At 39.3% G+C, this 576716-nt stretch overlaps 1 protein-coding gene and 1 non-coding gene across 3 annotated transcripts; both read left to right on the top strand.

The window, feature by feature from the left end:
* Nucleotides 1-184934: 184934 nt before the first annotated feature.
* On the top strand, nt 184935-185006 carry TRNAC-GCA (transfer RNA cysteine (anticodon GCA)). The gene has a single exon. It is a non-coding gene; the product is annotated as a tRNA-Cys (tRNA).
* Nucleotides 185007-199225: 14219 nt separating this feature from the next.
* ADAMTS3 (ADAM metallopeptidase with thrombospondin type 1 motif 3) lies at nt 199226-492580 on the top strand. 2 transcript variants are annotated; one of them, XM_069594325.1, is made up of 22 exons: nt 199226-199294; nt 201902-201929; nt 224974-225380; nt 348279-348435; nt 427558-427757; nt 451162-451245; nt 454283-454439; nt 455300-455405; nt 455791-455934; nt 456565-456697; nt 458666-458779; nt 460778-460923; nt 462134-462309; nt 463633-463766; nt 465391-465514; nt 468891-468971; nt 470836-470999; nt 476807-476972; nt 480304-480436; nt 482967-483174; nt 485132-485249; nt 489866-492580. In XM_069594325.1, exons 2-22 carry the CDS (start codon nt 201917-201919, stop codon nt 490423-490425), a joined length of 3525 nt encoding a protein of 1174 aa, XP_069450426.1. In that variant the 5' UTR covers nt 199226-199294; nt 201902-201916; the 3' UTR covers nt 490426-492580. The 2 variants fall into 2 exon arrangements, with proteins under 2 accessions (XP_069450426.1, XP_069450425.1); XM_069594324.1 differs by lacking the exon at nt 199226-199294 and adding an exon at nt 199916-200600.
* Nucleotides 492581-576716: the final 84136 nt, after the last annotated feature.

The raw sequence follows: 576716 nt of genomic DNA, 5'->3' as shown, positions 1-576716 counted from the left end.
AGAATCCACCTGCAATGTAGGAGACCTGGGTTTGATCCCTGGGTTGGGAAGATCCTCTAAGAAGGGAAAGGCTATCCACTCCAGCATTCTGGCCTGGAGAATTCCATGGACTGTATAGTCTATGGGGTCGCAAAGACTTGGACATGACTGAGAGACTTTCACTTCACATTTACCAAATACTCAGTTATGAATAACCATAATTTGCCTATAATTAGTCTCTCATGAAAAAGAGCCTCGTTTAGCTTATAACTCAGTCTCACAGGTGTTTTTCTTGAGTCAATGATTTATACCCAAAGGTATACCTAATTTATTTATTCCCAAACGATACTAAAAAAAGTGCATTCAGTGGTCAGGATTTAAGAAATTCAGAATGTTTTCCTGTATCATCAAAAACAAAAACATTTTTTAAATGTAACTGGACTCTTTTTTTCCTCGCAAGTGACAGTGTGACAGTGAAGAAATTAATGATGACTTCTACATTTTGGTTCCGGTGACTTGATTCAAACTGCTGCTGCTTAGTCACTTCAGTTGTGTCGGACTCTATGTGAGCCCATGGACTATAGTCCACCAGTCTCCTCTGTTCATGGAATTCTCCAAGCAGGAATACTGGACTGGGTGGCCATGCCCCTCCTACAGGGGATCTTTCAAACCCGGTTTAGAACCTGGGTCTCCTGCACTGCAGGCAGATTCTTTACCACTGAGCCTCCAGGGAAGCTGCCAAAGTTTTATCCTCCATTGCTTTTGTACCGTCGGTGCAAATGCCAACACAGAGAAAAAGGCAATAGATTTTGCTTTTATTTTGAAACTATTTTGACCCCATTAGAACCGTGAAAACGTTTCAGGTAATTTTAGGGGTACAACCAATACTGAGGATGACTCTTTTGGATTCATGCTTCTTAACTGTTAATGCACACATAAATGACCTGGGGACCTTATTAAGATACAAATTCAAATTCAGTAGTCTTGAGGTAGGACCTAAAATTTGCATTTGTAGAAAGTTCCCAGGTGAAGATGATGCTTTCTGTAGGTGGCTATGCTTTGAGTAACAAGTCTCTAGACCTGCATTATCCAAACAGTAGCCACTAACTCCATGTGACTACTTTAATCTAAAGTTAAAGTAATTAAAATTAAATAAATACTCATTTAGTCAGTCATATTAGCCACATCTTGATCACTCAAAGCCACCTGAGGCTAGTGTATATCATGCTGGACAGAGCAGAGATTTCCATCGTCACAGAAATCCATTAGACAATGATGTTCTGGATTGTTTACATGGAGTTAATAATGACAAGCCCATGTAGCTGAGCTTATTTAAATATTCATCAGAAGCTACACTTCAAAATATGTAAGCATAATTTATGAATAACTTCATTTTTCTGATTAGTCCTAAAAAGACAAATGATTTAGAATTTTAAATAATGTTTAGACTCTGTAGTTTCAAGTTGCCCGACTAATTTCTTGTAAATTTCTTAATGACATGTCTTTATGAGTTATATCAACTGATATTGCCAAGGCCATTGCATGATATTCTATTTTTTTGTGGAAGAAAGCATTCTACTTAAAAGTTTAAAAGATTAAGAGTGACTGATATGGAGATAGAAAAATTCATACTCACTGTAAATGATTTTTATAATCAAAACATAGTCTTCCACGCAACTCACAAGGAACAATTTTGGTGAAAAAAGCTCCACTGGGGAGAATAAAAGGTTATGCCTCAAAGGTTAGCAGGACGGATAGTGTTTCTCCTGGGCACACGCCAGTGCAGACAGCGTGCTGAGAGGCATTCCTTGGAGTTCTTGGGCAGTTCTTGCTCCGATGAGAGCTGGCCAAACTGCATACTCCACCTGACTCAAGGAAACATTCCAAGGTAGGCTTTCCAACAGCATTCCTCGTCTGCAAAGTTCACAAGCTGAGAGGAGCCTGGTTGGAGTGAAGAGCAAAGTAAAAGCTAACAAAAATAAGAGGAAAGTGGAGAGGGCATTCTAGACTGTCCTGTGGGTTCTTCCTTAGGCTTTTTTCAGTCACCTCTCTATCCATAAGTACAGTCTGCTGTATACTGGTAAAGAATAGGTCGTAAATGAGACACACCTGAAACAGGCTTTTCTTTGTGGCTATGAGAATATGCCAGTGGCCAAGCACAAAGTCTTTGTCGAGCATTCCAGTTTTAAAAGTGGATGTGGTGCTGGATGCTTTGGGAGAAACGAAAAATTCCTACCCTGTTAATGGTCTCTCTTTATGTACGTAACGTGCTTCCATAAAATTCTTCAGTCAGAAGACAAAGAGTGTTCCATCACTCTTGGCCACTGGTTTGCCACTGCCCAGAAGCACAAGATTAGCAGCTCTTACAATTTCATCTCCCAGGGTAGGTGTAGATGCTGTTCTTGTCAGTTGAATTCTCATCTGAGTCAATGTATCTTGGCTTTGAAACTTTCCAGATATTAGTGAAATAACACACAAAGGAGCAGAGTGAGGAACTCCATTGAATCCCCACGTGAGAAACATGTTTTCCTGTTGCCCCATTAGCTGTCCATCTGTGGTTTTCAGTCTGTAATTGACCATCTGCTCAGCCTGCCAGGTCCCATGTTCATGCCAGAGTCACATCTTAACTCTGTGCTCTGTCTCGGACCCTGGAGTCAAACCCCAGGGGTCACCATTATTGTGAGGGATCAGGCGAGGGGCATTGTTTTTATTGGTTTGTTGAGATAAAATAGGGACATTTTAGGTAAAAAGCAGAATTTCCTTTTGCTCTTTGATGTGGAGGTGGGGCAAGAGGGGAGGCCGATGTGCTGCACTAGGCTGGCATTTTTACAGACAATATTCTGTAGGAGCTCAGTGCACAGTGCCTGTCACTCTCAGTCAGATGTGGCCTCTTCCATTCATACTGGTCCCTACCCGGGCAACTTACCTCAGTCATTCCACCTGCCTAGGTCCTACATTTGCTTGTGCAACTCATTATTTAGGGCATAAATCTCTTGTCAGCCTCATAATCTAATATACCTCTGGATATCAGAGTGATAAGTGCTCAGAAGCACCATGGTAAGCAATGCCAGTTTGTAAAGGCTGGGACCTGGTAGCCAAGTTCCCCACCACAAATTCTCAATGAACAACCATATTTATCAAAAGAATACTATGTGCCAAGCTATGACAAACCTAGACAGCATATTAAAAAGCAGAGACATCACTTTGCTGGCAAAGGTCCATATAGTCAAAGCTATTGGTTTTTCCAATAGTCATGTACGAATGTGAGAGTTGGACCATAAAGAAGGCTGAGCACCAAAGAATTGATGCTTTCAAACTGTGCTCCTGGAGAAGACTCTTGAGAGTCCCTTGGACTGCAAGGAGATCAAACCAGTCAATCCCAAAGGAAATCAATCCTGAATATTCATTGGAAGGACTGATGCTGAAGCTGAAGTTCCAATACTTTGGCCACCTGATGCGAAGAGCCGACTTATTGAAAAAGCCCCTGATGCTAGGAAAGATTGAAGGCAAAAGGAGAAGAGGGACAGCAGAGAATGAGATGGTTGGATGGCATCACCACCTCAATGGACATGAGTCTGAGCAAACTCCAGGAGATAGTAAAAGGCAGAGAAGCCTGGTATGCTGCAGTTCATGGAGTTGCAAAGAGTTGGACACGACTTAGTGACTGAACGATGAACAAGAACAACTGTGTGTCAGGCCATAGGATATGTGCCAGCAGATAGTGGACTTCCTAAAGTTATTTGTCAAGACAAGATAATAAAAAGGATATCTTATGGAATTTTCACAGCAACCAAATCTGTTAATGTGTATTAGGACTTGAGAGGCTTAATATTAAATACAATGGAGTAAACCCTGAAGGTAAGCAGGAAAGATTTTTAGAATCTTCCATCTATCCTTCCTAAAAGGCAAAATGATTTGAGATGTGTGCATTGAGAATTTTCTTTTGTTTCTTATTGGTTTCAACACCATTATCTCAAACCTCAGTATGCTTAAAATATGTATAAAACTGTATATAAAACCATAGTTTCTCAGATTTTATAGTTTACTTAAAATTTTATCCAAGGGTAATTTTCTCCATAATTAAGTTTTGCCTTAGAAGCTAATTTGCATAACTACCTGTGGGAAAAATGAAAGATTTAAGGATTAACATTACTTCAAAGCTGTATTTTGGAGAAATTAGACAAGAATCTTGTACTAGGTGAAATTTTAATCCTGAGTAGTTTGAAATGAGACTGCGTTCCTACTTTGTTTTTTTCTAAAGTTGACATCTTTGGGGAAAATTATTACATAAATGAAGTGCTTGTTTTCTAGAAAAAGACCTACAAGGACACAGGTTGTTCTCTGTAGTTGCAACTTGGCTTTATTTTTTCCAGTTCAGAACAAATGTAAACTACTTGTTCTCAGAAAGAGAAGTTTATCATTAGCTGTAGAAAAGCAAAGATGAAAGATATCTACAAATGTTAAGTGGCTATTCTAATCTATTCCTGCCATAAAAGCAATGTATTCAACAATTTAAGAGTGTATTTTGTAGTTAGCTGTCTTCAAAGATGAACTTCTACCTAAATTTGGCAGTTCTCCAGGAGCTACTATTGAGGTCATTTTGGATAATGTAGTTGATTAATTGTAGAAACCCTTAAAATATTCCAGGTGAAAACCTGCCCCTTACAGTAGATTGCAACCAAATACTTGTCTACCACTTATTCCACTTCAGGAGCTCATTTCTTGGTGATGGCTTTGTGTCGTAGGTTGAGATTAATCTGATTTTACCTATAGGATCATCCCTGTAGCTGAGACAGTAAAGTATCTGCCTGCAATGCAGGAGACCCAGGTTTGATCCCCATCAGGAAGATCCCCTGGAGAAGAGAATGGCAGCCCACTCCCATATTCTTGCCTGGAGAATCCCATGGACAGAGGAGCCTGGCACAGTCCATGGGGTCACAAAGAGTTGCACATGAATGAGGGACTAACACTACCACTACACTGCTACGCTCTACAGGAGTACTTGGGGAGCACCTTTATGTAGTAGTCTGTTAACAGTGGCCTAGCCAAGGGTGTACCAGGACGGCCTCCCTTTTAGACTTTTGCTGTCATCTTTAAATACTGTTGCACATTATTTAAATGAAATGAATGAAGGTGCATCAGTTGTACTTATGTCCTTTGAGTGGGTAATATTGTCTAAGATGATATTGACCTTTTCTCTTAAAACTTGTAATTGGCTTATAAAAAAGCAATTATTTTGCATTGTGTCTTTCTATGCTAAAGATGTTATTTTGTCTAACATAAAGACTCAGATAACAACTTTCAAATCTTGTTTTCGTGCTTCTTCACTGAGAAGTAAAAGCATATGTAAATACAGTTGATCCTTGAACAACACAGATTTCACCTGCCTTGGCCCACCTATACAGGGATTTTTTTTTTTTTTCAGTAATAAATGCTACAGTGCTACATGACCTGAGATTAGTTGAATCCAGGGATTCAGAACTATGGATGTGGAACTGAAGATAGTGTGTGAGGGCCAATTATAAGTTTCAAGCAGATTTTGGACCACTGGGAGGGTTGATGCTATAAGACACCTGAAAAAGCAGAAGTGCCCTGAGCCCCTCTAGGCCTCTAAGAATTTCTGTTTGCAATGTAAATCACATGAAGTTATTTTTAACTGACAACTTAGAATATTACTTTATGTGGTACAGTTAGATAATTCAGCCACAATGAATTGCCATCTAATTCTTCCCAGAAACTCTTTTGGAGGCAGCCCAACTAACATGCTAACTTTCTTCTCTAGCTTTGGCCCTGTGTTAACCTGAGTAATGGTGCTAGTTCGCTAGGTTCTTAGTCAGGCTGTTATTCAGGCTCCTGTTGTCACTGATAAAATTTCCCCTTGGCTCTAAGCTTTTATAGAAAGCTAGAGACTCAGATTTATTTCAGGTATCATTTACTCTGGTTCCTTCATTTTAGGAGCTTCCCTTGTGGCTCAGCTGGTAAAGAATTCTCCTGCAATGTGGGAGACCTGGATTCAATCCCTGGGTTTGGAAAATCCCCTGGAGAAGGGAAAGGCTACCCACTCCAGTATTCTGGCCTGGAGAATTCCATGGACTGTATAGTCCATGGGGTTTAGAAATGAAGAAATTGAAGTCCAAAGAAGTTAAAACACTTGCTCAAAAACACAAGGATAGTAAGTTGTAGAATCAGTACTAGAAAACAATGTCTCTTTTCCTTTATGTGGCAGCCCATTGGCCCTGGCAGTCTCTCCAGCTCTCCTCCCCTGTGTGTCTTTTTTCCTACAGGCATCTTATCTTATCTATAGCTTCTGATTTTGACCATCTGGGTGAGCAGTGATGAGTAGAAAACATTCATTCTGCTGAATATTTAGGAAATTCTTTTAGATGATAAACACATCCATGTTTGTTCATTGCCAACAGTAGTGCTTCCAAAACGAATCCACATTCTGTACACTGAGGGCAGAGTTTTGACTGGAAGAGTCCATGCTGGCCAAGTTCTATGCAATATGTTTCTTTGCATACATTCTGAAATTAGGTAAAAGTAAACAAGGCATCAAATTTAATATCACCGTTGCTTGTGTAATGAAATTACTCTAATATAAGCACCAGGACCAGACTATGTGGCTTCAAATATAGTCTACCACAGCAGTTTGGGGACCTTGAGTAAGTAACTATGACTCAGTTTCCTCATTCATAAAACTGGGCTATTAATAGTTCTTACAGAGTTTCTGTAAAAAATAAATGAAATATTACATGTATAGCTTTTGGAATAGTGCCTAGAACCCAGCCATTATTGGTATTTTTATAGTTTAATCTGTTTTCTTACTAAAAGGTATGCATGATGGGAATTTGGGAGCATGCATCTCAAATAAATGCATATTTCTTTATGTTACATTTATATCACCGTACTATTACATATGGGCTTCCGTAGTGGAACCAGTGGTAAAGAGCTCGCCTGCCAATACAGGAGACATAAGAGACAAGGGTTCCATCCCTGGGTCAGGAAGATCCCTTGGAGGAGTGCATGGCAACTCGCTTCAGTACTCTTTCCTGGAGAATCCCATGGACAGAGGAGCCTGGTGTGCTACAGTCCATAGGGTTGCAAAGAGTCAGACAAGACTGAACCAACTTAGCACACTCTTGCACTATTACATATCACATGTAAACTATAGAAATAGAAATTAAAATTGATGAGATAAAGCATTAAGACTTTTTGGATGCCAAGATACTGTTGCATATATATCTCCACTGGAAATTCTGGATACCACTGGTCTACTCTCACACCCTATATTTTCTGCTATTGCGTCCTTCAGTTTTATTTCACAGTCTACCATCAACCACAAAATGAGTGAAGGACAAGTTTCTTTCCTCTCCCAAAGCAATCATTCCTATGATAACACTGCTAACTTTAATTAAATTTAGTGGTTTAAAGTTCTGGTAAACTTACGACACATATCTTCAGTAATTAAGGATTCCCCCCCTATCTGGCACCAGTGAAACTGTTCTGTGGTCTTTAGTCACAGGCTGTAACAAATTATATTGTATGCTCAGTAGTTAGAATTATCTTATTGCTTAAATCTGAAGGCCATAATAGCTTTGCAGTGTCTTTTTTTTTTTTAATGTTTTGTTTATAGATGGAAATGCATCAAGAAGCTCTTTTTCTTTTCATACTTTTTAGTTTGTCAGTGGAGACTTTTGCATGTGGTCCTAGTTACCATAGGGAACCAGAGACATTCCACTGAAGTCTTGGATTTACCATATGTCAGAGTCCCAGATGGGCTGCAGATGATGTTTAAAATGAAGGTTGTCTTTGGATGGCTTTACACTGAGACATATCAAACATGATTTATAAGATGATTAATGCTACAGGGATAATTTTTCTCAATTTTATGTGGTTACAGAAGTTGTTGAAGCACCTCCAAGATGATAAGCAATTATGAAAATTCAAATCAATTTCTTAATTTAAGGATTTAAGTTGGTTAACCCTTTTTCATTTTAGTGCTGGTTCAGTTAACAATGACACAATAGGCATGAGTGTATGCTGGGATTGTTAGCAAGTACATTTTGTAACTTGTCTCAGATATAATTTTATTACAAAAAGCAATTATTTTGGAAACTAGTCCTTGTCAGTCTTTGTTTGCAAATACTTTCTCCCTTTCTGTGGGTTGTCTTTTCATTTTGCCTATGGTTTCCTTTGCTGTGCAAAAGTTTTTGAGTTTAATTAGGTCCCATTTGTTTATTTTTGTTATTTCCATTACTCTAGGAGATGGCTTGAAATGATCTTGCTGCAGTTTATGTCACAGTGTACTGCCTATGTTTTTCTCCAAGAGTTTTATAATATCTGGTCTTACATTTAGGTCTTTAATCCATTTTGAGTTTTTTTTTTGTATTGTGTTAAAGAATGTTCTAATTTCATTTATTTATATGTAACTGTCCAGTTTCCCTAGCATAATTTATTGAAGAGACTGTCTTTCCTCTATTGTATAGTCTTGCCTCCTTGGTTATAGAATAGGTTTGCTGTACACCTGAAGCGAGCACAACATTTTTAATCAACTCTGCTCCAATATAAAATAAAAATGTTAAAAGTAATTATTACCTTTATTATGTGAAAAAGTGACAGTGAAAGTCACTCAGTTGTGTCCGACTCTTTGCGACCCCATGGACTATACAGTCCATGGAATTCTCTAGGCCAGAATACTGGAGTGGGTAGCCTTTCCCTTCTGCAGGGGATCTTCCCAATCCAGGGATCAAGCCCAGGTCTTCCACATTGTAGGCAGATTCTTTACCAACTGAGCCACAAGGGAAGCCCAAGAATACTAGAGTGGATAGCCTATTCCTTCTCCAGCAGATCTTCCCAACCCAGGAAACAAATCGGGATCTCCAGCATTGCTGCTGATGCTGGTGCTGCTAAGTCGCTTCAGTTGTGTCTGACTTTGGGCAACCCCACAGACTGCAGCCACCAGGCAGATTCTTTACAAACTGAGCTATCAGGGAAATCCTAACTATTATGTGCTGCTGCTGCTGCTGCTGCTGCTAAGTCGCTTCAGTCATGTCCGACTTGGTGTGACCCCATAGATGGCAGACCACCAGGCTCCCTTGTCCATGGGATTCTCCAGGCAAGAACCCTGGAGTGGGTTGCCATTTCCTTCTCCAATGCATGAAAGTGAAAAGTGTACTGCACTAGAATTATTCTATAGTTTATCTGTATTATTTAATAAATAGTATTCTGCTACATGTTACTTTAGATATAAAAATTTATATCTGTCATTTCCAAGTGTTAGTCCCTCAGTCATGTCTGACTCTTTTGTGACTTCATGGACTGTAACCTGCCAGGCTCCACTATCTATGGGATTTTCCAGGCAAGAATACTTGAGTGGGTTGCCATTTCCTTCTCCAGAGGATCTTCCTGACCCAGAGGTCAAACCCAGGTCTCCTGCATTGCAGGCAGATTCTTTACCATCTGAGCCACCAGGGAAGCCCTTAGTTAGCAAAGTCTCATTCAATTATTGTAATTTTAAATATCTGGGGGTTAAACCATGATAATTTATTAAAAAGGTAAAAGACATAGTACACAACTTATAAGTAAAAATCACACAGAAATAAAATTAAAGATAAACAACTAAATCTCGAAACATAAAAGTAAGTACACATAGCAACAATTAAGTGCAAAAATCAGAAGGGTGGTTGATTTAAAAAAGTGAGTCAAGACTAGTCACTGAAATATCTGAATTTAGCTATGATTAAAGTAAAATGACTTTATGATTAAGAAGGATTTTTTATAAGTATTATCAGGGTTTAGAGGAGAGGAAGAAACACATTTTCCCACCCTTAAGAGAGTTAACATGACCTACAAGAGACTAGAATTAGGAGATGTCAGAAGGTTTCTTGGTTCAAGTCTTAAATTTGAGGAGACATTCATGTGTTGGATATTATTGGGTATCAACTTGTACAAGCAAAAAGAAGTAAGCTATCTCACAAATGTTGATATTAGCCTGTTGATATTAGTTAATTGTCTAGGTACCATATTGCAAATAGTTTTTGGGGTTGCTGCTAAGCATAATAACTAACCATAAATGATGAGCCAATTTTGTTGGAGGAGATTAATGTAAGCCTAGGTCTGACTCAGATAACCACAGTGATGTGATCACTCTCCTAGAGCCAGACATCCTGGAATTTGAAGTCAAGTGGGCCTTAGGAAGCATAACTATGAACAAAGTTAGTGGAAGTGATGGAATTCCAGCTAAGCTATTTCAATAGTGAAAGTGCTGCACTCAATATGCCAGCAAATTTGGAAAACTCAGCAGTGCCCACAGGACTGGAAAAGGTCAGTTTTCATTCCAATCCCAAAGAAAGGCAATGCCAAAGAATGCTCACACTACCACACAATTACACTCATCTCACACGCTAGTAAAGTAATGCTCAAAATTCTCCAAGCCAGGATTCAGCAATACATGAACTGTGAAATTCCAGATGTTCAAGCTGGTTTTAGAAAAGGCAGAGGAACCAGAGATCAAATTGCCAACATCCGCTGGATTATCGAAAAAGGAAGAGAGTTCCAGAAAAACATCTACTTCTGCTTTATTGATTATGCCAAAGCCTTTGACTGTGTGGATCACAACAAACTGTGGAAAATTTTGAAAGAGATGGGAATAGCAGACCACCTGACTTGCCTCTTGAGAAATCTGTATGCAGATCAGGAAGAAACAGTTAGAACTGGACATAGAACAACAGACTGGTTCCAAATTGGGAAAGGAACACATCAAGGGTGTATATTGTCACCCTGCTTATTTAACTTATATGCAGAGTACATCATGTGAAATGCTGGGCTGGATGAAGCACAAGCTGGAATCAAGATTGATACAATAACCTCAGATACACAGATGACACCACCCTTATGGCAGAAAGCAAAGAAGAACTGGAGAGCCTCTTGATGAAAATGAAAGACAAGAGTGAAAAAGCTGACTTAAAACTCAACATTCAGAAAACTAAGATCATGGCATCTGGTCCCATCACTTCATGGCAAATAGATGAGGAAACAGTGGAATGAGTGGCAGACTTTATTTTGGGGCTCCAAAATCACTGCAGATGGTGACTGCAGCCATGAATTTAAAGATGCTTGTTCCTTGGAAGAAAAGCTATGACCACCCTAAACAGCATATTGAAAAGCAGAGACATTACTTTACCAACAAAGGTCTGTCCAGTCAAAGCTATGGTTTTTCCAGTAGTCATGTATGGATGTGAGAGTTGGACCATAAAGAAAGCTGAGCACTGAAGAATAGATGTTTTTGAACTGTGGTGTTGGAGAAGACTCTTGAGAGTCCCTTGGACTGCAGGGAGATCCAACCAGTCAGTCCTAAAAGAAATCAGTCCTGAATATTCATTGGAAGGACGGATGCTGAGATGTAGCTCCAATACTTTGGCCATCTGATGTGAAGAACTGACTCATTGGAAAAGACCCTGATGCTGCAAAAGATTGAAGGATGAGCAGAAGGGGATGACAGAGGATGAGATGGTTGGATGGCATCACTGACCCAAGGGACATGAGTTTGAGCAAGCTTCGGGATTGCTGATGGTGATGGACAGGGAAGCCTGGCTAGCTGTGGTCCATGAGGTTGCAGAGAGTTGGACACGACTGAGTGACTTAAGTGAACTGAACTGAGGTCCCACTTTAAGAATAGTCTGTGTGGTAATTGTTTTTTTAATTGTGTCAACTATGCACTTGGTTGTTTGTCAAGCACCAGTCTAGGTATTGCTAGATATTTTTTGATTAACATTTAAATCAGCAAACATTGAATAAAGCATATTATTCTCCATGAGGTGAATGGGTCTCAACCTATAAGTTGAAGATCTAATGAGGAAAGACTGAGGTCTCATGAGGAGGAAGGAATTCTACCTCTGTATGGCCTTTGGACTCAAGACTGCAAAATCAGCTCTTTCCTGGCTCTCCAGCATGCCAGCCTGCCTCACAGATTTTGGGCTTGCCAGCCTCCACAATTGCAGGAGTTAATTTCTTAAACTAAATCAATCTCTCTCCTCCCTTCCTGCCTCCTTTCCTTCTTCCTCTTCTTCTTTGACTCCTCTTTCTCCTCCTCCTTTCTTTTTCTCTACTCTCTCTTTTTCTCTCTGTAAATGCATCCTAATTGGTCTGAGTCTCTCAAGAACTTTGACTAATACTGTTGCAGGAAGGGGGACCCCTTCCATGTCCCGAAACTGGGTTCTTGTCTAACACTCGGAAACGAATTGTCTGAGGAAACACATGTGCTGACAAAGCAAGAGATTTTATGGGAAATGGCACCCAGGTGGAGAGAAGTAGGGTAAGGGAACCCAGGAGAACAGCTCTGCCACATGGATTGCAGTCTCAGGTTTTATGGTGATGGGATTAGTTTCTGGGTTGTCTTTAGTCAATCATTCTGACTCAAAGTCCTTCCTGGTGGTGCAGGCCTTGTTCAGCCAAGATGGATGCCAGAGAGAAGGATTCTGGGAGGTGGTTGGACATGCGGTGTCTTATTTTGACCTTTCCCAAACTCTTCGGGTTGGTGGTGGCTTATTAGTTTCATGTTCCTTATTCCTCCTGTCGTAAAGCAACTCATGCAAATAGTTACTATGGTGCCTGGCCAGGGTGGGCGGTTTCAGACAGTGTGCTTCCCATAACAATACAGGATGTCAACATTAGCTATTACTCATGATGATTAATATTTCCTCAGAGGCACAGTAGAACTTTATCTTTCAGTAACCATACATGCTGCTACATCTATCTATTTGAGAAACAATGTCAAAAATGCAATCACAAAGTCATCCCTGAAAAAAAAATATATGTGTGTATGTGTGTATTTTAACCAAATTTTTATATTTATTCATAGCATGTTCCATAAAAATTAATTCCTAGAAATTAAAAAAATATTTTTTATTGTCTATCTATGTTTTTGTTATGTTTAAACTTGTGTGACACAGAGTAGAAGCATGTTATATTAATATTCACATTTTATTTAACTATGTAAAACTATTTTTTTCTCCTTTCCTTTCCTTTCCCTACTTCCCTTTCCCTCCTTCCTTCCTTCTGTCTTTCCTTCCTTCCTTTCCTTTAACCAGCTCTCTAATAATATTTTGAGGCCTATTCATAATATTTTAATATAAGAATATTTTCACTTGCTATTAATAGAAAACAATTTATTTTAATCACACAATTTCCTGATTTTAGCTCGTATTTAAGAAATAGTTCAGGAAAAGTGTAGAAGTACAGGTGGTCAAGCTTCAAAATTTTTACTTTACTAATAATATACAAGGCTCTGATTTGCTGTGTGTATGTTAGTCATTCAGTCATGTCCAACTCTTTGCAATCCCATGGACTGTAACCTGCCAGACTCCTCTGTCCATGAAATTCTCCAGGCAAGAGTACTGGAATGGGTTGCCATTTCCTTCTCCAGGGGATCTTCCCAACCTAGGGATTGAACCCAGGTTTCCTGGCATTGAAGGCAGATGCTTTACCATTTGAGCTACTAGGGAAGCCCAGTCTCTGATTTGCTACTTTATCCTTTATCTTCAAATTTATTATGTCTAACAATAGGAAATTGCTTATTTTCAGTGATTTCTGATCTACAAAATCATTTTTTTATTACAAAAAGCCACTTGTGATCCACAGATATGTTGATTTTATCATGGAGCCCATCCAAACCTAAAGAAACTTCATTGACATCTAGGATTACCTACGTCCTAGCAAGAAAAGGGATAATAGCAAGTGGCCTTAAAACCCAAATGCTGCCTGGGTTTCACTGAGCCAGTTAGGGAAGGCTTCTGCCTTGGTGGCTCAAGTATAACAGAGATCAGTCCTGCAAGCTGATCAGGAGGATACTTTAAGCATGCTATAAAGAAGACAGCTCAAGGAAAAGATTTATTGATGAATGTTAATGCTATAATGATGGAATTTGTTCTTTAAGGACAATCTTTTCAGTAATAAGGATAACAAAATTACCATAATTCCATTCATAGTTGGGATAATTATTTCTATTTGGAAACTTAAAAAGAGAAGATGATGAAATAAAGGAAGAGAGATTCTTTTATAAAGTACAATAAAAGGGCCAAGACTGGGTCATGGCTCTGAAATGCATGGGAAAAATTAGAACTAGGATCATGAAAAATTCAGCAGTCTATACAATATAAGTAAGAAATAGGAACAGATCAGTGTAATATAATCATAATGTACTTCGGTACCATTAATGTGGGTTTCCCAGGTGGCACTAGCAGTAAAGAATCTGCCTGCCTATGCTGGAGACATAAAAGATGAAGGTTCAATCCCTGGGTCGAGAAGATCCTCTGGAGAATGATATGACAACCTATGCCAGTATTCTTGACAGGAGAGTTCCATGGACAGAGAATCCTGGCAGGCTACAGTGTCTGGGGTTGCAGAGTCAGACACGATTGAAGTGACCTAAGACGCACACCATGAATGTGTCATAAAAATTTTAAACAAAGATGACAAATAATGCTTTAGAAAAGTTATAAATTGTTGATTTTGAAAAGTATTTTCAAAACTTCTATAATTCCAAATATTCTGCTCTCAGTTAGTTTTTCTGTACTAGTTGTTGTCTTCTGCAACTTAAACCACGTCATTAGTTTGTACACAAAATGAATGCCTTAAAAACATAAATGAGGTAGGACTGAAATAAGAAAAAGAAAATAAGTGAAGTATAATGTTTCATTACTTACAATGGAGTATAGGGCTACTTCTCTGAATATAAGTAGGTGAGCTATAATCCTTGAGTTAAAACAGCACTCTGCATTTTGCTGCACTAGAACTTGTCATATAACATGTGGTTCACTGAAGGTCATTCCCTCAAAGTACATGATGTGCTGTGTGAAGTTTGAAACTAGTAATCTTGATGGTACATAAAATGGTAGGATTGAAATGTGGTCTGAACAAGATGCCACAAGATGAAATACAAAAAAACAAAAAAGAAAATAAAGACATTAGCACAGTGCTGTTTGCCTTGGAATCATTTCTCTATCTATTTGCTTTAGTTTTTTTGTTTGTTTTCATAACCCGAATACTTGAGTTAATTCAGTGGACTCTGCTTATTTGATTTTTGCAATATAAATAATTATAGCATAATTTTTAAATGTTTAAATTAGCCCAATAGGTGCAGATTAAGAAAATTTAAGGAAATTTCCTAAATATCTTTAAATTTTACACCTTCTAGTAGAAGATGGAGGCTTCTTCCATGACGCTTTAGACTAGAGATTGATCAACCAGCAGTCTTCAAGTATAACCATGTAAGACTTTTAAAATAGAAACATTCCACATAAAAGTCTGTTTTTCAAGCTTCTCTTGAAAACTGAGGACACCTTGGCAGCATCGGGCCTGCTCCCTCCCATGGCAACAGTCAGTCGTGGAACAATAAGTCGTGACTGCTTTTAGACGAGGAAAGAGTTCTTCCACTTGCCACAGTACCACCTTCCCCCACTCCTGGCCCACCTCATGTAACTCCTATTTACCTTATTTCTGTCGGTTTCTGAATTTGTGACTCAGTAAAGGGACATGTTTTAGTTCTGCATCACAAGTTTTTTGAGGTAGAGTTGATAAAATACCAGTTTCAGGTGTATAACGTATTGATTCAATATTCGTGAATATTGCAAAGTGCTCTCCACAGTGAGTCTGGTTAGTATCTGTCACCATACATAGTTTTCCTCTTTTCATGAGAACTTTTAAAGTCTACTCTTTTAACAGCTTTCAAACGTAGTCCCCAAAGCATGACGCCATTAGCCTTCTAACAGTGAGACAGGCTGCCTCATGAGGTGGTGGGTAGCCTTGCTCTGAAGTGTTAAAGACGGTCTGAGTGTAGGGGGAATCAAGGAAAGTAGGTGTGAGACTTGGCTAGATGGCCTCTTAAAACTCTTTTCTTCTCTGTACTCCTTTGATTCCCTTCGTTAGCATAGCATCATTTTCTGAGAAGTGTTAGTTTTTACAAATTTCACGTTTTTAAAATTTTTTTGCAAGAAAAATAGCAATTTTATATAATAAGAAATCAAGACATACAACTGGCATGTTTTAGATAATTAATGGAAGATGTCTATTCCTGGACCAAACGCCTCTCTGTATAATGTATCTGTTCTTTCAGCGTTTGTTTATTGAGCTCCTTCTATGTGTTCAAGATTTTGGCAATGTAGGCTACAGTGAACAGACGAAATATATCCTTTTATGGGAGTTTGTATTTGGACTTTAGAAAATAAGTATATAATTTCAGAGAGTGGCAAGTGCTGTGAAGAAAATTGAAACAGAGTGAGGTTGTGTGTGCTCTTTAGAAAAGGTGACTGAAAATACTTCCAAGAAAGAAATATTTGAGCAGCAAATGAAGGATTAGAGTGGGTTAGCTATGCAAGGACATAGGGTTAAGGAACAGGAATGAATCTGACTTCTTCAAGATACAACAAGAAAGCTATTGTAAATGTAGCCTAGAGAACAAGAGAGGGGGGGGGCAAGAAATGAAGTCAAATTGTAGGGAAGGCTCTAAGCACAATGGGAAAACATTAGGCGATTTTAATCTGGGGAATGATGTGATCTGATTCAGGGATTGAAGGGTTTCTATGGCAGATTTGGGAAGGAGGGACTGCAGGGGCAGAAGAGGACACAGGGACCCAGCAACCAGGCAGATGCTCCTGTAATCCAGTAACAGTGAAAGTCCCACAGTCCTGTCCATTAGTGACCCCATGTCCAAGGAATTCTCCAGGCCAGACTACTGAATGGGTAGCTGTTTCCTTCTCCAGGGGATCTTCCCAACCCAGGCCTCAAACTTGGATCTCCTGCCTTGTAGGTGGATTCTTTACCAGCTGAGTCACCAGGGAAGCCCCTTGTAGTCTAGGGTGGGTGGTAATGGTGAAATGGTGGGAAGTGATGATACAAGGTTTATAGTGGAAAGAGAACTGACAGGATTTGATGATGGGCTGAATCAGGAAGAGGGAGAGAGAGAAGAATCAGGACTGACTCCTACATTTTTGGATTGAGCAACCGGAGGAATGATTGCTGGTAACAGAAATAGTGTAGACTGGGAGAAGCAAGTTCTCCCAACAAAAACCAAGAAACACATTAAATCTTTCCTGAAAAAATCAGGGCATAAATACACAAGAGAAATATATTAAGTACTAAGCATCAGTATACATATTTTCACATGAAATAAATATACACACACCCTCATCGTGGAGGACTCATAGTCTGGTAGGGAAAGCACATGTCAAAAAAGTCATAAAAATTTATATCCAATGAGCTAGAGATGTGAACAAAGTGGGAGAGGAGGAGTTTTCAGATTCTCATTTCCTTATGATCAAGAGGTAAATAGCTCTAACATGGGCTCACTTGTATGTCTGGGCATGACTTATGAACATAAAAAGAAATTGTTAATCACTATCCATCTATTATTTTATGGGGAATAGCCTGGATTTTATTTAACCTTTTCTCAGAGGTCTTATTTTCTCACATTTTAATCATTCCTATAATTCTCTGGGAAATCACCCCTTTACATCACATGATGGAAAGAATATGGAGCACGAAAGAAATTTACCTCACTCTGTCTCTTTCTTGTACAAATTCTAATCTTGTTTTCACTCCCTTATCTCTCTTCTGTCTCAACAGCAACCAAAACCTACCAAGTGTTTCTTAAGAGTCTGTTCTGAGCCAAGTACTTGTTTCTTTCCACATTCTCTTTACTTTCTGGCACTTGAAACTTTGAGTATGCTGAAATTTCCAGCTGTTATTTTAAAAGCATTCTTAGACTTCCTCTCTTCCTGACTCAAAGTTTTATTTTCTTCACCATCTCCTATCTGTCTCTTTCATCTTGTTCTCCATTTCCACCTTTTTGCTCAACTCACTAGTAACCTGACAGCCTGCCATGTTTTTACTTCCTATGATTTAGCTCCCTCCCACCTCTCTCCCCAGGCCTCTTTCCCATTTCTTCTTTAATTGGAACTTCCATATCTTTCTTGGTGACCTTTTTTATTTGTTTGTTTTTTCCCTAGGCTGTTTCCTGTCCATATCACTTAATTCTGCTTTCTCTAACATGGTCTGCTGCCTACCATTTCTTCAGTAAGTCCATATTAAAACAAATTTAATGTTTGAACTTCTTATGTAGCTTAAAATAGTTTGACAATGTTGATTAGATTAAAGATGTTCCAAACATCATTATGAATGGTTAATCCTGCCAAACAGCAAAGCCTGCATTTTTTCCCTTCTTGCTCACTGGGGTTTCCATTGGTGTGTTTTCTTAAAGAAAAAAAAAAAGTTGTGAACAACTGATCTACTTGTCTACTTGCCTGGTTTTAGTTGGGCAGTGACTGAGTAAAGACTGTAATTAAGTATGTTCTAGAAGTCCCAAATAAAAATCCAACTAAGTTAGATTTAGAGAAGATAATGAGACAAAAATGAAGATTCACATGAAGAGAAAAGCAAAGAATATAACAGATTTCCAAGGTCCTTACATGTCAATAGATATTTAAGAGCCCCTTATTGGAAATTTCTGTCATTACAGATTCAGTAGGAATTATACTTCTTTGAAATTGAACAAGTTCCCTTTTCCCCTATCCACTGTTGGAAAGATTGAAGTCAAATTTGTGGCCTAAAGTAACTTCTCTTTCTTTCTTTATTCTTTGACCCACTATCAGAAAGAACTGTTCAGGCCCCAGAGCATTCCCTTTCCTTATCTACTGCCTATTTTTAATTTGTCATCTTGTTGCTTAATATTTATCTTTGTAAGCCACCCCAATTGTTTCTGATGGGAGACTGAGAGATGAGATAGAAACCCTTCCTTATAAACACACCCTTTCGAACCATTTGGTGTCGCTCTTCACCCTGTTTCTACCTCAGTCTTAACTGACTAGAATATGAGCCATTTGGTTAGAAAAGCTGTCACATTTGGAAAGGAGCAGCCAGTCAGAGAGAAATTAAATTGTTTTTCTTTGTCTGCCTGCTGTTCCAAGTTTCTGCTGGCGTTGCCAGTCATTTGGAGAGAGAAGTGTGGGGCTTGTTCAGCTGTCAGTGAGTGTGAAGGAGGTTGGGTGGATGCAAGCCAGCCTCTCCTTTTTGCGGTGGAGTCAATAACTAAAGGCTGGGTAGACCTAGGATAGGCTCCACCAGGTCACCCTAGAGGAAACAGCCAATACTTCTGAGGAAAGAAAGCTTTGTCACTGTTGGGAAGCTGATGGCATTGCTCTCAGAGGCAAAGCTCATATTTCGCACTTTGATATCTCTGACACTAGGAGTCTTTGTGGGCAAAACAACTTTATTCTATTCACCAAAGCTGAATTTGTCATAAGGTTAGTTCAGGCATTCAATAGGGGTGAGATGCTGAAATAGTAAGAATTTCTCTGTGTGAATCAGTCTCTTGAGACGGCCCGGTAGTGTTGGGTCAGATCGCTTTGTATTTGTCTGAGAGTGATGGCGGAGATATTGAGAGGTGAGGCTCTCAAGTGTGGTGCGAATGAAGAAGGCATAGATGGAGTGAATCTATACTTGCCTGAGAAAAGTTATTAAGGAAAAAAACTAATCCTAAGAATGGTGAAAGATATATAAACCATGGAGCTCTCTATAAAATACAGAAAGTTAATATGTGATGTTTAAATTCAGAAGCCAGCTTGCCAAACCATTCAGTGTTAATAAGGATATATTTCCAGACTTATAGCAGAAATAAGTGACTCAACTGATGAGACATTTATTTAATGGCCTTAGGACCATGACTCTTGGGAAAAGCACATGTTAGAGACAATAATCGGAAGAAATTTCTCTTCCCCCCATTTTGCTGTTTATTTAGTGATTGCCTATGTTACTATCTATACTAAGGGCTTTGACTGCATTGTACTACTTACTACTTACAACAAGTTTATGAAGGCAACTCTTTATCACCTCTGCTTTCTGAATGGATTTCTTCACTGAGACTGAGAAAATTAATGAAAAAACTTGTCCAAGTTTATGCAGCTAGAAAATGGTACAGCGAGATTCAAACCTAGGCACTGTTCAAGTTATTTACCTTTATACTGTACAGATTTCATTCAGGATGTGTATGTGTGTTCACTCAGTCATGTACAGGACTTTGCAACCCCATGAACTGTAGCTTGCCAAGCTCCTCTGTCTATGGAATTTTCCAGGCAAGAATACTTGAGTGGGTTACCATTTCTTCCTCCAGGGGATCCTGCCGACCCAGGGATTGAACTTGAGTCTCCTGAATCTCCTACATTGGCAGGTGGATTCTTTACCACTGTGCCTCTGGGAAGCCCTCATTTAGGATATAGGTGCAAAAAAAAAAAAAAAAAGTAGAAAGTTATCTTATCTTCAAATCTGTTATCCATATACAGACTAACATTTGAAAGGAATTATTGAGCCATTGACACATTTCTAAGGAACAAAGAAAACAGAAATAAATGCCTCCAACATAGAACTTTGCAAGAGGAGGTCAAACGTAACTGCAGCATAAAAACAGTTTTTGAGCAGATGCTGGAGATTAGTAAGGTACCATATGATGTTTAGTGAGAGCTAGTCATGTACTGGGCTAATTTCATCATATGTCACTGGTTTAAAAATAAATTTTATTAGTTATTAATTTAATTCATTTCTCTGGATTTAATTTTTCTCTTTTAAAAAATAAAGACAATAACTGTACCTACTTTGTAAATTGTTGTGATGATTGAATGAGTTCATATAGTAAAAAATGGTCTGGCATGCAGTGAGTTTTCAAGTGTTAGCCACCACCACTGTTAGCATCATCATCTCACTGAAATCCTTTTATTTCTCACACCCAGCTCTTACTACATGACAGGCAGTGTTGTAAGTACTTTATTAACTCAGTTCATGTTTGTAATGTACTTGTGGGCTTGTTATCATGTCCAGCTTAGAGTGAGATCACTGAGGCAGGGCTTAGACTCAGGATGGTGGGCTCTGAAGTTGGCTTTCTTCATCATCACCCAAAGGCTTCTACATACTGTAAGCAATCAGCCCAACTTCAGACAGCTACCAAGGGCCAGAACTGGAATTGGGACTAGTACTTTCCCACCATACGTCTAGTTCTGCAGTTTTGGGGAGGTGTAACTTGGAGACTGATTAGAGCTGAAACATTCTGAAGATTCAAATGGGAAATGTCAGCTCAATTATCATTCACTGAATGTTCAAAAGACTCAAAATTTCATACCTTAAATAAAGTACGTATACAAACCAATAATATGTGAATACGATTTTTTTACTCCAGGTTTCTGCCTCTCTTTCTTTCTTTGCCTCTCACTCTGAAAAACCAGGAAAGACTATTTATTAGGCCTTTTCCTTTGGATTGTTCTAGATGCTGAGGATACAGTGATACAAAAATAAAGGCAAACTAACTACCTGCTCTCCTAAAATGGAGAAAAATAAAACAATTACAAATGCCTAAATGCAAGATACTAACAACAAAAATGGTTGTAGTCATCTTTTTAATGCTGTAACTACTACTGAAAATGAGCTTTCCTAAGTGGCACTGGTAAGGAACCACACTGCCAATGCAAAAGAAATAAGATATGCATGTACTGTCCTTGAGTCTGGAAGACCCCCTTTAGGAGGGCATGGCAATCCAATCCAGTATTCTTGCCTGGAGAATCCCATGGATGGAGTTGCCTGGCAACGTACAGTCTATAGGGTCACAAAGAGTTGGACATGACTGAAGCAAGTTACACACACACACACACACACACACTACTGATAATAATAAAAGTAATAGTAGTGATAATGATAATACATGATAGGTAGTAGTAATTGAGGACTTATTCCTGTGAAATACTGCTAAGCATTTTATCTGTATTATATCTTTCAGTTCCATTCATTAGCTCCGTCATGGTGATACTGCAGATGGTGACTGCAGCCATGAAATTAAAAGATGCTTACTCCTTGGAAGAAAAGTTATTACCAGCCTAGATAGTATATTCAAAAGCAGAGACATTACTTTGCCAACTAAGGTCTGTCTAGTCAATGTTATGGTTTTTCCTGTGGTCATGTATGGATGTGAGAGTTGGACTGTAAAGAAGCCTGAGCGCCGAAGAATTGATGCTTTTGAACTGTGGTGTTGGAGAAGACTCTTGAGAGTCCCTTGGACTGCAAGGAGATCCAACCAGTCCATTCTAAAGGAGATCAGCCCTAGGATTTCTTTGGAAGGAATGATGCTAAAGCTGAAGCTCCAGTACTTTGGCCACCTCATGCGAAGAGTTGACTCATTGGAAAAGACCCTGATGCTGGGAGGGACTGGGGGCAGGAGGAGAAGGGGACAATGGAGGATGAGATGGCTGGATGGCATCATGGACTCAATGGACGTGAGTCTGAGTGAACTCTGGGAGACGGTGATGGACAGGGAGGCCTGGCATGCTGCGATTCATGGGTTCGCAAAGAGTTGGACATGACTGAGCGACTGTACTGAACTGAACTGAACTGATGGAGAAGGAGAGTTAATTTGGAAAAAAAAAAGATGAAAATGTTAGTTTAGAATAGGTTGAATTTGAGGTTATAACAGGTCATACAAATGGAAATGCCTAGTTCAGTTCAGTTGCTCAGTTGTGTCCGAATCTTTGTGACCCCATGAACTGCAGCATGTCAGGGCTCCCTGTCCATCACCAACTCCTGGAGTCCACTGAAACCCATGTCCATTGAGTCAGTGATGCCATCCAACCATCTTATCCTCTGTTGTCCCCTTCTCCTCCTGCCCTCAATCTTTCCCAGCATCAGGGTCTTTTCAAATGAGTTAGCTGTTTGCATGAGGTGGCCAAAGTATTGGAGTTTCAGCTTAAACACCAGTCCTTCCAATGAACACCCAGGACAGATCTCCTTTAGGATGGACTGTTTGGATCTCCTTGCAGTCCAAGGGACTCTCAAGAGTCTTCTCCAACACCACAGTTCAAAAGCATCAATTCTTTGGTGCTCAGCTTTCTTTATAGTCCAACTCTCACATCCATACATGACCCCTGGAAAAACCATAGCCTTGACTAGATGGATCTTTGTTGGCAAAGTAATGTCTCTGCTTTTGAATATGCTATCTAGGTTGGTCATAACTTTCCTTCCAAGGAGTAAGTATCTTCTAATTTCATGGCTTCAATCACCATCTGAACTGATTTTGGAGCCAAAAAAAATAAAGTCAGCCACTGTTTCCCCATCTATTTGCCATGACGTGATGGGACCAGATACCATGATCTAAGTTTTCTGCATGTTGAGCTTCAAGACAACTTTTTTGCTCTCCACTTTCACTTTCATCAAGAGGTTCTTTAGTTCCTCTTCACTTTCTGCTATAAGGGTGGTGTCATCTGCATATCTGAGGTTATTGATATTTCTCCCGGCAATCTTGATTCCAGCTTGTGCTTCTTCCAGTCCAGTGTTTCCCATGACGTACTCTGCATATAAGTTAAATAAGCAGGGTGACAATATACAGCCTTGACATACTCCTTTTCCTTTTTCGAACAAGTCTGTTGTTCTACATCCAGTTGTAAGTGTTGCTTCCTGACCTGCATACAGATTTCTCAAGAGTCAGGTCAGGTGGTCTGGTATTCCCATCTCTTTCAGAATTTTCCACAGTTTATTGTGATTCACACAGTCAAAAGCTTTGGCATAGTCAATAAAGCAGAAATAGATGTTTTTCTGGAACTCTCTTGCTTTTTCCATGATCGAGTGGATATTGGTAATTTGACCTCTGGTTCCTCTGCCTTTTCTAAAACCAGCTTGAACATCTGGAAGTTCATGGTTTACATATTGCTGAAGCCTGGCTTGGAGAATTTTGAGCATTACTTTACTAGTGTGTGAGATGAGTGCAATTGTGCAGTAGTTTGAGCATTCTTTGGCATTTCCTTTCTTTGGGATTGGAATGAAACTGACCTTTCCAATCCACCACTATAGCCACTGCTGAGTTTTCCAAATTTGCTGGCATATTGAGTGCAGCACTTTCACAGTATCATCTTTCAGGATTTGAAATAGCTCAACTGGAATTCCATCACCTTCACTAGCTTTGTTCATAGTGATGCTTCCTAAGGCCCACTCAACTTCACATTCCAGGATGTCTGGCTCTAGGTGAATGATCACACCATTGTGATTATCTGGTTTGTGAAGATCTTTTTTGTACAATTCTTCTGTGTATTCTTGCCACCTCTTTTTAATACCTTCTGCTTCTCTTAGGTCGCTACCATTTCTGTCCTTTATCGAGCCCATCTTTGCATGACATGTTCCCTTCGTATCTCTAATTTTCTTGAAGAGATCTCTAGTCTTTCCCATTCTATTGTTTTCCTCTATTTCTTTACATTGATTGCTGAGGAAGGCTTTCTTATTTCCATGCTATTCTTTGGAATTCTGCATTCAAATGGGTCTATCTTTTCTTTTCGCTTCCTTTCTTTTAACAGCTATTTGTAAGCCCTCCTCAGACAGCCATTTTGCTTTTTTGCATTTTTTTTTTCTTGGCGATGATCTTGATTCCTGTCTCCTGTACAATGTCACAAACCTCCATCCATAGTTTTTCAGGCACTCTGTCTGTCAGATCTAGTCCCTTAAATCTATTTCTCACTTCCACTGTATAATCATAAGGGATTTGATTTAGGTGATACCTGAATAGTCTAGTGGTCTTCTCTACTTTCTTCAATTTCAGTCTGAATTTGGCAATAAAGAGTTCATGATCTGAGCTACAGTCAGCTCCCAGTCTGCACAGTGGCTGCGATGGCCCAGAAGTGCTGTGGAGAGGAGCTACCCCATGCCCAAGGTAAGGAGCAGCAGCTGCACTTTGCTGGAGCAGCCATGAAGAGATATCCCACGTCTAAGGTAAGAGAAACCCAAGTTAGATGGTAGGCACTGAGAGAGGGCATCAGAGGGCAGACAGACAGAAACCACAATCATAGACAACTAGCCAATCTGATCACATGGACCACAGCCTTGTCTAACTCAGTGAAACTAAGCCATGCCGTGTGGGGCCACCCAAGACGGATGGGTCATGGTGGAAAGGTTTGACAGAATGTGGTCCGCTGGAAATGCGTAGGGCCATTTATAAATGGAGAAGAGGCTGATGGGAAATAAGAACTGGAGAAGGATTATCTGGTGATCCAGAGGTGATTATCCTCTCAGGAGACAATGGAAGCGGCAGCATTTATAAACTCACTAACTAAAAAGAGTATAAAAATATGATGAGCAGAGGACAGACCCTTGAGACACACAAAAGGGCAGGAATGATGAGCAACAGTTACCTACGAAGAGAGAAACAGGGCCGTCAGAGAACAAGAAGAGACCAAGAGTTCTAAATGCAGCAAGGAGCTCAAGGTAAAGGCAGAGGTATATTTCGGCAGGAAAATGGCTACTGGTATCGAAAGAGTGCTTTATGTAGAGTGGAAGCAAAGAGAGTGAAGAAACCAAATGCATGGGATGGAGCAGGGTGGGCAGGCAGAAAGTGGCCTCTGTCAGTACAAGAAAGCAGAGATAGGATAATAGCCAAAATGGCTAGGGGGCAGTTCCAAGAACAAAGTGGCATCACTCAGTTCACGTCTAGTCTCTGGGTTCCAAAGAGAAAGAAACTGGTATTAGCTCAATGAAAAATTTCTTATGAAACACCAAAAAGATAACCCATTTTTCTACACAGTAGTTGGCTTTCAGCATACAGCCTAACACCCACAGGAGACCTTGGTATTGTTTCTTGAATATGAAGTGAGAAACTCGTGCCCTCCAATGTGAACATTTCATTTTTCCATCTCCCTTCACTTAGGGATTTATTTTTGCTGTCAGTCAGAGGGGAACATTATCTGCTGGTAGGTAGTAGGGTTTGAGGGAGAAGGGAGAAGATGAGACATACTCTGTCAGCAGGTTACATTTGTATTAGGAAAATATCATTTTGGCAGGAGAGACACTGTAATTTGTCAAGCAGATTAATCTCTGGAGTGGAAAGTCCTAATCAAATGGTGAAGATTTTAATATATCTCTTGGATAGAGAGGTTGGCTGCAGCCCTGTAACTGCTATGGGTGTGAAAAGAGACTCAGACCATCTGCAAGAATCTAATGGATGGAAGTCATGATAAATTTGGAGAATCTGTATAATTAGGTTTGCTTAGTGTTGGCATGTTCCCACTTTTAGCAATGCAGCAGAAATAAGTAGAAAATGCTCATTTAGAGCATAGTAGTCTATGTATATTACATTAAGATTCCTTTAATCTATCTATAGGTTGTGAATGACTAGAAAACTAGAGAAATAATCAGAGTAATCTTCCTCTTTCACTCTAATTATATTTGTTATATTTTCAAAATAAACAAAAAGGAATTGACAGGCAGAAAATTCACAGCAGTACACGAGAGGTAGAATTTTTCTTCAAACTTGTAAACGGCATTTCAGTTGAAACCATATTTAATGGCAAGCTAATTCCAATTATACTCCAGAATTCTTGTCCCATTAGGGGGTCCTTCAGGAAATATATATTTTTTAATTAATTTTTTTCTTACTGAAGGATAATTGCTTTACAGAATTTTGTTGTTTTCTGTCAAACTTCAACATGAATCAGCCATAGGTATATATATGTCCCCTCCTTTTTGAACCTCCCTCTCTTCTCCTTCTCCATCTACCCTTCTAGGTTGATATAGAGCCCCCTGTTTGAGTTTCCTGAGCCATACAGCAAATTCCTGTTGGCTATCTATTTTGCATATGGTAATGTAAGTTTTCATGTTACTTTTTCCATACGTCTCACTCCTGCCCTCTCCCCATGTCCATAAGTCTATTCTCTGTGTCTGTTTCTCTGTTGTTGTCCTGTAAATGAATTCTTCAGCGTATTTTCGAACCGATAGATGTACAAAAGCTGTGCTTTACATGCTAATACTTCTCCATATATTTAATTACAAGAAAGGTGGTAGAAGAAAGTGGTTCTAGAACACTGAGATATTGGCTTTGGTAAAGCTTCATTTCATTACTGCAAGGTTAGTACCAACTTCTGTGTATCCTCATGGTAATTAGCAGAGTGCTCTAAGGGTAGTAAATAGTCATAAAACATATTTCAGCATATGAACACAAAGAATATTGTCATATTTTCAACTATAGTAAGAGCAGTTTAAAAATTCCATAAAGAGAATTGGACAGAATTTAAGATTTCAATGCCTGTGTGCTTAGTTGCTCGGGGGTATTCGACTCCGTGAGATCCCATGGAGGTCTCAATGTATGTTGCTAATTAAAGAATGATTATTATCCAATTTCTAGCTATTGATGACTTGGGTATATCTTGAATTACAATTTTTAATGATAAAAGATTATATCCAGTGTTTCCAGCTCAGTATAGTCAGAAAGGGGCCTCCCAGGTGGCGCCAATGCAGGAGAGTTGAAAGACATGGGTTCAGTCCCTAGGTCTGGAAGGTCCCCTGGAGAAGCTCATGACAACCTACTCCAGTATTCTTGCCTGGAGAATTCCATGGACAGAGGAGCCTGGTGGGCTATAGCCCATGGAGTTGCAAAGAGTCAGACATGACTGAAGCTACTTAGCGCACACACATGTGCAGTAAGAAAGATGACCCTATTTGAGAGAGTAACAGAGCTTCTGTTGGATATGAAACAGCCTATGGAAATACAATACATATGGCTGGATGCTGCCTGAAGTATATGTAAACTGCCATTAGTTTATCAAGTTGTAGTATCTCTCCTTTCAAAATCTTAGACAGCTTGTGTGTACCATCTGCTCTTTGTCTATATTCCTTCTGAGCTTTTCTTTATCTGGAAGAATGGTTCTTGAAATTCTTACAGTACTCTTCATACCGTTTGCCACATATTTTGAGAAGCATCTGGTTGGAAGAAGTCCTACGTTCTGTATCTGTTCCCAGCTGTCTAGTGTGTGCCATGTCTCTTGTGAATCTAGTTTTGTTAACTTTGGGGGTAAATGCTTTTGCATTTCCTTAAGTAAATATTTATGGTGAGACTAATAGCCCAAAGCAAGTTGCTAAGGGTTGTATAAATGAAAGACTCAGGATCAGGAAAACTTGATTAATTTACCTGACATCTAATTTGCACAAAGTTACCTGAAAATTGGTGTTTGTTCCTTTTGCTTGATGATTTCAAGATGGACCTTGTCTCTTTAAGGGAGCCTGGATACCTTGACTACTTTCTCAAACATCTGCTCCAGTTTCATCAGGAAGACTTTGGGCTAGCTATAATTCACATAGCTTTCCCTTCAGCAAACAAGGCACCTACCTGTCAGTAAGACAAATTTTCCAAGGAGCTAAAGAAATGAAGAGTGTTATAAAGGAGCTCTGAATGTTAATAGGGACAGAACTTTCAGTTAAGTGAGCTGTAGGATTGTCTGTTGCTATCTACTTTTTACTTATTTTTTTAGCTTTTTTAAAAAAAATAACACTCACATTAAAATTTGGAAATTTAAAACACACAAAGAAGAAAATTAAAATCATGCAAAATGCCTAGAAATAATCTCAATAGCTACCACTTTTGTGGTGTCACTATGAAATCAGTACCGTTTTAAATACTTCACTTCTATTAATTCTTTTAACTCTCATGATGATATAATGATGGAGACTATCATACTCCTTGTTGTAGAGATGAGGAAACTGAAGCATAGGTTAAGTTACATGTCCAAAGTCAATTTACTGAGAGGTGGCAGGGAGATACTGCCAGTCTAAGTCCAAGGTCTAACTCTTAACTGCGATGCTGCATCATCAACTCTTATTTATTCCTATTTACACTTAAATGAAATTCCTTCCAGATTACTTCCAATCAAGTTTTTAAAACAAAATTGAAATGAGACCATTTTTAATTGTTTGCCTTAATTTTACTTACCTAACCTTATAAAAAGTGTTACACCACACTATCTACAGATGTTTGGTAGGTATCTTTGTAGTGAAGATGCTTTAAATTAGTAAAGGGCTTCCCTCATAGCTCAGTTGGTAAAGAATCCACCTGCAATGCAGGGAGACCCTGGTTCTATCCCTAGGTTGGGAAGATCCACTGGAGAAGAGATTGGCTACCTACCCCAGTATTCTTGGGCTTCCCTTGTGGCTCAGCTGGTAAAGAATCCACCTGCATTGCAGGAGACCTGGGTTTGATCCCTGGGTTTGGGAGTTCCCCGGAGAAGGGAAAGGCTACCCACTCTAGTATTCTAGCCTGGAGAATTCCATGAGCATCTTTCACTTTCATTTCAAAGTTGCTGAGACCCCTGACTTCATTTATCACCTATTTCCAAAAATTTGCTTTGCTTATAGAGCAGAAACATAGTACAGAAGAAAAAGTGCAGGAAGCCAAGTTGGTGCAGGTCTGAGTGAACCACCTTTGGTCAGTCCCTTAGCCATTTTAAGTCTCAGTTTCTTCCTTTATAAAATAAGGATAAGTATATTGATATAGGGCTATAGGGTTGCTATGATGACTAAACATTAGGCATGTGAAGTGTGCTTACTAGGGTATATATAGCCATTTATAGATGTCAGTGGTTGCTTTTAATGGTAACAATAATAATGATCATGTCCAGCTATAAATGTCAATCCCTAGAGGAAATTCTTTCTTAGTGGAGGGAGGAGATAAGAGAGGTTTATCAAAGAAATGAACACAGAACTCTGTCACTGTCAGGAATTATTGAAAAATCCTTTAATAATGGTGATAGAAACACTGAAAAAATTACCAGCAAAATAAGATTTCCATGTTACTTCCTTCTAGACTTTTGTCTATTAAGTTTTCTGTTTTATTTTTTTAATTTTGCCATTTGACTCCTTTCTATCCTAAGGTCAATGAATTGCTAAGTCAACTGCTTTCATTTTCCTCCCCTTTCTTTTTTTTTTTTAAATTATATGTCTATACACAATTAAATATTTATATATACATTTATATATAAATATATATTTATATTTAACACCAAAAACGTTTTATCCTAGTATATAGCTGATTAACAATGTTGTTGATAGTTTCAGGTTCCTCCCCTTTCAATTCGCTACTTATTCTTTCATTTCTCTCCCTTCTACTTGGTTACTTGCTTGCTTCAGTTCAGTTGAGTTCAGTTGCTCAGTCCTGTCTGACTCTTTTCGACCCTGTGAATTGCAGTACGCCAGGCCTTCCTGTCCATCACCAACACCCAGAGTTCACTCAAACTCAGGTTCATCGAGTCAGTGATGCCATCCAACCATCTCATCCTCTGTCGTCCCCTTCTCCTCCTGTCCCCAATCCTTCCCAGCATCAGAGTCTTTTCCAATGAGTCAACTCTTTGCATGAGGTGGCCAAAGTACTGGAGTTTCAGCTTTAGCATCATTCCTTCCAAAGAATACCCAGAACTGATCTTTAGAATGGACTGGTTGGATCTCCTTGCAGTCCAAGGGACTCTCAAGAGTCTTCTCCAACACAATTCAAAAGTATCAATTCTTCGGCACTCAGCTTTCTTCACAGTCCAACTCTCACATCCATACATGACCACAGGAAAAACCATAGCCTTGACTAGATGGACCTTTGTTGGCAAAGTAATGTCTCTGGTTTTGAATATACTATCTAGGTTGGTCATAACTTTCCTTCCAAGGAGTAAGCGTCTTTTAATTTCATGGCTGCAGTCACCATCTGCAGTGATTTTGGAGCCCCCCCCCCAAAAAAAAAGTCTGACACTGTTTCCACTGTTTCCCCATCTATTTGCCATGAAGTAATGGGACCAGATGCCATGATCTTAGTTTTCTGAATGTTGAGCAATGTCTCCTTTTTCTCTTCTCTTTCCCATGTCATTGTACTAAGTGCTTCTGCTTGAAGACAAATCCGGTCCTGGGTGGGGGACTGGAGTCTGCCATGGACCTTTGAGAGGTGCCTGTTTTCCCCTATTATCTCCCTTTGCACAGAACCACATCCGCATAGTTTCAGGCACAGAAACTTGGACACTTGAGGTCGAGCCCTTCAGACAAGGAGATCCTGATTCCATATTCACAATACTGCAGCAATCTGCAACCTAAAACCATTAAGAACCAAGTTGCTAAATGAACTGCTTTGTAACTGACCCCAGTTAACCACTTAAGAAGGATATAATATCCAAAATGTGAATAAAATGATAAAGAGGGTAGATTGTTTTTAAACTCCCAAGCTCTTCTAAAATTGGTTGAAAATGTCTACAAAAATTGCACTGATGATATTTTATATGAAACTCTCTAATTCTGCAGCTTTTGCCATCTTTGGAAATTGTTGGTAGTAGCTCAACACATACTGACAAATTTTTGTATTTTCTTTTAATTTGGGGCTTGGCACTTACATTAGAAATCTTAGCAAGACTGAAAGGCAGATCCAGCTGAGGTGGAATACCTGCCTTATATACTCTTGCCTGAAAAATCCCGTGGGCGGAGGAGCCTGGTAGGCTGCAGTCCATGGGGTCACTAAGAGTCGAACACGACTGAGCGACTTCACTTTCACTTTTCACTTTCATGCATTGGAGAAGGAAATGGCAACCCACTCCAGTGTTCTTGCCTGGAGAATCCCAGGGATGGGGGAGCCTGGTGGGCTGCAGTCTATGGGGTCGCACAGAGTTGGACATGACTGAAGCAACTTAGCAGCATCAGCAGCATACTTGTTATGGAGATATTCTTGAGAATATGTGAAAAAAGTACCTATATTCTGAAAAGATATCATCAGCCTCTGCCCACTGCCTTAAATTCATGTTGCCCTGTCCAGGGAAAGTACCACAGAAAATTCTGCAGTGGATAAGTCTAGACAAAATATTTTTGGACAATTTAAGCATATCCCTCCAGATTAAAGAATGTTGCAAGGGGTTAATTGGACTCAAAAATCCCTCCCCATGAGGTTTGAGAGTCTGTGATATAAATTCCATCTGTTACTTGAAGGAGTTTATGGGTTTGGCAATATGATGTGTTGGCTTGACAATTGTTTAAAAAAATCCCTCTTAGTCTGATACAGGTATAATTTTTTTTATAGTATCCAGATTTATTTTCCTCAACATCTAATTTTAAATTAGAAACCACTCCAGCTCCATGTCTGGGATACCAAATTTGTTCTGAATGTGAATACTACATAGCCATCTCTTGACCAAAGAGGTGTAACTTTCATACTGTAGTGGGAGTACAACATTCTTCCCCAAGTTTAATGCTATGAGAATTGGAATGTTATAAATAGTGAAAGTCAGACCTGAAATATTTCCTGACTATACTTTCTCTGATTCAAGGGATTGTCTACAAACTGCCTTCAGTTCGCAGAATCTGAGATGGTCTCTAGGCTTATGTAGACCGTGTGCTCATTTTCTAGGATTAATTTTCATAGAGATAAAACCAGGTTTAAGAAAGAAGGAAATGGCCACTCCAGTGTTCTTGCCTGAAGAATCCCAGGGATGGGGGAGCCTGGTGGGCTGCCATCTGTGGGGTCGCACAGAGTCGGACACGACTGAAGCGACTTAGCAGCAGCAGCAGAAGTAATTACAATCTTAAATAATTAAAACTGGGAAAAGTCAGCTTTCACCTCAAGAGGGTGAATGTTGTCCTAGTCATGGAAAGGTGAGATCTGCTTCCCTCTGGCCCTTTCCTCATCCACGACCCCGGTTTTGAATTTTATACAAAGGGCTTGTTGTTGTTCAGGTCCTAAGTCATGCCTGACTCTGGGCAACCCCATGGACCATAGCCCTCCAGGTTCCTTTGCCCATGGGGTTCTTCAGGCAAGTGTACTAGTGGTGGTGGTGGTGGTTTAGTTGCTAAGTCGTGTCCAACTCTTGTGACCCTGTGGACTGTAGCCTGCCAGGCTCCTCTGTCCATGGGAATTCTCCAGGCAAGAATACTGGAGTGGGTTGCCATTTTCTTCTCCAGGGAATCTTCTGGGACCAGGGATCAAACCCACATCTCCTACACTGGCAGGTGGATTCTTTACCACTGAGTCCCCAGGGAAGCCCACAGAAAGGGCTACCTTGGCTATATTCATTCATGGACAGGAAATGCCTTTAGATCTGCCTGCTTCAGCTTCCTGATGCTCTATGCTCTCTTTTTTTTTTTTTTTAATTTTACTTTACAATACTGTATTGGTTGACTTTTTATCATGCCTCCTATCCTCTTCTATAGACCTGTTTGGTTACATGATTAGGTTACAAACTTTTATTCTGACTTGCTTCCCTTTAAATTCCACTTCTAATCTAATAATTTTCCCTGGCTCCACACTCCACCACTGCTGGCAAGGAAGGGTCTCTGTTCCTCCAGTCTGCACTAACTGCTTAGGAAACTTTCTATCTGGGTGGATATTAGTACTTCAGCTTCACTTGTATGAAGAAAGAGATTGGACAACTTTCTCTAATTGTTGGTCAGCTCGCAGAGAAGACAGAGTTCTTGGTCTATGAAGACATTGCACCTACTCTATATTTGCCCAGTCTACCAACAGGAAATAAGAAGCCTTAGGCCTTGCTCTGCATGGAAGGAGATGTCATTTCCCATTATTTAGAACTAAGAAAGCAGATTTCTGTCTCCAGAACAAGATGATGATGACCTCAGTAGCCTTAGCTAGTTTTGTGGACCAAGTATATAAACCTGAAATATCAATTTCTGGGAAAAAATATTTGATCCTAACCTTTACAGACACATAGGGAAACCCTACTTAGGACTAGTGCCCATGGCACTCTTGTCCCCTTCTAGTCATTTTGACTGACCTTTTCTTCTTTAGATTGTAATTTGACACTAGAAATATTTCCTCGCCCTTTGTTCCAGGATTCCAGATTAGTAGGTTTGGACTGCTTGGAAAAAGAAAACAGAGTGTCCTTAACTCTATGAAGACTATGAGTTAGCATCTGGAACTGCTCCTTGCTTTTGTGGATGCCTGATCTCTTGGGCTAATGTTTATTCCACCAGCTGCCCTTTTTTAACATGCCCAGCCTCCCAAGAGCCAGATAAAAAAGCTCTATGTCCACCTGCTTTTCCACTCAGAACCGTCTCCTGGCTCCATTTCTCATCATCTCCTCCAAACTGCTTTCTTATTCGCTATCAGTCTCCATGTTCTTTAAATGTCACTAGGCTCCCATCATTGCTAGTTCTCCTTTGAAATGGCATCTTGATTTCATGCTGGATCTCATTAAATATGCCTTTGAGGGAGTGTTTTGGTAAATACCTCCATCAACAGGCTTCAGATCCATGACATTATAGCTATGTCTTTGGCTTTCCTGTGATTTTAGACACTAACTGAATGCTGTATTCTCTACTGGTTAACTAACAAATCCTAGAGCTGAAAAATCATGTGGCATTTCCTGCCTGTAGATCTAAGTGCCTATCTAATCCAGGGCACTGATTCCATGTGATGAGTTGCATCTAGTGTGAGCAGACATTAAGCTTCCATGTGGCAGGGACTTCCTTCCTTCCTTTCACTTTTAACTAAGTTAATTCCTCTGTTTTTAAAAATTGAAATATAGTTGATTTACAATATTATATTAGTTTCAGGTGTATTACATAGTGATTTCACATTTGTATACATTACACAATTAGCATCAACGTAGTTATCATCTATCCCCATATAAAATGATTACATTATTAACTGTATTCCTTATGCTGTGTGGGCTTCCCTCGTGGCTCAGAGGTTAAAGTGTCTGCCTGGAATGTGGGAGACCTGGGTTCGATCCCTGGGTCGGGAAGATCCCCTGGAGAAGGAAATGGCAACCCACTCCTGTACTCTTGCCTGGAGAATCCCATGGAGGGAGGAGCCTGGTAGACTACAGTCCATGGGGTCGCAAAGAGTTGGACACGACTGAGCAACTTTACTTACTTACTTTACTTATGCTGTATATTACATCCCATGGCTTATTTATTTTCTAACTAGTAGTCTGCATCTCCTAGTCCTTTTCACCTATTTCACTCAACTCTCACCCCTCTTCTCTCTGGTAATCACCCACTTGTTCTCTATATCTATGGGTCTGGTTTTGTTTTTGTTTTGTTTTCTAGATTCTACATCGAAGTGGTTATATTGTATTTTTTTTGTTTGTTTTTTGGTCTGGTTTATTTCACTTAGCGTAATACTGTCTAGAGCTATTTATGTTGTTGCAAATAGCAAGATTTCAAGTTTTATGGTTGAGTAATATTCCACTGGGCTTCCCTTGTAGCTCATTCGGTAAAGAATCTGCCTGCAGTGCAGATAACCTGGGTTCGATCCTGGGTTGGGAAGATCCCCTGGAGAAGGAAATGGCAATCCACTCCAGTATCCTTGCCTGGAAAATCTCATGGACAGAGGAGCCTGGTGGGCTACAGTCCATGGGGTCGCAAAGAGTCGGGCATGACTGAGTGACTAATACTATTTAGGACTTCCCTGGTGGCTCAGACGGTAAAGCATCTGTCTACAATGCGGGAGACTCGGGTTTGATCCCTGGGTCGGGATGATCCCCTAGAAAAGGAAATGGCAATCCACTCCAGTACTATTGCCTGGAAAATCCCAAGGACAGAGAAGCCTGGTAGGCTACAGTCCTTGGGGTGGCAAAGAGTCAGACATGACTGAGCGACTTCACTTCACTTCAATATTCCAATTATATATATATAAATGTATCTTATTGGGTGTTGAAGAGCATTTCCCAGGTGAATAGTGATGCTGAACAACTTTTCATGTGTGTGTTGGCTGTGTATATGTCTTCTATAAAAATTTCTGTATTCAGATCCTGTGCTCATTTTTCAGTTGGATTATTTGGAGTTTTTGATGTTGATTTAGGTGGATTCTTTGTATATTCTGGATATTAATACCTTATCTGATATATTGTTAGCAAATTTCTTTCATTCAGTAGGCTATCTTTTCATTATTTTGATGGTTTCCTTCCCTATGAAAAGATGTTTAATTTGATGTAGTCCCATTTATTTTCACTTTTGTTGCCCTTGTCTGAGGAGATATATCCAAAAAAATATTGCTAAGACCAATCAGTGCCCATAATTTCCTCTAGACATTTCATGGTTTCAGGTTTTACATGTAAGTCTTTAATCTTTTGAGTTTATTTTTGTATGTGTTATGAGAAAGTACGCCAAGTTGATTCCTTTGCATGTAACTTTCCAGTGGCATCCCAACACCACTTATTAAAGAAGTTCTCTTTTCTCTATTGTATATTATTGCCACCTTTGTCATAGGTTTAATTGACCACATAACTATGGGCTTATTTCTATTCCTTTCCACTGATCTATGTGTCCTTTTTTTTTTTCTTTTTTGGGTGCTAGTACCATAATGTTTTGATTACAATCAGTTCAGTTCAGTTTCTCAGCTCTTTGCGACTCCATGAGTCACAGCACTCCAGGACTCCCTGCCCATCACCAACTCCAGGAGATCACCCAGACTCATGTGCATTGAGTCAGTGATGCCATCCAGCCATCTCATCTACTGTCGTCCCCTTCTCCTCCTGCCCCCAATCCCTTCCAGCATCAGGGTCTTTTCCAGTGAGTCAACTCTTTACATGAGGTGGCCAAAGTATTAGAGTTTCAGCTTTAGCATCAGTCCTTCCAATGAACATCCAGGACTGATCTCCATTAGAATGGACTGGTTGGATCTCCTTGCAGTCCAAGGGACTCTCAAGTGTCTTCTCCAACACCACAGTTCAAAGGCATCAATTCTTCGGCGCTCAGCTTTCTTCACAGTCCAACTCTCACATCCGTACATGACCACTGGAAAAACCATAGCCTTGACTAGATGGACCTTTGTTGGCAAAGTAATCTCTCTGCTTTTTAATATGCTATCTAGGTTGGTCATAACTTTCCTTCCAAGGAAAAAGTGTCTTTTAATTTCATGGCTACAGTCACCATCTACAGTGATTTTGGAGCCCCCCAAAATGAAGTCTGACACTGTTTCCACATCTATTTGCCATGAAGTGATGAGACCAGATGCCATGATCTTTATTTTTTTTAATGTTGAGTTTTAAGTCAGCTTTTTCACTCTCCTCTTTCGCTTTCACCAAGAGGCTCTTTAGTTCCTCTTTGATTTCTGCTATAAGGGTGGTGTCATCTGCATATCTGAGGTTATTGATATTTCTCCCAGCAACCTTGGTTTCAGCTTGTGCTTCATCTAGCCCAGCATTTCAGATGGAGGTTCGTGACATTGTGCAGGAGACAAGGATCAAGACCATCCCCAAGGAAAAGAAATGCAAAAAGGCAAAATGGTTGTCTGAGGAGGCCTTACAAATAGCTTTGAAGAGAAGAGAAGTGAAAGGCAAAGGAGAAATGGAAAGATACACCCATTTGAATGCAGAGTTCCAGAGAATAGCAAGGAGAGATAAGAAAGCCTTCCTCAGTGATCAGTGCAAAAAAATAGAGGAAAATATAATTGGAAAAACTAGGGATCTCTTCAAGAAAATTAGAGATACCAAGGGAAATTTTCATGCAAAGATGGGCACAATAAATGACAGAAATGGTATGGACCTGATAGAAGCAGAAGATATTAAGAAGAGGTAGAAAGAATACACAGAACTGTACAAAAAAGATCATGAATCAGATAACCATGATGGTGTGATCACCAACCTAGAGCCAGACATCCTGGAATGTGAAGTCAAGGCCTTAGGAAGCCTCACTATGGACAAAGCTAGTGGAGGTGATGGAATTCCAGTTGAGCTATTTCAAATCCTGAAAGATGATGCTGTGAAAGTGCTGCACTCAATATGCCAGCAAATTTGAAAAACTCAGCAGTGGCCACAGGACTGGAAAAGGTCCATTTTCATTCCAATCCCAAAGAAAGGCAATGCCAAAGAATGCTCAAACTACCACACAATTGCACTCATCTCACATGCTAGCAAATGCTCAAAATTCTCCAAGCCAGGCTTCAGCAATACATGAACTGTGAACTTCCAGATGTTCAAGTTGGATTTAGAAAAGACAGAGATATCAGAGATTAAGTTGCCAAGATCTGTTGGATCATCGAAAAAGCAAGAGATTTCCAGAAAAACATCTACTTCTGCTTTATTGACTATGCCAAAGCTTTTGACTGTGTGGACCACAATAAAGTGTGGGAAATTCTGAAAGAGATGGGAATGCCAGACCACCTGATCTGCCTCTTGAGAAATCTGTATGCAGGTCAGGTAGCAACAGTTAGAAATGGACATGGAATAATGGACTAGTTTCAAATAGGGAAAGGAGTACATCAAGGCTGTATATTGTCACCCTGCTTATTTAACTTCTATGCAGAGTACATCATGAGCAATGCTGGGCTGGAGGAAGCACAAGCTGGAATCAAGGTTGCTGGGAGAAATACCAATAACCTCAGATGTGCAGATGACACCATCCTTTGTCAGAAAGTGCAGAAGAACTAAAGAGCCTCCTGATGAAAGTGAAAGAAGAGAGTGAAAAAGTGTCGGACACAACTGAGCAACTGAATTGTTACTGATACTGACTGCTGTTAAGAATGTAGTGAAATAGGTATTATGGGAGTATCAAGTGATATATGAAAATATTGATCACACAAGTTTGGAAATGCAGACAAGTAATTAAAGGAGACGGACATTAATTTTATATTCAGAAAAAATAAAGGAATTAGAAAATGTTTTAAATGAAGTAGAACTTAAACAATATTTTAATGTGTAATATGATTATTAAAATGTAAAATACTTGCTTCTTGTAAGAGCTTAGTATCTGAGGCTTTTCATTAGTGGAAAAACCTTTGCTATCCGCACTAAAATCTGAGAGCAAACTATGGGTACATTTGATATAAAAAACTAACAAATAGTGTAGAACTGTTGAGTCTGTCTATAATCTTTGAATTCCTTGATGTAAACTTAGAGAAAGCAGGATAGGGCAGTGAATGGTGGCTGGTCTTTAAGGTAGGAGATATGAGTTCTATTCTAGTCTGCCACTTATGGTATTACCTTGTGCATATCAATTGCTCACTCTGAACTCTAATATACAGCCTAGAAGATCATCAGTAAATGTTTCTTTCTCAACTTACTTGTCCAAGGCCACACAGGCATTGAACGTTGGAACATGTGAGGTTTGGTGGATTTAGGCTGGCTGGAATATAATCAAATTTAGGAAGGGAGAAAATTCCAGTTAGAGAGAACAGTGTGAAGAAAAATGATGACTTTCAGTCCACATGTGAAGCTGGTTTATGCAGCCAGTACAGACAAATATACATAATATCTCAGCATATTAGTAATATTTTATAATATTATATTTATTATAATAATATCTCAGCTTTCTTTTTATGTATTATAATATATGATACTAAGCTTTCTTTCTATTACTGCTTTATAATCTAATTGCTTATACATTTTCTTATTTGGTCTTCTTGGAAGATCTTTGGAGTTTGAATGAACACTTACTATCATCCTCTCACACTCTTGAATTAAAATAAAAAAAATTTAAGATACCCTTTCCTAAGTAAGTATTAGGTCAGGAAATTCAGATAGGCACCTCATGGTAATTTGAAAATATTGAAACCGATGGAAAGCAACTTAAAACTCAGCACATGAAGGTAATGGAGAAGCAGTGGCATTCCCCAGAGAAGTGATTGACAGAGGAGGAGACTGTTAGTGCAAGTTTATATTTTTGTTTTTGTTTTGGCTACACTGTATGGCTTGCAGGATCTTAGTTCCCCAGCTAGATTCTGAAAGCCCTGGGGACTGACCACTGGACCACCAGGAAACTCACTCAGTGCAGATTTATATAAAAGATATTTGCATACAGGGGGCTCAAGGTCAGAATCTAGGACAGTGGATAGTAGTAAAGGAAAAAGATAATCTCCAAGCAGCATCTAGAAACTGGGTGGTAAATTTATCTACCACACTTCGGAAGGAAGCAATGAAACACGTAGAACACTGAAAGAGAGGATTGACTTGGCACTGTTGTAAACCTCAAACAGCTGATTTTGCAAGATTTCGTTTCTACCTTAAGGCAAGACCACACCTCAACCACCTCATACAGACAAAAATCTTCCCTTAAAAGACATCAATAAGAGGTTTCTCAATTGTATACACCTCAAACAAGTCTCTGTTGGGCCAAGATGGGGTTGGAATGATCTGAGTTCTGTCTGCCTTTCCTGCCTGTTCAGCCAAGTACGATTTTGGAAACTGACTCATGTATGGTTGCTGCTGGACATCAGAGCCTTGTCAAACCAAGAGAGCTCTGTTGGAGGCTCCAGGGTAGAGCAGGGTGGGCCATGTCTCTGGTTCCTGGAGGCACAGCTGATACTTCTGTATATATATAAAAGCAACCTCAGTTATCTGAGAACCTCCGATTCCCCAGTCAAAGGCTTATCCACCCCCTTGGAAGGTACTTTAGCAAAAAGTTGTTGTTTAGTTGCTAAGTTGTGCCCAACTTTTTTTCTGACCCCATAGATTGTAGCCCACCAAGCTTCTCTGCCTCTAGGACTTCCCAGGCAAGAATACTGGAGTGGGTTACCATGTCCTTCTCCAGAGGATCTTCCTGACTCAGGGACTGAACCAGTGTCTGCTTCATTAACAGGTAGATGTTTTACCACTGAGCCACCAGGAAAGCCCCAACAATATGGTCACTTAATTCTTCAACTGGGCAGAGAATGCCAGGTGGTATTATAGACACGTTTTGAAAATATGTTTTTTTAAAAAAATTAAACATATATATACATATTTGCATAGAGTGAAAACATCAATAGGGATGAAATAAACTTTTAAAGTGAGCTTTAATAATTTATTTATGACTATTTATATATACAAAGTACACACACACACACACACAGATTTATTAGAAAGAGGGCCCGCCTGTGTGCTAATTGGTCATGTGCTCAGTGATCTATGAGGTCATCTCCCATTTTTGTATTAACTTGGGGGCAGATAGGGTGAGATTACTGGTGTTATGCCACCCATGAAATCCTTGACGAATCGTATAGGAATTTTCTCAGTCTCGTTTCCTAAGCTAGTAGAAACTCACCAAGCAGGTGATTTGACAACCAAATTTCTCTTTTCCTTTAGGATCACTCTTATCCTTTACTCAAAAATCTCTGGAAACATTCCTATTTACTTGAAACAGCAGTCTTTTCATTAGTTGGCTCCTGGATGAAGAAATACTCTTCCTGGAGTAGAAATAGATTAGTTATGTTTTTATTCAACACCAGAACAAAAGTCATATTAGGATTAAATAGCCAAGCAATAGTTCTTACTGATGACCTAATTCTTTTGAGATTTCTCAAGTAATTACTTGTTGCTTCGTATTTCCTCAAAAAAAAACCATTCATCCCACACTTTATCATGGGCCAGAGATTGAGAATTCTTTGGAAATTCTGTAGCTACATGTAAGTTTTAATATTAATTCCTCATTATGATGTATAAGGGATCTGAAAAGTTTTCATGTGGAAGTTTTATCATTTCTAATGAATAAAAACATTTTACCATGCAAGAGACAACAATCATATAGAAGAAATGTAAGTGGTTTTGTCTGCTTATTTCTGGATAATTTTTTTAGAGCTGGAAGCAACAGAGTACATACAAACAGTAATTCTCTCAATGTTTTCAGAAAGTTTTTATAGTTTCTATGAGTTTTCTCAAACTCTCTATTTCCCCCAAACACAAATAAAGCCCAAATTACTAACGAATTAGAACTAGCTGTTGATTTTTTCCTTCATATGAGAGGTTCTTTCATTCTCCATTTAGATCCTTCCAAAGGACTTATAAATATCTGTGCTGTGGCTAGCTACCAGTATAATGTTCTGTATGGCAGCATAAGTAAGGAGGTAGAGAGAGAAAGTATATACAAGTTGCTCTGATGTGGTAAGAATGGCTCAGGCAACTGCATTAAGTGAAGTTCCTGTTCATCAGGTGATGAAATAGCATTTACCCTTTAACTTTCCCTATAAATAGGTTAGCTATGAGTCAGTTCAGGTCAAAGCCCTACTGGGTCTAGACTGACATCCTTTCTAACTAAGGTTTACTATAAAAGTGGTGGCTCTATAAAAGTCCTTAAATATTGATTTATTTGAGTAGTGGACATTGGTGCCTAATTTCCTAGAACATAGTTTTCCTTTTGCCATGATGTCTGCTCAGAGTTGTTTGGCCATTAAATTTATTTTGACCATTTTTCTCAAGTTTGCCCTCTTCCTATCTGAGGTCATGCGGTGCCATTGTCTTTGATTTCTTGGCAGTAACATAGGATAATAAAGAAAATATTGGATCAGAAACTGGGAGACTTGAATGTCCCTTCAAGTTTTGCCATTACCAACTAGGTGAACTTCAAGGTAATCACCCAATTCTCCTGTGTCTCTAATGAGGATGTTGAACTAGATGGCTTTCCCAGTAATCAAGTTCTATGAGCAGGCACTATTTTACACCACTCTTTGTTCCCATGCTTTGTGCTGTGGCAAATTTTCTCTTATTATTTTTAAAAAGTAAGATGATAAAAGTAATGCATATATTTAGCGTAACAGGTGGCACCCTGGTAAAGAATCTGCCTGCCAGTGCAGAAGACGCAAGTGATGCACGTTCCATCTCTGGGTTGGGAAGTCTTCTGGAGATGGAAATGGCAAGCCATTCCAGTATTCTTGCCTGGGAAATCCCATGGACAGATCCCATGGACCCCTGGAGGGCTATAGTCCAGGGGATCGCAAAGAGTTGGACATGACAGAGCACACACACACACACACACACACACACACAGAACAATTAAAGAAGGCAATTACCAAAATAATTCCTACCCCATCCAAAGATAACTACTGTTAACATTTGTTGTGTTGGGTGTCAGTGTTTCTCTTTTACATATGTATATTTGACTTCCATTTTATAATATATGTGTAATTATAAGTATATTTTGTAGGTGAATAAAAATATATTTACAAAGTGTGTGATAATACTAAAATATATAGTCTTATATGCTATTTATTTCACTTAACAGTACATTATGACTGTTATTTAATATTCTTCAAGAATATTATTTTTTCAAAATATTAATTTTAATGTCTACAAAGTATACAGTGTCTCAATAGAAAAAAATCTAGTAAGTTTTCACTTTAATTATGATAGTACTATATAAAAAATTCATTAAAAATTCTTTATATTTAGATTAGACACTTAGGTTATTTCAATTTTTGTCTATTATGAATAAGGTCAATTAAATACTGTACTGAACCTACTCACAATGAATGTCATAACCTTCCTGATGATTACTTTAGGAGAATGTATTAATTATCTTTTGCTGCATAACATATTATCCCCAAATTTGATGTATTAAAATAGTTAAAAATATTTACTGTCTCATAGCTTTTGTGGTTAGGAGTTTGGGAGCACCTTAGCTGGCTGGTTTTGTCTCAAGGTCTCTAAATGATTATAGTTAAGTTGTCAGCTGGAGCTGCAGTAATCTGAAGGCTTGACTAGGGCTGGTGGATTTGCTTCCAAGGTGACTCACTCTCATCACTGGCAAGTTGATCTTGGCTGTTGACAAAAGGCCTTGTCCTTCATTAGTAGGACTTTTCATGGGCTGCTTGAGTGCCTTCACAATGTGAAAGCTGGCTTAGGCAGGACAAGTGACCTAAGAGGAAGTAAGGCAGAAGCCACAGTGTTTCTTATGACCTAACCTCAGAAGTCATGCTCCATAATTTCTTCAATATCTCATTTATCACACCAATCACTCTGTTTAATGCGGGAAGACATCAACATCAGAAGATGAGATTCACTGGAAGCCATTTTAGAGGCAGGTTACCATAGATATTAATAGATGCCCTGAAGTGCAATTATGGGATCATAACTTAGTAGAAAAAAAACATTTTAATTGATCATATTATTTAATATAAATATTATTTAACATTTATTTAATATAAATATTTAATATTATATATTTATTTAATATAAATATTATTTAATATAAATATTATTTAATATTTATTTATGCCAGTGTAACAAAAGTATGTGCCGTCTTACATTCCCTTGCATTCCCAAGTTCTCTAACCTTCCCGCGTCAACTTGTCCTATAATACTTAAAAGGATTGATTGAATCTCCTGTAGTCACAAGGATGTTTTGAGAAACTCAGAATTCTTCCCTTCCCACCAACTCAAGGATTTTGCAAGTTTTATATAGCTCTGGTTACCTTTTTCTGTAATTTTGCAAGTCCACTGAGTTTTCAGTCTCTTCTCTGCATTTCTCTTCCTAATGTTGCTGTCTTCTCAGACCTCTATGTCAATCAAAGTGTTTTAAATGAAAGTGTTATAAATATGTAGCAGATTTTTATTAAATATTTGGGGATGGTGAGGAAAATCAGAGTGCAGCATAGTATAAAAATAAAATTTAGTTTTAGGCATTGCTGTCCAACAATTTCATCAGCTACTTCCCCTCTAGAAATTTCTTGATGGCTATCTCAATTTAAAACTTCTTGTGTTTTTCCTTCCTTACTGCCGATTTCTCTTTACTCCTGAGTCCCACCCCCAGTTTGTCTGAAGTTAGTAAGATTTCTTTTGCTTCATTATGCAGAATAATCCAGCTGTCTGTCTACTATACCATTTTCTTCCAAAGTCTCCCATGAGAAATACAAATTTGACACCAAGGGGCATATAAATAATTTTCCTGAGCAAAGAACTTTCTTTCTTGATGTGAATCATACCATTCCTGTAGCATGTTAATTTTCCTTTCTTAGAAATATTACTTAAATTTTCTCCTTGCTTTCTTCTTTTAACATTTTTATTTTGATATAATTTCAGACCCTACAGAAAAGCTGCAAGAATAGTAGAAAGAGTCCCTATATATACTTCCCCAAGTTTTCCCACAGAATAACATTTTATCACATTTGCTTTATATGTCTTTTTCTGTGTGTGTGTAAGTTTTCTTCTAAACCATTTGAGGGTAAGATGGAAACATGATTCCTCCTTATCCGTAAATTCTTCAGTGTGTCTATTCTAAAAACATTTGCCTATGTAACTCAAGTGCAATGATCAAAATTAGACAAATGACAAATAATATTGATATATCATGGCTTCCCTGTGGCTCAGAGGGTAAAGCAACTGCCTGTGATGTGGAAGACCCGGGTTCGATCCCTGGGTTGGGAAGATCCCCTGGAGAAGGAAATGGCAACCCATTCCAATATTGTTGCCTGGAGAATCCCATGGACAGAGGAGCCTGGTGGCCTATAGTCCATGGGGTTGCAGAGTCGGACACGACTGAGTGACTACACTTACTTACTTACTTACTATCATAATTGTTTAAAATACAGCCTTTATTCAGATTTTTCCAGTTGGTCTAAGAGTATCATTTTAGCAAAACAAAACCCAAGATCTTGTGTTTCATTTGGGTGTCATGTCTTTTTAGTTTCTTTCTATCTGGAACAGTACTTCAGTCTGTGACACCTGTGAAACGCGCAGGTCAGTTATGTTGCTGAATGTCTTTCAGTTTGGGTTTGTAACTATTTCCTCATGATTAGATTCAAGTTGTGGGTTAAGAGATGTGCTGTTCTTCATGAACCATATCAGGAATGCATGGTAACAATTTGCTCCATTGCTAGTGATCAGGGATTTGGGTTTAATATTTTTTCTTGATACTTATAGCATGATTCTAAATATTTATAATGTAATGGCATGGAGCTTTTGGAATTTCTTCACAAAGTAACTTTATTATAGTTCTGTTTTCTATGTCTATGACATAGACATATGTCTATGTCTAAAAATCAAAGAAAATTAAGCTTCCTTCCTTCATTCTTTCTTTTTTCCTATCTAGGTTAAGCCTTTCTAGATTTAATTCAAATTCTTCCTCCTCTGTGAAGTCTTCTCTGTCAGCCTATGCAGAAGTAATTTTTCCTGAACTTAAATCTATTAAACATAATGAACCTAGTATGAAGTCTGACATTTTGTAAGAACTCATTAAACATTGTCTCCTTTCTGCTTTTCTGCTTCTTATCTGATATCTCACACTTATTGTATTTTAAATATTTTATTTAATCATGAAATTTTAGATATGAAAGCAAAATCAATAATAAGTTAATATCATTTCAGTTTATGTATGAAGAAAGGTTATATTCCTCTGGAACTGATATTGGGAGTTCATAGAATCTCAGAATTTTAAACCCCTAACAAGTTTTGTTTCGTGGAGATGGTACAGGGACAAAGTGGGTGGTTTGACAGTTGCAGATCTAGGTTCCTGCCAGCCAATTCAACAAAGTTTCTCTGATTTTGTCTGTTTTATATGTTGCATGTCTATGTAATAATTTTTACAAAAAAAAAGGATTCAGCTACTAAAAAGAAAGTAAAAAATAAAAATATGAAAATAGTTGTTCTATCCCATATCAACCCAATGTACAACCTCTGCTAGGGGTCATATAAGCTATACTTTTGATGCTAGATACAAGGAACTTACTGACTCCTCAATCACTGAGCACTTTTCACATACCAGGCATCTTTTAGGCACTGATCATACAAAGATGAACAAGATATACACAGATACTGCTCTCATGTAGCTGATAGATTTAAAACTTAAAAAACACCTTTTTATATCAAGTTGAAGTCTACTTACTTGTGAGGTGAGGGTGATAACACTACATTACGGAAACAAGTCTACTGACTTGTCATTTCTCTCTTCAGGGTCTATAAAGAAAAAAAACTAGCTGCCTAATCGACATAAAGCTCTTAATTTTACAAAGATAGGTTAATTTTTCTTCTCCAGGGTAAAACTTCCAAAGCCCTTCAACTAATTTTCTCGTGTGTCTATTTTTTTTTTCTATTTTGTAGGACTTCATTTTTCAGAGCAGTTGTAGGTTTACAATAAAGGAGAGTGCTAAGATTTCCCATGTACCCCTAACCCCCTGCTGCAACACAACTTAGCTTTCCCCATTATTAACATCACTCACCAAATGGAACTTTTATATATATTTTTTCTTTTTTAAAACTTATTTATTTTCAGTTATACATATACATGTATCTATTGGTACCTTTTTTTTAAAAACCAAGGATGAACTTATGTCAACATATCACAATCACCCAAAGTCCATAAGGGCTCACTCTTGGTATTGTACATTCACTGTGCTTTGAAAAATTATGACATATTTTCATCATTATAATATCATTTACAGTATTTTCACTGCCCTAAAAATCCCCTGTGTTCTGCTTATTCATCTCTCCCTCCAACTATCTTCTTCTCACCCCTGGAAATCACTGATCTTTATCTTGCCCATAGTTTTGCTTTTCCAGAATGCTATGTAATTGGAATCCTACAGTATAGTAACCTTCTTAGATTGCCTTTTTTTCACTTAATAATATGCATTTAAGGTTTCTCCTTGTCTTTTCCTGGTTGACAACTGAGTTATTTTTAGCACTGAATAATATTCTGTTGCCTGGATGAGCCTCAGATATTTATCCATTCACCTAATGAAGGATATCTTGGTAGTTTCAAGTTTTGGAAATTATAGATAAAGCTACTGTTGACATTCATGTGCAAGTTTCTGTGTAGAGATAAGTTTTCAGCTCCTTTGGTTTTTTACCAAAGAGGGAAATTATAGGATCATATGATAAGTGTATGTTTAGCTTTGATGAGAAACCACCAAACTTGTCTTCCAAAGTGGATGTACCATTTTGCATCCCCACCAGCAATATGTTTGCACCCTTTAATTTCATGGAGTTTTACACATAGTAAGTGCTCAAACATAATTTAACAATAAATATTTAAAACAGTAAATTGATATTCAATCATAAGTTGTGAAATTTTGGTTGTTTCAGCTGGAATTATTGTAGAGGCATTTGTTAGTTGAGGAAAATGCTATGTGCAGATAAGAATATTTCCTTATTTGTCTCAACAATTACATCATAAATCTAAGGTATATATGAAAGTCAAAGTGTTGAGAGAAGTTAAAGGAGAAAAATATGTGGTTAAGCATTTATTAGAATGTCTAATTTCTCCTTATATAACTACAATTTCTTTGAATAATTGTAACAGTATTTTTCCTGCTTCTGTTGGAATGAGCAAAAGTACTTTTCTACCTGAGTTGCGCAGAAGAGCAGTTTATCATCTTTCCCAGAAATGGTTCTTTATATGACTCATAATTTACCATACAAATTGGAAATGACTATTTTGTTTAGTCTGAAATATAGCTTTTTGTATACTAAATGGAAATAAAGAGATGAAATATCTGCTTTGTTTTACAATGCTTATATGATATAGTAAAAGAAAAATAAATTTTTCCTAATGTTTCTAAAGCTGTTTGCTTCTTGTGGATTATGATAAAAAATGAACTTTTTTCTTTATAAATACTGAAGGGAAAAAGGATGACAGGAGTCTTCTCTCTTTGCTATTCTGATTTTTAAAGGCAAAACAGTTATAAATGAAAAAGATTAATAACAAAATTATTTAATTCCATTTTCACAGACTTGTTTCACCTACTCCTTCATACAATTACCTCACCTTCCTTCCAGAAAACATATATTACTTCTTTTAATTTGAGCTTTCTCATCTCAAAATATTAAGTTATTGCTTTATGCTTTGGTTAGGATATAAGGCAGTGGAAGCCAAAGGGGAAATATATGCTTGAGTAGGAATTTGTCCAACAAAAAGTGGTGTGTTGGAGTCCTAACCCCCAAGTGTCTCAGAATGTGAATTTATTTGGGGATAGTCTTTACATAGGTAATCAAGTTTAAATGAGGTCTTTAGTGTGGGCCCTAATCTGATATGATTGATGTTCCTGCAAAAGACGGGAGTGGAATATGGAGACAGTGATAGAAACCCTTAGAGGGAAGATCACATGAAGAGACAGGGAGAAGGCAGCCAGCTACAAGCCAAGGAGAGAGGCCTGGAAAGATCTTTCCCTCAAAAATGCCAGATGGAGCCAACACTGCTGACACCTTTGATTTCAGGCTTTTAACCTCCCAAACCATGAGACAATACATTTCTGTTATTTAATCCTTCCAGTTTGTGGTGCTTTGTTACAGAAGATATATGGAATTGCTCACAAGCATAAGAATATTATAAAGTCAGACAAAGACAAATACTGTCTGATATCACTTGTATGCGAGATCTATAGAGCAAACTAGTGAATATAATGAAAGAGAAACAGACTAGAGATATAGAGAACTTCTATGTGCCAAGTTATTATAGTTCTAAATACAAGGTAACTGCTGTGTAAATAGTTGCCAGCATGTGGCAAATTCAAGGTTTGCTTTTTAGGTACTTTTTGGAATTGTTTTTAAAATCAGCATTTGGTGGAATTCATGGATGCAAAACCTAAAGGTGAAGAGGGCTAACCTTACTCTTAACACTACATTGGAGACTACACATTGCCTAGAGAAAGTTTGTCATACATACTATGTAGAAATTGACAAATGAGTAATTTCTTTACCTTTTCAGAACTTAGGAAGATTCCTTTTTAATTGGTGAGATTTTTAAATAATAGTGCTTATGTTAGTTTTCTGTTGTGGCCTTAACGAACGACCACAAACTGGTTATTTAAGACTACAGAAGTTCATTTGCTCACTGTTTTGAAGGCCCAAAGTCTGAACTCAAGAGCTGCAGTCCCCTCAGGGACCCTAGTGGCAATTCCATTCTCTGCCATTTTCAGCTTCTGGTGGCTATAGTCCCGCTCTGGTGCTTCTTGGTCCCATTACTCCAATCTCTGTCTCCATGGTCGCACTGCCTGCTGCCCTTCCTGCTCTGTTTATTTCCTCTGTGTGTCTCTTATAGAGACTCTTCTTGTTGGATTAGGGCCCAGATAACCCAAGATGACCTCATTTCAAAATCCTTAACCTAATTACATCTGTAGTAACTCATTTTCTGAGTGAGGTGACGTTTGAAAGTTTCAGAGATTTGATTTAAAATACAAACATCTTTTAGAGGGGCCACCATTCAACCCACTACAATGCTGTCTCATGTTTTAAATTCAGTGTGCTTTTCTTGTGGTCATAGTGAACCAAAATATTTTTGGGAAATTAATAACAAAGACAAGAAGGAGAGGAAGATGGGAGAGAGAAAAAGCTTACTTCTACGGAGAATAACCATCACAAACCTTTATATGTTTCAACATTTGCTACTAAAGTTTAATCCTCATTATTTGAGAGTAGTTTAAAATAAGTGAAAAAATTGGAGATTTCTCAGGGAAAATAAATGCAGTTAAGTACTTGATTAAAAATATGGGGAGAAAGAATTTTTAAGGCACTTGAGATGAACTATTTTAAATTATAAGCCATTCAAAAAAGCATTGTCATAAACAGAAATTTAAGTCATGATCTTAATCATCATCATCTTTAATAGATCTATCTTTCTGTGTCTGTTTCTATAGTAAACAAATAACATTTCAGCATAGTTTTGTACGATTACCACAAGACTAAGAAACAATTTGTCATTGGCAAGTCTGGTGAATGCAAGACGTTAGTGAGTCCTTGACATGTGAGTGTTCATAATAACTTGCCAACGCCTCAATTAAACCCAGAATTTTAAGAAACTGAAACGTTATTCTTAATTAAAATGCTGTAACATTAAAAAAAACTTTTCACAGCCTAATAATAATAAAACAATAAACATGAGCAGACAATTCACAAAAGAGACCTTATAAATACTAAAAATAAAGTTCAAACTCAGTAACAATCAAAGAAATTCAAGTTGCATATTTTTACCCAATAGAGCGGCAGTGATTAAAAAGAATAACAATATTCAGTATTGTAAACTGCATGAATAAAAGGGCATTTTTGTAATTACTGGTGAGATGTAAGCTAGGACCAATTTTCTGAAGGGCAAGTCTTCAAAATGTGCAGATAGTTTGATGCAACATTTCAGTTCTAGGCAACATACTCTAAAGAAATAAAAATACATGCACTCAAAGATGTATGCACAAAGAGGTTTATTCTAATGTGTTTTCATTAATTATAAATTAGAGACAATGTATGTTTCCCATGTTAAGATATTGGCTAAATAATAATGTATCCACATGATAGAATCTATCCATTGCTGGGAATGATGATGAAGATCCATGTTTACTGGTATGAAAATGAATTGTGTTAATGATAGATACCTTTGCACATGAAAAAAAGGTTACAAAAGAAGATAATACCATTTTTGTGAAAAGCGCATTTTAATCTATTTTATTCAGATATGTATTTCACATATTTATTACATAGCAATAACTGGCAGCAAAAAAAAGTTAAGAATATTGTCTATTTGATAATAAGATTATGTGAAGCTTTTAAAATATGTATCAGTTTTATAAATTTTTAATAGTGAATTTAAACCACATGTAAAATAGACAAGAAAGTATTTTAGAGGTATTTATTTTATTTTTTAAATTTATTTATTTTTAATTGAAGGATAATTGCTTTATAATATTGTGTTGGTTTCTGCCATACATCCACATGAATCAGCCACAGGTATACATATGTCCCCTCCCTCTCACCTCCCTCCCTGTCCCACTCCTCTAGGTTGTCACAGAGCCCTAGTTTGAGTTCCCTGAGTAATACAGAAAATTCCCACTGGCCATTTTACTTATGATATTGTATATGTTAGAGGTATTTAAATATACTCTTTAAATATGTTTGGCAATGTTTCACAAGCACATTTTGGTGATTTGCCTCATTACAGTTTGCATTGTGGATATACATACTTAATAGAAAACACACAGGGTTTTGTTTTGTTTTGTTTTGTTTTAGGATAAAAATTAGAAATTTGTTGCCATAGAGAAAAATGAATTTACAAAGCTAAAAAAAATGATAGTATGTTTCTGTTTGCTTCAAAAGGACAGACAGTCAAAATTTATGATAGATAGTTAATTGGCGAGTTAAGAATGCTCAGGGCTCAAAGAAACAACCCTAAAAGAGGAGAAATTGGCAAGCATTAAAAATTAGGTAGAGGTTTTCTACTATTCTTGCTACTGCCTCCTTTATAGCCTAGAATCAAGTATTGCGAGGACATTTCTTCACATTCACTTCCATCCAGGAAATATTTATTGAGCTCATAGAACTCACTGTGTTCAAGAATGAACAGATTAAGAAGACACAGTTGCTTCAGGAGATCAAGTCTGGAACCTCTCATATTCAAGTAATTTCCTGATTCATGCAAAGGAGAAACTTTGCTAGTAGCACTCAGAAATACAACCTGGCAATATGACTGTGAAACTGAAAATTTTCAATTGTTAGTTTTCTTTCCTCCATGCTGTACTGAATGCCAATATAAGCAGAAGACTGAGGCTAAAAATGATTACTTCTTCAAAGTAAACATCATAAACTCTTTGTACCTTTTCCTTCTTCTATAGCAATTTGCTAATACTCTGTCTTTGTTTGGGTTGCTATAACCAAATAACACTGACTGGGTAGCTTATAAACAGCAAAAGTTATTTCTCTTACTTATCGGGGCTGAGAAATCCAAGATCGGGGTGCAAGATCATGGTCATGTTCTGGTGAGGGTGCTTTTCTTGCTTCAGAGCTGGTGTATTTTTGCTGTGTTCTCACTTGGTGGAAGGGGCTTGGGAGCTCTCTGGAGCCTCTTTCATAAAGAATTAACCCCATTATCATAACATGACTCTTATGATATAAGCATTTCTCAAAAGTTTCCACCTCCTCAAACCATTATCTTTGGTGATTAAGCTTTCTTTCTTTTTTAGTATTTCAACATAGGAACTCTGGAGGGACACATTTGGACCATAGCATGTTTCAACAAAAACTATAAATAAGACAGATTTATTTAAATATATTTAAAATATTTATTAAAGATACACACACATTAACAAGTGAAGTAGAACCCAAAAAGACTTAAAACGAGAGGGAAACATTCACTCTATTTCTTACTCTTTCCCACCCCCAGTGCAGTTTCTGTAGAGGCAACTATTTTAAATTATTTTCTTACAAATTCCTCCACATTGCTATATAATGCATCTATACTGATTGCATTTGGGGGGCTTCCCTGGAGGCTCAGATGGTAAAGAATCCACTTGCAATGCAGGAGAACCAGGCTTGATCCCTTGGTGGAGGAAATCCCTTGGAGAAGGAAATGGCTATTTTCCCTGGTTATTGTATTCTCTGCTTCCTCTTAGGATATAGAGATTTACTCTCTCACAACACCTTTCGGCTTTACACTTATCCTTACAAAATCATCATAAATCTTCAGTTTAGTTCAGTTCAGTCACTCAGCCATGTCCGACTCTTTGCGACCCCATGAATTGCAACACACCAGGCCTCCCTGTCCATTACCAACTCCCGGAGTTCACTCAGAGTCGCGTCCATCGAGTCAGTGATGCCATCCAGCCATCTCATCCTCTGTTGTCCCCTTCTCCTCCTGCCCCCAATCCCTCCCAGCATCAAAGTCTTCTCCAATGAGTCAACTCTTTGCATGAGGTGGCCAAAGTACTGGAGTTTCAGCTTTAGCATCATTCCTTCCAAAGAAATCCCTGGGTTGATCTCCTTTAGAATGGACTGGTTGGATCTCAGGTATGACCTCAATCAAATCCCTTATGATTATACAGTGGAAGTGAGAAATAGATTTAAGGGACTAGATCTGATAGATAGAGTGCCTGATGAACTATGGAATGAGGTTCGTGACATTGTACAGGAGACAGGGATCAAGACCATCCCCATGGAAAAGAAATGCAAAAAAGCAAAATGGCTGTCTGGGGAAGCCTTACAAAGAGCTGTGAAAAGAAGAGAAGCGAAAAGCCAAGGAGAAAAGGAAAGATAAAAGCATCTGAATGCAGAGTTTCAAAGAATAGCAAGAAGAGATAAGAAAGCCTTCTTCAGCGATCAATGCAAAGAAATAGAGGAAAAGAACAGAATGGGAAAGACTAGAGGTCTCTTCAAGAAAATTAGAGATACCAAGGGAACATTTCATGCAAAGATTGGCTCGATAAAGGACAGAAATCAACTAACAATATTTGCATTAATAAGAAATAAGTGATTTTTGTAGAGTCAAGAATTGACCTTGGATTGCCTTTTATTTCTGTTAAAATTTTGTTTGCTGTAGTTGAGAATTGTTTTACATCTTTTTAAAGGAATTTCTTATAGAAATGCTTATTTTTCCAAACTGTATCATCAGAGCTGTTTTTCTATACATTAAAAAAAAATGGAGCTCAATAATATTTTGTTGCACTCTAGGCCAGTGGTCATGATGATAGTCCTAGGAGTTCCTTTGTGTAGGACCCTGAATAGAATCCACTATGTCCGAGGTCATAAGACTTCCTTCTTGGCGAAGTCCTTGGTATGGTAAGAATTACCATAACCTTACGTGTTTCTAGAAAGAGTGCATAGAAGGCAAGTATATGTATCAATGCATGTCTGAAAATGTCTTTGTTTAACCCACATTTTGACTGATCATTTTTTAGGACACAGAGACAAGCAAAGAGCTCTAAAATATAAGAAAAACGTAAGAGACAAACTGAGGTATCTAACATTTGACTAATAAGTGTCCCAGGAAAGAGACAAAGAAAACTTAGAACAAGATACAGTTAAAAAAAAAAAAATTAAAGGAGCTTTCCTGGTGGTTCAGTGGTTAAGACTTTGTCATCCAATTCAGGTGGCGTGGGTACAATTCCTGGTTGTGAACCTGATTACCCCATGACTTGCAGTCAAAAAACCAAAACATGAAAAATAAAAGGAATATTATAATAAATTCAATAAAGATTTTTAAACGGTCCATGTCAAAAAAAAATGTTAGAAAAAGAAACACAGTAGAGAATGATAAAGCTCCAGATTGAAAGAGAAAGCTACAATTTTTCCACAGACTTTGAAGAAACTGTCTAATGCCATCTTGCTTCCAGTGTTGTAGAAGACAAGTCTGAAGCGATTCAGGTTTTCATTTTTGTAGGTCCTCCTACCCTGTGGAAGTTTTTAGGATTTTGAAAAAGACTTCTAGAATTCTAAAATCTCATAATGATATGCTTTTCTCTCAATATCTTTAAAAATCACTTTTCTTGATATTTAGTTTTCTCCTTCAATGTGGGACTTTATGGTTCTTTAGCTTCAGCAAGTTTTTATTTTGTTTTGGCTTAATTTGGCTTTTTTTCCCCTCCTTTTTATTTTCTGAAACTCAGTCAAATATTAGATTGTCTAGATTTGTCTTTTGTGTCTCTTGCATTAAATTTTTTTTTCAATTATTTGCTGTTTTTTTCTGTTTTTCTAAGAAATGTCCTTTACTTTCTAAACCTTACGCTGATTTTAAATTTATATAGTCAAATATTTAATTCCCAAGAGCTCTTTGTTTTCTTTAATTGCTTATTTTTGAAATGGCATCATTAATGAAAGTTAGTTTGATTTACAAACAGGAGAACATTATTGTTACAATTATTCTCCTATCTCCTAGGTTTTCTCTTTTTCTTCTGAGATAGTTCTCCTCATTTATTTTCTTTGTCTTTTACATTGTGGTTTTATTTTTTTTAAGTGATGATTTTCAATCACCAATTACACAGTTGACTTCAACCTTTGCATCCGATTTAAGTTTCAGTTGGAAATTCTGCCTGCTGGTGATCAGACAGAAAGCCAAGGTTTCACAAAATGTCAAAACATCAAACATCTGTTCTCTGGATTTCTTCATTTTCCCCAGAGAAAAAGCCTTTACTCTCCTAAGAATAAGATTTCTGACTACTGCCTTTCTGTCTATTCTGCCTAAAGTGGGATATGGCAGAGCAGACCCGGAACTGGAATGACCATATGCAGACCATATGTCAGCTCATCATTTCATTACCACTACCAACATTAGCTTTCTGTCGGGTTCTCCAGGAACTTGCTTCTTTTATTCTGTGCTTTCTATAAGCATTCTAAGGTAAGGTTTTCTCTAACATGCTACATCAGTTGCCATTATTCTACTTGCTTCCCATTTTCGAGAGATGTGAAATATGTCATCCCTTGGTAGCTCCTTTTGTATCTTGGTCATTCTTGGTTTAACTGCATGTGTCTTCATTCATCAAATACCTGCTTTGTGCTTGTTGCTGTGAGAGGTATAAGACACCTGTAAGAGGCAAAGACTCTGGCTTGAAATTTCTTCAGGAGGAGAAATTAAATATACAATTTAATAGGCAGATAAAAGGCTGATACAAGTGACAGTGAATAATTGAGTAATATTATATAGCACTCAATTACACACCCCAGTTTTATGACATGGTAGGGGTTCAAGGCACTTGGAGTAAGCTCTCAATACAGAAATATTTTGAACTTGTAGAAAAATGAAAATTTGCTGCAAGTATGTGTCATTGATCTTTCTGGGTCTTTACTTAGATATGTGGCAGTTCTATAGACTATTAAGGAGGCTGACTGGCTAGTGCAAAAGTAAAGTATTGAAAAGTAGCAGGAGTGGATATGTGACAGTAATGATGATAATAAAATAAATAAGAATGTATACATGGCATGGCAGTTAATGTCCTCTAACTCTATTCTATAGATATAAGAAGCAAAGGTCTGACGATTTAATTTGGTCTTGAGTAACAAAGGAAGAGATCTTGGAATCTAGGGCAAAGATATAGAACCCAAGCTCTCTAATGTATAGCCAGAGGCCTTTATTACTGCACATGGTGTAAACCTAATTTTTTGTGATAACTCATGAGTTTTGTTTCTTTCGTGTAAGAAAATCCCGCACATATCCTGAGATGTTACCAGCTGACCATATAATGCATAATTATAAAGCAAAATACATGCTTTATACAACAGTATTTGAATAATGTCTCTTGTTGTCTTCATTCATTTATTTATTAATTCATTCGATATTTTATTCATTCTTTCCATGAAGGTCCTGAGTGCCAGGAATTCAAGTCCAAGTGAGCCATTTATTTCAAATGGCTCATTTTATGGATATAAAGGGACAAATTCATGTTGCTTTGTTTTCTTGTGATTCAGACAACTAATTTAACTCCTTGGATTATTAGGATTATTTCTCACTGATGCTAGTGTTTATGTGTATGTGTGTGTGTATGTTTTCTTTCATTGTAAGCCACCCACAATCTGAAAAACAGAGTTTAGTTTTTCCTCTTCCAGATAACCCTCAGCAATAAGGACACTATGGTCAGGTATTGGATTTAGCAAACACATCTCCAAAGTACTTTTTCCAAAATAACTGAAAAAATATTTTGGAGTTTGTAGAACCTGAAATGCAACATATTAGAAAACTTAGCCTCTTGATTTCTAAATTCTGACTCATTTACATGTAACTCAGCTCAATATTATTTTGTGAGAGTGGTTTAAAGCTCAAGAACTTTCCTGGGCTTTACTTTTCTTTTCGTCCTAACCCCAACTTAGCCTCACATCCAACAAGGACATCCTGCTCTATCTACACAGCCCTAAATAGTCAAGTTCTGCTTAAAATTTAAAAAAAAAATCAGAAAGTCTTGAAATTTATATGCCCATGACCCTATGGCATATCTATCCCTCCTCTGGGTGAATATTTTTCAGAAGAAAAATATGGGAGGTAGGGGAGCAAGGAAAGGGCAATTTCTTTCCGCCAATGCTTTGGCATGTTCAGTTCTGCTGGATCTTACCCACATGCAAGTGTAATCATGAAGACAGATAGGACATTCTTTTTCCTTGAAGAATATACTCGCATGAGCATTTTTTGTTGGAATGTGGACTTTAGTGAGAACCATGCTGAATCAGAAGAAGAAAGGAGCAGTGATGGAAAGTTTCAGCATCATTCTGCCTTCCTTTCCTTTTCATCCACAAGAAAAAAAAAATCCCACAAAGAATATGCAGCACATTCCAAGACAGTTGATTATTATTTTGTTTCAGCAAATTTTGGACTTTATAAACAAACATCCAGATTAACCTGGTGGAGCCTGTAGTTTCACATCGTTTTGCCTTCCAGTTGCTCCCATTATTACTGTGGCCATTACCATTATGATTAATGCAGGCATCTTACTGTGTTTTCAAACAAAAGGCTGGCTACCCTTTCTGAAAATTTCATAAAGACTAAGCTCCCTATAAAATGTTAAGGAAACATTTTAAAGCTAAAACCGCACAGGTTCAATCTGAACTTCATTAGTGGCCTCCTTGAAGCCAAACACAGTCTTGCGAGGCCTATTAGTGTGAGCTGGAGACACTGAAGGCCCACATAGTTTCTTAGAGTCCAAAAATGCCTCACTCGAGCTGGCATCCTTCCCTGAACTGTGCTGTTTGAGGCATTCACTGGATCCAGGTAAATTCACATCTTGTTTCTTTCTCTTGATTCTGTCACCTAAGAAGAAATCTAAGATAGTGCTAGCCTGCCTGGAGAATTAGCAGCTAGGTGAAGGGGCTGTCTTTCTTGGCAGAGCTGAGAGAGCTTTTCTGCTTGCTGCATTCATTTCACAGAATAGCCTGATGTTGCTCTGTGGCATATGCATTTATGGGTCCTTAATTAAAAATGCACATTTTCTCATTCTATGGTCAAATATGTAACATGGCATCCATGGGAAATAGCATTCTTCATAGGGTCTGAAATGTATTTGCACCTTTCTGGAAAAATGAATCTATGAAGGAACTTCTGATCCCTAGTCTTGAAGATTAGATCTAGTGCTGAATAGGCTCACTTTTGAATGGTTTACTTTCAATTCTAATAAGAATGATTTTAATTTGCACATTCAACTAATACTTGTAGACAATTCCTTATGTACCTGACACAATCCTAGGTACTAGAAAAATAATGATGAACAAGATAGACAAAAGGGATCCCTTAAAGAACTGGCAATAAAATGATGGAGACAGACAAATACACAACTTTTTTTTAACATAATGCTTTGGATAACTCTTTTTAAAACAAGTAAAGAAAGATAACAGAATGGAAAATAATGGGGCATGTGCATGTGTTGTAGCTATTTTAAATATGGTAATCAAGGAAAGCCTTCCAAAGGAGATGGCATTTAAGAGGTACCTAGACACAATGAGAGAATGACTCCATTCTCTCATGGGGTGTCTGGGAGAAACCTATTCTGGGGAGAGAGAACTCTAAAGGCAGTGCCCTGAGGTTGGGATGAGCCTGTACACTTGGGGAGCATCAAAAATCCCAGTCTGGAAAGCAAGAGTTAAAGTAGGATAAGTATTAGAAGATGAAGTTAAAGTATGTGGTGTATCAAATGACTGGTCTCAATTCTTTAGCTGTCTCATCAGGGTCAAATGTATCTCTTGCTCTTTGACCTTGAGGTCATGACCATGATGTTCTGTGGCTAAAGGCAAGTGGGCAGAGTTGACAAGATGCTGGTTCTGACCAGAAGATTTGAGAGGCCTGCCACATTTCTGTTTCTACCACAGCTAGTTTGTTGGACCCAGGAGGTGGATGAGAAAGGCATACAGAACCTTCTACACTATTGCAGCCTGAAGATATTCTGCTTCAGGAATGACTGTGAGGTCAACTCAGCCAACTGAAAATCTATGAAAATAAATGATTCAAATCCTTGAGTTTTGTGGTTGTTTTTGAAGCATTATTGTGGCAGTGGCTAATCAATGTAGGGACATGATCATTTAGGATCTCAAGGGTCTTGATAAAAAGTTGGACACTCTTTTAAAAGTAATGGAAAACCACCAGTTGGTTTTAAGTTGAGAAATGACACAAATTGAATTAAAATTTTAAAAGATCACAAAGGGTTAAAAGATCATCTCTCTCTCTCTGAAGAATAGACTGTAGAAGAAAAATGATATAAGGAAGTTTGGGAGTAGTGAGTCAAGAGAAAGATGTTGGTGGTTGAGATACTCCCTTGTTTATTTAAAAACAGTAAAAATGATAAGTTCTGATTTCTGTTAGAAATTAGGTAATTATCTTATTTTAAAAATATTTCTTTATCTAAAGTCTACAAACAATAAATGCTGGAGAGGGTATGGAGAAACGGGAACACTCTTACATTGCTCGTGGGAATGTAAACTGATACAGCCACTATGGAAGACAGCATGGAGACTCCTTAAAAAGCTAAGAATAAAACCACCATACAACCCAGGAATTCCACTCCTAGGCATATACCCTGAGGAAGTAAAAACTGAAAAAGACACATGTACCCCAATGTTCACTGTACCACCACTTACAATAGCTAGAACATGGAAACAACCTAGATGTCCATCAACGGGTGAATATATAAAGAAGATGTGGTACGTATATACAATGGAATACCGCTCAGCCATAAAAAGGAACACATTTGAATCTGTTCTGATGAGGCGGATGAAACTAGAATACATTATACAGAGTGAAGTAAGTCAGAAAGGGAAATATAAATATCTTATACTGACACATATACATGGAATATGAAGATGGCACTGATGAATTTATTTTCAGGGCAGCAATGGAAAAACAGACATAGAGTACAGACCTATGGACAAGGTGGGAGAAGAGGAGGGATAAGGGGAGATGTATGGAGAGAGTAACATAAAAATTTACAATACCATGTGTAAATTAGATAGCCAATGGGAATTTGCTGTATGATTCAGGGAACTCAAACAGGGGCTCTGTGACAGGCTGAAGGGTGGGGTGAGGAAGGAGATGGGAGGGGGACATGGAGGTACCTATGGCTGTTTCTCATTGATGTATGACAGAAAACCACAAAATTCTGTAAAGCAATTATCCTTCAATTAAAAAATTTTTAAGTTATTTATTTATTGCTGTGCTGGGTCTTGAACTCTGTGCAGGGTTTCTCTAGTTGTGGCACATGGATTTCTCATTGCGATGGCTTCTCTTGTTGTGAAACATGGGCTCTAGGGCGCCAGGGCTCTAGTAGTTGTGAAGTGCAGGCTCAGTACTTGTGGTGCATGGGCTTAGCTGCTCTGTGGCAAGAGGGATCTTCAGGACCAGGGATAGAACCCATGTACCCTGCATTGCAAGGTGGACTCTAAATAATTGGACCGCCAGGGAAATCTGGTAATTATTTTATACTTGGTGCAATCAAAAGTGCTTATTTGTTTTGTGTTAACTAAGGATCTGTACTTTGAGCCTTGCTATAACATAGTCAAATCTAGTAGAATTATTTATTATTTATTTCTTTTTTCACTTGTGAGTCAAGGAATACAAATTTTGAAATTTGGAAGAATCTCTTCTGATGACAGTTTTTAAGGATAAAAGGGAGAATCCAGAGAATAGAGAGAAGAAATCAAATGTCTCTTTAGCCCCATATTTAAAGATCTCAAGAATTATTCAGATATAATGTGGTAAAAAGGAAAAAGATTCGAGAGAGAGAGAGTACGTGGATAGTCAGTAAGTCAGGATAGTGAACATTTTGCTATTGTCTCTAAATAATCTTGAGCAAGTGGAAGTCAAGGTTTCCATTTAGCCACAGAAAAATGGGGAAATAACCACCTAATCTATGTATAAGTTTTCCCAAGGATGATGTGTGTGCTAAGGCACTTTAAAAGAAAGCATAAAGTGCTAATGCTATGGAAAGTGCAATTACACAACTTGAAAACCAGTCAAGGTCTTTTCTAATGGAAGGTCATTTATATTATACATAGAAAAATTCCTACTAATTTACTGTAAATGTTGTAATTACTAACATATATGGGGGATTTCCATTTTTATTGAATATAGGTTAGAGTAAATCTGAGCAAATGTGGCCCACCATGTCTGCTCTTACATTTAAATACTGAGCTAATATATCTTGACACTGTAGTCAAAAAAACAACCAAAAAAAAAAATACTAAACTTAAAAGTGTTTTACTATTGCAGAGGTATAGGGAATGATGTAAACTTTTTTTTTTCTGTATTAAAAGAATAATTCAATGAAAAGGCAATTAATTTTTTTCTTTTCTCTCAGGGAGGGGGAAAAAAAAACACCAAAATTACTGATACTTCCCCAAGTCTAGCAGTAACTTCACCCACGGCACATGAGTTGTCTTTTGTAATGTTTGTCCTGAAAGAGAAAACCAGAAATCATGACCGCTCCTGTGTATGCTTTTTCAATCTCCCCTGCCCACCTCTCTGTAATCCCTGTGTCATTTGAGGAAAATTCTCCTTTATTTATAAAGACAACTGTAAAATCTTCATGTGAACTGACATTTTAAAACCAAACTGCCCACTTGTATTTTATAATTTGGTCAGAAATATTCTTCATCTTGTGTTCCAGATGAAACCAAAATGAGGCCTCAAGTGGGACAGTTGGGTGAGGTGGTGAGTACACCATCCAGAGGAGATGACCTGGCCAACTGGCTTTCCTTCTCAGGTAACAGGCAATTGAGGACTTGCCAGCTGAGGTGACCAAAAGGCAGGAGTTTTTCTTCCTTTCCTTCACCCCTTCATGTGCTATGGAACCTACACTCCAGTTTGGGATTGAGCCCTGCCCTTTGGCACTGTATTTATGACTGTCACTGAGATTCCCCACTAAGGACTCAGTGGCTGTGTGCTAGCTGACAGTAGACTCCATGTTAGTTTTAACTGTGAAATAGCAACAAATCCTTCCTTTCATTAATTTTCTGGCCTTCCTGTCATCAGATGTGGGAAACTGTGGTGTGTGTGTGTGTCTGTGGTGTGTGGTGTGTGGTGTGTGTGTGCATGTGTGCCCAATTGTGTCTGACTCTGCCTGTATCCCACTAGGATACATAGACTGTATCCCACTAGGCTCCTCTGTCCATGGGATTTCCAAGGCAAGAATACTGGAATGGGTTGCCATTTCCTACTCCAGGGGATCTTCCAGACTCAGAGATTGAACTAGCATCTCCTGTGCCTCCTGCGTTGGCAGGAGGATTCTTTACCACTGTGCCGCCTGGTGTATGTAAATCAGACCATCCTCCTGAGAGCTGAACGACACACTGCAAGTGTTGCCATGACTATCATTCCTCACCAGCAGCTGGGAGGGAAAAAAAACTAGGGTGCAGCTCCAATTGCTTTTTATTTCTGATTAATGGTTTAACTATTGCTAGTTTAACTCCTGTTTCAACTTAGTTGTTTCTTAGTTTCATGGATTTTTTTCTTTTTTGCATTAATATTGTTTGTAGCACTTCATTTAAGGAGAATGTACGCAAAATTTTGTGTGTAAAAGAATATGTATATTATGGTAGATTAAGTATCAGAAGCTTTCATGATATTTTCAAAGAAGTCTGTGATGCAAAAAATGGGTTAAGTGCTATTAAACTTGCTAGTAGGTCTTCCCTGGTGGGTCAGCAGTAAAGAATCCACCTGTCAATGCAGGAGACACAAGTTCGCTCTCTGAGTTGGGAAGATTCCCTGGTGAAGGAAATGGTAACCTGCTCCAGTATCCTTGCCTGAGAAATCCCATGGTCAGAAGAGCCTGGCATGCTTCTGTCCATGGGGTTGCAACTAAACAACAACAACAAACCTTGATAATAAAGATATCATTCATGTAATCAACTTGAGGATGTTAGCCTTAAACCATTAGGGTGCCATCTGACCCATCGTCTAATGGTATGTGATAAAGCTCGGCAGCTATCCAGTTTGCTCAGTAAATTGCTCCAGATTCTATCACCCAATTACTCTACTTCCTCTTTTCTTTCATAGTTTAGAATCCTTTGATTTAGAACCTGGATACTTTTTTTTTTAAAGCATATTACCTTGTTAATGTTAGGTTGTTTGAACAATCTGTCATTTTGATTTGTACCTTACACCAAAATCAAAAGAGGTAACCGGAATTGAGAAGGGATAGTAGAGGGTTGATGAGAAGAATGAGAAACTGTAAACCTTGTCTTTGTTCTTAGTTAAGCCTTCTTGATGTCATTTCTAAATTCTGAATCCAGAACTGTTGATTTTAGGGTGCCAGGCCTGGGAAATAAATTTTGACATGTAGTAAAAGTTTTGGTGGTTCTAAGAATAAAAAGGCTTTCCAGAACTGTTTTCCTTCATCTAATTCAAGGATTCCATTCCAACCACTCCTATCCTGTGGGGAATGTTTCTTTCAATGTCTAGCACACAAATGGGTTACCGCCTTCTCTTTACTTGGATTGACTGGATTGGCTCCAGAAGCCATCTGCAGCTGGTTTGGAGTTTCTTATTGTCTGGTTTCATGAAGATGATCCTTTCTTTCCAGGGCTACTTGGACTATAGGACGGTTGTATCTTGGCTCATTTTAATCTTAGTTCTAACTTCCTCTTGAAGCGATTCATCAGACAGGATCTAAAATAGGTCTCTTTCTGATCTCTTGAAATATGTCTATTTAGCAGGTTATAACTTTTCTTAAACCTATATGCAGGTCAGGAAGCAAGCAACAGTTAGAACTGGACATGGAACAACAGACTGGTTCCAAATAGGAAAAGGAGTAAGTCAAGGCTGTATATTGTCACCCTGTTTATGTAACTTATATGCCGAGTACATCATGAGAAATGCTGGGCTGGATGAAGCCCAAGTTGGAATCAAGATTGCTGGGCGAAATATCAGTAACCTCAGATATGGAGATGATACCACCCTTATGGCAGAAAGTGAAGAGGAACTCAAAAGCCTCTTGATGAAAGTGAAAGAGGAGAGTGACAAAGTTGGCTTAAAGCTCAGCATTTGGAAAACTACAATCATGGCATCTGGTCTCATCACTTCATGGCAAATAGATGGGGAAACAGTGTCAAACTTTATTTTTTTGGGCTCCAAGATCACGGCAGATGGTGATTGCAGCCGTGAAATTAAAAGACACTTACTCCTTGGAAGGAAAGTTATGTCCAACCTAGATAGCATATTAAAAAGTAGAGATATTATTTTGCCAGCAAAGGTCCATCTAGTCAAGGCTATGGTTTTTTCAGTGGTTATGTAAGGATGTGAGAGTTGGACTGTGAAGAAAGCTAAGTGCTGAATAATTGATGCTTTTGAATTGTGGTGTTGGAGATGACTCTTGAGAGTCCCTTGGACTGCAAGGAGATCCAACCAGTCCATCATAAAGGAGATCAGTCCTGGGTGTTCTTTGGAAGGACTGATGCTAAAGCTGAAACTCCAATACTTCGGCCACCTCATGTGAAGAGTTGACTTGTTGGAGAGGATCCTGATGCTGGGAGGGATTGGGGGCAGGAGGAGAAGGGGATGACAGAAAATGAGATGGCTCAATGGCATCACCGACTCGATGCACATGAGTTTGGGTAACCTCCTGGAGTTGGTGATGGACAGGGAGGCCTGGTGTGCTGTGGTTCATGGGGTCGCATAGAGTTGGACACGACTGAGCAACTGAACTGAACTGAACTCAACTTTTCTTGATCTTCTCTTTGAATGTAATCCTGGATGAAAGAACTTCAAAATATTTAGGTATTTCTTGACTTCAGACATTCTAAGAGTAAGCTGCTGATCATTAATTTAGAGCTTCTCAATCTTGTTCAAAAATTGCAAATACTGAAACATGCAAAGTTGGAATAATAATAAATAAAGATTGTTGTGAACCTAGGAGTAAAATGAAAGTAACACTAGAAAATCAATGGTGAAATTTGGCCATATAATTTATTCTCCAAAGGAAAGCAGGTTATACATCCTATGTAACGACTCCAATACTTTGGCCACCTGATGTGAAGAGCCAACTCATTGGAAAAGACCCTGATGCTAGGAAAGATTGACGGCTATTGGAGAAAGGGGTGGCAGAGGATGAGATGATTAGATATCATCACTGACTCAATGCATATGAATTTGAGCATACTCCAGGAGATAGTGAAGGATAGGGAAGTCTGGTGTGCTTGTAGACCACGGGGTTGCAAAGAATTGGACACAGCTTAACAATTCAACAACAACAACAAAATGACTCCCTGATCTCTGAGGCTGACCTAGAAGTAATTTATATTCTGATTCTAGTCCTTAACTCAGTAATATTGACTTTGTGGTTACATTAGGCCTTAATTTTTAATGATTTGGGGGTCTTATGATTGGTTACCTATAGTAACTAGCTACTATAACGTTTGCATCTTTTAAATATTCACTGATACAGAAACACACTCTTAAACACATAGAAAACTTCATATAGCCAGTAAAAATCATACAGAAGGTACATTTTAACATCATCTGTAGATCTAAACTACTTTATAGGAGTGAGTAGCTTTTTGAAGTTAGTGTTTCCAAGTTCCTAGGCTGACATTAGGACACTGAACCAAGAGTAAAAATTTGGTATTTATAAGAAGCCAAAACACCTGGAGGCAGAAGGAACTAGAAGAGTGCCTATGTCAGTGGTAACACAAATTATCCTGATGACATGTCTTAACAAAACATTAACTTCAGAGCACTCTGTTCAGCTGAACTGAGTTGAAGGTTGCCAACCAAAATGGTTAATTTGTGTTTAATCAAGACAGCAAAAATGAATAGTTGGTTCCTATGTGGCTCAGCTGGTAAAGAATCTACCTACAATGTGGGAGACCTGGATTCATCCCTGGGTTAGGAAGATCCCCTGGGGAAGGGAAAGGCTACCCACTCCAGTATTCTGGCCTGGGGAACGCCATGGACTCTATAGTCAATGGGGTCATAATGAGTCTGACATGACTGAGAGACTTTCAGTTCACCACTATCTTTGAGCATGTATCATGTCTGAAGCAGAGAAGGCAATGGCATCCCACTCCAGTACTCTTGCCTGGAAAATCCCATGGACGGAGGAGCCTGGTGGGCTGCAGTCCATGGGGTCACGAAGAGTCGGACACGACTGAGCCACTTCACTTTCACTTTTCACTTTCATGCATTGGAAAAGGCAATGGCAACCCACTCCAGTGTTCTTGCCTGGAGAATCCCAGGGACGGGGGGAGCCTGGTAGGCTGCCGTCTCTGGGGTCGCACAGAGTCAAACAAGACTGAAGTGACTTAGCAGCAGCAGCAGCATGTCTAAAGAGTGTTTGAATGAGTCTGACTCACCTGACAGATGTCAACTATGACTCGGTCACTTGTAAGACTACAATAAGTAAAGGGACAGCAGGCTGTCTAGAACCTCAGACTGAACTCATCAACAGAACCAGATGTTTCCAGAACTCAGAGGTGCTGCTCTGCACGAGGATCTGGTATTCTGGCACTAAGGTCAGAGGTTCCACTTACAAAATCTGAGCTTACTTCAGGATTTTGGAATAGTTAATACTTCTTGATATTCTTTTAAGGTACTCTTCTTCTAGCAGAATTTTCTTTTTCCTTCTTTCATCCATCCCTCTTTTTTCTTTCTTTCTTTCTTTTTTTTTTGACACCTATCCTAACATTTATATTTTTCTGTAGCTAGATTTGTTTTTTTCTTGTATGTTCAGGATAAAGCATAAGAACCTGTTTAGAGGTACTGTATCATATGTGTTCAATAGGAAGGTCTCCAAGATACAGAAAACAGACGGAGAAGGCAAACTGGGGGAAGGTTTTAGTATATTTTCAGGCTGCTCATAAATGTTTTTACTCACAACATTTATTTTTCCTTTAATAATCAAAACCAGTATTGCTCAAAATCCAGCATCTGTTGGGGCTCTGTGTTTAATTAGCTATCTGTTATAGTGGCCATGAATCTTTGCCTTTATGTTTCCCTTTTCAAATATCCTTGCTGATCTGTTATATTTTTCTTTAGACCACTCTCCTTCCTAATACCTCAAAAGTAGAAATTAATTTCACATTTGTAGTAATCTGTATTCACTATAAAATATTTTTTCTCAAATTTATTTACTTAAAATCTAGTTTATCCACGGATTCTTCACTAGCCAAGCCGCACATCCCTACCTTTGTCATGGTCTTTCATGTCGTTCTCATGTCTTCTTGGATCATGTTATTTCTTTACTTTATGTGCTTCTCCAATAGGTACAACTACACTTACTCCAATAGGTATGTCTTGCAGCTGGCTTTCTCCAGGAGATTCCCATCAACACTCTTTGTACACGAGGTCTATACCAATTTTCATTATGTGGCAGAGTTTCTTATGTATCTGTGACTCACATGATATAGTGACTTTGTTAATAGCTAACATTAGAGGTGATTCTCTTCTTCAACTCCAATGCTTATAACAGGGTGGATTTCCAAAATATATACTGATTGAATACACTAACATTAAGTTTCTTTTCTTTCTTCACATATTTCTTTGTGTGATAAACACAGTGGTATACTGCAGCTGACTCATATTGGATTGTGACAGCTGATGAATAACTTTTCAAGAATTTTACAAACTTGTTATTAAAACAAGTCATACAGATGTGCCATTAAATAAATTAAATTAAAAGTAATATATAAAACTCATCACTACCTAATTATTTCATTGTCATTTAATCACTAAGTCATGTCTGACTTTTGTAACCCCATGGATTGCAGTTAGCCTGGCTCCTCTGTTCATGGAATTTCCTGGGCAAAATTACTGGAGTGGATTGCCATTTCCTTCTCTAGGGGATTTTCCCAATTTAGGGATCAAACCCTCATTTCCTGCATTGGCAGGCAGGTTCTTTACCACTGAGCCACCAGGGAAGCCCAATTATTTCACTACCTTTTACTATTGTCTATTTACTATTTATACTATTTACTATTATCTCTATTCTTGAGGTTATTTACACATAGTGCATCTGTATGGTAGAAATCCTGTGTACAGTCAGGCTTTCTCATTTGTGGGATCCATAGCCACTGGGTCCACATCTGTGCATTCAAGTAAATATAGATGAAAGATTCTCCAAAAAAACTTCCAGCAAGTTCCACAAAAGCAAAACTTGAATTTGCTGCATGCCAGCAACTATCAATATTTATATAGCATTTACATCTACTAAGGTATTTTAAGCATTTAGTGAAGTCTCTCCGTCATGTCCAGCTCTTTGCAATCCCATGGACTGTAGCCTAACAGCCTCCTCCATCATGATCTAAAACATACAGGGCTTCCCTGGTGGCTCAGCTGGTAAAGAATCTACCTGCCATGTGGGAGAACTGGGTTCGAGCCCTGGGTTAGGAAGATCTCCTGGAGAAGGGAACAGCTGCCCACTCCAGTATTCTGGCCTGGAGAATTCCACGGATTGTACAGTTCACGGGGTCACAAAGAGTCAGATGCAACTGAAAGATTTTCACTTAACTAAAATAATTGAGAGGGTGTGTATAGGTTATATGCACATACTGTGTCATTCTATGTAAATTGAGCATCTGTGGATTTTAGTTTCTGAAGTGGTCGTGGAACCCATCCCCTGTGGATACAGGGGACGAATGTAATGATGTACATCTCTTCTCAACACTAAGGTTGAAATTGACCACAGTGGGCGTATTCTGACCACAGGAATTGGCAAGTGCAAATCAGGTCATAATTTATTGTTTTGTTGATTGTCTAGACATAAAGTGTTGGAGAAAATGTTAATAATGGTGACCAAACTTAAAAGTGTGCTATGTCTATAGTCATTACAACATGAATAGCACCATAAGTTGAGGAAATATTTTTCCTGTGTTCAAAAATTATCACCTCATGCAACCAAAACATTTCTTGCATAGTTGGTGAATGAGTGAAGTTCTAATATATGTTTTTATTTTTTCATTTTTGTTTTATTGATGAAAATGAAAATATCCACCTTAAATCATGTTGAATTATACTTACTTATCAATTGCAATCATGGGTTGGCTACAGAAACAAAATTTATCCAAAAATCAAAGAAAACATTCATTCTGTGAGAATTAATTGGCTATATATAATTTAAAATGAAAACTTATGTATATAATATTATTTCTAAATTGTTCAGTTCAGTTCAGTTGCTAAGTCATGTCCAACTCTTTGTGACCCCATGAAGTGCAGCACGCCAGGCCTCCCTGTCCATCACCACTCCCGGAGATCACCCAGACTCATGTGCATTGAGTCAGTGATGCCATCCAGCCATCTCATCCTCTGTCGTCCCCTTCTACTCCTGCCCCGAATCCCTCCCAGCATCAGGGTCTTTTCCAATGAGTCAACTTTTCGCATGAGGTGGCCAAAGTATTGGAGTTTCAGCCTCAGCATCAGTCCTTCCAAGGAACACCAAGACGGGTCTCCTTTACGATGGACTAGTTGGATCTCCTTGCAGTCCAAGGGACTCTCAAGAGTCTTCTCCAGCACCACAGTTCAAAAGCAACAATTCTTTGGCACTCAGCTTTCTTCAGTCCAACTCTATCCATACATGACCACAGGAAAAATCATAGCCTTGACTAGATGGACCTTTGTTGGCAAAGTAATGTCTCTGCTTTTGAATATGCTATCTAGGTTGGTCATAAATTTCCTTTCAAGGAGTAAGTGTCTTTTAATTTCATGGCTGCAGTCACCATCTGCAGTGATCTTGGAGCCCCTCAAAATAAAGTCTGACACTGTTTCCACTGTTTCCCCACTTATTTGCCATGAAGTGATGGGACCAGATGCCATGATCTTCGTTTTCTGAATGTTGAGCTTTAAGCCAACTTTTTCACTCTCCTCTTTCACTTTCATCAAGAGGCTTTTTAGTTCCTCTTCACTTTCTGCCATAAGGGTGGTGTCATCTGTATATCTGAGGTTACTGGTATTTCTCCTGGCAATCTTGATTCCAGCTTGTGCTTCTTCCAGCCCAGCGTTTCTCATGATGTACTCTGTATAGAAGTTAAATAGGCAGGGTGACAGTATACAGCCTTGACGTACTCCTTTTCCTATTTGGAACCAGTCTGTTGTTACATAACTTTTGCTTCCTGACCTGCATATAGGTTCTCAAGAGGCAGGTCAAGTGGTCTAGTATTCCCATCTCTTTCAGAATTTTTCACAGTTTATTGTGATCCACATAGTCAAAGGCTTTGGCATAGTCAATAAAGCAGAAATAGATGTTTTTCTGGAACTCTCTTGCTTTTTTGATGATCCAGCGGATGTTGGCAATTTGATCTCTGGTTCCTCTGCCTTTTCTAAAACCAGCTTGAACATCTGGAATTTCACAGTTCACATATTGCTGAAGCCTGGCTTGGAGAATTTTGAGCATTACTTTACTAGCATGTGAAATGAGTGCAATTGTGCGGTAGTTTGAGCATTCTTCGGCATTGCCTTTCTTTGGGATTGGAATGAAAACTGACCTTTTGTGGCCATTGCTGAGTTTTCCAAATTTGCTGGCATATTGAGTGTGGCACTTTCACAGCATCATCTTTCAGGATTTGAAATAGCTCAACTGGAATTCCATCACCTTCACTAGCTTTGTTTGTAGTGATGCTTTCTAAGGCTCACTTGACTTCACATTCTAGGATGTCTGCCTCTAGGTGAGTGATCACACCATCCTGATTATCTGGGTCATGAAGATCTGTTTTGTACAGTTCTTCTGTGTATTCTTGCCACCTCTTCCTAATATCTTCTGCTTCTGTTAGATCCATACCATTTCTGTCCGTTATAGATCCATCTTTGCATGAAATGTTCGCTTGGTATCTCTAATTTTCTTGAAGATATCTCTAGTCTTTCCCATTCTGTTGTTTTCCTCTATTTCCTTGCATTGATCACTGAGGAAGGCTTTCTTATCTCTCCTTGCTATTCTTTGAAATTCTGCATTCAAATGGGTATATCTTCCCTTTTCTCCTTTGCTTTTTGCTTCCCTTCTTTTCACAGCTGTTTGTAAGGCCTCCTCATACAGCCATTTTGCTTGTTTGCATTTCTTTTCCATGGGGATGGTCTTGATCCCTGGCTCCTGTACAATGTCATGAACCTCCATCCATAGTTCATCAGGTACTCTATCAGATCTAGTCCCTTAAATCTATTTCTCACTTTCACTGTATAATGATAAGGGATTTGATTTAGATCAATTTTTGCTATTTAACCATTTACATAAATTGTTTTAGATATATTGCTATCTTTTTATCAATAAATAAGTTTATATAAAGGGTAATAATTGATATAAAGGATATCAATACATCTATAATAATTGTATATAAGTACATATATTTTTATATATGCATACTTTTTCTGGGCTTCCCTGGTGGCTCTAAAGGAGCCAAACAGGAGATGCAGGTTAAATCCATGGGTTGGGAAGATCTGCTGGAGAAAGAAATGACAACCCATTCCAGTATTCTTGCTTGGAGAATTCTATGGACAGAGAAGTTTGGCAGACTACAGTCAATGGGGTCACAAAGAATCGGACACAACGACTAAACAGCAACAATAATACTTTTTCTAGAGATTTCCTCCGTACATATGACATTTAACTACTGATTTTTTCTTCCAGTTATTACCTGATCTTATTATCTTTTTGTTTTTTTTCAGTAAGATTTTTCCATTTTCCTTGTGATTTTAACTATTTATTTACAATTGTTCAAAGAATCAGTCAGTTATATAAGGAAGGTAGTAAGAATGGCAATATCTTTTTCAATGGCAATGTATTTTCCACCCTTTGGACAGTAGACAGTGAGGCTCCACTGTCCATGGGATTTTCCAGGCAAGAATATTGGAGTGGATTGCCATTTCTCCCTCCAGGGGTTTTCCCAACCCAACGATCAAACCTGTGTCTTCTGAGTCTCCTGCACTGCAGGTGGAATCTTTCCACTGAGCCATTGCGGAAGTTCATTTTATACATGTAGTGTATGTATTTTAATCCCAAGCTCCTAATTTATTCTCCACCTGCTTTCTCCTTCAGTAACCAAAAGTTTGTGTTCTATGTCTGTGGGTCTACCTCTGTTTTATAAATAAGTTCATTTATATCTTTTTTTTTTAGATTCTGCATATAAGCAATATATGATGTTTGTTTCTCTCTGTGTGATTTACTTCACTTAGCATGGCTATCTCCAGGACTACCTCCAGCATATATATATACTTTACCCATTCATCTAATGATGAGCACTTAGGTTGCTTCCATGTCTTGGCCATTGTAAATAGTGCTACTGTGAACATTGGGGTGTGTGTTTTCAAATTATGGTTTTCTCTAGATATGTGCAGAGAAATAGGATTGCAGGATTATATGGTAACTATATTTTTTAGTTTTTCTTTAAATGTATTTATTGCACTTTTAAAAATATTCACAGACATTTATTTGAAACTATAGGTTAGTGTGTAGGGGTGTGTGTGTGTGTGTTACACTGACTGTGCTCAGTCAGTCAGTTCGGTCATTCAGTGATGTCCAACTCTTTGCAACCCCGTTGACTGTAGCATATCAGGCTTCCCTGTCCATCACCAAGTTACCAACTCCATCAGCTTGCTCAAACTCATGTCCATCGAGTTGGTGATGCCATCCAACCATCTCATCCTCTGTTGTCCCCTTCTCTTCCTGTCTTTGATCTTTCCCAGCATCAGGGTCTTTTGTAATGAATCAGTTTTTTTCATCAGGTGGGCAAAGTATTGGAGCTTCAGCTTCAACATCAGTCCTTCCAATGAATATTCAGGACTGATTTCCTTTAGGATTGACTGGCTTGATCTCCTTGCAGTCCAAAGGACTCTCAAGAGTCTTCGCCAACACCACAGTTCAAAAGCATCAATTCTTTAGTGCTCAACTTTCTTTACGGTCCAACTCTCACATCCATATGTGACAACCGGAAAAACCATAGCTTTGACTAGATGGACCTTTATCAGCAAAGTCAAGTCTCTGTTTTTAATATGCTGTCTAGGTTGTTCATAGCTTTTATTCCAAGGAGCAAGTGTCTTTTAATTTCATGGCTGCAGTCATGATCTGCAGTGATTTTGGAGCCTCCCAAAATAGTCTCTCACTGTTTCCATTGTTTCCCTGTCTATTTGGCATGAAGTGATGGGACTGGATACCATAATCTAAGTTTTTTGAATGTTGAATGTTAAGCCAGCTTTTTCACTCCCCTCTTTCACTTTCATTAAGAGGCTCTTTAGTTCCTCTTCACTGTCTACCATAAGGGTGGTGTCATCTGTCTTCCTGAAGTTATTGATATTTCTCCCGGCAATCTTGATTCTAGCTTGTGCTCAGTTGCATCGAACTCTTTTTGACCCCATGAACTGTAGCCTGCCAGGCTCCTCTGTCCATGGAAGTTTGCAGGCAAAAATACTGAAGTGGGTTGCCATTTCCTACTCCATAGTTTTAGTTTTTTAAGGATCCTCCATACTGTTCTCCATAGTGGCTTCGCCAATTTATATTCCTACCAACAATGTAGTACAATTCCCTTTTCTCTACACCCTCTCCAGCATTTATTATTTGTAGATTTTTTGATAATAGTCATACTGACTGGCATAAGGTAATACCTAGTTTTGATTCTCCTAGAATGATTGTTTAAAGTTTCTTTTAACTACTAACAAAGTCTTCCTTCAGCTTTAAAACTTATTTGAAATGTCATTTCATTCTTTAGGATTGTTGCCAAATTTGTAAAAATCTTTTTCATATTTCTTTTACTTGTGAAATATAAGATTTTAAGGTTGTTTTTTCTTTTGGTGTGTATGATGATTCATGATAATTAAAATTTTAATTCATACTCATTAACTGATGTGTCATTGATCTTCTCATTGTTGCTGCTGCCGCTGCTAAGTTGCTTCAGTCGTATCCGACTCTGCGGCCCCATAGATGGCAGCCCACCAGGCTCCCCCGTCTCTGGGATTCTCCAGGCAAGAACACTGGACTGGGGTGCCATTTCCTTCTCCAATGCATGAAAGTGAAAAGTGAAAGTGAAGTCGCTCAGTCGTGTCTGACTCTTAGCTACCCCATGTACTGCAGCCTACCAGGCTCTTCCGTCTATGGGATTTTCCAAGCAAGAGTACTGGAGTGGGTTACCATTGCCTTCTCCACTGTAGTGACATGCAAATTTTCTTATTAACTTAGTCAAGTCACTGTTTTATGTTAAGTCAACCAGAACCAGTAAAATAAAATAATTAGCTAAGGGAAGAGAATGAACAAAGTTCTTTCCCAGCAAGCATAAGCAATCCAGTTTGGATAAAGTATGCTGTGCTGGTAAGATAGGAGGGGGCAAAAAGGTTAAAAAAAAAAATTATCAGAGTCAGGCAGCAGTAGGAACGTACTATCACTTCCTGACAGGAGCTTAAAGATAGATAATCTTAAGAAGCTCTGCTGCTGGATCACTAAGCACATGGAGGGCAGGCTAATAGAAGTGTTAAGTGCATTATTTAGTCAGACTAAGACAGGTCTGAGTCTTAGCTCTGCCATCTACGAGCATATGATACCTTGCTACCAATTACTTGACTATATTTTCTTGGGCTTCAAAATCATGGTGGATCTTTACTGAAGCTATGAAATTAAAAGATACTTGATATTTGGAAGGAAAGCTATGACAAACGTAGATAGCATATTAAAAAGTGGAGACATCACTTTGCTGACAAAGGTCTATATAGTCAAAGCTATGGTTTTCCCAGTAGTCATGTACAGATGTGAGAGTTAGACCATAAGGAAGGGTGAGCACTGAGGAATTGATGCTTTCAAGTTGTGGTGCTGGAGAACACTCTTGAGAGTCCCTTGGACTGAAAAGAGATAAAACCAGTCAATCCTAAAGGAAATCAACTCTCAATATTCATTGGAAGGACGGATGCTGAAGCTCCAAAACTTTTGTCACCTGCTGCAAAGAGCCAGCTCACTGGAAAAGACCCTGAGTTGGGAAAGATTGAAGGCAAATGAGAGGAGGATGGCAGAAGATGAGATGGTTAGATAGCATCACTGACTCAATGGACAGTTTGAGCTAACTCTGGGAGAACAGTGGAGCCTGGCATTCTGTGGTCCATGGAGTGGCAAAGAGTCAGACATGACTTAGCTACTGAGCAACAACAATCCATGGAAATGACTATACATCATATACCTGTATCCCACTTAACACCAAACTAACACTGCCCTCAGATCTCCCTTAACCAACTCCTCCAAATGCTGTGGTTCTTCCAACATCACTTAGTATAAGGGGAAGTATGGCAGAGAAGTAGCAGTGAAAAGAATTAGTGGTATTAGCCAATTGCAGTAAAAATACCTTATATTTTGCGATTTTTAAGAAATCACAATTCTGGGGTCCCTCATGGTACCTTAGAATGACCTATGCAAGTGAGAGGCCCAAAAAGTTATGCTTCATCAGCCTCACAGTAAATGAGCCTCTGCTGAAAATGTTATGATGGGAACCACATTTTGGATGTTTCCCACACAACCAGGATAACCCCACGTCAAGGAGAAATTGAAGTTAGTTTGAAGAGGCTGTCACCTTTGCATTGTTCTTTTCATGCATTTATGATAAGATCACCTTTCTCTGTTTGGTAGTGATCTGTCTTTTAGCTGCTGCAGAAAATGAGAAGTGGGCAAATGAGAAGTTACTGGGCAACTTGGAAGAACTTGCAGAAATCATCATATTTATTTGCTGCTTCTGGTAAATTTCAATTTCTTGGAAAAAACAAGAAACAGTGAAAGACAAAGGACTACACTAACATATTGTCTAATATACTGCTCCTCTTAAAAGTTCAACCCATTTTAGGCTTGAGATAGAGGCTGTTGTAAAAAATGAAAATTTTGATTTTCCAAAAATTAGGCAAAGAACCAAGTTTTTATAAATGAGAAACATTGTGTTTGCAGTTCATAGTTCGTGTTATTGTATTAAATGCTTAAATTCACAAACGTTTGTTATAAAATGCTTTTATTTTATGATATTACTGCTTCTCTATAGTTTTACCTCTGAATGTGTCTTCCTTACCAGGTCAGTGGTTATTAATCTTGGCTGTAAAATAGAATCCTTGGAGTACTTTAAAATATATATATATATATCCATTTCTTGGCACATCCCAAAGTATTTTCAATTTTAAAAAACATCATAAATAATTCTGATGCACAATGAAGGCTGAGAACCAATGTATCAAACAAATATCAGAGCAAGACAACTCTAGTCTAAGCTTCAACAGTTCCATTACTGTGCTCAGATTTAGAGAGAGGAAACAGAGTCAGGATGGATTGTCCCATTTTAAAAGCACTATACCTTTTCACACCAGTCAGAATGGCTGTGATCCAAAAGTCTACAAGCAATAAATGCTGGAAAGGGTGCGGAGAAAAGGGAACCCTCTTACACTGTTGGTGGGAATGCAAACTAGTACAGCCACTATGGAGAACAGTGTGGAGATTCCTTAAAAAATTGCAAATAGAACTGCCTTATGACCCAGCAATCCCACTGCTGGGCATATACACTGAGGAAACCAGAATTGGGAGAGACATGTGCACCCCAATGTTCATCGCAGCACTGTTTACAATAGCCAGGACATGGAAACAACCTGGATGTCCATCAGCAGATGAATGGATAAGAAGGCTGTGGTACATATACACAATGGAGTATTACTCAGCCATTAAAAAGAATACATTTGAATTATTTCTAATGAGGTGGATGAAACTGGAGCCTATTATACAGAGTGAAGTAAGCCAGAAAGAAAAACACCAATACAGTATACTAACACATATATATGGAATTTAGAAAGATGGTAATGATGACCCTGTATGCAAGACAGCAAAAGAGACACAGATGTATAGGACAGTCTTTTGGACTCTGTGGGCGAGGGGGAGGGTGGGATGATTTGCGAGAATGGCATTGAAACATGTATACTATCATGTAAGAAACGAATCGCAAAAAAAATAAATAAATAAAAAATAAAAGCACTATAGCACCACCTACTGGGAGATTTGGCCGTTAAAAATGAGTACAGTTGACCCTTGAGCAAGGTGGGTTTGAACTGCCCAGGTCTTCTATACCTGGGAGTTTTTCTATAGTAAATACTACAGTACCATGTGACACTTAGTTGGCTCAATCAAAGAATATGGGAGTATGTAGTATATTGAAGGTGACTGTAAGTTATAGGCAGATTTTTTGACTGAGTAGAGGGTTGGCACTCCTAAACCCAGCATTGTTTGAGAGTCAACTGTACTCTGGTTCCTATGAATATCATTGATTTCATTTTGGTCATTGGCAAAATAAATTTAATCTTGATTAACAACAACAAAAGTTAGTTTCCAAATACTATATTTTAGAAATCAAGTAAAATTCCTAATTTCTTGGTCATGGTGTAAGGTACGGCAGATGTGGATAAACATATCAACATATTTGTTCAAATATTGAGGATTATTAGAAAGAAAGGCATTGCAGTCTATCTTTACTTCACAGCTCAACTTAATATTTATTCTGGAGAATTTCAACCAAAACTTACTGATGCATGGAACAACAATCACCTCTTCTCTTTCATTCAGTGTTTGGGCACCATGCAACTTGAACTAATCATCATTGCCTTTTTTTTCTCTTTTTCCTTTTTTCTACTTCTACGGCTGGCCATGTTCCTTGAATCTGAAGTTGTGGATGAGTAGGGAGGTGTTTTCACCTTCCTTTATTCATCAAGTAGATATTAAGTGCCTTCCATGTGCCAGACACTATGCAGGTGTGGTAGGTTTTTTGGGGAGCAGAGATGTGGGAGGTTATTTCAGTTCCTTTCTTCACAGTTTAGGCCCAGAGGGATGATGATTAAAAAGTTTAATGAGATATTGGAAACAACTCAGAAAAATCCATTTCTATGATGACCTGATCATTTGGTGAGGGAATGAAGATGAAAGAGTAGTATTAATGTAATGTTTAGAATACAGCACATTAAAGCTCTCCCAAGGCAATATAAGGCAGGGGTGGATGATTTCCATCCCACTTTGAGCCCAAGTTGCATATACCACTGAGACTCATGCAAACACAGGAAAATGTAATGAGCTAATATCTTGGGTGGTCTGAAGATATATTTGCATAAATTGATTAGCACGGAACAGGGTGACAGCCAAATAAGAGGAAAGTGGAATAAAATGGAGATACAGAAGGCAGCAAGGTATCTGTTGAAACATTAGTCTCTTAACATGGGGTCATAGACTCATGTCTAAGTCTTATGGAAAGATAGACTTCAAGCAAAATCTTAACCTTGAGATGAGGTGCACTTTGCTGGCAGCACACAGGCATCTGGGTATGAAACAGGAGTAGGAAGAATATTCTGCTCCCCACACCTGCTCAAGTATAGCACTCCAAGGGCAAATAATATCAAGAGATCAAGTGCTAATAGTCTTGCCAGAATCACCAGAATTCTTTCTATGCTTCTCTCTATAGTTTCAAAGTTAAGGCAGCCTCAAACAACTTCACAGGCAGTGACATCAATGAGTAAGTAGGAGTAGGAAGAGTGGGTAGATTCCAGGCAGTTAACGTGACTGACAAAATGGTTGTGATACATGTGACATACCTGAGCATTAGTAGATGAATAGACGAAACTTCACGGGCGGATGGATCTTCTTTTAAAATATGAGTCATTATTGTTGACATGATCGTGTGCTCAGTCATGTCTGACACTTTGCAACCCCATGGACTGCAGTCCACCAGGCTCCTCTGTCCAGAGAATTCTCCAGGCAAGACTGCCAGAGTGGGGTTGCCATTTCCTACTTCAGGGGATCTTCCCGACCCAGGAACTGAACCCATGTCTCCTTCATCTCTTGTATTGGCAGGTGGATTCTTTACCACTGTGCCACGTGAGAAGCTCCATTAGCATGATTACACATACCTCTATACATCCTACTTGTATCAGTTCAGTCACTCAGTCGTGTCCTACTCTTTGCGACCCCATGAATCACAGCACGCCAGGACTCTCTGTCCATCACCAACTCCCGGAGTTCACTAAAACTCATGTCCATCAAGTCGCTGATACCATCCAGCCATCTCATCCTCTGTCATCCCCTTCTCCTCCTGCGCCCAACCTGTCCCAGCATCAGAGTCTTTTCCAATGAGTCAACTCTTCGCATGAGGTGGCCAAAGTACTGTAGTTTCAGCTTTAGCATCATTCCTTCCAAAGTACACCCAGGACTAATCTCCTTTACGATGAACTGGTTGGACCTCCTTGCAGTCCAAGGGATTCTCAAGAGTCTTCTTCAACACCAGAGTTCAAAACTATCAATTTTTCAGCGCTCAGCTTTCTTCACAGTCCAACTCTCACATCCTTACATGACCACTGGAAAAACCATAGCCTTGACTAGACAGACCTTTGTTGGCAAAGTAATGTTTCTGCTTTTCAATATGCTATCTAGGTTGGTCATAAGTTTCCTTCCAAGGAGTAAGCATCTTTTAATTTCATAGCTGCAATCCCCATCTGCAGTGATTTTGGAGCCAAAAAAAGAATAAAGTCTGACACTGTTTCCACTGTTTCCCCATCTATTTCCCATGAAGTGATGGGACCAGATGTCATGATCTTAGTTTTCTGCATGTTGAGCTTTAAGCCAACTTTTTCACTCTCCTCTTTCACTTTCATGAAGAGGCCTTTTAGTTCCTCTTCACTTTCTGCCATAAGGGTGGTGTCATCTGCATATCTGAGGTTATTGATATTTCTCCCAGCAATCTTGATTCCAACTTGGGCTTCTTCCAGCCCAGCGTTTCTCAGGATGTACTCTGTATAGAAGTTAAATAAGCAGGGTGACAATGTACAGCCTTGATGTACTCCTTTTCCTATTTGGAACCAGTCCGTTGTTGCATGTCCAGTTCTAACTGTTGCTTCCTGACCTGCATATAGGTTTCTCAAGAGGCAAGTCAGGTGATTTGGTATTCCCATCTCTTTCAGAATTTTCCACATTTTATTGTGATCTACACAGTCAAAGGCTTTGTCATACTCAATAAAGCAGAAATAGATGTTTTTCTGGAACTCTCTTGCTTTTTTGATGATCCAGCGGATGTTGGCAATTTGATCTCTGGTTCCTCTGCCTTTTCTAAAACCAGCTAGAATATCTGGAAGTTCACAGTTCACATATTGCTGAAGCCTGGCTTGGAGAATTTTGAGCATTACTTTACTAGCATGTGAAATGAGTGCAATTGTGCAGTAGTTTGAGCATTCTTTGGCATTGCCTTTCTTTGGGATTGGAATGAAAATGGACCTTTTCCAGTCCTGTGGCCACTGCTGAGTTTTCCAAATTTGCTGGCATACTGAGTGTAGCACTTTCACAGCATCATCTTCCAGGATTTGAAATAGCTCAACTGGAATTCCATCACCTCCACTAGCTTTGTTCGTAGTGATGCTTTCACATTCCAGAATGTCTGGCTGTAGGTGAGTGATCACACCATCATGATTATCTTGGTCGTGAAGATCTTTTTTGTACAGTTCTTCTATATATTCTTGCCACCTCTTCTTAATATCTTCTGCTTCTGTTAGGTCCATACCATTTCTCTCCTTATCGAGCCCATCTTTGCATGAAATGTTCCCTTGGTATCTCTAATTTTCCTGAAGAGATCTCTAGTCTTTCCCATTTTGTTCTTTTCCTCTATTTCTTTGCATTGATCACTGAGGGAGGCTTTCTTATCTCTCCTTGCTATTCTTTGGAACTCTGCATTCAGATGCTTATATCTTTCCTTTTCTACTTTGCTTTTCCCTTCTCTTCTTTTCACAGCTATTTGTAAGGCCTCCCCAGACAGCCATTTTGCTTTTTTGCATTTCTTTTCCATGGGAATGGTCTTGATTCCTGTCTCCTGTACAATGTCATGAACCTCCATCCGTAGTTCATCAGGCACTCTATCTATCAGATCTAGTCCCTCAAATCTATTTCTCACTTCCACTGTATAATTATAAGAGATTTAATTTAGGTCATACCTGAATGGTCTAGTGGTTTTCCCTACTTTCTTCAATTTAAATCTGAATTTGGCAATAAGGAGTTCATGATCTGAGCCACAGTCAGCTCCTGGTCTTGTTTTTGTTGACTGTATAGAGCTTCTCCAACTTTGGCTGCAAAGAATATAATCAATCTGATTTTGGTGTTGACTATCTGGTGATGTCCATGTGTGGCATCTTCTCTTGTGTTGTTGGAAGAGGGTGTTTGCTATGACCAGTGCATTCTCTTGGCAAAACTCTATTAGTCTTTGCCCTGCTTCATTCTGTATTCCAAGGCCAAATTTCCCTGTTACCCCAGGTGTTTCTTGACTTCCTACTTTTGCATTCCAGTCCCCTATAATGAAAAGGACATCTTTTTTGGGTGTTAGTTCCAAAAGGTCTTGTAGGTCTTCATAGAACCATTCAACTTCAGCTACTTCAGCTTTACTGGTTGGGGCATAGACTTGGATCACTGTGATGTTGAATGATTTGCCTTGGAAACGAACAGAGATCATTCTGTCATTTTTGAGATTTCATCCAAGTACTGCATTTTGGACTCTTCTGTTGACCCTGATGGCTACTCCATTGCTTCTAAAGGATTCCTGCCCAGAGTAGTAGATATAATGGTCATCTGAGTTAAATGCACCCATTCTAGTCCATTTTTGTTCACTGATTCCTAGAATGTTGACGTTCACTCTTGCCATCTCCTGTTTGACCACTTCCAATTTGCCCTGATTCATGGACCTGACATTCCAGGTTCCTATGCAATATTGCTCTTTACAGCATCGGACCTTGCTTCTATCACCAGTCCCATCCACAACTGGGTGGTGTTTTTGTTTTAGCTCCATCCATTTATTCTTTCTGGAGTTATTTCTCCACTGATCTCCACTAGCATATTGGGCACCTACTGACCTGGGGAGTTCATCTTTCAGTGTCCTACCTTTTTGCCTCTTCATACTGTTCATGGGGTTCTCAAGGCAAGAATACTGAAGTAGTTTGCCGTTCCCTTCTCCAGTGGACCACATTCTGCCAGATCTCTCCACCATAACCCATCCATCTTGGGTGGCCCCACATGACATGGCTTAGTTTCATTGAGTTAGACAAGGCTGTGGTCTTTGTGATCAAATTGACATTTCCAAGGCACTGTCAAAAACCGAGGAGTGGGTGGTCCCCCAATTGTTGGAATGGTCCTCCCATTCATTAGCATTTGAAATCACCCAGCTCTCGAAATCTAACTACACCGCATTCCGTGGCCACCTCGCTTGCCCTCTGTGATGGCCCACACACTGCGGAGTGTGCTTCTCTAAATCTGAACAAATCCACCTCTTACCTTCACTTTGTCTCTCACCTAATCATTTTGCAATGAGGCATCAAAAGCCCGAGTTTCATTAGGTCCTAAAACCAGGCACCATGGGTTCTGGCCAGGCTCAAGTTCCAAGAGAGCCAAGCTGAAGGATGGGAGGAAAAAAACAGTGGGAAAAACGTGCTGAGGAATCCCCATCCATAACCTGCTGGAAAATTTGCTAAATACCTGACCTCTGCTCACAGTTTTCATTGGCCTGATCCTTGGCACAAAGAAGATTAAGGACAGAAGAACCCTCACTCACTTGGGCAATAGCTACTAGGGCACAGCAGACAGTGGAGCCTTCAGGACACACTGGGGTGTAGCCCCTGCCATAGTCCCTCACCTGCACCCATTGCCACTTGCCTGTTCACAGGAGGTTTGAGGAAACAAGAAACGAGAGATTGTAAAGGAATTGAGATTTTATTAGCTATATATCCTTCCAGCCATGAGGGCGAGGACTTCCTACCCCAACCGAAGGTCTTCTGAAATCTGAGACTGAGCCGTGTGAGCTTTCTGCTGAGTTTGTTTTTGCTATCCTGGTTTTCCAGGGGGTGCTGGGCTTTTTGTCACTTCTCCTGTGCTGGGTTTTCTTCGCGTTCATCTTCCACCGTGGGAGCTTTTGCTGAGTTGTGCTTCTACTGTGCTTGCCCTCCACCTTACAGGGGCCAAGCAGAGGTTGTTTCAGCCACGTTAAGTCTGAAAAACGGTACCATAGATGTTGGGGGAGTTTGTAATTTCCTTGGTTCTGTCTCCCCGCAGCATAAAGTTGAAGCGATGGACTGATTGGTGTTACAGCTCAGTTTTATTTGGCAAGTAAAGGAAAATACATCCTTGAAGCATGAGGGCTGGCTGACCCAAAAGATTCAAAAAGAAGAGAAGCCAGGGGCTAATTTTGTCTCCTCTTTTTCTGTGTTATTTCTCCTCCCCCTGAGCCTGTCCTATGTAAATTGGGCTAGCCAGGAGGGCTGTTTGTTTTACCTGAGGCTCTGTCTGGTCTTTGGACCTTCCTTTGTTCTATTTTTGTGGGTTTTTTCTTTTCTTTGTCTTTTAGACACCACCATTATGGACTCTTTTTTCCTGTTCTAACTACCTAACATATCTATTTTATCCTGTCCTCTTTACTGAGCATTTTTATCCATTTCTTTACCATACAGCATAATAGTTCTGCCATTTATAATTTCCTGATAGAGAGCCATTGCTGTTTTTGTTTTCAAGAGCCATGCTGGTAAAGTAGAAACTGTAAGTCCCAGAGTCTTTGCCTGTGTTATTAAACTCTATATTATGACAATTTTATGACAATTGAGTCTCTCTTATCCAATTTAATGTTACACTCCCTTGATCTAGAACCACCAAGAGACAGTTCATTGCTTAATTTCCCAAGTTCCTTCCAAGATGTGTTAGCCAAATATTCCTTTATTTCAAATTGGGCTAGGCTGGGGTTTTATCCTTGTTATTGGCTTGGTTGACAGGAAATGATATGAGGATAGATCTTGAGGGGACAAGCATTATCTTGTAAGACTCCTGTCTTGTTTGAGACCTGTGTACAATATTAAGCAGTGGCCTTTAAAGCAATATCTTTGTATAAGATGGAGATGACTGTTTATGCAGGTCCAGCATGTTTATGGGTATTTGGGAAGTTAATGATCTCAGTGCATCCACCCAGATTTCCCCAACCTAAGTCTCAATTTCCTTCTCCTACATGATTTTGGCCTTGACATGAAGGACCTGTTAGTGCTGAGAATTCAGCCTTCCAATGAAGCTCTGCTACCCTTATAACTGTCCTGAGACTGTTCCCAATTCTTTCCCTCATCTACAAGAGATTATGGGTTTTATTAAATGGCATTAGGACACACTCTGGCTTTTGAATTTTGCCTTGTTTTAATTTATCACTCTATATCTCTCATTATCTCTCTTCAGGGATACAGTGATACTTAGTAACAGCTACTCAGTTCTTTCCCTCATACTTCAAGCATCAGAGAGTGAGACCTTGCAACCTAGGTGAGCTACGTAGTCCAATCATGGCTTGGCATGAAGTGGGGGGCAGGGAAGAATATGTTTGGTGCTAAGCTAGTCCATTGAGATGTCTACTGATGCTCCCACGCCCAGTTTTAACAGTGAACAGTCAAAAAAACAGTTGCCATGGCCTTCACATGGCATGGTAACCTGGAGTTCAGACACCTTAGGGGCTGAGGCTGTGGGTTGCTTCACCAGCAAAGGTGCTAGCTGGAAGTAAGGGAATCTAGATTAAGTGGGAAAGCAGGAGAATGATAAATACTGATTACTGGTTGGAAATCAAGCACCAACTTGAAATGTAGTTCCTATCCTTGCTAATTCTCTTTTTATGTTTCCCCTAAGAATGAGAGCAACTGGCATCTTGGAAAAGCTGTTCCCAGTTGGGCATACACTCCTACAGTATATACTGTAACATTTAGCCCAGAGCCCCTCCTTAGGGTGGCATGCCTATTACTACCTGCCAATAAGTACAGCTATTGATTACTCATATATATGCCCCTCACTGGGAACAGCTCTTGGCTGGAAGGAAGATTATGTCTAAGATTATGTTACTTCAAAGGGTGTGGCCATGTGTCAATGACTATCTGATGTGGGGACACAAAAACCCAAGTTCTTTCCCTCAATTTGGGACAACTCTGAGAAGTCATTTTAGCTCCAGAACTTGCTGTGGGACTAGCTGAGGCCTTAGTTGTACAATACTGTATATGTGTTTCTTCTCTGCCCAATTTTGCCTTCCTTGCTGTCTTATAGCTGTGTGTCCTGAGAGGACTTCCCAATTTATCTTCCAAGTGCAGCTCTCCATCTCCGAATATGTTTCTAGGGAACCCAACTCAAGACTCTGTTTCGTTAGACCAGTATAGTCAGATTTCTGTGGATGCAGCCAAGTGCTATCCCCAATGCAAATACAGTCTAGGAAAAATTCCTGAGAAATGAGGTTTTTATTGGTTCATTCCAAATCAGATATATCCCTTTCATTCTTATTTTAACAAGCAGCATTTAATTAAAAGAGCCAAATCTCTTGTTTAAGTGGCAGGTAATTGGTAAACTGAAGTATCACCCCACTGAGAAAATGCATAAAATATCAAGACAGAAATACAGCAAACATCAAACAGGAGAAAGAACCCATGACTTTCAGCAGATTTCTTATAGACTTTGAACAGACACACCTTGAGATAACTATGACCTAACTTGATTGTTTTTTCTTTTCAATTAACTTAAACTAACTTCTGCTTTTCTACTTATGAATTACTTCTTCCTGTTTTACAAAAAAAATTTTTTTTTTTTATTTTTCTAGTTCTCAAGTTGAATCCATAAAGCATTTATTTTCATTCATATGTTGGGAAAAATCAGAAACAATTTTTTGGAAATCAATTACATTTTATCTTCAGTCTTTTCCAATGAGTCAGTTGTTCTCGTCAGGTGGCCAGAGTACTGGAGTTTCAGTTTCAGCATCAGTCCTTCCAATGAATATTCAGGACTGATCTCCTTTAGGAGGTTGGATCTCCTTGCAATCCAAGGGACTCTCAAGAGTTTTCTCCAACACCACAGTTCAGAACCATCATTTCTTCAGTGCTCAGCTTTCTTTATAGTCTGCCTCTCATATCCATACATGACTACTAGAAAAACCATAGCTTTGACTAGACAGAACTTTGTTGGCAAATAAAGAAACTGAAGAGCCTCTTGATGAAAGTGAAAGAGGAGAGTGAAAAAGTTGGCTTAAAACTCAACATTCAGAAAACTAAGATCATGGCCTCCAGTCCCATCACTTCATGGCAAATAAATGGGGAAACAGTAGCTTTATTTTGGGGGGCTCCAAAATCACTGCAGATGGTGACTGTGGCCAGGAAATTAAAAGACACTTGCTCCTTGGCAGAAAAGCTATGACCAACCTAAACAGCACATTAAAGCAGAGACATTTTATCTTAAAAAACACTAAACTAACTCTTTCAAATGTAACTGAGACAGGTTATATTGGTGGAACCTAGGAAAAAAGTTTCTAAGCTCTTAATTAAAAAAAAAATTACTTCTGTAACCTGACCACAACATCCATATCTCAAAAAGATATTCTATTTTATGTTTGCTATTTTTTGCCCTGTTTTTATTCCCACTGCAATTTAAGCAGTACAATCACTTGAAAAGGTTTCTCCATTATAAATGGAATTAATGTTTCAAGTATTTGAAACTTAAATGTAGTACATAATAAATCTAAGATTTCTAGAGTTTTTAAAGTTTGGATCTTAGTACAATAAATTGTAGTAAGAAAGTCAGCTAAGACAGTATCTCTAAGTTTGCAATCTAAAAATAATCTTGATTTCAATCGGGTTATTTTAGTGCATTCACCTAATCATCGTTTTTCAATTTTAAATTGTAGTGAAAAAAATATTGAATATAAAATGCTTTAAAGGAAAACTTCTGCAGAAGTCTGAAAATACTACAATTAGTATTTGTTACATAACTTCCTACAAAGCAGTGATTGAATCTAAGATGCTTCTTCTTATTACAAAAATATCTATGAATCCATGTGTTCATAGTCTCTGCATCTTCCTTCTTATTTCCTGTTCAATATCTTTCCTCAGCTTTTGATTGTCTTTTCCACTACAGGCTATGTTAATTCTACTCTTTGAGTTCTAGGCTTGTCAATTCTATGGTACTTTGGTCATTTCTTTGGTAGTGAAAGTGGAGGGTAAATATCAAATGGAAGCAAACAAGGGAATGGTGAAAGTAAGACAAGAGACAAAGGTCTCTCCTGGTATATTTTTATCCATAAATGTATCATCTTCATTAACTTCAACATCCCTTTTTCTATTATGAGATCCTTTATTTTCTAGGTTCAAGAACCGAAGAATCTGACAAAATATGCAATTTGATGTTGGATAGGCATAGACTTGAATCCAAATGTTAAAACTTTGCTAGTGATGTGACCCTGGGCAAGTTTTAGTAACCTCTCTGAAGCTGTTTCCTCCTTCATAAATGGAGGGAATGCCTACCTTGCAGAGTGTTTGTAACAATTATACATACACACATAACATACCTCCGTGTTCATTTGCTCATTCTCACAGTGGACAAATATGCAATAAACATCTTTTATGTGCCAGGCATTATACTAGACTCTGGAGTGTACTTAAGTTTTTGAGAAATAAAAACAGCACATTTCAGGCATAAAATGAATGATAACTATTAAAAGACAAAAATGTACTCCAGAAAGAAGCTTAATGACTCCAGGAACAAGTAACGGTATATGAGACTTGACAGTGAACAGAGACATTATACAAACTTATTCATTCTCCTCAAATATTGAATGTAAAAAAAAAAAAAAAAGAAGAATAAATAAGGAAAGTAAAAGATTTTTCAAGTTGTTGACATGTTCTGGGGAAAGTCATAAACATCTATACACTCTAGATATTAGACTATATTAAATTTGATTATAAATATTCATCCTGGCTTAACAGTAGATATGAGGAGAATAAAAATGAAATATTACATATTCTCCATCTAGTAAATGATAGAATAGAGAAGATAATCTTTTGACCAAAGAAAGAGGGTAGTTAAAGCTAGTGGGAATAGAAAACAGATTAAAATGTCAGATATAAAAGGGCATAATATGAATCTGGCAATAAATGAAAAATTTTAAATTCAAATACCTGATGCTACAGCAGCGTTTGATAAACATGAGTGAAGACAAAGAGAATCCTGGCACTGCTTGCTTTCACGTTATGGATTTCCTGAGCTGAAACAATGAATATCTTTCTAGGTTTGCCTTGATAGTTGATTTTTTTTTAATTCATGGACAAAACTATTTTCCAAACTGTTTTATATAATAAGAAATAACTGAAATGTATACATATTTTCATAAGATATATTGTAATTTATTAGTACATTCTCACAACATATCATTGCCCTCAACTATTTTACCTACTCCAAATTAAGTTTCACTTAACTTGCTTTCATTTGATACATTTCATACAGTAACCAACATTCTTCATTCCCTATGAAAGGTACAGTCTCAACCCTGTAGCCTTCTGAGTGCTTATGGTCTGTAATTTATTTTGTTATATTTTTATAAATGCACTGTAGCTCCCACTTGTTGAAGGATAGTTTTGTTTATTCCAAAACATTTTATGCTAGTAGTATTTAATATTTTAATGACAGAATTTAATTAAATATCTTGGAAAAAGAAGTGAAATATTTGTATGAAAATTAAATTCTTGCTCTGGAATGTCCCAATAAAGAGAAACAGCTGAAAATGATGTCAAATTAGGTGTCAGCAAGATATTTAGAAAAGATTATAAAACCATGGAAATCTAAAAGGATTTAACATGTTTTTGCTTCACTGAAGAATTTAAATTCTTGAACCTTTTAAAAAACTAAAACTGGAAATCTTAGTTAATGTTATGGATGTGGTTTACACAGAGAAGGCCAGATGGAATTCCCATCAATGGATATATTCTCAAGGGAGTAGCTTTCTTCTCACATCAAAAGATTAGAACTTAAATACATATTTAACACAAAATATTTATAATACGTCTAATCTTTATTTTTGTTGTTCCCTAAATTAACTATGTATCCAATTAATTAGCTAACTACCATACTCAATTGCACTGACTGAAAGTATTTCTGTTGCTTGTCACGCGTTTATTTTGCTTATAGTATACAAAGCTAATGAATTTCTGGGCGAATAAGTCAGTTGCTTTTGCTTCTGATGCGACCGGATTTCAGGCTTCTGGTTGAACTTCAGATGATTTATCTGAAGATGGAACAGAACTCTGACTTAACATGAATGTTCTAAATTCATACCTGAAAGTTTAGTGTATCAAGATGTAGTATGACCAAGTAAATTTTCTGTGTTGGCAGTTTTTACAATGTGAATCCTTTCCAGATGACTACGTATGTTAGTTATTTCTACAATTAGTTGTGAGTTCTGAAGCATTGTTGTCCAACATGTAACAAAGTTACCCTTGTTTTACCAGCAGCGATTGACTTGTTATAAGTTAGTTGCAAGAAAAATTGCAGCAGGCCTCCATTTTGCTTTGGAACACAACAGTGAGCTTTGCCTATGTAAAACAAGGAGGTCCACTAGAGGACACCTTCCTAACTTACCACTGAATTTCAAAATGTTCATCTGCATAATTTACAGTGTATCTATGGGTGGTCTCTTTCCAACACAATTCTGTCTTGTCATTTCATTACAGAGTAGATAGCATTGCATACACAAATGCATTATTTGAAGACCCAGATTTATGGCAGCCTGAAAGTGAAAGTGTTAATCACTCAGTCCTGTCCAACTCTTTGCGACCCCATAGACTGTAGCCCACCAGGCTCTTCTGTCCATGAGATTCTCCAGGCAAGAATACTGGAGTGGTTAGTCATTCCCTTCTCCAGGGGATCTTCCCGACACATGGATCAAACCCAGGTCTCCTGCATTGCAGGCAGATTCTTTACCACTGAGCCACCAGGCTAGTGCATCTTATTCACAGTTCAGAAGGTTAATAGCAAGCATGTGGGTGCCATTTGTTGTGGAAACCAAGGGGCTAAGTTATTAAATTCACCATAATGCATACTTAGCCAATTATGGTATTATAAGAAATCCTGACTTCTGGAAGGAGGCTTCACAGATTTTATAGCCAAAACTAGATATGTGGTGGGAGGATTACCAAATGGAGTGTCAGTTTTACAGTTTAACTCCTCAATTACCAGGCTGCGAATAGCTCTACCAAGTTTCTGTGTTCATTTCCTTGTTGATATAACAGTAAAAATTATTCTCAGATGACCCAACTCCGGTCAGTTCTGAGAGTTGGAGAGCTAAAAAACTGGCATTTATAACTATCTCACATTATCATATTTTCTTAAAAATTAGCAGAATTTTGACTTAATTTTTGGAACAGAATTATACCTGCTATATTAATGATTCTTACACCCTCCTCTGTTTGTACAAAAGGGCAAACCATCGTAAGGACCTTCTATAAGAGATCCTCTGGTATCCTACAGATATTTATCATATTATTATAAATTTTTTCCTTTTGAAAAATTTTAAAAATTTGTAAAAATAATCTGACAGATGTCATGGAGCTGACTTCATGCTCTGCCAGTATTTAGACAGGCTGCTTTGGTAGAGTGAATATTGGATGGAGGTGAGGAAGATAGGAGTTCTAGAGTGCTGCTTGAGATATTTTTATAGCTCTGGCGCCTATGATTTTTCCATGCCTCATTTTTCTTAACTGTAAAATGGGGAGTAATCATGTAGCTACCTTGTAGATTGAGGTGAATCACATGTGTGTATGTGATGCATATTAGACATAGATAACTGCTCAGTGCCTCTCAGCTATTGTCTCGTGCGCCTGTTTCTTCTGCTTGGGACTAGGCTGTGAGGTTCTTTTGGAAAGTTGCCCTGCAAATACTTTATTTATGTTCTCAGTGAATTGTACAAGCATAAAAGAGTTTTGTCATTAATTGGGAAGACCATCTTGTATTGTGGGTTTCCTTTCCCTTTTTGGCACTTGGTAGATAAGCGGTGTCATACTGGGGCTAGTGGGGGAGACGTGGATCAGAGTGATATGGCAGGAACAGGCTGACAGCTTGAAAAGTTTTCTGTTTTCTGTCTTCCTCCTCCGCATGCCTGCTGTGCAACTCAGAAAGAATTAAAGAATAAAAGGAGAAGGACAGTGGCCTCTGGGTTGGAACTGAATGCATGGGAACCCGGGGGGTAATGTGAGAAAGAGAATGGGGAGATTTGGCTGTTTAAAAATCTACAAAATAAAATTGTGGAAGCATTATAGCTATTGATTTCTCATTTAGCCCTAGGGACCAATTAATCTTGATGAGATTTCCCAGTTGGTTTGGGGTAATGGGTCCTCACAGAACTCAGACAAATGGAATCAGAAAATTGCAATTAAATACCAGGCCTCCAGAGCATCTGTTGTATGATCCTGCATGTCTCAATAGTGTTTTCTTTATCTATCAGAAATGACATATTGTGACATAATCTGTATTGTGTCATTGATTCTATTGTAATTATTATAATGTGCCACAACAGATATTATGGGATCATTACTTACTCATCTTTTTATTCCCAGGATCCAGCATGATATCTTTCATATAATATGTATACAATATCTTTAAAGAGAGAAAAATAAGAGGAAAGATAAGAAAAGGAAAAGAAAGAAATGAAGGAAGCCAGGAAGAATGCTTATTCATATGGCTATTGTAAATGACTCCAGACAAATTTCCTTCTTGAAGAGCTCTAAGAAAGAGTATCATATAATCTTTACCAGTAATATATTCCAGAGAGTAGCAATTATTTGAGTAGAGATATTATGAAGACATAGATCTTTACATAATTGAATGTTTACTCTAGAAAAGCAAGTTTTAGAGATATAAGAAATATACTAAAGAGAAGCTAATCTGATTAAATTTAGACAGTACATATATCAAAAAAGTCATGTGCTATAGTTAGTGGATAAAGAAGGTGATGTGATCCAACAAACATTTTACATAATGCAATTGAAATGCTATTGTGTTATTCATCAAGAACCCTTCTGAAGCACAAATATGAACTTTTCACCTATTGTTAGTTCCCTGGTACATTTTATAAAGTAAACCATTTCACTTCTGTTAAACCATAATACCTTTCAAAATTTTCTTAGCCTCTTGAGGTTGATGAATTATTTATTGTTAAGCAACTTGGTTGCCAAAAGGAGACAGTCTAATGAGATTTTGGAAGCTAAATATGAATAGTCTCATGATTTTGAAAGAAAATAGTGCACTTGTTGAGATGTGGATTACTCAGATTCAACGATTAGTTTTGGCAATGTGCCATTTTTCACATATATTGCTAACACTTCTAATAACTTCAACTTATAAGGGGGAAGTGGCACTTTCCACTGTTGTTTCTATCAGCAAGCATGGAAAAATATCTTTTTAAAAAAGTTTGATATTGTAAATATCTTCCAGAGTTAAATTGATGTTGAGAGAGAAAGCACAATTCTTTCATAAATGCATTAATTCAAAATAAAATGTCAAGGGGATGAGTGGCCAAGAGAGTAGACTAGGAGGACCCTGAGCTCACCTCCTGCCATGGGGACACCAAGATTACAGCTATTTACAGAGTACCTATCAATGGAAAAATCAGAAGACTAGCAGAAAAGATGTTATACAACTAAAGATGTAAAAAAGAAACCACAAGAAGATAGGTAGGAAGGCAGAAATGTGGTAGAGTCAAGTTCTAGGGTGGGCAACCCACAAAAGGGAGGACAATTATAATTGCAGAGAAGCACAAGTGGCAGTTTTAAAAGTGGCACATTGCCGCTAATTCTCTGGAGAAATGCAGGGGCTCATATGGAAAGCTACGAAGAAAGACAGGCTCCAAGTTGGGTCACTCTAGTTATTTGGGATATTCAGAAGTGCTGGTTCTGCCTGAGCAGAAACCAGCTGTGAAAGAACTATCAAAACCAGAGAGGGACAGAGGTTAAAGTGGTGATGGCAAATTTTATGCAGGACTATTCCAATTACGGAGGAGAGACACTAGTATGAAACTGGGCTTCCTTCCAAATACAAGAGAGACAAGGATCTAATGATCTGAGTCTCATGTCGAGCTCCTCAGCTCTGGGGTTCTGCACACAGAAGATAAGCTCCTAGAATGTGTAACTTGGCTTCCTTTTGGAGAATCAGAGGGCTGTGGGAAATGGGGACTTCACTCTTAAAAGGCACACACAAAATCTCATATGCTGGGAGACCCAGGGCAGATTAAGTCATTTGAAAGAAGCTTGCATCAGAACTACCCACTGATCTTGGAGAGCCTCCCAGAGAGGGGCAAATGGAGCTCACCCTGGAGACATAGAGCCTTGTAGCAGCCATCTTTCGGAGCTTGTTCTATCACATGTGTTTGGTGTTGCCAAACGCTGTTTTGAAATCCTCCCTCAAGCTTATTAGTGCCAGGACCTAACCCCACCCACCAGCCTTTTGGCATCAGTACTGGGACACTCCAGGCCAAGTAACTAGCCAGGCAAGGAGAAAGCTCCACTGACCAGACAGCCTGATGCTTTAAGACCCCCTGGGCCTACAGCTGTCCCAAGACCTGGCCCTGTGCATCAGAGAGCCCAGATCCCAGCCCCCTATACTAGTATGCTCTCACCAGCCCTGGAACCCACAGGGTCCTGCAGTCAGAGACCCTGTGACCTAGTTTCGCCCATCAGTGGGACCAGCCTCACCCAGCAGCAAGTAGGCACTGGCCCTTTTGCCCACTATTTTGCCCACCAGAGAGCTGAAGCACTAAATCTAGGACCCATGCAGTCCAAACTGGGGGCACCTGCTAGAGCAAATACCTCCTAGAGATCAGAGGGGAATGAATTTTGGGGAAGCAAAGGACATCTTCACAAAAAGCCACTTCTCCAAGGTCAGAAAACATAATGAATCTACCATATACAGAGAAATAAAAGCAAAAAATTAGACAAAATTAGGTGACTAAGAAATATCTTTTAACCAAAGAAAGAGGATAAACCTAAGTGAAGTGAATGTAGGCAATCTACCCTATAGATTATTTAAGGTAATGATCCTAAAAATGTTCAAAGAACTTGGGAGAAGGATGGATGTGCACAGTAAGAAGTTAGAAGTTTTTAACAGAGAGTTATAAATATAAAGAAGATTAACATAAAGATAAAACAGAGTTGTAATATAAAATAAAGATATTAATATAAAGAAGAACCAGAAATGAAGAAAACAATAACTGAAGTAAAAAAATGCACTAGAAGAAATCAACAGTAGATTAAATAATGATCCAGAAGAATGGATCAGTGCACTGGAAGACAGAGTAGTGGAAATCATGGGAGACAGCTGACTAGAAAAAATAGTAAAAATAAATGAGGACAGTTCAAGAGACATTTGTGATAACAAGTATATTAACATTTGAATTACAGGGATTCCAGAAGGAGAAGAGAGGCAGAAAGTGTAGAGAACATATTTGAAGACATAATAGCTGAAAACTTCCCTAACCCAGGAAACATCCAGGTCCAGGAAGCAGAGAGTCCAAAACAAAAGAGGAACACACCAAGATATACTATAACTAAAATGGCAAAAAGTGAAAGATAAAGAGAATATTAAAAGCAACAAGGGAGCTCCCACAAGGCTATCAGCTGACTTTTCAGCAAAAATTCTGCAGGCCAGAAGGGGGTGGCATGTTATCTTTAAAGTGATGAAAGTGAAAAACCTACAACTGAGATTACTCTACCTAGCAAGGTTTCCAGAGAAGGCAATGGCATCCCACTCCAGTACTCCTGCCTGGAAAATCCCATGGGCAGAGGAGTGTGGGGCCCTACATGGGAAACCTTAAAAAAGATGGGTTAGCTTTGCTGTCGAAAACTAAGATGGCGCCTGGCGGAAGAGATAGGGGCGTGGTCTATGTTAACGTTGTTGATTGGCTCTCTTGATTTCCGTGCACAGCACGTGATCACCATAGACTCCTGTTATAATGAAGGCACATGACGATTTGACCTTTAACGTGATTGGTGCAACTATGGCATATTACGATTTGACCTTTAACGTGATTGGTGCAACTGTAGAAGTCCCTCGCAAAACCCCCTTGCTTGCCTATATAAACCAAGAGTTTGTGGCAATAAAGCGGATCTGCTTAGACAGAATCCCTGTCACATCTGATTGTCTCTCCCTCGCAGGGGGTGGGGGGGGGGAGTGGGTTGGCAAACAGCAGGCTCATCTCTCCTCGGGGCCCCTCTGCTTTGCTAAGGGAAGTTCCACTGCCTCTCTCTCTCTGAGGAGCGCCCCCCCCTCCCCCACAGAAGAGCCTGGTAGGCTGCAGTCCATGGGGTCGCTAAGAGTCGGATACGACTGAGACTGAGCAACTTCGCTTTCACTTTTTGCTTTCATGCATTGGAGAAGGAAATGGCAACCCACTCCAGTGTTCTTGCCTGGAGGATCCCAGGGACGGGGGAACCTGGTGGGCTGCCATCTATGGGGTCACACAGAGTAGGACACGATTTAACAGCAGCAGCAGCAAGGTTTCCATTCAGACTTGATGGCAAGATCTGCAATTTTACAAACAAAAGTTAAAGCAGTTAGGCACCACCAAACTAGGTCTCCAAGAAATGTTACAGTGACTTGTCTTAGGTGAAAAAGAAAAGGCTGCAACTTGAAATATGAAAATTATGAAAGGAAAAACCTCTTGGTAAAGGCAAATGTACAAAGCTAGTAGGAAGGTTAAAAAGACAAAAGTAATAAAATTATTTGTATCAGCAATAAGTAGTTAAGTGATACACAAAAGGAAATGGTACAGAATGTAACATTAAAACAGTAAACATGGTGGGTAAAAATGCAAGGTTGTTAAACTGAGTTTGAATTTAGGAGATTAACTACTTAAAATAATCATATATACATATATTGCTAATAACCATGTAACATCTTTGTATAGTGACATATCATAGCTAGACTTATTGTGATGATTTTGAAATATAATAGAAATACAAATCACAGTGTTGTGTAACCGAAACTAACAGTGTTATAGACCAATTATTGTACAAAAACAAAAAATAAAAACTCTGAAAAAAATAGAACCAGGTTTGCAGAGAGTAAAGGGAGGGGAAATTGGATGAAAGTAGTCAAAAGGTACAAACTTCCATTTTTAAGATAAATAAGTACAAGGGATGTAATGAGCAACGTGATAAATACAGTTAACACTGCTCTGTGCTATCTATGAAAGTTGTTAAGAAAGTACATAAATCCTAAGTCTTGTCACAAGAAAAAAATTTTTTATGTTTCTTCAATTTGTATGTATAAGAGATGATGGATGTTCACTGAGCTTCTTGTTATCGTTTCATGATATGTGGAAGCCAAATCATTATGCACCTTAAGCTTATGCAGTGCTGTATGTCAGCTATATCTCAGTCAAACTTAAAGAAAAAAATTAGGATGTCAAGATTGTAACTATATCCAAAGCAATCTGTAGATTCAATGCAATCCCTATCAACCTACCAATGATATTTTTCACAGAGCTAGAACAAATAATTTCACAATTTGTATGGAAATACAAAAAACCTCGAATAGCCAAAGCAATCTTGAGAAAGAAGAATGGAACTGGAGGAATCAACTTGCCTGACTTCAGGCTTTACTACAAAGCCACAATCATGAAGACAGTATGGTACTGGCACAAAGACAGAAATATAGATTAATGGAACAAAATAGAAAGCCCAGAGATAAATCCATGTACCTATGGACACCTTATCTTCGACAAAGGAGGCAAGAATATACAATGGAGAAAGATAATCTCTTTAACAAGTGGTGCTGGGAAAACTGGTCAACCACTTGTACAAGAATGAAACTAGAACACTTTCTAACACCATACACAAAAATAAACTCAAAATGGATTAACAATCTAAATGTAAGACCAGAAACTATAAAACTCCTAGAGGAAAACATAGGCAAAACACTCTCTGACATCAATCACAGCAGGATCCTCTATGATCCACCTCCCAGAATACTGGAAATAAAAGTAAAAATAAACAAATGGGACCTAATTATAAAAGCTTTTGCACAACAAAGGAAACTATAAGCAGGGTGAAAAGATAGCCTTCAGAATGGGAGAAAATAATAGCTAACAAAGCCACTGACAAAGAATTAATCTCAAAAATATACAAGCAACTCCTGAAGCTCAATTCCAGAAAAATAAATGACCCAATCAAAAAATGGGCCAAAGACCTAAACAGGCATTTTTCCAAAGAAGACATACAGATGGCTAACAAACACATGAAAAGATGATCAACATCACTCATTATCAGAGAAATGCAAATCAAAACCACAATGAGGTACCATTTCACACCAGTCAGAATGGCTGCGATCCAAAAGTCTACAAGCAATAAATTCTGGAAAGGGTATGGAGAAAAGGGAACCCTCTCTTACCTGTTGGTGGGAATGCAAACTAGTACAGCCACTATGGAGAAGAGTTTGGAAATTCCTAAAAAAAAAAACTGGAAAAAGAACTGCCTTATGACCCAGCAATCCCACTACTGGGCATACACACTGAGGAAACCAAAATTGAAAGAGACACGTGTACCCCAATGTTCATCACAGCAATGGTTACAACAGCCAGGACAGGGAAGCAACCTAGAGGTCCATCAACAGACGAATGGATAAGAACATACACAATGGAGTATTACTCAGCTGTTAAAAAGAATACGTTTGAATCAGTTCTAATGTGGTGGATGAAACTGGAGCCTATTATACAGAGTGAAGTAAGCCAGAAAGAAAAACACCAGTACAGTATACTAACGCATATATATGGAATTTAGAAAGATGGTAACGATAACCCTGTATGCAAGATAGCAAAAGAGACACAGATGTATAGAACAGTCTTTTGGCCTCTGTGGGAGAAAGCAAGGGTGGGATGATCCGAGAGAATACCATTGAAACATGTATATTATCATATGTGAAACATGTTTCCAGTCCAGGTTCAGTGCATGAGACAGGTGCTCAGGGCTGGTGCACTCGGATGACCCAGAGGGATGGGATGGGGAGGTAGGTGGGAGGGGATTCAGGATGGGAAACACATCTACACCTGTGGTGGATTCATGTCAATGTATGCCAGAAAACTACTACAATATTGTAAAGTAATTACCCTCCGACTAAAATAGATAAATATTTTTAAAAAGTTGTAATTATAAAGGAAAATATGCCATTTAATTCAAATTCCCTTGGATACCAGGACAGAAGTAATATGTTCTAGATTTTTATAGTGTTTACTTCTAGCTTGACTGAACAAAGGTGAATGGACTCAAAAACATGTTAACAAACTCTTAAATGTAATGTTTATATCTTTGGAGGCTTTGAATACAAATCCCCCCCACAACTCCTTTAGTTTTCCTATTTTAAAGGAGAAACTTGAGGCCTTTCTGTGACATGGATCTCCTAGGTATATACTATGGCGTGTGACCCTTATCCATATACATATTCTACATAATAGATGCGTCAACACCCCAGCAGTGCCAGGCACACAGGCAGCATTCAATAAATGTTTGCTGAGCTGAAACTAGTAGTTAGCACTTGGAAATCTCATTTGAATGAATGAACAGATGCTGACCCATGAGTAATGCACCTCTTGTTGACTGTCACCGTTATTTAATGTGTATTAGCAAGAAATACCGGAGAAGGCAATGGCACCCCACTCCAGTACTCTTGCCTGGAGAATCCCATGGATGGAGGAGCCTGGAAGGCTGCAGTCCATGGGGTCGCTAAGAATTGGACACGACTGAGGGACTTCACTTTCACTTTTCACTTTCATGCATTGGAGAAGGAAATGGCAAACCACTCCACTGTTCTTGCCTGGAGAATCCCAGGGATGGGGGAGCCTGGTGGGCTGCTGTCTATGGGGTCGCACAGAGTCGGACATGACTGAAGCGACTTAGCAGCAGCAGCAGCAGCAGCAAGAAATACTGAAAATTCAGTCTTGCTCTGGAGATTTGTTCAGAGAAATAAAGTTTCTTTCTTTAAATTCAGTAAACATCCATATTTAAAGGACTGTAAATATATACTGTATAGAACAAATAACATGTAATGAATAAAAGCAGAACACACAATCTTTACAGCAACCGAGTAACTGTTTTCCTGAGCAGAGAATCTTTTATATGACTTCTTACATTCATTGAAAGAAAGAAAATGGTAATTTGTTATTTTATAATGGTATAATAGAAGTCTATTTCATTTTCTTGAAACTTAACATTTTTTCAATGGATTTTCCTTACACTCTTCAGTAAAAAGTGGACAGGGATTAAACATGGAATGTCTCAGTTTACTGTGATTTTTTTTTTCAGGAGTAACAGCCAACTATGCAAAAACTATGAGAATGGAAATTATATCCTCACCTCACCCGTGTCTTTGCATGAGGCTCTCTTTGACTCCTTTCCTAGGAAGACTTCATTGGGGTAGACACATTTTTGTTTTGAGATACTTGGGTTAGTAATTGCCTTAGATGGGGTTCAAATTGAGCCTAATATTGATTTCTATTGTGTGGCAAAGGGTATTGTATCTCACGTTCAGACTACCAGTAGCAATATTTTTAGTTCCTCAGCAGATCCCTCAGAATCCTAAGCAGGCTAAGATAAGTTACTCGAACAAAACCTGGCCACTAAATGCTTCCTGAAAACAGGTTTAGTTTGTACTTTGAAAAGAATGTGTAGAAACATTCTCAATTTTACTGTTCAGTAAATTTGTTTTAAAGAAATCGACAAAAGAAGGTTTAAACAGAGAAAATTTAGTAATGAGAATAGTGAGTCTATTCCTCCATACAGAGGAAGACTCAAATAAAAGGAGAAATATTAGAGTTGGAAAATTCAGTGGAGGTAATGTATGTGCATTTTACCTTCTCCATTATGTAATTCACCAAAACGAGTTCTAGGAAGACAAATATAACTCATTCTGTGTTGAACAGAGTCAGGACTTCAATCTGAACTTCATGTTACTTGTCTATAATAGGATGCCTTAAATGAACATAACCCTAGATATCTGGGATTTTGAAAGAATTATGTGAAACCAAGTGTGAGCTATTTAGTACCGCAGAAAAAATGGAGCCACGCTTCAGTATTCTAATGCTAGTGGGGGAATGCCTCCACTGAAACTTGTCTCCACACAGATGGCATTTGGAGGCTAGTAGAGGGGAAATGAGGGCATTTACATTGTTTTCATTAACACCAAAGTAGAGTAGAAGTGTTGAAATATGGCATTCAGTGAAGAAAAAGTTAGACATAAAATAGCACTGCATGTTGTTTAATGCCCATATAATGGTAAGTAAAGAATTCCACAGAAATAATGGACACTCAAGCCAAGATATTGATTACTTTAAGGATGAGAGAGGGTGACAAGCCAAGAGGGGTAAATGAAATACTTTATTATAGTAATATTTTATTTTAAAGCTAACAATGTTATTCTTTAAACCTGTGTATATCTTAAATATCACATAACTCTTTACAAGATTGTATGAGAGTAACCGTTAATATAGGATATGGTTATAAACTTTATGCATGTCTATGCTGATATACATTTCATTTCCCATCACACGTCCCAAATATTGAATGAAGATAAAAAGTTATGATATTCACATTGTTTCAGTCTCAAAATTTAACATTTCACTTTATGAGCCTAATTTTCAGACTCTCTATTAGGTGGCGAGAAGAGAGATTTTCTTCTCTCTCACGCTTCACTTCTCACGACCTATTTCCACAAGATATGTTTCTACCTGTCCTGCCTGGACCCTGGCACTCTTATGCCAACATACTCACCATCTTTTATAAATTCAGATCAGCACACTATCATGCTTGCTTGCCTGCCTGTTTCCCTTCCTCAGTGGTGGGGAGAATCCATTTTACTAGGTTCAGTGTTCTGAAAGTCTCAACTCTGTACTATGGACATCACTAAACACTTTCTCCTAATTTTTTCATAACAAGAATAGAGGCTGCTCCCTATCCTCATCACCTGGCTCCTGTAACATTTCAATCTGAGAAAAAGCAAAAGAACTTCTACCTAGATGCAACCAAATGTCCATCCAGGCTTAAAGATGTGATAATGCAGCTTGGTGCCTCAAAAATCTACCGGGAGCGATCATGAAGTATAAAACTATGTGAAAACGTATGGCACTGCCTTGCACTCCGGGTGCAGCTCATGATGGTCTAGCTTCTCAGGAAACCTCAAGGGTGTGTGTAGGCAGGAGTGAAAGTGAAGGCCAAGTTTGTACCATGTCAGAAGGAAAAAACCTAAGTGCCAGCAGAGCAGTGAACAAAAGAGACACCGAACCTGAACTCTTATTTTCTTTCTCTCTTCTATCAAATCTATCACTGCAGCACGTGTCATGAGGCAAACAAATACCATTTGGAGAGAGAACTTGTTTGCAATTTTAACTATGAGAAAGCAAGATACGTCCAGTGTCAGGCCAGATGTAATCAACTCTGGAGAATCCCAGGGGTACTTGTTCTGATTTGAGATTGTCCACTTAGGAAGGACTTTAAAGGTTTCAGCTTTCCTGGTTGGCCTCCACTACTGACCTTGATGTTAACAAGAAAGCAGATGCCCTCATTTGCCTTTTGCTGGTCTCCAACGCCATGTGTATGGAGAAAATTTTTGCAGGAAGCATTCCTCTTTTATGACCCCATGACATTTTAATTCAGCAGCCTGTGGTACCATAAAAGTCATTACTCAGAATAATTGGTAGCTAAACCACAGAAGTATAGGTTTTTCCACATTGCCAACTGGGAGGGGCAGTTGAGAATTTGGCCAAAACTGGACTTCTGATGAGACTGTGCTGGACAGACTAGAATATTTCAGCTACACACCCGTTTAGCTCCCCAATAGCTCTTTTAGCTTGAAAACTGGGAGAATCATTCTGGGAGCAGTAGGATCTGAGAATGAATCCAGTGTCACTCTGGTTTCTTCGATGCCACCTCAGGCTTTAGGTGGGTGATAACTGAGGCAAGGAGATGTCCAGATGTCTCAGTGGTAAAGAACCTGCCTGCCATTTTGGGAGACACAGGAGATGCAGGTTTGGTCCCCGAGTCAATCCCTGGGTTGGGAAGATTCCCCTGGAGAAGGGAAAGGCAACCCACTCCAGTATTCTTGCCTGGAAAATCCCACGAACAGAGGAGTCTAATGGGCTGCAGTCCATGAGGTCACAAAGAGTTGGATACAACTGAACAACTGAACTTGCCCATACACCACCAAGGCAAGATTCCTAAGAAGCTTCTCAAACAGTAGTTTGGTTTTCAAATTGCACCAAGTAGGGACTGTGAAGGAGTTTCATGATGATGTTAGGAGGGATAGTTTAGACCATGTGAAATGTAATTTTGGTTTCTGAAAACAGGCCTCTTAAAAAATTGCCTCTTTGTGAGTTACCTATTTCTTCCCTTTAAGTTTCTGTTTCCTTTTGATTTAAAGAGTTATGGTGTATCTATGAAAATGTGTTTACTACTCTGTAGTTGTAACTCAACCCAAAAACAAGTGAACTAATTTAGTTCTCACAAAAATCTCAAGAAGATGGTGCCATTATCATCACTACTCTATAAATGAAATTGACTCAGGGAAGTTAAAGAAATTATTCAAAAACACATAGCAAATATACCAACTGCTGTATTGTAACTAAAGGGACTTAATTCTTGTTTGGTTAAAATTTTAGCCTTTAAAACACCTGGATATTTGAGTTCAAGCAAACATACTTGTATATGTTTAGGGCTTTTTTTCTTTTTCTCCCTATAACGTAAATAGAATTAAGTAGTGAGTAAAATGTCTGAAGAATTGATAATTTGAAAGCTCTACTTTCCAGTTTCTATCAACCCATGTGTAATTTTGTATCTAAATTCCTTTTTTTAAACATTATATTACAAGCATTTTCCATATTGTCATAAAATCTAAGTAGTGTTTGCACCATATTCCATCACATAGCTATATTACCAGTTACCTAGGTGTTCTGTTCTGCAAATGAAAGCAGGTTTGAATTTCTCTGTAGAACAAATAATGATGCAATAAATATTCTTGTGGCTAATGTTTCTTGTGTTTTTATAATTACTTCCTTCTAACAGATCCACAAGAATCAGTCAAGGAGTATAGCATTTTTTAAAACTATTATTGTACACACTAAACAATTTTATGTGTTATAAAAATAATATGTGGGTTTGAGGTATATTATCTGTACAATTATATATTTATGTGTGTATATATATCAGTGTATATATGAAAAATATATATACTATAAATACACGTGTGTATTATATTATCCGTACAATTCCAAATCAATGTAAAATTAGAAATAATGTTGTCAATATATTCCAGTTTAACTAACAGAGTCAAATGTTGACTGAAGAAATCCATGAAATATTTTCTAATCATTGAGAAGCTAGAAAAAGATACTTTTGAAAAATTTTTCTTAATAGATACATTGCTTTATAAAGGCATTCATAACATGGACCAAGGATCTATTTTTATCAAATTAAATGTTTATATACTGTATTGGTAAATAAATGTTAAGTAATAGCAGTAAATTAGAGAAGACTTTAGAAATATTGAAAGTCAGGCCACAAAATGTTGGGCCACAAAAGAGAAAATAATTTGAGATGAAGCAAGAATTTTAAAAATGTGACCTACATTGAACCACCATGGAAGTCATTCCCTAGCATTTTGTGGTCACCCTCATTCATCAACTTCTAAATATGCTCCAAACAGAGGAGTTCCCGGGTATGTGACCCTGAAACTGTCTGAGCAAACCCAACCACCGTAAATGATCCTTAAGCTACCAAAATAATTCTAATATATAATAAGAACTGTTTTCAAAGATGACATGTCACAGATTTAAGCAAATTTAGTGACTAAGAGGATGCCTCAGTAAAATGCCAAATAAGTGAGAAAGAATGTAAAAATAAGACAGTCTAGTTTTTTGTGTGTTACTTTACACAAATTTTATGAACCTTAATAAAATTAATACAATCTTGATTTCCAGAATTTTCTTTTTCATTTCAACATCTAGATTTTTCTCAATTTCAGACCACATAGAGATATTATAAATCAAATCTGAAAATCACACAACTTGTATAACTTAAGAGTGATTATAATAGCATTCAGAAGTTGTCAGTCATTGTCAGTTAAAACGACTTCATTATAAAGAGGTCCTTCGTCTTCTCTAGGGAATAGTTATGTTTTGAATGTTAATCTTGGTCCTTTCTGAGTTCCCACAGACTGAGTTACCTGTTAGCCTCCCAGTTATGCCACTCCACCATGTTTACAGGGATCCAAGGATCTTGCTCCCATTTCTAGGACCCTCCCTGAAAGGGAGAGCAGAGTTAGCTCAGGCCTTATATTGCTACACTTACATGTGTTCAGTCATCTCCCCCATAACACACACATATACACATTCTGCCTAACGTGGCAGACGGAGTCCCTGTCTTTCCAACACTCAGTTTAGTTCAGTTCAGTCACTCAGTTATGTCCGACTCTTTGTGACCCCATGGACTGCAGCACGCCAGGCCTCCCTGTCCGTCACCAACTCGCAGAGTTTACTCAAAATCATGTCCATTGAGTCGGTGATGCCATCAAACCATCTCATCCTCTGTCATCCCCTCCTCTTCCTGCCCTCAATCTTACCCAGCATCAGGGTCTTTTCCAATGAGTCAGCTCTTTTCAACAGGTGGCCAAAGTATTGGAGTTTTATCTTCAGCATCAGTCCTTCCAATGAACACTCAGGACTGATCTCCTTTAGGATGGACAGTTGGATCTTCTTGCTGTCCAAGGGACTCTCAAGAGCCTTCTCCAACACCACAGTTCAAAAGCATCAATTCTTTAGTGCTCAGCTTTCTTTATAGTCCAACTCTCACATCCATACATGACTACTGGAAAACCATAGCCTTGACTAGATTGATCTTTGTTGGCAAAGTAATGTCTCTGTTTTTAAATATGCTGTCTAGGTTGGTCATAACTTTTCTTCCAAGGAGTAAGTGTCTTTTAATTTCATGGCTGCAGTCACCATCTGCAGTGATTTTGGAGCCCAAAAAAATAAAGTCTGACACTGTTTCCCCATCTATTTCCCATGAGGTAATGGGACCAGATGCCATTATCTTCGTTTTCTGAATGTTGAGAGCTTTAAGCCAACTTTTTCATTCTTCTCTTTCACTTTCATCAAGAGGCTCTTTAGTTCTTCTTCACTTTCGGCCATAAAGGTGGTGTCATCTGCATATCTGAGGTTATTGATATTTCTCCCGGCAATCTTGATTCCAGCCTGTGCTTTATCCAGCCTAGCATTTCTCATGATGTACTCTGCATATAAGTTAAATAAGCAGGGTGACAATATACAGCCTTGACGTACTCCTTTCCCTATTTGGAACCAGTCTGTTGTTCCATGTCCAGTTCTAACTGTTGCTTCCTGACCTGCATACAGATTTCTCAACAGGCAGGTCAGGTGGTCTGGTATTCCCATCTCTTTCAGAATTTTCCACAGTTGATTGTGATCCACACAGTCAAAGGCTTCTGCATAGTCAATAAAGCAGAAATAGATGTTTTTTCTGGAACTCTCTTGCTTTTTTGATGATCCATTGGATGTTGGCAATTTGATCTCTGGTTCCTCTGCCTTTTCTAAAACCAGCTTGAACATCTAGAAGTTCACGGTTCACATATTGCTGAAGCCTGGCTTGGAGAATTTTGAGCATTACTTTGCTAGCATGTGAGATGAGTGCAATTGTGTGGTAGTTTGAGCGTTCTTTGGCATTGCCTTTCTTTGGGATTGGAATGAAAACTGACTTTTTCCAGTCTTGTGACCAGTGAGTTTTGCAAATTTGCTGGCATATTGAGTGCAGCACTTTCACAGCATCATCTTTCAGGATTTGAAGTAGCTCAACTGGAATTCTATCACCTCCACTAGCTTTGTTTGTAGTGATGCTTCCTAAAGGCCCACTTGACTTTGCATTCCAGGATGGGTGGCTCTAGGTGAGTGATCACACCATTGTGATTATCTGGGTCATGAAGATCTTTTTTGTACAGTTTTCCTGTGTATTCTTGCCACCTCTTCTTAATATCTTCTGCTTCTATTAAGTCCGTACCATTTCAGTTGAGCCAATCTTTGCATGAAATGTTCCCTTGATATCTCTAATTTTCTTGAAGAGATCTCTAGTCTTTCCCATGCTTTTTTTTTTCTCTCTCTCTGTTTCTTTGCATTGATCACTGTGGAAGGCTTTCTTATCTCTCCTTGCTATTCTTTGGACCTCTGCATTCAAATGAGTATATCTTTCCTGTTCTCTTTTGCTTTTTGCTTCTCTTCTTTTCACAGCTATTTTTGTAAGGCTTTCTGAGACAGTTGTTTTGCTCTTTTTCATTTCTTTTTCTTGGGGATGGTCTTGATTCCTGTCTCCTGTACAATTTCATGACCTCCATCCATAGTTCATCAGGCACTCTGTCTATTAGATCTAGTCCCTTAAATCTATTTCTCACTTCAACTGTATAATCGTAAGGGATTTGATTTTGGTCATACCTGAATGATCTAGTGGTTTTCCCTACTTTTTTCAATTTCAGTCTGAATTTGGCAAGAAAGAGTTCATGATATGAGCCACAGTCAGCTGCCAGTCTTGTTTTTGCTGACTGTATAGAGCTTCTCCATCTTTGGCTGAAAAGAATATAATCAGTTTGATTTCAATGTTGACCACTTAATGATGTCCATGTGTAGAGTCTTCTCTTATGTTGTTGGAAGAAGGTGTTTGCTATGACCAGTGCATTCTCTTGGTAAAACTCTATTAGCCTTTGTCCTGCTTCATTTCTTACTCCAAGGCCAAATTTGCCTGTTACTCCAGGTATTTCTTGACTTCCTACTTTTGCATTCCAGTCCCCAGTAATGGAAAGGATATCTTTTGGGGGTGTTGGTTCTAAAAGATCTTCATAGAACCGCTCAGCTTCAGCTACTTTAGCATTACCGGTCTGGGCATAGACTTGGATTACTGTGATACTGAAGGGTTTTTCTTGGAAACACTAACCACCTCTTACTCTGTTTCAGTTTTCTCTTTCATCCTTAGTGAATAGAATCCTAAGAAAGTTCTCTCTCCTTTTCAGTACTTCCCTGCCTTGGCCTTTTGTTAGTGATAATGAAAGGCAAACTTAGCATATTTCTTCAGTTTCAAGCAAACCTTTCTCTAGGGAATTTAAGATTCAAGTCCACTGTAGAGTGTGGGGAACAGATGTAAATCATATACTCTCTATCCACATTTTTCATAATGGACTGAAATGAACTTTGAAGGCACATTGAAGTGGGAGATACATTTTGTTTGATGATGAATGGATATGGTAAACCATAGAATTAGTTTAATCAGATAAGTTCTTGATTGACCACTGTCTACCTCACTCTAAAACCTAAATACTGTATTGTATTGCAATGAAATTTGTATGTGAAGCTGAACTTCTCCTCTGCTGGTTTACAAACCAGAGAAGGCAATGGCACCCCACTCCAGTACTGTTGCCTGGTAATTCCCATGGACGGCAGAGCCTGGTAGGCTGCAGTCCATGGGGTTGCTAAGAGTCAGACATGGCTGAGTGACTTCATTTTCAATTTTCACTTTTATGCATTGGAGAAGGAAATGGCAACCCACTCCAGTGTTCTTGCCTGGAGATTCCCAGGGACGGGGGAACCTGGTTGACTTCCGTCTATGGGGTCACACAGAGTCGGACACAACTGAAGTGACTTAGCAACACAGCAGCAGTTTGTAAACATCTCAAGAGGAAGATGAATTTTTTCTTACTCACCTGTCTAACTCAACTAGAAATGTGTCTGACCCATGAAAGTGAAAAGAAAGTGAAGTGTTAGTTGTTCAGTCATGTCTGATTCTTTGTGACCCCATGGACTGTAGCCTACCAGGCTCTTCTGTCCATGGAATTCTCCAGGCAGAATTCTGGAATGGGCTTCCATTCTCTTCTCCAGGGGATCTTTCTGACCCAGGGACTGAACCAGTTCTCCTGCCTGACAGGCAGAGTCTGTAGCATCTGAGCCATCAGGGAAGTCTTAGTAGTAGTAGTAGTGTTAGTCGCTCAGTCCTGTCCGACTCTTTGCAACTCCCCAGACTGTAGCTCACCAGGCTCCTCTGTCCATGGGATTCTCCAGGCAAGAATGGGGGAGTGGATTGCCATTCCCTTCTCCAGAGGATCTTCCTGACCCAGGGATCGAACCTAAGTCTTGTGCACGGCAGGCAGATTCTTTACCATTAAGAACACTTGGTAAATGCTGCTGCTGCTGCTAAGTCTCTTCAGTTGTGTCTGACTCTGCGCGACCCCAGAGATGGCAGCCCACCAGGCTCCTCCATTCCTGGGATTCCCCAGGAACACTGGAGTGGGTTGCCATTTTCTTTTCCAATCACTCAGTAAATACTTATGGAATAAATGAAGTTTTGGTCTCAGGGATTGAACTACCTCAGTTTTACCTGATTGACAGCATCTGTGAATCACTGTAACATAGCATGGCTATAGTATAAAAACATCAAAATGCTAGACCAATGATTAGGAAATAGGGAAAGAGGGCTCAGCAATTTTAATGACAAAATCATATTTTAATTTTTCCTCTTTTCATGAGCAAGTCCAATTTGGGGGTGTCCCAACTGTGAAACAAGCTGGTCAGGTATGTGAGGTCACACAGAAGAATAATCTTTCCAGCAGTGTCAAGAAATGTATTTACTTTTTCACCATCAATAATTTCATTCATGATATATTATTAATTTATTAAATTAAATAAATTGTATTATATTTTACATAACATAAAACATATTAAATTATCTTAACTTTTGTAGTTTAAGTGATGGCTTTCATGCCATTATCACATCTAATCTCTAAAAAATATATTGAAATTTAGGAACTGATAGGTTTTGACCACAGTGACACAGCATAAAGAGGTAAATTGAATCTAAATCTTCCCAATCCAGGTGTTCTTTCCATGTCATAGATGTATGACAGAGAAACCAAGTAGCTTGCAATGGGAGGATAAAAGAGAGAAAGCTGATTTCCCTCTGGGGGAAGGGAAAAGTCTTCCTTGCCTGGTGGATGAATGGGACTTTTAGGATGCCAAGAATTAGGATTGTAGGGGAAGATAATTTTAAGTTGGAGAAATTGCATAAGCAAGCACCGAACTTGGGTTGAAGATCAAGGAACAGAAAGTGGCTTAGTTTGGCAGGACTTGAATGGGTGTAGAGCATAATATGGTAGGAAAGGTCAGCTGGGGCCAGATTGTGAGGAACTTGAATTCCAGACTAAGGCATTCAAATTATTATCGAGACAGTGATCACTGAGGATGCAGGTTTTCTGAGTGGACCATTGAAATTGTTAATGAGGGAATGTTATGCTTGGACTCTGGCCACTGTATTTGTATCCCCCATTTTTTAAAAAAATCAAATCTAATATACGTGCACCTGTTTCTTTGGCTGATGTCAGGAAATCCTTTGCTATTTCCCCAGGGTAATATTTTCCTTGTATACCTCAAAAAGGGAAACTGAAGATCCTATGAGCATTTCCAAGAAATAGGCTGTCCCAGGGCAGTGAGCCCTGACTTCTGCCCGGCAAAACAGGCCTGCTTTGAGAAGGATGTGCACTGCACACATTCAGTTGATAGGAATGGGAAAAGCAGATATTCCGTCTGCCAACAATCAAACACATAAAATCACACAGGAATGTACAGTATGCTGGTCTGAACTACATAGGCGTTTGCCCCAACCAAAGAGAAAAGACCTGCCTATTTATGTCCCCTGGTAAGGACATTAGTGAAGAAAAGCTTTGATGTTTAAGCAATCATTTAATTGACTCTACTGTTGGATCCAGAAGTCCAGGGTTGGTTTCAGGAATGAACACTGAACATTTTTAATGGCACTATGAATAAACAGAGGCGTGTGGTTGAAATGGTAAGTAGATAGACCATTATCTGTAAAATATTCAGAGTATGCAGAATTTAAACTTTGCTTTTCAAAATTTATACTGCCAGTGTTGTTGAATTTAGGTTTTAGGTACTGCATCCCCTGGGAATCTAAAAACACAACACGGATTCTCAAATGTGGTTGTGTGAGTTTTGTGAGGACAAGGTCAATGGAAAGGATTTAGATGACTACAGGAGGACACATCGGTCCTTGGATTTTTATGATTAGAATTGGAGTCAATTTCTCATCCTTTTACTTCACCCTGTACATCCAACAAATTTACCCTGTCATATCAATTCATCTTTGACAAACATACATCATTTGCCCCTTTTATATCAGGAGCTGACTCCAGGACCTCATCACCTTCTTCCTGGGTGAGAGTAATGGCTTCTTAACTGCTTTTCCTGCCTCCAGCCTATTCTTTCTCCTATCCAATCTGTGAACTACGTCCCTTTTTCCCTCTTTCCAACCTGCAGTCATTCCAAACTATCATTCTTAAAATACTGCTGTTTTTCTCTCACTTATCTGTTCATACCACCTTATAGTTCCTCACTGCCTACTATACAGCTGGGCATTCAGCATTCTCCTGATTAATATACACAACACAGTGGATACTCCTTGATTCCAGTATCCGTTCACACATGCCCTTCACTATGCTACACTGTTGACATTTTTCAATTTCATGCTCTTCTGAGATTTCCTCGCCACCTCATCTTTTGATTAATATACTCTTTCCTCTAATCTTCCTCTTTATCAGCCTAAATCTCAACTTTTCCATGGCGACAACTTTTCTCATTGGTTTCCAAGTTTTTAGAACATCTTTCCAAATTTATGTCTCAACTCCTAACTCTAGCACTAAATTACAGACTGCCTTATTTGGTTATTTAACCACTTTTCATCTGAGTCTTGTTCCCCAAAGTGATTTTATGTGCCAAGAAGGTGAGGATCATTTGTGGTTTCACTTTTGTAACCTCCAGTGTTCAGCATCCTTGTAGACTGACTTCAAAAAAACTGCTTTAAAAATGAGTTTGATAGAATTGAACCGAATAATTTTCTCACAGACAAAGTAAATAAATGGCAAAAAGTTTAACTAACTTATTTTATCCATAAATCAGAGAAATAATTTAAAAAAATAAGATAAAAAGCAATAACTAACAATTAAGTTACTGTTTATTTTGTTCCAGATACACTTTTATGAACATTTGATGCCTGATTTTATTTAATTTCTTCACCAAACTTGCGAAGTAGATACTAACATTATTCTCATTGTATAGAGAATGAAAGTAAACCTTATTGGGATTAAGACACTTATCCAAGGTCACAAAGATGGTAAATGATGTTTAAGCATATGCTGTTCACGTTAGAAAGCGTATTATTAATTACTCCTTGCTATGGTCTGAGTATTTGTGTGAGTGTGTGTTATTGCTCAGTTGTGTCCTATTCTTTGCAACCCCATAGGGTGTACCTTGCCAGGCTCCTCTGTCCATGGGATTATCCAGGCAAGAATAGTGGAGTGGGTTGCTATTTCCTTCTCCAGGGGATCTTCCTGACCCAGGGATCTAACCTGGGTCTTCTGCATTGCAGGCAGACTCTTTACTGTTTGAACCACTAGGGGTTTAATATTTGTGTCCCCTCAAAAGTCACAGGTTGAAATCCTCTAAAGTGATGGTAATAGGAAGTGGGAACTTTGGGAAGTGATAAGGCCTCTAACTATAGGAAATAAATTTCTGTCATTTATAAGCTACCAGTCTGTGGGATATTGTTATAGCAGCCCAAACAGACTAAGACACTCCTATAGCCTAGATTTCTTAGAGGAGCATTAACTCACCATGTGTTGTTTATTAATACAATTATATTTTTATGATAAAACATGTTACCCATCTAACATGTGAGACTACTGGTACTAGAATGAAAAACAACTCTACTCATATAAGGGCTTCCCAGGTGGCTTAGTGGGTAAAGAATCCTCCAGAAATGCAGGAGACAAAGGAGATGCAGGTTCAAACCCTGGGTCAGAAAGATCTCCTGGAGGAGGGCGTGGCAATCCACTCCAGTATTCTTGCCAAGAGAATCCTATGCACAGAGGTGCCTGGTGGGCTACAATCCATGGGATCGCAAAGAGCAAACAACTGAAATGACTGAACAGGCACATGCCCTACTCATATAAAGAAAAAGTGGAAATGACTTTATGAAAAACAAATATATTCTGATTGAGATGGGAAAAAGTCATAGAATAAGATAAGAAGCATTCATACAAACATATAACTTATGTATTATGATTTATATTTTGTAGTCTGAATATATATCACACTGTTATTTATAATCAATAACCATTATTTTCAGTAAGAATTGACTATTATTCTGCTGACTTTAGCCATAATTTGTCTTTCATTGGAATTTTTTGTTTAGTTTGGAGTTTGATGGCTGAAATTAGTTGTAAAGATAATAAAGTTAGGAAAAAACTTCTAAAATTAGAATTATTTCTCTAAAGACATATTATAGAATTTTATGGTAAGCAAGGCATTCCAGCTGATATAAATTTTCAGTGAAAACACATAAATGGAAAAATCAGTATCTTCCAGCAGAAGTAAATATTATGAGTTTGGGAAAAACAGCCTTCTGACTAAGAATTATCATTGCATAACATCCGTGCTTAATATATACTGTTTTATGTGAATGCTATTAAAGTAGTGAGAGCTCCACCTTGCCCCTGGAAATGTCTACACACGTCTTCAATAGCAGAGACATTCAAAAACTGGTTACAAATGGTGACCAAAATGTCTCATGACATCAGTCATCTCCACGAATTAACTTAGGGCTGAAGAATCTCAGACAGGAAGCAGGGCATTGTGGGTGTCCATAATGTGAGCAGAAGCTTGGAAAAAGGAAAGATTGTGCTACTTTGGCTAAAAGACTTTATATAATTCTCAGTTGTTTCTGTTAGATTACCTCTAACAGCAAGGCCATCTAAATAGCCTAGTTTAGAACAACGTAGAAGTCAAACACTCTGGAACCAATAGTAATAAAGAGTACTGAATAATTAATTTATTGAATAAATCATTCAAAAAATAGCTTTTATCCAACACCTTTATACAATAAGCACTCTACTAAGCACAGAGGTTATATGTCTTCAAGGAGGTCAGCATGATTTTGAACCAATAATCTGTAAAAGAGAAGTAGGCTATGACTGACATTTAGGGCCCTGGAGGTATCATGGTGGCTGGGGACTGAAATAGATGCTGCAAAGTTGCTTGAAATTTTTCTTCATCTCCCCAGACTCACTCTAGGTATTTCAAGGGGAAAGCAAAGGTACTTATTCACTTAGTTCAGTAGAGACAGGAGTCATTTTGTCCCAGTTGGCCCAGAGATCTTTGACCTGAGCCAAGCTCAGCTTCAGACCTGAGGCTCATCAGAGATCTTGCAGTATGTTCTAATCCTGGAAAAACAGAATTGGGGCTGGGGATAAAATCTACAGTATATCTCATCTGGACCATTACCTCACAAAGAACCTTACTTTTAAATCAGCATCTTAATTGAGTCTTGTGTTCAGTAAAGTTTGAGAATCTCTATCTTAGCATAGAGCAGTAGTTCTTAACCGGAAGCGATTTTGCTCCTAAGAGGACACAGAGTAAGTGGATGCTGCTGGTGTCTAGAGGGTGAAAGCCAGGGTTGTTGCTCAACATCCTGCCATGCACAGGACAATCCCCAGAACAACAACAGAAAAATTATCTAGCCTAGAAGGATATCCATGGTGATGTAGTCCTGGCATAGAGCAAACAACATCATGCCCATGTAGGTGGTCATTAAAGGTGAAGTGGGTAGAGAAAAGTAAAGCTGAGTGCTCTTTTTGAGGACTCGGGTGCATTTCTTCTGGGACACACCTGGTGGGGGTGCCTCACAGCTTTGTAACCTGTCCAGGTATGTGGGGACACAGAGGCCCAGGACCTCTGAAATCTCATCCATTGCAGTGACTATACATCACATTTAACAACCTATAAGACAGACGGTCTTTTTCTTTTTTAATGTTCAGGGTGTCCCAGACAGTAAAGAAATCTGCCTGAATGTGGAAGACCCAGGTTTGATCCCTGGGTTGGGAAGATCCCTTGGAGAAGGGAATGGATACCACTCCAGTATTCTTGCCTAGAGAATCCAATAGACAGAGAAGCCTGGTGGATTACAGTCCATAGGGTCACAAAAAGTTGGACATGACTAAGAGACTAGTACTTTCACTTTTCATTTTATGCATATAATTATATAATACTTGGACTGCAAGGAGATCCAATCGGTCCGTTCTGAAGGAGATCAGCCCTGGGATTTCTTTGGAGAGAATGATGCTGAAGCTGAAACTCCAGTACCTTGGCCACCTCATGCAAAGTGTTGACTCATTGGAAAAGACTCTGATGCTGGGAGGGATTGGGGGGCAGGAGGAGAAGGGGACGACAGAGGATGAGATGGCTGGATGGCATCACTGACTTGATGGACGTGAGTCTGAGTGAACTCCGGGAGATGGTGATGTACAGGGAGGCATGCTGTGATTCATGGGGTCGCAAAGAGTCGGACACGACTGAGCAACTGAACTGAACTGAGATGAGATAAAAAAAAATTAAATATAATACTTAGATAGTTATTTCTAGCTCTTTTTTTTTCTCCAGTGCAATTTCTCTCTTTTGATTTTTGGCTTAAAAGGTCCTCCAGCTCTGTGTTGAGGCTCTCTGGCATAGATAACACTTTGACTATATAGCATCAAGAAAGAAAGAAAGAAAAAAAAAAGGATTCAATGATTCAGTTATAGTTGGGCTTCCTTGGTGGCTCAGATGGTAAAGCATCTTCCTGCAGTGCAGGAGACATGGGTTCAATCCCTGCGTTGGGAAGATCCCTTGGAGAAGAAAATGGCAACCCACTCCAGTACTCTTGCCTGAAAAATTCCATAGATGGATGAGCCTGGTAGGCTACCTATAGCCTACCATGGGATCATTAAGAGTCAGGCATGACTGAGCAACTTCACTGGTTCATTTGTTCCATCTTAAAATCAATTCTTTTTTTTTAATATTTATTTATGCAGGAAGTTTTAGGATATATAGAAAATGTTATAACACAGTATAGATTTTTCCACAAGTTCTGTGAAGAATTTGGACACAGACTATGTTATTTTCCTCTTTTTGAAAAATATTTTAGAAGTTCTAGTCTGTTCAGGTCAAAAGTAAAAATGAATTTGAAAGACCGGAAAGTCTTTAACAGAATATAAAAACATTTTTCTTGGGTGGTCTCCCTGTAACTCATCTTTTTTTTCTTTTTCTTCTTCTTATCACCTATATTTTCAAACATATTTCAGTATCAGACAAGCGAATTAAGAGGAAATAACTTCTTTTAAAACCTACCTAAAGAAAGGAGAAATGCAAAGACTAATTAATAAAGGTGTCTTACACTTTCTCTTCAGCATTTAGTATGAAGCTGACTTTCACTGCTGTCTAATAAAATGAACTGAGAGTGAAAAGTTCAAATATTGGGCTTTCCTGTGGAGTTTCTTTCGTGAGGTCTTGAGAGCCAGCATTAGCGGAGTGACAGATGGGCGTTCACGTTCCTGTCTCGTCTGTGGTGTACTGCTGAGATGGCTACCTGAGGCAAATAAAACTCTCCAAGCCAAAATGTAACTGCATCTCAGAAGTTCAGTGACCTAAGGTGAAAGAACTTTGCTTCGTCTCCACTAACTTCCTCTGCCCTTCACCAACCCCTCTCCCCAGATTGCCTCCTTAAAGCTAAACAAACAAAAACGGCAAACCTCTAGACTTCTCAACAAAAGGCATTTTGTGTTCTACCCAACTGTTGTGTACAATATATGAAAGTCTCAGTCATGGCAAAAGGAAACTTACATTAAATTAACATTCCCCCAAACAACTTAAAATCAATGGATGTGTTTTTCTCCAGAGAAATCCATAATTACCTTGGCTTCTGCACAGCAGAAAATAACAGAGTTTCATAGACAGTTTTTTGAGTTGACTATAGCTCAGATCAAGGCCCACATATGCTATAAATCTTTGTAATAGCAAGTAACTATCAGGGACTATCAGTAACTACTGAGCCATTTAGCAATTTAAGTGGTCCACACCAGAATGTCCAAACAGATTGCAACAAGTGTTCATTTCTCATGGAGTACCCTGAAATAACCAATAGACAAAGTTAAGGTAGCATCTTAGAGATTTAAGCCTGTCTGTGTGGAATAAGGGTGCCAGATAAAATACAGGGCACCCAGTTTACATTTGAATTTCAGAGAAACAATAGATAGATTTCTTTTAGTATAAATATGTCCAAACATTATATAGGACATACTTATACTAAAAAAGCATTTATTATTTATCTGAAATTCAGACACAATGAGGTATTCTCTATTTTTATTTTGTATTTGCTAAGGCTGGCAACTCCACCTACAAAGAATTTCAAACTTTAATTTTAGAAATCCTGTTATTAAACAGTAAACAGTTGGATAAATATATACTTCTATATATAATTTTAAACTATGTAGGTATATGAAATGTAAGAAATTGAATGCCAGTACTAGCAGGTACAATCAGTGTAAAGATAGTTAATGAATAATAATATAAAAAATGGTTGTGGAGTTTTTGTAAACCTCAGACATACTTCACCCATCTCACACACAGGTTAACCCTCTTGATGCTGAATAATCGTGATGTTTTGGGTCATGGGCAGCCACCTGTCCAGAGATCATCTGATAGAATTGGATATTTAATTTACCTTTGACACCATCAATTTACTCAATCTAAATTTGACCAAAGCAGCATTATTCTCTATCTGCAACTAAAACAGTTGTTCTCAGATGATGTGTAGGTCCCAGAGTAACATTTTCTTTCTATGGGTTATAGATACATGTATTTTTGTGGTCAATATAGAATTTTGCTTCAAATACTAGTTCTGCGATTTGTTTGTTGCATTAATTGGATTAACTCTCTAACCCTCAGTTTTTTCTAAAAAAATTTATTTATAGAATGAAAGAAAAACACTAACTCTCAATAAGCTGTTGAGATTACAAGCTATTCAATGAGACCATGCAATTAAAACAGTGACTGACACTTATTAATGGTTAAGCTATCAAATCCCTGTATGCCAGGAGTTTCTCTGTCTTATTCATGATATAGCATCAGTACCAAGTGCATTGCTTAAGACATAATGGGAGCTCACATATTTTATGAAATAATACTTCTATATATAACTGTAGTAATAGAGATAATCTTAGTCAGTCAGTCAGTTTAGTCTCTCAGCCGTGTCTGACTCTTTGCGACCACGTGAATCACAGCATGCCAGGCCTCCCTGTCCATCACCACCTCCCGGAGTTCACTCAGACTCATGTCCATTGAGTCAGTGATGCCATCCAGCCATCTCATCCTCTGTCGTCCCCTTCTCCCCCTGCCCCCAATCCCTCCCAGCATCAGTCTTTTCCAATGAGTCAACTCTTCGCATGAGGTGGCCAAAGTACTGGAGTTTCAGCTTTAGCATCATTCCTTCCAAAGAAATCCCAGGGTTGATCTCCTTCAGAATGGCTGGTTGGATCTCCTTGCAGTCTAAGGGACTCCCAAGAGTCTTCTCCAACACCACACTTCAAAAGCATTAATTCTTCGGCGCTCAGCCTTCTTCACAGTCCAACTCTCACATCCATACATGACTACTGGAAAAACCATAGCCTTGACTAGATGGATCTTAGTTGGCAAAGTAATGTCTCTGCTTTTGAATGCACCAGCTAGGTTGGTCATAACTTTTCTTCCAAGGAGTAAGTGTCTTTTAATTTCATGGCTGCAGTCACCATCTGCAGTGATTTTGGAGCCCAAAAAAATAAAATCTGACACTGTTTCCACTGTTTGCACTGTTTCCCCATCTATTTCCCATGAAGTGATGGGACCAGATGCCATGATCTTCGTTTTCTGAATGTTGAGCTTTAAGCCAACTTTTTCAGTCTCTTCTTTCACTTTCATCAAGAGGCTTTTTAGTTCCTCTTCACTTTCTGCCATAAGGGTGGTGTCATCTGCATATCTGAGGTTATTGATATTTCTCCCGGTAATCTTGATTCCAGCTTGTGTTTCTTCCAGTCCAGCGTTTCTCATGATGTACTCTGCATATAAGTTAAATAAGCAGGGTGACAATATACAGTCTTGACATACTCCTTTCCCTATTTGGAACCAGTCTGTTGTTCCATGTCCAGTTCTAACTGTTGCTTCCTGACCTGCATACAGATTTCTCAAGAGGCACGTTAGGTGGTCTGGTATTCCCATCTCTTTCAGAATTCTCCACAGTTTATTGTGATCCACACAGTCAAAGGCTTTGGCATACTCAATAAAGCAGAAATAGATGTTTTTCTGGAACTCTCTTGCTTTTTTGATGATCCAGTGGATGTTGTCAATTTGATCTCTGGTTCCTCTGCCTTTTCTAAAACCAGCTTGAACATCAGGAAGTTCACAGTTTACGTATTGCTGAAGCCTGGCTTGGAGAATTTTGAGCGTTACTTTACTAGCATGTGAGATGAGTGCAATTGTGCGGTAGTTTGAGCATTCTTTGGCATTGCCTTTCTTTGCAATTGGAATGAAAACTGACCTTTTCCAAATCAGACTAGTCATTACATAAAGCATAGATTTTTGATTGAATTGTAAATGTGCCTCATATGGTGCTGTTTAAGATTAAAGCAACATTCAGGAAATATTCTATTTACTATTATTATTGTCCTAGATAGACTCTAGGTCACATTCCATGAGTAGAGAAGGGTTGTGACTTTTTTGAAGAAAAGGATATTCCAACCTACGATTTTCCCTCGGTGGTGGAGGAGGAATTTTTAACATGGGAAGAGGACCTTCCATTCTGTAAGATTAAGAGTTTCAAGATCAGACTTGGAGACATGGAAATAATCCAAAACACAAGCACCATGAAGGACAAAGCTGGTGGAGGTTAATCTGGTAACTGCTGTGGAAAAACTGGTTAGGATCTTAAGGTATGTTTAATTCCTATAATTTCATGCAGCCATAAAATTAAAAGATGTTTGCTCCTCAGAAGGAAAGGTATGACAAACCTAGACAGAGTATTAAAAAGCAGAGATGTAACTTTGCTAACAAAGGTCCATATACTCAAAGCTATGGTTTTATCAGTAGTCAAGTACTGATGTGAGTTGGATCATAAAGAAAGCCATGTGCCAAAGAATCGATGGTTTAGAACTGTGGTGCTGGAGAAGATGGCAGAGGAATAGGATGGAGAGACCACTTTCTCCCCTACAAATTCATCAAAAGAACATTTGAACACTGAGTAAATTCCACAAAACAACTTCTGAATGCTGGCAGAGGACATCGGGCAACCAGAAAAGCAGCCCATTGTCTTCAGAAGGAGATGTTTTCTCAACGGTGCTGTATAGATGAAGTCTTGATGCTACTATAAAAATAAGACTGAAACCAGAAGCAGGAGGTTTAAGTCCAAATCCTGAGAACACCAGAGACATCCTGACTCCAGGGAATATTAATCGACAGGAGCTCATCAAACACCTCCATACCTACACTGAAACCAAGCACCACTCAAGGGCCAACAAGTTCCAGAGCAAGACATACCATGCAAATTCTCCAGCAACACAGGAACACAGCCCTGGGCTTCAGTGACAGGCTGCCCAAAGTCACTCCAAACCCACTGACATCTCATAACTCATTACTGGACACTTCACTGCACTCCAGAGGGAAGAAATCCAGCTCCACCCACCAGAACACCAACACAAGATTCCCTAACCAGGAAACTTTGACAAGCCACTCAACCAACCCCACCCACATTTAGGAAACTCCACAATAAAGAGAACTCCACAAACTGCCAGAATACAGAAAGGCCACCCCAAACACAGCAATATAAACAAGATGAAGAGACAGAGGAATACCCAGCAGGTAAAGGAACAGGATAAATGCCCACCAGAGCTGTGGTGTTGGAAAAGATGCTTGAGAGTCCCTTGGACTGCAAGGAGAACAAACCAGTCAATCCTAAAGGAAATCAACCCTGAATATTCATTGGAAGGACTGATGCTGAAGCTAAGGCTTCCCAGGTGCTAGTGGTAAAGAACCTGCCTGCCAATCCCAGAGACATTAGAAACGAGTTCAATAGTTGGCCTTGACTGAAGCGACTTAGTACACACGATTTTGAAGTTGAAGCACCAATACTTTGGCCACTGATGTTAAGAGCTGACTTTTTGGAAATGACCTGGGAAAGATTGAGGGCAGAAGTAAAAGGCCCTGGATGAGTTGGTGTTATGGCATCACCAACTCAACGGGCAAGAGTTTGAGCAAACTCTGGGAGATGGTGAAGGACAGGGAAGGCTGGCATGCTGCAATCCATGAGTTGGAAATGACTGAATAAGAACAATTATTCCTATAAAAGTCAGGAATAGCCATGTAAGACACTGAAACTTATACTTCTATCATTCTTTAATATTTAATGAAATTTTGCAGAACACCACAGGAAGGATATAGACACGTTTGGAAAATTAATCAATGGCTTTGTGTCCCTGCTTGGAGAAGGTTGGGCTAAGGAGTGAGCTCGCAGAATCCAATTATGAGATGATGTGATGTGACCTGCAAGGGCTCTGGAACAAAGGTTGTGAGTCCAAATGTCTGGCTGAGCTGAAAAGAGACCACCAGGATGGATTCATAGAACATGTAAGAATTCCTCAGCAATTCCCGATTCCCAGAAATCACTTGGGAAGAGGAACACAGCACAAAAATGGACTTCCGGAAATTGATTTGGAGATTACACGAACCGTAGTTTCATTTTGCATTACAAGTAGGTGAGGTCTGGGGACACACTGCCTGCATTATGTTCATCTTGGCAGCCAGAAAGCTTAGAGTGGAAAGTATTGCTTAATTATAATAATAATCTCACCCGGAATTCCTAAAATCATTAAAAGCTACCAGGAAGGGAAATCCAACTACAACACCTTGTCTCCTCTTAAGTGATTTGTGACCTTTCTTTTAATCTTTATTATTATAGCAACGTTTTGTGTGTTTACTAAGGGGATCTGACTTAAGCATAAGCTGGGATTTAGATCCGCCGAGGCATGAACCGGAAGGCAGCCTGCCAGGAGTCGGGTCAGATGAGTGACTAGGAAGACTGCTGAGGAAGATAGAGTCACTCACAAGCCTGGTTCCAAAACAGACCCACAGGGCTGGAGGGGAGAGGTGACTCTGTATAATAATTTTGTCACTTGTGTTAGTCATTGGCTCTGCCTCCATGGATGTATGTCTACGTTGTCTGGGAGGAAGTGGAAGTAAACTAGAGGAAAAAGTTATTTTATTGAAACTTGCACACAGTCAGAAGCAACATTGCTTTAGGTCTCCTTAAAAGAAAAAGTTAGATCCCCCTACCTTGGCCCTTTTGAGCATTCACCATAGCGTCAACTGGGAGACTTCGGTGCTTTGTGGAAGATGGCTTTGGAGTCTGGTGACAGAAACTAATGGGTGAAGGAGGAATAGCTGGGCAAAGCAGCAGGAGGAGTGCCCAGCAGGCCCAGAAACACACAGAGGAACCAACAGGTAAATGGAGCAATTCTCTGGCAAGACTCTCTTCTGGATTAAACTTCAGTCAGCCTCCTCTATACCCTCTAGGCCTGAACTTTGGCGTTTGTCCTTATAGGGCCCAAAACACCCAGTTGTAGAAACAATCATGCAGTTTTATAAGAATTTCCACCCTCAAATCTGTCTGATCAAATTCTTCATCTCCCATCTTTGGCCTCTGGTCACTTGGGCCTACCTTCATCAATAATCTTGTCAAATTGGTTTAACCAAAGAATTCCTCCTTGCTTACCCTTGATGTTTCCTCTTTGTAATTTTTCATCCACTGACCTCCATTCTGCCCCTTGGCTATGCCTCATTTGTCCATGTTGTATTCGAAATTGAGCCCAGCTCTATATATCAAGATCTCCTTTTCCTCATTGCAATAGTTCCTTCCAGAGAGAGCTGCTTTCACTGCTTTGACTTGTCTGGCTCCTGTTTTCGTTATGAGAAGTGATACTTAGTTGATCTGGCATCAAGTAGATCTTGGCAGTACCTAGCATAAGGGGTTATGGTACCCAGAAATGTTGACATTACCAGCAGTACCAGCAGAGGCAGAAGTGTGTTCTGAGTGTATAATGACACAGGTGACTGCATACTTGGTGAGCACATTTGAGACGTCCCCTGATGAGTCTCAGAATACAGGGAGGGAATCTTTCCAAAGAGAAAGCCAGAGAAATGGAGATCATATTTAATTCTCATAATATACAAAGCATTCATTATAAATAAAATATCATGTGCTTAGTCACTCAGTCGTGTCCAATTCTTTGTGACCCTATGGACTTTAGCCTGCCAGGCTCCTCTGTCCATGGGGATTCTCCAGGCAAGAATACTGGAGTGGGTTGTCATGCCCTCCTCCAGGGGATCTTCCCAACCCAGGGATCCAACCCAGGTCTCCCGCATTGCAGGTGGATTCTTTACTGTCTGAGCCACTATATTTGTCTATATTTGTATCTTTATACTAAGTCACTTTAGTCGTGTCTGACTCTTTGCAATCCCAGGGACTGCAGTCCACCAGGCTCCTCTGTCTGTGGGATTTCCCAGGCAAGAATACTGGAGTGGGTTGCCATGCCTTTTTTATAGTTAATAAAAACTGACTCTTAGAAAAGCGACTTTCCCTTATAAAAGGCAGAATTGGGACATAAATCCAAGTGCTCTGATGTATTTTCAATGTTTATTCTACCATAATACAGCTGCCCCTCATTTAAGGTATTTCCTATACAGATTTTGATGCCCTTGTCTTTTAAAAAAATTATATGATGTATGAATTAATAAATTTCTTTTTTTACATGCCAGATAGAATAAATTTCATACCTTCCTATAATTGACTTATTAAAATTTAAAATTGAATTTATTCATTACAATGTGTTGACTTTTATTCATTAAAAAGATGCTTCCCCCCATCTTTATTTAAAGAGAAATTTACTAAATTTAAAATTAGGATTTATCTTCCAAAATCTGGCAAAGAGTAAGAAGATACACTCCTTAGAAAAAAAAAAGTGACTGGAGATTCTGAAGAAGCATTGAAGAGTTCTGTCATTAGTTTATAAAAGCTGCTGTTGAAAAGGTAGTTCAAACAAGATGGCAACATGGGGCTACACTGGGTCAAAATTGTAGGACTTGCCCGTCAGTCCAGGAAAACTAGAGCAGGCATCAGATTCAATCCACCAGCAAAGAGGCAGTCAAAGCCGGGCACTGGAACCCTGCCAGAGGCTGAGCAGGGTGGATGTGGAGGAGTAGCCAAGAGAACAAGCCAAGGATTAGTTAGTAGAGAAAGCAGCAGGGGTAACAGGAGATGAGAACACAGGAAGCGGGTCTTAGGGCTATCTCCTTCGCTTCTGGACAGTGTCTTTTTAGCGAGATAATGCCTCACTTCATGCTCCAGGCATGAGCTCACTGCATAGTGGCTTCAAGGTAATTTTCTACACCCGATACCACACACTCCAATCTAATCTTCTACCCTTTATAATACAGGATTTTTGTGTGGAAACCAAGAAACATGAGTGTCCAAATTTATCTGGGTTGCCATTAAGGTGTGCAGCAGTCTTTCTGGTCAATTTCTTGGACCTGTGATCATCCATGTCCCCCAGCCACCACCTTGGCACTGAATAGTGCCCGATAGAGTCTGGAAGATATATTCACATTTCCAGTCTATTGTTTTGGAAGTAAGAGAAGTGAGGTTGCAGATGGACTGCGGAGATAAAGAACCTGACGGACAATGTGTTTGCCTCAAGCCGGGAGAAAGTCATGGAAAGGAATCCTTGGTATTAAAATCTTGGGATTCAGGGAGGGTTGTGGAGATTAACGTAGCTTTTAAATAGCCAAGTAAAGGGATTGGTCAGCAGGATTACTAGATATGGTTCACTACTCTGAGGGATCCTGTGGTGTCATAATATCTATGAATATCATCCTTGCAGTGAGAAGTGTGTGGTCCTGAACTTGTGGTTTGAAAATTTGTGAGCAGTGCTTTCTCCTTTTTCTTTGACTCAGAGCTCTTCTGTGGTTGTTTTTTAGTCACTAAGTCATGTCTGGCTCTTTGCAACACCATGGACTGTAGCCCACCAGGCTCCTCTGACCATGGGATTTCCTCCTCCAGGAATCTTCCTGACCCAGGATTGAATCTGTGTCTCCTGCATTGGTAGGCAGATTCTTTGCCTTGAACTATTGGGAAATAGTCCCCAGAGCTATTTTATTTGACTCTAAAATGGATGATGCTCAGGATAACAATTCTCACAATCAATATTTTAAGCAAATAAACCTTCAGTCTTTATTTACTTTTCCCAAAAACCAGACTAAACCCCAGAAAGCAGGGAAAGAGTGGAAGGCAAAGCGATAGGAATAGCAGAAATAATGTCCTACTACTCTGAGAATGTGGTGGGGGGCATGTCTGAACCACTTGTCTTCTTCAGACCAGTGACTGGGCATAGGGGTTGTGGAGGAAACTGGAGAAAATCAAAAGACATACCTCTGCCAGAGAAGCATGGGTTTATCAGACTTTTGCTGAACTTTTTGCTGTATTATATTTCTCAAGTTGCTGTGAAGGCATGCTATTGTTTTGAACTTGCTTTCTTAAAATCTTTTACAATACCAGCCAAATAAGCAATGGGGGTCTTAAATCATTCTTCCTACAGTTTTAGTGCTTAAAACTTTGTTAAAATGAAGAATGCATGCCCAAAAGAAACTTTAAAAAAATACTTGCATGAAAAGAAGATAATTTAATAGAAAATAAGAAGCAAAATAAAAGAGAGGCAAGGACAAGGTGAATTCAATCATTCTATACAGAAAGAATATTCAAATTTAAATTTTTATATAATTTGAACCTGTTGGAAGGAAAGAGTCAACTGCATTGCCTGGTGTTCATCAAGAAAAATTTTCACTATAGCAACTGGCCTGTTCACAGTTCTGCTTCTCAGTTATTTATGACACTTGTTGTGCCAACAAATCTGGGTGATATGGTCCAAAATGAAAATGCCCAGTGACCACAGCCTAGGTGTTCTTGGTGTAGGTACAATTTTCAACACTATGCTATAACTCCGCAGGGAGGAAGAAGAATGACAGGGATTATAGTTGATTCTTGCAGCCCTGTCGGTGCTGATCCAGCATGTACATTTCCTATTTGTCCTCTTTTTTGGACTATGGATAATAGCAGAAGACAAGTGCATCTTCATTTGAAGATATTGCAGCAGATACAGCCTAGGTGTGCCACTGAGTCACACCCTTTCCTTGAGTGTGAGTGGACACTGTCATCCCCTTCCTTGAGTATGAGTGGACACTGTGGTCCCCTTCTAACCAATGGAATATGGCAGGGATAAAGGGATTTTTCATGTATAGATCCTTAATCAGTGGATAGTAAGTTAATCAAAAGAGTGAGAATCCTAGATCAGACTGAACTAATCAGGAGGGCCTTAAAACACCAGAGCCTAGGCTTTGCTGAAGGTGAAAACTACAAGCAGCAGTTTTTCTCTTTTTCTCCCTGTTTCAGGTCTTCGTAAAGAGTCAGACTCAACTGAATGACTTTCACTTTCGCTTTCTTTCGGTCTTCAGGAAGCAAACAGAGACGCAAAACACTGGAGTGGGTTGCCATTTCCTTCTCCAATGCGTGAAAGTGAAGTCGCTCAGTGGTGTCTGACTCCTAGCAACCCCATGGACTGCAGCCCACCAGGCTCATCCATCAATGGGATTTTCCAGACAAGAGTACTGGAGTGGGGTGCCATTGTCTTCTCCTTCAAGGATATAAATCCTGTCAACAACCTGCCAGAGCTTAGATGCTCCTCCATTCCTGGTAGAGCCTGCAGATGAGAATGCAATCTCTAGCACCTCTATTTCAGCCCTATGAAGCCCTAAGCAGAGGACCCAGCTTAAGGTATGGTCAGACTTTCAACCCACAGAAGCAGTGTGCTCATAAATGAATATTAACTTAAGTGTCTAAATTTGTGGAGATTTGTTATGCAACAAGAGAAAACTAATACAGACACTGATCCTTCTCCAAGGGGAAAATGAGCAGAGGCCCATAGTTCAGGATTACCTGACCTTGGATTGCAGAACTCTAGATATTTCTCCTTAAAAGGGTAGCCATGTTGAACATGGTAAAGGGCAGGGGGCAATTTTATGCAGATGAAAGATCATTCCTTTCTGTGTATATTAGCACATCTACAATGCAAAGGATGGTGCCATGGCCCTGGTCAGCAGTAAAGCCCATCAAAACAATTTCCTAGAGTCCCTTTCTGTTTTGCCATATTTGTTCATTTATATTGTCTTTTTAGCTTCCACCTATACGTGAAAGTATACTGCAGTTGTCTTTCTTTGTCTAAATTATTTTGCTTAACATAACAGAGAAAAGAGAACAAATTAGTAGTTACCAATGAGCGACTTCCCTTTCACTTTTCACTTTCATGCATTGGAGAAGGAAATGCCAACCCGCTCCAGTGTTCTTGCCTGGAGAATCCCAGGGACAGAGGAGCCTGGTGGGCTGCCGTCTATGGGGTCGCACAGAGTCGGACACAACTGAAGTGACTTAACAGCAGCAGCAGCAGCAGCAGCAGCAGAAGTTACCAAAGAGAATAAGGTAGGGGGAGGGGTGAAATAGGTGAGAGGAATTAAAAAGTACAGACTACCAGTTATAAAATAAGTTACAGGGACATAATGTATAGCACAGGGCATGCATATGTGCTCAGTTCCTCAGTCATGTCTGCCTCTTTGCAACCTCACAGACCGTAACCCTCTAGGCTCCTCTGTCCATGGGATTTCCCAGGCAAGAATACTGGAGTGGGTTACCATTTCCTTCTCTAGAGAATCTTCCTAACCAGGGATTGAACTCATGTCTCCAGCATTGACAGGCAGAATCTTTACTACTGAGCCACCTGGGAAAACACAGGGAATACACTCAATATTTTATAATAACTTTGAATTGTATATAACATAAAATATGAAAATATTAAATCACTTGATTGTATGCCTGAAACCAATATAATGTTGCTCCTTGGAAGAAAATCTATGACCAACCTAGACAGCATATTAAAAAGCAGAGACATTACTTTGCCAACAAAGGTCCACGTAGTCAAAGCTATGGTTTTTCCAGTAGTCATGTATGGATGTGAGAGTTGGACTATAAAGAAAGCTGAGCTCTGAAGAATTGATGCTTTTGAACTGCAGTGTTGGAGAAGACTCTCGAGAGTCCCTTGGACAGCAAGGAGATACAACCAGTCAACCCTAAAGGAAATAAATCCTCAATGTTCATTGGAAGGACTGATGCTGAAGCTGAAGCTCCAACACTTTGGCCACCTGATGTAAAGAATTGACTCATTGGAGAAGATCCTGATGCTGGGAAAGATTAAGGGCAGGAAGAGAAGAGGACAACAGAGGATAAGATTGTTTGATGGCATCAGTGACTCGATGGACATGAGTTTGAGCAAGCTCAGGGAGTTGGTGCTGGACAGGGAGGCCTGGTGTGCTGCAGTCCATGGGGTCACAAAGAGTCGGACATGACTGAGCAACTGAACTGAACTAAACTAATACTTGAATAAATATTCATAGAAAAATAATTCCCTAGACAAATGTAAACTTACGACATGAGCATGAGACGCCTCATTCTACCTTAGAAATTTAGGAAGAGGTAAATACTGAGCCACCAGCACTCTTGCCACATTGAAGGGACAGTTTCCTGATGTCAGGCGCATTCTCGTGAGGACTGGCGCAAGGGTGCAACTGAATGAATGAACGCATGAATGCATGTGCCATGGTAGGTGGAAACAAACATATAGCAGGTCTTCACTAAGGGAGGCCTTCTCTAGGTACATGCCTAGGATGACAGATGCTTATGAGATGGCATGGGCAAGTAAACCAGCTGCTAATAAAATGAGCTTCAAACAGGCAACAGGCTGAGGAGGACTGCACAAGGTTCTTAAACAGGGTGAGTGTTCCTATGGGGGATAACAGTAACTAGAATTTGAATCAAGCAAAGAGCACCTCCTGTGTCACTATCTGAGTTTTTCCTGTTTTACTAGATTCTGGACCTATGCCTTATAATGGGAACAAGCATGACCTTTCAATAAGGTCAGTGATTTGCTTTCCCCACAAAGGCTGTCTGCTGAGATAGTCCAGCTCTCTGTCTTCTCTAAGAGATAGTGATAAATAAGGGTTTGTGACCTGGACAGCACCTGTATCCTTGACATCTTTCATGCAAGTGCTCAGCTGAATTACAGATCTTGTTACCAGTCCTTGAAACACATAGAGCTCTGGTTTGGGGAAGCAAATCCATCAGAGGTGATGAAGAGCCTTTCCCAGCCTCAGAGGTGGATGCCATTCCTACTGTGGTCTGAGGAATAGATCCTTCCGCCCCATCTAGTTCACAGTTTGCACGAGTGTACAAGGGAAACCGTGTGTGCGTGTAAGCCAAGACACTTCAGGCATACTTGACTCTTTGCGACCCTGTGGACTGTAGACTGCCAGGCTCCTCTGTCCATGGGCTTCCCCAGGCAAGAATACTGGAGTGGGTTTCCATGCCTTCTTTCAAGGGATCTTCCTGAACCAGGGATCAAACCCACATCTCCTGGTGGCTCCTGCACTGTAGGTGGATTTTTCACCTCTGAGCCAGTGGGGAAGCCCCACATGGGAACCCAGGTGGTGTTAAAACCAATGGCCAGCTTGGTCCGTCGTTCAGAAGCAAAGTTGAATATATGGTTCAATCTGTGTGATCTGAGCAATGCATCATATTGTCTGTCAAGGTCAAGGTCCTGGGAGTCACATGGAGATATTATTAGAGAATGGGACACACTAGAGTTTGTTTGAGTGAGACTCACTGAAGGACAGCAGCCAAAGTCACAAAAGATAGGGATATAGTAAGCAGTTGCTAAGGCAATTTGACTAATTATTAAAATATCAGATGCCATCTGATCAGTATGATTGTAACAAATCAGACACACGCCAATATCTGATTCAGTGAATGGATCATAATATAATTAAATCTAAATAATACAAATATTTGAATTTGTCTGCATTTTGTTTGTCATCAGTCACATATAAAACATGGACCACTGACATTTTTAATCCTGAGAAACAATGAAGCATTGGAAAAGTGGTGAATTTTTCTCTCCAATCACAGAATTCTAGAAGGTGCTGTTTGTGTAGGAGCAAAGAATGAGTTACCTTACTCTGGACATTTCTCAGGAAACAACCAAATTTCCCTTTCCCAAAATAAACATTTTAGGTGTTCTGAAATTCCTTCTTTTATTTAATAAGGTTAAATTTGCACCAATCCTAATGAAGCTATTTTATCCTAGATTTTAGCAGGTAGGTAATGATATCTTGGTCATAACCTGGGTGCGTGCATGCATGCTAAGTCACTTCGGTCATGTCTAACTCTTTACAACCCTACAGACTGTATCCTAACAGGTTCCTCTGTCCATGTGATTCTCTAGGAAAGAATACTGGAGTGCATTGCCATGCCCTCCTCCAGGGGATCTTCCTGACCCAGGGACTGACCCTGCATCTCTTACATCTGTTACACTGGCAGATTCTTTATGACTGAGCCACCTGGGAAGCCCTCCTTGGCCATGACATCATGTTTGAAACATCCTATAGAAAGATTTGGTTGTCTTTTCTGAAAAGAAGGCCTGTATAATCTTCTTTTTCATAGTGAAAAATGAAACCGAAGTGCCATTTCTTTTACAGTATCAATAATTATATTTACTTGTGAAGATGATACAATAAAATTAAAAGAAATATTAGCTTTGGAGGATAATTTATTATCTATGCTTTTTCCCTCTGTTTGTGAAGTATGAAAATATTCACATATATCACCCACCCCCAATAATAATAAAGCAAACTCCCAAGAGACCAGCATGCAGTTTAAGAAACAGAACCTGTAGGAGCTGAGATTTGTTTTCTTGGGATCCAAAATCACTGCAGATTGTGACTGTAACCATGAAAGGAAAGCTATGATAAAACTGGACAGCATATTAAAAAGCAGAGACATCACTTAGCCAACAAAGGTCCATATAGTCAAAGCTATGGTTTTTCCCATAGTCATGTATGGATGTGAGTTGGACCATAAAGAAGGTTGAGCACCAAACTGATGCTTTTGAATTATGGTGCTGGAGAAGACTCTTGAGAGTCCCTTGGATCGCAAGGAGATCAAACCAGTCAATCCTAAAGGAAATTAACCCTGAATATTTATTGGAAGGACTGATGCTGAAACTGAAGCTCCAATATTTTGGCCACCTGATATGAAGAACTGACTCACTGGAAAAGACCGTGATGCTGGGAAAGATTGAAGGCAGGGGAAGAAGGGGACAATAGAGGATGAGATGGTTGGAATGCATCATCAACTCAATGAACACGAGTTTTACCAAACTCTGGGAGATGGTGAAGGACAGGGAAGCCTGGCATGCCACAGTCCATGGAGTCGCAAAGAGTCAGACATGACTTAGTGATTGAACAACAATAAAAGCAGCAAGAAATGACACATCAGTGTTTATTTTATCAATTTTTTAAAAAAATTGAAATTGAGGTTTACTTATGTGAAATGTCTCCCTGGCATATATGGACATGATCACATAAATTTCTCTTCCATCTATTAGTAGGATTAATTTTTACTGATAGCTCTCCTATTGTTGAAATGTCCACTTGATTTTGAAGTACTGCTGGATTCTGTTTACTAGTATTATATTTAAGCTTTCATATTTACATTTAGAAATGAGATTGACTTTTAGTTTTGAGTGTGTGTTTTATAACAATGTAAACTCACATAATGAAAAGAATTAAGAAGAATTTCCTTATCAGGGGCTTCCCAGGTGGCACTAGTGGTAAAGAACCTGCCTGGCAATGAGGGAAACATGAGGTTCAGGCTCAATCCCTGGGTCAGGAAGATCCCCTGAAGGAAGGTATGGCAACCCACTCTAGTATTCTTGCCTGGAGAATCCCACGGACAGAGGAGCCTGGTTGGCTACAGTTGATAGGGTTGCAAAGAGCTGGACACAACTTAAGTGACTGAGCACGCGCACACTCACTGCTTTATCAATGCTCCAGCATAGTTTAAATCATCAAGGTTATTTGGTCTTCACAGTTTTGTAGAAGTCCTCTTTCATACCATTTGTTTTGTTGGCTTCTTGTGGCTCAGTGATAAAAAAATCTGCCTGTCAATGCAGGAGATGTGGGTTTGATCCCTGGTCTGGGAAGATCCCCTGGAGAAGGAAATGGCAACCCAATCCAGTATTCTTGCCTGGAAAACCCCATGTACAAAGGAGCCTGGTGGGCTACAGTCCATGAGGTTGCGAAAGACTCAGACTTGACTTACCAACTGCACAATAACAACAATAGGATGGAGAGGCTCTTTGACAACTTATTTTTTTTCATCTATGAAAATTGGACAGTTAAAAACATCTACATCTATTGAAGCTTGTTTTTATAAATTATATCTTCCTAACAAGCTATATATTTATCTAGTTTTTAAAAATTCATGTGTATATACTTATGCAAGATAATCTTAAAAAATTTTTAAATATTTGTGTTTTGGATATTACCCCCTTTTCATTTCTTATTTTGCACATTCACCATTCCCTCTGATGTCTCCCTTTCTCAGCTAGTAAACTTGTTTGTCTTATATTTTCGAGAATCAACTTTTTGTTCTGTTTTCTAACTCAATATTTACCTTTAGTAATTTCTTCCATTTACATTATTCTGCTTTACTTTCTTGGTCTTTTCCTATTATTTTTGAATTACATGTCTTATTGTTTTCATTTTATTGCTACATGTATTAAATGCTGTGAATTTCTTCAGATGGCTGCTTTAGCTATGCCCCATTACTCTGAATCTATATGCAGATTTGAACTCCATTCTCGGTACCAAAATATGTAACAGATTTCTGTTGCTACCTATTTTGCCAAAGGTTTACTTTCATTTCAGAGTCAAAGGGTTCATTAACAAATCACTCGTTACACACAAATAAACAATTTCAATATTTAGTTGAGGACTAACTAGCTTAATTTCAACATACAATTATTAAAAGAAAAGAGAAATTGAAATAATAGAGAAGAGTAACAGCACATATATCACCAAATTGTGCTGACCAACATCCGACTTAAACAGCACTGTGAAGTCCTGATTAACAGCAATCTGGAGTCCCAATTCGCAAAGGGTCCTGGGCAGTGCATACCCTCCACGGGTGAGACTTTAAATTGCAGTTTTGGGGGCTCCCCTTATAATCCCAGGTCACAAACTGACATCATCATCAATTTGTGTGCAAAATGCAACTCTGATTTTACTTTAACATTTTTACAATGTTGTTTGTTTTATCTTGTTAATCATAGGATTTCCTTAAACCCTGGGCACAGTTGGCCAGGCCTCCAGGGGCTCAAGAATTCCAAGACCTACCTCCTTTCTAAAGTGCTGCCTGACTAACTGTGCTTGTGGGCAGGCATGGAATCAGGGCAGTGTCCAAGAAAGTCAGAAGCAAGGTCAGAGGTCTGCTCTCCTGCTTCTAAAGCCTGAACAACACTTGCTCCATTTTAATTTCTCTAACAGTCAGCTTCAGGATTGTTTAGGCTGAAGGTCATAGGAATAAGGCAAAAAAACATGAGCAGTCTTGTTAATTCTATAGGTGAAATAACAATTTCAAAAGGTAAGAAGCAAGATAATCAAAGAAATAACCAAGAGGTTAAACAACACAGAAAACAATTTCTGAGCAGTAAGGGATGTAGTAAAGAAAAAGTCCCACCGTTAATGAGAGGTATGTTTTTGTACATTAACTCCTATACCTATTAACTTATCAGCTGCAATAGCAGTAATAATAAAATGTTCTATCAAGGTATGGTTACATTTTTCTATGAAATTTTGTAATACTTGGGTTTCTTGCAAAATTTTATATAGGGGTTCTAAGAAAAAGCTAATATTAGGAACAAAGTAGTAAATAGCATTTGAGTTGATAACACCTGAGTTTTTATGGGGGAAAATAATAGGTGGTCCCCTAACACTTCCACACTTCCACTTCCAATATAAATGATCAATATGTGTTAAGCTTCCAGAAAAAGGGGTTCCTAAGATAGCATATTCAAAAGCAGAGACTTTACTTTGCCGACTAAGGTCCGTGTAGTCAAGGCTATGTTTTTTTCAGTAGTCATGTATGGATGTGAGAGTTGGACTGTGACGAAGGCTGAGCACCAAAGAATTGATGCTTTTGAACTGTGGTTTTGGAGAAGACTGTTGAGAGTCCCTTGGACTGCAAGAAGATCCAACCAGTCCATTCTAAAGGAGATCAACCCTGGGATTTCTTTGGAAGGAATGATGCTAAAGCTGAAACTCCAGTACTTTGGCCACCTCATGTGAAGAGTTGACTCACTGGAAAAGACTTTGATTCTGGGAGGGATTGGGGCCAGGAGGAGAAGGGGATGACCGAGGATGAGATGGCTGGATGGCATCACTGACTCGATGGATGTGAGTCTGAGTGAACTCCGGGAGTTGGTAATGGACAGGGAGGCCTGGCATGCTGCGATTCATGGGGTCACAAAGAGTCAGACACAACTGAGCGACTGAACTGAACTGAACTGATATGTAGTAGTTCCTACATCATTGGTTACAATACATACAAATTAAGAGGCTATTTCAAAAAACAAGATTTGGGGAAGATAGTCCATTCACAATAGTTGGTAGAGTTCTCCAATAAGCAGGTTTCCGCAAATGCGAGAAGTTGGTCCATATAGCAATCCCTCAGTAGCCTTGTCATAATCTATCAGTAAGTAGATATGACTGTTAAAGTAACACATGAAATTGGCTCATAATACCTGTGTTCAAGTATTGAGTTATATCTTTACCAGTGCTTTATAACCTAGCAGATGGATATATTTTGTCCATAGAAAGTCAAAATTCAGAAAGGACAGGCTTTATTTGCTGGGCAGGTGACATTGTCCCGAGTTTAGGTCCAGCTCATGTTTCTCCAGCTGAAGATTCTCCAATAGCTTTCTTCATATTTTTCTTTTCACTGTAACATATCATTGAAGGCTGAGATGTGAATGACAACCCACATTACAGTCAGGCTTTCAAGAATAATCTACTTATGAGAATAGCAGTGAGTTCAGTTCAGTTCAGTCGCTCAGTCGTGTCCGACTCTTTGCAACCCCATGAATTGCAGCACACCAGGCCTCCCTGTCCATCACCATCTCCCGGAATTCACTCAGACTCACGTCCATCGAGTCAGTGATGCCATCCAGCCATCTCATCCTCGGTCGTCCCCTTCTCCTCCTGGCCCCAATCTCTCCCAGCATCAAAGTCTTTTCCAATGAGTCAACTCTTCACATGAGGTGTCCAACGTACTAGAGCTTCATCTTTAGCATCATTCCTTCCAAAGAAATCCCAGGGCTGATCTCCTTCAGAATGGACAGGTTGGATCTCCTTGCAGTCCAAGGGACTCTCAACAGTCTTCTCCAACATCACAGTTCAAATGCATTAATTCTTCGGCACTCAGCCTTCTTCACAGTCCAACTCTCACATCCATACATGACCACAGGAAAAACCATAACCTTGACTAGACGAACCTTAGTTGGCAAAGTAATGTCTCTGCTTTTGGATATACTGTCTAGGTTGGTCATTACTTTTCTTCCAAGGAGTAAGTGTCTTTTAATTTCATGGCTGCAGTCACCATCTGCAGTGATTTTGCAGCCCCCCAAAAAATAAAGTCTGACACTGTTTCCACTGTCTCCTCATCTATTTCCCATGAAGTGATGGGACCAGATGCCATGATCTTCATTTTCTGAATGTTGAGCTTTAAGTCAACTTTTTCATTCTCCTCTTTCACTTTTATCAAGAGGCTTTTTAGTTCCTCTTCACTTTCTGCCATAAGGGTGGTGTCATCTGCATGTCTGAGGTTATTGATATTTCTCCCGGCAATCTTGATTCCAGCTTGTGATTCTTCCAGTCCAGCGTTTCTCATGATGTACTCTGCATATAAGTTAAATAAGCAGGGTGACAATATACAGCCTTAACATACTCCTTTTCCTATTTGGAACCAGTCTGTTGTTCCATGTCCAGTTCTAACTGTTGCTTCCTGACCTGCATACAGATTTCTCAAGAGGCAGTTCAGGTGGTCTGGTATTCCCATCTCTTTCAGAATTCTCCACAGTTTATTGTGATCCACACAGTCAAAGGCTTTGGCATAGTCAATAAAGCAGAAATAGATGTTTTTCTGGAACTCTCTTGCTTTTTCAATGATCCATTGGATGTTGGCAATTTGATCTCTGGTTCCTCTGCCTTTTCTAAAACCAGCTTGAACATCAGGGAGTTCACGGTTCACGTATTGCTGAAGTCTGGCTTGGAGAATTTTGAGCATTACTTTACTAGCTTGTGAGATGAGTGCAATTGTGTGGTAGTTTGAGCATTCTTTGGCATTGCCTTTCTTTCGAATTGGAATGAAAACTGACATTTTCCAGTCCTGTGGCCACTGCTGAGTTTTCCAAATTTGCTGGCATATTGAGTGCAGCACTTTCACAGCATCATCTTTCAGGATTTGAAACAGCTCAACTGGTGTTCCATCACCTCCACTAACTTTGTTCATAGTGATGCTTTCTAAGGCCCACTTGACTTCACATTCCAAGATGGCTGTCTCTAGATTAGTGATTGCATCATCATGATTATCTGGGTCGTGAAGATCTTTTTTGTACAGTTAGTGGCACATATTTCTATGTTTTCTGTCCAGGGGTCATCACTAATAAGGTATTAGTCTTCCCCTGCAAAATCGCATCAGCAGGTATGGGAAGACCATTAGGCCCCTTTACTTAGACTTTACTCCAATTGCATTATTTCATTTGTGGATCCAAACCCTTCATCATCCCTAACCGTTAATAAGATGGGAGGTTCCCCTTTTTGCACTTTGCCAATTACACATGGAAGAATCAGCAGTTGAGCAATTCAGTCATGTTTATTAATAAAGAGATCATACTTTCCTTCAGTTTGTAAAATTACTCAAATTTCTCCTGGGTAGTATGAGCCTATAATTCCCCTACATACATAGTTCTCTTTATATGCTAAACTGGAACAATCTTTGATTAATCCAAAGTTTCCAGGAGGCATTTTGATTCCAACACCAGTTGCAATATCACATATCAATCTTTTAGTAAATCTATGTTCAAATATAGAGTGCAAATCCAGTCCAGTGGCCTCAGGAGTAGCTCAGAAAGGAGCTAATGCTCCTGGGCTAATTTCCCAATAATCAATCGTTTTAGTATAGAAGTCTATTTTTATGAATCTTTAAGTTTGGAATAGTCATTCTCTTTAAAGGAGGTTCTTTTTATTAAAAAAAAAAGAAACTGTGTTAATGTGAATTTGTTACATGCATAATGTCAGTGAAGATTTATAGGATAATATGATTTTAAACTTAAGTGCAGAACACTTAGTAATATGCTATATTTATCAGATATCTGCTACTACAACAAAGTTGCATGATAAAGGACTATAAAATCTCAGTGGTAAAAGACACTAAACATTTATTAACCGCTGAGTCTCATTAGTCTGGGCTTAATTAATCAGGCTGGGCGTCTGTATGTGTGCTTGTGCTCAGTCATGTCCAGCTCTTTGTGACCCCCATGGACTCTAGCCTACCAGACTCCTTGGTCATGAGATTTTTCAGAAAAGAATACTGGAGTGGGTTGTCATTTTCTTCTCCAGGTTAAGGAGGTTCTGATTCTCCTATTGTTCAGTCACCAAGAGTCTGACTATTTGTGACCCCATGGACTATAGCATGCCAGGCTCATGTGTTCTTCACTATCTCCCTGAGTTTGCTCAGACTCATGTCCATCGAGTCGGTGATACCATCCAACCATCTCATCCTCTGTTGTCCTCTTCTCCTCCTGTCCTCAATCTTTCCCAGAATCAGGGTCATTTCTAATGAGTCAGCTCTTCACATCAGCTGGCACAAATATTGGAGCTTCGGTTTCAGCATCAGAGCTTCTAAAGGATATTCAGGGTTGATTTCCTTTAGGATTGACTAGTTTGATGTCCTTGCTGTCCAAAGGACTCTCAAGAGTCTTTTCCAGCACCATGATTTGAAAGCATCAGTTCTTTGGTGCTCAGTTTTCTTTATGGTCCAACTCTCACATCCATACATGACTATTGGGAAAACCACAGCTTTGACTATATGGACCTTGGTTGACAAAGCAATGATGTCTCTGCTTTTTAATATGCTGTCTGGGTTTGTCATAGCTTCTCTTCCAAGGAGCAAGTGTCTTTTCATTTCATGGCTGCAGTCACCATCTGCAGTGATTTTGGAGCCCAACAAAATAAAATCTGTCACTGTTTTCTCTTTTTTTCCCATCTATTTGCCATGAAGTGCTGGGACCAGATGCCCTCTAAAGTATCCCAAAGTCATCTAGATGTCAAGAGAAATGATTAGACTTTTATTTTAAGACGTTCTGTCAAAAATACCAAAGGATTTAGACCATTAGTCAGATAAGATCATAGGTCACCATGAAACAACAGTTATTTACTCAGCAAAAGTAACAGTAAAAGATTTCAGAAGCAAATCACTTAGGAGGTAAGGAAACTTAATATCTGTTATCAAAGGTAGTTCAACATCCCAAGAAAGCTTGTACCATGCATAAAACTCTTTTCTCAGGGTCCACTTTCCACTGATCTTTCTTATCACTTTTTATATTTATCACTTTATTTTCCAATTCAGAAACAGACACCTCTAAGTCAGGCCTATTGTATTTCCTTTTCCCTTCAGTTCATTTCAGTTCAGTTCAGTCGCTCAGTTGTGACCGACTCTTTGCGACCCCATAAATCGCAGCACGCCAGGCCTCGCTGTCCATCACCAACACCCGGAGTTCACTCAGACTCATGTCCATCAAGTCAGTGATGCCATCCAGCCATCTCATCCTCTGTCGTCCCCTTCTCCTCCTGGCCCCAATCCCTCCCAGCATCAGAGTCTTTTCCAATGAGTCAACTCTTTACATTCCTCATAGCTTCTTTACTAAAAACACACATCCTACTTTCCTTAAGCAACCATGAACTCTCCTTTATATTAGCATTCTGTGAGCATAAATATCATTGATAATTTCTAAAAAATTTTAGTTTCTTTGGTGCCATCTCAAGATGGTACCAAATATATTCATTAGTAATTTTAAATCTTTTTGCGTCTCCGTATTAAAAAAAAATCAGTGTTTAGTAATTACTGTTTTAGCATCTTGTTTTATTTGGAAATGACCTAATTACTTAAAATTCCATCATTTAACTTAGTTTAGTACAACCTTATAAATTCAGTTTATCAAAACCTGGGGAAACTATTTTAGGTAGACATTCCTAAAGCATAATTATTCTTAATAAACTTTATCTAAAAGCTCTTATCTCATTTACTTTTTCTTTCCTTAAAAATTTCTTCCCATCAAGTTACTTTGTAAAGCAGATTCAAAGTCTGGCCCAAATGTGAAATATGCTATCACCAGAAACCAAATATCCCTATAAAGTTTTGAGCCTCCTTTTTGTCCTGGGATTTTTAAATTCCATTATCTTTGTGTGTGTGTGCGTGTGTGTGTGTGTGTGTGTGCTTAGATGCTCAGTTGTGTCCAACTCTTTGCAGCGTCATGGACTGTAGTCCACCAGGTGCCTCTGCCCATGGAATTTTCCAGGCAAGAATACTGGAGCTGGTTGCCATTTCCCCTTCCAGGGGATCTTCCCAATCCAGGGGCTGAACTTGTGTCCCTTGCATCTCTTTCGCTGGCAGACAATTTCTTTACCATTGTGCCACCAATGTCTTTGGTAATATCTCTCCATGTAGTAGAAAGATATAAGTCCCCAAAACTTTACAGTCTGGGTGGGTCCCTAAATTTTGGAGGAATTAATCTCCTATCCCAATCTATCCTTGCTTTAACTATTACCAGATGAACTTTCTTTTTGTTAACCTTGCCTCACAACTTTCAGTGTTTAACTTGTGTAAACTTTATAGCAGTTCTTTCAGCTACCAACTGGAAAGTGGAGACTTGGTCAGCTGAAGTGTAATGTTGACATTGTAACATGGACAATTGTCCTTGCATATCATATAATTATGTCTCCAATTGTGACTTCTCTTCAATCAATTTTAATTTGGTTTCATTGTAGGCAGAGAAGAGGATCCAGCCTCTTCAACCTAGAGTGGTACATTTTTGTCCTTTCTCAATTGGCACCAGCCATAGGTATTCAAAATTTTGGTCCACTTTAATTTAGGGTCCCATTTCTCATGCAGTGCAGTGTATATGCCGCATTCAGTAACAAGCAATAGAGAGGAACAGCTATGACATACCTAGACAGTGTGTTAATAGCAGAGATAATACTTTGCCAACAAAGGTCCGTATAGTCAAATCTATGGTTTTTCCAGTAGTCATGTATGGATGTGAGAGATGAATCATAAAGAAGGCTGAGTGCCAAAGAATTTGATGCTTTTCAACTGTGGTGTTGGACAAGACTCTTGAGAGTCCCTTGGACTTCAAGGAAATCAAATCAGTCAATCCTAAAGGAAATCAACCATGAATGCTCATTGGATGGACTGACCCTAAAGCTGAAACTCCAATGCTTTGGCCACCTGCTGCCAAGAGCTGACTCTTTAGAAAAGACCCTGATGCTTGGAAAGATTGAAGGCAGGAAGAGAAGGGGATGACAGAGGACGAGATGATTGGATGGCATCACTGACTCAATCAATGGACATGAGTTTGAGCAAGCTCCAGGAAATGGTGAAGGACAGGGAAGCCTGGCATGCTGCAGTCCATGGAATCTCAAAGAGTATCACATGACTGAGTGACTGAACAACAGCAACAGCAAGCAATAATGCCAATCTTCCCATCTGAGAAATGGGAAGCTTCATTAATCTTAACCTCTTTCTTCTTAGAGTGACATTTTGTTTCACAAATCCTGCTCACAGCACCAATTTATGTTTTCCTGAAAATTTTACTTCCATTTCCGTTTTGAAGGCTTCATTATCAAAAGGTACCACTCATTGCACACAAACAATTTCAACATTTAATAGAGACCTATTTAACTTAATTTCAATATACAATCCTTAAAAGAAAATGTTGCATGAAAGGCCCTTTTCATGGCCTGAAAGTGGGTTCTCGTCTAACAGAAATGAATTGTCCAAGGAGACACATGTGCTGACAAAGCAAGATACTTTATTGGGAAGGGAAACCCAGGTGGAGAATATTAGAGTTAGGGAGCCCAGGAGAACTGCTCCATCACATGGCTCACAGTCTTGTGTTTTATGTTAATTGGATTAATTCCTGGGTTGCCTCTGGTTAATCACTCTGACTCAGGGTCCTTCCTGGTGGCGCACACATTGCTCAGCCAAAATGGATGCCAATGAGGATTCTGGGAGATAATAGAATACATGGCATCTCCTTTTGACCCTCCTGAATTCTTTTGGTGATTTTTTAGTTCTGTGTTCCTTACCAGGACTCCCTGTTATAAAATAACTCATACAAATGTGTACTATGGTGCCTGGCCAGGGTGGGCAGTTTCAGTCAGTGTTTTCCCCCTAACAAAAAGAGAAATAGAAATAATAGAGTAACAGTACAGACATCACCAAATTAGGCCAGCCAACATCCAGTCTTAAACAGCTTGCTAGGAAGTCTCTTGTTAACAGCAATCTTGTATCCCATCTGGGAAAAATGTCCTAGGAAATGTGTCCACTCCACCGGTGAGATTTCAAATTGTAGTTTTGGGGTCTCCTACTTATAATCCCAGGCCACAAACTGATATCATCATCAGTTTGTATGCAAAGATGCAGCTCTGGTTTTACTTTAACATTTTTACAATGCTGTTTATCTTCTGAGTCATAGGATTTCCTTAAACCCTGGGTGCAGTTGGCCAGGCCTCCAGGAGCTCAAGAATTCCAAGACCAAATCCTTTCCTTATCTAAAGTGCTGCCTGACTAACTGTGGTGGCAGGCAGGCATGGAATCCGGGCAGTGTGTAGGCAGGTCAGAAGTAAGGTCAGAGGCCTGTGCTCCTGCTTCTGAAGCCTGAACAAAACTTCCTCCATTTTAATTTCCCTAACAGTACCTAACATGGAGGTTTCCCAGGCAGCTCAGTGGTAAAGAATCCGCCTGCCAATGCAAAAGACACAAGAGATGCAGGTTCTGTCCCTGGGATTAGAAAGATCCCCTGGAGGAGGAAATGGCAACCTGTTCCAGTATTCTCATCTGGAAAATCCCATGGATGGAGGAGCTGAGCTGGCTACGTCAGTTTGTCACAGAGTCAGACACAACTTAGTAACTGATCATGCAAGCACAAAACTACCTAACAAGTTAGCACCAACTAGTGGCTTAGAATAGCCTATATTTGTTATTTCAGTGGTTTCTGTGGGTCAGAAGTTCAGGCATGGCTAAGCTGAGTCCTCTGTTTAGGGTCTCTTAAGCCTGTTATCAGACTTCCCTGGTGGCTCAGACAGTAGAGCATCTGTCTACAATGCGGGAGACCAGGGTTCGATCCCTGGGTTGGGAAGATCCCAACCTGGAGAAGGAAATGGCAAGCCACTCCAGGACTATTGCCTGCAAAATCCCATGGACGGAGGAGCCTGGTAGGCTACAGTCCATGGGGTCACAAAGAGGCACCACTGAGCGACTTCACTTTCCTTTCACTTTCCTAAGCCTGTTATCAAGGTGTCAACTGGGCTGCATTCCTTTCTGGAGCCAATATTATGTAATGAAATTTATTCAAGAGAATAAATACCCCATCGCCTTTGTCATATTCTGTTGGCTAGAAGCAAGTCACAGATTCAGCCTGAACACAAGGGGAAGAAATTAAAGATGTAACACATTAAGGGGTCACATTTTAGGATGTGTCAATCATATCCTTATATGACTTTTCTCTCTAGCTGATCTTAAGAGTCTTTATTTGTCTTTGGTGTTCATCAGTTTCACTATAATTACTGAGGTATGGATCTGGTTTAATTTTTTGTATGCAGCTTATCATTATGCTTCTTATAAATGCATTTATATCTTTTGATAATTCTGAAAATTCCCAGGCATTTATTTTTCAAATGTTGCCAGGGGATTTCTATCGATCTGAGACCAGACAAATTTAATTCCTTAGTTTGGATTTTCTGTGAACACATGGAATAATGTAAATTTGAATCCTAGCTATGCATGTGAGGGAGAAGTTTTGAAATTTTTAAATTTCAGAGGAGAATATATTATTTTTATTTTTTGCACTCAGAGTTCCAGAGACAAATAAACTTCCTCTTAGTTCCTTGACCTGTTATGCCAATTTTTCTCAGTCAACATTTTCACAGAATAAATAGTTGGTTTGGTTGTACTAGCTTTTTGTGGGGGTTTCAGTTCAGTTACCCTATTTTGCTTAGAGCCTAGGTTCTGTTTACTGTCCCTCTACATACAGCCACTGGGTCCCGATGATATATGATGCTGATGTTGTCATTCAACCCAGGTTAGCCTTGTTTTCAGTTTTTTCTTGCTATCTTGGTCTCAGCTTATGATTCATTTGTTTGTTCTTTTGGTTGTTCGCTTGGTTTAGTTTTGTTTGATCTTTGGTGATTTTGTTATTCTTTTATTTTATGGTGATTGAGAAATTTATTTAATGCTATTTTTGTCATTGTTTACCTAGTATCTTCATGTTTACGTGGAGGTGATATTTTAGGGCATAGCCACATTGCTGATGTGGCAGTGAACATTTTTTAGCTGTCTTTAACCATCACTCTTCATCTAAACTTGGTTTTCCTCTGAGAATTAAGCAAAACACTTCTCTCTATCCACATGGACAGTCATCTGGATTTCTAAGCTGTTCTCTCAGCTGGCCTATGTCTTTCATGTTCCAAGCATTTAATCACATGAGAAAGACCTTTCTTTTGTTCATTTCTTCAAAGAGTGTGAACATCTTTTAGCAATAATTTTCATGATGAACCCTTTAGTATAAAAGTAGGGATGGATTGAAAATTGATTTGGTACAGTCAGCAGTTAAAATGTTTTATTAGAAACAATCTAAAATGTTTTCTTATAACTTTTAACAAAGATTTAAATTTATTCTATGTTTATAACATCCACTCTCTACTTTATAAATCTAAAAATCAGAATAACTATTTTTACCAACTGACAAGAAAACTTTGTTGTATCTTGAGTTATGATGGGAATTGGTCTGTAAAGAACTTTTTATCTGTGATCTTTTCCCATCTTCTATGCTAGGAGCTGCTTCTACCTTCACAATTAAAATCTTAGAAGATACCCAAACTTTAGTGTACATAAAATTGGTGTGCTTGATGAAACTGTTTATTCTCTACCCACATATCTGTTTTGCTTATAAGGTGAATAAGACTATATTTTTTGCATTTTAAACAAGAACCCTTGGTGAATCTAATACACAAGGACTAAGGATCATAATCTAAGCAACCCTGTAGTGTACTGATTCAACAAATCATTCTAAAATCACTTTCGTCTCTTTTATGTGTATCTGTCACAGTGCTTTCAACTTTAGGTGGTATCATAAAACCAGCAAAATACTGAATTTAACTGGATTTAAAACAGTAATTTACCTACATGGTGATTAGTTCTAGACCTAGATGAATTTGTTTCATGTTCTGGGTCTTTTCTAACTTGAACATTTTCATTGTATTATGTTCTTAGTATAAATGATAGTTTTGACATTTGATAACCTTCTTGGAGATATTTAAGTATCTCCTTTGGCTGTACAACTCTACATTTTTCCTCAGTTCACTATCAGTACTTATTTTCCTTTTCCTCTTCTCTTTTTACACTCATACTGTTGAGACTACAGGCATCAGCATTTCCCACTGAGTTTCCTTCTAGTCATGCTAATTAGATTTTTTACTGTGATTTCCTTTAATTACCCAATTATTTGCTTTATCCATTTATTCCAGTAAATATCTCATAATAACATTATGTGTTCTGTTCAAATTTTACATAAAATGCAACTGATGGGGATAATTTATAAAATTTATAGACTTATTTTGTAATCAGATTTATCTACTTTTTGTTTAATACAATTTATCACTTTAATAACATAGTCATATTTTCTTGAATTCATATCCATCATTTATCTAGTGTTAAACTAAGAGGATTACAATTTTATTCTCAGAAAAAAATTGACCTTTTTATACAAAGTGAGTAATTTACTGTAAGGGTGATATAAAATATTCATTGAATAATATCTCAAAGTAAGTTATATCTGGCCACTGTCAGGACCATAGCAAAATATCTTACACACTTAAGAAGGAGCTTGTTCTCTAGAAGGGAATAGATTAAGAGCACATGGAATCATTCATATCTTAGGCCTTTATTGTTCAAAATTAAGCCTAGGGTGATGATTTGCTAGGAAAGCTCAGCAGACAATGAGAAAATCAGAGTGGCTGGAGATATTAGATCTAGTGGCTTAAGATGTCATCCTACTGTAGAAGGGGTTAAGCCCACACAAAAAATCTAAACATGAACAAGATGAACCAAGAACTATTTTCTTTGTTAAAGTTTTCTAGCAAATTTACCTCATAGTGAAAAGAAGAAATACGGCTACCCAGGGGCTTTCTTGAGCCTGCCTTCTGCTCTCCAGTGGCCACAATCAGGTATCTTGGAGATTTCGCTACACTGCTTAGGCATTTAGGGCCAGAGCTCACCCTCTGAGAAATGTGGTAATATGTGCTGGGAACCAGGAGAGATTAGAGGACAATAGCCTCAGAGTAGCCTTGACACAGCTGCAACCATAGAGTTTAATTGGAAAGGAGAAAAAAAAAAAAAAAATATATATATATATATATATATGTATATATGATCTAGAAGACTTTAAGCCTTACCTTTTTTCTTTGTTCAAAATTTTGTTTCATCATATTTAATAAACCTACAGTTCAATAGGCTTTTGTACCATAATTGATCATTCTCATAGCTTGTATGGGTTTTTCATAAAATGGTACAATATTTATTCACTTGGATCAAGGAAATTAAATATAGCATGTCAGTTATAAGAATCATTTAAAATACATACATAAATACATACCTAATTCAAGAATGACAAATTCCAAACCACTGCTATATTTTTTTTTTCTGCCTTTCTGATCACTTTAAAATGTTTAGTATTAGAAAAATTTTGGACAATTAGATCTCTTCAGTCTTCAGCTGTCATATATTTGCTGTACTGCTCTCCACCAGGGATCATGAAAGTCACGATTTATTATAACAGTAGCAAATGTATTATGGAATCCTTTTGTGGAGGAGATACTCTTAATATCTCAAGTCTTCAGGATTTCTCTACAGTTCTGTTTTGGACGTGTTCAATGAAACTCATTGATTCTGTTTCCTGAATCTCTCACTGAAAAACATTTGCCAGTGTCTGTGGATATGTTGAAACCAATTTACTGTGACTGAAAAACTATGTTTTTTAAGTGAGAAAAAAAGTATATGCTCTTTAGATGTGTTACTATGAATGAGAGCTCAAATTTGAATATTAAATCTTTAAGTTGAATAGTTTGCTCATTTTATACTTTTTATGTGCTAAGATAATACTTGTTTATTTATATCTCAATGCCTATGTTGAAATTCAGAAAGTATTTCTTTAACAAGTTTATTTATTTAATATTTGGTCACACCCTAGGAGAAGGCAATGGCACCCACTCCAGTACTCTTGCCTGGAAAATCCCATGGGCAGAGGAGCCTGGTAGGATGCTGTCCATGGGGTCGCTACAAGTCGGACACGACTGAGTGACTTCACTTTTCCTTTTCATTTTCATGCATTGGAGAAGGAAATGGCAACCCACTCCAGTGTTCTTGCCTGGAGAATCCCAGGGATGGGGGAGCCGGGTGGGCTGCCGTCTATGGGGTCGCACAGAGTCGGACACGACTGAAGCGACTTAGCAGCAGCAGCAGCAGCACACCCTAAGGCATGAGGGATCTTAGTTCCCTGACCAGGGAAACCACATCCCCTTCATTGGAAGCTGGAGTCTTAACCACTATGTATTTTAATGATGATGTGCTTTTTCAAACTATATATTCTCTTCTTAGAAAATAAGACATCATAGAAAACAAGGGCCTGCATCATTGGCAATAGCATAGAATGAAGAATAAAATTTAGATTTGTTTCCCAAAAACGTAAAGAATCCACCTGCCATGCAGAGGACCCAGGTTTGATCCCTGGGTGGAGAAGATCCCCTGGAGAAGGAAATGGCTACCCATTCTAGTATTTTTGCCTGAAAAATCCCATGGACAGAGGAGCCTGGAGGGCTACAGTCCACAGGGTTGCAAACAGTCAAAGATGCCTGAGTGTCTGAGCATTATTATTATCCTCAAAATATAAAGCTTTTAAGTGGAATAAAATACTGGAAAGGAGATGGGTGGAACCTTGGTTTTGCTCCATGCCATGCCTCATCAACTCTGCCTAATGTTTTTAGAGTCTGAGGTGCTCTCTGCTTATCCTACTGAGAACTTTTCTGGGCAGAGCAGCGGTGAGGAAAATGGGTCACAATGTAGAGTTTGCCTTCCAAGTATTGTACTTTTTTTCCTCATGTACCAAGCTACATGTCATCAAATTCATTAAAAAAAAAAAATATCAGTCAAGCTGCAGTTCATGGGGTCGCAGAGAGTTGGACATGACTAAGCAACTGAACTGAACTGAATGTCTTTTTAATATCTTCATTCTCAGACAAAGTCTGCAAAAAATAGGTTTGTCACAATAGACTTAGAAGTAAATTCATATTTGTCATAGATTTCAAACAGCAAAAACATGTCAATTCAAATTATTTCTCTCTTGCTCTGTCTCCCTCTGTTCTTTGTCTCTCTCTGCATCTCTGTCTCTCTCTTTCAATCAATCTGTCTCTCTCCTGTCTCAATGTCCCTGAATACATTACTTCATGTGTCTAAGCCTCAATTTTCACATCTATAAAAGCAAGTGTGATAATATACTTCCTAGTGTGTTTTAGGAATTTAATTTGATGATACAAGTATTACTCAGATTGCCTCTTACATAATGCATTGTTTTCCATTTCCTCCACTCAATCTCCTCATGATAAAGTGTTGATATTTAGAAATCCCACACTTTATGAATGTTAATCTTTAAAAAAATCTCAAGGGGGCCTCAAATGGCAATTTTTGTATAATATACTCATTACCAGGAAACCAAAGTAATTTCAGAATATATACTGTAGGTCATGAAAGAACTATGAGATGTTAAATAATATTTCAATACTTTAAAATGTGATACATATATAAACAACTTGGCAGTGAGATGACATTATATAAAGTTATATTGACATAGCGAGGTGCTAAATTATATGTGGACAAGAGGAGAGCAAGATAGTGTAAAACTGCTAGTTGTTCTGCAGGGATTAAAAAGAAATTTAAGGGAATAAAGACCATAGAGGCCCGAGGCTTTTAGAGAAAGTTTTGAGTAGGCCCTAGAAGGATAGGTGTCCCATGAGCTTATGGGCAAGAGAAGGAGGGAATTCTAGACAAGGAAACACTTGAATTAGGTATAAAAATAGGGGTAATTGTGTGTATGTGTATGTGTGTGTGTGTGTGTGTGTGTGTGCGTGCGTGGTGTGAGTATGTGTGGGCTGGGGTTATCAGGCTGTCTGGATTACAAACTTCTTACTTGTCATCAGCAAGAAATAAGATTGGATGGGTTTTCAGTTCAGTTCAGTTCAGTTGTTCAGTCATATCCGACTCTTTGTGACCCTGTTGACTGCGGCACGCTTCTCTGTCCATCATCAACTTCCGGAGTTCACTCAAACTCATGTCCATTGAGTTGGTGATGCCATCCAACCATCTCATCCTCTGTTGTCCCCTTCTCTTCCTGCCTTCAGTCTTTCCCAGAATCAGGGTCTTTTCCAATGAGTCAGTTCTTCGCATCAAGTGGCCAAAGTGTTGAAGTTTCAGCTTCAGCATCAGTCCCTCCAATGAATATTCAGGACTGATTCCCTTTAGGATGGACTGGTTCGATCTCCTTGCAGTCCAAGGGACTCTCAAGAGTCTTTTCCAACACCACAATTCAAAAGCATCAATTCTTCGGTGCTCAGCTTTCTTAAAATAGTCCAACTCTCATATCCATACATAACTACCGGAAAAACCACAGCTTTGACTAGACTGACCTTTGTCGGTAAAGTAATATCTCTGCTTTACTGAGGCAGGATTATGCAATCCTGAACTCTAAACCCAACGAGCAGTGCTTCACCACGGGTTTGGCATGAAGGTTCTCAACAATTTCAGTTAGCAATGTTGATTGGCCACATATCCACAATTTGTGAGTGTGAATACTGAGCCATTTTCTCCACTTATTTGTGTATTTTCTCAACTTTTAATGTATTTTATTAGCATTGATTTTGTTTCTATTAAAGGTAAAGTATATTTATGCGTTCTGCCTCAATAGGCACCAAGTTGGTGATACTAGGAAGAAAATGAATTAAGGTCAAAATACTTATTGAGTACCTATTACGTATCACTCTGGGTGAAGTGCTGAGGAGACAGCAGGGAATGAGATACAGAGGATGTCTGTATCCACACAGTTTACAGTCTAACAGAAAAATCAGATGTTGATTTTTTTAAAAAAAGAATGCAAGGAGAGTTTTGAGAGAACAGACATCTAAAGTGCTATAACCTAGTCTAGAGAATAAGTGAAAACTCACAAAGGAGAGAAGGACCAACACCTTTTCTTAATGGAGTTACACAAAAGTTGAACACATCTTTCCATTGTCTCCTCACTCTCTTACGGCAAGTTAGGTACTTAGAGGGATAGTGGGTCTTTATTCATACAAGTTCCTTTGTGTCTTACTTACTATCTGTTAAGTGCTTTTGAGAAGAGGCAAACTTGTCAAGAAAGCCAAACAGCTCTTAAGGAGTTGTTGAGAACTAAGGTAAACACATTAGAGAAAGTCATTAGTAATGAGATGGAATTCCCCTTTATTTCAGAGATTCAAGGGATAAGATCTGATAGACAGAGTGCCTGAGAACTATGGACGGAGGTTAGTGACACTGTACAGGAAGCAGTGATCAAGACCACCCCCAAGAAAAAGAAATACAAAAAGTCAGAATGGTTGTCTGATGAGGTCTTACAATAACTGAGAAAAGAGGAGAAGCTAAAGGCAAAGGAGAAAAGAGATATCTATCTGAATGAAGAGTTCTAAAGAATAGCAAAGCACGGTAAGAAAGCCTTTCTCAGTGATCAATGCAAAGAAATAGAGGAAAACAATAGAATGGGAAAGATTACGGATCTCTTCAAGACAATTAGAGATACCAAGGGAACATTTCATGCAAAGATGGGCTTGATAAAGGACAGAAATGGTATGGACCTAACAGAAACAAAAGATATTAAGAAGATGTGGCAAGAATACACTGAAAAACTATACAAAAAATATCTTCATGGCCCAGATAACCACGACTATGTGATCACTAACGTAGAGTCAGACATCCTGGAATGTGAAGTCAAGTGGGCCTTAGGAAGCATCGCTACAAATAAAGCTAGTGGAGGCGATTGAATTCCAGTTAAGCTATTTCAAATCCTAAAAGATGATGCTGTGAAAGTGCTGCACTGAATATGCCAGCAAATTTGGAAAACTCTACAGTGGCCACAGGACTGGAAAGGTCAGTTTTCATTCCTATTCCAAAAAAGGGTAATGCCAAAGAATGTTCAAACTACCAAACAATTGTACTCATCTCACATGCTAGCAAAGTAATGCACAAAATTATCCAAGCAAGGCTTCAACAATACGTGCACCGAGAAATTCCAGATGTTCAAGCTGGTTTTAGAAAAGGCAGAGGAACCAGAGATCAAATTGCCAACATACGCTGGATCATAGAAAAAGCAAGAGAGTTCCAGAAATCATCTACTTCTGTTTTATTGACTATGCCAAAGCCTTTGACTATGTGGATCAGAACAAACTGTGGAAAATTCTTTAAGAGATGGGAACACCAGACCACCTTATCTGCCTCCTGAGAAATCTGTATACAGGTCAAGAAGCAACAGTTAGAACGGGACAAGGAACAATGGACTGGTTCCAAACTGGTAAAGAAGTACATCAAGGCTGTATATTATCACTGTGCTTATAACTTATATGCAGAGTACATCATGCAAAATGCCGAGCTGGATGAAGGACAAGTTGGAATTAAGATTGCTGGGAGAAATATCAATAACCTCAGATATGCAGATGACACCACCATTATGGTAGAAAGCAAAGAGGAACTAAAGAGCCTCTGGATGAAAGTGAAAAAGGAGAGTGAAAAAGCTGGCTTAAAATTCTACTTTCAGAAAACTAAGATCATGGCATCTAGTCCCAATCACTTCATGATAAATAGATGGGGAAACAATGGAAACAGTGAGAGACTTTATTTTGGGGTGCTCCAAAATCAGTTCAGACGGTGACTGGAGCCTAAAATTAAAAGACACTTGCTCCTTTGAAGAAAGGCTTTGACCAACCTAGACAGCAAAGAAACATTAATTTGCTGACAAAGGTCTGTCTAGTCAAAGCTATGGTTTTTCCAGTAGTCATGTTGAATCAATCATAAAGAAAGCTGAGTGCCAAAGAATTGATGCTTTTGAACTGTGGTGTTGGAAAAGACTCTTGAGAGTCCCTTGGACTGCAATGAGATCCAACCAGTCCATCCTAAAGGAAATCAGTCCTGAATATTCATTGGAAGGACTAATGCTGAAGCTGAAACTCCAATAATTTGGCCACCTGATGCGAAGAACTGACTCATTGGAAAAGACCCTGATGCTGGGAAAGATTGAAGTCAGGAAGAGAAGGGGACAACAGAGGATGAGATGGTTCGATAGCATCAGCGACTCAATGGACATGAGTTTGAGCAAGCTCTGGGAATTGGTGATAGACAGGGAAGCCTGGCATGCTACAGTCCATGGGGTCACAAAGAGTCAGACAGGACTGAGTGACTGAACTATAATGATCTCAACTGGGCTCAGCCATCATTTGAGGTGATGGTTGTTTCTAGGTATACCACAGCTCATCTGTGCTACTAGGTTAAACTCCAAGAGCAGGGGTCCCCAACTTCCAGGATCTAATGCCTGGTGATCTGAGGTGGAACTGATGTCATAATAGAAACATAATGCACAATAAATGTAACGCACTTGATTTGTTCTGAAACCATCTTCCACCTTTCCTCTATCCAGGTCAGTGGAAAAAATTGTCATCTACCAAACTGGTCCCCAGTGCCAAAAGGGTTGGGGATCACTGTCCGAGAGGACAGCCATGTTGACTTTGATGGTTAAGGCAGATCAGTGGCTGCCGATCCGGATGTTAACATTTAGGGTCTGGAGCAGCCATGGGCCAGAGCATGCTGGTAGGGCAGAGACTCGGTGTCACAAAAGCCTTCAGTAGCATTGACTTTTGGCAGGTGTTGCTGTCAGATTATTCTTCAGAAGGTGAAGCAGGGGCCTCATCTAAGCTTTCAGACAGAATTCAGACGATGCCCAGAAGCTGCAGAAAGTTCTCATGTAAAATACCCCTGCCTGAGACATGCTAATAGGTATTCCTTAGGAAAAAAAAAAAAGATCAGGGGAGGAGAGGCTTTTCCTTGTTTTTGTCAAATAGGGAGACTCAGGATAAAAACAATCAGGAGTTTTACACAGTATGTTTATGTGAGCTGTGACTCTGGAGTGGGTGATGGCATGGGACACTTCTCCAGGGTAGTTCATTATAAGCCATCATAACAACTTGATATACCAGTGTTCATGCCTGGTTTAGGAAAGTCTATAATAAACCATAGCAGCTTGATCTTGATCATGGTGACATTTTTATTCTTAGACATCTCTGAGATCCAAATCAGTCTTTCCTCATTTTACACCCCTGATACAGTGCCTTTGGCCTAGAGCTGAAACCAGTCCTGGCTTGTCAAAGGAACTGACTGAAGCCAGATTGAGTGTTTTTTATCAAAGGATGCCACACACAAGCTTTTAGAAACTTGACTCTCAGGAAGTCCTTAAATACTACATCCAAAACAAATTAAATGCCTCATGCTCTAGCTTCAGTCATGTATTTCTTGTTCTAACCTCAGTGGAAATTCAAAGCAGCTGATAACTATTATATAATCATTCTCATATATTTATTTACTGTTAGCAGATCATTCCTTAGTTATTTCCTTTTAAATGAGGAATTATCCTAGTTCCTTTTAAATGTGTCACATTGAAACAAACATTTGTTTCATTTCTGGCAAATAAACTAACCCATGTCCTATTGGTGGTAAAACCCTGTAAGGAAGGTCACTGTTCAGAATTTTCTACAAGACTTTTTGGAAGAAATTTGCATATTCCGGAAACACTTCCTTAGCTGTACTTAAACTTTAGTCCATTTGTGAAATGGCCACCAATTTCTGTGACTAACATTATTGTTTTTACTCCTGAGTTAGGATTGCCAGACAAAATACAAATGCCCACTTAAGTCTGAATATCAGACAAATAATGAATAATATAGTATGTCTCATATATTAAAAAAATTACTTAGTGCTTATCTAAAATTCAGATTTGACTAGTAATCCTGTATTTTCGTTTGCAGTATCTGACAACCCTAATGAGAGACTTTATTTTATTTTATTTTATTTTCTAATGAGAGACTTTAAACAGCACACATGAAAACTGCGTTTTCACTTTAAAATGTAGCACACCTCTTTTCTGCCTATATCGGAAGCAGAAAACATTCCAGAATTCTTGAATAATACCTCTTGTTGGCTCTAATGTTGATAATTGACAACTGATGTCAGTGTTTGAAAGAGTTTCTTACCTACCACAGTGGAAAGCTTAGGCATCATAAACGCAGCCATGACCGCGTAATCTTAAACAAGTTCCTTAATGGCTCTGAATGTCAGATTCCTCAACAGTTAATGGAGATGATACTAACTACCTTATAGACCTATGGCAAAGATGACAGTAATGTAATTCTTGTAATAGGGCCTGAAATGACACATGGGGCTTCCTTCTGCAACATCCCACAAGTACTGGGGCCCTGACAAGATGTGGTAGGTGTAGTCCTAGGCACCAGGGGATGAGAGTGAACTAGACAAGATCCCTGTCAGGTAATAAAGAAGCCAAGAAACAATGAAACAAGGGGAGTTTAAATAATGGTCAGAGCTAGGCAAAGCACCAGCTGGGTGACCCTGAAGCCATTAGATGGAGGCCCACGGCTTACAGTGGAGGTTGAGGGAGCGTTGCCAGGGCTGCACTGAGGTGGTAACACTGAGACTAAAGGAAAGAAGGAGCAGGAGAGACCTGTGGGCAGGGCGTTAGGGGCAGGAGGAGTTCTGAGAGTAAAGGCAGAGAGAGCTTGTCTTGCTGGGAAAGTTAGGGGAGCAGAGGGGTAGGAGGAAGAAACAAAGAGCAGGGCTGAGGCATGAACAAGGAGCAGGTTTCCAGAACAGTGTTTCTCAAACTATCTGTGGTGAAGGGCAGTTTTTAAAAAATTTGCCCTACTTTTATAAAATACAATAAAAATTATCATGAAAATGAAATGAAGAAGGCCACATACAAAATACAAGCTCACGTTTCTTAATTAGATTCAGCAGCATAAGAGCATATTTCATTAAGTGATATGAGAACAAGGATAACACTAAGAAATTTTAAAATGGTTACACATTCACTGACAGTGTGCAATTAATACATACTGTTCATTTAGCTTTGCCCAGCAATCATACGTATGAACGTGGAATCAAATGCTGTATAAGTTTCTTAGTCTCACTCCTGCAGGTGGGCTTTGGTGCAGACACCACACTTTGCTTAAGTGGTGAACTGTTCTTGACTAGAAAGGCAGAAAGGCAGAGGTCAAAATGACTGTGATAAGAAGTCAAGATTTAAGTGTTAAGATTTAAGTGTTAGCCAGACAGAGTGCTGATAACGAAGATTTGGTTTTCCAGTCAGCTGTGAAGAAAATGGGATCCCCTTTATCCTAAACTTCCCAGAAGCTTAGATCTGAGCAGGGTGAGTTCATTATAAAAAATGTCCACATTGGCAAAATGTCCACATTCTTCCGAGGTTCCTACCATTTCCATAGCATCGGGTGGTCCCTCCCTTCAGTGGCATGCTGGATCTAAATGGGGAGACTAGATAAGTCAGTTTTAGTCTAACTAATAGGAGGCTTGAGAAAGTTTCTTAATATTTCCAGGTCCTAGTTTTCTCATTGGTAAAAAACAGGACTAGCTAATATCTCAGGTACTTCTAAATTTGAAAATTTTATAAATCTCTGATTCCAGTTGAGTCTTTTCTCAACAGAATAAACTTTTCAGAATGAAAAGAACTTGCTAAATTAAAATCAGATCAATAATAATTTTGACTATTTTTAATTGAAATAAAATGATTTTAATCAAATTAATCAAAGCTAGAATCAAAACAATAATTTGACTTTAGTGAGATGAAACTACTAGAAAATATCTGAATAACTAAAATTTCTAATATTTACCATATTTTGTTTCTGAACTCGATTTGTTATCTTATTTGGAAAAGTCTCCAGCATATGCTGATCAGGCTGTCTATAGATTGAGAAGTTAGTATTCATTCACTTTCTAGCTTCTTAATTCTTATGCCATGGTACTCTCCACCATGATTCAAACTTTAGGTTTGTTCATTTCTATTTACTCTGTGGTACTGTAGGGAGGTACCAAAAATAATAATTCACTTCTAGAATATTTTAAATGTAAATTTAGAAGTGATAAATAAAGCTGTTCTGGAAGCTATCCCTTCATCAATTAAATGTTTACTGAACACTTCTTTGTTAAATATCTGAATAATATAAAAACAAATGGTACCCAACCATGCCCATGAGAAGATTATGACTCATTTGGGGAGAAATTAAATGGGTTGTTGTGTTTGGTTGCTCAGTTGTGTCCAATTCTTTTGCAACTCCATGGATTGTAGCCTCCCAGGCTCCTCTGTCCATGGGATTTTCCAGGCAAGAATACTGGAGTGGGTTGCCATTTCCTTCTCCAGGAAATCCTCCCAACCCAGTGATCGAACCCGTGTCTCCTGCTTCGCAGGCAGATTTGCTACCATTGAGCCACCAGTGAGGACTGAAGAAAGTACAAAGTGCTCTGAGAACCCAAGGGCTGTAATGACTGGCTTCCTGGGAGAAGTAAGACAGGCGGGTTTGAAAACATTAGGATGAGATCTTGAAGAATCACTAGAAATCTGTATTTCTATCTCTATCCAGAGGACACACTTATGCCCAGGTGCAGGAGGGAGAAAGGTGAGTGCAGAAGGCGGGGCATTCTGCGAAGCATCTGGAAGCAACAGATTAGTGCTGCTAGCATTGTATTTTGAAGGTCCTCCATCATGTTATAAGTTTGGAAATTATTTTGTAATAAACTATAATACATTTTACAGGATTTAAATCAAAAAATAAGGAATAGAGTCCTTGAGAGCCAATAGTATCTGGCATTTTTCCTTCCCTTAATCAGGACCATTCTTGGCTCGCAAAATGAAGGAAATGACACTCAGAGAGGGTAGTTAACTTCCCCAAAGTAACAGAGCTGGTAAGTGGCAGAGCTGGCATTTGAATCTAATTGTTTGACTTCAAAGTTCCAAAAGCCAGCATTTTATCCTCAGCACCAGGAACCCAAAAGAGGCAGACGCGTCCCTGGTGGGAAAAGCTCTCATCTGTCTAGTCTCTCAGGCCACCCAACTTCCAGAGCTCTCTACAAAATGTTCTCCCCCGGGGCATTTTCTGTGCGAGGGGATGGGAATTTACCTAACTGCAGAATGCAGAGGCCCTCCTTATCAACAGTGGCCTCACGGGGTCTGCCTTCAGGCTTTTCATCCCGTTCAGGCAGGTCCGGCAGAGCAGTTCACAGGCGACTCGGACAAACTTAATTAAATTCAAGTGAGTGTTGTTGCGAAGACCTGACAGGCGCAGTTGTGTGGAGCTGAATAATTGAGTTGTGCGGAGGTTTTTTTTTTTTCTTTGCCTTCTTGGTGGTAGGCTTTTTTGGGGGGTTTTGTTTTGTTTTCTTCGGGTTTCTAAAGATGACCCTGACACTTTTCATAAAGCTGTTTTCTAGTCGGAACGCCCTCCATCAAAGAGACGCAGTCCGGTTGCCAGGCTACCGTGAGAAAAGAGAAGTCCGATGTGACAATGCCGACCTTTTCTTGGAGTATCCAGGGTCCATACTTTTTAGTACAAAAGTACCTCCCATAGACCTCACAGCTAGAACTCCACAGTGTCACTACCTGAGCCCCAGACGGTTAGGACCGCACGGCGTTGCCTGACTAAGCTCACAGTGAGGATTGAAAAACAAACCATATCAAATCGGTAGAGGGGAAAAGAAGAGGTCATTTAGAGATTCGTTTCAAAAATATCACTCATTATAAGCACAGATGAAAGCAATTAAGGAGTATTTTCTCCATGCAGCCCTCTGGCACGGGGAAAGATGACGCCTGGTTGAGAAAGGCAGCAAAGGTTTTGCAGCTGATTTGCTTACATGTTTCAGGGTAGATGGCTTGCAGTCAGTGCCTGGATTGTAGGAGACTTCCCTACCTCAGATTTTGGCTTCCAGGTTTTTTTTTAACATAATCTTTTTCTTTTCCTGCTGGCTGTTTAAATATCTCAAAGCTTACAACTCAGGGATTCCTCAGTTCCTGCTTCTCACTGGTGAACAATAATCATTTAGTCTTTATATTAATTTCTAGTATGAAATACAGATATTAAATGAAAAGGAATATTTGTAAAATTTCTGTTGTTCTTGACATGTGTCTTTGTAAATCAATATTTGAAAGCATTATGGACTGGTAGAAATTTTTAGTTTTTAATCACCATATAGGTTTTTATCCTAGTGGCTCAGAGGATAAAGAATCTGCCAGCGATGCAGGAATCCTGGGTTCGATCCCTGGGTGGGGAAGATCCCATGGAGGAGGGTATGATAACCCACTCCCGTATTCTTGCCTGGAGAATTCCATGGACAGAGGAGCATGGCAGGCTACACAGTTCCTGGGGTCCTGAAAAGTGGGATATGACTGAGTGACTAACACTTTCATAGATCTTTTAGATAGGGTTTTTGGTTTGAAATACTTCAATATAGTTCACTGCAGTAGCCCATGCTACTCAAAGTCATTTGAGTGTTTATAAATGAGATGTGCACAATATATTGAGTTTTCTTCGTTTCAAAATATTTTGATGGTATGGAACTTGACAGATCATAAAATGCTATCTTTTACACAGAATTTTTAGATGATTTTATCTTCTCCAACTCCTATGATGTAGCTTAGGGTGAATATTGTTACCTACATATCACATGAGATAAAATGGAGCTTAAATCACTATCCAAAATCATATCCTTCTTTGCCCAAACTATATTGTTTCTCAAAAGTCTCCTAATTCTTGTGCTAGAGCCGGTAAAGGGGGAAATTCTGACTCTCAGAGACTCCATTCCAGTCTCTGCTTTTTAATTTTCATTTTTGTAGTGGTTTTAGAAAAGCTCCTTCTCTCCTTCTCTGATCTCTGAAGTTCTTTTGTTTTCAAGACACCTCTAAAGTAACACAAGATATGGTCACTGCTGGCCAAGGATCAGTTCAGTTCAGTTCAGTTCAGTTGCTCAGTCATGTCCTACTCTTTGTGACCCCATGAATTGCAGCACACCAGGCCTCCCCGTCCATCACCAACTCCTGGAGTTCACCGAAACCCATGAGAGTTGGTGATGCCATCCAGCCATCTCATCCTCTGTCGTCCCCTCCTCCTCCTGCCCCCAATCCCTCCCAGCATCAGAGTCTTTTCCAATGAGTCAACTCTTCGCATGAGGTGGCTAAAGTACTGGAGTTTCAGCTTTAGCATCACTGCTTCCAAAGAACGTACAGGACTGATCTCCTTTAGAATGGACTGGTTGGATCTCCTTGCAGTCCAAGGGACTCTCAAGAGTCTTCTCCAACACCACAGTTCAAAAGCATCAATTCTTTGGCACTCAGCTTTCTTCACAGTCCAACTCTCACATCCATACATGACCACTGGAAAAACCATAGCCTTGACTAGACAGACCTTTGTTGACAAAGTAATGTCTCTGCTTTTCAATATGCTATCTAGGTTGGTCATAACTTTCCTTCCAAAGATAAATTCAATTCTGTGGTTTTCTGTCTTCAGTCAGTGAATATTCTGTAGAGTTTTAACTATTCATTTAAAAAGTATCAAAAAGTGGTAAATTGATTCATTTTCAACTCTATCAAAGATATTGTGGTGGAAATCCTCTGAAATGTATAGATGAAATAACTAAAGCACCTACTAGGTGCTTAATTTAACAAGAGAGCTGATGAGCATCATTCTAAAAGGTGGAATTCTAGCAGTAAGCAAAGAAATCACCTGCCCTCATAGGTTGTTGGATATCGATTTCAAACAAACGTGGCATCAGGGCTCCAAGAGTGACGCAGTAATAGTTCTTGGCATACTTTTTAAAATGTCTGTAGGTGATTCTGATTGGAGAAGGAAATGGCAACTCACTCCAGGATTCTTGCCTGGGAAACTCCATGGACAGAGGAGCCTGGTGGGCTACAGTCGTATGGGGTCGCAAAAGAGTGAAACACGACTTATCAACTAAACAGCAACAACAAAGGTGATTCTGGTGTGTTACCATTTGTATTTGGAGTGTGATGCAAGGCTTTCCCCTCATACTAGGACTTTATTTTATTTAAAATGGTCTGCAGAGTTTGGGGATATAAACATAAACATTTATTTTATAAATGTCAATCAAAAAATATTGTTTTGAGAAATTCACATAATCTATGAAGTTTGGATATAAAGACCAGTAGGCAGTCTTCTGGGAAAATTGTAACTGAGAAGATGTTTTGTGTAAAATGTACATATTTGAAACAAGGAATTTAATCCCTAGAATTGGTTAAACAGATCAAGAAGGAGCCAAAAAGCCAAACAGAGGTCACTGAGGCAGAGATTAGCGACAAGAAGTTGTGGAAGCCCTGGCTGAAAAGGAAAAGCAGAAGGTCCAAGGGAGCCAGGGCCACATAGCAGAAGCTGGAACCAGGCTGGCTCAGCCTAGCAGGAGCTGGAGACCCGAGTCAAGAGGCTGCCGACAGCAAGAGCGCTCTCTTTCTCCCTTCTTCCCCTCCTCCCTGATTCCACTAGTGCCTTTCCCTGGTCGAAATCAAGCAAATGAGTTAAGAAGGGAATGTGAGAAAAACAGGCGTGAGGAGAGCAGACAGAGAAGAAATGAGTCTGACGGATACTGATCCAAGACCGACACTTTTAAAGACTTTTCTTTGTTCAGAGAAGGTTCTGGAACCAAACTGCTTGGCCTCAAATCCTGGCTTTACTACTAATTCTGTGTGTAATCTTGGGTAAATTATTTAATCTAAGTCTCATCTTCCCCAGCTGTAAAATGAGGACCACGTAGGAATGGCATTATATACGTTGTAAGGCTGTGGTGAAGATGAAATAATGTATTTAGCATGTTATTATTATCAGTATTATTGTTTAAGACATTGTACCAGGTGACATGAGAAATGTAACAAAGCCATCACCATCCCCAAAGTCATGTGTAATCTACTTGAAGAAGAAAATACATTGATAAATAATAAAAGGGAATGTACCATACAGAGGGGGGAGTGAATGTTGTACACAGTTGTACCGTGTTTTATTGTGCTTCCCAGACATTGCAGTTGTTGCAAATTGAAGTATTGTGGCAACCCTACATGGTCAGATGATGATTAGAATTGTTTAACAATAAAGTATTTTTTTAAATTAAGGTATGTACATTTGGGGGACTTTTTAAAGACATAATGCTATTGCTCATTTACTAGAGCACACTATACTATAAATATAGCTTGCATGCACTAAGAAATAAAAAAATTCATGTGTTCTGCTTTATTGCAATGCTTGCTTCATTGTGGTGATCTAGAACTAAAGCCACAATATCCGCAAGGCATGCCCTGTGTCAGCTAAGAATGGAACCACTCTATTCAGCTTCCAAGTTGCAAACTGAAAGGGATGGTACTGTGTGAAATTACCTTTAAGTCCTTGCAGTATGATTAATGTTTAAATGTATTACCTAGATTTGCAGGCAAGAGAGTACTTTGTTTTTTATATTTATTTATTTATGGATTTTAAAAGTAATAATATTCATTGTACAGAATTACAATGATATAGAACAATACAAAGAAGAAAACAACAATTAGTGGTACATTTAACTTTAGGAAATGGTCCTATATATTTGACATATTTTCTACCAGTCTTTAAATAAGTGTATTTAATGTATGTATATTTCACTTATAAAACTTAAAACATAATTATATATAGCTATAGAGTAATGGCCCCAGGTGGCTCAGTGGTAAAGAATCCACCTGCTAATACAGGAGACACAGGAGACATGGGTTCGATCCCTGGGTCAGATAGATACCCTGGAGTAGCAAATGGCAACCTGCTCCAGTATTTTTGCCTGGAAAATTCCATGGACAATGGAGCCTGGTGGGCTACAGTCCATGGTGTCACAAAGAGTCCAATATGACTGAGTGACTGAGTATGCACACGTACAGTGATACCTTTTCCATTATTACATTGGAAGGATTTCCATATATTATTAAATATAATTTTAAAAAATAACATTTATCTATATAATGTTGCATATTATATCTGAACCTTATTTTATCTATTTTCTCATATTTGGATCTTTGAGAAAATTTGTCACAATTAACTGTAGTGGTGAAGTGGTGTCACTCTAAACCAGGAAAGTCAAGCTCAAATGCCTGCAGGACCAGGTCAAGTCTCTACAAAACCGTTAAGCCTGGGACAATACCGAGTCATGAGGTCCGTGGTAGGTACTGGAGAATGCATGCCCTGTGAAAGGGTATTCAAACCACAACCACCAAAACAGCAACAGCAACTGACAGGAAGAATTGGACATTGTTGCTAGTTTGACTACTTCTGGACATTTATTAAGATTTTCCAGAAAAGTAAAATACCTACAGGAGATTGAATGCTTGGCTCCATTCTTCCTCCTTCACTAAATCCACGACCCTGTGGTGGTTTCATTTGGATGGAGCATATGTCTTTGCTCTTTGGTTCACAGTAGGTCTTGTGATTCACTTTGCTTTATGCTCTGTGCTGAGCCTGAGTCCTAAGGTTGCCCTTCTGTACCTCTCCCTTTACTATGAGAAAATCTTGCTCTGGCGAGCACATTTTAGGAGAAAAATGAGATGTATGTTTGAGGAGACCACACCAACAGGAATTTCAATATGGGCAGAGCCATCCTTGCTGCCCCAGCAACATGTAAGTGAGAAATAAATGTTTATTTTTGAAAGCCACTGAAATCTTAAAGGTGTTTGATATGCAGTGATAGTCAAGCAATACAATATCAATTTTTTCCATGAAAAGTATAAATTCACATTCCCATAGCATTATATGAGGTAAAAGTAGCTCATGGTTTGATTTTGCATTCATTAAAATTTCACAGCTTTTTAATCATTTATATTTCTCCTTTTGATCATATCCTTTGACAATTTCTCTACCATATCTTTATTTGTAAGAGCTCTTTACATTATATGTTAGAAATCCAAGGCTGTATTCATTTATTCAGCAAATCTACTATGTGTCAGGCACTGTTCTTAATCTGTAATCCTTGGTAAGATTTTTTCTGCAAAGTTCTATTTGCCTTTTAATTTTAGTCTGAGATTATTTTTACCACATATGATCAGATTTTTGCTTCCCTGTTTTTCTTTCCCCTTGTCTTTAATGCTTAGGAATCAGAAGATAGATTTCCGATCTTGATGTTTCACTCTGCTGATTTTGCAGTTCTTCTGTCTGTGACATTCAGCCTTTCTTCCTCCTGCTCTGCCTGGTTTTCCCTTCCTTATGCCTGTTTTCTTACCTTTTCTGATTTTCTCACTTTCTAATACCTTTTTCTCCTGTCACTCTAAATATTGTTGTTCAGTCGCCAAGTTGTGTCCGACTCTTCGTGACCCCATGGATGACAGCACACCAGTCCTCCCTGTTTACAGAGGCAAAGCATGTGCTCAGTTGCTCAGTTGTGTCTGACTCTGTGTGACCCCATGGACTGTATCCCTCAGGCTCCTCTGTCCATGGGATTTTCCAGGCAAGAATACTGGATTGGGTTGCCATTTCCTTCTCCAGGGGATCTTCTTGACCCAGGGATCAAACCCATGTCTCTTGAGTCTCCTACACTGGCAGGCGGATTCTTTACCACTGCACCACTTGGGAAACCCCTCCCTATTTATATATGACTCTAAGTATAGTCATATATAAAAGTAGAGGTTATTTTTTTAAAGTCAAAAAAAATTTATTGCATTTATTTATACAAGGCAATTTTAAAAAGTTAAATGACACTATAATATTATCATAAAACATGACACTTATAGGAATACATTTAACAAAAGATGACTAAGACCTAAAAAGCACAAAACATTACTGTAAGAAATTAAAGGCAATTTAAAAGATACCTATTCTATGTTCATAGATGGAAAGATTCAATATTATTAAGATGTCTACTCTCCCTAAACTGATTTACACATTCATTGTAATACCAAAAAAATACCATCAGGAGTTTTTGCACAAATTGACAGACTGATTTGAACATTTATACAAAAATCTAAAGAACCTGGAGGTTAAACGGAGGCTATTTTTAAATATTTTAATCTATTATTACAAATTTGGATTTTCTGTTCATACTGTATGAATACAGCAATTAACTAACTATTACTTTTTAAAACTATATTAAATTACTTTTAATTACTAACGGCTCTAAATTAATTATTTAGATGCATAAATCTCCTACTTGAAAAACATTCAGGGCTAAAGAACAATTCAATTCAATAAATACGTAATTTCTATTATGCATTCAGTGACCCATGAGCAATTCATTAGAATACTGTAATAAACAATAAAATGAGAGTTGGAGGAAAGGAGTCTAACATGATCACAGAAATAAATACAATACAATATAGAATATGGCAGTTGGCATAGAAGAGATACAAAAGGTACGGACTGGGAATTTAGAGAAGAGAGAAGTCACAATCAATTTGGGATGTGAAAGCTTTTGATGATGCAATCTATTTGAGATATACTTTAAAAAAGATGTCAATTATATCTGTTAATTTCATCAGCTCAAAAAAGCATTTTCTTGTCTTCTGATATTTTCGCCTTGATTTTCATCCAGAGATAAGCTATCATTCATCTTTTCAGGCTATGTGGTTGGATGAGGTTGACCCCATCCTTGTTTCAGGATTTGCATGTGGGCCAAACTTGACCAATCAGATAGCAACTAATACCTTGAAGCTATGTGATCTGATACAGTGGAAAGTGAAGTGAAGTCACTCAGTCGTGTCCGATTCTTTACAACCCCGTGGACTGTAGCTCTCCAGGCTCCTCTGTCCATGGGATTCTCCAGGCAAGAATACTAGAGTGGGTTGCCATTTCCTTCTCCAATACAGTGGAAAGGCAGTTTTTAATTTGGGGGCTGCTGAACTTGGAGTTCCAGAAGTTAAGTTGCTACTCTCCAAGTTACAACTCTCCTCAAAACTCAGTATGTGTTTTACACTTCCAGCTCATCTCATGTGTTTTGTTGAAGTATAATTCATTCACAATGTTGTGTTAATTACTGCTGTATAGCAAAGTAACTCAGTTATACATACATTTTTTTTCATGTTCTTGTCTGTTATGCTTTATCACAGAATATTGAACGTAGTTTCCTGTGCTGTATGGTAGGACCATGTTGCTCCAAGTTACTACATAGAGAGATTTTGAAAGTAAATTGAAACCAACACAAAGGAAAGAAGAGGTGAGGGATAAAGAGAAAGAAATGAACAGGGGCAGAAAGAGAAAAAAGAAAAAGGTAGGGAGGATGAGAATGAACTTCACATCTTGATAACATTTATCCAAGCCTCCGTGTGCAACTGTTTCTCATATTAATATCTAGACTTTTCAGCTACACGGCCAGTAAAATGTGTTTTTGCTTATACTTTCTTGAATTAGGTTTTAGTTATTCATTAATAAAAAGAGTCCTAATGGGCAGGAATAGGGGACAGGAAACTGTATTAGAAGCAAACAGAATGAGCAGAGGCAAGAAAGTGGTAACAAGTGGGGGCATGATAGAGAACAGACTTATGGATACAGAGGGGGAAAGAGAAGGTGGAACAAAGGGAGAGGGTAACATGGAAATATATACACTACCATATGTATAGATAGCCAGTGGGAACTTGCTGTATGATTCAGGGAGCTCTAACCAGTGCTCTGTGATAACTTAGAGGTGTGGGATGGGCTGGGAGGTGGGAGGGAGGTTCAAGAGGGAGAGGACATATGTGTACCTATGGCTGATTCATGTTGATGTATGGCAGAAACCAACACAAATCTCCTTCAATTAAAAATAAACAAATTTTTAAAAAATGACGGCATGGTTAGGGAATAGCAATCATCTACTGTTGGAAATTACAGTGGATTTAGCATGAAAATCTGAACAGTGTATGACTAAGTGTCTGAGCCATCACTGTCTAATAGAAACATAATGTGAACCACATACACAATTTTTAATTTCTATTACTCACTTAATAAAGGCAAAATTAATTTTAACAATGTGCTCTAACACAACACATCCATAGTATTACCATGTAAGCATATAATATATTCAGTTCAGTCACTTAGTCGTGTCTGACTCTTTGCAACCCCATGAACCATAGCACGCCAGGCCTCCCTGTCCATTACCAGCTCCTGGAGTCCACCCAAACTCATGTCCATTGAGTCGGTGATGCCATCCAACCATCTCATCCTCTGTCGTCCCCTTCTCCTCCTGCCCTCAATCTTTCCCAGCATTGGGGTCTTTTCAAATGAGTCAACTCTTCGCATGAGGTGGCCAAAGTATTGGAGTTTCAGCTTCAGCATCAGTCCTTCCAATGAACACCCAGGACTGATTTCCTTTAGGATGGACTGGTTGGATCTCCTTGCAGTCCAAGTGACTCTCAAGAGTCTTCTCCAACATTACAGTTTAAAAGCATCAATTCTTCTGTGCTCAGCTTTGTTTATAGACCAACTTTCACATCCATACATGACCACTGGAAAAACCATAGCCTTTGGCATAGTCAATAAATATAATATAATATTATATATATATATATAATCATGAAGATGTTTTATAATGTCTGGTTCTATCCTCAAAACTCAGTATGTATTTACTCTTCCAGCTCATCTCACGTTTTTTATTGAAGTATACTTGATTCACTATGTTGTGTTAATTACTGCTGTACAGCAAAGTAACTCAGGTATGCATGGATTCCTTTTCATGTTATTTTCCATTATGTTCTGTCACAGGGTATTGAATACAACTCCCTGCGCTGTACGGTAGGACCATGTTGCTTATCCATTCTATATATACCAGTTTGCATCTGCTAATCCCAAACTCCCAGTCTATCCCTCTTCCACCACCAGTCTATTCTCTTATGTCCATACCTCTGTTTGTGTTTCATAGATTAATTTGTGTCATATTTTAGATTTCACATATAAGTGATATCATATGGTATTTGTCATTCTCTTTCTGACTTACTTCACTTAATATGATAATCTCTAGTTGCATCATCTCCCTTTTTAATAACCATGCTTTGGGCTCAATAGCCACAGATGGTTAGTGGCTAGTGTACTGAACTGCACAGGTCTTGTATTGAACTGCAGGTGTTTTGGTTATGGGGAGCCACTGATAGTTTTTGAGCCGCCTATCACAGTACTCATACTGTGTTGCTTTTCAACAGCTTAATGTGTTATGGTTTTCAAGATTATTTGGGGAAGAAAAAAAACTGAAGTAGAAGGCTGTTTATTGTATTGTGTAAATATTCCAGGCATAATTTTACAAAGCTTAAACTAGAGTAACAGAAATTGGAGTGAAACAAAGAAATGCTAAAGACCTCAGGGGTAAAAATGTATAGAATCTGATAAATAGTTGATATAAGGGTGATAGAAATTTAAAAGAAGATTAAAATAGGTAACAATGATTTGTGTCCTAGCAAGAAAACTGAGAATGTTAAAAGGAATACTTTAGTGGTAAAAATGACGACTTCCACTTTATAGATGTTGTTCAAGGTAGTTGTAGGACATCAAAGTAAGAATTTTCATTAGGTAATTGAAGCTGTGAGCCTGTGGCTCAGAATATGGAGTGGGTAAGATGTACAGATCTGAGAGAAATATATATGACTGCTGGGGTCATGGGAGACAAAATAGTTAATGAAAAGAGATTAAGCATAGTTAAGGGAATCACCTTGCTGAATGTTTATATGTAAGAGAAGAAAAGAAACTAGCTATGATCAACCTAGATAGCATATTTAAAAGCAGAGACATTATTTTGCCAACAAAGGTCCGTCTAGTCAAGGCTATGGTTTTTCCAGTGGTCATGTATGGATGTGAGAGTTGGACTGTGAAGAAAGCTGAGTGATGAAGAATTGATGCTTTTGAACTGTGGTGTTGGAGAAGACTCTTGAGAGTCCCTTGGACTGCAAGGAGATCCAACCAGTCCATTCTGAAGGAGATCAGTCCTGGGTGTTCTTTGGAGGGAATGATGCTGAAGCTGAAACTCCAGTACTTTAGCCACCTCATGCAAAGAGTTGACTCATTGGAAAAGACTCTGATGCTGGGAGGGATTGTGGGCAGGAGGAGGAGGGGACAACAGAGGATGAGATGGCTGGATGGCATCACTGACTCGATGGACGTGAGTCTGAGTGAACTCCGGGAGTTGGTGATGGACAAGGAGGCCTGGTGTGCTGTGATTCATGGGGTCGCAAAGGGTCGGACACGACTGAGCAACTGAACTGAAGAATGTGGAAAAGGTTAAGGTTGGATACATAGTAGAAACATAGTTCTTTCCTGGTGGCTCAAACTATAAGGAGTCTGCTTGCAAAGCAGGAGACCTGAGTTTGATCCCTGGGTCAGCAAGATCCCCTGGAATAGAAAATGGCAACCCGCTCCAGTATTCTTGCCTGGAGAATTCCATGGACAGAGGAGCCTGGCAGGCTACAGCCCATGGGATCATAAAGAGTTGGACACGACTGAGTGGCTAACACACACAGAAAACATACTATAAAATAGATGTTACAAAAATTAAAAAAGGAAGTTTGAAAAAGGAATGTTTAGCAACTTCATATGAAACAGAGGCCCATAGGGATGAAAACACAAAGGGCTTTTTAAAAAATAACTGGTTATGTGTCCTTGGCATATTGTGAAGCATTGCGTCAACCTTCTCATCTGTACAAAGAGAGGGTGAATGTATATGTCTGTCAAACTCCCTTTGGTGCTATCACTCTGATTAGGTCAGCAGGAATTCACAGGCAGAAAGGGAGTCAGACTTTAAAGCATTATGAAATGAGTAAATGATTATGAAGAGGAAATAGATATGAATATTATGTTAAAATATAATACCTTGAAAGAGAAGACTAATGAAGGGAAAAATCTTTTTTCCTTAGGAAAAGATCTAAGTACATTTGTAGGCAGAAGTTAAGAAACTTGTAGAAGTAAGAACAAAAGGTAAATACCAGAAGAAATATAATAAGTAGAGAAAACTTGCTATGGAGGAAAGAGGTGATTCAGATACACAGATTTCCCCAACATTTATTGAATGTCCCTCTACACTAAGTACCATGTGAAATGTTCTTGTAGATGATATTCCATTTAATTCTCATTACAGCTCTGTAAGGCCAGAATTATTATTTATATCTTTTATAAAGGCCGTTGTGGTATTGCTGTTAAGACCATGAGTTTTGTAGTTAGACTTTCTAGGCTCAAACCTCAGCATATCTAGGTAGCTAGGAACACCTGAGAAAGTTTTTTACTTTTTTTTTCACTTTCCTTATCTGTAAAATAATTTCAATCTCATGGGGGTTTTGTAAGCACTAAAGAAATGATGTATCTGAAGTCTTTAATTCCTGAGAATATTCTGCTGCAGCAGTTTTAAACTGGGGTAGTTTTTTTCCCAAGTGGATATTTAGCGATGTCTGGAATCATTTTTGACAGGAGTATGCTACTGGCATCTAGTGGGTGGAGACCAGAGATGCTGTTAAATATTCTACAATGCACAGGATGGTGCCTCACAACAAAGAATCCTCTGACACATATGTCAATATTGCCAAGGCTGACAAACCGTGTTTTACAGATATTAGCTATTATTACTACTGCTTACATAGAAGGAAATGAAGAATCCTAGAATTTAAGTAACAGAGTAAAAATTACACCGTTAAAAAATGATAGAACCAAGTTTGAATCTGTTTTTCCCTCACTCCAAGTTTGAATCCAATTCAAGTGCACTTCCCACACTATATCACAAATGGCACCTAAAAGTAAATTTGTACCTATCATCCAGGTCTCAATTTCTTTCTCTTTTTTAGGGAAGAGGGTACATTGTGTATTTTTTCCAAGTTTACTGGGAAATAATTGATGTGCATCAATACATAAATCCAAGGTACAGTATGATGGTTTGATTTTGATTTATACACACTGTGAAATGATATTAAATCAGGTTGTAGTTTCTAATACCATTTTCTGGTAAAAGGAATCAAAGTTTTTTGGAGAAATAGCTGATTCCAGGGCTCAGGTAGGAGACATACAAAATGATCTTGGAATAACATATAGTGCCAAAAAAGTACGGAAGTGCTGAAAAAACACCCAACAAAAACACAGATACCAGGGATGGGAGTATGTAAAAGGGCACCAAATTCAACTGAAGAGCTCCTGATGGCCAGAATTGGAACAGGTTGAACAATGACAAAATATAGTATTGGATTATAATACAGAGTATAAAATAAATACCTGTGAGTCCATGATGATATAAATAAAGGATTATAAAGGAATAATTTGGGGAGAACAGACAAATCTCCTAAGCAGAAGAATTCCAAATGATTTATGTAACTACTCTCCCCCTCAAGGAGCAGGAGACTAATTCCCTACTTCTTAAGCCTGGGATATGTCTAATGACTTCGGTCCAAAGAGAACAACCTAGAAAAAAATAACTTCACAGGAGAGAAACTTGAAGACACTACTTCAGTAAAGGATCAAGACTAATATCAAGAATAAAGTCATAGTGACAGCATGTACCCTTGACATAATGTGATGAAAAGTACTTTACCTCTGTGGTCTTCCTCCCCAAAGTTTATAATCCCAGTGTGATCATTATCCATCTCAGAGATATTTCACCAAATTACAAGAGGAATCTAAGCAGATAAGACAACTAACTGTAATGTGGTATTCTGAATGTGATTCTAGAAGAGAAAAGGGGCATCAGGTAAAAACAAACATTTGAAGAAAGTATAGACTCTAGTTAATAAAGTATTGAAATTCCCTAGTGATCCAGTGGTTACTGCCAGAGCCCAGGTTTGATTCCCTGGTAGGGGAACTAAATCCTGCAAGTTGTGTGGCATGGATGAAAAAAAAGGAATAAGTTAATAAAATGTCAATATTGGCTCATCAACTGTGACAAATGTATTCTACTATGGGCTTCTCTGGTGACTCAGTGGCGAAGAATCTGCCTGCAATGCAGGAGATGTGGGTTTAATCCCTGGGTCATAAAGATCCCCTGGAGGAGGAAATGGCAACCCACTCCAGTATTCTTGCCTGGAGAATCCCACTGATAGAGGAGCCTGGCAGGCTACAGTCTGTGGGGTTGCAAAGAGTTGGACATGACTGAGTGACTGAGCATGCCTACATGCAAGATGTTAATTACAGGAGAAACTGAATGGGGTTTATGGGAATTCTCTGTACTATCTTTGCAAATTTTCTGTAAATCATAAACTACTGTAAAATAAGATGCTCATTTTAAAAAAACAGCAATTTTTAAAAATTACTGTTAAAATAGAGATCTGGTCCTTTTTTCCTTTCTTGTGGACAAAAGGCTAGGTCAGTTCAGTTTTTGAGGAGAAGAGCTGAATTTACAGGAGAAGAAATGGCTAGAGTATTCTCAGTAAAGTAGACATCAAGTGGGACATTCTGAGATATGACAGGTTTGGAGGAAATTGTGTTCTTGAAAATGATGTGAAAGATTTGAAGTAGTAAATTGAATAGAAATTTTAGGGTGAATATCAGTAAGTACATTGTATAAGTTTTTAAAATTGTTTATGTGAAGAAGAATGTATTTAAATTGTTCATGGAACAAAAGTTATTTCTGTGACAATTTAAAATAAGCATAATATTCACATTGTTCAGATATTTATAGAGCCATTACATACAACTCATGTAACTAGTAGGAATCAGCTGTTATAGAACCAGTCTCTAGAAATACACTATTTAGACCAAAGAAGATGCTTCTGTCAGAGAAGGCTGTTCAGCAGACAATGTTCTTTGTCTATTCAATGTCTGTGGCTTGTTTCTGTTATTGGAAGGTCCTCAATTTTGTTAAGGGAGGCAATGACCCACCTAAAATAATTCAATATGCCAACATACTTGAAACTAGAGCTGGCTATGGAATACAACTGTGGCCAGTGAGGATTACAGTGAAAGTTGCTCAGTCATGTCTGACTCTTTGTGACCCCATGGACTATACAGTCTATGGAATTCTCTAGGCCAGAACACTGGAGTGGGTAGCCTTTCCCTTCTCCAGGGATCTTCCCAACCCAGGGATCAAACCCAAGTCTCTTACAGAGAAAGTGCAAAATATCATCTTCACTGTTTCTCGGTTATCCTTCCTTTCTGTAACACCAATTCTAAACCCAGAGTGCAGGAATAATCCTGTGACTATGAGGGCATAATTGTAGGGCTGCAGCTTACACACTAGGGAGAGTAGGATAAAGAGATGCACAGCCACATCTTCACAATATTTTCCAGTGACTATGCTAGCCTGGGCATATTACTACCAGATTTCTAGTTATCTGAGGAAAATAGCTTCACTTAGTAGTCTATGAAGTCAAAAGTGACCCTTACTGAAATAGCTCCCTGAACTGATCCTATGACTTAAAGAGTGAAAGAGAAAGGGAATATTGATTTAGCTCTTAATCAATCAATGGGATGGCTAATGGAGAAATATCAATTGCATCAAAAAGAATAAAATATTTGAGAATAAATCTAATTAAGGGAGTAAAAGACTTGTACTTGGAAAAGTAGGAGACACTGGTGAAATACATTGAAGATGATACAAACAGATAAAAAGATACATCACACTCATAGACTGGAAGAATTAATATTGTTAAGATGACATTCTATCTGAGGCAATTTACAGATTCAGGGCAATCCCTATCAAAATACCAATGGCTGGGAGAATGGCACTGAAACATGTATACTATCGTGTAAGAAACGAATCGCCAGTCTAGGTTCGACACAGGATACAGGATGCTTCTGGCTGGTGCACTGGGATGACCCAGAGAGATGATATGGGGAGAGAGGTGGGAGGGGGGTTCAGGATTGGGAACTCATGTACCCCCATGGCGGATTCATGTCAATGTATGGCAAAACCAATACAGTATTGTAAAGTAAAAATAAATAAATAAATAAGTAAATAAATGAAAATGAAAAAAAAAAAAAAAAACCAATGGCATTTTTCACAAAACTAGAACTAATAATTCTAAAATTTGTTTGGAAACGAAAGACCAAGACAATCTTAAGAAAAAAGAACAAAAGAGGATATACCATGCTCCCTGATGTCAAACTATGCTACAAAGATACAGTAATCAAAACAGTATGGTACTTGCACAAAAGCAAACACACAGATGAATGGAATCAAACAGAGAGCCCAGAAATAAACCCATATTTATAAGCTCAATTAACCTGCAAAAAAGTAGGCAGCAATGGGGTAGAGACAGACTCTTCACTAAATGGTGTTGGGAAAAGTGGACAACTACATGTAAAAAAATCAAACTGGATTACTTTTTCACAGCATATACACAAACTCAAAATAGATTAAAGACTTAAATGTATTAATAAGACCTGAAACCAGAAGACTTCTGGAAGAAAACAGAGGCAATACATTCTTTGACATGAATCTTAGCAATATTTACTGTATATGTCTCCTTAGGCAAGGGGGAAGAAAGCAAAAATAAATGAATACATCAAACCGAAAAGGTTTTGCACAGCAAAGGAAACTATCAACAAAATAAAAACTCTGCCTGCTGAATGGCAAAGATATTTGCAAATGGCATATCCAACAGGGGTTAATATCTAAAATATACAAAGAACTCATACAACTCAAAATAAAACAAAAAGGCTGATTAAAAGATAGTAGAAGACCTGAATAAATATTTTTTTCCAAAGAAGACAACAGATGGCTAACAGACACATGAAAAGATGTTCAACATTGCTAATCATCAGGGAAATGCAAACCAAAACCACAATGAGATATCCCTTCATACCTGTCAGGATTGCTATTATAAAAAAGACAACAAATATTAAGCATTGGCCAGACATGGAGAACAGGAAACCCCCGTGCACCAGTGGTGAGAATGCAAATAGATGCAGCCACTGTGGAAAACAGTATTCAGTTCAGTTCAGTTCAGTCGCTCAGTCGTGTCCGACTCTTTGCGACCCCATGAATCGCAGCACACCAGGCCTCCCTGACCATCACCAACTCCTGGAGTTTACCCAAAACTCATGTCCATCGAGTCGGTGATGCCCTCCAGCCATCTCATCCTCTGTCATCCCCTTCTCCTCCTGTCCCCAAGTAAAACAAGTGCTAAGTAAAACAAGTCAGACAAGGAAATAATACTGTATGATTTCACTTGTATGTGGAGAGGAGAAGGGGACGACAGAGGATGAGATGGCTGGATGGCATCACGGACTCGATGGACATGAGTCTGAGTGAATTCCGGGAGTTGGTGATAGACAGGGAGGCCTGGCATGCTGTGATTCATGGAATCGCAAAGAGCTGGACACAGCTGAGCAACTGAACTGAACTGAACTGACCTGAATCAAATAAAAATAGAATATGGATATAGAGAACAAAAAGTAGTTGTTAGAGGGGAGATGGGTGAGGGAGGAGAAAAGTAAGTAAGAGAAATTAAGAGGTACAAAATAAATGTCACAGTATGAAATGGGAAGCACGGAGAATATAGTCAATAATTATGCAATATCTTTGTATAGTGGCAGATGGCAACTAGAATTATCATGGTAATCGTTTTGAAATGTATGGAAATATTGAATCACTATTGTATGCACCAGGAAATAATATAGTGTTGTAGGTCAATTAAACTTCAATAACAAATGAACAAAAACATCTTATAGGAAATCACATCATAATTTGTGGCTACCAGAGGTGAGGGGACGGGTTTCGAATCTTCCTGCCAATGCAGGAGCTGCAGAAGATGAAGGTTTGATCCCTGGGTGAGGAAGATCCCCTGGAGAAGGAAATAGCAACCCACTCCAGTATTCTTGCCAGGATAATCCCACAGACAAAGGAACCTGGTGAGTTACTGTCATTGAAGTCACAAAGAGTCAGACACAACTGAGAAACAGGGCAGGCATGCAGAAGGTGAGGGGACAGGGAAGGGGAGTTATATGAAGGTAGTCAAAGGTATAAAATTTTCGGCTATAAGATAAATAAGTATTAATGATGATAAGATAATTAACCCTGCTCTACTTTATAAAGGAAAGTTCTTAAGAGAATAAATTCTGAAGAAAAATATTTTTTCTGTTTCTTTCATGTTTATATGAAATGATGGATGGTCACTAAACCTATTGTTATAATCCTTTCATGATATATGTAAGTCAAATCATTATGTTGTGTATCTTAAATTTATACAGTGCTGTAGTTCAATAAAACTGGGGCAAAAAAGTGAACCTCCAACATAGCCTACTCTTTAGATTTAAAGTGAAAGAAATTTGTTATGCAAAATGAAATGGATTATTGTTAATCCATGGAGGAAATATATTTGCTCTGAACAAAATGGCTAAAGGAATCTCTGAAGTCCTGGAACAAAACTCTCTCTGCAGCTGTTTTAGACCATGCTGGAAGCCGGGGAAAATGTGAAGAGAGCAACATAGACTTTTCTTCCACTCATGGACAAAAGTAAGTCTAGTATTTTCCCAGATGTCAAAGGACAAACTGACTCAGTTGTTAAGCACTGTTTTCAGAGACTTCATAATCAGAGGAAGAGATAAAACAGAAAGCATAGAACCATATTGTGGAATGTCAACAGAAGGCATTTTAATGTCAAAAACTGACAGAAAAGTTCTACATTAACAAAGAGTGTTAGTTAAGCATATAAGACTAATGATCATACTACTTGAAATAAACTTACCAAAGAAATATAAAAGGAAGGAGTAACTTCATTAAATCTGATAACCCAGGAAGCAGTGATTTTTTTTCCTCTCAGAGAAACTTTGAGGAATTTTGAGTTGCTTGAATAAACAGGATTGAAATAAAGAAATGGTGGATGGAGCACATGATCCTCCACAGGTGAAGTACTAAGAGCAAATGCAGAAGACCTGGCAAAATCCATGTGAGCCACCAGCCCTTTCCCTTTTCCACCATCCAAAGTCAGTGGAACAATGTGGATCCTATTACCGCTTCTGGGAAACACAGTTGGTTCCAGGAGGTCATGGCAAGCAGAGGCGCCCAAAGTGGCATTTACTCCCTGCCTATTTGGCCCACTAGGTAAGGAATGGGGCTCTTCATTGGCTAGCTTCTAACAGATGCAATGTGCCAGGCAAAGAATGGTGGTCCTCTGCCAGCTAATTCCTGGCCACTACTTGCTGTCTTTGGCTTCAGATACTTCCTATTTCTCCCCAGGCCACTGTACCTCTGAACTAGCAAAGTATGATTACAGTAAATCTTAACTCTTGCTATTTGTGTGTTTTTATGCTAGAAAGATTTTGAGCAGAGAAACCCACATAATCCTTGATAGTTCCCTATCAGCTTCTATTTGTGGGTAATAAGAGAATTTTCTTTGTCTCAGATGTGTCTGAGGAGACAGAAAAATCATTAGGCACATCAGTTATTCTTAGGACAAAGGAAGGGGACTGCTCTGAAACATTAGAACTTACTCTAAGAAGTAAATTTTCAAACTTTGTTTACTCAGTCAGATTCTAGAATGTACTACATTATGTAACCAATACGGTCGGTGATGAAAAAGCCTAACCATGGGCAACTCAACTATCATTTAAAGGAGATTTAAAAAAAAAAAAAAAAGATGGCTACCAAATAAGAAACAGTGAAAGACCTCTTGAAGAAAAGTTTGCTCATTTTAGCAAAGTAAATTTTGAGAGTTTGACACGTTCAATAAATTGTCCAAGAGCCCAAATAAAGAGAAACATTAAAATGATGAAAGAAAAGATGAAGTACAGACACGTGAAAGAATTTCAATCTAAAATGGAACAGGAGACTCTGAAATGGAGAATCTCACACGTGCACCCTCAGAAGAATGGTACTTAAGAACTGCAAGACTGCCTTCCCATAAATGCCTCATTTACAAATGACTAAGGATTACCTCCTGACCAATGAACATCTGCTAAAAATCCCTGGCCATTCTCAAGCCAGGGAACTTCCTGCTTGGTCTCTGGCTGGACTTCTCTTTTTGCACTCCTTGCCCATAACAACAACCCATCCCAAACCCTCAACAGACTTGTCTGTACCTTGCCACAGCATGTATTTCCCAAATTGCTATTCCTTTTCTATTCTCGAATAAACTCAGTGCCTTGTAATTTGAGCTTGTCTCAGTTTATCTCTTCATTTGGGTTGACGGAAGGAATTCAATATGCCTATATTACTCAAAAAGAGAAAAAAAGCCAAAGAAGTACTAAGGTAAACATAAAAAGAAGTGTTAATCGGATGAAGAAAGTCTGAGTCTGAAACTAAAATGGGTTCCCTGAACACGAGGAAAAATAAATGAAAAGAGATTAATCGTGTAGGTTTAAAGAAAATAAGTTCAATTATTTCTAAGCAACTCATGAACGAAGAGAAAATTTACAGATAGTAAAGATAGTGGAAAGACTACCCAGAAAATAAGAACAATGAAATTTTAGTGTGTTAAAACTTACAGTAAAGCATCAAAGCCAATCTAGAAAACACTAGCCTCTGTGTTGTTTCTATTATTAAATACAAATGAATGAAAAGAAATGATTTCAAACCTCAAAACATTTGAAAATGAGCTGTAAAATTTAAGGAAAGCAGGAGAAAGAAACTAATAAAAAACATAAAATAAGTAACTGCAAATTAAAGATCTATAGACAGTGTTAAAAGCTAGGAACTGGACCTTTTAAATACATCAAATATATAAAACATGCTGGTAAATCTAAATAACAACAAAAAGAATTAGCGTGTTAAAATGAGATACCTATAAAAAATTTTAATTAGCTATTATATAACTATATTGTGTGTATGTGTGTGTGTGTGTGTGCTCAGCTGTGTCTGACTCTTTGTGACTCATGGACTATAGTGAGCCAGGTTCCTTTGTCCATGGAACTTTCCAGTCAAGAATACTGAAGTAGGTTGCCATTTCCTACTCCAAGGGATCTTCCTGACCCAGGGATCAAACCCATGTCTCTTGTGTCTCCTGCAATGTTAAAATACTTAATGATATATATTTTATAGAAAATATAAATTGATAAGATAGATTCTAAAATAATTAGAAAGCCTCAAAAAACCTCCAAGCTGAGAAATAATTAAAAATTGTGTTATTTTTTTAAGGTTTCCATTTTGATAGTTTTACAGGTGAATTCTTCTAAACATTCAGAAAAGAGAAAATATAAAGTGCCTAGGAAAAGAAGAGAAATTTCTAACTCAGCTAATATAAAGCTACTAGCAAAATCTTCGGAGAAGGCGATAGCACCCCACTCCAGTACTCTTGCCTGGAAAATCCCATGGATGGAGGAGCGTGGTAGGCTGCAGTCCACGGAGTCGTGAAGAGTCAGAGACGACTGAGCAACTTCACTTTTACTTTTCACTTTCATGCATTGGAGAAGGAAATGGCAACCCACTCCAGTGTTCTTGCCTGGAGAATCCCAGTGACGGGGGAGCCTGGTGGGCTGCTGTCTATGGGGTCGCATAGAGTCAGACACGACTGAAGCGACTTAGCAGCAGCAGCAGCAGCAGCAAAATCTTACAAAGTATAGAAATCTGCTGTTTTTTCTCAGTTAAGACAATGTAAACATTCTAAATATACAGCAAATGTAATACAACATGATTTTAATATAATAACATATCATGATTAAGTATGAACTATACTAGAAAATAAGAATGGCTTAAAGTCAAGAAATTAATAAAGCAGTGCATAGCAACCATTGGCCTAGGAAGAAAGGCTACATAAATATCTATTGGTCTTTGATGTGGGGTGGTGGGGAGAGGGCAACAAATGACTTTTATTATCTTACTTACTACTCCTCCTATGAACCAACTGAGATGTAGGCAAAGGACTCAAACAAATGGAGATTAAAATATAGTCATCACTTCATATCCACCAGGGCCTCTCCCCACCTCCCACCCATGGATACCAAAATCTACTGATGCTCAAGTCCCTTTTATAAATGTCCTGTATTTGCTTAACCTACTCACATTCTGTCCTAAATGCTAAGTCATCTCTACATTACTTATAATACCTAATACAATGTGAATGTTATGTAAATAACATTTTGGATCCTGGACCCAATTCCAATATGTGTATGTCAACAAGCAATTCTCAGATGAGAAATCAACTCAATTCTATCCAGAGACAGCATCAGATTCTACAAGTAAAGGGTAGGACTGCCTCCACTTCAGGCACCAAATGCAAACCTGAGTTGTAACTGCTCCTGACCAACCAGCTTCAGATTTGAGGTTCTAATAACGCCTCCAATTCAAGATGCCAACCGCAAGTCCAGGTTGTTACTTACACTTCTGAGCAACTGGTTATAGATCAGACATTCCTATGACACCCTTATCATTTTGAATAATTTGCTAGACTGTTTCACAGAACTGTGGAAACATGTTTACTCTCTAGATTACCAATTTATAAGAGGTTAAGAAGAGGTGGCAAGAATACACAGAGGAATTATACAAAAAAGATCTTAATGACTGAAATAACCACGATGATGTGGTTACCTAAAGCCAGACATCCTGGAGTGTGAAGTAAAGTGGTCCTTAGGAAGGATTACTATGAATAAAGCTAGCGGAAGTGATGGAATTCTAGCTAAGTTATTTCAAAACCTAAAAGATGATGCTGTTGAAGTGCTGCAGTCAATATGCCAGCAAATTTGGAAAACCAGCAATGGCCACAGGACTGGTAAAGGTCAGTTTTCATCTCAATCCCAAAGAACGGCAATGCCAAAGAATCTTCAAACAACCATATAATTGCACTCATTACACATGCTAGCAAGATAATGCTCCAAATCCTTCAAGCTAGGCTTCAATAGTACATGCACTGAGAACTTCCAGATATACAAGCTGCATTTAGAAAAAGCAGAGGAACCAGAGATCAAATTGCCACAATCTACTGGATCATAGAAAAAGCAAGGGAATTCCAGAAAAACATCTACTTCTGCTTCATTGACTATGTTATAGCCTTTGATTGTGGACTGTGTGGATCACAACAAACTGTGGAAAATTCATAAAGAGATGGGAATGCCAGACCACCTTACCCATCTCCTGAGAAACCTGTATGCAGGACAAGAAGCAGTAGTTAGAACAGGATATGGAATAACCGCTTCCAAATTGGAAAGGAGTACATCACGGCTGTATTTTTTCATCCTGCTTCTTTAATTTATATGCAGAGCACATCACGTGAAATGCCCAGCTGGATGAATCACAAGCTAGAATGAAGATTGCCTGGAGACATGTCAACAATCTCAGATATGCAGGTGATACCACTCTAATGGAAGAAAGTAAAGAGGAATTAAAGAGCATCTTGATGAAGGTGAAAGAAGAGAGTAAAAAAACTGTCTTAAAATTCAACATTCAAAAAACAAAGATCATGACATCTGATCTAATCACTTCATGGCAAATGGATGGGTAAAAAGTGGAAACAGTGACAGATTTTATTTTCTTGGGCTCCAAAATGACAATGGACTGTGACTGCAGCCACTAAATTAAAAGATGCTTGCTCCTTGGAAGAAAGCTATGACAAACCTAGACAGTGTATTAAAAAAGCAGAGATATCACTTTACAGACAAAGGTCTGTATAGTCAAATCTGTGTTTTTTCTAGTAGCCATATATGGATGTGAGAGTTGGACCATAAAGAAGGCTGAGCACCAAGGAATTGATGCTTTTGAACTTTGGTGCTAGAGAAGACTCTTGAGAGTCCCTTGGACTGCAAGGAGGAGATCAAACTAGTCAATCCTAAAGGAAATAAACCCTGAATATTCATTGGAAGGACTGATGCTAAAGCTGAAGCTCCAATACTTTGTCCAGCTGATGTCAAGAGCCTATTCACTGGAAAAGCCCTGATGCTGGGAAAGACTGAGGGGAAGAAAAAGGGATGACAGAGGATAAGATGGTTGGATAGCATCACTGACTCTATGGACATGAATCTGAGCAAACTCGGAGATAGTGAAGGACAGGGAAGCCTGACCTGCTGCAGACCATGGGGTAGCAAAGAGCTGGATACAACTTAGTGACTGAACAACAACAACAAAGGCTATTAAAGGATATACAGATCCACAGCCAGATGAAGGGTTTCATAGGGTGAGATCCCAAACAGAAGAACTTCTGTCCTCAAGGAGCTTATGGTCCAGCACCGTAGCATATGGAAATGTTCTAATTCCCCAGGTTGGAAACTCTCTCAACCTTCTCCTTTGGGTTTTTTTGGAGTCCTCATTACTTAAGCATGATTGATTAAATCATCAGTCAATGATGATTGATTGGCCAAGCAATCTAGCCCTCCTTTCCTCCCTGTAAATCAACCCCCTCTTCAAGATTGGTCTTCCTTGCCACCAGCTCACTTTCTGAGGTGTTTTCAAAAGCTACCTTAATTAAAGTAAATCAGTTATGTGGAAAGGGACTTCTGAATAACTCAATACTCATTTCACCTTTGTGGCTCTGAAGCATTTTCAAGAACTGAGGACAAGAGACAATGTACAATAATAAAAGATGCACCCATTGCTCAGGAAATTTGGGATTTGAGAGCTGTGAGCCTGGAACTGTGGATGAAGACCAGATATATATGAGAAATATTTTGATCATATGAGTGACCAAACATACATATTTCTTATAAATCACAATATTGCAGATAAAATATAATCTGGATGTTTAACTATGGTAGCACTATAATGTTATTATTCAGTCGCTAAGTCATGTCCGACTCTTTGAGACTCCATGGACTGTAGCCTGCCAGGTTTCTCTGCCCATGAGATTTTCTAGGCAAGACTACTGGCATGGGTTGCCATTTCTGACCCAGGGATCAAACCCGCGGCTTCTGCATTGGCAGACGGATTCCCTACTGTTGAGCCACCAGGAAACCCACATATAAATATATAAAAGTAACAGTATAACACAAATATTACACAGTAAAATAGATAAAAGAATTGACTTTAAAGTCAAGTCAGCTTCAAGATTCTGCCTCATTGGAAGGTTAGAGCTAGAATGGAAACAATTCCATGACTGAGAGGGAACAGCATAGAGTACCATCCAGACCTAAAAAGATTGGGAGAAAGTGAGTTTGATTCAGATAAAATCTTAACAGTTTTCTCTATTTTAATTTTTTACATAAATTTATTTATTTATTTATTTATTTATTTTAAATTTTAAAATCTTTAATTCTTACATGCGTTCCCAAACATGAACCCCCCTCCCACCTCCCTCCCCACAACATCTCTCTTGGTCATCCCCATGCACCAGCCCCAAGCATGCTGCACCCTACGTCAGACATGGACTGGCGATTCAATTCTTCCATGATAGTATACATGTTAGAATTCCCATTCTCCCAAATCACCCCACCCTCTCCCTCTCCCTCTGAGTCCAAAAGTCCGTTATACACATCTGTGTCTTTTTTCCTGTCTTGCATACAGGGTCGTCATTGCCATCTTCCTAAATTCCATATATATGTGTTAGTATACTGTATTGGTGTTTTTCTTTCTGGCTTACTTCACTCTGTATAATTGGCTCCAGTTTCATCCATCTCATCAGAACTGATTCAAATGAATTCTTTTTAACAGCTGAGTAATACTCCATTGTGTATATGTACCACAGCTTTCTTATCCATTCATCTGCTGATGGACATCTAGGTTGTTTCCATGTCCTGGCTATTATAAACAGTGCTGCAATGAACATTGGGGTACATGTGTCTCTTTCAGTTCTGGTTTCCTTGGTGTGTATGCCCAGCAGTGGGATTGCTGGGTCATAAGGTAGTTCTATTTGCAATTTTTTAAGGAATCTCCACACTGTTCTCCATAGTGGCTGTACTAGTTTGCATTCCCACCAACAGTGTAGGAGGGTTCCCTTTTCTCCACACCCTCTCCAGCATTTATTGCTTGCAGATTTTTGGATCGCAGCCATTCTGACTGGTGTGAAGTGGTACCTCATTGTGGTTTTGATTTGCATTTCTCTAATAATGAGTGATGTGGAGCATCTTTTCATGTGTTTGTTAGCCATCCGTATGTCTTCTTTGGAGAAATGTCTATTTAGTTCTTTGGCCCATTTTTTGATTGGGTCGTTTGTTTTTCTGGAATTGAGCTGCATAAGTTGCTTGTATATTTTTGAGATTAGTTGTTTGTCAGTTGCTTCATTTGCTATTATTTTCTCCCATTCAGAAGGCTGTCTTTTCACCTTGCTTATATTTTCCTTTGTTGTGCAGAAGCTTTTAATTTTAATTAGATCCCATTTGTTTATTTTTGCTTTTATTTCCAGAATTCTGGGAGGTGGATCATAGAGGATCCTGCTGTGATTTATGTCTGAGAGTGTTTTGCCTATGTTCTCCTTTAGGAGTTTTATAGTTTCTGATCTTACATTTAGATCTTTAATCCATTTTGAGTTTATTTTTGTGTACGGTGTTAGAAAGTGATCTAGTTTCATTCTTTTACAAGTGGTTGACCAGTTTTCCCAGCACCACTTGTTAAAGAGATTGTCTTTACTCCATTGTATATTCTTGCCTCCTTTGTCAAAGATAAGGTGTCCATATGTGTGTGGATTTATCTCTGGGCTTTCTATTTTGTTCCATTGATCTATGTGTCTGTCTTTGTGCCAGTACCATACTGTCTTGATGACTGTGGCTTTGTAGTAGAGCCTGAAGTCAGGCAAGTTGATTCCTCCAGTTCCATTCTTCTTTCTCAAGATTGCTTTGGCTATTCGAGGTTTTTTGTATTTCCATACAAATCTTGAAATTATTTGTTCTAGTTCTGTGAAAAATGTGGCTGGTAGCTTGACAGGGATTGCATTAAATTTGTAAATTGCTTTGGGTAGTATACTCATTTTCACTATATTGATTCTTCCGATCCATGAACATGGTATATTTCTCCATCTCTTAGTGTCCTCTTTGATTTCTTTCATCAGTGTTTTATAGTTTTCTATATACAGGTCTTTAGTTTCTTTAGGTAGATATATTCCTAAGTATTTTATTCTTTTCGTTGCAATGGTGAATGGAATTGTTTCCTTAATTTCTTTTTCTACTTTCTCATTATTCGTGTATAGGAATGCAAGGGATTTCTGTGTGTTTATATCCTGCAGCTTTACTATATTCATTGATGAGCTCTAGTAATTTTCTGGTGGAGTCTTTAGGGTTTTCCATGTAGAGGATCATGTCATCTGCAAACAGTGAGAGTTTTACTTCTTCTTTTCCAATTTGGATTCCTTTTATTTCTTTTTCTGTTCTGATTGCTGTGGCCAAAACTTCCAGAACTATGTTGAATAGTAGCGGTGAAAGTGGACACCCTTGTCTTGTTCCTGACTTTAGGGGAAATGCTTTCAATTTTGCACCATTGAGGATAATGTTTGCTGTGGGTTTGTCATATATAGCTTTTATTATGTTGAGGTATGTTCCTTCTATTCCCGCTTTCTGGAGAGTTTTTATCATAAATGGATGTTGAATTTTGTCAAAGGCCTTCTCTGCATCTATTGAGATAATCATATGGTTTTTATTTTTCAATTTGTTAATGTGGTGAATTACATTGATTGATTTGCGGATATTGAAGAATCCTTGCATCCCTGGGATAAAGCCCACTTGGTCATGGTGTATGATCTTTTTAATGTGTTGTTGGATTCTGATTGCTAGAATTTTGTTGAGGATTTTTGCATCTATGTTCATCAGTGATATTGGCCTGTAGTTTTCTTTTTTTGTGACGTCTTTGTCAGGTTTTGGTATTAGGGTGATGGTGGCCTCATAGAATGAGTTTGGAAGTTTACCTTCCTCTGCAATTTTCTGGAAGAGTTTGAGGAGGATAGGTGTTAGCTCTTCTCGAAATTTTTGGTAGAATTCAGCTGTGAAGCCGTCTGGACCTGGGCTTTTGTTTGCTGGAAGATTTCTGATTACCGTTTCAATTTCCGTGCTTGTGATGGGTCTGTTAAGATTTTCTATTTCTTCCTGGTTCAGTTTTGGAAAATTGTACTTTTCTAAGAATTTGTCCATTTCTTCCACGTTGTCCATTTTATTGGCATACAACTGCTGATAGTAGTCTCTTATGATCCTTTGTATTTCTGTGTTGTCTGTTGTGATCTCTCCAACAGTTTTCTTTAAACAATTGTTTGTTCGGTTGTGTTGTCTTAGTGGCAGCATGCAGGATCTTAGTTGAGGCATGCAGCTCTCTATTATGGTGCACGGACTCAGCTGTTCTGCAGCATGTGGGATCTTAGTTCCCTGACCAGGGATCAAGCCCCCAGCCACTTCATTGCAAGATGGATTCTTAATCATTGGACCACCAGGGAGGTCCCTGTCTGAGAGCTTTAATTTCTAAAGTAAATCGGTGCTGCACTCAGGTACCTTTGTTGTTTACCAAATTAAGCAGCCTCTGGTTTGCATAGTTGTAAGAATTTTGTTTTGTTTTGGTTTTTTCCCCCAGGCTTCCTGAGTCTAAAGGAGTTATATTCACAGAGCATTTGTTAGAATATCCATATAGAAAGTTCTACTTATGTTAATGTAATAAATAGCTTTTCAGAAAACTTCCTAAGATGGTTCATTATTCATGCATGGCTTTGAATAGTGGGCTTTTGTAATAGTGGGTTTTCTCTGATTAATATAAGATTTCACTTTTGAAGTCTCTGACACGTATGGGAAAATATTTAGCAATAGACACATATGTAGTATAATAAATTAAATATATAGTGTTTTTAAAGAACAATCTATAATACTTGAAGAAGAGGAGTTTAGACTATGTTATTGAATTGGGCCTAGATGAGGTATCCTATGAAAAGCATTTTTATGAAGTGATAAGTAGATTTTTCATGGTTAAAAGTTGATTATCTGCCAGTGATATTTTCAGCTTATCTTTGCTTATAGGAAATGGAAGTTTATTTACATATTTGTTTAGCTTCATGTACACATTACAATACAAAGTTTAAAGGAAAACACACGGTGGAAAATTGAAGAGTACCTTGGTAGTCCATGTGATAACAGCTCCAAGTGAAAACTTTCACATGTGAAAAGTCCCTGTTATGGAAGTTCAGTTCTTCCTGAAAAAGAATTGTTTTGTACCTGGGATTCTGAGCTGGAACTGATTCTTTCTACCAACTGGAATTTCAAGTGTCCCTCCCTCCGCCACAACAGGATGAAGGGGCCCCAGGCTAGAATGCACCAGGGCTAAGTTCCTAGACATCTCTCCCAGAAGGAAAACAATAGACTGCTGGCATTTTTTAAGTCGATAAGAAGGAGGAAACCACTGGAACTCAAGAGAAATTAGTTGGTAATGATCTTAAAGGTGGCCGTGAACCTTTGCAGTTGCAAAGCAGAACATCTTTCAGCAAAGAGGCTCTTGATAGAGGAAGTGACTGGTCACTTTGAACAAGAAACAAAATCGGCTTGATTCACACAAATAATCAGCCAAGCTTGAAAAATGCGAGGAAGTAAATCCAGACCCAATTTAATGTTAAGGTAACAGCTGCTTAACCACTCCAGAGAGTCTCACCAATTCCCTAATTCAAAGCAAGAGCATTTTGTTCTATAGTTGTTTGTTCTTACATAACCACGAGGTAAAATACATTTGAACTTTCCCTTTTTGTCCATTGTAGGGGTTTGATTTCTCTCAATAATTTTTTTTCTCTAAATTTTGCAAAGTCTCAACTTAGAAACTTTCCTAAATATTGTTATAACTATAGGTGGATACATCTTATTATAATCTCATGCCTGGAATGGACAAATGTAAGTTCACCAGGTATAATTTTGCAGCAATCGGGGTGTTCAAGAAATGTTACTTTTATTTGATTTAAATTTAGCTAAAATATATTTAGGGATTCCCTACTAGCTCAGACGGTAAAGCATCTGCCTGCAATGCAGGAGACCCAGGTTCAATCCCTGGGTCGGGAAGATACCCTGGAGAAGGAAATGGCAACCCACTCCAGTATTCTTGCCTGGAGAATTTCATGGAGAGGAGCCTGGCAGGCTACAGTCCGGGGGGTTGCAAAGAATCAGAAACTACTGACTGACTAACACACAAAAATATTTTTAAATCTCCAGATATCAAGGCTGGCAGGAAATTCAATCTCAGTTACTTGGTCCCTCACTTCCTGGAATTCCAAACTCACCAAAATACAGAAAGGGATCCCTCTTGGTTTGGGCAGCAGAGGTTACCTTTTTGATGCCCTGTGAACCAGGCTCTGTGGCATGGTGAGCCACCCACAAGTGCTGGGTTTTAGCTTCTCCAGGCCCAGTTAGGGCCTCGTTAACTCTGTGGGCCGCAACTCCCCAGGCCTTATGGAAATGAGATAGCTCAATATCTCTGATTCTGTCTTTTTCACCAATTATGAGAAGTCACCCACGTCTGTCCCTTTAAGCTGGGGAAACAAAAACACAAAAGAAAAGCTGTGTGTGGGATATATTTCTTTTTCTTTTTGGTCTTTCCTCAAAGCAAAGAAACACAGAACTTGGTGTATATGGCAGGATTGAGGGTGGAGAGGATATAGTAAAAAGAATAGTGATAGAACAAAATAAAACAATATGTGCTGCTTCATAGGTAGTTAACATCTTTTACAGAACATGCTCCTAACAGGACTTATCTGTATCTGCATGTTAAGTTAATAATGAGAACACTTCATCTATTCTCATAGAAGATTAAAAAAACAGCATTTTCTAGAGTGATCAAAGGGATTAATGGGACATTTTTATACCCAGAAACAGGTTTAATGAGGCCCTATTCTATGGATATAAGAGATTCGCAGGTATCAGGAATCTAAGAAATTCTATGTGGCTTCAAGTATACGCTGGAATATTAGAATTACTTAAAAGTGAAAGTGAAAGTTGCTCAGTTGTGTCCAGGACTTTTCGACCCCATGGACTATACAGTCTATAGAATTCTCTAGGCCAGAATACTGGAGTGGTTAGCCTATCCCTTCTACAGGGGATCTGCTGGACCCAGGAACCGAACCAGGGTCTCCTGCATTGCAGGCGGATTCTTTACCAACTGAGCTATCAGAGAAGCCCAGAAGTACTTTAGACTTACTCTTATAAGTAATTAATCTAAGAGTAAGAGTAATTGAAGTCCCTCAATTACTGCAGTGGCAGATGGTAACTGCAGCCACAAAATTAAAAGATGCTTGCTCCTTGGAAGAAAAGCTGTGACCAACCTAGACAGCATATTTAAAAGTAGAGACATTATTTTACCGACAAAGGTCTGTCTAATCAAAACTATGATTTTTCCAGTAGTCATGTATGGATGTGACAGTAAGACCATAAAGAAGGCTGAGCACCAAAGAATTGATGCTCTTGAACTGTGGGGTTGGAGAAGACTCTTGAGAGTCCCTTGGACTGCAAGGAGATCCAACCAGTCCATCCTAAAGGAAATCAGTCCTGAATATTCTTTGGAAGGACTGATGCTGAAGCTGAAGCTCAATACTTTGGCCACCTAATGTGAAAAGCCGAGTCATTGGAAAAGACCCTGATGCCGGAAAAATTGAAGGCACGAGAAGGGGACAACAGAGGAAGAGATGATTGGATGACATCACTGACTCAATAGACATGAGTTTGAGCAAGCTCTGGGGGATTGTGAAGGACAGGGAACTCTGGCGTGCTGCAGTCCATGGGGTGGCAGAGAGTTGGACACAACTGAGCGATTGAACAAAAACAGCTACAGTCCTAAAGAGTGCCTTGCAGTTAGTCTTTCAACATCAGCATCAACTAAGTCTTTCATCTTCATTTTCCTAAAGATGAATGATCTCAGACCGTTCCCTGAATTCTGATGCTCATTTTGGGCAAAGTGCTAATGGAGAGCTCATTGTGAGCATTTCCCCATGCTTGGTTGTAGGCTGTTCAGACACTGCAGAAGGAAATGTCGGTCCCGAGTTCCTGTGGGCACCAAACATTTCTAAGCATCATCATAGACTGTGGACTGTGATTTTTTTTTTAAATTAATAATTAAACTTCCTTAAACTGGTTTTATTTAATGTGCTTGCTGTGTAAGAAAGCACATGGTTCTTGAGTAAAAGAACATTTAATTTTCTAATCAATGCCACAGAGATGTTTTCTTGCATTTATTTCTACCCAGTTCTGAATTATATGTTGATTGTGTGTAATGGATGCTTAGTAAGGAATAAGGGACAAAATTAGATGCTATTCTAAATAGCTCATGCCTGGTTTTAATGTCAAATGGCTTCTATTTTCTGTAATTATCTATGAATAGTAAGTCCTAGGGTCTGTCAGTTCAGTGTTTTCTGAAGAGCAGCCATGCCACCATCACTGGGGAACTTGTTAGAGCTGACCCAGCCCAAACGTACTGAATCAGAATCTGCATTTATTGGGTACATAAAAGTTTAAATAGCATGTCTTCGGAAACAGTTTAGACTGAATTATTTGTGAAACTTTGGAAAACTATGGATGCCAAATTTCCATAGTAGATCAACTGAATCAGAATAACTGGAGTTGCATGCAATGCACATTTTTTTTAAAAAAAACTCACAGGTCAAATTTGTGTGTGCTTCTAACATTTCTTCTAATAGTGGGAAGAAAACGACAATAGTAAATGGAAACATGCTTTCAGCACGAATTGTTATCAACAGGTATTCAGTTCAAGTGGTGCAAATTTTTTTTTTTTAACTAAGGCAACAGATTTGAGGATTAGCTAGAGTTTATAGATTCATGTTACTCTTTATGAATTAACAATTTGAATAATTGGAAAATAAATTGGGGAATAAATATTTTTTATACTTTTTTCCTAATGTGTACAAAGCATTAAAATATCATTAGAATATTTGATTCTGTATTGTTACATTGATGGCAAAAGTTTTTTCTGGGACGGTATATAACTACTAAAATGATTGTGTAATTTCACATTTGAACTGTCTCTAATAAGCATTTATGGGCTTCCCAGGTGGCACTAGTGGTAAAGAACCCATCTGGCAATGCAGGAGATATAAGAGACGTGGGTATGATCCCTGGGTCAGGAAGATCCCCTGGGGAAGCAAATGCCAACTCACTCTAGTATTCTTGCTTGGAGAATTCCATGTACAGAGGAGCCTGGTGGGCTACAGTCTATGGGGTCTCAAAGAGCTGTACACAACTAAGGGACTAACGCTGGGGGCTCAGAGGTAAGGAACCACTTGCAATGCAGGAGATGTAATTTAGATCCCTGGGTCAGGAAAATACTCTGGAGAAGGAAATGGCAAACTTGCTTGGGAAATCCCACAGACAGAAGAGCCTGCAGGCTATAGTCCATGGGGTCACAAAGAGTCAGACATGACTGATGTGAGTTAGCATAACATGGTAGATAGTAAGAATTTATTATTGGAATTTTCCAGAATAGTGGTAACTTCTGGGTTCTTGCTTTGTTTAGTGTGAAAATAACAGAATAAGGACCCTAGACATAAGTTTTAGTGAATTTTTTTGGTCTTAAAAAAGTGAACTTTCGTAATAATAGCAGCCAAATAAGAGCAGTAACCATTTCTAGCTTGATTGCTCTGGTTTTTTATCTGGCTAAAATCTACTTGAATAAAAACGCAAAAATTTCAGACTAAAGTTCAAGTTCGGTTTTGTTTTGATTCCTAAAAAGCTAGATTCTAAGATTGTATGTCGTGTTTTTTTAAGGAGAGACAGTTTAGGATTATTGATCATAACCATTTTTTATCTGCTTTGGTGTATTGTTTTATTTTGCCCCTTTGTGAAAATTATTTCTAATTTAGTCTGAAACATTAATTGATACTTTGATGGATCCATATGATACTCTGAGAACTAAACAATTGATTTTACTGAAAAGTTTTGCCAGGTAAAATTGGGGATGACTTTTGGCGACTCAGTGGAATACAAAATTTGTTTATTCTTTCTCTTCAAAAAAAAAAAAAGAGACAAAACCCTCATAAACATTTTGTGAAGACTTCCAGTCAATGGATAAATAATATGAGGTTTCAGAAAATTGGTAATAAAATATAAACTCTCCCTGTTAGTTTAAACTGTAAAGATGTGCAAAATATATTGTGCCTCACAATATAGCAGAATTGTGGTATTCTGTGTAGTCATTGGATTAAATACCCAGAAGACTTCTGACTCTCTGCTTTCAGACAGCATGGAAAAAGTGGAGTATCCTAATCTCAAAATCTAATCAAGTTTACTACAGAAATTGCTTTGTTAACTAACGGTAATAAGTCTTAAGTAGAAGGGTTCTCTCATATGTAATTTTAATATAGTTTTGCTCCCATAGAAACCATTTTCATCTTGCTTTGACTCTAGTGTAAACGTAGAACACTTAAGTAAATTTCTGACTGGAAGGTAATCTACATTCTCCTCTTAGAAAAGAATCCAATTTATGAGCAGTTTAACTGCTAATTTGCTAAGTCTCTCCCTCAGTAAAGGCTACTGAGCCTCATTGAAAATGGTGAATCTTATTCTAACATTTAAAAATGGTAATTAATTCACAGTACAAAGGGTATTATGAGGTACCTCCTAAATGTTTTGTAGCATTGAATTGACAGTTATAAAAAAAAAAAGCACAATTCTGAAGTCAACAAATTTGATGGCACTTCAAAATACAAGTGTTGGTATAATTAGTAGGAGTCCGTTAACTAAGTTTATTGTGCATTTATGGAATGGTCTGCCATGTGAAAAGCACTTTGCCACATCTCTGATTTTGAACCTCTGTCTCTCCATGAGAATACGTCAACTCTGTTCAATAACTTTACATACTCATCTGTTTTATCTCAAATTCTACTAGTTTAGAATTCCTTGAGCTACCAAGAGGAAAACCATGGAATCAATGCAAAGTAATCTGATGATAATTCTGACGGCTTCTGTAATAAAAAACAGGTATAACTACTGGGTCATGTCATTGCCAAATTGTAATTTACAGGGGAAATGTATATTTGGTCCTCTCACATATATTTGGTTCTCATCCATAGTTCCTGGCTTATAGCTTTCAAAACCCTTGGGATTTTCTGAGCAAAAGGAGCAATGAAATAATATTTAGTCTCTCATACTTAGTTCCTCAGAACACTTCTGGAAAGGTGACTTTTTGATCTGGTTCAAACGTGGGGGCCAGTTGCCAGGAGAACCATGTTATTAGAGAGGAACTTTCAGTCTTGCTTGCTCCACCTGTGGGAGTGGGGGGAAAGGCCTGGAGGCTAAATCTATCACCAACGGCCAATGATCAACCATGCCCATGTAATGAAGTTTCTAGGGTTTGGAGAGCTTCTGAGTTGCTAAACATGGAGAATGGGGAAAGTGGTGGGTCTGAGGGGGGCTTGGAGGCTCTGCCTTTTTCCTGTGTTTTCTCCTAGGATCTCTTCATCTGGCTGTTGATTCCTGTATTTTAGTATCCTTTTTATAAAAAATTGGTAATCTAGTGAGTCAACAGGTTTTTCTGAGTTATCTGAGCCATTCTAGCAAAGTATTCAAACCTGAGAAGTGGTGGGAACCTCTTGATTTATAGCAAGTCAGTCAGAGGTACATGTAATAATCTACATTTGGGATTGGCATACTGAGTTGTAGGGGGTCATAGTTACCTCCAGTTTTAGCCCATCAGTTAGAAGCACAGGTAACAATCTGGGCTTCCCTTTGGTGTCTGAAGTGGAGAAGAGTTAGTAAGACTGAGCTCTTTACCTGAGGAATCTGATGCAACCTTTAGATGCATAGTGTCAGAATTGAACTGAATTCTTGGACAGCCTGCATGTGCCCCGGAATTGCTTGTTGATGTGGGGAGGCCTCCAAACACACGCTAGTTGGAACTGGGTCCAGGAACCCTTTTGGAATCATATCAAGGAACATTTGGATGAATTTTAAATTTTAATTCCTCCCTTATTTCTGCTTAAACCCCATTTTCTATTATCATTCAGAATTTCCAAGCACAAATATTCCACAGACTTGAGAAAAAAGAGGAAAATTATAAAAACAATGGAGGGTAGACAAAGTTATCTGTTTATGTTAGTTGAGTATAAACAGTTAAACATGTTAATTGATAAGCCAAACTTTAACAAGGAAAGAGGCTAATTATGGTGACAGTCAAAGATAAGGATGAAATGAATATTCTTAAATCAAGAAAAAAAGGGAAAACCAAGACAAATGATAAATATTTTTTCTTCACGTTTTGTCCCATAGTGAAATTATTTTTCTAAAAGCAAATGATTGAATAAAAATCCCGAAGTCCCAATTTACCCTTGTAAGATACTGATTTTCCTCTGTAGGAAAAGGCTGTGGGAACAACATTGCCTCAGCTGCTAGCCAAAGGACAAATTAGATTACCTAGTAAGGCTTTTCCATTTCTAATTTCTAGACTCTTATATTAATAAATTTTCCTATTTAATTTTTGTGCTCTCAGTGGGAGTATCAAAACTCTGGTAAGAAAAAAGGTCCAAGATGAAAACTGCTTATTCTGTGATAGTAAGAGGAAACTAAAACCTGTTCATTTCACTATGTTAAGTTAGTTATTGTTAGTCACTCAGTCATGCCTGACCCTGCAACTCCCTGGACTGTAGCTCACCAGGCTCCTCTGACCATGGGATTCTCTAGGCAAGAATACTGGAGTGGGTTGCCATTTCCCTACTTCTGGGGATCTTCCGCATGCAGGGATCAAACACAAGTCTTCTACATTGTAGGCAGATTCTTTACCATCTGAGCCACCAGAGAAACTCCTGTTAAGTAGATACAGTAAATATTCACTCCCTCATTCATACAATAAATATTCTTTGAGTGTCTGCTGTGTGCCAGGCTCTATTTCATATGTATGAAATGTTGGCATCTTAATTCCTAATCAATCTAATGCCATGATTAAAGAAATAATAATATTAAGAGTAATGTCTAAAGCTCAACATTCAGAAAACTAAGATCATGGGATCTGGTCTCATCACTTCATGGGAAATAGATGGGGAAACAGTAGAAACAGTGTCAGCCTTTATTTTTCTGGGCTCCAAAATCACTGCAGATGGTGATTGCAGCCATGAAATTAAAAGATGCTTACTCCTTGGAAGAAAAGTTATGACCAACCTAGATAGCATATTGAAAAGCAGAGACATTACTTTGCCACCAAAGGTCCGTCTAGTCAAGGTTATGGTTTTTCCAGTGGTCATGTATGGATATGAAAGTTGGACTGTGAAGAAAGCTGAGCACCGAAGAATTGATGCCTTTGAACTGTCGTGTTGGAGAAGACTCTTGAGAGTCCCTTGGACTGCAAGGAGATCCAACCAGTCCATTCTGAAGGAGATCAGTCCTGGGGGTTCTTTGGAAGGACTGATGCTAAAGCTGAAACTCCAATACTTTGGCCACCTCACGTGTAGAATTGACTCATTGGAAAAGACCCTGATGCTGGGAGGGATTGAGGGCAGGAGGAGAAGGGGACGACAGAGGATGAGATGGCTGGATGGCATCACCAACTTAACGGACAGGAGTTTGGGTGAACTCTGAGAGTTGGTGATGGACAGGGAGGCCTGGCTTGCTGCAATTCATGGGGTCGCAAAGAGTTGGACACGACTGAGCGACTGAACTGAAGTGAACTGATACATAGTGTGCTTCACAAACGAAAAGTCCATATTAATTACATAAAACAAGGAAGGAGTCTATATGAGAAAAAGATTCTTGTCCTCAATTATCAACAGTCATTCTATATGTCCTGCTACCCATCCCATTTCCTCATTTTGCAAGTCTTATAGCTGTGCTCTTTGAGGCTATAGAGGGTGGAGTGTTGGAGGAGATAGTTTAGTTTTCATGGTCAGTCCCCTGTATCTGCTTTAATATTTCCCTGTGTTAGTTCTAGGTAACAAGATCCCTAGGACCTGGGATACAACTTAACACTCAGTTCAGTCACTCAGTCCTGTCCAACTCTATGCAACCCCATGGACTGCAGCACGTCAGGCCTCCCTGTCCATCACCAACTCCTGGAGTTTACTCAAACTCATGTCCATTGAGTTGGTGATGCCATCCAACCATCTCATCCTCTGTTGTCCCCTTTTCCTCCTGCCTTCAATTTTTCCCAGCATCAGGGTCTTTTCAAATGAGTTGGTTCTTCGCATCAGGTAGCCACAGTATTGGAGCTTCAGCTTCAGCATCAGTTCTTCCAATGAATATTCAGGACTGATTTCCTTTAGGATGGACTGGTTGGATCTCCTTGCAGTACAAGGGACTCTCAAGAGTTTTCTCCAACTTAACATTAGATTGGGAAAAAAGGGCATGATTTTCCCCAGACTTGCTTGGGATATATTAGTTAAAGCACTCTGCAACTTCTGTGAGATGGAAATGTGCCAGAAGTAATTGAGAGTGAATAAAGCAGAGGTCAATGCCCTCAAGGATCTTGCAGTTTAGAGAGGGAGGTGGATATAAATCTAGTCAACTATGATGCAGTAAAGTTATGTACTTACATTTGGAACAAAGTTAAGTAGTGAGTTTCTCATATTTATTTGACTATATGAAAAAATGAAAAAAATATAATCTGTTTAATCAATATTGCCAGAAGGTTATTAAATATATTAAAAGTGTGGGAAAGTACTTCATTAAAAATAAAAACTTCTGCTCTGTGAAAGTCAAGGTCAAAAGGATGACAAGACAAGCCACAGACTTAAAGGAAATATTTACAAAAGTCTTTTTTGGTGCAAAAATAAAGATAAAGTACTGCTATCTAAAATATACAAAGAACTTCTAAAAATGCAACAAGAAAACAAAAAACCTCTATGTAAAAATGGCCCAAAAACTTTTAAGAGACACCTCACCGAAGAAAATATACAGATGGCAAATAAGCATGTGAAAAGATGTTCTTTTTCATATGTCATCAGGGAAATACACATTAAAAAAACGAGATTCCACTACACACCTATTACAATGGCCAAAATATGGAACAGGATGCACCAAATGCTAGTGAGATGCAGTACGAATAGGGACTCTCATTTATTACTGGTGAGAGTGTGAAATGGCATTGCCACTTTGGAAGACAGTTTGGCAGTACCTTACAAAACTAATAAAAATACTCTTAGTATATGATGCCATGATCATGCTCCTTGGTATTGATTCAAAGGAGTCGAAAATGTACATCCACATGAAAACCAGTTCATGGATGTTTTTAGCAATTTTATTAATAACTGACAAGACTTGGAAGCAACCAAGTTATCCTTCAGTAGTTGAATAGATAAATTATGGCAGTACATTCAGACAATGGAATATTACTCAGTGCTGAAAAGATATGAGCTATCAAGTCATGAAAAGACATGGAGGAAAATTAAATATATATTTCTAAGTGGAAGAAATCAATCTGGAAAAGCTCCACACTGTATGATCTCAACTACATGACATTCTGGAAAAGGCAAAACTATGGAGACTGTAAAAGAGATCAGTGGTTGCCAGGGGTAGGAGGGACGAATAGGTGGAGGATAGATTTTTAGGGCAGTGAAAATACTCTGCAAATATTATAATGATAGAGATGTGTCATTAGATATTTGTTCAGATACATACAGTGTACAAAGATAAAGGTGAGCCTTCATGTATACTGTAGACTTTGGGTGATTATGTTGTGTCAATGCAGGTTCATCAGTATTAACAAATGTACTACTCTTTTGTTACATTTTTGGGGATGTTGATAACATGGTAAGCTATGCATGTTCAGAGGCAGGGAGGGTATGGGAAATCTTTGTACTTCCCCCTCAATTCTGCTGTGAACTTTAAACTGCTCTAAAAAAACTCTCAAAAACAAAAAAGTGTGGGAAAGATAAACAGCAGAAACAACAAACCTATAAAAGAATTATTCACTGTAAGAAATAATAAATTTTATGTTTAATATGCAATAAACATTAAGTATTAAAATGTTAAGTTATGAAAAGATAGACAACATTGACTTGTCAGTATCAAAAACAGAAAATACACACACACACACACACACACAACTCTCTGCTTAGTTATTTGTTGCCAATATAAGAATGAACAGGTCAAAATATCCATGTATCAACTGATTTCATGAAACTTCAGTCCTAAAAAGGATGACTTCACAATTAGGGAGACTACATACACACGATTACTTTTTCAATTATTTCTTTACTTAAAACATATTTTGAGGGTTTCCCTGTGGGCTGAGTGGTAAAGCATCCACATGCCAATGCAGGAGACATGGGCTTGATATCTGAGCCAGGAAGATCTCACATACTGAGAAGCAACTAAACCCATTCACCACAGCTATTGAGCCTGCTCTCTAGAATCTGAGAGCCACAACTACTGAGCCCACGTGCTGGAGTTACTGAAGCCCTGGCTCCCAAGAATCTGTCCTCTGCAACAAGAGAAGCCTCTACACAAGAAAAGTTTCTAGTGCAGCAGTGAAGATCCAGCACAGCCAAAATTAAATAAATAAAATGATTTTAAAAAACATATTTTGGAAGGAAACATACTCACAAGTATTGCTTTAGTATTTTATGGAGCACATATTAGCATCTCCTGCCTAATGTGCCTTTCTTTGACTTGTGGACAGGAAGAGGAAGGGTTTTAAAACTGAAAAATCAATATAAGCAAGTGTGTGGGTGTGCAATGTGGCACGTGGTAAAAAGGCACTGCTGCTGAGGGCAAAGAAACATGCAAGGAACGGCAGAGATTCGATGTGAGGCAGGCGGGCAGGGGTCAGTTTGTGACAGGAACTTGATAACTTCTTTGCCTTTTATTCCTAATGCTATCTCTGGTAAACTTAAAAGTTCATAATATTTTAGCTGTTTATATTTTTCTACTTTTCTTAGAACTTGCCATATTTCATTATCAATGAGCTTTCTATATGTAGGCCATACAGTTTCACCTAACTAATCCTTCATTTAAGTCCTTACTAATCTGGAAGAAATACAAGCTGGAATCAAGAGAAATATTAATAACCTCAGATATGTAGATGACACCACCCTTACGGCAGAAAGTGAAGAGGAACTAAAAAGCCTCTTGATGAAAGTGAAAGTGGAGAGTGAAAAAGTTGGCTTAAGGCTCAACATTCAGAAAACTAAGATCATGGCATTTGGTCCCATCACTTCATGGGAAATAGATGGGGAAACAATGGAAACAGTGTCAGACTTTATTTTTCTGGGCTCCAAAATCACTGCAGATGGTGACTGCAGCCATGAAATTAAAAGACGCTTACTCCTTAGAAGAAAAGTTATGACCAACCTAGATAGCAGAGACATTTCTTTGCCAACTAAGGTCCATCTAGTCCAGGCTATGGTTTTTCCGGTAGTCATGTATGGATGTGAGAGTTGGACTGTGAAGAAAGCTGAGCACCGAAGAATTGATGATTTTGAACTGTGGTGTTGGAGAAGACTCTTGAGAGTCCCTTGGACTGCCAGGAGATCCAATCAGTCCATTGTGAAGAAGATCAGCCCTGGGATTTCTTTGGAAGGAATGATGCTAAAGCTGAAACTCCAGTACTTGGGCCACCTCATGCGAAGAGTTGACTCATTGGAAAAGACTTTGATGCTGGGAGGGATTGGGGGCAGGAGGAGAAGGGATCGACAGAGGATGAGATGGCTGGATGGCATCACGGACTCGATGGACGTGAGTCTGGGTGAACTCCGGGAGTTGGTGATGGACAGGGAGGCCTGGCGTGCTGCGATTCATGGGGTCGCGAAGAATCGGACACGACTGAGCGACTGAACTGAATTGAACTGAATGTTCTAGACCATGTTCTCCATAGTTTACATGCAAAATTATGCTCATTTTCACAAATTTTGCAAAAGCAGTATTAGTAAATTGGTTTTAGAGTTGAGAACACTAAAATGGAATCTGTATGTGAATCCTACCTATCTCAAAGTTCACTTTACTCTAGTAATTGGTCTTTGTGATGATATTTCTGCAAGTGAGTTCCTCAGAGGATAAAGCATGAGGAAAAAGCATTCTGTGATTACGTCAGTAAGAGGACCAGAGCACACTCCCTCTCTTGAAGACTCTCTATGAGCTTAGGATGTTAAAGTCCCTATGTATTTCTGAAACAAAGAAACCCGTTTCATTTTCTTCATATGAGCATTTTACAAACTGTCAGAGAATTCTTTTTTTTTTTTTTTTTGGTAAAACATCTAACATTCCAGGACATACTTTGGGAAACTTTGTATATTGGAAGAAACTTATTAATAAGAATTCAACTTATTTGGAATCCAAGAAATATAAACCTTATTTTATACTCTCAAATTAATGTTTGTCACAATCAGGGTCATGAACTCATTGGGTTGTGAAATCAATGAAGTGGATCCCAAACAGTATGTGGGAAACAAAGTAAAACAAATAGGATAGAAAATATCAGGGTTGCCTGCAGTAAGCACTGAATCATGAAAATTTTTACTGGGGCACAGCGTAGAATACATTTCTTTCCATGATCTTGGCCAAGAACATCTAAAGCCATTCCTTTTATGAAAGTCGCATGAATTGCTTGTTATGCAGGAATTATGATGATAACAAATGCTTGAACTGTAGTAAATTAACTGTAATCCCATGGCTAACTAAAATACTAGTTATTACTTAAAATTAGATAATTTTAGAGCTGAATTATCTCGTAGAGGGAACACCAAAATAGAGTTTTAGTGATTTGTCAAGGTCAGACAGCTGTCAACTGGGCCTAGAACACAGAGTTTCTGATTTGTACACTAATATACTTGTTAGCATGTATGTGTGGTATGTGTGTGTGTGTGTTTGTGTGTGTGTGTGTATGCCCACGCGCTCAGTTGTATCTGACTCTTTGCAACCCCATGGACTGTAGCCAACCAGGCTCCTCTGTCCATGGGATTTTCCTGGTAAGAATACTGGAGTGGGTTGCCACTTCCTCCTTCAGGGGATGTTCCCAACCCAGGGATCGAACCCATGTCTCCTGGGTCTCTGGCATTACAGGTGGATTCGTTACTGCTAAACTACTAGGGAAGCCCCAATTGTCAGCATAGTGAAGTCACTCAGTCGTGTCTGACTCTTTGCGGCCCCATGGATGGTAGCCTACCAGGCTCCACTGTTCATGGGATTTTCCAGGCCACAATACTGGGGTGGGCTGCCATTTCATTCTCCAGCGGACCTTCCCAACCCAGGGATTGAACCCAGGTCTCCTGCATTGCAGACAGACGCTTTACAGTCTAAGCCACCAGGGAAGTTCATTGTTAAGTATGCTGCTGACTCTGTGCGACCCCATAGACAGCAGCCCACCAGGCTCCTCCGTCCATGGGATTTTCCAGGTAAGAACACTGGAGTGGGTGCCATTTCCTTCTCCAATGCATGAAAGTGAAAAGTGAAAGTGAAGTGGCTCAGTCGCGACCCCATGGACTGCAGCCCACCAGGCTCCTCTGTCCATGGGATTTTCCAGGCAAGACTGACATAATTTTTATTTATAGATCATGAGATTATCTTTTTAATAAGTAAGAAAAATAGGCACAGAATTCAGCAAATCATTCCCAGACAGTAAGTCAATGATAGGTTGCAAAAATGCTTAAGGCTTTAATTGAAGGAAAAAGTAATTTAGAGATACTTCAGCGCTGCAGTCTAATTATAATTCACAGCTAATCACTAACTAATTAACCCATTACTGGTGGGGCCATTCAGTTGTTTGGTTTCTCACCTGAATGTGTGAGGGTCTGAGAAGACTTAGTAGATAACACAGCAGTAAACACAAACCCCTCCGTGTGTAAGCTAAAGATGCAACCTTTAAATAATGAATTTGAAGTATTCCCTCTAAACTCACACCATGTTTTCTGAGAAGAAAAGGAATATGACTTACCAAAGCATTTCTTAGCAAAACACCCAGTAACTTCTTACACATGTTATTTTAGACAAGTCTCTGAGACTCCTTCCAGTGGAAGTCTTGAAAATTATACCTAAATTTGTGCCTATTCATTCTTCTCTCATGGTCTGAGCTGGGGAGGGAGTGTCAGAAATCGGTCAGTAGAAGTTGGAAATATTTCCTTTTCCACCTCTCTTGCTTCCTGGAAAGCGCCCATGAGAGTCTGCCCTAGGATTCCTAGGGCCTGTCCCTGGATTCCAGCAAACCCTTCTCAAGTCTCCGGAGCTCAGGTTGGCGCTATCTCCTCCCAGAAAGGTCCAGGCCACAAAGGGCAAAAATCATTTGATAACTTAATCTTGTTGAGAGGAAGAGACGCCTAGGCCTGTGTACTCCAGTGATAAACGGAAGCACCCGGGTGACTCAAGGAAGAGACATGGCAACGTTTAAAACTAATACAAACGAATACGGCGTAAACAAGAACTGAACCGGGGTAGGAACCATCCCCACCAATCGTGGTAGGGGGCTGGTGTGCGGAGGGGAGACAACTGAGTCGTGACAACCTGGAGGTTCCGGGGCGCGGGCTGGGCGGGGGTTGGGGGGGGCGGTTCTCCCCGGGAGACCTGGCTGGGAGAGCAGGCAGGGTAGCAGGAGGTGAATTTCCTAAAGCCCAGGACCGACCCTCGGACCCTCCCAATTCCTAGAATGAACTCAAAGCCGGTCCCTCCAGGCGGGGCCAGCGGCTCCCCTGGGGTCGCCACCGAGATCTGCTCCGCCCCGTCGCGGGGAAGAAGATTCCGGGATGGGGAACGGTGCGGGCGATAAACCCCGGCCACTCCAAGCGCCCCCCGCGCCCCCGCCCTGCCTCCCCACCCGGCCCCCGTGCGGCTTCAAAGCCCGACCCTGCCTGGGGCCGGCCGCGGGCACCGACCGTTCTCCCCACGCCTCCCCGCGCCTGCAGCGCCCGCCCTGGGCCGTCCCGGCGGGCGCGCGGGGGGCGCGGGCCCGGGCCCCGCGTGACGTGGGCGCCGCGGCGGGAGGGGCCGCCCCGGCGCGGGTCGAGGGGGGTGCTCGGGCCGACTTATTAGCGCCCCGCGGGTCGCCGGCAGCGAGCAGACGACCGCTCGGCGAGCCCCGGGAGCCGGCGAGCGGCCCACTCCTCCCACTCCTCCGCCTGCCTCCTCCCCTCCGGCTCCTCCCGCCCCCACCTCGGAGCGAGTCGCGGAGGCGCCGTCTCCCTGCCTCTTTCTCCCGCTCCCGCTCGCTCGTCCGTCTCTCTCGCTAATACTTCCCCCTGCCGTGCTCCTGGGGACCCAAGCATTCTCAGCGCTAACCTTAGGGACCCGCGGTGCGCGAAAAGCCTAGAAAAAAGCCTCTGCGGACAGAGATAGTTGGAAGCCCCTCGTCCCTCCCCCCCGCCTCTGCCGGCGCAGCCCGTGCCCGGCTCGCAGCACCTTCTCTCCTGAACACTCTGTTTGGGAGGACGGGGTGAGAAGGTGAAGTGGAAAGAACTGCAGAGCAGAGGGGGCCAGGCTCAGAGCTCAGATTTCATTTTCATTGAAGCCAAGCACGGAAGATCAGGGTTTTTTTTTTGGTTTTTTTTTGTTTTTTTTTTTTTCCAATTCTGCATTTTTTTTTTTTCCTTTTTTCCAAGAAACTTACTTTGGGGGGGAAGGTTTTGCTCTGGGCATTTGCTTTGCCCAGCAGTTGAAAAGTGAACTCGGCTCGTGATGGTTCTCCTGTCACTTTGGTTGATAGCAGCCGCTCTGGTAGAGGTTAAGACTTCAGCTGATGGACAAGTAAGTGGAAAATAATAACAATAAAAAACTCAGACCCAACCTTTTCCCCGAAACAGTTCCTCCCCCTCTTTCCCCTCCTCTCTCTCCTCCTCCCCCCCTCCCACCCTTTCCCTGTTATCTGGTGCCTTCACGGTCGGTGTTTTCGAGGGCTGGGCGCAGCGTGCGGGGCTTTCGGGGGTGGAGGGGGTTACATTGCATGGGAGCCCAGGCTTGTCACCCCTCGGGCTTCACTTTGCGGCATTCCGAACAATTCCCGGTGACCCGACTGCAGCCAATTCGCATCCTCGCCGGGCCATCTGGGTTTCCCTTTTCCGGAGGGCGGTGTGGGCGCTTGAATGAAGTTCTGGACGCTGGGTCCAGGATCCCAGGGCTCCGACTGCAGCAGCCGGAGTCGAGTTCGCGGGGCTTTCTCTCCTGCTTACTGACTCACAGCTTTTTTCGGGCAGCCGGAGGCGGGGGTTTCAGGAAATCCTTGGGCCGGACAGGGAGCGATCCAGTAGACACGTGTCCTGGGAGTACCGCGGCCGGGCTGGGGTTTGACAGTTGGGGAGGGGGGCCCCCGGGGACGTTTCCTGCCCTGCGTTTTCCTGGGCAGAGAGGCTGGAGGCGCCGGCAGCTCTTCTCCCCTCCCCCTCTACACAACTCCTCCTCTTTTTAAAGCGAAGTTGAGTACTGCTCTGTTTCTTTTCGGCCCAGCCCCCACCCTTTGGAGCCTCAAGGTGAAGCCCGATGCTCTCAGAAGAGTCCTTGAGAAGGCTCGGCGGGACGAGCCGAGCCCTGTGTAGTCAGTCACAGCGGCGCAGGGCCGCTGAGGCTCTGGGTACAGAATTTCTCCGTGAGTTTTTTGTAGCGTCTCTTGGTCTGCTTGGTCTGACCATAAGGTGAAAAAGTAAGAGACTCGTTCTAGTTGCTGCCTGACCTCAAATCTGATCAATCAGGATTTAGACTTCTGTTTTGCACGTATAAATTCGGAGACTTTCTTTTCTACTCCTGACCCAATATCTGGAGTTTTCCAAAGAGAATACTGAGCGTCAGGATTTATTTTTGCTGGCTTCGTAAATGTTAAAAGTTAAAACGAGCAAACGACACCCTGTCCCAAATTGCTGTTGCATTGGCTCGTGCTCCCCGGCACAGGAACCTTCTACAAACCAGGGTGCAGCGGTTAGGCACCAATCCCAGTCTCCGGCGTCGCCTGATTAGTCAGCTCCTGAAAAGCATTAATGGTAGAAATAAAACGCATGAGGTGATAAGATGAAACCCAGTAACTGTTTCTTTTTCTTACTTTCCCCCCTCCTTTCCAGGCTGGTAATGAAGAAATGGTGCAAATAGGTAAGCCTTATTCTCAGATGTCACTCTTATCTTGGTAGGGAATGAAGTAAGCTAAGCAAAATATTGTTTCTGAAATTTCTCCCATTGATGGTTAAAGAAGTAGTTGGTGGTCCAGGAACATTTCTATTCTTCTCTTCCTCTTTACAGAGGAGGGAGTCACTTTCCTCAGGCTGAATTGTAGTGATGTAAAAATTGTCCTGCAGTTGGACTTTTCAGGTGTCAATTTATTATCTGTCTTTGGACAAGCCACTGGTAGGTACTTGAAAGGTGATGGAGGGACTGGGAGAAGATATAGAGATAATCAAATGAAATCAACTTCTGTAAGGTTAAGTGGAACACATTTGATTAGAAGAGAAAGTGTAAGAATGCTACAAAAAAGAGAAAAATAAAGTACAGATGATGGAAAGTTTTCTCTTAAAATTTTTTCCAGCTTTGAATAATCCCTCTGATGACTTTTCTTATACCATCTGCTTTAAAATCATTCTGCTGTTGTGTAAGATATGTTAGGCCTTTTGCAGATAACATCTAAAACCTCAGTTTTGCCTGATGATAAAGGACTTATTCCCATTTTATGGGTGAGGAGACTGAGGCTCACAGAGGGTGTCTTGTAAAATGTCCCTCCAAAGTCCATGGTCTTTTTTTTGAAGCTGTTTATAATAATATATTCGTTCTGAATTCAGAGACTGAAAGTCGTCTGTCAAGAAGCTGGGCTCCATTCAGTCTTTTCATCCACATTTAACTTGAGTTACTTTAAAAGATAATTTTCTTTTTGGCACAGTAGTCTGTGTATTCTGTATTTGTCAAGTGATACTGTAAAGTCATCTTTTAGATGAAAAGTTTTTATTACTGCAGACTTAGTTACAAATTGTTGCCTATGTGCTGTGTGCCAGGCACAGTGCTAATTGCTTCATGTGCCTTATGTCATCTATTTGTCACAACTGCACTAGGAGGTTGGGACACATTTATGCCTATTTTAGATTTGAAGGAAATGAAGCTTGAGAGGTTATACAGCAACCTGCTATAGTGCATAGTGGAGAGATGGGGGACTCCAGAGGTGTAAACTAAATGGAGGGGCCCCAGGATCCAGGCCCAGAGGCATCTGTATGTAGCTACCCGTCATCCTGTGTCACAGTGCTCCCTTCCTTCAATGCCTGGCATTGTTGGAACTCCTCCCCAAGCTTAGACCTCCACAGGAAGAGGAGAACAGATGGGAGGAGATGGACTGAGAACTGCATTGAAAATACAATGTCTATGAAGAGACATTTGTCGTTTGTAGTTGATAGCATTCAGCCATCAACATGTTATCTTTCTAAAGAAGGAGTTTTTCCTTTCTAACCAGTCTTCAAGCAAATAGGGAAAAGAAAGCTGTCTTAGTTTTTATGTCTTAAACATTTGATTACTTAAATGTCCTAACATTTCAATATGTAAATTAAAAAAAACTATTTTAAGATTACTCATTCTACAAGGAATAAGATATATTGCTTTGATTAAATTTTCAGATAGACTCAGCATGCTCATATGTAAGAGGCCCTGGTTGAGACAGTGGTCCAGTCCTTTAGCTAACAGAAACTACTTTGGTAGCTCTTGTCCTCAGGGAAGAAAGGAGTACCGGTCTGCTTTATTTTGATAAGAGGGAGATGAGTAACAGCACAGAAGAGAAGAGGTCAGGGCACTCTTAGGTTGTGTTGCTGGAGATTTATTTTCTCCTCTGCAAGTTTATTTGCTCTCAGCAAGTGCCTCTGCTTTACGAGATTTCTCTCTTTGATTATTATCAGTTTTACTGACCATTTTCAAATTGAGTTGAAGGGAAGAAATATAGATGAAAAGAGACTTGACTCATGAATCCTGTGATTGCAAAAGTGTATCATTTGGCTTTGGGTTATAATCATTTGTGTTTTCTTAAGAGGGATTTAAAATTTTATTTGTAAAATATATTTTAAAAGTTTGATGTGCAGTAATGAGATTTCATTCTCCTGTCCCTGTGCATCAAGGGATTGCTAACCTGGAGGTTTGGTAAAGCGTACTTTTCTACATACAATTAAGTAATTTTTTTCCAATAATTGATTGAAAAGTAGTTTTGAACAACTTATTAGGAAATTAGAAAAATTAATGAGTTTATATTTATTGATCTAAAAATTGGTTAGGTAAAATTCCGTGTTTCAAAATAATTTGTGAATGTCTCAGGAAGAGTAAATATAAATTAATAACAGATCACAAATTGTTAGGAAGCTGAATTTAAAGAATACTTTCTCTCTATGTATACACACACATGCAGGTGGTGAATATAAGTGTACACTTTGCTGATTCTTCATGAAGGGAACACTTCTAGGTGACCAGCACCTGGATCAATAAGAACATTACTAGTGCTTTGCGTCACTTTCCTAGCAGGATTCCTGTATGAAAGGTGACTTCTAATAGGATAGCTTAATTTTGCCAGTTTTTAAATGCTTTTTATAAACAAAAATAATGTACACTTTTTAGTATTTGCCTTAGGAAACCAATTTTAAAAATATATATCTGATGTGCTTCAATCCCCTGGACTAGGAAGGCTTTTATTTAGTTGAGGAGAGGGCAGTCTGTGATGTGGGCAGGTTGGAGTGTATACAGATGTCACCCATCAAGTGTGGAGAGGGCAGTCTGTGATGGGGGCAAATTGGAGTGTATACAGATGTCACCCATCAAGTGTGGAGAGGGCAGTCTTTGATGGGGGCAGGTTGGAGTGTATACAAATGTCACCCATCAAGTGTGGAGAGGGCAGTCTTTGATGGGGGCAGGTTGGAGTGTATACAGATGTCATCCATTAAGTGTGGAGTAGGAGATATGGCTTCTTTACTTTTTTCTCCACCCAGTGGAAGAATGCCCTTTTGGTATGTGGGAAAGTATGTTTGGATCTCAGGAAAACAGACAAATAAGTTTTGATCTGTGATCTAGTTCTCTTCTCTTTTGTTCACCAGAGAGGAGCTGTCCACCTGGTGGTATAGTTGCTGAGTCATGTCCGACTCTTTGCAACCTCAAGAACTATAGCCCGCCAGGCTGCTCTGTCCATGGGATTTCCCAGGCAAGAATACTAGAGTGGGTTGCTGTGTCTTTCTTCAGAGGATCCTCCAGATCTAGGAATAGAACCTTCATCTCTTGCATTACTGGTAGATTCTTTACTGCTGAGCCACCAGGGAAGCCTCATCTACCTGTCTACACCCATGTATACATTTATACACCTATGCATACATTCGTACACAGTACATGTGTGTGCTCATTTGCTCAGTCACGTCTGACTTTTTGTGACCCTTTGGACTGTAGCCCACCAGGCTCTTCTGCCCCGGGAAGTTTTCAGGCAAGAATACTGGAGTGGATTGCCATTTCCACTTCCAGAGGATCTTCCCGACCCAGGGATCGAACCCGTTTTCGCCTGCATTGCAGGCAGATTCTTTACCACTGAGCCATCAGGGAAGCCCATACACAGTATATACATACATCCATATATACCCATACATAAACATCCATCCATGTATATGCACACACACATACATTTGTGCACATACATACATATAGGTGCATATGTGAAAGTGTGTGCACTGTGTATACATGTGTAAATGTGTTTCATGAGATAGGTAGCATGCTTCTGTGACATAGCAGGGAACTCTCATTTCTGACTCAGACTATGACCTTGGTAGGTTGCCTAGGGTAATTGTGGGTAGCTCGCTGCCTGGCCTGATGGGATAAGGAGGTTTGCTCTGTGACACATGTGGCTTAGGAAATAAATCATAGTTCTGTATAAATTGGAGAATCTGAAAAAGAACTCTCTGAGTCTTTTTGTTTCGTAAACCACAGCTTTGAGATCACTTGAGTATCATCAGAGGAAAAATCACTGTGAGGCTTTGGTGTTCAGCCACCTTCCCTCTCCCCCATCCCATTCCAACCCCTCCCCTGCTCTTGGAATTGGGACATGTCAATCTTTTTCCGCCCTATTACTGTTTCCGGTTTCAAATTCCATTGCGTTTCATTCTTAACCAAACGAAGTTGCTGATTTATACTCTCAGCTATCTGATTTCCTGAGAAATAACTTTTCATTATTTACAGGTACTCATTTCAAAGTGAAGTGTGAGTTACTCTACATTCTCCTTGGCATAGAATAAGTAGAATAAGTGTTTCCACTAATGTAGACCTTGAGAGAGCAAAGACAGTCTTGACGACTGCTGACTGCTGTGTCTATCTCCTGCACGTAAACAGGGCTTTGTACCTTGTGACTCTCAAATATCTGTTGTCCAGTGCATAGATCTAGTAACCAGGTTATTAACATATTAGGATTTGCCTGTGTTCTGGTTTTCTTAAAATATTCTTGTTCTATGCCCCTCTCCAGGTTTAATTGATCCCTAGGAAAATGAGGATAGAGACAATGGATGTACAGTTAATCATACAGTGCTATCAAGGCTCCTTGTGACTTCCTTTTTCATTCCACAAAGCCAAGGACTTAGGCTTATTGTTTTTTTATGTTTTTGTGTTTGTGTTCCACAAGTATTTGTCAAGTTGAATTGAATTATGTGCAAGTTTGAAATGTCCGCTAATTTTGCCCTAAAGTCTATTTGAGATAACTTTCCATGTTTCTGGCATCAGTGCAAATAAGATAAGCAATGATCGAAATCTGTCAATCCAGTTTGCCAGCAGCAACACTAAAAATGTGGTCTAAAGGAAGTTTAAAGGGATCCCGTGTAAAATTTAGAACTTCAGCCACCTAAGCCATTGCTCTTCTCTATAACTAAAGATCATACACTTGACTTTACTGATTTAGCTCCTATTCCACCATTGAGCACCATAATGATCTAAGTTAAGCGCTTTAAGTGTCTTATGTAAAGATATTATTAGATGCAGTATGTTGCTTATCACTGGCAACTTATTGCTCTTTAGCTGAACTGTTTCTTCCCCATACTTCACTGTTTTCTTTTGTCATTGTACCATATAATCGTGATATTGCTCAGAAATGTTATGAAATCTCCAGGGTCACCTCTGTTTCCAGGATGATTATCTTTAAGCACTCTTTGCTTATGGGTAGCCAACCCAGATTACCTTGGAAATCCATCAGGGACAGTTCCAAATTGCCTGCTGAAATCATGAGTGGTTTCAATATGAAGATTGTGGTTATACTGCTTGGACTGGATCTATTGACAGTGAGGACTTAATGGAATCCCAGTGCTTCCTCAAAAAGGATTGTTATTACCAGAATTTGGGGAACTCTCATCTTACACTTCCTCTAATAAGAGATCAGCTTTTACTTTTAAGCTGTACTCCTTCTATTCTAAGTTGTTGAATTGCGCTTTTTAATTAATCAGTTATGGTTCTGATTGTAGATGCTTTACACATGCCTCTTGTGGTTATCTTCTTTTTCTATATTCCCCAGGTTTTAGACAATCATTCCAGATATCAGCTCTTGTTATAACTTAGAATATTCTTGTTCAGTCTTCTTTTAATAGACAGATTGTGGGGATTTTGTATACCTGTTTTTGTTGTTTAATATTTTAGTATAATTTTCCATATCATTACAAACCCCTCATAAGCATCATTCAGTTTAGTTCAGTTCAGTTTAGTCGCTCAGTCGTGTCCAACTCTGCGACCCCATGAATTGCTGCACGCCAGGCCTCCCTGTCCATCAGCAACTCCCAGAGTTCACGCAAACTCATGTCCATCGAGACGGTGATGCCATCCAGCCATCTCATCCTCTGTTGTCCCCTTCTCCTCCTGCCCCCAATCCCTCCCAGCATCAGGGTCTTTTCCAATGAGTCAGCTCTTCGCATGAGGTGGCCAAAGTATTGGAGTTTCAGCCTCAGCATCAGTCCTCCAGTGAACACCCAGGACTGGTCTCCTTTAGGATGGACTGGTTGGATCTCCTTGCAGTCCAGGGGACTCTCAAGAGTCTTCTCCAACACCACAGTTCAAAAGCATCAATTCTTCAATGCTCAGCTTTCTTCACAGTCCAACTCTCACATCCATACATGACTACTGGAAAAACCATAGTCTTGACTAGACGCACCTTTGTTGGCAAAGTAATATCTCTGCTTTTGAATATGTTATCTAGGTTGGTCATAACTTTCCTTCCAAGGAGTAAGCGTCTTTTAATTTCATGGCTGCAATCACCATCTGCAGTGATTTTGGAGCCCCCCAGTATAAAGTCTGACACTGTTTCCACTGTTTCCCCATCTATTAATTAACCTTAATTTATGTGATCATTTCCCTCATGGCCTCCACCTTCTTATGATAATGAATGTTGCCACACAGTCTTGCATGTAGATTATTGTTCACATTCCCAGCGACTACTTCTGGAGAGAGTCCTAGAAGTTGATTCCTGAGTAAAACCAAATTAACAGGGTGCATTTTGACAAGTGACTTTTGAAGAAGTTTCTAAGACCTGAATTCTGACTAGCAATATATAGGAAAGTGTTGATTTAAAATATTTTAATTTTAGATGTGGTTCTGCTCTTCTTGATGTTTGAACATAATTTTTAAGTATTTAGTTATTAGTCTCTGAAAGATGAAATGAATTAATCATTTTTTTAGTTATCAAGTACATCCAAATGTGAACCATTATGGAGAAGGGAAAGGCTACCCACTCCAGTATTCTGGCCTGGAGGATTCCATGAACAGTATAGTCCATGGGGTTGCAAAGAGTTAGACACAACTCAGCGATTTTCACTTTCGCTTTCATATTATAAAAAGGTTTTGTAATTTTATCAGTACTGGAGGATGACTTGTCCACCTCCTAGAACAGAATTTGAGAGATGTATATTCTTTAGAATGGCTAGTAAAGAGTGGGGAGTTTCCTAGCTTAGGAATCTCTGTTCCCACATGTAATTGATCCATCCTGATTTTCCGAATATGTTTACACATTTTGCTGACTCACTGTAAAGCCCTAGGAGAGATTTGTGGTAAAATGTCGGTATCTTGTGTATAAAAATGAGTGCCACAAATTCAGCATGATGAATCTTTTTGGAATTTAGAACAAATTGTGAGCAGCATGAAATAGTCTTGTTCTCAAAGTGACTGATAAAACAAAAAGAGTATTTAGGAAACTTTTAGAAAGAAAAGTAGGATTAAACATATGGATCTTCAAATAGTTGAATGATAAATCACATTGCATACAATTGTTTCATATTTAATACATATAGTTTTGTATGTACTAATGCACACAAATAAAGATAAAAGAATGATTGAAATGATTATTCATGTGAATTTGCATTCTCTTTCTTTTATACGTAATATCCTTTGTTTTTTTACAAGTAGAGTAACATTCCTTAATCTAAAATCTAACCAGTGTATGGGTTTGTTGGTCAGTCGCTCAGTCTTTCCAACTTTTTGTGACCCCATGGACTGCAACACGCCAGGCTTCCCTGTCCTTCACCATCTCCCAGAACTTGTTCAAACTCATGTCCATTGATTCAGTGATTCTCAGAGATGATCCAGCCATCTCATTCTCTGACGTCCTCTTCTCTTCCTGCCTTCAATCTTTCCTAGTATCAGGGTCTTTTCTAATGAGTGGGCTTTTCGTGTCAGGTAGCCAAAGTATTGGAGCTTCAGCTTTAGCATCAGTCCTTCCGATGAATAGTTAGGATTGATTTCCTTTAGGATTGACTGGTTTGATCTCTTTGCAGTCCAAGGGGCTCTCAAGAGTCTTCTCTTAGAGGACCAACTAATATTAATTTCCTCTCCTCTGTCAAATGGTCAGCAGCACAGATGCTTTTCACTGTGTGGTTGTGGTTTAAAATCCTGACTGTACCACTTTCTAGCTGATGACCTGAACCTGTAAAAGTGTCCTTGTCTTGTATGTGACTGAAGTATTCTATTTCATAGAGTTTTAAAGGATTCCTATAATGCTGCCACATGGTGAGCCAGCTAGAATAATACATATTATTATTACCTAGTACCTATGGGTATGTCTTAGTCTTGTGCTTTTTAAAAAACACTTTTACTCAAGGAGAGCTGCCTCGCGCTAGTCCCTACATTTCTGATAGGTCTGCCTGCCACCATGGCTTTCCAGGTACCTTAATTTAGCGTGTCATGGATTTGTATGCTATCCAGCCACTCAACTTACCATGTGACAGCTCTTTAAGAGTTCTGTTTTCACGTATTAGCTTCATGTTGGCATTTCAACATAGTGTTGCTTAACTCATTGGAATATAGTAGTTGAGGGAGGAGTTGAATAAGGAATAGTGCAGAAACAGTTATTCCATGTGGATTCCATACCAACTATATTGTGTTTATACTGGACATAATTCTTTCTTCATTTCACTTTATTTATTGAAACCCCTTTTTTCCATTTCACTGAGCAAAAGTTCTTATGTTAATCATAACTCCTTGGGATGCAAAAAACAGGAACCCAGTTGATAGTGGTTAAGGAAGACAAAATTGATCAGATAATCAAAGTCAGGTATAGCGGGATTTAGGTCTCAAATAATGTCAAAAATCAATCTCTCTCTCCCCCCATTCCTCCTTTGCCTCTCCTTCTCTCCTTCTCCCCTGCCCCTTTTCTCTCTTCCTCTCTTTCTTCCTTCTCTCCTTTCGCTCTCATTTTTCTTTTGCGTTGGCTTTATTTCTCTAGTAGCATAAGATTGTGACCATCCAAGATCCAAGCTGTGGCAAAGACCATCACCAGCAACTCTAGGCTATCATCCTCCCTTTCACCCCACTAGACAAGACACTTCTGTCCTGGCAGCTCCAGTAGTAGTTCCTGGTAGAGCTTTGACTGGCTACTCGGCTTGAGTCATATGTCATTTTTTTATCATTAGGTGTGGGAAACCGTTCAGTGAATGTGTGTCCACCAGAGCTGCCCCTGTCACGACAGTCCACTCGGTTTCCTGATTTACATCCTAGCTGCCTAAGCCTGGAGCCCTCTCCTGAACCCCATGCTTGCAGATCCTTCACCACAATATTACCTATTGACAGTCCTTCTCCTTGGGGATGGGCTGTAGCATCCCAGAGAAAAGAAATGGAACAGCCAAAAAGAGTCTAAAATGTTATATCTTGGGATGGAGGGAAGTGGGTTGCTGCTGACACATGGAAAAGTTCCTTTTTTGTTGTCTTTACCAGTATTAATTAGATGTGCACGTGCCAGGCTCTTGCAAAAAACAAACAAACAAACGAAAAAACAACTTATTTTCAAGCCAAGCCTGGTGCTCAGTGAGGCAGTGCTCAGGTTAGCCTGGATTGAGATGTTTCATTCTTGATGTACAGGGACTGAGGGTGGAGTGTGAGACAGTTAACCTGAGGGAAAACTGAGGTTCAGTTAAAGAATAAGAGGGGATGGATGCTAGGAGTCACAAATGTCCAATAACACCACGGCTGTGAGGACTTCCAGCACCTTGATGGGAACTGGTGGCTGTGGCCAGCAGAGGAATGGACCCCCAAGATGTCTGTGTCCGAATTCCTGGAAGATGTAAATACATCACATGGCAAAGAGGGATTAAGTCTTCAGATGGAGTTAAGGTTGGTTATTTCATATCAGATGGCTTTTTGTACTTTTTGTCAAACCATGAGCCAGACTATTTTAGATTTGGAAAAAATAATTACCACGAGTAACATTTCAGTGAAAACCTTTAAAGCTGCTATCCACATTTCTTATCTGTCATATTTTCCTCAGCCTTGGCCCTGGGGATAAATGCTACTTTTCCTGGCTTGAAATTCTAGACTCAATATTAGCCTCTGAAAGTATTATCCATCAAAAAATTGTAAGACGTACGAGAAATATTAATTTTTAGAATGTTTGATATTTCTCTTGCATCTGTAAAGTTTCCAGTGATGATAAACGTAACCAGTAAAAGTGCTTCTTAAAAACTGAGATTGAAATGTTAAGATTTTGGCACTTGGGCCTCACTTAATAAAGTAAAGGAGCATCCCAGGTGACACAGTGGTAAGGAATCCACCTGCAATGCAGGAGACCCAAGAGATGGGGGTTCGATCCCTGGGTGGGAAGATCCCCTGGAGGAGGAAATGGCAACCCGCCCCAGTATTCTTGCCTGAAAAATCCCATGGACAGAGGAGCCTGGTGGGCTACAGTCCTTGGAATCTCAAACAGTTGGCCATGACTGAGTAACTGAGCACACACACAGCACAGCACCAAAAAAAAACCCCAAAAAACTCGTTAGCCTGTTATTGATTATTTGATTATTTTAAGATGTAGCAAACAAAGAAAATACTTGGATATATTTCTGTAAAATAGTTGTTCTTTTCTTAAAAGAGCTCCTCTTACCTGATTTCATGTTCTGGAATGCTAAAGAATGTGCTGTTCTTTCCTAAATGACTCTCTTGAACATAAACATTGTGCAATTGCAACAAATATTTATGGAAAAGCCAGATTTTTTTAAAAATGAGAAGAATTTTGAGGTTCACAAGTATTTGTTCTTCCTTAATAATGAGTATAAAAAAAAAGCAACCCCCCCACAAGAGTTGTGAAAATAGGTTTGCAACTAAAGTAAAAGACATCAAAGTGTTTCTCTGCCTTGTGGTGGTAACAGCTTAGAGGAGATGAAGTGAGGAAAAAGGAATTTGGCTGCATTCAGAATTTCAGCCTGTTATCATGATTAATTTTTAATTGCCTTTGAAAGAAGATGTGTCCCCGTCTCCGTTGGTGTTTACAGCCTGGGTGAGGCCTCTGGCATGTGATGTCTTCTTAATGTCCGCTCTTCACCCCACTCACATCTCTCTTGGAACAGCTGGTCCCTGTCGTTTCTAATGAAATTCATTCTCTTACCCTTGGCTCAGGATTTGGAAATGTTGTTGTTGGAGCGGCTTCTTGAGCCAATCTTGAAAATGCTTATTTGATTTCATTCTTGTGGCCAGATTGTTGCATACTGAGAATTTATACCTGATAAAGGAAATTGCCTGTGTGACTGCCTCTATAGTAGGGCAATCAGCCAATTCATGGGAGAGAATCCCAGTCTCTGACTTGGGTAATGGAGCATGTGTTCGTAGAGCCAGTCTGGACTTCAGGCCATTTGGTGTCATGGTGTTCAAGATCCCTCCTAACCACCAGAAATAATAGCTTGGGTTGGGGATGGAGAGGGGAGAGGCCCGAGGGGAGCTGGGACACAAGTGACTTCCTTCTTGTACAGCTCTAGCTGGATGAGGATAGTAGGTAGCAGCAGCTAACTTTACATTTACTGAGATGTTCTTAGATGGACCAAGCCCTTTATGTGGTTTTATCTCTTTTTATTTTACAGATAACCTGTCTGAGCTTTGTATTTTTGTAATTTGTTCACAGGATGCCAAAGAGCACATCAGCTTGAAACCAGCATTCAAATGCAGTGCTTTTTGACTTCAGACTTTTCGTATACAACTGTCATACCCCACCTCCTTCTTTACTTGGGAACTAAAGCCACGTTGGGCTTCCCAGGTGGCACTAGTGGTAAAGAACCTACCTGAATGCAGGAAACATAAGAAACACGGATTCGATCCCTGAGTTGGGAAGATCCCCGGGAGAAGGACATGGCAGTCCACTCCAGTATTCTTGCCTTGAGAATCCCATGGACAGAGGAGCCTGGCAGGTTGCAGATCATAGGGTTGTAAAGAGTCAGACATGACTGAGACAACTTAGCACGCAAAGCCGCATTGCATCAATCACAAGTATTCCAATATTCTGTGTGCCTGGGGTAGCTTTGGTTTTAATCGGATCAGCTAAAAATTGCTGTGATACATGAAAACCTTATTCTGCAGCCATTCTTGGTCCTAGCATGGTTGATTGTACTACTCAAGACTTGTTTTTTCTTGCTGTTCTAGATGGCAGTCTTCGTAATATGCTGGGGACATCTAGTCTCCTCTGGGAGACGCTACACGCTACAGTTGTGTAGTGTCCTAAAACATATTTAGAAGGATACCAAGCTGCCTGTCCTCAGGTGTGAGTGCATGTGGCCAAATGTGTGAAGGCGTTAAGATGATCCCAAAGCCTGGGTCATGGGGTCATGCTGTGAGAGCCCTCTCCCCAGGAATTCCCACTTCCAAAAATAGATGTTAATTTCTTTTTTCCCCCCAAACTGGTGCACACAGGGGATATTTAAACACATTTAACATCACACTTCTGCCCCCAAATTGCTTAAAATCGCTGAAAGGATATGACATCAGCATGTAACTTCTCACCCGTAGGGATTTATTTTATAACTGTTATGCAGACAGTGTATGACAGAGCTAGGAAGCTTAGACCATGAAGTCTGTACTTTAAGGCAAGTAAGCAGGGAAGTTTTCTTAGAAAAACTGAGGCTTGAGAAAGGCCGTGAGGCTTGGGTTAGCTTTGAGTAGATGGAGAGAAAGCAACAGACCTTTCAATGCAGTAGAGTGCAGGAGTCTCTAAAGGCAAGAGTGATGAATCAGTTGTGTGATTAAGGTGTAGTGAGCACATTAGCATGTTGCTTTAGGTAATATGGGAGATGATATCAAAAAGAAGTTAGAGGCAGAATGCAGAGAGCCTTAAATGATGGCTTAACTTTTTGATTCAGGCTAAATTACCTAACTTTGAGTTTCAGTTTCTTATGTGTGAAGTGAGGGGATTTGATTAGTAGATATTATCCTAAGCAATTTTCAGGTCTGACTTAGAAATAAAGATATCAGTTTTCTAATTAATCTTATCCTGAAATGATCAATTAGTTGAAACTATTACCACGGCAGCAGCAGCAGTCAAAACTATTCAGGAAAAAATAACAGGGTAATATTAATTATTATTAACATTTATTGAGCACTTACTAAGTGCTGGATACTGTGTTCAGCACTTTGGATTAGGCCATTCAATTCTTACAGCAAGTCTGTGAATTAAAGTCTATTGCTCTAATTTTTTCAGGTGAGTGATGATATCAAAAGTCTTAGTGTCCAGAATCACAGTTAAACATTCTCTGACCTGCCTGGTCTGAACATGTTGAGAAATAGCAAATCTGAAAACATGGTTAGAAGATCTCTTACAAAAGAGGCCAGGGTGGAGCACAAGACTCTTGCACGGGCAGGCAGTGGGCCAGCTGACAGACACCTCAACCCATGTGAGTGTGTCAGGACTGCTGGGCTGAGACAGGGCCTGAACCAGGGTATAGGGGCGTGAAGTGAAAGAGAACAGGGTCCTTATCAGAAAGGATAGGGTCCTTAACAGGGTCCTTCCTTCCTGGGAAGAATGATGGTGAGGGCATGCTGAGCTTCACAGGCTGCTTATTTTTCCCAGACTGGCTATTCACATCCATCATGCCTCTTCACTGGGGAAGAGTGAGTTAAGGAGGGCAGAGAGGCCAGGATATTCAGAGAAAAATCTTCCCTTACAGAGAACGGGAGCAGGTGAAAGGCACTGCACCCCTACCTTAAGAAAACATGATGTTTTCTATTTGAGATACCTTAGTTGTAAGAAAGAGGCAAGGATGAGATGGTTTTTCAAGGTCTTGTTTATTTTTTGACTGTGTGGTTATAATTCTATGAATATCCAAAGGGATTGCAGAGGAGGGGCTAATTTCCTGCCTCTGGTTCCTCAGTATGAGGGGGCTCTGTGTTTGCATTCCAGGAGGTCTGTTTTAATGATTAGATACACTTTTGTTGTTGTTCTTAGTGGCTTAAAATGTAAGTTCAGGATATTGTGAAATGTTTGAATTTATAGGCCAGCAGACACTGTGAGAAATATCCCCCACATTTTCAAGCAGATTCGGGCTATAGAGGTTTATGACAACTTGTGTGGTTTGCTGTCATCAATCACTTGATGATAATTACTGTTTGGGGAAAAGAGGACACATTCTAATTTTTGGTGCTTCTTTAGGCTGAAGTTGCTCTCATTTATTCATTCACAGATATTTATTGGGTGACTTTAGAGTTAGTTTTAGGCACTGGAGAACTATAGTGAGGAGAAGCTTCAAGCTTCCCCTTGAAGCTTGGATGCTAGCAGGTATAATAAAGAAACAAGGATTTTCTTGGTGGCTCAGATGGTAAAGAATCTGCCTGCAATGCAGGAGTCCCAGGATTGATCCCTATATTCTTGCCTGGAGAATTCCACAGACAGAGAATCCTGGTGGGCTATAGTCCATGGGGTTGCAAAGAATCGGACATGACTGAGCGACTAAGCAGGCACATTAAGAAGTGATCAAACAGACATATATAAAATATATAGTATGTGAGATGGTGACAAGTTTTATGGAGAAAAGTAAAATGCAGAAGCAAGATAGTAATGAGACGGTTCCTGGGGTCAGGAAAGACAGTGGGAGGGCCAAGTTTAAGTGAAGACCTGAAGGCATGGAGGGCTGAGCCATGCAGTTGTCAGGGGAAGATATTTCGGCAGAGGAAATGGTGAGCACAGTGACCTTGAGATATGAGATTTCCCAGTGCTGGACCTTGCAAGCCATTTTACTCTGAGCGAAATGAGTTTTGAGGAAAAGGGTGACATGATCTTCCATTTGTATCCCTCTGGCTCTGGTTTGAGGATGACTTGTGAAGGGGAGCATGGTGGTGTGGACTAGGGTAGCAGTAGGGGAGGTGGTGAGCGGTCATCAGAGTCTGGATGTATTTTGAAGGTAGAGTCAATAAAATTTGTTAAAAGATTTTGTGTGTGGTGTGAGAAGAATCACGGATGATTTAGTCGAGTTTTTGGTCTGAGTTACTGGGAGGATGGAGTTGCCATCTACTGACATGGTGAGGAGGTGCAGTTTGGGAGTGGGGAGTTTACTTTTGGATGTGCTGGTGTGCCTAGTGGCTATGCACAGGAAGAGGATCCAGGGGCAGCTGAATTGATGAGAGGAGGACTTATGGAGGAATCTCGGGCTGGAGGTACACAATGGTGAAGGCATTCGAAGTCAGGGGACAGAATGAGTACACCACGCTAGGGAGGGTACACGCAGAAGGGGAGTCTGTGACCAGGTCCTGCGGCACTCCAGTGTGCATCAGTCATGAGAATAGAGGGATGTGAGAAGGGAGAATGGAGGAGGCCACCGAGAAAAAGATGAGCACCAGTAGAGAATGGTGTTTTAGAAGCTAAAGAAAGGGGATGTTTCTTAGGAAAGAGAAACAGAGCAAGTAAGAAGATGGAGTCTGGACCATCGGTTTTAGCACTGCTGAGTTACTAGTGACTTTGGCAAGAGCACGACTGGGCTGGGTTCAAGAAAGAACAAGATTGGGAAGAGAGGATTTGGAGAAATCTAATACAGTCAATTTTTTGGAAATTTTTTGCTGTAAAGGGCAGCGAAGTAATAGGAAATTAGCTAGAGATGGATGTAGCATCAAGAAAGTTTTTGTGTGTTTGTTAAAGATGGGAAATATGGCAACTTATTTATTCGCTGGTGGGGACAGTCTAGTGATGGGGAAAATTGATGAGGAAAGAAAGAGAGGACAGTTGCTGAAGCTGTCTTGCAAAGGCAAGAGGGGCTAGGTTGTGTACACGAGTGGAGGCTTTGCTCCTAAGTAAGACCACAGACAGTTCATTTATACTAGGGATAGGAGAGCAGGATGGACCAGGCATGCAGAGATGCCAGTGGGTTGAATCAAAATTCACTGCTTCTGAGTCATTCTTGAGTAATTAGTGACCACAATGTGGCTTTACCGTGGCCCTGGCTCTTTGTGCTTATGGGACTTATGGCTCACAAAAACCTTTACATGTCTGTAACTGTGGCCCTTCAGCCATCCAGGATGACAGTTGTAGAGTTTTGCACTTTATTTTATTTATACTTTTTTGGCTACATCTCAGTGATGTGGGATCTTAGTTCCCAGACCAGGGATCAAACCCATGCCCCTTGCACTGGAAGCTCAGACTCTTAACCACGGGACCACCAGGGAAGTCCCTAGTTTTGCATTCTAAAATTCCACTTGGGTAATATTTTAATGGTTTGCCTTGGAAACGAACAGAGATCATTCTGTCGTTTTTGAGATTGCATCCAAGTATTGCATTTCAGACTCTTTTGTTGACCATGATGGCTACTCCATTTCTTCTGAGGGATTCCTGCCCGCAGTAGTAGATATAATGGTCATCTGAATTAAATTCACCCATTCCAGTCCATTTTAGTTCACTGATTCCTAGAATGTCGACGTTCACTCTTGCCATCTCTTGTTTGACCACTTCCAATTTGCCTTGATTCATGGACCTGACATTCCAGGTTCCTATGCAATATTGCTCTTTCCAGCATCAGACCTTGTTTATATCACCAGTCACATCCACAACTGGGTATTGTTTTTGCTTTGGCTCCATCCCTTCATTCTTTCTGGAGTTATTTCTCCACTGATCTCCTGTAACATATTGGGCACCTACTGACCTGGGGAGTTCCTCTTTCAGTATCCTACCATTTTGACTTTTCATACTGTTCATGGGGTTCTCAAGGCAAGAACACAGAAGTGGTTTGCCATTCCCTTCTCCAGTGGACCACATTCAATATCACATTAATCCAAGTCTATGCCCCAACCAGTAACGCTGAAGAAGCTGAAGTTGAACGGTTCTATGAAGACCTACAAGACCTTTTAGAAATAACACCCCCAAAAGATGTCCTTTTCATTATAGGGGACTGGAATGCAAAAGTAGGAAGTCAAGAATCACCTGGAGTAACAGGCAAATTTGGCTTTGGAATATGGAATGAAGCAGGGCAAAGACTAATAGAGTTTTGCCAAGAAAATGCACTGGTCATAGCAAACAACCTCTTCAACAACACAAGAGAAGACTCTACACATGGACATCACCAGATGGTCAACACCGAAATCAGACTGATTATATTCTTTGCAGCCAAAGATGGAGAAGCTCTATACAATCAACAAAAACAAGACCAGGAGCTGACTGTGGCTCAGATCATGAACTCCTTATTGCTGAATTCAGACTTAAATTGAAGAGAGTAGGGAAAACCGCTAGACCATTCAGGTATGACCTAAATCGAATCCCTTATGATTATACAGTGGAAGTGAGAAATAGATTTAAAGGACTAGATCTGATAGATAGAGTGCCTGATGAACTATTGACTGAGACTTGTGACATTGTACAGGAGACAGGGATCAAGACCATCCCCATGGAAAAGAAATGCAAAAAAGCAAAATGGCTGTCTGGGGAAGCCTTACAAATAGCTGTGAAAAGAAGAGAGGCGAAAAGCAAAGGAGAAAAGGAAAGATATAAGCGTCTGAATGCAGAGTTCCAAAGAATAGCAAGAAGAGATAAGAAAGCCTACTTCAGCTATCAATTCAAAGAAATAGAGGAAAACAAGAGAACGGGAAAGACTAAAGATCTCTTCAAGAAAATTAGAGATACCAAGGGAACATTTCATGCAAAGGTGGGCACAATAAATGACAGATGGTATGGATCTTAAAAGAAGCAGAAATATTAAGAAGAGGTGGGAAGAATACACAGAAGAACTGTACAAAAAAGATCTTTAAGACCAAGATCATCACGATGGTGTGATCGCTCACCTAGAGCCAGACATCCTGGAATGTGAAGTCAAGTGGGCCTTAGAAAGCATCACTACGAACAAAGCTAGTGGAGGTGATGAAATTCCAGTTGAGCTATTTCAAATCCTGGAAGATGATGCTGTGAAAGTGCTACACTCAATATGCCGGCAAATTTGGAAAACTCAGCAGTGGCCACAGGACTGGAAAAGGTCAGTTTTCATTCCAATCCCAAAGAAAGGCAATGCCAAAGAATGCTCAAACTCCACACAATTGCACTCATCTCACATGCTAGTAAAGTAATGCTCAAAATTATCCAAGCCAGGCTTCAGCAATACATTAACCGTGAACTTCCTGATGTTCAAGCTGGTTTTAGAAAAGGCAGAGGAACCAGAGATCAAATGGCCAACATCCGCTAGATCATCGAAAAAGCAAAAGAGTTCCAGAAAACGTCTATTTCTGCCTTATTGACTATGCCAAAGACTTTGACTGTGTGGATCACAATGAACTGTGGAAAATTCTGAAAGAGATGGGAATACCAGACCACCTGACCTGCCTCTTGAGAAACCTATATGCAGGTCAGGAAGCAACAGTTAGAACTGGACATGGAACAACAGACTGGTTCCAAATAGGAAAAACAGTACGTCAAGTCTGTATATTGTCACCCTGCTTATTTAACTTATATGCAGAGTACGTCATGAGAAACGCTGGGCTGCAAGAAGCACAAGCTGGAATCAAGATTGCCAGGAGAAATATCAATAACCTCAGATATGCAGATGACACCACCCTTATGGCAGAAAGTGAAGAGTAACTAAAAAGACTCTTGATGAAAGTGAAAGAGGAGAGTGAAAAAGTTGGCTTAAAGCTCAACATTCAGAAAATGGAGATCACAGCATCTGGTCACATCATTTCATGGGAAATAGATGAGGAAACAGTGGAAACAGTTTCAGACTTTATTTTTTGGGGCTCCAAAATCACTGCAGATGGTGACTGCAGCCATGAAATTAAAAGACGCTTACTCCTTGGAAGAAAAGTTATGACCAACCTAGAAATCATAATGCAAGGCAGAGACATTACTTTGCCAACAAAGGTCCATCTAGTCAAGGCTATGGTTTTTCCAGTGGTCATGTATGGATGTGAGAGTTGGACTGTGAAGAAAGCTGAGCATCAAAGAACTGATGCTTTTGAACTGTGATGTTGGAGAAAACTCTTGAGAGTCCCTTGGACTGCAAGGAGATCCAATCAGTCTATTCTAGAGGAGATCAGCCCTGGTATTTTTTTGGAAGGAATGATGCTGAAGCTGAAAATCCAGTACTTTGGCCACCTCATGGGAAGAGTTGACTCATTGGAAAAGACTCTGATGCTGGGAGGGATTGGGGGCAGGAGGAGCAGGGGACAACAGAGGATGAGATGGCTGGATGGCATCACCAACTTGATGGATGTGAGTCTGAGTGAACTCCGGGTATTAGTGATGGACTGGGAGGCCTGGCGTACTGCGATTCATGGGGTCTCAAAGAGTTGGACGCGACTAAGCCACTGAAGTGAACTGAACTGAATACTTGAATGGACTTCCCTGGTGGCTCAGAGGTTAAAGTGTCTGCCTGGAATGTGGGAGACCTGGGTTCAATCTCTGGGTTGGGAAGATCCCCTGGAGATGGCAACTCACTCCAGTACTCTTGCCTGGAGAATCCTAATAAGTAACTAATTTACATTTAAGTTAAAATAGTTAAAACTTACAGAATCCTTTAGTTTTAAATTCTAATCTCATTTAAACCTCTCTTATGACGTTATAAGTATTACTAACCTCTAGTTAACAATTGTGGAGAAGGCAATGGCAAACCACTCCAGTACTCTTGCCTGGAAAATCCCATGGATGGAGAAGCCTGGTAGGCTGCAGTCCATGGGGTCACTAGGAGTCAGACAGGACTGAGCAACTTCCCTTTCACTTTCACTTTCATGCATTGGAGAAGGAAATGGCAACCCACTCCAGTATTCTTGCCTGGAGAATCTCAGGGACGGGAGAACCGGGTGGGCTGCCATCTATGGGGTCACACAGAGTCGGACACGACTGAAGTGATTTAGCAGCATCAGCAGCGGTTAACAATTGAGGAAGCTGAGCCTTTAGAATAAAGAACTTGCTCAAGTTCACGTGTAGACTTGATGCTTTCTGACACTGTAATCTGTTCCTTGACCCTACGCTTTGTTGCTTTGTGGAAGTATTTGGTGCTGTGAAATGTATCATTTCTGAATGCAGTAAATTAACACTGGTTGCATATGTGATTGTAGCATGAGATTACCATTGATAACTGAGCTTTACCCACCCGTCCCTTTATTTTTCTCCCCAAGACCTAGAATTTAAGAGCCTTTTACAAAGTTTTTGAAGCTGCAGTAGAGGAAAAATTGGTTGGTTGGCTGCAGATAGGCCATCATCATTCTTGTTTTCCTTTATAACTCAGGTCTTCAATTAGACATTGCCAGCAAGATGTTCCCTCTATTGTGAATGAGTGTGATCTTCAGTGTCAAGGTGATCAGAAATGAAAATTTTCTTTGGCTCCTTGTTTGCTATGTGTTAGGCTTTCTTGGTCTGCTTTCTCATTTATAAATTAAGGGTAATAATACTTACCAACTGTGATTGTTGTAAGAACTAGAGAAGGTTTATTCCCCAGGACAAAGCACAGTGCCTGGTGTTTATTCTGTAATACATGGCAGGTGACTGGGTGGCTCCTTTGTCAGTTCCATTAACTACTGTCCTACAGGGTGGTAGCTTGAGGGAATATTAAATGCACCTTTTTCTTTAATTCCCACCTGGAAAATGACTCATTCAGAGTTTAATTTCAAAAGTGTTTCTTATGTATACATTTTAGGAATGTTTCTTATTTAAAGTTGGAGAAGACAAAGCTCTATACAAACATACCATTCTGATTTTGAATAAAAGTTCAGAACATATTGTCTGACAGTGGAAAAATGGATTCGCCCTAGAAAATCTAGGATGTATGGCTTACTGTCAGTATGAAACTCTGGGTATCCTCTTAGGTGTGGAGAAGATGCCCTGCATTTTTCCTAAATTTTCTAGTTGTTCAGTTGCTTAATCCAGGCATCAGTATTTGTCTAGATTTTGGTTGCGTGAATTCCCTTCAATGGAGATGAGAAATCCATGCATTAAAATGAAATGTTGTTCTTTCTTTCCCCGAAACAGTAAACCGATGGTTAAAGAAAGAGTTACAACTGGAATCATTGGTGCGGCGAGATGCTCCTGGGCCGTGGATAGTTAAGTCAGTGTTGTGGATCAGCAGAGACGAAGCAAATGTTCTCTAGTTACCTGCATTACTAACTCATACATAGTAAACACATCCTACTGATAAGAGACCCTGGCGAGGACAAAGTCATGTATGAGATGATATTGGGAATACTGAGTTAAATGGGGAAATACTTTTCCTCCAGAATTAGTTTGGGGTTGGCTGTGTCAGTCCACCTCCAAGAGGCCAGTTCATCCCTTCCTGTGGAAGCTTCCCCCTCCATCACCCTGCTTCTGTGACACTTGAGTGCATTCTCTCAAATTTAAAGTTCTTTCTCTCAGCCAGAATTTATGAAAGTGTTCTCATGGATTTGGTTGTAAGGGAGACCGAATCTGTTGTCTGTGCATACACCGACACCTATGCAGGTCTTCATGATGTAGAGAGATTGTAGAGAGGCAGGAATTGGGTTGCTTCTGCTCCCTGGAAGCAGGCTTCACTTTACTCTGTGATATGACCCTCCTCACTCCTTCTCTGCCTAGTGAATATGTACAACTGTGTCACTTGCTGTATACACTTGATAAAAAACAGGTATTATGTTTAAATGCACTGGTCATTATAAGTGGTGTAATGGTAACAAACGTGCACTCAAGGAATTTCCAGGTTGCAAAATACCTTCATTTGTCTTCTGGTACTTTACGTGTTGTTTGAGTTATTTAAAAAGTAGGAAAATAATGAATACTTAGTGATTGTTGGGGCTTCTCTGGTAGCTCAGCTGGTAAATAATCTACCTGCAATGTGGGAGATCTGGGTTTGATCCCTGGGTTGGGAAGATCCCCTGGAGAAGGGAAGAGCTACCCACTCCAGTATTCTGGCCTGGAGAATTCCAAGGACTGTATAGTTTGTGGGATCACAAAGAGCTGGACATGACTGAGTGACTTTCACTTTATGGGATTCCCTGGTGGCTCAGATGGTAGAGTCTGCCTGCAATGTGGAAGACCCTAGTTTGATCCCTGGGTCAGAGGGATACCCTGGAGAAGGAAATGGCAACCCACTCCAGTGTGGAAAATTACATGGATGGAGGAACTTGGTGGGCTACAGTCCATGGGGTCTCAAAGAGTTGGACATGACTGAGTGACTTCACCTTTCACAGTGATTTTATAAAACACTTTAAGAACATAGGTTGTAGATTCATTTATGGGTCCCATATGCTAATGTATTAGATAACATCATGAAGCTTCCATAGGTGAGGAATTTTTGTGAATCATATAGTTTTTTTCATACCTACTTTGTCATACCTATAGGGCTGGTCTGAGGCTAGAATTATGAAAGTGGAGAACTTTTAAATTCATGCTCTTAGATTTTCCTTTCCATGTGTTCTTTCTTCATCCTTGTTGCCCTTCTTGTTTCCTTCTGCCTTCAAAATTGTTTCTGTTAAGGAAGAAACGGTTCATTTAATGTGTTGTCTTTCCCAAGGATGTTTGCATCTCAGTGGACACAATTCTCACATTTGGCTAAACTTGGCCAGACAGTTATGTTCTAATTGTGCAATTCAGTTAAACATGTGAGTGGCCACCCATGTTATAAAGTGGACCCTTAATATTGGATTCGTATTCAAATGAGGATCTTTGCCGTGTAAGGAGTATGGTGCAAAATAACAGTGCTGTTTGCTCTTGGCTAACCAGTACTTGTGTATTCAACTTATAGATGGTTCTTTTTACTCCATTCTCCTCATTTGCTGAAAATGTTCTGTGATTTATGGGACACAAACATGATAAAGCAGAGAAAGTGTATGGGCTTTGGAGTGCGATGTGAAGATATAGCTGAGCTTCACAGTTATGTGACCTTGGACACACACCTCCTGAATCTCAGTTTCCTCTCCTGTGAAGTATGCTTATTAGGGTTGGTATGGTAGAAAAATACGTATCAACTGCAGCGCCATAAACTGCAGTGTATAAATTACAGGCCAATGGTAGATATAGTACAAAGTACATTGTGTTTAATACACAAAACTATTGTGATAAGTATAAATTCTAGGATTCTTACAAAGAAAAAATAAAAGTAATTAGGAAAAATATCTTCTACATAGTAGCAAGCTTGTTAAAAGTCTGTAGCATTTATTAGTTATGTCAATGATATATTAATTGAGTGTATGTCTTGATTATAAGCAAGCTTGATACAATTTATGGAAAGTTATTTTATTCATATTCTCAAACACATAAATGACGTGGTATTCACATGTAGTGAAATTTTTTAAAAATTAAAAAAAAATGATTAACACAGAGTTACCTAAATGTGTTTGAGAAGTGATTTGAGTTCTCACAACCTACTGCTTATGAGACGATTCAAGAATATATTTATTATGCAACTTGAGGTGTGGTCTTGTGAGGTGGGCCCCTGATGCCCGTGTTACATCGTCTTGTGTTCTCTTGATACACAGGATTCTACAGTTATGTTTTTCCACCCCACAGATTTACCAATAAAGAGACAGAGAGAGTATGAGCTGGTGACTCCTGTCAGCACAAATTTTGAAGGACGTTATCTCTCCCATATTCTTTCTGCAAATCACAAAAAGAGGTCAACGAGGGACGTGTCTTCCAACTCTGAGCAATTGTTCTTTAACATCACGGCATTCGGAAGAGATTTTCATCTGCGACTGAAGCCCAACACTCAGCTGGTAGCTCCTGGTGCTGTTGTGGAATGGCATGAGGCATCTCCGGTGCCTGGGAATATAACCGACCCCATTAATGACCATCAACCAGGAAGTACTTCGGACAGAATCTGGAAAACAGAGCCTTTGCAGACCAACTGTGCTTATGTTGGTGACATCATGGACGTTCCAGGAACTTCTGTTGCCATTAGCAACTGTGATGGTCTGGTAAGACTCCTCGCCTTTTGTGTCTGTGTGTTTGCAGGTGTTTGGGAGCGCAGCATGACTTCGGCATGGTTTGGAAGGTAGAGGTGGAATGAAAGCCTCATTATTATATTTCAAGTTCAGGAAGAAGCATTAGAAAGCATTTCACTGTCAAAGATGTGTGCTTTGGCTTCATTTTGGCATGAAGACATTAGCCTAAGAAACCAAAGACAATTATTTTAGCATTCTTTGCTTATATGTCCACTTGCGTCCCATTGGGAATTTTATTTCGTTATTTCTTTAAAATCATCCTGACACCTTTTTAAAGAAGCATAGATTCCTTCAAAATGATAGTATTTCCCTTCTTGTGAGGAAACGTTAGGTGTTTTATTAAAGAAAATATTTAGCAAGCATTCTTTTGCACACCCCTCAGAAGAAGCGAGTTAGCCGCAGCAGCAGCAGCAGCATGCTGAAATGGGAAACGGTGCTTCTCTGGCAGAATTTGTTCAAATGGCATTAGTGTATGAACCTGAGGTGGAGTTCTCTCTCTGTGGTGGCTTTGATTCGTTTTCTCTTGCTTTTGAATGAAACAGCCATATATTGTTCTTCACTTTTGTGGTTGAGGCTGATAGTAACTGACCCTTCTTTACACGCTCTGAAGATGTGAAATATTTTTGTCTTCTATCTCCAGATGTTATTTGAGAAGTGTGTCAATGTTTATGCCTCTTCCATTCAGAGTTGACTCCAAGCCTTTGTTCAAAAAGAGCAACCATTTTTCTTTCTGTGGTTGCCAGGGTGCTGTTTCTTGGGAGTTCACAGCTATTCTCTTTGTTTTGTCTCTCTTCTGGGAGTTCTCAAAACAATCCTTGTATTCCTTCAGCCTTGGCTGGTCCCCTAACAGTACCTTGAATCTTCTGCTACTGTCCCTTTAATGCATAAGCACAACCCAAAGAAGTTATGATGCCATATTTTTTACTCAAGGCCTGGTGGGTTCATGGTTGCAGGCTTTATTTGGAGGTCTTGTACTGCCTCCAGATGTTCTATAAGGCTTTAGAAGCCTGAATGGAAAACTGAGCAGCATGTGTGGCAGGTCTCCTAGTTGGACCCTTTGATTAAGATTCACAGCATCACATTTGGTGCTAGACCATGCTATAGGGTTTGAAGGCACAAGGAATCTTTGAGATTCTTCTCATTCCACACAAATGTTTAACAGATCTGACAACTAAATTACTGACGAAAACAATAGAAAGAAAACATCTTCTAGAAGACAAAGTTTAAAATATTCACTAAGAGCTTGATTCAACACTACGAGAGTATAAGAGGAAATAAATTCTATAAAAGGTTCTGCTTTATAATACTTCTAAGTAACATATATTGAGTATAAAACTTAATTCAATGTTATTTTAAAGTACTTTTTATCTCCCTGGTTAAGACTGAAGCTGGGACTAGGAGATTTGAAACTTGAAAATCAGTTTAAGGAAGGCAAAAGGCAAGAAAATTATTTTAATAGTGAATTTTTAAACCTGACTTAGCAGTCAGTATTTTTCTTACTGTACATGTCAAATTATCAAATCATAGGTACAGAAATATAGGGCAATAGTTGTAAGGAAGAGGAAAATAGGTATAAAGTAAGAATCTACATTAATATTAGGATTGATTTCTCATTTTTCAGGTATGGTGCTAATTGTTGACATGTGTACATTGACACAGTATGTCTGTTTGTGTGTGTGTGCACAGCTCAACCAGTGTATTTATTTGTTCCATTCTTTGATCCTTTAGTTAATTAAAACATATTTCTGAGAAGTCAATTCTGGGCAAGCGCTGTTCCAGACATTGTGAAATGATGAAAGGAATGGTCGTGATTACCATTCTCATGGAGCTCAAAGAGGTTAAATTTGCCATAGATTTTAAGTGTCAAAGTATCTGGTATACATGTATGTGTATACACACACACACATGCATACTAGAATTATGTTCAACTTTAAAAAGTTGTGATGAAGGGAAGTATCTTCTGGAGAGATTTTATGAATGGGGACAGAGTTTCTAAGCAGGCATACATGGCTCAGGCCTTGAGCTTGACCTTGGAAAAGAGAGGAGTCCAGCCTATAGCAGGCAGTGCTGACTATGCGGGTGTACCTAAACAGAAGGCTTTTTAGGGTTTCCAGCTCATAGCAGCTATGGAGGAAGAATGAAGATGATGGCAGGACTAAAGCTCAGTAATAGAAAGCAGATCAATAGCGTGATGACTACTACTTCATTAAGCTGGGGACAAATTCTTAAAATTGCATTGGATAGAATAAGCACCTTAGCTGAAATAAAGTAGGAAGTAAAACTGATGTGAATGTAAATAAACCTGGCTAATTAGCAGATTCTTAAACCCTTTTTTATTCCTTTAACTTGCTGTGTAGGGGATTTAAGTTTGACCTTCTTGACCTTAGGAAGAGGAACAGGGATGCTGAGATCACATAGATGCCTGAGGATTAAGCTGATGGGCTAGAAAGCCATTTCCCTGGGAAACTCTGGGATTATAACCAAATCTAAGTTGTCTTAGCATAAAGCAGAGCCCCTGCTGGCCTAAAAATGCCAATGGGACCATCTCTGCTCAGCAAGATGAAGTGAAGTCTCCTGCCATGGAAGAGAATGCCAGTGAAGCCCTATCTGGATGGGTCTACTGTAGATTATTGTTGATGGGATTCCTGTGATCTGATTATCTGCGTGGGTCTTTTGAAGCTCTTAGTCATAAGGAGCAGCCACAGGTATTTATTTTTTCACTGAGATTGGGAAGCTCTTCCCGTGGCCTTTTCCCTGAGTGAAACCCCTTACCTCTTTTTCTCTAACGCTACCTTGTGGCAAACTATATATATTTGAAATAGATAGCAGTCTGAGACAGAATTAATTTATATTAAACAGAAGGCTGTGATCTTTAAAAAATAAAAAATAAAATAAAATAACAGTACTGCTCAAAGAGTGTCCATACACCCAGGTCAAGATAAATACTGAAGGTGAGACTATATAAAGAAACTTTATGATACTTTGACATAGTTATTATATTTGTGTTGGACCTAACAGTTAAAAAAAAAAAAAGCTGAAGCTGCTATTTTGTGCCTTTTTTGTTTTTTCCTAGTAATTAGTTTTCCTTGTATTTTACAAAATTATCAGCCCAAGGCCAATCGGGGAGAAAAGAAACAATTTACCCCAGATAGTTTGAAAAGCAAGTAGTAATACTTAGCTGTTCCTATTCCTCTGAACATCAGAAACTTGACTGAAAACTACTTATTCCAGGTAACTATGAAATGATCCGGAGAAGGCATTGGAGAAGGAAATGGCAACCCACTCCAGCGTTCTTGCCTGGACAATCCCAGGGACGGGGGAGCCTGGTGGGTTGTCGTCTATGGGGTCGCACAGAGTCAGACACGACTGAAGCAACTTAGCAGCAGCAGCAGCAGCAGCGTGAAATGATCACAGGAAAGCTCCCTTAACTTGGACATTATGGAGGAAGAGAGAAAATTGCCTTAAGTGACATATGCATAGCCAAGGTCTAGAATGTGATATAAAAAAGATGTCAGAATAGTGTCTGACTCTATGACCCCATGGACTGTAGCCCACCAGGCTTTTCTGTCCATGTGGTTCTCTAGGCAAGAATGCTGGAGTGAGTAGCCATTCCTTTCTCCAGGGGATCTTCCCATCCCAGGGATCAAATCTAGGTCTCCTGCATTGCAGGCAGATTCTTTACCACCTGAACCACCAGGGAAGCCCAGACATAGATATACATGATATCTAAAATATTATTCTGTGCGTTTCTGAAATCAGCATCAAAGTGTTCTGCATGAAGGAATTAACAGTGATTTTCACCCACTGTGGCCAAGAACCGTATCTGTTCTGTCTAGCATGACCTTTTTTTGAATTTTTGTCAAGATTATCTTTTATGAGTTATAGCTAATTCTTTACCAATTACAGCTTTATGTCTGCCCTAGTATACCCTACTGTAAGTGAGAATTGTTATGATATTCAGTCATAGAGTTGTTGTTTTCTGACAGCATCCAATTTTTAAAAAGCCCAATTCTCTAGATCCTCCTCCAAATTATCCTGCCAAAGCCTAAATCCTGTTAATAGGTTCTTTCTAAAGTTCTCTTACTGAGATGCTTATGCTTCCCTCTGGTGTGTGTTCTGGCTCCCAGCAACATAATAAACCCAGCTTGTCAACTGCAGATGAGTTCCTAGTGGTCTTTGGCTGGAGGCCATTGACGTGTGTTACCTTTCTGCTTCTGCATCTCTGCAGTGAGAGTCCAGTGGTCAGGAGTCATGGTGATGGCAAGCATTTCACACACTTCTGAGTGGGAAGATGCTTCTGGCTGAGAATTCCAGCTGAAAATAGATCTTTATTCCACAGAGCCCTGGCATTGGCCCTGTAACACTATTAAATCTCCCCTGTGAGTAGTGGCGGCTCACAATCATATTTTGTGGTCTTCAAATTTGCCAAAATAAAGGGTTATTTGGTTAGTAGTCTTTATGCCATGTGTTCATAGCATAAGGGAACTGGATTTTTCTAGACTTATGAGAACAATATCCCTTTGTTAATTGCTCTGGATTGTCATCAGAGGAAACTGGTTGAGAATGGAAGAACTGACTGGTGATGGCTATTTTGGACTATCCAACTCAGTGATTTCCTTGTGGGCTGACTTTATGATCAAGGCAGCTTATCAAGGACAGAAATTTTCAATATTTTGTAACATTTGAAATCCTTCCTCCAAATGAAATCACTGTGTGTGCGTGCATGCTAAGTTGTTTCAGTTGTGTCTGGTTCTTTGCAGTGCTATGGGCTATATCCTGCCAGGCTCCTCTGTCCATGGGATTCTCCAGGCTAGAATACTGGAGTGGGTTGCCAGGTCCTTCTCAAATGAAATCAATAGGGGTTATCTAATAAAATAATATGTAAAATGGATAAACTCAGGAAAGGCCAGTAAAACATAGTTGTTGTTTTTTTTTCTTTCCCACCTAACTCCTGTTTATCCTGCCTTGTTCTTATTCGAAACCACTTTTAGCCATCCTGAAGCTTCTAATAGGAAATCTCCACTGTTAGGTTAGGGAGTCTTGGAAGCTTAAAATTTGGGAGCTATAGGCAAAACCTCTTTTCTAAAATATGTGATAGTCACATCTGATTAGTATTGGAAGTAATTTACCCTTTTTAGATTTGGGGCATGGCCAAATGAAGTCTTTGTGGACAACCACAAACTTATAAAGAAAACAGCCTTCAGACTTTCGTGCCTTAAGACTTCTGCTTTGAGATTTGGTCCCTTCAGAAACATGTCCTCTCTATGCCTATCTCAGTAAGTCTAACTGCAGAGGCACTTTTTAAAAAAGTCTATTTTAAAAAGTATTATGAGCCAGTGTGCCTGGGATTAAGAATATTTTACCAGTGATTATAAATACAGTTCAATCTGGTAGAAGAAATGTTTGATACTAAAAATAGATACAAATCCGTAGCTATTTATAGTAGGTTTAGAGTTTTTAAGGACTGATCTTTAGATGTTGACATTTGAACGTCTGCTTTTATGAGGAGAACCTGATCTCTAAAAGCCAGTCCCCTCCCACCTTTTTTCCCCCCAAGGAACTTGTCTATGGAAGATGTATATTTTCCTGATGGGACAGAGGGAGTTTTGTGTCTTAACCATGTACATGTTGATTTAAGACACTTCAGTAGATCTGGGGAACAAAGGACTGAAACCTTGTTTCACTTCCAGCCCCCTACACTAGGCTGTTTTTAGCAATGCAGGGTTAGAAGATGCTCAGAGCACCTATACCCTTTTATTTTCATAAGTAGAAAGGAAAAAGTGGTTATAAGAACTCTAGTTTATTTAGTTTGGGAGAACCAGTACCATGATAAGCCTCATTGCTTCCTACCTGAGATTTGGCCCCATCTGAGCTGACAGTATTAATCCTGCCTGTGCTGGATCTGGGCTGCTGGTCACATTTCCTACCCTGCCTTCCTTCTCAGATAGGCAGCCTGGTTATGCTTATCTGTGGTGAAGTGGAAAGATTTAGCACAGTCTGATCATTTTCACATTTTGCACTTAATTAGTATAAATCCAGAATTATACATATGTCAAGCCTTTGGCAAAATTTTGGCTATATTTCTTTTCTGTGATTTTGAAAATACTTCTTTTTAATAGTTATTTTGTAGCTGATATAAACTATTCATGTTTGTGGGTACCACTTGTTCATCTTACGTTTATTTCTTTGTATTTTCGGCCGCACTGGGTCTTCGTTCTCGCGAGCGGGGCCTGCTCTCTAGTTGCGGTGCTCAGGCTTCCCGCGGCAGTGGCCTCTCTTGTTGCGGAGCCCAGGTTACAGAGTGCTTGGGCTTCAGTAGCTGTGGTGCGTGGGTTTAGTTGCCTCATGACATGTGGGATCTTCTCAGACCAGGGATCGAACCAGTGTCCCTTGCATTGGCAGGCAGATTCTTAACCACTGAACCAGCAGGGAAGCCCCTTCGGCTTATGATTTTATTTACATCAATTTGATTATGATTTATTTCCCATTACTGTCTCTAACTTTGATATAGTACATTTTTCAATTAAATTTAAGGGTGAGCTAAAAATTGGGGGAAAAATAAATGTGGTATTTCACATCTTTCTTTGTATAAGAATGGAAAACAGAAAATAAATAAAACGGGAGGGAAAGTTGACCTGAGAAGTAATGCTTCCTATTCTTCTCAGTGCCATGGCAACTAGGACTTCATTATAACTTTAATATAGATTTTTAAAGATACTCAAGATGCTCTAAGAACTGTGAAAATAGTGCTGATGATATCTTTCATTTCTTCTTCTTCTTCTCAGAAAATTATCATTAAAACAAGAACAAAAGCACAGCAAGATATTGATATGACACCTTTGTGCATAATCAGGCTTTGAAGTCACAGAGTTCTTACAAACTAAACCCAGCCTCAAGGTCCTCGACTGCAAAAACTGTTAATTGTGTGGCTGCATCTTTGCTTCTAGGAATATTGATAAAGTTAATAAAGCTTTTGGAAGAGCTAGGATATGTAAAGGGCTAGATTGATTGCTGTGGGCAATACTGAGGTAAACTGGGCATAACCTTTGTCTTCCAGGAGTACTAGATATAAGATATGCAAAAATAGAACTAAAGTACAAGGCATTCGGAATGTTTTATATGCTCTAAGACTAGAGTAGATGAAATGTGAGAATCCAGGTGGTGAAAAGATTATTTATACCTGGAAGGATCATAGAAGGCTTCCTGGAGAAAGCAGTATTTGTGATCCCAGACCTTTGGAAAGATAACCATGTATGTTAAAGTGACCACTGATGATGGCAGAGGGTGGGATGGGTAAGAGGAAGAGCCTGTGAGGAAAGTAGGAGATATTTGTGATGGCCATAAACATGAAGAGAGGATGGGGTAAGAAGATTTCATGAACTTTGTAATATACGTAATGAATACATGGGCAAGCCAAAGCAGTCTTGGTCAGTATTTGGCTGAATGAAGGAGTAAGTGCGGCTTCCCCTGTGGCTCAGTGGTAAAGAATTCACCTGCAGGGCAGGAGACACAGAGGATGTGGGTTCAATCCCTGGGTCAGGAAAAAACCCTGAAGGAGAGCATGGCAACCCACTCCTGTATTCTTGCCTGGAGAATCCCATGGACATAGGAGCTTGGAAGGCTACACTCCATGGGGCTGCAAAGAGTCAGACCAAAGCGGCTGAGTGTGCACGCACGCACAGGAGCAAGTTTAATGCAAGAGGGAGAGAGAGACAAAAAAGGAGGGCAGATCCTAGAGATGGATATGAAGACCAAATTCAATGCTTGCATGGATATTCAGGATGAGAGGAGGGCAAGGTTCGTATTCCTTAATTATGTTGCTTTTCTTTGTAGAAAGTTTTTGCTGAAGTCATGGAGCTTTCTCTCTGGAGTTTAGAGAGATTTTTCTCAGTAGCTTTTTTTTTTTTTATCCTAGAATTTGATCCCAAATTTTTTTCTAAGAGGGTTAAGAAAGTTGATTTTTAAAAAACTGACTTCTCCCGTCATCTGGGTCCTTCAGTCTTTCAAGTTTGGTGAATTAAGTGCCTCATTTAACCTCCTTCTATTGAAGAAGAAAATGGCATCCCACTCAAGTATTCCGGCCTAGAGAATCCTGTGGACAGAGGAGCCTGGTGGGCTGCTGTCCATAGTGTTGCACAGTCAGACACGACGGAAGCGACTTAGCAGCAGCAGCAGCATAGCTGTAACTTCTTCCATCTGAAGTGTTCTCCTCACTTTCTTACTGTGTTGACTGTATATTCCTATCCCTACAGTTCAGTTCAGTCACTCAGTCATCTCCGATTCTTTACGACCCAAATAATCACAGCACGCCAGGCCTCCCTGTCCATCACCAACTCCCGGAGTTCACTCAAACTCATGTCCATTGAGACGGTGATGCCATCCAGTCATCTCATCCTCTGTTGTCCCCTTATCCTCCTGCCCCCAATCTCTCCCAGCATCAGGGTCTTTTCCAATGAGTCAGCTCTTCCCATGAGGTGCCCAAAGTATTGGAGCTTCAGCTTTAGCATCAGTCCTTCCAAAGAACACCCAGGACTGATCTCCTTTAGAATGGACTGGTTGGATCTCCTTGCAGTCCAAGGGACTCTCAAGAGTCTTCTCCAACACCACAGTTCAAAAGCATCAATTCTTCGGTGCTCAGCTTTCTTCACAGTCCAACTCTCACATCCATACATGACTACTGGAAAAACCATAGCCTTGACTAGACGGACCTTTGTTGGCAAAGTAATATCTCTGCTTTTGAATATACTATCTAGGTTGGTCATAACTTTCCTTCCAAGGAGTAAGCGTCTTTTAATTTCATGGCTGCAGTCACCATCTGCAGTGATTTTGCAGCCCCCCCAAATAAAGTCTGACACTGTTTCCACTGTTTCCCCATCTATTTCCCATGAAGTGATGGGACCAGATGCCATGATCTTAGTTTTCTGAATGTTGAGCTTTAAGCCAACTTTTTCACTCTCTACTTTTACTTTCATCAAGAGGCTCTTTAGTTCTTCTTCACTTTCTGCCAAAGAGATGGTGTCATCTGCATATCTGTGGTTATTGATATGTCTCCCAGCAATCTTGATTCCAGCTTGTGCTTCCTCCAGCCCAGCGTTTCTCATGATGTACTCTGCATAGAAGTTAAATAAGCAGGGTGACAATATACAGCCTTGACGTACTGCTTTTCCTATTTGGAACCAGTCTGTTGTTCCATGTCCAGTTCTAACTGTTGCTTCCTGACCTGCATATAGGTTTCTCAAGAGGCAGGTCAGGTGGTCTGGTATTCCCACCTCTTTCAGAATTTTCCAGTTTGTTGTGATCCACATAGTCAAAGGCTTTGGCATAATCAGTAAAGCAGAAATAGATGTTTTTCTGGAACTCTCTTCTAGAGTTTTCTGGAACTCTCATCCAGCAGATGTTGGCAAGTTGATCTCTGGTTCCTCTACCTTTTCTAAAACCAGCTTGAACATCAGGAAGTTCACGGCTCACGTATTGTTAAAGCCTGGCTTGGAGTATTTTGAGCATTACTTCTTTCTATTCTTGAAGGAGTATTTCTAATGTTGTTTTAGTGATTTTTGCTTATAGCCTAAACAGTAATTTGATCAAGTTTACCAAACTTTCAAAAAACAAGACACATCAAGATAACCCTGTCAATGAATGGATTTCAGTGTTAAATCTCATTTTATTTTATGTCATTTATCATATCTACCAAATGTATATGTGTGTGTATAGAAATATATGTATGCATGCATATATGTTTATATGCATACAAACATACATATTTGCACCCATATATATGAAAAACCATAGAAAATGTTGAGAAAAATCAATGTTTAATTAAATATTTTGATTCAGTGACCAGTGGCAAAATTTGTTTTTAGGTGTTTAGAGTTGGTGCAGAGCTGGATGGCACTCAGGTCTGTTGACAACAAAACTTAACAGTTCTATCACCGCAAGTTACCTAAATATGCTCCTCACAGTGTGGGTGGTAAACAGAGGTCATGACATGAATTAGCTTGTAGATTTTTAATATTGTTAGAAACATAGAGAGATTAATCAGAAATATAATTTAAAAGGGCAGTTTTATTATTGTCAGTTTACAACAGTGAACTTGAAAAAACTGTTTAGAATAAAAAGCTCAACTATGCTTTTTGTATTATGATTAAGTTTGCAAAGTTAAAAAAAGTGCTGCAGTTACTCAACTCAGCCTGTGAAATAACATGTGGAAAATAGTCTTCTGTGAAGTGAATACTCTAGTAAAAATCCTGTAGCTTTCAGATGACCTTCTCCAACTGAGGCAGGGCTCCTTCAGCATCGTCTTCTCTGAGGGGTAATCTAATCTGTGCTTTCTTGAAGACTTGTAATGATAAGAAGCTCACTACTTTCCATCTTGTTAATATATAGCTCTGCCATATAGAAAGTTTTTCCTTAGATTCTACTTAGAAGTATAAAGTGAAAATATCTTATTCCATGTATTAGATTCTTTGCAGTGGACACAGGCATACTAACTGTGATGGACTTCTTGTTGTTATTATTATAAAACTTCAGTTTCTTGCACTTGAACACTCAGTCATTCAGTGCATCCCACAGTACACTCCTGCTTTAGGAAACAGTTCCCTTTAGTGGTGTGATAGAACCCATACCCTGGCTGGAATGGAGTTAATGAGGCATAGGTCATAATTTTAACACACCTCTCAGGCTTTTCATTTTGGTCAGTATTTTAAATTATGAATCTCAGAGTAAGACATTATGGGACTAGCAATAAAGAGTCCATGGCATTAGATGGTATATACTGCTGTTGTTTAGAGTCTAGTTTTCATATCTTATCTCGTATCTCTTTTATTTGTTGATGGTAGTTAATATGCTGTCTTATATCTGTTTTTGTTTCCAGTCTAAAGTTTTATTTGGAAAAAAAAAAAGCATACAGCATTTTCTACAAATCTATGGAGGCAACTGTGGGGGGTGGGGGTGGAGATAAAGGTGGCATGATGGGTCCCTGGCTCCAATTGCTAAAAAATGCATTTTTAAATTTAAATGGCATTATCAGAGTAGACTTTTGGGGTCTTGAGTTTTCTGATTAGCTGATAGGACTTTCCAACTCCAATATAAAACATTTCTGGAAGGCCTACTTCTGTCTGGTGATGTCTCTAAAAGTGGATGCTTGGTGTCATAAAAATAGAGCAGGACCCAGTCTGAGCCTAAGAGAAAATGAAGAACAGCACTTAGTAAGAGATTCTGTAAATGTTAGCAACCCAAACACAGTGCGAAATGTTTTATTTAGCATTATCTGTAAAACAAGATGCGTTTAACATAGTGATTAAAATCTTGGAGTAATACTTCCTTTGGGCTTGCAGGATATTTGATCTCACTTATAGGATGCCATTATATCATGCTATCCTGCTTGGCTTCATATAGTCCTTTATTTTTCATACCTAGCTTTGAGGATGATATTAACTGGCTGCCCAGACAGAAAAGCAGACCAATCATAGTGATGTGTATCCAGATAAAATTAAGTCACTGTAAGACCTCTGTTTCTGTTTGGTCAGCTGCATGTCGTGGTCACCTTTGGCTTAATCTATGGAACCACACCCAGACTTAGCATAATGATGTAGGAAGTCTCTAAACCTTTTATATTGGTCCTAGATCCTAACCACTAATCTAAAATTTTCAAGGATAGGCCCATTTTTATATACAATGCTTGGAAAAGGTTTAGAAACATGTTAACCTATGAGGATGTTTTGAAATTTGAGCTATACCCATGAAACTACCTTCTTAATCTTCCCCATGCTTAAAAACTAGGGGTTTGAATGACATCCATGATTCTTTTTGTTCTGCCTGTTCAGTCTAATGTTTTGAAATACTTTGTAAACCAGATAAACTATTTATTAATTAACAATTTTACATGTTAACTATCAAAAATATACAAAATTGCTCATCAAAGTTTCCAGTAAGTATGAATCATAGTCTCTTTATACTGGCTGATGATGTTTTCCAGTAAAAAGGTTTGATTATTCATAAACCTGTACTGTTTTGTTCAGCCTTATGACACAGTGACAGTCATTGCCAGATCTGAATTGTTGCCGCCACTGGTTCCTAGAAGCCCAGAGATCTAAAATTAGGAAACTGTTGACTCTAAGTTTCCAGAGATTCCTTCTAGAACTAATGTTCTGTAACTCGGTAACTAAGTTTGTGTTCTTTTATCCTTGTGGACAGTGCATTCCTGGCCAATGAAGAAATCATTGCTTCCTGCTCATCATTGTTCATTTATCACGGTTGGGAGTGTAAATTGCATGTATGAGTGCCGCTTTTGAGATATGATTACTCTCTGATATGCTCTTTCTGTTTTTTAAAATTTATATTAAATCCACGAACTATGAACAAATCCTGTGTTCTAGAAGGCTCCAAAGGACCCAACTTCTAATACCATTTGGGGAGATTAATAGCTTAACTCCTAATGAAATGTGGAAATAATCAGTGTAGAGAGAAATCTGTCTATCTGCCTACCTACCTATCTCTCGATCTACATATGTATGTGTATATGTATGTATATGTAGAGAGAGAAGCAATTATATTTTTATAAAATATTAAGAGCAGAAGAGACTGTACCTTGGCTGTGTTGTAGGAGGAGTACTGAATTACCCCAGGATAGGAATGTGTGACGGCTTTGTTGATGCAGTCATTTCCCTGGGACAGTTCCTCGTAGGTTACATTTGAGGTATATGCAATCAAAGTTGAGAGTCATTGTTTTCCCCAAGGGGCCTCTAATCTTACTGTGTATCAGGATCTCCTGAGGGTTTGTTAAAACATAGCTTGCTTATAGCCACCTCAGAGTTTTTGATTTAGTAGGTCTGTAGATGGACCTGAAAGTTTACATTTCTAATACGTTCCCAGTTAGCGCCAGACACCATAACTCAACTGTCTGTTTCTTGTTTGTGTGCAGTGATTCTGGATACTGGCTTTTCCCAGCTGACTTGCTTTCTCAAGTAAGGAATTGGAACTTTTTTTTTTCGGTCTGTAATACTGTCTTGGCCCTTGCCCACAGCCCAGTTATCATCCCAGCCAGTTTGACTCAGCACCCATCAGTCCCAGATTGAATTAACTATGCACAAGTGCAACTTCGTCTCTTGGTCTCCTTGCCCCAAGGCGACATATACATTGGACATCTTGGAAGGCCATTTTCCCAGGCCAAGTTCTGGCAGAATACAGAAACTTAAAGAAACTGTGAACTTGGACAAACACCTTAATGTGTCTGATCCTTATATTCCTTTTTTGATTCATGCCAAGATTTTCCGATGGTAGGGGGAGCTTTGAAGTGTATCCTCATTTTAATTTCTTCAGTAACCAATCGTCACTACCAAGTGCTTGCAATTTTCTAACATGACTTTGCTTTTGCGAACTGGTTGGGCTTCCCTGATAGCCCAGTTGGTAAAGAATCCGCTTGCAGTGCAGGAGACCCTGTTCGGTTCCTGGGTTGGGAAGATCCCCTGGAGAAGGGAAAGGCTACCCACTCCAGTACTCTGGCCTAGAGAATTCCATGGACTGTATAGTCCATGAAGTCGCAAAGAGTTGTACACGACTGAGTGACTTTCACTTTTCCCTTTGGTGGTAGGATTGTGCTGTGGGGCAACATGAAGACCTTGAGTTCTCCAGTTGTCCTGAGCTTAAGCCGTCTGGGGCCATCACAGTTTTTGAGCTCTTGTGAGTCAGTCCCATACTCTGTCTATCCATACACCATCTCAGTACTACACTGAGCTGTATCTACACTCTCAGCCTAGACGATCTCTTGTGATTTCATGGCTTCTAATACCATTAAGCAGTAACGGCCCTCTGCGTCTGGCCCTGACCTCTGCTCTGACCTCTGGACTTGGATATATGTTCTGCTGTCCTTTCAGCTTCTCCACATGGATGTCAGATAACCATCTCAAATTTAACATGACTGAAGATGGTCCCTTGACAGCTACCCCTGTGTGATTTTGTCCACAAAGGAAAGTTTGGACCCTAATTCTCTAGCCAGAAACCTAGGCTTATGCCAGATTCCTCTTATTCCTCATTTCTTTCACAAAATCCATAATGTAAGTCTTGACGTTGTTTTATAAAACATGATCTGAGAGTTGTTTTATAAAACATGTTATGAATCTACTTACGAAATCTCCAGTGCTACAACTTTGATATAAACCCCTGTCATCTCTTCTCTGGATAGTACAATGACCTCCTATTTTTTATTTTTGGTCTATTTTTGCCCCTCTTCATCCTTCACATAGAAATTGAGGTGACCTTTCTAAATCTGATGAATTTTTCTCTATTTAAAACCCTTTGCTGCTAAGTCACTTCAGTCGTGTCCGACTCTGTGCGACCCCATAGACGGCAGCCCACTAGGCTCCTCTGTCCCTGGGATTCTCCAGGCAAGAATACTGGAGTGGGTTGCCATTTCCTTCTCCAATGCATGAAAGTGAAAAGTGAACCCTTTAGTCACTTCTAATTAAAATTCAGAATTATTACCATGACTCTTAAGACCCTATGTCAGTTGTTCTAATAATCATTATGTCTCATAATCACCTAAAGAGCTATTTAAAAAATAAAGAGGCCTAAACAGCAATTCCGAAATACAAATTCATTTGTCTGGGGTGGTGGTGGTGGAGATTTAGTCACTAAGTCATGTCTGACTCTTTGTAACCCCATGGACTGTAGCCCACCAGGCTCCTCTGTCCATGGGATTTTTCAGGCAAGAATACTGGAGTGGGTTGCCATTTCCTTCTCCAGAGAATCTTCCCTACCCAGCGATCGAACTGACATCCCCCAAGCTAGGCAGGTGGATTCTTTACCACTGAGCCACCTGGACTTCCCAATATGTAACTAGACTTTAGAATCATTGTTCTCTCCAAAAGGCCTTAGTGCGGATGAGAATCCCATGAAGGGATTGTTGCACCATAGATTTCTAGGTGCCACTTTGGGGTTTCTGAAGAAGAGCCTGAAAATTTGCATTCCCAACAAGTTCCAAACGCTACCTTTGGAAACCACTGTATTACGGGATCTAGTCTCAGCACACTTCTCTGGTGCCATTCCCTTGTTTATTATATTCAGTCTCTCTGGTCTCCCTTTTGTTTTGAAAATCCAATTATTTTTCTGTCTCTGACCTTTTGGAAATGTCTCTTCAGCTCAGAACATTCTTTTCTAGATCTTCAAATAGAGATTCCTTCTCATCCTTTGGGTGTTAAATTCCATTTCTTCATAAAATATTTTTTGGTCATTCTAGCCAGAACAGAAACTTCAGCCAGTCTATAGTATAGTAGTGTTTTTAGTCTATTTGCAGCCATTATTGGCATCTCAAATTTATCTTGAATTTATTTTTTACATTTATTGTTGGGGGACTCTCTCTACTGAGGATGAGGACTGTTTTTCCCTGGATCTCTAGCAATGTTTGGTACATTGTGTGCTCAACAAACCAATGCTGACAGATTGAATGGTGTGAATATTAGAATAGGAGATTGATTTCTGCTTGCAATGTGAATTAGAGACCTCTCATTGGTGTCTTCAAATTTTCCAGTGTGTAACTTTTGCATGACTATGTCAGTGAGTTTATTTCTGCTTTGCAAACAAGTTCATTTGTATCTTTTTTTTTTTAAGATTCTGCATATAAGAGATATTGTACAATACCTCCCTCTCTATCTGACCCACTTCATTCAGCTCGACAATCTCTAGATCCATCCATGCTGCTGCAAATGGCACTATTTCACTCTTTTTAAAGGCTAATATTCTATTGCATGTATATGCACCACCCTGCCTGCCAATGCAAGAGACGTGAGAGACGCGGGGTCAATCCCTGGGTCGGGAAGATCCCTGGAGGAGGGCATGGCAACCCACTCCGGTGTTCTTGCCTGGGGAATCTAATAGACAGAGGAACCTGGCAGGCTACAGTCCATAGGGTCACACAGAGTTGGGCACAACTGAAGTGACTCAGCATGCACACACACACCACATCTTCTTTATGCATTCATCTGTGGATGGACATTTAGGTTGCTTCCATGTTTTGGCTATCATAAACAGTGCTGAAACAAACATTGGGGTGTAGTTATCCAAGCCCATATTTTTGTTCAATAGCGTAGTAGAAGTATAGTATGTCTCTAAAATTGATTTACTCCCGTTAAACAAAGGAAACAGATACAAATCAGCATGTCATCATGTTGCCAAAGAAATATAGAATTAAAATAAAAGACATTGTATAAATGTCTTACTTTGGACTAATTCCTTGGAAGAAAATAAACACATTGACTTTCTTGTCAAGGTTGTTACTGCAGCAACCTATGGTTCTTCTTTCTGAGCACTGATCACACATGAATTATTTAATGCTTTCTCACCCTGCTAAACTGGAAACTCCATGAGAGGTGGAATTGTGTCTGTAGTGTTTACTCCTATGTCTTCAAAACCAGGCAGCATCCCTTATAATAGTAGGTGCATAGTAAACATCTGATGAGATACACAATGAATGAAGACATAGGACATTAGTTCTATGTCACATGCTATAATCTGCTCACTGTCATCTTCTAGGTTGAATAAATGCTTTTGTACAGAATCTCCCTCCACCCTCCTCTTTGGTATCCAGAACTCTGCCTGGTAACCTTTCATTTTTTTCCATGGTTTCTCCATGATGGAAGGTAAAAATTACAGAAAACCATTCTTCTGTTTGACTTCGTTTAGACAAAAAATGTATTTCCCCGACTTTTGTGTCTCTTGGTAACTCTCAGTCTTTATATCCCTGTGAGTGAGTTTTCTCTCTTTTTGCCTCTTGCATGCGTGTGTTCTAAGTTGATTCAGTTGCATCAACTCTTTGTGACACCATGGACTGTATCCCGAAAGGTTCCTCTGTCCTTGGGATTGCCCAGGCAAGAATACTGGAGTGGCTTGCCATGCCCTCCTCCAAGGGAACGTCTGGACCCAGGGGACCTGTGTCTCATGTCTCCTGCATTGGCAGGCAGGGTTTTTTTTTTTTTTTTTTACCACTAGTACCACCTGGGAAGCCCCTTCTTGCTTCTTGCTGTATGTGCTTAGTTTCTCAGTTGTGTTAGACTCTGTGTGACCCCTTGGACTATAGCCCGCCAGGCTCCTTTGTCCATGGGGATTCACCAGGCAAGAATACTGGAGTGGACTGCCATGCCCTCCTCCAGGGGATCTTCCAAACCAGGGATCGGACCCAGGTCTCCTGCATTACAGGCAGATTCTTTACCACCTGAGCCCCTAGGTTGCTTCAATCATGTCTGACTCTTTGCAACCCTATGGACTATAGCCTGCCAGGCTCCTCTGTCCATGGGATTTCCCAGGCAAGAATACTGGAGTGGGTTGCCGTGTCTTCCTCCAGGGGAACTTTTCAACCCAGGAATCAAACCTGTGTCTCTTATGTCTCCTGCATTGACAGGCAGGTTTTTTCTTTTCTTTTTTTTTTTTTTTTAACCATTAGCACCACCCAGGAAGCCCCTTTCTGCTTCTTCAGTTCAGTTCAGTTCAGTCGCTCAGTCATGTCCAACTCTTTGCTACCCCATGAATAGCAGCACACCAGGCCTCTCTGTCCATCACCAACTCCCAGAGTTCACTCAAACTCACATTCATCAAGTCGGTGATGCCATCCAACCATCTCATCCTCGGTCGTCCCCTTCTCCTCCTGCCCCCAATCCCTCCCAGCATCAGGGTCTTTTCCAATGAGTCAGCTCTTCTCATGAGGTGGCCAAAGTACTGGAGTTTCAGCTTCAGCATCATTCCTTCCAAAGAAATCCCAGGGCTGATCTCCTTCAGAATGGACTGGTTGGATCTCCTTGCAGTCCAAGGGACTCTCAAGAGTCATCTCCAACACCACAGTTCAAAAGCGTCAATTCTTTGGCCCTCAGCCTTCTTCACAGTCCAACTCTCACATCCATACGTGACCACTGGAAAAACCATAGCCTTGACTAGACACACCTTTGTGGGGAAAGTAATATCTCTGCCTTTCAATATGCTATCTAGGTTGGTCATAACTTTTCTTCCAAGGAGTAAGTGTCTTTTAATTTCATGGCTGCAGTCACCATCTGCAGTGATTTTGGAGCCCCCCAATATAAAGTCTGACACTGTTTCCACTGTTTCCCCATCTATTTCCCATGAAGTGATGGGACCAGATGCCATGATCTTCGTTTTCTGAATGTTGAGCTTTAAGCCAACTTTTTCACTCTCCTCTTTCACTTTCATCAAGAGGCTTTTGAGTTCCTCTTCACTTTTTGCCATAAGGGTGGTGTCATCTGCATATCTGAAGTTATTGATATTTCTCCCAGCAATCTTGATTCCAGCTTGTGCTTCTTCCAGCCCAGCGTTTCTCATGATGTACTCTGCATAGAAGTTAAATAAGCAGGGTGACAATATACAGCCTTGACGTACTGCTTTTCCTATTTGGAACCAGTCTGTTGTGCCATGTCTAGTTCTAACTGTTGCTTCCTGACCTGCATATAGGTTTCTCAAGAGGCAGGTCAGGTGGTCTGGTATTCTCATCTCTTTCAGAATTTTCCAGTTTATTGTGATCCACACAATCAAAGGCTTCTGCATAGTCAATAAAGCAGAAATAGATGTTTTTCTGGAACTCTCTTGCTTTTTTGATGATCCAGCGGATGTTGGCAATTTGATCTCTGGTTCCTCTGCCTTTTCTAAAACCAGCTTGAACATCTTGAAGTTCACAATTCATGGGAGGATATAAATAGATTAACATCTGGCTAGAACTTGGCTGAGTCATTCATTCATTCAGTGAGTACTATGTACTTTCTGTGCTAGGAATGCAACAGCAAGTCATCATATTTACTCCCACGGAGTTTTTGATAAAGTGGAAAACACAAACTTTACTTTTTGTAAAGTTATCCAACTGAGTGAAGATAAACTGGCATAAGTACTATTGAGAAAAGGGACATTGTGTCATGAAATAAGTAACAGTCATGTGACCTAAACTAGGGAAAGTTTTCCTGAGGTAATGGTATTTGAGCTGAGTCTTTAAGGATGAATAGGAGTTCCCCAGGTATGTGCTCGTTGAACACACTTTTTGGAAGTAGGAGGGCAGAGAGACCGCAAGATCAGATTAACCAGGTTGACGGAGATAAAATTTAACTTTCAGAAGAAAAATAATCTGTCATGGTTCTCCTGAGCTACCCTAGGTGTTTTATCTTAATACTCATACTAATTAAAATTTTATGAGCACCAATTATTATGTGCCAGACAGAGATCTGTCCTTTACAGGAATTATCTTAATCCTGACGACAGTTCCCACTTACGGATTAAGAACCCAGGGAAGTGAGCATCTTGTCCCGTGTCTCACGGAAGACCCAGATACCTGCATTCATAACCTGTACTTTTGTCTGTTATATTATTCTAGTTCTCAGAAGATATTCCTAATATTTCAGAAAAATTGGGCAGCTTGAATTCCAACATAGACACATGTATGGCTATCTCTTTATATATGTATTTCCTATACACATACGTATACAATGGTGTATGTGTGTACGTTATATAAGATATAACCTTGCAGATTACTGAGTGGCATATATATAGCAAAAATGTATATATGTTTCATCAGTATATTTTGAAGCTGACAATTGAATCTAAGGATTTGAAATCAAGCAGTTTAACCCTGAAAACAGATGCCAGTTAGGAGAGATAGATGAGTACCAGTAATTAATAAATGCAGCTGAGCTGTTTTCTATCAGATTTGGCTGCCTACCCCCAGCAGGTGTGTGAATTTCATTAGGGCCAGTGAAAATCTTCTGTATCTGGCCTTATCCTCTGCCACTAAAGCAGCTCATCCCCTTCCACAGTAGCTGCTTATAGCTTTAAATAGCACAGCCCGGACTCTCTCTGCCAACTTTTGTCAAGCCAGCCAGGGTTATGGTGGGGCCAGTGTTGCATGGATGATGCTGTCTGTATGAGGCCAGAGAAGGGGATAGCGAATTGGCCAGCTGCCTGGGCACCGGTGCAGGGAAGCCGTGGAGCAGTGCAGCAATTTCCTGCTTGTGGTGAAGCCCTCGAAGGCTGGTCCTGGCTAATCCCAGACTCTGAAATTCTTTTGTGATACCTCACTGTCCTCCTTTCCACACCCCTGTGTTTCTCTGGGGGTGTGGGGGGGGGAGGAATTGGATTTGTGCTGTTCACAAGTACATGGGGGATGATTTAAGGGGATCATTACCCCAGCCCCTCCGTATAGTCATTTTGCTTGGAATTTTCACTATTAGAAAATACAAATGTCATATTCTCTAGTTAGGAGTTTCTAACTTAAATTGCATTAGCAGTTGAGCAGACTTGCTCCTACAGGACACCAAAGGGTTGGGAGAAATGACAGGTGAGGGAGACTGAACATGAAGCTTCGGTCAGGAAGGTGGGAAGAATTGGGCCATGCCTGGGAAAATAGACCCTCAGGGAAAGATGAACAAAAGAAAAAGACCACACGTTTTTCCCTTCTTTGCTGTTTTACTTAAATCTGATCTTGACTTAAGAGCCCATTTCTCTTTCTTTGGAACTTGCAGCCAAAATGATATCAGCAGATGTATTCCTGTAAGTTCTTCCCTGGGGGCTTCCCTGGTGGCTCAGAGGTTAAAGCGTCTGCCTGCAATGCGGGAGACCCGGGTTTGATTCCTGGGTCGGGAAGGTCCCCTAAAGAAGGAAATGGCAATCCACTCCAGCACTCTTGCCTGGAAAATCCCATGGATGGAGGAGCCTGATAGACTACAGTCCATGGGGTTGCAAAGAGTTGGACACGACTGAGCGACTTCACATAGCCAAAAATCACATAGTCTATCAAGGTGATGGACACTTCCACACTGAATATGGCTGATAACTGGCTTGTTTTCTGAGTTATTCCAATGGCCTTACTGATGGTTTCATTTTCTTTTGATTTTATTATATTTTTTAACCTCAAATAGCCCTCTAATAATTTAGGTTTCAGGCCGAAATTTGACAGTTCTTTTTCCTAAGTTATATTAGGGGTGATGGAGCACTTCTTAGTGGGAGGGGCAGCTGGTCATGGCTTGCTTCTTGTCCTTTATCCAGGGCTTATCTAGTATGGAGTATTCTGCCTTGTGAAGGGCCACCACTCAAAGGAGAGGCATTGACGCTGACTAAATAGCAGTGGGGGCCTGTCCTGAGACTGTTCTGACACTCAGTGAAAGTTGCTCAGTCATTTCGGAATTCTCTAGATCAGAATACTGGAGTGGGTAGCCTTTTCCTTCTCCAGCAGATCTTCCTGACCTGGGAATCAAACCGGGGTCTCCTGCACTGCAGGCGGATTCTTTACCAACTGAGCTATGATGCTGAGCAAATGCACTTCTCTGGATGGATTGCCCTGGAGCTGTGAGCCACTTGACCCTAAGGGGAGTGTGATAAAGGCCTGTATATCCTCGCAGGATTCTGTCAGCGGGCTGCAGTTACGAAAACATTTCCCTTGTGTTAGAGATGAGGAAACTAAAGCCCAGCGGAATGGAGTGGTGATATCAGTGCCCACATTTCTAATTAGCAGCAGGGAAAACTGGTTCCCAGTCTCACCACCATTTTCCCTGTCTAGCATTGGGTTACAAATCCAGAATACTTATTAGAGTTTTTAGGGTAGCTTCCTATTTTATCCAGTTCTAACTTTTCCTTCTGCTCAGCTTACGTGGATATTTGGTTTGATAACAATAAAATGATTATCCATTCCAATATTTATTCACGTTGGCTGCCCCATACTTACTTCTCTTGAACCATCATGCCAGTTCTGTACTTCTGAAAATATATACCAGACGAGCAACATGCATTTTATTTAATAACCATGAAGAGAGCATGCTGGCTAAGGGCGCAGACTCTGGAATTAGCAGTGTGAGTCCTGGCTTTAGCACATACTAGGCATAAAACCATTCTAAGTCTCATTTTCTCATTAGTAAATGAGACAATAAATAATAAATTAATAGTAATAATAAACAGTTTCATGGGTTATTGTGAGCAATAAAAATTCCACGTAAGCACTTAGTTCCGTGCCTGGGACACAAATATTCAATCAAGTTAACTATTATTGTTCTTTTAAATATGTTCAGTTTTTGTTGTTTATTACTCCTATAGGTCGTCATCACCTCAGCTTTAAAAACCATGGAACACTGTCAACATTTACTTGCTCAGGAAGAATCTGGTGTTATTTTGGCAGACAGAGCACAGATCTGTGTCAGTTCTGAGGATCAGGTGTGTGTAGGTGCCTGGAACCTTCCCTCCTCTCTCCTGGCTCTCCTCCTCCTGCCTCCCGATCCCACTGCCCGTTCTCCTTTTGTTGAAAGTTCAGTTTTTACTGGGTTTTGAAAGGACTCGAGGAGATCACGTACTAGGACAATGCCAGCCAAGCATTTAAGGAAAGAGAAAACAAAGACTATGTGAAGGGAGCTAAAAGGACTCTTTTCAAGTATCTGAACAAGATTAAACACTTGGGAAATAAAGGTTGTTCTCAACTTTCTGACAGTTAAAACTTAAAAGGAAATATATTAGTTCGCACAGTTCTCATTTCTTGACAATAGAAAAAGAGATATATTAAACCTTCAGAGGCAAATGATTCCTACCCCCCCCCCCCACCCAGGGCTAAACTCAAGTTATAACAATTGTAGACAATTGTGTAACAATTATAATCAGGTTATATGTTAAAGATATTGTTCAGATTAGGCATGGAAGTAATTCAGTGTCAAATGAGTCACTTTGAGTGGGTTGCATTTTGATAGTTTCTAAATTTTTTAAATTAGCAAAGGTAATAGAGATGAGTCACGCAATTATTTCAAAAATGGTTTAAAAGTTTGCAGTACAGATTCTCCATATTTAATTTTAATGAAAATTCAGTGTAATGTGTAGACTTGCGTCACATATTACCCTAAGTTTTCTAGTGTATTTCTGATTTTAATCTGAGAGTGATATTTGCATAAAATTTTACCATTTGGTTTAATTTGTTTCCACAAATTGAAAAACAAAATGCTTGTAAAATATATGGGACAACATTGTCCTCAGATTTTTTTAATGTCAATTGTCAACATTAATGTTAATTAACATTAAATTAATACTTAATGTTATTGCTAACATTCTTACCTGTTAATTTAAACAGGTAAGAACACTAGAAACTGCTTTACAGGATAAAAAGGACTTATAACTCTGGGTCTGTGTTATCTTTCTGAAATTGTAAAGAAATTTCCTCAAAATTTATTAGAAACTTTCTTTTTTCTTTCAATGCATGTATCAAATATGAATTGAATAGACACTCTGTGCTTGTTTTCTTCTCATACTCAAGTTTTAGAATAGTCAAGCCTTTACTCTTTGCAAAATGAGAGATTATTGGGTAATGCCCCAAACTCCTGTAAAAGGAAAAATTAGATTATTAAATTCAGGCATCATTATCCTACCCCCATTCATTTTGATGAAAAGAGCCCTGTCTGAAAATAAAGTGATAAAATATTATTTTCAATCTGGTGGGGTTATGGTTGGAATTTTTTATTTTAAAACTTAAAACAGTTCTGTTAAACAGTTGCTAGTGTTAGGAAATTATCTCACTTTGATATTTGCTTAGCCTTAGATGTGTCTTTATTCCTTTTATTAACTTCATCCGACATTAACGTTTTAAATTTTGTAATGGTTTTAACCTTTAAAAAATGTCTTAACATTTTAACATTGTCAGAAATGAAGACTGTTTTCTCTCTCTCTCTCTCTCTTTCTCTCTCTCTTTTTTTTTGGTTATGATTCATTTCTATACCAGTTTCCAAAAAAAGCTGTTAGACAAGGTATAGTGATATAGAATAGAGCCTGTGTGAGGGAGACTTAAAGGTTCAATTTAATAAGTAGAATCATCCTATATTTATTCTAAAGTTATTGTCATGTACAAATGTTTGAGTTGGACCATAGAAAAGACTAAGTACCAAAAGAACTGATGCTTTCAAACTGTGGGACTCTTAAGAGTTCCTTGGACAGCAAGATCAAGCAAGTCAATCCTAAAGGGAATCAACCTTGGATATTCATTGGAAGGACTGAAGCTGAAGCTCCAGTACTTTGGATACATGATGTAAAGAGCAGACTCATTGGAAAAGACCCTGATGCTAGGAAAGATTGAGGGCAGGAGGAGGAGGAGGGGGTGACAGAGAATGAGGTGGTTGGATGGCATCACTGACTCAATGGACATGAGTTTGAGCAACCTCCCGGAGATAGTGAAGGACAGGGAAGCCTGGTGAGCTATAGTCCGTGGGGTCGCAAAGAGTCAGACACAGCCTAGCCACTGAACAACAATGAGAACAGTCTGTTTTCTCATGAGGATTACTGTTTTTCTCACTGTAGCACATGCTATGAATCACCAGCTTTGTAGGTAGCTTAGTTTCCCTTTCTGTTTCTGGCATCTGAGTCCCAAGGAACCTGAGTGTTCTGTGAAGTGTCCTCAGAGTGAAATGTTCTATCATCTTGAGAGGATGAGAACCAGGGCACGTAGGAGGTGCGGCTTTGTTTGTTCTGAGAGAGAGAGGATTTCGTGGAAGTGAAATGTAAGTTGAATGGAGAGAAGCTAACTGGAATAAATTGTGACTTAGTGACCCTGCAGACTGGACCAGGTGTTAAACAGATCAGAATCTCTGGGGAATGTTGAGGGTGAAGTTCAGCCCACCACACCTACTCAGAAGGGCAGTTGTGGGAGGAAAGGTTTCCAGTCGTTTTTTTCCAATCATGGATTTCTGTGTAGGAGAAATGATGTTCCATTTCCTGGTTTATTGTGAAATGTTCCTCCTTTGAGGTCTTCTTTTATTGTATTGATTCCAGCAATTTAACCTGCCATCTCGCTTAAGCTTTGTTTCTGTAGAAGTCTCCACGTTTTTATGTTTTTACTTGAAATTGTTGAGTTCATCTTCCCAGTTTGGTTAAGAGGACATTTAAAGCTCTGATTTTAATGGCAAGTTTTGGGGCCATCTCAAATAAAAATCAAGATATTCTGACATTATTTCTGAGATCAAGGTAGACCAGGGCTATAGTTAAATAGCCTGGAAACATCAAAATCATTGTGTTTGCTAGAAAGCATTCATTTGTATATGGTTACTATGGCTTGATTTTTCTGGGAACTGCTCTTTGTTATAGCAATGGACGTAGATAATAAATGCTATATATAACTTCAATTGCCATTTCCTCCTCCAGGGGCTCTTCACGACCCAGAGATCCAACCTGTGTCTCCTGCATTGGAGGAGAATCTGCATTGCAGATTCTTTACCTCTAAGCCACCAGGGAAGCCCATTTATTATAGTATTGGAAGTAGATAATAAAAGCTATAAATAACTTCAATTTAAATAGAGGGGACTCTCGACAAACTTAGAGTTTAACGTAAACTGTAGGCAATGTACAGTATGTGCACTTAAGAAACAGTCAATTTTGAGAGTTTCTCTGTAGAATTTGGTTTAGGAACAATTATAAGTCAATCTAGCTTTTACAATGAAAACAATATAAACAAAGATTTTTTTTTTTTGAGTACTGATTACATTGCAGACACTCCACTAAATACTGTATATATATTATGCTTAATAACAACCCTGTAAACTGTGTACCAGGTTCTCAATCTTACCCTTTTGAAACTGATTTCAAAAGACCTTTGTTCTTTTAAGGGAGTATAAGCATTGGAAAGATAGGTAAGAGAGATTGTTCACTATATAGAATTAGGCTCACATACTTAAGACTTTGGTTTATCTGATGTAAAGGTTATAAATATTTGGATTGATTTTTAAATGTTGCTAAATTATCATTAACTTAAAATTTTTGTTTTTTTTTTCTCTTCTAATTTATTTTGTAATTAAGGACTGATTGTCTATATGAAACTGTGAAATGATTTGGTGAGGATGAATATAGATTATTAAAACATGGTCTTTGAGAGTTGACAGTACAGGAAGGAACAGTGACTATAGTTTGAGTCTGGGCAGAAATACAGACAGGTGTGGAGCGCAGCTGGTGGATTGGTTAGGTGAGTCAGGAGCAACCTGGTGCATGAAAATCTGATGAGTCTCCTGAGAGTCTCCCTGAGAGCGAGCTTACCTCAGGGAAGAAAAATCCAGCTGTTCTAAGCTTGGCTTGGTCTTGGGCATTGAGGGACGGAACAATTTTGAGCATAGAAAATGTTTGTTCTTTTTTTTTTTCTTCTTCTTCTTTTTTTTTTTTAACTGCTGTAGCTCTTGATAGATTTATGTCTGAGTTCCATGGAAATGTAGGAGGACATTTAAATAAAAACTTCAGTGAGAGAAGGCTTGTTCACAGGTATATGAGAAATATTTCTTAGAGTCTTCCAGAAATATCTGTGACTTGTATGGACCTAGAAATTCCATATTAGTAGGTACACACGTTGGTGACATTTAAGTGATTACTGTTAAGACTCATGTGTCTGTGCCCATAGCTTGGCGTGCATGTGTGCTAAGTTGCTTCAGACTCTTTGTGACACTATGGACTATAGCCCACCAGGCTCTTCTGTCCATGGGATTCTCCAGGGAAGAATACTGGAGTGGATTGCTGTGCCCTCCTCCAGGGATCTTCCCAACCCAGATATCAAATCTGGGTCCCTTACATCTCCTGCATTGGCAGATGGGTTCTTTACCACTAGCGCCACCTGGGAAGCATGGGCAAGGCCTGATAATATAGGAGTTATAGAAATAACTGTCATATGAATGAAAATGAAATGGATATCTATCTATCTATCTATCGCATATGGAGATGGACAAATGGACATTCAGAGGACAGAATGATAACAACGATTACACCCATTTCTCATTCTGTCAAGGAAGACTTCAGGGGGCTGAGCCTTATAAAATATTTAATACTGAAGCATAGAGAAACAGAAAGAGAGAAGCCAGTCCATAGGGAGGAAAATATAGAAATAAAGACATGGACATGACAAGTATGGGGAAGGAAGGAGGATAATGAAAACATTAGCTGCCTTCATCATGGAACATTGTAAAGAGCTTTGAAGTGGCAATAAACAAGTGTCCTGATCAGAACTGCATTCAGAAAATAAAGAATTGCATTCATGAAGGTTCGTTAATTACATAGGTTACATGATGTGGAGTGAAATAGAAGTAGAGGGGAAATGGTGGAAAGCAGTTGTTTGGAAGGCTAATGCAGTAACTAAAATACAATAACAGTACAATAATAGGTAGTATAATTAGAAACTGGAGAAGTAGCTGTGGACAGATGAAAAGGGAAAGTTTGCCTAACATTAATGAGAAGGATTTTTACAATTTGGCAACCAATATAGATAGGAAGGAAAAAGACAGTGTGTGTAGGGGGATCAAAGATGAGCTGAAAGTTCTGAGCAGGCATGATCAGGAAATCTGGAAAACAGAATAGGAGAAAACGTTTGATAAATTCTCCCTAACACACATTGAATGTGAACTGCCAATAGGATGTGCAGATGTAATGTTTAGCTGATAGCTGGGAGTTGTGGGAACTCTGGAGGCAGTGCCATAGCCAGGGAGGAATTTGGAAGACAAGGACAGAAAGGAGGTAACTGAAGCTCAGACAGTGGACAGAGTTGAGGATGTATAGATAGGAGAGCTGAAGTACAGAGCTTTGGAGAATTCCTATCTTTTATTTTTATTTTTTAATATATATATTTATTTGGCTATACCAGGTCTTAATTGCAGCATGAAAACTCTTAGTTGTGGCATGTGGGATCCAGTTCCCTGGCCTGGGATTGAATCCAGGCCCCCTGCATTAGGAGCATGGAGTTTTAGCTACTGGATCGCCAGGAAAGTCCCAAGAATGCATCTTTTAAATAGATTTTTAAAAAAGCAATTTTAAGTTTATAGTGAAATTGAGCAGGATGTACAGAATTCTCCAAGTACCCCCTCACTCTGAAAATGCAGAGAATAATGTGTTGCCAGAGCAAGAAGAGTAGGAACCAGAGGAAGAGACAAAAATGTTGGAGAAAAGGAAACAAACTCCAAGGGTAGAATGTTTATAGGGCTTCCCTGGTAGCTTGGCTGGTAAAGAATCTGCCTGTAATGCAGGGGACCCTGATTCGATTCCTGGGTTGGGAAGATCCCCTGGAAAAGGAATAGGCTACCCACTCCAGTATTTTTGGGTTTCCCTGGTGGCTCAGATGGTAAAGAATCCTTCTGCAATGCAGGAGACCTGAGTTCGATCAGTGTGTTGGGAAAATCCCCCTGGAGGAGGGCATGGCAACCCACTCCAGTATTCTTATCTGGAGAATCCCCATGGACAGAGGAGCCTGGCAGGCTACAGTCCATGGGGTCACAAAGAGTTGGGCACAACTGAGCGACTAAGCACACAGAATGTTTATAGAAACCAAGTGATTTAATTTAGGGTCAAGTTTAAACTGGTAAAAAATAAAATTGCTATTATTCACTCAAATAATGCCAAAATAGCATTCCTGAGAAGAAATTCTTATAGAATCTACTGATAAATAGCTACAAGTGATTGGATTTATATATTAAAAGTCTCATGAAACATATTTGTTCATGGTTGGATCCACCGAATATTTCCAAGTTTCTATATTAAAAACGTAAAATGTTTTCCCAATGGTTGTTTTTCTCAGATATTGGAAAATCAGTTAAATCCTTTGTGACCAATATCCCCCATCTTAAATAGGACCATACTCATTTTCTACAGTTGCCTTGAAAAATATCCTATAAAAGTAAAATTTTAAATAACTCAGTTTTTCAGTCCAAGAGTTAGTGGTGGAAGATTTTGACAAGTACTCTGTTTTAATCTTCATATTCAATCTGCCTCTCGACTTCTTCAGAAGCATTACTATGGATGAGTCATTGCTGAGGTGCGGAATGGAAGCTAACACCCCAGCTTAATAGCAGAGAGGAGATTTGGAGGACGATGAAGTGTGTCTGCATAAGGGGCCTCCCGTATTGTACTTTAAAGGCTTATATGTATTTTATAATGCACATGTGTTTGTTTACTGGAGTCAGTCGACACGGCTTTTGAACTGGGCATATAACTATGCGTATTATCCTGCATGGTGTGTGCATTTCCATGTTATTACATTGCTTGTGTGTTCTCTAAGCTACAAATTATGTGCCTGATATGAATAGGGGCATATATAACATTAAAAGATAAGCGTATATACATGGGAATTTATTTATATTACCCTTGTGGATGGGCAATAAAGTATTTAACATGCAAGATAAAAGAGATAAAGGCATTTAACTCTGTACTGGGCATTAATAGCAAGAAACCTCAAGTCCTCAGGCAGAAAATAAAGTGCTTATGGACAGTATAGTGTTGGTAATGTTGGGCTAGTATGATAAATGCAAGAGTGACTTTTGATTTTCTGAAAGGATTTCATTCTGAAAGGATTTCATGGAAAAAGTGTTGGGATTGTGTGTGTGTGTGTGTGTGTGTGTGTGTGTGTGCATGCATGCGCGTGCTCATTCGCTCCGTCGTGTCCAACTCTTTGTGACCCCATGGACTGTAGCCTGCTAGGCTCCTCTGTCCGTGGAATTTTTCAGGCAAAAATACTGGAGTGGGTTGCCATTTCCTCCTCCAGGGGATTGTACCAACCCAGGGACTGAACCTGAGTCTCTTGTATCTTTTGCATTGACAGGCACATTCTTTACCACTGAGTTGGTATTTTGTAGTGGTTTAAATGCTCATTGAGAAACAGTGCCCTCCAAACAGTGGACCAAAACGAGGTGTGTGCTCAGCATATCCCATCCTTATCTGTGGTTTTTTGTTGTTGTTGGCAAGAGAAATAATATTGATTAATATGGAATAATGGAAAATATTGGAATCACATTAGATAACTCACAAAAATTGAAGGAAAAGCCAAATAGCCAAATTTCAGGAAAGCAGGACCCAGGACAGCTCAAGAACTCAGTCAAAGTCTATTTGGGGGCGGTTGGAATGATTGGGTTTCGGCCATCATCATTATGCATGGCTTTTCTCTAGATTCAAATTTCCAGGAGTGAGATTCCAGTTAGGTCATCTTGGATTGGGTCAGTCTTTGAAATATGGCGTGGTAATTGATGGCCTGCTGGAGCCAGATGGACCACAGAGGGGTTGTTCTCCAAAAGAGGGAGGAGGCATGGTTACCGAGAGATGCACTTCTCTCACAAGGGAAAAGAGATGCTCGATAGGCACACGCAAGAAGACGGTGGTGGTGCTTTGTAGTTCTGAAAAAATAGTGAAAAAATGGGCTCCTTGAGAGCTCTCTGAAACTAAATCTAGATGAATACACACTTACATATGCAGATATACACACCCACATGTGTGTGTTTTATACACTGCTTGTGGATGATGTTTGCCACTTTTTTCCTTTATTCACTACTCTTGTGGTTGACATATTGAGTAACATACCACAGGCTGCTTTTCTTCCTCAAAGAGAACATTTAAAGAAATACAAGAGTTCCCCAAAGATACATTATTATAGAGTGTAACATATGACAAGTTCTGAGGTCAGCTTAATATGGAAAGTCATTTTTGGGGTTGTTAATAAAGGCAGTTTATATTTTTAGGCAAAGAAGTATGTTCTCACATCATTTTGTCTGAGTACAATTTATACTGACTTTTATGAGTATTCCTGTGTATTAGTAGGCGTAGATTCTCCTCCTGAAATAAGCTTTTTCTTCTGGTATACTGTTTGGCTTCTAATCCAGAACCTGCTTTACTGTAATTAAAAACATGTACGGTGCTGGCAACAAAAATCTAAAACTTGCCACTTACATTATGAGTTGATCTTCAATAGTCTCATTATACTTTAAGCATGGGAAGACATTTCTCATTGTAGTTCACACACTGTAGACAAAAGAATAAAAAATATCTCTGAGGTAATTTACAGACCTTCCAGGTTCTGGATCAGTGATTCTCAAACATCATTTGGTATGAGTCTCCCCTAGGTTGATTGCTGAAAGTGTAGATGTCTGGATTCCCTTCCAGAGGGAACGTTTGGATTTGGATTTGATAGGTCTTGTGGGGGCTCAAGATTCCAGTTTTATCAGATATTCCAGATGATCGTGATGTCTGTGGACCACACTTTTGAAAACCCTGCTTTAAATGATTTTGTATTAGCTTGTGAATATTGTCAAAGCAGTACGAATTATGTCTAATTAGTAGAGGTTTGGAGTTGAGTTATTGTAACATTGATCATTCATATCATTTGCTTTTGGAAGCACATTCTACATAAGTGGCTAAGAATTCTATTCTTATTGAAAATATTAGTGGTCTTTATATGGAAGTTAATGAGAAAGGAAAGTCTATGAGTAAATTTTATATCTTTGAGTAACATTTCAATTCTGGATACATCTCATATATTAATAACGTTTTTCTTTGTATATGAGAATTTTTCAAGGTACGTTGGAACCCTCCCTTCTCCTTGGTTTTGTGACAAGCCAGAATTCTCTGATAAATATAGCGTAGTATGTGTACCAAGACTGTAGTTTCATCCTGTATTCCTCTGAAAGTTGTATTTTCATGCATGCACTTTTTCTTCTGAAAACAAAGTAGTTTTTGTCAGGCTTTTCTAGCAGAAAACCTTTATATCACACGTGTTTCTCTCAACATAAGATGGTTTGAGTTGTGATGTCATTTTTTTTTTAATTAACTACAAGTGGATCTGACACTGTCAGTGATCCAATGCAAGGATGCCAGGAAGTCAGATTGCAATTACCAGAGGCACTGTGGATCATATAAAAAAATTATAGGGAGCAGTTACACCAGGATAGAGCCCAGCAATCAGAAACAGAGTCTTTAATTTTGAGCAAAATTATAAATATTGCCAGCCTCAGCATATACTGATTAACTCCATAAAACAAAAGACATATTTTACTACATGTAATATAGAAAAATTGGGTTACATACTGGTCCTTTTAGTTATGTCTGAACTTACTGCTGGGCTTCCCTCGTGGCTCAGGGTTTCCCAGGTGACTCAGTGATAAAGAATCTGCCTGCCAACACAGGAGACACCAGAGATGCGGGTTGAATCCCTGCATCGGGAAGTTCCCCTAGAGAAAATGGCAACCCACTCCAGTATTCTTGCCAGGATAATCCCATGGACAGAGGAGCCTGGCGGGCTATAGTCCATAGGGTCTCTGAGAGTCAGACATGACTGAGCAACTGAGCAGGCAGGGACGTACATATTGTAATCATCTGCAGAAGCATCTCTGTGTATAAACAACAGAGGCTAGACAGCTAAGGGCGGCACAAATGAGACCTCAGTTTTTAAATAACCATAGGTCTCACAGAGAAGGCAATGGCACCCCACTCCAGTACGCTTGCCTGGAAAATCCCATGGACGGAGGAGCCTGGTGGGCTACAGTCCATGGGGTTGCTAAGAATTGGACACGACTGAGCGACTTCACTTTCCCTTTTCACTTTCATGCATTGGAGAAGGAAATGGCAACCCACTCCAGTGTTCTTGCCTGGAGAACCCCAGGGACGGGGGAGCCTGGTTGGGTGCTGTCTATGGGGCCACATAGAGTCGGACACAACTGAAGCAACCTAGCATAGCGTAGCATAGGTCTCAAGTAGGAAATGCGAATCTAGTAGATTTTTTATCTTTTAACCGAGCTGAAAGATTCTCAAAGCACAAATAAAGGCTTATCTTTAATTATGTGAATTCAATAATGTGTTAAAATCGTTTTGCTCAAATTATTTAGACAGATTTCTGGGTAGTGAGTCTAGCTGGTCAATTTTGATGTAAATAGACATTGTTTTCCTGATGATGATTGTTAACCTGTAACAAGGAAAGTTGAGATTTCCTTGGAGGAGACTGCCATGTTTTCAGTATTTGTGCTGTGATTGTAGAACACTTGAATATTTCTAGATCCTATGGTTTATATTTGAGTATGGAAATAGATTTCTTTAAAAACTCAGCTGATATTTTGATATTCTTTGGGGTTAATTATTTTTGAGCTATATTCTTTAAGTTTTTTATTTTTCAATTTAACCAATTTATGTATTTTTGGCTGCACTGGGTCTTCATTTCTGTGCACAAGTTTTCTCTGGTTGCAGTCAGCAGGGACTGCTGCTGCTACTGCTGCTAAGTCGCTTCAGTCATGTCCGACTCTGTGCAACCCCATAGATGGCAGCCCACCAGGCTCCCCCATCCCTGGGATTCTCCAGGCAAGAACACTGGAGTGGGTTACCATTTCCTTCTCCAGTGTGTGAAAGTGAAAAGTGAAAGGGAAGTCGCTCAGTCGTGTCTGACTCTTAGCGACCCCATGGACTGCAGCCCACCAGGCTCTACCGTCCATAGGATTTTCCAGGCAAGAGTACTGGAGCGGGTGCCATTGCCTTCTCCGAGCAGGGACTACTCTATAGTTAATGTGTGTGGACTTTCTCATTGCGGTGGCTTCTCCTTTCGCAGAGCACAGGCCCTAGGGTACGTGGGCTTCAATAGTTGTGACGCATGGGCTTAGTCGCCCCACAGCATGTGGATTGAATCCATGTCTCCTGCACTGGCAGGTGGATTCTCAACCACTGGACCATCGGAGAAGTCCTGAGCTATATTCTGATAAAGTATTTTGTTGTTTAATATAATATTAAATGATATATAGTAAGTAAAAGGCTTCCTTGGTAGTTCAGTGGTAAAGAATCCGCCTGCCAATGCAGGAGCCTCGGGTTTCATCCCTGGTTAAGGAAGATCTGCTGGAGAAGGAAATGGCAATCCACTCCAGTATTCCTGCCTGGGAAATCCCATGGACAGAGGAGCCTGGGAGGCTACAGTCAATGGGGTCGCAAAAGAGTTGAACATGACTTAGCGACTGAAACAACAGCAGCATGCTGTGCTGTGTTTTCAGTAATAGCATTCCATAATGTAAGAGATAGACAGGAAAGTGTTTTGCCAAGTTCTCCAAAAGAGTGTGCCTATAGTTACATTCTATAGAACAGATTTGTGACCCCATAGACTGTAGCCTGCCAGGTTCCTGTGTCCATAGGGTACTCCAGCCAATTATCCTTGCCATTCCCTTCCCCAGGGGATCTTCCAGACTCAGGGATCGAACACGGATCTCCTGCATTGCAGGCAGATTCTTTATACTCTGAGCCACCAGGGAAGCCTCTCTAGAAGAGAAGGAATAACTTACTAAACTAGAAAAAAAACCTGGAAAAGAAGTGCTAATTCTACTTCATGCAAAGGTCTTACTGTTTCTACTGTTTTCATCATGGTACACAACATATTCTGGATTTTGTGTTGGTATCTATATACTTATTTGCAGAGTAGAAGTTTGTATACCCTTAAGTGATAGGAAAATATATATTTATATTTGTCATTGTTTTTTTTTTTTTTTTGGATTTCAAGTCTCTTTTAATGTAAAACAGACCTCTTTCCCTCTTTCTTCTTTCTTCACATGACTTTGTTGTTGTTGTTGTTGTTTTCTTTTGTTTTACTTTTTCAATTGGAGGAAAACAGCTTTACAATGTTGTGTTGATTTCTGTCATACAATGAAAAGCAGCCATAATTAGACATATATCACCTCCCTCTTGAGCCTTCCTGTCCTCCACCCATCCCACCCCTGTAGGTCACCACAGAGCATCAGGCTAGGCTCCCTGCGTTATATAGCAGCTTCGCACCACCTATCTGTTTTACGCACTTGTGCTAATTTACTTCAGTCATCTCAGACTCTTTAAGACCCTACGGGCTGTAGCCCCTCCCAGGCTTCTTTGTCCATGGGATTCTCCAGGCCTGAATACTGAGTGGGTTGCCTTTCTCCGGGGGATCTTCCTGACCTAGGGATCAAACCTGCATCTCTTCCACGTCTCCTGCACTGGCTGGCAGGTTCTTTACCACTAGTGCCTCCTGGGAAGCCCCAGGGTAGTGTATATACATCGACGCTCCTTTTTCCATTCATCCCACGCTTTCCTTTCCCCACTTCCAAGGCCTTTCTTTATATCTGTGTCTCTATTCCTTCCCTGCAATAGGTTCATCAATGCCATTTTTCTAGATTCTCTCTCTATATGTGTGTTAATATGCTATATTTGTTTTTTTCTCTCTTCACTCTGTATTATATTTGTCTTTATGATAAAACATTTCCTAAAGCTTTGCTTCAATTTCATTTTTTTAAATTTGTGGATTATATAAGAAAGAAACCTTCGATTGTTTGGTTTATGCATTTGCTATCTAATAACTTCCCTTTAGACAAGCAAAGTGTCAGGGCTGGGACAACCACCCAAGGTGGGAACTGGAATGATACCAGGAAGAAATACTGGATATTAGAAAGTGCTGCTGTGCAAAGTGAGGGGCAGGGGAATGGGAAGAGACATGTCTCTTTAGGTTTTGAGCTTTCAAACATGTGGGAACAAAATGGAAGATGATGTGTGGCTGAGTATTGTCATAGTGTGTGTTATTCCCTAGGTGTATTTGAGTTGAAGTATATAGAATCATGATTATCATCTTCAGAAACTGAATGAAAGGAGGATGTGCAAAAGGACACAGAGTGGAGAAGCCATTGGGCCGCCTCTCCCATATCTCAGCTTTAAAGAACCTTCCTCACTCTGTTTAATATCTGCCCTCTTAGGAATTTCAATCATTTAAAAATCAATAGGGCTGGTGTGCAACCTCCAACACTAAGCAATGCTGGTGTTGGTGGGCTGGAACAGCCAAGCTCAGTTATGGTGGTAGGAGCGGTGATGGCAGGTCTGGCAGGAACTTTACACACCTTTGCAGTACAGAGGGGTGCTTGTGATGATTAAAACCCAACAGGGAATGAGTATTCCGCAGATTGTGATGACTGTAAGGGATCAAGGGAATGCAAGCTCTGTTGCTACAGGCTTGAAGAAAGGTGAGATCTGAATGCCATGGTTATGACAATCCACAAGATGGAGTTATTTTCCACTGGTAAAACGTTTCCAACGTGAACTCTTGCGTGAACAATGCTGCTTTCAGCAAGATGAAGCACAAAATAAGAACACTTGGTTTATTACATTCAAAGATGTGGCTTAAAAAGCCACATGAAAACTACTGCTTTGATGACCCCTTAATCATTCCAGAGTTGATCAACTCATTTTGCCAAGCCTGTAGGTTGAAAATTTCCTATGTTGGGTAAAATATGCTCTTTTCTTATGCCATGCTTATAGGAAATACAACTTGATCTTGGTAAGAGTCTAATGACTTTCTTTTTACGAAATTATAACTCATGTCAAAATATTAAATGGAAGAGATGAGAATAAAGCTTTCCCATCATAGTCATCATCTATCCCTAGTCGTCAGCATAACAATGAGAACGTGGTGGGCTCATCATGTGTTTGTGGTGAACAAGATTACTTCTGTGGGAAGAGGTAGGACAGACATAGTGCTGAATTGAACAAGGAAATAATGTTTTAATTTGTCTCCATACAAAATTCCTGCTCTTTAGTAGGTCTGGTTTATGCTTCTTTTCCTTTTTGTTTTTTTACCATGCTGACATATATATTCCAAGGAAAAGTCTTTTCACTAAATTGTAATGTTCTCAAGATCTGGGTTGACAGCACACCTAATAGATGAGAGTTATTATGGGAAAGCTGTGGGGTTTTTTTTCTTTTTTTTTAAATTTGCTGAAGGTAATTAAATAATTGAACTAAAATGAGTAGGTGTGACTAGATTATTTTCTAGGTATTTACTTTCGAGTTGTTATTACATGCATTGTAACCTCAACTGGGGTATTTCTACCAAACAAAGTTTTGAAGCAGTTTGACAAAATTTCCTTTCTCGTTGTTTTTTTTTTTTTCCTTCCCTTTTGTAACAAAAGGTAGTGAATGTCACCAGCATTCTTTCTAAAGATATAGATAATAATGTATAAAGTGTAAGTGTCTTAACAGTATAAACATAGCCTTTTCAATTTGAGTAATAATAAACTGAATTGTGTAACTTTTCTAACTCTAGTAATCTGAATAAAAATTTCTTGACTCAAACACAAAGTGCATAAGTTTGGACAGTTCTTTACATTTTTTTTTTCTCTACTTTGAATATAGCCAAGAAAATAGATAAAGAAAGGGCCAAAGTTTTTACAAATCAAACTTTATGACCTCATTGAAGTTCTTATTGATGGTAGTGCTTATTTGGATCATAAAACTCTTTTTAGCAGAATAGAACTCTTTACTGATGTATTTTGGGTTTGTTTGGTTCTGTGCTTGTCAGCATATAAAACCTGACTTTATGATGATATTCTTTGGACTGTATGTAAAGGGAGAAAATAAAATACTGAATATGGAGGGAAAGGTATTGTTAATGAGTCACTGTCCCATATAAGACTGCTCACTCAAAGTAAATCTGGAATCAAACGTGATAGTTACAGAAGGATGTGACTGATTATCTGTGTATGTTGCCTGGGCTTCTGTCTCTCTGAGTACCTATTAAAATTTTGCTGGATAGCTCTGTGACTCTTTCCTTTACTCTCATCTAGTGAGTTGTTTTGGCTCCAAGCCACCTTTTAAGAAGGTCATTGATTCTTGTGATGAGTGAAATTACTTCCTGCAAAATTTTAAGGACCTATTTTAAGCACAGGCATCATTTTTTCCTTCTCCAGGGAGAAGAAAATCTGCTAGCCTTTTCTTCCTTTATTGTCTTCTGTTTACTTTTCGGGACATCGAGTCAGTATAACTTACTAGTGTACATATATATACTGAGTCATGTTTTCTGTGAAAAAGACAATGATCTGAGTCAACATACTTTTATAAAGAATGTGTAACCACTAGACCAACATCTGACGGAGTAGGCACTCTGCTTCTCCTCTGTGACTTTGTGAAAATTTGAACTTCTCAGTATCTTAAAAAAAAATTCTTATCTATAAAAGTGGTGAATGAGCACATTTTTCATGAAATCTAGTCAACAAACAATGATAGCTTATTGAACACTTATTATTTGCAAGGCTATTCTGTCCTACCATATTTTTAAACTAACAACACTGAGGGGAATTGAGAAGTAACAGCAGGTGAGAAGTGAAAAGTGTCAGAGAGCAGGGCTGAAGTTTCCCATTCAAGCTGTCATGCCAGCTGTTCTAATGAGCGCATTGACCATCAAAAGCCTAGATTCTTGCCTCAAATTATGAACATGACAATCTTTTCTTAAACCCTTTCTTCCATCTGGTAATTCAGTCTGTTTTGGAGATACACATTTTTTTCTCCAGCTTTTGATTAGACTTTTTGGGTATCAGAAATCTGCCTGATTTAAAATTTAATTTACTAGCTTTTGGTTCTCTTGATGCAGTCTGAAAAATACGTGTCCAAAGCCATGAATTTATTAACATTGGAGGGCTACTGATTCAGAGACGCAATGGAGAGCTAGATTGTCAGTAGTCTTTGTGAAATAGACATAGAACCTCTGATTCAAAAACTCGTATTTGCAAATAGGAATCGGATAAGCTTTACTGTATTTGATTAAGCATCCTGGGATATAGACAAAGTATATAAATATCAAAATGTGGTAGTTTAACTAGGTTGGTCTATATTGACCATGACGATGAAGATAAGTACTAGATTTTGAAGTAAATTAGAACTGGGTAAAACCTGACACTGCCATCTAGAAACCTTGTTACACTGAGCAAGTTTAATTGATTTCTGTAGCTCATAGTTTCCTCATTTAGGAAGTAGGAATAATATTTACTGTAGAGGTTTTTTGGTCTGGCTTAAACTAAGATAATGTGTAAATCCTACTGCACAAAGTGCTTTCATGAAGTTAGATACATAGTTGCTAATTTTATTAGAAATATAGATGATATTAAAAACGTAAATATAGTTAGGATCAGCAAATATATCTCTAAGGAGAAAAAGAAAGGTTAAGGGTTAGATATTAAGGAAACAAAAAATGGAAAATTGGGAAGAAAACTTGTAGAAAGATAGTCTTTGAATGATTTTACTGTGAACATGTTTTCTCAATGATCTTTTTAAAAGTCCATAACCGGAATGCAAATAATTAAGATTTGAAGATGATCCAGGCAAACTTAGTAATGTTTTGTGTTAAAATGTAAGTTTGATTTATTGTCTTTTTTTTTCAAGATTTGTTTAAATTTTAAAAAAAATTTGTACCAGATCTGAAATTACTGCTTAATAACTGAACTTTAGCCCAAACTATAAAAAATTTTAGCTTAAGCCCTTTGTGAATGAATGGCTGTGATTAGCATGTCTGCAGAGGTTCAAGACATGGAGTAATAGAGTTGGAAACAAAATATGCAACAGAAATGTATTGGACTGTGTGGAGAAATTTTGAAAGATTGCATTTCTTTAACACTATGCCCAAGCCTTAATGAAAACCTGATGACTACAGAAATAATCAGTTTAACAGGCTGTATTTCTCTTTTTCACCCATTTCATCCAACTTAACAGAGGTTAAAGCGTCTGCCTGCAATGCGGGAGAGCTGGGTTCAATCCCTGGATCGGGAAGATCCCCTGGAGAAGGAAATGGCAACCCACTCCAGTACTCTTGCCTGGAGAATCCCATGGATGGAGGAGCCTGGTGGGCTACAGTCCACGGGGTTGCAAAGAGTTGGACATGACTGAACAACATCACTTACACTTTTCACTTTAACATTTCACACACTATATTCAAGAATTATTGAGATCCCATGCAGTCCCATGCAGACACATTTTTTTTCCTAATTGTAATGTTGATATTCATTTGCTCAGTCATATCCGACTCTTTGAGACTCCATGGACTGCAGCACACCAGGCTTCCCTGTCCTTCACCATCTCCTGACTCATGTCCATGGAGTTGCTGATGCCATCCAACCACCTCGTCCTCTGTTGTTCCCTTCTCCTCTTGCCTTCAATCTTTCCCAGCATCTGGGTTTTTTCCAGTGAGTCAGTTCTTTGCATCAGGTGGTCAAAGTATTGGAGCTTCAGCTTCAGCATCAAGGCCTTCTAATGAATGTCCAGGCCTTCCAATGAATATTTCCTTTAGGATTGACTAGTTCGATCTTCTTGCAATCCAAGGGATTCTCAAGAGTCTTCTCTAACACCATAGTTCTGAAACATCAATTCTTCAGCACTCAGCTTTCTTTATGGTCCAACTCTCACATCCATACATGACCACTGGAAAAACCATAGCTTTGACTAGATGGACCTTTGTTGACAAAGTAATGTCTCTGCTTTTTAATATGCTGTTTGTCATAGCTTTTCTTCCAAGGAGCAAATGTCTTTTAATTTCATGGCTTCAGTCACCATCTGCATGATTTTGAAGCCCAAGGAAATAAAGTCTGTTACTGTTTTCACTGTTTCCCTATCTATTAGCCATGGAGTGATCGGGCCAGATGCCATGATCATTGTTTTTTGAATGTTGAGTTTTAAGCCAGCTTTTTCACTCTCCTTTTTCACCTTCATCAAGAGGCTCTTTAGTTCTTTGCTTTCTGTCATAGGGGTGGTGTCATCTGCATACCTGAGGTTATTGATATTTCTCCCTGCAATCTTGATTCCAGCTTGTGCTTCATCCAACCTGGCATTTCGCATGATGTACACTGCAAATAAGCTATATAAGCACAGTGACAATATACAGCTTTGATGTACTCTTTTATCAGTTTAGAACGAGTCCATTGTTCCTTCTGGTTCTAACTGTTGCTTCTTGACCTACATACAGGTTTCTCAGGAGGTAGGTAAGGTGGTCTGGTAATCCTATCTCTTTAAGAATTTTCCACAGTTTATTGTGATCCACACAGTTAAAGGCTTTAGCATAGTCATTGAAGATAAGTAGATGTTTTTCTGGAATTATCTTGCTCTTTCTGTGATCCAGTGGATGTTGGCAATTTGATATCTGGTTCCCCTGCCTTTTCTAAATCAGTCTTTGAACATTTGGAAGTTCTCAGTTCATATACCAGAATTTTGAGCGTTATGTTGCTAGTATGTGAGATGAGTGCAATTATGCAGTAATTTGAACATTTTTTGGTATTGCCTTTCTTTGGGATTGGAATGAAACCTGACCTTTTCCAGTCTGGTGGCCACTGCTGAATTTTCCAGATTTGCTGGCTTATTGAGTGCAACACTTTTACAGGGTCATCTTTTTAGGATTTGAAATAGCTCAGCTGGAATTCAGTCACATGCACTAGTTTTATCTGTAATGATGCTTCCAAGGCCCACTTCACTTTGCACTCCAGGATGTCTGGCTCTAGGTGAGTGATCACACCTTTGTGGTTATCTGGGTCATGAAGATCTTTTTTGTATAGTTCTTCTGTGTATTCTTGCCACCTCTTCTTAATACTTTCTGCTTCAGTTAGGTCCATACCATTTCTGTCCTTTATTGAGCCCCTCTTTGCATGAAATGTTCCCTTGATATCTCTAATGTTCTTGTAGAGATCTCTAGTCTTTCCCATTCTATTGTTTTTCTCTATTTCTTTGCAATGTTCACTTAGGAAAGCTTTATTATTTATCTTTGCTATTCTTTGAAACTCTGCATTCATATGGGTGTATCTTTCTTTTTCTCCTTTCCCTTTAGCTTCTCTTCTTTTCTCAGCTATTTGTAAGACCTCCTCTGACAACCATTTTGCCTTTTTGCATTTCTTTTTCTTGGGGATGGTTTTGATCACCACCTCCTGTACAATGCTGTGAACCTCTGTCCATAGTTCTTCAGGCACTCTGTCTATCAGAGTCTATCTGTCTGATCCCTTGAATCTGTTTGTCACTTCCGCTGTAAAATTGTAAGGGATTTGATTTAGGTCATGTGTAATGGCCTAGTGGTTTTCCCTACTTTCTTCAATTTAAGTCTGAATTTTGCAATAAGGAGTTCATGATCTGAGCCACAGTCAGCTCCTGGTCTTGTTTTTGCTGACTCTATAGAGCTTCTCCATCTTCGACGGTAAAGAATGTATCAATCTGTAAAGAATATAATCAATCTGTACTGACCATCTGGTGATGTCCATGTGTAGAATCATCTCTTGTGTTGTTGGAAGAGGGTTTTTGCTATGACCAGTGTATTCTCTTGGCAAAACTCTGTTAGCCTTTGCCCTGCTTCATTTTGTACTCCAACGCCAAAGTTGCCTGTTACTAAATAAAAGAAGGAGGAATAATCCAGCATTTTTCAAGTTGAAGAGAAGTGTTGGGGCTTGTACTTTTAGAAATCTATTCCCAAGAATTGTCTGTAGCTACTGTTTGACAGAGAATATAGGCAGAGTACATCATGCGAAAAACTGGACTTGATTAAGTGCAAGCTGGAATCAAGATTGCAGGGAGAAATATCAATAACCTTAGATGTGCAGAAAACACCACCGTTATGGAAGAAAGCGAAGAACTAAAGAGCCTCTTGATGGAGGTGAAAGAGGAGAGTGAAAAAGCTGGCTTGAAACTCAACATTCAAAAAACAAAGATTATGGCATCCAGACCCACCACTTCATGGCAAGTAGATAGGGAAGCAATGGAAACAGTGACAGACTTTATTTCCTTGGGCTCCAAAATCACTGCAGATGATGACTGAAGCCATGAAATTAAAAAATACTTGCTCCTTGGACGAAAAGCTATGACAAACCTAAACAGCATATTAAAAAAGTGACATTACTTTATTGACAAAAGTCCATCTAGTCAAAGCTATGGTTTTTCCAGTAGTCATGTATTAATGTGAGAGATGGACCATAGAAATGCTGAGTCCTGAAGTATTGATGCTTTTGAGCCATGATGTTGTAGAAGACTCTTGAGAGTCCCTCAGACTGCAAGGAGATCAAACCAGTCAGTCCTAAAGGTAATCAGTCCTGAATATTCATTGGAAGGACTGATGCTGAAGCTGAAGCTCCAGTACTTTGGCCACCTGATGCGAAGAGCTGACTCATTGGAAATGACCCTGATGCTTAGGAAAGAATGAAGGCAGAAGAAGGGGAAGACAGAAGATGAGATGGTTGAAAGGCATCACCAACTCGATGGACATGAGTTTGAGCAACCTCTGGGAGTTGGAGATGGACAGGGAAGACTGGCATACTGCAGTCCAGTTCAGTTCAGTCGCTCAGTCGTGTCTGACTCTGTGACCCCATGAACCGTAGCATGCCAGGCCTCCCTGTCCATCACCAACTGCTGGAGTCTACCCAAACCCATGTCCATTGAGTCGGTGATGACATCCAACCATCTCATCCTCTGTTGTCCCCTTCTCCTCCTGCCCTCATTTTTTCCCAACATCAGAGTCTTTTCAAATGAGTCAGCTCTTCACATCAGGTGGCCAAAGTATTGGAGTTTCAGCTTCAACATCAGTTCTTCCAATGAACACCCAGGACTGATCTGCTTTAGGATGGACTGATTGAATCTCCTTGCAGTCCAAGGGACTCTCAAGAGTCTTCTCCAACACCACAGTTTGAAAGCATCAATTCTTTGGCGCTCAGATTTCTTTATAGTCCAACTCTCACATCCGTACATGGGTGGCTTCCCTGGTAGCTCAGACGGTAAAGCATCTGTCGACAATGTGGGAGACCCAGGTTCAATCCCTGGGTTGGGAAGATACCCTGGAGAAGAAAATGGCAATCCACCCTAGTACTATTGCCTGGAAAATCCCATGGACAGAGTAGCCTATGACTACTGGAAAAACCAAAGCCTTGACTAGACGGACCTTTGTGGACAAAGTAATGTCTCTGCTTTTTAATATGCTATCTAGGTTGGTCATACCTTTCCTTCCAAGGAGTAAGAGTTTTTTAATTTTGTGGCTACAATCACCATCTGCAGTGATTTTGGAGCCCCCCCCCCACCCAAATAAAGTCATCCAGCCACTCTTTCCATTGTTTCCCCATCTATTTGCCATAAGGTGATGGGACCGGATGCCATGATTTTAGTTTTCTGAATGTTGAGCTTTAAGCCAACTTTTTCACTCTCCTCTTTCACTTTCATCAAGAAGCTCTTTAGTTCTTTAGTTCTTCTTCACTGTCTGCCATAAGGGTGGTGTCATCTGCATATCTGAGGTTATTGATATTTCTCCCAGCAATCTTCATTCCAGCTTGTGCTTCCTCCAACCCATCATTTCTCATGATGTACTCTGCATAGAAGTTAAATAAGCAGGCTGACAATATACAGCCTTGATGTACTTCTTTTCCTATTTGGAACCAGTCTGTTGTTCAATCTCCAGTTCTGTTTCTTCCTGACCTGCATATAGGTTTCTCAAGAGGCAGGTCAGGTGGTCTGGTATTCCCATCTCCTTCAGAATTTCCCACAGTTTATTGTGATCCACACAGTCAATGGCTTTGGCATAATCAATAAACCAGAAATAGATATTTTTTTGTATCTCTTGTTTTTCCGATGATCCAGCAGATGTTGACAATTTGATCTCTGATTCCTCTGCCTTTTCTAAAACCAGCTTGAACATCTGGAAGTTCATGGATCACGTATTGTTGAAGCCTGGCTTGGAGAATTTTGAGCATTACTTTACTAGCATGTGAGATGAGTACAGTTGTGCAGTAGTTTGAGAATTGTGTGGCATTGCCTTTCTTTGGGGTTGGAATGAAAGCTGACCTTTTTCAGTCCTGTGGCCACTGCTGAGTTTCCAAATTTGCTGGCATATAGAGTGCAGCACTTTTACAGCATCATCTTTCAGGATTTGAAATAGCTCAACTGGAATTCCATCACCTCAACTAGCTTTGTTCATAGTGATGCTTCCTAAGGCCCACTTGACTTCACATTCCAAAATGTCTGGGTCTAGGTGAGTGTGAGTGATCTCCCCATCGTGATTATCTAGGTCATGAAAATCTTTTTGTACAGTTCTTCTGTGTATTCTTGCAACCTCTTCTTAATATCTTCTGCCTCTGTTAGGTCCCTACCATTTCTGTCCTTTATTGAGCCCATCTTTGCATGAAATGTTCCCTTGGTATCTCTAATTTTCTTAAAGAGATCTCTAGTCTTTCCCATTCTATTGTTTCCTTCTATTTCTTAGCAGTCCATGGGTCACAAAGAGTTGGACATGACTGTGTGACTGAACTAAATGTTTGACAGCCTTGTTACTTGAGTATCTTTCAGGTGCCCATCTTAAATCTAGGATATAATCATAACAACAGCAATAACCCTTACATCACTCTCTGTCCACTTCCTGCCAGGATGCCTATCTTTATCATCTGGGGAAATTGCTGATTTTCCCTATAGGAAACTTGTGGGCACAGCCAATTTGCTGTGAGTAGCTTGGGAGCTCCACCCCATTTGCCCTAAGGTGAGTATAGAAGTCATGAGAATTGAATTTTCCCGACTGCATCTCTGATCTTTTGTAGAAATGTAGAGCAGATGCAGTGATTCAGATCTAACTCCATCTGTGCCTAGATGAGATTCAGACACACTCATCTGTCTCTTGGTCTTTTGTTCTTCTGCTTTAAGCCTGCTTCACTCAGGAATATTCTATTCAGACATGGAGGGTCAGGTTTCTGAGATTTGAAAAGCTAAAGGTAGATATTTGTTTAATGAATAATAATGAAAAATACTTTAAAAGGAAAAAGAAGACTGATAGATTTCAGGACATCCCTTGAAGAATTTCACATGTGAGAGAAACTAGGATGGTTCCTTTATGTGTAACATGTTGTATAATTTATTGTCAGGTTTTTAAGGATTGGTTATTCTTTTGCCTTCCTTTTTTACACATTACAGTAATTCTGATGTGTTTAAGGGAGAATGGAATTAGGATAAATTGTGTGGGGAAGGGAGAAGGAGCAAAGGTTATTTTAAAATAGGAATATAGCATAGGAAATGCTATCCTAATGAAATTTGGGCACTCCTTGCCTGCCCCCCTCCCCTTTATGCCAATCAGTATATTGTTTTGCATGGAGAATGCACAGTAGGGGCAGTGTAAACTTTTCTGAGGACCACTGTTAACAACATTTATTCTCCATCTGACTCCAGGATAGACCAGGTATATTTATATGTCTACCTTGGAGACAAATGGAGAGGGTGTTTCTTGGAATTCATTGTTGTGGGGTTGGGCTTATTATTTTGGGAAGAGGAGAAATAAACGAGGGAGGGGTTTACTGGAAACAGAAACAAAAATAAAACATTTCTTATAAGATTAATCATTGATACTGCTAACCAAGACTAGAAGATTTAGTTTAGCTAGAGGATCTAAAGACTCAGATTTATTGAGGCATAATGTAGATAAATGAAATCCACCAATTTGGGGCAAAATATTTGATAACTTCTGACTATTGTATACAGGCATAGAGCCATCACCACACCATGATTTTAAATAGTTCCCTCATGTGCCTTTGCAGTCAGTTCCCTTCCTGCAGTTCTGGCAACTGCTGATCTGCTTCCTTTCACTGTGATTTTACCTCTTCTAGAATTTTATACAACTGAAATCGTATAGTGGGTAGTGTGTGTGTGTGTGTGTGTGTGTGTGTGTGTGTGTGTGTGTGTGTATTTGGCTTCTTTCAATTATAATGCTTTTGAGATTCAGCCATGTTATTACTGAATCTATAATTTTTGTTATTTTATTGCAGAATACTTACTATTCCACTGTATGGATACATCAAAATTGGTTTATCCATTCACCAGTCAAAAAAGACCTTTGGATTTTTCCAGTGTTTTTGGTTATTCCGAATAAAGCTGATATGAGCATTAGAGTAGAAGTCTTTGCGTGGATAAATGTTCAAGTAAATAGGAGTATATTTGTCAGATCATATAATAAGTATATTTTTAACTTTATAACAAACTGCCAGACTATTTTATGAACTGGGCCTCAACACTTTTCATTGCTCGTAGCAAAGTAAGAGAGTTCCAGTTCCTCTGAATCCTTGCCAACATTACGTAATGTCAGTCTTTTTAATTTTAGTTGTTCTTATGTGTGTAAGGCTATCTCATAAAGATTTTGATTATTTTCATTGCTGTAATTATTGGTGGTGTTGAGTATTTTTTCCTGTGTGTATATTTGTCATTCATATACCTTCCCTTTGAGATGTGCAATTTTTTTGCTGATTTTAAAAAATAAGTTGTGTTCTAGAGTCTAGGAATTCTTTTACTATTCTGGACAATAATATTGTATTTTCTTCTGTCTGTGGCTAGCCTTTTCATTTCCATAGCTTTTTTTTTTTTAAGAGTACAGTTAAAAAAAATTGTAGTCTGATTTTTTGATGTTTTCTTTTATGTTCATGATCTTTGTGTCCTAGATTAAGCATTTTGAGTTTGTCAAAGTTTGTAGCTTTACTGTATATTTAGTCTAATCTGTTGAAACAGATTGGGCTTCTCAGGTGTGTCACCGGTAAAGAATCCGCTGCCAGTGCAAGAGATGCAGGAGATGTGAGTTCGATCCCTGGTTAGAGAAGATCCCCTGGAGGAAGAAATAGCAACCCACTCAAGGGAAATTACTGTGGAGAGTAGCTTGACAGGGGGTCACCAAGAGTCAGACACGACTGAGTATGCACCCATGCATGAATTTAGACAGATTCAGTTAAGTGCAGTTGCTCAGTGGTATACGACTCTTTGTGATCCCATGGACTGCAGTACGCCAGGCTTCCCTGTCCATCACCAACTCCCGAACCTTGCATAGACTCATGTCCATCGAGTCAGTGATGCTACTCAATCATCTCATCCTCTGTTGTCCCATTCTCCTCCTGCCCTCAATCTTTCCCAGCATCAGGGTCTTTTCCAATGAATCAGTTCCTCGCATCAGGTGGCCAAAGTATTGGTGCTTCAGCTTCAGCATCAGTCCTTCCAATGAATATTCAGGACTTATTTCCTTTAGGATTGACTGGTTTGATCTCCTTGCAGTCTGAGGGACTCTCAAGAGTCTTCTCCAACACCACAGTTTAAAAGCATCAATTCTTCATCACTCAGCTTTCTTTATGGTTCAACTCTCACCTCCATACATGACTACTGGAAAAACCATAGCTTTGACTGTATGGACCTTTGTCTGCAAAGGTCCATATAACACCTCGACTTTTCAATATGCTGTCTAGGTTTGCCATGGCTTTTCTTCAGGGCTGCAGTCACCATCTGCAGTGGTTTTGGAGCTGAAGGAAGTAAAGCCTCTCACTGTTTCCATTATTTCCCCATCTCTTTTTCATGACGTGATTGGACCGGATACTATGATCATTGTTTTTTGAACGTTGAGTTTTAAGCCAGATTTTTCACCCTTTTCTTTCACTTTCATCAAGAGACTCTTTACTTCCTCTTTGTTTTCTGCCATAAGGGTGTTGTTATCTGCACATCTAAGGCTACTGATATTTCTCCCTGCAATCTTGATTTCAATTTGTGCTTCCTCCAGCCCAGCATTTCACATGATATACTCTGCATATAAGTTAAATAAGCAGGGTGACAATATACAGCCTTGACATACTCCTTTCCCAATTTGGAACCAATTTGTTTTTCCATGTCCAGTTCTAACTGTTGCTTCTTAGCCTGCAAACAGGTTTCTCAGGAGGCAGGTAAGATGGTCTGATATTCCCATCTCTTTAAGAGTTTTCCACAGTTTGTTTTGATCCACACAGTCAAAGGCTTTAGCATAGTCAATAAAGCAGAAGTAGATGTTTTTCTGGAATTCTCTTGCTTTCTCTATGATCCTGTGGATGTTGGCAATTTGATCTCTAGTTCCTTTACCTTGTTAAAATCTAGCTTGTACATCTGGAAGTTCTCGGTTCATATACTGTTGAAGCCTAGCTTGGAAAATTTTGTGCATTGCTTTGCTAGCGTGTGAAATTAGTGCAATTGTGAGGTAGTATAAACATTCTTTGGCATTGCCTTTCTTTGGGATTGTCATGACAACTGACCTTTTCTCAGTCCTGTGGCCAGTGCTGGGTTTTCCGAATTTTCTGGCATATTGAGTGCAGCACTTTTACAGCATCACTTTTTAGGACTTAAAATAGCTCAGCTGGAATTCCTTCACTTCTACTAGCTTTGTTTGTAGTGATGCTTCCTAAGGTCCACTTGACTTCACACTCCAGGATGTCTGGCTCTATATTAGTGATCACATCATTGTGGTTATCTGGGTCATGAAGATCTTTTTTTGTATAGTCCTTTGTGTATTCTTGCCACCTTTTCGAAATATCTTCTGTGTCTGTTAGGTCCATGCTGTTTCTGTCCTTTATGGAGCCCATCTTTCCATGAAATATTCCTTTGGTATCTATAATTTACTCGAAGAGATCTCTAGTCTTTCCCATTCTATTATAATTGTCTTTTAGACAGATTACTTCCACATTATTCTTTTTGAAATTGCTTCAGCTATCGAGTTCTGGGGTATATGAATCAAGAATTTCTATTAAACCCTAACTCTGAGGTCCATTAGAAAAAGAGTTGGTTTTTTCCCTTTTAGGGGATAGAGGTTAGGGCAAATTGGGGATCTCTTCTTGGGCGGGGGGCTTCCCTGGTGGCTCAGAGGATAAAGCATCTGCCCGCAATGCAGGAGACCCGGGTTCGATCCCTGGATTGGGAAGATCCCCTGGAGAAGGAAATGGCAACCCACTCCAGTACTCTTGCCTGGAGAATCCTATGGACAGAGGAGCCTGGCGGGCTACAGTCCACGGGGTCGCAAAGAGTCGGACACGACTGAGTGACTTCACTTCAGCTATCCCAGTTCTTTTTCCTTTCTGTATATGTTTCTGAGTAATCCTTTCTGCATCTATAAAAATCTTGCTTGAATTTTGGTAGGAATTGTATTAAACTTATATGAAAATTTGGGAGGACTGATGTCTTTGCCATGTCAAATCTTTAATCCATGATTGTGTATTAGATTTTCACTGATTCTTTGATCAGCATGGTGTAGTCCTCAGCATATAAGTCCTGCACTTGTTTTCTTAGATTTACACCTATGATTTTATCTTCTTCCCCCTGAAAGACTGTACATGGTGGTGTTTTTTGGTTCATTGTATTCCCTTATTCGCCTTTTGATGTCTATGGGATCTTGAACAAATCTCCTGTTTCATTCTTGATATCAGTAAGTTGTCTCTCTTTTATTTGCTATCAGTCTTTGTTAGAGACTTGTCAATTTTATTAAAGTTTTCAAGTGGCCAGCACTTTGTTTCATTGATTTTCTCTATTATTTTTCTCTTTTCTATTCATTCACTTATACTCCTTATTATTTTTTTTTTCTTTCCATGTGTTTTTGCCTTTATTTTGCTATTCCTCCTCCCAGTTTCTTCAACTGGGGACTTAAATTATTGTTTGAGACTTTTCCTTTTGCTAATGTATTCATTTCATATCATCAATTTCCCACTCTATGCTGCTTTTGGTGAGTCCACCAAATACTGATGTGTTGTATATTCATTAAATTGAAAAAAGTTTTTTTTCTTGAAAATTCCTTTTGACTCATTACTTAAAGTAGTTGTTTAATTTCTCCGTGTTTGGAGGATGTTCCTATTATTCTTAGTTTGATTCCTCTGTAGTCAGAGAATATACGCTGTCTGATTTCAGTTATATTAAGTATGGGGAGATTTTTTTATGGCCAAGAATATGGTCTGTTTTTTGTGGGCTCTTGAAAATATGTGTATTTTGTTGTTCTTGGGTGGAATGGTGTATAAATACTGATTAGATCTTATTAGTTGATGGTGTTGTTGAGGTCTTTCATGTCTTTGCTAATTTCTGTCTAGCGATTCTATCAGTTCTTGTGTGAGGCATGGGGAAGACACCAAGTATAATTGTCGATTTGTCTATTTCTCCTTTCAATTCTGTCAGTATTGTGTAACATATTTTTTAGCTCTGTTATTTGGTCTGTACACCTAAGACTGCTGTATCTTCTTGGTGGACTGATGATTTTATCATTATATAGTATGTCTTTCTATGTTGGATACTTTTATTTGCTCTGAAGTCTATCGTATCTGATATTAATGTGGCCACTTGTGATTTCCTTTGATTGATGTTTAGAGGGCATATCTTTTCATTGTTTGATTTTCATCTTGAATTATATTGTTATATTTGAAGTGAGTTTGTAGATTGCTTGTAATCAGCACATAGTCTGATTATGTGCGGAGGAATGGATGCTTCTTTCTTCCCGGCAGTGGTGGGACTGTTGGCTTTGCATGGAAATCTTCACTGGCAATACAGGAGACTGTGGAAAGGCTGGTTACCAACTGGTAGGGATAGAATTTCCAGCTTCCCACTTGGCTTTCCCTCACACGTCAGCCAAAGTGTTGGGGTGACTCATTACAGCATTGAGAGAGTGGAAGTCTAGGTTCTTCGCTTGGCTGATGCTGATGTGGGTGTGGATAGAACCGTAGTTTTTTTTCTGTGGTGTTTGGCTGGAGTAGAGCTGTTATTGTCTAAGACTTTCTATCTTCAGAGGCTGGCCCCTTCCTGGTCCTTTGGCTAAAGAGTGCAGTCTTTCGTTGGAGCTTTTGTTTTTTGTCTAAGCCTGTTATTTCTGACTTGCCAGCTTTTTCCTCTCCAAGTCTGGAGAACACGAGGCAAGAAGAAAAGCCAGTATCTCACAGCAGATCCTGGGGTCTCTAACCACTCTCTCTTCTCTGCATCTTTAGAGCCATACGTCCTTGTGTGTATATGTGTGTGTGTGTGTGTGTGTGTGTGTATAAAATGTATATATAATGTCCAACATATTCAGCTGCACTTACTGGAAAGAAATCCTCGATGGAGTAAGAGTAGGTCTATCCTTTTTTCCTGGATGTGGGAGTCTACCACCTTCGATTTAAATAAGACCTCAGAGCTGTAGCTTAGGATAAGCATGCAGATAAGCAAGGTTCTTCATACATTAGTTATCATTGTTTTTATTAATACTGACATTTGATTCTTTTCTGAAGTTCAGAAATAAGGTACCACATTTTTTTTTAATGTAGTTTATTTTGTGTAAGCTGTCAAATTCATTTTTGTGGAGTTCGTTGTATTCCCTTGCTCTCCTTTTGATGTCTGCAGGGTCTTGAACAAATCTCCTGTTTCGTTCCTGATCTCAGCAAGGTGTCTTCTCTTTTATTTGTTGTCAGTCTTGCTAGAGGCTTGTCAGTTTTCTTGCATGTTTCTTTGTTGCAAGTTTCCGATTTTGTTTGCTATGCTTTCTGCTAATTTTGAGATGAATTTCTCCCTCACTCATATTAATGATTATAAAATATTACAATTAAGTTTGAGGCAACTCAGATTAACAAGTGTCTTAACATTAAACAAATCATTAGCCAAAGTTTTCTGGGACACGTAAGTTATTCTACAGCTGTCAGCATGAGCTATTTATAAAAAAAAAAGAATCGCTTTTACCCTTCATGTTGACTGTCTTTTATGTGGCATATCCATTAATAGCACCATGAGAACACTTGATACACACCTCCGATTTTTCTGTTATATATATTGGGGATTCACTAGAACAGCAAAATGAAAGAATCAATGCTTCCTTTGAGTGGAATCCCACTTTTATGCCTTCTTTTCAAATAAATGTTGGGGAATGGACAAGATGACATTGTTAGATTCTTCATGAAAGCAAAAGCTTACAAGTAACTTTCATGTTCAACAGCATCATTTTTGTGTCCTTACTATATTGTATAAACCTACAGTGAATGCTCTGCATGCTGTTAAAAAGATATTTCACCGGGGATCTTTCTGTATCTGGCATGTATTCTGCCATAACAGAGGATAGCATTTTATTTTCAGGAGAAAAATGATCAGTATGTAGTTTGTTTTTTATAGGCTTCTCTTCTCCTATGGGGCATGATTTTGGCCTTGGCAAAAACAAGAGATGCAGTGGAATTGAGAATGTACGAATATCTGAATATGTATAAAAACATTATTACTTTTTCTATTTGTTATTTATATTGTCAAGTCCCATCTCATTTTTTTCCTGGACCAGGATTTCCAGATGTGAAATAATATCACTTTCAGAAACTCAGTTCTCATTTCTAGTTCTTCTTTGTGTTTATCTTAGGAATTTAAAATATCTGCTTTATGTTGCATAATTTTTGACATTCCAGCTTCAAACGGAGGGAGAAGTGAACTCTACTGATAGCCTTCTTCAGTGGGGGATGTTGATTTCTCTAAGACAGCACTTCTTAAACTTTTTGACCTTGGAACTTTTATACGCTGAAAAATTATTGACAAACTCAATGAGATTTTGTTAATACAGATTATTTCTGTCTATGTTTACCACATCAAATTAAAGCTGAGACAGTGTTAAAATGTTGATTTATCAGTTTATTTAAAATGCCAACAAAAAGCTCATTGTATATTGTTAAAATGAAAAACTCTTAAAAAAATAGCCATCAAAATATATTAGGAGGATGGCATTGATTTTTAAACTTCACAGACCTCTTTAACATCTGACTTAATAGAAGATTGCTGGGTTTTCGTATCTGCTTTTGTATTTTATTTAGTGTGTTGATTTTGGTTGAAGTGTTTGAAGAAAACTTGGTTTTATGAACATATGCAGTTAGAAAGGAAAGTATGTTAATCGCCTTTTCAGATAATTGAGGCTATTCTTTTATCCCATCCTAAAACTTAAGAAATGGTGACATTTTTAAGGTTAGCTGCAATGTGGAATCTGAAATCATATCAAATATTTTTGTAATCTGTTACACCAAAATCCATGTTGTATGTTCAGTGGATCATTTAGTCATGTATGATTTTGTAATTTCATATATTGGTCATTTGGAAAATATTGGTTCACTGAGTTATGAAATATTGCTATATCAACCTTTGTTAATATATTCTTAGAATCAGAAGTAATTTTAGTGTTGGGAGCTGTCAGGCTTACAGTACTCCCAAATTCTAATTTTCACTTAAAAGCTTGAATTTTATCATTGGCAACAAATCCTGTCAGTTGTTTTCCTTGAAGAGGTAGGCTCACTTTATTCATTTTCAAGATGTTTGCCAAATACCCAAGTCTGGATAACCATAATTTATGTAGGCTGTTACTTCATGAAATGATGTACCATGAAAAAAAAGTGGCTAGTTCAAGTCACATACCTTAAACAATTGCATAAGTGATCTTCCTTGAGATCTCCCTTATATTTTGGTATGCAGTAGAAGTGTGATTTTGGTTGTGTACTTCCACTATGTCACAGAATATTTAAAATTTTGTACTTAAGACTAAGGATTTAATAAAAGTGTTATGGCTTTACAGGACATTGTTAAGTTCAGCTGGCTTTTTAAAATTATTATTATTATTTTATTATAAGTGTACTGCAGTAAAGAACATCATGATTGCTAAGACAGCTTGGTCCCAATGCCTAGAGTTACACTAAGGGACCAGAAGCTTCACTCACAATTGCTTTTGTGCCATCAGTGCAAAGATCAACACCGTGAAAAGGCAAGAACGACTGCATATTAAGATGAGAATAGTTTTGACTTTGCAAAACTCCTTTAAGAGCCTGGGTCTCAAGACCCCCGGGGATGCACAGAACAAACTTTGAGAACCACTGCTTTAAGTCACGGAGAAGGCGATGGCACCCCACTCCAGCACTCTTGCCTGGAAAATCCCATGGACGGAGGAGCCTGGTCGGCCGCAGTCCATGGGTTTGCTTATAGTCAGACACGACTGAGCGACTTCACTTTCACTTTTCACTTTCATGCATTGGAGAAGGAAATGGCAACCCACTCCAGTGTTCTTGCCTGGAGAATCCCAGGGACAGGGGAGCCTCATGGGCTGCTGTCTATGGGGTTGCACAGAGTCGGACACGACTGAAGCGACTTAGCAGCAGCAGCAGCAGCAGCTCTAAGTCAATGTATAGGATAAAACATGTTGTTTAAAAAATGTTACTGATACATAATTTTTTTCATTTGTTGCTTTGAAATTGGAAGGGACTTCTACAAAATAGCATTGGTAGTCCTCATGTAGCCTTGGGGAGAAGGCAATGGCAACCCACTCCAGTAATCTTGCCTGGAAAATCCCATGGGCAGAGTAGCCTGGTCGGCTGCAGTCCATGGGGTCGCCAAGAGTTGGACACGACTGAGCGACTTCACTTTCCCTTTTCACTTTCATGCATTGGAGAAGGAAATGGCAACCCACTCCAGTGTTCTTGCCTGGAGAATCCCAGGGATGGGGGAGCCTGGTGGGCTACCGTCTATGGGGTCGCACAAAGTCAGACATGACTGAAGCGACTTAGCAGCAGCAGCGTGTAGCCTTGAGAAGTAGGTGGCAGTCAGAATATCGTCCTGAGAGGCGGAGAAATTCAGTCAGTATAGCTAAGCCATTTTGTCTGTGTCCAGATGATATCCTGAAAGGTGTGGGATCCTGAATCAGAATGAAACCAACAGGAGAGCCAATGTCTGCCTGGACTAAAGTAATACTGAGTGTGAGTGGAAACCAATCCACTCTTCTCATCTTGTACACAGATTTTAAGTATTTTCTAGAGGCTCAGTGGTAAAGAATTCGCCTGCCGTGTAGGAGACACAGGTTCAATTCTGAGATTGGGAAGATTCCCTGGAGAGGAAATGGCAACCCACTCCAGTATTCTTGTCTGGAGAATCCCATGGACAGAGGAGCCTGGTGGGCTACAGTCTATGGGGTCATAAAAGACTCAGACCTGACTTACCAACTGAACAACAAGAAAAACTATCTCAAAAAATATGGCCCATTCAGAATATCGGAAGGAGCAGGCCTGAGAAACTTGTGTATGCCAACCATTGAGATGTGAGGAGTGAGAAAGCAGTGAGGGGGAAGCGGAACTGATTTTATTAGTGTTCCAATGTGTGCCATGTACTGTGCAAGGCACTTTATGTTACCTCACAACAAACCTGTGAAGTCACTGTTATCAGACTCATTTTAGAGATGATGATATGGAGCTTCAGATGTTAAACAGCTAGCCTGAGATGACATTGCTCCTATGGGTTGGAGTTGGAATTTGAACCATCTCTTTTTGCAATAATATGGTTCTTTCCCATCAGTCTGTGTGAGTCTCTTGGACTACACTGTTAACTGGTTAACAGTTACTCTTATCTGTCTTCTAAGCATATTTTTGAATATATAGTGAGCCCTCTATATCCACAGGTTCTGCACCTGCAGGTAAAACCAACTGTGGATAGAAAATATTCTAAAAAATATTTCTAGCAAATATTCTCAAAAGCAAATATTCCCAAAAGCAAAATTTGAATTTGCCATGTGCTGACAATTATTGACATAGCATTTATATTGTATTTGTAACCATTTACATGGAGGGAAAGCTATGACCAACCTAGATAGCATATTCAAAAGCAGAGACATTACTTTGCCAACAAAAGTCTGTCTAGTCAAGGCTATAGTCTTTCCTGTGGTCATGTATGGATGTGAGAGTTGGACTGCGAAGAAAGCTGAGTGCTGAAGAATTGATGCTTTTGAACTGTGGTGTTGGAGAAGACTCTTGAGAGTCCCTTGGACTGCAAGGAGATCCAACCAGTTCATTCTGAAGGAGATCAGCCCTGGATGTTCTTTGAAAGGAATGATGCTAAAGCTGAAACTCCAGTACTTTGGCCACTTCATGTGAAGAGTTGACTCACTGGAAAAGACTTTGATGCTGGAAGGGATTGGGGGCAGGAGGAGAAGGGGATGACAGAGGATGAGATGGCTGGATGGCATCACCAACTCAATGAACGTGAGTCTGAGTGAACTCCAGGAGTTGGTGATGGACAGGGAGGCCTGGCGTGCTGCTATTCATGGGGTTGCAAAGAGTCAGACACAACTGAGTGACTGAACTGAACTGAACTGAACTGAACATAGCATTTATGGGAATTCCTATCTGGTGCCAGTGGTAAAGAACACACCTGCCAATGCAGGAGATGTAAGAGAAGTGGGCTGGATCCCTGGGTTGGCAAGATCCTCTGGAGGAGGGCCTAGTAACCCACTCCAGTATTCTTGCCTGGAGAATCTCAGGGACAGAGGAGCCCAGAGAGCTATAGTCCGTGGGGTTGCAAAGAGTCAGACACAACTGAAGAGACTTAACTCTCATGCATGCAGGCAGGCACATAGCATTTACGTTGTAGTAGGTGTCATATGATGAAGAACTGATGCTTTCAAACTGCAGTGCTGGAGAAGACCTCTAGAGTCCTTTGGACTGCAAGGAAATAAAACCAGTCAATCCTAAAGGAAATGAATGCTGAATATTCATTGGAAGGACTGATGCTGAATTTGAAGCTCCAGTACTTTGGCCACCTGATTCAAAGAGCCACCTCACTTGAAAAAATGAGATGCTGGGAAAGATTGAGAGCCAGAGGAGAAGGGGGCAACAGAGAATGATATGATAGGATTGCATCATTGACTCAATAGACTTGAGTTTGAGAAAATGCCTGGAGATAGTGAAGGACAGGGAAGCCTGGGATGCTGCTGTCCATGGGGTAGCAAAGAGTTGGACACGACTGAACAACTGAACAACAAAGGTATTATAAATGCATGCATGCATATTCAATTGTGTCCAACTCTGACACCGTGAACTGTGGTCTGCTGGGCTCCTCTGTCCATGGGATTTCCCATACAGGAATACTGGAATGGGTTTCCATTCCTTCCTCCAGGAGAACTTCCTGACCAAGGGATCAAACTTGCATCTCTTGTCTCCTTTATTGGCAAGTGGATTCTTTTACCACTGAGCCACCCCATGTGGCTCAGCAGGGTATTTTAAGTGGTCTAGAGATAACTATTCATCTCTGTATGGGAGGATGTTTGTGGATTATATGCAGACTGCATTTTATATAAGGGACTTGAGCATCCACAGATTTCGATATCCACGCAGGGGACTTGCAATCAATCTCCCCCTCAGATACCAAGGAATGGCTGTACATGCATACGCTTCAGGCTTAATGTGGGAAAAATAAACACATCTTGTATTAATTTATCCACTAGGGGGGGCAAGAGTGCTAACTTGTTCTGTAGGTAATAACTGATGAGTAGGGTTTAAATTCAGAGAAGGCAATGGCACCCCACTCCACTACTGTTACCTGGAAAATCCCATGGACGTAGGAGCCTGGTGGGCTGCAGTCCATGGGGTTGCTAAGAGTCGGACACGACTGAGCGACTTCACTTTCACTTTTCACTTTCGTGCATTGGAGAAGGAAATGGCAACCCACTCCAGTATTCTTGCCTGAAGAATCCCAGGGATGGGGGAGCCTGGTGGGCTGCCATCTATGGGGTCGCACAGAATCGGACACGACTGAAGCGACACAGCAGCAGCAGCAGCAGCAGCAGGGTTTAAATTAAGTGATTATAGAATGATTTGTAATTTTATGTATGTATAGGGTATTGTATATGGAAAAGTCTGAACAATTATCTGATTATTGTTCCTGGTAAGAAACATTCTCTGTGTGTGCTTAATTGCTCAGTTGTGTCTGACTCTTTGCACCCCCATGTTATGTAGCTTGCCAAGCTCCTCTATCCATGGGATTTTCCAGGCAAAAATAGTGGAGTGGGTTGATATTTCCTTTTCCAGGGGATCTTCCAGACCCAGGAATTGAACCTGGGTCTCCTTCCATTGTAGGCAAATTCTTTATCAGCTGAGCCACCAGGGAAGTCTAAGAAAGATGCTGTGCTATTTTCTTACTGAAACCTAGGAGACTACACTTCTCCTTTGCCCTCCAAGTGGGAAAAATAAATGAAGTATAGTTAACTTACAAGTGTGACTGGCAGTTAAAGGGAGGGATCAAGTGATGTAGATTGGCAAAATTAACAGTAATCCAAGTCAGGAAGATTCAAAATCTGGTCTCAAATTTGTTTGTTTGAATACCTGAAAATTTTAATGACATTAGTTTAATTTTCTTATGATCTGTTTAATGCAGTGGTATGTGAAAGAAGTGATATGACTTTCCTAAGTCATTATTTAAGCCTTAAAGGATAGTATTAGGTGCCTTTTTGCATTTGGATAATGCTTTTGTTAAGCATTAAGAATCCACCTGCAATGCAGATGATCTGGGTTCGATCCCTTGGTTGGGAAGATCCCCTGGAGGAGGGCATGGCAACCCACTCCAGTAGTCTTGCCTAGAGAATCCCCATGGACAGAGGAACCTGGCGGACTACAGTCCATGGGGTTGCAAAGAGTTGGACATGACTGAGTGACTAAGCATAGCACAGATACGGAGAGTTCCTTAAAATATGTGGTATATCTAGCTCCTCACTTATATAATTGCCAAGTCGGTAATTTATAGTAAAATTATGAAGTGCTTTTTTTTAAAAAATGAAAACTGTGAACTGTGAAATAGTTACATATATTTGCTATTAAATATTCATCTTTGAAAATAAATTTTGACTATTGTTTTGATTTATTGTTTGTTAAGACTCCTATAACTTTTCCTTCCAAGGAGGAAGCATCTTTTAATTTCATGGCTGCAATCACCATCTGCAGTGATTTTGGAGACCCCAAAAATAAAGTCTGACACTGTTTCCACTGTTTTCCCATCTATTTCACATGAAGTGATGGGACCAGATGCTATGATCTTCGTTTTCTGAATGTTGAGCTTTAAGCCAACTTTTTCACTCTCCTCTTTCACTTTCATCAAGAGACTTTTTAGTTCCTCTTCACTTTCTGCCATAACAGTGGTGTCATCTGCATATCTGAGATTATTGATATTTATCCCAGCAATCTTGATTCCAGCTTGTGCTTCTTCCAGCTCAGCATTTCTCTTGATGTACTCTGCATATAAGTTAAATAAGCAGGGTGACAATATACAACCTTGACATACTCCTTTTCCTATTTGGAACCAGTCTGTTGTTCCATGTCCAGTTCTAACTGTTGCTTCCTAAGAATTGATGCTTTTGAACTGTGGTGTTGGAGAAGACTCTTGAGAGTCCTTAGGACTGCAAGGAGATCCAACCAGTCCATCCTAAAGGAGATCAGTCCTGGGTGTTCATTGGAAGGAATGATGCTAAAGCTGAAATTCCAATACTTTGGCCATCTCATGCTAAGGGTTGACTCATTGGAAAAGACTCTGATGCTGGGAGGAATTGGGGGCAGGAGGAGAAGGGGACCACCGAGGATGAGATGGCTGGATGGCATCACGGACTTGATGGACATGAGTCTGAGTGAACTCCGGGAGCTGGTGATGGACAGGGAGGCCTGGCATGCTGCGATTCATGGGGTCACAAAGAGTCGGACACGACTTAGCGACTAAACTAAACTGAAGACTCCTATAAACTTTGGATGATGATTACTGTGAGAAAAATTAGAATTTTCATGAGCATCATAACCATTTTAATTGTGAAGCTTTGCCAACCAGATTCTTATCTGTGTACTGTTTGTATGTTTTCATTGAGTTGTTTTTGTCATTCAGTAGCTATGTCATGCCTGACTTTTTGCAACCCCATGAACTACAGCACGCCAGGCTTTCTTGTCCTTCATTATTTCCAGAAGCTTACTCAAACTCATGCTCATTGAGTCAGTGATGCCATCCAGCTATCCCATCCTCTGTTGCCCTCTTCTCTGGCCCTCAATCTTTTTCAGCTTGAGGGTTTTTTTCCCAGTGAGTTGACTCTTTGCATCAGGTGGCCAAAGTATTGAAGTTTCAGCTTCAACATCAGTCCTTCCAATGAATATTCAGGTTTGATTTCCTTTAGGATTGATTGGTTTGATCTCCTAGTCCAAGGGATTCTCAAGAGTCTTCTCTAGCATCACAATTTGAAAGCATCAGTTCTTCAATGCTCAGCCTTTTTATGGTCCAGCTCTCACATCGATACATGACTATTGGAAAAACCATAGCTTTGACTATACAGACATTTGTTAGCAAAGTGATGTGTCTGCTTTTTAATATGCTCTCTAGGTTGGTCACAACTTTTCTTCCAAGGAGCAAGTGTCTTTTAATTTCATGCTGCAGTCACCATCTGCAGTAATTTTGGAGCCCAAGAAAATAAAATCTGCCACTGCTCCCACTTTTTCCCCATCTATTTGGCATGAAGTGATGGGACTGGATGCCATGATCTTAGTTTTTTGGATATTGAGTTTTAAGCCAGATTTTTCACTCTCCTCTTTTACCCTCTTCAGGAGGCTATTAATTCCTCTTTGCTTCCTGCTGTTAGTTAAAGTTGTAAATTAGATGATATAAAATAGTTTATCATTCAACTATTTTTAGCTACAATGAAGACTTTTCTTGAGCTCTACATATTGAGATTTTTTTCTAAACCCTGAAAATCTCTGAAGGATTACTGAAATAATGCATCTTTACATAATTCTGATTTTGAAATATGGCTGTTGGAGCAAAATGGGCCAGGGATCATAATCTTATTTGTTTTGGTAATTTAAGACATGTGGAATGTTGGAATAGCTACAAATCTTTAATGTTGGGATGTAACTGGACTGTAAAATTGCTGTGGGGTGGTAGCTTCTGAGGATAGAAAGATGAATCGCTAGTTATTTCTTCAAAGATGACAGTCCAGTAGGAACTCTAATAGTGAGCAAATAATTATAATGAGATGTGGTGAGGGTAGTAAAAACGTGATGCAAACTTGCTACTATGGTATCACCGAAAGAGATACCAACTTCATCTAGGACACATACCATGAAGATGCTGCAGAGAGCTGGAAGGAAGGGAAAATTTTGAGCAGAGGAAAAAACATGGAACAAATCAAATGTAAGAGGACGTTAATGTTAGTCACCCAATCATGTCCGATTCTTTGCAACCCCATGGACTGTAGCCCGCCAGACTCCTCTGCCATGGAATGCTCCAGGCGAGAATACTGGTGTGGGTAAGTCATTTCCTTGTCCAGGGGATCTTCCCGACCCAGGGATCAAACACAAGTCTTCTGCATTGCAGGCAGATTCCTTACCATGTGAGCCACCAGAGGATAGCATGACTCTTTTCAACTGTAAGAATATAAAGATAGGATAACACAGAAAAGTAAGTTGGATATGCAGTGGGTCTGACAGTAGTGTACCCTAAGTATATATGAGTAAGTTTGGAACTTACGTCAATAATAGGAAACCATTCATTGCTTTTTTGTAAGGAATGATATGATCCTGAGTTTTAGGAGAATCACTAGCACAGTCTTCTGGAGAAGGCAGAGATAGATTCAGTGAGAATTGGTCTGAGACAAGGCTGCCATAGTAACACTTGAGATGATGGTCAGCAGAATCCAGGGGTAAGTAGGCATAGGATTAACAGGAGGGAGTGACATGGAGAGGTTTGTAGGAGTTTGAATCTGCTGACCCAGCAATTGAAAGTTGGCCCTGAAAAGGCTGAAGGAGGCTGACTGTGTGGAAAAGAGAGGAGAGGAGCAAGCTTTTTTTGTGTGAGGGACCTTGAGTGGGGATAAAGATGGAAAGAAAAGAAAACACAGCTCTGACATTATCTTTGAATATTTTTAATGTATGGAGATACAGTACTATTTGTAATGTATTTAATTCTCTCCATATCCCCTGGAGGTATTACTATCTATAATTGACGGATGATGAAGCCGTTTCAGGGAGGTCACATAGTTGACCTCAGATCACAAAACTGGAAGTGCTGGAATTTGGATTGAATCTAGGTCTATCTGACCCTAAAGCTCAACTTTTCCCCACTCAGTTACTTTGGGAATCATCACAGACAACTATAACTGAAGTGATGGGTATACAGGAAAATGTTCCGTTTGGGTACACAGGAAAAATGGGTATACAGGAAGAATGTATAGACAGAGAAGGGGTGATGGCAAGGTGGTTTCCTATGCTCAAACAGAATTTCCTGCTCCTATCCTTGTTCGTGTCCCATCTTTTGTCCACCCAGCAGCAAGACCGGGCATCTCAAAATGTAAATCAGGTTGTCAACCCTCTGCTCAGAACCATCTTCCTTGTCAATCAAAATATAATCCAAACCACTGCTGTTCACAGGGCAGCCACAGCTCTGCCACAGGCTTCCCCTCTGATTTTTTCTTTCATTGCCTCCCCCAGGCCACACTGCCAGCCAAAGCCAAGTATGCTGTCTTTCTGGACCATTCCATTGACTGCCTGCTTGAAACACTTCCCCAGCTGATCTCTGTTACTCTATCAGAGAGACTTTCCCCAGGCAACCTGTCTGAAATAGCACCTTCCATTATCATATTCTGCTTCTTCACTGTCTTTTTCCACATCAAAGGTCTCATCACTGGATGTATTAATCTTGTTTATTTGCTTCATGTTAACTGCCCCTCAAATCTCCGCTCATGCCCAAACTTCATGAAGGTAGAGAGTTGTTTTTTTTTTTTTTTGTCCACTCCTGTGTCCCTAAGATCTAGAATATAGTAAATGCCCAGCAAATATTTGGATGAGTGAATACAGCCAGCTTGACTTTTAAAAACAAGTAAGTCAGATCATCTCCCCGCTCCCCAGACCCCATTTAACCCTCCCACTTTAGTAGTCTCCCATTACTGTCAGAATAAAATCCAGACTCTTTCCCATGCCCTCCAAGGCCTTCAGTGGTCTGGACCTTGGCTGAAACCAACCCATAGTCTTGCCTTTCCTCCCTGCTTGATGACATTCCAGCCACCTGGCCTTCTTGTTCTTCCTGGAACTCGCTAAGCTCATTTCTTCCTCTCGCTGCTCACTCTGCCAGCTGCTCCTTCTACCTGGCTGGCTCCTTTTGACCTTTCAGATCTTTGCTCAAGTATTGCTTCTGCAAAATAGCCTCTCTAGAAACAGCCCTCCCAATGCTAGTCCCTCTACCTGGCTCTTCCCACGACTCTGCTAACTGTGATCATTGTGATTATCGCTGACTAAGCAATCGTGCTCATTTATCTACTTCTTATTATTCTTTCTCTCAAGCTGGGATATAAATTTCATTAGGGTGGAGGCTTTTTCTGTTTTATTTGCTGTCATAATCCCAGCATCTGAAATGGAGGGCTTTGATTCTCTTAAAAGCCCAATACTTACAGGATAAATGAATGAAATACTTCTGCCCCTCCTGTGAAGGTGGCTCACTGCTACTCAGAATACTAGAATCCTCTTTTAGTGACAACACAGTTTAAATAAATGCTAAAACTTCTAAGAAGGATGAAGGTTATGCAGTTGGAACATTCAGTAATGAGACTACCTTTCAAACTGGCTCATGAAATTCTAGTACATTATAGAGATTCTGTTTGCAAATTCTTAGGAACCCAAGTCTCTCAGACTGTCAGAATGTTGTAACTTTATTTTTAGTTGTTGCCAAAAGTATTTGACTGGATTAGATTGCTACTTCCTCAAGGAGACTGAGTACTGTATTCCCTATTGTAACCCCTATACCTTATCCAGAGCAGATGAAGAGGTTCAATAAATGTTGATCAATGGTAATTTTTTTAAAATTTATATTAAAAAATTTGGAATTTCCTATAAAGTATTTCCAGTGTTTTTAGGTTTTAGAACTGTACCTACCCCTCGACCCCACCCCCACCATCTCTAGGAAGCTTAAGTTTTAAGAAATATTTTGTTACTGACAAACTGTAGAAGAGGAATGAAGGAATGCTATCCTATACTAAATTTAAGTTCTGTCCACCAGGCTGGAGAAACAGAGGGGACCTGTAATCATTTATTCACTGACTGTTAACTCCCTGTTTGGATGAGGTTGGGGTGGAGGCTCTGTGGCCCAGCATCCCTCTTTACTCCTATTTTCTTTCTGATAAAACGGCCAGTGTTCCATGTGGCTCCAAAAGTTTTGGTTAGGGGATTAAAAAAGCCAGCAGCAGGTAGCTGTGACGCAGGTTTTGCAGAGTCACTGGGCTGCACACACCTTAGGCCAACATAACCAGTGAAAGGTAGCAGTGTTTGAACTGAATCTGTGCTTTTTCGATGGAGCAGTACCTTTTCAATAAAAGCACGTTTATACCGACTCCTTAAGAAGTTTAGACTGGAGGGTTGTCTCCAGAAACTTGCCCCCTTTCTGCCAAGCCCCATTTGTTTGTCTTGGCAGCCTGGCTGTGTCTGCTTGGCTGGTGCTAATGCTGGGATGTTAAATTGATGAAACACAGAGCTCTTGATCCTTTTCAGTGAGGCTTCTATTTGGTTAATGACAGGGTAGAGTTCTTTGCTGCTAGCCACCTGTAACAGGCCAAGTTGGGAAAAAAAAAAAAAAGATTCAGAGATGTAGAAGAGGAAATTTTTCTTAAAAAAAAAAAAAATCCACCAAACACTTCATTTTTTGTTGTTGCTGTTTGTCTGTGTGTTTTACTATCCAAAATAGATTTTAAAACACTGAAAAAGAAAGTAAGAAAAAAATCACCTGTATCCCATCACTATTTTTGGACAGAGGCTATGGAGAGTGGATGCTCTTGTAGTTAGAGATTTGAGAACCTGTGACAAGAGAGTTTGTTAGAATAATTAGCTCTGCTCTTTGTGACGGCTTTTGTCTTACTCTTTCTTTGGTCTCGATAGGATGCTTTTGTTCAAATGATCCCAATATATGATGCTACTTGGTGTAAATATTTGAGCATAGGTAACCTAACAAAAACATGAAAGGGTTTGGCTTTTCGACAATTTGGGCACTTCAGAGCCGCAGCCCAACTGTACTTGTGTGAAATGCACTCTTGTTTGTGTGGTGTGCTCAGGATTTGACTGCCCTCAGTCTTCATGACTATTCATTGTTCCAAAAGCCATGGGCCATAACTAGACTTTTTAGAGCCAACAACACAGAAAGGAAGCAAAAATAAATCATCTCTCTGGTTTATGTTTCTCGAGAGGGATTTTTAATATTGCTTAAGTTGTTACAGGTGTTGATAGTCCTCTGAAGCTGGTGACCTTATCAGTCCCTCACTCTACTCAGGATTTTGCTCAAACTTTCCACCTCTCAGGAGAGTCAAAACAGCAGCCACCCAGTTAAAGTCACTCTTTAATGACTTCTTTGCTTTATTTTCTTCATAGCTGTTATCATGATATGGAATTATATATATATATGTATCTCCTCCACTGCAGTGCAGGCTCTATGAGGACATACATTATTTTTTATCCATTTCTTAACCCTCAGCGCTCAAAAGAGAATGCAGGATACAGTAAGTGCATGATACATATGTGTTGAATGACTGTATAAATAAGAAATGGAAAGAGAGAATAAAGGATAATGCAGAGAAAGGAAATAAGGACTGTTTCGCAGATAATATCATGCGCTATGTCACTAGTTCAACCAGGATAGGACAGTCTATCAACCTTGCACATGAGAAGTGATTATTAATAGTACATTTAATAAAACTTGGAGTAGAAGCTGAACTGCATGTAGCAAACATAGCACTTAGTCTAAGTAAATGAAATTAGTCAGCCAAAGATCAGGGAATATGCAAACATTATGTGGCATGGTTGAACTGAAGGGTTGGGCAGAGAAGTTAGATTTGTTGGAAAAAAGATGTTAAAAGAGCATGAGTTTGGAACTTTTACCATTAATCGTAAGAGTACGTTTAAAATTCACTTGCCTACAAGACCCTCTCTTTTTAAAGGGGGTAAGTTTGCCAGTTTGAGAGTCTCTATAAGTTGCTTATACCTGTTCTCTGAGTATAGCAGCATTTATGGTACTGCTGTAGCACATGTTGCCACAAACAGATGGAATTGACAGAAGAAAATTTCTCCTGTCCACTAAAGAAAAAAATGTTTAAAGGGGACATTTGATGAATAACAGATGGCATGAGAAGTAGCCTGTCAAATTACGACTGGTGATAATGAATTAATGAGCATCCTATAATTAACTTCCACTTTAGGCCCACTTTTTATATGATTCAGATCATTGCATTTTGTATTTCTTTCCATATCTTTATGCATTAACTTTTGCCATGCAGATTTATCTGTTTTGTTTTGCTGTCTTCCTAAAGATTGTATTGTATTTCATCAAATTGATAGGTTAGAGTGAGACTGTATTGAGAGCAAGGCTCTTCTTATGTTAGCTGTTTGCCCGGCATGTAGGACATAATCTGTGACTTTTGATTTTAATTGAATATTCCAAATATATTTAGCCTTTGCTTTATGAGAGGATGTTTAGCTACTTTCTGGTTATTGATTTCATAGGTAATGATTCAGTGACTGTCTGAATGCATATGGTTGGTTTAATGATACTTTTGACTCACAGTCTTATAATGAATTCCCAAGGGAAATTTCTCAGGCAAACATTTTTATATCTCTTGATTATGAATGTTATGATACTTTCCAAGTTTAAATATTCCTTTGGTTTCATAAAATAAACAAAGGTTTTTTTTAAAAAACCTTATCTGGCATTAGTAGTGGCAATCTCTTCTTTCTAACACATTTTGACTAAAGGTATTCTTCAGATTTAGATACAGGTAACAACTTATTTTAATCTTTTTTTAAAAAAATTCTGAGTCTGTTTTTTGAAGAGTGATAGCATGTTTATGGCTTTTATTAATATATGATTTATTATAAATTATGCATCCCATTAATTTTTCAAGGAATTTAGAGATCTTTGAGCTTGGACCACTTACTATTATTGTTGCTATCTTAGTATCTTAAAAATCTTTCTCATGTGAGGTCTCTAAAACTTTGGTGTCCTAAAACTCTTTTTTCTTCTCTCTGTCAGTTTTTTGAAATTCTGGTGGCTTTTGAAGTTGTTTCAAATTGTTAACACATACACACATATTCATACGATATGTGGTACATAATTACTGTTCCTTCCACTGCTTGGTTACTTTATAGAGGAGTAGAATAAACTAGAAAATCCATCTTGAGCAGCTCTAGTAAACAAGAAAAGAAGCCTCTGACTATGTAAGATGACCATATCTTGATTGAAAATTAGCTAATGGACAGTAAAAAAGAAATAAAAAAGGAGATACTCTTGATACTTAACTTTTTTTGTTTCTGTTTAAAAATTTAATCTAAGTTATTGGAATGCTAAAATCTTCCCCTTTTAATATAGCTTTATGATAGTTTTGTTATTGATGTTAGGATGATGTTAGTAATAATAAGTATAATTTGATGATGTTAGTAATAATAAGTATAATTTGAGATTTTTATATGTGTAAGTCACTAGATTTCTTGTTTATTTTCTCATTTGGTCCTATAACTACCCCCTTTTTACAGATGATGAAACTGAGACTTTGGGAAGTTAACTGTTTCTTAGAGGTGGACTCAGTGCTCAGACTTGGGTCTGTCCAGCTTTCAAACTCCGTGTCTTAATCACGATGCTCTGCTATATATATTAGTTTTGATAATTTACATTCATCCCTAAGTATTTATTTTCAAAAGTATTTCTGATTGTGTGGATTTGTATGACCTTCTCAGAGTTGACATATTATATACATCAGTTCAGTTCAGTTCAGTCGCTCAGTTGTATCCGACTCTTTGCGACCCCATGAACCGCAGCACACCTGGCCTCCCTGTCTATCACCAACTCCCGGAGTTTACCCAAACTCATGTCCATTGAGTCAGTGATGCCATCCAACCATCTCATCCTCTGTTGTCCCCTTCTCCTCCTGCCCTCAATCTTTCCCAGCATCAGGGTCTTTTCTAATGAGTCAGCTCTTCGCATCAGGTGGCCAAAGTATTGGAGATTTAAAATTTTTATCCAATAGCTACAAAGTTACTAGTTCTCTTTAAGCTTTATCCTCTGGTTTCAATCTGTTCTCTAGTCCTAGACTTCTTCTTTAAACAGAGTCCTCATCCTTCATCCAACTCCAGACTTAATCAAATTAGAATTGATCTTGGGCCTAAGTATTTGTAATACATTCATTCTCTAAATAGTAGTTTTTATATTTAATGTTTTACAGTGTGTAAAACACCTCTGAAAAGTTAAAAGGTCTTTTTGTATAGAAAGCTGTATTTCATTAGCATTTTTTCATTAATATTTCATATGTTCTGCCAGTATTTGGCAACTGATGCCCTATGGGCAGTAAACAAACCGAGCTTGATAACATTGCGTCATTTGTGGTCACCAGTTTCCAACAGAATATTTAAGTGTTCTTTCAAAGTCCTTGTTACATTTAGCCCTACTGTTACTGAAAATGGGGTGGCATATATAAGCAGAAACCCTTTCTGGTATCTGGAGTTAGCCATTACATACCCATTTATAATCACAGTAATTATTTACTTTAGAAGTTCTTAACCTGGGGACCATGGAGAGGGTTTCAGTGTATCTTCAAAGAGCCTAGAGTGTGAAAAGAAAAAAAGTGTCATAGGACCATTTTAAAACCAGTTCACAGATTTCATCATTCATTCAGTTATTCATTGAATTATCATCCACTCAAATTCCACAAAAGAAAACTAGATCCAAAGAAAGTTATAAGACATTCATATTCTCAAAACCCCTTCTGCATGTATTTAACCACCTACACCTCAGGGTCAGACCTTTTAAGATACAACATTTTGACCATATCTTCTGTTCCTATTCTTTTGTTAATTTCCTTTGCTTACCTCTTAGCCTTTTTGGACTGCTGCTGTTTTTGTTTTTAAGGCGAGGAGGGCATGGACATTTGGTCTATGTTTGTTTTTAATTAACACCATGATTCAGTTTGCCTCTAGTTGCATAAGTGGCTGTATTTCAGAGAGACAGAGAGAAAAGAGAGGGAGAGAGTGAGCTGTGGGATGGGGGCAGCAAGAAAGAGAGACTAATTGACTGTAATTTGGAGAATGTAGGATTCTAGATGATTGGCTGATATTCAAACAGGATATTCGAAACCTGTTATTTCAGTGATGTACATTCTAATAATCTTAAACACAGTCCTGTGATTCCCTTTTCAGTAAGAAAATTAATTTATCAGTTTTTTTCCTCCTCATCACCATGAAGACCACTGCCTCCACCTCTGAATATTACCAGTGCTGAACTCACTCGATTAAGCTGCCCTCCCTTGTCAATGTGGGACAGACTTCAGCCACCGAATGACTAAAGACACAGTCAGTCAGGGCCAAGGACTCCCTGTCATTTGTGATTCCTCACTCTTCACTTTGTATTCTGTCCCCCAAAGATGATTTACTGTCTTTACTCTAATTGTCTAACAGAGATAATGAGTTTGTTTCCTGAACAAAAAAGCAGAGAGATTATGAAAGAAGAACATGAAATGTGCTATACATTTTAAGGGTAAATGTTGGTTTTGGATCAGTTTTTCGTGATTCTAAGAGAAGACTTAATTACTGTATAGTAATTAACCGTGGGATCAGTTTATCTTAGTCCTGCCATTCCTTAGCTGTGTCCTGTTTACAACTCAGTAAAATGGAATAGTAGTGGCTCAGACGGTAAAGCGTCTGTCTACAATGTGGGAGACCTGGGTTTCTTCCTCTTTTTCCCTGGGTTGGGAAGATCCCCTGGAGAGGGAAATGGCAATCCACTCCAGTACTGTTGCCTGGAAAATCCCATGGACAGAGAAGCCTGGTACGCTACTGTCTATGGGGTCACAAAGAGTTGGACACGACTGAGCAACTTCACTTCACTTCACTTCCAGGCTGGGGATAGAGCAGGCATGTGGGTAGCACATAGTAAGTCCTCAATAAATGTTTATTTATTGTTGACATGGAGACATCTTTTGATGTCTCCCACTTTTAGTGACTTATCTAGGAACAACTATATTCTGTTTAAAGTAAAACAACCACTTCTATTTAAAAGTAAAACATCCAACAACCTGTATTAACTAATCCCAGAAGCAGGTAATATCTAATTTGGAGCAACTCTCATTCCTCTCTACCTGCCTAGATACCAGATCACTCAACATTCCAAATTTATTAAAATTAAAATTGATTTTGTTCCTTTATGTTGCAAATGAATTGAGTGTTACTACTGTTGTATATGTGTTTAAGGGTTTTCAGCCTGTAAAAGTAAATGATTTGCCTCTAATCTATACTATGTTCTGCCAGTTTCTAGTAAGTAACGACCATCGACAGTGAGCAAATAAAATTTACTCCTTCATGTAGGACATTTGGATTATTAGAAAAAGCATTTGTCATTTATTGATTTTTGTTCATTATAAATATAGCACATCTTGATTTTTTTTTGCATTTAGATGTGCCAAAAGAACTTGAGACATAAAAGGAGAAAAAATGCTCACAACCCTACAACTCAAAGATCTTTATTATTTACATCTTGGGTAATTTCCTCCCATGATTTTTTCTACCAATTGAAGACGGTTATCTTCCAGTGGATGTCACTTTGAATATGTTCACTTGAGTAAGCTTCTCAAGAACTTTCTTCTGTCTTTTGGTCCTTTGTAGTTCCTCCCTGTGTTGTCTTGGAGCACTGCACAGGAAGCAGTCTGTTTAAAAGAGAACAAGTGTTGTTGTTGAGTCACTAAGTCATGTCCAACTCTTTGCAACTCCATGGACTGCAGCACAACGGTTTCTACTTGTCCTTCACTATCTGCTGGAGTTTGCTCAGATTCATGTCCGTTGAGTTGGTGGTGCTGTCCAAGCACCTAGTCCTCTGCTGCTCTCTTCTTCTTTTGTCCTTGGTCTTTCCCAACATCAGTCTTTTCCAGTGAATCAGCTCTTCGCGTCAGGTGGCCAAAGTATTGGAGCTTCAGCATCAGTCCTTCCAATGAAGATTCAGGACTGATTTCCTTTAGGATTGACTGGTTTGATCTCCTTGCAGTCCAAGGGACTCTCAAGAATCTCCTCCAGCTCCACAATTCAAAAGCATCAATTCTTCGGCACCCAGACTTCTTTATGGTCCAACTCTCACATGTGTACATGATCACTGGGCTTCCCAGGTGGCTCAGGGGTAAAGAATCATCCTGCCAATGCAGAATCTGGAAGAGATGAAGGTTTGATCCCTGGGTCGGGAAGATCCCCTGGAGGAGGAAATGTCAACCCACTCCAGTTTTCTTGCCTGGAAAATTCCCACAGACAGAAGAACCTGGTGGGCTACAGTCCATGGTGTTGCAGAGTTGGACATGACTGAGCGCTAAGTCGCATAACAAGTGAAGAAGCAAATATGCAAGTATAAATAATGGACAAGCCATGCGAGAGGAGCCTACCATTCTAACAGCATGTATGCGGGAAATGCACATTTTCTCCCTAGTGCCTCTCAGGTGACTTAGCAGGAAAGACAGGGCTCCTGAGGACATGAATACTGGGAGGGCTAAGTGAGTGCTTTTGTAAGTGAATTAACAGCATTTTCAGCAGATCTTGCTACTTCTAAAAATAATTTAGAAATGATTTAAAATGTATTTCCCTTTAGCTACAGGATATAATGGACCTTTAAACAACTCCATAGAAATGTCTGTGGACATTTCTGGTAGAGGGTATATTAAAGTTAGGTGGATTCAGGTTTCATGGGGTGTGAAACTTGTGTAAAATTTGGTATGATATTGACTATTTATTTGGCACTGGAAAAAGAATCATAAAAATTACAAACCTGATAAAGCTGACAAATATTGTTAACATCTCAAAATCCAGAAGACACATAATGTTCTTATTAAGTGGCTGCTTGACATGTTTCTGTGTTTTTTTTTTTTCCTCCAATTTTTGGCTCCCGTACTGCCTCTTTATTTATCAATGGTTTTGCAAAATCATTTTTGCAGAGAATCTGGAAAGTTGTCAGTTTTCCTATTAGCGTGATCAGAATTAGTATTTTATTAATGAAAATTGAGATGCATACAACATGTACATGCAGTCATCTTTATTATTTGTAGTACTGCATTGGATTGTGCCTTATAAACAAAACGATTCGGATAAATTCAATCTCATACATTTCTCTTCGTAAAAGAAAAAAATCAGTACACAGTGTTCATAATTATATACGTTGAATTATCAAGTATCTCTACGATGGGGTGAATTTGCATTTTGAGCAGCCACTGATGAATATTAGTTCCTTCACTTAAAATTTTACACATCTGAGGGATGGGAAAATTTTCCATAGTCCAGATTCTATCTTCATATAATTCAAACCCTGTTTCTTCTCTGCTACTCATACACATCCAGCTCAAGCCCTGACTCAGTTCAGTTCAGTTCAGTTCAGTTCAGTCACTTAGTCGTGTCTGACTCGTTATGACCCCATGAATCGCAGCACACCAGGCCTCCCTGTCCATCACCAACTCCCGGAGTTTACCCAGACTCATGTCCATCAAGTCAGTGATGCCATCCAGCCATCTCATCCTCTGTCGTCCACTTCTCCTCCTGCCCCCAGTCCCTCCCAGCATCAGGATCTTTTCCAATGAGTCAACTCTTCGCATGAGGTGGCCAAAGTATTGGAGTTTCAGCTTCAGCATCAGTCCTTCCAATGAACACCCAGGACTGATCTCTTTTAGTATGGACTGATTGTATCTCCTTGCAGTCCAAGGGAATCTAGAGAGTCTTCTCCAACATCACAGTTCAAAAGCATCAATTCTTCAGCACTCAGCTTTCTTCACAGTCCAACTCTCACATCCATACATGACTACTGGAAAAACCATAGCCTTGACTGGACAGACCTTTGGTTGCAAAGTAATGTCTCTGCTTTTTAATATGAAATCTAGGTTGGTCATAACTTTCCTTCCAAGGAGTAAGCATCTTTTAATTTCATGCTTGCAGTCACCATCTGCAGTGATTTTGCAGCCCCCCAAAGTAAAGTCTGACAATGTTTCCACTGTTTCCACATCTATTTCCCATGAAGTGATGGGACCAGATGCCATGATCTTAGTTTTCTGAATGTTGAGCTTTAAGGAAACTTTCCACTCTCCTCTTTCACTTTCATCAAGAGGCTTTTGAGTTCCTCTTCACTTTCTGCCATAACGGTGATATCATCTGCATATCTGAGGTTATTGATACTTTTCCCAGCAATCTTGAGTCCAGTTTGTGCTTCCTCTAGCCCAGCGTTTCCCATGATTTACTCTGCATAGAAATTAAATAAGCAGGGTTACAATATACAGCTTTGATGTTACTCCTTTTCCTATTTGGGACCAGTCTGTTCCATGTCCAGTTCTAACTGTTGCTTCCTGACCTGCATACAGATTTCTCAAGAGTCAGGTCAGGTGGTCTAGTATTCCCATCTCTTTCAGAATTCTCCACAGTTTATTGTGATCTACACAGTCAAAGGCTTTGTCATAGTCAATAAAGCAGAAATAGATGTTTTTCTGGAACTCTCTTCCTTTTTCCATGATCCAGCAGATGTTGGCAATTGGATCTCTAGTTCTTCTGCCTTTTCTAAAACCAGCTTGAACATCTGCAAGTTCACGGTTCACGTATTGCTGAAGCCTGGCTTGGAGAATTTTGAGCATTACTTTACTAGCATATGAGATGCATGCAATTGTGCGGTAGTTTGAGCATTCTTTGGCATTGCCTTTCTTTGGGATTGGAATGAAAACCGACCTTTTCCAGTCCTGTGGCCATCGCTGAGTTTTCCAAATTTGCTGGCATATTGAGTGCAGCACTTTCACAGCATCATCTTTCAGGATTTGAAATAGCTCAACTGACTGGAATTCCATCACCTCCACTAGTTTTGTTCGTAGTGATGCTTTCTAAGGCCCACTTGACTTCACATTCCAGGATGTGTGGCTCTAGGTGAATGATCACACCATTGTGATTATCTGGGTTGTGAAGCTCTTTTTTTGTACAGTTCTTCTGTGTATTCTTGCCACCTCTTCTTAATATCTTCTGCTTCGGTTAGGTCCATGCCATTTCTGGACTTTATGGAGCCCATCTTTGCATGAAATGTTCCCTTGATATCTCTAATTTCTTGAAGAGCTCTCTAGTCTTTCCCATTCTGTTGTTTTCCTCTATTTCTTTGCATTGATTGCTGAGGAAGGCTCTCTTATCTCTTCTTACTATTCTTTGGAACTCTGCATTCAGATGCTTATATCTTTCTTTTTCTCCTTTGCTTTTGTTTCTATATTTGTTTCATCCTCTTAGTACTATTAAGTTGCCTCTTCTGGTCTTCCTCAATCTATCTGTACTATATTTTAATCAGGTCAATTTTAAACTAACGTGATATTACCTAGGACAAGGCTTACTGGCTAATAAGAATAGCAGTAATTACAGCTTTCAATTGTCAAGTGCTCTATGTCAACCTTGTGCTGAATTGTTGAGCCCGCAATCCTTGAAGTGACTCTCTGTGGTGATTTGTGTACTGATCTCAGTTTTATTGATGAGAACATTGAACTTGTTGAAATTTCTGCTCAGGTGTGTCAGACTCCAATGCTGGTGTTCCAAACCATTACAGACCTCTTCAGCAGTGTACACTTGTGATGGGGTGCTTTGAATTCAAATATGACCCTATGTTTATATTAATATGAGTATATTAATAAAATAGTAATAACAAAATGACAGTAATTCTTACTCTATAGTTTCTAATGACAATTCCCATACCCTTGGGTTTTCTGAATGTATAGTACTAACCCTTTCAGCACTAAATCATTTTAGAGTGAATTATTTGGAAAACCAAAAATGTCTGGTCTGGATAAAATTTAATATTTCAGAATTTTACACAATAAAGGTACTTGTTTATAGTAAGACAAGATTCAATACTTAATTCTAAAAATTAGTGCTACAAAATGAAAAGACCAGTCCTTATTAGGTGAAATATAGAATTAACTTATTTCACCTATTTTTTAATTCAATATGCTTTCAGTCTTTGTGAATAAATGTAAAATATTAGTTTTCCTCATCTTTGTTATAAAAGTTCAGAAGCATATGTATATGTCTAAACATATTCCCGCCTTTGCCAAGCAATAGATAAAGTTAATACAACCTTTAGAGTCAAAATCTGCCCAATTCTTCCTTTTCTCACTGTTGAAAGAGGTTTGCTATTTTTGAAGGAAGGGAGTCTCTTTTTTTAACTCCCAAAGCTCAGTTGTGGTACTTAAATATCATGATAATCATCCCTAATGAGTTTTCTCTCTAGTCCTTGTTAAACACACTTTTTTTTCACAAGCAAAGGGAAAGCAAATTCTTAAGTGCCAGTCTCAAAGACAACCTGTGTTTACTGGGACCATATGATATTTGTATTGTGTTACTTGGTTGTTCTCCAAAAGGTAGTTGTCTAACCAAACAGATTTATCTCATTTTAAATGTTTATTAAGGATACTGATATGCATGGGTTCTGAAGCCAGGCACTTGGATTTGAATCCCACTGCCACTCTATACTGGGTTTCCCTGGTGGCCCAATTGGTAAAGAATCTGCATGCAGTGCAGCAGACCCCAGTTCTTTCCCTGGGTCAGGAAGATGCCCTGGAGAAGAGGACAGCAACCCACTCCAGTATTTTCGCCTAGAGAATTTCATGGAAAAAAGCGCTTGGCCATATGGGGTCACCAAGAGTCGGACACGACTGAGCAGCTAACACTTTTCACTTACCACTCCATACTAGCAGTGTTTACCTTTAACTGATTTAACACTTTCATGCCTCAGTTTCCTTATCTGTCTGATATGGATAGCAAATATTGGATTGCTAGATGACTTGAATTTGTAAATATATGTAAGTACTTGGAACCCTGAATACTATGAACTAAACTCTCAGTAAATCTTAGCTGTTGTTTTTATTTTATTTTTTTTTTTAATTTATTTTTAATTTTAAAATCTTTAATTCTTACATGCATTCCCAAACATGAACCCCCCTCCCACCTCCCTCCCCATAACATCTCTCTGGGTCATCCCCATGCACCAGCCCCAAGCATGCTGCATCCTGCGTCAGACATAGACTGGCGATTCAATTCACATGATAGTATACATGTTAGAATGTCATTCTCCCAAATCATCCCACCCTCTCCTGTTGTTTTTAATAGCAGGCAGACTCTGTAGCTACTAGGTGGAGTAATTCAAGATGTGTTAGGAATGATTTTCTGACTGCAACTATTTCTACTACCAATAGCCATGGAATCTGAAATGATATTATCAAAGATTCAACAGGAACCTCTTAATAAATGCAAATTATCCTCAGAGGGATGATGTCATTATTTTCTCATTTTGGAGGTATAATTAACATATATTAGTGTACAACATGGTTCCATATTTGTGTATCTTGCAAAACAGTCTGTTGCTGTACATAGACTTTTTTTCTTATAATGAGAACTTTTAAGATCTACTCTCTTAGCAGCTTTCAAATACTCAGTATAGGGTTATTATCTATAGCCCCCATGCTGTACATCACATCCCCATGACTTATTTACCTTATAGCTGGAAGTTTGTATCATTTGAGCCCCTTTGCCATTTTGTCCACCTCCCACTCCCTGCCTCTGACAACAACCAAACTGTTCTGTTCTTTAGGAGCCCCTCCCCCTACTTTTTTTTTTCTTAAGATTCCATATATATGTGAGTTTCTACAGTGGTATCTGACATTCTCTGCCTATTTTCTTTAGGATGTGAATAGTTAGTAAGAAAAATGAAATGATGAATTGCAAGGCAAAGGTTTGTAGTCAAATATGTTTAGGGAGCATTTGGTTAAGCACCCGGGTTTCTTTCACAGTGGGACTCTTCATATCTTTTGCTGTGTAAATGTCATAGCAAATTTCTAGCTAGAGTCAATGGAATCAGGGGCGTTTCCCGCTCCCCTGGCCCCTCCCTGACATCTTTAAAGACCATTCTTCCTATTTAGTGTTCTTTGAGATAAAATCTGTTATACTCCTTAGGATATCATCAGTTTGAAACCTGATAGAACAGTATTTGACAATTTGACATGGGCAAGTTGTCGCTGATTTTTAGTTGCTAAGTGGTGTCCAGCTGTTTGCAACCCCATGGACTGCAGCACACCAGGATCCTCTTCCCTTCACTATCGCCCAGAGTTTGCTCAGATTGGTGTCCACTGAATCAGTGATGCTATCTAACCATCTTATCATCTGCTGTCATCTTCTCCTTTTGCTTTAAGTCTTTCCCAGCATCAGGGTCTTTTCCAGTGAGTCACTCTTTGCATCAGGTGGCCAAAGTATTGGAGCTTCAGCATCGGTCCTTCCAATAAATATTCAGGGTTGATTTCCTTTAGGATTGACTGCTTTGATCTTTTTGCTGTCCAAGGGACTAAGAGTCAGCTGCAGCCAAAATAGTGGATTCAGGTTGTGGGAGACACTTTGAAGGAGATGGCAGTGGGAGGCAAGGGAACCTGTCTCATTTGGAAGGAGTTTGTGACTAAGACCGACTGTGCTTCAGAGACCCCATTAGCTCTGATGCATAAAACTGGCTCAAGTCTAGATATGTATTATGAGAACTGTAGGGCCCCAGACCAGTACTGATTTTGATTTATTAAGAAATTTAGTTGAAAGATGGAGGCTGGCTGCTGAGGCAGTTTGAAAAGGAGAGTCTTACTGGCAGGTGGACTCGTGTGCTAATGTGCTGATTGCTGGCCAGGTATGGCAGCTCAAGCACATAGTTTCATTTGGAAGCAATTTGAAATGTAAAATACCAGAGTTCTAGCTTGCTGCTAAGTCACTTCACTCATGTCCGACTCTGTGCGACCCCATAGACGGCAACCCACCAGGCTCACAAGTCCCTGGGATTCTCCAGGCAAGAACACTGGAGTGGGTTGCCATTTCCTTCTCCAATGCATGAAAGTCAAAAGTAAGTGAACTTGCTCAGTCGTGTCCGACCCTCAGCGACCCCATGGACTGCAGTCTTCCAGGCTCCTCCGTCCATGGGATTTTCCAGGCAAGAGTCCTGGAGTGGGGTGCCATTGCCTTCTCCGAGTTCTAGCTTATACTTCCTCAAAGTAATTGGGACAATATTTGTTTACGAGAAGGAAAAAGAAAGATCCGTTTTATGGAAGTAGTAATACCCCAAGTATGTTCATTGACTGGTATACATACTATGACTAAATTTACTTAGTTATGTTGCATTACATTATAATCTATTAATTATATTAATACAGAAAATATATTTTTGCTATAGATACTTTACAGATGATACAGTTTATAGCTGGCAGATAGGTTTTAAGATTTTAAAGCTCAAACTTTCAATTTTGTAATTAGTTTCTGTTTTTATAAATGTGATTCCTGAATAAAAGAAAAAACCTTTAAACTTCAAAAATATTGCTTATTGTTTAAAACCTTCAATAATGTCCAATTTACATATGAACATAATGAATAGATTATATTTCCTTCAACATGTGTAATTTATTTATGAAAAGTCCTTTCAGAAATATTTTAGGTTTGGGTTTTGGTTTCATTACTTTTAAATTTTGAAAAATATTTGAAGCCAGTTAGTGTAACACACTCCCTTCCCCTCAGTATCAGTCTATTTCTGTATCTGTAACTACAAATTTCTGTGCCTGAAAAATATTCAATTTACGTCATAAAATAGCACTGGCCTTACTTCTAAGTATACTGGCATTATGATAGGGCTGACTTTTCCACTAGCGTGTCCACACCTATCTTTTAAATATTTGGTTTCATATATTTTCTTTTGATGGCCATCTAGTATACTCATGGTTTGCTACCATTTTGGAATCTGCCTATAAGAAATGACTTCAGACATTGTTGAGAAATCTGTGCCATTCTTTTCCCACTATCAATTGCTTTGTTTTTTGTTTTGCTTTCTTCTTTTTTCTCTTCTGACATCTGTTCTGAGTAGCTCAGATTCACTCTAGCCAGGCAGTCATTTCGTGCTAAATGCTACTTGACCTTCAAGAATCCACAGACTGAGCCAGGATTGGGTCAGACTTGATCCTCTCCAGTTTTAGATATCTGGCCAACTTCTCTAGCCAGAATTAGGCTCTGACTGTCCTAAAGGTCTGTGGATGCTTTCATGAAAAAGTATGTTGTCCTTACATTTGTCTACAGTCTGTCTCTTCAGTGAAAATGATGGAAATTGTGTGTTAGTGCTGTTTTCTTTTGGAACACCTTATCTGAAGGCAGTTTCTTTCTTTCTGACTGTCTTTCTCTCTCCTTTCCTCCCTCTTTCCCATCCTCCTTCCCTCCCTCCCTGCCTTCTTTCCTTCTTCTCTGACTTTCTTTCTTTGGTTCCATTCTTTCTCACTGTTGATCACCTCTCTCCTTTCCCTTTCCCTTCCTTCCTGTTTTTATCTCTCTCCCCTGACCAACACACTTCTCCTATTTCTCCTAGTTCTTCTTTTTCTGAGGGTGGTGGTGGGTAGAAACATTCACTTGCTGTTTTTGTCTCTTTGGTCTCTCCTGCTGGCACCCTTACGAAGGTCTCTGTAGCAAGGCAGGTAAGAGACGTGGTGGCGATGGCACCAGCCACCAGCTGGATTAGACCAGTAATGCTGATTGATGGAAGCTTTGTGGAGTCTACACTTTTGCAGTAGTAGAACATTTGCCATCAATTATAGTTCACCACATAGGACTTCCCAGGCTTCCCTAATAGCTCAGTTGGTATAGAATCTGCCTGCAATGCAGGAGAGCCCGGTCAGGAAGATCCACTGGAGAAGGGATAGGCTACCCACTCAGTATTCTTGGGCTTCCCTTGTGGCTCAGCTGGTAAAGAATCTGCCTGCAGTGGGAGACCTGGGTTCGATCCCTGGGTTGGGAAGACCCTCTGGAGAAGGGAAAGGCTACCCACTCCAGTATTCTGGCCTGGAGAATTCCATGGACTGTATAGTCCATGGGGTCACAGAGTCGGACACGGCTGAGCAGCTTTCACTTTCATAGGACTTCCCTGGTGACTCAGCAGTAAAAAATCCACCTGCAATGCAGGAGAGTGAGGTTAGATCCCTGGGTTGAGGAGATCCCCTGGAGAAGGGAATGACTACTCACTCCAGTATTTTTGCCTGGGAAATCCCATGAACAGAGGAGCATGGCAGGCTACAAAAAGTTGCAAATTGCAAAGAGTTGCAAAGAAGACTAACACTTTCACAGTTCGCCATAGACATTCTTAGATGGTATAATCATGGCAGGCCTTATATGTATTTGTGACATTGCCATCATTGAAAATCTAGGAATACATTCTCTAAGACAAATCAGTGCTCCCTCTCCACAGGTATGGTAAAACACCATGCCATGAAAGAATTCTGCTAAGAACAGCAGTTTGGGAATAGTCATATAATAGATTAAATGTTGGTATTTGTATCTTTGATACCTCTTCCACAGATGCAATAAATCTCACTGAAAAACAAAGTGGGATTTGCTTTTTCTAGTGTAGGAGTGCCTTACCCTCTTTTCTATAGTGGCAATGCCTGGTCATGTGACTCTTAGAACATATTTATGACCACTAAACTGATTATGTTGTTCAGTGCTTTTGTGAAGGTTAAAAAAAAAATGTTCCAAGCAGTGGTCATGTGAAGAATGATGTGGTAACAGCCTTGTCCACCCCTTTCTCAAACTGCAGAGTGTAATATAATTTTTGAGGCAAACTTGGAATCATTGACATCAAGATTATCATGTCATTTTTCAGAATAGCATATTGAGGGCTTAAGATGGTATGTGAAGTACTCTTCTAGCTGGTGGTAACACCAGGATGTAAATAACAGGCAAGATTTCTAGAGAGAGATGTTTCAGTTCAGTTAAGTTCAGTCGCTCAGTTGTGTCCAACTCTTTGCAGCCCCATGAATAGCAGCACGCCAGGCCTCCCTGTCCATCACCAACTCCCGGAGTTCACCCAAACTCATGTCCATTGAGTCAGTGATGCCTTCCAGCCATCTCATCCTCGGTCGTGCCCTTCTCCTCCTGCCCCCAATCCCTCCCAGCATCAGAGTCTTTTCCAATGAGTCAACTCTCCACATGAGGTGGCCAAAGTACTGGAGTTTCAGCTTTAGCATCATTCCTTCCAAAGTACACCCAGGACTGACCTCCTTCAGAATGGACTGGTTGGATCTCCTTGCAGTCCAAGGGACTCTCAAGAGTCTTCTCCAACACCACAGTTCGAAAGCATCAATTCTTCAGCACTCAGTTTTCTTCACAGTCCAACTCTCACATCCATACATGACTACCGGAAAAACCATAGCCTTGATTAGACAGACCTTTGGTGGCAAAGTAATGTCTCTGCTATTGAATATGCTATCTAGGTTGATCATAACTTTCCTTCCAAGGAGTAAGTGTCTTTTAATTTCATGGCTGCAGTCACCATCTACAGTGATTTTGGAGCCCCCCAAAATAAAGCCTGGCAATGTTTCCACTGTTTCCCCATCTGTTTCCCGTGAAGTGATGGGGCCAGATGCCATGATCTTCGTTTTCTGAATGTTGAGCTTTAAGCCAACTTTTTCACTCTCCTCTTTACCTTCATCAAGAGGCTTTTTAGTTCCTCTTCACTTTCTGCCATAAGGGTGGTGTCATCTGCATATCTGAGGTTATTGATATTTCTCCCAACAGTCTTTATTCCAGCTTGTGCTTCTTCCAGTCCAGTGTTTCTCATGATGTACTCTACATATAAGTTAAGTATGCAAGGTGACAATAGACAGCCTTGACATACTCCTTTTCCTTTGGAACCAGTCTGTTGTTCCATGTTGTTCCGGTTCTAACTGTTGTATAGCAAACCAATAAACATACAAGAAAACAATCAGATTCAGTTCAATTCAGTCGCTCAATGGTCTGAGTATGATGCAGAGAAATAAAATGGACTAATGTGACAAGAATTGACTGAGGCATTTGAAAATGAAAGTGAAAGTCACTCAGTCATGTCCGACTCTTTGTGACCCCATGGACTGTACAGTCCATGGAATTCTCCAGGCTAGAATACTGGAGTGGGTAGCCTTTCCCTTCTCCAGTGGATCTTCCCAACCCAGGGATCGAATGGGATTTGACGTGGTTACAAAGAGATGATATTTAGGTCGACAGCTGAAAAAAGTGTGGGATTTGAGGAAAATCAGGAGGATTGGTTAGTAAAACATATGAGACAGAGATGAACTGCTAAGAAGGTGAACTTTGGGTTAGAAGACAAAGTCAATGAGATGGGAAGCAGGCAGCCCTTGTATGCCTTTGTAAGCTCGTGTGAAATGTTTAGTTTCAGGTACCACAGAGGATTTTAAGCAGAAGGATGATGTGGTACGATTTACTTTTTTAAAAAGATCACCTTGCTGTGTCGAGAATGGAATAGGCACCTGCTGTCTAAGGCAGAGCCTTGTTTTTGAGATGAGATGTGGTGGTGTCTTGGACTATAATAGCAGAAAGGGAGATGGAAAGGAGTAATGGATTTGGGATATGTTTTAAGGAGAGGTTGATAAGACGTAATGCGACCTGTGGAGTGAGAGAAAGAGGAAAGAGTGGTAATGCTCAGAAGTTAGATGTGAGGAAAAACACTGATGGGCCATGTCCTAAAATGGGGACCATTAGAGAGGCAGTGGGTTTAGACAGCAAATTCGAGAGTTCTGTTTTGGCCGTGGAGTTTGAGATGTTCCTGTGGAAAATGTTGAGTAGATGGTTGTGTAACCAAGACTGGAGTCTCATATGCAGTTAAAGCTGGAGATGGAGGTGACATCAGCAGTTGGAAAAGGCTCTTTAGAGCCATGGGATTAGATGGGATCAGCTAAGGAAAGTAAACTGTCAGAAAAGAGAAGGAGGTCCAGAACAGACTCTTCATGCCTCCCTGCATGAAGTATGTGTTTTTTATGGCTAGAAGAGGGTGTAGCAAATGACACAGAGAAGGAGTAGCCAGTACAGTGGGAGGAAAATGAGAAGAGTGCAATTTCCCAGAGACCAAGGAAAGATAGCATTTTCAACAATGAGTCTAATGTGGCTTTAGGTTTTGTGTAATCCGAAGCTTAATCAAGGTAGGGGTTCTTTTAAAGATAAATAATACAAAATTATTAATACAAGTTAGGTACTAATGTGATTATTTAGAATGAGAAAGAAACCATGGAAAATTACAAAGTAAAGAGCTTAAAATGCCACGAATATCACAAAATTCAGTGAAAACAATTTTATTAATTGAAACAGCTGTTGGACTTACACAGTTTTTCTTTTCCTTTTTTTTTGGGAAGTGAGCTTACTCTGCAATTGCTTCTTCATGTTAAGACAATTTTGTAATATATTCTACCAAGAGAGTAGAAAAGTAACTCAGTATCATGGCTGTTTGAAATTATATTTTTATTATTGATAAATTTAGATAAATTCTTTTAAGTATCTCAGCCTATTACCAATAATATCATGTAAATTTTTAGGATTATTTTTAAAATGTAGGAAACATTTATCAAATTTCTTTCATACATGAGCTTTAATATTTGAGGGCTTGAAATATTTAATATTTCAAGTTTGCATATACAGTGACTTATCATAAATAATCTTTGAGTTGACAATACTCATTAAAAGTTACAGATTTTTTTATAATCCAGTAAGGCATTTCTATCTTGGAGACAACTCACAATAACTGAGCTCTACAAGAAAGTTACTGTGAACCATAGAAATATATCCCACTGAACCCAAACTGAATATACTCCCAACTCTATTTCTGTCTATACAGATCCCCCAAATGCTTGCCAGTGCCTCTCAACAAGTGTGATAGAGGGGAAGGCAAAGTGAGAAAGACCATGGCCTAACAAGTTGAGGCTAAAATGTCTTATTTTTGCAGGGAATCATGGAAATGTATCATGGGATCATTGTTAGGGCTCTTCTCTGGGCCTTAGAAGTAGTCTGTGCAAATAGATGTCTGAACCTTAAACTTCTTTAGTTTCCTCTGGGAGGAGAGAGTAATAAGGCGAAGTGCATACAGGACAGGCGAAAGAGGTGAAATAAAAACAAAGAGGTCCTCCTTGAATTTGTACTCAGAAAATTAAGATTTTGGATTGAAAAAATAGGTCTAAGTCTTGGTGAAATTTTTGTGTGAGTAGCAATATGATGTGCCTGACAAATAGCACACCAGTGAAATCTACAGGGCAGCAGAGAGAAGTTGTTACATTTTTAGATATGAACTACATGGAGTGGCTCCCTATTTTCCTCACCAAAACAGAGGGAAAGAGTTGTCTGACACTTGCTGCATTAGGAGTCTTGCCTTTTAGAGTCACTTGTGTTCTTTATATTTAATATCTGCTATCTAATGTGTAAATAAAAATATAAGTGATTGAGGTGATGGGGGAGTCTAATGAAAAGCCTTTCTCAATTAAATTTAAAAACTTTTCTCTTCACATGTCAAAATCTGAGTGGTTTTTGAACCCAAGCAAAACCTAAGTAGATTTTACATCTATATTTTATTAAATTTATTTTCAGATGTGGTGTCAGGGAGAGTGTCCTGACTCAAAGTTTGCAGTCATTGAGTATGAACTCAGTAACTGCTTGCAATTGACTGAAGGTCTGTTCTTAAGGTCAAAGAAATTTGGGTTGAAATCGTATTATTTGTCTAAATAATTGTCAACATTAACTGCGTGAAAATAGGTCAGAATGGAAATTGGAAGGTAGGACTTGGCAGAGAAGAGGGATGTAATTGGAAGTAACGGGCTCCCCCCATGGATCTCAATGGCACATTGTTTCATTGCTCCGTTTGCTTGTTCATGTTGGCAGTTAGAATAACAACAAAGAAAGGCATAAGGAATTCTCAGACATTGGTATTTATTTAGTCAGTTCTGACTAAAGCCAGAGCCCTTATGTGATCAGCAATCTGTTCTTCTACTTAGACCAACCGTAAGAAGAGCTGCCTGGGACAGGAATGAAATTATGATTGAAGACAGAAAGAAATGGCACATGGTACTGATGCTCAGAATTGCTTTAAACCCCTCTGAATTTTCTTCATTTTACTTATTGTCTGACACAAGAAAAGGCTGCTCGACCTATGAAAAATCATCTTGTTGTTTCTTTTCTTGCCACTTGAGAATATCAGCTTTAGGTTTTTAATTTGATTTGCAGATTTATTAAGGAAGATGAGGGAGGAAATAGTGGGCAAATTTCCTACAAGCTTGATTCAGCCAAGCTAGAGAAGGGGGTACAAGAAATCCTAGATTAGCTAGTTCAACCTTTAATCCAAAGACTGTATTCTCTATTGATGGTGAATCAATCTTTACGTGAATGGTCTAATTACTGCCCACTTAGGAATCTGCCCTGCACATACTGATGGAGAGCTAATAGTTTGTAGGGCCTCAAATTAAATTGATCAGAGATCTTCTCTCTAATGGTCTTTCACATATTTGAAGACTTCATCCTTGCCTTCCCGACTCTGGAGGTTACAACCTATTTATTTGTCCTGTGTGTGAGATGGTGTTTGCATCACGTATCACTCCTATCACTTTTGTTTTGTACTTCCTGGAACAAGTCTGCCTTTGTTCATTATTCTACTGTCCCAGTGGACTTTAAGGGGTGACTGCTCTCTGCAGCTCCAGGAGCAAATCATGGTTAGAATGAGCCAGTCACTGTGGTTTCATTCTCTTTGCTAAGGGTTGGTTTAAGCATAGTCATGTGACCTGATCCTGGCTCTGGGACCTGAGGGAAAGTCAACCAGGGACCTCTGAAAAGATGCTTTTCCAAATGAAGGGTACATCAAGTCAATTCTTTCTTTACTTCCTCCCTCCCTCCCTCTTGTCCTTCCTCTCACGCTTCCTACCCGCTTCCTTCCTTCTTTCTTTCCTATGGATGTGGAATTGCCAGTAGTTGACACCTAGGTCTGCTTCACTTACCTTGGAAACATCAGGAGAGACATTGCTAGAGAACAGAAACAGCATAGAAGGATTTTCTGTTGAGGTCAGTTGAGCAGCAAAGCATTCCTTTCATACAGCTTCCTGTACATGAGATGATTAATCCTTCCCTGTTTCTTCATATAGTGTTCTTTTCTGTTACTTACGGCTCTAAGCATCCTTGTATTAATTTATCTGCAACTTCTACCCATCAATGATACCTTTAGCATTGTTTGTAATATCACCTCCATGGAATTTTTATATTTAACCGAAACCTTTCTTTAATGATTCATAAACATAGGCAAAGGCACGTGACACGGTTGGTATGGAAATCAAATTGTCTCCTAAAGTTTTATCCTGTAGTTAAGGTGGAAGCACTCAACTGTGTTTTTCTGCAGTGGGTTTAACACTGGTTGACACTAATCAATCACTAGTTTAACCCTGGATGTTTTAGGCCTATGATTTCTTTAAGGAAGATCCTCTATCTGATTGGATCCTGTATCCGATATTACCTTTGGTTAGTTGGTCTGCTATTTATAACTAGGTCTTCCCGTTAAAGGTGAAATTTTGTTTTTGTTGACTCTGTTTTCCTATTCAACCTTTCCAATACATGTTAAAGATCCTTCTCTTTTATAAAACTGCTTTCCCCCTGTTACTCACATTATTAAGGACTGTATATGTAACTGAGGCTTTGAAGCAGATTGGGAAATTTTGCCACAGATTATTAGAATATTGCTAGCTGCACTAACTGAATGAGATGAAATGTGTTCATTGCACACAGTCACTGTGGCATTAGACTGAAAAGAAGTCTTTTCTAGCTTTTCCTCCCTCTGCACCCTCCTGGATTCATGCTTATAAACCTGGATAAGAATTTATTTCATGCTCTTTTTTTCTACACAAAGTGGATGCCTGTGTCATTTACTGCTACAAAGTATTATCTATTTTATACTGGCTTTATTGAGATATCATTCACATACCATACAATTGACCTGTTTAAAATTTAGTGGTTTCTAATATATTTATGGAATTGGGCAACCATCACCACAATTAATTTTAGAACATTTTCATCACCCCTAGAGGAAACCTTGTAATGTTAGCAGTCACTCTCCATTTCCTCCCATTCCTTTCCCTCCCTCCTTAGTTCTAGGCAACAGCTTATGTGTTTTGTCTCAGTGGATTTGCCTAGTCTGTGCATTTTGCACAACTTGAATCATACGGTATGTGTACTTTTATAATTGACTTTTTTTTCATTTAGCATTTAGCATGTTCCTTCATGTTGTACACACATCGGTTCTTCATTACTTTTTATTGTAGAATAGTATTCCATTGTAGGGCTATATCATATTTTATTTATCCATTCTTCAGTTGAGGGACACTTGGCTCATTTCCACATCTCAGCTATTATCAGTTACCTAGTATTATGATCTGAATTCTCGGCTATTATGAGTTACCTACTATTATAATCTGAATTTATCCTGTATTTCCTCCAACTTGTGTTCCAATTTGCAGAGTCAAATAGACAAATTTAAAAGTTGATCATCCTATTTTCCTCTGTAATATCCAGCCTTAAAATGATATGTCTATGTGTGAGGCTAACTGATCGCTTAATTCTTAAAACATGTGTATAGCTTCATACAACAGAAGAAGAAGCGAAAGAAAACACGCATCCAAACACAAATGCTCATACACTTAAATCCTTGGATTTAAAACGTTAGAGAAATTCACATGTGAACACATTACTTTTAACACAGACAGAAATTGTAAACCTGGGTTTATATTTAAATTTGAAAAAAAAAATCCCAAGGTGTTTAATGTTTATCTTTAAATGTCCAGGATAAGACCATGATGACAGCTCCCAACTTATTTTTTATGATCTTGGAAAGACATGAGAGGAATACATTTTTATCATGCGTCATACCCTGAGATTTGCGTACCTCTTTTACCTCCTGATTTAGAATTTGGTGAGAGTAGCAGGGAATTCTTTCCTTATTTGCTTTTCTAGGAACAGGAGAAGGAACTGTCTGTGCATTTATGTGTTTGTATTTCTCTTCAGAAAGGAAGTCCGCACCGGCCCATTCTCACTCGGACGCCCACAGCAGTAGCTTCGATGTGTGTCTTCTTGCCTGCTGACGCTGTAGGCAGTAAGGGGGCTGCTTTTTAAGCTTCCTGCAGGATGTGGTGATACACACGACTATTCACTCATTAGGGTGATCACTTACATGAGTGTTTCAATTCCATAAATATGTGGCTCTCTGTCCCTTGGATAACTGTTCTGTAGCCCATCAGGCTTGTGTTGGTTGGGACTGGTAACCTATGGATCACACTTGATTGACCACAGAGGATCACTGAAAGCCCAGTTATCATTTTTTTTTAATATTGTCAGGATTTTGAGGAATAGTTGACCTAATAATAGTGAAAACATGGAACAAGATTTTTTAAAGCTAATTTTATTTATTGATTGATGGTTGTGCTGGGTCTTTGCTGCTGCAGGGCCAGCCTTTCTCTAGTTGCGATGAGCGGGGGCCACTCTCTCGTTGTGGTGTGCAGGCTTCTCATTGTGGTGGTCTCTCTTGTTGTGGAATACGGGCTCTAGGGCACATAGGCTCAGTAGTTGCAGCCCCTGGACTCTATAACACTGGCTCAATAGTTGTGGCACATGGACTTAGCTGCTCCTTGGCATGTGGGATCTTCCCAGATCAGGGATTGAACCTGTGTCTCCTGCATTGGAAGATAGAGTCTTCACCCCTGAGCCACCAGGGAACAAATTTTTTGAACTGGGAATATGAATGAGATTTCCTGGACCTACTTTTCTTTTTTTCTCTATTTATTTATCTTTCCATTCTAGTATTTCTCAGGTCATAGATTCCTCTAAATGGAAATATTACCTGTTAAAATTGCATTAATGTATTTAAACATGGATTGTCCTGGATTGCCTAACAATGAGCTAGCTTTGAACAAGGCTTAATCTACTTTATCTTTTGTGAAAAATTAAGTCAACAAACATTTGTGAGACTCTATCAATGGCCAGGGAATGTGCCAAATACGATGCAGTGGTGACCCCCAACCAGCTGCGGATAAAGACATTTTAATACTAGAGGGTAAGCTCTGTAATGGTAGTGCCTCAAATAAGGTACATATGTTCTCAAACATAGTCCTTGACATGTGGTATGGGAGGATGTATGGCGTGCATGCTCAGTCGTGTCCAACTGTTTGTGTCCCCATGAACTGTAGCATACCGGCCTCCTCTGTCCATGGAATTTTCTAGGCAAGAATACCAGAGTGTGTTGTCATTTCCTCCTCCAGGGGATTTTTCCCCACCCAGGGATTGAACCCATGTCTCTTGCACCTCCTGCATTGGCAGGCAGATTCTTTACCACTGATGAAACCTGGGAAGCCCTGACATGAAGTGGGCACTCAACAAATACTTGTTGAATGAATGAATGCAGAATTGTAACATTGTGTTAAGGGGCTATAATGGAAGTGTGAAAAATGTGGAAGGAATTGATTTTGCCCTGGTGAGAGAGGGAATTTTAGGTATACATGTGATAGCTCAGTTGGTAAAGAATCCGCCTGCAATACAGGAGACCCCGGTTTGATTCCTGAGCTGTAAAGATCCACGGAAAAGGGGATAGGCTACCCACTCCAGGATTCTTGGGCTTCCCTTGTGAATCAGCTGGTAAAGAATCCACCTGCAATGCAGGAGGTTCAGGCTCAATCTCTGAGTCAGGAAGATCCCCTGGAAAAGTAAATGGCAACCCACTTTGTATCCTTGCTTGGGAAATCCCTAGGACAGAGGAGCCTGGTGGGCTGGAGTCCACGGGTTTGCAAAGAGTTGGGCATGACTTAGCGACTAAACAACAATTATATTAGTATGCTGCTAAGTCACTTCAGTCGTGTCCAATTCTGTGCGACCCCATAGACGGCAGCCCACCAGGCTCCCCCGTCCCTGGGATTCTCCAGGCAAGAACACTGGAGTGGGTTGCCATTTCCTTCTCCAATGTATGACAGTGAAAAGTGGAAGTGAAGTCGCTCAGTCATGTCCAACCCTCAGTGACCCCATGGACTGCAGCCTTCCAGGCTCCTCCGTCCATGGGATTTTCCAGGCAAGAGTACTGGTGTAGGGTGCCATTGCCTTCTCCCATGTTTAGTTGACTGATGACTAAATCAAGACCAGCTCTGTGTTTTGTTTTTTCCTCATGAAGGAAATGGAATCTCTGATGAGAGAACCATTATACCAAGAGTCAGATGTTTCAGTTTTTGATAACAAAAATTCCAGCGAATACTTGAAATCATTTTGTAATCTGTGGGCATATGCAAGAGTTGGAAACCATGCAATTTCTAAATCACCTCCTTTGGAAGGCATAGAGACCAAGGTGTTACCTATTCCTCTGCCCTAAACCTGAGGTCTGAATCTGGTGCAGGAGGCTACTCAACCTCTTTTCAGAGGAGAGAAATGGAGTGTTTTATGCCTCCCTTACCTCGCCACATTTGTCTGCACAAGACTGAATGCCCATCCCTCCCAAACACTGACACAGTTTAAATAATCATTCATGAACCCTCAGCCTTTTAAGATGGATCATAGACTTATATGTGTACCTAGAACACAAAGTCTCAAATAGAAAGTTCTGGGGTAGACAGTGATTTCTTGAACAGGACACAAAAGTCAGTAACCATAAAAACTTTTGACAAGTTAGACTTCATCAAAATTAAAAAGTCTCCTTATTGTAAGATTCCATTAAAATAATGGACAATCCACAGATAGGGAAAATATTTACAACATACATGTCTGAAAATGGTATCTGAATATATTACATATTTAAAGGGATCTTACAAATTACTAATGAAAAGATGAACAATCTAATTTTAAAAATCAGATTGGGCAAAGGAACTGAGCAGACATCTCATAAAAGAAGATACACAAACTATTAATAAATACATGAGAAATATGAGGTATATTCATTTAGGTAGAATACTACTCAGTGATAATAGTAAGAAGCTAGTGATTCATGCAACAATATGGATGAATCTTAAAAGTTTTATACTGAGAGAAGCCAGATTCAAAAAGTCTCCATTGACTATGTATGTTCTATTAATATGAAGTCTGAGAATAGATTTTTAAAAATCTGTATTGATAGAACGATTGGCCTGGGGATGGGAGAGAGAAATTGTCTGGAAAGGGACATGAAAGAAGCTTTTGATTCTGACAGTTGTGTCCTATATTTTGTTTTTAATGTTTGTTACATAGGTATTTGCAGGGAGAAGACTCATTGTACTCAACACCTAAGGTCTATATTTTTATTGTATGTCAGTTTCACGTCAATAAAAAATGACACACACACAAGCGTAGTTTCTCATCAGCATCTTTCTAGCAAGAGTGGAAATCCAAATGAAATGGATATACTTTTCTCCTGTGGAACTTAATAAAATTATTTTATTTATGGGTGAGCAAAATTGACCAAGTGAACATTCTTAATCTTCCTGAATTGTTCCTCTTGTGCAAAGTTCTCACCTGTACTGTGCTATATCTTACCAGGAAGAAGGAAGAGTGTGTCCAAGGTACATGGGCATAAGCTTGTAAGGATGTTGCTATTACTGATGCAGAAAGTGTAACTGAGCATCACCGTGGACCAGGTGCTGCAAGGCACTCAAGGTCTATTTGCTGGAGAAATGAATTGGCAAAAGATATCGTGCTTGGGGTACTGAGTGAACATCATATACTATGCCAAGAAAAGAGGTTCAAACTTTCTTTTCCAGGAAACTGATATTCATGGCAGTTTTTAAGCAGGCAAGTGATTCCTGCCCTCCACACCCCCAAGGAGTTGACTGGCCTTGTGGAGAATTAAGCTAAAATTTGGAGAAACTGATGTCAGGGGTCTTAGTGTGTATGACGTGTCTGCTGTAGAGAAGTTGATGTATGATAAAAATGTCTGCTAAATTCTAATATTTTACCAGATTTTAATGACTAATCACAAAATGGAATTTGGACGTTTGTCTCTTTTGACATATGTTTCAAAAATATGGTGAAACTCATCTTTCACTTGACTTTATTTGGTGCATTTTTACATTGTTGGTATTATATAATTATCATTCTTTGGGACAATTGCAAGTGACTTTTTGTGAAATTTGAAGTGCTCATGGTATTTCACTGTAAAATATTTTACTTTTTTCTGTGTCTGAAATAGAAAAGTTGTTAATTAATGTGCTTTTATATCTTCCACAATTTTGCATTGACATTATATAACATAATTCCTCCTTAAAAAAGCATAAATATCCTAGTCTTAGTGAACCTGTCTCTAGACAATTTAAGAGTGAGAAGAACTAAAAAAAAAAATTGGAGAAGGAAGTCACATTTTTTCTTTAGGGGATTATTGCTTTTGGAAATACATTTTAAAGTTGCAGCAAACACCTTTTTAGAAAATGATTTATTTAAACAAGATAACTATGCCAAGGTAAGGCTTATACCAGTAACATAGCAACTGTAGGTACACATTTAATTTTGTGAGAATGATGGCAAGAAAAATGTCTTGAGCTTGAAATGAATGCCTATTGCCAATTCAATAATGTAAAATATCTCATATGGAGAAAAACCTGGTTATGATAGTGATTTCTTATAACATTTTAATGTAAATAATATGATTTTGTCATTCATGTTTTATACAAAAAAGAACCTTAGGAGTTGTTAAAAGATTATACTGACACTGTTAGTTGTTATATACATAACGTTTTAGAAATACTTCATCTAAAAAAGGGAAAAAATGAGGGAAACAGATGACTATATTATTTGACTAAAGACTTACTCATACACAGTTTCACTTAAAAGGAACTAAAGGTGATGGAGGGAAAACATGTGGTTTGGCACTTGAATGTCATAAAGCAACTTTAATATACTTTATTCAGTAAAGCTTTTTGAAAAATGAAATAATCCTCAGGAAGCTAAATACTTTGTTGTTGCAAAAGGTAATTAGTTACTATAATACTAATAATTCTCTTTGCATTTTATGAATAAATACTTAGTGCAATGGCATGTAGTGTTTTTCTTTCAAAAATAATATATTTTAATAGACATTTATTAAGTTATACTGGTTCAGACCCAGGATCCCAAACCACAAAAAATTAAATAAAGCTTAATTTTGACTTTTCCTAATATAACATATCAAATCTTTTTGCTTTGTATATGTTTAAGTGTGCGCTACTTGGCAGAGTTTGCTGATTTCAAATTAGTATAAAACTAACAAGAAATAAGTGTAGCCATGAATGAGGTAGACTTGTGATTTTGAACGTATAGCAGTAATTAGTTGATGTTATGATCTTAAGCAAGTTGATCTTTTTCTTTTTGTTTTAGCACTGTTAATCTTAGGGTATATTATAGAGAGGATGACTCATCCTTGTTTGCCTGGACTAATGACTTTCCCCAGGACTTGGGACTTTTGGTGCTGAAACTAAGATGCGTGCATGCTGTCGCTTGTGACCCTACAGACTGTAACCCACCAGGTTCCTCTGTTCATGGGATTCTCCAGGCAAGAATACTGGAGTGGGTTGCCATGCCCTCCTCCAGGGGATCTTCCCAACCCAGAGATTGAACTCATGTCTCTTTAAGACTCCTGCATTGGCAGATGGGTTCTTTACCACTAGTGCCACCTGGGAAGCCCCAAACTAGGGTCAGTTCTGTTCAGTTCAGTCTCTCAAAACTAGGATAGTCCCAAGTAAACCAGAAACACTGCTCTCTATGTGTCCTCAGGACATCTTTAGGGATTTTGTGAATCCAAAATTATTTTTATAATTATACTAAGACATTATTCACTTCTTTGACTTTCATTCTCACTCATATGTATGTACAGTGGAGTTTGCCAGAGACTGTAAGAGATATTTACAACAGATTAAATTAGAAGCAGATCAGAGAATGAACTAAGTCAGATATGAAGAGATTTGTTAAAATGTATATCTTCTCATTAAAGTTTCCTGGTTTTGAAAGCCTTCATTATCTTTCATTAAATGTTTTATATATATTACCATGTAATCAATTAATTTTTAAATGGATTAATAAATATTTTATAAATTTTTGTCTTAGTTTCTAATGTATTGTAATAAGTACTGAGAAATAACACCTGCATAAATAAAGGCTCTTTAAGGATCCTCAATAATTTTAAGGTGTATAAAGGAATCTTGATACAAAAAAGTTTGGGAAATACTGATTTAGAATTTTTCTACGTTAAAGAAGGGACTTTTATTTCTGAACCATATCATATATTGAGCCTTTCAACAGACTTTGTTTATGGGACCACGGATTCTTTTCTTACTCTTCTTATCTCTCCGTGTAGTCATGCTTCTTCCCTGTGCCCTAATTTCTATAAAGGAGGATGTTGTCAGTTTACTCTGGCTTACTTTCACTTTCAATCATGATAGCTAAAGCTCAACAGGAAAGAGAAAGAGCAGCAACACTTATGGGAACACAAAGGTGTGAAACAGTTCCATCAGGCTAAACACCCATTCTTTTAAGCGGAAAGAATCTTATAAGTAGTAAGGTTACTATTGTTTCTCCAAAGCTGCCTGGGTCTTGGCATTACTCCTATGAGTATATTACCTATTACTGATCTTTATGAGTATAGGTATATGCCACATGACTCCACTAGCAATTGTAGGTCAGAAAGGATTCTCATTTTCTTCACTTTATGAGTCTGAGTTACTGTTGATACTGAAATAATCAGAGTCGTGACTCTAGGAGAGCTTATCCTACAATTGCCTTCTATTGTCATGAGGACAGACTCATAGTGGACCAGTGTGGAGACCTGGCTGTGAACTTAGGAACTGGTGAATTATTGACCACATAATCCCAGCAGAATATATTCTATGTTAAACTAACAACTGTTCAACCTAAACAGTTCAGTTCAGTTCATTCGCTCATTCATGTCCCGACTCTGCTATCCCATTGACTGCATCACGCCAGGCTTCCCTGTCCATCACTGACTCCCAGAACTTGCTCAAACTCATGTCCATCGTTGGTGATGCCCCCCAACCATCTCATCCTCTATTGTCCCCTTCTCCTTCTGCCTTCAATCTTTCCCAGTATCATGGTCTTTTCCAATGAGTCAGTTCTTTGCATCAGGTGGCCAAAGTATTAGAGTTTCAGCTTCAGCATCAGTCCTTCCAATGAATATTCAGGACTGATTTCCTTTAGGATTGACTGGTTGGATCTCCTTGCAGTCCAAGGAATTCTCAAAGCCTTCTCCAGTACCACATTCAAAAGCATCAATTCTTTGGCACTCAACTTTCTTTATGGTCCAGCTCTCACCTCCATACATGGCTACTGGAAAAACCGTAGCTTTGACTAGATAGACTTTGTTGGCAAAGTAATGCCTCTTGAAAGTAATGCACTGTGATAGAAGTTGGATTATGATCATTGCCATAAAATCCCAATATCAACTAAGGGAGATACAGATCCATGGCTCAAAAACTATAGATCTGATAAACTTTGTGTTACAATGAATTTATGCAGAGCTTTCTTTTACAAACATTTAGTTACTTTGAGACTATTTTAGGAAGCTAATTGATAAATCTTTGATGTTAAATGAAGTTAGTTGATACATCTTTAATATTAGATGGTTCTAGTGTTGCAGACTATCCATAGCATTCTGTTATTTCCTAAACATTAGAGCTCAGCATCTTTCCATGGCAGTAAAAATGCATCAAGAACCTAATTTTAATGTGGCTGTGCCATAATTGATTTACTTAATTCCTATTTATTGTATCCCCTTGGGATGCATAAATTTAAATTCCTAGAAGTGGAACTGCTGAGTCAACAGATATATGCCTTTTTGAGAATTTTGATTTACATTGTTAATTTATCCCCAGAAAGGCTGTAATAATTCATAATTCTTAGAAATTTTAAAGAGTGTTTGTTTCTCAATAACTTTGAAAACCTGGGGATTATCTTTCTTTCAAATCTTTGTCAATCATAAGATTAATGGGGGCTACCTTATAATTCTGCCTCCCATAGGACCCAATCTCATCAGCCTGCAGTAGAGGTCCAGAATTTGCACTTCTTGCAGGTCCAAGATCAATAGAAAGAGTATCAGGTTAGGGGTTGAAAGATTTGGGTTCAAGTTCTAGTTTTGCCACTCACTGTGTAACTTCAGATGAATCATTTTAACTTCCCTGAGTTTTGGTTTTTAAATAGCATAAGGTTGTCTGAAAGACTGAGTGAGCAAATGAATGTGGAATGGGCTATAATAAGTGTATATTGACACTGTTATCTTTTACGGTACCATTTACTTAGATGTCGAAAACTTAGTTGCATAACTAAATTCTCCTGGGGAACAGAGGCTCCATTTTATTTGCAACGTAAGCATCTCAGGAAACAGGCCGACTTCAGTCTCTTTACTGAGTCCTTAAGGGCCATTTGAAGATCAGGATGGGCATGGATTTGAAGGCAGAGGTTTGCCATTTGCATTTGATAGTCTGGATGAACTGATATTGGCTAGTTACTATTTCACTGGGATTTTACCTACCTTATTAGTCTAATCCAGCAGTCCCCAATTTTTAGTACCAAGGATCAGCTTCGTGGAAGACAATTTTTCCATGGAAAGAGATGAGGATGATAGTTTTGAGATGATTTAAGTGTATTACCTTTATTGTGCACTTCTATTATTCCTGTAATATATAATGAAACAATTATACAATTGTCACTTGCCACTCACTGATAGAGTTCTGGATACGAGTCTGTAAGCAATTTTTTTAAATTTATTTATTTTAATTGGAGGCTAATTACTTTACGATATTGTATTGGTTTTGCCATACATCAACATGAATCTGCCACAGGTATACACGTGTTCCCCATCCTGAACCCCTTCCCTCCTCCCCGCCCCCGTACCATCCCTCTGGGTCATACTCAAATCATCAGACATTAGATTCTCATAAGGAACATACCACCTTGATCCTGCGCATGTGCAGTTTACATAGTAGGGCTCACTCTCCTGCGAGAATCTAATGCCACTGCTGATCTAACAGGAAGCAGAGCTCAGGCAGTAACGCAAGTGATGGAGAGCGGTTGAAAATACAGATGAAACTTCACTCACTTAAGGAAGACCATCCATTCCATACAAATTATGGCTTTGTTGTTGAGAGGAACAAATTTTTTTCTCACATCCCTTTGATATACACATACAATCTAAAGATAAAAAAAGCATTAACCAGTGGTTTTATACATATGTATATTACTTAATCAAGTTTACAGTATTGAGACATATTTTAGTGACAGCCCATAACTTTAGTAAATTTTGTTATAGGATAAGATCGTGTTTGTGTGACACTGTTTCACAGACCAAAGATGTGGGAGGAAAGATTCAGGAGGATCCAATAAATGTTGTTATTCAAGATAACAAATGCTTTAGCCTCATATTTGATACCTAGAGGTTGAGGCTTTGCAATATGGTATAGCTTTTTTCAACAGATGCCGTCTTGTTTTCTTGGGATAGCATTAGTTAATTTAGTTTCTCAGAACAAGGACATTAAAAGATACTCAAGATATGAGATGAGTGCTGCAGAGCAAGAGTAAACTTAGAGGGAAATGGAGGGAGCTGGAAAAAGTCTTCATCCACAGAGCTTGATAATGGTCATTTGCCGCTGCTGAACTTCTAGCTGGAGAGATGCTTTGGCATTTTGATGTGACTTGCAGGCAGGGTGTGGTTTTTGATCAGGAGCTGACATTAATGATCAGGGTCAGCTGTGGTTAAAGCTTGTTTTTTCCATCATAAGAAGATCATCAAGGAAAAAAGTCAGTATATTTCAATACTGTAAACTGTTTTGGGCTGTTTCCGCCATTTGGCAGCTCTATAAACGGAGTAGGGTTTCACTGAAAGAATGAGAAGTGAGCAGCGCATGTTCTTTGCTTTCCAGCTGAGATGACTGCTGTTCCAATGCAGAACTAGTATTTCTGAGTGTTCATTTTAAGAATAACATTTTGTTACTTTTCCCCTGAATATATTGTAAATATAAATAAATATTCTGAAATATATAAAAAGCTTCAGTTCAGTTCAGTTCAGTCGCTCAGTCATGTCCGACTTTTTGTGACCCTATGAATCGCATCATGCCAGGCCTCCCTGTCCATCACCAACTCCCGGAGTTCACTCAGACTCACGTCCATCGAGTCAGTGATGCCATCCAGCCATCTCATCCTCTGTCGTCCCCTTCTCCTGCCCCCAATCCCTCCCAGCATCAGAGTCTTTTCCAATGAGTCAACTCTTTGCATGAGGTGGCCAAAGTACTGGAGTTTCAGCTTTAGCATCATTCCTTCCAAAGAAATCCCAGGGCTGATCTCCTTCAGAATGGACTGATTGGATCTCCTTGCAGTCCAAGAGACTCTCAAGAGTCTTCTCCAACACCACAGTTCAAAAGCATCAATTCTTTGGCACTCAGCTTTCTTCACAGTCCAACTCTCACATCCATACATGACCACTGGAAAAACCATAGCCTTGACTAGACGGACCTTTGTTGGCAAAGTAATGTCTCTGCTTTTGAATATGCTATCTAGGTTGATCATAACTTTCCTTCCAAGGAGTAAGTGTCTTTTAATTTCATGGCTGCAGACATCATCTGCAGTGATTTTGGAGCCCCCCAGAATAAAAAGCTTAGCATATACTTTCTTCTGGTGTGAACTAAATATAATGATTATATAGAAAATATAAAAGGGAAATGCATCCTTGGTCCTTGGTCCTTGTTCCCATCAGTGAAAAATAAGGTTAATGGAGTCAAGGTGATTTTCAAGATCACTTTCAGTTCTAAAGCTCTGTCAGTTTTACTAGTTCTTTTAATGACCTAGGTATTATGCTTTTCATTCAAATGTTGAATGATGTAGAATAGTATATCCATCACAGTCCTGGTAAGGAGCAGTGGCATTCTTTAAAATGTTTAAAGAATGTTTAAACTTTAAAAAGTTTAAACTAGATAGGTTTCATAAAGGGACTACTTAACAGGATGTGGGCAAGGTTAAGGGAACTGACCTGGGATGGGGAGGCACTCAGAGCTCATCAAGCAACAAATGCTGTTTTGTCCCAAGATCTCATAAAGCCAGGCAGGTAGGTGGTGTTAAAGCTGGTACCATGGAAGAGGGTAACCAAGGGGACTAGACACCACCGCTCTCAGATATATACTGTGGTAGTGAGAGAGATAAGAGACAAACACCCGGCTTTCTCTTCTTTCACTGACTGACCTGGAGGACTTTGTGGGCCAATCTAAGAAGTGGCATATATCACTCCCACCCACATTCCATTGGCTAGTATCTGAACACACTTCACTGAAGGGAACACTGGGAAATGAAGTTCTTCTGTGTCTCGGTAAGGTCAAGAATGACTTCCAACTTTCTGAGCGGAACACCTGTCAGATTGTGGTTAGGAAGCTGTCTTGGGCTTTCTTCTCATTTGCGGATAATTTATCCATAGTAAGGCCCATCTTTGTGTCTCATTACTACTTGCTCTTTGTTGACTTTTTCTTGATTATAGTCAGTATGTAGAGATCTTGCATATCTTTCCTGTCTCCTCCCCCAAGTATCTCTGTCCTTTACCCTGCTTTATTTTTTTATACTATTTATCGCTGTATGAAAGTACATTATTTACTTGCTTTGTTTCTTGTTTTCACTAGTCTTTTAAACTTTACTGTGTAGGATTTTGTCATATTCCTCCTTATGTCCCAATTCCTGGAGCACTGAGTGAGCCATTTTAGCACTGCACCGTAATCCATTCTTCACGTTATTATTTATGCCCGCTGCATGTTCTATTTGTGTCACTTTCATTTCTCTTGAAAATGTTTCCTTTGTTCTCTCTAGTTTGAGTCATGATTTGCTTTATGGTTATTCTCGTTAGTCTAGTGAAAGAGGCTTCATTGATGAAACCAGAAGCCATCCTACAGTCTTAAGAGTTCGTGTTCCAATTTTTAATTCCTTTATATGTTCTCAGGTTTACACTTAGTTTATTTCTGATGCCTTCCAAGTTTCTTTGCTGTTGTCCCTATTCAACTTCTGCTATAATCTCTTGCATGATCTGAGGACTCATCTTCTATTCTGGCCATACTTTCCCTCAAGTTCTTGTAACAGTGTTGGAAGCTTTATCTCTATCGCCAGACCTTGCGTCTCTAGGGCTTCCTTGGTGGCGCAGATGGTAAAGAATCTGCCTGCAATGCAGGAGACCTGGGTTCCATCCCTGGGTCGGGAAGATCCCCTGGAGAAGGGAATGGCAGCGCACTCCAGTATTCCTGCCTGGAGAATTCCATGGACAGAGGAGCCTGGTGGGCTACAGTCCATGGGTTTGCAAAGAATTGGACTCAACTGAGTGACTAACACTTTCACTTTTTCCCTCTCTTAGCTATACAGCTTAGTCTAAACAATTAAAAATAATGTATAGGGATCAAATATTTGCTTTCATTCACTGCATGCTTTTTCACCTTAACTCTGATTCCATTCTTTTTTTTTTTCATTGTTGTATAACAAACCATGTAAACTTGGGTATAAAACAATAGCTATTTTATTCTGTTCTTGGATTTTTGTGTGGCAAGAATTTAGATAAGGCAATTGTGGATGATATGTCTTTGCTCCAGAATGTCTGGGTCCTCATCTGAGAAGATTCAAAAGAATGGGAGGTGATTCGAATCGCTGAGTGTTGGAGTGGTTATGGGGTGGTTTCTTCATCCACACGTCTGGTGACGAGAATGAGTGATTCAAAGACTTGGACTGTTACTCAGGTGCCTAGGTCTCTCACAGTGCAGCAGCTGGATCTGAGAGGAAGCATCTGGAAAGAGAGTGCTCTATGAGAATGAGGCAGAAGCTTCAAGATATCTTCCACACTAGGCTTAGAAATCATTCAGTGACACTCCACCACACTGTCTTCATTACAAGTGAATCACAAAAGCTGGCTTGGGTTTCAGGGAGGGCAATGAAAATTTTTCTGTAGATGGGGGAGTGGTGAAGTCACACTGAGGAAAGCCATGTGGAATGAGAGACTGTGTTGTGGACCATCTTTGGAAATTAAATCTACCGCATTGATCTATATCTAATTCATAGGATTTCCTCTGTTTAACTCAATGCAGTTGAAATGCCCTGCAGCCTTGTTACACAAAGTATCATCCAAAGACCAGAAGCATCCACATCCCCTGGGAGTTTTTTCAAAATATAGAATCTCAGACCACTCAGTCAGAACCTATATTGACAAGATTCCCAGCTGATTGATTTATACTTTAAAGTTTGAGAAATATTGCTGTGTGAGGCACTGATCCTGATGCCAACTTGCCAATATCCACCCAATGGCAGAAAAATATCAAGTGCTAAAAGAATACCTGAAGTGGTCCAGATTGAATTCCTATTTGCAGGCAGCGTTTCAATACTTTAGATTATACTTGTCATTACGAATTTTGATTTTATTGCCATTAATTATGAGCTAGCTTACCTTTTTAGGAACAGTAAATATATCCTCAGTATATATTCTCAAAATTTAGTATAATGCACAAACCTAGCTAAAATAAGTATTAGTCATTAATCTCCTTGACTCAAGAGGATTTAGAATGGCTATGCAGTTTGGTACTTCTTATTATGTTAAGTGTGTGTGTTAGTCGCTCAGTCATGTCCGACCCTTTCAGACCTCATGGACTGTAGCCCTCCAGTCTTCTCTGTCCATGGAATTCTCCAGCCAAGAATACTGGGGTCGGTTCTTCCTCCAGCGGATCTTCCCGACCCAGGGATCGAACCCAGGTCTCCTGTATTGCAGGCAGATTCTTTACCATCTGAGTCACCAGGAAGCTATAATGTTATAATGCTATTTTGAATAATTCCAAGATCAAAACTTTAGGTTCTTTTGAATTTAAGATTCCCCTTAAACTATTTTTAGTTGTTGGAATTTATAAAGCTTTTTTTTTCTTGTGACAGCTGTTAGTGTATATATATATATTTTTTTTTCTGCTAAATGAATGACTGTGATTTTTAATTTTTCTTTTAAATATTAAGGTAGTCGAACTCATTCTTCAAACTGTTAAAAACTTGGGATATGTATAGATATTTTATTAATATCTACAGTAGATGACTGTTATGTAGAGTTCAATTCCTAGATTCCATTTAGTCATGTTTTCTTTAAATAGTCTTCTTAAAATTTGTTTTAGCATAAGGGAGTAAACATCCCCAAATTAATTTTTGTTGGCACATTATTTTTTAAGCAGTTTTTCTCAATCTATAATTTCCATACTAACACTATTTGCAGCATTTTTTTAAAAAGTGCTTGTTAAAATTGCAGATTTCTGATCTGCATCCCAGTCCTTCTGAATCAGACTCTCTGGAGTTGAAACATGGAAAAATCTCTGAGGTTGGGACCTAATTTCTTTGGCACACTAAAGTTTGTGACCTACTTTACATTAATCTAATAATTTCAAGTTATTTATCATGGGAATAAATGGGTCTTGGGATATTGGCAGAGAACAGCTTTTCAAATACACATCTTTCCTGGGAGCTTTATCCTTGGAAGATAATTTAATTGGAAGTCATTTTCATGATTAATCTAGTAAAACTCTTGTATTTTTAAATAATGAAACTGAGCACTAAAGACTTAAATGACTTTTCAAAAGTCATACTAGTTAGCAGCAAACCTCTGATCAGAACCCACATCTTGTGTGAACCAAGTGAGATTCCTCCTTTATGCTGTCTAAACTAGGATTGCTTAATCTTCAAGCCTGGCACTTAGGTATGTTCAGTTCAGTTCAATTGCTCAGTCGTGCAGGCCGCCCTGTCCATCACTAACTCCCGGAGTTTTCTCAAACTCATGTCCATGGAGTCAGTGATGCCATCAAACCATCTCATCCTTGGTGGTCCCCTTCTCCTCCTGCCTTCAATCTTTCCCAGCATCAAGGTCTTTTCCAATGAGTCAGTACTTCGCATCAGGTGGCCAAAGTATTGGAGTTTCAGGTTCGGTATCAGTCCTTCCAATGAATATTCAGGACTGATTTCCTTTAGGATGGACTGGTTGGATCTCCTTGCAGTCCAAGGGACTGTCAAGAGTCTTCTCCAACACCACAGTTCAAAAACATAAATTCTTTGGTGCTCAGCTTTCTTGATAGTCCAACTCTTATATCTATACATGACTACTGGAAAAACCATAGCCTTGACTAGACAGACATTTGTTGGCAAAGTAATGTCTCTGCTTTTTAATATGCTGTCTAGGTTGATCATAACTTTTCTTCCAAGGAACAAGTGTCTTTTAATTTAATGGCTGCAATCACCATCTGCAGTGATTTTGGAGTCCCCCCAAATAAGGTCTGTAACTGTTTCCACTGTTTCCCCATCTATTTCCCATGAAGTGAGGGGACCAGATGCCATGATCTTCGTTTTCTGAATGTTGAGTTTTAAGCCAACTTTTTCACTCTCTTCTTTCACCTTCATCAAGGGGCTCTTTAGTTCTTCTTTGCTTTCTGCCTTAAGGATGGTGTCATCTGCATATCTGAGGTTATTGATATTTGTCCTGGCAATCTTGATTCCAGTTTGTGCTTCATCCAACCCAGCATTTCTCATGATGTATTCTGCATATAAATTAAATAAGCAGGGTGACAGTATACAGCTTTGATGTACTCCTTTCCAAATTTGGAACCAGTCTGTTGTTCCATGTCCAGTTGTAACTGTTGCTTCCTGACCTGCATACAGATTTCTCAGGAGGCAGGTCAGGTGGTCTAGTATTCCCATCTCTTTAAGAAGTGCCCACAGTTTGTTGTGATCCACACTAAGGCTATGGCGTTGTCAACAGCGCAGAGGTAGATATTTTTCTGGAACTCTCTTGCTTTTTCCATGATCCAGCGGATGTTGGCAATTTGATCTCTGGTTCCTCAGACTTTTTAAAATCCAGCTTGGTTCATGTACTGTTGAATCCTGGCTTGGAGGATTTTGAACACTAACTTTGCTAGCATGTGAGATGAGTGCAGTTGTGTGGTCATTTGAGCACTCTTTGGCATTGCTTTTCTTTGGGACTGGAATGAAAACTGACCTTTTCCAGTCCTATGGCTACTGCTGAGTTTTCCAAATTTGCTAGCATATTGAGTGAAACACTTTCACAGCATCATCTTTCAGGATTTGAAATAGCTCAACTGGAATTCCATCACCTCTACTAGCTTTGTTGGTAGTAATGCTTCCTGAGGCCTACTTGACTTCGCATTCCAGGATGTCTGGCTCTAGGTGAGTGATCATACCATTGTAATTATCTGGGTGATGAAGATCATTTTTGTATAGTTATGTATGTTACAAGATCATAAAGTTTTGAACATTTAATCAGGAGGGATCCACTTGTTTTCTGAATTGATTTACTGTCTTTGATGCTTTAAATCATCTAATTTAAATTTTTTCTAAGTGATTTTTTTGTACGCATTTATAAATCTCATCCTGACTTGGGGAAATAACTAGATAAAATGCATTTACATGAAAAACTCCACATGAAAAATCAAGTCAGATAGAGTAGGCATGAATTCTCTTTATGAAAAAGAACAAAAGTTTTCTTTAAATGAATAAAGTATTTATATGACATAAACTCCACAAATGTTAGATGCTTGTGAAAATCATTTTACTAGATATTTTTAAGACTTACTGAAATTTGCAGTAAGGGGACTCCCTCCCTGCATCCATCTCCAGATTCAGTCTCCTTCACTCCCTCTTCCTCTTCACTTTTGTGTCCCATCCTTTCCCTCTGGGATTGTACAAGCACAGTAGCTATGGGTAAGCCATAGTACAGATAACCTCTTTTTAGGATGTTCAGTCATTAAAATGACGTTTAAACTGCAAAAGGTACTTAAGAGCATTGCACAATTTTCAGTTTTTGGTGTGTTTTTTTTCCTGTATAGCGAATGCTACAAGCACTCGTCAGAAGTTCCTGCTGTTTCTCTGCCTCCTGCTCGTGTACATTGTCTCATTTTGCTGAATTTGGAGTTGAAATCTTGATTGAACTAATGTCTCTTCTTTTTTTTTTTCATTAAATTATTTTTTTGCTCTTTTGTTCCCCTCTTATTGGCTGCTTTGATTCAGTTTTGTCATTGCTGTTTTTTTGATACTGTTTTTCTTTTCTTTATTTAAAATTAATTAATTTATTTTAATTGGAGGCTAATTACTTTGCAATATTATAGTCGTTTTTGCCATACATTGACATGAATCAGCCATGGGTGTACATGTGTTCCCCATCCTGAACCCCCCTCCACCTCCCTCCGCATCCCATCCGTCAGGGTCATCCCAGTGCACCAGCCCTGAACACCCTGTCTCATGCATCAAACCTGGACTGGCGATCTGTTTCTCATATGATAATATACATGTTTCAGTGCTATTTGGTTTGCTTTATGTTTTACAAAGAGCAATGAGAGGAAATAAGAGAAAATATGCTGTTTTGGTTCGCATAAGTCCTCTGCCAATATTATTGAGGTTATAGCTTCAATATGTGTATTTATTAATATAGATGGGATAGGTCACTATACAAAATCCAAATTAAACGTAAAAATATTTAATGTTTATATTTTATATTGTACACCACAAATCATTAGGAAATTAGACGAAACTAAGATTTAGAGTTATAAACTGTCACATTTTGTGAAAATAATAAAAATAATTTATCCTTAACTTTTCAAGAATGCTAAGATGTTTGTGAAACATTGAATGATGCTAAATAAACGTAGTTAATACATTTAGTCCTATACTTTACACATTTTCAGAAAAATGTGTTCTTGTTTCAAATTAAACCATCATGTCTTAGTTTTAGCTTGCAGTATATAGTCTTGTACTTTAACTTAACAAGTACTTACCTCCTTCAGTATGATAAACATATGTATTTATATGCATTCACACAGTAAAATATTGAAAACAGAAGGAAAAACAAGAACAGGAAAACTAATGTACAAAAAAGTTCAGTATCCATGGTTTCATGATACAAGATTGTCTTAAAGAGAGAATACAAATTTGACTCTGAGTTTTCTCACAGATATTGGTTAATTACATAATATGAAGTGCTGATCAAATAAAAATGAACCAAATCTGTTTCTATTACTAAAATCTGAGATTTTTTTGTTCTCCTGGATTTTCATATAGCATACAGAGCGTAGGATATTGAGAAAGGTCTTCAACAACAAACATACTGTTACTAGACAGTGAGCTTCCTAGGTCCCTTTTGTATAATCTCCTTCTTCATAGGGTGATGTTTTAGCGCTTCACATAGCTGATTAAAAACAGTTTTATTAAGGGGCCCAAATAATGGTGGTCTGGCTTAATGGAGGAAAGCACTGGTGATGGAAATGATAAAAAAAATAAAGCAATTTGACTAGATGTATAGAAAATCCTTTCACCTTCAGGAAATCTTCCTAGAATTGTATTTCTTGCAACCTAGATTTTGATAAAAATCAGACAGTAGAGGATTGGAGGTTATGCTGTCTAACTAAGGAACTGACATGGTGGTCAGTAATATCACTGGTTAAAGTGAGACCCATTTGCTTTAGCATCTAACTGAATCAAGATGAATGAATTAAGTACAGATTATTGAGTCAAATAGGATTTCTTTTTTTTTTTTTTTTTTTTGAGGATTCCAATTAAAACACCTGCCTGACTGGAGTATCCACTCCCTTCATGGAAAAGATTCTGCAAACATTCATTTAGGTGTCATATCAGTTTGCAGAGGATTATGGTAGATGCTGTTGAGTTTCAGCATCCAGAAGGATTATTGTTAAATGAAATGCCAGCCAAACCCAAAAATGAATGTTGAATTTGACTACACTTATATTTTAGTTCAGCTGACATCTTATTTAACATCTCTTACTTCCCCCATACTAGCACAGTTAACATAAATAATTATAATAAAAGATTGACAGTGATAAGTACCATAGAAATACAGATACAATGCTGGGAGTCCAAAATTAATAACGATTACTTTTGACTTTGGAATAGGGAAGGCTTTGTAGTAGCCAATGGCATGGTTTGGGGCATATATTAGCTATTTCTTAATCTTCATAAGCTCTATCCAAGTGCATCTGAAATAATAAGCTTCTTTATGTAAATAAATTGTGCTTTTAACAAATACAGCTGTGTTATTTCTCCTTATTCTCTCTTCCATCCTTTCTGAGATATTTTGCCTTCTCTGTAGGAATTTGGAGGATGATATTGAAATACTTCCTGAAATTCAGGAAAAGTGTTGAAATCATGTTCATATAATAACATCTGTCCATTCTAATGATAACATGGAATTAGGCAACGTGCTTTATTGACATACGGAAAGAATAGATATTGGAGGAAGCAACATAGTCAAATGGTGAATCTCCAAATGTGTTTTTATGAACCTTAGTGAGCTAAGATGGACTTGTTGTACCACTAAGGTATAATGATAGTCTTTCTTAAATATTACATCTGCATTTATTCTCTCTTGCATACATACACAACATTAATAGAATTTTTCTCAATGTTCTTCTAGACATTTAAAACTAAACTGAATTTAATTAAAGTAGTTTAATTAAAACAAACCAAACATTTTAAACATCACTGCTTTCCTATTTATGACCTAGTTTAAGATTGTAACCAGTTTACCACAAAATAATGGATATTTAGTTAGCTTCAGCTTCAGTTATGTGTCACATTATTTGGTACATATTTCCTGGAATTCTAAAAAAGCTGCCTAGCTCTCCTCTCCTTCCTTCATAGAGTTGAGAATTATTGCATTAAAGCAGCATTTAGGTGTCACAGCTGAAAATAGAAGGTTTCCATAGCGGAAGATTTTGAGAATATCTGGCACAGAATTTTCAAAAAACCTTAGTAAATCTTGGTTAAATTCTTCTTTAAAGGTCTTTTATTTTGATTTTCATTTTAAACCAAGTTGAATGCAGTCTAGTCTTTTATTTGTGACTGCTGTTTATTATTGTCGATATATAAGGACTAGAATTTCACATTTGTGGTAAGTCTTTATGGTTTACAAAGGGGATTCATGGACATTATCTCAGCTGAAACTCCTTGGACCCCACACCCCTTACTTTTGTTTGCCATTTGCATTTTGATGAGGATTAGGAAACCATCTAACTTGGTTTAGTAGAACTGGGTGTCAGATATGACTGCAAGGACCTCATCTAGTGAATGAGAAGGGTGGCCTTTATGATGGCTGTTTCCATGCTCAGAAGCTATTATTAAGCTATTGGCTTAATTCTGTATTCTTGGCAGTGTTTGAGCTGAGTGATGTAGCTGGAAGAGTTGACCAGAGGAGAGAGTAATTATGCAGCTGACATTTTTACATGGATCATTGTTTTATAAATATCCTCTCTACATTGATGTCAAAGGAATTGTGTGAAGATTTAATTAAAATTTAATAAAACATTTAATTTCATGCTGTACTAAATATAGTAGATATTTTAAAATTTTATCTGTGTTAAATTTTGGAAAATAGTTTCAGAAATACCATAAATATTTCCTGTATTACTATATAAGATCACAGAAGGGTAAATGTGGAGGTTTTGTGTCATAAAAGGAAATTTATGAAATATTGCCTTGTTACCATACCTCCCAGGTAGCGCTAGTGTTAAAGAATCTACCTGCCAGTTCAGGGGACACAAGAGATACGGGTTCAATCGCTGGGTCGAGAAGATCCTCTGGAGTAAGAAATGGCACCCCGCTCCAGTATTCTTGCCTGGAAAATTCCATGGGCAAAGGAACTGCAGGCTATAGTTCATGGGGCTGCAAATAGTCAGACATGACTGAGCAACTGAGCACACACCATACACAAATTAAGTAACATTTAAGATACATAAGAAATTATTGCATCTGTTTAAACAGAATCTTTTAGGACCATATGTAATCTTATGTGTGACATTTCTAAGTTATAATTAAAAGTTGTAAATTTCTGGCAAGATTGAAAGCAATGCCAATACTTCGAATGTCATAGTTTGAAACTGCCTAATTTTATACATATTGAATTTTACTCCTTTAAATCACTCCACTGTATCCTGTGAAATAAAATTGTGAGGACTGAGAGCTGGAGTGTGAGTTATTTAATATTAAGGTCAACAATTCATGGTCTTTGAGCTTCCAAATATATTTGTTGAATACCTGACTACCTAAATGAATATCTTATGGATAAAAGAGTCTTTACTACTTAACTATGAGTACTGATGATTTTTTGCATGGCTCAATCTTGTCTAAAAACACTAGATTCCTCCCCCCCCCACCTTAATTGAAGTACAGTTCATTTACGATGCTGTGTAGGTTATATTCTATTATAGGTTTTATAAGATATTGACTATAATGTCCTCTGCGATACAGTACAGCCTCATTGCTTATCTATCTTGCATACAGTAGTTTGTATCTGTTTGTATCCTTACTTCTAACTTGATCCTCCTTCTCTCCTCCCCTTTGGTAAGCGTAAGTTTATTTCTATGTCTGTGAGTCTGTTTCTTTTTTGTATATAGATTCAGTTGTCTCATTTTTTATATTCCACATATAAGTGAAATCAGATAGCATTTGTTGTTCTCTGTCAGACTTATTTCACTGAGCATAATGTTCTCTAAGTCTATCCATGCTACAAATGTCAGTATCTGTCAGTATTTCATTCTTTTTTATGGCAGAGTAATATTCCATTGCATGCACATAAACACATATATATATATCCCATCTTTTAGTCACTCCATTTTTGGTAACTGCTGAGGAAGAAAAATCCATGTGATGTGGTAGGAAGAGCAGGCTGAGAATCTACCTATAATGGCTCTGAACAGTCTAGGATCTGAAATATATGTGGCTTTACCACCTGGTCCTTTCATAATTCATTGTAGTATCTCTTCAGCCCCCGCTACTCCATCACTTTTGTTTCTCTAGTTTCCTTTTCACAGACTTCATCTTTTGTGTCCTCTTCACTGCTGTTGCTTTAACATTGAGGAAATTTCTCTTTGGATGCCCATGACATGCTACTCAGTTTTCCTCCCACCTCTCTTGCCATGTTTTAAATTTTCCTTCTAAGATGTTTTATTTTCACTTGTCCACTTCTTACATTAATTTCCTCTCCCAGTGTCCATCAAATACTAGGTACCTGCTTCAAGCCAAGCTCTGTTCCAGGCCTTGAGATACAGCAGTGAATTTGACATAGTCTATGCTTAATTAAGTTTGTGTCCCAAAGGATGACAGACACTCATTTGGGTAATTGAGGTAATGCCTCAAAAGGAAAAAGGCTAGGATAGAGAGAGAAGGGGAAGCTAATTTTATGTAGGTGGGGAACATGCTTGTAGGGGTGGGGGCAGTAGGGCTAGGGGCCATATGGCTAGAGCCAAAAGAGCAAGATGTGAAGGGTTAGGAGAAGCGAGACAAATAGAGAATTTCAGGCCATTCAGACCTTGTAGACCATGGTCCTGAGTTCAGATCTTAAGAATTTCCTGTATAGTAATATTCTGAGGTTCTGTGAGCTTTCCCCAAGATTTGCTGTTGGCTCTCCCTCAGATCTCTGTATGAACTTTACCTGTTCATTTTTCCCCCAACAGTTTTAGCTATTGCCTTGAGAAGTATCCCATTTCCAATACATTTGTGGCCATGGCAATTTTTCTGAATAAAAATTCTACATCTCTCCTTTGCATGTTGGGTATTTTCACCCTTACTGCAAGTGAACATGCTTAATGAACTAATCATCTTCCTGCCTTTCTAATCAGCTTTCTCTTTTAGCTTTTCTATTCCTGTGAGCAAAAGCATTAATTTCCTAGTCACCCAACTTCAAAATTTTGGAGATTGTACCTTCTTTGCTTCCTTTAACTTTGCTTCTCATTTTGTCATCTAGTAAATAGTTATTGAGCATCTAGTTTGTGCCTGGCACTGTTTTAGGCACTTGAGATACAGAATGAACACAACAGGCTGAAAGTAAATTCCTGACAAGCAGGATATTGCTGGGACATTGACAGTGAACACGGAACATGATAAATGGTTAGGTTAGCTAGTGCATCAGAAAGCAGTGAGTGCAACGGAAAAGATGGGCAGGGTAAGAGAGTTTGGGGTGCTGGGTGGGGGAAGCAGGTAGATGGTCAGGGTGTGCTTTACTTAGGTAAAGAAGGTGAAGGGGTTAGACATGTGGAATTCTGGGGGAGAAAGATTTTAGGAAGGGAAAATACAAGTGGAAGTGCCTTTCCAATGTAAAGGCCTTAACAAAGGCATCTACATGGGATATCAGGAATCAGCAGGGAGCCCGTTGTGGCTAAAGTGGAACCAGCAAGGGCAAGAGTAAAGAGATGAGGCCCAGGAGATGGTGGTGCCAAGAATGGGCATCTTGAAAACTTTGATTATTAATATACATGGCATGGGTATCTTTGGAAGGTTTTGCTTGTTTGTTTGTTTGTTTTTTAAATTATTTATTTATTTGACAGTACTGGGTCTTAGTTGCAGCCTGTGAACTCTGAACTCTTAGTTGTAACATGTGGGAACCTGGGTCCCCTGCACTGAGAGCATGGAGTCTTAGCCACTAGACTACCAGGGGAGTCCCCCTTGGAAGGTTTTAAGCAGAGGAGCTTCCATGTTAACAGGTGACCAAGTATTTATTTTTTCCTGTAATCACTCTTGACTTTATTCCTTTTTTTCTTTCTCTTTCTGCCGGGGTCCAGCCCTGGTGGATCCAGGGTAATTCAAAGCAGGGACGGAGTCAGCATCCTCGGAATTAATTGCTTAATTAAAGATATAGAGGGAGATTAGAAAGGAATAGTGTAGTAGGAAAATTAGTGGAGAAAAAGAGGCTGAATAACTTGGTTTATGTGGGATGCCAAAAAAGCTTCGAGACAAGAAGCTTGCACCACCTACGTAGGCCACAAGCATCCACTCTTGGGCTCCCTCTTGCGTGGAACTTAAAAGCCAGGGCAAAATTAGCAGGCTTGGTGAGCACCCACGCTCCAGATGGGAATTCAGCCAGAAAAATGGAGAACAAGAAAGAACGACACAGGGGAATCAGTCTTTCCAGAAACTGATCCGGTTTCTTTATTTTTAGGTTTACTTATATACCTTTTGTTACACATAGAGACAAATGGAAATTTTAAAGTCACGCAGGGGTCAGCAGTCCTGACCTTTATCAAAATCAGGAGCTTCATATAAATGTATACATAAAGGTCTTAGGGGTTTTACATCATCTTCTGGCCATGAGGCCTGCTGACATTTTATGATCCTTTCTTTCTGATAACCAAAAACCGTATTTCCCAGGGGTGATTTTTCTTAAGCCAGGTACCACCCTCTGAAGGTCAGATAAAGTTGCATTCCTATAGGGTGAGGGTATAGTGGGTTACAACTAAGAAAGGAATTTACTTAGCCTAAGGTTAACATGATTAATCTTAAAGGTTAATACTTATTTCTTCTATATGTTAGTTATGTTCATTATAAGGGCAGGAGATTTAGCAGCAAATATTGGCTCAACAAATGAAAAACCCTTCACCAATATAATTTCTAATCAACCCACTATACTATACTAATAATTTTCTAACTTCTGAAAAGAATCTGTATTTAGAAAGTTTACAGCATCTCGTGCCTCTCACGGTTGGGAGGCTGTAAACAATCACATGTGGCCAGATGAACCTGTACAGGCAGGCTAGATAACCTTCAGAGGAGTTCGTAAGTTGAAACACTTTTGTCATGCCCAGGAATTTTTATTAACTGGAGCTGTAGGTTAACTCCTTCTCTGAGAGAGGTGATGGGGGAGAGCCTCGGGTAAATTCAGAGGTGTAGGTGAGAGCATAAAACAGTAAAGTAGGACTCTGGTTTTGGGGTTAGATGCTCGGGAACAGGGGTTTCCTGAGGCTCGATCCTGCCTTTGCGTATGCCGAAGCCTCCTTCCTCATGACCTTTGCCATGGGCGGAGTTCCTCATGCTGGCTCCCAGCATCTTTCCCCTTTTCTCTTCCCGTTGCTACTTCTGCCACCTGAACTTTTAGCCTCATGCTTGCTTGTTTCCTAGTCTTTCTTCCATCTGGAACTTAATCCTCAGATAAATCTTAAACTATCACTTCACGGGTCTTCATGGTGGCTCAGTGTAAGGAGTCTGCGTACCAGTGCAGGAGACGCAAGATCAGTCCCTGATCTGGGAAGATCCCACGTGTGGTGAAACTACTAAGCCTATGTGCCCCAGCTATTGAGCCTGTGCTTGAGAGCCTGCAAGCCACAACTACTGAGCCCACATGCGGCAACTATTGAAGCCCCTGTGCCCTAAAGGCCGAGATCCACAGCAAGAGAAGCAAAGGCAGTGAGAAGCCCGCACGTGGCAATCCAAGAGTAGCCCCTACTCTTCACAACTACAAAAAAAGCCTGCACAACAACAAAGACCCAGAACAGACAAAAATAATAAATAAAAAAAATTATCTTAAAAATCCCACTTTCTTTTAGCCCATCTGATCAACCTTAGTTGTTCTCCATGCTACAAGTTAAAATTCAGATACAAGGTGACACAAATCTTCTGTAAGCTGTTTCCCAGAGCTGCCCTGCACAGACTCTGCTCTGAATGAGCGGGGTACCCACTGCCCTCAAGCATGTGTTAGGGTTTTGCGCTTCACAACCTTTGTTCAAGCCTGAACTGTCTCACTTCTAATGCCTTCTCTCACACCGCCAACACAGCAATCCTCCCACCAGGAACCTCTAAAAATTCTCCATCCCCTCCCTTTACCTTGCATTCATGTCACTTTTCATCAAAAATATATTGAAGGCATATTTTGTGTGGCCGTTGTGCTGGTACTTAAGGAGACAAAGGTGACTTACGAGACACAAGTTCATTTCAGGAGCTGACAGTGCGGCACATGCTGTGTGCTTAGCCGCTCAGTCACGTCTGACTCTTTGCAACCCCATGGACTGTAGCCCGCCAGGCACCTCTGTCCACGGGGATTCTCCATGCCCTCCTCCCGGGGATCTTCCGAATTCAGAGATCGAATCCAGGTCTCCCACACTGCAGGCAGATTCTTTATCATCTGAGCCAACAGGGAATCCCAACAGTTCCGTGAGGGAGACAGAAAATAATAAAGGTAACACTTAGATGAGTCAACCTGGGATTTGTGTTAAGGGCTGTGAGAGAAAATACATTGCTCTGTCAGACTAATTGGCTAAAAGATAGGCCCTAATTTACATGGGGATACCTAGTCTATATGCGGGTGGAGTCAGAAAATAATTTCTAAGGAAGTAACATTTAAACTGTGATCATAATGCATTCGTACTCAGTTGTGTCCAACTCTTTGTGACCCCGTGGACTGTAGCCTGCCAGGCTCCTCTGTCCATGAAATTTTTCAGGCAAAAATACTGGAATGGGTTGCCATTTTTGATTCCAAAGGATCTTCCCCACCCGGGGATCAAACTCATGTCTCTTGCATCACCTGCCTTTAAACGGAGACCTGGAGAATAAAACACAGCCAGCTAAGGGAAGTGTGGCATGGCGTGAGAGGACCCTTCTAAATAGAACCAACAACGTTTCAAAGTCTGAGGCCATAAAGAAGGTGGGAATATCAAAAGAAAAGCGACACTGAGCACAGGCCCCTCAGGCTGGGGCACTGGAAGTAAGGGGACGGGGCAGTTCTTGGGGGTCGATAGGCCGGGCTGGGGAGATACAGGCCTTGAAGGATTGTGGTTTTAAGTGCAAGGGGGAGCAATGAAGTGTTTCAAGTGAAGGAGTGACATGATCTTATCTGAGTTTGAGATGGCCACCTGTTCATCAAAATCCATTGTCTTTCTTCCCTGGGCACACAGCCAGATTCTGTTTCCTGACTTTGCAATCGGCTGTGAGCCAGCCATGCGACTGTATCCTGCCCGTGGAAGTAAGCGGTACCGGTGACATGACCAGGGCTAACTCAGAAAAAATCTTCTGTGTGGGCTTCCTCCTGCTGTTCCCCCTTCGGACTGGGCAAACATGGCAGCCCGTATTGAAATGGCAGAGCCACCGTCAGTCTGGACACCCACGTGGCTTGTGGAGCAGAACCCCCGCCTGGCTGACCTAGAAATATTCTGAGCTTCTATGTGAGCAGGAAAGCAGCACCTGATGTTTTGAGCCCTTACATAGTCTGTCCATTTGTTATCACATTCTAGCTTGTCTAAAATGATACCATAATTTGAAATAGTAATTTTTGGCTGCTGTGCTATGTGGAAGAGTGAACAATAACAATGGCCAAATTGAAATTCCCATAGGCATTAGGGAGATTTCAGCTGAAATAGATTTTGGGTGGAGAATCAAGAGCTCCTTTGACAGTTGGCTTGTGCAGTAGGTTTGTGGGCAAAGAATCTCCCTAATTTGACTTTCAAGTGCCGGTATCATTTACTGTCTGGACTTTTCATAATATACATCACTGAATACCTTTAGACATATATTTCATTTATTTGGCTAGATTGCCCTCAACTGGAGGGTAGATGAACCATGTGTTTGAGAATTTTTATTTTACTAAGGTTATCCGGTACAGTGCGTTAGATAAGTTTTTTTTTTTTCATTTAACTTTGCTTACATGATGAATAAAAGGGTAGGCTCTCACTAAATGGGAAGGAAATCCAAAAAAGAGGGTATGTATGTATTTGCATAGCTGATTCACTTTGCTATAGAGCAGAAACTAACACAATATTGTAAAGCAACTATATTCTAATGAAAAAAATTTTTAAAGAAGAGATCCTGTCCTTGGAGTTATCACAGGTTATGTGATCCAGCTTTTGCCTTGCCAATGACTCTGCCTCAACCTCATTTAAATTTTCATTATCTTCTAAGGGGGAGGGTTAGATGTTTTAAATTTTACCTGTGACCTAGTGGAGAAAGTAACATCATGGGGCCTGAGATTTGAACATTTCCAACAGAAGGTATGTAGAAATGATTTTTGATGGCATGTGGGCTAATCCTTCCTGCTTTCCCCATGGCTTTCAAGTGTCCCCAGTAGTCATTGCCCATTGCTAAGAGGTTGCTGGCTGCTTCAGTGACCACTGTTTCCACTCAGTTTTAGGCACTTATCTGGAGAATCGTTGTGATCTATGGAAAGTCTCACAATAGGAGGCAATTTCTGTAATCCAAATGAGCAATGATGAGGTCTGTAACTAAGGTCAGTGTAAATAGATGGGAAAAGAATGGAAGAGACTTTACAGAACAATGTGACTGAATGGATTTAGGGCAAAAAAAAAAAAAAAAGACTTGAATGAAGATGAATACTGATAAACTTCAATCTGTAGACTTTGGTATATATAACAGACCTGTGTTTCCATAATAAAGCCAGTTAACACTGCCTCCCATCAACAGGCAGCATTAGGAATGAGGCTGAACATTTCAGCCTTGGATGTAGTCCTGTTAGTTAACTTTTTATATGTTTACTATGTTTATGCTTAGTTTGCAAGTGTTTTATGAACATTATCCCTGGTGGCTCCGATGGGGAAAAGTGTGCCCACAATGTAGGAGACCTGAGTTCTATCCCTGGGTTGGAAAGATCCCCTGGAGAAGGAAATGGCAACCCACTCCAGGATTCTTGCCTGGAAAACCCCATGGACAGAGGAGCCTGGCAGACTACACTCCATAGGGTCGCAAAGAGTCAGACACGAATGAGTGACTTCACTTTCACTATCTATGAATACTATTAACCCATCAAAAAAGTGAATTCAAAATTACTGAGAAAAAGAGATTTAAGAATATGACATTAATGCTAAAGAGATTAAACCAAAAATTGAAAAGCATGAGAAAATGTTGGAAATTGTGTGTGTAGAGGAGATGAATCCATTAACAAGAGGGTCAAGATCTAATCAGGCCACTTATGAAAAAAAGCATTTTTTCAGTACAGCACTAGGGGAAAAGTAATTGACCAGATGAGGAAACAACTTGGATATTGGAGTTGTCTCTGGAAGATCAGCATTACTACTGAATGCCCACTAGCTCAATGTTCTTTGTGGTGAAAGGGTAGAAGTTTTTTCAAGAGGGTAAAACTAACCACTGTGGAAAAGCTGTAGTGATATTTCCTTGTAAGACAAGGTGACATAAATTCAAAGGCTGTTTGAATGTGCATAGTAGTTAGGGGGATGTAGAGATGGCACATGGAGACACCAGAGCTTCTGAGAATGCCCTCTGGGGCTTACACAGAGGGAGCGGGGGTGAGAGCATATCTAGGAGGGGAAGACAGAATAGAAAATGGGGACAGATGTGAGTGCAACAGAAAAGCAATAGTTATAGGCATATTTGCTGAAAACAGATGCTATGAGGCAAGGTTTACCTACATTTCATGTCTGTGCTGCTTGATACGGAGCAGTAGAGAAATTAGACCAGCAGTTAGAAGGGGTAGGAATCATCCCCCCTTCCCCTATATTCCTATATTCCCTTGCCTATATTCCATGACAGTGAGTAACCTCACATTTGAAAATAAAGAATAAGAGCCTCAGAAGAAGATGACATAGATCTGATAAATATTTCCGAATAATTACAATTCCACACTAATACATTATTTTTTCAACTTTGTTTTCAAATAAATGTACTGCTATTTAAATTAATATTCCATATTAGTGCATGTTATATTCATTTAATATTAATTATATTAGTCTATGTAATGTTAGATTTTATTAGACTGATTATATTCTTTGTAGCTGAAGATGGAGAAACTCTACGCAGTCACCAAATCAAGACCAGAAGTTGACTGTGGCTCAGGTCATGAACTCCTTATTGCAAAATTTAGACTGAAATTGAAAAACGTAGGGAAAACCACTAGGCCATTCAGTTCAGTTCAGTTCAGTTCAGTCGCTCAGTCATGTCCGACTCTTTGCGACTCCATGAATTGCAGTACACCAGGCCTCCCTGTCCATCACCAACTCCCGGAGTTCACTCAGACTCACGTCCATCGAGTCAGTGATGCCATCCAGCCATCTCATCCTCTGTCATCCCCTTCTCCTCCTGCCCCCAATCCCTCCCAGCATCAGAGTCTTTTCCTATGAGTCAACTCTTCTCATGAGGTGGCCAGAGTACTGGAGTTTCAGCTTTAGCATCATTTCTTCCAAAGAAATCCCAGGGCTGATCTCCTTCAGAATGGACTGGTTGGATCTCCTTGCAGTCCAAGGGACTCTCAAGAGTCTTCTCCAATACCACAGTTCAAAAGCATCAATTCTTCAGCCCTCAGCCTTCTTCACAGTCCAACTCTCACATCCATACATGACCACAGGAAAAACCATAGCCTTGACTAGATGGACCTTAGTAATGTCAAAGTAATGTCTCTGCTTTTGAATATGCTATCTAGCTTGGTCATAACTTTTCTTCCAAGGAGTAAGCGTCTTTTAATTTCATAGCTGCAATCACCATCTGCAGTGATTTTGGAGCCCCCAAAAATAAATTCTGACACTGTTTCCACTGTTTCCCCATCTATTTGCCATGAAGTGATGAGACCAGATGCCATGATCTTCGTTTTCTGAATGTTGAGCTTTAAGCCAACTTTTTCACTGTCCTCTTTCACTTTCATCAAGAGGCTTTTTAGTTCCTCTTCACTTTCTGCCATAAGGGTGGTGTCATCTGCATATCTGAGGTTATTGATATTTCTCCCGGCAATCTTGATTCCAGCTTGTCTTTCTTCCAGTCCAGCGTTTCTCATGATGTACTCTGCATAGAAGTTAAATAAGCAGGGTGACAGTATACAACCTTGAGTACTCCTTTTCCTATTTGGAACCAGTCTGTTGTTCCATGTCCAGTTCTAACTGTTGCTTCCCGACCTGCATACAGATTTCTCAAGAGGCAGTTCAGGTGGTCTGGTATTCCCATCTCTTTCAGAATTTTCCACAGTTTCTTGTGATCCACACAGTCAAAGGCTTTGGCGTAGTCAATAAAGCAGAAATAGATGTTTTCCTGGAACTCTGTTGCTTTTTCTATGATCCAGTGGATGTTGGCAATTTGATCTCTAGTTCCTCTGCCTTTTCTAAAACCTGATCTAAATCAAATCACTTATGATTATACAATGAAAGTAACAAATAGATACAAGGGATTAGATCTGATAGATAGAGTGCCTGAAGAACTATGGACAAATTTTCACAACATTGTATAGGAGGTGGTGATCAAAACCATCCCCAAGGAAAAAAAAGTGAAAATAAGCTGAAATGGTTGTCTTAGTAGGCCTTACAAATAGCTGAGAAGAGAAGAGAAGGGAAAGGCAAAGGAGAAAAGGGAAGATATACCCATCTGAATGCAGAGTTCCAAAGAATAGCAAGGAGAGATAAGAAAGCTTTCCTCAGTCATCAATGCAAAGAAATAGAGGAAAGTGACAGAATGGGAAAGACTAGAGATCTCTTCAAGAAAATTAGAGATAACAAGGGACATTTCATGCAAAGATGGGCACAATAAAGGGCAAAAATGGTATGGGCCTAACAGAAGCAGAAGGTGTTAAGAAGAGGTGACAAGAATACACACAAGAATTGTACAAAAGAGATCTTAATGAGTCAGATAACCATGATGGTGTGATCACTCAGCTAGAGCCAGACATCCTGGAATATCAAGTCAAATGGGCCTTAGGAAGAATCACTATGAACAAAGCTAGTGGGGGTGATAGAATTCCAGCTGAGCTATTTCAAATCCTAAAAGATGATGCTATGAAAGTGCTACACTCAATATGGCAACAAATTTGGAAAACTCAGCAGTGGCCACAGGACTGGAAAAGGTCAATTTTCATTCCAATCCCAAACAAAGGCAATGTCAAAGGATATTCAAGCTACCATACAATCACACTCATCTCACATGCTAGGAAAGTAATGCTTAAAATTCTCCAAGCTATGTTTCAAAAGTATGTGAATGAAGAATTCCAGATGTTTAAGCTGGATTTAGAAAAGGCAGAGGAACCAGAGATCAAATTGCCAACATCTGTTGGATCATAGAAAAAGCAAGGGAATTTCAGACAAACATCTTCTTTAGCTTCACTGATGATGTTAAAGCCTTTGACTATGTGGATCACAAGAAACTGGAAGATTCTTAAAGAGATGGGAATGCCAGAGCACCTTACCTGCTTCCTGAGAAACCTGTATGCAGGTCAAGAAGCAACAGTTAGAACCAGATAAGGATCAATGGACTGGTTCAAAATTGGGAAAGCAGTACATCAAGCCTGTATATTGTCACCCTGCTTATTTAACTTATAAGTAGAGTTTATCATGCAAAATACCCAACTGGGTGAAGCATGAGCTGGAATCAGGTTTGCCAGGAGAACTATCAATAACCTTAGATATGGAGATGACACCGCCCTTATGGCAGAAAGTGAAGAGGAACTAAAGAGCCTGTTGATTACAGTGAAAGAGGAGAGTGTAAAAGCTGGCTTAAAATTCAACATTCAAAAAACTTAGATCATGGAATCTGGTCCCTTCACTTCATGGCAAATAGATGGGGAAACAATGGAAACAGTGACAGACTTTACTTTCTTGGGCTCCAAAATCACTGCCGATCATGACTGCTGCCATGAAATTAAGATACCTGCTCCTTGGAAGAAAAGCTATGGCAACCATAGACAGCATATTAAAAAGCAGAAACATCATTTTTCCAACAAAGGTCCCGTTTAGTCAAAGCTGTGATTTTTCCAGTAGTCATGTATGGATGTGAGAGTTGGACCATATAGAATGCTGAGCACTGAACTATTAATTGACACTTTTGAACTGTGATGTTGAAGACTCTGGAGAGTCCTTTGGACTACAAAGAGATCAAACCAATCAGTCCTGAAAGAATTCAATCCTGAATATTCATTTAAAGGACTGATGCTGAAGCTGAAGCTGAAGCTCCAGTGCTTTGGCCACCTGATGCAAAGAGTGGACTCATTAGAAAAGACCCTGATGCTGGGAAAGATTGAAGGCAGGAGGAGAAGGGGATGACAGGATGAGATTGTTGGAAGGCATTACTGACTTAATGGACATGAGTTTGAGCATGCTCTGGGAGATGGTGAAGGACAGGAAAGCCTGGCGTTCCACAGTCCGTGGGATTGCCAAGGGTGGGAAGCTAATGAGTGACCGAACAACAACATTAGTATATGTGGGACTTGCCTCAAGGCTGAGCCATAAAGAATCTGCCTGCTGATGCAGGAGCCGTGAGTTTGATCCCTGGGTTGGGAAGATCCCCTGGAGAGGGAAATGGTAACCCACTCCAGTATTCTTGCCTGGGAAATCCTATGGACAGAGGAGCCTGGCCATCTACAATCCATGGGTGACAAAAAAGTCAGACATGACTTAGAGACCAGAACAACAAAATAACAATTAGTGTGTGACTTTTACAATAGGAATATGAGCTGTAGCTATTTGAATGTACTGTGGACTCTATAATTAATGAAGAATAAATTTCAGACAAACTATCATTTCTCTTCAACTGTAGTAGTGAATAGTATAGTCCTGGTGTTTTCTAAGTAAATCAAAGATGAAACAGAGTTATAAAAACACCAGTGAGGTGAAAGGAAGGAACTGAATATCAAGATAACCTTTTCATTCAAAAGGATGAAGCTGGAGAAGGAACAAAATATGTAAAATCATGAAATTAGATGAATACCGGCAAAATTAGAGCTAGTTCTTCAAATAAATAAATATTAGAAATATAGAGTTTCCAATGAAACTGAGGTGAATTAAGGACAGAAGTAACTTTATGTATGGAGTGCCCCATGGAACTCATTCCTCTCATACCATGGTGATATGATGGGAAGATATAAATGGGTTACAGAGATACTTAGCAGCAGTGGATAACAGCCCCACAGTGGGTTACTATGGGAAATCAGAGATTTTTCTTGAATTTATGTTCCTGTAAGTTTTTTTTAGAGATAAAATGCTAAGTAGAATACATAAATGCGCTTCATCTATAGACCGATGAAATTATATAGAGACTGTATGATTTTCTTATTCTTACCCTATGTAAAGCCCTTATTTTGCCTTATCTGCATGTGTGCTAAGTTGCTTCTGTCGTGTTGGACTCTTTGTGACCCTATGGACTATAGCCCGACAGGCTCCTCTGTCCATGGGATTTTCCAGGCAAGAATATGGGAGTAGGTTGCCACGCCCTCCTTCAGAGATCTTCCCTACCCACAGATCAAACCACGTCTCTTATGTCTCCTGCATTGGCAGGTGGGTTCCTTACCGGTAGCGCCACCTGGGAAGTCGATTTTACCTTATGTAGGGAAAGAACAAATTAGCAAGATGCTGCCAGGCAGGCTCTCTCGCCCCACACTCTCACGCCATCTAGCCCCATGTTCTATGAACAGTGACTTTGCAGGGTTATGTAACGGCTGAGATCACATGCACCTCACGAGGTACTCACTTGCACCTCACGAGGGACTCACTTGGCCATGGGCTCCTTTGTGTGGTATGCCTGTTATGAACTTCACCATGAAGGCCCCGGCTGCTGCATCAGGGCTACACTGGAGTGACGCATGGTTGTGTTATATGGGGTTATGTTATGGCTACATTATGGTTATGTTATGGCTGCTGCTATGGCTGCTTCTCTCCTGCCTGCTTCATCAGCCAGGAGAGAGGCTGTGTTATGGCTGCTGTGCCAGCCAGGAGAAAATGCATGTGTTTGCAGTTCCTACTGTTCCTTGAGTCTTCATCCAGCCTCTGATTTCCTGCATTGCCTACCCTGGGTTCAGCAAACAATGTGAACAGCAAGACAACTGGCATCACAAATAGGATCAACAACACCTAGGAATATTTTATTCCTACCATATATGAATTTCTCCCTTTGAATAACTGATATTTATAGTGGCTTAACCATTTTAATCTGGTGTCTCAGACGGTAAAGAGTCTGCCTGCAATACTGGAGACGTGAGTTCAATCCCTGAGTTGGGAAGACCCCCTGGAGAAGGGAATGGCAACCCACTCCAGTACTCTTGCCTGGAGAATCCCCTGCACAGAGGAGCCTGGTGGGCTACAGTCCTTGGAGTTGCAAAGAGTTGGATACAACTGAACAACTAACAGTAACTAACCAGTTTGAATTTATAACCAAAAGTGGAAAGAAAGGTCATTAGTTTTCAAAAATTGTATTCTTACCATTTAAAAAACTAAATGTAAGCTAAAGATGATGGATATTTCTTTTAACGTAACACGTTTTATGTTTTCTCTAGGCTGGAATGATAAAAAGTGATAATGATGAGTATTTCATTGAACCCTTGGAAAGAGGTAAGCAGATGGAGGAAGAAAAAGGAAGGATTCATGTTGTCTACAAGAGATCAGCAGTAGAACGGGCTCCCATAGACACGTCCCAAGACTTCCACTACAGAGGTACGCATCTTTGACAAGCCTCAATAATTAACTGTAGTTCTAAGATATGATGAAAACAACTCTCCCATCAGTTAAGAGAATGTGATAGTCGTGTGCCTTTGTATAATGTGGAAGAAGCAAAAGAAGCTTATATTTAGAAATTATGACATATGGCTTGCCATTTATAAATGCATAAGAGAAATATATATTATAAGTATTATTTTATTTCAAGTCATCATTCTCCCAATTTGTTATTTTTTTTAATTACTTTTAAATTTTCACATTAAAATGAACTTTTCTCTAGCTTGGGTTAAATTTTCAAAGTGTGTCTTTAAAGATAATCTAAATTATGCATTATTAATATTATTTTAAAACTTTTAAAATGAGATATATTGACACAGCAAAGAACTGTATTTTGTTTGAAGTCCAGCGTGATAGATAACATTTGAAAATAAGAATGCTATTTGATTTCTCCTATTTTGCAAAACTTTTTACAATGTAAAAATTAGTTGAATGATTCTGTCAAATTTTATTTTAAGATAGGCTAGGCCTCTAAAGTCAAGTGAATTATTGCCTGTCAAGGTTTTCTGTTTATTTTTTTTTTAATGGGATCGGAAAGTAACTTGGTATTAAAGAGATGTTTTTATAAAGTTGGTATTGAAATTCCCTTTATGGAAAATAAAGGAATCATAGGAATCTGTTTTTTAGCCAAATCTCAAAAAGCCTATACAATTGACCCTTGAACAGCATTGGGGTTGGAGTGTCAACCCTTCTTGCCCTTGAAAATCCACATATGATTTGTAGCCTCATCCCTTACATGTGGGTCCTCTGTATCTGAGGTTCCCTATCTTCAGATTCAACCAACTCTGAATTCAACCAACTAGGAATCAGTGGATCATACAATATGGTGGTATTTACTGTAGAAAAAAATCCACTTAGAAGTCGACCCAGGTAGTTCAAACCCCTATTGTTCAAGGGTCAACTGTATTTTCTTTTGTAAGGCCAACTTTCTAAATTCAAGGCAATGGAAATTTCCCTTAGGGAAATGTCAGGGATACAGATACTCTTCTTAATTTAGCAGCCATATGTCTTCTAGATTAACGATGTCTTCTGAGAGTTGTTGCCTAGTTATTAGTCTGAGGTTCAGATGCCACCATCTTCCTTTTATATGTGGTATTAATTGAAATAATACCATTTAAAATACATTTAAAATTAACATGGCCTGAAAATTTTTTGAGAAATTTATGATTTGAAACAATAGGTCCATATTAACAGATGCAGTGCTATGAAATGTGTATCTATCCCAGGGGGTCACTGTGATATAATAGGAAGGAAATATACTCTGCAGTTAGAGAGACATAATAATGATAATAAGCAATAATAATAATGTGAGTAACAGCCGTACAACATAAGTTGTTAGATTAGTCGTTAACATTTTGGAGCCTCAGTTTCTTTATCTGTGAGTAGAAATCAGAATGTTGTGAATGCATTGCCATGAATTCTCATTTATAAATATCTTCATGCTTTAGAAATGTTAATCTAAATCAAATGATGGTTATATCAAAGGGTAGATAGTAGGATACAGTGCTTTTTCTATAATCCTGATTGTTGTATGTTAAAAGCAATATCTTTTTTGAAGCAACAAACATCTTTCAGAAAAGCTTAGTCCCACAGACTATAGAATGGTCTTGGAGGACTGGAAACCAGATTAGTCCCTATGACTGTCCTCCTCTGCTCCATCTATTATACTGTAGTTTCACCAAACTGCACCCTGTTCCTCCATTGCAGTCTCTGAAGATATCTATTTCTATAAATAACAGTCTGTGCTGCTTTCCAATAGTCTGATATCTATAGGGGAAGAGAGATTATTTTTTTCTTGAAATAATAAAATTGTAAGAAATATTACATTTAATACCTATTGTATTTTTAGATGTTATATTAGACAAAATAATTCAGGAGTCAAGGTATATACATTTAAAAGAATTGGATATAATTAATTTGGGACATTATTTTAGGAGACCATTAAAAATATAAATTCCAGAAGCATCAGTATCAGTATACTCAGATTATATGAGGAATTTTTAAGAAGACAGGCTCTGAAAAGAGTTTTCCAATTGCGAATAGAGAATTCAGTTCAGTTCAGTTGGTCATTCGTGTCCGACTCCTTGCAACCCCATGAATCGCAGCGTGCCAGGCCTCCCTGCCCATCACCAACTCCCAGAGTTCATTCAAACTCATGTCCATCGAGTCAGTGATACTATCCAACCATCTCATCCTCTGTCATCCCCTTCTCCTCCTGCCCCCAATCCCTCCCAGCATCAGGGTCTTTTCCAATGAGTCAACTCTTCAAATAGAGGATTACTTTATAGTAAAAAGTAAGCCACAACCTAGGGTAATATATTTTGGAAAGGTTTTCAACAGTTATGGGTCAAAGCAAAAGGGATTCCTTTGTTAACTCTCAGTTACCTTAAAACTGGAACCAAAATCGAGCCATTCAGTTCTCTTAGAATATTCCATGATAAAGCTTAGTATGAAGTTCACAATTTTTATTTTCTTATATATGTAGTTCCCATTGAACTGAGTTGCTGGTGCTAGCAATTTACCTCCTTTGGAGAGTCTTAAATTGTAATGATATATTTTAAAAGTGTAAATATCTTCCTAGGGTAAATAGAGATTCAAATTTAGAACCTGAAATACCATACTATAATGTTTAAATTATTCTTTTTGATTTTTTGGTTTTAGGACTGAGAGCCAAGATTTTTCATGGACTAAATATTTTCCAAGTGAAAATTAAAAATATATTTTTATAATTCATTCCATCATTCTGAAATGTAAAATTAAACAGGTTCCAGAATTATAAAGATACATTGGTTTATAAGTGAAAACTATAGTATGATATAAAATAGTAATTTTGGGGGTCAATATAGGATGTTGTTTTAGGAGATACAAGGTCTCTCTTCAATGAGTTATAGGAAGAGGAATAAAATATATAAGACAAGCCTTCCTCAGAAAGAAATGTATTTGAGGGCCACAGTCTTCATAAATTTCTCTAATAGGTTAATATAAACACTCATCAGGAAGAGTTTTGATCATAAGCAAGGCACTGCTATCCCTTTACAGCTTCATCAGTGAGGCCCTTGTAAGTAAATACTCTGCTGTTATTTAGCTAGTCATCATACATTGCCTGGCCACATTTCTTGCTTTGTCGGTTTAGCGGTTCAAAAATGCCATTCATCTGAGGTCTGTAGTTTGTTGAAAGTGTTCTAAGTTAAAACCAATTATGACATGAACTAGGTGAGGAGTTCAGTTCAGTTCAGTCGCTCAGTCGTGTCCGACTCTTTGTGACCCCATGAATCACAGCACACCAAACCTCCCTGTCCAGGAATAGTGAGTTGGAAAGAGCGAGCCAAACTGGGTTGAGATTGAAGTAAAATAGATGGGGTTATTTGATAGAGTAGTTGTTGGAGTAGAGAGAGAGGAAGAGTGATCATGGATGACTCAGAATCCTAATCTGGAAGACTATAGAGAATTCTGTTTCCAGAATTCAGGTATTTCAAATGAGAAGTTGGAATAGACTTGATGAAGAATGACAAGTGAGAATAATTTTGGATATATTAACTTTGAAGATCCATTGGGACAGTAAGTGCTCTTAAAAATTCACAGTATATTTTCAAAATCATGTCCCAACGTCAATGCATGACTGTTATACACCTGTTGCAGTGGGGATGGGTAGAAGTGATCTTGGGAGTCAGGTAGCAGATATTGGCTCACGGTTGCTTAGAATGTCTCTGCTTGCCTTTTACTCTTTAATTTCTAACTCCATATCAGTGAGAATCAGAAATTGAACATCGCACAACTCTGGGAACCCATGAAAGATCTTTGCTACCTATCACTATAGGAAAGAAGATTATGTCCTTAAAAACAAACAAAAAAAGAAAAAAAAAGTATGGTTCTACCACACTCAAGAGCCCTAAGGTATTCCACTTGACTGAAAGCAAACATTTATTTTGATTCTTTATCTTTAAAAATATTTACCTAGGTTTCATTAAAAGTCACAGCTTTGAACCTGTTGAGATGAAAGATTATATAGTACAATTCAACAACAACATCAGCAAATCCTCTGTCATTCCCATATATTGCACAGATTTTCTTTCCTTGACCCTTAAAGAGGTTACATTGTTTTTGAAATGTGGAAAAATATAAATATCTGTTTAAAAATATATTGAACTTGAACTTATAAAGTCACAAATACAGTGCTCTGTTCTAGAATTATTCTTTCGAGAATAAGACCTAAAACAGTTTTATATTTGGCAATATAAATAATATCTTCCAGTACAGAACTGGCAGGTATTCACAACACATACCACACCCAGGTTCTGGCAAAGAATACCATCCTTTTCATTAAAAAACAAATATAAGCTTGGCATGCTTATGATAAAGAAACTTGTCTACTTCATCATGGGGGAGAGTTGAAGTTACTTCTTTTTCTGATTTCTGCTTTGGGAGTGTGGAAATTACATCCATTTTTGGCATCTTTAGTTTGGACAAAATTGTTTTATATATTACTGATTTGAATTTTACTTGGTAAAAACATGGCTAATAAACTCTTTAAGGGTCATAAAATTCACCACCACTGTTTAAATCAGTCATCAGTCTAAACCTAGATAAAAAGGAAAATACATGTCTGATCATCTCTTAAGAATGTCTACACTGTCATCAATAAGTAGTTTGTTTTAGGTAGTCTATTTTTCTGGGGGGTGGGATAGACTGTACTTGTATGACATCATTCAGCTTCTCATAATTTTTTTCTTAATCTCTAGGTCCTTAGGCTTCTCCCCTCAAATTACAAACTATTCATTCAGCAGAAGCTTTGTGTTAAAGTAATTTTTGTAATTACTTCCTACCAGTGGGAAACAAGGAATAGTAAGCCTTTATCTCCTAGCTTCCTTTCAGGATTTTCATTTTCCTGCATGAACCCAAGTGCTTGTGTTGCTGGTGTGGTTGTCATGGTGCTGTGAAGGAGTGTCTTTGTCCCAGGTGGGAAACATGTACAAGTCAGAAATGATTTGGGAGTTGCTCCTGGTTGCCAGGGAATGGAACTATGAAACAAGAACTAGAATAATGGGAAGACTATTCCTTATTTTAGTGACACTAGGAACTTCCTAGGCACAGAGTCCTTCCTTGATCTGTAGACACATCAGTAGGTGCTGTAATCCTTTGTATTTGGAAGTTCTCATGACCTATGCCCTAATCAAGGAGAAACTTTGGTGGGCATTGTAACCCACCAAAAAAAAAAAAAAATCAAACAAGAGAATTTAATTTTTGCAGATGTTTTCTTATGAATGAAGCAATAATATTACTAAATCATTAAGTTCTGTCAATAGCAAATATTCTTTTAGGTAGATGTTAAACGATAAAATTTTCACAGCTGCATAGTTTAGTCTATAACATAATTTAAGGGTCGGCTCTTTGTCAGAGCAACTCCCATTGGCTTCACATAGAAATACTTAATGACATGGGATTCCTTTTCTGGTTGGTTTCTTCATGTTTCATAATCTAGGTACTTATAATGATTATTGACAAAAGGAGGCAATTGAAGATTGAATTATTATATAAAGTAATCAGGAAGCAGAGCGAAGATTAAATGAGCTTTCAGAAGTGAAACATGAAAGATAATACTTTGTTTCCCTTATTAACATGTCTTACTGGGCCTATTCTATCTCTTCATGAATAGGTACAATGAAAGGAGTGTTTATATAGACCAGACTTAAAGTGCACAGAATATAAGTCCATGTTTTCTCTAATAAGGTATTGAATATGGAAATGTACAACTGGTGTTGAGAATTCAAAGTTGCTGGATTACTATCAAAATTTTTGATAAGAGACATTGATTCAAATTTTCATTTTTTTTGTCTATTTGTTTGGTTTTCTTCTCATCTTTCACAACTATTATAACCACTTACATGCTGTTCCACATTAACTTGTTCTTTTGGTTTTGTGCTATTTGTTCACTATTTCAGAGCTCTGATTAATAATACCAAGCATCTTAAAATTTTGTGTATATTCTTGTCCAAAGGATAGTCTTTAAGTGTTTTTTAGATGCTACCTGAGTATAAGCCGATACTCAAGGCTTATATCTCTTAAATGTGACTTATAGATTTATGTGTGGTTTTTGAAGGTTAAGAATAAAGTCTGTGTGGGACTAAACCTTTTTATATTCTAAATGCAATCATCTGCTTCAGCATGTTGGCAGGTTTTGTTTTCACATTTTCAGTTTTATTAGGTCTTACCTTGCATACTCAGGGGAGGAAAGTAATGTTTATACCCCCTTTGGTGAGACAAATTAGTGATGAAAGCAGACTCTTTTTATGTCCTGTGCTGGTGAAATGCCATTGGACAGCCTTTAGGTAACAAGAAATTAAGATATTAGGACAGCTTTTCAATATCTCCATTCCCCATTTAGGATGATGTATGCAGTTAAAGTCAATATAGGAATTTTATGCAAATAAACATTGCCCCTTCTCATTCTGTGATGCTGGGGTTGGCTTTTGAATCCAGTAGGAAGTCCAGAGGAAATCAGCACTAGGTGTAGTAGACGCACCTTCCAATTTATGTTTAAAGCGGGTACAATCAATTTAATCAGGTTAGTACATTGATTTTGTCTCTCAGCACCTTTCTCTTATCTGTGATGATCCAACATTTGAAAAATCAGAGGAAGTATTTGTAGTTGTTATAGGGGTTGCTATCATTTGAATTCACCTGGGCATTTTTAAAACACTGTCACGCCCTGGTTCTCTTCCACTTAAATTTACAGAAGACATATTCTAACATCCTGTTATTTCAGACTTCTATAAATTATTAATAAACTTTCATGATATACATAGGAATTATTTTTGTAGACTTGAGATCTATAAGCTTTGATGTTGGACAAAATCCAACATTTTGTCCAAATCTATTCAGGTGGTTATTGTATTAATGACCTGGATTTTTATTCTTGAGTAAAGTCCCAACTTTTTTGGATTTTTCATCTTTCCTAGTTATAAGGCCCAGTTATAATGAGACTCAGAGGTCAACTCATAGCATCTAGTAGCACTTCACTCCACTCTGTTTCTACTCTTGTGACCTTATGACAACTTTGATCAAGTAACTCAAATAATCTGAATTAAATTCAAGTTTTGTATTCTGAATAGAAATTAAGGAACTGGGAAGCCAAGAGTTTAAGTAGTAGGAATTCTGAAATTGGACCTTCCTTTTATTAATAGATTGGTGACTTTGTAGCACATATTGGAGGGAAAAGAAGAAAAAGAAAAGCAGAGATATTCCAAATGCGGAATGCATCACGTTTTTTATTTCGTTCAGAAGTTTTAGATGTTAACTCGTATGTGGCCTTCTTTGGCTGGCTGAGTGGGCCTCACTGCGCTGATATTCCTGGTCTGCCTGGCCACTGTGAGACCCACTGGCGTTCAGTGCTGGCCTTTCTCAACCAGACTCCATCTGCTCTCAGGGACGCAGCAGACTGCCCTCAGCTCTGGCTAGGACTAATGTTTCCCCAGCCCATGTGACCTGCCCACAGCTTCTGTGTGCGAGCACATCATGGTGGTTCAGCAGTCCTTTATGACAGGCTCCCCGGGAAACCGATCGTGCTATTTTTCAGTTCAGTTCAGTTGCTCAGTTGTGTCTGACTTTTTGCAACCCACAGACTACGGCACGCCAGGCTTCCCTGTCCATCACCAACTCCCAGGGCTTGCTCAAACTCATGTCCATCGAGTTGGTGGTGCCGTTCTTACAGCATGGGAACCAAGGAGTGTCACAGCTTCCGTGGCTACAACTGGATGTGCTAGGAAGTTAAGTGTTCTCCTTCCAGTGTCCCCAGAATAGAGCGGGAGAACAGGCTTTGGCCCTTGGAGGTCCTCAGTGATGTGTGTTTTAGCACTGTGCCCCTTCTTTTGAGATTTTGCCTTGAAGGGAACTGGGAAGAAATCAGAATCACTGTGTCCTCTCCATAATCCATCCAGAATCAGAAGGGCCAAGCTTGCCTTTTTATTCCTCTAATTAAATATTTTTTTCCTTACTACTCTAGCCTCATGATTAAGACTAACAATGACCAGGACTTTCTCTTATAGGAGGAAAACATAAAAACAAAACAAAATGAAAAAAACCCTTTGTATTGTGGTCTCCAGGCCTAGCATTGATATGTTACATGAGAGCTATGAAGATTTAGAAAATTAATTCTTTCTTAACCTACAGATCTCTTAATTTTGAAAAACCTTATTTGAACTGCAGAAGTTGAATATCAAGTCTCTTTATATTTTTGGTGCAACCATCCTAGTATCTAACAGGTACTTTCCTTTCCCTTCCCAGTCTTCCAGCTAGAGTTTGGGGGTCATTAGCAAGTTATCTATGCATGAAGGCAGAGAAGAATAATTATATTTTTAAAATATCATTGCCATGTCACAGATTACTCTGTTTCTGGGATTCACATTGTCGTAGTTGCAAAAACCATATATATCAAAGGGTTGTTGAAAGGGCTTTTGTTAGAATCTTGTCTCCTCTGACTATATACATGTACTTTGGGATGAAGAATAATAAGATGTCAAGTACAAAAGAGCAAAAAAAAAAAACCAGATTAAAATGGAATTGATGTCAGAAAAAATAAATATTATCTTTATAACCCAAGCATACCTTACCTCATGATTGTAATCTAAAATGAATCACAGATACAGTTTGGACATCCTGAGTCATCAGGAGAACCTTGGAATTTTCAGTTTTCTAGTGTCTATATATATAAATTTGGAATCTTATTCTTGCTTGATAGTTATTTTCTTTTTCTAGCTAATATCTGAAAATATGGAATTTTATCTCGAATTCTATAATACTTGTGATTAAAAGAAGATATCAAATTTATTCTCCTTGTGAATATAGAATCCTGATTTTTTTTCTGATATGATTAAAATAAGAAGTGACTTTTATGCAAATTAGAGAACAGTAGCATAAATATAGTCCTCAGAAGCCCAGTTACTTACTTTTGCAGATTTTTCTAACTTTTGGTCCAGAGATAGAATAATGGTGTTGAAAGTGACAGAGGTACCATGTCCAACCATCCTTCAGTACAAATAGGGAGGTCATCTGTTTTAGTCTTCTTCAGTTCTTGGCAATAACAAAGGAAAAATTAATAAGAACAGTCGTGAAGGCAGTCCCTTAACTTCGGTCCCCAGCTCCAGTAACTATAGCTTAAAAAGAACAACTTAAATGTGATAGACAGCAGAAAAACTAATGGGAGAGGGAAACTGTAAGTGCTCAGTATTTAATCCATTAAGAATACCCCTTATACTTCCACGAATAGAGACAAAATATAAGTGGTTATTTTAGAAAACATATTTTGATATAAGAACATGTTGCATTAAGATGGGATCACACACATTCTCTGTTCCACCCCTTTGCACACATACTTTAACCCCACCTTAATGGCCATTCCTGTGAAAGTTATTTCATAGCCAAAGGAATACAGTCCAACTGTGTTAAATTTCTTAGAGTAAAGTTAGCCAAGGATATCTTGTAAAAACAGACTCAAGCATTTGACTATGATCTCGTGAGCCAGTTTTAAAATTAGATCTTCAAACTGGGTCTTTAGAACACTAAAGAAATCTGAAAATCTAAGCAGGGACTTTTTTTTTGATACAAGAGTACTAACATGTATCTTTTAAACAATCTTTACTATTGACTATCTCACAGAGAAGGGAGGAAAAGCTCACATTATTCAGCTAGTTCATTAGAAAACTAAAGTATTTAACAGATATAGAATATGTGTCTACAGCTTATGCCTTCACAGACTGTGCAGACAGAATGCATAATTGTCAATGGTGAGTTTTGGCTAACATGTAGTCTACTATTGATACAAAATATATTATTTTTATTTCTTATAGGGTACTTAACATATGCTTTCCCATCAGTTCAGTTCAGTTCAGTTCAGTCACTCACTCATGTCCGACTCTTTGCGACCCCATGAATTGCAGCACGCCAGGCCTCCCTGTCATCACCATCTCCCGGGGTTCACTCAGACTCATGTCCATCGAGTTGGTGATGTCATCCAGCCATCTCATCCTCTGTCGTCCCCTTCTCCTCCTGTCCCCAATCCCTCCCAGCATCAAAGTCTTTTCCAATGAGTCAACTCTTCGCATGAGGTGGCCAAAGTACTGGAGTTTCAGCTTTAGCATTATTCCTTCCAAAGAAATCCCAGGGCTGATCTCCTTCAGAATGGACTGGTTGGATCTCCTTGCAGTCCAAGGGACTCTCAAGAGTGTTCTCCAACACCACAGTTCAAAAGCATCAATTCTTTGGCACTCAGCCTTCTTCACAATCCAACTCTCACATCCATACATGACCACAGGAAAAACCATAGCCTTGACTAGGCGGACCTCTGTTGGCAAAGTAATGTCTCTGCTTTTGAATATGCTATCTAGGTTGGTCATAACTTTTCTTCCAAAGAGTAAGCGTCTTTTAATTTCGTGGCTGCAGTCACAATCTGCAGTGATTTTGGAGCCCAAAAAAATAAAGTCTGACACTGTTTCCACTGTTTCTCCATCTATTTCCCATGAAGTGATGGGACCGGATGCCATGATCTTCGTTTTCTGAATGTTGAGCTTTAAGCCAACTTTTTCACTGTCCTCTTTCACTTTCATCAAGAGGCTTTTTAGTTCCTCTTCACTTTCTGCCATAAGGGTGGTGTCATCTGCATATCTGAGGTTATTGATATTTCTCCCTGCAATCTTGGTTCCAGCTTGTGTTTCTTCCAGTCCAGCATTTCTCATGATGTACTCTGCATAGAAGTTAAATAAGCAGAGGGACAATATACAGCCTTGACATACTCCTTTTCCTATTTGGAACCAGTCTGTTGTTCCATGTCCAGTTCTAACTGTTGCTTCCTGACCTGCATACAGATTTCTCAAGAGGCAGGTCAGGTGGTCTAGTATTCCCATCTCTTTCAGAATTTTCCACAGTTCATTGTGATCCACACAATCAAAGGCTTCGGTATAGTCAATAAAGCAGAAATAGAAGTTTTTCTGGAACTCTCTTGCTTTTTTGATGATCCAGTGGATGTTGGCAATTTGATCTCTGGTTCCTCTGCCTTTTCTAAAACCAGCTTGAACATCAGGGAGTTCACGGTTCACGTATTGCTGAAGCCTGGCTTGGAGAATTTTGAGCATTACTTTACTAGAATGTGAGATGAGTTCAATTGTGTGGTAGTTTGAGCATTCGTTGGCATTGCCTTTCTTTGGAATTGGAATGAAAACTGAGCTTTTCCAGTCCTGTGGCCACTGCTGAGTTTTCCAAATGTGCTGGCATATTGAGTGCAGCACTTTCACAGCATCATCTTTCAGGATTTGAAACAGCTCAACTGGAATTCCATCATCTCCAGTAGCTTTGTTCGTAGTGATGCTTTCTAAGGCCCACTTGACTTCACATTCCAAGATATCTGGCTCTAGATTAGTGATCAGATCATCTTGATTATCTGGGTCGTGAAGATCTTTTTTGTACAATTCTTCCGTGTATTCTTGCCACCTCTTCTTAATATCTTCTGCTTCTGTTAGGTCCATACTATTTCTGTCCTTTATCGAGCCCATCTTTGCATGAAATGTTCCCTTGGTATCTCTAATTTTCTTCAAGAGATCTCTAGTCTTTCCCATTCTGTTGTTTTCCTCTATTTCTTTGCATTGATCGCTGAAGAAGGCTTTCTTATTTCTTCTTGCTATTCTTTGAAACTCTGCATTCAGATGCTTATATCTTTCCTTTTCTCCTTTGCTTTTCGCCTCTCTTCTTTTCACAGCTATTTGTAAGGCCTCCCCAGACAGCCATTTTGCTTTTTTGCATTTCTTTTCCATGGGGATGGTCTTGATCCCTGTCTCCTGTACAATGTCACAAACCTCATTCCATAGTTCATTCGGTACTCTGTCTATCAGATCTAGGCCCTTAAATCTATTTCTCACTTCCACTGTATAATCATAAGGGATTTGATTTAGGTCATACCTGTGTGGTCTAGTGGTTTTCCCTACTTTCTTCAATTTAAGTCTGAATTTGGCAATAAGGAGTTCATAATCTGAGCCACAGTCAGCTCCTGGTCCTGTTTATGTTGACTGCATAGAGCTTCTCCATCTTTGGCTGCAAAGAATGTAATCAATCTGATTTCAGTGTTGGCCATCTGGTGATGTCCATGTGTAGAGTCTTCTCTTGTGTTGTTGGAAGAGGGTGTTTGCTATGACCAGTGCCTTTTCTTGGCAAAATTCTATTAACCTTTGCCCTGCTTCATAGAGTATAATATACTTCTATAAGTAAGTATTAGTTGCTCAGTCCTGTCCAATTCTTTGTGACCCCCGTGACCCCCTGCCAGGCTCCTTTGTCCATGGAATTCTCCAGGCAGGAATACTGGAATGGGTGGCCATTCCTTTCTCCAGGGGATCTTCTCGAGCTAGGGATCGAATCTGGGTCTCCTGCATTGCAGGCAGATTATCTGAGCCACCAGGGAAACCCATACTTCCAAGATTGATAAAGATACATACCAAGATTGATTTTTTAAAATGCAATTCATCAGTTACAAATTTAGCTTTTTAATAACTGATCTAGGAAACATGTTCAGTGACTTTAGAGATACCAGTGAAGGCTGAAGTGCTTGAGGGACTTCAGGCTGATAGTGAAGGATGCCTGGAAGTGATGACTGGGAAGAAAGGAAGACAATCCTAAGGAACCAAGACAAAAGTTTAGGTAGAGAGATAATAGTGATGAGGTGATCATGACATTATTATTAATAACTAAAAGTAGAAAACACACATATATAAATCATGTTACCTCAAGGATTTTTGTTTGGTTTGTTTTTTATATAATAACTAATTCAACCAGATTGATTCAGTGTCTTAGCTGCTATTGATTGGCAAACATGTTTTTTCTTTAGTATAGTTTTAGCCCAAAGGCTTCCCAGTAAGTGGCTTTGTGACCCATATTTAACATTAAAAATTTTTAAGTAACATGCCCAACAGAATGTCTGATGCTATCCCTGAGCCCTCCTCAATCTCTGAGCAGAGTGTTCAGGGATGGGGCAGAGATACGGGTTCTCTGTTACATGCATTGTTTAGTTTTTAAATTATTATACAGAAAAATAATTTTAAAATTTTAATCGTGGAATAATTATAAACAGTCTGACTCATTGGGAAAGACTCTGATGCTGGGAAAGATTGAACACAAAAGGGGAAGGGGATAGCAGAGGATGAGAGAGAGAGGTAGCATCACTGACTCAACGGACATGAATTTGAGCAAACTCTGGGAGACCATGAAAGACAGGGAGACCTGGTGTGCTACAATACATGGGGTCACAAATAGTTGGACGTTACTTAGCGACTGAACAACAACAACACATCCAAACTCAGTGTGTTTCAAAAGTAATGTTACATGTTCATCTTTATTAGAAGTAAAAAGAAATTTTTGTGTCTGGCTAGATGTAACTTTGGAAGAAATATCTAATGTAGTTAAATAAGCTTCCTTATTGTGTCCCTTGTTTTTTATTACTCTTTTTTGGAATATATTCTTGTCACCTCTATTTAGTGTTTATTATCCAGCTTGAGGGTCATTTTTTTAAATGAAAGTGTTATTTTTTTTCCTTGAAATTTCATAGTTCTTAAAAGTTCATTTCTACCCTTTGCCATATACCACCTTATAATATGAATTATTTCCTTGATTTATTAAGATCTGTTTTTCAGCTCCTGGGATTTCATTGATTTTCAAAATAAATAACACAACTTTTTATTGATAAACTGTGCTGCTCTATTTTGATTTTTACTCCCCTTTACCTCCCTGTGGCCTTAGAATCCCCCTTTGGGTTTCCTGACTAGTGTCTTACTTGGATTTCTTTCTTAGCCCCCTCCCTTTATAATTTTTCCTCTTCCCATCCTTTTCATGCAAGTCTCCCTCTTCTTTCTCATGTCTTGTACCATTGGTGATCTTTGGGAGAACTGCATGGTCGTGTATATTATCTACATTCCTCTCGAACTCCAAGACTGTATATTCAACAACTTTTTAGCCACCTGCACTTAGATTTTCCACAAAGACCTTTAACTCAGTATGGCCAACATTGAACTTATCTTTAACCATCAACCAGTTCCTAAACTGCTCCTTGATTCTCTTTTTTTTTTTTATTCTCTGTTTTCTTCTTTTATTTTTTTTTAATTTATTTATTTTTTTTTAGTTTTTTATTTTTTAAATTTTAAAATCTTTAATTCTTACATGCATTCCCAAACATGAACCCCCCTCCCACCTCCCTCCCCATAACATCTTTCTGGGTCATCCCCGTGCACCAGCCCCAAGCATGCTGCATCCTGCGTCAGACATAGACTGGGGATTCAATTCACATGATAGTATACATGTTAGAATGTCATTCTCCCAAATCATCCCACCCTCTCCCTCTCCCTCTGAGTCCAAAAGTCCGTTATACACATCTGTGTCTCTTTCCCTGTCTTGCATACAGGGTCGTCATTGCCATCTTCCTAATTTTTGTTTTAGTGAATGATATTGGTTTCCACCCAGTTAATCCTTCTGACTTCCATATCCTTTATCTAGTTGGCAAGCAAGACCAGCAAGTTATTACCCAGAAAACTCTCAAGATAGCCCCTTCAGTCTCCAGTTTTCTACTTTTGTTCAGAACTTAATAGTTTTCTGTTTTGAATACTACAGCAGTCCCTTGACTGTTCTCCAGTTCTAAACCCAGGTCACTCTAGTCCATTTTGAGATGTTACCAAACGTTGTGGATCATGTACCTACACTGTGTTAGCGTGTGTGTTTACATAGACACAAATGTATTACTATAGTTTATATATGACAGAATATGTGTAACATATATGACGTTCTCAGAGATAGAAATTCAAAAGAATATAACAGAGATTTTTTCTCCATATTCCAGCACATATTTTTACATAATCTCTGTAATGTAAGTACACTGGTATCCTGCTTTGGAAATTGCTGCTTTTGATGGAAAATTTAGTAACCTTTGTGAACTGAAATACTTGTAATTTTTAGGTAATTTTCTTTCCCTATTCTTTATTGGATAGAATATAACCATTTTAGCATTGTCCTCAGGCAGCACCTGGAGTCTATTTACCTATTTTTTCTCTCTTACTGTTCATTAGTGACACCCACTTCCCACTATACACTATTTGCTTTGAACTTTACTGAACTCTGAATTCCATAAACATACATTTTCCCCCACTCTACTTTCTTGTCTGTCCTTAGAAATGATAGACCGCATATCTCTTTCTTTTAAGATGTTGGAATGCGTCTTTATATCAGGCTTTAGCTGGTAACCACTAGACCATCTTTTTGAGAAGAGAATAAATGTCTGTCTTCAGTTTTGTAGAATCTGAAAGGTAGATAATATTTATCTCATATATGAGACTCAATGAAATGAGATAATTAACTTCAACTTCTATCACACATGTTTTGGCTGTTTTAATTTGTATATTACCTCTTATTTTCATCTAATCTCATCCAAAAAACTCTTGAGAAGAAAGATTAAAATTTTATTTTAATTTTAAAGATTAAAAGCTTCAAGTTTCTTATGTATAATAATTTAAGGGAGGTCAACTTTTTCATAACTGGCATTGTATGTGATTGAAGTAGAGCCTACCATTAACACATATCAAAGGGGGAAAGTAGAAAATACTTTGAGAAAATGTTCAGTCTCTTAAAAAAGTCATTGTTCTCCAGATACTTCCAGAAAGATCTGAACAGAATTTTTTTCTAAAGAAATTGTACTCTGATAAAAAAGACTTTCTTAATCTGCAAGGACATCAATAGGTCTAAAAGCTTCTTGAATTTAATTTTCTATATATACATATTTGTGTTGTCACTTTTCTCCCAGAGAGGTTTCATACCTTGCAAAGGATTTTCGATAGGGTCCATTATTTTAAAATTGGCAGTGTGGAAACTGTTCTCAAATTGTTTTAATTCTCTTTGAGTAACTCGATATGCTCTTCCAAGCTATTTATATACATATACTGAGAACTAAAAGGGTAAGAAGTGGATCTTCCTTATAAAATGACTATGTTGCCTAACACTTTGGACTTTTAGTATGAGAATATTAATTGAATAATATACCTATCCCTCAGTAAAAAATGTAATCTTTTTTGCCCTTTTAAATGTACTCTAGTCCAGTAGTACCTTCTGGCTAAACATAAAAATGATATGTTTCAGTGGGAGGGAAACGTATTGCAGTATGCTTCCTTTTCAATAATGCAAAAGATAAAGAAAGATATGGCACCCCTTCCAACACATAGGATACATTTGTATTTGAAGAAATACAGGAAATGTGTGCCATGAAAATGATAATGCTTTGGATGAAGAGATCTTCATTATCTCAACCAACAGTGGTCTTCAGAAGCAATGACATCATTGTTGCTTCACTGACTTCAGAATTCAGGCAAGAGCCCGAAGCCGAAGAACTCAGGCAGCCTCTTTGTCAGATGTGGTACAGAAAAGAAGACACAAAGAGCCTCCCTTTGAATCATGGCAGGCTTTGCGACTCCTTTCTTGGCTCTTTGTGAAAGCACATGACTGGGCTTGTAGAAGATTAACCCCCTTAACATTTCTGTAAAAAAATTAAACAGATGCAAAGTAGCTCCATCACCTTTTTTCCTCTCTGTTGTGAATTCAGTATTATGGTGGGCAGTGAATTATTTTGAATTCCCTCAGAGAGGCCAGGGCAGTCAATGGGAACTGGTGAATGAGGGCCTTCTGAAGGGCTCAGTTGTGGGTTTTCTTGGGCTTTCACTGTTCTTTTTAGCATTATTCCTCTGAAAGAGTTCCCTCGAAGAGTGGGGTCAGTCTAGAGACCTTTATAGTGCTTGAAGTAATCCACCCTCTAATCTGTTCCTTCCTGTGGGAAAATCAGTGTAAAAAAAAAAAAGAGGGTGAGCTAGTATTTACATCCAGATATGGACTGTTTAGACTGTTTGCTTTTAATTTAGTACTGTTCTTTGCATGAAAATAGCTTGATTTCAACTTCAGTTCTTTAATAAAGAAAAAAAAATTCCAAAAATTAATTCATGGATTACCGACTTCACTTTCACTTTCACTTTCACTTTCACATGCTGTCCTTGATACTTTTAACTAGTCATGTGTCAAAGCTGATGAGTTGATCTTCTTAATTTTTAACTCTGTTTCTTACCCTGAATTACAATCTCACTAATCCAGCAGCTATTACATATTTCTTAAAATAAGTATGTGCTATTTTATTGTTTTGAGAGATAAATGATCTTTACATCTTTGTTACATTTCCCTTGTTCTGAGTTTATTTATATATTATGTATATGGAAATCATTGATTGTGTATCTTGTCATGATATGTCAAAATGCTATATTTGAGGGTAGCAAGATTTAGCTCTTGACTTTTCATGACAAAACTGGTGACAGTGATAACACAAACAATATTTCTTTTGGGAATGGGACAGTAATTGGAAGATAGGATGATGAGAGAAGACTTTTGCATGCTTTTTTACTGTTAAATTTGTTTTAGGGGGTGGAACTGTGGATGATTTATTTCTTTTTGCTCTGGTTTCAACATTTCTTTTTTTTTTTTTTTACAATTATCATAAAATGTTTTTGTAGTAAGGGGAAAAAGAACAAAGTTTCTTCTATTTTAAAATTTGAACATCAGCCACCCTTTTTCCTTTCCGCATGACAGATGCAGATACTGGGCTTATGGGGGAGGAAGACAGCTGGTGGTGAAGGGAGCAAGTGCCAGAGCCCATCACTTGGAGGTGGGCCTTGGGGAGACGCTGGCAAAACCTCTTAGGATGCTGTGAGAGTCACATAGACAGTTTCAAAGCTCAGATCAAGACTCACATTAAGTGCTCTGTAATACGAGCGATTATTATTATTGACTAGCAACATCTTCACCACACTCAACATATTTGATAGCTTCACTCTGGAGGTGGGACCAAAAACATGATGTAAGATAGCAAGTTCCAATATCTTTTAACCAATAGCCATCATAGATCAGATAACCACTCCTTCCCCAACCTCAACCTCCCAGGGCTGGCAAAGCAAAAACATGGACAAACCTGGAGGAAGACTGGCTCTGAATCACACAGATGTCGTTTAACCTCTTTGTCTCGGTTTCCTCACTTATAAGATGGAGATAATAATGGCCCCCACCTCATAGGAATATGGTGAAGACTCAAAGAGGTCATGCAGACAAGACCCTTCTCCTTGGGTCCAGCCAACTGTGAGTGCTCAATAAATATTACACATTCAGTTCAGTTCAGTCGCTCAGTCATGTCAGACTCTTTGCGACCCCATGAATCGCAGAACACCAGGCCTCCCTGTCCATCACCAACTCCTGGAGTTCACTCAGAGTAGGGTTCATCAAGTCAGTGATGCCATCCAGCCATCTCATCCTCTGTTGTCCCCTTCTCCTCCTGTCCCCAATCCCTCCCAGCATCAAAGTCTTTTCCAGTGAGTCAACTCTTCGCATCAGGTGGCCAAAGTACTGGAGTTTCAGCTTTAGCATCATTCCGTCCAAAGAAATCCCAGGGTTGATCTCTTTCAGAATGTACTGGTTGGATCTCCTTGCAGTCCAAGGGACTCTCAAGAGTCTTCTCCAACACCACAGTTCAAAAGCATCAATTCTTCGACGCTCAGCCTTCTTCACAGTCCAACTCTCACATCCATGCATGACTACTGGAAAGACCATAGCCTTGACTAGACGGACCTTAGTTGGCAAAGTAATGTCGCTGCTTTTGAATATGCTATCTAGGTTGGTCATAACTTTTCTTCCAAGGGGTAAGCGTCTTTTAATTTCATGGCTGCAGTCACAATCTGCAGTGATTTTGGAGCCCAAAAAAATAAAGTCTGACACTGTTTCCACTGTTTCCTCATCTATTTCCCATGGAGTGATGGGACTGGATGCCATGATCTTCATTTTCTGAATGTTGAGCTTTAAGCCAACTTTTTCACTCTCCTCTTTACCTTCATCAAGAGGCTTTTTAGTTCTTCGTCACTTTCTGCCATAAGGGTGGTGTCAGCTGCATATCTGAGGTTATTGATATTTCTCCTGGCAATCTTGATTCCAGCTTGTGTTTCTTCCAGTCCAGCGTTTCTCATGATGTACTCATTAGCACAAATTTTCCCTATCCTACGATGGGCTCACATCCTCATAAATCCACTGTAAATTGAAAATCTCACAAGTACAAATGCATTTAATACACCTAACCTGTGGAACACTACAGTTTAGTGTAACCCACCTTAAATGTGCTCAGAACACGTAGTCTACAGTTGAATCATCCAGCACAAAGCCTCTTTTATCATAAAGTGCTGAATATCTCCTATCATATATTGAAGACTGTACTGAAAGTGAAAAACAGGACGGTTATCTGCACAGAGTGCATCAGTTGTTTGCTCTTGTGATCACATGGCTGATTGGAAGCCTGCATCACCAGAGAGGACTGTACTGTCTACTGCTAGACTAGGAAAGAGCAAAACTCAAAATTCAAAGTATGGTTTCTACTGAATGAGGACTGTTTTTACACCATCATAAACCTGAAAAATCTTAAATCAGTGTAAGTAGCAGACCATCTGTCCTTCAGCATTCACTAACACAGTGCTACCTGCCACCTGGATTTGGCCAGGCTTTAGAGGTTTTTCTGCCATTATTTTCCAGTGTTCACCACTGTAATATAATATGAAGTAGACTTTTTCAAATGAGACATGTCCTCCTGTAGATTCTGGTTTGCTCCTCTGTTAATTAGCTTGGGCTGCCACAACTAAGCACCCCAGATGAGGAGGCTTAAAGAGCAGAAGTGTATCTTCTCAGAGTTCCAGAGTCTAGAGTCTGAGGTCAAGGTGTCAGGGCTGGTTTCTTCTGAGATGGCCCTCCTTGGCTTGTGGATGGCCATCCTCACATGGTCTTCTTTGCCTGTGTGTCTCTGTCCACATCTACTTGTCTTACAAGGATGCTGATCATACTGGATTAGGTCTCATGCGAACAATCTCACTTTTACTGAATTATCTCCTTAAGGATTCTCCAAATTAGTCACATTCTGAAGAAGTAGGGGTTAGGACTTCAACACAAGAATTTGAGGGGGACAGTTCAGTCCCTAATAATTCCTCATGTTGTGGAAGAACAGAATTCTCTTCAAATTAAGAATTGGTTGACTCTGAGCCCTGGATATCTGAGCAGGTACAGTTCCTGGGGATGAAACAGGCCCACAGATACAGCAGCAAAACTGCTCAATTTTTAAAAAATGGAATCATGCATTGATATATTGCTTGTATATTTGAAGAAAATTGAAATAACAAAGAGGAAAATTTATTTACCTGAGAGAAGTGGTGAGCGTTTTATTTCATGTTCACCTGTTTATTCTGCTACTCGACTTATAAAGACTGTATCTTGTAAAAGGCTCCAATTCCTATCTAAAAATTAATCTAAAAACTCCAGGTCATTAGGAAGAAGAATAAATGTTAGTTGCTCAGTCATGTCTGACTCTTTTTGACCCCATGCACTATAGCCCCCCAGACTCCTCTGTCCATGGGATTCAACAAGCAAGAATACTGGAGTGGGTTGCCATGCCCTCCTCCAGGGTATCTTGCCAACCCAGGGATCGAACCCAGGTCTCTTGCATTGTAAGCAAATTCTTTACCATCTGAGCCACCGGGGAAGCTCAGGAAGAAGGATAGGAGATTAGAACTAATACTTCTATTGCAAAATATATGTAGGATAGAAGTAGAATGTGTTTTGGGCATAATTTTCTTGAAGAAAAAATGCTTTGAAACTTCCTTTCTAGTTTCTATTAGACATAAAGCTAGCTGCTTCCATTTATCTTTGAAATATCGTAGAGTTAAATAAAGTGGAAAAAGAAAGAAATTGTGTTTAGGCAAATAAGTCAATGAAAGAATTTAAATTCTTTGACCCCCTCTTTTTCACTTTCCCCCCTCTAGAGCGATTCTTAGAGAAAATTGGTGACTGCCTTAAACTTAGCTATCACCTTATCCCAGTGTTTGATTTCAAAGCATGCAGAGACAAAAATTATAAGGGTAATTTGGATATTCAGATACAGTGAATTTTCAGTTACAATGTTATGGTATAATCATACAATTTTCCCACTACTTTGGATTATGGAGGTGGAATTTTTTTTTTTTTTGACATGCATGAGGCCAAGAAGAAATTGGTGGAGTAGGCTAGTGATAGATCAAGCAATACTTGGGTAAACAGCTTTAGTGACATAAAAGCCCTGACCTCATGGAGCACAGAATCCACCACAATAAGGAGAGTTAAGGGAGGGAACGAGACTGGGGTCAGTTAGAAGTGCTTGCCATTTAGCTCTGTTCTATCGGTGCTGCCCCTCTGGCTCCTGGATAGCATGGTGAGGCTGAGACTGACCTCTAGCTGCCCATATCAGGTAAAGCCTAGGAATCCTGAGCAATCAAGTATGGTGGAAAGTGTATTTGTCTCTAGGAGTCAGGGAAAACATGAGTTCTGGTCCTCATTTGCCTCTGGCAGTGAGATTTAAGCAGCTTGCTTCTCTGTTCTACCTGTAACCACCCTCCAGATGGACATACTAGGTCTTAAGCTCCTTGAAGCATCTTTATACTCATTGTGGTCAGCATAGGTCTTGATACCTGGAATATACTCATAATCAATTTTATGAGTGAAAATACACCATTTTTCTGATTGTAAAAATAGGGTGGGGTTGGATGGTTAGAGTTGGTTGTTGGTTGTAACGTTTCCTAAGATCCCTTCAAACTCGTAAATAGAGATTTTAGGTCATCTCAGTTCAATTCAAGCGCTCAGTCATGTCCGAATCTTTGCAATCCCATGAATTGCAGCACACCAGGCCTCCCAGTCCAGCACCAACTCCCAGAGTTCACCCAGACTCGCATCCATCCAGTCGGTGATGCCATCCAGCCATCTCATCCTCTGCCGTCCCCTTCTCTTCCTGCCCACAATCCCTCCCAGCATCAGAGTCTTTTCCAATGAGTCAACTCTCCACATGAGGTGCTCAAAGTATTGGAGTTTCAGCTTTAGCATCAATCCTTCAAAAGAACACCCAGGACTGATATCCTTTAGAATGGACTGGTTGGATCTCCTTGCAGTCCAAGGGACTCTCAAGAGTCTTCTCCAACACCACAGTTCAAAAGCATCAATTCTTCGGTGCTCAGCTTTCTTCACAGTCCAACTCTCACATCCATACATGACCACAGGAAAAACCATAGCCTTCACTAGATGGACCTTTGTTGCCAAAGTAATGTCTCTCCTTTTCAATGTGCTGTCTAGGTTGGTCATAACTTTTCTTCCAAGCAATAAGCGTCTTTAATTTCATGGCTGCAATGACCATCTGCAGTGATCTTGGAGCCCCCAAAAATAAAGTCTGACACTGTTTCCACAGTTTCCCCATCTATTTCCCATGAAGTGATGGGACCAGATGCCATGATCTTTGTTTTCTGAATGTTGAGCTTTAAGCCAACTATTTCACTCTCCTCTTTCACTTTCATCAAGAGGCTTTTGAGCTCCTCTTCATTTTCTGCCAAAAGGGTGGTGTCATCTGCATGTCTGAGGTTATTGATATTTCTCCCAGCAATCTTGATTCCAGCTTGTGCTTCTTCCAGCCCAGCATTTCTCTTGATGTACTCTGCATAGAAGTTAAGTAAGCAGGGTTACAATATACAGCTTTGATGTACTCCTTTTCCTATTTGGAACCAGTCTGTTGTTCCATGTCCAGTTCTAATTGTTGCTTCCTGACCTGTATACAGACTTCTCAAGAGTCAGGTCAGGTGGTCTAGTATTCCCATCTCTTTCAGACTTTTCCACAGTTTATTGTGATCCACACAGTCAACCGCTTTGTCATAGTCAATAAAGCAGAAATAGATGTTTTTCTGGAACTCTCTTCCTTTTTCCATGATCCAGTGGATGTTGGCAATTGGATGTCTAGTTCTTCTGCCTTTTCTAAAACCAGCTTGAACATCTGCAAGTTCACAGTTCACATATTGCTGAAGCCTGGCTTGGAGAATTTTGAGCATTACTTTACTAGCATGTGAAATGAGTGCAGTTGTGCGGTAGTTTGAGCATTCCTTAGCATTGCCTTTCTTTGGGATTGGAATGAAAACTGACCTTTTCCAGTCCTGTGGCTACTGCTGAGTTTTCCAAATGTGCTGGCATATTGAGTGCAGCACTTTCACAGCATCATCATCCAGGATTTGAAATAGCTCAACTGGAATTCCATCACCTCCACTAGCTTTGTTCATAGTGATAATTTCTAAGGCCCACTCGACTTCATATTCTAGGATGTCTGGCTCTAGATGAGTGATCACACCATCATGATTATCTTGGTCATGAAGATCTTTTTTGTACAGTTCTTCCGTGTATTCTTGCCACCTCTTCTTAATATCTTCTGCTTCTGTTAGGTCCATACCATTTCTGTCCTTTATGAAGCCCATCTTTGCATGAAATGTTCCCTTGGTATCTCTAATTTTCTTGAAGAGATCTCTAGTCTTTCCCATTCTCTTGTTTTCCTCTATTTCTTTGCATTGATTGCTGAGGAAGGCTTTCTTATCTCTCCTAGCTATTCTTTGGAACTCTGCATTCAGATGCTTATATCTTTCCTTTTCTCCTTTCCTTTCACTTCTCTTCTTTTCACAGCTATTTGTAAGGCCTCTCCAGACAGCCATTTTGCTTTTTTGCATTTCTTTTCTATGGGGATGGTCTTGATCCTTGTCTCCTCTACAATGTCATGAACCTCAGTCCATAGTTCATCAGGCACTCTATCTATCAGATCTAGGCCCTTAAATCTATTTCTCACTTCCACTGTATAATCATAAGGGATTTGATTTAGGTCCTACCTGAATGATCTAGTGGTTTTCCCTACTTTCTTCAGTTTAAGTCTAAATTTGGCAATAAGGAGTTCATGATCTGAGCCACAGTCAGCTCCTGGTCTTGTTTTTGCTGACTGTATAGAGCTTCTCCATCTTTGGCTGCAAAGAATATAATAAATTTGATTTCAATGTTGACCATCTGGTGATGTCCATGTGTAAAGTCTTCTCTTGTGTTGTTGGAAGAGGGTGTTTGCTATGACCAGTGCATTCTCTTGGCAAAATTCTATTAGCCTTTGCCCTGCTTCATTCCATATTCCAAGGCCAAATTTGCCTGTTACCCCAGGTGTTTCTTGACTTCCTACTTTTGCATTCTTGTCCTGTATAATGAATAGAACATCTTTTTGGTGTTAGTTCTGAAAGGTCTTGTAGGTCTTCATTGAACCATTCAGCTTCAGCTTCTTCAGCATTACTGGTTGGGGCATAGACTTGGATTATGGTGATATTGAATGGTTTGCCTTGGAAACGAACAGACATCATTCTGTCGTTTTTAGATTGCATCCAAATACTGCATTTCAGACTCTTTGTTGACCATGATGGCTACTCCATTTCTTCTAAGGAATTCCTGCCCCCAGTAGTAGATATAATGGTCATCTGAGTTAAATTCACCCATTCCAGTCCATTTTAGTTCTCTGATTCCTAGAATGTCAATGTTCACTCTTGCCATCTCCTGTTTGACTACTTCCAATTTGCCTTGATTCATGGACCTAACATTCCAGGTTCCTATGCAAATTCAATTATTCCTGCACAATGATCCCATCCATAATAACCTTGACATGTTGTCATCCCAGCTTCTCAGCTTCAGTAACCATAGCCTCTCAGTCACTGTGTGGCTTTTCCTCATCTTTTTTCCCTGCAGTGTTTAACTGTCTCCTGGTCTCTAGTCCTGCTTCCTCTTAGGAAGATTTTTTGATGAGATTGAACCAGAGGTAATTGCCATCTGTATGGGTTCAAGACAGTGGAATATTGACAATTTCAGTTGGTACAACTATAGTTCTCTATCCAAACTGTAGTCACAGACACTTGGCCCCTTCTTTAAACATTTCAGTGGCTTCTCATTACTCCTTGACCTGTCCACCCACTCCCATTGATCCCTGCTCAGCCCCTTCTTGTCCTGACTCACAAGGGCTTTGGAGATCTGACCCTCTCTTTCCCAGCTGGTTTATTCTATTACCAGTCTTTTTCATTTCTCCACTCCAGCTGCACAGAACTTTCAGTTCCCAGACTGCTAAGCTTGTTCTTCTGTGTGGGCCTTTGGAAATGTCATGTCTTCTGCTGGAAATACCCTCCTTTTCCTTCCCTTCTTCTCCACCCCTCAAACCTGGAGCCTAGCTTGACCAACACCCATTTCATCAACTGAGAAGGATAGTATACACGTAATAAATAACCATGGACTATTTCGTATTTTAGAAGTGAAAAATGCTGTTGAGAGAAGCATTTTCTTCCCTGTTAATTACCCCTGACGCTACATTTCTAATGTCCCATTTAAATTGCAGCACCAAAACTGAGCACAGTACCACAGATGTGCTCCAATAAGCAGAGATTACAGCAGGACAAAGATGCGTGCTCTTGTTGGGTCCCTATAATTCTGTCAGTAGGATTTTCTAAGGTGATCGGTTATCCCTGTGAGCTCATAGTGGTTTTCCATCGTCTTGGACATAAAAGGAACTTAAAAAAAAAGTTTGGCCAGAATTTCTTTCTTCTAGGAGCCCAGGAAAAAGAGGTCATCGCTGGGAAGTTAAGAAGTCAGGACAATTTTGAGGAACAGTTTATTTTATTAAATGGCTTTCAGGTATTTATAGTACAGCCTAGGAAATGAAGTGCTTTCCTAGACAGGTGTTTTTGCTATGCTTTGGATATTGCTCAGGGAGAAATGCTACTGAAGCCTTCTTTTAATTCACAGGAGAAACATACCCTTTTGCTCCTTCCTGTATAATAACATTAACTTTGCCAAAATTATGAGTAATCAGTATAGGAAATGTAGTTATTTTCGGTTGAATATTATGTTTTCATAAAGTATGAGATAATAGGAAATGAAGTAGGGAAAATATGTTAAAAAAAATACAGACTTTGGATCTAGGCTACCTGTGTGAATACAGGCTCCACTTTAGACAGTTTACTTAGTTCTGTGCCTCAGTTTCAGCACATGAAATGGGGAAAAACCGTGTCTTCCTCCTTGGATTCTTTCAAGAATTAAATGAGATAAAGTGCTTAACAGCAGCAGCTGGCACATCATCAACAACATTATCATAAAATAAATATGGAAAAAAAAGCGAAAGTGTTAGTCACTCAGTCGTGTCTGACTCTTTGTGATCCCATGGACTGTATCCCGCCAGGCTCCTCTGTCCTTGGGATTCTCCAGGCAAGAATACTGGAGTGGGTTGCCATGCCCTTCTCCAGGGGTACTTAATATTATTTTAAATATAAGTGGTCATGAAACAGAGCAGGACCCTCTGCTATGGTCCTCCTTCCTCATGTCCTCTTCCTGCCTTTTGTCTGAGGAAAAACTTTAGCCAAAGAAGTTTAATTAGAGAAATAGGAAAGTGCAGAAACAAATAAACAAACAAAAAAATAGTCCAAGGAGACCAAATAATATAGTCATTAAGCATGGTCAAGGATTTTTAGTTCCTTCTCAAAGGCTATAGGTAGTATTCGAATCCATGCCTGTAGGCTGTCTTATAGATACTGAAAACTGAAGTTAACTACATGGTGACCAGATTATAGCCAAGAATCGTAAGGTGCCATGATTCCAAGAATTGGCCTCAAGGAAATGAAACAAATCCTGATCGTGGGGATGGGGAGGATGGGGGTCTGCCCTCACCGACCCCTCGCATTTGCCAGCATACAAAATAAAGCAAATTTCCCTTTTCCAACAATCTGGCCACTTTATTGGCTTTTGAGTGGCAAGCAACCAGACTCCACTTCTGGTAATAGTCATGCAGAATCCTCAGGGCTTTAAACGAGTTGGTTAATATTTAATGTTGTAATTCTTATGTAAATTTTTCAAAAAAATACTTCAGGGCTATGATAACTCTACAAAATCATCCAGAACTTCCTATTTGCATAAATATTTTTTTTCTTTCATATATGCATTCTTGGGCTTCCCTGGTTGCTCAGATGGTAAAGAATTCACCTGCAGTGTGGGAGACCTGAGTTGGATCTCTGGGTTGAGAAGATTTCCTGGAGAAGGGCAAGGCAACCCACTCCAGTATCCTTGCCTGGAGAATCCCCATGGACAGAGGTACCCGTCCACAGGGTCGCAAAGAGTCAGACATGACTGAGCGACAGAGCACACCGTGCTTTCTCTCTTAGCTTGTTGATTTACAATATTGTGTTAGTTTCAGATGTACAACAAAGTGATTCAGATATATATATATATATATATATATATATATATAATAACCTATGGCCCAAAAGAATCTGAATATATATATATATATATATATATATATATATTCTTTTTCATCATAGGTTATTACAGAACTACTAAATATAGTTCCTTGTGCTGTAACACAGGGAACGGTTAATATATTGTTGTTTATCTATTTTGTGTATAGTAGTTTGTATCTGTTAATTCTTAATCCTATATTCCTAATTTATCCCTCCCCTCTCCCTTTCCCCTTTGGTAGCTGTAAGTTTGTTTGGTAACCATAACATTCATTTGTATTTTTTAAATTCCCCATACAAGTGATATCATGTTGACCAGCCCTAGAATTCTGTTTTTGGCTTCGTGTTCCAAAGAGTTGAGAATGAGTTGGTCACTGATGGACCATAAATAAGTTTATGAGAAGCTATTTCTACAATTTATCCAGATATACACACTGGAAGTCTTTCTCTTTGATATACTTCTGGAAACAGTTATAAATTCAACATGGAAGAAGGCCACTAAGGAAAATGTTATTTTTCTCCAGGAGAGAAGATGCTTTTAGAATTGTGTCTGCATTGTTGAGGATAAATTTATGATTAAACAAAACACCCCAGTTGCTTTTATTTAAGAATGACCTGTCTTTCTTCCTTTTGTCTCTCCTTCATACCCTCTGCCTCTCAGTCCATCTGCTCCTTCCTTCTCTCCTTTACTCCTTTCATTTAAAATAGAATTTGGAGTTGCTTAATGCCACCTGCAAATAAGACCATCTACTCTGTTGGATGAGTTACTTAGTATCTCTGCTATGAACGGTGCTTGTACTCCTGGCCTTGGCTTGATACCTTATACATTATTTTCATTTGTCGCAGAGAAAGAGGAACAGGGAAATATGGTTTAGACAGAGTAGAGCTATCATTCCTACTGCAACATGAAAAAAAATCTCAGAATGAGTACATTCACTATTCAAAGGTGGACATTAATATTTTCTTTATATGTGATTAATGGCTTGTTGCTTCAATAATGAATAATATGTTTTCAGTTATTTTCTATGTCACTAACAAATGAGATGGCGATTGGCTGCTAGTAGTTATTTGCTAATTACCTGGATTTATGCTTTTATACTTTGATATTAGCAAATTACTTCTGTTGTGTCTGATGTGGCTAAATAACATTCTTTAGGCACTTACAAAAAAAGCTGTTTTTTCCCCTCTTTTGTTAATTATGTATTGTGGAACATCAATAAGTAGCATTTTTGAGTCTGAGCTTTTTGATCAACTAGCTAGGAGACTGGCATCTTTGTGTTTTGACCAATACCATCTAAGTGGCCCTAGGTACCAAATTCAAGTGAATGTCACTGGGAGATTTTGATAGTACTGTATTCACTATATCAAGTTCACCCCCAAATTGTAGATGCCTTTTCTTGCTAATTACCCTTATGCACTATAGCTCAAGTGAGATCAGATTCACCCAGGACAACCCCAACAAATACCTCCAAGCCTGACTCTCTTTCTTCAAGTGTCAACCTCCAGGTGACTTCACATCCTAGTTTTACTTAGGAGATTCAAACACAAGAGGTGACAGCAGAATGGTGCCTGGCTTATGATACCATTATTTTTGGAAGGTAGTTTTTGTTTTTATAATGATCTATGATAAATTAAAGAAATAGCAAGAATAGTCGACCGAGTATGGGATTCACATGACGAGCTTCATGAAGTCGTGAAGTTGCTCAGTCGTGTCTGACTCTTTGCGACTCCATGTACTGTCACCTGCCAGGCTCCTCAGGCGACAGTCCATGCCGGCGACAGTCCGTGGAGTTCTTCAGGCAAGAGTACTGGAGTGGGTTGCCATTTCAGCTTGCGAGCATGGTTACCTGTCTGTGGAATCTCTGTTTCATGGGTCTAATTACATGGGATGCTTACCTCTCATACTTGTAATGAGGATTAAATGAAATGCTCATATGAAATGTTTCATCTTTTAACCTGAAAATTTCTTGTGAATTTTAGTTCTCTTTTGCTTTATATCAGCTATCAGATTTAGTCCTTTACAGGGAATGTGCTCAGAATGTACTCTTATATTAATAAGAGTTTTTAATCTCTAAATGAACTCTTACATGTCAACTACATACTAAATTTCTATCATTCACCTTATTTTTTAATAGATGTGCTTGTGGATCAGATTTTCAAAAAGACTAATTCATTGTACTGAAGATCTACCTCATTGTGAACCCTTAAAAACATCACAGTGTTTTTATACCCTAGTTATTTTTCATGACATGGTACAAGTGGGTTTAAAGGAAGGGCTCTCAAGTCAGTCTGCCTGCATTTGAATCCCAGGTTCACACTTAATAGATGTAGAGTGTTGGAAAAGCTAGTTACCCTGGGGTTTGTTGCCAGCATATCGAAAAGTTGTGATGGTTCCCTGGGTATTTATCCAGTTGTCCCTCCTCTCTCCCCTCCCCTTCTACTCCCCTCTCCTCTCTTCTCTCCTACTTACTTTAACATTTGAAAACAACTTTCAAAAATAATTCGGATTATCCATGTCTTTTGTTGCACTAATCATAGGGTGAATTTTTTAAAATTAGAGAACTAAACTAGCACAAGATTCTTGCTTTTTGTTGCTTACTTTCTTACAAAATGTTCTTTGTCAATATTTTTGAGTAGGAATTTTAACTTCAATATGGTTAGGGGACCCATATGGATGAAATGTGCATTTAAAAATAGGAATGTATGTATATATGTAAACATATGTCCATATATATGCATCCATACACAAACACAATTTGGATGAAAATAAAGATGTGAAAGAAAAAAGAAATTCTATTTGGTTACTGATTATAGGAAGTAGTTTGGTTGGCAGATGATGTATTTTAGGGAGGTTACTAAGAATGGCACCCCTTGAGTGAGCTTGGAGACTTTTTGAAGGAATACCAACGTAGAAATTAATTGGCTTTTTGACAAAACTTCATAGCAAGTGTAATGGCTGAAAATCAGAACTGGTACATATGATTATTTAACTGAATAAGGTTTGAATATAATTAAAAACAACTGATTTTTATGTCTTTCTGACAAATTAGGGGAGTCAAACTTTTAAAAAAACTTTATAATTAAATTTTTATAATTATGAAATTTATAAATTTAACTATTTTTTGATATTACTTTATCTGATAGTAATATAGCAGTCAGCTAACTTATACCCACTTTATATATGCTGTCTATTTTTTATATTTGTATTTTTAAACAGTCTTAGCATATAGTTTGGTCTAGCTTTTCATTACATTATCCTTTATCCATTTTTATAATATCTTCCTTTGGTTTGGAATTATTTCATTTAATTATTTTATTTAATTATTGATAGGTTGGAGATATGTCTTATTATTAATGTTTTACTATTTGTTTCTGTTTGTCTTGCCTGTTCTTTTTCTCTGTGTCCTCTTTCTTGTCTTTTCTTGGGTTAATTGAATATTTTATGTAATTTCATTTTAATTTACCCCTTTAATGTATCATTTTATTTTTTAATGGTTACCTATATATGTGTATATATGTATCCACACACACACACACACATATATATATATATATATATATACACACACACACACACACACACTTCAAGAAGTCCAGTGACTTCAGGAACTTTTATTTCCTACTTTTCCTTGGTGTTTACAGTTTATTGTAAGAGAGTCAGTTGAGTAGATTCTACTCAGTCATACCAGAAGTGAATTGCTATCATTTATTTGGAAACACTTACATGGAAGTTTCATCAACTATAAATAAAAAATAGTGGGAAAAACATTTCTTCTTGAAATAAGAACCTTTCTATTCATATGCTAAAAGCAATAAACTTTGCTTCAAGGAGACAGGTATTTGTCCAGCAGAAGATAATTTAAATAAAAGTTAAACCATATTAAATTCTACTGCAGACCCCAGAGATATTTTAAAATAACTGCTTAAAAAAGCATGTTACTTGATGATAGATCTTCTTTGGACATATCTTTATATTCAAACTTTTAAATTGCACAGTATTTTTGGCATTTGCCAAACTAAGTGTTATAATTCTTTTAATCCTTATCTATTTGGAATTTGGGTTCATGGAGTTGGGAAGGGAGAATAGGAATATGCAAAAATGGGTACCACTTATGAAAAGAAGAAGTCTTAAAGTGTTCTTCACATCTGGGTGATATCTCAAAGAAGCCTAAAAAAGAGAAATCAGGAAAGGTAAATGACTGAACTGTAAGACAGTACACTATTTTGTGTGAAAGGCTAAGGAACAGCAGTTGAGGCAGAGGGCAAAATCTCTTCTGTGCGCTGCCATGATTTATACACATTAGAGAGTTATGTAAAGCTCTTGCAAGATGGGCTTATTAATGGAATCTCTGTCCTGTTGGGTGTATCACGTGTGTGTGTGCATGTGCACACTTGCACAGGTGGCAACAGGAGAGAGAGCCAGAGACGGTCAGAACAAGAGGGCAAAAAGTCAAGACAGTGTGTGCACATGTGCACAAGAGGGAAGCAAATAAAGTTGGATGAATCATGTAAAGTGCTACATTAGGATAATATTAATTTATATTTCATATGCCTTTGCTTTCTTTAATCTATGGAAGATCATTCTAGTTGTATCAGAATAATCTTTTTAACCCTTATTTTTACTTTTGCCAGGTTGTTATAAAATTATTTGGCATGAACTTGATTATTCTCTGGAAATAATCTTTTAAAGAATATCATGCTTTAAAACTTTTTTAACAGCTAAAATTAAACTTTTAAGAGGCAGATATTGTTTACTGTCTCTCCTGAAATTTAAAGGTTGAAAAGTTTATACATTGGTGGCTGAAGATACAGAAATATATTTGAATATGTTATGGAATATATTTTAATATCATATCAACTGAATTGTCCAATGGCTTCCAGATTTCAATTTGTGAATCTAATCAAGTAGCTTTCAATCCTTAATGTGCAGCATACTAGTCCACAGCATTTGTACAAAATATAAGCTTGGGATGTTGCCTAAGCATATGTGTTGTTAAAACATTGTATAGGTAATTCTTGTTCTGCTCCTGGGTTCAAGAACTGGTACATCATTTAATCCCAACTCAGATTTAGGGCTTCCCAGGATAACTGTCGGAGAAGGCAATGGCACCCCACTCCAGTACTCTTGCCTGGAAAAATCCCATGGATGGAGGAGCCTGGTGGGCTGCAGTCCATGGCATCTCGAAGAGTCAGACATGACTGAGCGACTTCCCTTTCACTTTTCACTTTCATGCATTGGAGAAGGAAATGGCAACCCACTCCAGTGTTCTTGCCTGGAGAATCCCAGGGACGGGGGAGCCTGGTGGACTGCCGTCTATAGGGACACGCAGAGTCGGACACAACTGAAGCGACTTAGCAGCAGCAGCAGTATAATTGTGAATGAGAATTTAAGGAGGAAGGAATTTCTCAATGGTTTTACAAGTTAGGTCCGTGACTCCCCAGGCATTTAGTCTTAGTGCTGTGCTCCGTCGTTCCAGCTCTTTGTGACTTCATGAACTTAGCCTGCCAGTCTCCTTTCCTCATGGGATTACTCCAGCAAGAACACTGGAGTTGGTTGCCATTTCCTCCTTTACTGGATCTTCTTGACCTCAAACCTGCGTCTCCTGTGGCTCCTGCATTGGCAGGTGGATTCTTTACCCCTGAGCTACATGGGAAGCCAAAAAAAATCTTAGGGTTGTTTGCATGCAAACAACAGAATATGGCTATGCTAACTTAAGCAAAGTTAGCAAGGAATTAATTGAAAAAATCCTGCATAGGTCAAAGAATCAAAGAACTGAGCAAATAAACAAGTTCAGACTTGCAACAATAAGGCCACTTTGAGCTCTTCATTTGCAGAATCATGGAAGAGTTCTGAGTGCTGTTGTTGGGTGACTCAGATGATTTCACATCATGTGTGTCATGATGTGAAATAGGTTTTGCAGATATCTTCCTTCATAGTATGGCATCATATTGGGGATGGATCCTGTACTTGGCAAATTGAACCATCAACAGGGGAGATATCCAGACTAGATGAAGAGCTTATGTTCATGTTGTTGATCCCATGCACAGCCTTATTCACTGCTGAGCTTGTTGAGCAAGCAGACTGACATGTACTGAAGGAGTTGGCCTTTCCTAGTGGCTCAGCAGTAAAGAATCCACCCGCAATGCAGGAGTTGCAGATTGGATCCTTGGTTTGGGAAGATCCCCTGGAGAAGGAAATGGCAACCTACTGCAGTATTCTTGCCTGGGAAGTCCCATGGACAGAGGACCCCAGAGATTTACAATCCATGGAGTTGAAAAGAGTTGGACATGACTTAGTGACTAAACAACCACAGCAGAAGGAGTTATCCTGTCCATCTGAATAAGAAATTATTCTGTAGGAAATTTTTGGTGATGATTCATGTGGGATACAGGTATCCTCCAATCATGATTACATTCCAAAAATTCTATCCCAACTTTTCCTTTGAACTTCTTGGTTATCAAAATTCCAATTTTTTTTCCTGACTCTGATTACTTGACCAGACAATCTAGAAGCTGACATGTAGATCCTAACCTTGAACTGCTTCTCCTCCCACACAAGGTAGCAAATGATGCATAGTGCTTAAATTTAGACAACTGTGAACTGTCATTTTTAGCTTCACCTTTAAATGGACCTGTAACATTTTCACAGTCCACTTCAGCAAAATCTCTGTATGTCTTATAAAAGTATCAATAAGGCATACTAGAGGTTTTTCATCTTTAGTTAATTAGTAAAGAAGACTCCCAGGAGCATATAGGTATGAATCAGGGGAGGAGCAGAAATGTGTTAGGAGCAGACTAATAATAATGCCAATAATACAGATAATAATTACATGTGTATACCACTTTATGTGTTCAGTGGCTCAGTCGTGTCCTACTCTTTGCAACTCCATGGACTGTAGCCCACTAGGCTCTTCTGTCCATGGAATTTCCCAGGCAAGAATACTGGAGTAGGTTGCCATTTCCTCCTCTAGGGGATCTTCCCAATGTAGAGTTTGAACCCGAATCTGTTGCGTCTCCTGCATTGGCAAGTGGATTCTTTACTACTGACCCACCTGGGAAGCCATACCACTTTATATTATGTTTGTAATACACATGATCTCATTTGATTTTTGCAATAATCTTTTGAAGAGTTTCATTATTATCACAATGATTATCACCATTTTTATTGTGAAACTAAAGTAAATAAGAGTAAGATGGATTTACAGAATTTCAGAATGAATAATTGATTCTTACAGAACCTGAATCCCATATTTTTTCCCTCTTTTTAATATAAATTTATTTATTTTAATTGGAGGTTAATTACTTTACAATATTATATTGGTTTTGTCATACATCAACATGAATCTGCCACAGGTATACACGTGTTCCCCATATTTTTTAATTAAAAATTAAATGCTCTTGCTGACCTTGGAGAAAATAGGAAGTCATGTTGTGAACGACCTTTGGGACATTGTGGCAAGAAAAAAAGGAAGCCTAAAGGAACTAAAGCCTTGCCTTACAGTTGGAGAGAAACCTTGGACCTCAGTCAGACAGCCACAAGGAATTGAAGTATACCAACAACCCAGACTTCGGAAGAGGATACCAAAACTAGGATGAGTACCTCAGCATGGCTGACATCTTGATTTCAGATTTGTGCAGATCTAAAGAAAAAAAAAAGTTGAGTTCTGTTCAAACTCTGACCTGCAGGACCAGTTCTACCCTGCCCAGTCTCTGACCTGTGAGACTGAATTAACAAGTGAATGTTGATTTAAGCAGCTAAATTTGTGGCTGTTACACAGCAAATAGAAAAAAACTAATAGAGTTGGCATAATGTTAGCCATTATAAGTTATGTGACTGCAGATAAAAATTGTAAGTCATGTTGATGGTGATTTGGAGATAGCATATAGAGTGACATAAAAGGAAGCAATTCTATTTCAGCAGTGTATAATGAAAGCTTACTCTCGCATAGGATCTGACACTTACTATTAATGGCTCACCTAAGTTGGGTTTGGCTTCCCTGGTGGCTCAGACTGTAAAGAATCTGCCTGCAATGCAAGGGACCCAGGTTCAATCCCTGGGTTGGGAAGACCCCCTGGAGAATGTAATGGCAACCCCACCAGTATTCTTGCCTGGGGAATTTCATGGATAGAGGAGCATGGTAAGCTACAGTCCATGGAGTCGCAGAGTCGGACATGGCTGAGCAACTAACACATGCAAGATGGGTTCATGTGGTCCTATACTGAACTACAAATTGATTCTGCTAACAAAGACAATAACAATAATAATATAGTTATGAAAGTAGTAGGTATAATAAATAGGCAGAAAAAAAGGTTATTTTTTGTTATGTTTATTATGTAGTTTGAGAATTCTCCTTAAGAAGGAACCAACCTCTGTTAGCAAAAAAATAAGATCATAATGGATTTGCGTAGGAGCAGAACCTTCATGGGAAATAGATGGGGAAACAATGGAAACAGTGTCAGATTTTATTTTTCTGGGCTCCAAAATCACTGCAGATGGTGACTGCAGCCATGAAATTAAAAGAGGCTTACCCCTTGGAAGAAAAGTTATGACCAACCTAGACAGTATATTCAAAAGCAGAGACATTACTTTGCCAACTAAGGTCCGTCTAGTCAAGGCTATGGTTTTTCCAGTGGTCATGTATGGATGTGAGAGTTGGACTATGAAGAAAGAGCCGAAGAATTGATGCTTTTGAACTGTGGTGTTGGAGAAGACTCTTGAGAGTCCCTTGGATTGCAAGGAGATCCAACCAGTCCATTCTGAAGGAGATCAGCCCTGGGATTTCTTTGGAAGGAATGATGCTAAAGCTGAACTCCAGTACTTTGGCCACCTGATGGGAAGAGTTGACTCATTGGAAAAGACTTTGATGCTGGGAGGGATTGGGGGCAGGAGGAGAAGGGGACGACAGAGGATGAGATGGCTGGATGACATCACTGACTCGATGGACATGAGTCTGAGTGAACTCCGGGAGATGGTGATGGACAGGGAGGCCTGGAGTGCTGCAATTCATGGGGTCGCAAAGAGTCGGACACGACTGAGCGACTGAACTGAACTGAGAACCTTCCAATTTGAGGAAAGAGGATGGATTTGCTTGGGGTACCAGAAAACAGAGGGAGGAACAGTAAGGGGTCTGGTTACACTGAAATGGTAAGAGATTGTGGCTTAGGTCACCCTTCCCAGAAGAACCTCAAGTAAGTAAACTCAGCAAATATGTGTTGGAAGAGGGTCTTTCTTTGGAATCAGAGAAAGGATGAACTTGGTGTTATAGTTATGTATATCATTAGATGTAAAGGAGGCATTCTACAAATGCAGGGAATGAGGGAACCATAAAGTAGTCGGCTTTGGGGAATTTGCTGAAATCATGGAGAAGCTTTGGACTCCCACAGGTCTCTAAGATCTGAGGAAGCAGGACTCAGCTGACATCTGTGTTCAGTCACTCAGTCGTGTCAGCCCCAGGGACTGTAGCTCGCCAGGCTCCTCTGTCCAAGGGTTTCTCCAGGCAAGAATACTGGAGTGGGTTGGCATTTCCTCCCTCAGAGGATCTTCCCAACCCAGGGATCAAGCCTGTGTTCCCTGTGCCTCCTGCATTGACGGGCGAACCCCTCCACCACTGAGCCACCTGGGAATCCCAGACCCCAGCTGGGAAGAACCCTCTCTCAACTATCCATTCTGTCTGATGATTACAGGGTGTGGCTCTACAGGCCACCAGGACAACTAAGTTCTTACAACTCAGATGTAACCATAACATCACACAGCCCTGAGACCAAAGGGTAACAGTGGCTCAGAGGTTAAAGTGTCTGCCTCCAATGCGGGAGACCTGGGTTCGATCCCTGGGTTGGGAAGATCCTTTGGAGAAGAAAATGGCAATCCACTGCAGTATTCTTGCCTGGAGAATCCCATGGACGGAGAAGCCTAGTAGGTTACAGTCCATGGGGGCCCAAAGAGTCGGACACTTCACCTTCACCATGTATAGCTCACTAGGAGAAATACTTTACTTATATTTTACTTTATAAAAGTGCTTTACTTGATTTTCCTGAGTTTAAGTTTCATTTTTGTCTTATTTTCTGTAAATTCCAAGCACTCAGCATGTAGGATGCTTTATCTGTTATATACTAAGAACTAAGTTTATAATGATAGAACAGTCTTGATTTCTGTCCCTATGGATCTTACAGTCCAGTGAATTAATTAATAAATAAAAGAATAATATGTATGACATAGATCCTATTGTTATCCTCATTTTACTGAGATATCTCAGGTCCAGTGAGATTAAATAAATTATTGACTTGGAACATGAGAAAGCCAGCAATAATAACCCATTTGTTCACTTCTTAATATGTTACACTTGTCCTGTACTACACACTGCCTCTCATTTAAATAAGATTATTTTGGATGCCATTTTTCAACTTGGGAGCTTTCAATAAGAAATACTGATGATAAAAACCCATAACTACAAGTATATGGCTTTCAAAAGAACTGACATACTTCATTGTAATCAATCAATTTAAAAGTGCTTGGAACTTTATTTATAAAATAGAAATATTTGTGATTCCAGTCATTATAGTTCATTCAAGGCTCAATTCTACTCCACGTGTTTTATGGAAATCTAAAACTTCTTTCCAGATAACAGTAAAAGAACCGCCGTATACTCACCCCTGTGCCTTCACTCTGATTAACCACCATTCTTGAATTGCCTCTTGTTTCAAAAAAGACTTCCTTTGTTTGATTAGGTTGAAAAGCTTTTTAAGTCATACTGAGGACGTTCTTTGTTCCCAAAACATGACTGTTCTTTCTCCCTCACTCTTCTCTGAAGATCCTAAAAACTGTCATTTTAAGAGCAGAAGATGTTCAACACCCACTGATGACAAGTATACTTACACAGATCTTCAGTGTGTGAATTTACTTGTTGTTACCTTCTTCTGCTGCTGCTGCATGTCATATTCACTCAAACTCACGTCCATCGAGTCGGTGATGCCATGAAACCATCTCACCCTCTGTCGTCCCCTTCTTCTCCTGCCTTCAATCTTTCCCAGCATCAGGGTCTTTTCAAATGAGTCAGCTCTTCATATCAGGTGGCCAAAATACTGGAGTTTCAGCTTCAACATCAGTCCTTCCAATCCAGGACTGATTTCCTTTAGGACGGACTGGTTGGATCTCCTTGCAGTCCAAGGGACTCTCAAGAATCTTCTCCAACACCACAGTTCAGAAGCATCAATTTTTCTGTGCTCAGTTTTCTTTATAGTCCAACTCTCACATCTATACATGACCACTGGAAAAACCATAACCTTGTTTTGGTAAACAGTTCATTCATTGAGCCCAGTGTTTTATACTTGTGCTAAGTTAGATGCAAGGAATGCCACCATTTTATATGGAAACCAGTAAAGGAAGTTTAGTAAAAAACATCGGTTTTTTAATATGGATGAGATTTTTATAAGTTGAGATTGGATCATGTATGCATTATCCATTGCAGTTCCATATATGGAAGATAATTTTTCCAGAAAACATTTCCTGGAAGGATATTTTCTTATAATATTACTCTAAGCCTGCTTTCTTTACCTGATCATTACTCATAATATGCAGAAAGAGTCAGCTCAGGTTGAAGTACAGTTGACCCTTGAACAATGTAGGGTTAGGGATGCCACCCTCGCAGCAGTCCCATCTGCAGTTCTGCATCTGGGAACCTTCCAACCTTGCCTTTGTGTAATAGCGCTGTAGTATCTACTGTTGACAAACATCCACATACAAGCAGGCTTGTGCAGTTCAAATTCATATTGTTTAAAGGTCCCATGTAGTTTACTCAGAGATAAATACTTGAAGAAATTCAAAGTGCTCCTTCACTGTTTTTTCCAGATTTTCCTAGGTTTTGCATTGTTGGTTTGTGAATCCCAGTATTTGTGTAAGAAATGGCAGCACAAATAATGGGAAAAAATACCTCCCTTTTTTAAACATAAGTAGAAAGAAGACTGGGGTTTTCCTGGTGACTCAGACAGTAAAGAATCTGCCTGCAAAGCAGGAGCCCTGGGTTCGATCCCTGCATCAGGAAAATCCCTAGAGAAGGGAATGGCAACCCACTCTGTTATTCTTGCCTGGGAAATCCCATAGTCAGAGGAGCCTGGCAGACTATAGTCCATGGGGACTCAAAGAGTTGGACATGATTGAGTGACTAACACACACACACACACACTCACAGAGAAGACTGACTTCTAAGTAGGAACTCTTTAGTTCTGCAATGGCATGCCACTCCAGTACTCTTGCCTGGGAAATCCCATGGGCGGAGGAGCATGGTAGGCTGCAGTCCATGGGGTTGCGAAGAGTTGGACATGACTGAGTGACTTCACTTTCACTTTTCACTTTCATGCATTGGAGAAGGAAATGGAAACCCACTCCAGTGTTCTTGCCTGGAGAATCCCAGGGACGGGGGAACCTGGTGGGCTGCTGTCTTTGGGGTCGCACAGAATCAGACACAACTGAAGTGACTTAGCAGCAGCAGCTCAGTATTTGGCAATGTCAAAGGCCACTCAGATTATAGAGACTGTGGACCTAAGTGGCTCAAGGTGGCAGAGCTGCTGGCAATGGAACTAGTCACATCAAATGGCAACATGGGATACTTCGAGCACCTGGGGAAGAAAGGTTTACATAGCTTTGGAAAGTGCTGGAACAGAGAGTCAGAGCTAGACCAGTCATGCTTGGTGACTGCTGTCTTTTCTCTTTAGCAATCTAGGTAGGCCTTTCTAAATTGATGTTTCTGAGCAGGTTTTAATAGTACCCGAGTGGAATTATTCTGCAATCACATATAATCCTAAATCCTCTAATCCTTTTGCTATTTTCTATTCTCATGGGACTTCTTATGTGAATTCACATGGAGTAAAGATGCAGAGGAAGAACCAACTATGGTGGTAAATATAGGATTTGCACTGATTATTTGAAAAGGTGTCTGCAAAGAGATAGTAATCATTTCATCCCCTCACCTTTCTAAGGGTGATATTTAAAGCCTTTCACTACTAATGTGGCATGGGACACAGCAGTCAGAACACACACTGGCACAGGTGCTGAGGCAGCGTGGTGACAGTCCCTTGCTGTACTAGGCATTTCCCCTTTCATTGCCTTTGTGGGTCTGCAATACTCAAGAGGTGGCTGGGACAGCAGTTATTTGCCAGTGTCTCTAAGTTGCTGCTAACAGTTCTGGCGACATAATTACATAGTCTTTCTCTCGCTTTTTCAATATCTGAATTTCCAGTTTACCCATGCCACTTGGGTGAATGCCACGTAGGAAGAATTCCTACTATTTGACCATTATTCTCCCACACTCATGTACTTCACCGATGGCTCAGTCAGTAATGTCTGCCTGCAATGCAGGAGGCATGGGTTTGATCCCTGGGTCAGGAAGATCCCCCAGAGACAGAAATGGCAACCCACTCCAGTATTCTTGCTTGCCAGTGGACAGAGGACCCTGGCAGGCTACAGTCCATGGGGTCACAAAGAATCAGACATGATTTAGCAACTAAACCACCACCATTCCCACAGTCATATAGTGTCTTTTTGTTAATAAGATGTAGACATTCGGTCATTCAAATATACCATCCTTGGCAATGCAGTATAAGAAAACATGAAACAATTTATATCCTCAAAGGGCATGCTGGCTTTATTCAACAATTTTGAGAAGTGGGCCTCGAAGGCAATGCTTTCTTCATTTTGCAAATAAGAAAACATACTGTTAGAGCAGAGTTGTTCAGTATTAGCAACATGAACCTTCAGTTCAGTTCAGTCGATCAGTAGTGTCCGACTCTTTGTGACCCCATGAGTCACAACATGCCAGGCCTCCCTGTCCATCACCATCTCCCGGAGTTCACTCAAACTCACATCCATCGAGTCGGTGATGCCATCCAGCCATCTCATCCTCTGTCGTCCCCTTCTCCTCCTGCCCCCAATCCTTCCCACCATCAGAGCCTTTTCCAGTGAGTCAACTCTCCACATGAGGTAGCCATAGTACTGGAGTTTCAGCTTTAGCATCATTCCTTCCAAAGAACACCCAGGGCTGATCTCCTTCAGAATGGACTGGTTGGATTTCCTTGCAGTCTAAGGGACTCTCAAGAGTCTTCTCCAACACCACAGTTCAAAAGCATCAATTCTTTGGCACTCAGCCTTCTTCACAGTCCAAATCTTACATCTATACCTGACCACTGGAAAAACCAGAGCCTTGACTAGACGGACCTCAGTCGGCAAAGTAATGTCTCTGCTTTTGAATATGCTATCTAGGTTGGTCATAACTTTTCTTCCAAGGAGTAAGCGTCTTTTCATTTCATGGCTGCAATCACCATCTGCAGTGATTTTGGAGCCCCCAAAAATAAAATCTGACACTGTTTCCCCATCTATTTCCCATGAAGTGATGGGACCAGATGCCATGATCTTCGTTTTCTGAATGTTGAGCTTTAAGCCAACTTTTTCACTCTCCTCTTTCACTTTCATCAAGAGGCTTTTTAGTTCCTCTTCACTTACCTAGATCTAAACTAGTTAGAAGTATGCTTTTCAGGCCCTGCCTGAGATCTACTGGATCAGAAACTCTGAAGATAGGACCAAGTGGTCTAACAAGCCCTGCAGGTGATTCTAATAGGCTCTCATGCTTGGCATGCACTGTCTTAGAGGTTCAGTGACTCAGGCCTTCAGTGAGGTTCAGTCAGGGCTCAGGTCAGGGACCTCTTCACCTTACCCTTCTGCCTCCATGATAAGAGGCATTCATCCAGTGTCCAAGCTAATTTGAAATAACTGTATGTAGTCGGTGTTGGGGTTATGCTAGATACTATCTAGCATAGTATCTGTAAATTACAGAAACTGGCCAATTTAAATATAAAGCAGAAGAGTGAAAAAAAGAACTGTATTCTCCTACTTACATGAGTGTAAATATCTGTTTTTTTCTGATATATGACATTGTAAATGAAATTAATCTAACTTCAAATGTTTACCCTTTGGTGTTTTACCTATATTGACAGTTACATGTAACATGTTAAATGTATTTGAGTATGAATATTTAAAATTTTTAAATTCTAATGGATTTTTTAAAAACAGGATTCTAATGATCCTCTTTTTAATATTTATCTTAAACTCATCTCTTCTGCATTTATAGTGCTTCCTTATCTCTGATGTATGACATTTTACATCTTTTCTTCATCATGGAAATTGATATCTAGTTTTGCAACTTTCCCCCTTGTCACCTATATTTTTTACCTTATAGAATTTTATGTCACATAATGTCTTTATCAAAGCTCTGGACTCATTTTCAGTTTATTTTTTGGAGGCATAGAGAGACTTTTGACAAAATTCATGATGAATGGTTATTTTTCTTCTTTGGAATGAAACAGCCCTTTCACTGAAAGATATTTTAAATTTAGTTGTCCCTGTCAAATTTTCAGTTTTTCCCCATCCCCTATCCTTGGTTAATTATTTGATAATTTCCCAATAGAAAGTATGTTTTTTCATAGACACAAACCCTTATCCTGCCATGCAAGTTCCTGCCTGCTGTGAATCACTGCCTAATTATCATTCTTTAGATCTTGGTTGTATGTTACTTTTTTTGGAAGCCTTTCCTGACCCTGAAGACTGGGTCAGGTCAACCATCATATGTCTTTGGAGTACTTCCTGTTCCCAGCTCTCTTTATAGTCATATATCTATGCACTTACTTGCTTGAGCTCTGTCTTTTTCATCAAAACTTTTGAAGGGCCAGGAATCTCTGTTTTACTCATCGTTTTCTTTTTAGCACCTGGCAGAGTGCTGAGCATGTAGTAGGTACTCAAGAAATATTTGAGGTATTGAATGGACTGAACTCCCAGAAATACATTGGCCACTCAGGAGCAATTCCTTATACTAATGTCAAGTTTGGGGAACAATTTGCTAACACACAGGGATGAAATAGAATATTTACTCAGGGTCACCAGAGGCCAATTACTGAGTCACACTTGTGGGACAGAAAGACAGTGCCTAGCACAAAGTCTGAAGGGTGATATAGTACTATAAATAGAAGAAAGGTAAGCGTTGATAATAAAATGGATAGCCAGGAAGGTTTAGATCAATAAGAAATATATGAGGAAACATTTCAGGGCTAGCAGCTCAGAATTATGACTATAAAAACAGTCTCCTTTCATGCAGTAACCTGTGGGATCTGGGAAGAGTTTCTTAAGGTAATAGTGAAGACTCAGAACACTAAAGCTTAAGAAATGACTTTTGGAATTTCTTAGAAATACCTATGTTCATTTAGAGGTATTAACTGCTTTATCAAGGGCAAGAGGTTTAAAAGATTATAACTACTAGAATTAAGGGTGCTGTTGAGAGTATTTTTTTGCTAGCTTTTTCTGTTGTCATTTTTTTTGATGTCATAGTAACAGGTTCCAAATTTAAAAATAAATTCCTTTCACAGCATTTTAAACCAAGAAACTATGCAAAAATATAATCAGTCACCTCATTCTCTTGAAATATATAGCTGAAAGAGTAATAAATAATCCACCAATGTGGACAGGATGGAAGAAACAGAAGTGGAAGAAAATTTAGTGTAAGGAAAAAATATAAAAAATCTATTTATAGAAACGTTTATTTTCATATTGCCTGGTTAATAATTAGTGACATCTTTTACTTTCCTCTATTTATAACTTCCCTCTTCCTCCTGCCGCATAAAATTATCCAGTTTTACATAATTTCATAGGTATAATAATTCTAGTACAGTCCTGAAGGAGATAATCCCTTGTGACTGGTTTTCTTTGCTTCTGAGTTAGCTGCTTAATGCTAAAAACAACTCAGCTTGAATGACTCAAAGCATAGCAAGAAAATAATAATAAGAAATTCTACACCAGGCAAAGGAACTTTTCCCAAACATGCAGTAGAACAAATAGGCTGCCACACAGTTTTTCAATTAAGTAAATATGTTTTAAATTTTGTCACATGAAGAAACTATAGAATGACTTAATTACAAAGGTTGCACTTTTTCTTCATACTGCTAAAGTAGTCATAGCTTTGACTTTTAGTTTTTTTTTCTAGATTCATTATAACACGTTCTGTGTTGGGAAGTGAAGAAATGCGCAATGTGCTTATTCTAGTACATTTCTCACTAAGCTGTGGAGAAAATAATTAGTGTCCGCATGAATTTCCCACAGCACTTTTTATTTTTCTAGAATACCTGCTTCCAGACCAAGACCTAGAACATTGTCAGCATCCAGACACTTCCCTTCATTATTTTAACTTAAAAGTACTATATATCATTTTTGCCTGATTTTGAGCTTTAAATGAACAAGATCGTACAATAGGTAGTTTTTGTGTCTGACTGTGTACAGCTGTGTTTCATTCATCCTTATTGTTGTGTAGTTTTCACTGCATGACGATACCACAATTTCTCTATGCATTTTATTGTTAACAGACTGAGTTGTTTCCATTTTGGGGTTATCCTAAGCAAGACTACTATGAACATTCTTATTATTTGGCACACATACATATATATATATTTCTGGTGGGTTTATGCTTAGAAGTGAAATTTCTGTGTCGTCTCTTCAGATTTAGTAGGTATTTCCAGTTTTCAGAGTAGCTATATAAATATGTTATTACCAGAAAGTGTACGAAATGTCTAATTGTTCCCGGCCTCATCAACACTTGTTGTTGTTGCTGTTATAATTTTAGCCATTATGGACATGTGTAGTGATATCTCATTCTGGTTTTTACTAACTATTCCTTGATAACTAGTAGGATTGAGCATCTTATCATAAACTTATTGATTTTTTGGATATCCACTTTACTTGTCTATTTAAGTCTCTACCCTTTTTTGCATTGGAATGCCTGCTTTTGTTATTGATTTGTAGCAAAGGAATTCTTTATGCATATCTGAGTACTTTTTCATATACATATGTGTATGTATGTATGTATCTCTCTATATATCTTTTCTTGCACCATGGTTTATTTTTCACCGGGAGATGGTGATGGACAGGGAGGCCTGGCGTGCTGCGATTCACGGGGTCGCAAAGAGTCGGACACGACTGAGCGACTGAACTGAACTGAACTGAAGGATCTTTTGGTGAACAGATGTTAAGATTGAATTTAGCAAAAGTTTCCTATGGTTAACACTTTTCATGACCTCTTTTTTTTTTTTTTTTTGATTTATTGGCCTTTCTGGGTCTTTGTTGCTGTGCAGGGGGTTTCTCTCGCTGAGGCAAGCAGGGGTTACTCTCTGGTTGAGTTGCACAAGCTTCATTGCGGTGGCCTCTCTTACTGCGGAGCATGAGTTCTGGGGCATGCAGATTCAGGAGCTGTGGTCCCTGGGCTCTAGAGCGCAGGCTTCAGGGTTGTGGCGCACAGGTCTAGTTGCTCCATGGCATATGGGAACCTCCTGGATCAGGAATTGAACCTGAGTTCCTTGCATTGGCAGGTGGACTTCAGCACCAAGCTACCAGGGAAGCCCTTTCATGGCCTCTTAATCTTTGCCTGTTCCAAAGTTATAAGGATAGTTGGTGTTTTCATTTAAATACTATATCATTTTTTTCTTTTGTATTTGGATCTACAAACCATCTACTTTTAATTTTTGTGTTTGACATGCGGTGTGGCTCAGGATTCATTTTTTTCCCCATGTGGATATCCAAGTGACCTTCCATCCATTAACGTAAAGACCATTCTTTCCCATATTAACTAATATTTTAGGTGACCATATTGTATGAGGCTGTTCTAGACTTTCCGTTCTCTCCCATTGGCCTCTTTGTCAGCCTTTGCATCAACATTGCACTGTTTTCACCAGTTAAGATTTCTACTAGATTTTGCTAAGTAGGAGATATAAGTTGTTCAAATCTGTGCCACTTTTAAAAATTGGTGTGGCTGTTTTCTGCCCTTTGAATTTCCATGAAATGTTTTTTCAAAATTACCCGTCTAGCTTCAACAAAAAATACTGAAATTGCAGTTGGTGTTGTGCTAAATCTATAAATCAGTTGTGGAGAATTGGCATCTATATAACAATGAGTCCTCTAAACTGTGAATGGTTTATACTTTTAAAAGATTAATTTACTTAATTAGGTTTTCTTATTTTCTTTCAATGTTTTATTCTTTTTATTTCGTAAATATTGCATATCTTTTGTAAGATATAGTCCTAGTTAGTCGATGTTTTTTGAGGCTACTATGATTTCTATCTTTAAAACAATTTTGTGTGTTTCTGAAATATTGAAACATAATTTTTATAATGAATATATCCATCTTCCTTCATAAATTCAGCTATTAATTATTGTACTTTGTCCATAGATTCCTTTAAGTTTCTGGATAGGTTTTTAATTAAATTTAATTTCCTTAAAAGGTATAGTACAATTTGTATTTTCTTTTTCTTCTTGTATCATTTTTTAAAGTTGTGTTTTTCAAGGAATTTGTTTATATCTTATAAATTTTAAAATGTATTGGCATAAAGTTGTTCATGTTATGTTCTTCTTGTGTTTAAAGTTTTCAAGCATCTGTAATAGTATTCCCCTTTTCATTTCTTATATTTGTTCTAGCCTCTTTCTGATCCATATGAAAGTCTTCTAATGTTATGTTATCTTTCCACAGATTTAATTTTTGGCTGTGTTGATTTTTTTAAATTTATATTTGTTGCTACTTTATTTCTACTTTTAATAATTTTGTCTAGTTAAGTAACTTAATTTTTTTCCTTTTCTAATTTTCTGAGATGAATATTAGGAAGTTGATATTCACTCATTCTTCTTTTCCTAATCTTGGCATGCAAGGCTATAAATTTTCCCTTTAAACACAGCCTTATATGCATCCCACAAGTTCTACTATGCTATCTTTCAGTTTAAAACATTTTCTGTTTTCCACTATGATGTCTTTTTAAATACATGTTTTGTGAGTGTATTGCTTTATGTCCATGTGTGAAGATTTTCAAGTTGTCTTTTTACTTTTGATTTCTTGTTTAATTCCATTATAGTGGAAGAACATTGAATGATTTGTTTTCTGAAATTTGTTTAGACTTGTTTTATGGTCCAGCATAAAATGTTATGGTCCAACAATAGACAAATGTTCCAGGATCACTTGAAAAGAATGTGAATTCTGTCATTGTTGGATACAATGCTTTTTGTTACCAAGTCACATTTGTTGGCTGTTTTGTTCATATCATCTAGAAATGAACTGTTTTTCTAAATCTGTTTGCTCTTTAGTTTGTGTCGGTTGTTTAAAACTACCCACCATGATTTAAGGTATTTTTTTCTCATTTTAATTCAGTCAGTTTTTGCTTTATATACTGTAAAGCTATTAATATATAATATATTGCATGTTAATTTAAAATTGCTATGTCTTCTTAGTGGATTGAATTTTAAAAATCTTGTAAATACTCTCTTTATTTTAATAAGGGTTTCCCTGGTGGCTCAGACAGTAACAAATCTGCCTGCAATGCAGGAGACCCAGGTTTGATCTCTGAGTCAGGAAGATACCCTGAAGAAATGGCTACCACTCCAGTACTCTTGCCTGGAGAATTCCATGGACAGAGGAGCCTGGCAGGCTCTATTCCATGGGGTCTCAAAGAGTTGAACACAACTGAGCAACTAACATTTCACTTCACTTTTCCTATTTATGACTTTCTGGTGGCTCAGACAGTAAAGCGTCTGTCTACAATGCGGGAGACCCGGGTTCCATCTCTGGGTTGGGAAGATCCCCTGGAGAAGGAAATGGCAATCCACTCCAGGACTATTGCCTGGAAAATCCCATGGACAGAGGAGCCTGGTAGGCTACAGTCCATAGGGTCTCAAAGAGTTGAACACAACTGAGCGACTTCACTTCACTTTCTTATTTATAGGTCTTTTGGACACAGTTCTTGGCAAAACTCTATTAGTCTTTGCCCTGCTTCATTCCACATTCCAAGGCCAAATTTGCCTGTTACTCCAGGTGTTTCTTGACTTCCTACTTTTGCATTCCAGTCCCCTATAATGAAGAGGACATCTCTTTTGGGTGTTAGTTCTAAAAGGTCTTGTAGGTCTTCATAGAACCATTCAACTTCAGCTTCTTCAGCATTACTGGTTGGGGCATAGACTTGGATTATGGTGATATTGAATGATTTGCCTTGGAAATGAACAGAGATCATTCTGTCGTTTTTGAGACCGCATCCAAGTACTGCATTTCAGACTCTTTTGTTGACCATGATGGCTACTTCATTTCTTCTGAGGGATTCCTGCCCACAGTAGTAGATATAATGGTCATGTGAGTTAAATTCACCCATTCCAGTCCATTTTAGTTCGCTGATTCCTAGAATGTTGACGTTCACTCTTGCCATCTCTTGTTTGACCACTTCCAATTTACCTTGATTCATGGACCTGACATTCCAGGTTCCTATGCAATATTGGTCTTTACAGCATCGGACCTTGTTTCTGTCACCAGTCACATCCACAGCTGGGTATTGTTTTTGCTTTGATTCCATCCCTTCGTTCTTTCTGGAGTTATTTCTCCACTGATCTCCAGTAGCATATTGGGCACCTACCGACCTGGGGAGTTCCTTGTTCAGTATCCTATTATTTTGCCTTTTCATACTGTTCATGGGGTTCTCAAGGCAAGAATACTGAAGTGGTTTGCCACTCCCTTCTCCAGTGGACCACATTCTGTCAGGCCTCTCCACCATGACCCGCCTGTCTTGGGTTGCCCCGTGGGCATGGCTTAGTTTCATTGAGTTAGACAAGGCCGTGGTCCTAGTGTGATTAGATTGACTAGTTTTCTGTGAGTATGGTTTCAGTGTGTCTGCCCTCTGATGCCCCCTTGCAACACCTACCATCTTACTTGGGTTTCTCTTACCTTGGACATGGGGTATCTCTTCACGGCTGCTCCAGCAAAGCACAGCCACTGCTCCTTACCTTGGATGAAGGGTACCTCCCCACTGCCGCCCATCCTGACCTTCAACGTGGGATAGCTACTCTAGGCCCTCCTGCACCAGCACAGCCACCGCTCCTTGGATGTGGGTTGCTCTTCCCGGCTTCCGCCCCTGGCCTTGGGCGCAGGGTGGCTCCTCCTGGCTGCCGCCCCTGGCCTTGGATGCAGGGTGGCTCCTCCTGGCCGCCGCCCCGGCCTTGGATGCAGGGTGGCTCCTCTGGTTCCTGCGCCGTTGCAGCCTGGCACTCTCAGCCACTGCCCCTGACCTCGGACGTGGGGTAGCTCCTCTTGGCCGTGGGCACTGGCCGTCGCAGCCAGTTGCGCTTAGTGCCCTGGCTGTTGCACTTGCAGCCGCAGGCTTCAACAATACATGAACCGTGAACTTCCTGATGTTCAAGCTGGTTTTAGAAAAGGCAGAGGAACCAGAGATCAAATTGCCAACATCCACTGGATCATCAAAAAAGCAAGAGAGTTCCAGAAAAACATCTATTTCTGCTTTATTGACTATGCCAAAGCCATTGACTGTGTGGATCACAATAAACTGTGGAAAATTCTGAAAGAGATGGGAATACCAGACCACCTGAACTGCCTCTTGAGAAATCTGTATGCAGGTCAGGAAGCAACAGTTAGAACTGGACATGGAACAACAGACTGGTTCAAATAGGAAAAGGAGTACGTCAAGGCTGTATATTGTCCCTCTGCTTATTTAACGTCTATGCAGAGTACATCATGAGAAATGCTGGCCTGAAGGAAACACAAGCTGGAATCAAGATTGCCAGGAGAAATATCAATAACCTCAGATATGCAGATGACACCACCCTTATGGCAGAAAGTGAAGAGGAACTAAAAAGCTTCTTGATGAAAGTGAAAGAGGAGAGTAAAATAGTTGGCTTAAAGCTCAACATTGAGAAAATGAAGATCATGGCATCTGGTCCCATCATTTCATGGGAAATAGATGGGGAAACAGTGGAAACAGTGTCAGAGTTTTTTTTTTGGGGGGGGGGATTCAAAAATCACTGCAGATGGTGATTGCAGCCATGAAATTAAAAGACGCTTACCTTAGAAGGAAAGTTATGATCAACCTAGATAACATATTCAAAAGCAGAGACATTACTTTGCCAACTAAGGTAAGTCTAGTCAAGGCTATGTTTTTTCCTGTGGTCATGTATGGATGTGAGAGTTGGACTGTGAAGAAAGCTGAGCGCCGAAGAATTGATGCTTTTAAACTGTGGTGTTGGACAAGACTCTTGAGAGTCCCTTGGACTGCAAGGAAATCCAACCAGTCCATTCTGAAGTAGATCAGTCCTGGGATTTCTTCAGAAGGACTGACGCTAAAGCTGAAACTCCAGTACTTTGGTCACCTCATGCGAAGAGTTGACTCATAGGAAAAGACTCTGATGGTGGGAGGGATTGGGGGCAGGAGGAGAAGGGGACAACCGAGGATGAGATGGCTGGATGGCATCACTGACTCGATGGACATGGGTCTGAGTGAACTCCGGGAGATGGTGATGGACAGGGAGGCCTGGCGTGCTGCAATTCATGGGGTCGCAAAGAGTCGGACATGACTGAGTGACTGAACTGAACTGAATTGGACATGGTGCTCTTCAAGGCCCCAAAGTGAAAACATCATATGTTTAAATAGGTGTGCTTATCATGCTTTTTGCCATCAAAGCTTTTAAGCACTATGAGAGGAAGGAAATTCTGAAATGGAGGTTCCCATATTGGTAGCTTTGGCTTTGGGAGTGTAATGATAGAACTTACGATGTTCACTTTAGAGGTAATTTGCTTTACATTTCCTCAGACCATAAAATTCATGGATATGTATTAGCAAAGGATCACTAATTTTATCACACTTTGTGTATATTATTTGTCATATTGAATTTGTCTTTCTGCACATGTCATTTGTAAGATAAAACCAGTATTCACTACATTAATTTTTGTATACTAGTTATTGGTTCAGGTCTTGGTGGGTTCGTTTATATAAAATTTGAGTACCTTCCATGTTTCAGGAGCTTTGAATATTAGAAGATAAAATAATCTCTCTTTAAGATACTTTACCATCATATACCAAAATATTGATGTCATAAATATACCAATCACTGATAATCCATGATGATAGAAACATCACTTTAGAAATGGTGCTCTTGTGAAGTGCACAGCCTGCAAGATTGTGTACAGTGGTCCTGGTGTATAATACACTCCTTGGCTTCAGAGAGCTCCCAGTGCAGCCAAAGAATAGTCACAAGTGAAACTATGATGCAGCTATATTATGCATATAATAAGGATATGCATAGAGAGTGTGGGCAACGTAAGTGACATTGTAATGTAGAGGTGTGGGAAATATTTCCAAGGAGAGGTTGTCAAGTATGAGTAAAGTATTCACTAGAAATACAAGGAAGGGGAAATCAATGAGAGTAATTTTCCAGCTGTGCTGGAAATGTCTCTCAGTTCTCCAGCTAATAACCTGTTCTCCTCATGACAACACAGCTGTGTGTACCTTTAGGCAATTATGAGGTCATATCTGGTAGATATTAGCTTCTGAAACAGTTTTGTTTGTATATCGTAGAAGACAATATTGCCCTGAGCATTTTTGCTCTCACAAGTATGAAATCCTTGAACCGTCAGGTACTGAATGCTTCCTTACGTGCCAGGATTCCCAGGTGACGCAGTAGTAAAGAATCCACCTGCCAGTAAGAGCCGCAGGAGTTGTGAGTTCGATCCCTGGGTCAGGAAGATCCCCTGGAGGAGGAAATCGCAACCGACTCCAGTATTCCTGCCTAGAAAATCCCATGGACAGAGGAGCCTGCAGGCTATACTCCATGGAGTCACAAAGAATAGGACAAGACTGAGCAGGCACATACTTTATCTCCTTAGGTGCCAGGCTTTGTGTTGTCTAGGTCCTGTAGATGCAAAGAGTAGTAAATCCATGGTCAGTTCCTCAACTTTACAGAGCTAGTAAAGCAGAACAAAGACCTAAGATACTGTAGAGAAAGTATAAGATACGTGTACCTATAAAGTGCTATTGTATAAAAGGAATCTTCGAAGAGATGATTTAGTGGTTTATATTTAAATAAGTGTTCATATTCTTAAGATTCTGTTGCACTGAAGTCTGTTTTTCTGTCCATTTGTTTTCTTTTGAGTAGAATTTATTGATTTATTCTATTTATGATAGTATAATGAGAGGGAAAATAAAACAAAAAAGGAAATCCTTTTTAGTATGTATCCTTTCAATGTCTTTTTCTGTTCATGTGCACATGCAGTACAGTCTGTGTTTTGAATTTGGAATTTTTCATGCTTTTTCGTGCCCTGTAGTCACTGGTGCATCACAGTGGACTTAATGACCACTAGGCTCCTTGACTTTTTTAATGTCCTTGGCGCAAATTTCATGGTGTTGGTCAAACTCTTCTTATGTAACCTAACATTTTTGAAGTGTTAAAAGCATGGCTATTTTTTAAAATTTACTGTGTTGCAGATTTTTAAGAAGTCTATTTTATCCCCTTAAATTGTGTTTTGTGGTTTTATTTGCCTTTAACCTACAGAAGTTTAAAACTGGATAGCCCTCAGAAAAGTAGGCTAGAACAATGATTAAGCAGGTTGACTCTGGAGCTAGACTTCCTGAGTTCAAACACCAGCTCTTCTGCTTAATTATGTGACTCTAGGCAAGTGCATCAGGGCCTCATCTTCAGTTCAGTTCAGTCACTCTGTCGTGTCCGACTCTTTGCAACCCCATGGACTGCAGCACGCCAGGCTTCCCTGTCTGTCACCAACTGCTGGAGCTTGCTCAAACTCATGTGCATTGAGTCAGTGATATCACCCAAACATCTCATCCTCTGTCATCTCCTTCTTCTCCTGCCTTCAATCTCTCCCAGCATCAGGGTCTTTTCCAACGAGTCGATTCTTCACTTCAGGTGGCCAAAGTATTGGAGACTCTGCTTCAGCATCATTCCTTCCAATGAAAACTCAGGACTGATCTCCTTTAGGATGAAATGATTGGATCTCCTTGCAGTCCAAGGGACTCTAGAGAGTCTTCTCCAACACCACATTCGAAAGCATCAATTCTTCAGTGCTCAGCTTTCTTTATAGTCCAGCTCTCACATCCATACATGACTACTGGAAAAACCATCTTTGACTAGATGGATCTTTGTCAGCAAAGTAATGTCTCTGCTTTTGAATATGCTGTCTACGTTGGTCATAGCTTTCCTTCCAAGGAGCAAGCATCTTTTAATTGCATGGTTGCAGTCACAATCCAAAAATAGTCTCTCACTGTTTCCATTGTTTCCCCATCTAAGTGCCATACAGTGATGGGACCAGATGCCATGATCTTAGTTTTCTGAATGTTGAATTTTAAGCCAACTTTTTCACTCTCCTCTTTCACTTTCATCAAAAGGCTCTTTAGTTTTTCTTTCCACTCTGCAATGAGGGTGATGTCATTTGCGTATCTGAGGTTATTGATATTGATATTAATATCTTCAGTTCAGTACAGTTCAGTTGCTCAGTTGTGTCCCACTCTTTGTGACCCCATGAATCGCAGCACTCCAGGCCTCCCTGTCCATCACCATCTCCTGGAGTTCACTCAAGCTCACATCCACTGAGTCAGTGATGCCATCCAGCCATCTCCTCCTCTGTCATTCCCTTTTCCCCCTGCCCACAATCCCTCCCAGCATCAGAGTCTTTTCCAATGAATCAACTCTTCGCATGAGGTGGCCAAAATACTGGAGTTTCAGCTTTAGCATCATTCCTTCCAAAGAACACCCAGGGCTGATCTCCTTTAGAATGGACTGGTTGGATCTCCTTGCAGTCCAAGGGACTCTCAAGAGTCTTCTCCAACACCACGGTTCAAAAACATCAATTCTCTGGCGCTCAGCTTTCTTCACAGTCCAACTCCACATCCATACATGACCACTGGAAAAACCATAACCTTGACTAGACAGACCTTAGTTGGCAAAGTAATGTCTCTGCTTTTGAATATGCTATCTAAGTTGTTCATAACTTTTCTTCCAAGGAGTAAGCGTCTTTTAATTTCATGGCTGCAGTCACCATCTGCAGTGATTTTGGAGCCCCAAAAAATAAAGTCTGAGACTGTGTCCACTGTTTTCCCATCTATTTCCCATGGAGTGATGGGACCGGATGCCATGATCTTCGTTTTCTGAATGTTGAGCTTTAAGCCAACTATTTCACTCTCCTCTTTCACTTTCATCAAGAGGCTTTTTAGTTCCCCTTCACTTTCTGCCATGAGGGTGGTGTCATCTGCATATCTGAAGTTATTGATATTTCTCCCGGCAATCTTGATTGCAGCTTGTGTTTCTTCCAGTCCAGCGTTTCTCATGATGTACTCTGCATAGACGTTAAATAAGCAGGGTGACAATATACAGCCTTGACATATTCCTTTTCCTATTTGGAACCAGTCCGTTGTTCCATGTCAAGTTCTAACTGTTGCTTCCTGACCTGCATACAGGTTTCTCTTCAGTTCAGTTCAGTCGCTCAGTCGTGTCCGACTCTTTTCGACCCCATGAATCACAGCACGCCAGGCCTCACTGTCCATCACCAACTCCTGGAGTTCACTCAGACTCACATCCACCCAGTCAGTAATGCCATCCAGCCATCTCATCCTCTGTCATCCCCTTCTCCTCCTGCCCTCAATCCCTTCAAGCATCAGAGTCTTTTCCAATGAGTCAACTCTTTGCATGAGGTGGCCAAAGTACTGGAGTTTCAGCTTCAGCATCATTCCTTCCAAAGAACACTCAGGACTGATCTCCTTCAGAATGGATTGGTTGGATCTCCTTGTAATCCAAGGGACTCTCAAGAGTCTTCTCCAACACCACAGTTCAAAAGCATCAATTCTTTGGTGCTCAGCCTTCTTCACAGTGCAACTCTCACAACCATACATGACCACAGGAAAAACCATAGCCTTGACTAGACGGACCTTAGTTGGCAAAGTAATGTCTCTGCTTTTGAATATGCTATCTAGATTGGTCATAACTTTTCTTCCAAGGAGTAAGCATCTTAAGCATCTTTTAATTTCATGGCTGCAGTCACCATCTGCAGTGATTTTGGAGCCCACAAAAAAAAAGTCTGACACTTTTTCTACTGTTTCCCCATCTATTTCCCATGAAGTCATGGGACCAGATGCCATGATCTTCATTTTCTCAATGTTGAGCTTTAAGCCAACTTTTTCACTCTCCTCTTTCACTTTCATCAAGAGGCTTTTTAGTTCCTCCTCAGTTTGTGCCATAAGGGTGGTGTCATCTGCATATCTGAGGTTATTGATATTTCTCCTGGCAATCTTGATTCCAGCTTATGTTTCTTCCAGTCCAGCATTTCTCATGATGTACTCTGCATAGAAGTTAAATAAACAGGGTGACAATATACAGCCTTGATGTACTCCTTTTCCTATTTGAAACCAATCTGTTGTTCCATGTCCAGTTCTAACTGTTCCTTCCTGACCTGCATTAGATTTCTCAAGAGGCAGGTCAGGTGGTCTGGTATTCCCATCTCTTTCAGAATTTTCCACAGTTTCTTGTGATCCATACAATGAAAGGCTTTGGCATAGTCAATAAAGCAGAAATAGATGTTTTTCTGGGACTCTCTTGCTTTTTCGATGAGCCAGTGGACGTCGGCAATGGATCTCTAGTTCTTCTGCCTTTTCTAAAACCAGCTTGAACATCAGGAAGTTCATGGTTCACGTATTGCGAAAGCCTGGCTTGGAGAATTTTGAGCAATACTTTACTAGTGTGTGAGATGAGTACAATTATGTTGTGAAATGGAGATAATAATATTTATTCCACAGGGTTATTGTGAGTATTAATTAAGTTAATATATTAAAGTTCTTACAGTGGTGCCTAGAGTATTAATTTTGTTGTTAATAAGATGTGTATTAAATAAGAAACCGTAAGAGAGGTTCTCTTTTATTGCAGTAAATATAGTATATGTTGTTTTATACCATAAATGCATAATAGAGTAAATTATTAGTATTTATAATTAAAGTGTATTTTGAAAGAGTAGTTCAGTTGGTAAGTTGATTATTTTATCTATCATCCAAACTAGTTGTGGTCACATAAACAAAAGCCATCACATTTTTAATATAAGCAGATCAAACAGAAAGTGGTTAGTTCATAACATAGTATATAGAGCAATGTACCATAAAGATGAGTTACCAGCTGGAATCAAGATAAGCAGGAGAAACATCAACAACCCCAAGTATGCAGATGATACCACTCTAATGGCAGAAAGCTAAGAGGAACTAATGAAGCTCTTAATGAGGGTGAAGGATGAGAGTGAAAGAGCTGGATTTAGACTAAATATTAAAAAAGCAACAATCATGGCATCCAGTCCTATTACTGCATGGCAGATAAAAGGGGGAAAGGTAGAAGCGGTGACAGATTTCGTCTTCTTGGGCTCCAAAATCTCTGCAGATGGTGACTGCAGCCATGAAATCAGAAGACGATTGCTTCTTGGCAAGAAAGCAATGACAAACCTAGACAGTGTGTTGAAAAGCAGAGACATAACTCTCCTAACAAAGGTCTATATAGTCAAGGCTATGGTCTTCCCAGTGGTCACGTACAGTGGTGAGTGCTGGACTGTAAAGAAGGCAGAATGCTAAAGAATTGATGCCTTTGAACTGTGGTGCTGGAGAAGATTCCCAAGAGTCCCTTGGACAGCAAGGAGATCAAACCAGTCAATCTTAAGGGAGATCAACCTTGATTATTCACTGGAAGGACTGATGCTGAAGCTGAAGCTTTAGTATTTTGGTCATTTGATGTTAACAGATGACTGATTGGAAAAGTCCCTGATGCTGAGAAAGATGGAGGGCAGAAGGAAAAGTGAGTGTCAGAGGATAAGATGGCTGGATGGCATCATTGATGCAATGAACATGAACTTGGGCAAACTCCGGGTGATGGTGAGGGACAGGGAGGCCCGGCATGCTGCAGTCCATGGGGTTACAAAGAGTTGGACACAACTAGGCGACTGAACAACAGCAACAAACATAAACATGTGCCCAAGCCTCCCGATTGGGGATCTGCTGGAGTGCTTCTTAAAATGCAGATGCTGGGGCCCATTGTAGACTTAGTGTGCAGTTAAATATCTGGGTAGAGACCCTAAGAATTAGGTGATTCTTACACACACAGCATGCTATAAAGCAATTGTGTTTCTTTTTTTTTTTTCTCTTAAGATTACCTCAAATGACAGATGGTTTAATTTAAAGACCTATAAAGTATACTAAAGTAGTGCCCATCATACATAAATACCAAAGTAGTTTATATCATGTCAGGAACATAGAGGGGAAGCCTTTTGAAGAATGATCTCATAGGCATTCTTTGGCAAAAATCTTGCAAATGTCCTTTAATACTCTAGCTGGGCTTACATTAACCTGACATTCTACCCCCTGGGATAAATTTTGTGGCTTGATTTTAAGTGTGTGTGTGTGTGTTGTTTTTATCAAGTCACTGTTTTGGGAGGAGGGAAAGCAGTCTTTGTGGGTGGCCTTTTGCCATTCTTGCATAAATTATTTTGCTCTGATGTAGACTTCTACACTACTTCCTTCATGATGTTTTCCAAAGTTTTTTATTTCCAGACTTGTGTCAAATAGGTGTTGGCATATGAGAGATTTAATTTATATTTAAATCTTTTTGGTTTTTGTGATTTTTTTTTCCTGGACTACAGTACATGTGGAGTAAAGTTTTCAAGCCTAAGTTTTCAGCTCAATGAATTTTTACAAATGTAATCATCATGCAATTTAAATTATGGAATGACTCCAGCATCACCAAAGCTTACCTTGTACCATCTCCTAGTCAGTAACCCACCAAAGTCAATCACCATTCTGAATTCTCTCAACACAGTATAATTTTGGCCTTTTGTGAAATTAATATATATAATGTAAATTGAATCATGACACTATTCTTTTTCATCTGATTTCTTTAACTTAAACTTGTGTCTATGTGGTTAGTTCGTGTTACTGTGTACAGTAGCAATTCTTTTTTTTTTTTACATTTATAAAACAGTTTTATTGAGATGCAGTTAAGATGTTAAACATATTTACATTTAAATGTTCAATTTTATAAAATTAGATATATTAAATTTATATATAAATATTTTATCAATTTATATATAAATTTAATATACTCATGAAACCACTACAATCAAGATAATGAACATATCCATCACCTGCAAAAATTGTTCTTACCAATTTGTTTGTTTTGAAATCTAGTCGATTTACAATGTTGTGTTAGTTTCTGGTATACAGCAAGATGATTCAGTGATATATGCATTCTTTTCCACTATAGTTTCTTATAAGATATTGAATATTGATATTATAAGATATTGAATATAGTTCCTTGTGCTATACAGGACTTTATTGTTTATCTGTTTCATATATAGGAGTTTGTATCTATGAATCCCAAACCTCTGATTTATACCTCACCTCCTCTTTCCCTTTTGGTAGCCATAAATTTGTTTCCTATGTCTGTGAGTATATTTCTGTTTGGTAAATAAGTACATTTGTATTGTATTTTCGATTCCATATATAGGTGATATCTTATGATGTTTGTCTTTCTCTGATATATTTCACTTAGTATAATAATCTCTAGGTCCTTCTGTGTTCATGTATATGGCAGTATTTCATTCTTTTTTTATGGTGGAATAGTATTACATTGTCTATACCACATCTTTATCTGTTCATCTGTTGATAGACATTTAGGGTGCTTCCATGTCTTGGCTATTCTAAGTAGTGCTGCAGTGAACACTGGGGTGCATGTATCTTTTCAAATTATAGGTTTCTCTGGCTATATGCCCAGGAATCAGATTGCTGGATGATCATATGACAACTCTTGTTTTTTAAGGAAACTTCATACTGTTTTCCATAGTGGCTATACCAATTTACATTCCTGCTAAAGAAGGTTCACTTTTCAGTTTGTTCTTTTTAATTGCTTTAGACTATTCACTTGTACAATTTAGCGTGATGTAGTCATTCTAGCTCAGAGAAGGCAATGGCAGCCCACTCCAGTACTCTTGCCTGGAAAATCCCATGGACAGAGGAGCCTGGAAGGCTGCAGTCCATGGGGTTGCTGAGGGTCAGACATGATTGACTGACTTCACTTTCACTTTTCACTTTCCACTTTCATGCATTGGAGAAGGAAATGGCAACCCACTCCAGTGTTCTTGCCTGGAGAATCCCAGGGATGGGGGAGCCTGATGGGCTGCCGTCTATGGGGTCGCACAGAGTTGGACACGACTGACGCAACTTAGCAGCAGCAGCAGCAGCAGTCATCCTAGCTGGGCTTCCCTGCTGACTTAGATGGTAAAGAATCCACCTGCAGTGCAGAAGACCCAGGTTCAATTCCTGGATGGGGAAGATCCCCTGGAGAAGGACATAGCAATGCACTCCATCAGTCTTACCTGCAGAGTCCTATGGACAGAGGAGCCTGGTGGATTACAGTCTGTGGGATCACAAAGAGTCAGACACAACTGATCGACTAACACATACACACATTCATCGTATGTGTTTTTCAGTTTTAGCTATTATAAATAGCTATGAATATTGTTTGTGTGTTATGGTGGGTGTTTACATGCACTTATTTCTGCTTGGTGTTTACATAGTAGACTTACCATTTCTTGGGGTATGCATATGTTCAACTCTAGTGATAATGCTAAAGGTTTGCAAAATAGTGTACCAATGTACCTTCCAACCTGCAGTAGGCGAGAGTTCCAGTTGATCCAAATCCCACTCGATGCTTGATTTTGTCAAGTTTTATTCTCTAGTTTTAGTGGTTGTGGTAGGTATGTTTTACTTGACTTTAATTTGGTTTTTTTTTTCTGATGTTTTAACAAGATAAAGAATTAGACTTATTTTTGTGAAGTGCACATGTAAGAACACATTTAAAAACTGAACATTTGTCTTGTTCTTAATGTTTTGTAGGTGTACTTATATACTCTGGATATGAATACTTTGTTGGATATGTTTTGCAAATATTTTCTCCAACTCTGTGGTTCAGTGTCTTTTAAGTATTAATGTTTCAATGTAGAGACCTGGCACATCTTTATTATATTTTTTTTCCTAAGAATTTGAGTCTTTAGTTGGACACTACTGAGCGACTGAACTGAACTGATACTCTTTTAAATAAGATTTTTTTCTAATTTTTTGTTGATAAATTTCATTTGTTTTTTGTTGGCTGTTAATATATAAAATTCAAATATATGGATTATATTGTGGGTTGCCATTTCCTTCTCCAGGGGATCTTCCCTACCCAATGATTGAACCCACATCTCCTGCATTGGCAGGTGGCTTCTTTACCACTGAGCCATCAGGGAAGCCCCATTTAGTTATACACCTACTCTCACATGGAGGACTTCTCTCCAGTATTTTTTTTCTCTTTTTGTAAAAATATATTGGATATGGAAGATCATCTTTTTAAACATATATTTCATTTGTTATTTATTTATTGGCTGTTCTAAGTCTTTGTTGCTTTGCACAGGCTTTCTCTAGTTTTGGCAAGCAGAGACTACTCTCTAGCTGCTGTGCTCGGGTTTCTCATTGTGGTCGCTTCTCTTGTTGCCGAGCATACACTGTGGGCACTCAGGCTTCAGTAGCTGTAGTTGCGGGTTCAGTAGTTTTGGTTCTCGGGCTCTGGAGCATGGGCTCCGTAGTTGTGGTCCACAGGCTTAGTTGCTCCATAACAAGTGGAATTTTCCCAGACCAGGGATCAAACCAGTGTCCCCTGCACTGCAAATCAGATTCGTAACCGTTGAACCACCAGGAAAGCCCCAGTTTTTTGTTTGATGATATCTCTTATAGTACCATTAGAAACTTCAGTAACAATTAGTTATGTTTTTCTTTTCCATTAGTCTACTTTTTGTGCATTGATGCATTATCATCGATCTAAGTCCTCATTTTCTCTAAACTCAAATTACTTACCCACTGATTTGTTTACTCACTTATTTGTTTAACAGACATGTATTGCTTCAGGTTCATTGGACTACTTTTTAGCACATTTCCGCATTTAAAAACGTGGATACAATCATTAATTATCAGGTGTCACTTTTACTCACAAAAGTATCATTCAAGAGCATTTATTTATGTCACTCTGTCTACATTACCATGTAATCCATATAATGAAGTGTTCCAAAGCAAATAGGTTAAAGATGCACTAACTCTAATATATTATATGCTTCTTCTGTGAATACAACTGTTATTAATAACAAATACTATGTAGTATATGCCTAGTTTTCAGCCTTGTTGTTAAAGTTACATGCTCTGGTGAGTTATATTATCTGTGACCATTCTTTGCTTTACCAAGAACTTATTCAGACTTTCATCAAACAAGAGGAAAAATATAGCACATGAAGTTACCCTTGAACATTATTTTTTCTTTTTTGAACTCTTGGCTTTAAGGATGTTAGTAGAAAGTCATCTGGGACTGCTAAATATGTTGATTAGAGTCAGATGAGAGGATCCTCGAACAGGGCAGGCTTTGATCAATTCCTTTAAGGATTTTTAAAGGTATTCTTTTATTCGGGTGAACAGCATTCTAGGCTGATGAAATAAGAAAAATGGCAAAAATGAGTAGACTGTGTGATGACTAATAATTATGTTAACCCTTCTGGGGAAGAATTAAAAGTAGGCTACAAAAAGAGGTGTGTAGTTTAGGTAGTGAAATATGTGCATGCTCAGTCCCTCAGTCATAGCTGACTCTTTGTGACCCCAGAAGTCACAGAGCCTATTCATCAGGCTTCTCTATCCATGGGATTTCCCAGGCAAGGATTCTGGAGTGGGTTGCCATTTCCTTCTCCAGTCGATCTTCCTGACCCAGGGATCATATCTGAGTCTCCTGCATCTATTTGGCCAGTGACAAAAGGTTTAGATTTAATGAAGAAAAGAAATTTGCACTAAGTACTCTTGGAGTAACACTTAAGGAAGACAATTTAAGTGGCTGAACATAGAATGAGTATGGACTCAAAACAATGAAAGAGAAGACACAGTCCAATATACATAGAACACGGAATGTGACATTGGAGTCTGAAGTGCCGACAGAATGGCAAATCTAAGAATATTGTGTAGCAAGAATTATCAGAATTTGGCAATGACCTGATGAGGCAAGCAAAGTAAAAATGACCTCAGGGTTTTGATTGCCTGAATAGGAAGTATTGAATACAGGAAGATTACTGAAGAATGCATTATGTTAGGATAAGTTGACTATTTGAGAATAATAATAATGAGAAGGCATCGGAGCAGAATGTAGAAATGTCTTAACTCAGTATATGTAGCTCAAGGGTTAAAAAACATATTAAAATTCAATGACTGAATGATTTGTCCAAGGGAATGTGTGTAAAACTAAACAAAGGGCCTTGCTTGGGTGATTCTCAGACAGTTGGAGATGAGCATAATATCCAGCAAAGGACCTCCTAAAGAGATATATGGAAAAGTAAAAGTAGAGAGGAATGAAATGTTTAGTTGGAAGACCACATCAGTGAAGAGAATATGGGCTGATGCACTCGACTGAAGACAGTGAGTTGGTTAGAAAGGAAGATGATTAGAGACAAAGGGAAATAAATCCTAATTTGACTCAGGTCAGCTTCCGTAAAGCTATAGTGACTGTACCCTGGAGTGGAAAAGGATAAGGATGGGTAGCTACAGGATGGGGAGTGAACGTTATTACACTGAAAACTATACAAAGGTAAAATGTACTTCCAGGAATGTTTTGTGTAACAAATGCCTGGACTAGGTCAAAGGGTTTATAAAATATTGCTTAAGAACACCTATCACATGACCGATGGGCTCCCCAGGTGGCGCTAATGGTAAAAATCTCATTTGTTCAATGCAGGAGGCATAGAGACGCAGGTTCAATTCGTGGGTCAGGAAGATCCCCTGGAGGAGGGCATGAAAACCCACTCCAGCATTCTTGCCTGGAGATTCCCAAGGACAAAGGAGACTGGCAGGTTACAGTCCATAGGGCTGCAGAGTCAGGCACAACTGAAGCGACTTAGCGTGCCAGCACATCATGTAATAGGTGCCCTGTAGAAGTTTGTTAAATGGGTCCTCTCTCATCCCTGTCTTGTACACATCCTGTCGCTTTCGGTGCATTTTCTGTCATGTACTAACAGGGACCCTAGTGGAATCGTTATCTGGAAATGTAAGCCAGGGGCCGTATTGTAAGCAGTTCCTAAGGGATATGGGAGAGAAAAATCAAGGTATTAGGCAAACTCCCCCAAAGTACAGAATCACAGAAGGAAAATTTCTAGAGGCAGAAGGGCTCTTGCAGGTCACTGAATAGCCCCACCCTCTGATTACACAGCTTTGGACATGAGGCCCAGTTTTGTTAAATAGCTTACCATCTATGTGTCAAGGTTCCGTTCCAGGAAATTGAAACCACACCAGCTATTTTAAGCATGAAAGGATTTAATATAAGGAATTAAGCACACATTTAGATTCTTGGAAGGACTGGAAGAGTGACCATTTAGGCTTGGGCTCCGGGACTAGTTCTCAGAACGATGCAGCTGATTGGTCCACCTGGGCAGCTGCTATTTGCTGCTCCAGTCAGGGAGAGGGGAGAAGGAGCGAGCTATCCCTGGACCTGTTGACTCCAAGAAGTTGCTACGTAAGGTGCTCTCCGAGGATAACAAACTGGCAGTACTGCAGCCGTACTTGGCTCAGCATCTACACAGCTGGCAACCAGACCTAGGATGTTACTATAGAAAACCCCAGTCCCCACAGTGTCTCCCAAACCACACTTGCTACTTCTGAGTTCAAATCTTACCTGAGTACATCTAATTGGCTTAACCAAAGGCTCACCTGGGAGCCTAGAGGCAAGCACACTGGGACTCACAGCTCCTGCAGGAGTATACAACACAAGCATGCTGGAATGGATGTCCGCTGTCACATCATCAGATTTACACCCCTATGTCTTCAGCTCGGAAAGCACATCACTGTGGGGAGAACACGGGAGGCTTGTCTTGCATTCCCACTGTTACCATCGAATCTGTGCACACAAGAGAATTATGTAGATTCAGCTCTCCTTCTAGAAATCACCTTCTGATGCTGAGAGGCCTCAAAGTAGGGCAGCCACTTAATTTGTTTAAACTGGGCCGCATTTGAAACTGGAGAGAAAAAACTACTCGTATTTATGCTAGGATAATTAGCACGATGGAGCAGGGCATGACAACTTACTCCGATATTCTTGCCTGGAGAATCCCATGGACACAGGAGCCTGGCAGACTACAGTCCATAGGGTTGCAAAGAGTCAGACACCACTGAAGTGAGTTAGGACTCATGCACGCAATAGGCATGATACAGAACTGTTCCCAAGAAAACAAACTCCAAGCCTGTCTACAAAATATGTAAGCTTCTTGATGATCTTACTTCAGCCTCCATCAGTGACCACATCTGTCAACACAAATCTTCACTTTACTTTTTCCTCCATCCTCTTTTTTTTTTTTTATGCTGTTCCCCGAGGGTATCAGTACTGTTCACGTCTTTTGCATACACTATGTCTTTGCCTGGAATGGCCCTCAGTGTATCCCCACATATCTTACTTCTGCGCATCTTTCAAAATCCAGCCCTGCTGTCACCTCCTCTGTTGAAATGTCCTCAGATTCTTCCAGGTTACATGCTTTACATTGTATGAAAGTATCTGTTTATATTTCTTTCCCATTAAGCTGTAACCACCTCAATGACAGAAACTGGGTTTATTCATTCTTTATTCCTAGAAACCAGATCCAATTCTATGTGGAAAAAGTGCTCAAGAAATGTTTGGAAATAGATGGATGGACAGAATCAAGGTAGACAGGAAAGAAATAGGGAATGAAGCAAACAAGGAACTGAAAGAAAGGATGTGGAGGGAGGGAAAACGAGAGCAGGAGGAAAGGAGGTAATGAGCCTTTCTAGTGATTCTAACTTTTTTCATTTGTGAGGATTATCCTCATATTACCAATCTATGAAAGGTAAAAAGGTGAAAGTGAAGTCGCTCAGTCGTGTCCGACTCTTTGTGACCCATGGACTGTAGACTACCAGGCTTCTCAGTCCACGGGATTTTCCAGGCAAGAGTACCAGAGTGGGTTGCCATTGCCTTCTCCAGGGAATCTTCCCAATCCAGATATCGAACCTGGGTCTCCTGCATTGCAGGCAGACGCTTTACCCTCTGAGCCACCAGGGAAGGGCCTTTCAAATTACTGAATGAATTGAGATGAAATCTGTTCACACTCACTTAGAAATAGACTTGCGGCCAGTGGTCTGGATTTCCCATCTGATATTTAAAGAAATTATCAGCATTTATTAAATTTGATGACAATTTATTGATCAGTGATTTCATCCCATCTACATTAATCTATCCAATATGTTATTCCTCAATTTTATTTTTTTATTTTTTTATTTTTTTATTTTATTTTATTTTTTTTTACAGTTTTTATTTTTTATTTTTTTTTTAAATTTTAAAATCTTTAATTCTTACATGCATTCCCAAACATGAACCCCCCTCCCACCTCCCTCCCCAGAACATCTTTCTGGGTCATCCCCATGCACCAGCCCCAAGCATGCTGCATCCTGCGTCAGACATAGACTGGCGATTCAATTCACATGATAGTATACATGTTAGAATGTCATTCTCCCAAATCATCCCACCCTCTCCCTCTCCCTCTGAGTCCAAAAGTCCGTTATACACATCTGTGTCTCTTTCCCTGTCTTGCATACAGGGTCGTCATTGCCATCTTCCTAAATTCCATATATATGTGTTAGTATACTGTATTGGTGTTTTTCTTTCTGGCTTACTTCACTCTGTATAATCGGCTCCAGTTTCATCCATCTCATCAGAACTGATTCAAATTCTTAGAAAAGTACAATTTTCCAAAACTGAACCAGGAAGAAATAGAAAATCTTAACAGACCCATCACAAGCACGGAAATTGATACTGTAATCAGAAATCTTCCAGCAAACAAAAGCCCAGGTCCAGATGGCTTCACAGCTGAATTCTACCAAAAATTTCGAGAAGAGCTAACACCTATCCTGCTCAAACTCTTCCAGAAAATTGCAGAGGAAGGTAAACTTCCAAACTCATTCTATGAGGCCACCATCACCCTAATACCAAAACCTGACAAAGATGTCACAAAAAAAGAAAACTACAGGCCAATATCTCTGATGAACATAGATGCAAAAATCCTCAACAAAATTCTAGCAATCAGAATCCAACAACACATTAAAAAGATCATCCATCATGACCAAGTGGGCTTTATCCCAGGGATGCAAGGATTCTTCAATATCCGCAAATCAATCAATGTAATTCACCACATTAACAAATTGAAAAATAAAAACCATATGATTATCTCAATAGATGCAGAGAAGGCCTTTGACAAAATTCAACATCCATTTATGATAAAAACTCTCCAGAAAGCAGGAATAGAAGGAACATATCTCAACATAATAAAAGCTATTTATGACAAACCCACAGCAAACATTATCCTCAATGGTGAAAAATTGAAAGCATTTCCCCTAAAGTCAGGAACAAGACAAGGGTGTCCACTTTCACCGCTACTATTCAACATAGTTCTGGAAGTTTTGGCCACAGCAATCAGAGCAGAAAAAGAAATAAAAGGAATCCAAATTGGAAAAGAAGAAGTAAAACTCTCACTGTTTGCAGATGACATGATCCTCTACATGGAAAACCCTAAAGACTCCACCAGAAAATTACTAGAGCTAATCAATGAATATAGTAAAGTTGCAGGATATAAAATCAACACACAGAAATCCCTCGCATTCCTATACACGAATAATGAGAAAGTAGAAAAAGAAATTAAGGAAACAATTCCATTCACCATTGCAACGAAAAGAATAAAATACTTAGGAATATATCTACCTAAAGAAACTAAAGACCTATATATAGAAAACTATTCCTCAATTTTAGTTGAACATATAAACATTTAGATTTCTTGCACTCAAACTGCAAAAAGACCTTTAAAATCTAGAAAGACAATTTTAGATGCAATCAGTACTAGTTTGTACATCAATGAATCTTTCTTGTCTCTCTCTCTTTTTTTTTTTTTTCAGTTATCTCAACATGATTTCTTTCTTGAGTGAGCAGTTTCATCTTGCTTGTTGTGACCCTTTTGTTGGTTTTAAGGGATGGCCCACAATGAACCTGATTTATAGAATGTATTTTTTGCCTTCACTTCTGTAACATGACTTCCTGAAGTTCACCCCCAAATTTCTATCAGCTAAATGTGATTTTTTTTTTTAAGTCTAGCTCTTAAGTCTCTGGAAAACTCAGTGCAAAATATTTTTAGTGGCTCTTTCAAACATTGTATTCTTTGGACTGTAAAGTGATACCTATGTTTGCTAAGGTTTTAGTTTTTTGAACTTGCTCCATGTTTGTGTTAAGTAATAAGCAGATTTGCAAGGGAAGGGTGCTACTCTGGGAAGACAGTTTCTTTCTTGTTTACAGCTTAGGCCTCTTGGCTTAGCCAGCTTGTAATGAACAAAGAAATTCACATTGTTTTATGAGAAAGATGAATAGACTTTTTTTTTTGAGATTTACTGAATACTGCTCAGTCTTCAATTTCTCTCCCTTTGCATGACACTGTATGTAAAAGGACATAGTCCAAAATATTTAATATCTCATAAAAGTATGATTTTTGTATTAAAAGAGTATTGTCAGGGTTACACTGAACATGTTACTACTACCTAACTTCCGTTAATCCAACTAAATGTATATGGAAATTTTACTTAGAAAACTGTAACTTCTAGCAGTATCAGATTAGTAGGATGCAGTATCTTCCAAAGTTAAACAATGATTTTAGCTGAATAAGAGCAACAGAAGAAACAAACTAGGAAACAGATTACTAATAGAGAATTTCTTATATTTAAAATGATATAAACAGCATAAATAACTTGGGATATTTTTATTATAAACAATATTTATATTAAATATAAATTTAATTGTTACCATCCTTTTTATTAAAGAAAAGGGAAGGAAAATTAGTGACTATAGCAAGAAGAGTATAGATGAGTTTATCTCTCAGGGTTCTTTTATTTTCAGTTATAGGAACTAACATCGAACTGTCTTTGGCAAGAATTGTTTTCCAAAGTAGTAAGAGAAGAATATCAGGTGGTAGTATTGTTTAATGACTCAGAAAACTGAAAAATCAAGATTTAAAAAATGGTTGCATCCAGAGTCTCAATGACATCACTGGAATATAACTATTGTCTCCATTAATAATCTTCACTTTCTTCTTCTTGTGCTAAATTTAAACCAACAGCTCTCCCATGCTCACCCCAAGCACCTTCACTACTACATTCTGCCAGTTTATAAGCCCAGAAGAGAGAACTTCTCTTTCCTAATAGTTCCAAATAAAACAGTTGTACATCATAGTTTCAGTGCCATGATTTAGGCCATCTGCCCATCCAATTACTAGAGTCAGGGAAATGGAATATAGTACTTGGGCATGCCTGGATCGATTTCCGCTGCTAGACCTGAGTGTTCAGGGGTGGAGTGGGGAAGTAAAGCCAGGAGGGTGTAGATTAATGTAGCTACCTGAATTCCCGGAGAAAGACAGATACCTCACACCTAGAGTTGCCATATATAGAAAGTGAAAATATAGAATTCTCATTTAAAATGGAATATTAGATAAACATGGAAGAAATTCTTAGAGTCAGGTAGGTCCCATGATCATATTTAGGACATACTTATACAAAACAAATTGTTGTCTATCTGACATTTGAATTAAACAGAGAATATAGTATTTTGTCTGACAACCCTGCCCACACCCAAACATTTCTGTGATTTATTCAAGAAATGATTGGAATAGGGCTGAGCAAGCAAAAGTGATGAGTGCACTCCTATGCTAATGAGGAACTGAATGTCAGCAGACATTACTGGGCCAAAAGAGTATAGAAGTGCTCTGTAGGCAAGCAGATTACAACAAGAGAAATGAAACATAAAATGTGTGACTGCAAAAGGAAAATGAAAGAGACCAGTGGCAGACTGTCTCCAGGGAATGTGGTGTTCCCAGTGTCAACCACACATTGGCATTTACCCAGAGCATTGCCAGCAACTGAGCAGCAAAGAAAGGCATTAGCCATCTGCGTCTATGGAGACTGAACCCCATGCTGCTATAGCTTTTGACCCTCACTGACCCCTGAGGGAATTCAGGATGGAGTGAGGCACTTTCTGCTCCAGGGAATCTGGTGGCACTGGTCTTTAGATAGTTGGATGTTTTTAGGAACAGATTTTATGATCTCAATCCTTGTATCTCTTCATATCTAGTTCAGTTCAGTCACGCAGTCATGTCCGACTCTTTGCAACCCCGTGGACTGTAGCATGCCAGGCTTCCCTGTCCATCACCAACTCCCAGAGCTTGCTCAAACTCACTTCCATAGAGTCGGTGATGCCATCCAACCATCTCATCCTCTGTCGTCCCCTTCTCCTCCTGCCTTCAATCTTTCCTAGCATTAGGGTCTTTTCCAATGAGTCAGTTGTTGTATCAGGTGGCCAAAGTATTGGAGTTCAGCTTCAGCATCAGTCCTTCCAAAGAAGCACTAAATCCCTTGATGGTGACATCAGATCCTCGTGACTAACAAAAAACCTTTTGTAAAATGAATGCTTCATGGTACTCCCCCTTCCCCCAAACCTTGTATATTGACTTTCGCCCACTGCTCCTCCGGGAGCAGCTCTCAGAGATATCTGATATGCTGCCTCCCAGGCTGCAGTCCTCATTTTTTAACTCACAGTTCTCAATTTGTGCATCTTTTTTGAGGTTCTCATTTCATAGTGAAAGAATTCAAAGGCAGAGTGGTAAATAAGAAGTGAATTTACCTAGAGAGAACAGGGCTTCCCTTGTGACTCAGCTGGTAAAGAATCCACCTGCAATGCAGGAGACCTGGGTTCCATCCCTGGGTTTGGAAGATCCCCTGGAGAAGGGAAAGGCTAGCCACTCCAGTATTCTGGACTTGAGAATTCCATGGGATCACAAAGAGTCGGACATGACTGAGCAACTTTCACTTTCAGGCTGAATGTAGACCATCTCAGAAGGTGAGAGAAAGATCCCCAAAATATGACATGGTTAGTTCTTATGGGTTGGGTAATTTTATAGACTAATGAGTGGAAGGATTATTACAGTTATTTAGGGGAAGAAGCAGGGATTTCCAAGAATTGGGCAACTGCCCAATTTTTGGTCTTTTATGGTTAGCTTCTTGATGAAAGTGAAAGATGAGAGGGAAAAAGTTGGCTTAAAACTCAACATTCAGAAAACTACAATCATGGCACCTGGTCCTATCACTTCATGGCAAATAGATGGGGAAACAATAGAAATAGCGACAGACTTTATTTCTGGGGGCTCCAAAATCACTGCAGATGGTGACTGTAGTTATGAAATGAAAAGATGCTTGCTCCTTGGGAGAAAAGCTATGACCAACCTAGACAGCATTATTAAAAAGCAGAGACATTACTTTGCCGACAAAGGTCCATCTAGTCAAAGCTATGGTTTTTCCACTCATCATGTATGGATGTGAGAGCTGGACTATAAAGAAAGCTGAATGCCAAAGAATTGATGCTTTTGAACTGTAGTGTTGGAGAAGACTCTCAAGAGTCCCTTGGACTGCAAGGAGATCCAACCAGTCCATCCTAAAGGATATCAGTCCTGAATATTCATTGGAAGAACTGAATATGAAGCTGAAACTCCAATACTCTGGCTACCTGATATGAAGAACTGACTCAATGGAAAAGACCCTGATGATGGGAAAGACTGAAGGCAGGAGAAGAAGGGGATAATGACAGAGGATGAGATGTCTGGATGGCATCACCGACTCGATGGACATGAGTTTGAGTAAGCTCTGGGAGTTGGTGATGGACAGGGAGGCCTGGCATGCTGCAGTCCATTTGGTCACAGAGTTGGACACGACTGAGTGACTGAACTGAACTGAACTGATTGTTAGCTTCAGAACTGTCGTGGCACTGGTGGGTGTGTCATTTGGCATACTCCCGTGTTACAATGAATGCGTAATGAGGCTCAAAGTCTACTGGAAGTCAGTAATCTGCCATCTTGGATCTAATTGATTCTAATCAGTTTCTGCCATATCCTGCAGCTATGTCCTTTTTTTTTTTTAAAGATTGTACCCTGACCCCTTCTCTCCTAACTCACTGGGAAGAGGAGGGCTTGAAAGGGAGGATTCAGCGACGTGAGCTGCCTATGCAACTTCCATTTCCCCATCTTCTTTTATTTCAAAGCCTTCTGCTTTCGTCTTTTAAAAATACAATCTCAGTACTATTCATGAACCCATACTTTTCCTAAACATGTACTTCAGAGGAGGTCAGCCTCAGTTGCGAAAGTTGATTTCTGATTGGAATAAGACATGTGTGGGTTTGTTCTTTGAATAATTTTTACATTGCCCTGTGATTCAATGCCAACCACTGAAACATGTCATTAAATGTACCAGAGGACCTCTAGGAAAGATTTTTGCCTACTTTTAAGAAAGACATGCAAAAAGATAGAATTTGTGATACCTGGTTGTGATGGGGAATTAGTGCAGCCATTCTGAAAGCTAATCTGAAGACAAGGCCTGTATATCAAGAATGGCAGGATATGAAAAGATGATATACCTGATATGCTGATGAACTGAGTAGTCCAGGAATCACCCTACCACTGGACCTCTTGTAATGCAAATTAATATATTTCCTGATTACTGGGAATGCTTTAAAGTTGTCTTTATTTGCAGCTAAAAACGTTCTAACTGACATATACGCAGGACTTTCTGTAATTAGACATTGAGATGAATTTTCTATTTTGTTTGTTTGCCAGTGATTACAAACTCAAATCATGAAAACATTTTTTTTCCTACTTAAAAGTTACGTTTTCTATTTAAAAAATACCATATGCTATCATTTAAAGTAGTCAGTGAAAACAAAAGCAAACATGTATTTTAGAATTAGAACTTGAGGGAAAAGAAATCATGGAAACTAATATTCATTCAATGGTAATGTCTCTTTTTTAAAAAAAGCAGCAGTTACTTAATGAAACTTCGGAATTGACATCATGAATTGGCCTGAATATATTACTTTGAACTATCATTATGGAATTTCCCAGTTGGTGAAGAGTTCAGCTGCTTTTCACAGAATCCTTTTATATCTTGGTAGAATGGTGTCCCCATATATGTGGAGATGCTGCTACTCTATCTAAAAAGAATAGAATCTTTGGGGTTGGAATACAATCTTAATCATACTATGATAGAGAATATGATAGAATCATCTACCCTACAGCTATTCCTTATGCCTAAGGAAGAACGGCAATTCTAAGTGAGGTAGCAATAAAGCCAGCTAAAAGTCACTTGCAGACTTGCATCTCCCCATATATGTGGAGATGCTGCTACTCTATCTTTTTAGAATCATAACAATAGGTGCTTGGTCATTCAGTCATGGCCAACTCTTTGCGACCCTAAAGTCTATAGCCTGCCAGACTCGTCTGCCCATGGGATTTCCCAGGCAAGAACATTGGAATGGGTTGTCATGCCCTCGTCCAGGGGATCTTCTGGACCCAGAGAGAGAACCTCAGTCTCCTGCACTGCAGGCAGATTCTTTACCTCTGAGCTACCAGGGAAGCCCAATAACAGCATACATTTATTTAAATTATATCAGTGGAAAAATCTCTATTGGATGATACAAACAGGTCAACACAATAACTTAACTCCTCTCTGCTTCTGACCTTAACAGATGACATGTGTTGGATTTTACACCTATTTTTAGCTCTCATCTTAGGTTCTCCACCTACAGTTGGAAAATCTAGCTGTGACATTCTAGTCACTTCATTTTCACAGTAGGAGTCTGTTCATGAAGAATACCAAATTTCTCCTTATAGATCCATTCTGTGTTTATTGTTACTGCCAAACATTTTCTTCCTCATTTTCTGAAGTGGAGGCACTACAGAGAAATCTGCTGTGAGACATTTTGGTAAAGTGACTCTTACTTTATCACTCACTGATTAACATGACATTAACTTGCTTTCCCCAAAGGAGTAGGAGAGCAGGGGGTGGGGGAATATACAGAATACAATTAAACGTTGCCAATGTCATATCTATTAAGACTTGATTTAGTGACATATAAAAGAAAACCCACATATGCCCTATGCACAATGGAAGTGCTATCCCCCTTACACTTTGTATAACAAAGTCTGATGCTAGGCAGCCCAGGGCTAGGATGCCAGCTCTGTAAAAAACCTTGGGGTATCCAATCCCTTCTTTATAGCTACTCTACCAAACCAAGTACATGCCTTGAATCCAAGGTTATCTCAAAGAACTCCTGTATCACATTCATGGGCCAGGCAGCTGGAAGGATTACTAAGTAAAGGACTAAAGGTGCTCACCTACTAAGATGAATCACATTCCTTTGAGGGGCTTGCATAGAAGCCTCTCATAAGAACCATGTCAAGCCATTGAGGTGTAAGCAGTACTTTGATTTATATCTCATTGACTTATCCTAAATCAAGTGTGGTCCTTAGTTACAAGGAAGTCTGCAAGTGACTTTTAGCTGGCTTTATTGCTACCTCACTTAGAATTGCCATTCTTCCTTAGGCATAAGGAATAGCGGTAGGTAGATGATTCTATCATATTCTCTATCATAGTATGATTAAGATTATATTCCAACCCCAAAGATTCAGAATTTGATCAGAACTTGTACCTTTCAAGTTTTAACTTTTACCCCTGTCATTTTTCACATCACAAGATTTTTTTCCAGAATGGGAAGTGATTTCATCAATCTACACTCACATTTCCTGTAAATATACGTAAGCATGTAAACATGCCATATTGCATCCTGAAAATGTCTTAAGCCCAAATGTTATAATCCACAAAGCAGATTTTATTCAATTTTACCTATTTTTTAGTCTATTTGAATAGATTTTATTCTATTCAAGATTCTGACTTAACACTAAAGATAACTGTATTTGTTATGACTTGATTGGTCACATGTTTGCCCCCAAACACTTCATATTTTCCATAAAAATAGGCTTTTATAATAAAATCTTTTTTTCATGAAAGCTCATTTACAGAAAGAATCTGCAGGGGCACAAAGAAGGATATAATCAAAATGTTTCAAAAATATTAAATTCTTATCAGAGCTTTCAAGCTAAGTTTCAAAACTTATATTTTCCAAAAAGTTTGAAAAATAGAAAGCTCACTCTTAAGTGCTAAGGGGATTGCCTTTGATATTTCTGTGAAGCTTGAAAAGGTACTATAAGGATTAGTTTTTGTAATGAAGTATAGGAAATATAGTAGCACAGTATAGCTATTGCAGGGGCTTAATTATTGATGGCTATATCGACATGAGTTTGAGTAAACTCCTGGAGTTGGCGATGGCCAGGGAGGCCTGGCGTGCTGCAGTCCATGGGGTCACAAATAGTTAGACATGACTGAGCAACTGAACTGAACTGGTATCTTCAGAGGCTCTGTTTTTCTGCTAATTCTGTTACACACCAGTCACTTTTGCTATCCAGCTCAGCCACAGCCCTTCAAATCACCTTAAATTCACTTACTTAAGCAGGATGCCAGCAGGGTATCATGAGAGATCCAGAGTTTGCAAGACCCACCACAGAATGTCACTATAGTTTCACTTCTTTCACTTGCTTATCAACGTCTCTGTGATTCTTCAGTCCCTAAAGCAGAACGCAGATCTGATAGGGAGTGTTTGGACATGATTAGCATCATATGTGTATGTGTTTATGTGTTAGTTGATTAGTCATGTCTGACTCTTTGACATGCCATGAACTGTAGCCCGCCAGGCTCCTCTTCCCTGGAATTCTCCAGGCAAGAATACTGGAGTGGGTTGCCTTTCCCTTCTCCAAGGGATCTTCCCAACCCAGTGACTGAACCCACGTCTTCCACGTTGCAGGCAGATTCTTTACCATCTGAGCTACCAGGGAAGCGCAATTAGCATCATCTTCACCGTTAATTGTTCTTATTCCTGTATTTATGGGGGCACAAAGAGAATGTTAGAATTAGACACAGAGGTATCTAAAATTTTGTAAAAGTGTGTGTCTGCTTTTTTATATACTATATTTGTAAACACTATTTATTTTTGGCTAGCGTCTTCTTTGTTGCACGTGGGCTTTGTTTAGTTGCAGTGAGAGTGGTTAGTCACTCTTGGTTGTGGTGTACAAGCTTCTAATTATAGTGACTTCTCTTGTTGTGGAGCTACACCCTAGAGTAAAGGTTCAGTAGTTATGGCACACAAGCTTAGTTGCCCCATGGCATGTGGGTCTTACCAGACCAGGAATCAAATCCATGTCCCCTGCATCAGCAAGTGAATTCTTAACCACTGGACTACCAGGGAAGTCTGTGTGTCCTCTTTTAAACTCTGAAGCTTTATAAAAGCATGAATTATTAACAATAGGTGTGTTCTAATACCCTCACTGGGATTCCCAGGTGATACCAGTGGTAAAGAACCCACCTGCCAATGCAGGAGACACAGGGGATGAAGGTTCGATTCCTGAGTTGGGAAGATCCCCTGGAGAAGGAAATGGCAACCCACTCGAGTTCTTGCCAGGAAGATACCATGGACAGAGGAGCCTGGTGGGCTACAGTCAACTGAGTTGCAATAAGCTGGACACAATTGAAGTGCCTTAGAAGGCACACATGTACTCAATACCCTGATTAGGTCTATTTAGTGTGTAACCCATGGACACTTCCACAAGTTTAAGCTTGCATAATTGATTATGACTACAGGACACAAATTCAGCTTCATTCTGAATATGAATCTGGTACAACTGTGTAATTCCCAGAATTAACATGTAAAGAAGTTTTAACTTTCTCAGGGTCTGCCAGACATGAGTACTCAATAAGTACTCATTGAGCGAAGATCAGTGCTATTTCTAAACTAACTCTCTCCAACTTGGTATTAGCTAAACAAGTTTGTCTCATTGGTGGTGGTTTAGTCACTAAGTCGTGTCTGACTCTTACAATCCTGTGGACCATAACCTGTCAGGCTCTTCTGTCCATGGGATTTTCCAGGCAAGATTGAATTTAATCCTAATTTTAACTGGAAGTAAGCATTCTAGATTCTCCTCTGCTTTATCTACTTTGTGCTCCACAAGAGATACTGTTACCCTTATTCGTTCTAAAGTTATCAGCATTTCATATTTTCCTTGACTAATTCCAGATTTTTTCTCACCTTTCTTTCAAAAGAAATATAACCATTTCATTTTTGATATATAAAATAAAATGTAGGAAGCTTTAAAAAGTGTAGAAATCTTCTCTTAACAGGAAATCATCACGACCACCATAACCATCATCATAGTAGTAGTAGCAGAACTATTTGTTGAGCACTTATGACTAAGTACTGTAGACACTATTTTTACTAACGTTAATCAGAATCACAGCAGCTCTGCAAAGTAGGTATCATTATCCCATTTTACAGATGAGAAAACTGAGGCTCAGAGAGGTTAGTTTTAAGTAAAATCATACTGCTGGGATGTGGCACTGCCAGGATTTGAAACCAGGTATATCTGATCATTATATTGTAATGTAGATATACTAGGAAAAATTCACTGTGAATGAAGAGATGTCACAGCCTCAGAACAATTTGTAATTAATGCGGAGGTGTATAAATAAAATCACCAGAATTATTCCACTACTGTGTTTTTTTTTTTTTTTGATATTTGACATTTGCCCACTTTAGGAATCCCAGAAAAGAACGTTGCAGGGGCAGAAGTGTTCTTGATAGAATAAAAGCAATGGTTGAAAGAAAAAGACTTCCTTCTTGAGTTCCTCATGCAATGAAAAAATAGATTCTCTTCTCTTACCAGAAAACCACCAATTTGAAGAGGAATGCAAGGCCAAACCAAAGGTGTCTTACTTAGAGCAGGATGAACTGTCCTTCTGAAATAGGTATTCAGCCTTCCTCATTCATGCATCAGACTTAATGACATGATGACTTTACTGGGATATTTCCATTGGAGACTGTCACTGACAGTTCTGCCAAAGAGAGCCATTTTTAGAACTGGGAGTTTGTGTGTGAATTTCCTATTTGAACACTGGCTATCACAATCTTTCACATTCTCAAGTGTCTGAAGAGACTGAGGTTGAATAGGAAGGTTGTTTGCAGGTGTAGTCTTCTGCTCCGTGTGGGTTTACAGCTCTTAAAAACAGCTTTTGAGGAAAGCTTTCTGTTTGATGTGGATGGTGGTGAGAGTTATGTACATACTGTGGAGCCAGTGTGATTCCCTTATGAGGAGAAAATTCCCAGCTAATGATCTAGCATTTGAGCTTGGGTCAAAGTGAGTTACAGTCTAGTTTTCTAACCTGAGTAGTCACATTCAGAGCCTCTACTTATACTTACAGGGGAGGGTGCTGTTGCTTCTCTGTATTTTTTAAAAGTGAAAAGAATATGAGTGAGATCTGTACTTCTGCAGTTCAGTTCCCATGTGGCTAAGGCTTGGTCCTCAATCTTCTTGACCAAGAGACACCACTTTTTCCCCCTCAACTTTACTAAAACCACAGAGGTGGAGAGGAAAATGTCTGTTCATTAATGTCAGACACCAATTCAAATGGCTTACAGGCCTCAGTACAACATTAAATAAGCCTTCGTATAAAACACGAGTCAGAATTGGTTCTGTCAAGCTTGTTTTTAGATATGTGGCTGTTTTAGTCATCAAGGCAGTATGTAAAATAAAGTCCTTTTCAGGTTTTATATATTTGAAATGGGAATGAGGATTCTTTCGTTGTATATGAGCAGTTTTCATTAATATCCTTTTTAGTATTTCAGGAATATATTTTATTTGTTTAATGCACCAAAGCATTTTCTTCTCCAAAACTATGATAATCAAAATCTGAGACAATTAGAACCTAAAAATGCCTCTCTTACTCTTTCTCTCCATGTAGATAGGTAAGTAGATAGAAAGGTATTCTAAAGATATGTATGTGTATGGCTATCTGTATATCACTCGATGTGTGTCTATGTATATATATATCTATTTGGAAAGTAAAAGAATTAAATTCCTTCCACAGCATAAAATAAAATTTTTATAGTTCTATTTTTCTTTTTTTTTAGTTTTTATTTTCTTTTAAAAAATTTTTTATTTTTACTTTATTTTGCTTTACAATACTGTATTGGCTTTGCCATACATTGACATGAATCCACCACGGGTGTACATGAGTTCCCAATCCTGAACCCCCTTCACACCTCCCACCCCATATCATCTCTCTGGATCATCCCCGTGCACCAGCCCCAAGCATCCTGTATCCTGTATTGAACACAGACTGGTGATTCATTTCTTACCTGATAGTATACATGTTTCAATGCCATTTTCCCAAATCATCCCACCCTCTCCCCTTTGTGACTGATTTTTTTAACTTAAGCATCTCAAAGATTCAGATATATACCTATCATAGCAGCCTGCTATCCAGATGAAGGCCAGTAAAATGTGGAAGACCTGTAGTGTCTGCCTAGCAGCATTTACTAGAAAACCATACTTACAAAAAATAAAGTAATATATGGTAACTGATCATCACACCACTAAATGCTGTTGTGTTGCCATGCTACAATTTTATTTTTAAGCTGCAGCTACTGGAAAAATAAGTGATTTGGACTTATATGATACAAATTCCATAGTCCATGATGAGAGTAACTTAAGCTAACCACTGTAAACTTATCAGTCTGTGACTTTGAAATTAATAGCCTCCATTTATTTAATAATTGCTTAGCCCGCACATGTTCTGTACCCCCACTTCCTGTGCTCTGCACCAAGGATACAGCTGGAGGAAGTCCTCTGTCCCTCCTGCAACCATCCGTCTGGCTGGTGGCACTGCTACCTGTGCAGGAATACTATTTTTCCCTGTGTTGTTCCATGTTGAGTTTACAGGACATCTGTCTAATCACGTGTGCATATGCACATTATTGAAGGCATAAACTGACAAGCAGCATCTTGGTGACTGTGGATGATAATGATAGGCCCCCCCAGAACATCCCCCTTTTTTTTTTTTTTCTGTAAGAAGTCCTTAGAAGGCCCATTGGGGAAACTGAAATGCCTGGATTCTTTTTGTTTCTTAATAGAGTCGGATCTGGAAGGCCTTGATGATCTAGGTACTGTTTACAGCAGCATTGACCAGCAGCTGAATGAAACCATGAGGCGCCGCAGACACGCAGGAGAAAATGATTACAACATCGAGGTACTGCTGGGAGTGGATGACTCTGTGGTCCGTTTCCATGGCAAAGAGCACGTCCAAAACTACCTCCTCACCCTGATGAACATTGTGAGTAGTGACTCCCTTTCTGAAGCTTTTTGATCTTTTAATTCACTTCTCCTGTTTTGCTCTGGTCTTTTGGAAACCTCTATGAGGTCTTCCATGACTACACCCCACATTCAAAATGTGTACGTAACTGCATTCAATTCAAATATTGATCTACAGATTTCACATACAAGATGCAAAACTAAAGGAAACATGAAGTGAAATTTTCTTTTGCGTGATCAACTATTGATCCATTGTCATGAAAGAGAAATCTTAAATTTAAAAAATTATAATGGGCTGGAATTATAACATCAATTATGGTTCTCATTTGGTTCTGGGGATAATCAAAACTCTCAGGACTGCCCTTCTGACTTGATGTGGACCACAAAGAATGAGATGGATCTTTCCAGCATCATTTTGCATCCCAGGATGATGAGGAATTATTTAGGCCTAATAACTCTGTGTGCATGCTTGCTTTTAGAGCTTTTGGATAGAGTAATATTTTTCACCATGATGCAGTTGAATGTAATATACATACAAAGCACAGTCAACTCTTGGCACAGTGCTGCCCTGCAATTATAAAGGACTCTAAATTTGTTCTCTATGTCTTCTTTATGAGCCTTAATCTTATCCAGAAGAAATTTAGCCGGTATCCTCAAACTGATGTCCTTCTTTCCCCAGGTGAACTGGCACAGGGCAGTTGAGGAGAAAAAATACATAAGTTACCTGCTTCTAAAAGATAACTAAGATAGTAGTATGCTCTGTTTTATATGTTTTATCATCTCCTAGAATGATAAAATACCATATTACTCTGGCAAATGTATTACCTAAGCCTATTCTCTCTTTCAGCTTTTGACTTTTAGTGTGATTTCTTTGGGCATCTTGCCTTATTTCCATGCTTAAGGTTAGATTTCCAACAATGCTTAATTTTATTAATCATGATTTTATTTATTCTAACATTTAAGACAATATGTTAAACATATAGTCTGTTCATTAGATGCCAATGTATAAAATTCTACATATATTATGTCTCTGTGAAATGGAAAATAGTGTAGAAACTGAGACACATGTTTATTTGTTTATTGGCACAGATCCCAGTTATGAAGACTGCTTAGCACACAGAAAGCAAATTCCCCTGAAGATGCTACTTTTATTAATACTTGCATCATTCATTGTGCCCCTGGATCACTTTCTTCTACACTAGGGATGGAGGCAGTCAGGACAGACTTGTTAGGAAGGCTCCTGGAGTAATGCAGTAGAGATTTGGAATAGTCTTTGTCCTCACAGTACTTATAATCTAGTCAAGGATAAAAGTGATGCAAAAAAACTGCAAAGGTTGAGGAATAAAAGGCATTCTATTATTAAGACATGTCAGTAGGCACTGTATTATAAGTTCGGTAAGACTTTAGAGGGAGCAGCTGTGAAGTGTTGAGATTATCAAATTGGAACTTAGGAGGCAGAGGCTTTAGTTCTAGCTATGTTCCTGGTTGACTTTGTGACCCTAGATAGTCATGTCCCTTCCTGGGATTTAGTTTCTGTGTTTATAAAATTAAAAGATTGTACAAGATGTTCAATAATCCTCTAATCCATCAGGAAGCTTCAGGTTAAAGTAGGTCTGTAGGGATTTGTTTCCTGGATTTTTTTGCTTTGTTTTTCAAAGGGCACATGGGATTGTCAAGGTTTTCTAGACAGACTCTGTTGACAGGAAAGTAGAAATGGCTATAGTATATTCACCAGACAGTAAGCTGAGGTGTCAAGGAAAACACAAAAGTGCTGCATTTTTAGTTTTATAACCATTGCAAAAGACGTTTTGTTTTTAAGACCATTAAAAAAGTTAGGTAATAGGCTAAGTCTCTATCACCAATACTAGAAATTATTCTAAAGCTAATCAAGCATCAGAGAATGGAACTGTAAGAGAGAATATAATTTTTAAAACTGAAGTTCATTTTGCATCTGAAGTAATTACTATATGTAGAGGTTTTTAGGTGGTAATAGTAACAGTCCCCCCTCTCTTCCTAAGTTCAGAATCAACTGAATGATAGGCATAGTGAAAAGGCAGATGATGAATACATAGTTTTATTATTGATAAGAGCTGAATTGCACATCATTTAAATGTATAGCCACAAATATTTTTCTTATTCTCAATTAGCTGAGAGCACTTTGTCCCAGCCCCTGCCACCCAGGAACATTTGGCAGTGTTTGGTAGGGAAGATCCTCTGGAGGAGGGCATGGAGAATTCTTGCCTGGAGATTCCCATGGACAGAGGAGCCTGGTGGGCTATAGTCCCCAGGGATCGCAAAGAGTTGGGGACAACTGAAACAATTTAGCATGCACCGAGACATTTTTGGTTGTCATAACTGGGAAAGGAAGCTACTGCCACTAGTGAGAGATACCAGGGATGCTGCTATACAACTGCAACATAAAGGGCAGCTCTCCATAATAGAGAAATATGGATTATCTGGTCTAAAATATCAGCAGTGCCAAGGTTTAGAAACCTTGTGATCAACTAGACAATCTTGCTCACAACCCTCTATCCCCAACCCCCAATTAAATCAAAGGTTTAATAGAAAACCTTTAATTTCAGGTTTTCAATTAAACTTAAAACTCAGTAATTTCAGATTTCCTTTGTAGGATGGGTAGAGAGCTGTAAGCATGACAGACTGAAGACTGAATCTCTTCCTTTCCTCCCTACGCTCCCATTGCTCTGTTGCAGACTGTTAAATCTGTAACACTGAAATGAGAATGCCCTGTCTCAAATTGATCAATGAAATAAGAGTGGGAGAAATGAAAAAAACCAATAATGATATTCTAATGAAACTATCTCGTGGAAATTTGAAGCAAAGGAAATAAGTTGGGGTTTTTTGTTGTTGTTTTCTGTGATGTTTGGAATAATTAGTAACTTCCTATGCTAGCCTTGTTTTATGGCTTCCCATGGTTATCTAAAATCATGGCTCTCCAAACTTGAGCCCTACCCAAACATAGAGGCTTTCTTTACATGTCACAGGGAGCTTTCCTGGTGGCTCAGATGGTAAAGCATCTGCCTGCAATGCGGGAGACCGGGGTTCGATTCCTGGGTCGGGAAGATCCCCTGGAGAAGGAAATGGCAATCCACTCCAGCACTCTTGCCTGGAAAATCCCATGGACTGAGGGACCTGATAGGCTACAGTCCATGGGGTCGCAAAGAGTGGGACACGACTGAGCGACTTCACTTTCACTTTACATGTCACAGAGGTTCAGGCAGAAACTATAGAAGAAAACTGACAGCAAAAAGTCTATTTCCTTGCATTGATTTGGGGAGAAATGGAGGGGTTACCAGGTGGCGCTAATGGTAAAGAACACACCTGCCAATGCAGGAGGGGCAAGAGACTCGGGTTCATATACCTGGGTGGGGAAGATCCCTTGGAGAAGGGCGCAACAGCTTGCTCTAGTTTTCTTGCCTGGAGAATCCCATGGACAAAGGAGCCTGGTGTGCTACAGTCTATTGGGTCGCAAAGAGTCAAACATGACTGAAGCGATTTAGCATGCATGCACGTGTCCCTGTGATAGAGAAAAGATCAGTTTCCTTTAGTCTCGTTTGGCACCTCTAAATTAGTTAACTAGTCGGTTAACTAGTTAACTAGTCGGTTAACTAGTCAACAAGTCGGTTAACTAGTTAGTTAAACGTCTATGTAATGAAAGAACGGATAAGTGAACAAATGAGTGTAAACAACATAGAGGTAGATTGTGAACAGACAGAAACTGGATTTGAAATAAGAGGATATAAATGACATGAAGGCTTTAATCAGTTTAACAATACAATAAAAGAAGTGTTTAGAAAGGAATTTAGCATTTGGTCATCTCAATATTTTTTCAAGTATCTTGCAACATGGAAAATTATTGTGACTTTTTTTTCCCCTAGAGGAGACAGAGGCTTAAAATGTCAATAAAATTGAGGTAAATTTTTACAATTATTTGAAGTTAGTGAAACAATCTGAGATAATGATAATACAGTGATGGTAATCATTAAAAGAAGACAAGGAAGGGGCTTCCCTGGCGGTCTGGTGGTGAAGATCCTGCATTTCCAATGCAGAGGAAGCAGGTTCTATCCCTAGTTGGGGAACTAGGATCCCACATGCTGCATGGCCAAAAACAAAAGACAGTGACTAGCTTCTGTGTTCGGAGAAGGCAATGGCACCCCACTCCAGTACTCTTGCCTGGAAAATCCCATGGACGGAGGAGCCTGGTGGGCTGGAGTTCATGGGGTCGCTAGGAGTCCAACACGACTGAGTGACTTCACTTTCACTTTTCACTTTCACGCATTGGAGAAGGAAATGGCAACCCACTCCAGTGTTATTGCCTGGAGAATCCCAGGGACGGGGGAGCCTGGTGGGCTGCCGTCTCTGGGGTCGCACAGAGTTGGACACAACTGCAGCGACGTAGCAGCAGCAGCAGCTTCTGTGTTGGTGAACACATCACAGTGCTGGGAGGGTGAGAGCCTGGAAAGAGCATGGAAGCTGTGTACCTCTCCCCACAAACCTTGCCTTCTGCACCTCTTACGTTTGTCTGTTCCTGAGTTGTATCAATCATTTAAAAATAAATATGTAGGAGGTGCAAGACAATAATGGAAAGGCAAGAGAGTCTTGCGTCTAAGCCTGCCCCTAGCACTATATGGTAGGAGAGCTTGTACAAGTACTAACTTCCCAGGTTCCTCACCAGGAAAATGTGAATAGTGGTGGCTGTGCTCACAGGAAAATTCTAAAGAAGAAAGGAGAGCGTGAACATAGAACGTCTAGCACCGAGGAGATTAGCAGATGGCCAGTTGACAGTGGCTGTAAAGAACCCAAAGCTCTTCCCACAATTTGCTTTTCCCCCTAAATTCTACAAAGGGAAGCAGAAGGCTCATCATGTGACATGAAGAAAGGTGACATGTTTGCAAGTATCTGCCATGAATCACTGAGAGGCACAGGGCTTGCTCCAAAACAAAATGGCAATTTTGTGAGGGATTTAAACAAGGGCAGCACAGCCCCCACCCCCACTTGAAGCCCCAGTTTTCCCAGAATCTCAGAGCAGAAAACATCATAAAGGATTTGCTCAGGGTGATGTCTGGAGCCTAGGATGGAACCCATCTCAGCACCCAATCTCATGAGCCTTTTGCCATCTATGAGCCAGGACCAGAATCTGGAGAGAAAGGGATGCAGACCTCACTGAGCTGATTTCATTCTCAATATTAACCTGGAGTGGGGGGGAGGGACAGGCAAAAAACCCTTCCTGGAACCATTTTCTCCAAAAATTAAGAGTCTTGCATTTTATTGGGGGAGGTGCAACAAAGCCTATTGTGTTCAGGGAACAGACAAAGACCAGTGACATCTTAAAGAGAAAAAGTCTACCCCAGTATTTAGGGTAGAAAAAACCTTGGCGGAGAGCAACTGCCATGCTGTGAGAATACTCAAGCATCTCTGTGGTGTGGCTCATGTGATGAAAATCAGGTACTTCTGGCCAGAAGCCAGCACCGCTGCCATACATACAGGAAATCCGCCTTCCAAGTGGCATCCTTATAGCAGGTGGCGCTAGTGGTAAAGAATAAGCCTGCCAATGCAGGAGGTGCAAGAGACGTGTGTTCAGTCCCTGGGTGGGGAAGATCCCCTGGAGCAGGAAATGGCAATCCATTCTAGTATTCTTTCTGGGAAATCCCATGGACAGAGGAGCCTGGCGGTCTATAGTCTATGGGGTCCCAAAGAGTCGAACATGACTGAGCATGCACGGTCTAGACCCTAATCAAGGCTTCAGGTGAATAGACCCAGCTGACATCTGACATTGACTTCATGAGAAAAACCAAGCTGGGACCACCCAGCCAAATTGTTCCCAAATTTCTGACTCATGGAAACTGTGAGAGAATATATGATTTTTTGTGCTTTAACAAAGTAGAAACAGGTGGCTTTAACAAAGTAGAAGAAGGGGGAGAAGATAGGTTATTGGGAGGTAGGAAGGTGAAACTTCAAGTTCTATTTAATTTTAACTCCAGTTAATCATAGTTTAAGTATAACCAAGAAAAACACTTGAAGCATAAGTCAAGAGTAATGTTAAATAGCTTTGGTTTACCTGCTATTTTAAATTAGATAGTTGCCACCTTTGGGACACAAATGTATTTCCTTTGTTTTAGGCCCTTATTGCCTAATGATAGTGTGCGTGTGCTTAGTTGGGTCCGACTTTGTAACCCCATGAACTGCAGCCCCCTAGGTTCTTCTGTCCATGGGGATTCTCCAGGCAAGAATACTGGAGTGGGTTGCCATGCCCTCCTCCAGGGGATCATCCCAAACCAGGGATCCCAAACCATGTCTCCTGCATTGCAGGCAGATTCTTTACCATCTGAGCCACCACAGAAGTCCAAGAATACTGGGTCTGTAGCCTATCCGTTCTCCAGGGGATCTTCCCAACCGAGGAATCGAACCAAGGTCTCCTGCATTGCAGGAAGATCCTTTACCAGCTGAGCTACCAGGGAAGTCCAATGATAGTGATGACTGTGCAAATGAGTATACTAAAGTTCTTTATGTGATTTGTCTTGGGAATCTTGGGATTTGGACACTGGAAAGACAGCTCATTGAGTTAACACTTTCCTCTGGGGTCTCAAGTGAACAGGCCCCAGGTGATTTTAATAAGATTCCTTAAGAGGAAACATGCCCTCCACTGAATCCCCAGCTTCTTTGCAAATGAATCAATGAAAGTGAGAATCTCCATTTGCCTTCCATCTACGTTTATTTTTAACTCATCCTCTTTCATAGAACTCGAAATTTCTCCCAGATGCATCTATAGAGAAAAAATAAACAGATATGACTGTATTTTAAAACAACACGAGGAGCCATCAGAATCATTTAAATTGAGGGGCATTCTACACGATAACTGACCAATACTCTTCAAAACTATCAGAATCTTGAAAGAAAAACTGAGGAACTGTCCTAGATTTAGGAACACTAAGAAGATATGGCAACAAAATGTCATAGATTGGATCATAGAACAGTAAAAAGGTATTTCTGGAACAGTTGATAAACTTTTAAGTGAGTCTTTAGGTTAGTTAATTGTATCACATTAAAATTAATTTTCTAAATTTGTGCTGTGTATTGTAGTTATGATGAATGTTAGCATTTGAAGAACTTGGGTCAGGGGTGTATGGAAATTCTTTTTTCTGTATGTCTAATCTTTTTTGTAAGTCTGAAATTACTTCAGAATGAGGTTAATGAAAAAAGTAAATGCATTAAAAGAACACCTGATCTGATGTTTGCTCCTGTTTCATTTATTGTGTTTTTAACTTTTAAAGGTTATAATATAAAATGCTATTTTTTGAGAGACTTCAAATATGGGTAGAAATGGGTTGTCAGAGAAAGTGATTTATGTATTTTTGCTTAACCACAACAGGAAGAAAATATACAATGATTATATGATACAATAGTAAATAAAGTCAATATTAAAGTATTAAAAACTCTTTACTCTTAAACATAAACTTTCATTAAAGCATAGCTGACATGTAATAAAATATGCATTTTAAGTGTATCATTTAATAGTGTTTTATTAAAAATTATTATTATTATTTGTCTCAGCATAGTGTTCTTGCAGATACTTTCAGAGTTTAGAGCAAATAAATTGAAGCTTGCCTATCCCTCCTTTTCTCAGTAAATGACTCTTTTAGGCATCCACTTATTCAAACCAGAAACCTTCTAGCATAATAGAGGTGTTTCCTCACTTGTGGATATACTTTACTAGGGGAAATTAGATTTGTAATTTATTATGTATAAAATCATCTAGAAAGTGCTAATTGACTGAAAGCAAGTATTGATTCTCTGCTATGGGGGAAGATTACTAGGGTGTCTTTGAACTAGAGGTATGGAGAAGTATGGTTGAATGTTAGAAGTTAGATCTTTGAAGATGAACAACAGGGAATTCCAGTCAGAAAGACAGTTGAATATTCAAAGTTCCAAATAGATGCACAGCATATATTTGAATTTGACTACGTACAGGTTACATGAAGGAGATTAATGTAAAATAAGAAAATGAACTTAGATAGCAATTATAGAACTTTCCAGAGAGGTTGCTCCTTTTTGTTCACTTCTGTTTATAGTTTTTCAGCCAACAATGGATGGATATTTACTATGTTTAATACATTGGGAGAATATAAAGAAATTCTTTGTAGATTATACCAGGAAGCACAGATTTTGGTAAAGATGACAAAATGAAGACCACTCTTCAAAATGTTAGTTTGATTTGAAAGAAGTAGCAGCTGGTGCTACAGGATCATGACATTTTTTGCTGCTGTTGTTCTGGAACTGGTTAACTTTTACCAAATTATTAAGTGAAAGTCAAAAGGACATAAAAGCCATATGTTCCATCTACTCTAATCCTTTTAGAAGCTAGAATTTCTCTCAGCCACTGCGATAGCTAACAGTACTTACCGTTTGTCTTGACTCTGGGAATCATTTTCTTTCTTTGCATATTCACTTTTACACCTTTTGGTGATAAAGGGTGATGGCATTACTATCTTATTTTTATCCTTTCTTTGTCTCAGGCAAAGCTTTCCTTTTTATTATGTATTAATATATCTATTTGTGACAGGATAAAGAAAAGGTAAAGAAGTATTAATATTCTAATATGGACAAAAATTAACCTACCTAATTTGTTTCTAAAAGCAACCCAGAAAGTAGATCTTGGGTTGGTTTTCACCATCATAATAAACTGGTATCAGAATTTGAAGTCCACATATATTGGGACTAGTAAACAAAAATAGCACATGAGTATAAATTGTGTAAAAGTGAATCTATTCATTAAACATTTATTCAACTCTCAGTCCAATGATTCCTGCCCTTAAGAATCTTATGAAAAAGAAACTCAAGGATCATGGAATTTCCCATTTGGAAGTACCATAAGAAGCATATTATTATTATCCCTTCATTTTATAGATGAGGAAATAACAGCACATATATTCTGTACTATTTTGCTTACAGCAGTTATTGTTGGTCAGATGAAATTAAATGTATTGGCTTCAGAAAACCTCATCTTTCCACAATTTCCACTGTGTTCAGAACCAAGGCTACGGGTAGAAGATATCATGGCAATTAAAATCCATCTTTGGTGCCTTTGTTCTTTGTTGTCTCTAAACTTTCTTCCCATTGTCCCTTCCTCCCCCTTCATCTCCATTCTTCTTTCATGGTAATATTTCATTCATGAAGATCAGGGTCAACTGTCAGCTCCTGTGAACCTTTCACAAACCATCTCCTTATTATAAAATGTGTGAATTCCTGGCGGCAGCTCTCTGACAGGTTGTTTGCTCCTTGAGTACAGTTACTATGCATTTTAAAATTTCATGCAGCTGCTGCTGCTGCTGCTAAGTCGCTTCGGTCGTGTCCGACTCTGTGCGACCCCATAGATGGAAGCCCACCAGGCTTCCCTGTCCCTGGGATTCTCCAGGCAAGAACACTGGAGTGGGCTGCCATTTCCTTCTCCAATGCATGAAAGTGAAAAGGGAAAGTGAAGTCGTTCAGTTGTGTCTGACTCTTAGTGACCCTATGGACTGTGGCCTACCAGGTTCCTCTGTCCATGGGATTTTCCAGGCAAGAGTACTGGAGTGGGGTGCCATTGCCTTCTCCTTTTAAGCTTCATATTTACATCTAAAATAGTGTCAGGGCTTCCTGGTGCTAGTGGTAAAGAACCTAGGAGACTTAAGAGTTCCAGGTTTAATCCTTAGGTCAGGAAGATCCCCTGGAGGAGGACATGGGAACCCACTCCAGTATTCTTGCCTGAAGGATCCCATGGACAGAGGAGCCTGGCAGGCTACAGTCCACAGAGTTGCAAAGAGTCGGACTGAGTGACTTAGCACACACACATAAAAACAATGTCAGCCACATAGTATACATCCAATAAAATTGTAACTGATTCAGTATTTTAGCAAATATTTTAATGCTGTGTACCAAGTATTTAGTTGGGAACACAAAAGACATTTTCTGTTCATACTCAGATTACAGATTGGTGGGGAAATCAAGCAAGCACATCAAAGATTATGATAAGAGTTCTACAGTGAACCAACAGTTTGCTTAGAAAGGGAATAACAGGGCTAACGAGTGGTAGGGACAGTCTTCTCCCAAGAAATGATGGTTAAGTTGAGATTGAAAAAAGAAGAAAGAGCCATTGAATAAGAGCAAGTGTTTTAGTTATAAAAAGAAAGCCACTGTGGCTTGAGTCTATCATTCAAGGAGTCAGGTGGAGCTTGAAGAAGAGGGCAGGCATCTTCCAGGTCATGGGAGGAGACTGAATTCAATTCTAAGAGAATTAGTGGAAAGTCATTGAAAGCCTTTTTCTGTGTTGTAAAGAATAGATGGCAGTGATCTAGGGACAATGAAGACAGATCAATTAGAAATCAATTGTAGATGTCTAGGCAGATGATAGTTTACTGGACAATGACGATTGCAACAATAAGGGAGTATTCACAGTAGAGTGGCTTCCCAGGTGGCAGGAGACTTGGGTTCATTCCCTGGGTCAGGAAGTTTCCCTGGAGAAGGAAATGGCAACCCACTCCAGTATTCTTGCCTGGGAAATCCCATGGTCAAAGGAACATGGTGGGTTGCAGTCCATGGGGTCACAAAGAGCAGGACACGTCTTAGTGACGAAACAGCAGCAGCAGCAACATTCATAGTATAATCAATAGAATTTGTCAGTGGATCAAATAGGGAGCTCAAGGGAAGGGAGGAATCCATCGTGATTTACACCTTTCTGGTTTGAATACTACTGGATAATGGTGCCATGCACATAGATGGGGTGGCCTATTTAAAAAAACAAGATTGTGTAGACTCAAGGCTAATGATTCAATCTTTGAAGATATTAGAAATAATCTAGTTTCAGATTCAGAAGAACGATTTAATGTCTTTAAGAATGGGGGTTTATACTGCTGGAGAAGGAAATAGCAACCCACTCCAGTGTTCTTGCCTGGAAAATCCCATGGACGGAGGAGACTGGTGGTCTACAGCCAATGGCTTCGCAAAGAGTTGGACACAACTGAGCAACTGGCACAACAGTTAGCCTTTGCTGTGTGCCTGGTCATGATGTTAAATGCTTCACAAGAATTATGGAAAATTCTTCAACTATAGGTTCATTTTCAGTCCTAGTTTGTAAATTAAGAGATTGAAATGTAAAGATGTAAAAATGTAAAGAACTGGATAGATCCTTGGGCCTTCAGAAACGCCTGCTCTTCCTCCCTAGGCTTTACTGCCTCTTGTTGCAAAGTTGATGCATTTTTGTATATCCCCTGCCAAATAAAATTCTGATGTCTTTACTTGTTCCTTTATCTTGTTAGAATACCGTTCAAGCCCTAACATTGAGAGTTCAGTTACTTGTGTGATTGAATCAAATCAGCTAGCAATCTAGTTGAAGATTCTCCCTAACAGGATGATAAAGCAGATTCTGCAGTTGGAGGAGGAGGAAGGCAGGTATTTTCCTTCCATGTGCCAGAAGTTTCTCATCACTAACACTTTGTGGTGGCAGGTATCTCTGTCATTCGCTAAGATTTGTGAGGTGATCTGGGTCTGATGTGCCTATTAAAATGTTCAGTGCCCTGCAGAGAATTGAGTCAATCCCTTAATCTCAGGATTTACCAAAAGAAAACAATTCATTAAAAAAAGTGTAACTCCCTTTTTTAAATGTGCGAAAAAAAAAGAAATCTTGTACTTCCAAGTAATTATTAATCATTAAGAACATTCAGTTTTCTCATGTACTAAAATTGGCCATCTATGACAGACAATGAACTGGGAATTCATAAATGTGTTTTGCTGGATATGGCAAGCTTCCCTACCTAATACTTTTATAGGAAAATGTATACTCCTGGAAGTGCACTAGTCCTAACAGAGCATTAATGGACTTATCCAAGGATTAGCAAACTAATGTGGTTATTGGTTGCTTAATGATGATTCAATCCCTTCACTGCTTTTAATTTCTTAGCTAGTGTTTCTGAAAATGCTGAATGTGAGTTCGAGGCAGATTTATCTAGGGAGTATACATGTTCAGGCAACTTGAGCAAATCCTGTAGCCGGTTCTGTGATTTGGGTTATTGTCTTTAATTATCTTTAATCCGTTCTTTACATTTGAATTCACATCAGCCCTCCAGACATTTAGCAGACATACCCTCCCATAGGCCAAGTCTTCTTAGATTCTAGGGAGGCAAAAATGAATACAATTTAGCTCCTTTTTCACGAGAAGCTAACTCTAGCAGTGAAATAAACAAATCAAGAAGTAATAATAATAAAATGTGATAGTTTCTTGAAGAGATTCAGCCACAAAATACTGTGTAAACATCAACTGAGAAGGAGGGGATGTGGTTTGGCAAGTAACATAACTGGCAAATGAAATCTTCATAGAGGATGTGTCATTTGACTTGAAACTTAGAGAATGAATTAGCATTTCCCTGCTAGAAAAAAAGAGAAGATGGGTTTGGGAAGATGGGGAACAGATTTTATAAAGATTTTAAAAGTGGTAGCTCATGATGTCTTTAGTGCTACTGGAGGTGGAGATGGCAGAAGGTGAGGCTGGGTAAAGAATCTGAGGCTGCCTGTAGAAAAATGTATGTATTATGCTAAGGAGTTTGAAATTCACGGTGCTAGTGAAGAACGTTTATGGAAAGGATTTTAAAGATTAGTCTGTGTTATAAAAAGAGAATTCAGGATAAAATTGAATGATTTGGAGGAAGAGACTATGTTAGACATTGTGCTATGAACATAGACTCATGGTATTAATATATGTGACCAAATTAGGGGACAAACTGTAGTCCATCTGACTTCAAATTCCTTTTGATTTATACTATCCCTTCCTACCTCAAAAAACTTACTGTCCCCAATGTGGATTGAACACACAAGGTCACAGAGACAGACTGGAGTAAGCACACATCATTTCAGCCACCCCTTGTATAAATATGTACACCTTCCCTGGAATATCCTGGACCCATCATTCTAGAAGAAACTCCCTTCATCACAGGTGAAAATAACATGACATAATATGCAAACAGTGCTGCTGTTTCATAGGTCCTTTACTTTTAACGGAACAAGAAATAAATACTTGTTTCCCTGGTTTGTTTCAGCCTTTATTTTTTCAAGGGTCCTACAGCAGAAAAACTTTTTAGTTTGCTAAGCAAATCGTCTTTCTCATTCTTGAAGAAAGAAATCAGTTCTGCCAGAGCTTTTGGTATGTTTCCACTATTCCAAAGGCTGGAAGACTTCATGAAGCCTTATAGCTGAATTGCCTATCCTTGGTCCACCCAAAGCTCCTTTGATACCTAGGGAAGTCAAAGCATAATTAACCATAAAATAAGAGCCTCATGCTTACAGAGAACAGCTATGTGAACCCGATAACCCGTCCTTCTGGAGAACGAATGAAATGAGCCCAAATTAGCCAAATGAAAATATTTGCAAAGGTTTTAAGAGGTGGTTGCAGCAGTCCAACTGAGTAGGACACATACCGAGGTGCTGGACATGAAGGTGGACAAGAGAGACAGATGTGAGAGGTACTGCAGGACTTGGTAATATACTGACTATAATGCTTGAAGAAGAAGAAAGAATCAAGATGGTTTCATCTTTGGGACCTCCCTAGTGGTCCAGTGGTTAAGAATCCACACTTCCAATGCAGCAGGTGTGGATTTGATCTCTGGTTTGGGGAACTAAGATCCCACATGCCACTCAGTATGGCCAAAAATAAATAATTTTTTTTAAAGATGGTTTCATATTTAACTGTGATAGAATACTCAGAGAGAAGAACAGGAGAGGGTGAGTATACTTTGAGATATATTAATGTATTTCCAAATAGATAGATCTCTTACTAGAGCTGAACAGATGACTGTGAAGCCTAAGAGAGGTGATTCAGTGTGAGATACTTGGGATTCATCAGTCTATAGAAATTGGTTGAAGAAACAGCAGTGGATGAAATATTGCAGAGGAAGTATGTGAAAAGAAGATCAAAAACAAAACATTGAGACACACTGACGTGTGTGGGTGAGCCAGTGGAAAAGGAGCAATTATTAAAATATAGCTAAATAACTTGAATATCATTGATGAATTTGAATAATATCATTGATGAATGTAGTGATAAACAGTACTAAATGCTACAAAATATTATAGGGGGCTTTATTTTTTCATAATGAAGGAAAATTGGGAATATTAGTAAAAGAGGGAAAAGAACCTCAAGAAGGGGAGCGATTGAATACAAAAAATGGCATTGATTTTTTGGAGCAAATAAATATGTTTAAGGAGGTGTGAGTGAGTGGGAGAAGTCACTCAGTCATGTCCGACTCTTTGTGACCCCATGGACGGTAGCCTACCAAGCTCCTCTTTCCATAGGATTTTCCAGGCAAGAGGACTGGAGTGGGTTGCCATTTCCTTCTCCAGGAGATCTTCCCAACCCAGGGATTGAATCCAGGTCTCCCACATTGTAGGCAGATGCTTTACTATCTGAGCCACCAGGGAAGAGCCCTAAGGAAGTGTGAGAGAGCCTAAAGGAAGGAAACTTAGCACTTCCACTATGACAGGAAGAAATAAACAGGCAAGATGGTTATAACAGAGAACAGACATTGGTGTCATATAGACTTATTGGATTTGTAGCTGTGCTAATCATTTGGGGCACAAATTGCATAACTTCTCTGGGTCTCAGTCTCTTTTTTATATATCACGATGTCCCCTTCGTAGTGTTTGAGATTCATGATAACAGAGGTTGAGCTTTTATACCAGCTCCTCCCTTTTTCCTGGATCACTTGTTCCCCAGAGAGGCAACTGCCTATTTTCTTCTTGTCCAAATGGGTCTTCACGCTCTGAATCCCACAGCTTCAGGGAGCTTCTTCCTCTCTCTCTTATCCTCTAGCTCATCACTCAGATTTTCTTCAGAGCACCCTTTCCCGTCCGAAATGACCTCGTCTGCATGTCTTTTTGTGATGATTTATATTTTCCATGCTTAGTGCCTGTTTTACCTATTAGAATGTATTCATGGTAAGAGCAGCGTTCCCTGGAGACTCAGCGGTAAAGAACCTGCCTGCCAATGCAGGAGACTCAGGTTCGATCTCTGGGCCAGAAAGATCCCCTGGAGAAGGAAATGGCAACTCACTCCATTATTCTTGCCTAGGAAATCCCTTGGGCAGAGGAGTCTGGTGGGCTACAGTCTATAGGGCTGCAAAAGAATTGGACACGACTTAGCAATCAAACAACAGTAGTAAGAGCAGAGACTTAAACTCATTTGTCAATCAGTTCCCGACCCCTAGTACCCTTAGGCACAATTCAGTTCACTAAATATTAGATGAGACTAGTCATAAAAGGTAGTTATTAGGGGAGGGGGAAATTAGAGGTTTGAGATTAAGAGATACACGTGCTAATCATGCTAATTTGCCTCAGTTGTGTGCGACTCCTTGCACCCCTATGGCCCGTGGCCCACCAGGCTCCTCTGTCCATAGGATTCTCCAGGCAAGAATACTAAAGTGGGTTACCATTTCCTTCTCCAGGGCATTTTCCTGACCCAGGGATCGAACCTGCATCTCTTATATCTCCTGCATCGGCAAGCGAGTTCTTTACCTATAGTGCTACTGTATATAAAATAAATAGTCAACAAGGACCTACCGTCCGGTGCAGGGAACTATATTCAATATCTTATAATAACCCATAATGGAAAAGAATATGAAATAAAGAGTATAACTGAGTCAACCTTGCTATACACCTGAAACTAATACAACATTTTAAATTACTATATTTCAATTTTTTTAAAAAGTAGTCATTATTATTCTGAAATTGGAAGTGAGGGGAAAGGAGTTGACAGGTTAGGAGACAGCTACACCCTGAGTAAAAATATAGAGGACAGGACTGCAAATCTAAGCAGATATGTGTTTGGAAGTTTTTGCTCAACAAGGTATGGCTGTGGATAGAGTAATATATTTTCCCAATCTACTATAGGATTTGTTTATGTCCAGCCAAAGTCACTGAGGCTGTCCTGTCATTACTTCTTTGCTTTTAGTTAACAAAAAGTCTCTTTAAAAAAATTATACATGTATACCATTTATTTGCTTCTATATAATGTTACTAATGCTGGCTAACAATTTTTGTTTTTATATTTGCAAGGCCCAGGCACCTTTAAGCACTGTACGTATGTGACCTCCTTTATCCCTCTCAGCAATCCTATAAGGATAGTAGTGTAATTATCCCATTTTACAGATGAGAAGACTGAAGCACAGAGACAAACAAGATGCCCAAGGTCACATAGAGCAAACCCAGGCAGTTTGACTGTGGAGCCCATACCCTTAAGCACTGAGCAATATGGCCTTTCAAGACCTCATCCGTCCGTCCTAAAGAAATATGAGTGGTTTGTTTTGTTTTTTTTTTGGTCAAAGGCAGACAAAGCTGTTCATCAGCTAGTCAGACAAAGCAGGTCAGAATACCCTGGGAAATGTCCTGGGAAATGTCCTGGGAGAAACTGTCCTGTCAAGGAACAAACCTGGAAGGAATTTTCCTCTTAAGGAAAGGAATACTTGATTTAATTAATCAAGTAAATCAACTATTCCAAAAATCATTACCTTTCCCCCCCTTCACATTGGCAATCCCTTCCAATTTACGGTTACTTAAAAGTTAATATCCTATTTACCCCATTTTTCAGGTAATTTAATAAATATTCTGGTCTCAACCCTGATGACCTTATAGAAAATCCACCTGTGCTCCTTAGGTTGCCTGACATGGTGGCAGGATATTCAGTTTTGCATCGATAAACTTTGATTTGCCTTATGTAATATCTGATATATGACTTCTTAGAATGTTTATGTTTAATGCTTTGCTTACAACCCCAAACATTGGTTATAAATTTCAGCCCTATCTTTTCTTTTCCTATTCAGTTTTTTCCAGTGATTTGCTCTAGCTCCTTTTCATTTTTTCCCAATATATTTTTAGATTATATTGACTATCAAGAAATCCTTATTTGGAGTCAATTTCAAATCTAATGAATTCTTCAGTTCAGTCGCTCAGTTGTGTCCAACTCTTTGTGACCCCATGAACCGCAGCACGCCAGGCCTCCCTGTGCATCACCAACTTCGGAGTTCACCCAAACCCAAGTCCAATTAATTCATTTCCTTAAAATTTACACGAAGGAAAATTATGGAAAAGAAGTAAAGTTTTTTTGAGTTATCTTTATCAGTATGCTTACAGATCACTTTCTTAAGCACAGGGGTAATGATTATTCTAAAATTAGATTTGTTTTGCATCGCGACAGTGGTGTGGTCTGCAGGTGTGTAGAAGTGTAGCGAGTTGGTAAAAACTACTGACTCTGGAGCCAGACTGCCTAGGTGTACATCCTTTACTCTGTGTACTAGCTGTGTGACCTCGGGCAAAGTACTTAACCTCTCTGGGCCTCAATTTTGTTTGATGTAAAATGGAGATAATGATATCTTTAAAGTTGTTTCAAAGATTATGCGTTACTTGATTAACATAGGTAAAGTATTTAAAACCGTGTCTGGAACTTGGAAAGCTCTGTGTTAATGCTGGCTTTTTGTGTTCTTGATTCTGCTTTAAATTAGGAAAAAGTAGCTTTCCTTGTCACTAAGTGTTATAAAAATGCTTTCTTAAAAATTATTATTTTCATTCATCTTAACATATCCACAATTTTAATTCAGTATGATCTGTTTATTTCTTTCTGTATATCATTTATTGGTTGTTAAAACTCATGATTAATTTATACCCAAATCCTAAGTTTCTTCGTACCTCTCATATAATGTGTTAATCAGATGACGCTGAAAAACAATCTACATAAATATGTCGTCAATATTTATTTTGTTTTTAAGAGTCCAGTCACTCAGTGTTTTCCTCAGGTTAGAGTATTTTAAAATTCCTATTTCATTTTAAGGAGCTTATTTTATTTATGTGTAAATATACAAAAGGCAAACATACCCAGTGTTGTATAAGTACATTCAGGTGTTTAACACAGCCACTCCACCCGCCTCTAACATGTGCGTAATGCCCTCTGCTGGAAAAAGTATTTTTGAAAAATAAAATTATTAAATTTTTCCCCTTTTTTTTTTTTGTAATTTAAACTGTACCTTTGATTCTATTATTATTCTATTGAGAGTAAATAAATTTACAGTACAAGATTTTTCAAATCCTTTTCAGTGAAAACTAAGATGCGGAGAGTTATGTTTTTTGTTTGTTTATTTTTTTGTTTTTCTTTTTGTTTGTTTTTCCTTGCTCTTTTCGGATAGATTGGAAAATATGTTCATAAGCCTTTAACACTTTTGGTATGGATAGGTAGAAGTGTTCTCATGTGCCTTTTATTTTGCTGAGGGCAGTTTGTGGCATTTTGTTTGATTTGAACAGCAGCTGTGTGAAGCAAAAAGAGCAAGTATGATTATAATTTGCCAGTGAGAAAACAGAGGCTCAGAGATGTTAAGTGACCAACCCAAAGTCATTCAGTTTGTTGGGGGCAGATTTGGGACTAGAATTCAAGTCTTAGAACATATTTAATTCTGTGATGCTGATTATTTCTGCAACTCTTATCATATCCTGTGTGTCTCAGAGCCTAAAAAACTTTACATCCTGTTATTGATTAGGTACATTTTAAAATTCAGTAATGGGAAGCAAGCAACTTTTTGAACCTTGAGAGGCAAAATAATAAATGATATCCAGTGCTTTGTACAATAGAGACACCTAATATTTGTTGATTTGCCACATTGAAAGAATATTTTATCTTATGTATTGCCTTATATTTGGTTATCTCTATCCATGCTATATTCTGAGACAGTTTCACAAATTTGTGCCAACTTGGAACATTCCAAAACTGATCTTGATTTCTACTGGGGTACTCTGTTAACTTACTAGTCTGGCATAATAGGGACTATTGTTAAATACTACTTTTCTTTTGGTGAATGGTAAATTTAACCTTTTAAAAAGTGCCTTTTTATTTCATCATTTTATAATATAACATTGCTATTGAGAACATGAATTGTGTCCTTTATATTTCTCAGTGCTGTGCTGACTTTTAAATTTACCAAACAAAAATGAATTTACTAGTTTAGGGTGATTATATGTATGTTATGAGTTTCCCCGGTGTTTCAAGATGATAAAGAGTCCTCCTGAAATGCAGGAGACCTGAGTTCAATTCCTGGGTTGGGAAGGTCCCGCGGAGGAGGGCACAGCAACCCACTCCAGTGTGCTTGCCTGGAGAATTCCATGGGCCGAGAAGCCTAATCGAGTTGGATACGACTGAATGACTTTCGCTTTCATTTTTCATATGTACATTATACTAACTCAGATATCACAAGCTATTTGTTATAATTGCCACCTTTCATTTATTTTATGAGTCTAATAGTTTTCTGACATAAAAGTCTCCCATAGCATTTAAAAGTATCACTGTCACTACTATTCAGCCATGGTTGTAAGGCCCTCCCTTCCCTGCATCACTTCTCCTCCAGAAATTAATTTAGTTCTTTTAATCTGTTTTTCTTTAGTTTAAAATTATATTGTTCCCCGATTTTGTAAACTCACTAACATTAATTTCAACATCTTTTACATTAAACGCATTTACATTTCAATTATTGATACATTAAGTACATGTTAGGAGAAGGCAATGGCAACCCACTCCAGTACTCTTGCCTGGCAAATCCCATGGACGGAGGAGCCAGGTAGGCTGCAGTCCATAGGGTCGATAGGAGTCGGACATGACTGAGCGACTTCACTTTCACTTTTCACTTTCATGCGTTGGAGAAGGACATGGCAACCCACTCCAGTGTTCTTGCCTGGAGAATCTCAGGGACGGGGGAGCCTGGTGGGCTGCCGTCTATGGGGTCGCGCAGAGTCGGACACGACTGAAGTGACTCAGCAGCAGCAGCTGCAGCAAGACATCCCCAGTGGCTCAGTGGTAAAGAATTCGCCTGAAATGCCGGAGACACAGAAGATGTGGGTTTAATCCCTCTGTTGGGAAGATCCCCTGGAGAAGGAAATGGCAACCCACTCCAGTGTGGGGATCACAAAGAGTTGGACACAACTGAATGACTAAGCACACACTAAGAACATGTTAAAACTTTGTGTGTGAAGCCTTTATGCTAATTCAGAACAACTGCCTTATGAGAAGTCTCTTGGAATGTCCATGAGTTTCTGTCGATGACAGGCCTGGCTTCAGACATTTACTTGTATTGGAATTATTATGCTAGATATTTCTTATCAGATAATCCTGAAGAAGAGGAGCATTCAGTCCTCAGTTAGGCATTATGAGATATGGAGTAAGATAACAGAATCTACCCATGGCCAAAAGGGTCATAAGAAATTACAGTTTTGGGGCCAGCATTCAGTTCTCCTTATATTGACCTGAAATCTCCCCCTTTAACAGTGAACCCATGGTTTTAGTTTTATTTGCCGTAGACATTCAGAGCAAACTGAACCCTTTTTCCATATGGTGGCTATTTTCCTTTTCTTTAGGTTTTCTTTTCTACTTCCTATACTCTTACGTGCTTTAATGTACTTTTCTCCTCACTCTTAAAATTTTTGAGCTGTTATGTGCATAAATTAAATCTTTCAATTCTTACCCCAATCATATGAGATAGTATTATTCTGTCCATTTGACTGAGACTCAGAAAGATGAAGCTTTCTGAGATGTCAAGAAAGATGTCAACTGAGACTATTAGTGGGTTGTGTCAGGCTCTAAGCCACCACACCTCTCCCACCATGTTTTATGCGGCCCATTTCTAGGCTCCTTGCTTAGAGGACTCTGGTTACATTCCTGTTTGTATTGTTGCTATTGTTGTTTAGTCTCTAAGTTGTGTCTACTCTTTGTTACCGCCTGGACTGAAGCTGGCCAGGCTCCTCTGACCATGGGATTTCCCAGGTAAGAATGGGTGGGTTGCTATGTCCTTCTCTAGGGGATCTTCCCAATCCAGGGATCAAATCCTCATCTCCAGCATTGGCAGACAAATTCTTTACCCCTGAGCCACCAGGGAAGCCCTCCCATTTGTATACATCTCTTTCATCAGACAGAACAGACAAAATGAACTCAATGCTACAGATTTACAATGGCCTGTAGTTGAATTGCTTGGGCATGTGCTACCAGCCTGCATACTTGTGCAATGCAAGAGTGAATTACCGATTGTTTTCACTCTGGCTTACCTTGAATAGTAGTTAAGTTGGGTCTTACCATTGTACGTGTGTGTGTGTCTTGTGAGTTTGTAAATGTATATCTGTGTATACATGGGTTTCCCTGGTGGTTCAGATGGTAGAGAACCTACCTGTAATGCAGAAGACCTAGATTTGATCCCTGGGTCAGAAAGTTCCCCTGGAGAAGGGAATGGCAACACACTCCAATATTGTTGCCTGGAAAATCCCATGGACAGAGGAGCCTGGCGGCCTACAGTCCGTGGGGTCGCAAAGAGTCAGACATGACTGAGCGTCTTTACTTACTTACCTTCAACCTACATTTAACACTTTGATATTTATGGTGTTCTGTGTAGTCCGATTATATTCCTGAAACTTTTCATTTGAAATTTCTTGGTCTGTGTCTTGGTCAGTATAATTAGAAATCCATACATTTCTTTTTTTTAGAGCATTCTATTATCCTTGAGTTATATTTCTTTTTAAGGCTTCCCTCTATGAGATTTTGCCTATCTTCCCTCTGTGCCTTCTGTCCAAACCTCCTGGGTCTTGAGTTGAATTGAGGTTCATTTTCCATCCCTCTTTCAGTTATTATGACAAATGTTGGTTCCCTGTTCCTGAGAACAGCTAAGAACTTTGAAATGTAGCCAGATAAAGGCACCATTAGCATTTCCAACTTACTAGCAATTTTTATTCACACCAATTTTGCACTAGCATAACCAGAAAATAGAAGTCACTTCGCTCTTCTGCATGGTCGTACATGTTCAGTTGTGTCCGACTCTTTTCGACCCATTGGAATATACCCCACCAGGCTCCTCTGTCCATGGGATTTTTCAGACAGGAATACTGGAGTGGGTTGGCATTTCCTCCTCCAGGGGATCTTTCAGACCCAGGGGTCAAACCCACATCTCCTGTGTCTCTTATGTTGCAGGCAGATTCTTTACTGCTGAGCCTTCAGGGAAGCCAGAAGTCTTTTTAGACTGTCAATAATTGACTGTTTCTGCAGGTTAATTAATCTCTATGGTCTTCATCTTCCTCATCTATAAAAATCTGTTGGACTGTGACCCCTGAGGTTGTGTAAGTTCTAATATCTATGGTTTTAAAGTATACCAGATTACCTGTAGAAATTTTAATTTAACATTTAAAATTAAATCAAGAGCAATGACTCAACTTTACCCCTCTGAGGTTTACCCAGGACTGATATTATATGTACTTGAACAGTCATCTTAGTAATCCAAATGTGGAAGGATTTCTTTACTGTAAGACTTCTAAATAATCATTGCCTCAGATGCCCCATTCTTGGGGTGGAAGAGGCATTGGGAGCACCACCCAGTTACTGGCCCACAGGTACCGCCACAGCTCCTGCACAGCAGCTTCCCTAACAAGAGGGAGCGGCCCTGGTGGAAACAGAGGCACCCTGAAGGACGCGCTTGCTCTTTATCTTCACAGGTTGCCATCCCTCATGCTGGCAGATGCTTCACCTGAATCGTGGTCTTGCTAAAGCTTCTGTTTGTTTATTTTTCGGCTGTCCTGGGTGTTCATTGCTGCAGGCGGGCTTTCTTGAGTGGTGGCGAGCAGGGGCTATGTTCTAGTTGTGGTGCACAGGTTTCTCATTGCAGTGGCTTCTCTTGTTTTGAAGCATGGGCCCTAGAGCACTTGGGGTTCAGTAGTCAAAGCTCACGGGCTTAGTTGTCCCATGGCATGTGGGATCTTCCCGAAGCGAAGTGAAAGTAGCTCAGTCGCGTCCAACTCTGTGACCCCGCAGACTCTACAGTCTGTGGAATTCTCCAGGCCAGAATACTGGAGTGGGTAGCCTTTCCCTTCTGTAGTGGATCTTCCCAACCCAGAGATCAAACCCAGGTCTCCCACATTGCAGGTGGATTCTTTACCAGCTGAACCACAAGGGAAGCTCAAGAATACTGGAGTGGAATACTGGAGTGGTTAGCCTGTCCCTTCTCTAGCAGATCTTCCTGACCAGGGATCAAACTCAACTCTACTGCATTGGAAGGCAGATTCTTAAATGTGATTACTTTTGATGAATTTTATCTGTGGATCATAGTACATATGTATTCTTAACACTCTAATATTTTAATGAAGCCCTTTTACAGCCTAGTTTCTATATTCATGATACTACAGGGTTTATAGTATCAGTAATTCACATAGCCAGGAATCATTCCAAAGTTAAAAGTAAATTATTTCATTTCAGATATCAGTTTAAACTAGAAAAAAAAGTGACGTCTCCTGTATTTGGGATTACAGAGCCATTTCCTCAAGTGTCCATCTCCTAAAGTTCTTTGTGTGGCCTTTCCTCTAGTAATTATCTCCTTTGTTTCCAGGTGAATGAAATTTACCACGATGAGTCCCTGGGAGTGCATATAAATGTGGTCCTGGTGCGCATGATAATGCTGGGTTATACAAAGGTAAAGTGTCTTACTGTATGTGAGCTGTGAGCATCAAAGAGTGGGTGAGCAAACAGATTAGTCTACTGAGGCTATAGTGGATACGTCTCATGTAGACCCCAGTTGCTCTGAATTGAGAAGAGAAAACTGCCCCAATGAATGGAGATCTCTAACTTAGAGTAGATAATGAGTGATTTTTGTGCTGGTGTCATCTGATGTGTTTACCTCTGTCTAATGGAGTTGAAGATAATTATCCTGATTTTAGGTATGACAACATAATGGAAAAAGAGGATTTCCTTAATTGTGAAGGACAGGGAAGTCTGGTGTGCTATAGTTTGTGGGGTCGCAATGAGTCAGACACAACTTTTCAACTGAACAACCACCACCAGCGTTAAATTTATCATTGATTTTTTAAATCCAAAACACGTATGTTGAGTGCCTGCTCTGTGTCAGATGCTTTCTAGGAGCTTCAAATATATGTGTGTGTGTCAGGCTGTGAAAGTCAGTCATGTCCAACTCCTTGTGACCCCATGGACTATACAGTCCATGGAATTCTCCAGGCCAGAAAACTGGAGTGGGTAGCCGTTCCCTTCTCCAGGGGATCTTCCCAAGCCAGGGATCGAACCCAGGTGTCCTACATTACAGGCGGATTAACAAAATAATAGAGAGCCTTACTCTCTCATGATTTCTTAAAAGGAATGTTTCACATCTTTCCAATTAATAAAAACGAAGCATACAGTGAATTTTTTTTAAAGGGCATTAATCTTATAATCTTGAAAATGAAGTGTTGGGTCAGAATACATACAATAGGCATTTTTATGTAGTGTAACTTTAGCTGGCTTTAAAATGGCACTAGTTGGATACCTGTCCTTGGAAATAATGGAATGGACGAAATAGTCTCTCCCTTTGAAGAGAAAACATAGGGGAAGAGACTAACTTGGCAGCTTTCTTGATGTTTAAAATTAAATGTCCCCCTCCCACAGTTAATCCTCCTGATTATGGAACACTGATGAAATATGCATTTAGCAAGAACGGGGGAAAAGTCCATGTGTTTGCATTGTATTATATATGAAAACTTACCATTTCTGGTGAATGGGTGTCATTGATCTTTAGTTCCCCCACAAACCTGACCTACTTTGTGTCTCCAGCACTGAAGGCAAGTCAACTCCAGCTGGAGATGTCAAGAGCCTTCAGTTGGTTGTGAAATCATTTATTTGGAGAAGTATGTGATCAACATATAACAAACCAAACTTTTTTATTAAGAATGTAAACACTGGTAAAACCACCTGCTGAAATGTAACAAAACTCTCAGCCAGTCAGCCAAATAAGAACTAATTTGAGGTTCCAAATTTAGTTTCTTGTTCCTTCAGAACTTGCTTTGAACTTTTATCTCCTGATGATATGGACTGGAAGAAACACAAGCTGGAATCAAGATTGCTGGGAGAAATATCAATAACCTCAGATATGCAGATGACACCACCCTTATGGCAGAAAGTGAAGAGGAACTAAAAAGCCTCTTGATGAAAGTGAAAGAGGAGAGTTAAAAAGTTGACTTAAAGCTCAACATTCAGAAAATGAAGATCATGGCATCCGGTCCCATCACTCCATGGGAAATAAATGGAGAAACAGTGGAAACAGTGTCAGACTTTATTTTGGGGGGCTCCAAAATCACTGCAGATGGTGATTGCAGCCATGAAATTAAAAGACTCTTACTCCTTGGGAGAAAAGTTATGACCAACCTAGATAGCATATTCAAAAGCAGAGACATTACTTTGCCGACTAAGGTCCATCTAGTCAAGGCTATGGTTTTTCCTGTGGTCATGTATGGATGTGAGAGTAATTGATGCTTTTGAACTGTGGTGTTGGAGAAGACTCTTGAGAGTCCCTTGGACTGCAAGGAGATCCAACCAGTCCATTCTGAAGGATATCAACCCTGGGATTTCTTTGGAAGGAATGATGCTAAAGCTGAAACTCCAGACTTTGGTCACCTCATGCGAAGAGTTGACTCATTGGAAAAGACTTTGATGCTGGGAGGGATTGGGGGCAGAAGAAGAAGGGGACGACCGAGGATGAGATGGCTGGATGGCATCACTGACTCGATGGACGTGAGTCTGAGTGAACTCCGGGAGTTGGTGATGGACAGGGAGGCCTGGAGTGCTGTGATTCATGGGGTTGCAAAGAGTCAGACACGACTGAGCGACTGAACTGAACTGAACTGACGATAATGTGATAGTAACTGCATTCCCCAATGGCTCAAGTGATAAAGAATCCGCCTGCAATGCAGGAGATGCAGGAGACATGGGCTTAACCCTGGGTCGGGAAGATGCTCTAGAGAAGGAAATGGCAATGCACTCCAGTATTCTTGTCTGGAGAATCCCATGGACAGAGGAGCCTGCTGGGCTACAGTCCACAGGGTTGCAGAAAGTTGGACATGACTGAGCACGCATGCACAGATGCACAGCAGGGTTCTCAGGAATGCCACTCCATTTCTTGAAACAGCAGGATATGAGTGCCCCATCTCTTCATTGCTGTGAGGTTAAAATAAAGGATAGTTATTTTTTTCAGTGTTAGGTTTATATAATTTGACGGCTCCTCAAATTATATAAACCAGCTTTGATGAAGTTTGAAGCAAAAAAAAAAAAAGAAAAAGAAAGAAACTGAAGATCTTTGGCTTCAACATTTCTAGAGAAAAAGTCCCAAATATTTGATAGATTAAGATAGATTCTTCTGTTATTGTTCTTAATATTTATCAAGATTTTTTTACACAGTTGATTAATACTGAGTTGCTTCACAGTAGCAAAAAAATTCATCATCCCGTATTTCAGTTAATGGTGTCAGCCACCTTTCACACAGATAATGTTGATTATCATAAAGGTATCCATCCCTTAGGTGCATTTAGAGTTTCTAAATGAGATTAGTTATCTAAACAAGCCCCCAATAATATTATTGTACATTATTTAATTACTGTAATCTCATGTTAATTTCAGAAAGTTATCCAATGAAGCCTTTGGGAAAATATTAATATTATGTATGTCTTTAACATATTGTTTTCTTCTAGTCCATCAGCCTCATAGAAAGGGGAAATCCATCCAGGAGCCTGGAGAATGTGTGTCGCTGGGCTTGCCAACAACAAAAATCTGATCCCAATCACTCTGAACACCATGATCACGCAATTTTCTTAACCAGGCAAGACTTCGGACCTGCTGGAATGCAAGGTATTTCCATTACTATGTAGCAGAAAAATTTAAGGGCATGACTTTTCAAAATTATAACTGAATCACTTTGCTGTACACTTGGAACTAACACAACAGTATATATCAACTGTTCTACAACATAAAATAAAAATTGTTTAAATCTTAAAAAAAAGAGCAATCCTGAATCAGGGAGTCTGTTCACAAGTTCGCGTTTCCACCATCACTTTCATCTTTGCCTCGGCCAAGCATACGTTTGCTTTCTGTTGTGTTCAGTGACTTCTGTGGAATTCATAATGTTAAATGCCACCTAAATACCATGACATATTATTCTCTCCTTTGCAATAATAGGTGTACATTTGGGGTACAGAGGGGCTGCTATTAAATGCAGTGCGATTTCCACTGAGTGTTTGGAAGGGGAAAGAAGGTGCTATGGGAAACGTCTGTTGCCGAAGAACTTTCTTCCAAAGTCAGCTTTCGTCTATCTATCTAATAAACTCTGATGTAGACTTTAAAAAATAAAAAATTAGACTGACCACTTTGTTTTCAACGTTGATGGAATCTCTGGGTCCCTTCATCAGTACCATGATTTGAAGGAACAGTCACCACAGCAGAAAGGTAGGGCTTAGTTGGTGGGCAGAGCAGAATGGTAACCCCAGGCAGTTCCTTCCCTTAGGAGAGGAGAAAATTGCAGACCTAGTGATCCTTTCAGAGCCCGTTACCTGTGGCTTTCCCAAGAGAATGTGGCATGATGCTAGCAGTTAAATAATACGGCCTCTGTTTCCTGAAAAGCTTTTTTCTTTTTCCCTCGGCAAAGGTCCAGTAGTAATTCTTAATGGGTTTTCTCATAAAATGAAAATAAAAGTAATTGTTATTCTCTACAGGATATGCTCCAGTCACAGGCATGTGTCACCCAGTGAGAAGCTGTACCCTGAATCACGAGGATGGTTTTTCATCTGCCTTTGTAGTAGCACATGAAACTGGCCATGTGTAAGTCACTGTTGACAGCTACAGAGTGGGGAAAAAAACAAGGTCTTTTCTTTCTGCCTCTCTCAGTATTGTTCATATTTCGGGCAGAGCACATGCCAGCGTGCAACTCTCACCCTCTTGCCAAGTTTGAGGAGCTGAAAAGAGTGGAGAGGTCATGCACTGAAACCAAATGAGTGACTGGCTTGCAGAGACACTCGTGAGCTATAGAACAAGAAAGGCATTTCTGCCAGATGGCTCCCAGTTTCACAGTGTCTGTGACTCCTCCACAAAAGCCTTGTTAGCTTAAAAAAATACCTATTTCCCTGTACATTTCAAAACAGAAATTATGCCAAAGCCGTGGTCCCTATGTTGATTCTTTCCAGCGAGGTCTCGCTCTGTGTTCTAGGTTGGGGATGGAACACGATGGACAGGGCAACAGGTGCGGTGATGAGACGGCTATGGGAAGTGTTATGGCCCCCTTGGTGCAAGCTGCGTTTCATCGTTACCACTGGTCCCGGTGTAGCGGCCAAGAACTGAAAAGATACATACAGTAGGTCTCCTTCTTTGTGTCATGAGAACGTTACAGTAGAAATACAGGCGTGAAACTGTCTCTTAGAACATTGATCATAACCGAATTCCCAGTGAATGAAAACTGCTGTTCATGATAAACATTTTCTTGTGACTTAGCTTTTGGCACAGTAATTCCATAATGTGATTATAATATTTGAAGCCGTAAGCCTAGCCTTGAAGTGAATTTTTAACTGTGATTTCCTTTCAGTAAATTCTCTGTGGGATCTTTGATTAATGGTAAAAGTTGATTTGAGAATGATAAGAGGGTGGTCTCACAATGCCTGCATAGGGTATACCACCTGTACCCCACAGGGTGGGTGACAGGATCTGCCCTGCCATACCATGGGGGTTCAGCTAGGGACATGAACAAGGTTGTTACAGTTCTACTGTGTTTTTGAGTATGCTTGGCTTATTTTCCTGGGAAGAATAAAGATGAATGGTCTTTTTCTAAATGGAGCTGAAACCAAAATCCTTAAAAGATATGCTTTCATGAACTTGCTTTATGATCTGATGAAATTCCAGAGTATGTAACCTAAGAATACTTTCTCACTGAGACATGATTTTAAAAAAAATGAACATTTAGCTGTATGCACCTTTTTCCTTCCTCCAGTTCCTATGACTGTCTCCTTGATGACCCGTTTGAACATGACTGGCCCAAACTCCCAGAACTTCCTGGAATCAATTATTCTATGGATGAGCAGTGTCGTTTTGACTTTGGAGTTGGTTATAAAATGTGCACTGCGGTACGTTACAGTCAATTTGGATTTTTGCATCTTAAACTCTATTTTCGTAGCTCCTGTTTGGTGACCTTTACAGATTCACTGGTGCAAGAATATGAACCAATGATTTGTGTTTGCTATGTTTCTACATGCAATAGCTAAGTGCTCTATATATACTATCTTATTTAATCCTTCTGACAGGCTAGAAGGAAGTTGGTATACTTTTATTTTACAGATGAAAAAGCCAAGACTTACAGAGGTTATGCAACTTGCTTAAGTCACGCATCTGGTAAATGGGGCTTTTTATATGTTAGAGGAAGCTTTATGTGTTAGAGCAAGAAAAAATGTATTTCATTGAAAGAAGTTGATCTGTTGTTGAAATTCTGCCTTTGCAGATATACATACATAGCTATTTGGTTTGCCTGTAAAATATACAGTCAGTTCCTGTTTTCCTGCGTTAATGTTTTAACCTGAGAATTCTAAAGCTCTGGCTCCATATTGTAAAAAAAAATTACAATTTCTGCATTAAGTAATAGGAATGAGAACAAAAAACCCAGATTGGAAATGAGGACTAATTTTAAAAGAAAGCTATGACGGAGTTTCCCTGGTGGCTCAGTGCTAAGGAATCTGTCTGCCAATGCAAGAGACTTGCATTCGATCCCTGGTCCCAGAAAACCCCACATGCCTTGGAGCAACTAAGCCCACACGCCACATCTATTAAGCCTCTGCTGTAGAGCCGGGGAGCCACAACTACTGAAGCCTGTGCACCCTAGGCCCCTCGCCCTACAGCAAGAGAAGCCACCGTGATGAGAAGCCTGTGCATCACAACTAGGGAAAAGCTGGTGCAGCAGTGAAGACCCAGCAAAGCCGTGAATAAATAACACTGAAGAAAAGGAAGAAAGCTACGACGATAAGACTGTGTATGAATAGTTAATGGCATGTGTGTGTGCGCTCAGTCATGTCTTTGCTTTGCAACTTCATGGACTGTAGCCCGCCAAGCTCCTCTGTCCGTGGAATTTTCCAGTCCCGAGTATTACAGTGAGTTGCTGCTTCCTACTCCAGGGGATCTTCCCTACCCAGGGATCAAACCCACATCTCTTGCTGTCTCCTGCATTGTGAGTGGATTCTTCACCACTGTGCCACCTGGGAAGCCTAATTAATGGCATAGGGAATGAATATATGGATAAACTGGCATTTGATATATAGGTTTATTTTTTATATCCAAAAATGATAAGAAATTTACTGTTATAAAGAGAGTAGATGAGGAAACAGTACATACAAATATGTGTGCTTAAATATACACTTGGATATTATAGTGATTTAGGAAAATAAAAAAACATTCTTAAGATGAGAAAACTAAGATTCTGATCCGGCTGTATTACTGTTTGGTTTGTATCCATAACTATAGTCTTACCTTATAACCCATATTTCTCAGCCATGGTATGAAGATCAAATATATACAAGTACTTCATAAACTACATGAACGTATTGTGACATTTTGTTACACCTGGAATATAGTATCTTACATGAAAAGTTTGACATATTTTCTGCATTTAGTCAGCTCATGATGAGCATTTTTATTTTTTATATCTAACTGGTTCCTACATACAGGGATAAAGATAAGCCATTTTGATGGCTTGAGAGCTGCAAAACTGCTATGACATTTTCATTTTTACAGTGTTTATAATAATTACTCACTCTTTAAAAATCTGAAAACCATAAGGTAGAAATGGCATGCAGAATAGTAAAAGTCAACTGGAGAACCAGACAAAGCATTGTTCATCAGTGTTCTTTTAGAAAAGCAGAATAAAAGTATTCTTTGCTTGGAATTCTTAGGCATGTTTGTTTTCTTAACATGCTACAACTTTGACTATTATAACTTGAAATCAAAATATCCAAGAAACATGACGTGAAGAAACTGTATAGCAGGTATTACCGGTACAAGTCATTCCATCTCTACGTCACTGAGAGTTTGGTTTTGCTCTCTTCCAGTTCCGAACGTTTGACCCATGTAAACAGCTTTGGTGTAGCCATCCTGATAATCCCTACTTTTGTAAGACTAAAAAAGGGCCCCCACTTGATGGAACCGAATGTGCTGCTGGGAAAGTGAGTATAATCTGTTTATACAGTAAAGATTTAAGATATGTTGCATAAGAATCATCTTTAAAATGACATGTATCGTCATCTTTAAGAAAACTATAGGATGTGAAGTTTCACTGTGGTAATGCACAAACATCATGTATTAGTTTCCCAGAGGTGCTCTAGCAAATTACTAACAAATTACCAGAGGGTGGTTTAAAACAACAATTATTCTCTCAGTTCTGGAGGCTAGAAGAACAAAATTGGTTTCACTGAGCTGAAATCAGTGTGTGGGCAGAATGGCCCTCCCCTCAGAGGCTCTTGTGGACAACCTGTTCTTGGCTCTTCCAGCTTCTGGTAGCTGCCTGGGTTCCTTGACTTCTGGCTGTGCCACTCTAATCTCTGCCTTTGTGCCCAGACTGCCCCCTTCTCCTCTGTGTGTGTTTCCCTCTGCCCCTCTCTTATAAGGATACATGTGATGGCATTTAGGGTTCACCTGAATAATCCAGGGTAATCTCCCCATCTAAAAATTCTTATGTAATTACGTGAGCAAAGGCTGTTTTCCAAATAAGATGGCATTTACAGATTTTAAAGATTAGGACTTGGCATCTTTGAGACCACTGTTCAGCCCCCGACTGATAGAATAGGAAGCGGCTGCTCAGCGGAGTGTCTGGGCTTTAATGGGATTTGATTTACTTGCTGGCATCACACTTCTTGTGAAAGTTGTCCAGAAATAAAGTCATGTGAACTTAGAAGATTTGGCCCTGCTCCTTGGGGAAAGATGCCCAGAAGTTTTCAATCTCAAGTTGTGTAGTAAGGATTCAATGCTCAGAAACTGGCCCAGTGCCAAGCTTCACTACTCATGAGGGGAAAGATCACAAAACCGAGACAAAGGCATGTTGAGAACTCACGTTGAAGAGCTTTGACTAGTTTGGAAATAAGATATTGTAGATAGGACCAAAACCTGGCAAAGAAAATTTATATAGTTTTTAGTTCTTTTAAAGCCCTTTAAAGCTCTATTTCAAATGTGTATAAACTGTACTTGCTATCAGAATGGCACACATAATAGTAATAATAAAATCTGTCATTATTCATGTTTAAACTGTTAGGAATTACGCTAAACTCATAACATATGGCATGTTGCTTTTGGAAAATTTGGTAATATAGCTTAATGACTGAAAAAACAAAAGCAACAATGAGTTAATTCATTTTTGCTTTATGCAGAAGATATCCTCTAAACCAAATCTGGACATCCAATTTCCCTAAATATATTTGTGTTATGTTTAAATTTCCCAAAGTTGAGTTTTAAGAAACACTTTTATTGTGTGTAGAATAAAAACATGAATCAAAATGTTAAAAGAAAAAGAACTAAAGCCTTTTGAGCATCTGCTATGTGTTGGGTACTATAAGCTCTATGTCTCTACAGCATGTGTTTTAGTATTCCTCACTTAGTTCTTCTGGTCAGAGGATATCACACTATCCATGGTCCTTTCTGGGCCCCAATTTCCTCATCTGAAAGGTAAAGATAATATATCTGACCTATCTATTTCTTAGAATCATTATGAAAGCTATATATGTTTTAGATATGCTATATTAATTGTTTTTGAAGTTAAGACATATAACTTCCTGTCATTATTTAAAGGGGAGCCTATTGCCCTTAAAAAATTCCAGTAATATGGATAACAAGGGATGAAGGGTAGACTAGCACCAACTGGGCAAATTAAGTGCTCAGATCTCCTTATTGATTATGATGTTTGATACTCACTGATAAATGGGTCATTTAAAAACTTGTCTCAATTAATGTTACCTTTTATTTTAATTTTATATTTAATAATGCAAGTCCAAATTACCCAGTATGTATAGGTCCCCATATTGTTATAATTACTTTGGGATGATGTTAAGTGTATTTTCACCAGAAAAAGAAGTAAAAAAGAAAGGAAGTCTTTCACTTGGTGGTCCTTGTATAACGGTTTCAATTTTAGCATGAGCACAAAATTTCATAATTGTTTTTGTCATTTTCCTAAGTGGTGCTATAAAGGCCATTGCATGTGGAAGAATGCTAATCAGCAAAAACAAGATGGCAACTGGGGATCCTGGACCAAATTTGGCTCCTGTTCCCGGACATGTGGAACTGGTGTGCGGTTCAGAACACGCCAGTGCAATAATCCAACGTGAGTGTAACTCCTATCATGCACTTCACTTGGGGACAGACCAGAAAATGCCTCAATATTATGCCATTAATGTTCAGTTTCACAAAGTACGCGTAAAACACAGACCGTGTAAACTGAGCATTTAAGTGTATATTTTGGGTAAATCCCCACTAAGCCATCTAGGGAAGAGTAGTCCATGATTAAGGTTAGAGATTGTTAAAGAAATTGCTGTTTAGGAGGCTCTGGACCTGAGCAGGGAAAGCAGATCACTGTGTCCTTAGGACTAGGCACCAAGGCTGTGAGACCTGCTCTAGGAAGCACAGGCCTATCGGCAGAAGCAGCACTAACCACAGAGGCTCCCTCACTTCAGAGTCAGGAGAGGAGTGCTTCAGAGCTGAGCTGCAAAGGCGGTGAAAGAAAGACCAAGGAACTGGTGGGGGAAAAGTTATCCGTTTGTCCTCCCAGAGAAAATTTTTGGAATCCCTGTTGTGTGCTTAGCGAATCTTATTTTCTGCAGGAAAAAAAAACAAAAACACTGAACTATCAGACTTATTAGGACAGTCTTCCTTGTGCAGGGTTTAACATTTGACACCCGTTTTCTTTGTCTGGCAGCAGGATGGCTCTGAGCACATCTTTGTACAAAGACCGAGGGTTACACCATCTGTTGCACAGGAAGAGATGATAGCAATATTCACAGAAGCAACAAAAACAATAAAGATTATAGTAGTAAGAACAGCAAGGGCTCACCACGTGCCACACTCTTTTTTAAGTGTTTTAAACACAGTAACTCATTTAATCCTCGCAATTTTTCTGTAAGGAAGATAGGATTATTGTTTACATTGGATGTATTAAGAAACAGGCATAGAGCCATGATTAATGTGTCTTTGGGTTGCAAATACATGTTTTATGCATGATAAAAATATATAATTTTCCTGAGACCATATGCCTGTTGGTTGATTCTTTATACACTTTTTTTGTGCATTTAAAACATACCGTTTGAAAGAATACACTGTTTTAAAATATACTGATTTGAGTTTGGGACTTCCCTCCAGCAAACCCTAGCAGGGAGAGGACAGTGCTTTGGAAAAGGGATTGAAATTAGGAAGTATGAGTCCATTCACTGGGCTGGCAGCTCAGAAGCTCTGGCTTTTTGCCCTCCAGCACTGTGCCTGTAAGCTTCAGCCGCTGGACCAGAGCCAAAAGGCCTTTCTCAATGTTGTCTTTTCTTTAGGCCCATCAATGGTGGTCAGGATTGTCCTGGTGTTAATTTTGAGTACCAGCTTTGTAATACAGAAGAATGCCAAAAACACTTTGAGGACTTCAGAGCTCAGCAGTGCCAACAGCGTAACTCCCACTTTGAATACCAGAATACCAAACACCACTGGTTGCCATATGAACATCCTGACTGTGAGTAGACACCCACACTTCTGCTGTGTGGACAGTTACTTAGAGCTTAAGCTTTGCCAACACACAATCCCTTGGACTTTTGATCCCCACTTGGCAATTTAGGAAACTTGGTGCTTATAGGGGTGAGTCCTCCTGGGTTTCCAAGAATAAGGCTAATACACTCCTTTCTCTAGAGAGGTGAGAATTATGGAATAGTTCCTGGCAGGCAATACAGCCACCATCACTATTGAAAAGATGAGTGGAAAGCAATGCCTGGGAGAGATGCTGAGTTTCCTCGTGCAACTGAAATCCCTCTGCTGGGAAATGCTTCTGGAATATTGTGATCTTTCTTTTCTGAACAACTAGAGAAAATACAGTTATTTTACAATCAAGTCAGGAACAAGACAAAGAGCATTATTGAATAACAAAAGGCACTTCATAACCATACATTAGTTATTAAGAAATACACTGGGAAATTCCCCTATCATGTTTCACTCTTTAGCCCCGACTTTTCAGTTAAATCTGTTCAGATGGGAACTTCTTGACATATGTCTTATTTGGGTGAATACACTGCTGAGTTCAGTTTAAGCCTGTTTTAAAGCAAAGATGCACATGTGGAAGAATTCAGAATTGCAATGCATTATTTTGATTAATTTGAGGAAAATGAGTCACATAAATTAGATTTAATTAATGACATCCTACAAGAAGCAAAAACTGTACTAGGCCACTGTGTCAAACAAAAGAGAAACCTTTTCAGTGCTCTAAGTGTCACTAAAACTAAATTGATTTTGAATGAAATTTATTGAATAACCCTGGCTAAATCTAGGGTAGCCAGAGAGCCTGGGTTGTATGGGACCAGTCATACCAATTCATATTGTTAGGGGCTCTGCTAGTGGCTCAGATGGTAAAGAATCTGCCTGCTCTGCAGAAAACCCGGGTTCTACCTTTGGGTCGGGAAGATCCCTGGAGAAGAGAATGGCAACCCATACCAATATTCTTGCCTGGAGAATTCCATGGACAAAGGAGCCTGGCAGGCTACAGTCCATAGGGTCACAAAGAATCAGACATGACTGAGCAACTAACACTTTCACTTTCATCCCTTTCTATGTCATTAATAGAGCTCCTTTTCACTATCTGAATTATCCCAGTTTAGATGACAAATCATAGGGTCACCCTGGTTAAAATAAATATGCCAAGTATGCGTACTTCCCCCACCACTCTTTATTTATCTATACAATTTGTTTCCAGGAAGCCATGTTGAAACTGTATATTTTAAAAATAAACTATACTATTCAAATATACCATTTTGCATAAATAGTTGACTTAATCTTCCATCTTATACAGCCAAGAAAAGATGCCACCTTTACTGTCAATCCAAAGAGACTGGAGATGTTGCTTACATGAAACAGCTGGTACACGACGGAACGCGCTGTTCCTACAAAGACCCGTACAGCATATGTGTGCGTGGAGAGTGTGTGGTGAGTTCAGGTTGCTTCCACCGAAGCTTCCTCTAGTATTGCGTCCTTCTCCTTCTCTTCTCATTCATCAGCGTATTTTCAGAATTTTCCTTTAACTCTTTCTTATGTGAGATCACATTACAATGACAGTCTATGAATAGTTCAATAGCTCAACTAAATTTGGAAGAAATTTCACTTAATAAAATCAAACTTTGGTCACTGGAGAAAATTTTTCAATATTTAATTCGTTTTTCTCATTTCCAGTCAAATGCATTTCAGGGGGTTCCGGAGGCCTCAGGGCTGGGAATACAACTGGAACCATGCCTTTGCTTTGAGTATTTTATCCTAGCCATCCACTAGTACAATGCGAAGTCTTTTTTTTTTTTTTTAATTCAATGCAAGATGTGCTTTATCATCTTAAAAAACTTCTTTTTCTCCCTGTCTTACCTTCCAATTAATTCTAACTTTAAACACTAAATTCCACATCAGAACAAAAGTACTAGTGAAGATGCAAAAGCTTTTTGTCCATTCAGCCTTTTTTTATGCCATTTATTTCTTGTCCATGTTCACACGTTTAAATGATAAGGAATTATCTCATTAACTGAACATGTTGCCGCTGCTTGATTCCTTTGGACCTAGGTACAACTAAGGTGTTAATATAAAAGAATCTCCAATATGCGATTCCTCATAGTTGAACTAAAATTTCCCTGAAAGCAGAATCTGTGTTTTGTTCATCTTTCACCTCCCACAGTATCTGGGAGTGCATTGAGTATATATGTGGCATCATTTTCTCTGCTCACTCTCATCTCAAACTTACAAGTGCAGAATCATCATTACCCAACAGCCATTCACATTAAAAATCCACCCCAGTTGGACTTCCGTGGTGACTCGATGGTACAGAATCTGCCTGCCAATGCAGGAGACACAGGTTCAATCCCTGGGTTGGGAAGATCACCTGGAGAAGAAAATGGCAACCCACTCTAGTATTCTTGCCTGGGAAATCCCATGAACAGAGGGGCCTGGCAGACTTCAGTTCATGGGGTAGCAAAAGAGTTGGACACGACTTAACCACTAAAACAAACAAGGAGAGCAATTGTTTGAACCCACTTTCCACAAATGGATGACTTCCTTGGCTTTGTTTGAATCCCTTTGCATTCTTGAATTGCCTTCTGCACCCTCTGTTCCTTCAAGTTACTTTGAAAATCTCATCATTGGTGATGTTTTGTCTCACATCCCTTACCAACTTGTAAACTTTGTACTAATGGACAATTCTCTATTTTGATTTTCTTCTTTATAAATATGAAGGCAACCAGGGAAAAACACATCCACATCTTAATTTTTATCTCCTCAGCATCAGCTACAATATCTGTATTCAATAAATGTTTGATGATTGACTACATATGATAGGAGAAGCACTTCATTAGACTGAGGGAAATTTATCCTTTATAATTACCCAGAGTGCAAGTCATTTGATTTCATAATAGTTCTTTAAAAGACCAAGATATTAAAAATTAGAGTTAGAGAGGGAGTTTGGTGCCTGGCTGTGGGCTCATGATGGAACAAATGGTGTATCATGCTCCAGTATGTTGACCTTTACTTGCTTGGCACGTTAAAATGAGCTACATCTAATATCTTCTCTCCCCAGAAAGTGGGCTGTGATAAAGAAATCGGTTCTAACAAGGTTGAGGATAAGTGTGGTGTCTGTGGAGGAGATAATTCCCATTGTCGAACTGTAAAGGGGACATTTACCAGGACACCCAGGAAGCTTGGTAAGATGAGGTTCTCATGAATTCAGTATCCATGATTTGCCTTTTTTGAGACTTCTTTTAGGAATGCACCATTTTCTCTATAAACACACACACACACAATTAGCTGCTGATTTATTTTCATCCAGATTGCCTTTTAAGAAATTATTGAAATAACTTTGCCAATCCATACTCTATGGCATCCATGATGAAAACCTATCTACTAAATTTAGATAAGGAATAAAAGAAACCAATATCAATTATAGTCATTCATTAAAATATGTTGTTTAATTTTATGTTTTTAATAAAATGTATTAGACCTAATTATTAGAATTAATGCTTATTTTGAATGTTTTGTTTGACATAAATTACTGATCAGAAGTTAAAAATATTCAAAACTTTAAATACAGCTTTTAAAATATTACAGTCACTTTGCTTCTTTTAAAAGTGAACAAGTTTATCCTATTTATAAAACTATAAATCTTGGGTTCATATTTCAGTTAATATTTATAATTTTATATTAAACAAGTTTGAGGTACATACAACAAAAAATAACCTGAGGTATAATTGCTTATGGTTTGAATTTCTGTGCTTGTTACACAGTCAATGGCCTGGACTTTGGCATATGGTAAAGGTTCATTAGATGGAACCAAAGCAACAAATAATATGCAGCATTATTAGTATTTTCATAATTATACATTGGAATTTTCACAAAAGATTTAGATACAAACATGGATTACTGAATGATTTCTTTAAGTTTGGAACAATTATTATTCAGTTATTCAACAAACATTTATTGAACAAAAGTTTGTAAGAATTCAACATTTAAAGATTAATTCAGTGTGAAGCTTCCCTTGAAAAGCTTCTCTTACGTCCAAGATATAGTCTCTTACAGAATAATAGAAAACAAGATAAAACAAAGACAAAGATTTGGTTTACACTGAACACATTGTCATTGCAGTAATTTTTCCTTTTAGAAAAATAAGAAACTGTATATAAAAGAAAAAACTAGTCTTTATCCAAATGGAATAATTCTCTTAGTTCTTTTTACTCCCATTATCCCCCAGTCACCCACCTCAAGCCATTTCTACACATATCAGCTTTGCTGTTTGATATATTTAGGACAGAAGTAGGTGATATATTTAGGCAGAAGTAGGTGACTATATTCTAATGTGTTTTCCTTAGGTATGCCCTACTCTAGTTACTGATATCTTTGCTATTCCTCTGTGATAATTTACTATAGTTTGTACTTTGAAAATTGTAAAAAGCAAATATTGCCATTTCTGGCTGATGGTATTATTTTAATAAAGCAAACAAAATTAGAATTATATACATAAATTATATGCATTTAGTAGAGTAACATGATTTTCTCCATCTTAATGTGAAATAATTTACTGTGCTTTATTGCAGTTATGAATTATTCATTTTGGTGTAAAATAATTATTTTTTCTTATTTCCAGAGTGAATAAATGTAAACAAAATGGTTTTTACCATTGTTGTCCTCTCTATATTATGTGTAATAAAAGGTAGTAGTACTTTTTTTTTCAGATACCTCAAAAATTATGCTAAACCTCCAAATTAAGTTCAGAAGAAGAGAGGAAAGCTTTCAGACTGTTCCAAGATAATCTAACATCTATTTTTTTGCACTAATACTATCATCATAGTTATTCAATAGACTAATTAACCTTTTCCAACAGGGAAAAATTTAAGCAAGAGATGCCATAAAGAACTCAAGTTGCTGGAAAATGAAATCTGCAAGTATTCGACTTCAAATCACCTATATCATTTCTCGTTCATGCTTAGTCTTACTTTCATTGACTATTAACAGTTTATTGGCATTAGCTAACTGTTATAACTGCATTTTGACTTCAATATATATGATTATGAAACATATTTTATATGTTACCTAATAAAATTATACAAAGCTTATAGCATAGTCAATGAAACAGCAAGACTTGGATAAATGAACTCTCTACTAATTAAAGACGTTCTATTTAAGGGAAGACAAGAGGAGCCTTCACTTTACCCAAAGGAGCTCGTAGTGTTTCTCTTGCTGAAACAAGGGAAGCTAAAAATGTATTGGGTAAGTTGTAGCAAACTGCAGAAAGATGGGCATCCATAAATGGCATCAAGCTGTTTTGCTACCCTTGGTATCTTAACCACATTACTTCCAGCTGCTGATACTCAGGCAAACATGGTACGTTTCATGTACTGATTATCACCCAGGCTCAGGTGCTGAAAACCCTGACCCCAAAATGACCACTCCACTTAGTTAAGACACTAATAAATATTATTTAAAAAGTCAGGTAAATCTACCTATAGGTAATCATTGTCCATATAGAAATGACCAAAAAACAGATTTCTTTCTGACTCCACCAGCAATTTTGTATTTATAACTGGATTTCTGTCAATAGTTACAATGTATGAGTTATAGGTTTCGTAATGTAATGAAGGTATAAGTTGCATAATCTTCCTATATTCATTTTTGATGGAAACGAGAAGAAACATTTTGGTTTCTCTATTTCCCCTGGCTATTGTTGATTTATAGTTAGGACCTTAATTCTAAATGATCTTAAGATAATTTTTCAGTTCAGTTAAGATAACTTTTAGAACATGTGATAATACTAGGAAGGTTTATTATACAGGACAATAGGACCTTAAAACCTAAGACAACCTATTAAGCATTTTGGTTTGTAGTTTCTCAATTAGAAGATTGAACTTAGGATCAGTGTAAAGTTACTGCGTGACATAACTTGCAGATGTTTTCCAACCAATCTACAAAATATATTTTACAACATTGCCATTTATAACTGTGTAAAGCCTTAAAAGTAGTTGCTAATCACGATAAAAATGAAAACTACTCACAGGTTTTTCTTTTGTAATTTCTTTAGAATAGAGCAGGCTTTTAAATCTGAAGCTATTTCATTAATTGGAAGTTTAGCTATCTCTACTTGCCACTTAGACTTTTAAAATAATATATAGACCAATAAAATACCTCAAGAAATTCACCAACTAATCACACTATAAATGAGCCACTGTTCAAAAGGATAATTTAAAAAACTAAAGTCGCATGGAGGGACACAGAAGAGTATACTGTTATATTTGCCTGAATTATTGGTGCCACAATTTGTAGGTCAATACAAAAGAAGTGACTAGTGGGTTAGAAACAAAATTAATTTTTTGTCAACTTGATAATTATAAAGAAAAATATGCCTCTGATCCTGTGCCAGATGTCACAAAATCTGCCAGTGCTTTGAAGTTAATTTCTGAAACTGCTTTTTTCGGTTTATGGATGCCTTCTTCTGCATGCAGGAGCCGTAAGAACGTAATGCCTGACTAACCAAGGTTGTTGCTTTTGTTTTCTTCTTTGCTTCCTCCAATATTTACTACACATGCAAAGGGTACCTTAAGATGTTTGATATACCCCCTGGTGCTAGACATGTGTTAATCCAAGAAGACGAGGCTTCCCCTCATGTTCTTGGTAAGTGTTTCTGTCTGCTGGCTGTGCTTTAACATACACTGAAATGTAGAAATGTCAAAGAAATGATGCAGAGATATAGATACATGTGTATGTGTGTATCTGTGTCCATGTATACGCATAGGTATCTATATCTATGTACACGCATAGGTCTGCAAGGTTCAACATTGTGTATAAAGTCATCATTACCTGGTTTGCGTTGGTCATTTCTCCCAACTATTCTTTCTTTATAATAAGAAATATTCACAACTAGAGTTTTAATTTCTGGTGAAACCTGATTTGGTTCATTAGGACATGAAGGAAAAAATAATTTGGTAAGTGTGAATTTGTTACACATTTTTATTCTGTTATTGGGAGATGAGAAAAAGTAAAATATTAATAAAATGCACTAAATTAAGGAATAATATCAGAAAAATTTGCCATATTTGTTGACAAATTAATTCTGATATTTTGGTTGATGCCATACTGTATGCCTCTTCTTTTAGTGCATTTTAAGTTCTTTGACTGAAAACCAACCACATCCAGGTTGTGCTAGTCCAGTAAAAAGTGTCCTGATATCTGTTATGTGTCCAGTTTGACTGGCACATGCAGATTCGTTTTCTGCATGCTTTCTTTTTATTATCTGCAAATTATCCTGTTTATAATTTCCAAAAGAAGATTTTTTTCCTCCTTTCTATATTAGAAGATCATGTAGAAATGTCATTCTAGAGGAGTTTATATTTAAAGTAAATGCACAAATGTAAACACAGCTTTCACATATTCCTTGAGCCGTTAAATCACTAAGATTTCTGAAACTGACACATCTGTCAAACCTGTGAAAATACATAGTAAATTGCTTTTCTAAATACATGTAACTTCAAAATGTATTGGGTTTTTTTTTTAGTGTTACATGGAATTTTTTCTTAGTATTTAAAATATATTTACTATTAGATTCCAAAATAGTCCTACTAGTATTTAAAATATATTTACGACTAGATTCCAAAACAGTCTCCACTGTCTAGCTGCAGTCCTTTATCCCATAATTGGAATTCCCTACTTTTTATTCTGGAATTCAGATTATTATCTTTGGAAAAATTAGTTTAAAATCTCAAGAGAAATAAATGTATTTAACTAAAATTACTCATGTTTTCTACACATTTTTAATAATAGTAATAACTTTTGAAATTTTATTTTCTAATATCATTAAATGCCAACATACCTCCAAACTTTAAAATCCCATTTGTTATTTTTATTCATTAGAGAAAGCATTTTATTTAGTAATATATAGTAAACCTGTAATATATTACAATTTCTGTCACCAGTAAAGAGCTTTTCCTGACCATTTTAGTAGGTAATAGGACTTTAGAATTTTATAGTTGTCAGGACTAATTACTTGTTGGCCTAAAAATTAGTTCAACTGTTTTGAGTACCTCTAATATTTTGACTTAACTTGAAAGAGCTACACAGTAAAAAAAAATAAAATAAAAAAGGCATTATGTTGTATGCTGTCCTAGTATAAATCATTTGTATTACTTGTTGTAGAATAAGCCATTATTTTAAAAATATTTCCAGCTTCCTGAGGAAATGTATGGGATGAATGAGTTAGAAAGTGTTGACTGCTTTGGCAGTGTTTTCGAATGGGAATATTTGTTAATTTTGATTTTCTATATCACCATCTCGCCACTATTTTTAACTGGTTAGGAAGGCTTCTTGAGAATTTTGAATGCCTACTGAATGAAGTATGAGTCCTATCAGAAGTAACACTCATTTTAATTGCTTTGATACTCATAAATACAGTCTTTCATTTATAGGCGAGAGACTTAACTGTGAATCTTCAAAGCTGTAATAAGATAAAATGTATGCTGGTTACTCATTTTTCTTTCCTTAGCAATTAAGAATCAGGCTACAGGCCACTATATTTTAAATGGCAAAGGGGAGGAAGCCAAGTCAAAGACCTTCATAGATCTTGGTGTGGAATGGGATTATAACATTGAAGATGACATTGAAACTCTTCACACCGATGGACCTTTACATGATCCTGTTATTGTTTTGGTATGTGGCATTACAGGCTTACTGTGTAGTTGTTTTACTTCGTATTTTTATAATTAATCTATCTCAATTACAATTAATTTTATAATTAAATATTTAATATAATTAGAATTAATTTTATTTACTTGCTTGTTTTTAATAATTCCATTTATCCTTGCTCTTTATTCTTTGGGGAAGTTTGTCATATCTTTTATTATATATACATTATAAATGAAATACAGTATTATTATCTTTGATTTTAGTAATCGGTTATCTTTTAAAGACAAGGAAAGAAAAAATAGATTTTTATATTTACTCACATATTTAGCATTGCTGATGCTCTTCATTTTTCCTGGTAAATCTGATTTTCTATTTAGTACCCTTCACTTTTGATATAATGAACTTCCTTTAACATTTCTTGTGCTATGGGTATGCATGCTAGCAAGTTACTCTCTCTGCTTTCAATTCTTGGAAAACATCTTTATGTCACTCTATTCTTAAAGGATATCTTCACTAGAAATAAAATTGTAAGTGGCTAGCTTGTTTGTTTTTTTCTCAGCACTTTAAATATGTTTTTCTATCATTGTAGAGAGGTCCAGGAATTTGGGGTTTCATCTAGGAGAGATATGACTATGAGGTGGCACCCAAACATATTGTTCAGGTGATGCCTTAGCAGGTTTGCATGTGAGGCCACCTTCAGGAAGAAGACAAGGGCAAAGGAACTTTTGGAGGAAGGGAAACTCAAGAGGAGATTATGTGTCCAGGTGATGTTGCCTAGCAGCACAGCGGGGAGACTCCAGGTTGGAGAGCTTCCAAAGGCAGCAGCAGCAGCAGCTTGGGATCCTGATAACCACAAAGTCTTATTTATAATTAGTGGATTTGGGGTCCAGTTTCATAAGGGTATGCAAAGCAAACAGGCTCTGTTCTTCAGTTGCTCAGTCATGTCTGACTCTTTGTGACCCCATGGACTGCAGAAAACCAAGTTTCCCTGTCCTTCACTATCTCCTGGAGTTCACTCAAACGCATGTCCATTGAGTCAATGAAGCCATCCAACCATCTCATCCTCTGTCTCCCCCTTCTCTTCTAGATGGTTAGAAATCTACTTGTTTGGGCTACACTTGAAACAGTTGGCTATGTGAAAATCCGAGTTTGGTGCCAGTGGACTTTTGAGCTAATCAGTCTGAACTTGCTTTGTATAAATAAACGACCTAGGGGCCAATATACAGGAGCCATCATTGACTCATTTATATAACATTTGTCTGCTCGAATCCATTGTTTATGATGAGAAGTAACCACTCCAGTGTTCTTGCCTGGAGAATCCCAGGGACTGGGAGCCTGGTGGGCTGCCGTCTACGGGGTCACACAGAGTCGGACACAACTGAAGCGACTTAGCAGCAGCAGTTAGCAAGCTTCATTTAGGTTGCTGCTGTGCATTTAGTGTGTCAGTATTCTCTGGCTGCATTTTACAATTTTCTCCTTATCTTTTTGTCTTGGACGGTTTGTAATTTGACTGCAGCATGCTTAGTTTGTGATGTTCTTTGTGTGTATCCTGCTTGGGGGTCACCAAGTATCGTGGCTCTATAGATTGATGTTTTTCACTAAATTGAGGTAAATTTTCCATACGTCTTCAAGTTTATTTTTCCCCCATCTCTCTCTTTCTATTCCTGGGATTCACTTACATGTATGTTAAAACAGCTGGAGTTGGTTCACGAGACTTATGAACTGTGTTCATCCTTTTGTAATCGCTGTCTTTTCTCTGTCCTTCAGATTGGTTAATTTCTATTGAACTGTGTTCAAATTCTTTTACTGTCTTATGTGGTCTCCAGTCTGCCACTGAGCCCATACAGTAAAGTTTTCATGTCAGATAGTGTACTTTGTTTTCTAGAATTTCCTTTTTTTTTTCTTTTCTTATAATTTCCACTTTTCTGCTGAGATGTCCATATATTTTCACTATGTCCAACTTTTCCTGAGACTTCATATTGCCTGATTTTGTGGGCTCTTTTTTTTTTTCCTTGATTATAGTTCACATTGTCATACTTCTTATACTTTTTTTATTGTACACTGAGCATTAGAGATGGTGAGTTGTCAGGCCTTTAGTTTACCTTGCCTTCCTTAAAAGCACTGGGTTTTATTCTGTCTGGCAGTTAATTTGTTGTCGGTTTCCACTGATCTTGGAGGCTCGGTTTTCCTTTCTGAGGGTTGATCTGTTTCAATTTTGTTCTTATTCTTATGTCTTGGCTTTCTGGTGCCGTAACTGCATGTCTGAAGTGCTGGGGAGGCCATGAGAACACCAAGGGCCCTCATCGCTGCCTGACCCGAGGCACCTCTGTCCTGCTCCCAGCCCCATGGCAGCCACTCATTGGTGGATAGCATGGTTTCTTGGCCTGGGCGAGCACAGACCAGTCCTCTATATAGAAAACCCATGCAGCTTTCTCAACCACCCTCTCTGAAGCCCTCTTTTCTTTAGCACCCGTGTCTCTGAAAGTCCCAAACTCCCCACTCCTCAGCTCAGTGAGACACTGACTTGGCTTGGGTTCCTGCTCTCCATACCAAGGTCCAGACCTGGCCCTGTCCAGAAGCCAGTACTTCTCCTCATGGAGATCATTATCCTTTGCCATGTTATTCATTGCAAGAAAAAAAATTTTCTCAAATATTGTATCCAGTTTTATTATTTTTAATATCAGGAAGGCAACTCTGTTGCTTCCTCATGAATGAAAGCAGAAGTGATCATTTTGACTTGAAATATATTGTTAGATTCTGTATACCAAACCAATATTTATTGGATTCCCTATAAAAATATTATACTAATCTAAAATAAATCATCTCACTAAATTTCAAATCTTTTTTCATTTGAAAATTATTTCTGCTTGATAAAGTGTCTGTTCAGATCTTTTGTCCATTGTTAAAGTAGGTTGCTTTTTTCTTTTTAACTTTTCAGTTTTTTTATATATACTCAATATATAAATCCTCTATGAAATGTGATTTTTCAGATATTCTCTTCTAATATGTAGTTTCTTTTCCTTCTCCTAGCAGTGTTCTCCATAAAGAAAAATATTTTAACTTTATTGAAGTCCAATTTATCAATTTTTCCTTTTATGGATCAAGACGTTCTTATTATATATGGTTGTTTTTTCTTTTTTCTTGATCCAGGATCAAAATTCGTTTTCTTCTTTTTATTGTAACTTTTATAGTTTTACATTTAACCATTTTAATTTTATTAACCATTTAAGCTAATTTTATACACACTTTGTCTGCATTAGGGTCTTAGTTTTGTACATGGATATCCATACATTATCTATTCTTATATAACAGATCACCCCAAACTTGGTGGCTGAACACAAGCAACATTATTATCTCATAGTTTCTCTGGGTCAGGAATCTGGGAATAGCTTCCATGACTAGTTCTAGCTCAGGGTATCTCATGAGGATGCTCTCAGATGAGGCTACAGTCACCTTAGGGCTCCACTGGAGAGAATCTTCTCAGTTCCCAGTTCAGTCACATGGCAGTTGAAAGCCCTTGGAAGACTGCTCCCAAGCTTCTTCACATGGATGCTTAAATAGGATGCTAAAGTGTCCTTCTCACATGACAGCTGTCTTCCAGAAGTGAGTGATTCAAATGATCCAGGAAGTGAGAATGCAACCAAGACAGAAGTCAGTCTTTTTAACCTAACCTTAGAAATGACATCCTTTCACATCTGCTGCTGTTTGCTAGAAGCAAGCCACTGGTCCAGGATCCACTGAAGGAGAGAAGAATTCAGCTCCACTTCTTGAGAGAGAGAAAGTGTCAAAGGACTTGCACACACATTTTTTAAGCCACCAGTGTCCAGCACCATTTGTTGAAAGCAATGTCCATTCTCCATTAAGTTCCCTTTTCATCTATGTTACAAGTTAATTACCCAAATTTATGTGGGCTTATTTCTGGACTCTCATTCTGTTCCACAGGTTAGATAATTTTGTAGGAAAATACATATCAATCAAATTTTATTTAGATTATTTTAAGTTTGATTGGTTGGTGATCAGAAGCTCTATTTTACTCATATGTAATTACATTGCATCCTTCTCCAGCATCACAGGTGTCTGGCCTCAGAGCCTTCTTGCAGGGCTTCGCCAATAATATTAGAGTGACCCCAGGGAGCCATGTGTAATTGATACAATCCTGTAAAAACTACATGAAAGTCAAGAAAAAGTATTTATAAAAAAGAGTGCTTTGCTAGAAAAGTAAAGATCACATAAAAAGCTGAGAATACACTTGCAAAGTTTATTATAAAAGGATTAATATTTCTATTGCTTGGATTACATGAAAAAAAGAATATGTATAACAATAAAATAAAGAGGATCTGACATGAACATACAATGCATGGTGGACAAAATACAAGTGACCAATAAACTTAGGAAAATTAATCTTTACTATTTATCAAATAAATAGCAATTAAAATAACAATTTTTTGCCTATTCAGTTAACAAAGAGGAAAATGATTTAATACACAGTGCTGAATGGGAGCACCTTCATATACTTTCATTATGAAAATAATCATTGTTTTAACTATTCTGAAGGGCCATTCATTGGTCTATTATGAGAACTATAAAAATGTGTTTGTACCCTTTACCACATTAAGGAAAATCAGAAATTATCACAAAAATGGGGATAAATTTTAATCAAAATATAGATATTAATTTTTCTGATTAAATAAGGTACACTAGGATTAAATGGGCTGCCCAGGTGGAATAGTGGTTAAGGATCCACCTGCCAGTGTGGGGGATGCTGGAGACCTGGGTTAGACCCATGAGTCAGGAAGATCCCCTGGAGTAGGAAATGATTACCCACTCTGGTATTCTTGCTGGAGAATCCCATGGACAGAGGAGCTTGGCAGTCTACAAAAAGGCTCTACAGAGGAGCTTTTGCAGTCCATGGGGCTGCAAAGAGTTGGACACGACTGAGTGACTGAACTGGAGGAGGCAATGGCAGCCCACTCCAGTATTCTTGCCTGGAAAATCCCATGGACAGAGGAGCGTGGTGGGCTGCAGTCCATGGGGTCGCTAAGAGTCGGGCACGACTGAGCGACTTCACTTTTACTTTTCACTTTCATGCACTGGAGACGGAAATGGCAAGCCACTCCTGTGTTCTTGCCTGGAGAATCCCAGGGATGGGGGAGCCTAGCGGGCTGCCGTCTATGGGGTCGCACAGAGTTGGACACGACTGAAGCGACTTAGCAGCAGCAGCAGAGTGACTGAACATGCACTCGTGCACTAAGAGTGAACGCTATGCTGGCATTTAGAAACATATTTGCAAAGAATATTTACTGTCTGGGGAAGTGCGTGACATGTTAAGCGAAATAAGCAAGACCAGAAAAGTATGTATGTGTATACACATACACACACACTCACACACACACATATGCATCCCCAAATAATAAAAGTGACTTTAGTTTTCTCTGGTTTAGTGGAATTATGGATGATTTTTATTTTCTTTATATTTTTTCATGATCTCTATATTTTCTGGATGAAATATGATTCTCTTTATCACCATAACAAAAGTCTACTGTAAAGAGTAACAATTAAGTACACTCAGGAGTTATGTAACTTGAGGAACTCTAAATTGAATTTTATTGTATTTTTTTAAACTTTTTAATGTCAAGATACTTTATATATTTGCATTTTTTTCTTAGTCAAGACATACCTATACTTTAGTGATAGAAAGAAAAAAACTCTATTTTTAGAAACTACTTAAAAGTCTTCCAGTTTTAATAAGATACGTATTCTGAAATATTTGTAATTTTTCATTCAAATTTAAAACTCAGGTGATTTACATATCTATTTCATGTATACATTAGATTATACCTCAGGAGAACGATACCCGCTCTAGCCTGACATATAAGTACATCATCCACGAGGACTCTGCACCTACAATCAACAGCAACAATGTCATCCAGGAAGAATTAGATACTTTTGAGTGGGCATTGAAGAGCTGGTCTCAGTGTTCCAAACCCTGTGGTGGAGGTAACAAAATGAACCCATTTATTATACTAAAATGTAATTCATATAAAAGCCAATCTTCTTCCTTCTGCCTTAAGGATTGTGTCTAACTGAGGATACAACCTGAGAAATACCAGACATAACCAGAACTTAAATATAAAGCATTTTGACTGAAATCTCAGGATCTACAAATGATAGGAATCCATTCATATCAATAGTAGACCATCTTAAAATTCCTTGGCCCTTTCCCCTTGTCTTCTATCCATGCAGTGGTACCCTTAGTCACTTTATTCTTTCCTAACTCTCCCAGACCTCGGTGTCTTTTGCTTCTTACCTTCCTTCTCCTCCACTTTTACTTTCCATACCTATGCATTTCTTTTCAGCATTAATAATGGAAGAGCTCTTAGTTGCACTATGTACCAGATACTATTTTAAGTGTTTTATATTTTAATGATGGATGGCTCTAAGAGGTTGGTACTGTTTTTACCTCTATCATACTGGTGGGGAAAGTGACGCACAGGGAAGCTCAGCACTGTAAGATACAAACCCAGGTAGGTAGCCTGGCTTCTTTGTACCTGTTTATACTGCATTCTGCTACCTGTCCGCTCTCTCTCTGGAGTAGATCCATTAAGCTCACCTCAGAGTTTCTCAGTCTGTCCCATTATCCATTCCTCTAGTTTGGAACAACAGGTGCTCCACAATGGAGCTAGCCTAGACAGAATTCTCTCATAATAGTAACACTTCATAGTTGAAAACAAGAAATTATTCATAGCAGGGAATGCCTGGGTAAATATACTTTTAAATTCAAAGATGTATTTTTAAAGGTTTTTCTCTAGAAAGGACATAATATGTTTTTAGATAATTATTTGAAATGACACTTTAGGTACTTTCTTAGTGGTTCAGTGGCTAAGACTGCACTTTTACTGCAGAGGGCACAGGTTCAGTCCCTGGTCAAGGAACTAAGATACTGTGTGCCACAGGTGTGGCCAAAAACTAAATGAAACAAAAATGATACTCTATCTACCAGAAAATGATTATTTAATTTGGATCCTCCTACTGCATCTGCCTGCAGTACAGGAGACCCAGGCTTGATCCCTGGGTCAGGAAGATGCCCTGGAGAAGGAAATGGCAGTTTACTCCAGTATTCCTGGCTGGAAAATCCTATGGAGAAAGGAGCCTGGCGGGCTATAGTCCTTGGAGTCACAAGAGTTGGATACGACTTAGTGACTAAACCTCCACCAACCACCACTGTGTCGTCGACATCTACTTGGTCACAAGACTTTCAGATGCACCTTTTTAATATCTGCTAGATCTATTCCTCCCTTATCAGGCTTCCTTCTCTACTTTGAAAGGGAAGATTATTGCAGAAGTCTCTTAACTAGCCAACTAAATTTGATTTTCTTCTCTTCATTTCTAGGTAATTTCTTGAATGGATGAATAAATGAATGAGTAGAATTATATTCCCTGATTCAGATCCTTCTTTCTCTCAATATGTTACCCTGAAGACAAAACATAATTTATGTAATATTCTTGACCAAAGTGAAAACCTGAATCGAACCATTAGGAGACAGATAAACCCAGACTGTGGGACATTTTACAAAAAACCTGGCTTATCATCTCAAAAATATTAAAAGACAGAAAGAGATTAAAACTATTCCTGATTAATTCCATGACTACTAAATGCAATGCATGTTCTTTGACTGGAGGAACATTTTTATAGAGTACATTATAGGGCAATTGATAAATTTTGAATATCGTCTTTATATTAGATAATAGTATTTTATTTGGGTTAAATATTCTGATTTTAAGAGTATATTGTAGCTATGTGGGATAATGTGCTTGTTGTGAGCTATATGCTGAGGTATTTAGAAGTGAAGAATCAGAATGTTAGCAACTTACTCTCAAAAGGTTCAGCAACATTTTATATGTAAATGTATATGTGGTACTGGTTTAGTTGCTAAGTCATGTCTGACTCTTGTGATCCCATGGACTGTAGCCTGCCAGGCTCCTCTGTCCATGGGATTCTCCAGGCAAGAATATTGAAGTGGGCTGCCATTTCCTTCTCCAGAGGATCTTCCCAACCCAGGAATCGAATCCGGCTCTCCTGCATTGCAAGCAGATTCTTTACTGATATAATCTGTTTATTATATATTATAATTAATATATATGATGTAAAAATATGTATGTCAAATATGCTGACATGGTAAAAAAAAGGTTAATCTAGGTGTAAGGCATATTCATGTGCTTTCCTTACACTTTTTTAGATTTAAAATTTTCCAAAATTAAAAATAATATATACATACACATATATAATGTTTTTAAACATTAAAAAATAATATATATGTGTGTCAGTGACTCAGTCGTGTCCGACTCTCTGTGACCCCATGGACTGCAGCCCTCCAGGCTCTTCTGTTCATGGGATTCTCCAGGCAAGAATACTGGAGTGGGTTGCCGTTTCCTTCTCCATTTCCCTCTTCATACCTGACCTCTAATCCAAGTCCCGCCCCCCACCCCGCCCCCCCCACCCCCGTGCCCATCTCTTCTGTCCATATATATATATATATATATATATATATATGTTTTTTAAACGTCCAAGTCGGTGCCTGGGGAGACCCTGAATAACTCCCTAAACATTTGTCTGGCCCACAGATCTTTTAAGACCGGATCCCATACTTCAGCCATTCAAAGAGCCCTGCAGTTTTCCATGTCATTTCATTTGCTTGGACTATTGTTCTGCTTCATTCTCTTTGTTGTTCAGTCTCTAAGTCATGTCCCACTCTTCTGGGACCCAGACACGGATACTGGAGTGGGTTGCCATTTCCCACTCCAGGGGATCTTCCTGACCCAGGGATCGAACTCATGTCTTCTTCAGGGGCAAGCAGGTTCTTTACCACTGAGCCACCAGTGAAGTCTATTCGCTTTACTGGTGCTGTCTGAACTTGAGGATTCTGCCCAGGGAAGTACTGATCTTGTAAACATTCTCTGTCTCTCCTCCAGCTAAGGCAGAGAACTTCCCCTCTGTGTTCCTTTGCTGCCCTCTACAGTCAGTTATTGACATGGCTTTGTAGAAGCCTATGTCACTAGGTATGACATAGTTTTCCTATCTGACTATCTTACTAGACTGTATTTCAGTATCTAGTTCATTAACAAGCATGAAGTTGCTATTTAATACTTTATATTTATTAAAGGACTTTTGTTTAACTTTTATTTAATTATTTAATTTGCTTCTGGAACTAGAGCACCTAGAACAGTGCCTGGCTCAATAAATATCTGATGAATGAAATGAATGAATAAATGATCAAATAGGTGATAGAATGAATAAATGACTAAATCAAAAATATATTTGCCTCCCCAGGTTTCCAGTACACTAAATACGGATGCCGTAGGAAAAGTGATAACAAAATGGTTCATCGCAGCTTCTGTGAGGTCAACAAAAAGCCAAAACCGATTAGAAGAATGTGCAATATTCAGGAGTGCACACATCCGCTGTAAGCATTTATTTTACCTATCCTTATATACCAAGGACAAAATGAAAGGGATTTAAATGGCATTAGCTCTTTTTAGTTTTAATTTAATTTTTACTCAAAGCTAGTACGTGTACCTGCTTACAGTGATCAGATTATTTCATAGAAATTATATAAACCTTTAGTCCTGTGTTTTTTAACCATATTTCTGCTTCTCACTTTTACTTCTGCTTCTCTTTATTGAAGTGCAGTTGATTTACAATATTGTGTTAATTTCAGGTGTGCAAGAAAATTATTCTGTTTTTTTCCGATTACCTGACTTTATAAGTTATTACAAGATATTGAATATAGTTCCCTGTACTACACAGTAAATCCTTTCTGCTTCTCTATTTTAGGTATAGTAGTTTGTATCTCTTAATCCCATACTCTTAATTTATTCCTCCTCACCCCCCTTTCCCCTTTGGTAACCATAAGTGTGTTTTCTATATCAGTGAATCTGTTTTGTATATAGATTTGTTTATATGTGTGTGCTGTGCTTAGTCGCTCAGTCATGTCTGATTCTTTGTGACCCGATGGACTGTAGCCCGCCAGGCTCCTCTGTCCATGGGGATTCTCCAGGCAAGAATACTGGAGTGGGTTGCCATGCCCTCCTCCAGGGGATTTTCCCAACCCAGGGATCGAAACCAGGTCTCCCTCATTGTGGGTGGATTCTTTACCATCTGAGCCACCAGGAACTTGACTTTATCCTTCTTGGGCCTGCTGAGTTAATTATCATATGTCCAAGTTTCTCTGTTGGCCAAAAGTACCTATGACTATGAAGTATAATATACCTCTCATGTAATACCTATCTTCAAATGAGAGTCACTATTGAAGTCTTCAAAACTTGAGTAAACTTTCTCAGCTGCCACCATTCATTCTTACTGTCAGCCGACAACTAGGGCAATCTTAAACTCTGAAGAGCAAAAACTGCCAAGGTTTTAACTTGCTTATCTTTTGGTGCTGCATATATGGGCTTCCCAGGTGGCTCAGTGGTAAAGAATCTGCCTGCCAATGCAGGAGTCACAGGTTCAATATCTAGGTTGAAGGAAAAAAAGGCAACCCACTCCAGTATTCCTGCTTGGGAAATCTCATGGGCAAAGGAACCTGGTGGACTACAGTCCACGAGGTGACAAGAGAGCCAGACCTGACTTAGTGACTAAACAGCTACAACAACAAGCCCCGTATATACAGAATTTTTAAAAAAATGCAGAGAGAAAGTAACTTTGGAAAGGACAAATAGTATGTTTCCATTACATTCTGACAGGTTGATTAGCTGGAGGTAATCAATGGTGACAACCCTTTGGGATATATGTAATGAAGAACTCTCTGTAATAGTGTATCCATAGCTAATTTAGAGAGTGCTGGGACACTGACATTGAACTTGAATGTGTAATTTGGGAATGTCCCCTAGGAAATCTTTTTTAAAATATCTGCTTGGAAATGTTTCTATCAGGTACATTCATGAAAGTGGTTTCTGCTCAAGCATACAACTTTTATCAGGTCAATAAGGGCCTATCTGAAGAACAAAATTTTTCAAATATAATGGATATGTCAGGTAGCCTTCACAGCAACAACCACAGAGATGGAACAGTAATCTCAGAATATTAAAACATGAGTAAAGTCATGAAGTAATGAAAAAGCAGCAGCAGTCAAATCAGTTTGTCATGGCAGGGATCAGATGGATCCTTTTTATATTTCCTATGAGATATAGGCAATGGCAACTCACTCCAGTACTCTTGCCTGGAAAAACCCATGGACAGGGGAGCCGGGTAGGCTGCAGTCCATGGGGTCGCTAGGCGTGGGACAGGACTGAGTGACTTCACTTTCACTTTTCATTTTCATGCATTGGAGAAGGAAATGGCAACCCACTCCAGTGTTCTTGCCTGGAGAATCCCAGGGATGGGGGAGCCTGGTGGGCTGCCATCTATGGGGTCGCACAGAGTCGGACACAACTGAGGTGACTTAGCAGCAGCAACATGAGATATTTAACACCCTGAGGCAAAAGTTCATTGGTATCATATTTTTAGATTCCACATATAAGTGATATCCCATGATATTTGTCTTTTTCTGACTTCACTTCCTATGGTAATCTCCAGGTCCATCCATGATAGTGTATGTGGTATTATTTCCTTCTTTTTTTGATGAATAATAGCAATCAGTATACCACATTCTGTTTACCAGTGGGGGCTAGTTTTGAAAACTACCATGATGCCTGAATCTAATAGGAAAACCTTAAGCTGAGTTTCCAAAGCCCTCTGTAGATGATCCTTTCGGAAGAGAGAAGGTTGTTTCAAAGTCACCGGGGAGGCAGAAGACCAAGGCCTGAAAAATAGAAGTGTCAGATTTACTTTTGTTAGAAAGTTCTGAGACTGATGCATGCATATTTCTGAAGTTGCCTCCTGGGTGGTACCTCACCCAGAGAGCAGAAAAACCTAGGCTTACGGAGCCGGAAGGGGCGCACGGTGCCCCGGGGTTTCCATGGACAACGCTAACCCCTCACGCCCACCCCCTGCAGCTGGGCGGCGGAAGAGTGGGAGCACTGCACCAAAACCTGCGGCACTTCCGGCTACCAGCTGCGCACGGTGCGCTGCCTCCAGCCGCTCCACGACGGCACCAACCGCTCGGTGCACAGCAAGTACTGCGCGGGCGACCGGCCCGAGAGCCGCCGGCCCTGCAACAGAGTGCCCTGCCCGGCCCCGTGGAAAACGGGGCCTTGGAACGAGGTGGGTGTGCGAACTCTGAGGGGCCGGGGAGGGGGGCGGCGTATGTGTGTGGAAGCATGTGAAACATATTTTAATTTCGCTTCTGTATCAGGTGGGCTTTGTGTGAATGGAGAAACTGTCACATTGTGTGGAATCAGTAAGCACCTGGGCGTATTAAGGAAAAAATGGTATTTTAAAACTGTGTTTGCATGTAAGATTCATTGATGGGGGCAAACCACATTCGGATGCTTTGGGATACAACGCTGTCTAAAAAGGTGACTGATTTTCTAATATTAGTGTTGACCGCACTGTCCCTCCTAGATACGTTTCAAATCCCTAACCTTGAATTCAGGGCCCTGCCCTATGTGACACCCCACTGCTTTGTGTGTGTGTGTGTATGTGTGTGTTTAAACTGAGGTATAATTGATACAACACTACCTTAGATTCAGGTGTACAACTTAATGATTTGGTATTTGTATACACTGCAAGATGATCACCAGCAATAAATTAATAAATCCCACGATAACTCTTCTTAATCTGTCTTCCTTTATTCCACCTCTTTGTCCCAGTCTGAGGAAACTGTTCACTCTTCCAAAGACCAGCTGGTTGGAGCCTCCTCCCTTCTGGCTGGCTTGCCCTTCCCTTTCTGTCTATCTGACCATCTACCCATCATCATCCATCAAGGCTCAGCTTCATGGTCCAAAATACCACCTTTTCTGCAGTCCTTCTTCTTCATTCCAAAAGCAGAAGCCTACCAATGGCTTGCTGATCACAGCAGTGTATCATAACTCCTGTCTTTGAGCCTGTGCTCAGCACTAGACCAAGCATTTCTCAAAAAAAAAAGGTACTCTGTTTCCCCAGTGCCCAGTTGGTGCCTGTCTGAATAACGTCTGTTTGGTGACTGGCTGAATCAGTGTTTCGGTTCGTGTATTAACCACAGATCTTTGATGTTTCTAAAGATTCCAAATAAGGAATTATGGGGCCATAGAAAGAGTGGCTAGGAGGACAGGGACTCAAAAAAGCAGATAGAGAATGAAGGAGGAAGTGGAGAGCAGACCCAGGATGGAAGGAACAAGCCAATGAAAGTTACCTGCACAGGACTGGAAGAACTCACCTTTCACTCTCTTCAGAGCCCTAGAACAAGCCTTCTTCCTCTACAGATCCTACCTAGATCAAAAGCACGGCTATTTCTGGTCTTAGTTTTAGAGCAGTTAGCCCCTTCCTTAAATAAATGAATTTGTGGGAATAGAATAATAGTAGTTCCAGCATAGCACATGAGTCAGTTTGCCATCTGTAAGGAAGGTGAGAGAAGGGGAAGCTCAGTCCCAGATCCGCTCCCTGAAAATGGACTCCACCGCTGGTTTAAGGAACCCTGCTCCAGTACTCTTGCCTGGAAAATCCCATGGACAGAGAAGCCTGGAAGGCTGCAGTCCATGGGGTTGCTGAGGGTTGGACACGACTGAGTGACTTCACTTTCACTTTTCACTTTCATGCATTGGAGAAGGAAATGGCACCCACTCCAGTGTTCTTGTTTGGAAAATCCCAGAAACAGGGGAGTCTGGTGGGCTGCCATCTATGGGGTCGCACAGAGTCGGACTCGACTGAAGTGACTTAGCAGCAGCAGCAGAAAGTGTTAACACTGAAACAATGACTTCTTCAGCATCAAATGCTTCCTAAGTGCCAGACTTACCTGCTTTACATACATTGTTTCCTTTGCTTCATTTACTCCCAACAGTTCTCTGAGACTTTCAGAAAAAAAGCAATGTTCCCAGGCTGGTGAAGGATGAAGCCAGGGTATAAACAGGATTCTCTGTCTCCAAAGTCACTGTAACACTGCATAGCAGAGAAAGAACCCCAGAGCTATATATGCATGTATGCTTGTGTGTGCATGTGTGTGCCTGAGTGTGCACATGGGGAAAGGAAGAGAGGCAGTCTTGGTGGAGTAAAACGTCTACAATCATAGCCTTTGTTTCTGTAGTGTTCGGTGACCTGCGGTGAGGGAACAGAGGTGAGGCAGGTCCTCTGCAGGGCCGGTGACCACTGCGACGGGGAGAAGCCTGAGTCTGTCCGAGCTTGTCAGCTGCCTCCATGTAATGGTAGGTGTGACAGGGATTGATTTCACTGCTCTGACCATGGTTATCTTTTTTCTTTATTTTGATTGTTTAATTAATTCATTTATTTTAATTAGAGAACAATTACTTTACTGTGATGGCTTTTGCCATACATCAATAAGAATCGGCCATAGGTATACATGTGTCCCCCCATGCTGAACCCCCTCCCCACCTCCCACCCCTACCCTATCGCTCTAGGTTGTCCCAGAGCATCAGCTTTGAATACCCTGCTTCATGCATCAGACTCTCACTATGACCATGTTTTCGAGCCACAAGAAAGGACAATTTCCTTTGGGGACAAGCTCTGGAATTCCCATTTACTTATTGAAAAATAACTTTAGGAGAACACACTTGAAATATTAGCCTAATACAGTTCTTTAAAATGGGTGTCTGAGGCAGTATCCCCTCCGGTTAGTTACCATCACCACTGCAGCCTCCATGATCCCCAGTGGACGGTAATGCTGGGGTGAGGGCCGTATCACCCCATATGAAGTTTCTGTCAATCTGTGTCTCTAGAATAATCGACTTATTTTCTCTCTGATTTTCTTTATAACTTCACATTATTGTTAAAGGCATAATAATGCAGAATGTTATGCAGTGTTTTACTAAAATTATTCAGTTGAGACACTCAGATGATAAATGTTATTCACAAAGCCATTTCCAATACCTGCATCCATATCCATGAAAGTGAAAGTCGCTCAGTCACGTCTGACTCTTTGTGACCCCTTGGACTATACAGTCCGTGGAATTTTCCAGGCCAGAATACTGGAGTGAGTAGCCTTTCCCTTCTCCCACATTGCAGGCGTATTCTTTACCAATTGAGCCACAAGGGAAGCCCAGGAATACTGGAGTGGGTAACCTATCCCTTCTCCAGTGGATCTTCCCAACCCAGGAATTGAACCTGGGTCTCCTGCATTGCAGGTGATTCTTTACCAATTGAGCTATGAGGAAAGCCCAAATATTCAACAAATGTGCTTGCAAAATAGGCACCTTGTACCTAGGCTAAAATTTGCTTGACCTATTCCTTCAGTATTGCAAAAACAGAGTCTCTTTTCTTTATTTTAAAGTGCAGATCTTCCTCAATTTACAGGAGAGTTATATCCTGATAAACTTTTCTGAGTTGAAAATACATTCAGTCAAAAATGCATTTAATACAACTGACTTACAGAACAGGGCTTCCAAAGTGGCTCAGTGATAAAGAACCTGCCTGCCAATGCAAGAGATGTAGATTCCATCACTAGGTGGGGAAGATTCCCTGAAGGAGGAAATGGCAACCCACTCCAGTTTTCTTGCCTGGAGAATTCCATAAAAAGGGGAGCCTGGTGGGCTAGGGTCTCAAAGAGTCAGACGTGACTGAGCATGCATGCATATGTCGTCGCGTGGGCGCAACTTACTGAACACCATGCCCTAGCCTTAAAAATGCTCGTAACACTTATGTTAGCCTACACTTGGGCAAAACCATCTAACTCAAAGCTTATAAGTAGTTGTCTGGGTACAGTACGATTAAAAGGTGTTTGCCCTGGTGATCACCTGACTGACTGGGGGCTGTGGCTGCTGCCCTGCCTAGCATCACGAGAGGATCATTCCATTTATCACTAACCCACAAAAGATCCAAATTCAAAATTTGAAGTACAGTTTCTACTGAATGTATATGGCTTTCACGCCATTGTGAAATCCATAAATCAGAAGTGGAACTGTCATGAGTCCGGGATGTCTGTGTAATTCAATTTGCTGTTGTAATAAATAGCATATATGGATGGTTTCAGCTTCTATAACTCTGTCTCCTTCTTCCTTTTCTGTCACTTTCTCTACATCTGCCTGTGAGCTGTCTGCCTCGTTTTGTGTCTCCACTTCACTCTCCTCTCATTTCCTCTGTGGGTCTCACTCCCTGCTTTTGATTTGCTGTTACCTGCTGTTTGCGGGTTGCTCACGTTCTGTGTACTCCGCACATGCTTTTTCCACTCACTTTCTCTTCTCTCCCTCTCTCACTCACTCTCTTCCTCTCCTGGCCTCCCTTCCTCCTCCCCATCTCTCTTTCCCTGTCCCCTTCACTCTCTCCCTGTGTCTTCCTGACTTCTTTTTCTTCGTTTCCCTCTTTTTCTCCCTGATACCCCTCATCCTTCCCTTTCTGGCACATGTGTCTAAAGGTGTCCTTCTTTCTCCTCCACTTTTATCTGTCCTTTCCTCCCCTCTCCCTGTCTCTGCCACTCGCCCTCTGTCTCTCCATCTTCCCTTCTCTTCCCTTCTTCCCCATCTCGTCTTCCCCGCCTTCTTTCTTTCCCAACCCCCGGTGTCCCTTCCAGTCTGACTCTCCGTGCCTGTCTGTCTCTCTCCCTTCCTATTCTCCCATCACCTGTCTAGTCTTCCTTGTGAATTATCCCTCTGCACATTTCCCTTTGATAATGTGGGGTGGCATGAACAAGGATGACCATGAGGGGGAGACAGAGGACTTACATACTTAATCATTTTTCTCTGGAAAGTGTATTTGAAAGTTCAAAGCACAAGTCAAAGCCAAGATAACAAAGTTACCTACTCAGAAGCTGTAAAATTTACTGTCACCGTAATGTTTTACTCTTATAAAAGTGTTACTGTCAGAAGGCTAAACACTCTGTAAGCTTTATTGATCTCAATAACTGGTAGAGCTGTATATTTCTGCAAATATGCCCAATTGTCAGCAGGTATGTGCTTGATTCTCTTCCTTAATCCAAAAGAAAATATTATAGGCATAGAAAGACATAAGCATAGAAAAAAAATAATTTGGATACAATAAGGGATTGATACTTGACATAAAACCCATTAATTTGCAGGGATTTGCAACCTAATTAGGATTACAACCCAATTCTTTTCTAGTATGAGATGTTCAGATGCTTCATACTGTATCATAGGTGTGTAAATGTCAGGCAAAGACAAGTCATCATAGAGTGTAGGAAGTGTACATGACATTCAAACTCTAACAAAGGTGATAAGGTTTAATCTTTATTGGTCTTGCCAACTGACCCTCCTTTTTTGATCCCCCCCTCAAACTTTAGAAAAGGGATTCAATTTCTTTGGCAAGTTATATAGCAAGTTCCTTACCTAGCAATGTAGAATTACCCAACATTACACTGTCATGGTGATTGTATTACATAAATGCCACAATTTATAATTCTTTGCGTTTATTATTTGGATATGAGATCAGTATTCTGTGTGGGATTATGCACATGGGCTCTGCATAGAATATGCCCTGGAATGGCTAAAAAGAAGTACAGACTTTTAATGAACTCAATGTTTGGATTTTTTGAAATCTAATTCTTACAACTTATGATTAATAAAATTTTAAAATAAAGGAAAGAGTATGTACAAACACACCTACCAAGTGTTTTATAAGTGGTACTTAGTATTCTTTATTTTATTTATTTATTTATTTTTATTTTTAGTTTTTTATTTTTTACATTTTAAAATCTTTAATTCTTACATGCATTCCCAAACATGAACCCCCCTCCCACCTCCCTCCCCATAACATCTTTCTGGGTCATCCCCATTCTTTAAAGTACTGTCAATTCGATAAAATTAACCATGTATTATTCATAAGAAAGTTGGCACATGTTACCCAGAATTGTGCTTTCAAATAACAAATAACCTGAGAACATTCAATGGTAAACATGAAACTATTGCTTCACTCTGGAGAATATACTCTGAATCAAAATTGTATCTTGATTTTTCTTTTAGTAATATAGTTTTAAGATTTAATATGTTCCAACAAATCTTTAGTATTTTTTATTTTCAATTTAAACTTAATATAGAGACTACTCTATCATAAAGACAGAACTATTATAAAATTTTTAAAAACAGATGCCTCTCTATATCTTAAAAGTATGATAAATCCAATATTCTATTTTCTAAAATCAGAAATACATTCCTAAGAAGAAAAAAATACCCTCGATCTGAAGACTCTTGATGGGAATGTGAAAGTGCTGGTCAATTCAAGTGCTTTGCATAGAGAGAACAACTTTTTTTAGTAAATTTATTCTAATATTCATATTTTAACTCAAAGGCTTATGTGGAAAACACCCATCAATGTTAGATCTTAGTTAAATCTTTTTATATTCATAAATGATTTTCATGCTTTTCCTCCTTTTATTTTTAGCTATATTTATTTTTATATTTAAAATGAAATATAGTTGGCATACAATATTATGTCATTTCATTATGAAACGAGGACCACAATAAGTCTGTCCCCATACAAAGTTATCACCATATGACTGGCCATATTCCTTATGCTCTCTGGCTTATTTATTTTGTAATTGGAGGTTTATACCTCTTAATCTTCTTCACCTATTTTGCCCTATGGCTTATTTATTTTGTAATTGGAGGTTTATACCTCTTAATCTTCTTCACCTATTTTGCCCCTCCCTTAGTAACCACTCCTTTGTTCTCTGAGTTTATGATTCCGTTTTTTTGTTTTATTTTTTTAGATTCCACATATAAGTGAGTTCATACAATATATATCCTTTTCCGTCTGTCTTATTTCACTTAGCATAATGCCCTCTAGCTCCATGCATATTGTCCACTGTTTATGTTTGGATATATGTCTTATTTTATTTTTCTTTGAATCTCTGTAGATGAGCCATGTTTGGGAGATAAGTCCATATTCTGTCAAATGGAGGTACTGGCACGATACTGCTCCATACCAGGTTATAACAAATTATGTTGTGAGTCCTGCAGCAAGCGCAGTAGCACCCTGCCACCGCCGTACCTTTCAGAAGCTGCTGAAACTCATGATGATGCTATCTTTAACCCCAGTGACCTCCCCGGATCTCTAGTGATGCCTACATCTTTGGTTCCGTACTATTCAGAGACTCCTGCTGAAAAGAAGAAATCTTTGAGCAGAATCTCTTCCATAGCAGGTCCAAATGAGCATGCTGCTTTCAGGCCAAACAGTAAATCCAATGGTGCTAACTTATCCCAGAGGCAAGCACAGCCAGCAGAAAATAAAACTCTGGGACCGGCCTCCCCACCCACCAAGAGTGGCCACCTCAGTTCATCTCCGCAACTGGCTGCTGCCCCCTTCCTTGCAGCCAGTGATTCCATAGGTGCTTCTTCTCAGGCAAGAACCTCAAAGAAAGATGAAAAGCTTATTGACAAGAGACGTCCGCTAAGGTCATCCACGTCGGAAAGATGAGCAAGGGAAGCCAAAAGGCTCGATGTCGGTGAAAAATCTGGAGGACCTGCCTCTCTCCATGGTGCATACAGCTTGTCTAAAGTGGAACTCTCCATAAATCATCAGCTCATTTTCTCTGTGAGTGGAAGAAAAAAAAGTGCTGGTTCACTTTCTAGTTGCTTTCGTCCTTCTTTTGTTCTGCCTCGACTCATTTACCAGAATTCATTGGAAGAAGGCACCAAAGATTATTGACTGGAGGAAAGTAAGTTGTTAGGTGTGTGGGTCATTTTCTGAAGCAGGAAAGGGACTGGAACCAATTGTGCATGTCAGCTGATTTCTTTTTTAATTTTAAAAAATTACAGTAAAAAGAAAAAAGAGATGCCAATGGTTTACACTTTAACAAAAAGTTTTGGGGCAAAGAATTCTTAGACTTGTATTCCTATTTATCTATATTAGAAATATTGTATGAGCAAATTTGCAGCTGTTTGTGTAAATACTGTATATTGCAGAAATCAGTATTATTTTAAGAGATGTGTTCTCAAATGATTGTTTACTGTGTTACATTTCTGGATGTTCTAGGTGCCTGTCATTGAGTATGGCCTTATTTGACATTGTATGAGTTGATTTTCAAAGGAGAATATTACAAAGAAGTTAGAATTGCAGCTACTGACAATACAAAGGGTTGTGTTGTGTGGTTTTGTTTGATCAACAATGTGACACGTAAATTACAGAAAAAGAATAGATAAGCTGCAGATATTACCTTCCATCCTTTAAATAAAGAAGAATAAGATTAGTGTCTTAGCATACTTGTAGTCACAGGGAACAGAGACCAGTAAATGAGCCCATGCAAGACAAAACAGAAACCATTTTACCAGGGCTTCAGTAGACACCATTGATTGTCTTCTGTTCTTGTGTTGTTTTGAGTTGTCTCATTGTTGACCTATACAAATGTGTATACTCAATGTACTGTAATAATAATGAAAAATGTGCTGAGATCATTTGTATGTTGGTAGCTGAGAAAAGCATCATGAAACTAGATTAACACTCAACTAGAGTAGGGCTGTAGGGCTCTAGAAGCAGGTTCAAGACAGTATTTGTCAATGGTTGCGATATTTATTTTCCGCATGGTTCATATTCACATGGTCACAACCACAATGCATCTGACTGCAATAATGTGCTAGTAATTTATGTCAGTGATCAGTTTACTTACAGTGAAGCCAGAAGTTCCAGGGAGTAGATGTAAAGTATCTGTATATAGAATTCAGAACTGAAGATATTTATTAAAATTTGATTTTTTTTCTTGATAGTATTTTTATGTACTAAATATTTACTCTAATACCAATGACATATTTTGGTAAACTAGAGAGACATAAATAGAGCTGCATGCTTTGTTCTGTACATAGAGGAGAAATTTAAGCAAACTAAAGCAGCCAAATCAAAGAAATAAATTTGAAAATTGATGTTATACAAAGCTTTTGCAATTTTAGAGGAGCTGATACAAAGTTGGTAACTTGTTCCCCTTCAGTGAAACATAAAATTGTATGGGCTCAGACAGCTAGCTGTTTAATGAAATAGTAAATTAGAAACACCAGAAAAGAAGTATGTGAAAGAAATTAGTATTTCATGAATTACACGTTAAAGGGAAAAAAAAAAAAGATAAATGTTGTCAGCATAATGATTTTGAAGTCAGTTTCTGAACCATCTAAAACTACAGTTTGCAGACTAAAATGTAAATATGTTAACCTCTCAACACAGAAAATGTGCAAAAACTTTTTGCATTTTAACCATGGTAAAAATAACAGCTTCATCTATTGACTCTATACCTCTAAAGAATTGCTGCTACTTGGTGCAAGACTTTTGAAGGTCAAATGAATTAGGTGAATTCCAGATTGTAAATCTCTGAGCCTCAAGCAGAAATCTTTTTTTTCTTCCCTAAAATTTCAGAATGAAATTCTCTCTAGTTTGCTTGCGTGTGCATGCATCTAGTCCACAGGGGATTACAGAGAAAGCTGGTCACACACATACACCTCTCATAAAGATGTATATATTCATTATACTTCTGATCTTTGAGCTTCCTTTTCTACTAAGCTAAAAATTCCTTTTTATCAAAGTGTACACTACTGATGCTGATTGTTGTATTGGGAGCACGTAGCAATAAAAATGTTAACAAAGTATAGACCTGGCTCAACTGAAATTTTTATCATTAGATTCATCACTGAGTAATAGTAACCAAGTTCTTTCCTGCTACAAAGTTAAATAGTATCAAGTTCAATTGCTACTTGTACTTTCTCCAAAGAGGCTCAAAGAAAGGGACAGGGGCTCTTCTTTTCACATCAGGGTGCATCATACTATTTTTACAGAAGAAAATATGAGGCTATGAGGTGACTTTTTTTTTTTTGCCTAAATCCATTCCACAGAACTTGAAGAGAGAGAAAGTGGCAATAATGCTAATGGGATAAGAAGGAAGAGGGGCTCCTTCTAGTTTTAAAATGTGTCAGCTCGGGATAGTTTTTAGAAAAGCTACTATCAGCTCTGAACCCTGAGGACTGATGAAAACACATGACCTCCTCTGAGGACCATCCAGAGGAGGGGGCTTCATCATGTAACAAGCAGATACAGTGTTGCCATAGTTTCTAGTCTAAGCTGCAAAGGCAGAGGACTCAGGTTTGCACCCCACCTACCACTTCATGCCTGAATTGATCTTGGGTGATCTAACTAGATTTCAGTTTCCTCATCTGCCAAAAAGGAGGCAGAATTATCAAATTTCACTGTGGAACTGCTGTTAAAAATGAGCTTAAGTAAAATTGGTAGCCAAGCCCTAACATATACTAATTCAAAATAAATATCAACTTCCTCATTGTGGTTTCTCCAATCTCCTCCTCATCTTCAGTTCAGTTCAGTTCAGTTGCTCAGTCATGTCTGACTCTGCGACCCCATGAACTGCAGCATGCCAGGCCTCCCTGTCCATCACCAACTCCCGGAGTTTACCCAAACTCATGTCCATTGAGTCAGTGATGCCATCCAACCATCTCATCCTCTGTCATCTCCTTCTCCTCCTGCCCTCAATCTTTCCCAGCATCAGGGTCTTTTCCAGTGAGTCAGCTCTTCCCATCAGGTGGCCACAGTATTGGAGTTTCAGTTTCAACATCAGTCCTTCCAATTAAAACCCAGGACTGGTCTCCTTTAGGATGGACAGGTTGGATCTTCTTGCAGTCCAAGGGACTCTCAAGCGTCTTCTCCAACACCACAGTTCAAAAACATCAATTCTTTAGCACTCAGCTTTCTTTATAGTCCATCATCTTCACTATGTAGCAAAATCACAGCATTTTTTTTAGACTCTGCAACTTGCTTGGCTTTTGGTCACCATGTCTCATTAATGGTGGCAGAGAACAAAGTTTCAGGATCAAAAGACAAACAATTTAGCTTTAAAAATTGATAGGAAGGACAAACTATTTGCAAATAATCTCTGATCATTGATTTGAAAGAATTTTAGCAGAATATACCCACTCTCCATTTATGAACAATAAATAATGAAACTAAGGAATAATTATGTATCTCTGCAAAGATAGTAAGTGGTACAATAATGCCCAAAATTATTGGCAAATAAAGCATTTCTCTTGTATTGACGTTAATATACTTTGTAAAAATGTCGTTATTCCTTTCTACATATTATGAAGCCACTGAAATATAAGATATAAGAGAAAAAAGTTAATTGAAATGATGAAAACATAGAAAAGGATAATACTTGTTTTTTAAAATACTAAAGAGTTAGAAAGTAAAATGCTAAGGTAAAACTGCATTCAGTCAGTTCAGTCGCTCAGTCGTGTCCAACTCCTTGGGAACCCATGGACTGCATCACGCCAGGCCTCCCTGTCCATCACCAACTCCCAGAGCTTGCTCGAATTCATGTCTATCAAGTTGGTGATGCCATCCGAACATCTCATCCTCTGTCATCTACTTCTCCTCCAGGCTTCAATCTTTCCCAGCATTAGGGTCTTTTCCAATGAATCAGTTCTTTGCATTAGGTGGTCAAAGTATTGGAATTTCAGCTCAACATCAGTCCTTCCAATGAATATTCAGGATTGATTTCCTTTACAATGGACTGGTTGGATCTCCTTGCAGTCCAAAGGACTCTCAATAGTCTTCTCCAACATCACAGTTCAAAAACATTAATTCTGTGCTCAGCTTTCTTTACAGTCCAACTTTCACATCCGTACATGACTACTGGAAAAACCATGGCTTTGATTATATGGACCTTTGTTGGCAAAATAATGTCTCTGCTTTTGAATATGCTATCTAGGTTGGTCATAGCTCTTCTTCCAAGGAGCAAGCGTCTTTTAATTTCATGGCTGCAGTCACCATCTGCAGTGATTTTGGAACCACCCCCCCCCCCAAAAAAAAATAAAGTCTGTCACTGTTTGCATTGTTTCGCCATGTTTGCCATGAAGGAAAAGAAGTTCCCCCATTATCTTCGCCATGAAGATGGGACCGGATGCTATGATCTTCATTTTTTGAGTGTTGAATTTTAAGCCAACTTTTTCACTCTCTTCTTTCACTTTCATCAAGAGGCTCTTTAGTTCTTTTTCACTTTCTGCCATAAGAGTGGTGTCATCCACTTATCTGAGGTTATTGATATTTCTCCCGGCTATCTTGATTCCAGCTTTTGCTTCATCCAGCCCGGCATTTTGCATGAAGTACTCTGCATATAAGTGAAATAAGCAGGGTGACAGTATACAGCTTGGGCATACTTCTTTCCCAGTTTGGAACCAGTTTGTTGGTCCATGTCCAGTTCTAACTGTTGCTTCTTAACCAGCATATAGATTTCTCAGGAGGCAGGTAAGGTGGTCTGGTATTCCCATCTCTTTAAGGATTTTCCACAGTTTGCTGTGATCCACACAAAGGCTTTGCCATAGTCAATAAAGCAGAAGCAGTTCTATGATCCAGAGGATGTTGGCAATCTGATCTCTGGTTCCTCTGCCTTTTCTAAATCCAGCTTGAACATCTGGAAGTTAACAGTTCACATACTGTTGAAGCCTTGCTTGGAGAATTTTGAGCATTACTTTGCTAGCCTGTGAGGTGAGTGCAGTTGTGAGTTAGTTTGAACATTCTTTGGCATTGCCTTTCTTTGGAATTGGAATGAAAACTGACCTTTTCCAGTCCTGTGGCCACTGCTGAGTTTTCCAAATTTGCTGGCATATTGAGTGCAACACTTTCACAGCATCATCTTTTAGGATTTGAGATAGCTCAACTGGAATTCCATCACCTCCACTACCTTTGTTCATAGTAATGCTTCCTGAGGCCCACTTGACTTCACGTTCCAGGATGTCTGGCTCTAGGTGAGTGATCACACCGTGGTTATCTGGGTCATTAAGATCTTTTTTGTATAGTTCTTCTGTGTATTCTTGCCACCTCTTCTTAATATCTACTGCTTCTGTTAGGTCCATATCATTTCTGTCCTTTATTATGCCCATCTTTGCATGAAAAGTTCCCTTGGTATCTCTAATTTTCTTGAAGAGATCTCTAGTCTTTCCCATTCTATTATTTCCCTCTCTTTTCATTGATTATGGAGGAAGGCTTTCTTATCTCTTCTTGCTGTTCTTTGGAACTCTGCATTCAGATGTTTACATCTTTCCTCTTCTCCTTTGCCCTTAGCTTCTCTTCTTTTCTCAGCTATTTGTACGTCCTCCTCAGACAAACATTTTGGCCTTTTTTGCATTTCTTTTTCTGGGGGATGGTCTTGATCTCTGCCTCCTGTACAATGTCATGAACCTCCATCCATAGTTCTTCAGGCACTCTGTCTATCAGATCTAATCACTTGAATCTATTTGTCACTTCCACTGTAAAACTGTAAGGGATTTGACTTAGGTCATACATGAATGTATAGTGTCTAATGTCTAATGTTTTCCATACTTTCTTCAATTTAAGTATGAATTTGGCAATAAAGCCTTCACAATCTGAGCCATAGTCAGCTCCCAGTCTTATTTTTGCTGACTGTATAGAGCTTCTCCATCTTTGTCTGCAAAGAATATAATCAATCTGATTTCAGTATTGACCATGTGGTGATGTCCAGGTATGGAGTCTTCTCTTGTGTTGCTGGAAGAGGGTGTTTGCTACAACCAGTGCATTCTCTTGACAAAACTCTGAAAATGCTGTTAGTCTTTGTCCTGCTTCATTTTTTACTCCAAGGCCAAATTTGCCTGTTACTCTACATATCTCTTGACTTCCTACTTTTGCATTCCAGTCCCCTATGATGAAAAGGACATCTCTTTTGGCTGTTAGTTCTAGAAGGTCTTGTAGGTCTTTATAGAACCATTCAACTTCAGCTTCTTCAGCATTATTAGTTGGGGCACAGACTTGGATTACTATGATATTGAATGGTTTGCTTTGGAAATGAACAGAAATCATTCTGTCGTTTTTGAGGTTGCACCCAAGTACTGCATTTTAGACTCTTTTGTTGACTATGATGGCTACTCCATTTCTTCTAAGGTATTCTTGCTCACAGTAGTAGATATAATAGTCATCTGAGTTAAATTCCCTGATTCCAGTCCATTTTAGTTCACTGATTCCTAAAATGTCAATTTTCACTCTTGCCATCTCCTCTTTGACCACTTCCAAATTGCCTCGATTCATGGACCAAACATTCCAGATTCCTATGCATTACTGTTCTTTACAGCATTGGATTTTAATTCCATCACCAGTCACATCCACAAGTGGAAATTGTTTTTGCTTTGGCTCCATCTCTTCATTCTTAGGGTTAGGGTTAGGGTTTGCCATTCCTTCTCCAGTGGGCCACATTTTGTCAGACCTCTCCACCATGATCCATCTGTGTGGTGGCCCCACACGGCATCGCTCATAGTTTCATGGAGTTAGACAAGATTGTGGTCCATGTGATCAGTTTGATTAGTTTTCTGTGATTATAGTTTTCATTCTGTCTGCCCTCTGAGAGATAAGGATTAGAGGCTTATGGAAGCTTCCTGGTGGGAGAGACTGACTGGGGGTGGGTGGGGGGAACTTGTTCTGATGGGCAAGGCCATGTTCATTAAATTGTGAATCCAATTTTCTGCTGATGGTTGGGGCTGTGTTCCCTCCCTGCTGTTGACTTGAGACCAAACTATGGTGGAGGTAATGAAGGTAATGGTGACCTCCTTCAAAAGATCCCATGCACGCACTGCCACACTCAGTGCCCCCGACCCTGCAGCAGGCCATCACAGAACTACACCTCTGCCAGAGACTCCTGGACACTCACTGGCAAGTCTGGGTCAGTCTCTTGTGGGGCTCACTGCTCCTTTCTCCTGGGTCCTGGTGCATACAAGGTTTTGTTTGTGCCCTCCGAGAGTTTGTTTCCCAAGTCTTGTGTAAGTTCTGGTGGCACTATGGTGGGATTAATGGTGACCTCCTCCAAGAGGGCTTAATGTCAGGTCTACTGTACCCAGATCCCCTGTCCCTGCGACGGGCCACTGCTGACCCGTACCTCCATAGGAGACACTAAAACACTCAAAGGCAGGTCTTGCTCAGTCTCTGTGGGATCTCCTGGTGCTCGTGAGGTTTTGTTTGAGCCCTCTGAGCATCTCTAGTGCATATGGGGCTTGGAGTTTTATTCTAAATGAGATTTCGCCCCTTGTGGCTCAGCTGATAAAGAATCTGCCTGCAATGCAGAAGACCTGGGTTCAATCCCTGTGTTGGGAAGATCCCCTGGAGAAGGGTACAGCTACCCACTCCAGTATTCTGGCCTGGAGAATTCCATGGACTATCCATGGGGTCCCAGAGAGTCTGACATGACTGAGCAACTTTCACTTAACTTCATAAAAGTGAATAAAACTGCATAAAATGAGGTAAAATATCAGATGCATAAGTAAAATATAACAAACAGGCATTATTAACACATAAATTAATACATTAGAAAACATTCTGAGCCCAGACACTTTTGAATAATACACTTTGAGCTAGTGAGCTAATTTATTTAAAATATTCCTATCAAGAAAAAACATAATCTACTGAAATAAATTTGTCAACAAAAGCACAAATTCTAAATCAAAACAAGGCGTTATAAATTCTGCAAACTCATTGTAGAGTTTACCGAAGAACTGGAATGACCCCTAAATTTCTCCCATCCTGACTTATGGCAGGGGTGTAACAAGGTTGCTCATCACTTCCCTGGTGACACTAGTGTCACTTCATTAATATAGTTGGTCAGAAAAGCTGCTCTTTTCCAGTCAACTCATAGTTTTGGTTAAATTGTTGATTTGACCAATTAGCTTTTAATCACCTGATTGTTAGCAATTTCCCTGGGGCTGAGTAGTGTTGCCTGTCTTTTTAAACTATCACCTCCCCCCCAAAATACTTTAATGTCAAGGAAGAAAATATTCACACACAAGTGTTATTCACACTTAGATCACAAGTGTTAATATCCTACTCTATAGTATCATTCCCAAATTCCCAAAGCTTAAACAAAAAAAAAAAAAAAAGCACACAAAACAAAGTTCTTCTACAATCCTCTACTGAATAAACACATAAGATAAGAAAGTGGGAAGGATATCCAAAAAAGAGGAGATATATGTACGTATGGCTGATTCACTTTGCTATAGAACAGAAACTAACACAACATTGTAAAGCAACTATACTCCAATAAAATTAAAAAAAAAAAGAAAGAAAACACTTATCTATCACTTGCTGTCATCTCTTTTCAGGATATAGTGAAAGAGCCTCCTGGTGGCAGAATTGAAGACACTTAGATGGCTGCAGTCCATGGAGTCGCTAAGAGTCTGACACAACTGAGTGATTTCACTTTCACTTTTCACTTTCATGCATTGGAGAAGTCAATGGCACCCCACTCCAGTAATCTTGCCTGGAAAAACCAATGGATGGAGGAGCCTGGTAGGCTATAGTCCATGGGTTGCTAAGAGTCTGACCCGACTGAACAACTTCACTTTCACTTTTCACTTCCGTGCATTGGAGAAGGAAATGGCAACCCACTCCAGTGTTCTTGCCTTGAGAATCCCAGGGATGGGGGAGCCTGGTGGGCTGCCATCTATGGGGTCGCACAGAGTCGGACACGACCGAAACGACTTAGCAGCAGCAGCAGCAGATAAGATAAATGGGGGTCCACAGAAAAGTGCCTCCTAGGGGAGGAAAGTATTAGAACCCTGGAGAGAGGAACCTGGAGTTTGGAGGGCAACATAGAGGACTTCAAGAAGCAGGTGTGTGGAAGTGAGGATTCTTTCATAAAGAGTTTTAAAAAATACTTGTTTTTGTTGTATGGCAACCCCCACTCTCCTCCCCACTCTCAGAGACATTCCACAAGACTTTAGTAAAACTGCTTTTGGAGTCTTTTGAATGCTACACTGTGTAGAAACAAGAAGGGAAGGTAGGTGTGTGTGTGAGAGAGAGAGACAGAGATATAGAGACAGAAAGAGAGAGACAACGAGAGAGAGACAGAGAAAGAGAGCACGCATGAGATTGGCATGTAATAAATGGTAAGTTGATACCATAACTGTGGATGAGACTGTCCACATGGTAACAGAAATTACTATTTTGTTGTGCTGGTTGGTTTCTACTCTACTTTTTACTTGATGGCTGTCAACCACATACTTGTGACCTGGTGAATTCAGATGCAACAGTTCTCCTATTTCTAAATTTAATCTCTAATAATTAAACACACCCTCTAAGATAAAACTGGCATGCTTCAGTATTGCAGGAAGCTAGAGAAATCTGTACGTAGATGCTTCTAGGGGTGCTGTGTCAGAAAAAGACGATCACCTATAAATGGTACAAATTGCTGGTTGCTTTAAAGAACACATGCTGCTGCCGCTGCTGCTAAGTCGCTTCAGTCGTGTCTGACTCTGTGCGACCCCATAGACAGCAGCCCAGCAGGCTCCCCAGTCCCTGAGATTCTCCAGGCAAGAACACTGGAGTGGGTTGCCATTTCCTTCCCCAATGTGTGAAAGTGAAAAATGAAAGTGAAATCACTCAGTCGTGCCCGACTCTTAGCGACCCCATGGACTGCAGCTCACCAGGCTCCTCTGTCCATGGGATTTTCCAGGCAAGAGTCCTGGAGTGGGGTGCCATTGCTTCGGGTGACATGTGCTTTAATTTGCTTCCTGGGCGACCCGGAGGCTGCTCTCCAGCCGGAGGCACTAGGCTGGGCTCTCCTGCAGTGGGCTCCCCAAGCCAGCGCTGCAGACCCTCGGGAAGGGCCGTGTCCTCCTCCAGGCCACCCGTGCCCTCCACGAGCTCCTCGTAGGTGATCTTCTCCGTGAACGGCAGCTCCACCATGTCGGCCCGCTCCAGCACCTCCTTCTCCAGCAGCCGCCTGCCCACTTTGTCCACACGCTTGCGGCAGTGTGTGAGCAGGCCCAGGGTGTGCGCGTGTGCGGAGCCGGTGAGCCGCCGCACCTCCTCGTCCATGAGCTGGGCCGTGGCCTCGCTGAACGGCTTCTCCCCCAGCGCCTCGCCTGGCCGCGGGAGATCGAAGGACACCTGGCCCAGCTTCTCATTCATAAAATAATATAAATGAAACAATAAATATAGTATGCTTATGTATGGATGTGAGAGTTGGACTATAAAGAAAGCTGAGCGTCAAAGAATTGATGCTTTTGAACCGTGGTGCTGGAAAAGACTCTTGAGAATCCCTTGGACTGCAAGGAGATCCAACCTGTCCATCCTAAAGGAGATTAGTCCTGGGTGTTGATTGGAAGGACTGATGCTGAAGCTGAAACTCCAATACTTTGGCCACCTCATGCGAAGAGTTGACTCATTGGAAAAGACCCTGATGCTGGGAGGGATTGGGGGCAGGAGGAGAAGGGGACGACAGAGGATGAGACGGCTGGATGGCATCACCGACTCGATGGACATGAGTTTGAGTGAACTCTGGGAGTTGGTGATGAACAGGGAGGCCTGACGTGCTGCGATTCATGGGGTCGCAGAGTCGGACACGACTGAACGACTGAACTGAACTGAACCGAAAGGGCAGTATCAAGAAAAATTTCCACGCCTTAAATTAAGGACGGAAACAGGTACCCAGTGCTTTATAAAGTGTTATGTTCAACATGTTTTATTCATAAGTAACCTATTAGCACATTAGTAATTGTACCCTAGGTATCAGTAGAATCTACATTTTACAAACGAAGAGACCATAGCAAGACTGATCATGTAAACTGCCAGAACTAGTACAGAGACTGTACAAAGCTAGTAAGCTGGAGAGAAAGTTCCAAGACCAGGTGTTCTGGCTCCAAACCCCTTACTCTAGCTCTCCACTATCTCATTGTTAGTAAAGACAAATACCATCCACTAAATTTACACTTGTTTGATAGATATTTTCAATTATGTACTTCTCTTACAGGTGATTTTCTTTTCTTTCTTTCTTTTTTTTTTTTTTTTTGCAGGAAATGTACCTACCAAAACACTTACATTTTTTTTTCCAAAATGTGCTTGCTCCCTCATCTAAATGTTTGTCTTGTTTTTTGTTGTTTGTTAATTTCAAATTTTGCCACTTCCTGCCATTCTGAGTCCTGGTTTTGTCTGTCTCATTACGTCAATCTCAGTTTTACCTTTTTCTCATCCCACATGGTTGGCAGGTACTTTAAGAACTGGATCTCCATGCCTGTTGTTTTTACTTTTCTCAAAGATTCATTGCAAAATTTTAATATAATCATAATTTCTCATATTGAAGTAAATTTATGCTTAGCGAGCTTTTGTAAGCAGAACTTGAAGTTAAGACAGCATTGCTAATTATATATGTTTTATTTTTATTAAAATTTTCTTTATATGTTGCATTCTGTTTTAAAAAACACTTAAAGTGGGACCCTGCTGCTGCTGCTGCTAAGTCACTTCAGTCGTGTCTGACTCTGTGCGACCACATAGACGGTAGCCCACCAGGCTCCCCCGTCCCTGGGATTCTCCAGGCTAAACTTCAAAAACATAATTCATCTTTTTATCCCTGGGAGTCCTGTTTCCTAAACTAGAATTAGAGGTTTACTTAGGGGCATTTAAGGGGCATTTTACAATCTGCATTCATTTGGTTTGTATCTTAGAATATCCTCCTTTAAAATTGCAACAAATAATTTGTAGAGAGTACCAGGAGTGGTATATATTTTGACAACTATTAAAAAAAAAACATAAATGCAGGGTGAATGATACTTTTTTAACACAAGGCAGTCCATATATATACATATTCTGAGTATGTTCACTTGTCACATAAGAAATCAATGTCAATGCCAAAGAAAGAAAAATAATCTTTTCGCTAAAAGAGCTCTTGATAATATTTTTCTTTGATCATTATATCATTTAACTCTCAGTTCACTCACCATTCAAATCCTTTTATCCCATAACAATTGTACCAGTAATATTTAACAACTATCAAATATCAGAAGAATAGGAATCAGTGAAAGTTTCTGTGTGGATATATATTCTATACATATTTACCTGATATTGTCAAGCAACAAGATAAGTTTTGCAGCTAGATGAAGTTAGTTCCTTACCAATGAAATAACTTATAATCAATTTCTAGAAAGTTTTCTTTAATAATGTATGTTCTTCTTCCAGTCTTTACATAGAAAAAAAATGGAACATTATTTAAATCATGACTTTCATCTATAGCATTCATTATTTTTATGGAATTTTAATCTTTATCCTTTTTGTTCATTTTAAGCTATGATGATTTAAGCTAGTGATGCTATCTGTTATTGTGTTACTTCAATCATTCCTATGTCCATTCATTTTTTCATTTATTATTCAACATCCCTAGCATCTAGCACTGTACTGCCCCAGAAACTTTACAGTGCAATGTAGGAGAAGACAAGTAATAAAAATAATATTTTATTATTAGAAAGGTAGTTAAACGTCTGTACATGGCACAATGGAAATACAGAAGAGGTCAATATGGGGGAGTCAGAAAAAGTGTGAGATAATTTTACATTATGAATAGCAGTTAGAAGAAGGGGGAAAGGGTATGTAGCTTGAAGAAGGAATAGACTTGGTATAAGAGGCAGCATGTGCAAAGGCCCAGAGTTATCAGAAACCAAATAAACTAAAGAAGGAAGATAATGTGATGATGTAATCCAGTTCCTACCTTTAGAGAAATAACTCTGGCATTGCTCTTAATCTTTTCTGGTTTTGAATTTCTAATATCCTGTACTTGGTGGTCATATGAATAAGTATTTAAAAACTAAAAAATAAGACTTGATAAATGAAGCTTGGGACTTCCCTAGTAATCCAGTGGTTAAGACTTTGTACTTCCAATGTATAGGGCCTTGGTTCAATCCCTGGTCCGGTAACCAGTTCCTGCATGGCTCAAGAAGATTCCACATGTTACAACGAAGATCCAGCACAGCCAAATTTAAACAAACAAACAAACAGATGATGACTTGTTGTCATGCAAGGACTTTATAATTCATTTTTTCTACTCAATATTCTTGGAGTTAGAGGTTTGTGAAGTAATATGCTTAAGTCAAAAGTCAAGGCAATCTATTGTCACATTGTAAATATTTCCTAATGTAAATTTACTAATTTACTAAATATTTACTAACTCTTGTTTAAGGATAATAGTTATATTTGTAAATTAAACTCAGCATTACATTCTCAAAATTATATATAATTATAGACACATTTGTTTGTCATACATGGGTCTTCCTGGGTGACTGTGGTAAAGAATCTGCCTACCAATGTAGGAGACGCAGGAGACATGAGTTCAATCCCTGGGTTGGGAAGATCCCCTGGAGGAAGAAGTGGCAACCTACTCTCATATTTTTACTAGGAAAATCTCATGGGCAGAGGAGCCTGGTGGGTGGCAGTTCATGGGGTTGCAGAGAGTCAGACACAACTTAGTGACTGAGCTTGTATGCAGGTTGTATTTTCTTATTGTTCAGCCACTAAGTCGTGTCTGACTGTTTGAGACCTCATGGACGATAGCACTCCAGGCTGTTTATTATCTTTTGGAGTTTGCACAAAGTCATGTTCATTGAGTTGGTGATGCTGTCTAACCATCTCATCCTCTGCTGATCAATCCCTTCTCCTTTGGCCTTCAATCTTTTCCAGCATCAGGGGGTCTTTTCTTGAGTCGGCTCTTCACATCAGGTGGCCAAAGTATTGGAGCCTCAGTATCAGTCCTTCCAATGAATATTCAGGGTTGATTTCCTTTAGGATTGACTGGTTTGATCTCCCTGCAGTCCAAAGGACTCCCCAGAGACTTCTCCAGTACCACAATTTGAAAGTATCCAGCTCTCACATCCATACTACTACTAGAAAAACCATAGCTTCGATTGTATGGACATACAAGTTTATTAATAAATATAATCCTGAAAATGACATTTCCTTACTAGTGATGATAAGATAAAATGGCATAATTATCATTGATAGGGAAGTCTGGCTATTTTTTGAAAAAATAAATTCTCCAATAAGCAAAGAAAATGTTTGGTGTAAGTGTGTAACCACAACCAGACTTCCTCAAAACAAAGAAGGTCTCTGTCACCTCTTCCTCTTCTGGTAGAAAATTCACAATAAAGTGTGAGCTCAGTAGTTTTTCAAATTAACTGATGATGACAGGAAAACATATTTGGAGAAAATGAGCAGAGAGCCAAAAGGAATTTTTTCAGAAAACAGCAAGAGAAAACTGAAATGCAGTCTAGTTAGATTGCCAACTGATTAATGTGGAAGAAAACAAGTATTTCCTTAAGCTAGAAATCTGACATATTATTAAGTAGATTTGGAGTAGAGATTGATAGTCATCTTTTTAATTTTTTCATTAAACTTTCTTATTTTGTATTAGAGTATAGTTAATTAACAATGTCATGATGGTTTCAGGTGGACAGCAAAGGGACTCAGTCATACATATACGTGTATCCTTTCGATATTTATCTTCTGATGAGGAAACATTTGAATCTTTTTTAAAGGCTTTGAAATCCTAAGCCAAGAAACACCTTTGCCTTAATCCTTGGTGACCTTCTGAGCACCATTTATGATGCTACGTCCTCGCACCTTTATAGTGCTGTTACTTTGACAGTAATCTTTGCTGCTTAGCTTGTTTATTTTGAAAACAGAAAAACAACCGATCTCTTTCTTTCTGTTTTTATAACTATTCCAGCTGGATTAATATTCTAAAATTCTGAATTCTGTGTCCCATGCATTTGTCTATGTTGCCCCATTTAACTTTTACAATTTGTCTGGAATCGGATGTAAGATAACAAGCCCCATAGCTATTTTATTTCCCAAATTAAACGCCATCTATGTTCTCTGATTTAGAACCTGAAAGTTAGGGTTCTCTTCGTGTTATCAATTTTTCATGGCAAATTAAGTAAGGGATGCTTTTCTGAGTCTCTGAGCTATACCAATTGAACGTGAATTAGGAACAAAAATAAAAGGAAGGCAGAAGTTGTCTAAAGGCAGTTAATATGATAGGAACGTGAGTGGCTAGGCTCTCCTTAATTTAACAGCTCCAAAATATGATTCTCCACTGATTATATGGACTTATAAGTGAGATTGTTCTTAATGAGTAATTTTGAATTCTACACTATTCATCAAAAGAATTTCCAGCTCCAGGGCATCAGAATTGTTTTGTCTAATATGGAAATATGTCTGCACATTAAGAAGACCACAAAGCCCTCTCCTCAGCATGACCAGCTTGTTGCCATGACCACTGCACTGGCTATCAGGCTTTGAGTTAAAGTTACTAGGAACCTGTAATTGTCCAGGGACCCCAATTCCTGTGAAACCAATGTAGCAAAGTCTGCTACAAGCCTTATAGCCATTAGAAACATCTTGACTCATTATTTTTGTTAAAATGAGGGGGAAAAAGTTAGATGCCAATTCTCACATCTATTAATGAGCAGACTTACTACATACCATGATGGAATGCCTCTTCTACATTTTACTGTTCTTTTAAGAGAGATATTTTCTCTACTTTTTCCAATTTATGTCAGTTAAGAATGCATTAGACCTACTCAGGTCAGTAATAACATATCTCTCTGTTCTTTACACTTTCATATTTGAAATAAAGTAAATGTAAAATAGATTTGGAATAAAGGCGCAAGGAAAGAAAGATTAACCAAGGACTAATCATAAATTAAATAATAAATGAACTGTCTTAGTGCACTGTTTCTCCTACCACCAGTTAAACACCAGCATTTTAAAAATATGTTATCTGACGTATCCTTCTTATTGTTGTTATTTAGTTGCTAAGTTGTATTTGACTCTTTGTGACCCCATGGACTGAAGCCCACCAGTCTCCTCTGTCCATGGGATTTCCCAGGCAAGAGTACTGGAGTGGGTTGCCATTTCCTCCTCCAGAGGATCTTTCTGGCCCAGGGATCAAACCCATGTGTCTTACTTTAGCAGGCAGATTCTTTACCATTGAGCCACCAGGAAAGTCCAATTTATCCTTACACAACCTTATAAAGTAGGCACACTTATACCCCTCACTTTGTAGAAGAGAAAATTGAGATCTAGAGTCTGAGTCTGAATTCAAGCAGTTTGATTCAAGAGCTTATTTGTTAATCACTATACATCATAAATGCAGAAGGCGATGGCACCCCACTCCAGTACTCTTGCCTGGAAAAATCCTATGGACGGAGGAGCCTGGTAGGCTGCAGCCCATGGGGTCACGAAGAGTCAGACATGACTGAGCAACTTCACTTTCACTTTTCACTTTCATGCACTGGAGAAGGAAATGGCAACCCACTCCAGTGTTCTTGCCTGGAGAATCCCAGGGACGGGGGAGCCTGGTGGGCTGCCATCTATGGGGTCGCACAGAGTTGGACACGACTGAAGCGACTTAGCAGTAGCAGCCATATCATAAATAGAGCAGATAGTTTTCAAGTGCAATGTAATTCATTGTATTGTACTTTTCTCTCTTTTTTAGACTTTGATAAACTATCAGTGTGGGCTTCCCAGGTGATTCAGTGGCCCTCTGGAGAAAGAAATGGCAACCCACTCCAGTATTCTTGCCTGGGAAATTGCATGGACAAAGGAGCCTGGTGAATAGTCAGACATGACTCAGTGAATGAACAACAACAAAACTATCGGTGTTTTCTCCCTTGTCATTCAGAATCAAAGCAGAGACAGTGAATGAAAATTGAGGAAAGCAGTTTGTGAAACAGTGGGAGCAAGAAAATAAGAAGAGGTTATATAGCAGCAGCCTGAACATTGAACAGGAAAACAGAAATTCGAAACATGAACACCAATAAAGCAGATACACATATAGGTAAAGGGAGATTTATTAAAAGAAATGGCCAAGTGATTACAGAGGCCAAGAAGTACCACAATTTGCCATCTGCAAGCTGTAGATTCAGGAAAGCTGGTGGTAACATTCAATCTGAATCCAAAGGCTTAAGCATTGGTAGCCAATGGTATAAATTCTGGTCTGAGTCTGAAAGTCCTAGAACGGCAGAGCCAGTGTTTGAGGGCCAGAGAAGATGGACATCTCAAACTCAGGCAGAGGGCATTTACCCTTTCTCTGCTTCTTTCTATTCAAACCCTACACAGATTGGATGATATCCAGTGACTTTGAGTAGAGAGATCTTTTTTCACTCGGTCTGCTGAATCAAAGACTAGAGACAAGCTCACAGACACACTCAGAAATACTGTTTTTACCAGTTATTATCCTTAAACTCATTTGAGATGACACATGAAATTAACTAGGTGTTCCATAAAATATACTTTGGACAATGATGATTTACATGAAAATCCAGCACATACTCCTGAAGTGGGAAGACTCCCAGCTCTTTAAACTTGGTGTAGCAAGTAGATATTTAGCCTTAAAGTGTGTGGACATGGAGCAGGGCTCACTGAGAAAATTACTGACTTCCTATAGCCATGACTCACCTTTCCCATCTTCTGAATCATGGACACTTCAAATGTCACTTTAGGAAATAATATTTTAGATTTTAACCAGCATAACAGTAAGTGCATGACTAGCGCAGAGAGTCCAGGGTGAAAAAACAACACATTGGAGACATTCTAAAATCGAAGGCAAAAAATAATAAAATTGCAACCTCAGAAGCTTAAGATTTTTTTAGACATTATCAGTCTTTACAGCTATTATCAGAGTTATTTAGGTTATAGATTTTGAGTAAATCAAAGGCCATGGTCCTTTCTTTCACTAAAATCAAATTCGCAAGTATAGTAGAAGACCAAGAAGCATATTTTATGGGGGCTAAAAAAGCTAGAGTCAGTTTTACGGTGACAATGAAGATGTAATAAAAGAAATGTCTAGGATGGCATTTTGTGGGTTAGGAGTATAAAAAGATGAGGCAGGACTCAAAGATAAAAGAGTATTTGAATTACTTCACATTTGTCATTCTTTCCTGCTGGAATGCTCTTTCCCAGAATTCTCTTACCTCCTTCACGTGGCAAAACCAATACAATCTTGTAAAGTAATTAGCCTCCAATTTAAATAAATAAATTTATATTAAAAAATCTTTACTGTCATCTTCTTATGAGTTCTAACACCAACATCCTATTTCATATCACAATATGCTTTTAAAATCACCTTTTAACATATTATATAGAAACCAATGTATTATGATGATTGTTTTTTTGCTTCCTCTGCTACAAAGGACACTCCATTTAGAGGGCAGGTACTTTTTCCAGTTTGCACATGACTGTATTCTAAGCACCTAGAACAATGTCTGCCACATGATCACAGCTCAACAGAAATTTGTGTAACCTTCCAGAAAGCACTTTCTGTCACATGCTTGGGGCAGAAGACAGGCTGTAGGGGATGCCACAGTGAAGGCTGGTGAGAGATGGGACAGAAGAGGCAGGGAAGTGAGGCCAATCTCTTGAGTGGTCTGGTGGTAAACAGAGAAAACAGATAGTAGCTAATGAGGCAGCAGAAGCAGAGTCAAGCAGAAATCTGGTTCCACCTTGAGTGATGGGGAGGACATGAGCATACATGTAAGCTTAAGGAATCTGTGGAGGAGAATAGGATAAGATTCCAAGTCAGAAGGGTGAATGCAGAGGGAAGAAAACTAACAACCTGGCTAGGTAGTGAAAGAAACTATTTATCCAGACCACCCACATTATTCAAAAGCATTTCTAACAACCATGAACATCCAAAGCAAAGGTTAAGTGAATAAGATTGGCTATTTCTTCTGACAACTTGAGTTGCATGTTGAGAACATCATAAACAATAAAGCATTCAGCCAGAGGTTGTGTTACTGTCTCAAGCACCACGCAACATCTGAGATGTGAAGATTAAAAATTAAGAAATCCAACAGAGTACTTATCATTGTGTGTGTCGTTAGATAGCTCTACTGGAAATCAGGCTAGAAAAATGTGACTCATCTTAGTAGCCATATATGCAAATGAAGATGTCCCATGCATATAGCTGGATGTATACTTGTGCAGTCTGGAGGTTTGCAATGGGCTTATTTGAAAGCGTAATATACTAATAAGCGTAATATATTAAAAAGCCTTCAGAATTTCTCTCTCAAAATGCACACTTCTGCTCACTTGTTTAGGTGGATCACAAAGCAGAGACATCACTTTGCCAACAAAAGCTCATACAGTCAAAGCTATGGTTTTTCCAGCAATCATGAACACATGTAAGAACTGGACCATAAAGAAGGCTGAGTGCCAATGAATTGATGCTTTTGAATTGCAGTGCTGGAGAACTCTTGAGAATTCCTTGGACTTCAAAGAAATCAAGCCAGTCAATCCTAAAGCAAATCAGTCCTGAATATTCATTGGAAGGACTGATAAAGAAGCTGAAGCTTCAGTACTTTGGGCACCTGATGCAAAGAGCTAACTCATTGGAAAAGACCCTGATGCTGGGAAAGATTGAGGGCAGGAGGAGGAGGGGATGACAGAGGACAAGATGATTGGATGGCATCACCCACTCAATGGACATGAGTTTGAGCAAACTCTGGGAAATAATGAAGGACAGGCAAGCTTGGCGTGCTGCAGCACATGAAGTCACAGAGTCGGACACAACTTAGTAACTGGACAACAACATAGACTCTTGCTTACCCAGAGTTAATGGCCTTCCTTTACATTGGAGCCCCTTATTTCTGCAGAATAGAAGGAGACTAGCCATGGAGGAATACATTTGCAATATGAATTCCAATTCTAATCCCAGTTCTAGTCAAGCTCAGAAGTAAGATAAGCTCATCTAATTTTATGCTCAAAATTCACATTTGATCCTTAACATTAATCCATGAAGAGCACTGGACTAAATCCAGCAGTAGATCCAGGTCCTTTCTGGATCAACAATAGCTAGTTCCCAATCCTGACAAATTGGGACCTTACTGTCCCAAGACAGCAGAACCTTACTGTCTGGAGTAGGAAGGTCAAACATTTTTACAGTGGCCAAAGCAGAATTCGAGGTACTAAGGAAGAAAGTAAAAAGAAAGTTTGGTATGTCAATTTATAATCAAAGGTCATATGAGAGTCCTTTTTCCCTTAGCACATAATAGCCAGAGGCTCTCTCCTGGGTCCAGAGAAGGGATGTCACCCTCTGAAGAGCATTTGGAGGCAGCAAGTCTGTGGACAGTATGTTGCAGTGCATGTTACCTCTATGGAGAGGATAGTTCTCTTGGTCTTTGCAGTGGTTCACAGGTTGTGTCAATTATGAATGCATCGCTGTCACATTACATACATAGTTCCTACAACTCTCTACTTGTCTCCACAGTTTTTAGGCCATATCAGACACTTTCAGGCAGATGGGCCTTTGTGAAAATTGTGATCTTGATTTGAATAAAATCAAATTGGGTCTTTTGAGGTTTGTTTTTCATCCATATAAAGATATGTGCCATGGGCTCAGTTGTGTTGGACTCTTTGTGACCCCATAAAAAAATATATCTTTAAAAAAAGAGATTATCTGAAGGAAATAATAATTGTAAACCTTTATTGAACATTTAATGTCTGTCAGGCCCTGTATTCATCCATCGTATGCTCAAACAGCCCCATGGATCATTACCACTCTCATTTTACAGATGAGCAGATTGAGGCTGAAGCACATGGAGTCCTTCTCTCAGGTCACAATTAGCTGGCTGGTAGAACCAGCATTTAGACGGGCAGTTTGGCTTTTGTTGTTTAGTTGCTAAGTTTTGTCCTAGTAATTGTGAGAATTATTCTTTGTGTGGAAATATTTGTAACTTTAGGAAATATTTACAAGCAAAATACTTGTTATTTTATAGATCATCACACAGCCCTGAATAGAGTTCCCTGAGCTTTTCTCAGGTGGTGCTAGTGGTAAAAAAGCTACCTGTCAATGCAGAAGTAAGAGCCGCAGTTTTGATCCCTGGGTTAGGAAGATCCCCTGGAGGAGGGCACAGCAATCCACTCCAGTATTCTTGCCTGAAGAATCCCATGGACGAAGGAGCCTGATGCACTACAGTCCACGGAATTGCAAAGAACTGGACATGGCTGAAGAGACTTAGCACGAACTATATTCAAAGATGGATTTTAATTTTTCAGGAATCAATAAGATATGAAGAGAAAGAGTGGAGATGAAATTGCTCAGCAGATTTCTGGCCTCATGCCACATTGTATTAAATACATTACAACATTTTTCCTCGTACATTATATATAAAAATTGACATAAAAAATTAAAAGGGTATTTATAATATCATTTTGAATTATATTTAGCCATAAGCAATGCAAATAGCTTATAATTGACTCTGATTTCTCTCAAGTCACCATGGATATATGAAAATTCTTGCAAAGTGAAGAGAATCTAATTTACAGCTAGTTCCAAAGTGCAATAGAAATATTATGAATGCTAAATTTAACCATAATGCAGCTAGCATTAAGTTATGTTTGTTTATTGGTAAATATTTAATTTCTCATTTGTGTTCTTATTTTTCTCTTGCTAAGTGACTAATATTTTTCCTGGTTTCGAAAATGTGATAGGCTCCTGAGAAACATAGCAGCCCTGGCCACTGTGCTTATAGTGTCTAAAGAATAAAACAGACTCAAATTTAGCAAATAACGCTCAGTGGTAAAGAATCTGCTTGCCAAACAGGAGACGCAGGTTCAGTCCCTGGGTGGGGAAGATTGCCTAGAGGAATAAATGGCAACCCATGACAGTGCTCCTGCCTGGGAAACCCTTTGCACGGAAGAGCCTAGTGGGCTATAGCTCATGGGATCACAAGAGTCGGACAGGACTGAGTGACTGAAGAAACACACACAGAAAATTTAGCTAACACTAAGGACCTGGGGTCACCCACAGAGCCCTGTGAACCTTCAGGAGTTGTTCATTCAATGAATTTCCCTGTGTTTATGGTAGATCGGCTGGTAAAGAATCCGCCTTCAATGAAGGAGACCCCGGTTTGATTCCTGGGTGGGGAAGATCCACTGGAGAAGGGGAGAAGGGCTAGGCTACCCACTCCAGTGTTCTTGGGCTTCCCTGGTGGCTCAGCTGGTAAAGAATCTGACTGCAATGCAGGAGACCTGGGTTTGATCCCTTGGTTGGGAAGATTTCCTGGAGAAGGAAATGGCCACCCACTCCAATTCTCCATGGCCTGGAGAATTCCATGGACTTTATAGTACATGGGATTGCAAAGAGTCGGACATGACTAAGTGACATTCATTTTCACTTATGTCTAGAAAACTCATTGGAAGCCTTGCCAAGTTGGTTAGGGGCTGTGTTGGCACCCTGAAGAGCTGACTCTCATTTCAGATGTTTTGTAAAAAAAAAAAAAAAAAAAAAAAGCAATCTTCTAGAATATCATTAAATCAGTGTTTTCTATTTTTAAATAAGAATTAAAATAGAGCTTATTCTCCTTGGATAAAATGGCTTAAGTATTTGTGGCTGGTGTTCTCTCTCCCTAAAGCCTCCAAAGTCAGGCTTTCATTTAAATTCAGGTCTACCTCACCTTGGGCTCCCCAGGTGCCGCTAATGGTAAAGAACCTGCCTGTCCATGCGAGAGACACAAGAGACACAGGTTTGATCTGGGTCACGAAGATCCCCAGAGGAGCGCATGGCAACCCACTCCAGTATTCTTGCCTGGAGAATTCCATGGACAGAGAACCTGGAGAACAACAGTCCACAGGGTCGCAAAGAGCTGGACACGACTAAAGTGACTCAGCACACATGCACCGCTGCTGCTGCTGCTAAGTCGCTTCAGTCGTGTCCGACTCTGTGCGAACCCATAGACGGCAGCCCACCAGGCTCCCCAGTCCCTGGGATTCTCCAGGCAAGAACACTGGAGTGGGTTGCCATTTCCTTCTCCAATGCATGAAAGTGGAAAGTGAAAGTGAAGTCATTCAGTCATGTCCAACCCTCAGTGACCCCTACTTCATCTTAAACTGTAACTGTACTCTGTCAAGAAGTTGCCTTCTGAAAGGCCACAGATGAGTAATATACAATAGTGCAACTCATCTGATCAGATGTTAGATTGCTTTAAATTTGAAGGTGGAACACAGAGCTCTCAGCAGTTTTCGGAATGTGAGCTCGGGATCTTCTTACAATTTCTGATGAGTCATCATGTACATGAGAGAGAACAAATAAAACAGAGAAAACTTGTACTCATGGACTCACAAACACACACACATGCATACACACACTCATTGTCCTGGCAACAAGTAGGTGTAACATGATAATATTAATTTGAAAGCATGTATTTGAATTCCCTGGAGGAAGTTTGTAAAACCCTTTCTAAAGTGAACTTCATTGTATCTTCCTTTGAATCCGGTGATGGAGGTATTTCTAATTGTATTTATTAAATTGTTTACATAACATTAACAATGAGATGAAGTCCAAGTTAAGACATTGTTGATATACTTACCATAAGACATGTGATCTGCAACACTTTACATAATCCAGAAAGATGAATAAACTATTATAAATATTTTGAGTGAAAGCAAATGAAAGGAATTGCTATAATCATTTATAGAAAATTCAGACTTTCTTATTAACACCCTCCTGTTTATTGTCAGAGAGAAAAGAGCTACTTTAAATCAAGAGAAATTGTGACAAGGTATTATTCCAATCCACAGTATCTTCTAATTTCTCTAATTTAGACATGTTATTGGGGCTTTCCTGATGGCTCAGCAGTAAAGAATCCGCCTGCAATGCAGGAGATGCAGGAGATGTGGGTTTAGTCTCTGAGTGAGCAAGATCCCCTAGAGGAGGGGCAACCTACTCCAGGATTCTTGCCTGGAAAATCCCATGGACAGAGGAGCCTGGAGGGCTACAGTCCATGGGGTCACAAAGAGTCAGACAAGACTGGGCACGCACGCACACAGACGTGTACTATGGTCAAAAGGAACATAATATGAAATGATAGAGTATAATAGAAGTGGATGAACTTAAATGTACCTCTCTCAGTCTGACAGATTAAGTAGGAACAGTATAATCCAGAGGATCTAAATGCTATATATATATTGGCATCTTTCTACTGGGTTTTGAACACCATTATGCTTTCTGTTCAAAGAAGGCAAGGGGACCCCACTCTAGTACTCTTGCCTGGAAAATCCCATGGGCGGAGGAGCCTGATAGGCTGCAGTCTATGGGGTCGCTAAGAGTCAGACAAGACTGAGCGGCTTCACTCTCACTTTTCACTTTCATGCATTGGAGAAGGAAATGGCAACCCACTCCAGCGTTCTTGCCTGGAGGATCCCAGGAATGGGGGAGCCTGGTGGGCTGCCATCTGTGGGGTCGCACAGAGTCGGACACGACTGAAGCGAATTAGCAGCAGCAGCAGCATGCTTTCTGTTGGACAATAACCTCTAGACTTCCAGGAATTCAATCTTTTATGCTGTAATCTCAAGACTGAGAACAGTGTCTGCTCCAACTTTGCTAAAATTTCCCCTGAATAGCTGGTATTCATTATTAGATAGAAAATTCCTTGTGATCTGTGATAACATTTCTCTACCCTTATTGTACCGTTTCACACATGAGCACTATTACGATATATAGGGAAAAAGCTTAGTAGATATTCGTGATGGCAGACTTATGAAATGTTTACCACCAAATCCTTGAAGATCAGAGTATAACTCTTTGATTTTCTTGATATTATCTTTTCCTCCAAACACATTAATTCTAGAGCAGATATTAAAATGACTATCGCCACAGGCACAGATTAGAAGTTAAAATAGGCTCAAAAGAAAATAAACTCTAAGAAAGTTGTAAGAAAAGAGATAAGCTAAAATGACTGTTTGAACCAGAATGAACATTGCATTTTTAAAATTATTTCTTCCTGCCATCTGCATCTTCATTACGCTACAGTGTCCATGGTATTAAGCTTAAAATAATGCCTGTTGACATGGCTAAAACAATGCTTCTTCAAAAAAATAAAAAAGAGTAAAAACCAAACCAAATATTAAAAGTCCTGATAAAACAAAGTTAAACAGATTTCTTAGCTGCAGAACTTGACATAGCCTTTTCTATGTTTAAGTGAATGAATCTTTAAAAGTAGAATAAGTCAGAATCCACTTTATGGCATAACAATTGAAATCCTTGTCCCTAGACTCCAGAGTTAAGAAGCTGAAAATTTTAAAATACTAGTAATATTTTTAGAATTTAGTACCCATCTAACAAGAATAATTTTTAACATAGAAAATTAGAAGATGGTGCATATTAATACTAATGCCACCCAAGCTCCTGTCTGGGGAGGCCTTACAAATATCTGTGAAGAGAAGAGAACCAAAAAGCAAAGGAGAAAAGGAAAGACATAAGCATCTGAATGCAGAGTTCCAAAGAATAGCAAGAAGAGATAAGAAAGCCTTCTTAAGCAATCAGTGCAAAGAAATAGAGGAAAACAACAGAATGGGAAAGACTAGAGATCTCTTCAAGAAAATTAGAGATACCAAGGGAACATTTCATGCAAAGATGGGCTCCATAAAGTCCAGAAATGGTATGGACCTAACAGAAGCAGAAGATATTAAGAAGAGGTGGCAAGAATACACAGAAGAACTGTACAAAAAAGATCTTCACGACCCAGATAATCATGAAGGTGTATTCACTAGTATAGAGCCAGACATCTTGGAATGTGAAGTCAGGTGGGCCTTAGAAAGCATCACTACGAACAAAGCTAGTGGAGGTGATGGAATTCCAGTTGAGCTATTTCAAATCCTGAAAGATGATGCTGTGAAAGTGCTGCGCTCAATATGCCAAAAATTTGGAAAACTCAGCAGTGGCCACAGGACTGGAAAAGGTCAGTTTTCATTCTAATCCCAAAGAAAGGCAATGCCAAAAAAACTCTCAAACTACCACACAACTGCACTCATCTCACATACTAGTAAAGTAATGCTCAAAATTCTCAAAGCCAGGCTTCAGCAATACATGAACTATGAACTTCCAGATCTTCAAGCTAGTTTTAAAAAAGGCAGAGGAACCAGAGATCAAATTGCCAACATCCGCTGGATCATGGAGAAAGCAAGAGAGTTCCAGAAAAACATCTATTTCTGCTTTATTGACTATGCCAAAGTCTTTGACTGTGTGGATCACAATAACCTGGAAAATTCTGAAAGAGATGGGAATACCAGACCACCTGACCTGCCTCTTGAGAAACCTATATGCAGGTCAGGAAGCAACAGTTAGACCTGGACATGGAACAACAGACTGTTTCCAAATAGGAAAAGGAGTATGTCAAGGCTGTATATTGTCACCCTGCTTATTTAACTTACATGCAGAGTACATCGTGAGAAACGCTGGGCTGGAGGAAGCACAAGCTGGAAACAAGATTGCCAGGAGAAATATCAATAACCTCAGATATGCAGATGATACCACCCTTATGGCAGAAAGTGAAGAGGAACTAAAAAGCCTCTTGATAATAGTGAAAGTGGAGAGTGAAAAAGTTGGTTTAAAGCTCAACATTCAGAAAACGAAGATCATGGCATCCGGTCCCATCACTTCATAGCAAAAGATGGGGAAACAGTGGAAACAGTGTCAGACTTTATTTTGGGGGGCTCCAAAATCACTGCAGATGGTGAGTGCTGCCATGAAATTAAAAGACACTTACTCCTTGGAAGAAAAGTTATGACCAACCTAGACAGCATATTCAAAAGCAGAGACATTACTTTGCCAACTAAGGTCTGTCTAGTCAAGGCTATGGTTTTTCCAGTAGTCATGTATGGATGTGAGCGTTGGACTGTGAAGAAAGCTGAGTGCCGAAGAATTGATGCTTTTGACCTGTGGTGTTGGAGAAGACTCTTGAGAGTCCCTTGGACTGCAAGGAAATCCAACCAGTCCATTCTAAAGATCAGTCCTGGGATTACTTTGGAAGGAATGATGCTAAAGCTGAAAGTCCAGTACTTTGGCCACCTCATGTGAAGAGTTGACTCATTGGAAAAGACTCTGATGCTGGGAGGGATTTGGGGAAGGAGGAGAAGGGGATGACAGAGGATGAGACGGCTGGATGGCATCACCGACTCGATGGACGTGAGTTTGAGTGAACTCCGGGAGATGGTGATGGACAGGGAGGCCTGGCATGCTGCGATTCACGGGGTTGCAAAGAGTCGGACAAGACTGAGCGACTGAACTGAACCCAAGCTCCATTTAATGAATCAAAATGATGGTTCAAGAATAGTGTTCCATCATGCTTCTACTAGATACTTCAATTGCCTCCAAAAATACATATTTTACCCAAAATTCATTTGACTATAAAAATCTTCCTTCCCCTGTTTTGAAGAATATGTTCTTCAAATATATTGTTGAATATGAAACTTATGGAGCTTCATGTTCATGAAACTTAAAATGGGTTCTTGCTCTTTAAAATGCCTTTTGGGGAAACACTATTGTTACATTGTGAATCCCTAAGTGTGTAGGTGGAATGCTTCTGCTAAGTCGCTTCAGACGTGTCCGACTCTGTGTGACCCCACAGACGGCAGCCCACCAGGCTCCCCCGTCCCTGGGATTCTCCAGGCAAGAACACTGGAGTGGGTTGCCATTTCCTTCTCCAATGCATGAAAGTGAAACGTGAAAGTGAAGTCGCTCAGTCGTGTCCGACTCTTAGCGACCCCATGGACTGTGGCCCACCCGGCTCCTCAGTTCACTGGATTTTCCAGGCAAGAGTACTGGAGTGGGGTGCCATTGCCTTCTCCAGGTGGAATGCTTTAGTACAAATATTTATATGATGACAACCTCTGTAGTTTTTTCTTTTTCTGACACAAATTCTGACATATTTATTTTTATAAATGTAATCCCATTGGTGATTCATCAAATGTACCATGGGCACACATTTATTCTGAGAGTTTACTCTGTTTTTCCAGAGAGAGCTTGCCCTTCAGAAGTGGGTAGAAATATTCCTGGTATGCACTCCTTTCTTTAGAGCAATAAAAATAAGTACATCAAAATCAATAGCAATATCTAATTATATACATGTGATGGTACATAATAATATGGTTAATTATGGGGCTGAATTCATAATCAGAATGTTGACTTCATTTTGAAGTCAATATCTTTCTCCTTCCTGCCCCCTGAGCTAATCCCTGGAGTTACTGTACTAACAAATAACAATTTGATTCTTTTCTCAAACATTTCCTTTGAATAGCTGTTGCTTCATTAAAATACTAATAAATATTAAAATGGTCAGAAACAAGAGGCCGATGAAAAAGCAAAGTAAAAGTACATATCTCCATAAGTTTCATAGACAGGTTTTATTAGCTGAATGTATATGCTTAGAGAGTTCATATTCAGTGTTATCAAATATATAATTTTATTTCTTATTGATATTTTCCCAATTACCACCTTCTTCCTATAATTCCATTAGGAAGTTATTGAGGAAAAATTAAAAGCACTTGATTTATCCTATAAATCTAAGAGACTTGTCCTATGTTTGCATCACTGCCAGCTATGGAGTTCACCAGTGGATCTGCAGGACAATGTCACCAAGAATTCAGGAAATAATGGATAATGTATTCTTTTTTAGCTTTTTCTTTTACCCATTGCCTTCTAGACATTCATTGCCTTCTAGACATATCAGGGCTTCCTATTCCTATAAAGAATCAGCCTGCAATGCAGGAGACCTGGGTTTGATCCCTGGGTTGAGAAGATCCCCTGGAGAAGGGAAAGGCTACCCACTTCAGTATTCTGGCCTGGAGATTTCCATGGACCAACCTCCCCACATCTCAGTGTGTTCACCAACACAGAAGCTCTCTGAACCCTGTACTTCTGGGAGATTCCATTATATAGGCAGGACTGATAAAATCATTGATTACTGGTAATTGAACTCAATCTCTAGCCCCTGTTCCCTCCTTGGAGGAGGTTGGGAGTAGGAATGATAATTATAAGCCTCTAATCACATAGTTGTTTCCTGTGTCAATGCTCCTCATCTACAGGTGTTTCCCACAAGTCACCTCATTTACATAAACTCAGGTATGGTTGACAGGTGAGTGCTAAGTCACTTCAATTTGCCTTGATTCATGGACCTGACATTCCAGGTTCCTATGCAATATTGCTCTTTACAGCATTGGATCTTGCTTCTATCACCAGTCACATCCACAACTGGGTATTGGTTTTGCTTTGGCTCCATCCCTTCATTCTTTCTGGAGTTATTTCTCCATTGATCTGCAGTAGCATATTGGGCACCTACCGACCTGGGGAGTTCCTCCTTTGGTATCCTATCATTTTGCCTTTTCACACTGTTCATGGGATAATCAAGGCAAGAATACTGAAGTGGCTTGCCATTCCCTTCTCCAGTGGACCACGCTCTGTCAGACAAGAGATGGCAAGGGTGAACGTCGACATTCTAGGAATCAGCAAACTAAAATGGACTGGAAGGGGTGAATTTAACTCAGATGACCATTATATCTACTACTGCGGGCAGGAATCCCTCAGAAGAAATGGAGTAGCCATCAGGGTCAACAGAAGAGTCTGAAATGCAGTACTTGGATGCAATCTGAAAAACGACAGAATGATCTCTGTTCGTCGCCAAGGCAAACCATTCAATATCACAGTGATCCAAGTCTATGCCCCAACCATTAACGCTGAAGGAGCTGAAGTTGAACGGTTTTATGAAGACCTACAAGATCTTTTAGAACTAACACCCAAAAAAGATGTCCTTTTCATTATAGGGGACTGGAATGCAAAAGTAGGAAGTCAAGAAACACCTGGAGTAACAGGCAAATTTGGCCTTGGAATGCGGAATGAAGCAGGGCAAAGACTAATAGACTTTTTCCAAGAAAATGCACTGGTCATAGCAAACACCCTCTTCCAACAACACAAGAGAAGACTCTACACACGGACATCACCAGATGGTCAACACCAAAATCAGATTGATTATATTCTCTGCAGCCAAAGATGAAGAAGCTCTATACAGTCAACAAAAACAAGACTGGGAGCTGACTGTGGCTCAGATCATGAACTCCTTATTGCCAAATTCAGACTCAAATTGAAGAAAATAGCGAAAACCGCTAGACCATTCAGGTATGACCTAAATCAAATCCCTTATGATTATACAGTGGAAGTGAGAAATAGATTTAAGAGCCTAGATCTGACAGATAGAGTGACTGATGAACTATGGAGTGAGGTTTGTGACATTGTACAGGAGACAGGGATCAACAGCATCCCCATGGAAAAGAAATGCAAATAGCAAAATGGCTGTGAAAAGAAGAGAGGTGAAAAACAAAGGAGAAAAGGAAAGACATAAGCATCTGAATGCAGAGTTCCAAAGAATAGCAATAAGAGATAAGAAAGCCTTCTTAAGCAATCAGTGCAAAGAAATAGAGGAAAACAAGAGATCTTATTTCCTAGATCTAGTCTAGGAAAGACTAGAGATCTCTTCAAGAAAATTAGAGATACCAAGGGAACATTTCATGCAAAGATGGGCTCCATAAAGTCCAGAAATGGTATGGACCTAACAGAAGCAGAAGATATTAAGAAGAGGTGGCAAGAATACACAGAAGAACTGTACAAAAAAGATCTTCACGACCCAGATAATCATGAAGGTGTATTCACTAGTATAGAGCCAGACATCTTGGAAAGTGAAGTCAGGTGGGCCTTGGAAAGCATCACTATGAACAAAGCCAGTGGAAGTGATGGAATTCCAGTTGAGCTGTTTCAAATCCTGAAAGATGATGATGTGAAAGTGCTGCACTCAATATGCCAGCAAATATGGAAAACTCAGCAGTGGCTACAGGACTGGAAAAGGTCAGTTTTCATTCCAATCCCAAAGAAAGGCAATGCCAAAGAATGCTCAAACTACCGCACAATTGCACTCATCTCACATGCTAATAAAGTAATGCTCAAAATTCTCCAAGCCAGACTTCAGCAATACATGAACCATGAACTCCCTGATGTTCAAGCTGGTTTTAGAAATGGCAGAGGAACCAGAGATCAAATTGCCAACATCCATTGGATCATGGAAAAAGCAAGAGAGTTCCAGAAAATCATCTATTTCTGCTTTATTGACTATGCCAAAGCCTTTGACTGTGTGGATCACAATAAAATGTAGAAAATTCTGAGAGAGATGGGAATACCAGACCACCTAACCTGCCTCTTGAGAAATGTGTATGCAGGTCAGGAAGCAACAATTAGAACTGGACATGGAACAACAGACTGGTTCCAATTAAGAAAAGGAGTGTGTCAAGTCTGTATATCATCACCCTGCTTATTTAACTTATATGCAGAGTACATCTGCATGTACTTATATGAGTAACGCTGGACTGGAAGAAACACAAGGTGGAATCAAGATTGCCGGGAGAAATAGCAATAACCTCAGATATGCAGATGACACCACCCTTATGGCAGAAAGTGAAGAGGAGCTAAAAAACCTCTTGATGAAAGTGAAAGAGGAGAGCAAAAAAATTGGCTTAAAGCTCAACATTCAGAAAACTAAGATCATGGCATCCAGTCCCATCACTTCATGGGAAATATATGGGGAAACAGGGGAAACAGTGTCAGACTTTATTTTTGGGGGCTCCAAAATCACTGCAGATGGTGACTGCAGCCATGAAATTAAAAGACGCTTACTCCTTGGAAGAAAAGTTATAACCAACCTAGATAGTATATTCAAAAGCAGAGACGTTACTTTGCCAACTAAGGTCCGTCTAGTCAAGGCTATGGTTTTTCCTGTGGTCATGTATGGATGTGAGAGTTGGACTGTGAAGAAGGCTGAGTGCTGAAGAATTTATGCTTTTGACCTGTGGTGTTGGAGAAGACTCTTGAGAGTCCCTTGGACTGCAAGGAAATCCAACCAGTCCATTCTGAAGGAGATCAACCCTGGGATTTCTTTGGAAGGAATGATGCTGAAGCTGAAACTGCAGTACTTTGGCCACCTCATGCGAAGAGTTGACTCATTGGAAAAGACTCTAATGCTGGGAAGGATTGGGGGCAGGAAGAGAAGGGGACGACAGAGGATGAGATGGCTGGATGGCATCACGGACTCGATGGACGTGAGTCCGATTGAACTCCGGGAGATGGTGATGAACAGGGAGGCCTGGCATGCTGCAATTCATGGGGTCGCAAAGAGTTGGACAAGACTGAGTGACTGAACTGAACTGAACTGAATTCACTTCAATCATGTCCAACTCCTTGCAACCCTGTCCACGGGATTCTCCGGGCAAGAATACTGGAGTGAATTGCAATTTCCTTCTCTGGTAAATCTTCCCAATCCAGTGATTGCAACTGACTCTCCTGCATTGTAGGCATATCCTTTACCATTTGGGCCACTACGGTACCCTCCCATAATGTAGAAAAGATAAAAAAAGATCATGAGTGTCAAGAAAAGATAGAGATGCATCAAGTGATTTTTCTTTCCTTTGTCCTGATATTAAGCAAGAATTTTACTTAAAATTTCAAGAAGTTAAGGTAAATTTTATGCTCATAAAACTTGTTTGGGTGTTCTAATATACTGCTTTGCTAGGTTTAAGAAGTGCTAAACAATTCACTGGCTCTGAATTAGTGAACTTTGTGGCTGGTACTGACTTGTCATCATCTCCCAACTGTAGGTAAATAAAGATAAAGCTCACTAAATTAGATTGGAGGTAATGAAGATTTGGAATTTAATAGACTCCTTTACATAAATTGGCAAATTATGCATAGATTCAAATTAATCTAATCTATTCAAATTGAGGAACTTAATTTGCCCTCAGACATGCCTCTCAATTTGTAACAAATTGCAATTAAATCAGTGTGTGATGAAAATGCTGGAGTCTTTCTTGTCAGGAAAGCTTAAAATAGAATTCATTCATTTCATTTATAAGAGATATACTTAAGAGTTTTAAATATCCATTTCCTTGTCTTTAAATTGAGGATGATTAGATATACTTCATGGGACTCTGTTGAGAGTTAAATGAGATAATGAAGGGAAAAGGCCATGTGTGGTTCCTCTTAGTGAAAGTGTTAGTTGCTCTGTCATTTCTGACTCTTTGCAACCCCATGGACTGCAGCCCACCTGGCTCCTCTGTCCCTGGAATTCTCCAGGCAAGAATATTTGAGTGGGGTATCATTCCCTTCTCCAAGGGATCTTCCTGACCAAGGGATCTAACTTGGGTCTCCTGCATTACAGGCAGATTCTTTATCATCTGAACCACCAAGTTCACTCAATGCTACCTTTGGTCCTGAGGAGTCAGAACAGTTTCAGACATAGCAACAATCTTTATAACTGTACTTCAAATGTCACACAAATGAGGTGTTCACTGTAAATAGCAAGTTCAAATAATTATTGTGACATGGAGTTCACAGTAAAATGAAGTCATTATTTATACATATAAAAACACTTTCCCCAAGAAAAAGAAATGCAAAAAAGGCAAAGTGGTTGTCTGAAGAGGCCTTACAAATAGCTGAAAAAAGAAGAGAAGTGAAATGCAAAGGAGAAAAGGAAAGATATACCCATCTGAATGCAGACTTCCAAAGAAGAGCAAGGAGAGATAAGAAAGCCTTCCTCGGTGATCAGTGCAAAGAAATAGAGGAAAACAACAGAATGCGAAGGACTAGAGATATCTTCAACAAAATTAGAGATAGCAAGGGAACATTTTATGCAAAGATGCACACAATAAGGGACAGATATGGTATGGACCTAACAGAAGTTGCAGATATTAATAAAAGGTGGCAAGAATACACAGAAGAACTATACAAAAAAGTCTTCATGAGCCATATAACCATGAAGGTGTGGTCACTTATCTTGAGGCAGACATCCTGGAATGCAAAGTCAAGTGGGCCTTAGGAAGCATCAGTATGAACAAAGCTAGTGGAGGTGATGGAATTCCAGTTGAGCTATTGAAAATCCTAAGAGATGATGCTGTGAAAGTGATGTGCTCAATATGCCAGCAAATCTGGAAAACTCAGTAGAAGCCACAGGACTGGAAAAGGTCAATTTTCATTCCAAACCCAAAGAAAGGTAATGCCAAAGAATGCTCAAACTACAGCACAATTGCACTCATCTCACACACTAGCAAAGTAATGCTCGAAATTCTTCAAGCAAGGCTTCAACAGTATATGAATCGTGAACTTCCAGATGTTCAAGCTGGATTTAGAAAAGGCAAAGGAACCAGAGATCAAATTACCAACATCTGCTGAATCATCAAAAAAGCAAGAGAGTTCCAGAAAAACATCTACTTCTGCTTTATTGATTATGCCAAACCCTTTGACTGTGTGGATCACAACAAACTGTGAAAATACTGAAAGAGATGGGAATACCAGACCAGCTGACCTGTCTCCTGAGAAATCTGTATGCAGGTCAAGAACCAACAGTTAGAACTGGACATGAACAACAGACTGGTTTCAAATCAGGAAAGGAGTACATCAAGTCTGTATATTGTCACCCTGCTTATTTAACTTATATGCAGAGTGCCGGGGTCCTGTCCCAGTGGATCCAGGGTAATTCAAAGTGGGGATGGCGTGGGTGTCCTCTTGAATAGCGGGGGGTGCCCCGCCTTGGGCTCCCTCTCACATGGATCTTAAAAGCCAGGGCAAGTAAGTAGACATGGCGAGCCTCCACCCCCCAGATGGGAATTCAGCCAGAAAATAGAGTAAGAAAAGACACAGGGGAAACCAGTCCAGTGACTGGCCCATCCTCTATTGTCTGGAAAAGCCTTATATACTTTTGATTTTACATAGAGATCAATGGATAATACAAAATTATGCAGTGTCAGCAGCCCTGACTCTTATCGAGACCGGGCTTTCTCTCTGCATACTTAGCTGTATACAGGAGTCTTCGGTGATTTACATCATCTTCTGGCCAGAACGCCAATTAGCATTTTACGGCCCTTTTCTGATAACGGTTTGTCAACCAGAAGACTTATTTGTCTTAAAAGTGTTGTTCTTCCCAAAGTCTGGGGCCACTCTCAGAAAGCACTAAATAAAGTTACATTCCTACATAGCAAAGACACAATTTATAACAATGAAAGAAGTACAGAGATTTATAACAAAGAGAAAGTTAATTAACTCAAAAGTCTAGTGTTGCTAACATCAAAAACTACTATATTCCTTTTTCTATATCCCAATTACATTGATTCATATCCTTCAGGTGTCTAAAAGGTAAAGAATATGGAGGCCTGGCAGCAGTCATTGACTCAACAGTGAAACCCATCACCAGTATAATTTTTAGCTTTTTAGAAAAGGCTCTGTATCTTTAAGATGCTTTAAGCTTCGCGCCTCTTGTGGTTAGGGGCTGTAAACAATTCACAAGTTGTAAAAAGTCCAGGCAGACCGGTTAGGTAAGTTAGAAAGCCATCAAAGGGGTTTTAAGCCCATTCTTTTTATATGCAGGAGACTGTTAACTTGAGCTCTGAATTAACTCTTTCCAAAGAAAAGGTGGTAATGTCAGAAGAGTATATATAGCAGACAGTAAACAGACAGATTTTGGTTTCGGGGTAGATGCTCAGACAGAGGACCCCTTGAGACCTGACTCGCCTTGCCCATCAGGCCTCTCTGCATGACCTTGTCATGGGTGGGATCTCCCGTGCTGGCTCCCAGCAGCAGAGTACATCATATAAAATGCCAAGCTGGATGAAACACAAGCTGAAATCAAGACTGCCAGGAGAAATATCAATAACCTGAGATATGCAAATAACACCACCCTTATGGCAGACAGTGGAGAAGAACTAAAGAGCCTCTTGATGAAAGTGAAAGAGGAGAGTGAAAAAGTTGGCTTAAAACTCAACAGTCAGAAAACTAAGATCATGGCATCCAGTCCCATCACTTTATGGCAAATAGATGAGGAATCAGTGGAAACAGTGAGAGACTTCATTTTGGGGAGCTCCAAAATCACTGCAAATGGTGACTGCAGCCGTGAAATTAAAAGATGCTTACTCCTTGGAAGGGAAGTTATGACCAACCTAGACAGCATATTCAAAAGCAGAGACATTACTTTTCTAACAAAGATCCATCTGGTCAAAGCTATGGTTTTTCTAGTAGTCATGTATGAACGTGAGAGTTGGACTGTGAAGAAAGCTGAGTGCCGAAGAATTGATGTTTTTGAACTGTGGTGTTGGAGAAGACTCTGGAGATTCTCTTGGATTGCAAGGAGCTCCAACCAGTCCATCCTAAAGGAAATCAGTCCTGAATATACATTGGGAGGACTGATGCTGAAGCTGAAACTCCAATACTCTGGCCCCCTGATGCGATGAACTGACTCATTGGAAAAGACCCTGATGCTGGGAAAGACTGAAAGCTGGAGGAGAAGGAGATGACCGAGGATGAGATGGTTGGATGGCATCACAGATGCAATGGACATGAGTTTGAATTGTCTCCTGGAGTTGGTAATGGACAGGGAAGCCTGGTGTGCTGCAGTCCATGGGGTCACAAAGAGTTGGACACGACTGAGCAACTGAACTGAACTGATAAAATCATTATTCATTATTGAGATTTCTCCACTCTTTTGGATCTTATATTATTCTCTGGAATATGTAGGCTTCCACTAAACCAGTGAAGCAATTAATCTCAATATTCCCTTCCTACTGTTGAAGTACATCTTCCAAAGGACCTGGTCCTGACAACTTGATTGTTAGATTTTTTATTAGCTAGAACTGCAATTCATTCATCTCTCTTACCATCATTGACTGAATTCCTAATTGTAGAAGCCACCCAAGTCTTGGCTACTATCATCACTCACCTGGATGGTAAAAGATACCTCTTAAGTGTTTTCTTTACAATCCGCTTTCAACAGCTCAGTTGGAGTGATTTGTCTTAAGCTTCCAATCAGAATCTTGTGGTGGTTTAGTTGCAAAGTTGTACCAGACTCTTGCGACCCCATTCCAGGCTCCTCTGTCCATGTTCTCCAGGCCAGAATACTGGAGTGGGTTGCCATTTCCTTCTCCAGGGAATCTTCCCACCCGGGGATCAATTCCAGGTCTCCTACATTGCAGGAAGATTCTTTACCAACTGAGCTATGAGGGAAACCCAATCAGAATCATATTTCCCTCCTATTTAAACCAAATCAGGGACTTCTGATTGTGTTTAGAATGGTATTTCCAAGTATGGCCTTTGATCCACCATGATCTGATCCTATCCATCTATGTAAGCTCATTTCAACCCTTCCTCTTAACCATCACTATTTCTCACCCAGAAATAGGCTTTTAAGTTCCTTCAGCACACTGAAACCTTCCATACTACAGGGTTACAGCACCTGCTGCTTCCTCGGCCTGAAATGCTCTTTCTTCCACTTTTTATACAATTTTTTTTTCCTCAGCCTTTCATTCTCAGCATGAGAAAATGTTAGTTCCACTGAAACATCTTCCCTTATCACCATACCTAAGTGAGATCTCCTTTTGTCTTCCTTGATATATTATTCTACCCAGCACACTCATATCATTTTATTTGTTTGTCATCCTGTTCTGTTTATTTTTGCTATTTACATGCATCACTCACTAGAATATATTCTGCAGGAGGACAGGAAATATATCTGTCTTACCTTTGTATTCAAACACTGAATTGACAAATTATCTGTCATGGGTGACACAGAGTATAGTAACTGATGTTCGGTGGAAGGTATACATACTGGATGTTATAAGAACAAAGAAACCGGGTCAAATTAGGATAGTATTTCCACATAAGCAACCCTTTTACAATTGCTTCTCTCTTCACGGATAATACAGATAAGCAAATATGAGGGGAAACCATTTCTAAGGACAAAGAACAGTCTGCCTATAAATTCACAGCTTTTGCAAGCATAGTTAATAAGTCCTCCATTCAACTTGATATACTACAATGAACAAAAACAAATGTTATTATCTAATGGTAATAGATATTAAATAATTACAATTACTAGCCTAGTAGGAAATAGTGCTGGTTGAATTTCAATGCCCATATACTATTAAAATATTTGTTCAACTAATTAAAATTAATATCTCAAATTGTAGGTTCATTTCAAGCCTTGGGGCTTTGTATAGATCTGGCAGGTCTTTTGCTACAGGAATATTTTTATTAGCAATTTTCTTTCTTTAAATTGATATAATTACTAGAAGAAATTGTCTACACTGGGGCAAAAAACAGCATTATGTGGGTCACTGATTTTGCTTCTCTTTTTACGAGTCTTTTATCTCGCTTGAAAGTGGAAGGTTAATTGTTCAGTTGTGTCCAATGCTTTGCAACCCCATAAACTGTAGCCCACCAGGTTTCTCTGTCCATGGTATTCCCTAGTCAACAATACTGGAGTGGGTTGCTATTTGCTTCTCCAGGGGATCTTCCCAAACCAGGGATCGAACCCAGGGCTCCCGCATTGCAGGCAGATTCTTTACTATCTGAGCCACCAGGGAAGCCTATATCTCCCTTGCTGTGAGATATATTTCCTACAATTTGTTTTAAAATAGCAGCATTATGAGGTTGTTGAGATGTGCTTTTATGAATGGAGCAGTACCACTTTAAGGGCTAGCATCTCAGCCGCCTGGGGTGACCAGGAAAGGATACTCTGCTCTCAATTTCCCTTCTCATTTTCTTGAGAAGCTGTTTAGGAAAGTTTAATATGGCTCAAATCATGGATCATCACTTATTGGATATTTAATACACAGTGCCTCAGTTTTTCATCTATCAAGTAGGGAATAGGAAAAAAGCACATCCTATATGTGCTTTATGGGATTATTGAGAGGGCTAAATTAAATAATGTATGCAATGCCTGTCCCAGAATCACTGTTAGAAATGGTTGCCTGTTATTATTCTCAGGATAACAGAACACTTTGGGCTTCCCTGGTGGCTCAGATGGTGAAGAATCTGCCTGCAATGTAGGAGACCTGGGTTCGATCCCTGAGTCAGAGAGATCCCCTGGAGAAAGGAATGGCTACCTACTCCAGTATTGTTGCCTGGAGAATTCCATGGACAGAGGAGCCTGGCAGGCTACACTCTGCAGGGTCACAAAGAATTGGACACAACTGAGAGATTAACACTTTCACTTTCTTTTAGAAATATATGAACTAATTTAAATACGATTATAAAGTGGCTTCCCTGATGACTCAGTCAGTAAAGAATCTGTTTGCAATGACAGGAGACCTGGGTTTGATCCCTGGGTTGGGAAGGTCTCCTGGAGGAGGAAATGGCAACCCACTTCAGGTTCTCGCCTGGAAAATTCCAAGGACAGAGGCAGTTCATGGGATTGCAAACAGTCAGACACTACTGAGCAATCAAGCACGTATGCACACACAGTTATATCATTGTTCAAAAGGGGACACTAGCAGCATGTACGTTACCAGCCACATTCATCTTGATGAAAAACACCTAGGTCACAGAGCGGTTAGAGCAGGAGAATAGAAGTATGAGTCATAGGTACAACTTGAATCTTTCCATTATTTGTTCTGAAACACCCAATAAACACAAACATATTTTCCTCCTCTAAGCATCTGATGTAAAAATTGAAGCATTTGTTTGGATTATCTAAATAGTCAAGGCAGAATTTAGTTACAACAAATTTTAAATTCTCAAGCTGCTCCAAAATCCATCTAAAATGACATCACTGAAGTTAGAAGAGGAAAATGAAGGATAATTTTTACAGGATTCAGCAAGCAGCAGAAATAAGTATTTTCCATGTCTTTTTTAAGTTGGCAAAACTAAACCACACAATGCCACACATCATGATGCTTCAACATACAAGAAAAATGAATGAAAGCAAACTTTGTTATTAACTTATCAAGATGCTTTTTTATTTATTCCTTGCAGTTTATATGAAGCAATAATTTTAGTCTCAACTGTTTTACTTCAGTTCTGTCTTGGAAGCAATGCCATTTGTATGTACCTATTATTAATGGAAACATGTTGAAGTGATTTAAATAAATGGACCTATACGATAAAGATATCAAAACAGCCGCAAAAATAGAAAATAAAACTCAACAAAAGGAAGGAGAAAGTACATCACATGGGCTGGTACAGGTGCTATGAATGGACATCAAATATATTACACAATACCTTCACAGCAGGCAAGAGAAGAATCACAATAATAACATGACTTTTGTTGCTAATGAAAAGGCTGAACAAGGACACAAGATGCTGACTCACCTTTGCATGTTTACCTCTCAGTGTGTTGGGTGGCTGGGGGTGGGCATACAAGGCAGAGCTGAATGACACCTTTGGCTTGGGTGAATCTCTCAGGTAATGAGTGGACATAAAGGAAGAACAGCAAATCACACAGTGAATAAATCATTCACCTTTCATTCATGCTTCCCCAAAACCTTCCAGCCTGTCTGAGGAGCTGGATAATTAATGGTGATTTAAGTTAGGCAGGCTGTGCTGGAGCCCAGGTTGAATCTGTCAACATCTCATGTCTTCCTCCCACTTCCAGATGCCAGGGGGTCTAGAAACTGAACACCAAAGTTTTGATTGTGCCATATGTTGTCATGTCAAAGTCTGATAGTATTCTTATGGTCACCTAGAAAATGAATGAAGATAGGATTTAGAAAATAACTTTCATCATGGCAGAAATAGTCAATGCAACTGTATCTTCCTCTAGTCTGCGATTTCTGTGTGGGCAAGAACTCTGTCTTTCCATTCATCCTGTATTCTTAGCAAGGAGCACAATGTTTAGCAGACAGAAGGTGTCCAGATATTTGATAAGTAAATCAAATATTTTGAAAAAGTAAAGCAAGCTCTGTAGTTAAGGCTCACGGGTTTAGTTCCTCTGAGGCATGTGGGACCACCAGGAAAGTCCTTAAATTTTATTATAAATCGCATATGCCATGTTCTAGTAGAAAATTCTGGTCAGTACATTTTTATAATATATATTAAAAAAAAATCTACACAACATTTGTCTCAAGCTACATGTGTGTCTTAATTTACGTAAATAGTATTGTGAAAAATGGATCTCTAATTTTTTTTCATCTCAGAAAGTTTCTTGTATATTTTGGGGAGACTGTTAAGGGGAGAAACATGGAAGAGGCAAAATGTCAACCAAAAAAATGCTTCTTTATCAACATTTGTGGAACTCTGAAGTTAAATAGGCAGAAAGCAAGTTCCAAGTGTTGGATATGAAGACAGGAAGTGAGGTAATCAGGATAAAGGAGGGAAAAGAGAAAGGCATGTAACTTGTAGACAAGACAAATGGCCAAAGGCACTGCTTTACTCTGTGGTGGTTGTGATGGATGGGGAAGCCTGGCATGCTGCAATCCTGGGGTCACATGGAGTCCCACAGGACAGCAACTGATCAACAACAAACTGCTTCTGTTTGAAAATCTCTGACCAATTGGCCTCTGACCAATCTGAAAGTAACATTATCTGTTACTAAGATCAACTGTGCTTCTCTGAGATGCAGACAAATTGTACCGAGGAAATTGTACAAATTTTTGTACTGAGATCATCTTGTATATCTTATGGCACTTGAGTATATATTGCACCATAGTACTACTATTCTGGAGCAGGAAATGACAACCCACACCAGTATTCTTGCCTGGAAAATTCCGTGGACAGAGGAGCCTAGTGGGCTACTGTGCATGGGGTTGTAAAGAGTCAGCCATGACTGAGTAACTGAGCACAGCATCACTATTCAGGTACACATTTTACTCCTCTTACTATTCTGTATGCTTATTAAGAATATCACTTCATTATATTCTGATGCATCTTCAGTGAACTCTTTTTTGGTACACTGGTTTTAGTCAAATTCACCCAGGCCTTCAGTAAATACATATGTTGCATTCTGAAATATGTTAAAGGGGGAAAAAAAAAAAAAAACCACCGACTTAAAAGACATTACCAATCCTCTTGTTAAGACATGCCATATAAGCAGAATGCTTTTTAAAGCAGCACATCAAGAGATGATCATTGTATGCTCACAGAAACAGTCCATAGGATTCCAAAAGCTGGACAGCTTAGGCTGGATTGGTCAGAGAAGGTTGAATGGAAGATAGAGATTTTAAATAAGTATTGAGAGATAGTGGAAATGGATGGTGAGTGGATGAACAATGAGAATTTTATCTAAATATACTCTTGTGGGCTGTTTGCTGTTTATAGGCAAACATAACCCAAACATTTTTAGGCTAGGCAACCAACTTTTTCTGTAGAATTAAATCTTCCTGAAAAGTAGCATAAATATTACATTCTATAAGAATAATACTTAGCGGAAAATCATGAATATATCTCAGAGCTATCTATTAAAAAGCTCTGCAGAAAAGAGAAAGTAACCTCCTTGAGAGGGGACACCATGTCACCAGACAGCCTAGCACTCTGTATCCAGCATTGTTGATTTATAAGGCATTCAACTGATTGCTAAGTGATTTCAGAAATTAAATGGAATAAAAAATAATGTCTTGATTTTCTGTCCTTAGTTGAAGAACTTAGGAGCAAGAGGCAATGGAGCTCTTTGAGAGAAACTATGTGGGCTGAAATAGGCTTCCCAGGTGGTGCTAGTAATAAGGAACATGCTTGTCAATGCAGGAGACTTAAGAACTGTGGGTTTGATCGATCCCTGGGTTGGGAAGATCCCTTGGAGGGGGACATGGCAACCTACTCCGCTATTCTTGCCTGGAGAATCCCATGGACAGAGGAGCATGGCAGGCTACAGTCCATAGTGTCGAGAAGAGTTGGACACGACTGAAGTGACTCAGCACGTACACACCTGTGGACTGAAATAACCAAATCATTAACAGGAAAAGGTGGGAGAACCTAGAGGCATATCACCTCAATTATATCAATACTATTTCCATTCCTTTCTCATTCTATTTGTCCTTTCCGTAATTCAGGTTCTTGTGACTGACTCAAGAAGATGTGTCTGGGCCTGTGTGTGTGTTGTGTAACTTTCCAACATACCATATAACAATAATAGCATCCTTAACTAGAAAATATGTTACATTAGAATAGGGTTTTGTCTTAAATTTCCACTGAAGTATCTCTTGAGCTGATTCATAGTTCAATAAATATTTTTTGGATAAAAACATGAATAGAACTTGAGTGTTATATAAGAAAAATAGGCCTGCTTCCAGTTTACATCTGTGCCTATGCTCACTCATCTGTGATCTGAATTCCAACCAACACCATTCTCTTACAATTAAAACAAACCTTATTTGTCAAGCATTCACAACAGACAAGACTGTTTAAAGCATGGTTAAAATTTTGTAAAGTGTAAAATAGATTCCATTGATTTCCATTTCTCTTTGATTTCTCTCTTCTAGCATCCAATATGTTTCAAAAACTGCTCCTGGTCAATACTGCTCTGTATTATTTCTTGCAGTCTCCACAGGACACTAGAAAAATGAGTATCTTTAATGTCTAAGTTTTACAAATGAAATAGGAAGCCTCTGATATGGATTACAGAGAAAATACATGTGAAAGCTTTTGAAAAATAATAAGTTATGGCAAACTCTCCAGAAAGTTATTCAATCCCTTTCTGCTACAGTATTACCTGGCATAAGAACACTTATTTTGTGTGTAACTACAACACAAGAGACTGCAATTTAAGGTGAATTCATTGCCCTGATTTTTTGAAAGAAAACAAAAAGTCCTCAGCAATAATACTGAAATGAATTTTGGATTACAGTAGTTTTCCATTTCTATCTCATTTCTCATGGGGATATTGAGGTTTATGAGACATCACTTTCATTTGAAGCTCAGCTTCATTTCACAAATCAGGTCTAAGGACTTCTACTTGTTTATGGAGCCTGAATATGCTTTGTTGGCATATTAAAGTGAAATTGAGCATAAAATATGGGTGTATTGGGTAATAGGAGTGGCACTGAAAAATTCACTTCATAAATGGACGCACTTATGATCGGAGTTCTCTGTATATCAACTGATAGATGAAGCTCAAAGTGAGTGCAAGTAGAAGCTCTGTAAATTCTTACCTCTGCACCATTTCTAGTAATTGGTTGTAATGACATTTAAACAACTATTGTGAAAATAATCATAATCATATTTTCCTAAATGATATATATAGATATTCCTCTAAGCTCTTCTTTCCATTTAACCACTGAGCAGTATTATTTTCTCATCTACATTTGGACTCTGGACCTACTATTTTGTATTTAGTCTTTTCAAAGATTCGCACCTGATATCCAAAGGAGGAGTGATTATTTATATGGGTAATAAAATCTTGTAGCACTGTGATATACTACAGATGTTATTCCTTTTGATATTTTTCTTTCTATAGGAGAGATCACAAATGGGACATGTCTACAAGCAGACACTTATTTTCACTTAGTTGTTTTTTAAAAATAAGTATTAGTACCTTTAGACTGAGCATAAAGCCTCTGGTTTAACATATTTCCAATTTATTCTGGCTTTTTAATTGGCACATTATACTCTTCCATGTTATCCTCCTTGTCCATGTAGACATTTGAGTTTGAAAGCCCCCTGTAAATCTTTGAGACGTTTACCTGCCTTGCTTTACTCATATGACTGGGTTTTTTTAATCATAATATGTAATACATAAAATAACTTCAGAATTTTAAAAATCTTTTCTTCCTCTATGATTCTTTTTAACATCAAGGAAAAAATAAGACAAAATATATCATGTAGTCTTAAGGATTCTTTTACTCTTCAAAAATGGTTTGTTCCCTTTATTGTAACTAACTAAAAAAATTGAAAACTCTTCCTTCTAATATTTCTTTAAAAATATAAATTAAGGGGGAAGATAAATATTCTATTTAGAAAATTACTTTATCCCCAAAGTTTCAAGACATGCAGTTAATTCATCAAACAATAGTGTATTGAATACCTACTACTAAGCATAGTGCAGATAAGTCCCAACTTTCAAGACCTGACAGTCTAGTGAGGAGAGACAATCAAACTATTAATTGGTACTCTTGAGTATAAAATAATGAAGCAGGGTAATGAACCTAGGAAATGATAAAGGGATGCCCTGTTTGACCTAGAATAGTTTAAAAAAAAATCCCCTCTGATGAACCCAAACTTATGAATATTTGAAGATAGATTGGGACCTGGCACCCTTTACTTGCATGCGGTAAAGTTTGCACCTGGCTAAATGTCTACTTGGGCACAAAATACAAAGAAATTGTAAGGGACTAAAAATAAGTGCATGCATGTGCAGTTGCGGCCAATTATGGATTAAAAGATGCAAAAAGACTTAAAAAACCAATTGCTACAACTCAAGAATCATAATATGTAATATGCCAAAGAATGTTCAAACTACCGCACAATTGCACTCATCTCACATGCTAGTAAAGCAATGCTTAAAATTCTCCAAGCCAGGCTTCAGCAATACGTGAACTGTGAACTTTCAGATGTTCAAGCTAGTTTTAGAAAAAGCAGAGGAACCAGAGATCAAATTGCCAACATCCACTGGATCACCGAAAAAGCAAGACAGTTCCAGAGAAACATCTAATTCTGCTTTACTGACTATGCCAAAGCCTTTGACTGTGGATCACAATAAACTGGGGAAAATTCTGAAAGAGATGGGCATACCTGGCCTGCCTCTTGAGAAATCTGTATGCAGGTCAGAAAGCAACAGTTAAAACTGGACATGGAACAACAGACCGGTTCCAAATAGGAAAAGGAGTACGTCAAGGCTGTATATTGTCACCCGGCTTATTTAACTTATATGCAGAGTACACCATGAGAAATGCTGGGCTGCAGGAAGCACAAGCTGGAATCAAGATTGCCAGGAGAAATATCAATAACCTCAGATATGCAGATGACACCACCCTTATGACAGAAAGTGAAGAAGAATTAAAGAGCCTCTTGATGAAAGTGAAAGTGGAGAGTGAAAAAGTTGGCTTAAAGCTCAACATTCAGAAAACGAAGATCATGGCATCTGGTCCCATCACTTTGTGGCAAATAGATGGAGAAAGAGTGTCAGACTTTTATTTTTTGGGGCTCCAAAATCACTGCAGATGGTGACTGCAGCCATGAAATTAAAAGACGAGAAGGAAATAGCAAGCCACTCCAGGACTATTGCCTGGAAAATCCCATGGACGGAGGAGCCTGGTAGGCTACAGTCCATGGGGTTGCAAAGAGTCGGACACGACTGAGCGACTTCACTTTCACTTTCACTCCTTGGAAGGAAAGTTATGACCAACCTAGATAGCGTATTAAAAAGCAGAGACGTTACTTTGCCAACAAAGGTCCATCTAATCAAGGCTATGGTTTTCCCAGTGGTCATGTATGGATGTGAGTTGGACTATATAGAAAGCTGAGCACCCAAGAATTGATGCTTTTGAACAGTGGTGTTGGAGAAGACTCTTGAGAGTCCCTTGGACTGCAAGGAGATCCAACCAGTCCATCCTAAAGGAGGTCAGTCCTGGATGTTCATTGGAAGGACTGATGTTGAAGCTGAAACTCCAGTACTTTGGACACCTGATCCGAAGAGCTGACTTATTTGAAAAGACTCTGATGCTGGGAAAGATTGAGGGCAGGAGAAGGGGACGATAGAGGATGAGATAGTTGGATGGCATCACTGACTCGATGGACATGGGTTTGGGTGGACTCTGGGAGTTGGTGATGGACAGGGAGACCTGGTATGCTGTGATTCATGGGGTTGCAAAGAGCTGGACACAACTGAGCAACTGAACTGAACTGAACTTCTCAAGAGCTGGGAGCAAAAACCCCTGTCAGGAGCAAAAGCAGGATAGTGATCATGCCCTCCTCAGGGAGAAAGCAAGGGAAATGGTTACATGTTCTTGCTCCCCTTGATGCAGCAGGGACCCCAATAAAGCCTTGCTTGAATTTCTTAACTGGCCTCATCAATTTCTATTGATTGGAGAAGGCCAAGAATGTTGGACGGTGTCAGTTCAACCTAAAATGTTTTTACTTTACAGTGGTAGGAAAGTGATACACATTCGGTAGAGTCTGTACTTCATATTTTAAATTTTTATCTTTTCCTGGGCTAATGATATGCAGGAGTGAGGTTCATGGAGGACAGAAGGGTAGAGAACATGTAAAAGGTGAAGTTATATATCTTAGATGAAGTTAAACTTTTCATAATTTTAATTAAATCATTATAAGGAAGTGAAATCATATCTTCATAGTTTCAATTTTAAAAAATATTACTGGAGCTTCCCAGGTGGCTCAGTGGTAAAGAATTCACCTGCCAATACAGGAGACACCAGTTTAATCCCTATCCAGGAAGATCCCACAGGAAGCAGAGCAATTGAACCTGTGTGTCACAACGATTGAGCCTGCAACTCCAGAGCCCAGGAGCTGCAACTACCTTACTGTTTTACTGAGCCCATGTGTGGCTCGGAGGGTAAAGTGTCTGCCTACAATGTGGGAGACCAGGGTTCAATCCCTGGGTCAGGAAGATCCCCTGGAGAAGGAAATGGCAACCCACTCCAGTAGTCTTGCCTGGAAAATCCCATGAATGGAGGTTCCCTTAAAGCACACAGGATCAATTGCCTGTTAGAAATAAAAACAAATAGACTTATTTTTCTTTACATGACTCCCAGTATTCTGCATTCAAGGTTATGAGATTTGTTCATGGTCATTAATGTGCTATGGAAATACAGTTGTCCCCCTCATCATGGAGAATACATTCCAAGACCTCCAGTGGATGCCTAAAACCACGGGTAGTACCAAACAGTACTACTATGATTTTTCCTATATACACATGTCTATGATAAAGTTTAAGTTATAAGTTAAGCACAGTAGGATGTTAACAATAATAATGATAGAACAATTCTAACAATGAATCTAATATGTTATATAAATGTGGTCTCTCTCAAACTCTATTATTGTTTAAACTTTATGCCTTTTCCACATTAACTAAGCACTTACCATGCACTGAGGCCATAATTTTTGTAGTTTGAGGTGCAATAGCAAAACTAACATGAATTTCTTTTTCTTTTTCATAAATTCTCAGATGGATTTGCTCTTACCATAGATTTTAGCAATCTGGGAAGGCAATATTTTTTCTTTCCTTATTAAACCAAAAATCTTCACCTTTTCATTTAAAGGAAGCACTTTACTGCTTCTCTTTGTCATATTCGAATTGCCAGCATCACCACTCTTGCCATTAGGGGCCATTATTAAGCAAAATTAGGGTGACTTGAACCCAAACTTTGCAATACTGTGACAGTTGATTTGTTAACTGAGATGGCTATGAAGTGACTAAGAGGTGGGATACGCTGGACAAAGGGAGGATCATATCCTGGGCAGTCTAGACTGTCGGCAATGCAGGAGACACAGATGCGATCCCTGGGTTGTGAAGATCCCCTGGAGTAGGAAACGGCAACCTACTCCAGTATCCTTGCCTGGGAAATCCTCTGGGCAGAGGAGCCTGGAGGGTTACAGTCCACAGGGTGGTAGTAGTCAGACACGACTTAGCAAACTAAACAACCACCACAACCACCATGTCCTAGGCAGGAAAGAACAGAAAGAGAGAGTTCATTACATCCTTCAGAACTGTGTGCAACTTAAAATTCATGAATTGTTTATCTATGGAATTTGCCTTTTAACATTTTTGGACCAGTGCAGATGACCACTGGTAAATGAAACCATGAAAAGTCAACTGTGGATGATGGGATACTATTGCAATTTCAAGCAAACCCTAACATTGCTGATATAACCACACAATGCAGTTACATGATTCAGGTGGTAAACATTTTAACACCACAACAAAACTGATAATCAGAAAGTTTCTGGGGGTACCTAGATTCAGAGCTAAAAGAGTGGGATCATCTTGAGGGACATTTCATTAAACTATAATATAATAATTTTTTCTTGGCATACAATAGAATGAGCCTTTCTTGTGACAGGAAAATTGTTTTCTGCTGGATATAATATATCTGTATAAGATTTAGCCATTGACTTGTGATACTTGCACATAAATTCCATATATTGAGCTCTCTCTGCTGCCTTCCTGGGTCTCAGCTGGCCTACTTGATATCTCAATGGGAAACTGGAGGTTCCATGGAGGATGCGTCTGTGTCAGTCACACAGTATCACTTTTGGAATATTCATTATGTGTATCTATACAGAAAATAATTGCAACTGCACTTTTTGAAATATTAAATTGATAATAAGTAAAGAATTCCTTTATTTAATGATGGATTTGAAAAGATGAAAGCTATTTTCGGTTTGTGAACACTTTTTACATATTAATTCACTCTCTCTTTTCTAAAGCCTAAAATGCTTTTTGCTAATATATCGATAATTGAAGACGCTCTCCAGGGCAAATGACTTCATAAAAATATTTTCAAATTACCCACAATGATAATCAAAGTTTTTTTTACTTAAAAAAGTGTTCTATTCTTTGAGTAAGAGAAAAAAAAACATTTGATTCCAAACTTAAAACATGTCCAGACAAAATGATAACCTGCATACAAAGACTCATTTTCTCTTCAAAATTCCAATTAGAAGTTCTAAAACTGGTGAAGAAGGGCAATACAATTTAAGGCCAAAGATAATTCATTATTGAGAAAAATATGGGGACAGGAGATATAACAGTTGCAGGCTGCTAATTTTGGATTAACTGAGAAACAAACTAAAACTAAACACTAAAAATATCATCCAGGGAAATAGTTACAGGTTTGGGGGATTTCTCCTTCTAGCTATAAAGGACTAGCTTGTTGGTGATCAGAGCTCCCAAGAGTAACTGAGAAGTTTAAGGAAAAAAGTAGAAAAACAATCAAACATCCCATCTGTTGTAAAGCTTTGGATTGCACCTAAGGCAGCCAAGAACTAAGGAGCCCAGGTTTTAGTGAAAAAATGAAACACTGAGATTAGTTTAGTATTCTTTAGAGATACTTATAAGTCAAGCAGAAAATGGCTGTTAAGAGGTGAGGAAACTGAGGAGAGCATTGAGCAATCTTGTGAGCCTTTGAACAAAAATAAGTTCCAACTAGACAAGGCAACAACCATAACAACAAAAAATGAAGTGTAGATACCCAAGAAAGAAAGGCAGAAGAAGGAGCCCAATTGCCTGAGCTACTTTTCTCCTTGGGGCTCCTGGTAACTCAGCGGTAAAGAATCTGCCTGCAATACGGGGCACTCGGGTTTGATTCCTGGGTCAGGGAGATCCCCTGAAGAAGGAAATGGCAACCCACTCCAGCATTCTTGCCTGGGAAATCACATGGACAGGGGAACCTGGTGGGCTACAGTCCATGGGGGTCACAGAAGAGTCAGGCATGCCTTAGTGACTAAGCAATAACAACTTTTCTCCTCACTTGGTTTGTTGATTGATTGCTAACTGGTTGGAGCCACAAGGCAGAAATGCAGGAAGTGGCTGCTTAGAGGTGGAGAATGTGCCTCATGGTGGGAAAGAAAGGAGCTGACAAGAAATCTGGTGAAACAATGTTTTTAGTAGATATTGTAAGGGTGAATCCAGAAAGAATTGTATGCAGTTGATAAACATTTTTTTCTCACAAATGTATGGGCTAGCACTTTTGAAACTACTTTCTGTATGTAGTATTGCTGAATAATAATTATATACTATACACTCTACATTGTAGTAAGGAGAGCCAGATTTCCCACTGTCAGAAAAAGAAATTAGAAATGAGAGAGGAGTGAAAGCTAAAATGCTGAAATGAACACTCTGGTTTTGGGTTGGAATAAGTATGAACAGATATATATATATATATATATATATATATATATATATATATATATATATATATATATATATATATATATTGACAGAAGATAGGGCTTCCCTGGTGGTGCAGACAGTAAAGAATCTGCCTGCAATGTGGAAGACCCAAGTTTGATAAACTGAGGCATATTAAATTTTCAAGACTATTTGAGCAAACATCAATTTGAATTGAGCAGTGCCAAACTGAATGTGGCTAAGGGCATTACATCAACAGGAGCGGGAGACAGATTTTTATAGAGCAGTGCAGCCTTGGAAGAAAAGCAAGGAAATTATTTGACTAGCTAAAGCTTTGTTGATGTTGTTCAGTCACTAAGTCACATCTGACTCTGCAACCCCATGAACTGCAGCACACCAGGCTTCCCTGTCCTTCACTATCTCCCCAAGTTTGCTCAAGCTCCTGTCCATTGAGTCAGTGATGTCATCCAACCATCTCATCCTCAGTGGTGTCTTATTTGGGAAAGCCTAGGTAGCTGTTCTTTTTTTTTTCTTTTTTGATTGAAATATAGTTGATTTGCAGTGTTGTGTTAGTTTCAGGAATACTGCAAAGCAATCCATATATATATATATATATATATATATATATATATACGCATATTCTTTTTCAGATATTAGCTGGCCACTTGTGATTGGTTGTTTTTAAGCGTCATTTTCTCAGAATTGAATGCATGCATTGATTCTGGCTTAAGTTTTGGTTTGCTTATGTAATGGCCTCTTTGATTAGAATTTTAACATGTGTGTCTGTGTATACATATATATATTATTTATAATATATATAATGAGCATGGTATACACACACACACACACACATACATATGTATATGACTTAAAACAATCCAAGTATATTTCCTTACTGTTCTGTAGGCCTGAGGACCGATACTGGTAACACTGGACTGAAATCAAGGTGTTAGCAGATATTCCTTTCTAGAGGCTCAAGGGAATAAGCCATTTTCTTACTTTCCAGCTCTTCAATGGCTCTCTCTGGGTCTTGCACCTAGTCCGCTACATTTCAGAACCAGCAACAGAGCAGCATTCAATCTTTTCTCATGCTACCATCTTCCTTTGACAACAGCAGGCAAATCTCCTCTGCTTTTGAGGACTCATGTGCTTATATTGGGCCCACTTGTATTTATCCAGGATAATCTCCTCACTATCCTGGCCCTTCAGACATATAAGATAACATATTCAGCAGTTCTGAGAAAGATCGTATAGAGATTTGCATATGTCAGTATATTCTTAATATATTTGGGGGCTATACTCTTATGCAGGTCAGGAAGCAACAGTTGGAACTGGACATGGAACAACAGACTGGTGCCAAATAGGAAAAGGAGTATGTCAAGGCTGTATATTGTCACCCTGCTTATTTAACTTATATGCAGAGTACATCATGAGAAACGCTGGACTGGAAGAAACACAGCTGGAATCAAGATTGCTGGGAGAAATATCAATAATCTCAGATATGCAGATGACACCACCCTTATGAAAGAAAGTGAAGAAGAACTAAAGAGCCTCTTGATGAAAGTGAAAGAGGAGAGTGAAAAAGTTGGCTTAAAGCTCAACATTCAGAAAACGAAGATCATGGCATCCAGTCCCATCACTTCATGGCAAATAGATGGGGAAACAGTGGAAACAGTGTCAGACTTTATTTTTCTGGGCTCCAAAATCACTGCAGATGGTGATTGCAGCCATGAAATTAAAAGACGCTTACGCCTTGGAAGGAAAGTTATGACCAACCTAGACAGCATATTCAAAAGCAAAGACATTACTTTGTCAACAAAGGTCCACCTAGTCAAGGCTTTGGTTTTCCCAGTGGCCATGTATGGATGTGAGGGTTGGACTGTAAAGAAAGCTGAGCCCCGAAGAATTGATGCTTTTGCACTGTGGTGTTGGAGAAGACTCTTGAGAGTCCATTGGACTGCAAGGAGATCCAACCAGTCCATCTTAAAGGAGATCAGTCCTGGGTGTTCATTGGAAGGACTGATGCTGAGGCTGAAACTCCAATACTTTGGCCACCTCATGCGAAGAGCTGACTCATTTGAAAAGACCCTGATGCTGGGAAAGATTGAGGGCAGAAGGATAAGAGGACGACAGAGGATGAGATGGTTGGATGGCATCACCGACTCAATGAACATGGGTTTGGGTGGACTCTGGAAGTTGGCAATGGACAGGGAGGCCTGGCATGCTGCTGTTCATGGGGTCGCAAAGAGTCGGACACAGCTGAGTGACTGAACTGAACTGAACATACTCTTATCTGTGTATACTTGCATGTAAGTTCAGAATTCTTTTACTTGTTTTATTAAATACACTTTTTCTCAATATGTAGTTACTGATTTTATTGCTAGTAGTGCTACTTATGACTTAACACTTAATTTGTCTCATGTGAAAATAGCCCTAGCAGCAATAGTGACTACATAAAAGAAGAAAATTACAGGAGTGATAGAGAACATTTATGACATAAAATGAAGATCAAATCTTAGAAAGCAGATATTCCCAAGAAGATCTGAGGAAAAAAAAAATGAAGCAAAAAGAGTCATGAGATGTATAACACAGGGAAATTTTGTGATTAAAATAAACATATAGACACAACCTTGAGCCTGAGCTACAAGAATTCTGCATATTCTCATTAAAGTGATGAAAACATCACCCTTAAAATTTAAATGCAAAGAAAAACTCACCTAGGATTCAGTTTAACACAGTAAACCACAAAAAATATTAAGATTAAAATGAGCAGCAATGTGGCAGAAGTTAGTCTGACTAAATTTTCCCATTTGGTGCTATCAGAAAATGCCATGCTCAGAGGAAATTTATGAGATCATAATTTTATATTCAGTCAAGCTTACAATCATATGTGAAGAGAGTTTGAGATCTGCAAAATAGAGCTGCTTTTGAAATCTTGCTTTCTTCCAGAGTAACTCCTTTTATTCCTCATGTCCTCCTTAGTTATTTGATTCTTTTTAAAGTGATGAGAAGTGCATTCAGAATATCAAAAGAGAGAGATTACTAAAGAAAGCTCTCCATGCAAGATCATATAAATAATACTAGGTGACTAGCAGGTCTTGGGAGGACTAGTTGCCCAGTCCTCTGCTTTAGATTAAATTCTTATGCAGTTGGCTCTCTCCTTAGGAACAGAAAGGCACTGTTATTTATAAACAATATTCTGTGGACAGTGCCTATCGACTGCATCCAGTGGGGAGGTTGTCCTAACCCCCATTTATAATCCAAATGGCTGACTCTGATTATTCTGAACTCATAGATATGTTTTCAGTAGGGCACAAAGCCAGGACCCCTCTACTACGGAGTAGATATATCACAAAATAGCAAGAAGCATAAATTTGCTCTTTGGAGGGCTTTCTCAGGGCTTTGTAATGTCCTTGCTCCAGAGTCATGTGGTGTCAAGAGGGAGAGTTTATCAATTCTGTGTCTTCTCACATGAAGGAACAATAGCACCATGTAAATGCCCAGAGGCCCCCTCAGCTTGCAAATAGAAATTTTTAATGCTTTCTGAAATTGCCATTTATGTAAACTTCCATTAAAAGAGCACAAGATATCATTCAGCTAAGAGTTAAGTCATACTATAACAAAAAAGAGTGGGAAATTATTTATATAAAAATTAGTGGGTAAATGAAACCAGTAAAGTAATAAATCATGTTCTTGATAAGTAAAGAATTTTCTTATAGATTGATTTAGTAGAGTAGTTATATCTTAAAAAGACATAAAAGTGGGATATTATTTATATAAAAAATTAGAGAATAAATGAAACCAGCAAAGTAATAAATCATATTCTTGATAAATGAAGAATTTGCTTAAGAATTGATTTAGTAGAGCAGTAATGTCTTAAAAAGACATAACAGTGGGAAATTATTTATACAAAAAATTAGAGAATAAATGAAACCAGCAAAGTAATAAATCATATTCTTGATAAATGAAGAATTTGCTTGTGAATTGATTTAGTAAAGTAGCAATATCTTAAAAAGACATAGGAGTGGGAAATTATTTATACAAAAAATTAGAGAATAAATGAAACCAGTAAAGCAATAAATCATATTCTTCAAAAGTGAAGAATTTCTTATGAACTGATTTAATAGAATAATACTATAACATAGTAAATATTGTCTCATTACTAATAAAAACTTCCATTTAAAAAGGCTGTTGAGTCATTTTTTTATCTAGTGACATAGAAAATATTAAAAAAAAGTAAGAATACTTGCTGCCAAGAAGGGGAGTTACAGATATAGTGCAGATGGACATATCACCCAGCAAACCAACAAATTCACAAAAATTTACTTGCTGGTGAATAAGGGGCCTCTTGGGAGATAATGCAAGCTTGTTTGCTCTGTCTGACACATGGACCAGAAAGGTCAGGGAGAAATTTATGTGCGGGGTACTCAGGACCATTCTGTGAGTGAAAAAAGTCAGTGAGTTGAGTCAGAACCTGTGATAAGGTGGCTGCTAGCACTACAGATCCATGCTCTCAGACAAGGCTGGAGGAGAAACTGATAGGTGGAAAGCTTTTCAAACCACTAAGGATTAAGCAAGCCTCAGGAGACCCCTCTTTTACCCATTCGTTCAACCAGATAAGCAGGGCCCACTTTCCTTTATCTACTGTGCATCTTTGACAATTTGAAGGACTTAAAATACTAGGAGGCTCAGAGGTTAAAGTGTCTGCCTACAAGATGGGAGACCCGGGTTCAATCCCTGAGTCGGGAAGATCCCCTGGAGAAGGCAATGGCAACCCACTCCAGTACTCTTGCCTGGAGAATCCCATGGACGGAGGAGCCTGGTAGGTTACAGTCCACGGGGTAGCAAAGAGTCGGACAGGACTGAGTGACTTCACTTTCACTTTCAAAATACTAGTGGAGACACACAGAAGGGTGGCAGTGGTGGCTAGTGGAGGCCACAGTGGCCAGAGAAAAGAGTGGCCTCCATTTGGAGTCATGGTGCTTGTAGGATAGATAGCAGCACCCAACCGGGAACCATGTTGTCCAACACAGTGCTGGGCATTTTAGTTTGCGTGCGCACTCAACCACTCAGTCGTGTTTGACACTTTTTGCAACTCCATGGACTGTAGCCCGCCAGGCTCCTCTGTCCATGGAATTTTCCAGGTGAGAATACTGGAGTGGGTTGCCATTTCCTCCTCCAGGGGATTTTCCCAACCCAGGGATCAAGCCCGTGTCCTCTACATCTCCTGCATTGGCAGGCAGATTCTTTACCAGTGAGCCACCTGGGAAGCCCAGGCATTTAGTTTACTTGGTAGCATTTGCTAAACATCCGAGGGACATTCATAAGTACTTCAGTTCAGTTCAGTCATGTCCCTCTCTTTGCAACCCCATGGACTGCAGCATGCTGGGCTTCCTTGTCCATCACCAACCCCCCAGAGCCTACTCAAACTCATGTCCATTGAGTGGGTGATGCCTCCAACTATCTCATCCTCTGTCATCCCCTTCTCCTCCTGCTTTCAATCTTTCCCAGCATCATGGTCTTTTCCAGTGAATCAATTATTCGCATCAGGTGGCCAAAGTATTGGAGCTTCAGCTTCAGCATCAGTCCTTCCAAAGAATATTCAGGACTGATTTCCTTTAGGATGGACTGGTTGGATCTGCTTGCAGTCCAAGGGACTCTCAAGAGTCTTCTCCAACACCACAGTTCAAAAGCATCAATTCTTTGGTGCTTAGCTTTCTTTATGGTAGCATTTGCTGGACATCTGAGGGACTTCTATGAGTACTTCAGTCATAGCAGACACCATCTTCCAACAATACAAGAGATGACTCTACACGTGGATATCACCAGATGGTCTGTACGTGCTTGGAACTGGGATATTGTGAAGTCAGGATTTTATCTCTACCCAAAGATAATGAAGCTTGAGGAAAATGTGGTTCATGTTTGTAAAAAAATTTTAAAAGTGTGAGGAAAATACTGAAAAATAATACAAAATGAAATATTAACAATGGTAACTTTGGGGTTGTAGGTAGAATTATTGCTGTCTTTAATTTGTGCTTCTTTACATTTTAAAATAGCTTTAACACTTTCTAACACCATACACAAAAATAAACTCAAAATGGATTAAAGATCTAAATGTAAGACCAGAAACTATAAAACTCCTAGAGGAGAACATAGGCAAAACACTCTCCGACAGAAATCACAGCAGGATCCTCTATGACCCACCTCCCAGAATATTGGAAATAAAAGTAAAAATAAACAAATGGGACCTAATTAAAATTAAAAGCTTCTGCACAACAAAGGAACCTCTAAACAAGCTGACAATACAGCCTTCAGAATGGGAGAAAATAATAGCAAATGAAGCAACTGACAAACAACTAATCTCAAAAATATACAAGCAACTCCCTCAGCTCAATTCCAGAAAAATAAATGACCCAATCAAAAAATGGGCCAAAAACCTAAACAGACATTTCTCCAAAGAAGACATACAGATGGCTAACAAACACATGAAAAGACGCTCAACATCACTCATTATCAGAGAAATGCAAATCAAAACCACAATGAGATGTCATCTCACACCAGTAAGAATGGCTGCTATCCAAAAGTCTACAAGCAATAAATGCTGGAGAGGGTGTGGAGAAAAGGGAACCCTCTTACACTATTGGTGGGAATGCAAACTAGTACAGCCACTATGGAGAACAGTGTGGAGATTCCTTAAAAAACTGGAAATAGAACTGCCATACGACCCAGCAATCCCACTGCTGGGCATACATACCGAGGAAACCAGAAATGAAAGAGACACGTGTACCCCAATGTTCGTCGCAGCACTGTTTATAATAGCCAGGACATGGAAGCCACCTAGATGTCCATCAGCAGATGAAAGGATAAGAAAGCTGTGGTACATATACCCAATGGAGTATTACTCAGCCATTAAAAAGAATACATTTGTATCAGTTCTAATGAGGTGGATGAAACTGGAGCCTATTATACAGAGTGAAGCAAACCAGAAAGAAAACACCAATACAGTACACTAACGTATATATATGGAATTTAGAAAGATAGTAACAATAACTCTGTATGCGAGACAGCAAAAGAGACAGATGTATAGAGCAATCTTTTGGGCTCTGTGGGAGACGGCGAGGGTGGGATGATTTGGGAGAATGGCGTTGAAACATGTATAATATCTTATGTGAAACGAATCACCAGACCAGGCTCAATGCCTGATAGAGGATGCTCGGGGCTGGTGCACTGGGAGGATCCAGAGGGATGGTATAGGGAGGGAGGTGGGAGGGGGATTCAGGATGGGGAACAGGTGTACACTAGTGGTGGATTCATGTTGATGTATGGCAAAACCAATACAATATTGTAACGTAATTAGCCTCCAATTAAAATAAATAAATTTATATTAAAAATAAATTTAAAATTTAAAATCTTAACAAAAAAATCACTTTCCATGTTAAAAAATAAATAAATAGAATAGCTTTAAAACTTAAAGGAATGTATGATTATTAGATAATGAAACTGTGATGCCTTTTTAAAACTGGGGCGTTTCGAGCTGGAGACATTGAATGATATACAGAATCAGTGGATAGTCTGTATAATGTAGTGGCTATTTGGAGGTTCTGAGTTCACATCGCAGAACCATCACTTACTGTCCATTTAACCATAAACAAATTAAGAGTTGGACGTCTGTTTCCTTGCATGTAAAATAGGGGTGATTGCAGTGTCTACCACATAAGCATGTTAATTTTCTCCTCTAGCTTCTTGATTTTGGTTATCTTGTATATGAGAAAATTATTGGATGAGTTAATATAAAACAGTGGGAAAAGTCTCTGTCGTACAAGCTATCAAAAGAGAAATTAAAGAATGTCATTGGGGAAACAATTGAAATTAAAGGCTTCTTCACCCAAACTATGTGTTTTGGGGGGTTATCATTTTATATAGTTTTATTCCTCTTTGTTTTGACCTCAGTTCAGCAAAGAGAGGCAGGAGTAGCATTAAACTTTATTATCGGGAATCTAATTTCTAAACCTGACTTGATTATGTACTAGCTGTGTGACCTTGAGAAATTCTTCATCTGTAAAATGAGGGCTAGTTTTGATTCATTATTTCTCTAAAAATCTAGCCATAATTGTTTTAAAAGTTTGCCAGTAATTATCAATTATCCCATCTTTATTTAGAGCTAAAAAGAGATGATGAGTTAAAAATAAAGGCACTGTGAGAAATGTGATTTTAATGTTAGAATATAATTTGCCTTTAATTGATGAGTTCAATAGAAGGTGAATGCAGTCCATCTGTGGCCTTTATTTCTCTGTGTTTGGTTCATTCTGTTTCTGAGGAAGAAAGAATTTCTAGCAGAAAAGTGGAGACTTTGCAGCTGATTTCAGAGTTTCTTCTGGATTCCAACTATTCACATCTTTTTTGTATAGCCTTCAATTCACCTAAAGATTTCATTTGAAATGATGTAATTTTCCTAATTTTGCTTTACATATATCTATATAGATATTTACATATAATTATATAGATACTATATATTTATAACTTGCTTAGGAGAAATCCATGCCATTAAAAAAATTCAAACTTAATGAAGATAAAATTAATAAAAATCATCTGCTGCCCATGATCACATCTCGTTTACTTTCAAGGTTTAACAGAAACTGACTTTATATCCCTAGTTTTTTCATTCTCCATAGAACACAATTTGTCAGTTCACTTTACTTCATTTCCATACCACCAACTAAACATGTCTGATTGTAGAGATGAAGCGCCAAACAGTGACGAGGAAATGGACCAGGAGTCAGGGGTCCATGACTGGCCCCAACACTGTTTCCAGCTACATAGTTCTGAGCATGACATCACTTAGCAAAATCTTAGTTGACATCTTGACAAACTGGACTTCTATGAATCACCAAGGAGATCATCACTAAGTCCTCTATGTTGAATAACATTTGAGGAATTTGGGGAATGTGATTGCACTCTTGACCGAGCATAGAGAAAACACCTGGAGTTCTCGTTGAGTATTCTTTGCCCTGTTAAGCTTATCTCTCCAGACCAGAGCAAACCAGGTTACAGGTGAAGAAATTAGATCCCAGAGAGCTTAAGTATCATTTATGCAGGCAGAGGAGTGGGTGATTCCTCAAACTGTGACAATATCATTCAGAGGTCTGGAGGTTAAAGACATATTCACCCAAGAACATTGCCGTATTCTTGGTCTGCATCTGAGAAACTTGCAGATACAAGCCACGTTTTTTCAATACCAGCAAACATTTCCACAATTCGGGTCAGTTCAGTTCAGTCACTCAGTCATGTCCGACTCTTTGCGACCCCATGAATCGCAGCACGCCAGGCCTCCCTGTCCATCACCAACTCCCAGAGTTCACTCAAACTCACGTCCATTACACAAGGCCAGTTTAAGTAAGCACTTCTCAGCCATGAGCATTCATAAGAAGAATTCATAAGAATCACCCAGAGAGCTGATAAAACACAGAATCCTGGGTAATCATCCAGAGATTCTGATTTTGTGATCTGGAGTGGGGCCAAGAATTTACAATTCCTTTGTTGGGAAGATCCCATGGAGGAGGGCACAGTAACCCACTCCAGTATTCTTGTGTAGAGAATCCCATGGACAGAAGAGCCTGGTGGGAGTCAGACATGACTGAAGTGACTTAGCACACACACACCTTTGAAAAGCAGAGCTTAAACTACATATTACAGGGAAACCAAAAAGAGCAAAAGGTAAAAGTAAAAATTTATGCCATGTGATCATAAATCAAATTACTCTCTCTCTGTGTGGTTACACCCATAAAGAGTGATTTTTTTCACCTACAACCCAACCCAAATACAAATGAAACAAGACAGGAGCAAATTTACCATATTTTTACTAGTGTGAAAAAATAAAGGAAATGGATCATTTTGTGAGAGAAAAACACTAGAAAGGGATTCTGCCTGCTCTCCTTATGTCCTTTGGTCTCAATTATTTATAATTCTCTATTAAAGGAGATGAGTTTCATACTGCCACAATTATCACCCCTGCTTGAATATGGAGATGTTAGTTTGAGCAAATAAAAAAATTAAATAGACATGTCATAAATGCATTAATCTCTTAGAAAGTACTTTCAATGCAAAGCAACTTGCCTTATTTCATAAGAAAGAAGTATGTAGTTCTATTCGGGTGCTTTCAATTCTTAAACCATTTCATTCAAAGGACTTTCTGCTTAGGGAGAGTGACATTGAATTATTACAGACAAATGGAGTAGTGATTACTTGCTGCTGCTGCTAAGTCACTTCAGTTGTGTCCGACTCTGTGCGACCCCATAAATGGCAGCCCACCAGGCTCCGCCGTCCCTGGAATTCTCCAGGCAAGAACACTGGAGTGGGTTGCCATTTCCTTCTCCAATGCATGAAAGTGAAAAGTGAAAGTGAAGTCGCTCTGTAAGTGTCTTGACTCTTCCCACCCCCATGGACTGCAGCCTACCAGGCTCCTCCCTTCATGGGATTTTCCAGGCAAGAGTACTGGAGTGGGGTGCCATTGCCTTCTCCATGTGATTACTTACTCTCACCTAATAGTCGGGGAGAGATGGAAAGCATACTTGTTCATATGCTTGATGAGGCTATAGAAGATTGGTTTAATTTTTAGTTATATCACATTTGTCTTGGCTCAAACCCAAACTCAGAAACCTAGGCATTGCTTCTAACTCAATGTCCTATGGTTCCTTGATTTAGAAACTGTTTGGTCATCAGAGACAGGTAAGAGTGGTAGTCAGAAAACACCAAATGAATTAAAGTTCATCATGGAAACATTCGAGGAAACAAAAAAGGGGGCTGATCGAATTTTCCTGTAAACATGTTATTGTCAGCACAGTCTAAAGATTTTTCCAGCAGGAGAATCATTTTATGGAATTCTTCTAGTGATAGGGCCATGGCTATTTGGGACTGCTGCTTTGGCCCAATGGTAAAGAATCCACCCGCCAACACAGAAGACACATGAGATGAGGATTTGATCCCCAGGTCAGGAAGATCCCTTGGAGGAGGAAATGGCATTGCACTCCAGTACACATGCCTGGAGAAGTCCATGGACAGAAAAGCCTGGTGGGCTACAGTCCATGGGGTCACTGAGCAACCGAGCACAAACCGCAAACAGAGCTATGACTTTTCAGTTTATAGAGGATGGCTCCCTGGAAAATGTCACCTAAGCTATGTAAATGTCTGAGTATAAATGGAGACAGTGGGGCTTCCCTGGGAAAGGATTAAGAATCTGCCTTGCAAAGCAGGGGATGCAGGTTCCAACCCTGGTCTGGGAATTAAGATCCTCCATGCCGTGGAGCAATTAAGCCTGTGGGCTACAACTACTGAGCCCACGGGCCACAATTAGACTCTGTGCACCACAGTGAAAGATCCCACATCAATAGAAGATCCCGCATGATGCAAAGAAGACCCGACACAGCCAAAATAATAAATAAATAACTTAAAAAAATAGATAAATGGAGACATAGTATGACCTTTTAAATGGCTTCTCTGTATAAGTGATAGGACAACAAACAGTGCTTAGAGAGGTTTATGCTGATCTTCAAGTGGAGTAGCAAGAAAGGACCCGGGAGCTGCAATAGAGACCTTGATTTCTCCCTGGTCTACCTGAATGATTATGCCCTGGAAATAATTAGCAATTCGTGATTCTCAGCAGGGTTTCTGACTAGTGGATATCTGAATGAACTGTCCAGTCCTTTCAGTTAGATCAGACTGGCACTGTGGCAGAGTTGTCTTTTGGACCCATCAATCAAAATGACAGACAATTTTGGTAAGAAAAAATGATGAGATGTGTTATGGACTCAATGTTTGTGTCTCCTCTCCCCCTCAAAAAACAGCATATATTTTGGGGGCTCCAAAATCACTGCAGATGGTGATTGCAGCCATGAAATTAAAAGACGCTTACTCCTTGGAAGAAAAGTTATGACCAACCTAGATAGCATATTCAAAAGCAGAGACATTACTTTGCCGACTAAGGTCCGTCTAGTCAAGGCTATGGTTTTTCCTGTGGTCATGTATGGATGTGAGAGTTGGACTGTGAAGAAGGCTGAGCACCGAAGAATTGATGCTTTTGAACTGTGGTGCTGGAGAAGACTCTTGAGAGTCCCTTGGACTGCAAGGAGATCCAAGCAGTCCATTCTGAAGGAGATCAACCCTGGGATTTCTTTGGAAGGAATGATGCTAAAGCTGAAAGTCCAGTACTTTGGCCGCCTCATGCGAAGAGTTGACTCACTGGAAAAGACTCTGATGCTGGGAGGGATTGGGGGCAGGAGGAGAAGGGGACAACAGAGGATGTGATGGCTGGGTGGCATCACTGACTGGACGTGAGTCTGAGTGAACTCTGGGAGTCGGTGATGGACAGGGAGGCCTGGCGTTCTGCGATTCATGGGGTTGCAGAGTCAGACACAACTGAGCAACTGAAGTGACTGAACTGAGCCCTTAATGTATTAGTATTAGGATATGGGGCATCTGGAAAGAAATTAAGATGAGGTTGTGAGGGAGATGCTCCCATAATGGGGTTAGCAACCTTATAAGAAGAGACTAGAGCTTTCTCCATCATATGAGGACACAGAAAAAAAAAATGTATTCACCAGGAAGAGGGCCCTTGCCAAGAATCAAATCTTCTAGTCCCTTGATCTTAGATTTCCCAGCCTCTACATGGTTACTCAGTGGTAAAGAATCTGCCTGCAATACAGGAGACCAGGGTTCAATCCCTGGGTTGGGAAGATCCTCTGGACAAGGGCATGGCAATCCACTCCAGTACTCTTGCCTGAAGAATTCCATGGACAGATGAGCCTGGTGGGCTGCAGTCCATAGGGTTGCACAGAGTCAGACACGACTGAAGTGATTAAGCAGTACAGTGAAAGATAAATGTCTATTGTTTAAGCCTCCCAGGCTGGCTATTTTGTTACACAGCCCAAGTGGACTGAGACAGGATATCAAAACATGATGATAACTAGCTGTCAGGATAGCTGTCTACCCATCCCTGGATTGAAGTAGGAAACACCTTGGGGCAGACTACAGGAGAAAAATCTTTCTCATGAGGTTTGGAGAAAATAGAGAGTGGCAGACAGAAAAGAAATTGACAAAAATTTTATTCATAGCCCCCTTTATAGGACTTCCCCAGTGGCTCAGACAGTAAAGCATCTGCCTACAATGCGGAAGACCTGGGTTCAATCTCTGGGTCAGGCAGATCTCCTGGAGAAGGAAATGGCACCCCACTCCAGTATCTTACCTGGAAAATCCCATGGACGGAGGAGTCTGGTACAGTCCATGGGGTCGCAAAGAGCTGGACACTACTGAGTGACTTCACTTTGCTTTCCTTTTCCCTTTAAAGCACATCTTCTAAGAGATGTGGCGATTAGAAAAAAAAAAAAAAAGGCAGTAAGATCATTTTCCCCCTGTTATTGAGAAGCCTAGTAATTTGGGGGCAACCTGGAAAGATGTTATATTCACTTACTCACTTACCATGTGACGTCTACTGATCGATCAAATTCTAAACAGGTAGTAGGAGGCCAAGACTAGATGGCTGCAGAATTCCAAGTGTATTCTGTAAAGATGAGGCCACTTGTGAGAGATTACCTTCTGCCAGCAGAAAGCTGGCAAATCATAACTGGTACAATGTAATGATGGATACTACAGAATAGGAAAAAAAAGAAAGTGTGTTTGACGACTGATCTCCAAGTGGCTAAGAACTTTTGTGAGCAGATATCTCCAGATGGTATGACGGTTGACCTCCTACATTTGATGAAGGTAAGAGATTGACCAATTTACCCTGAAAAAGGTAACTGATACACCTCCTTTCCCACCCATGAATTAAATACTCTTTCTGAAGTGATAGGCACAGCTTGTGTGTATTGGGAAAATGTAATTAGAAATAAAATCTCCTGTTAAACCCAAAAAATCTCTCCAGTGGTAGAAGAGAAAGTAAACTATTTTATTATTAAATAAGCATTAAACCAGAACGTGATATGTGTTACAGGCAATTCACTACAGAGATTTCAAAGACAGAGGTAAATCTCACTCTCTCATATAGCCAAGCAGATACAACTTATTTTAGACACATTCACAAGATGAAGATACCTAGTCCTCAAGTAAGAGGACTTGACAACACCATTTGTTGCACATAGTTCATCGTATACCACTTGGTAATTAAGGTGGCCATCTGGGTTAGAGTTTGCTAATTGACTTTATCCAAAATAAATAAATGAAAGTGAAAGTCGTTCAGCCATGTCCAACTCTTTGCGACCCCATGGACTGTAGCCTGCCAGGCTCTTCTGCCCATGGAATTCTCTAGGCAGTTCTACTGGAGTGGGAAGCTGTTCCCTTCTCCAAGGTATCTTCCCAACCCAGGAATCAAACCAGAGTCTCCTGCATTGCAGGCAGATTCTTTACCAGCTGAACCATCAGGGAAGCCCTAAAATAAATAAGTATAGTTTTTATATTTTTATGAGAAACTTTCAGATTTGAACTCTTACCCTCCCACAGAAAAATCAATCAGTTTCTTTTTTTTTTTTTATTAGGAAATGTCAAAGCTGAGGGAGAGCATGTAGTCAATTTTAGTTGCTCAAAAACCTCTTGAGAGTGTAGAGATAAATTGGAGGTTCTGGAGAACTGAATAATTAATTGTCACCAGAGGTTTTGTTCACTCTGCAAAAGGTGTGCTCTTTTGCACTGTTCACTATTCTATAACAATTCCAAATATTGTCTTAGTTGTTTGTTTGTTTTTGTTTTGATAGCTGGCCATTTTATCTACAAAATGGGCTGACTCTAAGATTATCGCATTTGGTGGACCACAGCTGACAGCAGATGCCCTAAATATTTTACCTCAGTGGCGCTATTTCCATTTGTCTAGTGCGATCTTAGGCTCCTGCAAAGCAAAGTGTTGTATCAGAGGCAAAATATCCATTTTTGTTCTCTAGTTTCTGCCACTTTTGGCAAATCAACTGCATTTTTATTAATTATACATCTCGTGGGTGAGACAAATTCGTCGACTGTTCTTTTTTTCTTTAATAATGAGAAAAGCATGCTAGAAGAATTGTGAAACCCTTGAGGAATCCTTTGATGTAAGTATCAGACACCATAAGTAAAGGCAAACAAGAATTTAGACTCATCTGCTAGAGGAAGAGAAAGAAAAATAGAGAATGAGAGAAAAGAGAGAAAGAAAATGCAGAATATAGGTCAGTCACGGAGAAATAACTTTGCAGATAAATGTACTAAAGTCAGAAATCAGAACAGCTGCAGGGTTAGGAGCTACAGGGATTAATGGCTAAATTCTTGACAAATCTATAAAATGACCATGTTTATCACATTTACCTCTTTCATTACTGGCAGTATGGGAGTGTTAAGGGGGATTAGTCCCTTGCCATAAACAGTGTCCCCCTCATATGATGATATTTGGAGGTGGGGCCCTTTGGGAGGGGTTTAGGGCATGAGAGTGGAGTCCCCAAGAGTGGGATTAGGACTCTTATAAGAGATGCTCAACTAGCCCTTATTTCTACTGCTTTGTGAAGTGATAGCAGAAAGACAACTGTCTGTGATCCAGGAAGTGGGTTCTTACCAGACACCTAATCTGGTAAGACACCAAGCCCCCTTGAGCTTGGGCTTCCCAGCCTCCAGAACTGTGAGGAATAAGTTTCTGTTATTTATAAGATACCTAGTCTATGATAATCTCCTATAGCACCCTGAATGGGCTAAAACATCCTTTTTAAAAATGACTCCTTATTTTTCTAATTATGTTATAACTGATTTTATCCCTTTTAACTGAGCGCTTGACAAAAGATATTATTTTACACAGGGCCATGGATTACCTCTCTGGTAAATTTATTACTGATTCTGTTGTGCTCAGTTGTGTCCAGCTCTTTGCGATCCCATAAACTGTAGCCCACCAGGCTCCTCCATCCATGGGATTCTCTAGGCAAGAATACTGGAGTGGGTAGCCATTCCCTTCTCCAGGAGATCTTCCCAGCCCAGGGATCCCACGTGAATCTCCTGAGGCTCCCACATTAGTAGGCGGATTCTTTACCACTGAGCCACGTGGGAAGCCTTTGATTCTATTATCTTGAATTAAACCAGCATCGTGGCTTCACAGGTGGCCCAGTGGTAAAGAATCTGCCTGCCAAGCAGGAGACACCATATTGATCCCTGGGTTGGGAAGGCAACCTACTCCAGTATTCTTGTCTGGGAAATCCCATGAATACAGAGTCCTGGAAAAGAGTTAGACTCAAAGTGAAGTCACTAACTCCACTTTGTGTGAGCGAAAAGAGTTCTGTCCGACTCTTTTGCAACACCATGGACTGTAGCCTGCCACACTCCTCTGTCCATGGGATTTTCCAGGCAAGAATACTGGAGTGGGGTGCCATTTCCTTCTTCAGAGGATCTTCCCAACCCAGGGATCAAACCGAGATCTCCCTGCATTGTAGGCAGATGCTTTTAACATCTGAGCCCCCAGGGAAGCCCCTAAACACCAGCAGGAGCATTATTTCCTAGGGCTCAAAGTGGTGTATCAATTTGTTTCAGCTCAGATCACCTTTCTAGTATAAGACTGCCATTGTTTCCTACACTCTATTTTTTTTTTTTTTCATAAAGTAAAGTAACTAGCTCAGGGGGTCTTTTCCAAGGTGCTCCACAGGTTCCAAAGACATTTCATCTAGAGTATAGAATATGCATGCGTGCGTGCTAAGTCACTTCAGTTGTGTCTGACTCTTTACGACTGTAGTCCACCAGGCTTCTCTGTCCACGAGATTCTCCAGGCAAGAATAATGGAGTGGGTCACCATGCCCTCCTACAGGGGATCTTCCTGACCCAGGGATGGAACCTATGTCTCTTATACATCTGCATTGGCAGGCAGGTTCTTTACCACTAGTACCACTTGGGAAGCCCATGCAGAATATGATAGCCTTTAATTGTACAGCATGTCTCTCCTCAACAAGAGAATCAGGAGAAAATGAGAGCACAGGTTCCTAATAAGAGGCTCTGCCTGAATGATGGAGGGAAACGAACAAGTAGGGAGCTGATCCCCAATACCAAAAACCTGTATTGATCTGTCATCAAACAGAAAGGGAAAAGTTCCCAAGGAGATGGCAGAACAAATAGAAACAGTTATCCATCCGAAATGGTGAGATCAATTACTGAGGAAAAGTTATTGACACATGGTTCAATAACTTTGGTTCACATGACACTGATTTCCACCAAGATTCTCCTCAACTGAGCCATTTTGCCAAGTATTTTCATAGAGTTTTGCCCTCTGAGACTCATCTGATTCTCTTGTCCCTGCAATTCCTGCTTCCCCCAGGTCTTGTCTCACAGCCTTTCTCTACCATCCTGGCATCTTGCAATAAGAGCATAACCTCCTTTTTACCTTTCTTCCCTTTATGCACTGTCCAGGGTAGGGGTTGTTTCCTTTCAGTAAACAGTTCTAACTGAGCCCCCAACAGCACAGTTTCAAATATATTATTTTCTTCTTTATATTTCTCTAGATTATTCCCAAAACTAAGAAGTTACTATTAAAATTTGAGTAATATTCTGTTCTTGCCATCTGTGGTCTTTTCCCTAATTTGAGTTTGGATTGTCAGCAAGAGAGCTGAGACAAAGGTGTTTAGGATCACAGGGCATTTTGATCTGCCCTTGGGTCCATGTCAATACATTTCAAGAAAGCCTTAGTGAAACACTGCTGGAAAATCAATGGGGTATTCAGCTGTCTTCTGAGCACAATGCTGCTCCTTCTTCAGTTTACCTTTAGCAAAAAGTCTTCAGGTACAGATGTCAGCAACCCTCTTTCAGGTCTCTAATGTCCTTAGATTATTCACAGTTGTGGGAGGGGAGTGAATAGTCAGCTTCACTTGGCTACTTTATCCCTTGTCGTGTGATCTTCCTCCTGACCCCAGACAAGCTTGCTCCATGAATGGAGAAGAATCTGCTGGTTGTATAATTCTGTGTAGCTGTTGTTGCATAATTCCACCCTGTAGAGAGTGCATACACCCACATGGGGGGCAGTAAGCTGAAAACTTGCTGCAGAGTGCTTCTGCAAACATCTAGGGCACACGGGGAAAGAAGTCTTTACATGAAAAATATCTATTAGCAAGAAAAGCATATGACTACCTGGGAGCCCTGCATAACTTATCAGTGACATCAAATTTTCTGGTGGTACAGAAAAGGAATAAAGAGCTGGTTTTTCTCCCGTTGGGACACAAAGAAATCTCTAACTCTATCTCTGTCTCTATAGTCAGTTCAGCTCAGTCACTCAGTCATGTCCAAATCTTTGCAACCCCATGGACTGCAGCACGCCAGGCTTCCCTGTCCATCACCAACTCCCAGAGCCTACTGAAACTCATGTCCATCGCATCGGTGATGCCATCCAACCATCTCACCCTCTGTCTTCCCTTTCTCTCACCTTCAATCTTTCCCAGCATTAGGGTCTTTTCAAATGACTCAGTTCTCCGCATCAGGTGGCCAAAGTATTGGAGTTTCAGCTTCAGCATCAGTCCTCCCAACGAATATTCAGGATCGATTTCCTTTATGATAGACTGGTTGTATCTCCTTGCAGTCCAAGGGACTCTCAAGTCATCTCCAACACCACAGTTCAAAAGTATCAGTTCCTGAGCACTCGGCTTTCTTTATAGTCCAGTTCTCACATACATACCTGACTACTGGAAAAACCATAGCTTTGACTAGATGGACCTTTGTCGGCAAAGTAATGTCTCTGCTTTTTAATATGCTGCCTAGGCTGGTCACAGTTTTTCATGGCTGCAGTCACCATCTGCAGTGATTTTGGAGCCCCCCAAAAATAAAGTCAGCCACTGTTTCCCCTGTTTCCCCATCTATTTGCCATGAAGGGTTGGGACCAGATGCTATGATCTTAGTTTTCTGAATATTACTTTAAGCCAACTTTTTCACTCTCTTCTTTCACTTTCATCAAGAGGCTCTTTTAGTTCCTCTTTGCTTTCTGCCATAAAGGTGGTGTCATCTGCATATCTGAGGTTATTGATATTTCTCCCAGCAATCTTGACTACAGCTTGTGCTTCATCCAGCCTGGCATTTCACATGATGTACTCTGCATATAATTTAAATAAGCAGGGCAATAATATACAGCCTTGATGTACTCCTTTCCCGATTTGGAACCAATCTGTTGTTTCACGTCCATTTCTAACTGTTGCTTCTGGACCTGCATACAGATTTCTCAGGAGGCAGGTCAGGTGGTCTGGTATTCCCATTTCTTAAAGAATTTTCAATTTGTTGTGATCCACATAGTCAAAGGCTTTGGTGTAGTCCATAAAGCAGGAGTAGATGTTTTTCTGGAATTCTCTTCCTCTTTCAATGATCCAGCGGATATTGGCAATTTGATCTCTGGTTCCTCTGCCTTTTCTAAATCCAGCTTAAACATCTTGAACTTCATGGTTCATGTACTGTTGAACCCCAGCTTGGAGAATTTTGAGCATTATTTGCTACTGGGTAAGAGGAATGCAATTGTTCGGTAGTTTGAGCTTTCTTTGGCATTGTCTTTCTTTGGGATTGGAGTGAAAACTGACCTTTTCCAGTCCTGTGGCCACTGCTGAGTTTTCCAGATTTGCTGTCATATTGAGTGCAGCACTTTCACAGCATCATCTTTTAGGATTTGAAACAGCTCAACTGGGATTCTATCATCTCCACTAGCTTTGTTCATAGTGATGCTTCCTAAGGCCCACTTGACTTCACATTCCAGGATGTCTGGTCTAGATGAGTGATCACACTATTGTGGTTATCTGGGTCATGAAGATCTTTTTTGTATAGTTCTTCTGTGTATTTTTGCCACCTCTTCTTAATATCTTCTGCTTTTGTTAGGTCCATCCCATTTCTGTTCTTTATTGTGCTCATCTTTGCATGAAATGTTTCCTTGGTATCTCTAATTTTCTTTAAAAGATCTCTAATCTTTCCCATTCTATTGTTTTCCTCTGTTTCTTTGCATTGATCACTGATGAAGGCTTTCTTATCCCTCCTGCTATCCTTGGAACTCTGCATTCAGATGCATATATCTTTCCTTTTCCTTTTCTTTTCCTTGCTTCTCTTCTTTTCATAGCTGTTTGTAAGGCCTCATCAGAAAAACCATTTTGCCTTTTTTCATTTCTTTTTTGGGGGGATGGTCTTAATCACTGCCTCCTGTACAAGGTCACGAACCTCTGTCCATAGTTCTTCAGGCACTCTATTGGATCTAATCCCTTGAATCTATTTGTCACTTCCCCTGTATAATCTGTCTCTACATCTATATATATAAATTGGTTTCTCTCCCATGTTGTCATTCATCAACTTAATGTTTCATTTGTTTGTCTTTTTCCAAGTAATGACTGCAGCTGCTACTTATCCTGTTGCCTCTCATATGAGGGATGATCTTTTATCAAAGTTCTTAATTAGTTCCTGATCAAGTCACTTTGTCATGTCTGCTTTTCTAGCTATAGGATATGTGATTGTGTGATGAGAAGAAACTCCTGGAGGTGGAATACTCCTGGGCTGATACACGAAGGAGACATAGAGCTGGATCAGGAGACCTAGTCCTCCAACCAAGCAGGGAGCTGTTATGGTTAAAGGACTGATGCTGAAGCTGGAGCTCCATTATTTTGACCACCTGATGTGAACAGCTGACTCATTGGAAAAGACCCTGATACCGGGAAATATTGAAGGCAAGAGAAGAGGCCAACAGAGGATGAGATGTTTGAATGGCATCACCAGTTCCACGGACATAAACTTGGGCAAACTCCAGGAGATGATGAGGGACAGGGAAACCTGTCATCTGCAGTCCAAGGGCTCATGATGACTCGGACACGACTTGGCGACTGAACAACAACAACAGGGAACGAAGGTCCCACATGGCAGCTGAGCTCACTTACAGTAACTACTAAGCCCACGCACCACAACTAAAGAAGCCAGTGTGTCGCAATAAAAGACCTCACATGATGCAAGGAACATCCCGTGTGCTGCCACTAAGACCTGATACAGCCAAATAAATAAATATTTTAAAAATTGAAAGAGCAGAGAACTAGAAGGGAAGCTTAATTATTCAAGGTATCTGACCCTGGTTTTTTGTGGCCCTAAGATGTTCAGGTCACCTATTCAATTCAAGACCTGTGGGACTCATCCCATTTTCCTTACCAGAATTGTGGAAGAAATGTAATCAGAACTAAAATCTTCTGCCAAATCAGATAACCTCTCCAAAACGGTAGAAAGGAAATAAAAGTTTTATTATAGAAAAAGGATTAAACCAGGATGTTTTGAGTCACAGGTAATTCACTAAAGATGCTGCAAAGACCGGAAGAAATTTCAGCCTTTTATGTAGCCGAGTAGATAAGACCCATGACACAGATGTTCTCAAAATGAACAATGTCTAATCCTCGGGTAGGAGGACTCAACAACACCTCTTGTCACATAGTTCATTATACTCTCTCAGTAACTGAGGTGTCCAACTGGGTTAAATAATTATCAATAGTTTTATCCAGTGGAAGCAGCAGCTTTTCATACCTTCATGTTAGTGCTACAGACCAGCGTTCTTGGCCTAGTTCAGTTCAGTCACTCAGTCATGTCCGACTCTGCGACCCCATTGACCACAGCACACCAGGCCTCTCTGTCCATCACCAACTGCTGGAGTATACTCAAACTCATGTCCATTGAGTCAGTGATGCCATCCAACCATCTCATCCTCTGTGGTCCCCTTCTCCTCCTCCCCTCAATCTTCCCAATATCAGAGTCTTTTCCAATGAGTCAGCTCTTCACATCAGGTGGCCAAAGTACTGGAGTTTCAGCCTCAACATCAGTCCTTCCAATGAACCCAGGACTGATCTCCTTTAGGATGGACTGATTGGACTTCCTTGCCATTCAAGGGACTCTCAAGAGTCTTATCCAACACCACAGTTCAAAAATCATCAATTCTTTGCTGCTCAATTTTCTTTATAGTCCAACTCTCACATCCATACATGACTACTTGAAAAACAATAGCCTTGACTAGATGGACCTTTGTTGACAAAGTAATGTCTCTGCTTTTTAATATGCTGCCTATGTTGGTCATAAGTTTCCTTCCAAGGAGCAAGCGTCTTTTAATTTCATGGCTACAATCACCATCTGCAGTGATTTTGGAGCCCCCCAAAATAGTCAGCCACTGTTTCCCCATCTATTTGCCATGAAGTGATGTGACCGGATTCCAAGATTTTAGTTTTCTGCATGTTGAGCTTTAAGCCAACTTTTTCACTCTCCTCTTTCACTTTCATCAAGAGGCTCTTTAGCTCCTCTTCACTTTCTGCCATAAGGGTGGTGCATTCTGCATATCTGAGGATATTGATATTTCTCCCGGCAATCTTGATTCCAGCTTGTGCTTCTTCCAGTCCAGTGTTTCTCATGTTGTACTCTGTATAGAAGTTAAATAAGCAGGGTGATAATATACAGCCTTGACATACTCCTTTTCCTATTTGGAGCCAGTCTGTTGTTCCATGTCCAGTTCTAACTGTTGCTTCCTGACCTGCATATCGGTTTCTCAAGAGGCAAGTTAGGTGGCCTGGTATTCCCATCTCTTTCAGAATTTTCCACAGTTTATTGTGATCCACACAGTCAAAGGCTTTGGCATAGGCAACAAGCCAGAAATAGATGTTTTTCTGGAACTCTCTTGCTTTTTTGATGATTCAGCGGATGTTGGCAATTTGATCTCTGGCTCTTCTGCCTTTTCTAAAACCAGCTTGAATATCTGGAAGTTCATGATTCACGTATTGCTGAAGCCTGGCTTGGAGAATTTTGAGCATTATTTTACTAGCATGTGAGATGAGTGCAATTGTGCGGTAGTTTGAGCATTCTTTGGCATTGCCTTTCTTTGGGATTGGAATGAAAACTGACATTTTCCAGTCCTGTGGCCACTGCTGAGTTTTCCAAATTGGCTGGCATATTGAGTGCAGCACTTTCACAGCACCATCTTTCGGGATTTGAAATAGCTCCACTGGAATTCCATTACCTCCACTAGCTTTGTTCATAGTGATGCTTTGCAAGGCCCACTTGACTTCACATTCCAGGATGTCTGGCTCTAGGGAAGTGTCACACCATCGTGATTATCTGGGTCATGAAGATCTTTTTTGTACAGTTCTTCTGTGTATTCTTGCCACCTCTTCTTAACATCTTCTGCTTCTGTTAAGTCCATACCATTTCTGGACTTTATGGAGCCCATCTTTGCATGAAATGTTCCCTTGGTATGTCTAATTTTCTTGAAGAGATCTCTAGTCTTTCCCATTCTGTTGCTTTCCTCTATTTCTTTGCATTGATCGCTGAGGAAGGCTTTCTTATCTCTTCTTGCTATTCTTTGGAACTCTGCATTCAGATGCTTATATCTTTCCTTTTCTCCTTTGCTTTTCACTTCTCTTCTTTTCACAGCTATTTGTAAGGCCTCCCCAGACAGCCATTTTCTTTTCCATGAAGATGGTCTTGATCTCTGTCTCCTGTACAATGTCCCTTCCACTTATATTTCCTTTCCATATTTTCCATATAATTTTATCTTAATGTAACATTATTACTTAAAAAAAATTTATTGATTACCCTGTCATATTACTCTGCAATAAAAATCACTTATGTTAATAAGACTTATTTGGTGATCATTTTATAATATAGATATCAAATCATTATGTTGTACACCTTAAACTAATAATAATGTTATATAACAATTATACTTCAATAAACTTTTCTAAAATTTATTTAAATTGGAGGCTACTTACTTTAAAATATTGTAGTAGTTTTGCCATACATTGACATAAATCAGCCATGGGTGTACACGTTTTCCCCATCCTGAGTTCCCCTCTCACCTCCCTCCCTATCCCATCCCTCAGGGTCATCCCAGTGCACCAGCCCTGAGCACCCTGTCTCATGCATCAAACCTGGACTGGTGGTCTGTTTCACATATGATAATATACTTGTTTCAGTGCTATTCTCTCAAATCATCCTACCCTTGCCTTCTCCCAGAGTCCAAAAGACTGTTCTATACATCTGTGTCTTTTGCTATCTCACATATAGCGTTATTGTTACCTTCTTTCTAAATTCCATATATATGCATTAGTATACTGTCTTGGTGTTTTTCTTTCTGGCTTACTTCACTCTGTATAATCGGCTCCAGTTTCATCCATCTCATCAGAACTGATTCAAATGTATTCTTTTTAATGGCTGAGTAATATTCCATTGTATATATGTACCACAGCTTTCTTATCCATTCATCTGCTGATGGACATCTAGGTTGCTTCCATGTCCTGGCTATTATAAACAGTGCTGCGATGAACATTGGGGTACACGTGTCTCTTTCAATTCTGGTTTCCTCAATGTGTATGCCTAGAAGTGGGATTGCTGGGTCGTATGGCAGTTCTATTTCCAGTTTTTTAAGAAATCTCCACACTGTTCTCCATAGTGGCTGTACTAGTTTGCATTCCCACCAACAGTGTAAGAGGATTCCCTTTTCTCCACACCCTCTCCAGCATTTATTCCTTGTAGACTTTTGGATTGCAGCCATTCTGACTGGTGTGAAATGGTATCTCATTGTGGTTTTGATTTGCATTTCTCTGATAATGAGTGATGTTGAGCATCCTGTCATGTGTTTGTTAGCCATCCGTATGTCTTCTTTGGAGAAATGTCTGTTTAGTTCTTTGGCCCATTTTTTTTGATTGGGTCATTTATTTTTCTGGAATTGAGCTGCAGGAGTAGCTTGTATATTTTTGAGATTAGTTGTTTGTCAGTTGCTTCATTTGCTATCATTTTCTCCCATTCAGCCTTCAGAATAAACATTTTAAAATTTGTTTTAACTTCCTATACCTGTATGTCTCCTAAGTGTTAAAGTTATTCAAAAGTTATATAAAAAATGCTCTAAGAAAGAAGAGTGAGAAGTCTCTTCCCTTATCTTCCCCAAGGAAAATTAAGCCTCTTATTTTTCATTTGTATTTGCTCTTCCACCTGCAAGAAAACCTAGAGAAGATAAGCTTGTTCTTGTGAAGCTAAAATGATATTCAGAAGGTAATGATTGACGTGCTGGCTCACATGAACTCAAAAAGGTGTCTGCCATTCTAGTAAACGACAGATGTTGCCTGGCGTCAGTCCCTGTAGTTGTTCCTAATGGTGTGCCCTGAGTGGAAGTCAGGATGGAAAAAAATAGGATACTGGCATTCAAGAGTTAAAATATGAAGCAAAGGCATAATTTCAGTGAGCCTAGACTTTGCATCTTTCCATACGTGGAAGATTACTAAAATCATTACCTTAAGATGTCTAGGTTTTGCGTGCATGTGTGTGTGTGTGATTAGCAATTATCTTTCTATGTTAAACCTCATGGTTTTTTAAAAAGTTTTGTTTTGTAGACTTAATATAGTCACAACCTAAATGTTGAGAATTAGATTTTATTCTGTGGGAATTTTTAGGACTTCAAGCCCAGGAGACAGCATCTCAAGAAGCCCTGAGAGAACTGTGCTAAGGAGGTGGGGAGAGGAGTCATACTATATAGAAGTTTTCAACAAAGAGCAGGTAGTCTGAATACAAAATGTATTTTTGTGAATTAAAGAAAACCAGATATCCCAAGTTAAGGACTTTAGTGTTTTTCTAAAGATATACGAATCTGGGCTTCCTGAAATAATTCCTTTTGTAAGGGGAGTGTGGAGAACAAAAGGGCGAGCCAGGCAGTCAGGCAAAGAAAAGGGAAATTTATTAGAGGGAAACGAGAGGATGACTGGCCCCTAAGGAGAACCAGTGTCCTCCCTTTCTGACAGGGTCTTCCTTATACCCCACCAATGAAAAATTATCTGAAGGGATGGTTAATGTTTAGCCTGTAGCTGAGTCCTTTGGTCGCGTAGCTGGAGGTCTGGAATCCTGTGGTCTTATAGCCTTGAGAAGGCAGGTGCCAGTTGGAAAACAGAATGTCATTCGGGCAATTTGGTCAGTCTCAAGGGTCACTGGGATTTTATTATTTGTTTGTGAGGTCAACATAATGAGCCATTTTAACAATGAGCCTGCATGTAGGCCCTGTCACCATTCATAGGCATCTGAGCTATCTGGAGTCAGTTTCTTGCCCTTTTTTTCACATTCTGAGTCCCTCAGTGCTCACTGTAGGGAGTGGCCACAGCCTGATAACTGCTGGATCACAGGTATTCTTCTTTCCTGAGTGCCCTTGGGGCTCAGGAATTCGCGTTTGGAAGGCCAGATTCCCTGATGACTGCACATCCTTGTTTACTGATATGGCAGGAAATACTCCATTTCTTAGTTTGTCTGTTTTATTTTTCAGCAAAATGTTTATATCCTGTCTACTCCCTTACCTCTTTGGGACATTGATAGTTCTGAGAACATGCATAGTTTTAATGAGCCATGCTAAATGGTAACCTTGGAGTTGTCTTTGAGTCTTCTTTGCAGTAAACATTAAGAATTCCAAAAGAACAAGTAATGTAGAGATTTAGGGAAAGAAGTAAAAGCATCAAGTAGAAGCAGCTTGGTGGGAGATTGGGGAGATGAGGCTTTGGTCAGAGACTTAAAATCACTGCTCTGATTAAGGAAGTGAGTGAGACTTGACCTTTGTTTCCCACTAGTTCCCTTTCTAATAGTCTGACTGGTCATCCCCTCAGATAGCTATCTCCTGGAGATTAACAATGGAGTATATGAGATGACTCATCCTATTGCTTCAGCAATATCTGATATAGTAAAGACTGTAGAACAGCGTGTCATCGGTGTGTGGAGGAAGAGAGGAAAGTATGTCACTGTAGACTCCAAGGCCTACTTTGTAACCCAATATTGGAGTTCAGCTAAATATCATTTATTAACCAACAGGTACAGGTAGAAATCAAATGACTATGCATGGAGACCTCTAAGTTCACACTGAAAGGCTGCCTGAGACATCTGCTCCTTATAGCCACTGTGAAAGACAATTGCTAGCTTGATTAGTGAATATTTGCGGAAACGTTCCCCACTGTGGAAGATTATCAGAGAATCTGAGGCCAGAGAAACTGATCTTGCTGCTGCTGCTGCTGCTGCTAAGTCACCTCAGTTGTGTCCGACTCTGTGTGACCCCATAGATGGCAGCCCACCGGGCTCCCCCGTCCCTGGGATTCTCCAGGCAAGAACACTGGAGTGGGTTGCCATTTCCTTCTCCAATGCATGAAAGTGAAAAGTGAAAGGGAAGTCGCTCAATCAGGTCTGACTCAGCGACCCTATGGACTGCAGCCTACCAGGCTCCTCAGTCCTTGGGATTTGCCAGGCAAAAGAACTGGAGTGGGGTGCCATTGCCTTCTCCAAAATTGATCTTTGGTGATATCAAAAACACATTTGAATATTGGTAGAAAAACATAGCAAAATTCATTCAATAGAAATGAAAAAATCAGCAGCACAGTGGGGAATGGGTAGTTGGGAGGAAGGTGTCTACAAAAACCTAGCAGGACCCTATAGGGTCTTCCTGGGACAGATCCCTCCTCCATATCCTCTGTGGTAGTTCCTCTCTAAAGTACCCAGGTAATAGTATCTCATGCATATTTCCAGAGTTTTTTTAGATGATAAAACCTACCACCAAATGGAAGACATTTTTACCAAGTCCAAGCTCGCTCTGCTTGCTGCATGACAGGCCAATAAATCAGGAGACGAGGGGTTGAGGCAAGAAATATGACTTTATTCGGAAAGGCGGCAGACCGTTATCGGGGTCCGGATGCCAGTTTCTTTTATAGAATCAGAGACGGAGAGGCAGTGAGGAAGTAAACTAAAAATGTCATTTATCTTGCAAAATATCTCCTTGCTTTGCCCACAGGGGATCAGTTCAGTTCAGTCGCTCAATCGTGTCCAACTCTTTGTGACCCCATGGACTGCAGCACGCCAGGCCTCCCTGTCCCTCACCAACTCCTGGAGTTTACCCAAACTCATGTCCATTGAGTCAATGATGCCATCCAACCATCTCAGCCTCTGCCGTCCCCTTCTCCTGCCCTCAATCTTTCCCAGCATCAGGGTCTTTTCAAATGAGTCAGCTCTTCACATCAGGTGGCCAATGAACACTCAGGAATGATCTCCTTCAGAATGGACTGGTTGGATCTCCTTGCAGTCTAAGGGACTCTCAGGAGTCTTCTCTAACACCACAGTTCAAAAGCTTCAATTCTTCGGCACTCAGCTTTCTTTATGGTCCAACTCTCACATCCATACATGACTACGGGAAAAACCATAGCTTTGACTATACGGATCTTTGTCAGCAAAGTAATGTCTCTACTTTTTTTAATGGAGGCTAGCAAGTCCAAAATCTTCAGGGTAGGCTGGCAGCCTGAAGATCCAGAGAAGAGCTGATATTACAGTCTAAGTTGGAAAACCATCTGCTGGCAAGAATTTGCTGTTTCAGGGGAGATGAGTCTTTTGTTCTATTCATGCCTTCAACTAATTGGATAAGGCCCAACTATATGCAGGGCAACCGCTTTACTCAAAATTCACAAATTTAAATGATAATCTCATCCAAAAAAATACTCTCATAGAAGCACATACCATAATATTTTACCAGTGGCTCTGACAAGTTGGCACATAACATTAGCTGTCACATTCTCCAAAGTGCCCTTCTTATTGTCTTGTTTGGATATTTTTGTCTCTCTCTCTTTTTTTTTTTTTTACAGGTTTCATTTTGTACCTTTACTGGTCATTTGATAATCTTCCAAACAAATGTATTTGTTAAGCAAATACTGGAGATCACACATATCCAGAAGGAATAGTACCTTCAGGGAGGAATGCGCAGAGAGTAGCAGTGTCAGCTGTGTGTGGGTATACTGTTGCTCAGAGAATTCTGAAATACTGCACAGGGACCCAGTCACACCTGACATCAGATTCGAGGACTCGAGGAGAGGCATGCTGTCTTCCATGACTTAGAACTTTAACTACAAGATTAGAGAACTGAGAGTCCCTGCCCTGTTGTAGCTATGGGTTAGGATCCAGTCCAACTATACCATTTCACATTCGTTGGCTGAGAGGTCCCCAACCCCTCTTCTGGTGCGATAAGAAGTTCAGGATTTAAGGCTTGCATTCTAAGCTCAATGGGGTGGTGAACCAGTGGCCTGGTGCGCCACCTCAATATTCTCCTTGAATTGATTGCCTAAAGGATTTGGCTATAGTTGGTTTCCATGGAGCTCTGTTGGAAGCTAGCATCTCTGAGTAGAGAACACGGACAAATTAACCCTTACCTAACTTAAAATTGTTTTCATCTTTTATGAGATGCACTTACCCATGGCTAACAGTGAGTGCCTTTGTTTTCATACTCTGTGATCTGAAAAGTAAAATCGTTTGAAAGTGTTTTACTAAGCCATCTAGACCTTCATTTTTCATAGTTAATATTTTTATATCTGTCTCTACAAGACTCAACCATTCATTTGTCAGGTGAGGTTTGTTGTCTTCAGTTGCTTGCTTTGGAATGCCAGCACCTATCCCTCTGAGGGTTGTCAGACCACTAATAAGTGACATGTACCCTTTTCAGCAGAGTGCCTCAGTCACTTATCACAATGCGTGGCTCTTCCTCTGGGGTCTGGATTGAAACATGTCTTCTGTTTGGTTATGCCTGAGAGATGTTTGCAGTTTCTTGAGTAGGGCTCTGTTATTTACTTAGAATGATGTTTTTACCCCTAGCTGCATATTTAAATCACCTGAGAACTAAAAAACTAACAATGTCCCATTATAGACCAATTAAAAGAGAGTGTCTGCAGTTGGTGATCAGCGTTTCTTTAAAACTTTTCAGGTGAATTCTACTGGGTGGCCGGAGTTGAGAGTTATTGCAGAGTGCTCCGGACTCTTGCCTGGAAAATCCAAAGGACGGAGGAGCCTGGAAGGCTGCAGTCCATGGGTTGTGAAGAGTCAGACACGACTGAAGTGACTTAGCAGCAGCAGCAGAGTGCTCCTCTCACACTAAGATAAAATAGTACCACACTTTGAGCAGCAAGATAAAGTTCTTGGTTCCCTCTTAATGGTTTGAACCTCACATTGAAACAGTGAGGTTCAAACTGTTTTCTAATTTATCACCTTTATTAATCAGTATTCATCAAGTGCAAATGTATGGACACAATTTTTCTCTTCTGTTAAATAGCAATGGTCCCTCGTGAGCTGCAGCTTTGGGCTTCCTGTTTTTGTATCATCTGAATATTAGAGCCAGAAAGAATCTTAGAGAAGATCTAGCCTGGTAGTTTCAGAAGTGTTTCCAGAGCTGGAAGTCCTGAGAGAAACCCTTAGGAAGTGTGGAGGAAGAGGGGGTGGGTGCAGAGGAGGCTGAAAGCCTTGTATCCATTCCAATGAGGAAATTTCACATTTTTGGTTTGCTTTATCCTCCAATGTGTTATTTCAGTTGAAAGATTTTTCAATTGAAAAAATAGAAGGAATGCCACTCATTTTGTCATTTGAAAGATGAAAAACCTGAGGCACAGATGGTAAGCTATGTACTTAAGTTCATTAAATATTCAATAACAAATTCATGAAGTTTCTGAGAATGAAAAAAAAATCACTTGCAACAGTAAGTTAAACCACCTGGTAACTTTACTGTGTGAAATGGAATAAAACTGTCTTATGGTAATTTTGCTGTTAATGTCTATTAATATTGCATGTCATGTTGGTGTTTATGCATAGGTGAGTCATCAAATATACAATGGCAGAAAGTCACAATAAAACCTGTGTGGCTCCAAGCACAAAACAGATAATGCAATTAAGTCAGGGATTAAAAAGACTAACTCATATACAAATACCCAACAGCTCAGCTAATGAACACAAAACAGAGCACATATTGTCATTTCTCCCTTTATTTCTCCCAGCTGCTCTACGTACTATAGCCTTGTATAGTAATTAGATGTTACTGTATATAGTATTTTTCTTAAATTTTTTGTTGATCTTGATTCTCTTCTTTTTGGAGAGGAGGGAAAAAATAAGACATAAACCTGCGCAATAGGGGCAAAGAGATGGCCTTGTCATTTTTCTGTATTTGCCCCTCTAGTGGTGGAGAACATCATGCGGTATGGCCATTGAGCATCATCCAGAAAAGCCAAACTGAAGTATACACAATGGAAACTTACGACAGTATTAACAGAGGAAGATCTGATATATGCTCCTCCTTGATGCCAGTGATAGCCTTTGCTCATATTCATGTTTAGAGAAAAGGGGAAGCAAGGGCTATCTTCTGACACCTAGTATAATTCACTTGAAACCATGGTTTCAAAAGACATGTCAGAAATCAACATATGTTAATTTTATGCAAAGTTTTTGAACTGCTGCTATAATGTCCTCCACAGTGGTGGCTGCACCATTTCACTTTTTGTATGGTGGTCAAGGGTCACAGTTCAAGGGTCAGAACTCATAGATCAAGGGCCTCTAGTTGCTGCCCTTTCAGACTCTAGGATACCTGTCCCACTCCTGGACTTTTAAAATGCTTTGCTGAAACACTTTGTGGAGTTCAGAGTTTAGTATCTCCTTGCAGCCAATCTTTCTCTGCTCCGAATTCCAATGTTTTGGGTTTATTTAGTCTCACTGTGCATTGGGCACTTGAACTTGTATTCACTAACCAAAATAGTTTGCTTCACTGGGGGTCAAAATCAGAGGTCGAAAGGCCAGTGATAAAATGTGCTGAGTCAAGTGTCTAGGATCAAATGTCAAGGATCGAAGGTTGGAAGTCATAGGTCAAAAAGTCAAGGGTCATACATCAAGAGTCACAGGACAACAGTCAGATGTCATAGGTCGTCATATGTTGATATATCTGTGCATCATATGGTGCTAGTGGTAAAGAACCCGTCTGTCAGTGCAGGAGACATAAGAGATGCGGGTTCAATCCCTGGGTTGGGAATATCCCCTGGAAGAGAGCATGGCAACCCATTCCAGTATTCTTGCCAGAAGAATCCCATGGAAAGAGGAACCTGGAAGGCTATAGTCCACGCGGTCACAAAGAGTCGGACACGACTGAAGCGACTTAGCACACATGCTGCATTTAAATTTTTAACAGCAAGTTCTTGAAAACCTGACCATTGTCAAAATTAAAAGTATATCTCCAGTACTGAGACTTAACAGGCTGTGTGACTGATTGCAGAAAGAAATATTTATATGGAGGCTATGGGTGGAAAATGAGACACTTCTCAACTGTCACTTGTGGTTGAACTAGCAGTAGTTGTCCATGGGCCATGCAGGCACAGACCTGGCAAAGTCTCCATCAGTCCTGACGGGTTTTCCTTGCAGCCAGTAGCTGTGGCCATTATTTACTCCTTTTCTCCGATGATTTGGTCTCCCACACAGCCTCCTCCAGGAAGTGGGCTTGGGTGTCCCAGAAGAATTGCAGCTGAGGAGAGTGACCAAGGTGGGAGCCAGCTTTGAAGGATTTGGGGCAGCAGATTGGCTGGGGTGGCAGGACAGGTGGAGGACGTTAAGGATTGGAAATCGTCTTCCTGGTTGTCTCTAGGACAGCTCCACTGGGAACATCACAGTAAGGGGCTCAGGAGGTCAAGCATATCTAATGACATGGGAAGGGAGGCACCTGCTTATCTCTACCATCTTCACAAAAGCCTGCCTTGCTTATTTTTACTAAAATGTTTCAAAAATAAAATGTAGGAAAAGGCAAACCAAACAAACAAAATCTGGGCAGGTAACTTTATCTTCAGGTCTCTTCCAGAGCCCTCAGTGTTAGACCCTGCTAGGCTCTACTGGTGAGGGAAACACTGCCACCTGCCGGACACTGAGAATGCCAGCAGGCCCTGCCCTTCATTACTCAGTCATATCTGACTCCTTGCGACCTCGTGGTCTATAGCTTGCCAGACTCCTCTGTCCATGGGATTCTCCAGGCAAGAATACTGGAGTGGGTTGTCATGCCCTCTCCAGGGGACTTTCCCCACCCAGGGATCGAACCCAGGTCTCCTTGACTGCAAACAGATTCTTTACCATCTGAGCTACCAGGGAAGCCCCTGCCCTTCAGACCAAGTGCCAAACTTTACTAGTGGCAATGTGGGCAACTCAGCCACCAGAGTAGGGGTGCACAGACCTGTGGCTGTCTTTTCCAGTGGCTCCAGGGAGGAATTACTCAGCTGGTCAGAATACGGAGGTAATTAGTTAGACATTGTTTTTAACCTTTAAGAGGACTATGTGTGTGTTAAATTGCTTCAGTTGCATCTGACTCTTTGTGAACCCATGGACTGGGCCCTGCCAGGCTCCTCTGTTCATGGAATTCTTCAGGCAAGAATATTGGAGTGGGTTGCCATTTCTTTCTCCAGGGAATTTTCCCAACCCAGGGATCAAACCCAGGTCTCTTGCATTGCAGGAAGATTCCTTACCATCTGAGCCACCTGGGACAAAATTCAAATACTTGCCTCCTGAAATTATCTCTTTGGCCTTACTTATGTTATCTCCATAGAAATGATAACAATCAAATAGCATTGGTGTAGATGAGAAAAACTCTCCTTTTTTCTAGTTTCACCCTTACCAGCTATGGCACGTGGAAAGTGAAAGTGTTAGTGGCTCTGTTGTGTTCAAATCTTTGTTACTCCATGGACTATAGCATGCCAGCCTCCTCTGTCCATGGAATTCTCTAGCCAAGAATACTGGAGTGGATTGCTATTTCCTTCTCGACGGGATCTTCCCAACCCAGGGATCAAACCTGGGTCTCCTGTATTGCCGGCAGATTCTTTACCATTTGTGCAACCAGGGATAAATATACTGAAACAAAACAAAGAATAGGAAGGCCATCTGAGGGAAAAGCCCTCTGTCTTGGGATAGGACTGGGGAGTAGGGCAGGGAGTGTGAGGTGAGAAGAGCTTCTGTAGGAAACTTTCTAGACAGTAGTAATCTAGGGCAGAGTGAGAATTGGTGTATCCATCTTCTGTAGTCGATGATGTATTACATCCTATGGAATTCCATCATTTTTATGTTTCTTTCAACAATCTGCAAAACTTTACAAAACAGAAACAGATTCACAGGCCTAGAGAATGAATTTATGGTTACCATAAATAGTAGAGAATTTGGGATGGACATGTACACACTGCTATATTTAAAATGGATGACCAACAAGGACCTACTGTATAGCACATGGAACTCTGCTCAATGTTATGTGGCAGCCTGGATAGGAGGGGAGTTTCCAGGGTGGGGGAAAGATACATGTATATGTGTGGCTGAGTCGCTCTGCTGTCCACCTGAAATTATCACAACATTGTCAATCTGCTTTACTCCAATATAAAATAGAAAGTTTTTAAAAATCTGATTTTATGTTTGAATTTGTAGGGTGTTAAAGTATCTTATTTCAACACATTTAAAACTAAAATTTAAATTTAAATATTTTATTTTATATTTCTGTTTCAGCAGTGTATACATAATGCAACTGCCATTTAGCTTGCAGGCAAATGTTTCTGTATTTGCCTGAGGTAGGAGAGGATATGAAGTATGATGGGTGGGTTGTCAGGACCTATAAACCTTTCTTTTTCAGGAAAAATATTTGTCACTTCTCTGCAGTCTTCCTCTCTGTATGTTCTGTATCCTTTTGTGGTTCATCCATCTATGTGAGTCTGTTTACCATCTTCTATATATTTACAAAAATACTTTATATGCTAATTACCACTTCCTGTCCTCATAATGTTATACATTTATTTACTCTTGCAAAATATATTTTGGATTAAAATTTCAATGTTATTATGAGATACAAGGAAGATCATCAGATTTATTCCTTCAAATACTTTAAACACAACATACTTTAAATTTTAAAAAGTGTATTATACATCCTTGTTTCATGTCATATGTTACTTTGGCTTCTCAAGCATGAGTGTTAAACAACAGAAAACTAATTGCAAAATTATTTAGTGGTTAAATAATCCAGGGTTTACTCCACTGAAGTGGATGGGGGAATGCTATAGACATAAGGCTATAAAACTGTAAGACATTAGTATTCATGTGGTTTGTTAGATTCGCAAGGATAAAAGTTAAAATTCGGGGCTTGAATAGAAGTGCAGCAAGTATCAGCTGACATATGTCACTCTTCATTTTAAATGTTGGGGTAGGTCTGATCAAGAGGCAGCCCAATTACATCACTCTTCTCTTTTTCTGTAATCTTTCTTGGGATGTAGTTTGCAAATTGCTCACCTTCATCAGAAAGCTCCCAGCAAAACACTCTCCTTTGTTGCCCTGTTTTTCTTGTATATGCCTCGCAATGAGTTCCACTGACAGCCAGCAACGGCCGGCCAAGCAACTTTGACTTGATCAGCTTGAGCACATGATTTCAAGTTTCTTCACATCCATTGGGTTTCCCTGGTGGCGCAGACAGGAAAGAGTCTGCCTGCATTATTCCAGTATTCTTGCCTGGGAAAGACCATGGACAGAAGAGCCTGGTGGGCTAAAGTCCATGGGGACCCAAAGAGTTGGACATGACAGAGTGACTAACACTTTCACATTTTTCATTGTTTTTCATATCCATCAGTTGCTTTTCTTATGTGAAATCAGAGTGCTTATAACCACCTGTGGTCCTATGACATTTATTTAACCTAACCTTAGAAAAATTAAAATTTTCATTCTATGGGAAATGTAATTCTCATTCTCCATCTTTCACAGCAATGAATATTAGGACACTGAAGAAAACAACTCAGAGAGGACAGGTACAGAGAAGTTTGCATTTCTCTGATTTTG

The sequence above is a fragment of the Ovis canadensis genome, chromosome 6 (genome assembly GCF_042477335.2).
Source record: "Ovis canadensis isolate MfBH-ARS-UI-01 breed Bighorn chromosome 6, ARS-UI_OviCan_v2, whole genome shotgun sequence".
NCBI classification, from domain to species: Eukaryota; Metazoa; Chordata; class Mammalia; order Artiodactyla; family Bovidae; genus Ovis; species Ovis canadensis.
Note: the sequence above shows the minus strand (reverse complement) of the source record. Positions and strands in the feature narration are given on the sequence as shown.

Excerpts from the sequence above, each read along its gene's own strand:
- ADAMTS3 (XM_069594324.1), top strand. The coding sequence starts at position 200,532 with ATGGTTCTCCTGTCACTTTGGTTGATAGCAGCCGCTCTGGTAGAGGTT. Across the intron at positions 451,246-454,282 it reads TAATGCTGGGTTATACAAAG|TCCATCAGCCTCATAGAAAG; the intron begins GTAAAGTGTCTT and ends GTTTTCTTCTAG. Across the intron at positions 463,767-465,390 it reads GTGTGCGTGGAGAGTGTGTG|AAAGTGGGCTGTGATAAAGA; the intron begins GTGAGTTCAGGT and ends TTCTCTCCCCAG.